The 500,535-nt window shown below is 47.3% G+C and overlaps 12 protein-coding genes and 5 long non-coding RNA genes across 63 annotated transcripts; 8 read left to right on the top strand and 9 right to left on the bottom strand.

The window, feature by feature from the left end:
- Positions 1 to 11,731: 11,731 nt before the first annotated feature.
- Positions 11,732 to 47,824, bottom strand: GNB1 (G protein subunit beta 1). Of its 5 annotated transcripts, none has more exons than XM_064678997.1 (12): positions 47,704 to 47,824; positions 29,053 to 29,104; positions 22,987 to 23,094; positions 22,326 to 22,364; positions 21,608 to 21,714; positions 21,103 to 21,166; positions 19,189 to 19,351; positions 18,343 to 18,409; positions 16,786 to 16,987; positions 15,690 to 15,906; positions 13,954 to 14,065; positions 11,732 to 13,568 (listed from the first exon to the last, which is right to left on the bottom strand). In XM_064678997.1, exons 3-11 carry the CDS (start codon positions 23,041 to 23,043, stop codon positions 13,959 to 13,961), a joined length of 1,023 nt encoding a protein of 340 aa, XP_064535067.1. In that variant the 5' UTR covers positions 23,044 to 23,094; positions 29,053 to 29,104; positions 47,704 to 47,824; the 3' UTR covers positions 11,732 to 13,568; positions 13,954 to 13,958. The 5 variants fall into 5 exon arrangements, with proteins under 5 accessions (XP_064535067.1, XP_064535065.1, XP_064535064.1 ...); XM_064678995.1 differs by having other exon boundaries at positions 47,645 to 47,817; XM_064678994.1 differs by lacking the exon at positions 47,704 to 47,824 and adding an exon at positions 47,240 to 47,556.
- A 163-nt stretch (positions 47,825 to 47,987) lies between these two features.
- On the top strand, positions 47,988 to 50,625 carry LOC135401825 (uncharacterized). The gene is made up of 3 exons (XR_010424920.1): positions 47,988 to 48,248; positions 48,935 to 49,030; positions 50,485 to 50,625. It is a non-coding gene; the product is annotated as an uncharacterized LOC135401825 (long non-coding RNA).
- An 11,096-nt stretch (positions 50,626 to 61,721) lies between these two features.
- Positions 61,722 to 66,753, bottom strand: TMEM52 (transmembrane protein 52). Of its 3 annotated transcripts, none has more exons than XM_064634360.1 (4): positions 66,516 to 66,753; positions 65,676 to 65,815; positions 64,285 to 64,454; positions 61,722 to 63,700 (listed from the first exon to the last, which is right to left on the bottom strand). In XM_064634360.1, exons 2-4 carry the CDS (start codon positions 65,696 to 65,698, stop codon positions 63,390 to 63,392), a joined length of 504 nt encoding a protein of 167 aa, XP_064490430.1. In that variant the 5' UTR covers positions 65,699 to 65,815; positions 66,516 to 66,753; the 3' UTR covers positions 61,722 to 63,389. The 3 variants fall into 3 exon arrangements, with proteins under 3 accessions (XP_064490430.1, XP_064490429.1, XP_064490428.1); XM_064634359.1 differs by having other exon boundaries at positions 65,667 to 65,783; XM_064634358.1 differs by having other exon boundaries at positions 65,667 to 65,815; positions 66,516 to 66,752.
- Positions 66,754 to 69,438: 2,685 nt separating this feature from the next.
- CFAP74 (cilia and flagella associated protein 74) lies at positions 69,439 to 129,476 on the bottom strand. Of its 15 annotated transcripts, XM_064678925.1 has the most exons (43): positions 129,272 to 129,476; positions 127,727 to 127,836; positions 113,250 to 113,330; positions 106,626 to 106,756; positions 105,792 to 105,895; positions 101,731 to 101,881; positions 101,449 to 101,539; positions 100,872 to 101,018; positions 100,568 to 100,666; positions 99,065 to 99,169; positions 97,724 to 97,897; positions 97,084 to 97,194; positions 95,818 to 95,920; positions 94,929 to 95,086; positions 94,199 to 94,409; positions 93,859 to 94,044; positions 93,055 to 93,228; positions 92,457 to 92,575; positions 91,769 to 91,835; positions 91,336 to 91,425; positions 91,043 to 91,216; positions 90,156 to 90,318; positions 89,087 to 89,199; positions 88,472 to 88,594; positions 87,381 to 87,502; positions 84,717 to 84,845; positions 81,794 to 81,881; positions 81,277 to 81,450; positions 79,933 to 80,066; positions 79,067 to 79,343; positions 78,501 to 78,608; positions 77,742 to 77,899; positions 76,429 to 76,563; positions 75,946 to 76,055; positions 75,543 to 75,598; positions 75,190 to 75,309; positions 74,787 to 74,939; positions 74,334 to 74,463; positions 73,652 to 73,806; positions 72,723 to 72,861; positions 71,836 to 71,963; positions 71,334 to 71,468; positions 69,439 to 69,987 (listed from the first exon to the last, which is right to left on the bottom strand). In XM_064678925.1, the coding sequence occupies exons 5-43, from the start codon at positions 105,822 to 105,824 to the stop codon at positions 69,874 to 69,876; spliced, it is 5,157 nt and encodes a 1,718-aa protein (XP_064534995.1). In that variant the 5' UTR covers positions 105,825 to 105,895; positions 106,626 to 106,756; positions 113,250 to 113,330; positions 127,727 to 127,836; positions 129,272 to 129,476; the 3' UTR covers positions 69,439 to 69,873. The 15 variants fall into 15 exon arrangements, with proteins under 15 accessions (XP_064534995.1, XP_064534996.1, XP_064534997.1 ...); XM_064678926.1 differs by lacking the exon at positions 106,626 to 106,756; XM_064678927.1 differs by lacking the exons at positions 106,626 to 106,756; positions 113,250 to 113,330.
- Positions 107,278 to 121,374, top strand: GABRD (gamma-aminobutyric acid type A receptor subunit delta). 4 transcript variants are annotated; one of them, XM_064678973.1, is made up of 9 exons: positions 107,278 to 107,675; positions 114,808 to 114,920; positions 115,480 to 115,547; positions 115,871 to 116,091; positions 116,873 to 116,955; positions 118,229 to 118,366; positions 119,271 to 119,423; positions 120,004 to 120,215; positions 120,444 to 121,374. In XM_064678973.1, the coding sequence occupies exons 1-9, from the start codon at positions 107,293 to 107,295 to the stop codon at positions 120,741 to 120,743; spliced, it is 1,671 nt and encodes a 556-aa protein (XP_064535043.1). In that variant the 5' UTR covers positions 107,278 to 107,292; the 3' UTR covers positions 120,744 to 121,374. The 4 variants fall into 4 exon arrangements, with proteins under 4 accessions (XP_064535043.1, XP_064535042.1, XP_064535044.1 ...); XM_064678972.1 differs by having other exon boundaries at positions 119,268 to 119,423; XM_064678974.1 differs by lacking the exon at positions 107,278 to 107,675 and adding an exon at positions 107,966 to 108,420 and having other exon boundaries at positions 119,268 to 119,423.
- Positions 129,477 to 130,231: 755 nt separating the features above from the next.
- Positions 130,232 to 166,181, top strand: PRKCZ (protein kinase C zeta). 8 transcript variants are annotated; one of them, XM_064678966.1, is made up of 19 exons: positions 130,232 to 130,504; positions 131,245 to 131,448; positions 135,098 to 135,219; positions 137,102 to 137,191; positions 137,576 to 137,626; positions 148,968 to 149,053; positions 150,697 to 150,828; positions 152,007 to 152,088; positions 152,308 to 152,360; positions 154,201 to 154,389; positions 156,751 to 156,848; positions 157,175 to 157,261; positions 157,935 to 158,070; positions 158,580 to 158,667; positions 159,525 to 159,644; positions 160,159 to 160,238; positions 160,813 to 160,902; positions 163,215 to 163,330; positions 163,519 to 166,181. In XM_064678966.1, exons 2-19 carry the CDS (start codon positions 131,378 to 131,380, stop codon positions 163,604 to 163,606), a joined length of 1,779 nt encoding a protein of 592 aa, XP_064535036.1. In that variant the 5' UTR covers positions 130,232 to 130,504; positions 131,245 to 131,377; the 3' UTR covers positions 163,607 to 166,181. The 8 variants fall into 8 exon arrangements, with proteins under 8 accessions (XP_064535036.1, XP_064535035.1, XP_064535033.1 ...); XM_064678965.1 differs by having other exon boundaries at positions 130,327 to 130,471; XM_064678963.1 differs by lacking the exon at positions 130,232 to 130,504 and adding an exon at positions 130,563 to 130,801.
- A 583-nt stretch (positions 166,182 to 166,764) lies between these two features.
- On the bottom strand, positions 166,765 to 170,554 carry FAAP20 (FA core complex associated protein 20). Its single transcript, XM_064678988.1, has 4 exons — positions 170,071 to 170,554; positions 168,902 to 169,049; positions 167,711 to 168,300; positions 166,765 to 167,273 (listed from the first exon to the last, which is right to left on the bottom strand). Exons 1-4 carry the CDS (start codon positions 170,514 to 170,516, stop codon positions 167,201 to 167,203), a joined length of 1,257 nt encoding a protein of 418 aa, XP_064535058.1. The 5' UTR covers positions 170,517 to 170,554; the 3' UTR covers positions 166,765 to 167,200.
- Positions 170,555 to 171,734: 1,180 nt separating this feature from the next.
- Positions 171,735 to 293,282, top strand: SKI (SKI proto-oncogene). 6 transcript variants are annotated; one of them, XM_064678957.1, is made up of 10 exons: positions 171,735 to 171,864; positions 198,707 to 199,628; positions 281,931 to 282,056; positions 282,613 to 282,728; positions 283,731 to 283,981; positions 284,446 to 284,747; positions 286,742 to 286,972; positions 288,211 to 289,499; positions 289,622 to 289,769; positions 289,844 to 293,282. In XM_064678957.1, exons 2-8 carry the CDS (start codon positions 198,717 to 198,719, stop codon positions 288,397 to 288,399), a joined length of 2,127 nt encoding a protein of 708 aa, XP_064535027.1. In that variant the 5' UTR covers positions 171,735 to 171,864; positions 198,707 to 198,716; the 3' UTR covers positions 288,400 to 289,499; positions 289,622 to 289,769; positions 289,844 to 293,282. The 6 variants fall into 6 exon arrangements, with proteins under 6 accessions (XP_064535027.1, XP_064535030.1, XP_064535028.1 ...); XM_064678956.1 differs by lacking the exon at positions 171,735 to 171,864 and adding an exon at positions 197,533 to 198,596; XM_064678960.1 differs by lacking the exon at positions 171,735 to 171,864 and having other exon boundaries at positions 197,532 to 199,628; positions 289,622 to 289,646.
- Positions 237,117 to 241,095, bottom strand: LOC135401829 (uncharacterized). 2 transcript variants are annotated; one of them, XR_010424931.1, is made up of 3 exons: positions 240,481 to 241,095; positions 237,979 to 238,078; positions 237,117 to 237,272 (listed from the first exon to the last, which is right to left on the bottom strand). It is a non-coding gene; the product is annotated as an uncharacterized LOC135401829 (long non-coding RNA). The 2 variants fall into 2 exon arrangements; XR_010424930.1 differs by having other exon boundaries at positions 240,885 to 241,095.
- Positions 278,917 to 280,025, bottom strand: LOC135401830 (uncharacterized). The gene is made up of 2 exons (XR_010424932.1): positions 279,663 to 280,025; positions 278,917 to 279,192 (listed from the first exon to the last, which is right to left on the bottom strand). It is a non-coding gene; the product is annotated as an uncharacterized LOC135401830 (long non-coding RNA).
- On the bottom strand, positions 281,205 to 382,378 carry LOC135401826 (uncharacterized). 6 transcript variants are annotated; one of them, XR_010424921.1, is made up of 6 exons: positions 382,021 to 382,378; positions 381,055 to 381,121; positions 296,271 to 296,341; positions 293,867 to 294,107; positions 281,630 to 292,601; positions 281,205 to 281,552 (listed from the first exon to the last, which is right to left on the bottom strand). It is a non-coding gene; the product is annotated as an uncharacterized LOC135401826 (long non-coding RNA). The 6 variants fall into 6 exon arrangements; XR_010424923.1 differs by lacking the exon at positions 281,205 to 281,552 and having other exon boundaries at positions 288,908 to 289,888; positions 290,368 to 292,601; XR_010424926.1 differs by lacking the exon at positions 281,205 to 281,552 and having other exon boundaries at positions 288,908 to 289,264; positions 290,368 to 292,601.
- Positions 351,492 to 362,310, top strand: LOC135425817 (uncharacterized). The gene is made up of 3 exons (XR_010435770.1): positions 351,492 to 351,644; positions 351,837 to 351,974; positions 360,689 to 362,310. It is a non-coding gene; the product is annotated as an uncharacterized LOC135425817 (long non-coding RNA).
- Positions 382,379 to 382,512: 134 nt separating the features above from the next.
- Positions 382,513 to 389,435, top strand: RER1 (retention in endoplasmic reticulum sorting receptor 1). The gene is made up of 7 exons (XM_064679004.1): positions 382,513 to 382,648; positions 385,562 to 385,647; positions 386,150 to 386,254; positions 386,698 to 386,797; positions 387,285 to 387,363; positions 387,470 to 387,605; positions 388,344 to 389,435. The coding sequence occupies exons 2-7, from the start codon at positions 385,567 to 385,569 to the stop codon at positions 388,431 to 388,433; spliced, it is 591 nt and encodes a 196-aa protein (XP_064535074.1). The 5' UTR covers positions 382,513 to 382,648; positions 385,562 to 385,566; the 3' UTR covers positions 388,434 to 389,435.
- A 517-nt stretch (positions 389,436 to 389,952) lies between these two features.
- PEX10 (peroxisomal biogenesis factor 10) lies at positions 389,953 to 393,457 on the bottom strand. Of its 2 annotated transcripts, none has more exons than XM_064679000.1 (6): positions 393,436 to 393,457; positions 392,901 to 392,981; positions 392,058 to 392,464; positions 391,192 to 391,367; positions 390,767 to 390,902; positions 389,953 to 390,321 (listed from the first exon to the last, which is right to left on the bottom strand). In XM_064679000.1, the coding sequence occupies exons 1-6, from the start codon at positions 393,440 to 393,442 to the stop codon at positions 390,250 to 390,252; spliced, it is 879 nt and encodes a 292-aa protein (XP_064535070.1). In that variant the 5' UTR covers positions 393,443 to 393,457; the 3' UTR covers positions 389,953 to 390,249. The 2 variants fall into 2 exon arrangements, with proteins under 2 accessions (XP_064535070.1, XP_064535069.1); XM_064678999.1 differs by lacking the exon at positions 393,436 to 393,457 and adding an exon at positions 393,081 to 393,252.
- A 103-nt stretch (positions 393,458 to 393,560) lies between these two features.
- On the top strand, positions 393,561 to 465,055 carry PLCH2 (phospholipase C eta 2). Its single transcript, XM_064634361.1, has 25 exons — positions 393,561 to 393,807; positions 394,275 to 394,400; positions 394,566 to 395,072; positions 403,813 to 404,281; positions 437,037 to 437,183; positions 437,561 to 437,804; positions 438,326 to 438,455; positions 439,479 to 439,649; positions 441,411 to 441,504; positions 443,882 to 444,085; positions 444,528 to 444,648; positions 445,378 to 445,549; positions 445,811 to 445,918; positions 447,184 to 447,342; positions 448,072 to 448,164; positions 448,869 to 448,969; positions 449,305 to 449,402; positions 449,719 to 449,901; positions 450,263 to 450,370; positions 450,549 to 450,673; positions 451,059 to 451,143; positions 451,666 to 451,812; positions 452,734 to 452,813; positions 457,394 to 458,438; positions 462,035 to 465,055. The coding sequence occupies exons 4-25, from the start codon at positions 404,170 to 404,172 to the stop codon at positions 463,768 to 463,770; spliced, it is 5,463 nt and encodes a 1,820-aa protein (XP_064490431.1). The 5' UTR covers positions 393,561 to 393,807; positions 394,275 to 394,400; positions 394,566 to 395,072; positions 403,813 to 404,169; the 3' UTR covers positions 463,771 to 465,055.
- Positions 465,056 to 466,091: 1,036 nt separating this feature from the next.
- Positions 466,092 to 475,092, top strand: LOC135426027 (probable glutamate receptor). Of its 3 annotated transcripts, none has more exons than XM_064678978.1 (11): positions 466,092 to 466,249; positions 467,684 to 467,791; positions 469,381 to 469,412; positions 469,961 to 470,020; positions 470,284 to 470,463; positions 471,012 to 471,238; positions 471,507 to 471,604; positions 471,688 to 471,905; positions 472,344 to 472,569; positions 473,073 to 473,320; positions 473,824 to 475,092. In XM_064678978.1, exons 2-11 carry the CDS (start codon positions 467,719 to 467,721, stop codon positions 473,923 to 473,925), a joined length of 1,464 nt encoding a protein of 487 aa, XP_064535048.1. In that variant the 5' UTR covers positions 466,092 to 466,249; positions 467,684 to 467,718; the 3' UTR covers positions 473,926 to 475,092. The 3 variants fall into 3 exon arrangements, with proteins under 3 accessions (XP_064535048.1, XP_064535046.1, XP_064535047.1); XM_064678976.1 differs by having other exon boundaries at positions 466,093 to 466,253; XM_064678977.1 differs by having other exon boundaries at positions 466,093 to 466,253; positions 467,681 to 467,791.
- Positions 475,082 to 492,559, bottom strand: PANK4 (pantothenate kinase 4 (inactive)). Of its 3 annotated transcripts, XM_064678943.1 has the most exons (19): positions 492,398 to 492,559; positions 489,788 to 489,870; positions 489,103 to 489,311; positions 487,419 to 487,602; positions 486,830 to 486,922; positions 485,645 to 485,798; positions 484,832 to 485,013; positions 483,383 to 483,464; positions 482,171 to 482,271; positions 481,392 to 481,547; positions 480,479 to 480,591; positions 479,926 to 480,013; positions 479,527 to 479,678; positions 479,057 to 479,112; positions 478,466 to 478,515; positions 477,147 to 477,254; positions 476,872 to 476,972; positions 476,359 to 476,427; positions 475,082 to 475,485 (listed from the first exon to the last, which is right to left on the bottom strand). In XM_064678943.1, exons 1-19 carry the CDS (start codon positions 492,519 to 492,521, stop codon positions 475,272 to 475,274), a joined length of 2,319 nt encoding a protein of 772 aa, XP_064535013.1. In that variant the 5' UTR covers positions 492,522 to 492,559; the 3' UTR covers positions 475,082 to 475,271. The 3 variants fall into 3 exon arrangements, with proteins under 3 accessions (XP_064535013.1, XP_064535015.1, XP_064535016.1); XM_064678945.1 differs by lacking the exons at positions 475,082 to 475,485; positions 476,359 to 476,427; positions 476,872 to 476,972 and adding an exon at positions 477,615 to 477,707 and having other exon boundaries at positions 477,145 to 477,254; XM_064678946.1 differs by lacking the exons at positions 475,082 to 475,485; positions 476,359 to 476,427; positions 476,872 to 476,972 and adding an exon at positions 477,615 to 477,707 and having other exon boundaries at positions 477,202 to 477,217.
- Positions 492,560 to 500,535: the final 7,976 nt, after the last annotated feature.

Raw genomic sequence — 500,535 nt, 5'->3', positions numbered from 1 at the left:
TGCCACAAAGTTTTAAATTCTGTTGAAAATGGTGGCACGTGAGTGTGACAAACAAGTTATTTCTCAGTGGTCACCCAGTGACACAAAGGCAGAGAAATGTCCCCAGCATTGTGTTCATTGTTCAGGCTGATCACCAGCACCTCCAGTCGTTACATAAATGTCATTATCCCGATTTTAGGACTGAACTGGATTAATGGACTTGCACAAGGGTTAATAAATCTGTGTCCCAGCTGAGATAAGCAATGGGGAATGTTGCCCTGTAGCCCCACACTCGACCCACTGATGACAGAGATCTCCTTTGATAGCGTCAGGGGAGGACTGAGAGCTGCTGGCAGCCAGGAAAGAAGGGTTAGGTAACACAAGTGGAGAGATTCTGGAGAAATCCAACATGTGGAGGATCAAAAGAGGCAGCCAGGACTTACCTCCTGTGTCCCAGCAGGATGTGGAGAAGAGACAGAGCTGTGGAGAACAGCTTGAGATCCAGCTCAGGGTGTTTGGGAGGTGCTCTGTCTCTCCCCGTGTGACTAATGGAGTCTGGGCTTGTGCCTTCAAAACAGATAAAAACAACGACTTTCCTCTTGATCCATCTTGTCAGGACTGTAATCTCACTGGCACAGGAAGCTGTGTGTGCCTGAGAAGCAAGAATTCTGCAGTTTATGGGTTTCCAGTTGCTACTCTACTAAAAAGAATTCAAAAACTGGTCTGCTTATCACACCATTTCACTGCTCACAGGAAAACTGGTGATTCTTCTAAGGAAGGACCTTGACTTTTTTCAGGAAAGCAGCTCAATAAACTAGAAAATGTAAAAGCTTTCAGTTGCTACAATTTCCCAGATGATTCTACAGGCAAACTGCTGCAGCACTGCATTTTAAACCCGGTTACCAGCCTGGTCTGCAGGCCAGAGGGATGAATTCTGTTTTCTGTAGGACCCCTCTGAAGTCCAACACCCCTTAAACCTGCTAAACTTTCACACTGGCAAAGTCAACGTTGTCTGCAATTCCAAGTGGAGAGACCAAAGGCAAAGCCAGGGAAAACCTGCTCTTGGTTTTCTGTAAAACACCTTGTCTGGAGGTCTGGGAATTGCAGTTGCTTCCTGCCCCCAGGCCAGCAGCGCTTCCAGCATTTATGACAGGAATGCAGGAGAGGGGTCAGGAATTCCTTACAGAATTCCTTACAGAATCCAGGCTGATGCTGTATTTGTATGCCCTGGACTGCCATGGGAACACACCCCAGAACAAACTGAAGATACTGAAGTTGCCATTTCAGCCACCAGCTGGCCCTTGATAATGGGAGGGCTGGTGGTGGTTCTGGGGCTTTTCCTTGCCAGAAGTCACCCAAGTCCAAGGAGGAAGATAAACACCCTGTTGTCAGACTGGAGGAAGTTGGGTCACGAGTTCCACAACTGCCCAAACCTTGCAAACAGCCCAATGAGAGAGAACAAAACAGTGAAATGGCTCCTCTGCCTTCGATTCCTCCTCGTTACCAGTGTCCCCAGTGCCACTGACAGAGCCTTCTGCAGCCCTGCAGTGAGCTGAGAGGAGAGGCACGAATTCCAAGTGGAACAGCCAAACCCTGTTCTCCCACTGCCAAGGGGGAGCAAGGGAGGGAATTGTCCCTGCAGGCCCTTCCTAAGTGCTGTGCTGGGGTGAACTCCTCATGTTCAAAGGGAAGGGAGATGGAAGGAGAGGGAAGAAGATGGAAGGAGAGGGAAAGCTCCTTCTTTTGCTTGGGTCACCACAACAAAGCCTTATCACAACCTGGCTGGTTGCAGCGAGTCCCACTCCCTGTGCACTGCAAACACACCTTCCAGCTGCAGGGGCTGAGCCCTGTGAACTCACCCTGAGTAACACAAACCTCTGCCCTCAGAGTCACCTGGGGGCCCATCTGCAGCTTGGCCATTAACACAGATTTCCTTGCAGCCCTCAGACACTGCAGTTCCAAGTTCAAGAGCTGTGTTCTCCACAATCAGCAAAGTCACCGACATAATTTTCCTTGGAAGTCAGTGCTCCATTGCAGTCCTTGGCTTATCAAACAGAGCCTAATCTTGTATTAAACACTGGTAAAAAAACCCACAAAACAGTCCCTGCATTAAAAAAGTTGCTCTTCCTCTGTTACTTTTTCTTGTAGTTGAGGCTTTTTGTTCCTTGGACCTTCAGGTTTGTGCTGCCCTATGAGTTATTTACCAGCACAAAAAAGAGTTCTAAGCAGTGGCTTGGGATCACCACGATTTTTTTTTTTATTATTATTTACTTATTTTTTCCTTAAGAAACCTGAAATCTCGACGGAATAGCTTCAACAGTAAGTGCCTGGACCCCGATTTGCTGCTGAGGGTCACATGGAGCCATCCTGCTTTGCCACATTAAGGCAAAGCACAACATGGACTTGAAGAGACAGAATTAATGCTTGGAAAAAAAACCTGTGCAAAGGGGAAACTTAAATATAATGCTGAAAGCAGGAACATCAAATCAGTCGATGTGATCAGAACAACACAAATGCAGAGGAAATCAGCCTGGAATCCAGAAGCTTCAATGCAAGGTAGGATTAATTCTGAATATAAGCCTTGCATCACACTCTTGTGACTGTCAAAAGCAGACATGAAAAGAGACTGGTCTCTGCCAACTTCTGGTTCATTTGCATCAGAATTCTCTATAGCCCAGCGTTATTAACTTCTTCTTTTCATGTATTCAACTGCCTTGTATTCTGCAGATGCTCAGATCACAGATGCATTTGAAAACCTCCCCACTCAGCCCCTTTGTTCTAGTGCTCAGAAAGGTGCTGCAGATACCCTTTGCCTTTGCACAAGAGGAAACACACCTGACCAAATACCCCTCACCAAAGAACAGCCTGCACTGGAGTGAAATGATCCTTTTCTTCCTCGAAAAAAAAGCGGGGTAATTTTTCAGATAAAAGAATGACACACCTGCACCTGCTTTTCCAATGGGTGAAACCACTGATCCTGCTCCCTCCTGAGTGTGACCGTGGCCCCAGGGGAAACCTCTCCTTTCCCCAAAACAGTGCACTGCAAAAAGGACCAGAAAAAAAGCCCTGCTCTGCTCCTGGAGGGCTGATTTGTTCTCATGGTTACTGACTGGCTTCACTGAGGCACCAATTTATTTTCCCTTTTCGTTCACAGATGATTTTCCTAATTAGATGGCCAGGCAGCTATTTACAAAAAAAAACCCCAGCAAAATCATCAGAGTATCATCCAAAATAACATTGGTGTGTGTTGCCCTCTCCCACCCGACCTGTCTGCACCTCATTCCCCCAGGTAACCACCTCTCAAAGTCACTGTTTCTTTTTGAACCCAGCAGATTCGGTTTTAGTTTCCTGCAAATCCCAGTTTCTTCCTCTACAAACTTTCCTGTCCTGGCAGCATCCCCCGCTCACCATCACAGATCCCAGGGCTGGTCCCAAATCCTGCCTTCCCTTCCTGTTCTGTCCCTGAGCATTCATTCACCTGCTGGGAGGCAGCAGGGCAGTTACTCAGAGAACACTCAGGTCAGAGTTCACAGATCTGGGACTGAACAACCCCCAGGCACGGGAAAGGAGCACTTGGTGATGGGTCAGGGGGTCACACACTGCTCTGCCCCAAGGCAGGGGGGGTTTATCCATGGCATGTCCAGCAGACACCCCTCAGGGCTGGTCAGAGGCGCCACAGCCCCAGGAAGGCACACACAGCCCTTGGGATGGGGGACTTCGGGACAGGACAGGATAAGCTGTGTCTGTCCCCAGGCCAGGGGCACCCAAATTAGGTAGAAAGTGCAACTGCTGCTCCTGCTGCACCCCTTAACTCTGCTCCAAACCCCACCCAGACCCAGGCAGTTCTTGGGGTGTCCTGTGCAGGGCCAGGAGCTGGACTCGATGGTCCTGATGGGTCCCTCCCAGCTCGGGCACACTGTGATTCCCTGATCCCCTGGAAACCAGGGCAGAGCTGCTGTAAGAACTGCAGCAGTGCCCTCTAGTGCTCCTGGCACCGGGCAAAGCTCATAACTGAACGTTTTAATGAAGCCCAGAAGGTTTTCAAGCCCCAAAGGGGAACCTTCCTGAGGTCAGTGATGCTGCTCCCCCCAGCCCTGGGGCCCCCCAGCCAGCTCAGCTCAGTTCTGTCCTTCCCAGTCAAGTTCCCTGCAGGTAACTTTGAGGTCAGTCTCCTTTGGAGCACACAGAAGGTTGGGTTTACTACTCCTTTACACACTGGCTGTAAAGATTGAGTAGCACAGAAGAAATAGTAGCTCCTCCTCATCTTTCATGTCTGTAAATAAGTGAAGGTTCAGGAAAGCAGCACATTTCACCAGGCACTGAGGAGAGACATGGCAGGAGTTTGTATTGAAGGTTTTACAAAAATATTGTCTATAACACTATTCCCTAAAAACAGCAGGTATTTCACCCCTGTGAAATACCACGGGCTCTGGGGGGAACATTCCTTAATACAATTGGGAAAATCACGGTGTTTGCTGCCCAGCTTTCATCAGTGGCCTCTTACCACATGCTCTGACCTACTACACACCATAAAACCACTGAAGACCAGCTGCCATTCCCGTATTTTGGTGCCTCCTTTGCCCTTGGGCCACACCTTGGTGTTGCAAAGCATTTGGGATCCCTGGGACCAGTCCCCAGGCTGAACTGGGCACCAGCACCAGGTGGCAGCAGAAGCCAAAGGCTGGTTCTCTGGAGCCCCCAGACACGTTGGGCTCCCTGCAAACTCCAGGTTTGCTCCATTTTCCAGCACCACAGCAGACTGGGGGCTGTTCTCATGCTCCTCGTGGGAAAATATCGTGCAAAAGGAGGCAAATCCATCAGCTATTGATTGGTTATCCATGTTCCCCACTCTGTACTGTGTGTGTACAAACGTGCCAGCACACACAAAATCCACAGCTAAAAAGCTCCTGCTGAACTTTAGGGACTTGCTCCCTACATCTCATATTTTATAAAATATTATTTTGTTAAAAAAAATAATTTTATCTATTATTTTATAAAAAAACTCGTAAAATACACCTGGAAGTTCAAGCACATTCTGTCAAACATCAGTTATCGTCAGTGACCAGAAACCAAACCACTCAAATGTCATTAACCTGATAAGTCATTACACAGCTGTGACTACAGGGCCAGAAGTCAGACCCCAAACATCCTCCAAGCCCAGGAAAAGCAGGATTTCATGTTCACACATGGCAGAGGCTCCAATTCCCAGCAGCTGAAGAGTCTGGGCCTGAGCACTCATGCAAGGAAAGCTCCTAAATAATGCACAGCACTCCTGTGAGTTAGTGCTGAAGGCACAGGCTCTGTCAGCATCCCCAGGGGTTGGATTCCAGCAGCAGCAGTGCAGGGAGCTGTCCTGGCAGGCTGGAATACAAATTAGAGTCACTTCAGACTTGTTTCAACAGCTCTGGGTTAATAATGGGAGTTGCTGGCTTTGTGACATGGAGAAGGAGGGGAGCAGGGGAGAGATCCAAGCCACTCTCAGATGGGATGCAGCTGCCCAGTTACGTAATTTTTCAGAGCCCAGACAATCATTTTATGGCCTGGCCTCCCTCCAGAGCTGGGTGTCCACACTGCACAGCATTAAAGCCTCCCCAAACAACCCCAAACTGGCTTAGAGATCCCTGGGACGTGAGTGCAGAGGATGAACTCGGCCAAACACAGCTCCAAGATCATCCCTCTACCAGAATAAACTGTAAAATTAGGGATATTTGTGCTCCCTCTGACTCACACCCAAAGGCATCACAGTTAAGGCTTCCTCCCAAAGCATGTCCTGCTCACCCCACCCTGACCCTGCTGCCATCACCTCCTGGGGCTCCCTGGGGTGGTTCTGCAGGTGATGGGAACTGCCCAAATCCCTTGGCTGTGGGGCAGGAAGGGAAGGGCAAAGGAACCCACATGTGCCTCACACAGAGCTGCAGCTCAGGGGCTCTCACTCACCAGCACAGGACAAGGGGAAATCCCAGCAAAGTGGAGGAAACTCCTTCCCCACAGGAGTGTGATGAAATCCTTTGGGAGCTTTTGCCTTTTCAGCTGGAGAGACAAGCAAGCATTGAATGATCAAGGTGGCACAGGGCACGCAGAGCTCTGACATGGAAATGGTTCAGATCAAGAGGCTTCTTTGCAAACCTCACCCTGCAAAAGCAAGTGAACTGCTGCTCCTGCCAGTGCTGCTGCTTGCCCTTCAAAACATGAACAGGGAGGTGAAATAGTGTATTAGTAAGTTAAACTATTCAGAATCAGCAGGAGGGCAGGGAGGTTTTGCAGTTCTCAGCAGTTGTACCACTCACCTTAACCGCCTGTTCTGCACCACAAACTGTACTTGAGGAGGCTGGTGGAAGGGCAGAGACCTGAGAGAGTAATTTGGGCTCTGAGGGCAAGGAGGATGCAGCTGATACACTGCAAAACAGGCCCAAGGGTTTTCATTTATATTTTTCAGTGGAGAACGAGAAATCAGCCCTGTTAATTCAGGCTTTACAGCTTGGAGAGGAACTTCCACTTGCAGAGGATCAGAGCTGAGGTCAGGGGCTGCCTGGCTCCCATCTGGTATTTCTGGTGAAGTTACTCGTGGTGCACAGAGCTGTGACAGGCTTCAAAGAACAGGAATGATCCTTTTGCTTATGAAAGTTTAACCTCCAATTCTGATAAGCTGTTCCTTGAAGTCTATCTGTAATTGCTCCATTTCCTGCCAGCACGTCTGATGCTATCACTTGATTGAAGGAAGCCATGGGAGGAGGGAGATAGAACAGCTCGACAGAGTCAGTTTTTAATTCCAACATCACTTTTTAGAGCTGCCACTGAGCCAGCCTGGCCAGTGCATCTCCCTCATTTTCCACCATCTGAGTGTTCTTGGCTCTTTGGGCTCCCTGTAAGAACTCAGTCATAACTCATTCCCTGGGCAACTCTCACCCATTTCCCAGGAACCTGGGACAAGACTGGCCAAGCTTTTCAGGATGCAGTGGGTTAAACACATGCCTGATGCAAGAGGCAGATGAAATATAGAATTGTTCAATTAAGTGCTGCAGTCATCCTTGGCAAGGCTCCCAGATCTCTCATTAGTGCAAACTGGTGTCCATCACTCCCAGAGCTGTCACTCCTTGAATACTTATTGTTCATTCAAGGCTCAGATCCCCAGCAGGCAAAGAACAGCAGCTACTTCATCACTTAAACAGCTCCTGTGCTCCAAAAGAAAACCTGCAGGGACCTGAAGGGCCCAGAGGAAACGTGGTGCTCTTAAGGGGAGCTCAGTGTCTCACCTCAGGACTCCTCCCCTCACCTGTTTTTTGTTGCTTTCAGAAAGAAACCAGTGCTAAATTCTCAAACAAAAGAAAAGCACAAAGGCTGAATTCTCAGTGGCTCCAGGAGGTGGATGGCCTTCAGCTCCAGCAATCCACCAACTGTCACTTTAATTCTTCTACTGCCACAAGGTGGGATGAACTTTGTCCCCTCGAGCCCTTCTGAAGAAGATAAGGGGAGGTAAAAGACCCTCTGGGTATTCTGAGCACCTTCAGTGCACAAGAGAACACAGAGCAAAAAAACCTTGCAGTTATAAAGCCTGAGGAATTTTAACTGTCAGATGTTGTCAACCATTTATTCTAAGTCTTGTCTTGCTCTTCCCATGGGATTAAGCAACAGCTTGAGGGAGCCAAGGATCAAATGTGATTATTCCCATTGGACCTTGTTTCAGTTTTGCTTGTAATATCACAGAAAGTAAATCAATAAAACAAAGATAAGGAATCTATGGTGGAAGATCCATGGAAGTTGAGATAAATACATGCAGTTACATGTCATTCCAGTGTGACTCACTGTGCCAAGCACCAGCCAGGGGAGAGAAGGAGCTGCTGCTGCTCCTCACTCACCAGGAATCCTTCTTGTGCAAAGGAGACAAAAACTACATATTAGAATTCTACAGATCTTAAAATACATCCATTTTTATAAACAAGGACTTGGGATTTCTGTGCTGGTTCTCCCCCACACCACAGTGAGGATCAGGGCAGCCCTCATTCCCATGCAGAGGTGCTTCCCTGCTGGACAGCACTGGGATCACAGTGATCTCAGCATGAACACCCTGTCCATCAAAATATCTTCATTAGTGACTCCAGATCCCAATTCCTACTTAGAGCAGAGGAGGAAGGCTGGGAAGAGTGAGGAGCTGGGATCAGAGCTGTGACAGCGTGTCAGAAATACTGAGAGGGAGCTCAGAAATACTGGGGGAGACAAGCAGGGAATTACTGAGGCTCTTCATCATCTCCATCCACTACTTCCTAACCAAGGGCTGGATTTGAAGCTGTCCAGCAGACCCTGCTCCAGGCACCAGTGGCTATTTTTAACCTCTCCATCCCCACTGGCTCAAGTTCCTACACGAAACACTAGATAAGAAAATCCCTGTTAAAAGTAAACAGGAGGAAAAGCCTGGTTTGTTTGCAAGGCTTTATGGAAAAACCACAACATCCTCAGTGGGCTCTGGAGACACAGGGAGGGGGGTTTCCATGGACCAGGAACTCAGCCCAGGCTGCTCTGTCACGCCCGTTTGCTCTGCTCTGAGCACCCATTTCCCGGGGTTTTCCATGTTTTCCACCACCAGATGGAGCTGCCCCGTGTGTGCTCCCAGAGACCTCAGCGTGTCACCACCTCCATCCCTTTCGACCAGACTTTCCCCTCCCTTATCTCCTCTGCCTTTGAAAAACCTGTGACATCTCCTTTGGGCACTCCCAGCTCCCCAGATGACTCCCCACCTCTCAGGGTCAATCACGTCTCACTGCACTCAGCTCCAGCAAATGGCCTGATGAATAATTGAGGGAGGAAGATTCTCTTTGTTCTATTTTATGAAAAAACTGTCTTGGGTTGAGGCAGGAATTACTTGAATGAGTGTCGTGCAGGGCCTGTGTTTCCACAGTTTTTAGCAGCCAGCTCTGAGCAATGAGAAGCTCACCCAGGTTTTATTCACATTTCTGTTTTTCCCAGCTAAGTGGTAATTTTACAAACACTGACTAACTATCTCATACATGCTTTAAAAGTACTCCCTGGAGACCTTTTAGCATTGACATTTGAAGAAAAAGCTGAGTAGGCAGTTGCAGAATAATTCAACTTGGCTTTCCTTTAACAAGCATACTTTGAATGGGCCCAGATTATTAAAGAGAACATCAACTCCTGATCTGGGATCCCACAGTTTGTTAATATTTGAAGCTTTCCTGCTTCCACTGAACTGATTTAAGCCCCAGAGCAAGTGGTACATGAGGAAACGTCCCTGTTCTGCATGAAACATGCCCAGGGCACAGGCTCAGCAGGCAGCAAAGCACAGCTCCAAGCCCGTGGGCAGGCCAGGAATGTGCCAGTCCTGCTCCAGCCCCTGCCAGGAACTGCACATTGTCCCAGCAGCTTCCTGGAGAGAGGCTTTAACCAGAGCAGTTCAGCCTGGAACTGCATCCAGCCACCAATGGGGGGGTCCCAGGAGTTTGGAGACACTTTTCAGCCCAATTTGGGGGTTCCTGGGGTTTATGGGGACCCTTTATCACCCCAATTTGGGGATCCTAGGTGAGGGGAGGACCCTTTTCACCCCAAATTTGGGGGTCCCAGGGTGTTTTCTGGGACCCTTCTCACCCTGGATATGGGGGTCCAAGATGTTAGGGGTGAAAAGGGTCCCCCAAAACACCTTGGACCCCAAAACTGAAGGTGAAAATGGTCCCCAACAGCCCCTGAGACCCCAAACCTGGGTGTGAAGGTCAGGATCAAAGCCCTCATTCTCTCACCCCGGGGACTGATGGAACATTCTGGTTTACCAGTGGACCCCTGGATACAGGGAATTCCCACAGGACAGGGCCATTTGGGGCAGGAGGGACAGGGAATGCACTAAGCCTTCCCTTTTCTAGAAGAGTGAAACTGAAATCTATGGTTTAGTTTTTCCAAACTTTCTCCTACAGCCCCAACACAGAACAAACTCAACTTTTCACATCCTTTGGAATTATGACACAGTGGAGTGTAAATCCAGCTCAGATCCACCAGGAACCCATGTTTAAATCACAGGCAGACTCTGAGGATGATCTGAAGAGAAGGAACACAGACCATCATTGTGCAGAAACAGCCACCTGCTGCTGCAACTTGTTCACCAGTCCCTCCTTCTGTCCCCTCTAATCTGAACTCATGGTTACACCTCCACTACTAAGTGTTAATCACAAAACCACACAGAATCCTGACTTGCCTCAGACCAAGTCCCACAGAACTCAGCATGGGTGACAGGTTTTATTATTCTTTATTTACTCTGCCACTTCCCAGAACCCAGATTATTCTATTTTTAGCTCTTACAGGGCATGATTCAATCAGTCACTTTAAGTGTGTCTCACAGCTGATTTCAAACACTCAGAGCACTTAATGCCCAACTCACTTTTTTTTTTCCCTACTGGCACTAGAACCTCAGATCTTTTAAAATATATTTAATTCACTAAGAAATTAAAGGCCATGTCGGGCACAGAAAATATTGTAAGTCCTAACTCTGGGTACTGAGGTTGAGAAATCTGTTCTCTCTTCCTCCACTCCTCCTTCCCTGCAGCTCCATGAGAGGATTCCAGCCCCATGGAAGTCCTTTATGTTACCAGGACCAGGCAACTGTAAATCCCTTTTTATATCACCAAGTTTCATGTGCAACAGAACCCTCTCTGTAATAAGAGCCAGCTGCAACTGTTTGCATTTCAAATAAATCACAAAGGGCTCCACAAGGCACAAGAAATCACTGTCCTGGCAGGTATTTTATGGCCAGCATGGGCAGGACACAGTGATGTAACACATGGATTAAGACAGACCATGCCTTCATTGATTTCATTACAGACCAGACAAGGTCACACGTGAGATGTCTGTTGGAATAAAAATATTCCACACGAGTGGGGAAAAAAACCCCCAGTTATACCAGAACTGGAATTCCCAAATTTAAGCATTTCCAGCCATGAGCTACTTACCAGTGTGTGGAGTCCAAAGGCCCAAGGCTGGCAGTCCATGGCTGCTGGTTAAGTCATGTCACCATCATATTTTCCATACCCACAGCTTTTCAAAGCTTCTCCACTGAGGCTGAGAATTTCCATGTTTGGTATGAAACCAAGCCATGGCACTGGAATTTCTCTTGGTCGATGCGAAAAGAGGGAAAACACACTTTTGTTTGGGTCAGAACAGGAGACTTTCCTCACTGAAAATGCAGAACAAAACCCCTCGAGTTGACCAATGACACGTTGTTAAACCAACCGCTTTTCAACCCCTCGTGTCAGGAACCTGCTCCTCTGGGTATGAAATCCTTCCCTGAAAGAATTATCTTAGATAAAATTCTGCCCTGTGGGGAGTTTGTTCTTACTGAGCATGAAAATGGCACTGACTTACCCTGCTCAACACCTACAGCAAGGACAACTGAGCTGCTGGGGCCAGGTCCTCACAGGGCAACAACACAAGATTTCCACTCAACTCCCTTCCTATTAAAGGACACAAAAGTTTTAAGAGAAGTTACTGAGCATTTTGCTTTGATCTCCTTCTTCAGGTGTTGCACTCACATCCCACAAGGCATTTTTGGGATGGGGACCACATGAACCACAGTGGCCACCTGCATTTGGAGTTACCTGCACGAACCATTAACAATCCAAGCCATCTAAAACCACCAGACCATCTGCTTGGGGACATCATTCCCTCCTCTTGCACGTTTTAATTTCACAACTCCAATCCTGCCACAGAAGCTGTTTTGTGGGTTGAACAATAAGCTGCAAAACAGATCAGTCAAAACTCATGTCAAACTGCTTTATTACATCTTAAATAACATTACATTTTAATATAGTATCTATCTTGCATCCAGCTTTCTTGAAGTACACTGACTTTAAAATTAAATACAAAAGGTGAAGAGGGATACAGGGCGTGGAGAAAGCTCTACAGAGTAGTTTCATGAAAGAGAGTAAGAGGGAATTCATCTTTTATGCCAAATCCAGGCCTAACGCACAATTACAGCACATTTTTGTACAGAATGTTGCAGAAAAAACAAAATGGAGAAAAGCTACTACTGCTGCTAGGAAGGAGCATTTCTGGATACAGTGAGAAGATAGGAAAGTTTAACAGAACAATCTGCTGTCCAAACACTGCTGCTTTTAACATTTTATTTGAAAAGAAAGCCAGGAAAACCTGCTCATTACAAAAATGACTCTGATCAGATGCAAAGGACTCATCCTGCAAGAGGAACTGGCTGTGAGGAACTGATTTTAGAAAGAAGATGGTCAAGGTTCCCTCCTCCCACTCCCCAGAATCTTTTGTTGACAGCGATTGTTTGAACAGGCTGTTTTGTTTTTTTTTGTTTTCTTTTTCTAAAAAAAAAAAAAAAAAAAAAAAAAAAAAAAAAAAAAAGGAAAAAAAAAAGAAGAACTAAAAAAAAAAAAAAAGAAAAAAAAAGTGACTTTATCACGCTACTCCAAAACGTGCATAGCTTTGTACTGGAGTTCTTCAGAGATTTATGCACAGAGTAGCAACAAGAAATGAATACAGCGACAATGGTTACAGTTTTTAAACAGGTTATTTCTTCAAAGAAAAAACATCTAAGGACTTTAGTCCAATATGCACTTTTTAGCATTTCTACAGCATGCGATTCTAAGAGTAAACCCACCCAATATGGCAAACAATCAAAAAAGGTTTTTTTTTTTTCTGTTTAACTTAGAAAGTTCAAGATCATTATTTTCAAAACATTGATTTGTACATCATTTCATACACAAAGAATTGACTCAATACCCAAGTGTAGGATAGGTCTCTTTTGAAAACAGAGATTCCTGGTTGTTGAGACTTATAGGATAGTGTTAGGATATATAAACTGCCCTTTCAAGTGGACAAAACCAAAACAGATTAAAAAAATCAGTGTGGTGAAAAAAGGGGGGGGCAGGAGGGACCAAGGATTGCATTTGTTATCCATAAAAGGTGAAAGGATTCTTTAAACAAGCATTCATTACCTTTTACAGCATGTGCTTGGTTACCTTACTGCTTAACATTATCCTATATATGCCAAGTTTTGTGCAACAATTATCTGTGATACTAGAAAATAAAATAAAAAAAAATTAGGGACTAAATTTACAGCGTTAACAACCCCCAGATGCTCTGGGCTAGGACTCCCTTGTTTTGCTCAATTAAATACATAAAGAAATGTATTTAAAAAGGAAACTTGAAAAAAATCCTGCTACAAACATGACTTTTAAAATTTGCAAGTGTGTGAGATAAAAGTCCTTAACTTCAACTTGGAAACTACAGTGAAAGCTAAACTGTTTTCACAATTATGCTCAAGTTTATTTTCTGGTCATGCTTTTATGATAGTGTTTCATTTTTAAATTCTCAAGACAAAAAAAAAAAAAAAAGAAAAAAAAAAGAAAAAAAAAAGTGGTCCCAAAAGGAATGCACAATTTCATTTTGCTTACAACACAGAAATTCTTCTTGGAAAGGTAATTGTGCTCTTCATTTCAGCAACAGGAGACGGAGAAGATCTTGCCCTTTGAGTTGGGGAGGATGGGGGTCCGAGTTAGTATGGTTGGATTGGATATGCTATCGTGTTTAATTTTGTTGGGAACTTCTTCCAGTCGTGGAGTCCTCGAGTTCTGCCACACACACAAACATTTATTTATTAGGAGCTGCTCCTGGCTAAACTGCAATCAAGTTTCCAGCTCTGCTCTGGCTCCCACTGACGCCCCCAGCCATTATCTCCCCGTTCCACAACGCCACTTATTTACCAACCTGGGCCATAGAAACAGCACAGGAGAACAAAGGATGGCAAAAACAGGCCAGCAGAGAAATGTCATTGCATACATTAAAGCAATAGTTTTCTAAAAACCCCAATTGGTTGTTCGTTTTTTTTTTCCTCAGTGCCTTTCCTAATCTGAATGCTAAGCTGCAGCCCCAGTGACACAGCACTGGCTGGGGCTGGCACAAAGCTCTCTGGACCCCTGAGGAGGCCAAGCCCTCAGGAATGAATTGGATACCCACCTACTTCAGTTCCAGATCTTGAGGAAGCTGTCCCATGATCCTGTTGCCACTGCCATGCCATCATCAGTCACACCTAAGCAGCTGACACGGTTATCGTGACCGGCGAGGACACCTGGGGACAGGGAACATCATTTGGGAATGTGGAACAGTATTTGGGAATGCATTCCTGGATGACTTCTTCAGCTGGATCAGCCAACCCACACAGTCAAAAATCCTCAACAAACACAGCTGGGATGTTTGGTTTTACGAGCACAAACTCAGGTGAAACTGGGTGTGCTCCCAAGGGGGTCATTCACTGAAGGCATTACTCCAAAATCTTCCCTGGATGTTCCCCTCTTTATGACCTTCACTGCTCTCTGGTGAGTTGGGAAATCACAGCCCTGAAGATTCTGACAATGTCACACTGCACAGCACTTGCCATTTCCTCTCCACAAGGATAAAGATCAGTTAAATTCTGCAAAGTTTTTACACGTGTAAAACCAGAAATTAAACTGGATTATGTTACGAATTTAAAGCATTTTTCATCCAATTTAATCTTGCTACCTTTACAAGCACTTACAAGACAGACCCCTACATCCAATCTATTTGTCAATATGGAGATGTGCTACAATTCAATTATAGCACCATTAAAAAAAGAATTGAGACATTAAACAGAAAAATTAAGGGAGGCAACATTTTCCTCTATCCCCTTCAATTTAACAGTTTCAAGGAGGTAAAAAGAAAACCTAATTAGGTTCAAGCTCTTCCCAGTCCACAGCACTGAGCCAAGATATTCTTGACAGACTTGAAATTAATTTTTCTACATGAATTTGACTGTTCACAGGACTCTCCTTGTTCTACCACCAACAGTAAGTGCTGCAATTTGGTAAAACAAAAACAGCACCAAGAAGTCTTATAAACTTGTACAAAAACAGAACCACAAAGGTGTTCAATGTAGAATCAGGCATGATACAAGTGCCAAATCTGCCTGGTCAGCTGAAGCCTCAGAAGATTTAAATACATTATATTTGTTCTCATCCCATGTTCTCTGATGAAAATAATGAAACATTTGCAGCCTGATTTGTATCTTTCTTCCTTTTTTCTAATAAAAGTTTTCATTTTAAAGAACTGAAGCTGAATTATCTTATTCTCTGGACCATAAATTTCACATTCATTTCCTCAAAAGATAAACTCAACAGTCTCTGTTGTTCTGCTGGTTGTCTCTACAACTACTGCTACAAACACCAGGAAAAAAATTCCTGTGTATAAACAGCAACATTAATGTTGAATTGCTTTGAATAGTTAACACATAAACAAAGGCATAAAGTCTTAAAAAAAAAAAATCCCTCCACCCCAACCCCTTGTTTTTAATGGCAGTTTTCCTGTTCCCAAGCATCCACCCTTGAGCAGTGTTGTATGTTAACATCACTGGTCACCCTAAAACAGGTTATCAGAGAGTTCTGAAGGTGAGACATCATCCTTGAGCATATTCCAGTGTATTTGTTAACATCACTGGTCACCCTAAAACAGGTTATCAGGGAGTCCTGAAGGTGAGACTGTGAGTTCTGAGAGGTCTCTGCACAAGACTCAGTTCACACATTCAGCATCACAGAATCATTAGGGTTGGAAAAGACCTCTGAGATCATCAAGTCTTTGACTGATCATCCCCTTGGACACCCCCAGGGACGGTGACTCCCCCAGCTCCCTGCACAGCCTGCTCCAGTAAGACACCACCCCATCCAACCCCACAGCCTCACCTGCTCTATCAGCTTTCAGCGTGTCCCACACGTTGCAGTTGAAGTCGTCATACCCAGCTAAGAGCAGACGGCCACTCTTGGAAAATGCTACAGAGGTGATGCCACAGATGATGTTGTCGTGGGAATAGACCATCAGCTCCTGGTCGGCCCGCAGGTCGAAGAGCCGGCACGTGGCGTCGTCCGAGCCCGTGGCAAACGCGTTGCCGTTGGGGAAGAACTGCAGTGGGGAGGGAAAGGACACACAGGATTGCAGGTTTGGTTCCTCTGTCTCACCCAACACACCATTTTGTACACATGAGTGGGAAAAGGAAGCAGCACATGAGAGGACATGACTCTCCACTAATGGGCAAAACCAGGGGAGAATCACAGAATCAGAGAATCAGCTGGGTTGGAAGGGACCTCTGAGATCATCAAGTCCAACCCTTGATCCAACCCCGCCGTGGTTCCCAGCCCATGGCACTGATGCCACATCCAGTCTCTTTTTAGAAACCTCCAGGGATGGAGAATCCCCCACTTCCCTGGGCAGCCCATTCCAATGGCTGAGCACCCTCTCTGGAAAGAAATTCTTTCTAATATCCCACCTAAACCTCCCTGGCACAGCTGCAGACCCAGCCCTCTTGTCTTGCTGAGTTACCTGGGAAAAGAGACCAACCCCCCCCTGGCTCCCCCCTCCTGTCAGGGAGTTGCAGAGAGTGAGGAGGTCTCCCCTGAGCCTCCTCTTCTCCAGGCTGAACAGCCCCAGCTCCATCAGCCTCTCCTCACAGCACTTGTGCTCCAGTCCCTTCCCCAGCCTTGTTGCTCTTCTTTGGACCTGCTCCAGCCCCTCCATGTCCTTCCTGAGCTGAGGGCCCAGAACTGGACACAGCACTCCAGGGGTGGCCTCCCCAGTGCTGAGTCCAGGGCAGGAATCACTTCCCTGGACCTGTTGGCCACCCTGTTCCTGCGCCAGGCCAGGAAACGAGGAGCGTGGAAGAGCAGCCAGTTTCCACTCACCACCTCAGCTCCAGAACTATTGTTTAGGAAAACCTGGGAACACCACCCCCCAGAGCACAGGCTCAGGAGCCGAGATCCCCCCCAGGTGGTCGGTGGTACCCACACAGATGGCGTTGATGTCCGACTCGTGGCCGGTGAAGGTTTGCCGGCACATTCCTTCTCTCACGTCCCACAGTTTGGCAGAGGCGTCGCAGGCACCAGAAACGAAACACCGGGCGTCGGGAGCGAGGGACAAGCTCATCACGTCTCCAGTGTGCCCAGTAAATGTGGTTGTCTGCTGACCAGTTTCTATGTCCCAGAGAGCGCTGCAAAGAAGGGTTCAAAAGGCAAAAGTCAACAGGTCTGTGCTCTGTCAGAAGGTGAGACAGGAATCCTCCTCTGAACCTGTTCATCTACATCAGTGCTGGAGTAGAACTCCCTAAAGCACCAAAAGGATTGGTACTGACTGCACAAATAAACACTTTTTTGTTGAACTATTTGGCTGTTCCAGGATAACTGTGCACAGAAGACCTTAAAGCCATGTTCAGTTTTATAATATTGGGGGGTTTAAATCAAAAAACAGTGCAAAAAACTAAAGACTGACACTCACCACTGTTCATACACAGAGTTCTTGTGCCATGCAATGACTTGTCCAGCACTACCACAGCTTCATATAAACCAGCAGTGGTAAGGCTACAGCAAGAGCTGAGTCAGCATTTCTCATTTTTATAGACCCACTGAGGATGTGTAATTCTGTGAATTATGTCTGATCTTAAAGTTGCAAGTCAGCAAAATCACCACTACAGTGATAATTAAAGAGCATAAAGGGATGAAACAACACTACCACCTCCTTACAGGAGGCCCAAGCCCTTAAGAAGAGTCAGGCTTTTTAATTTCTGTAATTTCTCAGTAAACCAGACCCATCAGTGGCAGGTTTGCACCAGGTAAACAAGAGCTGACTCTGCTCTGATACTGTGCTTTGAAGCTGGGCTGAATTCAAGTGATGTCAAGGACAAACTGTTATCCAGGCAACTCTAGAATTACAATGATAACTCCTGAAGCAGCTGCTTTCACTTTTAAAGAGTGTAATTTCAACAAAGCCTTTTTGGTTTGCTTTTTTTTTTGTTTGGTTGGTTGTGGTTTTGGTTGTTTTTTTTTTTTAAACACCAACACATATTTAGAAACATATTTTAACCCCATATATATTCCATACTCAGAATCAGTGAACTAATACACATTAGGCATTCAAAGAGACTGACACTGTGTAGGAGAGGTATTTATTAGACAACCTTGGCTTTAAGAGCTGCTGCCTGGGAGAACTGCAATGCTTTTAAGAATTAGATATAATAAAGACACCTATGAAAAAAGATGGAGGCCTTTTATAGTTCAGAAGCCAGTATTTATGAAGACATACACCTACATTCTCCTCAGAAACCCCAGCTACTGTCACTGTAGAATATTTTCTAGGAGCTCTTCTGAACAACGAGAAACCAAATTCTCCATTAGAAAAATCCAAATATGACTTCTGAAGTAACAAATACTGAATACAAAAAGAGCATGAGGAAAGCTGTTAGTTCAATAGACTCAGTTCTGAAAGCCAAATAGTTGCATTAAAAAAAAAAAAATAACATTGCAACAGCACGTTAACTGCAGTGAAATCCCATCCAAATGTCACACTCACCAAGTGGTGTCGCCAGAGCTGGTGACGATTTGATTATCATCCAGGAAACGACAGCAGGACAAGTAGCCTGGGAACAGAATAAAAGGGGCACAGAGAAGGCCAGGGATTACTCTCCATGTTGCAAACTGGCTGGATTATGTGCTGCTCCCTCCTCTCCTGAAGCCCAGAATGCAACAGGCAATGTTTGTGTTGGAACCTCCAATGTTCTGGACAAAATGTGGTTTGGTTCTTCACAGATCACCCCCAGCCCAGCCAGGGGAAGGGGGACAGAGGGGTGGAATCCACTGGCCAAGCTGGGGAGAGGGGCAGCTGAGCCTGCACTGCACACAGGAAACTAAGGAACTGAGTCTGCAAGGGTGTCACTGCACCAGGAGCAACAAATGCTGATAAACCTCAACTGTGTCATGCAACTACTGGGGGAAATTAAACTACATTCCTGGTCAGCACAAAGGCCAGAGCATGGACATTGGATGTTTCCCTACAGTGGCATCAAAGAACTTCATCTGAATGCTCTGAAGCATCTTTGTACTCCAGTCCCACCTGCCCAGCCATCAATGACAAAAATCAGCGCCAGCCACCTCCACTTCACACAGCACAAACATCTCCTGAAAATCCCAACCACAGCAAAACAGGAAAACCTGCAAGCATCAGCTTCCAGCTGTGGGGTTTGTTCAATTCTGCAGCAGGAAAACGGTTTAAAAACATTTAAAAACCAGGCAGTCTGCAGCTGAGGTCCTGCCTGAGGAAGGAAGTGTGTCTTTTTAACTGGGAAAATGGATTTCAGAGAGAATTTCTTTTTTTTTTCATTTTCCCCAGGTAAGCTGGAGCCCCCTGAGCAGCACTCACCTGTGTGCCCGGCGAGCTCCCGGCTCACACGTACATTCCCTTCACGAGTTTTCAAGTTATAGATGGAGCAGATGTTGTCCAGCCCACCACAAGCCACGTAATTCCCAGAGGGAGCGTATGCACAAGTCATGACCCAGGAGGAGCGCAGGGGGATGGCGTGCACCTGGAACACACACCCAGGAGTCACCCACAACCCACGGCCCAGCAGGGAGTTCTCACCTGTCCCTCAACACACCCTTCTCTCTTTGGCAGAAGGGCAAGAAGGAAGCAGCTGCTGGAGCATCAGAACTATTTTGAGGGTAAAACTCGCAGCTATCGCTCGTCAGACCGAGTGATGACGTCATCAAACCTCAGATTTGCCTTCCCTGGATCCAGTTGGATCAGCGATTTTGGTAAAAAAGTAAAATTATTTCGTTTCAGCACCCTGATTACTATTGGTTTATTATAGGTTCAGGAAAATATTGACTTCCAAGCACAGTCAGCAAAAGTGCCAATTCCAGGCTGAGCTGCTGTGAATGAGCAAGCAAGGAAATCGCTGCTTCCACTGCCATTTAAATCCTGCTTTGGAAACCCACTGCAGGCAATCAAGCTTCATAGTTAAATAACTACTCCATGTTTCCTTGTCATTCTGTGCTCAAAGAACTTTTTTTAGATAATTATGGAAGCTAAACCTGTTCTGTCTTGTTAACTCATTGTGTTCATCCCTCGAACTTGCTTTAAGAAAGGGCTGATAACCCTTAAAAATATGGTGGTACTTCCTGCAATATCAACAATCTTCCTGAATTCCTTAAGTAGAGATTTCTGTAGCAGCAGAGGAACAGACAGGGATCAGTGAACCTGCAACAATCAGCAGTTAAAAAAATCCCACCCCCTGTACTAAAACCACAACCAGCTTCCATTTTTGGAATTCTTCTATCAAGGAATTGGTTGGAATATTCACCTTGAGCCATTTTATTTTATCATTAGGGAATGATCATATTTATGACAACACTGTGTTACTTCTAGTGTGAGCTGGAACTGCCAAAGATATTGCATGGATTAATGAACAGATATAAGAATTGAAGATATTAATATAGAAATCATGGTATACAGTGATTATTTTACCATCTTTTAGTTGGTACAGTAATTTAGATGCAGGCTGAGGCCAGAGGAGGAGGATGAAGGCAAAGGGAGAGGGTTTATTTTTAATTTGCAAACTATACTATTACTCTTTACTGAAGTTATGGATTCATTAGTTTTACAGCTGGAGTTCAACAATAATCCCAGTCTCAGGAGTTGCTGCTGCAGTTGTTTGCTTCTCTCTCCTCTGTAGCACATCATTTGCTCCACTGCATTGGTAAAATTGGTTTTAATGCTATGAAAATGCATTTGAAATAAAGCCAGTCCCACAGTCCTGTGCAGCACAGACTGGGGCAGCTCTGTCAGCCCAGCTCCAAGGGGTGAGAACTGTTGCCAGCCCTGGTAACTGCCCATAACCAGTAAACACCAGCCACTGTCAAATAAAAGTAAAAGTAACCCTGAAGTGCATCATGTGACTGCACACACAGTGATGACTCACTGGGGATGGCAGGTCTGGACTGCAGACAACAAATTATCAGGGCTATGCCTAAATCTCTGACCCCTCTGGTGCAACCTGCTCATTACTGCTTGCACTCTGGTAATCACTTTATCTGCAGCATCAAAACACATCCAAACTTTCTCTGGAATTCAGTCTTTCCCTGTTCTCCATCTGTGGTGCACAGTTCCACACCACACTGCACTGAGGGCACTGCTCTGCTCTTTGTTTCCTTTGGAGAATTCAAAATCTGGACTTGGGGCTGGGAAAGCAAGACAGCCAAAATCATGACAGGCAACACTTCCTTTTTTTTTTGCATTTACAAACGAATTACACAGCAATGTATCAGCTGGCCTTACCTTGTTTGTAGTATAGCTGTCCCAAATTATAAGTTTGCCATCCTGGGAGGCACTAACTAGAAGCCTAGAGAGGAAACAGGAGGGAAACACAATCACTGTGGGCAGACAAGGAGGAACACCTTTGTGATGAACACTGTAAGGGAAAGAGGATGAAGGCAGCTGATACCAGTGCCATCGAGTCTGAGTGAACAGCAGCAGCTGTCAGGAAAAAAGACAACTGATAATGGAATCTACTCTATTTCCACAGTTCCTCAGAACCCATGTGGTACCATAACTATGTTTTTCAGGCAAGCAGACAAGGAGTGGTACTTTGGCTCTGAATTTTGATTTGGGTTACAAAAACATGGACATCAAGAGGAGAACTGTGGCATTCAGTGCTCCTGAATTCTCTTGGCCGTCCGAGTTCTCTTAGAACTGGTGATTCCCAGTGGTACCAAGTCCTGGGCACTCAACTTCCCAAGGAACAGTGAAGCCCCACGAGCTGATCTGTACCCCCAGCACCCACCTGGAATCAGTCCCCCAGTGCATTGCATAAATTTTGGCCAGGTGTCCCCGGAGCGTTCTCCTGGTGCGCATCTGGATCCTCCCCACGGGGTCGATGTTGGCTGTGATCTGAAACAGCAACGGGGGCACTCACTGCATGTCCCCTGCTCCACAAGCATCACCTCACACAGTTACACCTAAACAAGCAGCCCAGTGCAGACCAAAGTCCCACACTCTCAATATCAACTGAGCTCTTTAAATCCAAAGTTATGTCATTCTATCACACGGACAAAGCGGCCCCGTTGCATTTACACACTCCCAGAAATTCCTTTGCTGAGGTTGAATCTTCTTAAGACTTCTAGGATTTCAGACCTTTGATCTGGGTTTTATACCCCTGTACAGATAAATGTGGCAGACATTTAACCTCAGCAGGCCCCATGGTTCAGATTATCAGGGTTAACACAACAGCACTGCTGCCACATCCACAGCAGAGCATTATTTTCCATTAAGCAGCAGCAATGTGCCCTGAGTCACTCAGAGAAACCACTGCTCAAGGCCACTGCTCTCAGAAACTGGACAAACACGTACTTAGTTCTGGAAGAAAACACCCAGGGGCAAAATAAAAAAACTTGCTAAAGGAGGCAAAAAAGGATTCCCTTGCATTTACCTTCTTAAACCATACTTTCCTTTTGTAAAGGAGACAAATTTTCCTAATTGCTGCTGAACTCTGAAATGCTTACCTGAGCCAGGGTGGCATCTGCACATGCTTTCCTAGCATCCTGCAAGAGAAGGAAATGAGAGAAATTGGAGGAAGTTCTGTACATTTATTCATCTCTGTGGAGTTGATGAGCCCCCCTCAAAGCAAGGTTCAGAAAGCATTTCTGCCTGTCACCCAGACAGGACCCTACAGCATTAACATAATGCACTGCCTGCTGTCACAACACACCGAGCACTTGACTTTGAAATCTCTTCTTCTTTTGGGAGAAAGGTGACAGGATTTTCACCACAAAGGCAGCCAAGCCATGGAACTGCTTGTCCAGGCAGGCTCTGCAGTCTCCAGCCTTGGAGGTTTTCAAGACCTAACTGGACAAAGCCCTGACTAACCTTATCACTGACCTTATTTTAAGCAGCAGGTTTCTTAATATTAGTCATGGTCTGGCTCAGAAAATCTTCAGCAACATCCCTATTGATCTAAGCAATTCTGTGCATTGTTTACGTAGCTATTATTTTCCAAGCCATATCCAAGACCAAAAAGTAATTTTCTAAAGCAGTTACATGAGCTTGTCCCTTCCTGCATTAATTTTGACACTCTGGACGCACTTAATGCATCATCTCTGTCCATCTCTGGCCCCCTGAGGACACAAAATGACCCTTCATTTGTGCTGAGGACACAATACATACTCTGATTTGGTTTTTCAGTTGCTCGGCCTCCTGGCGTAACTGGTCCAGCTCACTCATTTTCCTGTGCTAAAGGTGTGCTCCACTGCCACCTCGGGAACAGCCAGAAAGCTGAAAGACAGGAGGCAATCAGCACAATTAGCAGAAGCCATAATTTGATATTGCAGGAGCAGACAAGTCATTTCAAACAGCACTTTGATTTCACCTGGAATCCAGGTGAAAATCTCTGAAATCCCCTCGGTGTGTGACCACCCCAAATGTGCTCAGCTCCCAGTCACAGGGAACAAAACATAATTTGGACTTATTTCCTTCCTCCAGCCCCTCTTTTTCTTCTTTTTGCATTAGTGTGTTTCTGATTCAGTTTTGTACAAACTCAAGTTTCTCCAGAGGGAACGAGCAGATAACACCAACATCAGACAGGAAAGTCAGACCTTCCCTGCAGGCCTTCAGATCAGAGTAAGGAATCCTCCTAGCAAAGAATAAGCACCTCAAAAGTATTTACAGCACTTGCAAAATACCATAAAAAGCATTACAAACCCTGTCTGTAACATGGTGGTTATGAAAAATGTTGTTCTGATACCTGGATAAAAGGAGATCAGGCACAAACACTGCTCAGGATTTTACTTGATAACTGCTGGAGAGTCCCTGAGACATCCTGAATGGATGTCAGAGAAAACATGTTGTCAGAGAAAAAAAACCAGGGTTTTTTTTGAATGTTCGGGTGAGGGGAGGAGTTTGAGAAATCATTTCCCACAGACATTCCTCCCCTCTAAGACTGTTTTCCTGGTGTCCCTCAGCAGCAGGTTCCTCACATCTCTGTCTGCCAGCCAGCCAGGCTCTACAAACCATCACTACCCCTGAACCATCCTCAGAGTTTCTCAGCCAGATTGTCTCCCAGCACTACAACCACACAGACATTTCCCCCTGAGCACTCAACTTCTCCTGAAAAGTCTCTGCTCCACAAAGACATCGCTGGCATTTTCCCTGGCATTCCACGTCTCAAAACTCAGCTGCTCTGAAACTTTTTTGTTTTAAAATCTGTGCAGCTTGACAGCAACAGAAGATGCTGAAGAAACGTGCTGATCAAGTTTATCTTTTATTGCAGCACAGGATGACTGGTTCCAATTTCAAACACTACACGGAGCACCTGTTTATAAATAAACATGGGCACTGTGTTTTTTAGAACATTTTATTAGCCAGAATTGACCCTTTACTATTAAAATAAAGCAAATGCTTTGCTAGCAGCTTTCCATATTATTCTGTTAAGATTTAATCAGCTTAGTTATCTTTGCAAGCATGCGGGTTTTGTTTTCCTCCTAAAGCCCTTCCCAAGGAGAAAGATGAGGATAACTTCCAAGTTTTTATCCTGTCACAGTAACAGAGAACATACTGTCAAGGCAAATTAGAGCAGTGGAACAAACACTACTGCCAGAAAAACTTTCAAAATAGTTAAGACTTCAGCATTGCCTAAATATTGCCATCCCCCATAACCAGACTCATCTCTCTCCATATTAGTTGTTATTCCAAACTGAGGATCTCAAGGAACAAATGCCAGATCTTGTCACAGCACCATTTACAAGTTTTATACTATTCTCTGAAGCCAACAACATTTTAGAAAAGGAATTTTACTTGGCTTCTCTCCCGAAACCTCCCCTCAAACAACTTCAAGGCCCTTTCACTCCCTGTGAAATCAGGTCTCTTCTTTCTCTCTTCTGGTTCCAGGGTCATCCCTAAGCCCCTTTGAGACTGCTTGTTCAGCTCAGTCCAAAATCCAGTTAAGACAAAGCCCATCCCGGGGGTTTTATTATCCTCCTTCTCTTCTGAATGCTCTTTTGTTCCTCAAGATGTTTTGTTCATGCTGCACCCCCCACAAACCCCCCGTGGGTCTCCCCACCCTTGCAGCACACCTGCAGCTCCTGTGCAGTTCACACACCTGGTGGGACAGGAATGCACTACTCTTGTCACAAAGAAACTCTAAAGGCTGTTTTCAAGAATAAACTGCATTTTCTCAGATATTTCAGCTTTTGGATATCCAGTTCTACTTCTGCCATTCTCCAGGTTAATATATAAGCCCATTTCCTACTAAGCAAATACTGACCTTCCCAGACAAAGAATTCAGAGATGGTATCATTCCTATTTCAGAGCAAGAAATTACAATCCAAGACTTAAGTGCTCTGCTCAAGGTCACAGCAATTCACTGATGGGATCATGAGAAAGATCCAGGACACCAGAATTCCAGCTGCAGGTACAGGGAACTTCACTGAAGATTTTTACAAGCAGCTTTATTTAAAAACACAATAGGAGGAATAATCTCACGTCAGTCAAAGCAGACACACTCTCCTTAAAATAGTGCCAATTTATTTCTGCAGGTTTTGTGCACTATGTAACAGAATTCTCTTGCATTTAAAAGCAACAAAGCTTCCTTGCATGGAACAGGGAGAGGCCTTGGGAGATGAACCCTTATCCTGGGAAAAAAACCCATATTAAGAAAGTTCACTTCAGAAACTGAGCCCTGTAGTTGCATTCTGGATTATTTAGGCAGAAGAGAGCTTAAAACAAATCATACAAGATCATTTCATGCTTGTGCCTTACTGCTTGGCACAGCCTGCACACCTCCTGTGCAGCTGAGCTCCCAAAAATGCCTGACTGGGAACTCCAGTGAGTTTGAAGGAAAGCTTCTTTTTAGTGAGCAGCCCCAGCCTGGTGCAGCAACACCCCAGAAAGCTTCCCAGCTCCATGCAGAACCAGCTCCATCCTCCCAGGCAGCACAGAGTTCAAGGAATTTAACACCACCACAGATCCAAGGAAGTTCCTATCCCGGAGTTGGATACACTTTCAGAGTTCCCAGTCAGCCCCTCTGCATTCCAAGCAACTCCAAAAACTCTGAGCTGCCTTTCTGTCAGCATCCATAGGAATTGTTTAAACCAGATTTCCACATTCCCTTTGTAGTCTTTGTTGTTTCAACATCAACAGGAAGTTCTAATTCCTGCCAACATGACTGAACTCACTCACACTCAGGAAATGAAAATCCTAACCCAGCCAAGGGCATTAAAATATAGGGAGTTCTCTGAAGAAGACTGCAAAATTTATGGGACAAACAGCAAACCAGCTTGGCTGTTCTTCTATTTCTTTTATACTCAGCCTTAGACAATTAAATTTATGGTAGAAATATGAGTTCTATGGGGAAAAAAATAAGGGCTGCATCCTCCTGTGTTCTTTTTAGTTGTGCTGTAAATCAGAGCTTACCAGTATCCTGTATTGAAAAAAAATAACTTTAAAAAACCAAGGACAACAGGTAAGGTCAGGGAACTGTATGGGAACACAAAATACTTTTGTCTCTTCTCACTCCTGGTACATAGGAAGTTTTTGCATAGATTTATTCCTATTACAGGCAGAGATCATATATTAAATAGTCTCTGCTCTTACTTCTCTGCTCATTGCAAACAAACACAATCAAATATCATGAAGTAACAGATTTTTGTTTCTTGGCATATTGTAAAGGCATTTAACCTTAGAAGAAGGTTTCTAGAAGAACCTATAGATGATGATTCTACTCCTGGAGTTTTGAAAGAAATTACTGAGCTTCTCAATCAAACCAACCTCACAAAAGAAGTCCCTGCTCCAGTTCCACAGCCCTTTTCCCCAAAGAAACAGGCAGCAGCCAAAGCCATGCTTACCTCCCTCTTTTTGACTGTGTTGGTGTGTTCCTGAAGGCAGCTGCTCAGCAATAACACACTCACTTTCCCCAACTCACTGGAGACCTTTCCAGAGGCTGAAGTGCTTAAGTGTCTCTGCTCTAAGCCTAATTCCCCTAATCCTGTTGACCAGCCTATACCTTGTAGGTAATTCTCTTCTTGCTGGGATAACAATCTGGGCACTTGGGAGGCAGTTCCCTGTTCCTCCTGCTCCAAGTGCCCCAAGGCTCTAATCCCTTTTCACAGGTTACCCAGGGAAGAGTCACTTTGTTCCTCTGCTTCCTACACAGGGAAAATCAACTCCTGCCTTCAACCCCTGCCTTTGCATGATTTGTTACATTCCGTGGGATTATTCAAATCACTCACCTCAAAGGAGCAGCTCTGGGTTTGCTTCTCTCTAACCTACACCAGCTATTTTCCTGTGTAAGGGAAGAGTTATGGAAGCCCAGGCAGTCAGTTGAGTGTCCAAACAACTTTGCACCAACTTTCTGAACTGCAAAAAGCCTTTTGGAACCTACAGAACTTCCACGTATTTCCTGCAAATGGAGATATATTTAGGAGCCCGGGGTAATATTCTTATTTAAAGGTAAAACTCACTGCTCAGAAAACAGTGACAGAAAAATTCCAAGGCTAAGGAAGAACTCCAATTCCCTCATTTCATTGTAACAACTCCAATGTCCTTTCCCCCAGCTCAAGCTGCTTATCCAATTAGGTCCAGTTACTGAACTCAAGGTATCATTAATACTGTCACACTTATTTGCAGCCTGATGCTCAAGAAGTGGGAAGAGCATATAAATTCAGACATATATTCCTGGGTTAAATATTATTCCTCTCTCGAGAACTACCTGATAAGAGAAATAAGGCAGTGCTTCTTTCATTTTCTCACAGCATTCCTATACAAAAAGAGTAAAAAAGGGAGAGAGTCTTCCATCCTTCTCCTGTGAATAATCTCTACAGATTAAAAGAAGAAAAAACAGATTTGAAAGCAAAGCTATCATTAAGTCAAATGCTTAGAACTTCTATCCCCTGATGGCCAAACTTTGCTTGCCACAAGATATTTTTAGCACACATCACTACTACCAAAAAGTAACATAATCCCACCGAGCCATTGCTGATGCAAAGTCTGGTAACGCCGAGGGTTTAAAGCTAATTTTTTGTGTGTTACCCAAGCACAGTAATTTCCTAAGCAAATCCCCTTTCTCCTGTGAACAGCCTGGCTGATGTTTGTTCCCTCCACCTCTCCTCTGCCAACACACATCACACCCCAGAGGGGCTGAGAAGCCAAACCCAGCCCATGTGCAGCAGCAGAGCCCCAGTGCCCAGCTGAGGGCACGGCCAGCAGACAGCTCAGAGCAGGGCATCTGATTAAATGGAGCTGTGCTAATCTAGGAGATACCACAAATCCTATTAGCAACAGGCCCAGCAGCAGCTTGGGCATTTTCACAATGACAAAGGAATTACACACAACTCGCTGCCAGCGGTTCCACGTCACGGTGGCTCGGCAAAGCTGAGGGTTGGGGTTTGTTTGCAGAGGTGTATTTTGATTTTGTGTTTCGTTTTCAGTCGGGAGAAAACACAGTAAGATCAGAATTGCTCGTGGAACAGATTTGAGGTGTTGCCTCTCACGTTTCTATAGTCCAAAATAGAAGGGAAAAAATCCAGGGTGCCTTCGGATCCTGAAGCACACACATCTCCAGATGGAGGTATGGGGAGGGAGATAAAGCTTGCTGCCTGTTTTCTGAAAAACAGGTAAATATCTAGTAATTGAAACAGATTTCACTGAGCAAATGCTTGGCCAATTAGCAACGTTCCTCCCAGACTGAGGAGCTCCACAGAAACTGAAGTTATGGCCTGGAAGGTAATGAAGATTTCACTGTTCCGAGAGCATTAGTAATAATTACAATTACACAGAATATAAACTCTGAAACTTTTAGGTTCTGTTGAAATAATACTGACACGCTGAAAAGAACATTCTGACAAGAGCCACTTTGCTCAAAAGAAATGTGGCCTTCTTTTGTCAAACATGGTGCAGAAGTAATTTTTCATTCATGAGAGAATGACTGTTCTCATCACTTTATTTATTACAGTTCCCTGCCCCACTGAGATGAAACAGTTTCATCTGTGGTCTCCCTCTGCTGTGCCAGCTCCCTCTCTGACAGAAGGCAGGCAGTAACATCTATTATTTAGCAGGTTCCCTGGCCATTTTAAAATCCTTCCTGTTGACATAAGGATGCACATGCTAAGGGAGAAAACAGGGACTTTTTGGGCTTGCACGGATCAACAGCCAAAAATCTGAAGTTAGTCACTTTTTAAAAAGAGCACGTTTCTCAAGCCAAAAAAAAAAAAAAAGTTGTTACCTTCTTTCTGTACTTACATTTTCTCTCACTACAGTAGAAAGGCAACTTCTGCTGTCAAACATGTAAATTCTGCAAAAAGAACCACACCAAACCCAGAATTAATACAATTATCAAGAACGAGCACCGATTGCTGACAAATTCAGCAGAAATTAAAACCCTATCAAAGCCCAGACTAATTCTGTTAGCTCCCAAACAGCTGGCCCATCTTCAGGAAGGAAACACAACCAGAAGACTCGCTCATGTCGAGAAGCTTTTAACACTCTTCTCCCAGGAAAACTCCTGCAATGCTCAGACCATTCATTCCCTTCCCCTGGCCACACAGAAGCCCAGGCCAGCAGAGAGTTTAGGACTGTAACAAAATATTGTCTCACTCACACAAGACTCTGATTTTCACTGTCCTACAAAGTGCCCTGTCCCCCCCAAAAATCAGCATTTGCAAAGCACTGAAATTATTTCTGCTCAGTCCTGTTCCTGAGGTGCATTTGCCTTCTGAGCACAGTTAAATATGAAGATACCTATTTTATCAGAAGTTACATAAACCTCCCACTAAGGAGCTCCAGTGAGAGCACAACGCTCCAAAAGAGCAGAGAAAGTACAAATTGCCACATTAAGGAAATCACACACCTGCAGTTTGGGCCCACAAAATGGTTTAACACAACACACACACGGGCTTTGCAGCAAGGTCAATAAAGGAGATTTTGGAACAATTTTGTCCTCTGGCAGCAAGAAGCACTATTACAAGATCTGAAACACTGACAACCACTCCCACATGGAACCATGGGGACCTGCCCCTGTCACAGCAGGACAGGGCTGGGGGATGGCAGGGCACACCCCAGTGCTCCTGCTCAAAGCCACTGTGTCAGGACAGGGGGACATTATTCCAAGCACAAAGCAGGAAGGCACTGAAGCAAAATAATCTTAAATCAGAAAGCCAGCCTACAGCTCCACTCCTTCCAACTGAAATTCTCGCATTTCGGATTTTACAGCTCGCTATTAGCTGGAAAATTCACTTCAGTGTCTGGAATGGAGGTTAAGCTACTTAGGATATGGATCATCCTCATCCAAGCTCATTTGTAGATGAACAGTTTAATGCTGTGATTATGAAACCATCACAGTGTAAGCAGGTTTGTTTGTTACTGCCAGAACAACACGGTTTTAAACAGAAAACAGTAACTCAGGCTCAGAGCCGAACCCCACCCCCCCAGACACAAGTACAGGACGTGGCCAGCTGAAGTGCTGAAAAAAGAGCAACTGGGGCAACTTTCAGAAGCCTTGACAGAACAAACTTCGCCCACCCTGCAGAGACAATGGAACCTAATGAAATTCTGAAAGGATTACCTGCAATGTAAACAAGTAAATTTATGCTGGCACATAAGAAGACACAACAGCAAAGGCCAAACCACACACCATTACTGTCCTGTGCTGCACCCTCATTAATGCAGGAGAGGTGCTGCAGATTTCATCTGCCTTCTGTAAAAAAAGAAAAACAAACAAAAAACCCCCAAAAAAGCTACTTTAGCCAGCCTGCAAGGAGAGGAAGGAAGCACAACAGCAAACTTTTCCACAGAGTTGAGTTTTCAGCTGGGGACGCTGAGAGCACCCTGTGATACCCACAGAAGGCAGTCCTGGCAACCAGAGATTTGCAATTCTATGGTAAAGATGGAGCTCATTTAAGAAAAAAAGTAGACAAACTACTTCTGAAAGAAAAAAAAAATCTGCATGGCCACAAGCTTCCATTTTTAGCTAAAATGCAGCCTGGTAAAAGCAACATGAAAATTAGAGGCCAGTTCACTCCACACACCACAGCACTGGCTCAGCAGAGAGAGTTCTTGTGAGGAGCTCCACCACTGCCCTGAGCAGCCCTTCCAGCCCTGCTGAGCCCAGAGCTGGGGGTTCCTCAGCACCAGGAACAGGGGTTCCAAAAGCAGGAGAGAACAAAAGGTCCCCAGAGCACCTGGAGCACGGCCCAAGGGGTTAAACCAGCCCCAGAGGTGGTTGGTGTCCCTGGTGTCCCCACAGCCTCCTGCCCCAGGGAGAGGCACCACAGCAGCCTGGACTAAAAAACAACAGGCAAAAGCATCAGCATTTCTGGGTAAAGCTTCCCCACTACAGGGACTCACTGACTGCTCTCAGCCCAACAGCCTTTCTTCTCTAAAGACACTTAAGTAGTTACTCTGAGTGACAACCCAGCCCCAAAATTCATCTCCACTCCAACACACACCAGAGTACAGGTCCTACACGTGAAGACTCCTCTGCAGAAGAGATTATGACTTTTTTCACGAGCTTGGGGAAAGCAGGGAGGAAAAGTGGGAATAAACAGGGCTTGGAAGAGTATGGAAAGCATTTAGAAATATTTTACTTTAACACCATAGGAAACCTGAGCAACCCTCCAAAATTAAGCAACTTCCTAAGAAGATTAAACACACTCAGTGCCCCCTCTCCAAAGCCATTAGCTGCATAAACACGTTTTATTTCTTGACCTATGGATTCAATGAGAGACCTTAAACCCAAATATTCTGGATGTTAATTCCAACCTTCTTAAAGACTGCTTTACACACACACTGACTGGGTGCCAAGGCTAATATTTGGACTGCTGCAAAGGCATTCTAGCTGCTTAGAACACACCACCAGTGCAGGCACAACTCGATGTGGGGCCAAGGCACCAGACGTGTATCCCCTACACCACCACACCTGGGGTCTGGCTCAGCCCCTGGGACAAGGTCTGAGCAGGATTAAGGGACTGGAGCAGCTCTTGGAGGAGGAGCAGCAGAGATGTGTCCTGCAGGGGATATAATCACTGTGGGCAGCCCTCTGCAGACACATGTATTTTGGGTTGACATGGATCTCACCCAACACTACTACAAACTAGTTTCCATGACCATTACACCACTTGAATCTCAAAAATGTCTTGCATAACACATCCTCCTACAAAAGAGGCACATAAGGTTGTTTTATTCGGAGCGCTCGACCAGAAACAATTCCCCTGCAGAAACCACCCAAAAAAACCTACTAGTAAACCTCAATATTACTACTGAGGCAAAGCAGTGATTTCAAATGGAGTTGCTTTGCTGCTCTGGTCTCTCTTCCTCATGAACAGCATCCCACACCCAGCAGGGCTGGCTGTATGTGGGCAGGCAGTTCCTAATTTAGCCTGCAGAAGCTCCTGCTCAGGTACCAACACCTCTCCCCACTCTGACATATAACCTGCACGGTAGGGAGAAGGTCTGTGGAACCAGGAACTGCAAGTTAGCTTATTAAAATTATTTCTCACAGCCTCCATAGCTGATTATTACCACAGAACAGTGTCTTGATGCCCAAGAGATCACATGGCCTTGCCAGATCACTGCCAACATCATGAAATGTCAACGTGCCACCAGGCAACAGGGATTAGAAGTCTCAAATGTAAAGCTTCAAGGCTATTGTGTATAAAAAAAAAAACCCTCCCAAACAAACCCCATCCTCAGTCTGATGGCTGGGTTCCTAACTAACAACATAAACAGCTCCAGCAGGCAGCTGGAAACTGGAAGGATGTTTTGGTATCCTCCTGTGTATGTGCTCCTCCAAGAGTTAATTCCCACTTTCCTTGGGGAGTGCAGATCTGTGGTCCAGAAAGCCAAGTCTCTGCTGCCACCTCCTACAAGGGCAGCTTTGAAGCACAACCTATAGAAGCATAAAATAATAATTACAGATTCATAAACCCAAATAGGCTCAATTGAAAGGATACAACTCCTTCTCATTTAATTTGATGTCCTCCTTCTGGGAATCATCTGCCACGTCTATAATTTCCAGGCACATCAGCACTGAAAAGCAGCAAGCAATACCTTCCTGACAGGTTTGGGACAGTGCTGGATTGTACAGCTCCTCCAAAAACTTCCTGAAAGCTCTTGTGCTGTGCAAGGCCAGCAGGGCCCAGTGTGCTGGGGGAGGGACTGGCTGCTGCTGGGGCTGAAGAACTGCCAAGTTCCCAGCTGGAGCAGTCGCTGTGCTCAGCAGACATTTTTCCATATATTAGTGGGAAGTACACACAAAACAAGCATCAGGTCCATAACTTAATGCTCATCTTGCAAGAGTCACACTGGCTGCTCAGAGAGCTCACAGATTCCCATTTCCAATACAGTGTGCAAGTAAAATAATAATTACACAGGCTAAAAATACCTGCAGCTTAGCAACCTGATTTCACAAATGCTTCATTATTACCTATAGCTCAATATGGAATTACAGGTCCCATTTCAACCAGGCAGCTTCCTCCAAGGGTCACTGGTGTGGAGATTTTAGGAGCTTTTGTGCTTTTTGGTGAAATGCTTTTCCTCCTGAAGAACCTTGTGCACTTTTCCTGCTCTGCTTGATGTATCTGCAAGAGTCTTATTAGGGGAAAAAACCCTTCTTGTGGCTGCACAGAGCACAGGAAAATTGCTGGCTAAAGAATAAAGGTCAGTTCTAGGGTCCTTCCAAAGTTCTGGCCACATTCCTTCATGCTGTAGCCTCATTCACAGAAAACAGCAGGAAAAACCAGGCACAGCAGATCTCCATGGAACAGCCCCCAATCAGCCAGCACAGCCTTCCAGCAACCTGCCTTCAGAGAAGCAGTGAGGCAGTTCACAGGTCCCTCACTGCTTCCTTTTAGCACTTCAGAATCAGAAAACTCCACAAAAATAACAACAACAAAAACCTCAGACCAGCCCCAAATAGCTGCCAGTACTCGGGGGGAAAAAAGAAAAAGGGGAAAAAATAATTAAAGCCTTTATTTCAGAAAATTCGGGGAAGAAACAAAATATTAACAAATCTGGAAACCTTGAAAGACCTTGCAAAACCCAAATTCAGCAAGGCAGGTTCACATTCAAAGTCCCAAAGTGGAACCAGTGTCTCAGAGGAACAGTGCATTTCTGTCTCCTCCAGAACTGTTACAGAACACGAATAATTCACCCTAAAAGTTGATTCCTCAATATGCCAGAGGTTATTACCACACAGTACCTACTGAAAATTCACCAAACTGGCTGTCCACTTCTGCTTGCATGCCCAGATTTTCCAAGGCCTGGGGAGCCATCCCTTGAAAAGAAACCTTTTGGATAGTTTGCCACTCTCTCAAAGCAGATCCTCCCGGGCAGAGAACAGTGCTGGGCTGGGGCAGGACAAGGCCTGCAATGAACAGCTCTGAGGTGAAGTGGCCCTGTGGCTCCTTGTGCCACCAGCCCTGGCCACCCCCAGCTGCCCCCATGGCACACAGCCCCCCGTGCTGCCAAAACACCCTCCTTCCCTGGGGCTAATCCCGTGACCTACATCCAAGACAGGATCATCCTCCTGCAACGTTTGAGTAAAAATCTGGGCTGTGACAGGTCACTTCATTAATCCTCCCGAAATGCATCTGCGAGCCATGTGTGTTACTGGTAAAAAAAAATCATCTTAATTCTAGGCACAGCAGAGAATTTCTGTAAAAAAATAAAAGAACTGATATTACAAGTTTAACAGATGCCTAAAGCCAAATGCTTAAAATAACATCTTTTAAAAGGAAGGGTCTTAAAAGATCTTTGAAGTAGTTCAGGAATATTAATAACTGTTGGTGCTTCGGCGACCCAAGTCCAAAGATTTCCTAACTACATCCCTTCTTTTCTGCCTTGCTCTGAAAGAAATTCCCATTTAAGAGCATTTCAACACTTCCTGGTAAGTGGAAGGCATGGGAAGCTAACTTATTTTAAGAACAAAAATTACTGGCATTTAGTGTAAGTTTTCAATGAACTTCTATTTATTAAATCAAAATAAGGCAATATTCTGGGGTTTACTCCTTTGTTCTAATTTATCTATATGCAATTGCTCCTTCTGAAGAACAACACATCTAGTGATAACCTCATCAATTTTATCCAACTTGCCAGGGATGTTTTTGTCTTCTTTCCTGACCTTACAATAAAAAAACCAAAAAAAACCCAAAAAAATCCTCCTGACAAAACAACCACAGTAAGTCATAAAAACTTAGAAACCTGCTTGTGCATAAATTTCTAGGTACATTTATCAAAAAAATACACCCTAAAGGATCCCCTTCTCCAAAGCCAAGCAGTTTTGCTGTCACATACTACGAGACATCTCCCTTCAGACTGGAAAACAAAAGGCAGCTCTGAAGGAGAATATATTACTATTAATTAACCAACAGAGAAATGACTAAGCATTTATTACTAGATGCTTCTATCTGCAGAGCCCCACAGTAACTCAACAGTTGTTTCTGCCCCCCACTGTCATTTTTCACTGCTTCCTTCAACTCTTCTACCCTTAAGCTCCAGTTCTGACTGACGTTGTCACTCCATCTGCAGAGCCACCAAAGGGGGTGTTTACCCAAGCAGGGCAGAGCACACACCCACAGGAATATTGCAGTCTCCCTTTAATAATTAATAATTCAAGCCAGGCTGGGATATTGCTGGGCTATCACAGAGCAGGGCCACAGGATCAGGATATTATCCCTTCAGAGAAGGGGGGATCTCTCCTGTCTCTCAGCTCAATCTGTAGGTTTAGGGGAGTTCACAGGGCAGGCTGTGCAGAGCACACTTCCTCCTAGAAGCTGGAAATGGAAGCTCCCACATCATCCCCCTGTGACAAATCAGTGACAGAACCATTACACAGCAAATGAAAACAGTCACACACCTAAATACACAGACTTGTTCCTTTTTAGTACGAATCAACATTAAAACCACATTTATTCAGGTATCAAACCCAGTCTGTAATCCACAATTTAACAACGTGCTTACAGTGCGCTGCAATCCTATTAAGAAACATAATTCTTGACAATTCCCATTAAGTTTCCAAATACTGCCTTGTAAAAGTCACTTTTGGGCAAAACAATTCTCCAGCAGGTCTACAGTTCATTTTCTGTGTTTGAATATGCTCAGGAGTCCTCCCAAAGGTTGCTGTCTCTCTCTCTCTCTCTCTCTCTCTCTCTCTCTCTCCCCTGAGGATGTTGTGCTCCAGCTCTCCCCAGTATGTCCCAGTGGGACTGGATCCCACTGCTCCCAGTCCTCGGGCACAGGGATGGAGAGATGCAAAACTTGGCACAGAGGCAGGTGATTACACCACCCCCTGCTCCCAAAATCCACCAGATTACAAGGAAATCCATCAGGTGGATCAACTGCCACTGTCAGGGATTAAAGTGGGAGGGAACAAGTAGGTTCCAGCAGCCTGGAAGGGATTTTCTCTCAGCTCTTGCCAACACATCTGTCTTGCCTTGATCTTCACCTTGTTAAAAATCACGTGTTGGTTCGATCTCACCAGCACAGTGACATCAGCAGGTACATTGAGATCTTCACTACAATATTTATTGTATTAGAGGAGGAAATGGGCGATGTGATCACCTATTTACAGCACAAAAACCAGAAACAAAAACAGCGAAATAAACACTGAAACACTACTAAGAAAAAATTGGTGAGGCTCTGTGCATAAGCACAGAAAATTAGCACAAATTCCCATTATTGTTTTATATTTCCATAAATTGTAGCCTGACTATTTCAGCAACAGAGGCTGAATCACCCGTTTTGTTCCACGTATGCCAGCTAGTAAAGAGTCAACTGAGTCAAGGGAGGATCAGCTGCTTCCCTAAGGAAAAACAGCACCAACTTCCAGAATGCTACAGTTAGCACTGATGCTTTACACATCCTTCTAAGTAAAACCATTTAAAAATAGGAAGAAGCTGCCAATCAAACCAACACACCCTTGCTCTTGAGCTAAGGGAGGCGTTTTCAGCTACAAGGTGATCTTTTCTGGACCACTTTGCCTCCCAGCAGCATCTCCCTGGCCCCAGCACGTAGGCCCAGCGAGGAGCTCACGTGCTGCCATGTCTCACTGCACCTCCAAACACTAATGAGAAACACTGTGTGCTTCCAGAGGCAGCCAGACAGCCTGTGCTCCAGCAAACCTTAACTGGGCTGTGCCATACGGATCAGGAGTTCCACCCAAAATGCCTTTCATGGTTAGGACTGAATCTCCAAAGCACTTCAGTAACGTGGCTTCTTCCCTCTGCTCTGGCTTGGAGCAACTCAGTGAAAGAAAACAAGCTTTTACTGTATTTATGAAGTAAAAATAAAAAAAAATCCAACAGAAGCAACAAAGGTAACCCCATCTTAGAGCCAGGCTGGACACGACTTCATAAATACCTTCTCAGCACAGCTGCTGTCACATCTGCCCCAACAAAAACAGGGAGTTAAGACACTGGAACAAACCATCTGCTCCTTTGTGCCTCTGCTACACAGGCTGCACAAAGCCTCAGAGATCATCCAAAGGAAAAATATTCACTCTTTACTACTGTGTTAGAGATCTTTATCCAAGCTTCAGCTAACTAATAAACAGAATACATTTAATTCACTGAAATAAGAATGTAGGGGTTCAAACAGCACACTGATCTTCAGTGAGAGATTAACAGAGCACTGTTAGAATAAGTTAAGCTACACCACGAAACAGCTGCTTCCCAGCACCAGTCTGAAGATAAAAAGCATTTCAGTGGACCTTAAAAATCAACAAAATGTATTATATGCATATAGCAGATAAAAGATACTCAGCAGAGATTAAAATATGGCATGAATTCTCTAATCTTTTCACCCAAAATAGACTGAGCAATACTTTGTTCTCTAGCCCCACAATCAACATAGCCCATCTTTAATCAATGTGCAAGCAGCTCCATTAGTTTTGATAGCAATGATTTATACCCCAGCAGCTCATTGATTTCTCCCAGCAATTGCTGTATTTTGATATGTACTGTTTGTACAAAATAAGGTACAGAAGAACAAGAAAAGCAAGGGTGAGAGTGAGAAGTCGAGTAGCACAGGAGCCCTTGGAGCCATCAGGGTGAGCAGTGGGGTTTGGGAACAGAGGGGGCAACAATGGCCAGTGCTGGCAGGGAGGGGCAGCCCAGGGCACAGCACAGAGGCACAGCAGGAAAGAAACCCTCCCTTTCCCCCTGGATGTTCCCCCAGAGGACTGCACTGACCCTCCTAAAGCCTCTGGCAATAATCTTTGAGTGTCACCTCCTCAGGTGATCAAAACACAGAGGAAACATGCTAAATAGAAAAAAAATTAAATGGCAGCAGGGGTAAGAGCCAGGGTGGGAATGAACTAAGGAAGATAAAACTGAACCCATCAGAAAGCAATCCCATGTGTTTTATGGACAGGAATCCATGCAAAGTGAAGGTAAGAAGGCCAAGTGTGTTTAACCAAAGCAGCAGCCTGGCTGACCTTCCAGGTCAGCTGAAACCTGCAACTGCTGAGGCTCTGCCCTGGATTAAGCCAGCACAGCCCCTCCACCAAGCACCACTCCAGGGGTTTTTGGAGCCCCTAAACACTCCCACCTGGGAAATACTGAGCCCAGGCAGGTTCTGCACAAGTTCCACCTCCCCCACACCAGCACTGAATCTTTTTGTAGGGCAAACCAAAGTATTTCCTGAAATGCTGAAGCTTCACTATTGTCTATAGTCAGAAGAATAACGAATTGAAGCCAAACTGACCAATCTGACCTCACTGTCCAAAGCTTCAATGGTATTTGAGTTTTCATACCTGAAAAAACACGTCCCCAGCTTCTCCAGGCATCTCTTGAAGACCCACTACTCTGCCAAGATTTTAAATCTGTTCAATTGTTCGTGTTCAATCCTACTTTCTGTGAGTGCTCTCCAGCACTTTAACCCCAGCACTGCACAGTAACTTGCACAGATAATATCTGACAGCTGCAGTGAAACCCAGGGCCAGGGAACCTGCAGCACAATTAAACTGCCACGAGCATCAAGCAACCTGTTCTTGATCTTTGTACAGACACCACCTTTGTTACACAGACAGCAGTACCTCCAGTGTCCTGCCACTTCCCAGAGAACGTGCAGCAGGAGTAGCAGACATATGTTCCAGCAAAGACAGCTCCTTAATTAGTGCAGTATCATCTTATTCTGAGCACCCAAGGTTTCAGCAGACTATCACATTTACTTTGCTTTTCTAGACAAACAGTGAAAATTACCACAGCAGCCTCCCAGTATGTTTGTTAGGCTATCTGAAAAAAAAAAAATAAAATTAAAATATAGTTCTGGGAACTAATAAAATCCAAGAGGGTCACAAACAGGTTTCTTCTCAGCATCCTGACGCACACAGGCCTGCTTTGTTTAGCACTCTTCCTTCATTTACTAGAAACAAAACATATACAAAGTTTTGAATTATGCAGTAATAACTCGTGGTATTTTACACACTGAAACCTAAGTTTACTCTTTTTTTTGTTCTGAGATTCGAGCATTGTTATGTTCAACACGTACCCTGAACCACGAGGCAGTAACCAAGAGGTATCAGCTCCAACATCTAACTGAAGTTAAATGGAACAGAACTGCACATACATGACCAAACCACACTCACTGCACTGGGCTTCACCACAAAGATCTTACCAGAAAATATTAGTATTGCACACGTGTCAAACGAAGAAATAAGCTCAGGGGCTCACGGTCAGTGCTGTTCACAGAGTGAACATTTCTGCCTGGCCTTACAGATTTCACTCCTGAAGATAACCCAGCATTAACTTTTAAGATCTCTGCATCAATAAAAGAGGCACATTTATACCATCCTGGGTATGGTTTTAACCTTGCAGCTCTGACCCACCTCCTATCCCTCAATTGTTTCGGTAAATCCCTCAAATCCCTACACAACTCCAACCAGCTGGACTGCATACAGAGCCTTCTGGCTGTAAAAGGGTGGCCAGGGCAGCCCAATCCCTGCCATTCCAGATGAAAGCCATATTTCCCACAAAGTACAGGAGGGCAGCAACACCTCAGGCAGTAGCTTGCAAGGCACAACATCTGGACAGACACAGGCATGGCCCATGATCCCCAAAACCATTCATCAGCTCCACAGCCTGCCCTGTAACCCTCAGGAAAAGGAAATCTGGGAAAACATCCCCTGTGTTAGCACAGGTGGGAATGAGAGAGTCCTCACAGGAAGGCACAGGCCATTAACACTGGGCATGTGTATCCCAGTTTCCATGGAAGTCAAAAACTCCAAATCTGAAGTGCACAATTTCTGTCAGAGCAAGTGCTGGAAATTCAGCATTTCACAGAAACAAAACAAAACCCACTCAGCTTGTCAAGTAACTTCGTGGTTCTGCAAGTAATTTTAGATAACCTCTACTTATTGACAGATTTTAATAAACCCTGAAATGTCAGGATAAACACAAAGCACATGTTCCTGAAAACACTTTTAAGATGGTTCCCTAAATCTAGGCCAAGACAGGCGAGGCCGGAAAAGCAGTGAGAAAATAGAGATGTACAGAATTAACAGCCCACCTGTAGTAGCTAAGCAGGAACACTCTTTATTTCTTACAAACAGAGAAAATAAGCTGGATCAGCTGCAGTAATTAAGGTCACTGTGACAGAAGAGAAAACAAGGCATCACTTTCCTGTCAGTGATGGCAACTGTGGGGGTTGGCCTTTCTCAAAGGCACACAGAAAGCCTTGCAAAATATCTTAATTTAGTCCCCCATACTCAACACAGTTGGATTCTGTACTAAAGATGAGGAAAATCATCACTGACACCTGACCTGGTAAAATATTCCCACCTCCTTTGACACACAGCTCGCAGGAGTTTGGATGGAGCTCTGAGTTTCCAGAGAGAAGTATTTTGGTTTTACTTTTCCCCCCCCTTCCTTTGCTGAGGGAAAAAAAGAGTGAGCTGAAAATAGTGACAAAAATCTATACATAGCTTTTAATATAGGACCATGTTACATAAAGCTACAAAAAAAAATTATCTAATCTATCTAATTACAGATAATTAATATTTTCTTTTTTGGGGGGGAGGGCTGGCAGGCATTGCTGCGGTTTTCAAGAAGGCATAAAAAATATTCTCATCTGAGAAAAACACAATGAACAGAACTGGCATGAAATTTTATACAAACCTTCCTCAGATCAAGGTAGAAATGCAGAAAAGAAATATTTGGTTATCCCCAGTTCGATTAATCCTTATAACATCTGGAAGGTGTTTCTCCTCTCCACACAGAACCTTTGGAAACTGCAGTGATTTGACAAAGCTGAAATTCCACCTCACAAATTATACATATTTTTAATGAAGCAGTTTCAGGCAATGAACTACATTTCACATTAAAACAGCAACTAGATTTTTAATCACTCCCTTTCCCTTCACTGTGTTATCTGCTGCTAATTTTTCCCACACCAAGTTCTAAATGCAATCTATGAAAATAAAGATTTAGCCTATCTTTACCATCTTCAGTTATAGAGCCACCTTATATCTTATCTCCTTTAAGCTCCCTCAGATCACCTTCCTCAGGTCTTCAGCCTCATTTTCACTCATCCATTATTAGGATTCCAAAATAGACATGGCACAGGAAGATCAAATTTTAACCCTTCAGTGCCACCAAATAAGAAATAACTACAGCTCTTCCCTTAATTAGCATATGGCAAGTGACAAAAAATATCTTGTTTTCAACAATTCTTAATTACCACAGAATATGTGACAGAGGGGATCCTATTGAATAATCCAAGGCCAGGCATCCTAAACATCTCCAGCACCTTCTAAAGCATTTCTATTTTAAACCTGCTGGAGGTATTGGTATTTTATTTCAACAAGACTTCAATCCAGCAATACCTCAACAATCTGCTTTGTAACTGCTTTCTCAAGCCTTTATTCCTGTGTCCTCTCACCCTCCTCAGTGAACTAAAACATCAATAACCAGGTCAATGTGGAACAATTGGATGGATCCTTATTTTCCACCACTTAAGGCCAAGGCTGAAAATCCTGGAGAGAATTTTAAAAGGATGATTTCCATGGCTCCCCTACAAGTTGCACTTCCATAATGTCCCCAGAAATATATATATTTTTTTTTGGCTAACACGTAAAAGACTTCCCATGTAGGCATCCAATTGCAGCCCCCCCACTACCCCAGAGTAAGATATTCATAGCAGGAGACACCACAGCCCCGCTCCTTCCAGATGGCACCCAGGAATATTGTCAGCACTCCCTGGCTGGGTTCAAGACAGAAAATTCCTGCATTTCTAAGAATATCCTGGGCAAGGCAAACATCACCCCCTGTAAGCAGGACCCTCCAGGTTCCCAGGGCAGCCTCCCAGACAGGCAGAAATATTCCAGAGGCTGATAAATCATAACAGGTCCTGTGCCACTCCAACAAATGCAATGGGCAAGCCTTTAATACAAACTGGTAAGTCTTACGAGGTATTAATTGCAAAGAACACATTTTAGAAGGCCACCTGTTAAAAAAAACCAACAGGACAAGAAGATCTGATCTTAATGTCCACAAAAATACTTTTAAGTGTTTATTTTTACTCCAAGGCTGATCATCTCCTTTCTCTCTGCTCAGAAATCCTCCAGTGCTTTAATAAAAATGCAGAATTCTGCCTCAAAACCTATCTCAAGAGTGTCCCTGGTTTTGTAGTAGGAAGCCTTGCACAGTAATTTACGCTGATTATTTTGGCATCCAAAGCAAAGGTACTGCTCATAGCCAGCTCAAAGCTTTTAAAAACCTCTTAATGTTCTGCTCAACTACCAGTTGGCTCAAGTATCTATGGACTGTGCATACATTTGTGTTTGGTGAAAAACAAATCCACGCTCACAGAATCCCCAGCACACTGGACACCCTGTGAAGAAATAATAAATGGAGACACTATGTTAAATAGAAACAGAGGGGCTTGGGGGTATTTTTGTTTTTTATCACGACCTTGGCTAACACTGATTCCAACTTTATCAGTGGGGAGAAAAAAAACATTTTGAATGGAGTATGGAGTCTGCACTTGGAGCATCCAAGAGACTCCCTTCAAAACATGTCCACTTTATCTCCAATCACATGCTTCAGAAACATTTCACTAACACAGCCTGGTCGCTTTCAAGGTTATACTTTCCCCCCCCCGCAGCATAACTGGTAAAATACTGTAAAAAAGGACCCCACCTCTAATTCTGGCACGGCCACGGGCACTGGAGACTCCAAAGGCAACTCACCCAAGCCCAGCTCAACCACCTGAAGGCACAGTGCCCACCTCCCCCCGGCGGGACGGCGGCAGCGCTAACTCCCGGAGCAATACGTTGTGCCATATGGCTCCAAAATGGATATGAAAATTGAGAATATCAATTACCAATCCACTAATGCCGAGAGCCAAAAGCCACGGACAGTAAGAATTTAATCCAATTCAGCGCCCGGGACGTGAGCCGGGCCCGACGCGCGGGAGGCGAATCCAGCGGCGGCTTCGCGGAGCGCAAACAACCCCCAGCTTTTTATGGCAGGAACCATAAAAGCAGCTCAACCTAACACTGGCTCAACATCCCTCCCCACGGCCCCAGGGACCTCGCAGGGACCCACAACAGCAACGCCAGTTTCAGAGGAATCGGCATCTGGGCTCGCAGGGATTGAGAAATCATAACTAAGTGACTGTTTAAGAAGAAACTGTTTGGTTGTTTTCCACATGAGCAAACCTAAGGCTCCAGAGCACCAGGAAGTTGTTACACAGCTGCAGCCAACATCTTGCTTAATGTCAGGAAAAGGTACCCTACAAACACAAGATATATATATTTCTACTGCAATTAAATTAATCGCATTAGTTGAAGGATTTTCTTATTCTAAGTAAACTAGTTTAATGGTTCTAGTTTTAAAATTCTTCATAGCTGTGGAGTGTTTCTTCTTGGATGGTATTAAGGGTTCCTTCTTGGATGGTATTAAGGGTTCCTTCTTGGGTGATATTAAGGGTTCCTTCTTGGGTGATATTAAGGGTTCCTTCTTGGATGATATTAAGGGTTCCTTCTTGGATGATATTAAGGGTTCCTTCTTGGGTGATATTAAGGGTTTCTTCTTGGATGGTATTAAGAATAAGGCTCCACAAAATTCTACACACTCCCTAATTGTACAAAACTTCATTGATTACTTACACAAAGAAGAATTCTCATTAAGTCCAAATACATCATTTTCGGATTTCCATGAGGCATGGAGGTGATTTAAAAACTGTTCTGCTAAGGTTGCCTGTGGAATTTTAATTTACCATGTTGTCAAAGATTTCATGGTAGGATGCTTGCTACGTACTGACTGAGCAGCTGCAAGGACTCAACAAGGATAAATGTAATTTATCTTACCCAAAACAGAATCCCACTTCACTCTGCTCCTTTCTGATCCTGTACTGAAAGGCCAAAGGAGCAGTAACAAAAAAAAACTGCACAAAAATTTCGAGTTCAACAGCACATGAACATCAAATGGATGTCTATGTGCACAGTATTCTCATTTAAAAAACTGTTCCTGAAAAACTAGAGGAATAAAATGCACTCAGCTAATTTCAGCTTTTTTTTTTTTTAAATTTAAATTTAAAATAACACCACCACCACCACAAGCCTGAACTGAAAATCAGCTCTTCTGCTTCCCAGCTTCCTTCTGCAGGAACTACAGCTGGGCTACTACAATAAACTAACAAACAACTGATTATACATTAAGTCATAGATAAACAGTACTAAAAAGGTTGATAGTACCAAAGGTTTGGAGGTCATTTGAATACGGGAGACATAACAAGCATTTCTTATTTTTCTTGCTGGGAAGTGTATTGTTTTAAGCCTGAGTCCAGTATATCAAACACTAACCAAGCTATTTTATTTAGGCTACCAAAGCTAAGGAGTTTGGCACTAGAGTGAAATACCACGGAAGTTGCAAATCGAAAGTCCTTTTTTCTTAAAAGATACCGAAAAACACACACAAAAGGCTTTAGAAATTTGCAATGTCATTTTAAAACAGAGCACTTCCCAGACACAGAACTGTTTTAATACCCCCTGAACCTTTCTTATTCTTGCCCATTAAAAGGACAGTCACCTAGAGGATGGCAATAATTCTGGGTCAAAAGCAGCCTTGAGAGCCTCCAGCTCAGCATTCCGGAGCAGGTGGGAGAGTCTCCTTTGTGGCAGAAGGATCCCTGTGTGCACGGGGGCTCCTCTGACAGTCACCTGGCTCACAGAGCCCCAGCCCCAGCACCCGGCCCGCCAGGGCCTTTGGATGCCTGTGCTCCGGGCTTAAAAACTGTTTTTCAGCAACAGGCTTGACAAAAGCCAGGAGCATTTCGATGGCATTAAGCAGGCACCGCGAGGTAGGAACGAGAATCGTGTCACCCCTTTATCCGGCGAGAGCCTCCGTGAACATTTCAATAAAACTATTTACTCCTCCCACCCGGTTCCTATCTGGAGAAGCTCACGAAAAATTAAGGGGAAAAAAAAAAAAAAACCACTCAGATTTCTCGCAGCGATCTTCCCAAAACGCCCTCCCTACCTCCCCCCCTCCAGCCCAGAACAGAAGAAGGCAAAGAGAACGAGAGAGTAAAAATCTAAAACACAATTACGAAATAAGATCCAGTCTGGCAAAGCTGTGGTGAGGAGGAGTTGAAAAATGAGAGCTGCCTTGCTGCAAACGCCATCTTGTTGCAGCTACTGGGCCCAGGCACAGAGAGATCCATTCATTCACAGCGAAAAAGAAAAATCAAACACACACCCTTGGCTAATCTGCAGCCACCAAAACAACTACGCTATTATCGCCCCTTCCCCTTCTCCTCTCCTGAAGCACGCCAGGGAAGGAGAGGAACTCCGAGCCATTGCATTTAGAACGAATTTAGGTATTAGCGGATCGCCTTGGTTTCCTCGCACGCATTTCACAGACACACCGACAGCCTTTTGCCTCGACTCACATCCCTGTGTCCAGATCAGCTTAAAATACGGGATAAAACTCTCACGACTGGGTGTGGATATTCTACGGCAGCAAAACGTGCGATTTTTCAGTCTTAAATCACCTCTCCAAGTTGAGGCAACTGTTCTCAAAAGCTGTTTCAATAATCACTTAAGCCTCACATTTACAGCCCTTTCCTCCTATTTCCTCCTGTGGAGACAATACATAATAACGTGGCAGTCGGCATCCCAGAAAGGATGCCTGCCTTAAAACGACGAGTCCCGACCGTGACTTTGGTAGAGAATAATGAAATATCGCATTCGTTAAAATTTCAGTTCGTCTTCAGCAATGATAAATCGACATCTTACAACCCCTACATCATTCTGATTTTCTCCCGGACAGGATTTTTTTGTTAATAAAACGCCCTGTCTCTCTCGCATTTGCATGCAAGGCTTTACACATCCTCATTCCCTACCAAGCTGTAGGATCAGAACCCCCACACGTTCCATACCCCTTGCGCGGATAAAAAAAATAAAAATAAAAAATTAACGTCGAAAATCCTTACAATAAAAAGCAAGGAACCGAAACGGTATTTTAAACAGCATTTTCCGAGGAGGAAACTCCATCTTCCTATTGTAGCAAACACCCTCCATGATCTTCGTTACCGCTGCTACGGGCACACAAAAATATGCAGCGCCGTAATACACGGGGGGGGGGGGGGGGGGAAACAACAAATATGCGGTCTAAATCCATCCTGGGTTGTGATTTTAGCGAGAACAAACCCTTCCCCACCCCTCCCTCGCCCAGCACACCCAGCAGGAGCCCCATCTGCGAGCCCTGGGCTGGCTCGGGGGGCCGGGAGCTGCCTTACCCTGTTTGTCTCACCCCCGGCTCCTCTTAATCAGTTTTCCACCATTACAGCAGCCACACCATTGCTTCTTTTTTTTTTTTTTTTTTTTTTTTCCCCCCCTTCTCCTTGAATCCCTCTCTCCGAATATTCCCTCTGCCGGCTGGATCGCTCGGGAAACTCGCCTTTTGTGCCTTTATAAGAAAAGACCCCCCACCCTTCCCCTCCCCAAAACCGTCTGGCGGGGACCACCACGGCGTAATTACAATTAAAAATGGAACCCCGCAAGATCCGAGGTCTCCTCCCTTTTCGCCTGGAAGCCTTCGGGAGGCGAATCAGTCCCACCCCCACCTTTTTTTTTTTTTTTTTTTCCCCCCTTCTCCTCCAGCTACAAACACACTTCTTTTTTAGGGGAGGCTGGAGCCCCGGGGAGGGGGGGGCGACTCCCAGCCCCGCCACGGGCGGGGGGCTCGGAGGGAGAAGGCGGCCCAGGGCCCCCTCCCCGGTGCGGCGGCGGAAGGGGAGGCCGGGGGGGAAAAGGAGAGGGAGAAAGGAGAAGTGCGGCAGGAGAAGGAGGAAGCGCGGGGGAGGGGAAGGCGCGGGGCTGAGGGGGAGCCGAGCGAAGATGGCCCCGGGGTGGGGCCGGCCGGGGCTCGGCGGGCGGGAGGCGCCGCTCCGAGGGGACCCCCGCCCTCCTTCCCCCCGCACACACGGTTACCTGCCCCGCCGGCCGATGCTCATGAACCGGGCCGGTCCGTCCGCCGCCCGCGGTCCTGCCCGCGTCCCGCCGGCCTGGGGAAGGGAAGGGAAGGGGGGGCGGAGGAGGAGGCGGCGGAGGAGGAGCGGGGGGAGCCGCCCGCGCTGCGCCCGGCGGGTCCCGGGGAAGGCGGCAGAGCCGGGCGGGAAGGAGGGATCCGCGGCAAGGAAGGGGGGTGTCGCTGGGGCTCGGCTCCTCCTCAGCCCGCTCAGCTCCCCGCAGCCATCGGGCAGCGGCAGCCTGGGCGCGGCGAACCTCCCTCCTCCTCCTCCTCCCTCCGCCCCGCCCGTGCTGCCCGCCCGGGAAACCCCGGCTCGGCTCCCGCCCCGCCCCGGCCCCGCCGCCCCTCTCGCCGAAGCCTCTCACCGGAGGCTCCGCCGGCCCCGCTCAGCCCCCGGCGCGTTCCCTCCAGCCGAGCCTCTCACCGGAGGCTCCGCCGCCTCCACCGGGCACCCGCCCAGCGCGGCCGGGGCGGGCGGTGCGCGCGCTCCCAGGCGCCTCGCGGTGTATGTATGTGTGTGTGTGTGTGTGTATGTGTATGTATGTGTGTGTGTATGTGTGTGTGTGTATGTATGTAAGTGTGTGTGTATGTGTGTGTGTGTGTGCGCGCGCGCTCCCGGCCGGGCAACGCCCTTCGGCCCCTCGGGCGGGGCGGTGGCGGCGGCCGCGCGCGCGCGCTCGCTCTCGCTCTGTCGCGCTCCCGCTTCCCGCCCTGCGCGCGCGCTCCCGCCCCCTCAGCGCGAACAAAGGGCGCGGGCGGGCGGAGCGAGGAGGGTTCGCGGCCGCCCCGCCGGCCCTGCAGGCCGGGAAGGGGAAAAAAAAAAAAAAAAAAAGGCTGCGAGAGCCTCGTGGGTAACGAAAAAAAAAAAAAAAGGCACGGAACTGCCCCGCGGCTGGTGGTGCGGGAGCAGAGGGGCTGGCACGGAGCGCAGGACGGGCACAGACGCGGGGCCCCCTCACCGCGTGGAACGTGAGCGCTCGGGGCTGCCCGGGGTTCCCACAAGGGTGGGAAGGGAGGGCCACAGGCCTTCGAATGCTGCTCACAGAGGGCTGGAGAGCAAGAAATACCTTTGTATCCCATCCCGTGAGGGGAGGCTGTGTGAGTCGGGCCTGTTTAGTCCAGAGAAGAGAAGGCTGAGAGGGGATCTGAGCAGTCCATACAAATATCTCCAAGGCGGGCAGTGCCGGACTCTGTTCAGTGGTGCCCAAGGGCAGCATGAGGAGCAATGGCCATAAACTAAAACACAAACACAACAAGTTCCACCTCAGCACGAGGCAGAACTTCTTTCCATGGAGGTGGCCCCTTCTGGAGACATCCCAAACCCCCCTGGATGTGTCCCCGTGTCCCCTGCTCCAGCTGACCCTGCCTGGGCAGGGGGGTTGGACTGGAGGATCTCCAAAGGTCCCTTCCAACCCCAACTTTTCCACAATTCCGTGATCTTTCCCCCGGGAACTCGACGAGCGGCAATTCCGTAGCTTAGAACTTCTCTTTTCCCAGTGTTGGCAATAAAGGTGCTCTCGCAGCCAAAGCTTCCAGAGCTGCCTTTTCATATTCTCCTCACAACCTCCATCACTGGTCTGGAAGGGTTTGCACGGAAGAGAAAGTAGAAAAAAATTAATTAGCATTAAAAGAAAAATTCAACTTCTGTCTTATAGACTGGGCCTCACATAAACCAGGCAGGAGAGATGTTTCCAGGATGGGATCATTTCACACCAGAACTCATATACTGAAACCCTAATTAATATTGAAAAGTAAGTATTAATACAGTATTGCATCACTTTTCCTCCTCCAACAGGGTAAATCTGGGGGGTTTTTTTCCCCCTTATTTGTTTATACCTTGTTAAAGAGTTGACATTACCTGGCTGCTTCTCCTGCAAACTCTTCCCCCAGAAGATTCTTACTGCTTCAGAATTTAAACCAAACCGTTCCTTGCTGTCATGCTTTCTGAAGGGAGGTGTGGTTACCTGTAATTAGTAAGGGAAAGAGCAGGTTTGCCAATTAAACTGCAGGAAAGTGGGTTGGCTATTATTCAGGTTGTCTGTTATGAAGAACTATTAGATCCTGGTGTGGTTAAACCTTGGTTTTGCAATAATCAAATGTTTGGTTTTAAGTAACATTTATGATGCACCAAAGCTTTAATTTGTCACCCTGAGATTTACAAATAGCAAAACAAGACGTTTCCTGACGTTAGAATAAATTATTCTTGAATTATTGTCCCAAGTTGCTTGTATTCCATCAGTAACTGTGGGGAAATAATTTCTCTTCCACCCCTGAAAGAAATACATGTACATGTGCACTGTGGACAGGAATTATCCCACTAAAATCTGTGGAACCACGTGTATGCAGAGGGGAATGTCAGTGTTCTTGAGGCCAGAGATTCATCCAGCACTCCCAGCTGGAAAACACTGATTAAATCTCAGCGCTGAAGAAACACCACAAGTTAATTAGATATTTGCAAAGTTTTCTAGAGATTTCAAAAGCAGTTACACACAACATTTAAGTCATAAAATCTCAGGGAGATTTATAGGAGGCAAGTTGCATGATTTTTTTTTTTTTAGTTAGAGATTGCTTTTAGGCTTAGCAGAGATTGAAATACCCTCTTGGGAATACACCACAATTTGGGAGGAAAAGAATGACCACTTACTACATCAGGGAAAAAAAATTATATACACAAAGGATTTAAAAAAAAAAGGAAGAGAGGAAGAGAAAAATCCTTGTTTTGCAAAGGAAAATTCATGTGTCTTATCAGATTTTGTGGAAAATCTTTACCTGAAGCTGGATCATACAGAAAAAAAATCCGTGTAGTGAACAAAAATAACATTCTGAGGTTCATAACAAAGAGAAAATCACATTTTGTTACTTCTAGAAAGCGATGGCATTGAGGTTTTGTTACTGGACTAGAAGAATTGCTGGGTGAATTAATTACATTATGAATTATGTAATTATAAAGTATACCATTAAAAACTAATGCATGCTTTTTTCTCATTGCACATTCCTTATCATACAAATACTTACTGCTTTTCTTCCTTGTATTTCCCTTACATGCTTTTAGTAGTGGGACAATTACAGTACCTGAATATGGTTTTTTTTTTAAATAAACCACCCATTCAGACCTTATCCTCTCCTAGGAATCTCTCATTTTCTTGCATCCCAATTTTTATGCATTCTGTGTTTTCTGAGAGCTGACAGGTGTTTCTGCCCACAGGTCTGTGCTCTGCCATGTCCTCAAATCCATGGAATTGGGGTAAGGAAACTGAACCATCCAATGTGTGTCTCCCACACGTCCACAGAGCTAATGCTTCCACCACACCTCTCCTTTTGTGAAAATACAACTGTTGCAACAGTTCCTGTTTGTGATGCAGTGACTCAGTGATATCTTGTTCTCCAGTGAAAATTTTGATTGATACACAGTTATCCTGCTATTATGGAGCGGGATTATGAGGGCTGGAAGTGGTTGTTTACAGAGGGGAGGGTTGTTCCACGTGGGCTGGGTGGGGTTTGCTTTGCAAATCTCACTGGACAAATCAGTTTTGCTGCATTTTAAAATCTGTCAGAAGAACCTCACGTTGCAGTGGTTTGTTCTGATGCCCTCACACAGCCCTGTGCTGTGCATTATCTTTATTTTTTTAATTTCTTTTTAATTTTTAACCTTCCTTTTCTTGCACGTGCACACAGGTCCATAAACTGCCCTGGTTTGTAGTTCAGTGGACAAGTGTGCAGGTCACCAGAAATAAACGGACCTATTCATTGTATGACTTGCTCTGCTTCTGCATGCTACAAAAATATTGCTTGTAACTAAAATTTTAGCTGAAAAGATCTGCTAAAACCTGAAGATCTAAGATAGACAACTGGCTGACAAACCCAAATATTCTGGTTTTTTGTTGGGCCACTTGGTAGCTGGTGTAGCCAAAGCAAATCAAAGCACCTAAAATAAATGTAACTCACAGAATTTCACCAAAGGGTGACATTTCTCAGACCTGGGGCTTCCACACAGGCCAGGACTAGGTCAGCTCACACAAAAATAGCAGTTTTTCTCCTGAAGCTTGGGTGAGATGTACAGAAGCTCTGTGAGCAGGTTGCTCCACAGTTCTCAATTGCAAAATTTCTTGCACCTTTTTCTCAATCAGCTGCTGTTATTAACCCCTTTGTAGGGAGCATCCTGACTGAGGTGAATCTTTAGGCAGTCCCACTTTATAAATTGGTTTTTTGCATGCAAATAGCATTGCTGCCATAAAAAATTTACATATTGTTATTGTATTCCAATGTATTGCATGATTCTTATGGTAACTCAAGATGCTCCTGGTCTCTGAAGGACTGTCAACATTAGGGTGTAAATTATGCTCTGTAAAAAAAGGTGAAAGATCAGCACTTCTCAAGATTGCATAGCTCCTCAGGTGGATTAAGAATACTGCTGAAGTAATAAATAATTATGTTTTTCCTCTTTCTTTCTCTATTTGTGACTTCAGGTAAGTGTCTCTAATAGACTTACTCAAAATAATAATTCCAAGGACCAGCTCATATCCCAGAATCATACCAGCACTGTCTCCCCTTCCATAATAATTTGCCTGCCTGTGTATCCTTTGATTGCTGTGGTGTGCATTCTGGTAAACCTGGAGAGATCCCCAGAGACATTCCCGGGAGTTTGATGTAGTTTGAAGTTCTCCATTTGGTCCCAAAAGCAATGCAGAGCCCTCCTTTCTCCCGACTTTCCACCCAAATTAGATGAAGCTTTTACAATGTTTAAATTTCAGCTTCCTTCCCGAGTCTGTTCAGAACTCTTTTTCTCAACTCTCATTTTGTTTTTCAAACCCTGGTTCAGAACTGCTCCAACCTGCTGTTATTTGCCAGTTCTTTAACAGCTGCATGACAACCATGGCTGCTCCTTCCCGAGGAGGGACCCAGGTAGCAGAATATCAAGATGGTTCATTAAAGGAAATAAATCAGCAAAAGCACACTGAACAGAAATGCTCAGTGAGGGCAGGCAGAGCAAAAAGTAGGAGTAGCTCAGTCTCCTTAGTTACATTCTGCATTCTCACAGTTTCTTTCGGTTTCCCTGTTATTATGGAACAAAAGAGTTATTTTAAACGACTTCTGAGAACATCACATAAAATTAGCAAACTGTTGGAGTCTGAGGAGAACATAACTGACAGCGTTTTAAGGTGAGGGGAACTGGTTCTGGGAGGCTGCATGGAATTCAGGACACAAAGGCAGCAAAGTCCATGCACCTGAGTTCCTAACTAATGATCATCAGGAAGATGATCCTGAACTTCTTACTTGTGAGGATTAGGATGGTTGAGCTCCAGTGGGTTCAAGGACAGTTAGCTCAGAATTGCTGAGAGACTTTGCAAGTCACTCCATGGGAACTGAGGGGCAATGATGTGAAATTATTGAGCCACTAACCCTGGGCAGCTGGTGGAAAGAAGGGAGATGAAATGCTGGGCTTGGTGGAACCTGGATCTGGTGTCCCTTGCAGTCAGCACCAGAATTTTATACTGTGCTGAATTCCTACAGCGTGGTACAAATATGCAGGTTTATGATCAATATGAATATTTGTTCAACAAAATGCAGAACTCTGCTGGGAGCCAGCTCTGTTCTGATTCTTTGTTTGTTCTTCATCTTCTTACCTTGAAACATATACAGGTGACTTAAGGTTGGTCCAAGCCTGTTTGTACACTTCCCAACCACCAATTCTCCTTTTTTTCCCCCTTTTCTTTATGCAAACCCACATTGGGAGGGCCAGAAGAATTGGGGTTTGGGTGGTTTTATTTTCCTACAATCAGAATTGTATCAGAGCTCTCCTCCCCGTGCTGGTTCTTTTAGCACTCAGGTGTGTGTTATGGGTTTACATTTGGTGCTGTACCATTAAATTTGCAAGCTGTAGCTTGGCTTTTAAAAGTGCTCCTGGGAAATAATATGATGGCAACAATAACGTTGTAATAATCTTAGAAATCAGGTTCTACAGTTCTGCAAACACACACATGTGCACCCAGCCACCTGCTCACGTGTAGGTCACCCTTTAAGTCATCTGGTGAGGAACATTTCAGTTGCATGGATGCTGATCAAGCAGTTGGAGTGAAAGCTTAAAGCCTGATATTTCCCCATTTAAAGGGACTTTCCTCAAGGGGTTAATTGTCTTATTGAGCAACTAACAGAAAAACAACTGGCACCCAGGAGATGCTGAGTTCAGAATCCACCCTGAGAATTCAGCCTGGCTCCTGAACCTTCTGTGATGCCAGGCACACCAGAGCAGTGAAGGTGAAACACCTTCAAACACAGGGAGGATTTGCTTACCTAGCTACGTGTCAGATTCCCAGAGAACGTTCTTCCATCCCTGCCAGCAGCTTTGGAAAGCGGGTGTGTGTCCTGGGGAAGCTGCTCCCAAACCCTGGAATTACTGAGGAGAGCACTGCTCTGTGAGAGCCTTACCTGCAGCTGAGGGAGAGAATCCAGGCAACAAAAGCTGCATTCATGAAGCAAAAATATTTAGGGTCAGGGGACTTGCACCACAGTCCCTGGAGAAACTCTGTTTAGTCAAAGAAAGCCTCATTGCAGTAAAGAAAAGGGATAAGGGGTCCTTAGAAAGTTCAATAGTTATTAATTTAATTGCAATAGCTAGTAATGTAAGATTCAGTAACAGTTACATCCTGTACTCCAAGAGAAAGTGTTTATTTGGGAAAATGTACTGGGACTGAGCAAAATACAGTTCAGAAGGAAAGAACTTGCAGCCAAGCTCGACACTCCTGGGGAAGTTCATGTCCCTTGAACAAGGAGAGGGTGGGTCATTCTGAGTTACAGAAAGGGAACTTTCATGGGACCTCTGGGATTTTGCTACAGCAAATATCCCAAATCCAGGACACCTGTCAGCAAAGCTCCTGATTCTGCAAACCCCTTTCTTGTGAGCACCTGCTGGAAAGAACGTGCTTATTAAATTCATGTTTCCAAACAGCAAATACAGGACGAGAAAAGTTGGAATCCTTCTTGGGTATTTTCCAGGATGTGGAAATATCTGTGTGTGTTTCAGCCAGTGGGAAGTTTCTTGGGAAAAATTAATGTATTAGTAATTAAACAACATGAAAAATGGAGGGTTTATACAAAGACAATTAGACGTGCTGGAAAAAATTAAGCCCCTCTACATGTATATTTTTGCTTAGTCAAGCCAAAACATTCATTGAAGAAATAATGTTGATGGGAAATATTTTGATAAACCTTAAAACACAAACAGATTTGGACTAAGAAGTTCTAAAGGGTCAAGGAATACATTAAAAAATAGACAGTCAAAGTAACATAAGCCACCCCCTTTCCCCAAGGGTCACATGTCACCATGAACGAGCACAAAACATGGGGACAATTTCGAATAAGTGAACTTACAGCAGTATTTTGAACAGCTTAGATTACTGGGTAGTGCTTCAGAGAATAGATTTGTTTCCTCTGAATTTAATATTTTAAAACCGTAATTGAATGATTTCATTTCTCCACATTCCCACCTTTTATTTAGTTTTTTTTCCCTATGGATTATGGGCTGCTGTCATAACGTACCTACAGATAATTTGCTCTGCAAAGGATTTAAAAAGAACACCTCAGAGAAAAAAACAACCTTGAAAAACAGGTCATATCAGTACCACCTTACAGTACCTTACAGTACTAGAAATATAATACACAAATGTGCTTCTCACTGTTTAGAGTTTCATTTATTTTTATGATCAGATGAGTCCATTTCAATTCTTGCATCTCCCCATAGCTCCATACCGGGGTTTAAATCCTCGTAACAAATGCAATAGGAATAAAGATGAATGACATTTTCAGTACTTTTAATAAAACCTCTTTCCACTGCCAAAATTAACGTCGGGGTGGAAGCTAAAAGCACTCTGTGGTTTACCAATATGGCCCAGTCAGCAGAACTGCATCCAGATCCAGCATCCCCCTTTGGCACTGGTAATTGATGCTGCTCCTATTTATTATTTATTAATCTCCTGCTCACTGCAGCTCAGTGACCCTCCCACTTTCTGCTCTCTGCTGGGAATAATGGGGGTGTTCGGCCCTCCCTGCTGCCCCAGGCCAGCCCTTGCTCTGGGCACCGAGGTGTCTGCCCTGGCTGTGCTTCCAGGCTGGATGTTTTTCCAGCCCGGTGGGAGGCGGGCGCTGGGAACACGTGTCTCCCGGGAAAGCTGTCAGATGGGATCCAAGGGCACGCTCTGCCCTGGCTGGAGAGACAGGGGAGGTTATTTCCAGTAATGGCTTTGCTGAGCCTGTGCTGCAGCTAAACCTGACTCTGGGCACTCGTGTGCAGCAGTGAGAGATCTTGGGAACAGAAACGCTCCATCCAGGGGACTGACAGAGCTGTAGCTCCCTGCCTGTCCTCTTCCCGGCCCAGAATAGCCAGTGTTGTGGCTCAGGAGAAGGATGAGCTGTGCAGGCTCCCCCTCACGCTGCAGCTCCACGGGGGCTGCTCCAGCTGTGCTGGGGACAGGGACAGGAGCAGGGGCTGCCTCTGCTCTTTTCCCCAGTATGGCACATTCTGTTCAGGAGATGGGCTGGTGATGGAATAAACTCTGCTTGGAGGAGCTTAGTCACACACACTCTGCCAGTACAGCACGCTGGGTTTGTCAGAGCAGGAGGGAGTTTTTGTAGGGAACGTGTACACCGTGCACTGGAGCTCTGGTGGCACAGCCACACATCCCAGAGACAGCTCCACAGGCAGATTCCAGAACTGGAAGCATCGAGAGCTGCACCAGTGCCTTGCCAGCTCAGTTCAGCCCTGGTGAGGGCTTCACTCCGTGGAGATACTGCTGCTGAGATCCCCCCGAGGGCTTTGCACGGGCACAGACACACAGATCAGGGCCTGTTTCTGCAGACTGAGGTTTCCAACACACTCAGGCATCACCATTCTCCCAAACTTAACACCAGCCTCCAGCTATAGAGCCATTCACAGATTTCCTGCCTGATTTGGTTTGAGGCTCAAGCTTGACCCCGAGATGAGCTCAGTTGGTTCAAACTCGGTGCTGATGATGCCAAACTCACGGGTTCAGTCCCCTGTATGAGCCATTCACTTGACCTGGACTCAGTGACCCTTGTGGGTCCCTTCCAACTCAGAATGTTCTGGGATTCTGTGACAACTGGACTGCCTGGCCCTCAGCCTGGTGTGTAGCAAGCTGTTTTTAAAGGACACCAAAGCCTAGATAAAAATCTAAGAAGTGAAATTAGCCTTTTAAAATTACTGATATCTTAGGCATTGACATGATCCATACCTGGCTTTCCATAGTTTTTCTTGCATTTGTAACAAATTTACATTATGGGCAAATTCCCCACTGCCACAGATAACAGCTTTACCCAATTCCCTGTGGCAATGGGATGGATGTCACCCGGAGTCACCTGTACCCACAGTGATCACGTGTGATCATGGACTGGGGGCAGCTTTGGGTGCAGTTCCAGAACACAGCTCAGCAGTTGAGGAGGTTTTTGGGACACGGTGTTGGCACCAAGAACCCCTGGTCTGTGCTGCCCCCCAGGACACTCCAGCTGAAGGTGTTGGCTCCAAACTCCCACTCTCTGCAGCCTCAAGAGCTCTCACTCGGCCCCGGCGAGGCTCGAGTGTGTTCCCTGCTGCTCTGCATGTGAGGAGGTGGAGGAAGGAAATCTGGAGAGGAAGCTGAACTTCCTGTGCCAGAGATTTTAGGCTGGAACCTTCCCTGAATTCAAGACAATGCAGATGTGAATCACTGGAACTCAGACGTGCAAGATTTGAAGGCAGACCCTTCTGCATCCACACCTGTGATCAGAGGTTCACGGGCTGCTGTGAAGCCCAGGAACCACCTGACTGATTTTTGGACCTGGCCACTGCCCCTTCCACCCCCCACCCTGTCTCTGCTCAGAAACTCCTCCTTTTTTAGTTTCATTTCTCTGAATGTTGTTTCAGACTCAAAGTAGCCAGTTGGGGTGTGAGGATTAGTCACGGGGCCGTGGGTGAGTGGCCCCACAAACCGAGGTCCGAAGGGAAGAGGCTCCCAGTGGCCACCTCGAAGGACAAGGTGTGAGCACAGAAACAGGAGAGAGGTCAGAAGGGCTGTGTAACAGAGCCAGCAGCTGATCAGACACATGTACACACTTGCAGTTTTATGTTTTATAATTATAAATGGATGAAGAAGTCACCAAACTAATCCCACAGATGCTCAAGTTATCCTGTTTTTTTTCTGTTCTCTAATTCTGTTGGCACGTGTTACCAGCATCTTGCACGTCAGTTAAAGACTAAAGCTTGGAGGTTGTGGGGCATAGGTTTTGTACCCAAAATAGCAGGATATGTTAAGAAATCGAGAGGTGGGAATCAATCAGAAACTTTGATTCTTCTTCATTATTATTCCAGCACAGCACTGGGTTTACAGTATCACTGGCTACAATTCACACAAGAAAATAAGGGCAAGTATTTTTCATCAATGACCATTTTGATTGAAACCCGTGGGAGCAAGGCCATCATGCTCTGATGAAATACAGTTTTCTTGTTGGTGACAATAAAACTAGAGAAAGGAAGGGAAATAGGTCTTCCTTTTCTGTCCTGGAAGAGCATTATTCCTTATGTTCTTTTTTTTTTTAATCCAGGCAATTTCCTGTGCTTCCAAAGCACGATGTCCCACAGGAGGGGGATTTATAGAGCACCTTCCACCCCAAAGCACCAGGCAAAGCAGGAGGAAGGTTGCATTTATTTTCCCTGCTTCCCAGAGACATTGAAATTGGTGCAGATCTGGATGCCCAGGATATCGGTGGCAGGGATGGAGCCTGTCACACTCCAGGATGTTTCTTGGTTGAAAGAGAGCCCTACTCATTATTATAGATTTTTTCCCTGATTATTACAGCGGAAAATAACAGAATATATATCCCAGATGGCCCAAACCAGTATTTTACAGCAGGTACAGGGCCTTTTATCAAGGTGAAAAAGCCTTGAAGTGAAATAAGTGCGGAACAAGCCGACCTTCCCACGGCCACTCCGGCTCACTGCCCCCATCTGCTGGAACAGCCGGAGGGAAACCTTCCCCAAATACACCCGGCGTTGTTTGTTTTCGTGGCCGTCTGGTTCCCTGGCTCCTCACAGCCCTCTCGCCTTCCAGCCCAGCCGGAGTGACCTGGTGTGGGGGCAGAACAGCCCCCCTCTGCCTCCTGCCCTGGGGTGTCTGACAGCTCCCTCCCACAGGAGCTGCTGGGTTAAAAGGACACTGCTCAGGGGGGAAAGGACGTTTCTTGCCCCATGGAACTGAAAAAAGCTTCCTGCTCCTCTCCCCTCGGCCAGGAGTGTTGTGGTGATGTCTGGATTAGGCACCTGAAGTCCAGGGGCTCTTTCTAAATCTCACACTCAGCCCGGGTTGCTTCTCTGGATTTCCCCCCTTAAGAGGGGGAGGGAGTGGGGAGGTTTTTTCCCTGCACTTCATGTCCCACACAAAGTTCATCATGCTCTGACTGTACCTGTAGTTCATTGTGACAGCGCTGCCCACGCTCCACGTATTCATCCTCAAAATTCCCTGCAGGAACAGGCAGTGCTACAGTCCCCATTCCCAGACCAGTGGCACACTGGGGGCCCAGGGCACTACCTGGACCTTGGCACTGCCCTTCCTTCCTCGTGGGTGGAAGGAAGGAGGTTCTGCCATAAACTGGAAAGGGAAAAAGACACGCACACTTGGGAGCTCAACATCAGGCCCTTCTTTTTTCTGCCTCCTTTTTGAGCTACTTGGGAAAGCACAGTAAAAACTGAGTAAAAAAATCAAACTCCCTAATGCAGATTCAGGAATTTCTACGTTCGAAATAGAAACGGATTTTTTCCTCTCTTCAAGTGCCCAAGGTGTTATTCTAAAAAAAAGAAACAACAACAACCAAACCCCTTTTAAAGTCTGTGTTCTTTTCTACAGGCCCTTCTTTCCTCCCAGGAAGATTAAAAAGAGCTCTGGCATTTTGTATTCTAAATTTTGACTGACCAGAACAAAATGTTTTCCCGGCAACGTGGTTTTGCGCCTCAGCCTTTTTTGTTCACTGACCTTAGGATGCAGAATTTCATAAAACATTTATTGTCTTCTCCAGTTTTTAGAGCACAATTCCCCTGTGATACCCTGTTTTCACCGTCTGCTCTGAGTAGGATTCCAAGGCTTCTCTCGCAGTTTGAATTTTAATTGTGGGTGAAGGGAAGAACCTCTGCTATTTGCAGCAAAATTAGTCAGTGCCCTCCCTAAGCAAAAAGGGCTCCAACAGGTAAAGATGGTTAGAATGAGAGCCAGGAGACAGCCAAGAATCTGCAAAGTGATTCTGGGAGAGGTGTTTTGTCCCCAAGTGAGCAGGTTTTGCTCGTGTGTCCCAGTGTCCCACCCTCAGCACTGGCACAGCTGGGATCCTTTTCCCTCAAAAACTGCAGCTGGTAAAGATGAAATGCAGCTCAAAACCAACCCAACCAAACCTTCCTCTGAGCTATTTGAGGACAGCCAGACAGACAAAGAAATGGGTTTTCTCTGACTTTCCCTGTGCCCAGACCCTGCTGAGGCCTCGCTCTGGATGCTGCAGGTTTACCACTTAATGCTCTCCAAAGATCATAATGCATCAATTAGAAAAGCCATTGCAGAGGTACCACTTTCCTTGGATGGTTAACGAGCGTGGCCATAAAGGGATTTGCAACCTGAATTTCATGACAGAGCCAAGGTATAATTTGCTCTGGGCTATAAAGCCCATGAATTATTGAGTCAATTTACTTCCACGTCTGCCTTTCCTTTCAGAGCACAAGTGCTCGTGCTGGGAGCATGTGTGTGAGAGGAGAGGCAGGGCTGGAGGCACCAACCCCTCAGCAGCCCAGCTCCCCAGCACAGGCCCTGTCACACAGCCAGCAAAGGACAACAGAAAGCAACTGGCAAAATGATCATTTTGGGCACACGAGAGGAGAAGAACTGCACGTGAACAGCACCAAGCTGAGGAGCAAACATAAACCACGATGGAAAATGCACTTTGGGTACTTACAGAGAGGGGCTTTTCCCTTCGAGGTGTCACAGAGCTGGTGTGGGTACAGTGAGGCCTGAAGAGATCCAGTGATGGAGAAAACCAGCAGCCTGACAAATCAGAGCTCTTAGACCCTCCATCCAGCTGAGCCTGTAACCTGCTGTGGGACCAACCTCCCACCTGGTGTCCTTTTTAAACCTGCTTCCTTCTGGAAGTGAGGCTTTGGAATCAGTCAAATCCGTGTCCTGTCTCCCCTCCTTCCCCTCTGCACACCCAGCTACAGGCATGAGCAACAAGGAACTCTCTCTGACTTATCCAATTAAACAGAAACAGCCCAGGTGATCACTTTTCCATCCTAATTCCTGCTATTTAGCCTTATGTAAGGCAGCTGGGAGCAACATTTTCCAGCTGTGCAGACGAGGATTCAGGAGAGCAGCCTTTCCATCCTCTGTTCTGACATTAGTTCCTTCAGGGGTCCTCTGCTCTCGCTGTTCCCCCCTGGGACAGTGGTTCTAACTGATGGACTGGGTTTCCTACACAAAAATAAACTGTTCTCAGGGTGGGAAGAGTTCTGTGTTTGCTGCAGGGATTCAAAGGGAATTTGTAAATCCCCTCGTCGTGCTCTTTCTGTCTGGAGGGAGGTGACCTCTGCAGTGCTTTTGGGCTGAGGGAACCTGTGAAGGTGTAAATAATGACCATGGTGGGGGGATCTGCCCCCGAGGCTGTGATCCCACCCTGTGAGGGGTCAGATGGTTGAGATAAAGGGCTGAGCCATCACTGCTGAAAACACTGAGCAGCAAACCGAGCTGCTTGTGGTGTGCAGAGCAAGGCTGTGTCCCAGGGGCTGGTCGGGGCAGGAGTGATGGGAACAAAGCTGCTGTTTGAGGTAATGAACCACGTTATAAAGCAAGAGCCTGGGCAAAGCACAAGGCTGTTCCTTAGGTGGAGAGAAACCCCCAGATTATGCCCTTGTTCCTGGGAATTCAGGGGCGTTTGGGGTTTGGTTGGGATTTTGCATCCCCCCAAAGCAAAGGGACACAGTTTGGCAGCGCTGGGTCAGGCGCTGCCCGCACCCCAAAGCAGGAGCGCTGTGCAGGGGAGGGCAGGGAAGTCAAACCGTGGGGTTATTCCCATCCTCCCGCAGCTGGATCATCCCTTCCCGAGCCGCTGCTCCCACCGAGCAGGGAGGGACTGCCCTCTTGTGTCAGGCACTGCGGCTTCCTCTGCCTGCTTTCACGTTCCGTTTGTGAGGAGCTCAGCCATTTCCCTCCAACAGATATTCCTGCTCTGGAAAGGCAGAGGCTTTGTTCCTGAGTACTATCCTGGTGGAAAAGTTCCACAAATAGAAACACATCTGCTGTATTTGTGCCCTGCAGACACCCAGGGCTGGGATGTGTTGCCCTCCCAGCCAGAGACACCCAGACAGTTCCCCTGGGTCATGCCCAGTCTCCATCTTGACACAGGAAAAGAAGACAGGAGAAAGAATAAAACAGGAGAAATATAATTAAGAATGACAGAGAGGAGACACAAGAGAAGCAGATTTGTTACACCAGTCAGCCCTCATAGTAAGGGACATGCAAGTTAAATATAGACCTGACCCTTCCCCGGGGAGCCACGGGCAGCTCACACACACCAGCCTGGCTGGCAGAGACCTTCAGTCTTAAATCAGCAGTGCTCATTTCCAGAGCAGTTCTTGCAGTGATGGTTGGCAGAGAATAAATCTTCTAAAAGCTGTGCAGGCTTTTGTGCCCACCACTTCCACTGCTGGTTCATGGCAGACACTGGGGTTTGTGCTCCAGTGTTAACAGCACCAATGCTCAGGCTTTCCTTCCTGCTCCCATCCCACGGAGAATCCCAGAGCAAGGAGCCCCCCTGGGCATTGCTCGTGTTCTTAAAGGCAGCCAAATTAGCACCTTGCTAAAGCGGAATCAAGAAAATCCCTGCTCAGGAGTGGGCAAAATTCCTACCACTTGGAATAAGGAAGGGCAGGCAAGGGAAGGAGCTGGCATTTAAAAAAGGCCTCTCACAGCCCATGTTTTTACCTGGGCTGTGACTGCTGTAACCAGCTCCAAGCTCCCAGGTTTAAAATGATGCCCAGCAGGTGTCCTTCTGTCAGTACTTCCCAAAGGACCATCCCTAGGAGGAACTTCTTTGGGCTGTTGCCCAGCCTGTACGGTGGGATTTGTACCTACAGCTTATCCTGGCTGTTCTGTGCCACCCTGCTCATTCCTGAGCTCATCCACGGCCTGAACTGGGGAAAGCTGCCAGGAATCAGGGATTTTCTGTCCTGTGCTGAGACCCTGACACCTGAGCAGATAACAAAGGATAAAGGCATCTTTGAAATGCCTGATGGGTGTTTGAAACACCTGAGTAACACTGAACTTGTGTGCAAGGGCCTCTTTGGGACTCACGTGCATTTCATCTGGAGAAAACAAACACTGAAAGGATCCCCCACACAAGGCAGCTCTTCTCAAAGACAGGAATTTAAAGATTTACAAAACCTCAACAACAATCCCTTTGGGTCTCATGACCAACAACCACCAAGAAGTGTCTTTTCTCCTCTGCCTCTTTCCCTGTCTGTAGTTGTGGAACACAAGGAAGGCATTTCCCTCCACACACTCTCCTGTCCCTGCTTGGCATCTCCAGGCTCAGGAGGAACAGGAGCCTTTATGCAGCAGTTTGTGCTCAGCAATTTTCTGGACAGTTGATGTTCTCAAAAGAAGAGAAACTGCAGAGGCTGTTCAGTGGGACTTGTGGGGATTCCCCCTTCAGCTCCAGCTTGGGAAACTTCTGTTCTGGAACAACAGCTTCCTGCTTGTGCTGTTCTGAGTGTGTATTCCCAAGGTGGCAGAATTCCCCAGACCTTTCTTACTGCTGGACACAAGGAGTATTTTTTTATCAGGAGATGAACAAGCATTCACGTCCCACTTCTACAGGAATTTTTAAACTGCTGCCCTTTTACCTCGTTTCATATCCTTGAAGCAGCTTTACCAGGGGATTACAGAAGGCACAGAAAACATTTCTTCTGACAGATCATTGCAAGGGCACGAGAGGAAACATCTTCCCACCACAACCTACTTATAAACCCAAACTCTTCATGTCCTCTTTGATTCTTACAGTCCTTCCCTTCCTGAGCTCCCCATCTGAAGTGAGTCACATCTGTGGCTGTTCTTTTGTGGCACCTTCTGAAGTCCCTGAATTTGCCTGTGTTGCTGGATCTCTGGTCACTGTGTCAGGTGGGTCCTGGCTGGGGCTCAGCCCCCCTGGTGTCCCCTGCTCAGGGATGTCCCTGAGTTTCCAGGCCACTTCAGCCTCCTGCTTTCCCATCTGCACGGCTTCGTCATAGGAGGGTGGCAAGTCCAGTGCATAGACACTGTAGGCTGGGGGGGACACAGTGTTCTTATCCATATCCACAAACACTGCAGGGATCTGCACACTTGGAGGGTACTGCCATGAGCTGTATGCTGGGAAGGAAAAGAATGGAAAATAGAAATGAAACACCTGTGAGGAACACTGATAAATAACGGGCTGATCTGCTTTTCTCCAAGATATTATGGGCTCGTTTCTGTGGTGTCAGACACATCACTGTGCATTTAAGCTGTCAGGAGAGAATCCCCCCCTGTGCATTCTCCCAAAGGAAGTGGCCAGGAGAGGAACATCTCTGCATCCCAGTGCCAGTGACTGCTGTGAGACACAGGGGGAACACAGGGGCTCAGCTGGGTTGGGACAGGAACAGCTGGGAACCCTCACAGCAGAGAGAACTTGGGCTAGAATAGTCCCTCAGGAAAAAATGAGGGAGTGGTGAGAAGAACAGGTGGGGGAGAGGACACGTAAGAGGTTAACCCACCATGGACTTTATCCTAATCTCTGAAGCATCACATTCTCCTCCTCTCCTGCACCCACTCCCTGTGTCACCCTGGTGACCACCCTGCATCTCCTGCCCACCCTGTGGGGCTGGAAGTTGTTCTGGGAGTGCCCTGGGAAGCTCCTGTTGTTGCAGGGGCTGGCCCAGGATTGCAGGCCCCTGGGGGCCCCCCGGGGTACTCACAGGTGACGGTGCTGTGGGCGGTGCTGTCGCTGTCGATGCCGATCCCTCCCAGCTCACAGGGGTGCCGAGGGAACGCCTCTGCCGGGAGCCTCTTCCTGCGGCAGCAGAACCTGACGCAGCTCGCTGAGAGCCCGCAGAGCAGGAGCAGGAACACCGTGAGCAGGATCAGCCTGCGGGGAACAGCGTCACTGCAGGGCTGGGTCTCACTGCCCCAGAGCTGAGGGGATCCCCCGGAACGGCTGCGAGGCAGGCCCAGCCTCCCGGGTTTAGTTCCCAATGGGCCCTGGATCCCGAGTTAGAAAGTTGGATCCCAGCCCCTGAATGCCAAGTTGAAGCACTGCTGCCCATGGGGACAGTCCATCCTGGCTGTGGATGCCACACCTTTGGGTTGTTCTGGCAGTGGGAATGGCTCTGCTTCCCACAGGAACAGAGGGTTTGTACTTGGAGTGAAATACAAGCACAAACTTCCATAAGTCTGGGGCCTACATTTATAAAGGAGCACAGAAATTATATTAAGTTATATTTATGCCTTGAAAACACAGTTCTACCTCCAGTCATTGTTTAAGGCTGGAGAGCTCTTTAACAATCTGCAGTGTCCCCAGGGTGATGTCCTGGTGTTTCAGGTCCTCCTCTGCTCCAAAACTCCACCTTCCTCTCCCCCAGTTTCCCAAACAAACCCACTCTTCCCATGGAGGTTTTTAGAAGCCTTCTCAAGCTCTTCTGCATAACTGTGTATTTTTAAACAGTTCTTTGTATCAGCACATGCTAAGAAAGCAGAGTATCAACCAAAATGAGTCCAGACTGAAGGACAGGTAAAAGTCCCCAAGTCACTCTGTGTGCTGCCACCTAAGTTAATGTGTGGACAGAATACAAACCGTAAAATTATGTTTGAATGTCTGTAATGCTCGTGTTAGGCAAGAGATGAAGGCATTTGTGACCAGAGCTTCCTCTCCTGCTGATCCCTATTTCCCCCTTTCAGTCACTCCAACAGTTCCCAGGTGTGAGTTCAGAGAGCAAACCCAGCACTGAGGTGGCACCTCGAGCCCAGGATGGTGCCCGGGGCAATGCCAAGTCCCAACAAGTCTGTGCTGTGCAAACAGCCCAGAGCCAGCCAAGCTCTGGCTATTTAGGACCAACAAGGAGCCCTGCAGTCCAACTGGAGCGCTCTCAGAAAGGAAAGATGACACAGCCCTGGACGAACGCTGGGCCTGACACCCAATCTGCCCTGGGCTCTGCTAATCCACTCCTCTGGCAGCTCCCAGAAAACAGGAGAAGCCCTTCCCTCCATCCCGCCCTGAGAAGTGTTTCCATTCCCCTGCTGCAAGTGCTGCTCCAAACAGCTCCCGCTGGCTGCGGGTCAGTGAGCTCAGGGACCAACTCACCAGACATACCACAGGCTGGTCCAGTCAGACATGTTCCGAGGGCATCTGGGAGGGGAGGCACAGGAGCCAGGGGGTTCAGCAGCTCCAGGGGGTTCAGGAGCTCCAGTCAAACAGCGCCTGTGTGACAGGGAATACAATTCCCAGGATTTCTGAGGTGGAAAAGGGAAAGCAGTCAGTAAGAGTATGGAGCAAAACCTCTTTAGGTTTACTTTCAGAGAACTGTTCTTTGTAGCTGTAAAATTACTCCAGCTGAGAACATTTGGACAATCCCTCTGTACAAACTGGCTTCTGAGCCAACAAATGTTTTTACCAAGTGGTGCTTTACTCTTCTTGGGAGAAAGACAGACACGTGCAGGATTCCCAAAAACCAGATGAGAGTGTTGTTTGAAGGTAGCTGAGAGGAGGTGCCTCGTGGCACGGACCTGCCTGACACTGCCAGCCCAGACAATGCTGTGTCAAAGTTACTTTTCCCCAGCTCCGGTGCAGCCAGAGATGTTTTCAGCTGTGTTACAGTTCAAGAGGAGAACAGCTTGTGTCACATCTGAGCAGTGCAGCTGCCACACTGTACGTCCTGAACCTCCTGCCACGGATTTCAGGCACCAGAACAAAGGTTTTGGCCACGGGGGAGGATCTGGAGACTGTTCACAAGTTGACACTTTCAGAGTCGTTTTGGGAGAGGATCGTTCACCTCAGTCTACAGAGCAAGGGTAGCCAAGTCAAATTTGTGAGCTGCTGAGCATCTCAGAGATCCAAATGCAGCTGTAAGGGGTGGCCATCAGCAGGTCACCGCTCTGACCTGGTCATATCCCTGGATCCCGGTGGGAGAGGGTCGGGCAGTGGGTTACTCACCGGTCAGAGCTCTCGCACTTCTCCCAGAAGAGCAGAGCGATGCCCGGGAAGGGCGGGAGCCGGGCCGGGAGCAGCCCCGGCCAGAGGAGGAGCACCCCGAGCACTGATCCTTCTGCTGAGCGGGGTCCGCGGTGGTGTCCGCGCTCCGGGGCTGAGCCGGGACAGCGACAGCGACAGCGGCGTCCTCAAGGACACGGGCTGGGCTGAAAGGGGACACCAAACCCGCGGGGAGCCGGGGCCACATCGGAATAAATAACCGGCATCGGGCGGGGAGAGCCGGGCGGGGCAGGGGCAGGACCAGGACCGCCCCCTGCCCCAGTCCCAGCCCCAATCCCTGCCCCAGTCCCAGCTCCAGTCCCAGCCCCAATCCCTGCCCCAGTCCCAGCCCCAATCCCTGCCCCATTCCCAGCTCCTGCCCCAGTCCCAGCCCCAATCCCTGCCCCAGTCCCTGCCCCAGTCCCTGCCCCAGTCCCAGCCCCAATCCCTGCCCCAATCCCTGCCCCATTCCCAGCCCCAATCCCTGCCCCATTCCCAGCCCCAATCCCTGCCCCATTCCCAGCTCCTGCCCCATTCCCAGCCCGCAGTGAGCAGGTCGGGGTGGGGATACCGAGGGACAGAGCTCGGCTTTCAGAGATCTCCCCGGAGCGGCTCGGGGATAACCCACCCTGTGCCTGTGCTGTGTCAGAGACACTTGGAAGGAGAAATAAAGGAATGGGAAACCTGGCATGAGAAATGTGAGTCCGAAACAACTGCTTGGAAAAGCAGAGCATTTCCTGGATTAAAAAGAGTCTCATTAAAACACACGAAACACGACTGAGAAGGTACCACTGCTCTCTGAAGGTCAGTTTGCTCCAAACTGATTTAACTACATTTCACATGTAGAAATTCCTTATCTCCACCCATGAGCCTTTCACGTGATGTTCTCTGCCATCCCACCACACCACCGGGGAACCACGGCATGGGAGCCCCCAGGTACACAATGCCAGGGAAGCACCAGTGGCATTCCCTGCTTTTGCTCCGTAAGGCCCAACTGCAGGGATTCCAGGCCCAGCAGTGATTCCAGGCCCAGCAGTGATTCCAGGCCCAACTGTAGGGATTCCAGGCCCAGCAGTGATTCCAGGCCCAGCAGTGGCACGGGGCAGACTGAGCCCAGTGTTTCCCTCCAGGGCTGCTCAGGATCACGGGGCCGTTGCTCACCCAGGAAAACCTGTGCTCATACGTGTGAAGCAATCGCTGAAGTCACTTCTGGAGAAGCAGAACATGAATTATTCATATGTGTGTGACACTGGTGCTTATTCTTTTACTTTCTGCGTCAGAAATGAGCTGGGTTTGCCTTTTAAGGATTATAAAGACCATCCACGGATGTGAATTGCTTATTAAACCAGAGCTGCATCAGCATGGGATGCAGTTTATGATTTTAGATCCAAATGGGAAAGCACAAGTCTCATGTCCAGTGACCCAGGAGTGATCACAGTTGCAAAAACTCAGTCTGAAAGCAGAGTGATCACAAGTGCAGAAAACTTAAGCTTCTAGGAAATGTAGACATGTTCCTGAGGTCACACTTTCCACGTTGTCCTCACAGTAAGGGCTCCATCTCTACTGGGTCCTGTAAGGTGGACCCAGTGGCACGTTTAGAATCTCCTGGCAGTTTTAATGCCTGAAGTGCTCTGACTGTGATAACCTGCTTTGGAAGCACAGAACAGAAGAGGATCCTGTGCCTGTTCAAGAGCTGAACTTGCAGGAAGGCCTTGGCTGCTGTGCTGAGCTCCTGCTGGGAGCTGGCACTGATCCCTGCCCGGAGAACACACCAGTGCTCCCAGCTCTGTGCTCATGGAATCACCTACAAACCCACCACTTCTGGTCCAGCTCGTCTGTCTGAACTATGAGGGGAATTGTTTCCAGTCACCAGCCATCCCAGCCAATTGTCTGCTTCCAAAGGATCCAAATTATGGGCCTGGAATAACCCTTTGACTCCCACCCGCTGTGCCCTCCCTTGCTCTCTGGGAACTGCCCTCTCCTGGGTCCCTGTCCCCCGGGCAGCTCCACGTGCAGCAGTTTCCTGGGATGGAGTGGGATTTACTGGCCCTTCTCAGGCTGTGGGAGAACCAGCACACAAAATCCATTGTCCCCACCTCCAGCCCAGCTGTGCCAGGGCTCTGGCGAGGGCAGAGCTGTCTCTGGCTGGCACTGCCACCCCCAGCTCCTGCCCCTCCCCTCTCTGATGCTGCAGCATCTGCAGTCTTTAGACTGAAGAGTTAAGTGACTCCACAGCCACTCGATCCATTATTAAATGGAAACAGGTCTCAATGGATCCAACAACTGGCTGGAAAAACAAGGAACCCCCTCATCACTCACACAAGCTTCCTCTGTCACGGGGGAAGACCTGCTGAAGGATTTCTGGTGACAGCGGCTTTGCTGCTGCTCCTGCAGCCCCCGGAGCTCGTTACCACAGGAATATTTACAAACAGGGTTTCCATTCTGGGATTGCCTCACCCAGACCGGTGATTTAACAGCCACAGGGGGCAAAGGGCAACACACCCTCGGAGTGGGGGGAGGGAACTTTGTCACAGCTTTACAGTGACTCAGGACAGAGCTGACACAAGATGTCAGAGATTACCCATGTTTCCAGTGCTGACTCCCCGCTACCTCCACTCCCCACCCTGGGCTGCCATGAACCAGCTGCTGCTCCCTGACACAAGTTACACCTGCAGGGCCCTCCCCAGAGAGAGGCAGGGATCTCCTCTCAGTCAGAATTCAGAGGGAAGCAAACACAGAAATCCAGAGTTCCTGGACAGCCAGGATGTAGGGCAAGGATGTCTGATCACACCCAGGGAGCAGCACAGGCACTGCTCCCCCCAACCACATCTCAGCAGGCAGGTTGCACAGGGCACTGTAAGAGTGACTGCCCAGATGGGCTGCAGGAGCCTTGGATATGAAACTTTATTCTGGTCTTAAAAAAGTCAAGGATTTTCCAAATCCTATAAAAAGCCTCTGAAATTGGAAAACAAGACCTTGTTTGAAACCCACCCATGTGGATGTAAACCAAACACTCCTCCTGGTGGAATGCCCACCTTTGGGAGACACTGGGATTAACAGCAGTTGTAGCTACTTGCGCCCCTCATTAATTCCTTCTTCTACCACCAGATTATTGTCCCAGAGTCAGCTGGAAAATGACCCTGGTGGCACCAGAATTTACAGAGAATTTTGGGGGAAACAGAGCAGAAATATTAAATGTCCCTTCCCTCCCTGCTCCCCTCAGGTACTTGCAACAATCCCCAATGTCCCCACGTTTCCCCAGAGATCCAGTGAATTCCCAGCAATATCAGCCTCCACCTTCCTCTCCATGGGCCGGGAGCCCTCAGGGGGTGGGAGCACAGGCAGACACGACTCGAGCCATGAACAGGACTCGGTAACACTCCGTGATGTCCCCCTTCAGGGTCAGGAGGGCTGTCACCAGGGGAGGGTCACTGACCTACAAGAAACCACAGAAACCCCCCTTGGTTTCTGTCCCAGAGCAGGGAGTGGGTCAGGCTCTGTGGTGCCAGCCCTGGGCCCAGGTTTCCTCCCTCCCCCTGTGCTGGCTCTGCTGTTCCCAGCAGGCAGGGGGGTCTGGCAGTGACTGAGCCTCTGACCCCAGAGTGCCCCTGACTGTGACACTGTCACAGCAAGAGCAGAGCACTGGGCAGGAAACGGGTCCTGTCAGCCCCCAGTGAGTGCTGCAGCTTGTGTAAGAGCCAGGGCTTACCAAGAGGCACAGTGTCAACCTGTCACCCCTGCCAGGAACCCCAGAGCCCCTCTGTGCATGTGACCCCAGCAATCGCCTAATTTTGGAACAAGCTGCTCATCCTGCCATCCCACACATCCCACTCAGCTCTTCCAGTCCCCGTGAATGCCCCGGGAGGTGAATCAGAAGGGGCAGTCACGGCCCTGTGGAGATGTTGGGACCTCAGACCCAGCCTCTGGGATACAAAAAGGCAGGAACAGCCAGGGAATTGAGGTTGCTAAAGTGGGAAATCAAAAGGCCCCACTGACTTCCAGGAATGTGCCAAAGGAATGGCAGCCCAGAGAAATGTGAGCAGTGTGGCAGAGTGATCCATGGAAACCCAGCTGTGCCAGTGGGATGCAGCAGTTCCCTCTCGGGGTCACTCAGGGCCTCAGAGCTGTCCCAGAACAGCAGCAGCACTTTGGCTCTCAGTGCTCTGTGACAGTGGCCTGGAAGGAGTTATCCCCCAAAGGATGTCCCTGTGTCCTCCAGGATGTCCCTGTGTGTCCTCCAGGATGTCCCTGTGTGTCCCCCAGGATATCCCTGTGTGTCCCCCAGGATATCCCTGTGTGTCCCCCCAGGATGTCCCTGTGTGTCCTCCAGGATGTCCCTGTGTGTCCCCCAGGATATCCCTGTGTGTCCCCCAGGATGTCCGTGTGTGTCCTCCAGGATGTCCCTGTGTGTGTCCTCCAGGATGTCCCTGTGTGTCCCCCAGGATGTCCCTGTGTGTGTCCTCCAGGATGTCCCTGTGTGTCCCCCAGGATGTCGCTGTGTGTGTCCCCCAGGATGTCCCTGTGTGTCCCCCATTATGTCCCTGTGTGTCCTCCAGGATGTCCCTGTGTGTCCCCCAGGATGTCCCTGTGTGTCCCCTCCAGGATATCCCTGTGTGTCCCCCCAGGATGTCCCTGTGGGTCCTTCAGGATGTCCCTGTGTCCCCCCCAGGATGTCGCTGTGTGTGTCCCCCAGGATGTCCCCGTGTCTCCCCAGGATGTCGCTGTGTGTGTCCCCCAGGATGTCCCTGTGTGTCCCCCCGTGTCCCCGTGGCTGTCACTCACGCTCAGCTCTGCAGGTGGCGCCCATGACACGCGGATGCTCCGCTCCTGCCCGCGCTCCAGCGCTCCCCGGGGCTCCTCCACAGTGATCCCTGCCCGCTCCAGCTCCGGCAGCGAGTCCAGGCTGAACTCCACGGCCTGGGAACACACAGCACATCCTGCACTGCCCTTTGCCGAGCTGCTCCTGCCCCTCGAAACCCCGAGGATCCACCTCGTTCGTGGTTGTCACAAAATCTAATTCTGAGCTCAAATTCTGTCTTTCATTATTAGGGAAGCAAAGTGCTGCATTAATTATGTTGCTGACTTATTCCTCCTCTATTTGCCCCCGAAAAAGAATCTTTTCAAAAACGGATGCTTTCATGGTGAAAAGTTTATCACAAACCCTGAAAGCTGTGTTTTGTCATTTACAGAGTGAGTTTTGGACAGAAGGCAGCAGCAGCCACCTGTACACTGCCAGTACTGCCCACAGCACCTGCCATAAACCTGCAGATTTCCTCTCCCTCACCTTCTTGGCTGCCAGCAGAGGTGTGTCCACAGCCCCCACCCTCAGCTCTGCCCTGGCTGGCTCTGCAGGGCTCCCTCCATCCACGTGTTCCAGCAGCAGGAGAAGGGACCTCACCGGCTCCTGGGGCTCTAAACAGGGACAGTCAAACTCAGAATGAGCAGAAATTGCACCAGGATGGGTTTAAAACAAGTGGTGGTGTGGCAAACTCCTGAGCTGGCACTGACAGGGAGACCCTTCTTACAGAGCTAGGCAGGAGTTCAGGAAAAGGAGGTTTTGCATAATTTGCAATTGCAAACTGCAGTTGTTGCTTGTTTGTCAAGTTCCACGCTGGTTTTCCAGCCCATGGCACACACCTCTGTGTACCATAGTCCATAAGTGTGCATGTGCTTCAACTTATTTTTACCTCAGGAGTCAGGGGTTGCTCACACCCTGTCCCTGAACGCAGATCCTGCCCACAGAAGTTAAGGAAGGATCACTTCAAAACCCTGAAAGTGTGTCTGTTTTGTAACAGGACGAATGGGAGAGTCCAGGATATCTGGTTATACATGAAATAATTTTCTAGACACCTAATACACACCAGAGAACCACAGAGAGCAAACACATCTTAATAACTTTGTAGCACTGTTACATTATAATCCTTTTTTGCAAGTAAGTTGCAGAAGTGGATGACTATTAAGATACAACTGCATTAAAATTAAGAGAGAATTTTCCTTAAGAGAGTTTCCTGCATTTTTGTGTGTGTTACAAACACAGGCTGTACCGAAATGCTCATTTGTTCTGATTCTGGGAAAATTGTCTTCTAATTGCCTTTTTCTTAAAGGAAGAGGAGCATTCCCATGTCTCATCACTCCCTGCTCTGTGACAAGGTGTCAGTGGTGGCACTTTACCTGCTGTCAGTGCTTCCTGTGATGGCACAGACGATGTGACAGCCAAGGACTCCACGGGCACGTCCAGGGGAAGCCCCCCCTCCACAAACATGGGGTGTTCCCGCGCCGCTCCCCGCAGGGGGATCTCGTGGGCTGTTTGCTGGGGGGACACAGAGCTGGGGATGCAGCTGCCAGCTCAGTGGAGTGACAGCTCCATGCCACAGCAGCACCAGGGGCATGGAAATCTTCCTATGGAATGATCCAGTGCAGGAGCCCTGCCCTGCCCACTCTGGGCACTGTGCCCCAGGAGGGGCTGCACAAACTCTTTATACAAACGCCACCAAAAAGGGCAAAACTGCTCTGTTGCAAACCTGGCTGAGGTTCGTGAGCCGGGACCAGTCTCCAACCTCAGCTGGCTCGGGTTTGTGTTCCCAGTGACGATCCCCAAGGTCTCTGGAGACACAAAGCCCGCAGAGAGGAGCAGTCCCTGCCAGCCCTGCCCTGTCTGCAGTGCTGCTGCCGGGCATTAGTGGTCACTCTGCCCTCGCTGTTGGCCCCGTGTCCTGGCAGGGCTCGGGGTGCCCGCGGTGCCTCCACCTGCCCCTCCGGAGGTGCATCCCGGGCTGCTCCGCAGATGGACCCTCGGCCCTGGCCGCCGCTCCGGCCGCTCCCTGGGGCTCCCTGCACCTGCCAGCCCTGCCAACCCTGCCTGCCCCTGCCATGGAACGTCCCTGCAGGGACCTGCTCGGAGCTGTGCCCGGAGCTGTGCCCGGCGCTCACCCCCCACTGCAGCGGGGAGGGGACGGGGCCGAACCCCGAGTCGCTGTTGTTGTCGATTCGTGACTGAATGTCCAAACCTGGGAAGGGTCAGTGGGCCCCAGACCCGCCCTCCCCTCCCTACACCAGGTCAGGAACATTCAGACTTTGCTCCATAACCCAGGAGGTCTCACCTTGCCAAAGAGCACGACCCGGAGGCGGTCAGAGTAGTACAGACTCTCATGGTCAGGACTGAAGGTAACAACAAACTCCTGGCTCTTCCCAGCCTCGATTTCCCCCTCTGTTGGAAAGACGCTGAACACACTTAAGCCACTGTAGTTCTGTGTTCCTGGTAAACAAAAATGAGGGTACAGATAAGAAGGAGGACAGCTCCATCTTACTTCTTCATAAATTTTAAACCCATTTAATTTTTGTTGGAACAGCGAATACATAAGAGCTGATACATGGCTTTGCAGCAAAACAGGGTGTTAGAAACACCAGATAGCTCCATCCATCAGTTTGATAAATTCACCTCCAGAGGAACTGAAGCAGCATCACCAAATCCTTCCTATATTCTGACGTGTTTTCACAGAGATGGACATCCCTAAGTATAATCTGTAATAGGCAATTACAGATTTGTGTGGGTTTATTTAATATCTCCTTCCTTGTGGGTACTTGCTGAGGCTGCATAAATTTACAGCTGCCCATACTGAAAGAATCAGTACAGCTCCTACTGGGGAGCAAAACGAGGGCTTTAATTTCAATGCTGTGATGCCCCAGGTCTGACAGGGGCAGATCCACCAGGACAGAGCAGTGCTGCTTTACACTGCCTGAGTCTTCAGCAAAGGGAAAAGAGGAAAGAAAGCCCCAAGTTACCCACAAACTCTGTTCTCTGGCCAGAGGAGCTGAGGAAGGCCGGGATGCTCTGCCGGTCCCTGTCCCGGGTGGGTGACAGCGAGTCCAGCTGGGTGCAGAACGGCAGGGCCAGGCTGGAAGTGTTCTGGACCTGGGGACATTCAGTCACACAGCAGCACTGGCATCAAGGAAATGGATTCTCAGGCCTGCAGGGTCCATAGCTGGCAAACTGGCTGAACTGATGTTGCTGCACTGCTGCAGCTCTGTGTCCCCAGTGCCATTGAGGACACACATCAGTGCTGCCCAAAACGTGTCACACCAACCCCACCCCCAGCAGGACCAGGCTCCTCTGAAGTGTCTTCCATCAATGCCTTTGGTCATTGCCAGACTTGGACAAAATCTGAGAGGAGACAATTCATGTCCACTTCCTCCCCACTCCTGATGTGCTTCCTGGTTCAGCACAGAGGGACTTACCTGGACTGTGGAAGTCACCTGTTCCCCAGCCATGACATATCCCATGTCCAGCACTCCTTCCACGGAGCAGACAGTGCCTGGCACCACCCCATGCCCAGAGAGGCTCAGGTTGAGGGTGGAATTGGCCACCCTGATGTCCAGGGTCTCACAGAACTGTCAGGGGGAATGTCTGGGTTATTCCATCTGCTGAAGGAAACTCCCCACCCCTCCAATAGACCCCCTCCCACAAATGGGCCATTACAAACTCCTGGGGTGAGTGCACAGACACTAAACCCAAATGTTAGGAGGGGCAGCAAAGGTTTTCTCATTAGTTAGAGTCTCATCCTGGTTGGTAACACGTGAGTTACACACTCCTCATATCTCTCTCCTCCTTCCCCCCATTGCTGTTCTATCTCCTACTCACCCATTTATCCTCATCTGGACAAAAGGAGATGACCAGGGCTTTACTTTCACCTGGCTCAAGCATTCTAACTGCTCTCACCAACAGGAAGGGGCCGTTGGGATTCAGGGCTGAGAATCCCAGCTAAAAGGGTGCAACTCAAGGAAAAACATTCGTAAAGATTGAGCAAAAATATGTAAGAACAGACTCTACACATTGTCTATGTGTCTTCAGTCTGAACTAACCATCTCTGAGCTTCTGAGAGATCAGTAACTCAGAGAAGATGAAGCTGATGCTTCAGTGTCCAGCAGGTCCCCCTGCAGAGGAAGAGGCAGAGGCTGGCTGGCAGGGGGGCTCCATGTCCCACACAAGGATACCCCCACCCTCCCCAGGGAGATGTTCTGCAGGGTGATTCGCTTCATCATCCTGTGGCCTGTCAGGAATGAAAACAGCTCCAGAAGTGATGATGCTCAGTCCTGCCCTCCCATTCCTCCTCCTCACTCCTGCTCCTCCCCAGGCCAGACACTCGTTCCCTGTCCTTGGCTGAGGCACCAGGCAAAGCTCACCAAAATGCTTTCAAAGCTGTCGAGCTTCCAGTTCCCTGCCTGGGACCAAGACTGCTGTTTCCTGGGCCTCAGCTGCCCAGACAGGCTCCTTGTTTTCCACCCAAGTGCCCACTAAGGGCTAATTTCTATCCTGACTTCCAAAAACCCAGAACTATGCTCAGAGGACCCTCCTGTCAGACAGAACCCCCTCAGCACTGGAATTCAGCCTCCATACCTACGGAAACGTCTCCAAAACCGACCGTGCTGTCCCCACTGTCTGAAGTGACCAGAACAGGAGGGGCCACAGCTGGACAGTGCAGCTCCAGGTACAACGTGTTGTAAGGGCTGGAGAGAGAGGAAAGGGAGCCAGGGAGTAAAAGGGCAGAGCTCTTGGATCGCTGAGAAATAAGAACTACTGCCAGAAATCAGCTCATCTCCCAGGCTGTGACTGCAGGGCTGGGACAGCACCACACGTGACTCCTGGTGCTCCCTCTGTGCCCAAGCAGAGCCATGAACTATCTGGCTCCAAGTTCTCACACAATTATTCTTTGAGCCGCTTTGATATTCGTGTCTTTGATTCTTATCCAACTGGTGGGCTGTGAGCACGAGCTTCTACCACTGAGCTATGAAGTCATCGAGATCAGAAAACAAACTTCTCCCCCAAGGGAATAAATCACCACCATTTCCCCCCAGCACTTCTGGACTATCATTGCAATACCTGCAGCTCAGGTGTCCAGAGCCCTTCTCTCCAGCAGCCTGTCCACTTGCAACAAAGCAGGGAACGATGTATTTCTTAAAACTCCCACTGAAACTCCTCATTAGGGAGGCCTGGGCTGCCCTGTAAGCATCAGAACTAGAGAATGCAGGAATAAGAATCATCTCAGTGAGTGAGAGAGCAAGAAAAACATCAAATAAATATCTACTGAGCTGTTTGTTGATTATTGTTTCTTAGTCACACATTCAAAATTGGATGTAACAGTGAAACCAAATGACTGTCAGTAATGGACCCACCCTACAAAGTGGTTGGCTTTTGTTGCCAAAAGAGAATAAAAACTATAAACCCAGATAGCAGATTGCAAAATCCTCAATACAGTTTCCTTTGCTTGAATACATCAAGTATTCCAGTGTCTTCCAGTCCTTCTATGTCACCTCAATGATGTGGAAACACACAGGATCACATCCCTCTATGTCCAATGTCTATCCCTCTATGTCCAATATGTGAGCAATACTTTAAAATAGGAATTTTCTTTTATGACCTCTACTGAAAGTATTTAAAAACTATAATTATTGGATTGCAATCAACATGGGATTTTAGTCAAAAATATCAATACATCCAGTACAGCCAAATCCCTGGTGCTTCAGTATGTATTTACTTCCAAATTCCTCAGATTAGGCAGAAATGTGGCTCTGAGAAGTTGAATTATTTGCTGAACCAGGGACTTCAAGTATCAGATTTTGCATCTAAGAACCCAAATTTGCAGGCAGCACATGCTGCCAGTGCTCACTGAGGTGCACACCCTGGACAGTGACTGTCCCACAGCACATTTCCCAGCAGCCTTTCTCTGATGGAGATGACTGTGACTGATGGCAGGGGCTCTGCAAACCCTCCAGTCAAACCCAGCAGTGCTCCACGCTGGGCATTTGGGCCATCAGATGGTTCTGTGAGCTCTGTTCACAGAAGGTGTAGTGGTGGCAGTTTCTGTGGGTCACTCAGTCCAGCTCTGAGTTGCCCTTTAAATAAACCCTGTGTAGGCTCAGCCCGATCCACACTCAGCCCCAGCTCCTGCTCCCTGACAGATTCTTTGAAGTCTTCAATCCTTCTGATGCATAAAGGGATTCTTTGCCTCACATGAGAGGGTACAGCTGTGTGGCTCTCAAGCAGCACTAATTTTGGAAACAGCCTCTGCAACACAGCTAAAGCTGCTCCCTCTCCAGTTTGCTTTCTTGTCTACCTACAGCTTTAGTAGATTTATTAAACTACTTATAAAGAGAATGTTGTCTGTGTAGTACAAGATGCTTTTGCTGACTTACTCAGGCTTTAACTCTTCAGGTTTTGGCTCTCCAGTCAGGCTTTTCCTGCTTCCATTATTCTCAGGCTGTTTGGGAATGGAAATGCTCAATTTCTTTCCCTCTCTCTTTCCGTTTTTCTTCTCTTTGTCCATCAGACCCTGAGGGTCACCACTGGGAATCTGCCCAAGACACAAGTTAACAAAGACACAGCCCAAGGCCACAGAGCCAAGGAGGTGACAGAGGCACAGAACAAGGGACAGCAGGACTATGGTGACAGCCTACAGACATAGTAGATTTACAGACATTTCCAATAATGTAAAATTAAGTTAAAATGGACATATTTTACCCCCTCTTAAGAGAGGAGTTCTGTATCTTATGGGAATTTTACCCGTTTATCTCCTAACTAAAGACAACCACAGGGGGTAACATATGAACTGACCCAAGGGCTGCACATAAAGCCTCAGGATGCTGTAAATCTGCAAGCAGTGTAGAAGCCTTTTTTTTTTTTTTTAAGAGTATTGCAGTTGGCATTTGCCATAAAATCCTCTAGGAATGCTTTGGAAATGGTTAGCAGGAAATGAAATTGCTGCCCAGTGACCTGGCTGCACGTTCAGTGCCACAGCACAGTCCCACCCTTGTCCTCTGCAGGCAGGTCCTGCCCAGACCTCGAGCTCGGGCCTCATTAATATGCAAATAATTTTATGATAAAAATATCACCCAGAGAAACAAATCTCTGGAAGTGCCAGACCAGCAGCATGTGCTGTTCTTAGCATTCCTTACTTGAATTCCTGCCTCTGGCACAGCTGCTCTGCTCAGCCTCCGAGCTGCCTCCTCCCTGACGAGCTGCTCCGGCAGCGCGGGGCTGAAGGACACTCGGATGGAGCTTTTCTGGGAATGGGAGAGCACAGCAGGGGTGGTGGGCACAGCTCAACCCTCATGACAGAGCCCCAGGGAGCACACACACACAGCACAACAGTCACACACAAAATACACTCTTCCCCCAGGTGAATCAGAGGATCCTCAGGATCAGGTCACTGACAGCTTTTTTGGGAGTCCAGGATGTCACAGTGGGCTGGGTTTACACGACCAGTACTTTTGATATTTAAACATTCTTCAAATAAATCCCAGTGACAAGACTGGGGAAATGTGAACACTCCCATAAGGCATTAGACAGATTTGGTGGTTCACCCTCAAGTCTGATTTAAAACATTATTTCAAACAATACCAAATATTCCAGCTGTTCTAATAACAATTCTCGTTTTGAGCTTCATTTACGAGTGACAGCCTTTGTGGAGATGTGACGACCAAAGATTTGGCAGAACACTTGACATTTAAAGTGAATTTACCTGCCCAGGCAGCACAGTTCCCACAGAAGGTGTAATTGTCACAGGACAATCCTCTGGCACGTGGAATTCAAAGGAAGTGGGTCCAACTGGGGCAGGTTCCCCCGTGCCAATCCGAGGGACAGCGTGGATGAGGCTGTTCCCACTCACGTGGGGATTCAGCACGTCCAGGGTGGCTTCAGACACAGAGTTCAGAGCTGTTGCAGCAAACTGAACCAAGGAATGAGACAATTCAAGAGGTGGGTGGACTCCAACTGCTTTGCATGACAGCTTGAATTGTCTAAAAATAAACACATGATAAATTGTCTCAGCATAAAATAGTGTCTTAATCAGCCCGGAAAATAGGGAGCTAATCCTGTAGTCCCTATTTAAGCAGAATTTCAAGCTTGCAATGGGAATTTTGCCTAAAGATGAACAATAATACTATCTATTTTTAATGCACAATTGGCCAGAGTCCCTGCTTGAATTCTTCCTCCGTGAACTTCTGGAAACACATCCAGTCAAATCAAAGTTTATGCCATCATTATTGCAGCAGCATGAGCTTAATGCACGAAGCATTTGTACAAAACAGGATTCCTTCAGTGGTTCTGCAGGTTGGGCTGACCACTGGGAGCTTGGAAATTGGACAAGGATAAACTTGAGGAGGGGTAGGGAAAGTCCCCTCAGTAAAGACAAATGTGTCAGCCAAGGGTGAAACCAACAGGCACCAAGCAACTCTTGCCAACTGGAGAATTCCCACTGGCCTCACGTGCTTATCCCAGACCTTCCTCCTCAGAGCAGGCAGGGCTCTAATTTCTGGAGTAGCTTAACAGTGGAAATCCACTGTGATTTAGATTTCCACATCACCTGTATTCAGTCTCTTCACACACCTGTTAATCTCTGTCGTGCAGGTGAGGTCAAAGCTGTACTCTTTTGCCTTGGTAGCTTTAAAGATTATGTCCAGTGTCAGGCTCTCCAGGGGAAGAATAACTCCAAATCCATCGTTGGGTTGAACTTCAACAAACTTCAAAATGGCAGAATAACAAGTTATTAGTTAAATTATCAGTTTATTAATAAATTAAAATGAGACATTAGTGGTAAGATTAAGAAAATTTTGTTATTATATGTGGGAGTGTCAAGAAAAGAGAAACCTTCTAGAGAGAAGCTTTGATCTGAGTTCCTGATGAGTCTGATTGAAATGCAGATTTCTCAGTAACTCAAAAGGGATTAAATCCATTAACTCAGACTTCAGGAGAATCCCTTCCCCAGCTTCTTCCCATCTATGGTAATCACCCTTCTCTAATGTTTATTTACTCTTCATAGACAACTGAATGAAATCTGATAAAAATCTCAGCAGTTCCCCCTGTCTTTGAGAGCTGATCCCTGTTTGAGGAGCAGATTCCCCAGTGACAGGGCCAGTTTAATTCCCACACTTGTACAGTGGTTTGTGTTTGAGTTGATGATGATTCAAGAATGTCTCCCCATCACACTTTAAGCTCACCAGGAAACACACACTGTTAGCTTTCACAGAGCTGAAGTTAACAATTTCCTTCAGCTCCCTCCTTGATTTTAATCCCTAAACCAGCAGAGAACAGGAGAATGCCTAATTAAATGTCAGGTTCCTCTAACTCTGATGCCAATGTGCCAAACCATTTCACACTGTGATCATCCTGCTATTATGGAGCTTGAACAGCCAACTTTGTGCAAAAAATACTTCAGCAGACCCAGCCCACACGAACCCAGCAGCTCCTGTGATTAATTTGGCTTCCACATCCACTTACAGTCAGTCAGAAAGTGCCCAGCAGTGGCTCAGGATTGTTCCCAAGGGGTGGTCTGGGCATGGCTTAAAAGCCATCCTGCTTTAAAGACAAAGCCTTTGGGCATTTGGGTGCCAGCTGGGCACACTCCTCAGCCTCAAGGGCACAGCCACATCCCCAGGCCTGTTTTACATGTGCCCCATGAGCACCAGGTGCTCTGTTAGGAGCCTTCTTGGTGTGAAACACCAGGTGTTCCAGTAAAGGAACAGTCAAACCTCCTCCCAGTGTCTACACTGCTTGGAAAAGGCAGGGGGTGTAACACAGTGAGACCCACTCAAAGCAGCCCAGAACCAGCCCAGGGGCTTCCACTGCGTTTGCACCCACCAGTCCTGATTTATTTACTCTCCCATTGACACATTGCCAGGATCCTGAAATCTCTTTGACAGCAGAGGAGGAGTGTGTGGGATAACCACATACCTCTGGCAGCCCCACAAATCCAAACTCCTGTGGCAAGATGCATTTGTTTGTCACTGTGACATTTGCCTGAACAGCTTCATAGATGGTGCAGTGCCCAAAGTTGATCTCTGCTGGGCTGATTTCCAGATCAGAAGAAGAGACAATGGCATGGACAGTAAAATTGGCTGTTCTAGCCTGAAACAAATGCAAGAGCACAAGATGAAAACCTCCACCTGTGGGGTGTAAGGACAGGATTTAAGTGAAATGTCATCCAAAAGGATAACTGCAAACCAGTTCTGCTCTGTTCCTTGCCAGTGCCACGTGAGAGGAGCACTGACTAGGCAGGATTTGACTTTCTGGGTTGCAACCACCTGACAAGAAGCCACTATCAAATCTCTGTTAGCACTTTGAGCATCTTTTACTGTTATCAAACTTCAAGTAGTAAAGAACCAATGTAAAGTTAGGTAGGGTTAAGTGACCTTTCACTAGAATAATTGACATTCACTACCAGTCTAATAAGGAGCAGCACAAACAGCACCTTGTCCATGATCACTATTGTCACTGGGACCTCCAGGATTCTTGTCTCTGCATTGAAATAGTTCCCTGCATCTTCAGGAAGAGACTGCCTGAAAACCCAAAAGTACAGTCAGTGTCATTAAAATATTGTGCTTATTTTCTCACTAAGGGGAATAAGAAACTTTTGATGGATTATTTCTCAACAGAAAGAAAAACAAACCCAAACCTGTTACTTAAGGTCTAAAAGTTTTATTATTCACAATTTTTAATCTTAGCTTAATCTTAATTTAATCCTCCTCAAATCCTCCTGTGTAGGGAAGTCTAATTAAAATCTTGCATGGAAGATATGTGCAAGCATTAAGGAAAATGAAAGAAGAATGGTAGAAGAAAATTCCAATCAAAAGTTAGTGACCTCTGAAGTCCCACCTTCTGACCAAGACAACGAGGATGCAGTCAGGTCAGGAATGTTCTGGACTTGTCCCAGATTTCCTACAGACAGGCACCCACTCTGAGCAGGAGTGCAGGAGCTGAAAAGTGGCTGCCAGGGACATCAGATGGATTGACCTTGTACAGTAACATTGGAGGTTTTTGATTTTAAAGACAGGATTTTGGACATACAGGATTTTAAGGGAGGTCACTGAGGTCAGCATCCATTTATCCTTTTTTTTAAAAAGCCATCCAGTCATTTAAAATTCTGAAAAATTAAAAGCTTACTCTCTAATCAGAATATAAAGCCTCAGCATCCTTGCTGCAGGCTCAGGGTGTGCCCAGCCCAAGCAGGCAGGGTTTCCTGTGGACACTGCTGCCAGTGACCAGCCTGGCTGAGGCACAGCCCCTTGTACAGCCCAGAGAAATAAAGGGAGCTCATTTGGAGCCCAGCAGGGCCTGGTTACAGAGCAGAGCAGGAGTTTCTAAGGAGCATGCAGGTTTTCTGTAGGTGAAGCATCTTGCTCTCACAAGCTCCATTTCAGAGCTCCAAGCCAAGACAATACAAACCTGGGGCATTTTTAGCTCTGCTGCTCTATTTATAGTGACTCACAGCACCAGAGTGAGTTGTTTCCTGTTCTTGGGTCTCTACAGTGCTCATGTTCTACTACTACTCATGGAATTACATGCAATTCTTTGATGTATTGTTAAAGAATAGGTAATGAATAAAAATAACACCCACTCATCACCATGGTGATCCAAAATCTCGCTGCTGTTATTTTGCAATAAGGCTGATGTTCAAAGGTATTGGTAACTTCTTTACAGATGGGAACTGGGGTTGAATACAAGGGAGGAACACAGCACCAGCTTCCACTTTGTCACGGGGCATTGGAAGAGCAGGAGAAATTATTCTATTTCAAAATAATCCAGAGGGGGGAAAACAATCGTGACTGTATGGACACAGGAGTGGACTCTCAATTAGCTGCTGTGCCCCGGGGAAAAGGGCCTGGAATCCTTCAGACAGTTCTCTGAAATGGCATGGAATTTGCCTAAACAATGCTGGCTTCAAACCCCCAGAGAGGTGAGTATTGGAACACCTGCCTGAGCAGGTCCATGTGCACAGAACACTGGGGAGAACTTCCCAAGCCTCCAGCCAGCTGTGTGCTGCTGGCACTGCTGAGTGGGGGTTTCTCTCTACTTTAGTGTCACTTTTAATGCAGCTGTTCTATTAATAGAGCTCATAATGCCAAATCACTGAGGAGGCCTCACGGAAATGTGTCACTGGCTCAGTCCTTCCCCAGCTCATCGTGCTCCCCACGCACGCACTTCCTCCCTGCATTAGGTCTTTAACTGATCTGTCCCCTCAAACAGCCAGATACTTATTCTGTGTGTCAGAAATGCCTTAATCTCATCAAATCTCCTTTCTGAAGCTTCCCCGTTTTTTAAAGGAAGATTAAGGTTCTAAATCCAAGCTCTGGTTCTATCCACTCCGAGAGGGTAACAGTGCTTAGAGCAGATGAAGTTGAGGAACTCAAATATGTCATCATGTTACAGTTGTTGTAATCTGATGGGATTTGAGATGTTGGGAGAACTGTAAATACTTTTAGTTCTTTGAATACTAACCTGGTGAAAATTTTGAAATCAGTGATTAGACTGTCAATGCAGAACCCAGAAATGCTGAGTGCATCAGTGAGAATCCAAAATACATCAATGGGACTGGAAAACCTACATCAAAGCAGCAGCAGGTTTGCAGCAGCAATCACTGCCAAAGCTGCTGAAGTATTTGGCTGTACACCAGAATTAATTCCATTTTTCATTTACATTTCTATGTGAAAAGAAATGTCCCACTAAATTCTTTATGATGGCAATGATGAGGTAAAGAAAATTAAAAGTGGTTAACAAAAGCTCTTGTCTTTAAATTTTTAAAAACTGGAATTCCTTGTTTCCTATCACTGAGTGATGTCTGTGTATGTAGATGTACCATGAAATGGAGAAGAGAAACTTGCTGGGATAAAGCTTTTAGCATTAGCAGATGTTATATAAAATGTCACATGAAATTCAAGATCAATACCTTCATCTTTTGGAGTAAAATGTGCATGGGGAGGAGAGAGATGGACAGGAAGCCCAACCATTCTTACCTTAATTAGCAAGCACAGGAGTTATTGTCCAGAAATTATTTAACCAGTGATCCATGAAGCAGCCACCTGCCTCAATAAGCTCTCTCCTGGCTCAGAATAACCTCCCACAGAAACGGGAGCAGCCCACCAGGAATGCGACTGCTCTGCTTGTCCCACTGCTGCCCCCCAGGGAAGGCATTGCCTCACAGTTTGGGAGCCAAGCTCATTTCCTCCCGGAGCATCTGGCAGCTTTTGGGGCAGAGAGGGGGGAGCCCAGGCCTGCAGTGACCCAGCAGTGGGAGTCCAGCCTGCTCAGGGGGAAGGGACAGCAACTCTGCCCAGCTTTGCCACTGGCACCGTCTGAAACCCGGGAAGGTTCCTGTTGGGGTTGGGGTTGGTTACCTGGGCAGGAACTTGAGCTGTGCACTGAAGGCTGACTGAGCCTGGATGTAGCCTGTCCTTGGGAGCAGCTCCAGGTGTTTGCTCAGTTCTTTGCACACTTCAAACTTGAAACGCAGCGTGGTGCTTGCTCTGCAAACAGATCACACGTGCCTGGGTGGCTCTGGGGCCACCTCAGCAACACCCCCTGCACCTCCACACCGTGATCAGAACAATCCCAAGCCCCCTTTGAAAATGAAGGGCATGGAAAACTGCTACAGCAAGTTCACATAGTCGTGTTTCTCTTTTAAGTAGGGAAAACAAGATTTGGGAAGTACTGTAACAAAGCCAGCTGTACTGCAAACAGCACACACAGCTGATCCAAACTGAACCATCACAGCTCAGCACAGTGGGAACTCAGGTCAGGGGGGAGTCAAAGCCAAGTTACTGTGAAATATCAGCTAATTATTTGCTCCTAACACACACTGGCTCTATCTGGATCAATAGGATCTGGAACCCTGGTGACTTCTTTAAACAGATGTGAATTCACGGATCTCTTGTAACCTCTCCTTTAACAGCAGAGATCCTGAGGAGCTGGAAGTCACAGCATGGCTGAGCTGGTCCTGCCAGCTCCTCTGCTAAACCTGGGGATCAATGTGCCCCAGCAGTGGCACACTGGAAGCAGGAAACCTCTCCCTGTTTCCTGAATCGTGGCTCTATCCCAGCCCAGCGACAGCCACGGCCCAGCCCCTGTTTGGAATTTGATGCCTAAGTGCAAAATTGCCGAGCAATTTACAAATATTCCAGCCTGTCATTCTCCTTCCCTGGACTGCTTTCCAAGCTGTCAGGCCAGATGGTCTCCTCTAAATCAACAGCTCCAGCATGTGGGACTGGGAGCCTGCAATGATTTCTGACTGTTGACAATCTAAGAGAATTATATACTACTTCATTAAATCAGTGCAGATTATAACCTGCCGAAGAAATTACTTTTCAAAGTGATTTCTATTGAACAGGATTCTGATAAGACACTTTCACCCTTTGTGCTGCTTGATTACTGGGGTCTATATGACCAGAGAAAAAAAGCCCCAAAACCCCAGAACAAATCCAGTATTAACAAATAATTTGCAATCCACCAGAGCTTGCTGGGGCACTCCAGTGCCAGAGGTATCTGAGTCCCTTGCAAACTTCATCTTCCACTTCTGCCATGGATGACAAGGTCACAGACAGTGAGATCCAGGCAGGAACCTCCCCCTGGTGCCACAGCAAAGTGTCAACAGCTACGAGAGGGAGGAACTCCTCAGGCCCAACAGAATGATGAAATCTGCCCACTTTTGCAGGATAAAAAGTTGATACATGACATTCCTGCACATGAAGTGCATGGAATTTCAGCCCAGCTGACTGTACAACAGACAATGTTATACACATACTGTTTGTGTGACTGTACAACAGACAGTCTTTCCCAATGAGGGAGAACTGGGTGATAAATCAAAGCCTTGACTTGCCAAGGTGCCCAGGACAGGATACTACTTATTAAATGCTCTTCATTTAGTGAAACTTGGCACAGGATCAGCAGGATTTTTGCCTCAGTTAAGAAGTTTTGCCCTAAGCAATTTGACAGCTTCTATCTTTGGGATCCCCTTGAAATCTTTGGTTTTATTAGGAGAGTTATTCTGCTTCTATACTTATAAGTTTTATCCCTGGGTTATCTAGACCAAGTAAAATCACTTACATAACAACTTGTGCTTGTCATATCTGTAAGCTGAATTTCTGAGATAACAGCTTTACTCATTTCTTTCCAACTGTGAAGAATCTCTGCAGTCTGTAATTCTGGTAAGAGGTTTAGCATGGATGCCTTCCACAGAACCAATCTCTCCCCCACCCTCCCACAAACCCACCCCAAGCCTATTGAAATAGACTCTAAGAAATGCAAATTGTTAAAATAAGAATTCCACAGTGACTGTGCTGGGCTGGGGGAAGACACCCAGCACCTGAAGACAAAGAAATGTTCATGTAACCACTCTAATAATCTCTGGAAGCCAAGGAGCTGGAACATTCTCTTTGTATCACAGTGCAAACAGAAACAGCCCTCAGACATGAGTGGCTTGGGCTCAGAGACACCCAGATATTTTCCCCCTGTAAGGCACTATTTGGTTGCTGTCTAATCAGGGGTTCTGTCAGTCCAGTGCACTGCTGAAGGCCTGTAGGGGTCAGGAAAAGCTGAACCCTTCTCATTTTAGAGTAAATGCAAAAGGACTGACATGATTTATCCAACATTGTGTCCCAAGCCTGGAAAGTCTCAGTCTCCTAAGGCTCTCAGGGACTTTAATTAAGGATAAAATAGCTGAGAAACACCAAAATAGTATTTTATAAAATTTCATGACTGACTCAATTATACCCAAAGTGCACTTAGTTTTAGACACATTTATCTCCCTAATGTTTAGGGAGCAAATTCCACGTGATGGGACTGTGGGGCTGCTATTCCCTGGGGACTTCACAGCTACACCACAGAACAGGAACAACACAGGGAATCTACAGGGGTGGGAAGGTGTGTATTGACTCCATAGCTGTGGCTGGTCTCGGGAATCTGGGATAGCAGGACAGCAAAGTGCAGTCTCCAGCAGTGTGGGACTCAGAGGGCTGTGCCCCTGGAATGCCAAGGCCATGCCAAGGCCATGCCAAGGCCCTCACCTGCTCCGCAGGGTCACACAGTCCTGGTACAGCCGGTCGTACAGGCAGATCCTGAGGTCCACGTCGGGGTTGGGCACCCAGAGGGGCACGTCCACAGCCACCCCCACGGCACTGAAGCACAGCTGGCAGGGCACAGACCACAGTGGGGTTAGTTCTGGGAGCCCCACATCCTCACTGACCTACCCAGAGCTGCAAACTACAGCTGAGCAAAATACTCTATTAGTCGTATTGCAACAGGTTCTTTAATGAGGCACATCTACAGAAATCATCTGTAAAGGAAACCTGAGATGGGAGGGTGTCCAGCAGAAAAAAGGAATTATAGTTTGGTTTGGACTCTTTGACAAAGAACATGAAGGAAGAGCATCTGCCCCTGGCACTGAAATGTTTGCAGTGCATTTAGCTGGAGTGAACTGGCCATGATCCAGCACCCCTGGGACTGCAGCTCCTTCAGCCAGCAGAGCAGTGCAGTGACAGCAGCACAGGGCTGGGCTTCCTCAGTGCCCACAGAGCCCACACCTGCACAACTGAGCCTGCAGGAGAAGGTGCCCATGGGAGCCTCAGCAGGAATCTGCAGCTCCTTCTGCAGACTGAGGGGAGAGCCAAGACTGGCTACTGAGCTGCTGGGAAGTTTGTCTTTATTTTTTGGCAAGCTTCTGTGAACTGTTCCAAGCAGAATTTGGCTTCCAATGAAACTTAGAATCAAAATATACTGAAGTGGTAACTAAAGTTGTCATCTCTTCCAGCTTTCACACATCAGCTTCACTACTGCCTGCTAAATAATTCCAATTCTGATATACCAGAAAGAAAATAAACTACATGTACTGGGAATAGGGGAGAACACTTTCACATTTGTTTCCAGGACGTGAAGTGTTTTTCATTATGATGTCTGATAAAATGGGAATATCAGGATTATTTGCATAGAAATTTAAGAAATGAGGAGGTATCATGAGCATCCTGCATCAGAAAGAAGGGCAGGACTTACAAAGTTACCTCCCATCAAACCACATATTACATAATTCCTGGGAAAATCAGAAGATTTTCAACTCTCTTCACGCAGCGTTTTAAAGCAAGTCTTTCACAAAATCACTCACTGGTTTGCAGTCTGGGTTGTCAAACACGATCACAAACTCTGCCCTCACGTCCCCAGGGACAGCTGGGACAAACAGCACCGGGACTTTCACTGAGCTGAAGGGTCCAACCTCCCCCTCAGTCACCTGAACAACAAGGACATGCCTTCAATGAACATGAGAAATGGCATTGAAACAGAGAGGCTGTGCATGCTCACACCATACACACACCTTCCTACAGCCAGTTTGTGACTAAACTGAACACACTGGGCACAGAAAACATGGGGATCAGAAGACTGTGTAACATGGCTCAGATCTGACCTTTCCCAGACGTTCCTCCTGCCCCATCTTGTGTGCTGTCACCACACTTGGTTTAACCACAGAACCACACAGCAGAAAAACAGAGTTAAATTGTGGGAAGTGTAGAAGTAAACAGGATCTTTCAGCTCAAAGAAGTCTTTACAGATCCAAAGCAAGGGGAAATGTGTCCTGTGATTTCACTGTAAGAATTCACTGTGATGGAGTGAGGCCCAGTGGGCTTGAAATGACCATGACCTTCAGCATTTCTCACCAGGGCAACTTATCTGATGGAGGCTTAGACTTAGTGAAATCTTGTCTGGGTCTCAGGACATTCATTACCTTTCCAAGCATAATTTCAACTGGTGTTTCTTCAGGAGAAAGTTCCACTGAATCCCGTGCGTTGTCTGTGTCCAGGTCTGATCTCATACTCAGCACTTCTTGATCAAGTTGTTCTGGGGGGAAAATAAAACAAACATAAACCACAACAAAACGCTGGATGTTTGCATCAATTCACTGAGAAAAATATCCAACAGAGCAGAAGTACATTCCTTGGGGTCAATATTGCAAATCCAGGATTGTACAGCAGTGATGGGGAAACAGGAATGTCTAGAAGGAAATGTCTGCTTGGCCATCCAGCTTTAGTCTAGTCTGGAATTCCACCTGAGGCACCTGGACCTTTCATTACAGAACAACTGTTAATGTTTCAGAGAGTTAAAAGATGGAGATGTTGCATCCAGAAATGCAGACTCAGATGGAAGTGTGAACTGGCTTCAAGAGCAGTTTTAGTGGGACAAAGCAGTGCAGCCAGGAGGACCTGGAAAAACCACCCACAACCTTTGCATGGAACTTTTGGCCTCCTGAAATTGGAATGCTCAATATCGGGAAGAAATGTTAAAGAACAGAGAAAATAAAGAAATGAAGAATGTCTTTCTTCTACAAGATTGGATTTTATTAAGCACATAGTAAACATTAGGAATGAGATGGAAAATGTCTGAGGAGGTTCATCTTTCTGCTTCCTTGTTCCTAGAATTACAGACTGCAAAAATAAACCTGTCATGTGGATTGCTATTCTGAGAAGTGGGGATTCAGTTGCTGAGACAAGGATGATGTTAACAATTTTGCAATTTCTGAGGCTGGTTGGGTTCTGTGTTCTGGGACTGAATTCTTGATCACTAATGAGAAGTGAGGATCTCTGCTGCTTTTGATATAATGGTGTCAGGACATTATTTTTAGTCATCTTCTGTGAGGCAACACACAAAGAGATATAACACTACTACCAGAATGATGAACTACTTATTTACTGAGGAACTTTGCAAAGGGAATTGCAGAGTTCATTCCAGGAAACTGCAGATGGACAATGCCTGGCCTGGGAAGCTGCAGGGCCAGTGTCCCAGACCAGTCCCCTCACCTGTGGCACTGCTGCTCTGGGGTCCCTGTGGCTGCTGGGCTGCACAGGGGGTCACCTCCTCGCCGGGCTCAGCACAAATCCGGACCTGCTTTCCCAGCCCAGCTGCCCCAGGACTGCTGCTCCCCTCCTCTTCAGGGTCACAGCCACTGGAATGTCGAGGGACCTATTGGAAAACACGTATTTTCTCCTGTGGTTGTCCCTTTAGGTTGCACAGCTCCAATTTAACAAGCTGTTGCAAGTCAGACTTGTTCTTTCTTGCAACTGTTGCATGTTATAGATGGAGAAATGTGCTGCACTTTCCAAGAACTGCACGTTCTTTTAGAGCTTTATCAATGAACAGATTTGATTTTTGCTGGCTGCCCCAAGCAGGTAAATAACATAACAGGAGCAATACAATACACTGTCAGTTATTTGCAAATGACAGAACCAACATTTTTCCAGTAAAAACACAGGCAGTTCTATGTCAAAACTAAGTCTGCTGAAACTAGACTTCTCCTTATCACATCCCTTACTTTATTGCTAGTTTTACACCAGTCAGCATTTTTCCAGGAGTTGGGATTTTTAACTACTTTGTCAGAATCTCCTCTTTTAACTATTTTTTCGTAATTGTTACGAATGTGGAGAAAATAGGAACCACGCCATAAATTACTAAACTGCTTAAAAAATAAGCATTGTTGGTTTCCCCTCTCCTCACAAAATAATAGTTTTTAATTTTATCTTCTGATATTTGGGTCTAACAGATTATAACTGTACCAACTCAAATACACTACAGTTGGGCCAGATGATTTCCCGAGTCCCTCCCGGCCTGAGCTGCTCTGTGACCCTGTGCAGCTCCACCACACCCCACAAAGCAGTTCCTGCTCATTAGGAGATGTTTTTGAACTCACCATCCTTCCAGGGGCAGGTTTTGCTGTCGCTCTGTGTGTGCTCCTGTCACCTGCTGATGTTTGAACTTGGAATCTGGTTCCCAGAGCTCCGCTGTTTGTCAGGCTGATGGTCCTGGAAATGGTCTCTCCCACCACGTGGCTGCCGAAGTCAATGAGCTCTTTATCCAGAGCCAGCTGTGAGGAGATAAACCGTTAATTACCCCTGTCCTACATAGCCAGGGATGTCAATTAAACGAGCATCCGCCTTTCCTGATAATAATGATATTATCCACACGCTTCCAAGAGTCACTCACAACGCAGCTCTTGACTGTGCATTGCAGTGGGACAGAAAAGGAACCTGTCTGTGCCACAAACATGACTTCTCCTGCCAGACTTTCATTTATCTAGAAAACAACAACAAAAAACCCCCATAAGTAATTTCCAAAGGTTTGGCCTATGTAGTGGGATGAAAAGCATTTTCATTCATTCTTTGAGTACCATATTAAAATGTATTTTTACTGAGTCTACGTTTCCAGTGTCAAACAGCCTTTGGTGACAGCCTGGATAACTTGATTGTAACTATTTAGAAATCTACCCTCAGAATATGCCATATTGCAACTTATCAATGCACACAGTTGTCCATGGACAACAGGATGCAGCTTGTTTCCTTGTTAACAGTTAGGAACTTCAATTAATGATGTTTTTAATTAGTGTGTAACACTAGGATTATTCTCACTGTGCACTTACCATTGGCTTGAAGGTTACCACAAATTCACAGGACATTCCAGAAGACATTTTGCCAGGTGGATCAAAACTATGGAGATAATGAACATGAAACTCCAAATTAAAGCTGTGTATCAAACCTCCAGCTCCTGCCCTGGTAACAATGGCAGGTATTTTTTATTTTTTTCCCCTCCCTCACTTGGACTAATTATCACAAAAGTCAGAATGAGTGACAGGTTAAGGGAGGGCTACAGAACCCTGCTGCAACTGTGAGACTTCCTTTTGTTCATTTATAAACAGTGAGATAAAACTATCAATGTAGTTAAACTGAGATTAATTTGCAATCTCCCAAGCAGAGACAGTGCTTCATTACATAACCTGTCAGCAGGATTACAGGAATAGATTGATGGGAAAGACCACAAGACTGCAATTCCGGTGCTCTGTGCTCCCAGATTGGTTTCCTTTATTTCCTCAGCTTTTTTCCCTCCCTTTCCTGTCCAATTAAACTGTGTTTAACTCAACCCACGAGTTTTGCTTTTCCCCCCAGTTCCCTCCCCTGTCCCATGGGAGAGGGGAGTGAGGAGCTGCTCTGTGGAGTTTATCAGGATTCACCCCTGACAAGCAGGAATTCCTGTTGCTGCAGAACTGGGTTCCAGCTCCTGCTGAGGTACAAAGGGAGAACAAGCAAGGAGTTCACAGTTAATTTACTTACTGAACACTGATGAAGTCCTTGAGGCACTCACTGATCCCCACCAGCCTGCAGTAATTAACACTGTAGGAGGCATTGGTCAAAATTATCTTCTTTTTGTAGGTTTGACCAACATCAAAATCCTTGGAATGCCAAACATAGCAGGTGAATGTCAAAGACATTTCCTCACGTTCATGCTCTAATAGAGTCATTAACAGTTTTGTTAACTAACTGAAATCTTAACTGCATGGGAGCCACCACTTCTTTAAGGACATTATTTTACAGTAATAATACTTTTACAAACAATACACAGGTAACAGTCATGCTGCCCTTTAAAAAACACAGACACAGTCTGACAAGGGGTTTCATCATCTCCTCACCTTTCTGACAGGATTTAAACTCCCCTGAGGATATATTTTATAATTTAGGCCCAAGTAGTAAAACTAAGTAGTTTATTTAATCTGACTATAACTCTACTATGAGATTGTTAGTGAAAAAGGCAGGTGCTGTTCCAAATTTCACATAAAGACATATTAAAGGCTGCAACAGAATTTTGATCCACAGACTGGGATATACCTACAGCAGTTCCATGTTTATAATCCCCCAGGGAATGGGCACTGACCTTGAAATGAATGCAGCTGGGCTTGCTGTGGAAAGCACAGCCCTTGTGTTCACGACCAGGCACTGTTTGCTTGGCCAAACTTCCAGGTTGGAATTCCTCCATTTTGTTCTCAGACACCTCTTTTTTCAGTGCCCTGATAGCCAGCTGTGTTGGATCCACCTCTTCCTTGGGTATCTGAGAGGGAACAAGCAGAAAGAACAGCAGGGCTGGGTGTGATCACAGCTCAAAGCAGAAAAGTCTGCAAAAGGAAGCTTTCAGTACCTGGCCAGCCATTGCCAGGCTCTCTCCAGGTCAAACTCAGCCTCCCAGCTCCTCCAGGAACAACTTAATTTATTCTTTATTCTGTGCTGTAGCTTCTCATCACCCAACACTATGACATGGCAGTATCAGCTTTTCTGCACCTTAAGAGTTTGTTTCCCCTCAACTTCTTAAACAAATACTCAGAAAAAAACCAGCTGACTTCTCTGGAATGTTGCAGTTCTGGTGCAGGGCTTCTCCAGGCAAGGATAGGAACATATACTGACATGATTTATTTTCTGACTGATTTTGAAGTTGTTTTAAACTCAAACAATTAAACATCATGTGATGTGTGTCTTCACAGATCTCTGAACTAAGTATTGTTTTCCCTTTTAGACAACAAACTCCTCCAGAATATTGTCAAACAGTAATGACTGATGATATTCTCACATCTGAATCTCTGCCCCTATGTAATAATGTAAAGGCTGCATTTGAACTGCAAAATAGATAATCAGTGGCTTTAAACAAGGTTCTTTCCTATTTGTAACAAGAGATCACAACATTTACCTTGTGCAAGTCATATTCCTGGCCCCAAAGTCCTGGGAACTCTGGTTCTAAGAGGGTCTTTTCCTTCTCTTTCTCATCATCCCCACTTTCCCAGAGCACATCCTGGGCTGTGACCTCAGGACTCCCTCCCTCGGGAGCAGTTCCCTCACCAGCCAAGGAAGGAGGTGATGGAGAGAGCCAGGACTCCTGGGAAAGAAGTTTGGAGGATACAGTTAAAAATTACCAGAGAACAGTTACTCCAGTTTCTGAGATCTTTTAATACAAAAATGAGGGGCCTACAAAGCTCAGAGGCCAAAGATCTAAAAATCTGAAGGCAGTTGATTCTTAGCCCTTTGCTTACCTGTGCTGTGGCTCCACCTGCACGTGTGCAGGTCTCCTCCCTGCAGGGCCAGGCTTCCTTTCTCTGCACTGAAGGGTCCTCAACTTTACCCCGAGCCTTAGTTGCCCTCATACGGGACTGACTTTCTTTCTGCTTGTGAAGAGAAGCTTCTTCTTTCAGAATTCGAGATACAATCTCAATTTTTCTTGATTTCTGCAGTTCTCTGAAAGCTCTGTAATCCAATATTGTAAGAAATATTAACCCAACCATGGTTGTTTACTAATGATATTATCTACAGCCCAGTTACTTTTGAGCCTTTGAGCTAAATATCCACGTTGGGTGCAGTGGTCATTTGTGTCAAGACATCAGGTGATTCAGAAGTTATTTATACATTTTTGCACGTGAAACATCCTCAACTGCAGTGTTTTAGAAGGCTAATATAGACTTTCAGAGTGTTCAGGAAAGGCAGGAGGACAATTACTCCAGGTACCCATGGAGGGTCACTGAGTTGCCCTCCTGGAGCAGCTGATCTCTGCACTGCTCACACAACACTCACCCAGCTCTGGGGCTCTGAACAACAGCCCTAAACCAGCGCTCAGGTCCTGCAGGACAGAGAGTCCAACTGCCCCACACACACAGGGAGAGGGAGTTCACTCAGAGGTGGTCTGTTCTCAGGATCTGATTGAGCTCCACCACACTCCTGATGAGCCCCAGGAAGCAGCTGACAGTTGGATATGGATATGCCACTTACTGTTCCTCTTTTTCGTGCTTTAGCTGTCGTTTATGGAGGAAAATTTCCTGGACAACATTGCCTCCTTCTGCTAGGATGGCTTCCCTCATTTTCATCTCCTCCTCCTTTGCCTCCAAGGCCTTTGCTTTGTTCAAAACCTGGAGAGTTTGGAGCTTTTCCTGTGAAGTCATACAAACCAGTCACATATTTGATTCACATCATAAAGAATATAAAACAGAGAATCTAGTGTTGGTCCCCTTATCCAAGTATAAATTAGTGGTGGGTGTCTCTGAAGCAGAAGCCAATTGTTTCTTATATTCTCTGTAGTCTGTAGGGCTGCTGAGGTGCAGAAAGCTCTGCCTAGGACCAGGCTCCTTCTCTACCCTTCCAGCCTGCCCTTGGAATGCTGCTCAATGAAGGAATGTGAACAGATACAATTCTAAACAAATCAGGATTAAATTAAGATCATTCCCTCAGATTCTCTAGAACATAAATAGAAGAGCAAAGCAGCATAGCTCAGAAATTCCTAATTTACATTATTGAAATTCTAAAATAACTGTTTTTCTTCCATATGTTTTCTCCATGTGGGGTATTTCTGCACTGGGATCCAAATAACTGGAAATCCTTCTGGCTGAATTTGCAGAGGACTTATTTGATGTATGCATTATTTTCCAGAGAGTTCCCTTCCCAGAACAACTAGACTGTTGACAGAATAAGCTCCATCAGCAGAACTGCCAAAACCTGCCCGTACAGATCTCCCTCTCCCATAGTTTAACTGGCCCCAGTCTCACGAGGTTTGGTCTCAAAACCCACCCCCCAGCTCTGCCAGGAGAAGTGCAGCTCCTTGCACTAACCCCCAGCAGTGTCACAAGGCAGTGACTTCACTGCCAGCCCAGCCCAGCAGCAGTACCCTGTTGGAAGTGATGCTGGTTTTCAGGGAAAGCACAGCTTGTATCCTTCTCTCCATATGCTCCTGAGTTTTCTCTTCTTCCTTTGCAATTTTGTCATGAATTCTGTAAGCAAAGTAAGATCTTTCAGGCTGACATCCTGGAAAGCTTCTGGCATTACAATGTTTAAGCTGACAAGCAGAAATTGCCAGTGTCACCTGCCATTTTTCTGTTTGCTGGGACAGTGGCTGTGGGTGCAGGGGGACAGCCAGAGACTCCCAACACAGCACCAAGTGCCAACAGGCTTTCAAATAGTTTGCTCAACAGCTTTATTTATTTTTTTTTTAAATTTCAATTTCAATGTTCCATGTTATGACATTCACTAGTAGCTAAAATAAAGTAGGAATTTAGGTGTTCACATAACCAATATCTCAACGATTACGTAGTGAACTTTATACAAGCCCAGCACATGTACCCAACCCAACCTGGAAACATTAAAAGTTAGAAACATGTGGGCATGAATCAAACCTGGGAGTACTGCAGTTAATATAATGGTAAACTAGAAAAAATTAGTAATATTGATATATTTGATACATTTGTCAGGAAAAGAAACCTTTTTGTTTGTTCTTCTTAATTATGATCAATTTGCACATGTCATCTAATGAAAAACAAACCAACACAGAAACAGCATAATTGTTTCCATCATTTTGTAATTAAGTCCTAATATTTGTATATTAGGATTTATTTGTATATAAGTAAAAATAAGTAACAAATGTTTCTTTAGTAGCAAAAGAATTCAACGTCTCAGTAATTACATAAAGACAAACCTATTAAGAGAACATTTAATTCACCATCAACTAGAGCAGGAATCCAAAGTCAATCCATTTACCTGAGAGCAAGATGCTTTTTCACCACATTTCTGAGGGGATATGGAACAGCAGAGGGCAAGTTTCAAACCTGGATTCTAGTTATGCTGCTTCAAACTACTTCAGCTAATGACACACACACACATATAAAAAGTGCTCCAAATGATTATTAATGCCTACAAGTGGTCAGAGCCCTCTGCATCTCATCAACATCCCTTCCCTCCAGGGAATCTGAAGGCCATACTGGGACAGTGAGTGGGTTTTCTGCTTTGCAGGTTTTTGTGCCATGTGAGATGTGAATGTTTCCCCACACTGTACCGTGGCACAAGATTTCTGGGTGTAACACAAGATACACCTTGCAGAAAAACCCTGATTTATCAACGCCTGAAGTACTATAGAACAGAGAAAGGACAGGAGCCCAACCTTGCTGTGCTTTGCTTTAGGAAGCAGGCTGCTTTCTTGTGGTTCCTTTTGGCATCCTCAAGTATTTTTTTCTTTCTTTCTTCATGTTCTTTCTGGGCTTTCTCCTCTTTTCTGCAAAACACAGGCAAGAGCTGCAGCAGGACTAAACCTTGACTCCAACACAATGACACCTAAGGGAGGGGCTGGGGAGTTTAAGGAAATGAGGACATTAGTTTGCACCTCCCACATTACAGACAAATTGATAAACTTCATGAAAGCTACAGACAGGCTGCCACAGGTGTCTGCTTTCTCTGTAGGAAATCTCGAAGGGTTGATCATAAGTTCAGAAGGTCCTGGGGGCCAACAGCACTGCAGACACATGCACTTAGTCTGACCTAATAAACTTCATTTCCTTCCACACAAGGCACTCACAGCTCTTGTCATTAACAAGTTTACTCTCAGAGACCAGAAATCTTTACCTGCAGGACTGCAAGGCCGCGGCCAGTTCTTATTTTAACTCCAACTCCTCATTGCTGAGCCAACACCCAGCTAAGAAACCCAACAAATCCTCGTGTCTGAATCAGCCCCCGTCAGCCCCCGCAGTGTGACCCGGCTCACAACAGCCCAGGGAGGCAGCCCAGCCCGGCTCAGAGGCCCTTACTGCTCCCGGGAGCGGCGCTTCCCTTCTGCTTGCAGGGCTGTTCTTCTTTCCTTCCGAATCCTCCCTTCCCTCTGCTCCTGGTAGTGCCTCTGGAGCTGCTCCTCCTCTTGCTCAAGTTTGTCACGGATCGCTTCGTATTTTCCCTGCTCGATTTCTATCTCCCACATCTCCATCCTTTAAAACAAAATGTGAGGTGTTTGCACTGAAATATTGGCACTCTTTCACTTGCTGAAGGTGGTGTGCTGAGTAGGGAAGGCTCTGTGGTGAAAATGAACATCTAGCTGTGTTTTGTTTCATTTTCTTTTTTAAATGCATTGTAAATCAAAGCCTGTTACTGAAAAGCTGTTTCAGACTAAGGCTCATATCTAATAGTACATCCCATTTTAAAGACATCAAAATTACTGGTCAAAAAAAAAAAAGGTAAAAAAATAAACTTCAAGGCTCTATTTCTCACATTTACCCAGAAGAAAACACTAAACCCAAGAAAAATTAGAAAACCAGCTTTTTCTCCAACAGTAAGTAACTTCAGAGACAGGCCATAGCTTTTATCCTTCTATGCTCTGCTGAAGGAATTCAGATATGACAGGGATGACTACATTAATCTGTTCTATGTACTGCTAATCACACAATAAACAAGGCAAGCATTTTACAGCTATTACACAACACTGCAGCAAACACACTGTATCCTGGAACCACTTGGCTAATCCCAGCTAAAAGCTTGTGCCTGTGTTCTTCCTTTGATGGAGTGGCACCTCTGGCACCAAAATACAAACACACTCACCTGTTGCCTTCTGCAAAGGGCAGTTTCACTCTGTCTTCTACAAGTAAATAATTTATAATGTGTGAACAATCAACTGCAAGCAGCAATATTAGCTCAGCATGAAAATACACAGCACTGCTACAATGTCTTCCTCACATTCAATTCCAGTCCTGTCCTTTATGCCCTATAAAAACACTATGAGGCATAAATTAGAAGTCTTTATGCTCATGCAGGGATCAGTATCACAGACAGGTTTACGTGAGTCCAGCTTATTTTCCATTTAAAAGGAGACCTGTTTAGGTCCACGACTGATGCACAACTCCAAATATAATCAGAACTTCATTTATGTGTGCAAAACTAACTCTGGGCTGAGCCACAGCAAGAAATTTCCTATGGAATGAACCTCCAGGCTCAAAGCTGCTCTCCAGATGCTTTGCCTTGCAGTCAATGACCTCCAATGACGTAGCTCAGTATTTACAAGCAACTTCTGTATTGATTCACTTGTGAATCCGTTCAATAGCACATGAAGAAGGTAATAAAGATTGACTCCCTTCACACCCCTTTCTCATTCCCTCACTCACTTGTCTTGGTTTAGTTTCAAATCAATTATCAGCTCCGACTCCTTCTCCCTCTCCAGCTCGGAGTGCAGCCGGCGGCTCACGGCCCGCAGGCGGGACAGGGCTGGGCTGGAAACGTGCAGAAGAAACAATCAGAGAGAAATTTCAGCTAATAAAGGTTAAAAAAGCATAGCTTGGAGGCTGAGGATTTCTGTATTAGAATGCCATTAATTTATACAGTGTCTTATTTAACCTTTCAGGTGTCCATTCTTCACCCAGAGGCAGAGCTTTCTTTGTGCTCTCACACATTGGTTGAAATAAAAAGATGAGAATTTTTTCTTAGCTTAATGCAACTATTAATTTCTCACACTGATAAAAGTAGCATTACTACTGAAGATGAGCTCAGGTGAATCCAGAGAACCTAGACTGATTTTGCTTTTAAAATGGCATCACAATATTCCATGTAACTGTCTACAGTGGCAGCATTCCCACACAGTTATTTTTCTTCTGTACTCAGGAAAACCAACAGACTGTGCTGCAGGATCCACAGTGACCTGACTATACTGAACACAAACTCCCATCCTCTAAATGAAAATTGGACCTTCTACCTGCAGTTCTGCTCTAACTCCAGCACTGGGAGTGCTAATGGCAGACAGGATTTCCTTTATTACTAAAACACGATGCCTCTGAGCTTCATAAGCCAGAAATCCATCCAGTCTTCCTTCTCCACTAGTCACTTGCTAAATGCAAGAGATTGAGAGAATTGCTTTTTTTTTTACGTATCTAGGCCTCCCTATGTGACCCATCATAAGGATAAACACTCCACACTGCTTTTCTGTCTCTGCTGGGTTTTGTTCCTGTCTCTGAGATCCCACTTGCACCACCCTGGGAGGCTCATTTGCATTCAGCTCCTCAGTTTTGCTTAAGCAGCTCTCCCATTTTGGCAGTTCACCTGCCTTTCTCCCTCAGGGAAGCACTAACCTGGAGATCAGCACAGGTTATAAATGCAGCTGCGAAGTTTGGTCACAATACTCTGGTTCCTGGTACACAAGCCACCCACTGCTTTCTATTTAAACCAAATGTGAAGAGTACAGTAAATTGCCTCCCACTTGAGGGAGCAGCACAAGTGTTTCAGAGCAGCTCCTGTATGCAGAGCTACTCCTGAAAGGCATTCCTGCCTTCCACAACACAACGGGAAAAAAAATGGCATATATATAAGTCCGTACATATAGATATATATATCTAAATCCTGACTGAATTGTCACCATGACAAGAGAAAAAGCCATGACCAAAGAACTGCCACAGCACCTTGATTCATCAGACTGAATAGAAGATTGAGACCCTGACACACACAGCTGACAGCAGTGGGCTAGGCTGATTTAATACCTGTTGTTATATTTTAAAATATGCCTCTTTCCTACCCATTCCCAAGCTTGCCCCTCTTTCTGCACTGGTCTCATTAACTGCACACAGATGAACACAGTGGATGCCTGTGATCCCTGGTATCCAGAAATACTCTCTACCTACACGTTGCCAGCCTCCTTCTCTCTCTCTATTTCCATGTCTACACGATCCAGCTGCTCTGCCAGCATCTTGATCCGCAGCTGACAGGCACACAGCTTCTGTCTGCAAGAAACAAACAGAGCACTCACAGCTTCTAAGTTCTTTACTCTCTCCAATGAAACTCTTCCTCCTGAGGGCAGGATTCACAGCTAGGATTCCCACAGGATATGGTTTATAGTTCTATAAACTGTAACACTTAGTACTGATACAGTATCCCAGTACTTGCCCGTGATTTATGCTGATGGATAATGTTCAGTTAAACACTAACCCGGTTTTTTGGACCACCAGTTTCTTCTCCTTGACCATGTCATCAAGCAGTTTTATGTTCCTCTGTACGGCTGCTATGTGAATTCTCTCCTCAGCCAGCAGAGCCCGAGTGTTGCTGATGTCACCCAGAGAGTGCTCCAAGCTTTCCCTTGGAATTCAAACACACAATTATCGATGAAACATAATGAAAAACCGAAAAGTTACCTGAGGTTTACTCCATCCTTGTTTTCTGTTTTATTCTAGCAGAACTGTTACAATACAACCAGCATAAATAACGAAACACATGAACCCAATCTGCACAAGAAGTTTGCATGCATGCACTTATGCCAGGATTTCTAGACTTGGATATCTAATGCTGAACATTTACACCCTCATTTAATATGTTAATTATCTGTCTTTGTGCTGAAATGCCTGTGTCTCCTCTTGATCCCAACTAGGGCTTGCAATTCTAAGTGTTCCTGAACAATAGTTTAGAACTTTAATGGGAACATTGTAAAATAGTTTAAAACTTATTTTATACAGCTGGTCAGGCAACACGACAAAGGAAATTCCTGTTAGAACTGGAACAAGGTATTTACGTGCTGGAATCAGACTGGTCTCCAACATCTCCAGAAGTGTCCTTGGTTCCCATCTCGCCACCACCAAACAGATTTTCTTCCAGCTCATATTCTAACAGATATTGAAACAACAGCTTAATAAAGAGACTCTGAACTCTAAAATGCAAAGTTTTATACACTTGCTGTCAAGTCACACCACGAAGAATCAGAGATGACATTTTATAACATTAAATGTTTATCTTACATGAACTTTACGTTAATGTCAGGATTTTTTGAGTTATCAAAACAAGTCATCATTTTTACCTTTCCAGGGTCCTTCCACATCACTGAACTGACCAGCTGCATCTTCTTCTTCTTCCTCTTCCAGAAATGGTTGAGGAGATATTTGCTGCTCTCCCTCACTGTGAGTGAGCTCATGATCTTCCATGCTGACAGGTCTTTCCAAACAACCAGGCTAAGAAAGAGAAGGATATGTTTAATACATCTAATCTCCACCAACCTGCAATAGCTGTGACTGTCTCCAGAGGTGAAGTCACAGCTCTCAGTAAATACCTAATGCATCTGAAATAACTGGATACAACCACACACCTTCGTGCCAGTCACACTCTGAGTATCAACTTTAATAAATCTCCTAGAGAAAAGCAAGGACACTGCCACTTTTTTTTTTTTTTAATATAACAATCAGCTCAGTAATAAAACAAACAACCTTCTGAATATATTTCATCCACTTAGGCCACCACTTTACCCCAGATGATCCGGGCACAACTCCAACAAACACTGCCTGCTCTTGAGTCTCATGCAGTTCTCTCATGTGAGGTAAACTGTTCCCAAATGTTGACACAATTTATTAGAATTCAGTAAGTTCTGTATGTCATCTAGAATGAGTTATCACCACATGGCTGAGCACTTCACATCTTACTCACCCAGAGACTTGTACATATGATTAATTTTAACGAAGGTGGCTCAGCTTTGAGTGCGTTTATGTAAATCCTTCTGCAGAACTCAAAAAACACAAACTATAGACTGTTTCCTCTAGTTAAGGAGCAGAGAAAACACGCGCTGGAGTAAAGGAGTAAACTTACTAAATTATAGGAACTACCTTGCAGCCAAACAGGATTCTCAGACTGGGTTACGGCCGATTTAAGACGTTGGTGGCACCAAGAAGTGGCCCAAACATAAAACTGCAGCAGGGGCGCCGGCGCTCTCGTTGTGAGGCTGCAGCTCCAACTGCAGGACAACAAAGTTTTGTAGAACCGGGCCGAAGTGCCCAGTGGGGCGGAAGGGCCCGGACCCCCTCCCAGCCCGGCCCCACAGCCCGGCCCCACAGCCCGGCCCCACAGCCCCCGCCCCACTGCCCGGCCCCACTGCCCGGCCCCACAGCCCCGGCCCCACAGCCCGGCCCCACAGCCCCGGCGCTGCCACGGCAACGGCGCCAACCACCGCGCGGGGGGGGCCGCGCCCGGAGCGGCTCCCGGGACACCCCCGTGCCCGCGGGTGGTACGGCCCGCGCCGTGGGTCCGTGTCCGTGGGTCGGTCCGGCCCCGGGAATTACTGGGATCTGGGGCAGCTGAGCCTTTCCATCCTGGAGGGATTGATTGTTTTTATTGACCCTCAGCAGTGGGGGTCATCCCCCCTGAACTTTCACCTCTACACACGTTTGTAAATTTTAAGCAAGTTCCTGGCATTATGATTAAAAGAAATCTTGTGAATTCAGCTGGGGCTGGAGCACACACGTTTCAGAGTACTGAAGGTTTCCAAGTTAATTTGCTGGGTTTCCTTTCCGTTCTATTCCTTGTACTACCTTGCTGAAGTCAAGGACCAGCTCAGTGGATCCACAGAGCACATCCCTGTTCCCTCGCTCTTGGCACTCCAGGACATGCTGGAGAAATCCAGCTATTCAAAGATTCACAGGGATTCAGTTGTGAAAACACTGGGACATCATCCACACCAAAATACACCCTGATCTGTACATAGAGACAGATGCATTCTCAGATTTATTTAGTTGAAACTGTTCCTTAATTGTAAGCAATATTTCTGTCATTGTTGGAATTGCTGTGAGAGTAAGGTCTGGTTTTTGATCCCATGCATACAAGAACATGCTGCTAATCTGAGCATTTATTTCCACTGGCACCCACAGCATAGAGTATAAATTACTCACAGTGACCAGTTTTTTGTCCCACACTTATGCTGTAGGTCCTCATTCTTGAGAAATATATGGACATTCTTAGCTCTATAAATGGTGGAATCTTGATTTTATGGCATCTATTCACATTACATAAAACAAATTACATACAGACATTTGCAGGATTAAAGCTACAAGATGTAGGCTAAAAATATGCAGTGATTAACTGTATAGCTCTCTCTGCAGATCTGGAATAGATATAACTGTGTTAACTCTGAACCTGCCAGTTCCCACACTCCCAGAGCTGGGATGCAAAAGATCCAAGCACAGATTTTCCCCCTCAAGAAAACTCTCAGAAGAACACCTGGAAATATCACTGATTATCGCTTTCTTGTCATATTTTTATGCAGGGTATTTATTTAGTCCCAGTTCACAACTATTTGGACAATTTTCATAACAACAACAACAAATGGTCATGATTTTGTGTCAGTTGAATAACTTGTCTCTAGAGAAGGGCAATATAGATTTTTATCTCCCATATAGATGGGAGAAGAGAGAACATATTCAGTTCCTCTGAAGGAAATTATGGCTCCCCAGCCAAGTGTATCCAATTCAAGCCAGTGAACCTAAAGCTTTAAGCTCCAGGAAATGTGCAAAAAGGCTCTGGTTGATGCAACTCTTGTGGATTTTTAAGGCTCTGACCCCCAGTGATCCATCTCGGAGAAAATGGGTAACAAAGTGAGGAGGAATAAATTAAAACCCTGCTGTTTGCTTACTGTGAGGTTAAATTTAGAGGCATTTGTGTGAAGTTCCTTTGGTGCCACCTCAGGATGAACTGGGAAGGGGGCAGGACTGGGCAGTGCAGTTTGCTGGGTGGCTGCACACTCTGCTCCCACAGAGTTGGCATTTCTCTCCCGAACGTTTCCAAGGTGACAGCAGCTCATATATGGAGCTTTCTGGCTTTTAGGCAGGAAGACATGCCAATAATGGAATCTGCATTTTGGCACTGTGGATCCTATCAATTACATAAGCCAACTTCCCTGCCCCTATGGATCAGTGTTGGACTGTAAACAATGGCAAACACTGATTTGTTGGGCTGTAAACAATGGCAAACATTGATAAGCATCTTCCCAGTGACTCATCCCTACAGATGGATGGACAAGGAATGAGAGGGGCATTTGCTCTCAGAGCATCTCATGGAGGAGTGGCCTGGGATGGCACCAGCTGGGAGTGCACCCCTGAGATCAACTCATCTGGGGTAAGGCAACCATCCCAGAGCTGGGACTAGCCCTGGCTAGTGGGGGTTTCATCCCCAATTGGTTGCACAAAGGAAAGAAAAGGAGGGCAGAGTGTCTGGCTGCACTGTGCTTCACGATTATAAAACTACACAGGCTGGGGGAGGAACTGGGTGTTCTGCAGAACGTTTGGAGACAGATAAAAACTGGATTCCTTTAGGTGAAAGGGGAATTAATACTGTGGTTCCCCTGATGCTGATAAAACACAGACACACTTGTGTTGGGGCTGTGGGACATTCCCACAGTGCAAGCACAGCACAACCTCTGAAATGAGCTCAGTATTCCTGCCGTGTGATTGCTGCTAATATTCCCAAACCTCATTTATAAAAATAGGCATATGTGTGTAATTTGTATATCTGGAGACATTTGGTGATGTTGCCACAACAGTCTTTCACGAGCTGCTTAGGTGGAATCATGGGAGAGGGAAACTAATTAGCCCTGTGGTACAGTTTTTGCCTCAAAATTATATGTGACAATATGACATCTTTATTTTGCTGGCAGCAAAACCACCTGTTCTATTTAGAAAATAATCTATTAAGAATACCAGGTAATGCAGTGCCACTGCAAAATAAATTGAAATAATGTCCTTCTGATATGGTCCCAAAATCCTGAGGTAATAAATGACTGTGAAAACTTGTTATTTGGCCCAAATGACTGAGCATGTTTCTCCTCAATCCCATCAAATTGTGCCCTCCAATAAATTACTTTATGGTAGCAGCTACAAAGTACAGATGACTTTGTGATCAGGGAAAAACCTGTTACATGTTCCAGAAGAAAAATACCTGACAGATATTGAAATCTGGGTTTCTGGTTTCAATTACAGTAAAACATGCTTCAAAGCTGTGACCTTTGCTTACTACTTGAATGAGGTAAATACTTCAAAAATTAGTAATTGTTAATAAAGTGATAATAACAACTAAGGATAATAATGTTTAAATGACATTTACTTGTAAAGTTGTCCAGAGGTGGGTGCAGAACATCAGCTTTTGGCAGCCTGAGCCCAACGTTCAAGGTCAGCTCACAGGAAGGGCATTTCCATAAAAGCTGGTGCCTGCAGACACAGAGATTGGGGAGAGGCAGGAGTTTAGCACAGTGACAAAAAGGCTCAGGAAACATTTAGTATCATGGGCCATCTTTTTAAGACTATTTGACAGTTCCAAGCCAGGAGCTAAAGCTAAAGGAAAGCTTTAATTATTTTCAAGAGGATTAGATGAGAAAGATTTGGGGAGCTTATTTATTTTGTTTTGTTTTGATGTTTTAATAGCAATTTTAATTGTTTCTTAATCTATGTCTTAGCAATTTTAATCTGTCATTCACTGTAAAGAGCTTGGGATACTCTGCTGAAATTGTAGGAAATTAAATATATTGTCGATCATTATTATTATTTTATCCCCTCTCTTCCCTTTGGCAATGGGAGTTGTTTGAGTGGGTGTGCACATATATATGTGTATATATATATATGTACCAGCCTATATTGTTTATATATGTATTTGTACACAAAACTAACTAAACCCAAGGCTGAATGTCCTTCCTCTGCATAATGTGGGGGTATAATTAAGGTCAGTAAAGATCAAATGTAATTAATTTATCTGAGAGAAGTTCCACATGTATTTTAGGATTGCCATTGTATTTTTACTTGTGTTCATGGTCACGTCTGTGGCAGGGTCTGTCCCTTCAGAGCACATGTTGTTGCCATGATGTGCTCACACCGACACACCCACACACGTGTGTTCTACACATGTAACACACACAGACACACTGAACAAAGAGGATTTCCTTACTGGTTTTACAGATGTATGCTGAAGACACAGGAAACTGTTCTTTTCTACTGGTAAATTAGATGACAGCTGTGTGGCCAGAGGAAAACACCACCAAGGAATTCTCGGCGTACGCAGCCCATTGGAACACCAGCCTTAAAGGGGGGGAAAATGTGAAAAAAAATCTCAACTGAAAGGATCCCAAAAGTTGTAAATGTGTTCTGTTATACAGAGAGGCAACATGACTCTGGTCTGTGTGTTATCGGGCAAATTCCATTAAAAACCTTTCCGTTTCCCTCCTCAAAAGAAAAAAAGCAATTTTCATGCAACAATCCAACTCCTGGAGTTTAAATTTGTGTCTTTTCCTCCCTAGCTGCAGGGGTGGCTATGGAAATGGGCAGAAGGAGGAAAAGATCAGGACGAAAATAGCCCCCCATCCTTCTTACACGTTTTGGACATGACCTGATATTTGTTGTATTGCATTTGTGTGTGTGCATTGTGTATCTGTTCTCCTGGGTCCCACAGGGCTGTTATTTCCCCTCACCCCCACCCCTTGGTTGCCACTCGAAATATTGGTACTAAATAATAATACAGAATTAAGCAGATGAAAAGATAAACCCCACACTTTACCCCCAGTGCCTCCTTTCATTTGCTTAAGGTACCTGCACTTTTTTTTTTTTTTTTTTGCTTTATGAATATAATTTCTCGAAAATGTCTCCTTCGCACGGTTTCCTTCTGTGGGTTGGTTTTAAAATTGTCATTCGAGATTGAACAGCACCAAGAAGCCGAGGAGGCGGAGGAGGAGAGAAGGAAAGAGCGAATATGGAGGAGAAAGCGGAGTTTGACCTGCAGGTGCAGCCGAACCCGGGTCCCGAGGAGCCCCCGGAGCAGCGCAGGGGCCGGGAGTTCGCGAGGCACAGGCGGCGGAAGGCGGACGGTGCCAGCCCGGGATGGAGCCGCGCCAGGGCAGTGTCTCAGTGTAGAGAAGCCCCCGAGGAGCCCACGGGCGGCGAGGCAGAAGTTGGTGGCCCCGGGCGTGCCCCTCCCGGTGGTCCCGCGGGCCCGGGACAGCGCGTAAGCGGCGGGGAGGCGGCGGTTTCCCTGAGCACGGCCCCCGGCTCCATTCCCGGTTTCCCGGAGGGATGCTGGAAGCCGGGCTGCAGCTGCGGTGCCCGGGTGCCGCCGGGATGTGCCGGGGGGGCGGCGGGGGGCGGCCGTGCCCGCCGTTCACATGTGGCGGCTCCGCGTCCCCGAGCGCGCCCGGCCCGGCCGCCCCTGCCCTCGGAGCTCCTCCTGCTCCTCCCCGGCACGATGCGCGCAGGACACGAGCGGCTCCGGAGCACTTTGAGTCGCTCCCACCCCGCTCCGTGGGATTAATCCATCCTTTCGGAGGTTATTTTCGGCAGGCAGGCTCGCGGGCGGGCAGGGCGGCCGGAGGAAGAGCCCGCGGCAGGGGAGGGATGCGGGAGCAGGGCAGCGGAGCCGGGCGGGACTGAGCCACCCGCAGAGCAGAGGGAGGAGAGCGGAGCGGAGCTGCCCTGCTCCCTGCTCCCGTGCCGGGCTGCCCGCATGGCTCCCGGGCACTGTGGAGATTGTGGGGGCTGCTGCTGCTGAGCAACCATCCATCGCTTTAAACTCAGCCTCAACTTAGCGCAGCAGGCAAGGATGGCAACGCCACTGGAGCTTTGGAGCTGCCAGGAGAGCCGGGGAACCTGGGTTTTGGTCGCCGCTGTCTAATAAATGGGAGTAAAATGGAATTTCTTACTTGGGTTTTTCCTGCCTTGGTTCTACTGTGCACCCAACAGCACAGGTGTATCAGGTAAGAAAACATCTTATCGTTCTTTCTCAGCCTGGCCTCGGGCAGCCGTTCCCTCGGTCGGGGTGAGTGGTGCCAGGGCTGGCTGGGGCTCCCACTCTTGCCCAGGGATGCTTTGTGCACTCCCGGGCCAGGACTGCTTGGAGAGAGCGTGCAGGAGAAAAGGGCTCTCGATTCAAGAGTTTCTTTAATGTGCCTCCTCTGTTTGGGTTTTTTTTTCTTTCTTCATTTCCTTGCTGAGGGTGCACTTCTGCCAACTGAGTGAGCAGCAGTTTCTTGGGTTAATCAAGGGCTGTGTGTTTAACAGGATGCCCCTGGAATGCTTTTCCCGAGGGTATTCACTCTAAATTGGGGGCAATCACTTTTTGTGAGGCACTGCACATCCCAGCACAGCCTCAGCCCCTCCAGCAGCTCTGTAGGGGCCTGTTTGAACTCGAACCTCTTCCATAAAGCCAGCACAACCAGCGGGGTACGAGCTGAATAGCTTTGCTTGGGGCCTCCATAGGCACCGTTAAAACCCGAAAATACAGCCATGCCTTTCTGGTGGGTTCACCAAGTCTCCTGAACTCAGGATGACAGGAAGAGGCTGTCAGAGATCTTAGGGGGAAAAAACCGTTTGGAGAACGCCAACCATGTCTTAAAATGCTGAATTGTAAAGAAGGATGTATGTCAGAAGGATGTATGTGTGCAGCTCAGCCCCATTTCCTCCGAAGGTGTTAGCTAGGCAACCAGCCACGGGCTCCAGAGATTCTCTCCAGATCTGGAGGCTGGATGTGGAGAAAGCTTGCCATGATTACGCAATGAAAATAGAAGGGGGTGTAAAAAAGAACTTGCTGCATGTAAAAACATGCCCACACCCCCCAGAGCAGAGGGGGCTGTGGCATTAAAGGGGTCCTACAGCTTCCTTCACAGACATCGTCCGTACCTTCAGAGGAGTGGAAGAGGCAAGGTGGTAACTGGAGTGAGACAGAACATTGCTGTTACACTTTCTGGAATTAATCAGTGAGATCTGATTTTTTCACTGGGAAGGAAGAGGATCTTGCTTAGAGGAAGCATCAAGTCAACTGCTCTTAGCCAGGACTGACATGATGATTTATCCTGTGACCTTGAGTCTGTTATCCGGGGTCAGATCCTGACATCCTCGTGCTCCAAAGCAATCCAGTATTACAGTGAAGGCAGAAAAAATGCTGCTTATGACCGAAGGGCACCAAGACCTTGCCCATGATTTCAATGATCCTGTTTCTCCCTCTGCACTTGGGCCAGCATTGAGGCTTTGGGTTGAAAAGTGATCTTTGAGAAGAAAAAACCAGAATTTTAAAGAAGAGTCTTCTCAGCCTCTGTCTTTTGAGGTCTGGTCCCGGGCACAGCCACTGCCAGGATATGGGCAACCTATAATGTGTTGGATACATTATTTTATATTTGGATTAATTCCCTGGTTACTTGACTTTCTTCCTCCCGTTACACAATAGCGATGAGTTGCTTGTTAAAAATACATCTCCTCGTGGCAGAGAGGCAGGCAAGGCAAATTCTAACTTCTGAAATTCCAACTGCTCAGTCTGTAGTTTTCCAAAGGTGCCAGAGTGTGAGACATTCCGTGGTCAAGGGAAGCTGCTCTGTTTGGCACAACAGTTTTCTGCAGGTTCAGGATTTAGTGTGGCTGTGGCAGGACGTTGTTTGATCCTGTGAAAGGGGAGTAGCCTTGCTCACATGTGTACTTGGGATCCGTTAAATGGAACTAGAGCAAAATTTTATCCTTGCATCAGTAAAAATATTTTTGGTACAAGATGCTTTTATGAAAAGCAGTGTAATTATGGGCAAAACTGCCATTTTAAGGCTCTGATTTTGTTTTCTAAATGCAATGTGACTTGCAGTTATGATGACAGAGGCCATCCAAACCCCCTGAATTCTCTGCTTGTGAGTTCTGTGCGCTGGGAATCGCCAGGTGTAAGAAAAACCTATTCCAAAAAGGAAGAACAGTTTGGTGATTTTGGAATGCAGTGGCAGGACACAGGACTTCCCAAAGGCAAAGCTACCACTGAAATCACTGTCCTGGTTTGGCAGAGGAGGGAAAGGGGGGACACACACAGGGAAATGCTGTTCTCTCACAGCAGTTGGGAATATCCTTCCAGGGTGCTTTAGCTGTGTTTGAAGCAGTTCCTCTGTCATGTGTGCTGTCTGACTGAAGGGAAGGAGCCAAATTCAATCTAAGTCAGCACATTTTTTCAGGTTAAAAAAGTAGTAATTTTTTGTCTTCTCGAGACAGTGATTAGTGGCAAGAAATTTGCAATTTATATGATTGACAGGTCTTTGAGGCAAAGACTGTGGCTTCCATTATTTTATCAGGGCTTGATATGCTGTGGATGCTGCAAGAAGAAATGTGCCACAGGGCACGAGATCATCTGCAGAGAGACACTTGGGGAATTATTTCTTGGTTTGCCTGGGGAAGGAGCACCGTGGATGGCAGTTTGGGGGTCCATGTCCATACTTTGTGATTCTTTACTGAAATAGATTTTAATTCTCTATTAAAAATAGGTGTATCTTTTATATTTCAGACTCTTCTATGTTAAGTGACATTTCTATACATTTGAGTTAATTGTCCTTCTGCTGTGTGTCTCCCTAAGCCTTTTACTTCTATTTGTGGAAGCAGAGCAGCTTTAACATGTCAATATATGCAAAGAATGGTCCATTTTCTGTAGCTTAAAACTCACAGAGAGGCTTTGATGTTCTAGAGGTTGCCACGAATTAAGCCTAATGCCTTTTCAATTACATTTCAAAATACAAAACATATTTACAGTGAGCTTCACTTAAAGTCAGGAATGGCAGATGGGAAGGATACACATACTGCTCTGGATAATCCTGGAGTTTGACAGGGGCCAGACTGTTCTCTGACCTTGCAGGATATTCCTTGTCTTTTTCCCAAGAAAAAGTTTTCTTCAGTGGCAATGACACCTGGGACATTTGCCCCCAAATATTTACCTCATAGAAAATGAAATGTTCTCCACCCCAGTCCTTCAGTCAAACTGCTTTTTCCATCTACCAGGATAAATGATTCCTAGAACAACAATGTCACAGTCCCCAAAAGAATCAGGTTAGCAGATTCAAAGGAGAAACAGAAGATGCAAAGAGTGATTTCCCACATGCCTCTGCTCTGTGTGTTTGTCAGAAGGTCAGAGCACCCTCCCTGCAAGTGTGACCCCAAATCTGTGCCTCATTGGCCGCTGACTTAAAGATGCTGCTGAGCTTTCTGCACTGCTCCCAGAGATTTTGGCACTGCTGTGCAAAAATAATACTGCCAGTGTCATGCCTGGCTCAGCTGCTGGAGTGCCCTCATGGAACCCACAGATTGCCTCTTGCTTGGGGTGATTTGGGGCTCAGATATTTCCTGGTGACAGTGACACACTTCCAGCACCCCTTTTCAAGCAGTGCTCTGGCAGGGAGCAGAGACAGGCCGGTGCCTCACTTGTCTGACAAGCCCCTTCAAGACGTGCTGCCCAAGTGCATTGAGGCTTCTCCTCCAGATCCATCCACACTACTGGGATGCAATGGTGCTGCAGCAGCTGGGGGAAGATGTCAGCTCAGACAGAGAGGATTTTGGGATATGTGGACTTCTTATTCTAGAACTGATAGCACTTAGCTCTGAAGGAGATGCATTTCTTTGCTCTGTCATTTGACATTCATTGCTTAGAGTTGCTTTCCCTAAACGGTGTCAAGAGCAGCTTTGTTAGGGAAAGGAGAACTCCATAGGTTTTCCCAGTTTATCTATGGGATTTCCTTTCCCCTTTATCTAATGGACAAGAGAACTCACTGTTACTTTCATCATTTAAACAGCAATAATCTATTTTCTGCTGCTAACAACGAGCTCGGTCGAAGTTCTCCCAGTGCTTAAATTCCAGGTATGAGCAGACGCAAATAAATTCTCCAAAATATCTGCTTGGAATGACATGTGTACACAGCCAGAGGGTGGGAGAAAACCCATCTCCTTCAGCTTTGGCTTTGGGAATGACTTCCAGAGTGACAGGAGTCCACATGACTGCTGCCATTCAGCCAGAGCTCCCCACGCTGGCCCGGTGCAAACTGCAGATAAGCTTTTGAGGAGCTCTTTTACCCTTTGGATTTGGCAAATCACTACCTTAATTTCACAAAGTCCTTTTCTTACTAAAACAAGCTTTACAGCAGCTTTACGTGGGGAAGGGAATTTGCTGAATCAACTAAGGGGAGTTTCCTTTCTTTTCATCTCTCCTGCTTACTCTATGAAAACTTAATCCCTCCCAATGCATCTTTTCTGTGCTGCCCTTCCTTTCTCAGGTACAATAGTGAATCATATTTTAGGCCATATATAATCCTGGCTGCTTATCAAGGATGAATGAAACTCTCCCACCGTCCCCCCTGTAACTTTAAAGCCCTGGGTGTGGTGTCCAGGAATCCAGAGGAATGGCTGGAAGGAGTTATCACAACGTGGTAAATGTGGCCATAAAGTTATTTCAGCTGTAATACTTTAATAGCCCCCCTGGTATTAAGTGCACATAGCTCCACTAACTTCAGCACATTTGTTACACTGATGATCTGACCCTAAGGCTTCATTAATAATAGAAACAAGATTTATTTTAATTGTGTCATGGATATTTAAGTAAAACTCCCTCTAGATTGTAATCTGCTTAAAACACATGGCAGGCTGCAGCCCACGGTTTCTAACCCGGCTCTCAGCATTTTAACTCCCTTTTAGCTCCTTAATGCCACTAAAATGGAGCCCTGACAGGGGAGCTGCTGCACACCAAGTGCTTTGTCAAAACAGATGAGCAGGCACACGGGGGAGATCACTCCGGGGCACTCACCTTCTGACTCCAGCTCTGTTTGCAAAACACTTCCCAGAACTGGCGGCAGTTTTAGCAACAGGAGTTGCAAAGCACCATCTTCTGTTGAAAAGGCAAAGAGATCTGAGGCAGATGTATTAATTCAAGCGTATTGGAGTTATTTGCTCTCATCAGGAAAAGACAGAAGGCACCATTCTTTACCTGGGAAAGGAGCTCAGAGGTTTTGCTGGTTAGGAACACCATTCCATACCTACGGCTGAGACTTACAAGTTACAATTAAGCACATTTTTAAACAAATTTGCCATGGATTAAGAAACTATAATTTCATTTAAGTAAATACTTACAGTTGGATGACTGAAAGACCAGCACATAGAGAAGAGCAGTCTGATAGAAAGAAGTGTTGATATAGTTGATGAGACCCAATAAAGAAGGAAGGAACTTCTGTCAACATTTGTTATAAATCTTCAAAGCCCTTGTCTAAATCAATTATGTTATTCCAATTTATGCAGCTGAAAACGTGGCTCTGATCCTTCCTCAGAAGAGCTAGAGGAACCTGAGAAGTGCCTGGGATGGTCATTTGAGATGAACATACAGCACTGTGCTCATGGCAAGGAAACATTATGAACGCAATTTATTGTAACATTTTGCTGGGAAGTAATGAAGTTTCCCTTGGAGCAGTGTCCCTGTGCTGTAAGGTCACAACAGCTTTGACAGCTCCACTAATGCAAGCTTTCAGTGTCTCTGCTGCCCAGAACTCACATTTGTACATTGTAATCCCAGAACTCCTTCCTTATATAATTGACTCCGTACACCAGACGAGAATTTTCTGACCAGGGCGATCGAAGATTTTTCTCTCAGTCCCCTGTGGGAGGAGGAGTTGGGCCCTGCAGGAGACTCTGCTCCCGTGCTGGCAGTACCTGCTCGTGCTGAGCCGAGTGCCCAGGCTGGCATATTTTGGGGAGAAAACCCATGTGCTTTATGTGGGTCATTGTCACATGAACAGCCAAAGTTCTGTGAGTGCCAGGGCAGGGTGTGTTTGTGGTGTCTCCCCCTGCACGAGCACAAACCCCACAGCAACACAGCCCCTCGCAGCCGAAGCCTGCTGCCTGTTCCCCTCGTTCCAGATGTGCAGTTCCTGCTGTGTTCCCCTCCCGTTTGACAGTCCCCCAGCCTCCCTGAGCTCAGCTGTTCCACGGTTCACTGGGAGCTGGCACAGCTGCATTCCAGCAGCCACAGATGCATTTTAGGCAGCACACAAAGTGTCTTGGTTTCCCTCACGTTTTCTCTAAGTTTCTGAATTTATTTTTCCCACTTTTTTTAAAAAAGGAGAAAACTTCCAAAAGTATGTACTTGTAATTCAGAAAGAGGCCATAGTCTTGCCTGAGTATGTTTTGATTTAAACAGAAATATCCAAATTTGTTTTCCTGCCTATATACAGTATTTTCTCAGTAAATTTCCAGCATAGCTGATTATACCATATGTGGTCTCTGGTGTGAGAGAAGTCACTCTTCCATTTTCTGTTGGTTTTCTGTTTGTAAACATGGGTAAGTTTCAAAGGACACTTCTTTCCTCTCCCCAGAGCTATGAGTGACATCGGAGACTACATTGGTTCCAACATCGAAATCTCCTGGCTGCCCAACCTGGATGATTTAATGAAAGGCTACGCACGGAATTTCAGGCCTGGCATTGGAGGTGAGGCTTGGACAATAATGTCTCTTCTGTTCTTACAATCCCTCTACCCTCTGATGCTCGTGTGAACTTCATCCTTTACATGATTAAAAGGTTATGATTATTTTCTACTTGGATACTGGGAAAAAATAACCATCAACAATTTGGATGGTTTTGACAGGAGACAGACTGTACAACAGCAACAGAGGCTTCTGATACAGTTCTTAAATCACTGACATTTAAGTTGAAGGAATTTTGTATTGCATTAAATGGTGATGATTCCTGCACTGCTTGAAGTCATGCTGTCTTAAACTTGGTAGTGTGATTTCCAGAAAGGATTCCATAATTTTCAGTAGCTGTGATTGTATCTTGTGCCCTTTATCACTGAAGTGAGATTGGAAATTGAGGTAGAAATCAGTAAAAGATTTAAATCTCTTGCTTTAGGGTAGGTTTTGCTTGGAGAGTGTACTTTATAATGGAAAACACTTTTGTGAACTCTCTGAAAGAATTGAAATCTTGGGTCATTTATATTTTTGTAGGTCCTATGATGATGTCAATGACCCCATTCAACCCTTTTCCCCAGGTCCCCCCGTTAACGTTGCTCTGGCCATCGAAGTAGCCAGCATTGACCACATCTCAGAGGTGAACATGGTACGGTATCAGAGTCTTCAGTTTTGCTCTAAAAAACGTTCAAAACCAAAAGTTGTACTGTTCTTTTTTGAGACTTGCAATATGTTACATGTAACACTGATGTTGAACCACTTTTTGATAATTTGAGTTTATCTGTTGTGGAAGCATAGCAGAAATTCAAATGCTTGGGCATCTCTCTGGTTGACTGAGTATAAAAATACTTATTTGCACTGGAAGCAGATCATGTATTTCCAGGCTAATACAATGATTTTTGGCCAAGTCCCAAGACATTACCATTGTGTTTGTTCAGCATCACTTCTTACTTGGGCTTTCTCCTGTCCCAGGAATACACCATGACAGTGTTTTTGCACCAGAGCTGGCGAGACGACCGTCTGTCTTACAACCACACCAACGAGACTCTGGGCTTAGACAGCAGGTTTGTGGACAAGCTCTGGTTGCCAGATACTTTCATAGTCAATGCCAAGTCTGCCTGGTTCCATGATGTGACTGTGGAAAACAAACTTATCAGGCTCCAGCCAGATGGAGTCATTTTATACAGCATCAGGTGAGTGAGAAGGAGAGCAAGTGTTCTCTATTGTGTGCTAACTTCTGGAACAGACTGTGAAGTAACCACTGATTTCCTAGGATGGTTTCATAAAATAGTTGTTAATTTAATATGGAAGAAAATCTCCTGTCAGAGACCCCTTTGCTTTCCAAGGATGACAGTGCCAGGAAGGTCTCTTTGGCAACACTGTGCAGTGCAGAGTCACTGACCACGTTCAGAATGTCCTCCAAGTGTCTCAGAGCTGTTTGGCAAAGATTCTGTTCTCCACTCTCTATTTTCCTATTCTCTCTTCTATTTCACTGTTTTCCAAGGGAACTATGAGCCTGATTTAGGCTCAACTTCCCCATCTCTCAAACAGAGAAAGTGTCATTTCCTCACCTTGGAAGAGTGCTGGGGCTGGAACTCAGTACCTGTACTGGAAGTTAATTGTGTAATGTTCTACAAAATGAATGTGCACCCTTGAAATCGTAAGCCCAAAATTCCCATCAAGGTATTAGTAGAAATCTTGGGGACAGTGAAAGGTGGTAGATGGAATCAGAGAATTCCTTTTCATCGTGAGAAGTAGCTGAAGTGTCCTCTGACATTAAAGTCATTTGACTTTTCTTCAGTTCCCTTTCCTTGGGTTTCCCACAGACTCAGTAAAGGCAACGGCCATAAGGGCTTTGAAAAGAATTCCCTTCATTGCTATGAAGGTTTCAAAGTTTTCCATTCAGTGTTTTGAGTTCAGAGGAAAAAGCTCTGTCTGAATGCAACTAACTGGTGTTCCCGTTGCCTGGAACAGGATTACCTCAACAGTGGCCTGCGACATGGACCTGTCCAAGTACCCCATGGACGAGCAGGAGTGCATGCTGGATTTGGAGAGCTGTAAGGGCTGAGTACACCTGTGTTTGCTGTAAAGCCTGGGCAGGTGGGACTGGGACACTGGAGCGAGCTGGGATGGTTCTGCTTGGGGCAATGAAATGTAAGGGCTGCCTTGAGATTGAGAACAAACAGGAATCCCTTCATTCCCTGTGCTGGGCATTACACAAAGGACTTTTCAATGCCCCAGTCCTAAACTCTAGGATTTAATGTAGTGATGATGAACAATGAACAGTCCTGTTACAAATGTCTGGAACTCTGAGCTTGATGTGAAACCTCGTGCAGTTGTGACAGTCACTGGCATTACTGAGCTTTGCATCAAATCCAGGGAGAACAAGCAGAGAAGCCCACAGGCAAAATTTGATGTGCTATGTTTTCTTTATAAGAAGAAGGAAAAAGAAAGAATTCCCTGCTTTTAATGAAAGCCATGGTGATTAACCTTTACAGAGATGCTGAGCTTGCCTTGGCATTCCTGTATCCGTGACCCAGAAATCCATCAGAATACTGCATGGATTGCCTTAATTCCTTTGTACTCACAGAGGAGGGTGAAGAATGAGTTTATGTTTTGTCCAACCTGTAGTTTATCTGTGATCAGCATGTAAATCCCACGAGCATGAATACTTCTGAAATGAAAACCACCACAGACACAAGCAGGGGCCACCCAGTTGGTGGCAATGAATCTGGTTTTTAGATCAAGGAGTCTACAGGTCCTGAGGGCTCCAGAGATTTGGGAGCAGCAGTTTTTGAACAGATCCCCTGGCCTGTTAATGCCAGTTTCTCTTTTTTAGCACCAACTTTGTTTTCTAGGCAATTAGCCACAATACCACTTTGTCCTGTCAAAAATAGCAATCTACAGTTTTACTTCTGTAATCACCAAGTGCAGAGGCAGCAGGCAGTGCCCCAGCAACCCATTCTCTCTCCCAGCAAGTTCTGCAGGGAGTTTTTTGGGGGGTTGAATGTTTGAATTGAATTGGAGGGGTTTGATTTCAGTGAACCAAACAGCCTCTTTAGACAAATGAATGCTCTAGGAGCAAGTTGTCCACTAACAGCAAAACTAGCAAAGATTGATTGCATCTCACAAAAATCCCCTCACACACATCCCCCCTCTGTCATGTCCCTGGTGTCCTGCAGCTCTCCCAGGCAGAATAATCCAGGTTGAATCCCAGCAATGGGTCTGATGGAATTCAGCATAGCAGGAGTTAGAGACCTTCCGCTGTGAGTCCTCTAAGCTCTTAATTTCTGCCTCAAACTTGTTGTTTATTCAGCTTTCTTTTGGCAGATGGCTACTCCTCGGAGGACATCGTGTACCACTGGTCAGAGAACCAGGAGGAGATCCACGGGCTGGACAAGCTGCAGCTCGCCCAGTTCACCATCACCAACTACCAGTTCACAACAGAAATTATGAACTTCAAATCTGGTAACAGAATCTCTCCTCAGCTCAGGGACAGTATCTGACTTTTTCCAGCACAGGGAAACCTCCTGTATCTGTAACAGAAAATCCCTCTTCTTAGGTAACTAATTTAAGAACCTGTCAGGTGTCTGATAAGAGTTTTCTTCAGCTTACACTCATGAAAAGTGCCATTCTTTGCTGAGCCTCCAGGTAGCTACTGTAGCATGTTATGTCCTTCAGCTCTCTCTGCCTGACAAAACACTGTGTGGAGTAGCCAGACAGCACTTGATAAAGAACACTTGAGGTATAGCTCATATTTTCTTGACCTAATTTGCGACTTCAGATCAAGAAAAATTTCCATTAGCCCTGATGTTATGAAGCTTATGACGTACAGTCAGATCAGTCTAATTCTACCCAGCAGAAGTCAGTGGTGTGTATGTCTATCACTGGGCTTATTGCAATGTTTGTACAAGATTGGAGTCATTTCTTTCCTGCTGATTTTTCATCCTCTTTCATGTATTCAGATTCTCATTTATGCTGCACATCTCCTCTAAGCTCTTTTTTGAGTTTGAAATTAACTTGGCCTTTTAAAAAATCTAAATTTAGTATCTGGAGGACTTTCTACAGCAGATGATAAGACAGTACACATTTTGAAGCAATACTGTTATTTGAGAAGACTCATGATTTTATTTTCAGATCTGGCATTGATATGACCTGAGACAGATCATTTGACCTATTCTTAGCTGATGAAGCTGCAGCACCTCGTGCAGGGTTTATGGGGACTGATCGAACACTGTTCAGGAAAGCGTTCTGTGATCCCTGTCCAAAAGCTGTCACAGCTCTGTTTCATTGTAGAAATGTCATTTTGAGTATCAGTTTGACTGTAATTCACGCAGCCAGAGCCTTCTCTGCCTGCTCTTTTTTCCAGCAGGGCAGTTTCCCAGGCTCAGTCTCCACTTCCACCTGCGGCGGAATCGAGGAGTTTACATCATCCAGTCCTACGTCCCCTCCATCCTCCTGGTGGCCATGTCGTGGGTGTCCTTCTGGATCAGCCAGTCAGCTGTGCCTGCCAGGGTGTCCTTAGGTAAGGCAGGGGCCTCGGGGGACTGGAAGGGAAGGCAATGCTCAGGTTGGAATTCTGCTCTCTGATAATCCTTATTTTACATGAAGGTGCATTTATGACCACTCTGTTTACTTTTGCAGAAGAGATGGTCCTTTAGAAGGCTTCCCTCCTGTTTTAATTTCTGTCATGTTATCAGAGCAGCTGCCTCAGGAAAGAACAGCAAATAACCCCCTAAAGAGGGTTAAAAGCAGTAATGACTGTGAGGCAGATCTATGAAAGAATTCATTTGAAGGAACTGGGACAGTGGCAAAAAAATATTCCCGGTGCTTGTGGATCTGCTTGTCTGAGTAAGGGTTGCCAGTCCAGATTCAAAAGCGTTTGAGGGTTAAGTCTTTGGGTTTGGTTTGTCCTGATCTAGAATAAAACCAAGGATATTTTGTTCAAAGCTGCCTTATACAAATGCAGTTTTTTTACAAGCTTCTCTGCTTTGAAAATCAGGAGCCACAGTATTTGTACTGTGAAAATATCCTCCGCTTCAGATTAGTAAAAGTCTCCATGTATAATACATCAGTAAATCCATTTCCTCTCCTGCTCCCTGCAGGAATAACCACTGTCCTCACCATGACCACGCTGATGGTCAGTGCCCGCTCCTCCCTCCCTCGAGCCTCTGCCATCAAGGCCCTGGACGTTTATTTCTGGATCTGCTACGTGTTCGTGTTCGCCGCGCTGGTGGAATACGCCTTCGCCCACTTCAACGCCGACTACATGAAAAAGCAGAAGAACAAGATCAAGGCGAGGAGGCAGAGTGCAGAGGTCAGTGAGTGTGTATGGGAGTGACTTTGGCACAGCAGTGCCCCTGCAGCGTGGCCTGGCACTGCCCCCCGTATTCCTCAGGGAATCCCAGCTCCTGAGGCCTCTCACTGCATGCTCTGTGAAATTCCTGTGATGATGCTGATTTCTTACCTATGCCTTCGAATTTTACAGAAAAAAAAACCCTTCAGGAGAGGCAGAAACTCCATTATTCTCCTCTTTCCCTTGCAGATCAACGTGAAGAATGCCATTGTTCTGTTTTCCCTTTCCATAGCTGGTGTGAACCAGGAACTGGCCATTTCCAACAGGCAGCACCGAATTCCCAGGAGCCTGCCCGGCTCCTATGGCACAATAGAAATAGAAACTGGAGAGACCAAGCAGCAGCCAGGGCTGAAACTGGACAAAAAGACTGGCCTGAAGTCCCTGTTCAAGCCCATCGACGCCGACACCATCGACATTTACGCCCGAGCCGTGTTCCCAGCAGCCTTTGCAGCAGTCAATGTCATCTACTGGGTCGCTTACACGATGTAAAAACCCAAAACAGGGATGTTCATGGCCAGAGCCACAGACTCAACAACACCCACGGATTAAAGAGCCCTTGCTGAGACTGAACCGAGCCATTTCTTCTCAAAATATTTTCCAACGAGCTCAAGACACTTCTAAAGTCGAGAAAGTCCTGCTATGAATTCCCAGAAAAAGCAGCAATTTATTGCTGTTCTGATTTGATACAGTAAGAACAGTGCTGTGCCAGACCATCCCAGCTCCTTCCCTCCTCCAATACCATGAGACGATTTTTCATATGTACATATTTGTAGCAAAAGTTTAACTCTTAAATGACCACGGTTTTCCTCCCCTTTAAGGGTTGATCAGTAATGAAGATTTGGCTTTTCACACTCAGATAATTACCTTTTTTGTAATGAAAGAGTTAATTCCTCACTTCTGCACGAGTGATTTTCTGCATCTGGCCTTCTGTGGGATGGTCTAGGTTTAACAGTAGTGGGAAAGTTGGAGTTTTCAATCAGAAAAATCTCATGAACAAAGTAAAAAGGAATAGAGGGGAGTGGAGGTTTTTCTTAAAATATTATTTGTCTTGGATAAAATATTGAAAAAATTCAGTGCTCTTAGTCACAGCATGAAATAAAATATACTACATCAAATTCTACTGAATTGTTAATAATGACTGCATTACATTTCAGATCTAAGCTAATGAAAGTTTAAACACTTAAACACAGAAATGTTTATTAGTTTAATAGGCCCCAAACATATAAAAATGCTTTAGAAACAGAGGGAAAGCTCAGGCTTCCTATGTTGGATTGGGAAAAAATTTAAAGGTGCTTCATAAGGAAGAAACTCTGACTCCATTTTCAGGAAGGACTTTAGAATTTGTTCTGTTGATTGTCAGTGAGATTCTACCATGTGTGCCTCTGAAAATATCCTTTTTGAATCCGTCCCTAAATAGCTGAATGAAGTACAAAAAAGAATTCATAACTGGCTTCAAGTAACTCAGTTGCTTTGGATATTTTTGCCATTTTTGTTCCAGGCTGACCTGCTCCATTAGGGCTCTTCTCTTCCCTTATTCAGCAGGGAAATCTGTAGGTCCTCATACACACTCCTTAAGTCAGGACTAGATCGTCTTGCCCAACTTATGCAAACTAGCACTTTGTTCTGTAAATAATTCCAGTGAACTCAGCAAATGAACACAGTATTCACAACAAACAAGCCTCACAACTGATCCCTAAAATCTCCACAGTAAATATATTGGAATATGGATTAAACCCACTGAAACACTGTTCGTGTAGGAAGCCAATGTGAGACGCTACAAAAGGGAAATTTATTTTGAAGATTTTGTTGCCTTGAAAGTGAGAGGTTGTTTGTAAATATAGAGACTGACACAAAAGCAAATATGAAATGAGAGAGGGAAAGAAGGAGGCAAAGCAAGGGGCTGAAATCTGCGATGGAAGGGAGAGTGAGGTTTGTTCAGTATCAGTGAAGTAAGAGAATGCTTTGAAGAAAAATGATCTTGAACTGAGCTGTAACAGCAAATATGCTCCACTGTAAGTCAGGTTTAGGTTCACCTCCCTCTTTAGTTTCTGTTATCATGGAAAGCTGTCAGCCAACAGTGTGCTGGAAAGCCCAAACTGCCATCAAGCTGTAACTGTTCCACAGAGTCCTCCCCAAGGCAACCCCGGACTGAGACACCCGGATTCTGCTCCAGGATCTCACCTCTGACTTGCTGGGGAACCCCAGTTAGGACCTTGCACTGCAGCACCTCCTAAATTGCTTTAATGATGCTGATTCCTTTGAGTTTTACAGAAGACAAACCCTTCAGGAGAGGCAGAAACTCTCATCCTCCAAATGGGTAAGTGCATCCAACTGGTGCTTCCGTGGTGGTATTTGCCACAGTTTCTGAGACTCTCACATACTGAATTAAAGCAAAGTATCACTCAACTTCCACCTTATCCAGAACTCTAATGGAAATCTGCATCTCCTTCAATAATCAGGTAATCAGGCTTCTTTTTCTTCCTCCTGCTTCTCCTCTTTCTAATTTATTTTTCTTGCTGTTTGTTCCTGATGTTGATGCAATGCTACATTACAGAAATACACTATTTTTTTTTTCCTAAGTGCGTTTTTGGTCATAATCACTTTGTCCCCCAAGAAATTCAACCTCTCCTGCTCTCCTCTGAATCATTCTTACTGTTTTATATAATGATTAAGTGCAGAGTGGAATAAAACCAGCAGAAGCATGACTTTACCATGCCTTCGTTGCTTTGTCCCTGATCCATCCCCACAACAGCACTACACCCTTTAGAAAGGCCAGAGGACCTCATTGTTCTCTGTTACACTTGCATAAATCAGAAATAATCTTGGGTTTAAGTCCAGCCTTTCTGTACCCTGCTGGTTTCTCCAGCTATTAGTTTATTATGTTGCCTGTCAGGGTCAGTGTCTTCTGAATCCAGCTGAAGAAATATTCACAGCAAGTTCCTGCAGAGTGCAAATCATAGGAAAAGAATCCATGATTTTGGAATTAAAGTTATTAAAGAGCAGAGAGCAAAGCCTGGTCCTAGTCCCTCCAGTGAGCAGTGGCTGGTTATTTGGAGTAATTAGCAGGAAGGTGGCTGCAGATATTATAAAGGCAATGTCTAATCTAATTACTTCTGCAGTAATAGTTTGTAATTGTGTACCTGACATAACTCCTTACACTGCAGCCAACTGACTGATCACATGGGGTTATTGGACAAAATTAGTTGCTTCTCCATCTGGGAGACAGTCACAGGCTGCATGTCCTGCTGACTGCTCCAGAAGATTTATTCAGGGAGGTTTTTCTGTACTTTCACTGCAGATCTTCAAGGTGCACAGCTCAGTGTGACTGATCAAAGGCAGAGGTGGCAGTGATCTCCTCAGAGAACCCCAAAGCCAGAATGCCAGCCTATGTCAGTGATGCACACAGAAGCACAAACAAGAGGACAGAAATATCCCAGGAGGTTGCAGGCTGTCAGGAAAGTGCCCTGTGAGCCACAGATGGCAACGTGTCCATCCCAGGAACGAGGCAGTCAGAGGGGAGAACAGGATTTTGGGTACTGGAACTGCACTTGCATGAGTAGCACAAGACAAAACACCTCCCTCACCAAGAGTGGGATTTTCTTAAATCTGTTTCCAGAGCCAGAAACAGAAAACTCAGATGCCATTCAAACTTTTAAGGAGACATTTCAGTACAGGAGTATGGTGAATTGATTGGAGTTTTGCATAAATTTGAATCTTCTATATTTTTTTTCACTTAAAATCATCATAGTTAAAAACCCTCAGACATTACTACTTTAGATCTATTAACATCTAAAGGCAATTCCCTGTTCAACTCTAATTTCATGATGCCCTTAATAAAGTTAATAAGCCAAATCTGATGTCAGTTGAATGCTGACTTTGGGTGGGTTTTACTAGTGTCATAAAAAAAAGTATGTGACAGATCAGAAGGCACCTGAAAGCATTTGTGTTCCTTTCAGCAATTTATAGTTCTGCTCTATGGACTGGCGTGTCTGTGAGAAAAGGAGTGGGCTATGTGTTAATGTAATCATTCTAAATGTGAAGTGTTAATAAAATGTACATATACAGAAATTGGAGCTTCTGTAAACTGCCAAAACAGACATTCCAACTATTGAACTGGAAGATGAAACGCATTAGAAAGGCAAATCAAAAGAACCCCAGAGATCTCATCCCTTAATGACATCCTGCCTGTTCAGGGCCCAAGGGCTGGTAAAACTCTCCCCTGGCCTCGCCAGCAGAGGAGGAAGTGCTGTTGTGTGCTCAGGAGAGTTTCTGGGGGGCACTTGTGCAAACTGCTGTACTGATGGCACAAAGGGCTGCTGCCTCAGGAGGCTGGAAGGAATCAGAAAGCACGAGATGACAGATGAAGAAATGCACGATGTGTTTGAAAGTAATGCTGGCAGTGAGAGCTCTATTAAGAGGTTAAAATACAGAGATGTCTGTCCTGTGGCTGGGTAGCAATGAGAGCATTTATCCCACTCAAAGGCAAAGCTCTCCCATCAGTTCCTAACTGGTTTGCTAATCCAACAGATAATGTAGCGAAACCAATTTAACTCGGTGAGGCTTCTGCTGTTGGGACAACAAAACACTTAATACGATTGCTCTGGTTTGAAATACTCCCAGCCATTAACCTAAAAAAGCACTTCCCATCAGGAGGAAAACAGCACCCTGAATGTTGGTCTCTGAAGCAGAATAGATAACAAAAAGCTTATTGAAAGTTTCTGAGAATATTTTTTGTTCCAAGAAAAAAAGCTGAAGCAGCTCCCTCCTGCCCCCTTTATCACAGCAGCTCAAACCACTTGCAGTGGCTGAAAGCCTGTTGGATACTAAAATAACACTGCGTGCAATATGTGTTACAGACAGAGCTAATTGTTCTTAATGAAAACTGAATAAAAATTTGGCAACGAACATGTGGTTTTGGGTGGATTTGGTAGCTGAGATGAGGAAGGCACCGTGTCCTAAATGAGGTGAGTTGGAGATTTAAGCCCCTCGTTATGTAAGGCACAAGGGATCTGCTCCCTCCTTGGACCAGCTTGGTGTCACTGCTGTGCCTTTTGCAAACTCCTGCAGAGTAAAAACAAATCTGACAGGACAGTCAAGGCCAGGCTGTCACAAAATATAGCACCAACAGGACTAATCAGATGTTATTGGGAGTTCATTGTTCCGTGAAAAGATTGGTCAAAAAAAATAAACCCAAATATCCCTCATCTCTGAGACACCAGAAACCCCTGGGAACGGATCCTTTTCTTTAACTCTTGCAGTACTTCAACTTCACTTGATCCTCAGTTCTCTTTTCCTTTTTTTCCCCACTCGAAAAGGGAAAGAAAAAGAGGAAATTTCCCTTCTCTTTGGCACGAGGACACATTAGGCAAAACCAATATAATCTTGTCCCACAGGTATGAAAAACAGTGAGATTGAAAGTCCTCATTTACAACCCTTTGTACCTTCCAAGGAGTGTTACATAAAAGGCAAGAAACTCAGCCCTGTGATAATTACCCAGCACACTCCCACACAAACAGTCTCCCTGTTCCATTCTCTTGCACTGCACTCTGCAAACCCTTACATGCAAAAAAAGACAGTTTGAGTCACTCCTCAAATTCTCCACACTCTGAAGGAAACTCTTCTCCATAATTTTGGCCCAACCATCTTTACCACAGTTAGTGGGTGACATAAGTTACCAACAAACCCAGGGTGCATTATCTGCTCCTTGGGTGAGTGTCTGGGTGAGAGCAGCACAAGTGTCCCCAAACTCTCAGTGTTCGTTCCTGGGGTCACCAGCTGGGGCAGGGAGAACATTTTCCATTCCTCAGGAATGGAGAACTGGCCAGCTTTGGCCAATTGGAACAGGCAGAGCTGGAAGTAGCAAAATAATACAGAGGCCATTGAGCTATTCCAGTACTACAATTACTCCAGCCTTAAGATTAAACAAAGGCTGAGTGATGGAATACAGAGTAATCTGTAAAACATCTGGTATAATGCTCCATCCAGGCTGTTCTGCCTTTATTGCTACGTTTCTTTCAGCTCCAGACTAATACAAAAGATCTATTTCTGTACATCTTAAACTTATTATGTTTTTACAGATCTATTTAAGATTATCCTACCCTTATCTTCGTGGGTACAACTTTCACAAATACAAGCTTGTACGTGCATATATAGAAAAGACAGGAGGGATCTATAATTTTTTAATAAATTACAGTGCATATAGTATTGTTAAATTGAACAGGTTGTTTAAATATCCTGGAAAAAAAACCAAACACAAAACCACAGAGGTTTGATTTTATTTGCTTTTAAAGATATGCAGCTTGGGCTACTCATAGAATTCTTTATCTTCCTGGCTAATGAGGTATCAACAAGTGAGTTAACTTCTGGTTGCTTCTATCTTATATAAGACAGACAAGCAAGGGAGGTGTTGGCTTAAAATAGTCCTGAAACATTATTCATTTTGTCTATTTTAACATGGGCTGGAAAAACACTAATATTCAAGCCAGCAAGAAAATCTACTAAGAATTACCATGGTGATTTCTGATGTTATGTAGGATATATGCTTTACTCCAGTTTATGTTAAAATATATTAATGCCTTGCCTTATTATTTTCACCCAAACTTAATGGCATTTGGCCCAAGGTCATTCCCACTGAACTGAGGTGAAACTAGTACTGATTGCCCCTTTTTCTCAACAATTGTCTTTAAGAACTGGTTGCCATAATGATCCTTCTTGGGGCATTCAGGAGGGAGAAAAGGAGTTTTTTTGGTCAGCCTGGTCAGAAACAGGCAAGTACTTTGTGTCTGCTGGCTGAGGCAGTACTTTGGATTAATGCTATCATATCTCTTTCCCCTTCAACTAATTTTTAAAGGACAGTTCTCAGCAGCCTGCAGCACTGAAATAAAGAACTAGGACTGGGAAGCTTTGTCTGCACAACCGTGGTTCCCAGAGAGTTGCCTGGGAATCTCTTGCCATCTGCTGGAAACGTGCAGATGTACATCCTTGAAGGAATTCAGCCTCCAGGTTCCTGCCAGAGCCGGGAGTGCCACGAAATAATGAAGAATGGCTGGAAAGCAGCACGAGGGATGTTCCTCACCTTTAGTCAAAACCACAGTTCCAGAAGGAGCTAACTCAGGCTCCCAGCAGCTGAAATACCAGCAGCTGAAATACCAGCAGCAGATTCCTGATGATTAAGGGGATTCCTTAATAAATCACCTTCTCCACTGGCACAATAAATCTGTGCCATGATTGGGGGCTGAGGTTGAATGTAGAATTATAGACTTATTTTCAAAACAGAACTCGAATATTTGAAAAAACCCTCTTTTTTTTAAGCTTTCTCTTTCTCAAACACATCAGTTCACTTCATAGTCTGCTCTTCAGAATAAAAGATCTGATCTAAAGAGATAACAATAATAATAATAATAATTCTTAAACGAACTAAAATTTTAGATGCAGCAAATATCTAATTTAAACCTGGAATAAAATTAAATTACCTGTAGGAGCCTGTCAGCTCTTCAAATCTAGGTGTAGTAGGCAGCAACACTACAACTTTTCATTAAGGTGAGGATGGCTCAACAGAAAACAAAAGTGCAATGCCTGCCATCTGGAAAAAAAAAAAAGGGAAACCAAAAAGCTTAGGAATACACTCAGGATTTACAGCTTGTTGTGTTTTCAAACCAGTTACAACCCTGTAAGCTAATGTACAGAGCAAAGCCAACATCCTCTCCAAAAAACACCATCTGCCCAGAAGTGAGAAGCATCTATTAGAAAATTCAACTGTTTAAACAATTTTGTAATATAAGAAAATACAAACCAACCCAAAATAAGACTTCTAAAATAACAGCATGAGTACTAAGAGAACAACTACAAAATATCTCTGCAAGATGTAAAAATATTATGGTTCAGATTTTCATCAAGCCCTGAAAATGCACCTAAGCTTTTCTCCTTGGTAAGTTGTGCTGGAAAAAAACTCCAGAACAACCAGGAATAAACCCCACAAAACCTCAAATCACAGTTCTGAAGAACCTTTTATCTCCCAATCCAACAGCTCAAGGAGCTGGAGATCAAAGTGTAGCTTGACCTGAAAGAATTATGTTTATAGACATATCTTACATAATGTTCTCCATTTTAAGCAGAGAAATTTGGAACACATGAAGATTTAAGGGCCAACTTTGAAACCATATTGACAGTTCCCACTAAGATAAAATTAGCAGAGGCTACACAAATAATTCAGATTGAAGACTGATAAATGAAACCATTTGGTGCATTTCCCTGGTGTCAGAGAAAACATCTAGACTGATGGGAATTAATTTTCCCACTTTACTTCTACTCAAACTAATGTCAACTATTATTTATTTGTGTTTTGGAAGATTGCAGAAACAGCAAAAGGAGGTTCAGAGCTACAGTGCTGCAAACTCAACACGTACACACCCAAAAGCCCAGAGAGATACTGAGAAAGTGCTAAATGGGGCCTGAAAAGAACTTGAGACTAAGGACTGAATTTTTTCCCCTTTCAAAATACCAATTATGACAGCTCAACTCCAGGTAGCCAAAAAAAAATCTAATAGTTGTGACTCCTTCTTTTGGTTTATTTTTCAAATGTGTGGGTTGTGTTGCCCAAAGGTGGATATGAACAGATCGAGAAAGGCCCCAAAGAAAACCTTTCTCTTGGATACCTTGTTTGCCTGGAAAAGTTTTAAATTACACAAGGAAATCAGAGCAGGGAAAGCAGCATTTCCACTAGAGGACTCTCTGAGTTCACCATCCCAGCCTGCAGGAGAGGAACAGGCAAAGCTCTGATCTCCTGCACACAGGAGATGTTCCTGCTTCAGTCACAGAGGATTCACGGTTTGGAAGTGAAAGATCAAAGGAGCATTAGGGAAAAACACCCCAACCCAGCTTTACAAAGCCAAGGGCATTAACCACGTCACAGGCTGGCTCTTGTGAGACTGGGGGTACTCGAACAGCACCAGTACAACAACTCTGCTGTTTTTCTCTCTCCCTCTGCTCTGGCCACTCTAATACTGTTATTTTATTACCTCTTTATGATAACTTTGGCTGTGGTTTCCCTGTTCCCACCGCTGGCAGGTGCTGGATGGGTGCTCACAGGGCATCCCATTGCTGGGCTTCTGGGAAACCTCCGGGGAAGCAGCTCTGACAGCCTGGGGGGGGCACACAGGGCCTGTCCCCTCACAGCTCTCACCTGTCCCCTCAGCACTGTCCCCCCATCTCTCACCTGTCCCCTCACAGCTCTCACCTGTCCCCTCACAGCTCTCACCTGTCCCCTCAGCACTGTCCCCCCATCTGTCACCTGTCCCCTCACAGCTCTCACCTGTCCCCTCAGCACTGTCCCCCCATCTGTCACCTGTCCCCTCACAGCTCTCACCTGTCCCCTCAGCACTGTCCCCCTCACCTGTCACCTGTCCCCTCACATATGTCTCCCTCCCTCTGCCCCCTCATCTCTGTCCCCTCACACCTCTCCCTCCTTACTGTCCCCTCACACTTGACCCCTCTCACTGTCCCCTCAGCACTGTCCACTCACTTGTCCCTCCTCACTGTCCCCTCAGCCCTGTCCCCCCCTCACTGTCCCCTCTGCCCTGTCCCCCCTCACTGTCCCCTCAGCTCTGTCCCCCATCACTGTCCCCTCAGCTCTGTCCCCCATCACTGTCCCCTCTGCCCTGTCCCTCCTCCCTGTCCCCTCAGCCCTGTCCCCCCTCTCTGTCCCCTCAGCCCTGTCCCCCCTCTCTGTCCCCTCATCTCTATCTCCCCTCACTGTCCCCTCAGCCCTGTCCCCTCACGGCCCCTCCCTGCCGCGCCGCGCTCCCATTGGCCGCAGGTGTTCCCCCCGCGAGCTCTGGTTGGCCGGGACGCTCCGGTCTCCCCAGGTAACGGTTCCCGCGCCGCGATTGGCGGCGGGGGGGCGGGACGCGGGCGGGGATTGGCTCCCCATTGGCCGCCGCTCCCGCCCTCAGGCCGCCATGTTGCCGCGGGCGGGGGCGGGCGCGGGGTGCTGAGGCGGGACCGCGGCTGGGGGACGGGGGGCGCCGGAGGGGCTCTGAGGGGAAACCCGAGGGGGAACCTGAGGGGCTCCGGGGGCTCTGCCGCCGCTGCTCCCCGCCGGCGTCCCGCCGGCAGCGAGGCAAAGTCCTCCGCGAAACTTCCTCGCGGGACTTTGAGCAACTTGAGGCCGCGGAAGGTGTCGCCGAGCGCCGCGCAGGGAGCGGCCCCTGCTTACCCTGGTGCGTGGGGCGGGACCCCCGCGGTCGGAGCAGGTAAGGGGACGGGCACGGGCACGGGCACAGCCCGCTCTGCCCGGAGAAGTGCCGGCGCCGCCTCGTCCCGAGCGGCGGTGTCGCCTCCCGGTGCCGCAGGCCGGGGCTGAGGGGCCGCGTGTCCCCCGGAGCCCCCCGGGACAGGAGGGTCTGGAATTCGGGGGGGTCTTCCCTCCCCGGTCCCTGTGGCCAGGCTCGCCCGGACAGCGGGGTCAGGGAGGTGTCTGGGAACACACAGAGGTGTGTGAGGCGGTACTTTGGAATAAACAGGATGTTTGTCACCTTCCGATCGTAAAGGTGAGTTAAAGTTGCCCCGTGGAGTTCCCCTCCTGCTTCTCTTGGGTGAATTTGTAACCGACGTCAATTGACTTCAGCGTTCTATGTATATAAAAACTATTTCTAGTTACTCTGTTCTGTGGAAGAAAAGAGCCAGACGCTGTGTTGATGAATAAGTAAAGATTTCCTGGGAGTATTTTCAGCCGAGAGGGAGCTGTTGGATTTTTTTTTTCTAAACAAACATCCTCAAACGCTTGGGATATTTCTGTAAAACTAAATTGCACAGGGTATTTTTAACCAATCTCGTTTAATTTCTGTGCAGGTCAGTGGTCTTATACATTTTTCTTTTTGATTTCTTGCTGCTCCATGTAAAGCTATTTGTGTTTCTAAAATTTGACACAACTCATTTGTTTAGCAGAGTGTGTGTATATTCATCAAGATTCTGTTTGTTTTTTCATATGCAGCTGGATTGGGAGTCATCTGGAGCAGAAGCTCATATTTCACATGTGAAGCTCTTCACTTCAGAATTAGTTCTCTGTCTTGAATGAACTTATTTCTACATATTTATAGTTTCGTTTAGACTGCTAAATACAGACCATGCCTAGCAGAATGGGCTCAAAAATTGATTTGAACAAAGACTTCATCAAAGTAAAAACACACTACAGTGGGTAAGTCAGCATGTCCTTTCCTCTGTGTTGTGCCCTGTCTATTTTTGAAGCATATTGAGCAGGAGTTCGTGGTCTGACCTAGTGATAGAGTAACCAGGGCATTGGTGGATTTGTAATTAATGTCAGATCAGGCAGGTAAACTTCTGGGCTATTAAAATACCTCTCAGAGTCCTGCAACATGCTGATCAGGAAGGAAAGTTAATTTATTCTTCTCTCAGAAGGGGGGAAAATGTGCATAACTGGCATACAGTTATTCTGGGTGATGGATTATTGATTGCCATGGTCACAGGCAGGTCTAGCTCCATCTCCTGCATCCAGATGCAGTTATTACATTTTATCTGTAATAAAAATGTCACAGCCCTTCTTGACTTCACTCAGTTGTCAGTAGAGTCAGGAAGGTTTTATTACTGCAACATGAAATCTGGATTTTCAGGTATGTTTAATCTAATTCATTTGCTGCCACTGTGAGTACCTTGTAAAATAAGGTTGCTTTGGTCTCTGTCTTCCTTCAAGACCTAAGTTGAAATCATTTGAGGAGTTAAATGCTTGGCCTGAGTAGATCCTTAACTTGAAGTATTTAGACTGAACTTGCTGGCATTTGGTAAATGACTTGAGTGATCTTTTGTGATGTTTTACTGCTATATAAGTAAATGTTGCTACTACTGTGGTTGTTCTTAAACTTATCTACCAGGTCAATGCCAAGTAGTTTGAGGTTCTGAGTTTAGAATTCCAGAGCAATTGTATTAATTTGGTAATGCCAGTTTTCTCATAAAGTAAAAGCAGATACATTTTCACAGTAATTTATCTGACTTCAACTTCCAGCTGTGCCACTGACTGCCAGTTATTTCCTTATGCTTAGTCATTTGATTTTTTTATGTCTTCGTTTTGCTACCTATAAATTGAAAGTGTTGTAGAATCTGTTAATTTGCAGCTCGTTTATCTACAGATTAAACTTTCATATGAAGATTTGCTTAGTAAAAACACTGATAAGGTTTTAGTGGTGGGAATCCATGTCAAAGTTTGGTCTTAAAATGCAGAAATTTGCTACTTGAAGGAAAATTTACCAGCAGTCCATGCAGTAGGAGAGCTGCCTTAGCTCTGTAAGGGAAGGCACTAGAAACACCAAGAGAAGTGGGTGTAAATAATTTGGAATAGTTTGCTGGCAAGTAGTGTTGATGTGAAGTCATTCAGTCATTTCCATTAGCTGAGAAGTCTGTAGTGTGTCAGTTTACAAACGAGTTCCTCCCTGAATTTTGGGTTTGTCCTATTGATCCAATTCTCTGAGTTCACACTGACTGGTTTTGGCATCATAACCTGTGACACTGTCATCTCTGCCTCGCCATTCCAGTACTACACTCAGCTTTTGAACTGATTTGACTGCAGGAAATCATTGATGCTGGACAGCTTCAGAATTAGGGACAAGCTCCCTCAGGTAGCTGCTAAAATTAAAATAACAGTGCAAATACCATCTTGAAATCCCAGCTAAAGAGCACGAGGAAGTTGTAAAACGCGCGAGTGTCGAGTGGATCTCTGGAGTCTGAGTATCTCAGGTATTCGTGTCTCTGGGTGTGACAGAGTTCCTGACATAGCACAGTAGAAATAACTGCCTGAGCAGATTGCAGAGGGAAGGCAACTTGTGCAATTCTTATTTTGTTATTACAGTTACTTGGCTTACACCTGGTTGTTTGAAATCACTTCAATAGCTGCAGCTTTGTTTGCTGCGTGTTACCTTGGCTCCGAGTGGGGACACACATTCTGTCAGTGGGAATGATGATTCTCTTGCTGGGACTGCTCTTAGAGAACTCACTGGTCCTTAGCTCTTCATATAACTGTGTAGTGTCCAGTTCCAAATATCTTTTCAAAAAAGTCCTGTGGGGTTCTTTAGTGTTAAACAATGAGTGATTTCCACTTATCTGAGCCCTGCCTGATGTGCCTGTAGAGACATTAAGAAGGAACATGGACATCATGAATATGGTCATTAATTTACCTGTAGAATGGCATCTGTCACAATAATGTTAACAATTCAAGGCTGATTAGTATTTGCCAGCCTTGGTTGGAGGTTGTAGTGTGTGTGGCAGTGTTGTCTCACTCTATTTTCAGGTTTAAAGTGTGATTGTCCACAGACCTACAGCTGCTTGATTGCAGGAGTAGCTTGTGGTGGCACTGCATTAAATAATGAGCTGCATTTGTTAGTGACCTTGTCTCGGGGCAAGGCATTGCACCAGCCCTCAAACACTGCTGTGAGAACCAGTCTGGTCTCTTACTTTCCTAAATGCATAAAACATGACTTCTTTGACAGGGAAATGCTCTTAAACTGAGCCTCACCTGACAGCTCTCAGTGTTGTAGATAATATGGGGTTACAGGTGTGCAGGTGGTGTATGTATTGCTTCTGCTGTTGCTGTTATGAAGAATTAAGTTGCTGTTCTTTGAGAGCTTTACAAAGTGTAGATTAAAGTTACACTTGAAAAGGTAGCAGTGCTTTTAATCTGAATTTGGAACAGTGCAGTTCTTTAAAGTGATTGTCTTAGAGCTTTGCTTGTAATTTTTCTCAGCAAAGGCAAAATGGAAAGTTATTAATGCATATAATTTAAAATGTAAGTTGTGGAATTTAAGTTTCTTAGTTCAGTGTAGTACTATTCCACTGCTGGCTGAAAGACATAAATAGGCAGAATATGTCATATAACATTTTTGCTAAAATGACTTGTCACACAGTATGGAAATAGGAAAGTTATCTCAGTCATGTTGGGCAACTTCTGCTGATTTGTTGTATTAGACTTAGAGGTGAAAGAATTACACATGCCAGTAGCCATTAACTACAGAACACTCTCCTAATTATCCCCTGGAAGGTTTTGAAGGCAGCAAAATGACTAAGTTCATCTCCTGTTTCTTCTCACACTTGTTTATTGGTTTCCCATAGTCATTTGAAAACTATTTTAAAAATAGAAGAAGTCTAGTTTGTATCATGAGATTTTGTTCTGCATAATCTCTTTTCTTTTTTTAACCTTTGAGCTGCTTTGACAGTCCTGTGTGGGCTTTCATTGTATCAGGAGTTACTGTCCCAAATGCCTGAGAGACTGAGGGTTTCCATCGGCCCAGTTCAGCACTGGGCCCACCTTCTCTGAGCACTGTAAAAGTAGAGCAAAGATGCAGAATTTGAGTAAGATTTTATCTGAATTGTCTTGTAATTACATCTTGTGAGAATTCACCTAATCAAAGCTTCCTCTCCAGCAATATAGTGGATGTGAGGAAAAGCCCACTGTTTAAAAGGATTTTACAATAATGGAGATTTTACTTATCTCCTGATGGAAGAATTACCTGGATTAAAAAAATTAATTTTTATGAAAGCTTCTGTTTTTTTCTAACAACACTTCAAAGGCCAATAATTATAATAAGGGAACTTTGCTCACCCAGGTAAACGTGCATTAAAAATAGGTGATTAACACAATTATTTCCTCCGTACTAAAGTGTTTTTTTTGAAGTTAAGCACTGAGAGATGTAATCCTGGTGACATAGTGGGAGCATTTGATGTGAGGAATGCTCGTTCTCTAAGGGTGATTCTGCAGCTTAGTGTCCACAGATGGAACTGCTGGGCTGTGCAGGCCAATGCAGGTGTTTTCTGGTGACACCTGATGTGTTCATCTCCTGCAGGGACATCCTGATAACAAACCTGGATGCCTCGATGAGCTACGATGAGCTCTGTGATGAAGTGCACGAGATGTGCAACCTGCAGCAGGAACAGCCAATTACCCTCAAGTGGATCGATGATGAAGGTATGGGGCTGAAATACTGCTTGGGCATTCTTGGGGTTGTTGTTCATTGTGGGACAGAGAAGGGGCACTGAGGAAACTTGTGCAAACAGAAACCATATTGTGGAGCTGGTGGTCGTTTCTAAATATGTAAGTACAGAACCCTGTCTTACAAAGCAGGGAGAAATGAGCCTCAAGACATCAGGTTTGATCACAGTAGCACTTGAATTCACCTCTGGAGAAGTGAAGGCTTTATATATAACCCATCTGCACCTTGTCAATGCCATGGTCTGCACAACTCCTAGAACTGAATACAGAAAGATGAAAAAATACTAAATTGGTTTGGCTGACGTCTGTAATTTTGTGTTTTGGTTTCTCTGATGGCAGCCTGTACTGCTCTCTTAGCTGTGCAGTGTTTGAGTGAATTGAATTTTAAGGTAATGTCTGGGGAAGGAGGTAGCCTATAGTCAAAGAAGAGTCAGTCCTTTTTAAGATATCAAGGAGTAATATCAATTATTTTTAAATTTACTCTTTATCTTCTGATTACCAAGAAAGACAGAGGCAACTCTGCTAACCTGTTTTCTAACCCTCATTTTCGTGGTGGTGTAATAAAAAGTAACCTGATCAGAAGGGCATGGAGGATAATTACCTTGCCTGTGCTCAGCTGTTTGAACTGCATCCCTGTTAATAAAGGGAGATTGTTGCAGGGAAGAAGAAAACCTCAGGAGTTTTGTGTTGGAGGATTTTAAGACATGAGTCCTGCTTTCTGTTGCATTGGCTTCTTGAGGCTTACTTAAATTAAAACAACAAATCTCCTCAGTTGCAGTTCTAATAACTATTTTCCTCCAGCCCTGGTTAAATCCATACCTGTACAACCCTTCTAGTTCCTGGCTCTGAGCTGTGGAGTTCAGCCAATCTGCTGTTCTGGCTGTCCCCAGTCCTCCTGGGTTTTGGGAGTTATCCTGTGTCTGCAGACGAGTGTTTCCACTCCTTGCCACATGGAATTGAAGTTCATTTGTCTGATTGCACAAACAGATGTTCTCTTTGAACCAACTAAAAGCAAACAATTGCCGATGGCTTAATGAATAAAGAAAACCTACCAAGAGCTGAAGAAAACAGGCTTTCTGTGGGGCTTTTGTAGTGTTTCTTTGTTTTTGACAAGATGCAAAATGTTTAAGCTATGAATAGCTCACTCATAGTAAAATCCCATAAACATATAACTAATGTGGATTGTTGATTTGCAGTACAAATAATTCCAGTGTCTTTCATGTTGCATTATTGCAGTATTTATAGATCAGCAGCAGCAGTGGCCTTCAAAGAGGGGTAGATGGGCCCTGGATGCATCATTTCATAACTGACTTATAATTTTTTAAAAATAAGAGATCAAACATAAAATGTGGATGGGCACTGGTGTCATCACTTGGCCTGTGTGTCCCAGGGCCAGGTGTCCCCCAGGGTGTGCTCAGGAGGTGGCTGTTCCCAGGGGGTCAGGGTGACACCCTTGCTGTTTGCTGGCTCCCCGTCCATTGGGACACTCTGTGCTTTACGTGTGTCTGCTTAAGGGGATTTGGGGATTAATTACTGAGTTTTAGCAAAAATAACCCTCACAAGGTAATGCTGATAACGTGACCACAAGCAGACAGGAAAACAAGGGGATCTTTAAGTCTGGCTATTCCCTTTTATGTTGTGTTATCCTGTTGCAAACCAATGTAGTGTAGTTCTATCTACTCAGTGTTGATAAAGTTGGGAGGAATAATTCTGTTATTCTATTTTGGCTTTGATCAAAGTGCCAGTTTAGTAACAAGTCATTCAAAGAAAGGCAATCCTTGAGGCTGGTGCATTTTTTTTTACTGACTAATTGAAATTCTGCATGTTAAAGCTGCCTGGGCCTTTCCTGTCCCTGCAGGTGACCCCTGTACCATCTCGTCTCAGATGGAGCTGGAGGAAGCCTTCCGTTTGTACTGCCAGAACAGGGACCAGGGGCTCATCATCCATGGCAAGTATTGCACAGCTCAGCAACCTCGGGGATAATCCCAACAGCTGCTCCCGTGGGAGCTGCAGCTGGAGCAGCTCCTCTGCCTGGCCTCTAACACTCTGGGTGGAGCTGGTGCCCTGCAGTTTGTTGTAAGAAGAAAGTGGAGCCCAAAGCTGAACTACAGCAGGCTTTGAGGGGGCTTTGAGTTTTAGCTGCACAGATTTGTTAATGCTTTACTCCAGGGTGAGATCCTGCCAGTCTGGAACCAAATTCTGATGACATCATTTCTCAGGCAGAATTATTTAAAGGCTTCCAGAAACTGTCTCTGTGTAAATATACTCAAAAATCAAGGAAAAAGGACTACTGAGAATCTTTTACCTTAAAAATCTAATGTTTTTGTTTTAGTTTTCCCAAGTATTCCAGAGAAGCCCGGCATGCCTTGTCCAGGAGAAGATAGTGAGTACTAAAATGTTATCAAATTCTAGCTAAATATTTTGCAGTCATGTGAAAAAAATATATATTAAAAGATTTTCATAATCTAGCGTTACAGTCGTGTATCTGTTCTGTTTTCTTAAAAGAATGTAAAATCTTTAATATTTTGTCAAGAGAAATTACATAAATCAATGTTGTAGCAGTGTTTCAGTGTTTCTGAGGATTAATACTGGTTTCCAATAGTTGATATATTGGGAGAAGGAGAATTTTAGCAGGATTTTAGATGCATATTTGAACATGGGCATTTACTTTTGTGGTTCTTTTGGGATTTTAACTTGCAGGGAAAAGAAGGGATGTACTAAAGAGGGAGATACAGCCATTTCAATAAAAAGGTTATTAATCTCTGTAAAAATAATCCTGTGAAAGGTAGATAAAGCTCCAGAGGAAGGACACATAATTGATAAGGTTTACCTGTGTTTTAGTAGCCTGAGCTGCACAGGGATAAAAGGATTAAATGGCTGTAGAGTCACTTTTCATTATGGGGGGATGGCATCAGGACATTAGTTCATATCTTGGTAAATGTTAAGGAAAGGAATGGGAATAATTGGGTGCCAGAGGTACCAGCTGATGCTCTCAGCACAGCATGAGGACTTGAAGGACCTTTGCTCTTCTCTTTGGAAAATAGAAGAAGGGATAAAACTAATTGGTGATTAAAGCAAGGAATGCATACTAGAGAAGAGTCCTTGATTGACCAGGATTTAACTGACAGACTGGCTAAAAATGAGTGCTGCAGTGGTAATAGTTATGAATATTTTTAATTAGAGAATTAATACTCATAATTGCTCCATTGAGGTGAAATAAATACCAAAATATTACAGTTCAAATATGATTTTTCACATCTGAACTACAGTAGGTGAAAGGTTAAATGTAAAACCTAGACAAGTTTTCGTGTTCACCAGGTTATTAAAGTTGTCTTTTAGAAAGAAAGAAGAGTAAATGTGCAACACTGTCTGCTGTCCTTGTTCAGCCAATTAGAGAAAAATAAAGACTTTTCTGTGCTGATTAGAAGAGTTAAAGAAATTATCCCTGAGACACCTAATTTAATGAACTCATTAAAGATGTAGATATTCCAGTGGAAAGGCTTTTTGGGTTAATTTGCTGGAAGTTTCAGTTCTCTCAAGCCATGAGCTGAGCTCCAGCAGCCCCAGCTGAGTGTGGCTCAGCTGACCTGGTTATTCTGTCTGTAGGGTATTTCTCTGCATTGCACTTGGAATGGAAATGGGATTGATATTGGTGATATAAAGGACTGTTTATTTTGTCAGGAGTAAAATACTGTCCTTTGTTCAGAAAATATTCATCCTGTTTCGAGTTCTTACTTTGTGTCTTTATCACTGTAGTTATGTTCCTAGGAAATACTTTTAGAAGTGAGAATATTATGTTTGCACTTTTCTAGAGCATCATGTTTGCACTATAAAGGAGCTTGTGAGTTTGCCTCAGGTTTTTTCCAGAGACAAATAAACAGTGAAGCAGTTGCTCTATCCAAAATGGGCCTCTACTTAAATTAGCAGTGTCTGAGCATGGACTGTTGGTTTGTTACAGAGCTACAGTCAGTTTGAAATGGAGTTTTTAAATAAAACTATTCAGTTGTGAAATAATTTCATTTGCAGTCCATTGCTCAGACGTGTTCCTATTAGGTCACGGAGTGACTCTTTCCAGTAGTATGTGATCTTCTGAATGGCAAATCTTTTGTAGTGGATTTCCATGGAATTGAAGGGTTTTCTTTCCAGCTCCTTCAGAACAACAGTGCTTTGGAAGAGTGCAGAAATACATGTGAATGGTTTGCATTTACGTTGAAATTTAATGATACAGCTGCCAGCTGTCCTCACCTTTGTTGAACTGATATGGGTGTGAGATTGTACCAGCCAGCAAAGCTTGAAATAAAATCATGTAATCCATTAATGGAATAAACCATGGGACTAATACTTCAATTCTATTTGCATGACTTAAGAAAAGTTATTTTTGTGCTTGAAGAACCTTTTTTCTTATACTGATGTAGTGCTGTCTGGGACACAGAATTTGCTCAATCTCCGGCATCTGTGCTTGAATTGTCTCAGGGTTCCTTTGGTCCTGAGTTTTTGCACTTTTCTGTTGGCACCAGCCCCAGATCCCGCTGCAAAGGCACAGCTGCTGGTGTCCAACCAGCACATCTCCCTTCGGCTCCGCTGTGCCCAGGGGCTGGGCTGGCAGTGCCGCTGTGCCCAGGGGCTGGGCTGGCAGTGCCGCTGTGCCCAGGGGCTGGGCTGGCAGTGCCACTGTGCCCAGGGGCTGGGCTGGCAGTGCTGCTGTGCCGAGGTGACAGGATGGTGAAACCTCTCCCAGCTCTTCCCAGACACTCCATGTGACCCCCGCCAGGCGCTCCCAGCATCTGCTGGACTGGAGCCTTGGTGCTTGAGCAGTGCTTCCTGGGAAAGATGGCAGACTTTGAGACTGCTTTTGGATTTATGGATACTTTCACTTTTTCAGCAGATCAGCTGTTCTTTTGGGACTGATCTGGAACGAGGCTGTTGGAGGTGTTTGGTTCCTGTTCCCCGAAGCCGCAGCCCTGATGATCCCGCGCTGTGGATCCCAGCAGCTGATGGGCACTTTTATAACTTAGTTATTGTAGTCTCAGCTCCTTTCTGCTGACAACCCTTGCTGTGATTTATCACTCCTGGGGCTGCAGTCCTTGTGTAAGGCAGCACGTTCAGCTGAACAGTTCCCATCGATTTGTAGGACTTCCCGAACGGAATTGCCGCTTTTATCAGAAATGCTTGTTTTGGTGACATCAGCTCCTTGACATCCATGCCATGTTTTAGTTTGTGCCTCAGCTGCTCGCTACAGCCTCTCAAGGGAGCCAGTACCACCCGTGCCTGGATACATGAGGCAGAGATGTGAAAGGGAGAGACGGGGGTAACCAGTCTTCCATTAAATATTTGCTCTTAATGTTCGAGCTGATCCTGCCTATTGTCCTTGGTGTCTAATGGTGTTCACACAGCAGCATCCGTGGAGTAAAGGGAGAATGTTTCATTTCATACCTACTACCCTGTAAAGAATTCCATGCTGAAGAGGCTAAAGAATAGAATCCAGTGAGTAATGCATGTTTGTGTGTGGGCTCGGCGTGCCGGGGGTGCCGAGGGGGCCGGGGCCGTGGTGTGTGTACGTGTGCTGCAGGAGAGCACAGAACTCAGCATTTCGGGGCTGGTCCAGGCGCCCTCCCTGCCACCCTCCTGTGCAGCCATGGACTGTTACAAATGCAGACATTCCTGCTGCCTCTGAGCGGAGGGATGGGGCTCAGAGACCTCTCGGAAATGCTGGTAAAATTGCTCTGAAAGGACTCCTGGGGGATGTGTTTTAGGAGGAAAGGAACGGAAGAGTGAGTGATGCTGCTGCTGCTAATATTGGAGATTAATGAAAGAAATGTATCCAAAAAACCCTGATGGTATGTGCTCAGGGCCTGCTTATTGTAAGATTGCTGATGTACAGACTAATGATTTAGAAGCATCATTTTCTGAGGCCTTTTTGTTGAATTGTGCTTAGTGGATTGTCATAGATGGATGTTTTTTAATTGTGAAATACTTGTTTTGAATTAAGGTTTACTTAGTTTTTAATATTGTCAGAAAAAACTGTGCTAGTTTACTTCTGCTTAACAAATAGATCTGTGTATTTAATATTAAAATTCAGCTTAGATTTGGGTAGCTAGTGCTAGCAAATTCTAGGGTTGTTTTGCTGTTGGCTTCATTAAATAGAGGAATGCAGACTAGGAAACCTTTAAATTAATTAACTAAAGAGAATGAATATGTTTTTAATGTAGCATGACTGTTTTTATTATCTAATATTTCCGGCTGATTTTGCTGCCTTGTTTTTTTGGTAATGATTACACTGTGTTGTGCATGTCTCTGATGCTCTTTGTTTATCTGCTCAGTATTTTAGCATTAGGTGTTTGGACTTCATTTTCCCCCAAGCCATCCTTCTTGAAAATTTCATCATAGGCTTGAGTAAAGGTATCTTAGGACCCTAATTGCTGTTGTGAGCTTTTTATTTTAGGTGTAGATACCGGATTTTGCTTTATGTTCTGCCCGATACTATGAAATAGCACTAAAAGGCTTCTTGCTGGAGTAGTGTGGCCTGTAAATATTTTTCTAGCTCCTAAGGCAGATTTTTCCCTTCATTTGTTACTGTATTGGCAGCAGTGATTAGGTTATTCAGAGCACGTGAACCAATTTAATCCCCCAATGAAGAAAGGAACTATTGCCACCATAGAGACTGCTCTGAAGACGTCGATTGGGCTGCACAGGATAATTGGGCAATTTGGAATCTCTAGTAACCCTCTCCTGCTTTTTGTAATTGAACTGGGGAGGGGGGAATTCTGCTCTTTCAGTGTGAGATATTCTTGCTTAGGATTTGAAAACAGCTGTGTCATAGTTTCTCAAGAATACCTGAAATCTCCTCCTCTGCCTTCGCTGTGCTCCACGTCTGTGTCATACGTGACAGATGTGAAAAACACAGGGATTGTGAGGCAGCACAAGTTCCTGAGAACAGAATTGCAATTAAAGGCCTGCTTTGCTTATAGTCATTGCATGGTTTTAATTCTAAAACAATTCCAGCATCTTTCTTTGCTGCGAAACCTCCGATGAAGAATAAAGGGCCAGGCCTCCCTTTGGACAATTGATGCATAAAATTATAAAGCACAGGTCTGATGGTGAGGTTTGAGATCTGCCCTTAATTAAAGGTGCTGCATGTCTTAGCAGATGTTTATGTACCAAGTTTTCAGCTATAAACTAAAAATACAGTGGAATAAGGAATGCTTGGGCTAGTTTTTAAGGTGTCATAGCAAATAGCCTGTGTTCTTTATTTATTCCACCACCCCCCCCGTAGCTGTTGCTCAGAATGTACTATAATCATGCAGAAAGGATGTCACCTGGCTTTAGAAAACTTCTCTTTGATGTAATGTCTAGATCCACTCCCCGTGTAATCTCTCATGTTTTCTCCTAAGCTGGTAAATCCACTGTCGATAGATATACAGGCATTTGGGGTAACTAAATGAGCAAGAAGGGGATGAAGCTTTTTGGTTTTGTTGGCATTAGTGAACAGCTGTGAGCCTGTTAAGCCTTAGTTAGGCCTGTGAGTTTCAGTAGAAGAGCTATTTAATATGTAACCTCCTAAATTATATGGTCATGGTTAATTATATGTCATTATACTCGGGTTCTGTGTAGTACTTTTTGAAATCAGTTGCTCTATGCAAGTTCTGGTTTTTAATGTGTAACTGAGCCCCAGGACAGCAGCAGAGGCCTGCAGGGCAGGTAAATGTGCTCTTCAGTGTTCAGCTCCTGGACTGTGAGAACCCAGATTTTGGGTGAGGCCTCGGGTGCTGCTCCTTTGGAGTGGGGAGCACTGGGAGGGAAGCCTTGGCACACTGGAAGCCTTGGCACACTCAGTGTGGTGGCAGTTGTGCAGCCACTGAGGGCCTGCTGGGCCACAGGAATGGATGGGAAATAAAGCAAAAAGGGTGTGCTTGAGGGGTGCTGGAAGGAGAGGCACAGCCACATCACTGCCAGGGAGAGGGAAGGGTGAGCAGACTGTGCAGTTCATCCTCAAACCACACGGGGAAGGCAGGGACTGGGGCTGTGGAAAAGGGAAAACTGAGCAGCTCAATATTGACCAGAAGGTGCCTCTTTTGTGACTCTGGAGTCCCGTTTTCTTCTGCATCTGTAAGGGCTTGTCCTCCAATTGTGAGCTGGACAGATATTTAAAAGGAAACCAGAAACTACTTGAAGACAATACTTCAAGATTTTAGTATGATCCTCTTGACTTTTCCAGTAACATGCTCATTATAAAAATAATGCTATTCTATGCTTCTTCCAGTAATTTAGGTTATCTTATGTTCTTCAGTAAAGCAGTACAGATGCCCTGTGACTGGCACAGGCCTCCCTGTTCTTTATTTTGTCAACTCTGATAAAAAGCTAATTAACTTCAATTTCATTCTAAGCACAGGTTCTGGAAACTTTTGGTAGTTCTGTGATGATCAGCTTCATGTGCAGTAGCTCCAAATAGAGTTGCACAGGTAACTCCAAATAAGGGAGAATTTGGGTGTCCAGGCCAGACCACAGCCAGTGGAGAGTTTCAGTGCAAGGAGACAAGGCTGGGGCTTCTACTTGGAAAAAGAGAACTGTTGAAATATGGTACAATTAATGTAAAAATCCTGACTGACATGGTTAAGTTAAATCAGTTAACAGTTTCCTACAGGACAAGAAGTGGAGAAAGTTGGGTTGCTCCTCACTTCTTTGGTTGCCTTCTTCAGGGTGTGTAGAAGACAGAGGCTTTCTGTTACCAAGTTTTTATTTAGAAGAGAAAGTATTGCTGCTTGTATGTACTAACACACAGAAGTTTGTTTCAAGAAAACAAAGTGGCCTGCAAAGTGGATGCAGATGCCACAGATAACTTAAATGTTCAGAACTTCAGTTTGATCTGCTTCAGTACTAAGTTAAATTAAAGGATTAGATAATTTCAATGAGTACTGGTTCAGTATCTTTCAGCTTGGTTAAATGTTTTGATGTAGCTCTTCAAGGATCTTAATAGAACATTAAATTCCGTTTTCATTGTAGTAAATCTTTTAATGAAAGTGATTTTTATTTTGGGAGAATAAATGCTGCAGTCACCAAAAGAAGCCTGTGGACTTTCATTAGCACTGCAGTGCCAGTTTGGGTTTGGGGTGCACGTGACCACTGGGACTCCACGTCATGGAAGGGGGTGAATGTCAAATTGCAGGGAAGGCCCAGGGAGAGAAGGGAAAATGGGAAGTTTTTTTTTCTTTCCTAAACAAAGACGCTCATCACCTTCCAAGTGTGGATCTGGCACCAGTTGTCTCCTGACCCTTTTCATAACATGTTCTTTTGAATCAGAGCAACAGCTAGAGCAGCATTTTATGCTGTGCTTGGGACAGCCTTGCAAATGCAGCAGGAGGGGCTGGAAGGACACCCAGGGGTTGTGGTTCCTGATGTGCTCAGAGATGCTCAGAACCAGGGCACTGTCCCTGCTGGGGCACATCAGGGGCTGAACTCACTGAGGGTTTCTTGCCTAACACTTGCAATACTTTGTTATTTTCAAGTACATCTGATAAATCTCCCATGAAGTCATCGAGTTCTGAGTCAGAGCCTTGCTCCAAGTGAGCTGTTAGCTCTGTTTTATTTGTGGCATTGTCTGTAACGTGACTTGTCACCTTGCGGTGCCACGGAGCCATTTTAGCAGCAGGATGGGAGTGTGAGCACCCAGGAGGAACAGGTATTCCAGGAGTGCAGCTGGGACTCCACTGACCCCTTGGCAGTCAGTGGGGAAGGACATTCAGTGTGGCAGTAAATGCTGGGTAAATATTCCTGTTCTGTGAGCCAGATTTGTGTCCTTGTTGGTTCTCTGCAGATGCTGTTGGTCCTACACTTCTTGGTCACTGTTGTTGTCTTAATTGTGCTTGTTTTTTAACAGAGGTTGATCTGACTTTGTAGTTAATTTTGATGTCTGCTGGAAAAGGAGGGTGGGGAGATGGCTTCCCAACTGCAAAATCAGTCTTAAATTAAATTAAAAAAAAAAAAAAAGCTGTCTTCTGACCATTTAATGTTTGCAATAACTGCAAGAGGTCAGAGCACTTAATACCTATATATTAAGGATACTCTTCATTGTCTAACTTCAATTGTACAAAGAAGTTCATTCATAATAAAAAGAAGGGCCAGTTAACCCATCCCAAGAATGTCTTTTACATTCTTCAGAAAGCAATTTTATTGTTTCAGTTTAACTATTTGCAAAAAATTATGTAGCAGATGAGAAGCAGTGTGCTCTCAAAATCCTCCAGAATTTACCTTCCCAAAGTGGGCTCTGTCTTTACGTGGAATTCCTTTATCAAATCCAGGCTCTCTGGAATACCAATATCAATTTCCCCCTTGTAATTCCGGAGTTGTTTTTGAAAGAATGCTCACTTGTGTGCTCAGCACAACATTAACAGAACAAAACAAAAACTGGGCATTCTGGTAGTGTCCAGCTGGCAGGGCGGGTAATTGGCCTGTAAACAAGTTGTATTAATCTCTGAGAAATGATTTGCAGCAATAGCAAATTACCTCTGTGCTCAGGATGGGAACAGGCTTCATTAGAGCTGCAGCACGGAAAAGCAGAGCCTGGGACTGCAGAGGGGATCAGTTCTGGGGCCATTCCTTGCTGTGAACCAAGTATGTTGGCATTGGGAAAATAATTGTCCCCACTTTTCAGGTTCCATTTCCAAAGGCAAGGGTCCCATCCTTTCTGGGGAGGTCACTGTGGAGTCGGGGGGGTATCTTGTGTAGATGAGTTAATTTGAACAACAGATGAATTGCTCATCTGTTTATATCCTCAATTAAATAGCATTTATTTGAAATTTTGTGCAAAGAACCCCAAGCCTAGGGAATGTCACTGGAAAGCCAATATTAAATGTATTCCTGAGGTTCCCTGTGCATCACTGGTACTGATGTAGTTGCACAGCTTGACAACAGAGGGAAGAATTGCACAGCAGCAACAGCCAGTTGTTTCACATTGCTTTTTAAGTATTTTGGTTTGGGTATTTTTATTTCTCTTGTAATCTTAACTTGAAATTTTTTTTTTCCCATCTTGGAAATAGATAAAAGTTCAGTATGTTTTTGTCATTAGAATATATATCTGTACCCCAATAAAAATTTGTTATCCCTGTTAACAGCTTAAAATATATTTTGATTTTTCCTCTAAATCTCTTCACATACAAAATGAGGATTCAGAAGATTTTCTTAATTTTTTTTTTTGTTAGGAAAAGTCTTGTGTTTAATATTCATCAGAGAGGAAAGATTATTTAATTAGGGGTATGGTATCTCCTTCAGCCTGCAAGCAGCTAACTCCAACTCCTTAATGAGTTAACTGATGTGTGCTGTGAAATAAATTAAAAAGTAGCCCTTTTCATTAAGCACAGTAATTAAATAGTCAGGCTTTTGTGGTGGCATTCCTCTGTCTAGGTGGCTGGGATCAGTCCTGGCTGTAAAAGCTTGATTTAGTTATCAAGAATCCCTATTTGTTTTATTCTAAAGTGTTCTGGAAACATGTTCCAAAACATTTTATTTGGGTTCAAAAGTATCCTTTTCCCTGTGAGATGCACACTGAGATCAGAGCTTTGTTCACACACCACAGAACACTGCCAGTAAATTGTTTCTTAATTCAAGGAGTACATGTACTGCCATTTGTGAATCTGGTTATTGTTCAGGGTGCTTCCTTAGATCTGGTATAGCCCTAGTGGGGATTTCTGTGGCTGATTGATGCTGAAACCCCCAACTCCTTATTCTATCCCTGAGGGAATCCCTAGGGAGGGTGGCCTCCTTCCTGGGGTTCCTGCCTGCTCAGTTTTCCAGGGGTTGAGGTCTCTCCAGCAGCACAGCCATGTGGTGGATCAGCCACTTGTCCCACTTTTGTATCCTCGGTGAACAAGAATGTTTTGTTCTGTCATATAAATTCAGTCTTATTGTGTAATAATAACAGGATGTGGGATGGAAAGGTGTGTCTCAAAATGCTCACAGTTTTCTCGTTTCTTACCTTGACCCCTCTTGGGGGGGGGGAAGTAGGGATTGATTTGCCTCACGGGATGAATTGTAGGGGTTCCTACTTTTTAAAGGTATTCTATATTCAGCTCAGTTTTTGTTAGACTGTTGCCTCACAAGTATGTGAGATAAAATCCTGCCTTTGATTTAATATTTATCATTAATTAGGGAGGTGACTTGCTCCTTTATTTACAGACGGCATCAGCACAAGCTGCTCGTTAACTTATCATTCCCTTAATATTCCTCATGTCAGTGATAAGCTCATGTTCAGATCACAGATGTATTACGTTGCCTCCATATGGTGCTTTGTCTAATGAATTAATTAACTATTTTGGAAAAAAAAACCCAAACCCTTGTGAAGATTTTTTCCTCCTGGTGAAAAGTCACCCTACAAACGGTGGAAGGGTTTTTTCATCAGTGTTTGTGTTTGGGCATATTTTTAGTTAAAAATTGTTACCAGTCCATTTAATAGTGCAATATCTGTTTCAGATGCTTGCACAGTAAACATTTGCACATGTAAATAGAGTAGGTATGAATGTTTGGGGATTTGGCACTGCAGAGTTGTGGAGTCACAGGAACTTCCATGCTTTTATGTGTCTTGCTTTGGAAGGACAAAAATAGAGCATCTAAAATCAGCCCCAGTATTGCAGTCAGTGTTCACACATGGTGTGTCAGTAGCCTGTGAGTTTTGGCTTGCTCCATATAATTTAGAATAATTTCTCCACAAAGAAACTTTTTACTACTTGCATTATCATTTGACAGTGAAAATGTTGGGGGTTTTTTTCTGTTTAAAAAAAGGCTTAATCTTAGATAAGGTGTGGATGTTTAGAACTTGAAAGTAACATTAAAGGCGAAAAGTTAATTGCATTAATTTCTGAGGACTATAAATGTACAGTTTGATGCTTTGTGAGGGTGTTTATTGATGAAGTCTCTCAGAGTCTTTACAGCTCTTTGTACCCCCCCACTCCCCCAGTGCCCACCTGGAGCTGCTGTGGGAAGCTCCTGCTCCAGGTTGTGTGTTAGGGGTTGGTCGTGTCACCAGCTCGAATGTGGCACCACACTTAATATTAAATATCAAACTCTAATTAGCCAGTCACACAAAAAGTGCCCGTTTGCATGTAAACAGTGACAGCAAAAGTAACTCGGAGTAGATGCTGGGTACTGTCGTGTTTGACCTCTTGAAAAGTCAGGCTTAAACAGATTAAAATGATTCCTTTTTGTGTTTAGAGTATATTAAAAAGAATTGTAGACCTGTACTTGAACTGCCCGAACAGAAGAAATATTTTGGGTAGTGTCTAATGCAAGATAAAAAGGAGGTCAAATAATGTAACTGCAGCTTTGTAACATGTTTAATGTTGTGTATCTGGAGCGTTATTGGCACCAAGGGATCCTTTGTGTGTCCATGGGAAGGGGACAGTGAGAGCAGCAGCGTCACTTCCCTGAGGAAGCTGTTTCTTTAACAGCTCTGTCCCTCTCACCTGAGCTGGAGCAGCCACGGAGCTGTAACGGGATTATGATCATGTGAGGAAAAGGAGACAGGGCTGGAGGAAAGGGAGAGGCAGCGGGGAGAGCACATCCTGCCCGGGCTGTCACTCACGGCCGCCTTAACACCCCCGGCCCCCGGGCAGCCGAGCTGTGCGTTGAGATTTAGGAAAGCAAGATTGGTCTCGGGCACAACTTGCTTGGCACGGGCTGCGGGTGCTGCTGAGCTGCCATGCTGCTGCTTTACACCTTTCTGGTCTCTTCCCTAGAATCCATCTACCGCCGGGGCGCCCGAAGATGGAGGAAGCTGTACCGAGTGAATGGGCATTTGTTCCAAGCCAAGCGCTTTAACAGAGTGAGTATGGGGGGGGCTGCCCGGGCTGGGCACTGTCTGTGCCGGCTGTGCTGGGGCTGTGCAGGGTGTTGGACAGGGAGGGACAGCCAGACTGGGGCTGTGCTGGGTGTTGGACAGGGAGGGACAGCCAGACTGGGGCTGTGCTGGGTGTTGGACAGGGAGGGACAGCCAGACTGGGGCTGTGCAGGGTGTTGGACAGGGAGGGACAGCCAGACTGGGGCTGTGCAGGGTGCAGGACAGGGAGGGACAGCCAGACAGGGGCTGTGCAGGGTGTTGGGCAGGGAGGGACAGCCAGACTGGGGCTGTGCTGGGTGTTGGACAGGGAGGGACAGCCAGACTGGGGCTGTGCTGGGTGTTGGACAGGGAGGGACAGCCAGACTGGGGCTGTACTGGGTGCAGGACAGGGAGGGACAGCCAGACAGGGGCTGTGCTGGGTGCAGGACAGGGAGGGCCAGCCCAGATGCCCCTCAGTGTGACAGTTCTCTCCCTGCACTGTTATTCAGGTCACACCGAGCAGGGGAACTCGGTGGGTTTGAATCTGGGATGGAGTTCCTGCGGGATTGGTGGAAAATATTTATTTTTAAAGCCTCTCTGAAAGGACTGGGTTTGTGACTGTTCACAGTGGTGCATCCTTGGAGCAGCAGTCCCCTCTCCTCTCCCTGTGTGACTTTGATTGCTCGTCTGCATAATCTTTTACCTTCAGGACTTTTTGTCATTCTTAAAAGTCACAGCTCTTGCTCTGAGTTTTAACTGTTTGGAATCTGAGGTGCTGCATCATCTAAGAGTTAAAAATCCTGTTTATTGAGCTAAAATACAGCTGCCTAGGGAGAATCTGGCTTCAGCCACATAAGCAAGGGAATGTAGCTTTAAGGCTGAGACACCTCCTTCAGTTATCCCGTTATGCCTGAGTATTGCAGCATATATACAAATGTGGTGTGCACTTTGGGGAATTCCACTAAAAACTGAGTGCACTGAGGACAGTTAACTCTTTCATCCAGCAGTAATTTTTTAAAAAATTGAAATTAGCATTTTTTCTTTATGTTCCCCACCTCAAAACTACACTGAAAGCAAGAAAAGCCCCTTAAAACTCAGTACCTTATCACCAGATAAGTGAAAAATCTGTGTCATATATCTGAATTGTCACATGCATTTGTATAATGTGCTGTGGCAACCCATTTTTTTTTAATTTATAGTATGAAAATATACTTCTGTTTGTTACATAGTTCAAACATATTTCTTTGAAACACTGTGTGAATGCATACCTGCCACATTAATAATGCAGAATGTTATAGATAATGATGGTTTAATTGAAATTAGGCCAGTAGTGAATATACACGTGGAGATTTTGATTCCTTGTTATGAAGCTCAAGTGTCACAATCCTACCCAGGACTGCTTTTATACCTGCATACAAATGACATCAGGCAAAGCCAAACACCCATTAAGAAAAGGCTGCATTTTGCTGAACTCTGAGGGTGAAGTGTAACCTTCTGTTATTGGGGAACCCCTGGATGTTCAGAAATGATCATTATTGAACACCTGCTGGGTGACTAGGAGGGGTTCCTGCTGCTGGGTGAGTCCTGCCCTCCCCAGGGGATTGGTGCTGGAGTTGCTGATGGAGCTGCTGCTCTCCCTGTCCTTGCAGAGAGCGTACTGTGGCCAGTGCAGTGAAAGGATATGGGGGCTCGGAAGGCAAGGCTACAAGTGTATCAACTGCAAGCTGTTGGTCCATAAACGCTGTCACATCCTTGTCCCACTGACCTGCAAAAGGCATATGGTGAGTTTGCAGCCTGTACAGAGCTGAGGTGGTTTGGTTCACCCTGGCCTGTGCTGGTGGGTGTGTGTCCTGGGTCATTAAATGCTGTAGATCTATAACCCTTGGCAGGGTTTGGGTTTCAGCCTCTCAGATGTCTGTGGAGGACGAGCCTTTGGATTGAGAGCAGAGACAAAGTGAGGAAAGAAAGCTCCCGGTGCGACTCGAGTGTGCTCAAGCTTGAATTTGACTTCTCCATGAGACATTTGGTATTTTACAGATAGACAGAGTTGTCACTGACAATCTCAGCAGTTGTTCCTTGTAGCCTGCGGGAATGTTTGAAGAACCAAGGCACTGGTGTGGATTTTGCACTGCTGTTTGCAAAAGGGCTTGGGGCTTTCCTGTTCTTGCCCTCTCAGTTTCTCCAGTACTGTTCTCATGTATTCCAGTGGCAATGCTGGTGTCTTCCTAGGCTTTAAACAGCTGTATCCCTGAATTTTAGCCCTTTCCCATACTCACCCCCAGTGTTTCACTGGTGGCTGTGTGGTTTTCTAACTGAAGACTTAAACCAGTATTTTTCTTTAGTGGTATTGCCTGTGACCTGCCTTGGCATTACTAATTCTTTGCCAATTAATTTATGGCTGTTGCTGCCCCTCCTGGAATAGTCCCACGTGTCTCATGAATGAGACCAGTGTCCACATGCAATGTAAAACTATCTGGTACTGTGATCTTTACCAATTTATGCAATGCCCTTGCATAATGAGTAACAATTCATGTTTTTATTAAGCAGGAAGGGAACATGCCAGTGCTCTAAATGCAGGCTGTAACATCATGCTCAAGTGTTTACTTTGTTGTAGTTCCATGGGAAGCAGACTCACAAGTCTGAAATAGAAAAAAAGTTTGAATTTGCAGTAAAATAGACCCCTCTTTCTTTTAGAAGACAGCTAAACATCTAGTGCAGTTGCAGAGAATGGCTGATGGAGCATTAAGTGTTTGGCAGGCTGGTGTTATCATGCATTACAAAATGGTGACATTCAGAGATGTTAAGATTCAGAAACACTTCCTACAAAGCCCAGTTTTCATCCTGGAAGGTGCAGGTGGGAGGTTCTCACTGAGCTGTAGCTGAAAGGCAAGACAGGGTCACCTGGCAGGGGCTGCATAACCAGTGTGCTTCTCCTTCCCTGTGTCCCTGTGCTCCCAAGGATTCGGTCATGCCTGCCCAGGAACCTCGGATAGGAGAGAAAAACGACCAAGTTGATCTCCCTTCAGAAGACACTGATGGAAGTGAGTACTCTGCTGCCCTGGGATCCCTCTTTCCCCATTTGGAGGCCCAGTTTTCACTCTTCCCAGTTACAAGAAGAAAGTGGAAACATTTGGTCAACTGTCCTGTAGTATTTAAAGCAAACTGAGCCTAAGCTACTAAATCATCTTTCTGTTTATCAGTCTGTAAGATTATTTCTAAGGAAGGCCTTTGTAACAAAACTACTTTGGTTTTTTTTCCAGTTCCCTACATTCCTTCAAACAGGAAACATGACACCATTAAAGATGACTCTGAGGTATGTTTTTGAAACAGCTTTGTAATTTCATATTTACATTCTCTTCATCATTCAACCTTTTATAAAATTATTTGTCCTGTTTTTTTCTGCTACCTTTTGAAAAAGTCTGTTTGGGTTTTTTTCTGAATTTTTATTGAATTTTTTCAGATTTCTTCTGTATTTAGCTTTTGTCACCCCACTCATGATCCAAGATACTATTTTTTTTTTCCTCCTCCCTTTCATTTGTGCTGGAATAACAGTGATTTAGCAGCAGGTTTGACTTTATTGGTCCTTGCAACAAATGGTGGCTTTGACATTGCCTTGTGTGCTGGCCCTAATGGATGTGCACCCTTTGTCACCCTCAGGCTGTTGGTTCATCTGATAATACATTAACCATCCAGCCCCCTGAGAGGTTTCATATAAATAATACCCAATAATTTGTAGGCAGCTCCTGTGGAAATACAAGCAGAAAAACATACACTTGAACTCATTTTTTTTTCCAGCTCTTTTATAGAAGGTCTGACAATCTCTGCACATCAAGAATGTCTGAAAAATCCCAGTATGCTTCATTTCTAAAGGGCTTTAAGACATTTCTTATAAAAGGGTCTGATATGCCCCCCTGAGCAAGGCTGCACCTTTTTCCTTTCCCTCTACTACAATGCCTGTCACTACCACTCCTTTCTCCCTTGAGTAGTTCTGCTCTTGGGTGACTGCTTTATTTTCAGTCATGTGTCTTTAGATTTTATCTCAAATTCAGAGATGGAAGGGTATAAATTAACAACCCATCAGTGTTTTAACTGCTGGCTGCTGCCATGGTCAGTGCTCAGGGTGTGTGCAGATGCTGAGAGGTGCTGTTTGCTCACCTGCCCTCAGTTCTGCTGCTCTCCTTGTCCCACCTGGCTTTGGAGCTGCACTGAAATATCTCAGGTATCCTACAGAGAGGAATTGGCATTCTGGGAGCCTTGCCTAGAATCTTTAAGCTTAGAGCAATCTCTTCTAATAGCAGTCAATCCTAGATCAAGATCCTTTATATAAATACTTTCCATGGTTCCACAGAATGCTGATCTGTCTCCAAGTACAGTAGTGTGAGGTCAGATAAAAATAGGCCACCAAAGTGTGTCAAAGCCTTGGATAGATGGGTAAAACCAGAGATGTCCTGGGTACCTGCTGCATTTGGCTGGTTCAGCTGCTCCATCTTCAGTCCCACATTTTCATAACTAATTCCAGCAAGCAGTCAAGATGAGGAAATTTATCTTTTTTTAAATAATAAATTTAAAAATAACGTTCCCGAAAGTGAAATGTTTCCTGCAAATTCTCACACTTGAGAAATTGAGGTCTGCTTCTGTATGTTCCCAGGCACCTGTTAGGAATCTTCATTTTCATTAAAACTGTAGAGAACTGAGCACAGAAACTGAAACCAAGGCAGGTCTATTCATTAGCAAATCAGTGTTCCCTTATCCATCATACATTTGGATAGCCTTTATTCATTTTACTGCAGTACCTGTCAGGACTGAAAGGTGCTCTTCACTTAGAACAAAGGAAAATTCCACATGGCTTGAGGTTCAAGGATTTGAATCAAACCCCATTTCTCGAGGCATTGCCTTCTGCCTTCCAGGAGGGAATGTGAAAATGCTTCACTGGATGAACTAATGCCCTGAAAAAACCAGTAACTGTTAGTAAGAGCAAAACCAACAGAAACCAAACACTTGTAAAAAAAAAATGTTACAATCAGCATTCAGACCTGTGTCCAGGGCCAAGCAACCTCAGCAGATTCTGCCCCGTGCTGAAAGTTCTCTTTGCTTTAATAGTTACTTGCTATGGAAATGTTTTCTGTTTCCAGCATCTGTTTCTTTTTATGCAGGATATCAAACCAGTCATTGATGGAATGGATGGAATTAAGATTTCTCAGGGGCTTGGACTCCAGGACTTTGATTTAATCCGAGTTATCGGCCGTGGGAGTTACGCCAAAGTTCTGCTGGTTCGGTTGAAAAAGAACGATCAGATCTATGCCATGAAAGTGGTGAAAAAGGAGCTGGTCCACGACGATGAGGTAAAACTCTGGGGTAATTGCATTCTGTTACATGTTATAAAAACTTGGGATGCTTTAACAGAAAACATTCAGCTGAGCAAGCAGCTCGTGGGTCAGGCTCTTCTGTCGTTGTTTTTCTGACTTTGGAACTCGTTTGTCATCAGCTTGTCTGCATGGAGCACCAGGAGGAAATCTGAGAGAAATGTCCTTTATTTTAATAACAATTATTAATAGCTTTAGTAGAAATTATGTATTAAATATTCCAACCTGGACATACTGATCTGTAAGTGACCAGATAAATGGGGAATTTGTGCACTGAATTTTGAAAGAAAACAAAGATGTTTTCCAAGGCAAAAGCATTGTCTGTGTGTCAGAAAAGGAGCTGGAAGTGTGTTCTTACAGGCCTGGTGGTGGAGCTTATGTGCAAGAGGTACAGTACTCTGGGATGTTTTTTCCATGAGTTCAGAAATGATGCTGCTGCCATTTGAGGTCTCTGGTTTTTCTACTTGCCACAGAAATGCACTGCATTTCTCAATTCTTTTCAAAATCCGGTTAAAATTGTTTTAATACAAGATCTCAAATGCACAAGTTTGGGGAGGAAAAGAAAAATTCAAAAGGGGGAAGAAAAACCCCTCAACAACCCTTCATCTTTTTCCTGTAATAGTCACACTTTTTTGAAAGTAGGATGCTGGGGGAAAAAAGCCCAAACCACTGTTTTAAGTACTGTTTGTGTTGGTAGTTGCTCTGGCTGTCATGTTTGCCATTATTCCAGAGGCTGGGATCAGTTCTTCTAAAATCCTCTGGCTTGCTCTTTGTGCTGTTTCCCTTTCTGAACAAAGCTTGGGCTACTGTGTGGTTCCCTCACCCTTTCCTTTTGCCCTGTGTTTCCAAGAAGGCAGAAGCTGAAATGCTGTTCCCTGGCTTATGCAGCAGCTTCTGAGAACCAGAGGTAGATGAGAAAAGGCTTTCTTGAATAGTGGCTCTCATAATTACACAGAAGATTGAGCTAATTGGCTTTTCTTTTCTCTGAGATAGTCTGCATAATGAAATTCTGGGGGTTGATAGGAAATTCTCTGAATTCTGGGAGCGCATGAGATATTGGAAGTAATGGAAATTTCACCTTGTAAGTGTTTCATGGGGAAAGAAAATCAATTACATAGCAAGGATCAGCGTGTTTAAATTGGCTTGTGCTTTCCAGGGAATGGCTGATAGTGGAGAGAAGTGAGACAGAAGCAAATCAAATACCTGGGCTTCTGCTGTGAAATTTTCCTGTGCTGAATTTGGTTAACAGTGGTGCCCTAGTACAGTACTAATGCATGAGTACACAAGTGCACTGATTAATTAACCAACTGGGGTTCATTTAAAGAGAAGCTCATTCAGTAAACCCAGAAAGAAGTGGACATATTTATTGCCTTATTCAAAGTAGGACGTTTGGCCCTTGTTTGGATCCAGCTTTACCCTTCCAAGGGGTTGTATCTTCCTGTCTGAACACAAAACCCAACAGATTTATTTAGTTTGATAGTAACATTTCTTGGTTTCCTTTAAGACTTCAGTTTCTCTGTCCATCCCTGCCAGGAAGGCCTGATTTCTCACTCTCTGTGTTTGTCTCCACATTGGTTGGAGAGCTGGAAGTATCTGCTGTAAATGGAGGATTTTTAGAATAATTATATTTCTAGTGTACTGGCAGGGTGAGACATGATCAGTGCATTGCAGGAGGAGTGAACTTCTACTGCTAAAACTGCCTGGAAGGTTTCAGTTGTGTATAGTTACATGGAATAGTGCTTAAATGCTTCGTTATCAGGCATCTGAGTTTGCAGCACATTCAGGCTTTGGGAGGTTTTTATGATGTGGTTTTGCACTGGGTGTCCAGGACTTGCCCTGTTGAAGGATTAAAGGTCTCTGTGATGCTTTTCATGATTTTGGCTGGACCAACTAAGCAGGTTTTGGTAGTTTCATTGAATTAAATTTGAATTTCAGATGAGAAGATGAAGTTCAGTTTATGTGAACCTTTTAAAAACTGCAGATTCTCACTGCTTGTGTCACTGGCATGAGCTGCTTCAAGAGCTTTGGGATCAGTTATCTAAGAACTGAATTTATTTCCATGCAGCACAATGAGCAGTGTATCAAATACTGCAGATGTCTGATATTTGTAAGGGCTTCAGTTCTGTGCAGAACTTTCTCAAATGGTTAAGAAACTTCTCCCTGTGTAACTGAGTGCCAATGTTTAATAACTTCCTCCAGGTTTTCAGGGGGTGTTGTCTTTCTGGAGAACGTGTGACAGTGCTGGTGTGTGTGAGGCAGCCCAGATGCTCAGTGTTGCTCTGGGAATACCCCCAGTGGTTATCCAGCAGGAGTTCTGATTGTTCAATTACTCTATTTCAGGATATTGATTGGGTACAGACAGAGAAACATGTGTTTGAACAGGCATCCAGTAACCCCTTCCTAGTTGGTTTACACTCATGCTTTCAGACAACGAGTCGGTAAGAAAGATCTGAAAATTCTTTTGTTTTGCACCCCGTGGTCCTTGTGCTGAACTGCTCCTCCCCCAGCAAAGGTCCTGCCATCCCCAGCCAGGGATGTGGGGAGGAAGCAGCAGCTGTGCCAGGGATCCACTGCTCAGCACAGCACAGGGGGGCAGCTCAAGGAGGGCAGGGCTGGGGCAGGGCTGGAGGGAGAGCAGGAGCAGGGGAAACAAGAGCTTCCCAAGGAACAGCTCCTGACACTCTGCTGAGGAGGGCCAGGGCAGTGCTCAGGAGTCTGCTGGAGAGTTCCCTTGGAATGCATTAATTGTGTTATATACTTTCAGATTGTTTCTTGTCATAGAGTATGTGAATGGGGGAGACCTCATGTTCCACATGCAACGGCAGAGGAAGCTTCCTGAAGAACATGCAAGGTACTTCCTGCCCCACACCCAGGGCTTGGCTTGGGGTGGTTGGATGTTTGTATACTTAACAAAGTGTATTCCATTAAAAAAAAAAAAGAAGGCAAGTTTGATTCTTAAGTTTAGAATGTCCTGCCCTGGGAAAATATGTTAATTTCATTTTTTGAAGCGTTTTTTGAACTAGAGCAAGCAGTTAAGTAGTAGCAGTTATTCCTATTTACTCCTCTTAATTGCTTCATATTTAGGTAATGCCTCTTTGATCTGTTGATAGAAGGTGCAACTATTCTACTTAATTTGGTCTTATGTTGAATTAATGTAGTGTTGGCAGGAGAAGATGAAAAATCCATTTTGCACTGCCCTGTGCTACACAAAGTCTCACTGTCACTCTTTGTAAGCTGAAAACACAGATCTTCCTTCTCACACTTGGAATTTTCAGCAAAAGATAAAAGATAAAGAGCAAATATTTTCTTACATAGTAGAATAAAAAAAATAATTTCTCATATTTAATTTAAGGAATGGTCTTATAAGAGATCAGTGTTCTTATGAATAAACATAGCTTGGTTTTGTTATGCTGTTGAAAGATAAAAGTTGACTGTAAAGTGATGTTCTAAGAACAGACATTTAAATTGCACCAGCTTTTGTACCACCTTGATGCTAATATGGATGTTCTCCTTTTTAATTTCAGGTTTTATGCTGCTGAAATTTGTATAGCTCTAAACTTCCTCCATGAAAGAGGCATCATCTACAGAGATCTAAAGCTGGACAATGTTCTCTTGGATGCAGAGGGTCACATCAAATTAACAGACTATGGCATGTGCAAGGTGGGCTTCTCCCTGTGTTTGTCTGTCACTGTCCCTCAGCTGCAGATCTCTCTGCTGCTGCATCCAGTGATGTTTAGAGAGCACTAAGAAAATGTATCTTTATCTCCACTCTGGTGTTACTGAGCCCAGAACTTGGCTGTGGAATAGGAAGTTTACTCTGAAAAAAAAATACTGTTGAGTAGAACCACATTTGGAACTGGATGTAAGAGAAGGGTTTTTCCCCAACATCCATTTGAAAAGGACTTCCACAATGTTCAACTGATTCTTCTTTTAAATGTATCTGTAAATAGTGAGCAAAATGTTGTTGCATACGTGTTGTGACTCAGTTTTAATCAGCTGCTTTGCTCAGATAAGCTGTGGAGTCATAACCAGTTTTGATACTATGAGTATTTATTTTGTGCAAGGAGGCTCTTTAGGCTCCCTCATAACTTGGCTTTTTAAATCTAACGAAGGGAAATTCCCAGAAAAGGAGATCAGCTTTTAATCTATGAAATGATTTCTGCACGTAGGAAGGTTTGGGCCCTGGTGACACTACAAGCACTTTCTGTGGGACACCAAATTATATTGCACCAGAGATCCTCAGAGGAGAAGAATATGGTAAGTTTTGACTACACAACTTATCATTACTCGAGCTGTGACTTGTTTCAAATACAACCATTTTTAGATTTCTACATTTCTGTGCTATTATATATTGAGAAAATCAAATGCATATTGTACAGCTTAATTTTTTCCTGAAATAAGGGGGTTTTTTTCTCTTGCAATCACTCACTTCAGCTTCTTTGTAAATCATACAAAACCAATGTGAACATAGCTTAGATCCCCTGGATTTCACTGCAGCATTGTTGTCTGCAGGCACCTCTGGGTTCCCCCCCAGGTTACCTTTGTAATCCCAGCTCAGCAAACTCGAGCTCCCCCAGTGCCAGTGTGCATGGAGTGAAAGCAGAGTGTCGGGACTGTAAACCCAGCCTTTAATCTTGGTTCTGGGAGCCTTAACACCCACTAATCTTGGTTCCTGGGAGCATTCCCACCCCCTGGAGAGCTGGCTCAGACTCTGGGTGTGTGTGTGCAGGGTTCAGTGTGTGTGTGTGTGCAGGGTTCAGTGTGTGTGTGTGTGCAGGGTTCAGTGTGGACTGGTGGGCTCTGGGGTGCTGATGTTTGAGGTGATGGGGTGTGTGTTTGTGCCCAGGGTTCAGTGTGGACTGGTGGGCTCTGGGGTGCTGATGTTTGAGGTGATGGGGTGTGTTTGTGCCCAGGGTTCAGTGTGGACTGGTGGGCTCTGGGGGTGCTGATGTTTGAGGTGATGTGTGTTTGTGCCCAGGGTTCAGTGTGGACTGGTGGGCTCTGGGGTGCTGATGTTTGAGGTGATGGGGTGTGTGTTTGTGCCCAGGGTTCAGTGTGGACTGGTGGGCTCTGGGGTGCTGATGTTTGAGGTGATGGGGTGTGTTTGTGCCCAGGGTTCAGTGTGGACTGGTGGGCTCTGGGCGTGCTGATGTTCGAGATGATGGCGGGACGGTCCCCGTTCGACATCATCACCGACAATCCCGACATGAACACTGAAGATTACCTCTTCCAAGGTACAGCCCCTCGGGGTCTGGGGGGTTGTTCTGGGGGGAGGGAGGAGGAAAATGGCACTCTGAATGGGGCAGGAGGCTTTCCCATCCCACTGTTATCCCACACTGCTCCACTGGGGAGTTGGGAAGCTGCCCACTCCTTAACAGGCAAAACCTCCTTTACACCAGTTACTGCAGTTCTGTAACACAGTCTGGCATGGTGTTTAATTCATATTAAATTAACTGCTGTTTAAAAACACCCTTTCCTATATACTGAGGACACTGTAAGTTTTATTTCCTGTTTACACACAGTAGCAAAAGATAATGAAGTTAACATGTCTCTTAGGAAATCTTCAAATGTCAGTATAACAGTGCCTTGAATTACTGCAGCTCTTTTTGTTTGCATTGTTTGAAATAATTACTTTACCTTCCCGTTTTCCAACTGGTACCACATTGAAATAATAACAGTGTTTGTATTGAAATCATGGTCAGTGTCACAGAGCAAAAAACAATATTGCTGTTTTTTAACCTGTAACAGTTATTCTTGAGAAGCCAATCCGGATTCCAAGGTTTCTTTCTGTCAAGGCTTCCCATGTGTTAAAAGGATTTTTAAACAAGGTAAATAACATTCTCTTATTTTTAGCATGTGAGAGCTGGAAGTCAGAGCTTCCTGTTGAAAGTGATACAGTTAAGAAGTTAATCTGCTTACCATTAAGAAAATCTGTAAAACCTTGCTATCCTCCATGTTAAAAAACCCATTTCTTACTTGCAAATTTACTGAGGGAATTCCACAGCATGGACTTGATTTAAAAGCCTGCACTTAGTTGGGAAAAAGATAACTGTAGGTTTGCTTATAAACTCTTTTCTGTAATACTTATTGCTCATTTAATTAAGCTGCTTGAAATCTGTAGGACTATTATTATTAATAGAGAAAAGGACAGGAATTAAGCATTACTGAATAAATCTCTTCTATATTTTGAGAATTTGTAAAGTATCATTTAAAAATTAATTTTCCAAGAAACTTTTATTTAAAAAAAAAAAAAAAAAAAGAATGAGAATCCCTTGCTGGCTGTGATAGATTCATCCCAGCAGCAGTTTGCACAGTCATGGGAATGCTGGAGTTGTGCATGTGGGCTCCTGGGAAGGTGGACTGCAGTGGCTTGCAGTGTGTAACAGGAGTGTGTGCCCACAGGATCCCAAAGAAAGGCTTGGCTGCCAGCCCCAGACAGGATTTGCTGATATCAAGTCCCACACGTTTTTCCGCAGCATCGACTGGGATCTGGTAAAAACCACTGCTTGTGTTCTGGGCTCTTCAGGGGAAGAGATTCTTTATTCCCTGTGTGCGTGTGAACAACCCCACTGCCACAGGGGGATGGAACCAAGAAGTGTAAAAGAGGCTCTGCTTTCCCTGGGTGGTGCAGAGCCAAGCTTTCCTTCACCACCACCATGGAAACAGCTTCATTCCACCACCAAAAATCTGCCTGTGCTTCCCAGCTCTCAGAAGGGTTACAACTTGCAGGGGTATAAGTTCTGAAATACGAGTTTTAGGCGAAACATGAAAGCATTGGTGGAACCATTTGTTCCCTGGGTGCTCTTTGCAGGTTCTGCAGGCTCACGTCCTGGGTTCTGCTGCTGTAAAATGTCCCCCATGTCCTCCTGGGTTCCTGCAGGTGTGGGAACAGGGAAGGACTGCCTGGGTTTGTGCCCCAGTTCAGTGCCCCACTGTTGTGGGGGCTCATGTCCCACAGTCCTTGGCAAACATCCCAAGCCCCACTGAAGGAGGAAGTGTGGCCTGGCAGAGCCAGCCCTTTGCAATGCTGTCCCAGCACCTCGTTGCTCCTGGGGATTAGAAACCTCCTCTGCCTTCCCAGGGAGGTTTGTGGGTGATCAACACAACCCCCAGACGGGTCAAATGCCATGAAACAGGCTGAGGTACAACCCTGGGAGAGTTTGTCATCTGAGGTGTTTGTGATCTGCCTGTAGTACATTAAAATAAAAAGGCTGAGTTTGCCAATTCCATAACTCCTGCAGTCAGTGGGGTTACTCAGGGTTTAGTGACCTGAGCAGGTGTGAGCAGCACCAGCCCCTGTGTTCAGGATGTGGCCTGTGAGCAGTGGGGTTGGTTAGGAAGGGTCTCTCTTGCTCTCAGGTTTTCTCTGGTAGTGCTGGTGTGAGGGAGGTGCTTGGATCCTGGTGGAGCAGATAACTTGCATTTCAGCAGGTTTGCAAGCATAAAATTGTATTGAAATTGTTTTTTTTTTAATCTGCTGCTACTTGGTAATTGTGTTCCTTCTGTCTTCAGCATGGAAAGCATCCCAGAAGTGACATCCTAATGTTTGCTGGCACTTGAGCAATAAAACTGCTCGGTCAGGAGCACTTCCCTGTCAGCATTACATTTTTAATACCTAGCTAACACATGAAAAGGAGGGATGTAGTATTTCCACAGTCCTGGGGAGCACAGGAAGAGGCAGCAGTGCTGCAAGGACATAAAAGGTTCAGAGGAGAAAAAGCTGCACAGCTTCATCTCCCTTTGAAGCTGCTGCTCTGAACTTGGCTGCAGCTCTGCAGAGAACACACTGACTGCAGGAAGAGCTGGAAGCCCCTGGTGTTTGCAGAACTGTTCCTGCAGGGAGGGCTGGCTGTGATTTTGTCAGCCATCCCTTGCTTTGTGTTCCCTCTAAAAGCCCAGTGTGATTTTTTTGGTTGGTACCTCATGGTACACCAGGTACTGCAGCTTCTGTTCTGCTTTGCAGGGTTTTGAGGGAAATAGAGAAGACTGTTGCATTTGTATTTCTGTTATTGGTGTAAGAAATTCTTAAATGCAGTTGGTACTTCTTGGTCACCATTTATGCTGATTGAATTTTTATATTTTCTAAGCTGTTTTTCATCTGAAAGCTTTCAGATTAAATACCTATTTTTTAAAAAAACTGGGAAGATTGAGGTGATCTGTTTTGTGATATGATTAGGAGAGTGCTGCTCGGGAGGATCAACATCTCAGATAAATTTAAAGCTAAACTTCCAAGTAAGTGTTGGGAAATACATTCAGGAGAAAATTAAAAAATATTTAGAAAGCTTTGTCAGTTATTAGAATCTTGTACTCACCCCCTCCATTTCAAAGAAAAAAAATTGACTTAAAAGCTTTTCCAACTCTTTTCAAGTTGAGACAGAAGGAAAGGAGTCTAATGCTGACTAAAAACTCCTTCTGTGGAGCTTGAGCTACATGGAAAAATAAATACAGGGAAAGGGAACACACAGAGCAGGAACATTTTTGGTGGTTTAGTCACCAGAGCTGTGTGTGGAGCTCAGGCTCCTCACTCTGCTCTCTGTGCTCAGGATGGCTCAGGGCTGCTGAGTGCACTCCTGAGTGCAGCCCCCAGCTCAGGAGAGAACTGAAATGGTTGGGTTCTCTGGGGTTTCTGTTTTCCAGTGCAGAGCCCGAGCTGGGTTGGGGTGTGTAACCTGGCCTGTTCCTCACCTTACCTGGGCATTCTGACACTGCTCTCCAGTAGCATTTAATGCAGCTGGGTTTGTTCTTGGGGGATTCTGTGACTGTTCCATACCCTGATTGTTCCTTTCCCGTGGCACGTCTGGCAGCTGGAGAAGAAGCAGACGAGCCCTCCGTTCCAGCCGCAGATCACGGACGATTACGGGCTGGACAACTTCGACACGCAGTTCACCAGCGAGCCCGTGCAGCTCACCCCGGACGATGAGTACGTGCTGCTCCCCCCCTGCACAGCCACAGTTAACACAGAAACTGTGTGCATGGCTGCAGAGGGGCTGTGCCTGGCATTGGGGCATAGCTGGGTCACAGTAAATTGCACTGTCTGTACCCTCCCTATCTTGCATAACTCACACTCTGTTCCCGGGAACTAAACCGCTGCTTCCCTTTGTTTTTCAGAGATATCATAAAGCGAATAGATCAGTCAGAATTTGAAGGATTTGAATATATTAATCCATTGTTGCTGTCAACAGAAGAAACAGTATGAAGGGATGAGCTGGTTGGGGCCAGTGTGACTGACATTAATTTATCCTTAACTCCAGTATATGCATGCGAGGCTGGGACTGCTCACTCGGGATGGAGACCAATGATCTAAAAACAAATTTGCTGCTGAGAATCAAAGAAGAGAAGAACGGTTTTGGTGGGTGTCCTCTGCCACTTAGTGGTTCTTGAGCTCTGGGCACTGACACGACTGGCTTCACTAATGAAGGAATTTGCATTTTGTGCCTGTTTCATGAAGGATTCAAACGTTCATTGCATCCCTGCAAAAGGAGATCATGAGAAACTTTGAGATCCACACACTCTCTACAAACACTCGATGCAATGAGCTCCCAGTTGAAGAGTATTCCAGTGTAACATCCTGAAGAATAAAATATATTACGGTGGTGTTGAAGCTTATTTTTGATGCCTTTTTTCACAAGTGGTACCTGTCTAAAACGTCTCAGATATATTTAAAAGGAGTTGTGTTTTATTAGCAATCAAACCATAAATTTGGGTACAGGATTTAAGTGCCTAAATGGATAAACTGCATTGAAGGATTATTGCATATTTGGAACGTTCTTACACCTGGTAAGTTCTGCTTGTTAATATTAAGTAACCATTTCCATCTGAAACATACAGTTCACAGCTGCAGCCTGGGGTTTAGTTGCATTTTTACAGAATTTGGAATGCAGAGTGACTCCGTGAGATTAATTCCAAATTAGAATTTACGGTATCGGTTTCAAAATCTGTTGTCTTAAAACTCCAAATTTACCAAAATGTAGAGATTGAAGAGAACTAAATTTGCACACAAAGGATTTCTAAACATACTTAAGCAGTGCCTACACCTACAATGATCTTGTGTTGTATATTAGATTTTTGAAAAGTATTTTTATCAACAATACAAATATTCAGAAGTAGAGCAAAAGCATAATAAAGCATAGCCTTAAAGTTTAAGTAGTAAATCTAGAATAACCATAAGATAAAATCCATTTTTCCTGATAAAGCACACCTCCTACTCCTATAAACTGTCTGCTTTCCTCAGTGTCCATTAATAACTAACCATCTGTGTCAGGGAATGGGATGGTTCCAGAAGTGAATTTGCATCAAAGTAGGAAATTCCTTTACTGGAAGAAAAACAAACGCCTAAGAAATTGGAAAAAGCAAAAGACAACTGTCCAGTCCCCTCTGGTGGAGAGGGGGGTGTCAGGGCAAAGGGCTGAGCTCGGGGAGGCCCCTGGGGAGGGTCCCAGGGGAGCCCCCGGGGCCGGGCTGTCCCTGCTCCCCGGGCTGGCTGGGGGGTCACTCTGGGGGCTGCAGAGCCAGGAGGAAAAACAGCTCTGGGGGCAGGAAAGCCAAGGAGGAACCCTGGGCCGTGGCATCTCCCTGAGGGGTGGCAAAGGCAGGACAAATTGGGACACTTTCACTTTCTTTCCATGAACCTCTGGTTTTCTCAGGGTACAGCATTGCATTAGGTGCTGAACATGACATCTTTGGGATTCACATCCAAGTCATGAGGTGCTAGGACCAGACTGCCAAAACATTGTTTGAAGTAATTAATCACTGATTAACAATCTGTTTTGTATCCCCTCATTAGCCACAATTATGCAGACCTGTGGTTGTTGAGTTCTAGGAATCCCATTCAGGTTTCAGTTGTGGGTTTCTCTGTTGGACTGTAGCTTTTCATATTAAGCAAGATGCGTTTTAATCAGCACTAAATAATTTAACTAGTAAGAAATATTTGCCTCAAATGCCTGGACTTTAGATACTTTATTATCTACTAAAGGCAACATTACCTTTTAAATGTAATCTGACATTTTTTTTTAATTACTCCCTTTTCCCCTTCTCCCTCTTTTATTTTATTTACCCTGAATAACTTTTCTTTCAGTGTTTTCAACTCCCCTGGTACTAAAGGTGATCAGGAGTGATCAGAGTGACTGCAGGCAGCTCATGAGTGCAAATGGGGCAGGTTAAGCTGTCCTTTGACATGCCAGGGCATGGAACTTGAAACTGGAAATCTTAAGAAATGTGGGTTGGGGTTTTTTTTAACCTTTTTTTCTAGGTTTCAGAACATTTTGGGAGGGAGGGAAGGAAGAACAGGAAGACACATTTTGCTAAACAAACATTGTAAAGACTACTTGATTTTTATTTAAGAATTTACAGGCATTTACAATGTTGCTGTGTTGCCAAATAGTTTGCTGGGTACAAGTTTGGTTGCTCATGTGCAAGTGTTTGAATAATGTTCTGTTCATGATGAAGGGGAAATTTTTTATATAAAGTACTTGTTTTATAAATAAAAGAAAATGAAGGATGTAATTAAATGTGTGGTTTGGAAAAAAAAATCCTAATATATTACAAATGGATCTGGTAATGATATATAGTTGTCTTATTTGAAATAGTAAATGAAATTCTAGCTAATTTAATGATTGTAAAACAGTAAATATGTTCTTGTAGTTTTGTATAATTAATTAGTTGGGATCTTTGCTGACCAGTTTTAATTGTGCAGAAGATGGTATACTAATCCATAACAGCTGAGATCATTTATATTCTTGCACATCTATTAAAGACTTTAATGAAAAAGTGAACAGACTGTTATTTTATCAGTAAACTGACTGTGTCCAACGTCTGAAGGAGACCCCCCTGTGAATGGAATCCAGGAGCCTCCCTGGGTGTTTCTCCTGGCTCCTGTGTCTGTACCTGGATCCCAGTGAACTGGGGCAGGGGGTTGGGCCTGGACTCTCAGCAGCCCTCAGGGCAGGGGGGGGCCTTTCCCAGCCTTGCAGAGCATTTCCCTGCTCCTGGGCAGCAGTCCCAGAGCAGCAGCTGAGCCCCCCCAGGCTGGGGGTGTCCCCGTCCCACCCCTCGGTGTCTGGGGCTGTGTGGGACTGACACAAACCAGCCCTTGGCTCTGGGGCTGCCTGAACCTCCCTGTGCAGTGCAGGAGACTGGCACAAGAGTTCTCTCTGCAGCTTAATTAGAGCAGTCCCGTTAATCACTTGATTAGCACCGATACTGACTTAGAAACCTCCCCAGGAAGGGTGTGAGTTCAGCTGGGCTCCTTCAGAGCCATGGAACCCCCACCCCTTTCTGTGGTTTGGGGGGTGTTTAACAGGGACACACTCACAGAATCAACGGTACAATTACACTTCCTAGTAAAATAATGAAAAATTCTAAGCTCAAATGACTTTTTAATTAAATTGATTTTCACAGATTACTGGCATTCTTTTCTTATCAGATAAACTTTTGGATGAGGGTAACAGTTGTCTCTTGTGCAGCTGGTTTCTTTTGGACTGAGAGCTTCCCAGCTCTCGTGCATCAGCCCAAGCAGGGGCTCCAGGGATTTCCAGCAGGACACTTTTTCAGGAGCACCAAGCCTGATTTCCCTGGGGGTCTCCCCAGAGCACCATTTTCAGAACTAGAACTACTCTGTGTGCATCTGAGAGGATTTAAAATAAAAAGACCCTCGACACTTGACCTTCTACTGAGTTACTGGTTTGTGATCCGAAAGTGTGAGACGAGGATGAGCTTCCTTGACACATTTTTCCTTTTCCTTTGAGAAAGGTTCATCCTTGGCCTTGTTCCCTTGCTCTCTGTTCTCCTGGACTTACCACATGACATCATCTGCACTTTCAGACAAGCACCTGGCCAGGTGCCCATCGATGTCCAGCTGGGAGAGCCTGCAAAGACAGGGGTGGGGCAGTGAGAAACAGTCACAGCCCTTTATTGAGGCTTCTTTCCCCTCCCTCTCACACGTGTCCTTAGTGGGGGGTCACTGCTGTGATCCCTGAGACACTGCCCTTGCTGGTACCTGCTGCTGAGGGTTTTAAGGGTTAGAGGACCTGCCCAAAAGCACTTTTTTGGCAACTCTGCCAGCCTAAGCACTGTGCCATGGTGCTGACTGCAGGAGACAGCACAGTTCCTGCTGCAGAGCAGGTACTCAACATGTGAACTGGACTACAGCAGGTAATTCTGACAGATAAGAAGAACTTTGCAGTAGAAGTTTTGTCTATTTTCATTATTTTGTAAATAGGGAATGCATCCAGAACCAGGTGGAGGTTTGTTTACTGGGAAGTTATAAAAACACCCACAAAACAGAAAACCCCAGACAACTTACGTTCCACTGAACTGCATCAGGCACATGGGACAACTGTCAAGAGCTGAAGATCCTCCACTCTGGTTTTCCACCTTCTCCTCGCAGCTCCCGGCCCCAGGAATGCTCCCAGGAGGCTCCTCCACAGGCACAGCTCTGTCCTGCCCCGCTGGAACCTTCCCCTCCTGTGGCTGGAGCTCCTTCCCACCCTTCTCTCTCCTGCCTCCCCTGCTCTGTGCAGCCCCTGTGTGGTGCTGCCGAGGGCTGGAAGCTCTCCCAGAGCCCTGTGCCAAGGGCTGGGCAGAGCTCCTGTGTCCAGGGAGCTGACGTGGCTCGGGACTCGCTCCCAGCTCGGAGATGCCTTTTGTGCCTCCCCCAGCTGCGGGTTTGCCTCGATCTGTGCTGGTTCCCCTGCAGGTTTCCTCAGCTGTGGGTGACAAACTGGGAAGTTTATCTGCTTGGCCCCATCCTGTATGTGACTCGTTGCTCTGGGAGCTGAAATCCTTGGGGTTCAGACATTGTTCTGTGTGAAAAGGTGGGAATGGTACCCACGGAAAGTCTCTCATTCCAGCTGTGAAGACCTCCTGGTGTGCTGGACTCTCCTCCTCAGCACCCTGCAGCACACACACCGTGTCTCAAACAAATGCAGCTCAATCAATACATAAAGTGAACACACTGCAAGTACTGAGATGGCTGAGCTACAGTGAAGAAAAGAACATTTTATTTACATCCCTCTCCAGCACCTTGTAAAGCAATCAAGAGCTTCCTGGAGCTGATGGAATATGTGTCTTCTAAATGGATACAGTGGGGACTCAGTATGTTTCAGAGACACTAAAGATAAAAACAACCACCTCAGAAACAAAAAGTACTTTGTAAGGGCTGATTTCTGCGTTGTGACCTTGCCCAACACTACGGGGCAATGTCAGGGTGGTTGCTGTGTCATTAACCCTCTGTTACAGGTTGCCTTTCCCACTTCCATTCCTCAGGAGGATCCTGGTGCTCGTGGCAGTCACCACCCTCACACAGGCCCCCTCTTCTTCCCAGCAAAATGTTGGGAAGGATTTGCCAGGCTGTGCCACATCATCACACGTGAGATTAAAGAGCTGAAACCTCTCAGCTCTGAAGGCTCCTCCAGGTGGTTTCCTCATCATCCAGGGCTGCCACTGCTGGACACAGGACACAAAGTGCAAAAACCAAGGATACAGCACACGCTACCTTTTCCAAGAACTCCGGAAGGCTGGGCACTGTGTCCCACTTTGTGCAGTGCAGATCCTGACTGATGTCTTTCAGTAACAAAACCCAGGGTTTTTCACGCTCATTTAAGTCTTCCTTTTCAAACCAGGGACATCTGTCAGTCGAGGTCCTGGAAAGACAGGCACAGTAGTTTGAGGGTGGGAGAGAGGGAAGAAAATGCTCTGCACTGGTATTAGTTTGCCTCCTTTTTTCTGGAACACAAAGACATTATTTAACCTGTAAACTAATTTTCACAGCTTCCTAAGACTTATATAACTTGTGCTGCAATAAAAAAAAATCCAATTTTTTTAAAAATGATTGTCTAAACACCCTCTTTTCTCCTTGTAACAAATGAGCTGTGGATATTTATTACTGCCTTCACTTCCAAGTGAAACAGTGAAGTGTAGATACTGGGGTTTTTTCTCAAATACTGAACTTGACACCTGCTGAGCACAGAAATCATGGAAATGTTTGCACTGAGGGTGGCAATTGCATTGGTTCCTGCATATTCCTGGCCATTCCCATACTGCCATTTGAAATTCTCTTTCCAAACGACTTGACTTAATGGATCCTAGGAAGGCTTTAGAAAGTTTAACTACAAGCATTAAAAAGGTTTTATACGAGTAATGCCATAGAAAGACAATTCCAAAAGAAGGATGGATTGTTAATGTCACAATGCTATTTCCAGCCTTCCCACTTCTTCCTGATGTGTTTTCTTGGATCAGTGTCCAGGAATGAAGCTGCACTGGGAAGAAATTAGAAGAAATTAGAAAGTACAAGCCCTCAAAGAGCAGAGTGATGAACTCTCTCAGCCTCTGTGGAGGGGACACGGCTTCAAACCCCTCACTGCCCTCAGTCTTCAGGCCCAGGGCCCGCTGTGCTTTATGCTGCAGTTTTGTGTCTATTTTTTAAAGGCGCTACAGGGGGTGTTTTATGAAATACCCTTTAACACAGTCAGTAATGAGACCCTGATCCGAGCGCTGCGGGTCGGGGGGGCCTGTGCAGGCCTGGCCCGGCCCGGGCGAGGCGCTCCAGGCCCCGGGGCCGATCTGATCCCGTCCGACCCCCCCGGGCCGATCCCATCCGATCCCATCCGATCCCCGCGGTGTTTGCTGACCCGGCCCGGCCCGATCCCCCCGGCCCCGACTCACGGCCGGCTCGGGGGTGTCCCGGGGCCGCGGGCGGGCGGCGCCGCGCGGGGCTTCAGGCGCAGCTTGGCCGCTCCTTCCTCCCCCATGGCCGGGGCTCCCGGCGCCTCGCCGGGGGACGGCGCTGCGGGCGGCGAGCTCTCTTCCTCCCTCCTCCTGGCCCGCTGCCACGGCCGCGGCTCTCCGCCCTCAGAGCCGCCCTGACGGCGCGGGGCGGGGGTGGCTCTGAGAGCGCCCTGAGGGGAGCGCGCCCGCCCGCCCGCAGTCCTCCCCCTCGCCGCGGAGCTGGGGGCTGCTCTGCCTCGGAAACAGCCCTTTTTGTGTTGGTTTTGCCCCTCGCACTGTCTGTGTGTGCAGCGGGTTGGTGCGCTCGGGAGTGCGGGCTCGGGGCGCTGCAGCCCCGGGCGCTGAGGGCACAAGATGGCGGCGGGGTCAGCGCTGGCCGCCATGGCCCCGCCGAGCCGCGGCCTGAGCCCGGTGCCGCCGCTGTTCACACAAATAATAAAGACTGGGAGCCACTGCTGGTCCAACTTATCTTTCAGGAAAGAATCCGAAGTGATGCAGTTTGACGTTGCTGGCGGGAATGTCGCTGGGTGACTCGAAATGAAGAGCGTGTTAGAGGGGTGGGTTTAAACGCTCCTCTGGCCTTCTCAAACACACGTCAGAGAAATGGTGACACACACTTCAGCCTCCAACAGTAGATGAAGGGATCACAAAGTGACTCTGCTGTTTAAATTCCTCGCAGTCGATATGAGAATAATTGTACAAGGTAGTAAAAAGTCCTGTTTGATAACAGGTGTTTATGAGGGAGAGCGGGATACAAAGCTCTCCTCTTTTCCATAAAACCAATTTATTATTGGTAAAAAAAAAAAATGAATCCAAGTTCACATTCCTTTTCTGCAACTGAATTTGTGCACCGCTGGGTGTCTGTGGACTGTTTCATCCTCGAATTCTTCAGAGCGAACAGGAGGCACCACTGTTGACTGTACTAAACCACACCTGTGAATTACCATGTTGATCACACAGCCCAGCGAAAAGTTATTCCTTTAACAGCTGACCTGACCTGAAACATGCCTTGAGCAGGTCTGAACCTTGAAAGTGGCCTTTTGGGAGTCAGAGTTCGAGATTCATATTTCACCTGGACTGGTGGATTCAGCCTGAGCAGTGGCAGCTCCAGCCAGACACTGGAAACCACATCCAGTGGTTTTCCAGCTGCAGATGATCCCGTCAGTGCAGCCCGAGATCCGGGAGGCTCAGCCCAGCTTTCACCTTTCCCGTGTTAACTCAGGTACTTCGTGTTTCTGTGAGTCCATCACAACTTTGACTCTATGTAATAACTAATTTCTTAACATTATAGGAGCATTAATGGGTTTCCTTTTTGTGTAAGAGCAAGGATAAAGACGTTGGAAGTGGGAAGTGTTTGGTTACTGCTGGGATTTGTGTCAGTTTGTAGAATAGACAGCCCAGCTGAAAAATAAAAATAATAACAAATAGTCACAGTAGTGTGCCAGCATTTCGGCTGTGTGATGGGTAGGCTAAAATGAGAATAAAAATGGGAAAGAAATGACAGTGGAAAAGCCAGTCGCTGTCACAGAGACTGACATTTTCCCACTTTAATATCTGTTACAGCTCCTGCAGCGCCAAGGGAACACCAGGACAGTCACAGTGTTCTGCCTGTCATTTTTGTCGCCATTTAGAAGCTGCTTCCCAGTGTGTGAAATGAGATTCCAGGAAATACGTCCTCCTCTCCTTATTTGTCGGGAAAGGCGTTCTCCCAAAAGCTGCAGGTGGCACAAGGTAAGCTGAACAGGGGCGAGTTTGGATCTGAGGGTGTTAGGCCTGCTGTGGAGAGGAAGGTGATGGCAGCAGAGATGGAGCAAAGAACGGCAAAGAGGAAGTGTGTGTAAATAAAGCAAAAGTGGAGATTGGAGAGGGGATCAGCCATGGGAGTGGTGGGAAAGGAGATGACAGAGGAGGGGTAGAAATTTGATTTCACAACTAGTTGAAGAAGTGTTCCTTGGGGGTTTTTGCTCAAGATCGCTGTGAATCGTGGCCCAGCGCTGACTGTGGCCACGTGGAGGCAGCAAACTATGCAGAAATGGGGATTTAACGAAATCCGAGGGCAGTGAAAGTGCTTGGATGGAGCCTCCAAACACACTTGTAGGTGTACCCGTGTTAATGACTGGCTGTGCCACAGGGCTGCTTTTATTCCTGTGATGTTTGGGTCGGTGTTTTATCTTATGACCCCTGGGATACCACTGTGACAATGCTCTGCTCCTAAACCACGTGTTGCACCCACAGGTTGATGCTGTTAGCTATGACTTCTCCCACACCTCAGGAGTGCAGCCTGTTCTTCAGGCTGGAGGGGTTGCTGTGTGGTGCTGCAGCCGTGCTCGGTAGCATTTCCAAAAGCTCTATTATGGGTGAACGTAAAAGTTGGTTATTGTGCAGTAAGGGCCACAAATGAAAGAATATAATAAAAAGAATAGTGAAAATTATTACTGCAGCTTCTGGTTGTAAAAAGCAGAAGGGAAAACCTTGCTTCTGTAGCAGCTGTACTTTGTAGGTGGGTTTGTATTTTGCAGGTTTAACTGAAAATTGTTAGATTTTTTTGTTATCTGTTTAATGCATACCCATTCTAACCTGTGAGGACAGGCATGTCATGAATGTTCTCATTCTTGCTCTACCTGTGGATTTCCAACTAGCATTCTAGAAATCTTTGACTATTAAGGGTACTCAGTATTTTTCATCTGCATCATTCCAGAATTAAGAATACTAAGAATATGAAGTGTAGACTGGGACCTGTTCTTGGTTTTGCCACTTTGCACAAGGTTGTACCTACTGTTTCTTCCACTGCATGGGAATTCTGTTACTTCTTGCTTGACCTTGGGTCTTGTGTAATTTAATAATTAGAATGGTTTAGGAAAAAAGTTCTCCTAGGAATGCAGAGAGCAGTCTTTACCATAATCAGCCTTGGCTGGATTTGAGCCAGTGGTCAAGAGATTTGAGCCTGTGGAAGCCAGAATGCTCCTACAGATTATCTGCAGGGATTTCCTTGTAAATGGAGTGCCAGCATGTGGAGTTATCTCTTCCCCATTGAGTCTCATCAAGCTGCACACACTTAATCTTTACTTACATGGTCCCTGGTTCTTGCTCTAGAGTGGGCCTCAGTTTTAACTTTTGCTCTCAGGAAGAAGGGGCTATTATAACAAATTCTAATCCTTTTGCAAGTCCACAATCACTAAAGCCTATAAATTGCCTGCCAAACAAACCAAGTGATCTTTTCCCGGGCCGAGGGAAAGCGGAGAGTGTAAAACGCAGGTGCCAGCATTTGCTGGGGAAGAACTGGGACATTATCAACTAATCCGCCTTCTGCTATTTCTGATTTCCTCCCCAACAGCTGCAGCATTGAATGAGAGCTTCTGCATTTGGGAAGAATTAGAAAGCCTGGTAATGCAGGGTCTCTATTACAGATACAGCAGCTCACAGACAGGGAGGAGATTTTTGCTGCCAGTGTAGAATTTGGAGTGCTTGGCATTTTATAGCCTGGAAAAATTGTAATTTTCAGCTGTTGTTATGGAGTAATCAATGAAGAAGAGATACCATAGTTTCTGCTGGGTTTCTCTCAGAGCCTGATGTCACTGCATGCAGGAGCTATTATTTTTTTTAATGTACCACTCTGAGGCTGAAGCACATGGAGTTTTTATTAAAACTTTTTTTTTTGGTGGTGACTGATGTTCACAGATAGCTTTAGTCCTTCTGCAGTATCTTTGGGTCTGTACTGATAGCTCCTGGGTCCGATAAAGATGTTTGGGATAAATTGTGCCTTACTGGAAAACTGAAACGTTATTATGTTTTAATTATTTTATCTAATCAGTGCTTGGGGTAGGAGTACATGTGGATCATTTTTTGTCCTTGTCAAGCAGTCTGTGACTTCACTCACGGGTGAGCGTGTCCATTCTGCTAAATGTGATAAAGGACAGTGTCCCCAGAGAGACCACAGCCCACAGAGCAGAGCAGCAGGAGAGCTGCTGCAGCAAATGGACTTTATGGTGTGTGTCCTGACAGCCCAGTGCCAGCAAATGCAGCCCTGGGAAGAGTCACTTAGTGCAGTGCTAATCACTGTCTGCACTGCAATGGGAAAGGCTGCCCCTCCTCATTAATATGATGTATTACAATTCCAGCCACAGAATGAGGAAAACTGTGTAAGGCTTCCTCTGGCACAGTCAGGAGCAGGAGGATGACGTGCAGTTTCAGTTGGAGAAGTGCAGGCTCATTGCTGTTTCCAGAGCAAGTCACTTGAGTGGAGACAGTTCCGTAGGCTCTCCCTAATTTTAGTTGTAGGAGACATTCTCTTTTCCATGAGGAGTCACTGCCTTCGAAACCTGCTCCCTCTGGGAGCTCACCAGGGCTGCATTTGTCACTGTGCAGCGTCCAGTGCACGACTCATCCCTTCAGCTCAGCCTTCCCTTGCCACGTGTGAGGACACAGCAGTACCTCTGTGGCTGGAGATGGAAAACCCAGCCTTGTGACATTTATATGCCAAGATGGGAAGGCCTAAAAAGAGGACTAGGGAGACTAGCATGGCATTTGCGGGTACCAGGTTGCCAAGGAGGCATATTGTATTGAAACAGTTGCCTGGGAAACATTTAAAAATACATTGAATGGAAAAGCATATGTGATGTGCCCACAAGTGTTCTGTGTGAATGAAATGCCATGGCTGATGATGGCACCAAGAGACTGTTACTATTACATGTAAAAATGCTGCAAGTGATGTGTGTTTTTTTCCTCCTGTGGTTTTTTTCCCTGCCCTGTTTGCAGGAGGTGCACCGAGGGAAGGTTGTTTTGCTCTTGGCTGATGGATTAAAGTGGCTGTGGGGAAGGTGGAACGTGCAGGCAGCAGCAGCAGCTGGGGATGGTGAGAGCAATTTGGCTTCATTTAGGCAACCTAAACCAATTGACAAGGAGCCTGCACAATTCCCCCTCAAAAGTAATAACAGCACTGCTCAAACTCCTACAGTATAAAGAGAAATGGTTCTCTGAGCATTACCCTTTAATGGCTGCTAAAATGGGATTTGGAGGCTCTGACGTCATTGCAAGAGGATTTATATGTAAACATCATGTAAAATGCGGTTTATGATCAAAGCAGGTTGGCAGCTTACATGAAAAAGTTTCTCACTGGCCTAAGTTTTTGTTTGGGGCACTGAAATAGAGGGAGAAGGAGGGAGAAATTTTCAGAAGATAGCTAACTGCTCTAGTCCTTCCTCAGATCAGTCTCAATTATTGAGAGATGTGCTGACAACAAAGAATGATGTCAACAGAACTAAAATAAACAATCATATCCCCCCTTTGTCTCACAGAAAGAAAACTTTCTTCCTATGCAGCCAAGAAACAAGGGAGATGGCAACTATAGTCTGATATCCCACCCTGGACAAAGGGGTTCACCTGAGAATAATTTCCAAATTCTAAAGTGCATCTCTCCTTCACTAAGAAATGAGTGGCAGGTGTGAGGCTGGGTAGGATTGTGGTCACCCTGCCTGATCCTCCTTTGGAGGTTTAGAAACCAATATCCTACTCTTGATTTGTGGGAGGCTTAGGAAGCCTGTTTGGGAGCCAGCAGGTTTGCCTTGGTGCAGCCTTTGTGTGGTACAGAGTGAGACAGGCGATGTTTTGGAAGGGAGATGCAGCAGGGGAGCTCAGCTGGGTGAGCAGGAAGGTCTGGAGCCCTGGTTGTTGGCAGAAGCTCTGCAGAGATAAGCTGCCTTCAGGGAGGGCCCCAGGGGCTCGGCTCCTGGGAGATGTTTGTGTTGGGAGTGGGAAGTTGCTGTCTGTTGGGTGGTGTGTGTGTGACAGCACACTCTGCTGACTGTGCTGGCAGTGTGGCCAGCCAGGAGATGCTTTTGGGCTGGATACCTCATTTGGGCACAATGTGCTCGGGGTCTGAGGTGATCCAATGATTCCTTTGGAAAACCATGAACTCTTGTGCGTGTCAGTCCAGTCCTGGGATCACTCATCCTTTCTCTGGCCCAGTGTGTGTGTGGTTAAATCAAGTCCTGATGTTTGCAGGCCCCGGGGTGAGTGTAAGCCAGGAGGAGAGGCTGCCTTTCATCCTCCCCTCAGGATTTTGCAATGTGACTGCAGACTGTTGGGGAGGATGTTTCAGATCTCAAACAAAGATGAGCTTTGATGGCATGAACCCGTGGGTCCTGTGGGCCAGCCCAGAGCTCCGCTGAGGGAGTCCTATCATCTCCCCTTTTAAAGGAGTTAGGCTCCAAGTTTAGGATCAAATATGGCTTGAGGTTTTCTTATTTATTTCTTGCTTGCTTTCTCGTTTGTTTTTTTGTTCTTTGGTTTTTATTTAATTTTAAGTGTATCTCCCAAATTATAGCCTATAGCAGTTTGAGCTCCTCTTGTTTGCTGTGTATCATTCCTTCATTTGAAACCAACACACTGAAGACTTCCACAAAAAAAAAAAAAAAGAAAATCCATAAATCAAAGCTGTAGTAATTGCAGAAAATCACCTGACCTGTTTGTGGGTATGAAACCACAAAACAGTGGTGCAAAATTTCCAGTACTAGTGAACGTGCTGTGATTTTATCCATAACTAGAATGGTGTATACAATCAACTTAAAATAGAATGTAATTCAACAGATGAGTATGTATTTATTACTTCAACAAAATGTGGATAGGAGGTTTAGTTAGTTTTGCCATTTTTTAAGGACTAACCGGTGTTTTAGAAAGAAAAATCTAGTAAATCTGAAGGAATAATCAAAGCTGTGGAGGCAAGTGTAAATCTTTTCACTGAAAAGAGTGTATTTATTTTCATATTCATTCTCCCTTTGTTCATCATTGCTGTTTTGATAAAAGAAATACAAAATGGGGCTCTGAGAGAGATGTGTAGTAGCTGACACGACCTGCTGTGATCTGGCTGAGGGCAGGAACCGTGTTTAGTTAGTGAAGTCCTCGCTCTGGTTTGCACCACAGTCTGGTTCCAGCATTAGCCTGGTTTTAGGAGTGTGTCCTGCCATGCTGGAATCAGATGTTGTGTCACAACACTGGGAGGAAAAGCAGCAGCTTCCCAGCTCTCTGTGGCTGTGCTGTGCCCTGCAGAAAAGGAGTGGGTTAACTTATATCCACACCCCAGAGTCAACACCACAGTGAGCTGCCAAAAACCTGGCACCAGGAAACCTTAGTGCCAAAGGAGGGCATGAATCCGGGTCCTTCCAAGAAGCTGTTTGGGCCTAATTGGATTGGCTGAGCATGATGAGATACAATCTATGACCAGTGCAGCTGTGTAGGCAGAAATGTCAAATGTAGATGCTTTTAAGTGACAGCTGCCTCCTGTTCCCCCTCCAGCCACGTGGGATTTGAGGAGCCTGCTCTGCTGGGCTGGGCAGGGCTCAGGCCAGGAGGGATCTGCAGGGAACTGTCCTCAGTGCTTCTGGGGTTTTTTGCAATTACAGAGAAACCAGAATTGACACCCCCATTTGCTGGTCCCCTCTATTTAGTAAGGGATGTTGTTTTTTCTGAAGTGTTTATCTGTTCAGTGATGATTTAATTTAGGAATTAATGCAGGGAATTTCTGCTGCCTGTGGTGTGATGCAGTAAGTCAGAATGCTTCATTACAATGAGCCCTTCTGGCCTTGAAGTAGCCCTTTCTTACCTTATTTCCTACTGATACCTGTTTATGAGAAGGAACACGGGTGCAGAGAAATTAAGGGAACTGATCTCTGGCCTGTTCACTGGGTCTTTGCACAGGCGTAGGACTGATCTTCTTTTCGAGTGCTGTTTTACTCCCAAGGGCTTTCAACACAGTGTCTTTCATCAGCTTTGAGTTCCCTAGAAAAAGTAAAAAGCTGGGACATCTTTCTGAAAGTCTCTTCCAGAGTATTGATAAACACCAGGGCAAATGCTCTGTCTCCTCTGCCCCAGAGACGTGCTCTGGCTTCAGTACCACACTTAATGACAAACATCCACCTAGTTTACCATGTGCATTCTTTTATCTTAGCTGTTCCCTGTGCACGTTAGGAGATTTATTTCGGCTCCTAATGTATTTCATGTGTGTTAGCTGTAAATATTGTGCTCATAAATCAGCCTGGAGCATCCAGCCCCAAGGCTGGAGACAGCTCACAATAGGTCTGTCTGCCTCACATGGGGAGTTTGAGCCGCTTCCCTGCTTTTTCCATCGCCTGCCTCTGCGAGTGGCGTGTTGCCAGTCTCCTGTCTCACATTAGCAGGAATATTATATATTGCTGAATTCAAAGTGTTTTTCCTTCAGGACTGGAGGAATGTAATGGAGCATGCAGCTGGCAGCAGGACGTTATTCCTGGGGAGTGCAGGGAATTGTCCCTGCCCTCCCCCAGCCTGGGGACACGGCGTGGCAGGGATGGCACAGGCACACAGACACAGCCTGCAATGAAAAACTCACCCTGCTCCCTTCCCTTCACCACATTCTCTACATTAAACACCACAAAAGTAGCAAGTCTGGAGCATAATCCCAGAACTCCTTTTTTTTTTTTTTTCATCCCACTTCTAGAACCAGCTCCATCTGTATTCACACCTTCTGACCTCACTTCTTTCATCTGGGAGATGGAAAGTTGTTTTACTCGCCTCAGAAGATGTTTTTTGGAGAATTTATTATATACATGAGGACATGTCAGTGCTACAGAAATATGCATTGAACTGCCCCAAAACTAGGGTAGTTACTCCTCATTTTTGGATAGTTTCATTTGGCTTCCTCTCCATCTGTCCTCTTGTTGGAAAGCTTGTCTGCTTGGCAGGAACTGCAAGTAGTTTTTGCAGTGCTCCTGGTAAATTATTGTCCTTTTTACTGATTTTAAGGATCTTGTGCTCTTAAAACTCCCATGTTTGCATGAAACAAGGCTGCATTACATTGCATGGTCTAAAGCAATCCATATTCAATAAGCTTTTGGTATTTTAATTGGCTTGTTTTTGGAAGTCTGAAATGGGCTGGGCTGCAGGACTAAAACTAAACAGAGTCTGTCACACCAGAAATACTCTGCAAGAGTGTATTTCTTCATGGTGGTGCAGCTGAAAACACCACATTTACTGTAATTAGTGCATCTCACACTTGTGAGCTAATTTATACATATTCAAATGTGTTTCTAGGTGTCTGATTCTTAGACACCATGTTAAACCAGTGTCTCCTGCTGTTTGGTCTGGTCTAATAAACTCTTGATTTGCCTCTTGAAGCACATCCCAAAACTAAAACCCTACAGAAAAAGCCCTGCTCCCCAGAACAGTCTGTGACTGTGATGCACATGATGCATGTCAGGAGAGCTGGAAAGGAGAATGGTGTCATCACCTGAGGGGAAACACAAAGCAGAAAGAAACGAGGAGGGGAAATTTTGGTGCTTATTTTTAGACTCCGTGGGTGAGTATTATTTTCAGCTTTGTCTCTATTAATTTCTGCAGAACACAGTGTTAAGGTGTGATTAGGCTTCCTACACAGAAGGTATTGTAGTTTCTAGCTGAGGCTGAAGTGATCACTCCCTGACAATCCCTGGAGAGTCAATACACCCGTTTGTGCCGGGATAAGGCAGCAAAGACGTGACTCCAGACAGTGTGGATATATCTGAGACAGCTCCCAGCTGGCCAGTTGGGAAATAAACCTTACACAGGCACTGATGCTCACTGAGGTCACAAAACATTGCCCATGGACTGGGTCAGTGCTCCCTGCAGCTGAGGATCCTGCCTTGGGGAGGTGGTTTAAAGCTGTATTTTGATACGTTTCTGTGGAGCTGTTCTCACACTCATCATCACATACCTTCAGCATCGTCTGTATTTAGCACACGACTACACACTCTGAGTTTCATTGAAGAACATGCTGCCTGTTAATCAGCACTTTATTGTCTCAGTGTGCTTAAAATAAGCATTTTGTCACATTGAAGGAGAAGAAACTTTATTGGTTTGCGTTCTGGCACCGTGCTCCGTGCTGTCAAGTGCTGTCAGTTGGCTTCTTCTGCAACTTATGAGATTGAAACATTCTGGTAGCAATTTTCACCAGATCCATATTGGATGTGTTAGAGAAGTACCTCTGAGGTTCCAGAGCACAGGAGACTCGGTGGGTAACAGTCAGATCTGGTGTGTGGAGAGGTCCCTTCAGAGCCTCTGCCTGCTCTGTGGGGCAGGGACAAGAGCTGCAATCCCCCTGCTGAACAGCAAGTGGGGAGAGGAAGGAAGGAAGACAACATCTTATCAAGGGATCTTCTGGTTTCCTTTATGAACAGCTCAGGAGCAGCTTTGCCCCTTCCCTCACTCGGCATTGAGTGAAGGACTGTGAGAGCACAGGCTGAGCAGAGCTGGGGCTGAGCCTGTGCCTGAGTGCAAGTACCAGTCACAGCCAGGGCTGCCTTCAGGCCACATGTTTCTAGTTAGTCTGCAATGTTGTCTTTTAATTTGATGTGGAGGCAGAAGGGTAAATGGGGCCTGATGTTTGCTTTGAGAAACCTGCCAGTGGCCCTGACACCTCTAACCCAGTGCTGAGCCAGTCCAGCTCTGCAGCCCCCCAAACCCAGCACCAGCACTGGTGGCAGGGCTGTGCCTCACACAGCTCCTGTTTGACAGGATGACACGTGAAGTGTAATAATTTACAGGATGTCCTCAATGAGGAGCGAGTGCCACAGACATGTCAAAGCTGCATTTGAAATGGAGCATCAGAAAGGGCAGCAGAGGAGGCCTGAGAATGGCAGGAAGAGCCAAACCCTGAAGTGATGAACTAGTAATTCCCAGACCAGTCTGTGGAACCATAAAGCACATTAATTCCTAAATTCCAATAGTCTCTGAAAAGCTTTGAGGCTTGACTGTGGCAAGAGAGCACAGAAGTGGAGGAAGAATGGAGTTGAGTGATGTATCTCCTCTGCAGAAGATCACACACAGCTTTTGAAAAGGCCTGTGTGAGCCTGTCCAATCTGCTTGGGTTCCTGCAGGTTTCCTGCTGTAAATAGATAGGGTTGGGGGCCTTATTGAAGGCCATATGTAAGAACATTTAATGATGGGTATATACTTTAGTCTGTTATAGAACACACCTCGTTGCAGCTTTTAAAAAAAAATAAAATTGAAAAGTTTCTTGGGGCAGGTGAACACAAAATATATGCACGAGATTCTTGTCTTGGAGAATGCAGCAGATTGTAGCTAATCTTGAACTCTCTTCTTAGAAAATAAAGCTCAGAGAATTTAACAAAATGCTATGGAGAGTTATCCACATTTCCAATTCTTTGGGGTTATTTATTGGATTTTATTGTGCAGCAGCTTTTTCAGAAATTGTGGGAGCCAGGAGCATACCATTAAGTCTTGTTTTGAATCACCCAACTGAGAACAAAATGTAGAAAAAAGAAATTATTTGGATTACAAAATGTCAGAAGCATATTGATATAATTATCCCTAAAAGGAGATACTCTAGGAAATAGGATGGATTTAGTTATTACAAACATTCATGGAGTAAAAACACTATTAAAGCATTACAAGAGTCAAACAACCAGTGAACCAAAAGTGTAAAAACAACGCTTTGGAAATGAATATTTTTCCCAAGAAAACTTTCCAGTAAGAACCTGGGAAACTGCACTTTTTCTTGTGGGTGAAGAAAAGTCACATTCCAACTTTAAAGAGACAGTGCTTCTGGAGAACTTAAACACTCAGGATGGACTCTGTCTCCTTAAAAACTGTGAAAAAAGAGTTGAAGGACTTCATCTGGGTTTTTTCCCCAGCGTGTGCCTGTTAGTCTTGTTGTGTGTTTTTCCATGTGGACGGTAAAAGCAGAGGGGACAATTTCACAACTGCTTCCATTGCTGTTCCTGACTCCTGGGTCCTCGTGGCATTGGTGCCAGTGGAAAATGAGAACCCCCGCTCTGGGAGCAGAGTGCCTGGCACTGGGGCCATCCCTGAGCGTGGGGGTGACCCTGTGCTGCCCCTGAGCTCTGCTGAGGGCTGGGCAGCTCTGCACACACTGCCCTGCTGATGGAATCAGGAACTGCCTCCCACAGCAGGGCTGTGCCAGGGGCAGCTCGGGGGCTGTTCTCTGGAGGGTTATTTTTAAGTGGCCCATAAATAAGCAGTGACATGGGCTCCCATGTGTTCCAGCCCCACTGACGAATGCAATTGGTCCTAATTGGTTTCCTTGGTAGTTCTCAGAAAGGGCTCTCAGAGAGAACCTTGATTAGTTAGTTAGTCTTAATATTGCTCATTCCCCACTTCTGCCGGTGGTTCCTGGAAGTTTCTCAAGGCCTTGTTGATTGGAATCTAGTGCTGAAGCTGTGCATGGGGGAAGTACCCCCCTCCTGCAGACAGAACTGGACCTTTTGTGCAGACAAAGGGCTGCAGGCTCCAGGGCTGTCATGTCTGATATCCTTCACTGGGAGCAAATGCACAGGGAAAGGGAGAGTGCAGGAACAGACCCTTCCTGCTCCAGCTCCCTTTCCGGGTGGAAGCACAGACCTGAGCTTGTAACATGTACCATGAAGCAGAAATAATATACATATATATATATATTTATATTTATATGTTTAACTGTGTACTGCTGGCTGTGCAGCTGAGAGTGTGGAAGGATTCAGGAATGATGGGATGTTTGTATGGCTCAAGAAGACCCAGATTTGTTACAGTAATGACCTTTAAAACAAAGCACAGCAACATCAGAGAGGAAACAAGAAAACCCTTTTTAACTCTTGGTGGTGAAGGAGTGACTTCTTTTTTGGATTGGTACCTCTTGAAGTGGCTTAAACTTCTGTGTGAAGCAGCCAGCCATGGCCAATGCCAGGAAAAGGACCATGGGCACAGTATGGGATCCACTGCAGCAATTCCTGTGCTGGAAATATCACCAGCAACATTTGATGTCAAGAAGGCTTGATCCCAAAATTATTGTGGATCAGATGAGTAAGCTTTTGAGAATGGGGGAAAAGGAAAAAAAAAGGAAAATAAGGCCTGATCAAAGACTTTTAAAAATGTTTCCCCCTGTGGGATTTTTGACATTCTATCAGCATAAATCAATTCTAATCCAGCAGTGACCATCCTCCTTGTCTGCCTTTTTCTTTTTTGTTTGTTTTTTTGGCTTAGCTAACTGCACAAATTACTCAGTTTTCCTGTGTAGAAATTCAAACAGAGAGAAAATAATCCAATCCCTGGATTTCTAAATTCAAGCAGCTTTCAAACCAGAGCTAGTTTTGAGGCAAGAACAATAATCTTTCTGGTAGTGGGTGGCATAAAGAGACTGTTTTTTCCATTTGAGGCTCTTTCTTTTAAACGTATTTGATTTAGATTGATTTAGCTTGGTGTGGGAATTGAAAGTCTGACTGAAACTTCCTGTTCTGAGCTGTGGCTTGAGTGAGTAGTTGGGTGAATGTGTCTTACCAGTCCTGCATCCTCTGTCTTGCATAATGATCCCTGGTTCTCAGGAGTTTCCGACGCCCGCGTGGGCAGCGCGCTCACGGCTGGTTAGAGCACAGGAAATCTGTGCTTCTCTCCAGACCTCCTCTGTTTGCTGAGAGAATTACTTCATCCTTTTCTTCTGCCTCCGTTTGTCAGTGCAGTGTCACTTCTGTAAGTGCTCTGAAACCCTGTGGAGGGCTCGTTGAAGCCCTTCAGCAGAGGTTGTACGCTGTGTTCTACAGGAGCTTCTCCGCTGAGGTGCTCGATAACCTCAGAGCTGCCAGGGGAAATAGTCCCACTTGCCTTTCATCCTCAGGACTCACCTCACTGTTCTTCCACTAAATTGGTACTTCTCCTGTTTCCCGTGCCTGTTTCAGGATTCTGTGGAATGTTGTGAGGTGTCTGTGACGGTTCAGCCCCGCTCCTTCCCTGGGAGCTGAGCCACGTCAGCCAGGTTGGCACCACAGGTCTCCGCTCAGTGAAGGCACATGGGAAGCAGTTCTGCCTTTCCAGGCTCTGCAGGGAAAGCCTTCAAGTTACAGCAGCACCTACAGGTGTTTCCCCTGGGTGCTGACTCCTGGGGTCAGCAGCACGTGGCCAATATGCAGAGTGGCTCCCAAGCTGCAAATCCTGCCGGCAGCACGGGAATGGCAGGGCCGGGAGTGCTGGGGATCACCAGGGCAGGGACAGGGTCCTGGGCCTGGAACTTCCTCCACGTGGATGTACTGTCCAGCCTGTGCATGGTCTGGCTGTTGTGAGCCCATTCACACAGGGCATGTTGTGTCCAGCCATCCTGGTTTAGAGGTGGGTCCCTTGATGCCGTGGATATGTGGGATGTGGGGCCATATGGCATCAAACCCCCCCAGAACAGCTCAGACTCTTCAGAGGAATAGCACAGATCCCTGCACAGGACCTGGGATACAGGGATACAGGGATACAGGGACTTTGTGTTGATTGGGTGATGCCATTCACGACAAGTTGTGTGTTGAAGTCCATGTCCTAAACACTTCTAGATTTTTTTTAAATGCTCAACTCATTCCTTGTTTACACTGAACAGTTACTGCTTTCTTATGTTTTTAGGAAATTTTCCCCTTCTTTTCCTGAATCAATTAATATAAACTGGAGGTCAGAGCAGCTCTTCATGATGAAAATGTGCTGGGTTTTATCTGTTCTCTGACTCAGTTTTTTTGTGAAGAAAATAAAGAAGGAAAGAGTCTTTGAATCTTTTTAGTATAATGAAAAGTATAAAAAACCGATTCCTTGATGTGCTTGAGCCTGTGATGTTTTCAAGGTCCTCTTTTTGCAGAAAGCTTTCAGGATATTACTGATTATATTGACCTGCTGGATTTCTTCCTGCACTTTAGATCTCTAGTGAGTGATATGTGGAAGCACTAAGCTGAAAACCTATCAAAGCAAATCTTTGTGCTTTTCAAATAGCATAACTTGTTACCCAAACCCAGTGTGTCTGGAACATCATCTTAAAGATTCAAATGTTAATAAAGACAATTGGCATGGGTTTGGTGAGCCCAGAATGGAACTTTGCAAGACAAAGCAGGTGACCTTTGACTTGCCACAGAGCTCGAGCCCCACGGCCCCCTGTGCTGAGACCTGAGGCCTTTGTGCCAGGCCCTGCCAACACAAAGCCCAGGGACAAGTGTGTGGGGTTGGCTGTTCTGTGTCCAGTGCAGCAATCCCTTGGATTTAGCTGCCCAGCAGCCCTGTGCCAGTGCCGTGTTTGCAGGGATTGTACATTCCCTCTGAGCATGTTGTTCCCAACCAGTCAATCGTTTTGCTCCTCAGCTCCCCTTCCCTGACTGTGAAATATTTGCAAACCCGTATTTCACGACTGGCCCAGTTACTGATTTATCTCCTCTACTGTTTATCCCACTGGGATCATGTTGTTTTCAGAGCTGACCTCCCTTGCTCACAAACCACAGCTAATTTGGATTCATTTCCCTCCCCCTGACATGCCAACAGCGATTCCAACTGGCTGTTCACTTCCACCCTGGAGTTGTCACGAGGTCTTTCCAAATTCAATCTCGCCAATGGAAAGCAGAATACACTTGGCAGTGCCTGCAGCTGGAGGTGCAGTTCTGCCCTTTAGGAGGTGATGGTCCTTACCAAATGTCAGCTCTGGGGAGATCCAGCAGATGGGAACGCTCTGGTTCAGGTTATTTGTTCAGACAGATTCAGGGGCACTTCCAGCACCTCTGGAAGCCACAATGCCCAGCCCTGCAAAGGGAGGGAGACAGAGCTGTGAGGAGGGGTTTGAGCTGCCCACCAAACGCTTTCAATAACGTTTTGAAATTGGAAGTGTCAGCAAAAATCCATTACAAATAAACCTGGCTGGCCATGCCCTCAGGGGGCTGAGGCCAGTGCCCAGAGCTCAGCTCAGCCCCCAGCTCAGGACACCACAGGCCTTGTGCTCCCCAGGTCACAGAGGGACCTCTGTGGGAACCGAGCGTCAGTGACAGTAGCTGAAGCTTTTTAGAGGCAATTTTTCCTTGCTTGCTTTTCCTAGAACTGAAATAAAATGAGAACAGGGTCTGTGGCCTGGCCTGTCTCCAGAGGAATGTCATGGATTTTATTAATCAATTATATAAGGAAAATCACTGGGTAATGGGCAGAAGTGACAAAGCATCTCTGTGAACTCGCTGAGGTTTTCTAGCCAGCCCTTTTAAGGACCTCATTGTTTTTGCTGCTGAGGGACAAGAGTCTCTGCTCAGAGGCAGTTTAAGTGAGTAGCTCCTTGTGATAAGAGGGAATAAAAACATGGCATGAAAACTTGCTTTAGGCAGGTAACACAGAGTAGGTCATGACAAAATTGTCTTATTTCTGTGCTGAACATGAACCACTCCACTGTTTCCTCTTGTAACACACAGCTCTTGGTATGGCCCCATGTCCAGCTCTAATAAACAGTCATATAAATAAATATTTCCCCTTTATGGGAGAAGGAGGGGTGACCTGACTTGCTGAAAATGGCCTTGCCAACCTGGGGAAGAACCCGAGAGTCAGTTCTGAAGTTTCCAAAGTCCATCATGCCACGTGTCTGTGTAACTGCAGCTGATCCCAATGTCAGTGATCCCAGGAAAGCAGGGAAGAGACATGAAAAAGATTAAAGATGGATAAGCTGCAGGTGAATCCTGAACACACACAACTCCAGTGTGGGTAAGACTGGACATTTAAAAGCAAGCATTATTATTATTATTGATATTGTTTGTTATGGAGCTCTCTTCAGTATGAACAAAAAATGAAAGGCAGCACAAACCTGTGTCACATCCCTCTCATTTGCACCTCTTCTGTAACCTGGATGTGCTCCCCATGGAGCTTCTGCAGGCCAGCCCAAACTAATCTGCATGGATCCAAACAGCCTGTTCATTTCTGTGGGTAAGAAGACTGAATGTGGCATTTCTGGGTCTTACCAAGCCTTTCTTTTTAGGCTTAAACACAGGAAAGACTTCAAACCTAATTTCTCAGCCTATCGTGCAAATATTCCGAATCTTGCAGGATCATAACTGTTTGTATAAAGCTTTCCAGCTGTTTTCTGTTGATAAAAGACTTTAGCTGGGCACCAGGAGATAAGACTGTGGGACTGAGAAATTGCTGACTTAGTCTTGTAATCTTCCCACACTGCATTCCCATAGGGAAGTTATGGATAGGTGTAACTCTGTACAAGTTAATGTGCTAATCCTTGAATCCCATTCAGTGGCTCAGCCACTGAATTTGATGGAAATTCTGGGCACCTGACACATGACAGGATTGTTTGTAGAGAGACTTGCAGTTCCTGGCAGATGTCAGTGCAGAGCTCACACTGATCAGCTGTTCCTCTGCATTTGAGAATGTCGTGTTCTGAGAGCAAACCTGGCTGGAAACTCAGGGACACCCTTTGGAAGGACTGTGAACCTCAGGATCCACGTGGGGAAATGTGTCAGGATCAAATGTGATTTATGGCATCAAAGCCTTCCTGTGACATTGCCAGCAGGGATGGCACTGGAGTTTGGGATGGCCTAGAGCTCATGATCTTTGTTTCTAAGCTGTCCATCCCTCTGCTGGGATAAAGGCCTATCTTGATGTTCCAGATAACTCTCATTATATAGACAGAGAGATAAAATTTAAACAGATCCATTGAAAATGGAAAATTAGTTAGACAAATGGAAAAAAATGGTTACAGATGGTTTAGGAACACCTCAAATCCCACGTGGTGCAGTGACTGCTAAGTCAGCCAGCAATATTTTATGAATGAGAATTCTAATAAGGAGGGGGAAACGGTTAAAATTTGCCCTGGAGCAACTGTGACTTCCACACCTCTTTTTCTTTTTCGTTCATAAACACCTCTGTCTCCTGCAAAAATACTTGTGAAGATGCTTTTTGATACGGTTTGCTAAGTTTTGTTGCTTGACTTCATTGTTCCTGCAAATCAGCAAATGAATTCCATTTGCAGCTCCCTTTTTTTTCTGAGACAAGGAATGTTCCTGCCAGGTGGCTGCTCCTCAAGGCTCACACAGCACTGGAGCCTCTGCCTTGCAGGAACACACAAGTGCAGGACCCCTGAGGACAGAGCTCAGAGGGCCAGACTGTGACAGGTACCTTGTAAGAACTGGAGACACCCCCTGAGGGGCACTTCCATCCACCATTTAGGGGTAAAGAATCAGGGAAGGTGTTGGATGTGTGTCCCAGTCCCTTTGTCTCAGCTTCACCCAACAATCATTCTCTTCCTTTCACTGTAGCTGTCCTGTGGCTGATTTATACCCAACACAGAAAATTCCTCTCCCAGAGGGATTTGAGTCAGATCATCCCAGTTTGATGCTGATGGAAGACAAAACTGGGTGTTTCAAATCGGATTTTTTCCTGCAGTAGGGAAGAAGAGAAAGGGTTTTCCTCACCTTTGTTTGCTTGTTTATGCAGAAGTTTGTGACTTCTTCATATCCCACACCATAGAGGACAGTGCTGATGTGAAGCACACAGAGAAAATAAGAAGCCTAGAGTAGAAAAAGCCTAGAACTCAGAGAAGGCTTTGGAGCTGCTGAGAAAATGAGAGGTGACATGAGATCAGGAAGGAAAGGGGAAGGTTATGTCATTAGAGACTGGAATTCAATGTTTTGATGAAACTCCATGGATACAGGAAGGAGCAGGGCGGGTAAAAATAGCTAAATGAAAATGGTATGAGTTCCAAGAATTCAACTCTGAAAAGAAAGAAAGAAAGAAAGAAAGAAATATATGTTGTTGCTTAAGACCAGGCAGAAGTTGTTACATGTTTTTATGAAGCATTAGAAAGAATGAAGGGAAAGGAAAGGGGCAAAATTTGCTGACTGCAGTTTCTTTATTTTTTTTAACTCCGGCCACAACTTGGAATTTGGTGTCATGACACACATTTCATCCCAGTGCTCAGTGGGTTGGTTCCAGGGGAGGGGACACTCCGTCAGGAAAGGCATCTCATCCAAAGCCCTCGGATGCTGCTCAGACTGGAGGGTTCTTGGGCTGGGCACATGCTGATGCCCACAGACCCCAAATCCCTCCCTGACTGGTACAAACACTGATCACTGTAGGGGGGGAAGGATCACAGAGAGAACACCTTCCATCTGCACAAAGCCAGCAAGCAATTACCTCGAAGTCTCTGGGTTTTTGTACGGAATTGTTTGTGCTCACCCACCTCCCCCCCTTGGAGATCCACGTCTTATCTACAGAACAGAAAGCTCTTACTACAAGAAAAAGAAAGAAAGAAAATCAACCCATTTGCTTCCTTTGATTTTGGTTTTGTTAATTTCTGAACAGATGGTTACACACCACAATGGAAGTTTTATAAAAATTTCCATCTTTTAACTGAGTGCAGGCCTGAAATTTTTCCCTGGTGAAAAAGCAGAGCGTGAGTCATTAACCAGGCTCTGTGTGTCTGCCTGGGATTTTCACTCACTGCAGGCAGAAGAGTCAGAAAGCCCTTCCATTACAGTAACTGCCTTTTTTTCCCCTCCACCTGGGCAAAAGGCCAATTCCATCATCTCAGCATGAACAAGGAAGGTACAGTCTGAGGAGGGATGGAGTGCACAGACAGGGGGAGAGGCCTTGCTGAGGCCAAGAGTCCAGTGCTGGAGCTTCAACAATTGTCAGAAGGAGTGGCCTGAGTTAGGATTTCTGCACTCCAGTCTGAATTCAGTAATTGCACAGTTCTGGCCTGGGTTTACAAGTGAGAGGTTCTGCTGCCTGCAGAGTACTCAGCACCTACTGAGTCCTGGCCCCAAATTATCGTTGTGGAGATAGAGAGCCTAAACTTAATCTTTGTTTGGACTCCATTGGAAATTTGGCACTGATTGCTGTGGGACAAACAAGGCCCAGAGATGCTGAGTGTTCTTTTCTGCAGGTCTAGGGATGTGACCTTGGAGAGCCAGAGGACTGCAAGCTCCAGTCTCCAGCACTGCTCATCTTAGTGAAGTTACAGAACTTTGCTGGGGCGGGGGGAAATAAAAGAGATTTTTACCTTGAGATGGATGGATGGATGGATAGATGGATGGATGGACAGATGGATGGATGGATATATCAACTTTCAAGGCCTCTGTCATTCAGGAAAAGATGAGTTAATTATTCTCAGTCTGTGTGACACTTAATGACACGTAGAAGAGAGGTGAATGGCATCTCGTTGGATGGCAAGGGTAATACAGAACACAATTTCCCCTGAAGAAATAGCTCACATACCTTATATAATGAATGAGCTCATTTTGCCTGTGTTTGCCAGAAACAATAAAAGTTAGAAAATGTCCCAGTAATTAGAATAAAGTGTTACCCAGATTTATGGTGAGAAATGTGAAATGTCAGGCAATTGAGTGCAGCTCCACACTCACAAATAAGCTTCACATTGGTTAGAACAGGTTGCATTCATTAGGAGGAACAGTGTGGGTCCAGTGCTGGCCCCAGAAGGCAGGGAATGGTTTCTCCTGCACAGGGAAGGAAAGCAGAGGGGAGGGCAAGGTGCCAGCTGGCACGTTCCCTGATGGATCCTGGTCCTGGTGGTGATGCTGCAGCTTGCACAGCACAGACACCATCATTGCTTCAAGATGGGCCTGGGGTTACGGGAGGGGTGGGAGGGAGAAGGGGGAGAGCACCACTCCCAGCCTGCCATGTGCAGGGCACAGAGCTGGTCAGACACTTGGGAAGGGTGGAGATGGAAAAGGGGATCTGAGCCAGCCTTCCCTGCAGGCCTCCCTCTCACAGTCACTGGCCATTCCTTCAGCACAAGAGCTGTGCCCACGTAGACCTGGCACAGAGGTGTATAAATAGGAGCTCATCTCTTGCCTGATTACTCTGCACCCCGTTCTTGTGTCAGAGGAGCACAGAATGAAGTGGGTTTAACCTCCAGAAGGGCTGTGCATACAGACACAGGGAATACTGAAAGTGTAGGGCTGGTGGAAACAGAAGTGACACTCCCTGAAAGTCCAGGGTCAGCTCATTTGGGCACTGAACATCCCCACTGGCCCTGCCTGTGGAGCTGGGGAGGGCAGGCCATGGGAATGTCCTTCTGCTGGGACATGGGGAGGGGACACTGAGAACCTGCTGCCTCTTGTGCTCCTCTCTTCTGACACAGCTCCTTAAAAACTGAGGAATTGAAATGGAAGTGCTTTACATACAAACTAGTCTGACAGGTGAAGCTGCCTAGGAATGAGAATGTTCAGTGTCTTTTTCCTGAAGAAGAGACCCAGACACTTCAGTGAGGACGAATCTTGTGGGGGACCTTCACTGCCTGCTGCTACCAGACTGCAGGTGTCTGAAGGGGCTGATTCAAAACAGCCTGTCCTGCCCACTGGAGTGGGGAACAGGTCTTATGGACAAACCAAAACCCAAACAAACTCCAAACCCCCTCTGTCTTATAGTGTTGGATTCTCTTCTTGCATAAATTTGATTTGGGTGTAGTTCTAGGAATACCAGTGGAGTTTTGTAAGGAAAAACCCCAGTTATTAAGTTAAAAGCAGTTGCTTTTAACTTGGTAAAATATTTGGATTGTGATAAAGATCTGCAGGGTGGCCTTAAGCCAGTTGTACATCCTCTCTGTTCCGCAGTTCCACATCTGTAAAATGACAGAATGAATTTGTTTCGTTTTCATTACAAGCTTGTAGGAGAAATCTCATTATGCTAATGAGGTGTGCTTGTGCTTTAATCACAGGTTCATTCAGAAAGCCCATAAATGAAATAAATATGAGATCAACGCAGAGGAATTTGTGAGAAAGGAGTAGAAATCCCAGATTTTCAGGAAGCACATCCCGAATGACTGAAGGGATGATGCCAGCAGTGATCTCCAGAGTCCTGGTGCTCTGGGGGTTATTTGTGGCAGACACAGGTCCCCACAGCAACCCCGAGCTCACCTGTCAGCCCAGCAGACAAGGGGCAGAGCTCAGCAGTGTCAGTCAGACCCTGGGGCTCCTTCCCTGCCAGGATTTTGGATCTTAAGCTGCTGTGAAGTCCCAAAGGATGTGAGAACAGAGAGCAGGAGCAGAGCCTTGGGGATAACCCAGCAATGAGAGGCTTTCCAGCAAAGGGGCACTTAAACACATCAACATGACTTGTAAATGTGGGTCCCATGAGATGAGAAATGATCTCAGGGAGGTTACAGCAGGGATGTGAGAATTCCCTGGAGTCTGTGAGAGGCTGCTGAGGGAGGGAATGTTGGGCCTTACAGCTGCACCTGGGTTCCAGGTGAAGTGGGAGCAGTTTCCAGGGACAAGGCTTTGGCTTGGTGTTCCTGTCCTGTCCTCTGCTGGATTTGATGCTCTGCCTTGTTTGCTCATTGCTGGCAATGTGGGAGATGAGAGGTTTGGTGTTGATACAACTGGCACAAAGTCTGTGCAGCCCTGGGTCCCTGCAGGCCTGTTCTGAGGGCTCCTCTGGGAATCCCAGGAGTTCCAGCTTTATTCCCCTCTCTGACTCGGACTTTTCCCAGTAAATTAATTTTTTTATTGGCGGTACCAAACATGGGTTTTTTGATTTTTTTTTTTCCAATGAGGTGTTTGGCAGCATCCACTGGGACATGTAGGTACAGAGTGTGTGGGAGGGAGGGGCAGCCCTGAGCAACATACCAGGCAACTTGGGACGAAAGAATTCCAGGAGATGGAGAGCTCTTTCATGTGCTTTTAACAGCCCCTCACCCCCTGTATTTTCTAGGATGCCTGATGATTTCCTGCAAACTAAATGTGAATTTTAGGTGAGACCAAGCCATGCTTGAAGCAGGTCACAGGTCTGTTATGTATATTCACCATGGAGGTTCTGTACTTTGGAAAGATATAAAAGATACATTGTGGAGCTGGGCTGGACAGAACCAAGAATTGGGAAAAGGGTTAAGAAAATATTCATGAATTCTGAATCTCTTAGTGGTGAATATAGTAAAATAAAATGAGTTAGCTGAACCAAAGCCATCAAATACAGCCTGGCTGTCACTGCTGACATGTCCCAGCCACCTCAGGAGCTCTTTGCCCCTGAAAGGTGTGCTGTTTAGAAAAAAAAAAAAGAATATTTTTGTTGACATTAGTCTATTTCTGACCTCAGACAGTGAAAATTTTTGTTTGGTTCATCTTAAGTACAACCGATTCATAACATTTTTTTTTCCTTGTGACTTTTTAGATGTTTTAAATTCACGTATTTTAGTACCTATCTCAGAGAAATACATACCAAAAAAAGAATGGTCTTTTTAAAAAGAAACATTTTGAAATTTGTTATGGCCAAAAAAGATAAGTTGGTTCCCGTTGGTGAAATAATTTTCTCTAAGTGAAATCTGTGTGAAATGTTTGATTGAAAAAGATCACCTGACTCTCAGATGATCCTTTTCAACAGAGTTTGAAACCTTATTCCACAGATTCAGGATAGTTTGGCATTCCCCAGTTTCACTGTCAATGAACTGATCAATGAAAACGATGACCTTGATAAATGATAATCTCTAAAGGAGAAGAGGGAAGGAAATATCCTGGTCATGCAGGAATGGTTTAGTTCAGTCCCAGAAAGTCACAGTCAGGACCGAGTGTGTGCCACAGCCATGGAGAAGCTGGATACTGGCTGCTCCAAGGAATGTACAGGCTGATGGGAGCTGCAGCAGGAATTCTGACGTGTGGCATTCGCACCCACGCTCCCCCTTCCCTCCTCACAACCTGCACAATAGGCCCTTCCCAAACGTTCTGTCAGAGAGCTGCAATCTGCAGCACAGCCCTCGATAATCCCCAGCTCCTCCTGAGCAGGCAGGCTCTGAAAACCAGGGAGGGCTGGGGGGAATCCACTTGGAATATGCTTTTCCTACGTCTGTGTAAACACACACACAAATAACGCCCTCAGCCCGGGGAAGGTGGGGAAGGTGGGACTCGGTGCTGGGGAGAGGCACCGAGTTCTGCGAGGGAAGGCGCTGGGGAGGGAAGAGAATTGCCTGTTAAATATGGAAAATGGAGTCTGCTTTTTGTTCGGGGCCCTTGGAATCTGTGGGTGGATTGGAACTGGCAGGCAGGGAGCAAACACCCACCCACCATAGGGCTGTGTGGTTCAGAAGTTTACAAGAGTGTTTGTGTTCCAGGAGCTGTTGGCCTTGAAGCCAATGGAGAGGGGGAGGAGAAGAGGGAGAGAGTGAGAAAAACACTGTGGTGTTAGGGCCCTTCCTCGGAGATATTCTCCCCCTCTCCTTTCTCCAGCTAGAGGGCTTTGGAACTGGAGCAAGACAAACAGTTACTGGGGGAAAGATTAATGTGATTTTAAGATGTGCAGCGCTCACAGTCCGTCATGGGGAGGCAGAGACCTCAGAAGGCACTGCCACCTTAATCCCACAGGACAGCTCCCATCGCTCCCCCTGCTCCTGCCTCAGTCCTGAGGAGCCTGGGGGATGTAAGGACGGGCAGGTTTTGCTGTGTTGTTCCTGCAGGAGTGAGGGGTGGTTCCTGTCCCGTCGTGGATCTCGGTGCAGGAGCTGCCACTCTCGTTGCTCACCGTCTGGGGATTGCAGAGACAGAAACTGAGGCACAGAGAGACTGAGCAACTTGCCCAAGGCAACAGGAAGTCTGTGGGAGATCTGGGAATAGACCCCAGATGTCCCGAGTTTTCTGTCTTAACCACAAGCCCATCCTTCCTGTCTTTTTGGTAGTCCCCTCTGCTTCAGGAATCCCGTTTATGAATTCCACCCATAAACAATCTGTTGCACGATCCAGTGATTTACTTGCATTAAAAAGTCATTTGGAAGAGAACATGGCACCTCTCTTAAAATGAGCTACAGCAGCTACTGCTGTCCTTTCTTTCTAAGGGGTAAAGAAGAGGGAGTGAAAACACCCAGCTTCCAGAGCTGAGAAGTTTCCAAACATCCCGCAAGCATTAGTTTGGTTCTTTAAAAGAACCAGGGACTCCATAAGTGATGTTTGAGTATATCTGGCCCTTTATATTTTAGTGGATTAAAAAAAAAAAAGTCTGCAGCTGCACTAAATCCATCTAGGGAATGATCCTGCTGCTGCTCACCACTGTATTTGAGTGTCTTTGATGACAGTCTGGTCGACTGCCACATCCCTGCTGGAATTCACTGGGTGTCTGGTGCTTCTCCCTTGTCATAGTCAGAACCTCTCTAAGACAGGACTGAATGGTGGGAAGGGTTTTCATTCTAATAAAACACATCCTTCAGTTTGAAAATGATGGAATGGATAGATGTCTCTCCCCCATATTATCAAAGGTACCAACACGTAGTTTCTGAAGAATATTATTAAAAAGTTATTCTTAACTAAAGCCTTTAAATTAAGGTTACTCAGTGAAGAATATTCCTAGTCCTGCTTTCTCTTAATGTGGTAACTTCTTTAGCATCAGGAATCAACAGGGACTGGATGGCCTGGACAGTTAGATCATGGCTTTAGACCTTGGTATTGTGGTGATATCTAACAGTCCCACTTGTGGATCACTAACTCCATGTGCATCGTGGAAATAGAAGGGTCCTTCTTGCCACCAACGACTTTCTGTTCATTCTGTTCACAATTTGGTGAAGATTCTCCAAGTATCTTCTCTGAGCCCACGAAGACACAACTGCTGACTTGGCCCAGTGTGTTTGGTTCCTGCCTTCTCTGAGCCCCTTCAATACTTCAAGGCTTGATGGCCAAGTTGGGCATGTGAGAGTGGGTTCCTCCCTGGGGAAATGCTGGCTCACGGGCACGATGGAAGCTCTTATGCAACTCTGACACCTTTGTCCTTTACTCTGAATTGGGATTTCAGAATATAAAAGTACAGATTAAACAGGAGAGCTCGGTGTGTTCCCTGCCCCATTACACTGACAGTGAATCACAGTGGTGGTGTTTGCTCATTGCTCTCCTCCTCCTTTGTCCTGATGTGTTTTCTCTCTGTTACCCTGCCCTGGGGAACTGTTCCAGAGGAGACTGTCTGAGTGCTTGGTGTCTGTGTCACAGTTCTAGAGATGAGCAGTGCTTCAAGTCACTGCTGCATTACAAACAGTACTAACAATTGTCCTGGTGTGAAAGTGCTCTCCAGCCCTTTTTGATACACAAATCTGACAGAGCTCAGAGGTAACAGCTGAGACCTTTTCAGCTTGTTCCTCGTGGTGGTGCTTAGCACTGGTTGAAATGTTTGTTAGAATTCTGGGGGCGCAGCCCCTGGGAAAAAGGGAGAAGCCACAGGTTTTTGCTTTGACATTTGACATTGATAGAAAGTAAGAGCATCCCACTGCTGATCTGGATAATAAATCCATCACGGACTTGGCGTTGCTGCTGGGCAGGGGTGTCGATACCAGTGGGCAGTGGGTGTCCATGCCCAGGTCAGAGGTGTCTGTGTGTCCATGCCCTGGTCAGAGGTGTATGTGTGTCCATGCCCTGGTCAGAGGTGTCCGTGTGTCATGCCATGGTCAGAGGTGTCTGTGCCCTGGTCAGTGGTGTCCGTGTGTCCGTGCCCTGGTCAGCGGTGTCCTTGTGTCGTGCCCTGGTCAGTGGTTTCCGTGTCCGTGCCCTGGTCAGCGGTGTCCTTGTGTCGTGCCCTGGTCAGTGGTGTCCGTGTGTTGTGCCCTGGTCAGTGGTGTCCGTGTGTTGTGCCCTGGTCAGTGGTGTCCGTGTGTCCTGCCCTGGTCAGTGGTGTCCGTGTGTTGTGCCCTGGTCAGTGGTGTCCGTGTGTTGTGCCCTGGTCAGTGGTGTCCGTGTGTCCGTGCCCTGGTCAGTGGTGTCCGTGTGTTGTGCCCTGGTCAGTGGTGTCCGTGTGTCCGTGCCCCGCTCTCTCGGCGCTGAGCCGGTCGGTCGGTAGAGGGAGCCCGGCCCCGGAGTGTGGCGGGGCGGGGGGGGGGCGGTCGGTGCCCCCGGACAGACCGACAGACAGAGCCGGACAAACGGGACAGACCCGCACTGACCCCGACGGCCCCGGCGCCGCGGGCTGGGCTCGAGGAACCGACCCCAAGTGCCCGCCCCTGGCTCAGGCTCCCGCGGGGCTCTGCCCACCCAGCTCTGCCCACCCAGCTCTGCCCACCCAGCCACGCGTGAACAAGCCTGTGACGTGTGTGAGAGCGAGGGGCACATGTGTGAGAGCGAGGGGCACATGTGTGTGAGAGCAGGGGGCACATGTGTGTGAGAGCAGGGGGCACATGTGTTTGAGTGAGCAGGGGGCACATGTGTGTGAGCGGGGGGCACATGTGTGTGAGCGGGGGGCACATGTGTGAGCGGGGGGCACATGTGTGAGCGGGGGTCCCACGCGTGCCGAGCGCAGGGAAGCACACGTGTGTGGATCGCTGTGCCCGCAGCGCTGGGTGGGCTCGGCGGCCCCGGCGCTCCCGGCCCGCGCAGTTCTCGCCCGTCCATCGCGCTCTGCCGCCCGCGATCGCGGGGTGCGCGGGGCGTGTGCCCGCAGCGGAGCGGGCAGGGCTCTGGCAGGGCTCACACACACGCTCCGTGCCCGTGCGAGCGCCGCTCCATTTCCCCGCTGCCAGAGATCCAGCGGCGAGAGGAAAAGCCGTCGCCCTCCCGGCCCTCCTTGGCGGCGCGGCGGTCCGTGAACCCAGCAGTTTATCCTCCCTCCCTCCTCCTCCCTCCCTCGCCGGCGCCGCCGCCGGGGCCGCGCCGCGCGCCCGCCCGTGCAGCGGCTGGGCTGGGCCCGGCTCGGCTCGGCTAAGTTCGGCTCGGCTCGGCTAAGTTCGGCAGGCCTTAGCTCGGTTCGGCTAAACTCGATAGGGCTCGGCTCGGCTCGGCTCGGTTCGATTCGGCTTTGCTCGGTTCGGCCCGGCTCGGTTCCGCTCGGCCGAGCTCGGCTCTGCCCGGCACGGCTGAGCTCGGCTCGGCTCGGCGGGACTCGGCACGTCCCGGCTCGGCTCGGCTCGGCACATCCCGGCTGGTGTCGGCGCAGAGCGAGGGGGGAGGCGGGCGCTGTTCCTGGAAGAGCCCGGCCTGGGGAGTTGGTCACATTCTTGGCCGGGATTCAATGACTGAGGCAGACACCAACAAACAGAGGGGGGGAGGCGCAGGGCGGGAGGCTGAGCCCGCCTGCATTAGCTCAGCTCGCAGGCACTCTCAGTCACTGCTGGCGAGAGGAGCGGCGAGGATGTGCGCGCTCTCCCCGCGGCTCCCCACGGCACGCCGACAGCACCGGCAGCACTAGGGGCAGGGAGGCGACCCCAGGGACGAGGAGCCGTCCCCGGCCGAGCAGAGGGACCCCGAGGGGCAGCGGAGCCGCTCATCGCCCGTGCGGAGCCCCCGCGGCAGCGCCGGAGAGCGGGGCCTTTCCTCCTGCCTTGTTCTCGCGCAGACCGAGCCTTCTGCCGCCTCCTGCTTTCTGCTTTCCTCCCCCGCGCCTTCCTCCGGTGGATATGGACAGAAGGGGGATCACTGCAGAGAAGCAGCAGCCGCCAGAACATATTTGAGCCCCGGGTGCTCGGAGCGTGGCACAGACTTTTTGTGTTTCCGTGGGTGGTGTGTGTGTGTGAGTGAGCGTGTGAGTGTCGGAGGTGTGGGAGGAGGGATCGGTTTGCCTGGGGGCTGGCTGAGGGGGTGAGTGCTCGGATGAAGACCTCTTTTTGCCGTGATTCTCTGCTCCATCGGGGCAGCTTGGAGACTTGGAGGGTTTGAAATTGTAACGAACCAAGAGGAAAGAAAGAAGAGAGAGACACGCATACAAAAGGATTTATTTCCTCTCCGTTAGTGGATTGCTGAGTGGGAAGGAGAAAAAAAAAAACAAGGGTGGGTTTGTTTTATTTTGTTCATATTTTTTTCCTTAAAAAAATCCCTTAAGTGGATTTGTACCAGGGTGGAAGATAACTGGGGATTTTTGTTGTTTGTTTTGGGAATAGAAACTAAAAAATGGAGACTGTAAGTAGAAGCAGCTTCCAGCCTCATCCAGGACTGCAGAAGACCTTGGAACAGTTTCATCTGAGCTCTATGAGCTCCCTGGGTGGCCCTGCTGCTTTCTCAGCACGATGGGCACAGGAGATGTACAAGAAAGACAATGGCAAAGACCCCGCGGAACCTGTACTGCATCTGCCCCCAATCCAGCCTCCTCCGGTCATGCCCGGTCCCTTCTTCATGCCCTCGGACAGATCCACAGAGAGGTGCGAGACCATCCTGGAAGGGGAAACCATCTCCTGCTTCGTGGTGGGTGGAGAGAAGCGGCTTTGCTTGCCCCAGATCCTGAACTCGGTGCTCAGGGACTTCTCCCTGCAGCAGATTAATTCGGTGTGTGATGAGCTGCATATTTACTGCTCCAGATGCACTGCTGACCAGCTGGAAATCCTCAAAGTCATGGGCATCCTGCCCTTCTCCGCTCCTTCCTGCGGGCTCATCACGAAAACTGACGCTGAGAGGCTTTGTAACGCCTTGCTTTATGGTGGCACCTATCCTCCCCACTGCAAGAAGGAATTCTCGAGCACAATTGAGCTGGAGCTCACGGAGAAGAGCTTCAAGGTGTATCATGAGTGCTTTGGGAAGTGTAAGGGACTCCTGGTGCCAGAGCTTTACAGTAACCCCAGCGCAGCCTGCATCCAGTGCTTGGACTGCAGGCTCATGTACCCACCTCACAAATTTGTGGTCCACTCTCACAAATCGCTGGAAAACAGGACTTGCCACTGGGGCTTTGACTCTGCAAACTGGAGATCCTATATCCTCCTCAGCCAGGATTATACTGGGAAAGAGGAGAAAGCTAGACTGGGCCAGCTCTTAGATGAAATGAAAGAAAAATTTGACTATAACAACAAATACAAGAGGAAAGCCCCCCGGGTAAGTGATGCCTGCAGTTTTAAAGGGGGCTGGGGGGAATTTCGGTAACATTCACCGATATACCCAATTCGTTACCAGCTGCTTTTCCGTGGAGTCATTTAGCAATTTTAATCGTGTTCTCCATTCTCCCTGCATGTGCGGTGCTCGAGATGGCACCTTTATTTCCCTGGTTGTGTTCTGTACACGGTGGTCGGAGTTTGTTTAAATTCCATATGTGTGTTTGTATATTTTACTGTACGTGGACCCTGATCTTTGAAGCCCAACCACACTGCCCCAGACTTCATCTGGAAGTACGTGATTTTTGGGTCTCAAGGGCTTCATTCAGGGGTCAAGGCAAGGAAGAAGCCAGAAAAAAGGAGCGGGTACTGATGGCTCCAGACACAAGTACATTCACTTTTCTGATCGATTGCGTGTCGCCAGGGAGGGAGGTGGGGGCTCGGTGCTCTAAACGCTCGTATGGAAATGAAATGTGGCTGTCGAGAAAATAATTGTGACAGTAATGCAGGTCACTGGTTTTCATATTAAGTGTGTGGAACGTGAATGGAGAAGTCCCTGGTTTTAGAGTATCCCCGTGGAGCCTGAATTTCCCCACCAGCCTGGCTTTTGTATATTGGATTATGCATGCATCCACAAATGGCTCTGTCCAGGGCCAGCTGCAGCAGCTCCCCAAGCTTTGCCGTGCCGTGCTGAGCCAGACAGCTAAAGCACATTTTTTTTAGGTGTCTCTTGTTTTTCTTTCAGTCTGAGCTGCCTTTAAATCCCAGAATCCCTGGTGTGTGGGTGGGAGGCTGCCTTGGCATCTGGCAGCGGTCCTGCTCCACGGGCAGCAGTGCCACAGGCCTTGAGGACTCACAGACACCGGGCTGTCTGTCTGGCTCCTGGCGATGGTGCAACCGGCTGGGGATGAGCAGCTCCCTCCCGCTCCTTCCCCCGTGCGAGGGGAAAGCAAACTCCTGCTGCAGGATTGCTGCTTGGGTTCTGCCCCGCTGCCAGAGCTGCCCCAACTTGGCTCTGGGTGTCTGTGTGTGGAGTGGAAGGGCGATGCTCAAGCCTCGAAAAGAGAAGCGATGTTTAAAGCCCACCTCGAATGTTCAGTAGGATTCTGAATTACCTTACCAAATACCTGTTTAAAGGGGCAGATGTACGCTCTGACTGAAGCGGAGTTTTTGTTTCTAAAAATATGCAACAAAAATACCCAGGCAAGCGCAAGGATTGTTAAAATTCCACAGCCAGCCTAGGAGGCCTAGAGAGCCCATTGCACTGGATTAAGGAGCAGAGTCCCACTCCTCCAGTCCCAGTTTCTCTCCTGCCCCCGGCTCAGTCGTTGTCCTCACCCCTCCTTTTCCTCCCCGGAGTGTCAGGACGCCGTGACAAAGCTGGGCTGTAATGAGGCACATTATCCCCGTGGTTGGAGGTGGATGTGTTTTTAATGGCTTGTCTATTCTCTGTCAGTCATGTGCCGAGATGGAATGGTGGGACAGATGAACGTGGATGAGAGAGGAGAACATGGCTCTCCAAGTGGAGACATTTTTCATGTTGGAAAAGGAATTTTCTAGGGTGTGCTTCATTTGGGAAGCAGAATTAAGAAATTTCCACACTCTTGCTCCCGAAGGGTCCTGTGTCCCTGGCGTGGTCGTTTCCAGAGTCTAATTAAAATGAATGTTAGTAGTGGAGTGCTTTCCTTTTTCACAAGGCTTTTTGGGTGTTCTCTTCAGTTGTGTGGTTTATCCAGCATCCCAGGTGAGGTTGAAGGTGGAGAACAAGAAAAAGATTGTTAAATCTTGGCTTTGCCTCAGTTTTTTTGGTGATCTTTTCATAGATCCCAGTTCAGAATAAGAGGAGCACCCTTCTCCCACCCTCGAGTGCAGCACTCCTTGCAGAGGGAGTTCAACACACCTGGTAGCGAATGCCAAAAATTCTGTAAGGAAATGGTGGCCATCTCTTTCTTGGAAAATTTTGCCAGAAATCCATCATCATAAAATGTTAAGTCTCCTGCATAGGTTTGTTTGGAAGGTGCAAAGAGTCCGGTGGGGAAGAACAGAGGGGTAAGTGTGTGCTCAGATGATGGGATACAGAAAACAGAACATTTTATCACATCCTGGGCAGAACTGGGCTTAAGTTTCAAGGCTTCTGAACTGGCCTCAGGGCTCCTATTATTTCAGTGCAGTCCTGAGGAGACCCTGACAGCGCTGGCAGAGTTCTGTACGCTTATCCTTCCTTTTCCTGAAGTCTTTTTCCACTGGGCTCAGCCAACGGATATCATATGCTAAGGTCATTTGTGTTGTAGCAGTGCGTGCGGTAATTACGGAGAGATTTAATCAGGCTCCAAGACTGGGAGGCTGTGGCCAGGGGCAAGGAACGGAGTAAAGTTGAGGTGCTGAGTGAGGAAATGACAGGATGGTCCCATTCTGTGTGTCTGTGTGAATTCCTGTGGGTTTGGTGAGGCTCTGGGGCTCTGGGTCTGGCTGTCTCTGGGGATGAAAGGGTGAATCACATGTGTCTTTGTGGTGGGCTTCCTTTTTGATGTAGATCTTCGCTTTGTTCTGTTTTGTACAGAGGTGTTGGTGTGCATGGTGTGCCATAAGCTGCTGTGTCAGATTTTGGGATTTCTGCTCTCAGGAGTGGCCTTTTTGTCAGTTTTTGAAATTTCTCTCTTTCTCTGTGTGTAGCCACGTTGCTTTGTGTGCTGTGTCTCCCTGGGGCTCTGGTAGGATTTTGGTAGCATGGGATGCATTTGACCATTTTTATGGCTGTTCAAGCAGCAGTGAGTTCTTTGACCTTTTCATGTGTCTTCATGAGGTTTCTGTGATGAGGTCTGTAGATTTCTGCCAGCACAGCTCTGCCTTTTAAGGGTCTGACTTAAATGGAGGAGCTGGGTTGGCACAAGCCCCTGTTGCAGATTCAGCGTAGTGGCAAAACTGCCTTTTTTCCTCTCCCTCTCTCTCTTTTTTTTTTTTTCTCTTTTTTCTTGGTGTGGTTTTAAAGCTTTGCTACAAGGCGTAGCTTTTCCTGGATATTTCATTCCCGATGCATATTTCTGTATGCATCAAGGATCTGCTGTGCATATCCCTCCATCTGTACTGGGAGAGGGATGTGTGGATGTCGATGTCTCGTCTCTCGGTCAGCCAGGTGGGTTGAACAACTCCTGGTGCCTGGTCTTGCCACTTGCAGAAGCTTTTGTCTGGATCTGTGTGAAGTCAGCAAAGGGTCTTAACCAAAAACTGGAGGGAGTTGTGACAACTGGAGTCCCCACTACAGCAGGAACCACAGAGGCCTCAATCACTTTCCTTACCTTCTTCTAAGATTTTGATTTTTATATCCTCCCTGTTCATGCTTGGATGAGTGATTGACCTCCCATAAGGTCTTTCACCTTCCTGCCACTTCCCAAAGCTCTTTCTTGTCTTGAGCCACATGATAATTTCTCCATTTAGCTTATTTTGTGTCCTTCACTGGGTTTTCCATCTTCTTGCATGCTCATGCAGGTGTTCTGCTCTGCTTTCTCTCTGGTCCTTCAGAGCCTCCCTGCACCAATGTGACTTTTACTGGTGTGGGTGTCCTGTCTCCCTACCTGTCTCTCATTTCATCCACCACTACTGGTGGATGGAGCACAACCACTCCATTCTGGGGTATTTCTAGAAATCTAAAATGTGAATAACTTGGGTTGCAAAACAGGGTCCTAGAAATTCCCCGTCAGTGCCAAAGCCTTTCTGTTGAGCTCAGTAGCTGGTGCTTGGTGAGTGTGTTGTTGTGGGGTAGATCTGGCCTTGGCGTGTCCCTCCCGTGTGACAGACAGCTCTGTGCTGGCTTAACACCAGGCTGCTGCCCTCGCCCTGAATTAGTTCAGACACAGCCCCGAAGGCTCTGCTGGCTGCTGCTCCCAGAGCAGGAGGGTGGGTTTGACTCTGTGTCTTTTGAAGCCCCTTCTCCCAGCACTGCCCCGAGCGCCGTTGGTGGCACGTGGAGCTTCCCTGGCCGGTGCCAGACACGGCAGAGCCGTGTGAGCAGGGCCCGGGGACGGGGAGCTGTCCCCGCACACCCACACGGCAGCAGCGCCCCGTTCCCACGGTTCCAGTCCCAGCAGCACTTCTATGAAGGAGCTGGAAGCCAGGAGCAGCACTCTGGGTACTGACACACAAATGAGCACAGGAGGCCTCCCACTGTATTTCACAACCCGGCGCTGCCACAACACGCAGCTCGCTCAGCTGGGGAAGGTTTAGCCAGGTCAAGTGTGCAGCTCAATCAAAGGACCAAAATTGCTGCAAGTGGAAAAGCGCAGTGGAGGCGGGCTGTGGGCTTTTAGGTGCTGCCCAAGGGTTGCTGTGCTGTGCTTTATGGCCACCTGAAAGGCTGCAGGAGTAGAGCTGGGATGTGTATCTTGTCCTAGAGTCCTGCCTCCTGGCAGTAGTAATCTTTATTTGTTAATAGGATCTGTCCTACAGTAGGTGTAGCAGAGAGATTCTGAGTTTATTCACTGGCAGTGGTGGTCAGATTGCAAGATGTGTTTAATGGATTTATTCTTCTTGGTACAAAGCCACTGGATAAATATTCTTCGAAAATTTTTGCCCGAGGACTGAGGGTTCAGTTGTTTTCCGATGGAGTACTGAAGTCACGTGTTCTCTTACCCCATGTTCAAGAGTTATTTTAGAGATTCTCCAGTAAAAATTTTCAAGTCCCTAAAGCAAAGGCGCTGATGTTTTGGGGCAGTACTTTAGTTCAGGAGCCTTTTACAGCATAAAAGCTGAACTTCAAAAGCAATACCACGCTGAAATGAAATCCCGTGTACCCGAGGAGGTGTCAGTCTTAGAGCAAACATCAGCATTTTTTCCCAAGCGTGCAAACAGTTCTACAGATGTTGTAGGCCGAGAACAAAGCAGCAGGTACGTGCATGTGTGTTGGACAGAGAGCGTGCCGCACATGATCTAATGGTGTTGAGTCAACCACGGCTCTCTCTTGCTCCAGAACAGTTCCCGAGTTCCTCAAGTCAGTTCTCTTGCATTAGGGAGGGAATTATATGCAATCTCTGCTTTTGAAAATCACTGCCTAAAATATTTAAACCTCTGCCTCTCCCTCCATTGTCTGGGCCGTCTCACTTGCCTCTCCATTTCTGTGGTTTCGGGCTTGGCCGTGTGCTCTGCCCAAACAGTAGCGAGCTTTGAAGCCGCGTGTAAACACGGTTGATTTTTTGGATGTGTCGGGAGCCCGACACCTGGTCGGTGCCAGGCCCTGGCCCGGTTATCTCGGGGCTGGCTGACCCGCCGGGCTGTGTTTGCACTTGCCCAGCGGCGCGTTGGGATCCGTGCTGTCAGAGCATCTGGAGGCGTCTGCGCGAGCGTGTCCGGGCAGCGCAGCGGGCGCAGCCCTGAGCCCTCACCCTTATCTGCACCTTCCTGCAGCACTGCTGGGGCTCTGGGGCACAGCCAGGGGGTGAGCCCAGCAGGGCTCCACTGTCCGAAGAGCTGCACTGTCCATTCTCACTGAGAACTCAGTTATTTCCACCTATGGAGGGGTCTGGACGGACTGAGGGCAGTGAGGAGTGGGCTGGTACTGGGGATGGAGCTCACAGTGCTGGCTCAGCTGGCCAGACTCCTTTGCTGGGACAGGAAGAACTGTCTCCACGTGTCCATTCTTAGACACACAAGTTTTATTAAAAATTTGGTTTGATTTGCTTGTCTTGGTTTGTTTTTTTTAAAGCTCACTTTGGACTTGACATTGGAATTCCTATTGAGAGGAAACTGTCATGGAGCAGTTGCACTAAATCCAACAGGGGTTCTTGGAAAGAAAGTAGAGCTTAGGCAAAAGTGATTTGGACTGGATTGTGGAGAATCCATTGATAGGATCCTGTCAATTACTAGGCTGATCTATTTTGGCTGAGTGGCCATAGAGCACTTAATTCAAATTGATCTTCACATACAGGAAGCATTACTTCAAAATGTAGTAATATAGCATGTTTTTGTTTTAAATCTGTCAATTAGAGTATATGTGTTATTGATACATTTTATTAGATAATATCTACTTTGTTTACATAAGTTTTATGAATCTGGGTAATGTGTAATATAAATTAATAAATCAGCACCAATTCTTTAATGCTATTTCACTCTCTCTCTAGTATAGACAGTTTGAGATCTTGGAAAACAATTTCAGAGAAGCAGGTTTGCTCTGAAAAGATGTGCTCTGGTCCCTTACCTTCCCTGTTTTCACTTTGTGTAGTCTTGTATGTCTTACATTTCATTGCCAGTGTAGAGATCACCTGCTCCTGGATCTTCTGGAACACACGAGGTTAATGCCGGGTTTGGGGCCGGTTCTACAGCTCTCACTCCAGCAATCAGCCCATAGTAATTGGAACCAGTTCACCCACAAACCACTGCACTCGTGTGTGTCTCAGGCTCCTGCCTGTGTGTTCACTGGCACCAGAGAGCAGGGGCAGATTCTGAACCAGAACGTGCCAGTGTTGAGGCAAAGGGGCTTCACAGGGTTTATGGCCTGACCTGTATTTGCAGGACTGTGCTGAGTCTGAGAACCTGCAGTTCTGCTGCTGCAGTGTTTTCATTTTGCTCATTAGCAAGGATTAATAACCAAGTTTGGTGCTCTGATCCTGGCAGATCTCACTGAATGGGGCAGCAGTTTCTCCAGCTGGGAGCTGCACTCAGCCTGAGAGGGTTTTGTCTGCTGGTCACTGTATACAAGACTGGCTTTGAAGGTTTCGGCACAGATCTAACAGGGGCAGTTCTTCCCTTCCTGTATTTAAGATCTGTCCATTTTTGTTTATATATTTTTTTTACCAGTGAGGAAATCTGTCTGTAGTTGGGATAAGGGCCAGCCTTTTTCTCTGATACAAATTCAAGGCCCATAAACTTGGCCTCAGAGCCGTGGCAGGTGCAGTTGTTGAGCAGTGGATCTCGGTGCTGGGCAGTCCTGGCTGCGAGGGACTGGCCCCTCTCCCCTGAGGTAATGGCTGTGCTTTGACTTCTGGTTGGATGAGGTGACAAAAGCACTGGCACTAATTGGAGCTCTGATCCTGTCAGAGTGTGAGGACAGAGCTCTTCTGGAAGCCAGCGGGAATTCCCATGTGTGGAGCTCTTATCAGCTCCATCTCTGATTTGGTTGCTATCACATAAAACTGGGCTTCTCCAGCAGTGGATGCATATTTAACACAACCTGATAAGCTGCATAGTCATATGTTCTGGGAAATGAGACAGGTCCTGCCAGCCCGGGGTTAGGCAGCCTTTACTCGTTCTAACAGTCCTGTTTAAAGAGTCAGGGAGGATGTAAGTGAGGCTTGAGATCGTGTGTGTGTGAAAATTGCAGCATCATTCTGTATGCTGGAGGTAAACAGCAAAGGGGCTAATCAATAACTTGGGTTCCGGCTCTGTTGTTTATTGATTTATGTGTGGTTACCTTTGCACATGCTTTGTAGAAAATGTGACTTTTATGTTTGGTTTTCTGTTGTTTTTCCTTTTTTTTTTTTTTTTTTTAAATAAATGGAAGCAGTTTCCGTTCTGGTATGAGAATCAGTGGCACTGGGAGCACAAGGACTGCTTAGGCTTTAAGGATTAAAAGACCAGCAGCCACATTAACAAAATGAGGTCCAGCCTAGTGTTTGCCTTTTCCTGGGGAAGGTTTCAGTGAGGGATTTGGGGGACCCTGTGCTTTGTTCCTCACCCGCCTCCAGTCACTGGTATCGTTTTAGAGAATAAGGTCATTGACTTGGATTGCTTCTTGGTTTCTCAACCCTTTTCACCAGCCAGTTTGTGTAATGTCTGTCTGAAACATTGAGTAAGGGCATTGAAATAGCAGACAGGATATCAAGTGTTCGGAAGTCTGGGTTAAGTATAACAGACAGTTCTGGCTGCTGAAAGGGGAGCAGCCCCTGGAGCTCCAGCACAGCTCAGTCTCTGTGGAAACCACACACTCGGGGCTCTGCAGCCCTGCCCCAGCTTCTCCCCTCTCTTCCCTCCACACCCAGATAATTAATCGTGTGTGGGTGCACCTCTTTTCTAGAGATGTCTTCCTCGTTTCTTAGTGGCACAGAATTGTATGTAATAATGTCTCTTTCTAAGGATTACATAAGTTGAAGATGATTTCTCCACTGGGAGAATTATGCAAGTTTAAACTGAAATGTATTTAGAAAGCTTTTATGTGTGTGTTTTCTGACTCGCAATGCAGAGGGTGATTTATTTGCATCCTTAATTGAACAACATCTGTTAGGGTTGGAAGAAGAACCATTTCATGTGTTTTCACTGCCATATCCTGCATTTTGATGCAGTCCTTTACCCACATTACCTGCGTTACAGGTGCTGGTTCTTCTTGCCCAGGTATAGGCACTGGAGTTGGATGTTCTGGGCTCTGCAGAATTGCTGATGCACATCTGCAGTGGGGTTTTCCTTGAATTGTCAGATGTCACAGAACCACTGGGGTTGGAGAAGACCTCCCAGATCACTGAGTCCAACCTTTGACAGACCCCACCTTGTCAACCAGCCCAGAGCATTAAGGGCTGTATGAGAAGTCGTTGCCTTTGCTACCATTGAAAAGCCTCAAACACTCCAGCAGTGCTGCTCTGGGAATCTCTGACCATTCAGTGAGAATGTTCCTGCTGCCCCTCAGCAAACCTGGGCTGGTTTGTGTCACACAGGAGACAGTTCTGCAGTGGAGAGCGTTCACTGAGCTGGAAGGGGCCAAAAGAACTCGTTCCCACGGGAATTTCTGTTTGGGTGGCTGTGTCCTGCCCCAGAACCTGCCCTCTTCCCCTTCCCGTGGGGGCACAGGTCTGGAGGGCTGTCCCTGCATTCCCAGTGGCACGAGTGGCATTGGGATGGTCATTGTCCTTCCATCCCTCTGTAATCCCGGAGTGCTGGGACTGCACACAGGTGCTGGTTTCAGGATCTAGCTCACAAAATTAATTCTGCTGACTGTTAAAAAATACAGGTTGTGCAGGGATCCTGCTGCTTCCTCAGGCAGAGGTTGCAGTAGCACCAATTAGAAGCAGTGAATTACTTTAAATAATTAAAAAACTCTGTAAGTATTACCTTTCTCTGGGTTCTATGTTTTTTCAAGTGCCTTTAAAAAGAAAAAAAAACCAACAAAATCCTCAACATTGTCCACATTTACATATTTATAGTGGTAAAATAGGTTTTGTAGCTTTTATACAGAGTAATGGACTGAAAAGGCAGAAAATACACAGTATTAAGGCTAAAATGTGGTTTGGTTTCGGTAACCTTTGCTGATGTAATGGTTTTCAGATTTACACTTTCCATTTTAGGAATTTCTCCTGAAATTCCATGTTAAACAGGAGTTTCTGAAGCACCATCATTCCACAGCTGGAAAACTTACCTGGCTTGAAAGATAAACGTCATTCCAAAAAAAAAAAAGAAAATAAAAAAAGTTGCCATTCTTAACTCTCCACTGGCAGTTCCAGTTTATTCAGTGAATTGTCTCAGCCGTGCTGGTGTGATTTAGAAATACTCCTTTGAAATAACTGTGCTGAGAGCGGGGCTGGGAAAAGTTAATCAGGCTCAGGAGCCCAAAGTGCAGCATCAGGCCCCTCATTGATACTCCTTTGTTCCCGTTCAGTCACTAATAAGGAACATGCCATGCACTGAGTGCTCGCATTAATACAGCCAAAGATTTAGTTTTATTTGGCTTTCTGCCCTTTTTTGCCACAACAGTGTAGTTCTTTGTGAAACCAGTGGAGCCAGATAACCTTTGGGCCATATTCAGTGGCAGACAGTGATAAAAGTGGTGTAAAGTGCTCTATTTTACTATCAGTGAATGTGCAGAACTGCTGCTCCAAAGGAGGTGTTCCTTTTCTGACACCTTAATGTCTGCAAACATTTCTGTGAAAATCTTTTTTTATTATGGATTCATTGATCCTTCTTTTGCCCTGTTGACTCTGGAGCAAAGATTGTGTGTAAGACTACTGAGTTCTGAGGGGGGGGGATTACATTTTTATTGTTATATAATTTTATGGTTTTATTACATAAAGTTGTGAATACAAAGAAAAATAAATTAGTGATTTGTAGGGGAAAAGAGTTAGAGAGTCAGCAGTGCTTGTATTTGTTGTATGACTTGCATTCATTATATGTAGCAATAACTTACTCATGTCTTTTAAGTAAATTTGGTCTTTTTGCAGTTTTTTAACAATTAACCCAGCCCTGATGAGACCTGAATGAATATCATCTGCACACCTGTTTAATATTAAAGATGAGGCATTCAGTGCTTTGTGGCTTTAGCTTGAAATTCAAGTTGCTTTGAGTCATCCCTTTAGTCTTTTGTTTGGGTGGAAAAAAGGAGTGGCAGCGAAGGGCCTGCAGCTAAGAAATGAAAGAGTTGAATTAGGTTTTAGAAATGTTAGTCTTGGCATTTGGGCCATTTGCATTTGTACAGATCGTCACGCTTCGCTCTCGGTGCATGGAGCAGCTCCGGGCTGGGGGTGGCAAATGTGCCTGTCCCAGTCACTCCAGTCACCCCACACCGGGACACTGCGCTGGGAGGGTGGCACACAGCTGGGCTGGGGGCTCTGGGGCTGGGCTGGGAGCTCTGGGGCTGGGCTGGGGGCTCTGGAGCTGGGCTGGGGGCTCTGGAGCTGGGCTGGGGGGCTCTGGAGCTGGGCTGGGGGCTCTGGAGCTGGGCTGGGGGGTTCTGGAGCTGGGCTGGGGGTTCTGGAGCAGCGCTGGGGGCTCTGGAGCTGGGCTGGGGGCTCTGGAGCTGGGCTGGGGGGTTCTGGAGCTGGGCTGGGGCGTCTGGAGCTGGGCTGGGGGCTCTGGGGCTGGGCTGGGGGCTCTGGAGCAGCGCTGGGGGCTCTGGAGCTGGGCTGGGGGCTCTGGAGCTGAGCTGGGGGCTCTGGAGCTGGGCGGGGGGCTCTGGAGCTGGGCTGGGGGGCTCTGGAGCTGGGCTGGGGGCTCTGGGCTCTCGTCTCCACCAGCTCCCTGGCCGTGGGTCACTGCCCCACCTGCATTTCCATGCTGTGGTGCTCAGCTGACCTGGTTTTTTTCCTGCCAGCAGCTCCTGGTTCTCAGAACCAGAGAACTCCACTGAAGGCAGATGGAGTCAGTGGGACTGGAATTGCTGCAGAAGAATTGCAGTGTTCTCCTGGTTTACTTGTTCTGGCTTAGTTTGTGAAGCCTCATTGGGTCAGGAGAAGGTCCAGTGACACAGAGGGGACGATGGGGATGTTCCCAGCAGGAACATCTTCCCTGGGATCAGGGCTGGAGGTTGGTGTTCCATCATTGCACTGCTTTGGTGCAGGGAGTTACACTGCTGGGTTTTTGGTGAGGGTGAACTCCTGCCATCACAGGAAAGAGAAAATATTGGAAATGTCTTTGAGGTCCAGACCCCGAGGGTCTCCCCCCAGCTCTCCTGGCCTGGATGCCGTGGGGATGATCCACATGGATCCTGCTGATGCAGGGAAAGGGGAGAACCAGGAGCTTCCCTGGAGCCCTGAGTGCCCCCAGTGCCTCAGCTCAGGGCTCCACTGAGCCAATGGCCTTGGTCCAACTGCTCAGAATGGGCCTTGGAGTGGAAATCACTTCCAGGGTACCCAGTTCTCCTCCCTGGTGATAATCTGAGGGCCAAATTCTGCTGAGATTTTACAAGTGACTGAATAATTAATGGGATTTCAGTGGAGTAGTCTTATTTCTACATCTCAATTCCACTCTTACAAATTTACATGCAAATTTATAATTTAGGTTTCTAAAAAATTTATCAAATTTGCCCTCGTTAGCTGGACTAATTTATTGGTGCAGTTTTCTCTTATTATAACTTGATTTGATTTCAGTAGAGTCACACAAAACTCCACATATTTCTTTGTTTCTAAGAGGGATGCTCATTCATGTGCTTGTAAAAGAGCAGCTGGATCCCATCTTGGCAGATGTGAAACCCATACATTGAAATTGCTGTATTTTTTGTATATGGGTTCTTTTCCTTGAAAAAATTCTCTTTTATTAATTAGACCCCCCCCCCTCCCTTTTGAACTTTTTTGCTCTCTCAGTCAAAATCATAATTCCCTGTGACATCAGAATTAATTGCTGTAGACAGTTTGATGTCACAAAGTGAGTATTTGGTCTCGGAGAAGAGAAATACGGAGACACACAAATCCTGTTTCAGACAAATTTCTTAACTCAGAAAAGGTCCCTTGGTTTTTGTTTTCATTCTAACAGTCTGTGAAGCCCAGCCTGGCAGGGCCATGGCCCGGAGGAGGAGTTTGCAGAAGTAGGCTCATCATTCCCAGCTCTGTGGCTCCTCTTCCTGCTGCTTTGGACACACTGGTGGTGCTGCTTTTTCTTCTTTCTTTTTTTTGGGTTGTTTTTGTTTGTTGGTTTGGTTTTCTCCCCGAGCTCCCTCTCTCGGCTCCGTGCCCGAGAGCATCTCGGGATTTCCCTTTTGCTGAATGAGCTGCTTGTTGGAGAGGGAGGAAGTGAGGTCCCTTCTGGAATAGGAGGGGGTGGAGGGTGGGGAAATGTCCTGTTTCATATGCAAAGCACACTGAACTGAAAAAAACCCCACATGAAACCCCTTTAACAAAACCATCCATGTCACAGACTGGCAGAGCAGCTGCTGGCTTTGTTAGGGAGAATATTAATGTTTCAAAGTCTCACAGAACCTTTTAAAAATGAGATGAAGAATGAGCTTTATTCTTTTTTTAAGGCAGAAGCTGAGGTAAAAAAAATTATCTCCTTATCAATATCTGTGAATGGAATGTGCACTCAACTGATGTGACACCAACTTGCACAACAAAGTCAGGAGCTGGGTGAGATGTTGTTACAATCTCAGCTCTTCTTTTGGAGACTGGAATGTCAGAGTGGCCCTGATCCCTCAGCTCTCATAAACTATTGCAGTGGTGAAAGAACTGTCACTGAAAAAGCTGATTATTAAGAGGAACAACTCCTGGAACTGGCCTTTTTTACAGTGTGGGGAAGTTGTGTTCTTGACTCTGAGTCCTCACCCACTTAAAAAAATCCCCATCTGACATCCTTGGAGCAGAACTTCTGCCAGGCTGGTCTCATCCTGCACCCTTTGGGTCATTTGGGAATGACAGAGCTGGCAGATAGTTGCCCCTTTTCCTTGACTGGGTGATCTAAGAGTCAAAGCCTTTCTTCCCTGCTGCAGGTTGGAAAGTTTGCTCAGACCCTCCCTTAAACCCGCACTAAGTTCAGTGGCAGAGAGGGGCAGGCATGGATATCTTTTTCTGCTACAGTTATAGAAATTTCTGCAGTTATAGAAAGGGAGGTATTTGGGTTTTTTGAGTAGAAACGGATTCTTTTGAATGTAAAACCATTTCTGAGAGTTACTGGGAGCTGTGTGGGTGAGCAGATTTATCACAGGTTAAACATGGCTGGAAAACCTTTGCTGTAGTTCTGAATATTCCTGGGGGAACAGTGGCTGACTGCAGTGGGTTCTGTGCTGGTGTTCCTCACGAGAACAGGTTGAAAATTCCTGTTTCATTCAGAAACTTGTGTTGCCTTTTCTTATTACCCTTAGTTTATGTTGCTGAGCTGCCTCCTGCACAAGGAAGTGCTTGTGTAATGCCCAAGCCATTCCCATTCCTCACTGAATGATATGCAAATCTAGTCAATTAAGCAGGGGGGATTTAATTAGCAGTTTAAGTTCATGTGTGAAGTGTCTTGCCTTAATTACTTAACAGTTTTGTTGCAAATTTGCTAAGGTTTTTTTTTTTTCCCACAGAACTATCAAAACTGTGATTTTATTTATTTATTTATTTTATATTTTTGGTAGCATTTTCAAATACTGAGCACTGTCCAGTGCATTTAACCTCTGTATGTGTGTGTCCCTCTCTTTATACAGCTCTTTTCAAGACTGGGGGGACAAAACAAAACTGTGGTCATTGTCTCAGAGTAGAACAATACATTAAGGAAAAAGAGGAAGGAATTTTGGAGTGAAAGGCCATTTATTTGTTGTTTTTTAGCCAGATGACAGCATTATGGCAGAATCTGTGTAAGGGCCCCAGTATGGTTGTCACGATTATAATAAATGGTGGCTTTTATTTCATGTTCTGTCTGGCCAAGGTGCTTTTCTCTGTCAGTCTGTGGCTGTGCCAGGGGCTTGCAGTGACAGGAGTAACTCAATATTAACACAAACAGGACTTTTTGTGCTGATGTCCAGCCGGGTGGGTTTGCATCTCCCATCTCCTCCTTCGGACTCTCATGGGGGTGGCACCACTGAAGGTGGGCATGAGCAGATCCCTGCTGGTCTCACTTCCTTCAGAAGGCCTAGGAGTGTGTGCTCAGTGATCCCACAGCTCCCTAAAGGATCTCAGGCTCCTCACAGCCAACCCTGTTCCTGGAGTTTGGAGATGACACCACAGGAACCCTGGGGAAGCTGGGAAGGGGGGAGCTGGGTGACAGGATGATGCTGAGCAGGATTTGCCCAGAGGAGCCCTCAGGAGCCCTCAGTCTGGTCTCTGAGGGTGGTGGTGCTGTGGTTTTATGGTGGGAGGGTTTGATTGCAGCCTCCTGAACCCTGATCCACAGGAGAGTCCTTCTGGGGTGGACTGGCAGTGTCCATCTGTCCGTGCCCCGTGGCAGTGCTGCCTGGGGTTCCTTTTGGTGCCCCTGGGCTCCAGGGCCCATCAGGGATGTGCAGGCACGGGGAGAGGCTGGGAAGGAACAACCCCAGCTTCCAGAACAGTGATCCCAGGGGTACAGGTGTGATGGCTTTGAAGGAGCTGTTCTTTAGGATCTGACAGAACTTCATTTCCCATCAGCACAGTGGGAAGTTTTGCTTATTTGTTTCCCACAACGCACAAACCGCCTTTGACTTTTCTGTGGTGTAGCAGTGACATCCTTCAGTTTAGAGCTTTCAGGCCTGAAAACGGGGCAGGGGTTTGAGACACGAGGACAGGAAAGCACTGCATTAGCTCTAGTGGCTGGTTCTCACATCTGGGCATCCTGGAGAGGACAGATTGTAAATAATTCAGGGCCCAGATTGAATTGTCTGCAGCAGCAGCGTTGTTACGATCCCTTTGGTCAGCAGACACCCAGTCTGGGCAAAAGGCTGGGGTGCTCATGTTTCCTGCAGGTCCTGGGGTTAAAGGATCCTGTTAAAAGATTTACTGTAGCCCCTGATGATGGGAAATTCACCCTATTAATAATTCCTTTGATGAAAACAGAAGAAACGTGTCTGAACTCCTCCTCTCGTTTATCTGCTCGTTGTAAATCGCTTTTGTGAAGCAAAGTGGTGTTAAAAAGAATGAAAATACTGAATAAAGAATAAAAATACTGCCCTTCTTCCAAGTAGGGACTGAAATGCAAAGTTACCTCCCCCACCCCAACCCCCAGTACTAGTGGAAATGTCCCAGAATACTGGAATACAAAGTACTTCTCCCTCTCCATGGACTTGCAGTGCATTTTATATCAGCCTGTTCAGGTCTTACCTCCTGAGCACAATGGAAGGGGCTCAAGAAAGCAAAAGTTATCAAAAAACATGGGGTGGCCTGACCTGTTTGGTTTCCAAACAGAAGTGGAAAAACACTGGGACTCAGAATTTTCATGTTGCTTTTAAAATTTCATACCACTTCTAAAGATGTGATAATATAAAATATCCCCCTTTAGCTGGATGTGCTCACTGTTCAGTTTTTGTGTGCTTTTCCACGCTGCGTTCTGGGGGCGTTTTCTGTGAATTTATTGTTATTATTATTAATCTTATTAAGATCCTGCCTCGGTGCCAGGGTATTTTTAAAGAGAATTTCTTTCCAGTTCAGCCAGGGCAGCCCCTTTTGTTGAACCTCCTTTTGGATGGTGTTCCCATGTGCTGCAAAGGCGCTGACACATGACCTCGTTACACATAGAAAATCCTAAATGTCCTGCCCCTTGCCAAACCTATCACAAAACTACCCATCACCCCCTTTTCAGGATCCCAGATGGTAAATAGCAGCAGGAGGTGAAAGGGGAGCTTTGTCTCCATTCTGAGGCCTGTTTTAAGTATTCTGTGTCTGTCTGTATCCCTCTGTTTTTCCCACTCTGCCCATAAATTAGCAAGCCAGCTTTCCTGACGAGGGAAGACAAAATGTCCATAAGCTGCAGTAACATCACCTACTCAAGAGGACGGTTTTGAACAGTTTCATTTATTTGATTGTGAGCTCTTCCTTTGGGCAGAACTTCTGCCTGCCCTGCTCGCTGCAGCAGGGAGGGAGAGGCAGCTCTTCCCAAATCCCACAGTGTCTGTGGCTCGTGGAGCTTTACCTACAGACAGAAAAGAACAAACCAAGAAACCCTCAAAGGATCTGCTTGTCAGGTTCTGGTGTTTTTATAAAGCCAAAGCTGCAGGAGAAGCAGCAGTTCCTGCCGGAGGGGGAGTGCTGGGAGCAGCTGGGAGCTGAGTTAGGAAGGGATTTATCAGGCAGGCAGTGAGGGGAGCTGGGCTGGGCAATGAGGGGTATGGGCAGAGAGGAGCAGGGATGGGCAATGAGGGGAGCAGGGATATGGGCAGTGAGAGGAGCAGGGATGGGCAGTGGATTCAGCAGCACAGACAGAGCTGCTGTGCAAATCCATGACTGTTTTTAGAAGCTGGGATGCACCAGGCAGGATATTGTCTCTGCACACTTCCCATGGAGTTCCCCTCGCTGGCAGCAATTTCCTCTTCCCTTAGTGCAGGAAAGGTGACGTTGGCTTTTGTGCAGGGGGGGATTCTGCAGTGTGAGGTGCCTCTGGAACAGTCTGGGCAGTATCTGTTTGTATGGAAGCAATAGCTGGGAAGGGGGAAGGACGTGTGGAATTTATACATGAGCATCTCTAAAAACCAGGTATCAAACCCACCTAAACATGCAAGAATAGGTCCCTGCCCTGCCCAGGTTTCCCTCTGTGGCTTCTCTTCACAACCACTGATCTGTGCTGCCTGCCTGTGTGTCCTTGTTTGTTGGCACAGGTTGGTTGGTTTTCCTTAATTAAGATACTGCATTCTCCTTATTCTCCCTTATAATTCCCAAACCAGGCTGCATTCATCCCGAACCTGAAATCTGGCAGCTTTTGTCACTCTGAGATTAGTCTTCCCTCTGACCTGGGCTGTAGCTGAAGTAATGACTTTCCATCTTCAGCTGACTGGAAATCAGAGACTGGTGAACTGAAATACTGAAGGCTTAATGAATTCCCTGGATTCCCTGGTGGTTTTTTGGTACATCTTTATTTTAAACTGTTGAATATTAATAAGGAAAGGGGAGTGGGAGTGCAGGGCCTGTTTACTGTCTAGTACTTGAAAGGGATATTCTCTTTTATTTGTTTGTTTCATTCTATGTAGCAAATATTGTTGTAGAAATGCTGTGTGTTTGCCAAGTCCCTACCTAGCCTTTGGATGCCAAGTGGTTGTCAGCTGGGAAGCTGCTGGGAGGGATTTAAAGCAATATTACCTCTTTTGCAAATGTGGCTCTCAAACCAAGAGTGAACCCACTTTTGACCATTTCTTAAGGAGCCTTCAGTTTTAAGTTATGAGAAAGATCATGGAAATGAGTGAGAAGAGCTCACGTGTCCTTTGCTCTTTTTTTCTGTGTGAGAATACTCTGTTTTCCACATTGTAACTTAATTAGCAAAGGTTTTCTCCTCTGAGATCTCCCGTGTTTCTCCTGACCTGTAATTCTATGTATAGTCATCATATAAACTAGATCTGATGGGCTCAGTTCTGACATGTTGTGTTTTGACAGCACATTTTGTTCATACTGAGTCAATACTTTTGAAGCTGTAGTTGCTTGGTCACTTTAATTTGACATCTACTCTACTTGCTGCCAAAAGTCCTTTTGGCTTCTGCCCTCACACCAGCCTCCTGCTCCTGTCACCTTCTCTGACTGTCACTGGTGCTTTTATGGCTGCACAATGTGCAACAACTCACCAGGGAATCAATCTGCCTGAAAATTAGTTGTTATATAAGGGAGAGCCACAAAAACGAACTGCACAAATGTGCTGGGGAGTGCACAGAGCACGCTGGGGTTGGGGGGTTTGGCCACTGGTGGTGGGGTGTTACTGCTGGGGATGGACAAATGAAACCTTCACACTTTGGGCAATGCTGATGGTTTATCCTTTGTCCTAAACTCCCCGAATGTAAGGAACAGACCAACTGTGGTGGAAGCGTTGGACAGAACCAAATAATACTTCCAGAAGTACTTGTGTAATTAGTGAACCTCTTGTGCAGGAGCTGTGGTGGGTAAAGCTCAGGTCAGTATCTTTAACACTGGACTGGGCTGTTGCTCTAAACCATGAGCTTCTGGGAATGCATTTTTCAATTTATTTTTTTTTTTTTAGAAAGGCTTTTGATGGATGAAGCTGTAAAATGAATAGAAATAGTGTCTCCCTCTTCCTTTTCCCTCCTACTCAACGCTCACACACAGTCAGCCCTGGGGTCTTTTCTTTCTGTGTGGTTGGCAGAAGAGAGGCAGGGAGAGGGAGCAGAGCCTGTCTGGGCCCCTGGTGCTGTCAGGAGAAGAATGGCCGTGCTGTTCCCGCGGAATCCGGGGGGACAGCCCGGGCTGTGTGTCTGCAGCAGCCAGCGGGCTGAATTAGTGCCATTTAGGCACTGCTAAGAGGCTAATTGAGTCACTGGTACTTGCTGATTAAAACAGCAAATCCAATAATGGATGGATGTGCATGTTTGGGTTGGGTTCTGTGCTCTCTGGAAGACAAGCGTGTTTGCTGGAACCCTTTCCGTTCTGGTCAAGTTATTCAGTAGCTTAAGGAATATCAAAATGTCCCCGTGAATGTTTTGGGGGAGAGCTGCCTGTGTCCCACTCCCTCCCTCCTGCTCTGTGCACTGGGGCTGGATGAGGAGGCATTGAAACAGTTCCATTACCAATGGCTGAACTCCACCAGTTTTTAAAAGGCCTCCTTAAGCGAGCCTTTGGTTTGAGTGGGATAATCCCAACTGTGGGGTGACAGAAGGTAAGGAACTGAAGCCTTCCCTGGTGGGCGATGCATCTGTGGCACGTGGGGATGACAAACAAAGCCTGCCTTGGAATTTTGGTTGGCATCTCTCTCCAGCCCCCCCACCTTTCAGGGCTGTGTTAGGGATGCACAGGTGGTGCTTGCACTGTGTGATAATGGGCATTATCATGTGGGGAAGGAGGATTCTTGTTCTCAGTGGGCTGTGAGGGGAGCACATGGAGAGTCTGTAACACCGACCTAAACTTTAACACACCCTTGCAATATGTTTTCTAGCCCGGTGCCACTCCTGAAATGTGCCCACAGGCAGGCCCTGCTTCACGTTTGCTCACAGAGGTTGTTCTAATGATTGTGGCTTGACTGACTTCAGTGGAATTATTGCTAATTTACAGCACTCTGACGGGAGAGCAGGATGAGATCCCTGTGTTTGCCTTTGAAGTGTGCACGGCTCTCAGGGAGGCTGTTGTGCTGAGGGCACATCGCTTTCAGGGATCCGCTTTAATTTCGCTTTTAACATTTAAGAAGAATAAGACGCCTCTCAATCTAAACCAGAAGGACTCGTATGAAAAAATAGTGAGACTCAGAGGCGAATGGTGGGTTCAGAACCTTGTGAGTCACTGCGGGGAGATTGACAGTTTGGGAACACGCACGCGGGGGAGTGAGGACGGGCTGCTCAGGGGCTGATGAGATAAGGGAGTCTCTGGGGTGTCGGCAGAGGGGTCAGCAGCAGCGTGCATCTCATTCCAGAGTTAAACTCAGGCGTTGGGAAATGGCATTCCTTGATGGCAAACACAATCTGACAGTTCTCAGCTAGCTACAGTATTCACCTCCTCCTCCTCCCCCCAGCCACGCGGTGGGTGCTGTGGAGATCGTGTCTGTTCTTGCCTTCAAAGCGGCAAGGAGAAAATATTTAAAGCCACAAGCACACCTTGGAGGCTGCGCAGGGTAAGTCAGGTTAGCAAGGCATTTATGCACTTTAAAAATCGGGTCCCTGTTGAGGCAGCTCTGTCCTTGGGGCAACCAGGCTGTTCCAGCTCCTGCTCAGGGATTATGGAGTCTTACTCTCAACCCTGTGCTTCACTTCTGTCTCTTTTCCTCATCTTTCTTTCCTTCTTTCTTTCTTCTTCCCGTGTGTGTGAAAGAATTTCCCTCTGTTCGTGGGCAGGCCTGAACTGGATCAGCTCCTGGAATTAACTACACAGGAGTTCATTCATCCCTCCTCTGGAATTACTTGGTGTTTGCTCGGTCTGACTTGTTCATGGGTGGTGTTATTGTTATCCCCAGAGGTGCAGGGAGGTAATGCTGGCTCGCTGGGTAGGGCAGAACACTGAGGCAAGAGATGGTTTTATAGTCCCAGCTCCTGACACCACTGAGCTGGGTGACCTTGGGCAGTGACTCCACTGCACCTTGTCCCACTTCTCTGGGAAGCAGCACTTGGAGTATTTACCTCCCTGCCCAGCACGGGTCTTGGGAGGAATTCTGTGGAGCATTTTACATGTGCACAGGAGTGTGTTACTGCTGAGAACTGTTGTTTCTCTATGAATATGTGTGAAAGGTGCCAAGACGTTACCTCACCTTGGCTTTCACACGTAACTCATTACAGGCTTGTGGTTGCTCTGAATTTAGGCAGTGGCAGAGACAAGGAGTGTTGTCCTCAGAGCTGTTGACGTACTCAGAAGAGAAAGTGCCAAACAATTTCTCCTTCTCTAATTAGCACCGTGTTAAAAGAAAAATGTGTTTATTGTGAATACGGGACCCTCCTGGTGGCATTTTGGGGATGGGGCCTAGGAAGGCTCCTGCCAAACTCAGTCTGCATTATTTTTCTGTAGACCTTTTTGTGGGGTCCTGCAGTGCAACTCTTTCTGCTGAGGGAGGGGGAGCAATGGTGGTGAAACCTTGTGCTGTAGTTTTATTTTTGATTCTCTGACGGGGAGGTTGCACAAGCACCGTCTCCAGGGTGTCACTCCTCTGGTGTCAAGGAAAACTTCCTCTTTTTAACCAATTCCCCAGTGCAGCTGTGCTGCCTGGAAGGGTGCTCAGAGCTGGGAGGGCTCCCAGGCTGGGAGGGGAAGAAGGATGTGCTCCTCACCTCATTTGATCTCTCGGGCAGAGTGGGAAAGGGGCAGGACCAGTGTGAAGGAGCCCAGATCTGTGATGTGCAGGAGAATGTTCCGTGGCAGAAAGGAGGAAATCCAGCCATGTGAGGTGGTGCTGGTGCCCATACAGTCAAACCTGCTTATTTTATCATATATGGGTGCTCCCAGTGCCACGGGAAGAATGTGTGAATGAATTTTTCAGATTCTTTGGATGTTGAGCTCTGCCCGTATTCCATTCTCTTTCTGTTGTCCTGTCTATTAAAAAGAAAAACTAAGGGAAAAAAAATAGCCTTTTTGATGGAGTTGCCAGAGGACTTCCCATCTGGGGTGAAGCTGTTGAAAGGCAGAGGGATGTGAGGCCCAGGTGTTTGTACTGGATGTCCCAGCCCTGCAGCCCAGAGGTCTTCTCAGGTGATGTGAGTCAATGGCATAATGACAGCTGTGAGATAACATCTGTCCCTGCTCAGAGCCAGCAATCTTAGATTGAGTCTACTGTGCTGGCAAGGCAGGTTTAGGTCAGATAGAAACCTGAATAAAGAACTGTGCCTCCTCCTCTTCTGACAACTCTTGGGGCTTTTTGGCCAGGGCCTTAACCCTCATCTCTAAAATCTCCTTGTATTCACTCCACATCGAGATATGATGAGTTAAGAAGTGAAGGTGTGATGTCCTCCCCCTCCAACTTGTTTGGAGTTTGAAAAGAATAGGTTTGAAAATTATTTAATTCACTTAGAAATGGAGTTCTCATTAGGCTTGGGGGGGGGATTGGTGTAAATCAGAACTCTCCATGGTAGTAAAAAAGTTCCAGGTAAAGCAAATCCTTTGTTTCCTGGGTTGACACAGACGGGCACTGACTGGCACCTCCTCTGGGGTTGTGACTCAGTTCACCTTGTCACACTGTGCCCAGCCAGAGGTGTCACTTGGCACCTGACTGCCCCATGCAAAGGGCACAGGCTTTCATCAGAGGGACCTTTTTGTGCTGTACCAGAGACACTTCCCAGTACACTCACCTTTCATGGCACCTGTGCCTTCCCTTCGACTCAGGGGACAGAGAGGGTTTCGTGTAAATGAGAAATAGGAGTAATATTGCCTGGAAAGCACCACTCAGACCAGTGCAGATGTTTGCTGGAAAGGTCTCTTGGTTTGAGGTTAGAATTCTTCCCTTTGAAAGCAAGAGGGGAATCTGAATATGGGCAATTACTCTATATTAAATGTGTTTTCCTAATTTGTGAAGCACTTGGAAGATGCACTGACACGAATGGGGCTGGTGAAAGGGTGAGTCTGTGGCAAGAAAAAAGGAATTTTGCAAATATCTGTTGTGAGCGAGGGCTGGTTGTACTGGTATGGAATTGTTCAGTTGAAATGGTTCTTGTTTGAGAAAATTAGAAGGGCTTCATTCCTGACATAACAGAATTGGGTCACTGTCTTTAACTGGGTCATAGGAGTTTCCAGCATGGGAGGCCTCTTACCATGTTTGATGAGGGTAAAGCATTAAACAGCCCAGTCCTCTTAACTCTTCCTGCGAGGTGCTGTGCCTTCTGCCTGAAGGAGGGAGGGGAAACTCCCTGCCCTCAGAAATGCCAGGGACTGCCTTTACACGTGTTTTCTGGGAACTGAACTGGGAGCCAGGTTTTGGCTGCTGTTGTGGCCAGAGGCTCTCATGCCTTTCACTGGGGGAGAGGGAAAATGCAGAGATGTGGAGCTGTGACCCCAGTGCTGGGGCTCCCCTGTTCCACCGAATCCTGCCTTAAAAGCACTTGTTGGAGTGGCACTGTGGGAGTCTGGGAAGGCTTCAGGAGTACTGGAGTAAACCCCCTCTCATTAGGGAAAGAGAGAGAGAGTCTCCCCGTTTGTCTGCTTGCTGTGAAAGGAGGCAGTGTCTGCAAACCCAAACAAAACTCCTGGAGCACAACAACTGGCCTCCTTCCATGAGCCAGCCCTGCTCCAGCCTGTCCCTGCTCCATGAGCCAGCCCTGCTCCATGAGCCAGCCCTGCTCCAGCCTGTCCCTGCTCCAGCCTGTCCTCGGGGTACCAGGGGCAGGGCTGGCAGTGAGAGGCTGCTCTTGTGTGTCCATGAAGCCTGTGATTTGTGCTGCAGCCGGGAGGCTCCTCCAGTTCAGCTCGGCTGGAACACGATGTTCAAGACAATGCTGTGGGATCCAGCTGGAGCTTCAGCGTCGGTGCAGCGTCAGCCAGATGGAAATGAGGGAGAGAGGGCTGTGGGGGATGGGGAATCCCTTCCCTTTGCAGGGAGGAGAAAACAATAGTGACTCTGAAATCCATATTCACATGGATGTCCAGTGGTAAGGGCTGTCTCTGAGGGGCATGTTGGCACTCAGCTGTGCCAGGGAGGTGTCACTTGTGCTTTGTATGGGATTGATACGGGAAACAGGGCAGGCTGTGGCTCCTCTGGGTCTGGATGGACACTGGCAGAGCTGGAGCATAGTTTGCTCAGTGCCTGTGATCTTCAGAGGCCCCCTGTGAGTCTGTGTGGGCAGCTGGACACTCCTGGTGTTCCTAAAGTGCCACACGTGCACATTGTGAAGTTGCCCATCCTGAAGGGCACAGGCGACTCTTGCAAAAGTTCAGAATCACTTCTCGGGGCACCAGGCAGTGGGTGAGCAGTGAGAGCCCGGATTTGTCCTTTCTGACACCTCTGATTCCTGCTGATGGAAATGGATGTGCTGATGGATAGCTGAGCACAGAGCAGGGTCCAAGTTCTTCCTCCTGTTTCACAGGATCCCTTTGTTCTTTGCAATGGCTGTGATGGGATAAAGCATCATCTGTTTGGATAAGATGAGAGTGAAATGAAGCTTCCAGTTCCTATTTGTGCATGTCGATGCAGTTGGAGTTTCAGATCTCTCCTTGCACTTGATGCCAAAATTTGCTATGATGAAAGTAATTTCACATTAGTAGTTCCTTTGAAGAAAAATCTGTTCTGTTTCATCTCTCACTTGCCTTACAAGGCTGGGGATTGTAAACTCCAGTGAGCCTCTGGAAAATCTGTGTGACTGTGGAGAAACTGGGAGCATTGAGTTTGTGTTTCCATGGAGAGGACAGGGTAACTTCCTACTGCTCCCTGTTCCCAGTCACAACAGCCTTCTGCTGCTCTCCTGAGGGAAAGCACATTCAGCAACCCACTGTCCTTCATATCTTGCTTTAAGTGAACCAATATCCACGGAGTTCATCTGAGGAGAGTTGAAGGAGCTTGGTAGGTGGCTTTTCATTGGAGGCCCAGAATTGCTTGTCTCTCCATTTTCTATGAATTTTCCATCTGAACTGAGCAAAAGGAGAACTACCTGAATGCAGATTCAAAGAGCCAGTTCTGCTTTTACAGAAACAGGATTTAACAAGAAGGAATCTCTCCTCTCCTTCTTACGTTGGTTTACTTTGCTCTTTCCTTTTTAAGAGGGGGGGTCAGCAGGTTCCAGGGAACTCTTCTTGAAAAGATTGAGAAATACTTCATGGCCCGTTCCTGGTTCAGCAGTGACTTTCAGAACATCTCTAAACCATGTTTCAGGGCCCTCTGAGTAACATCAAGTATTAATTTAACATCACAGAGCCTGGATGGGCAGTGGGACAGCCTGGCTTCTGGTCCTCTGAGGAACATCACTGGGGAGAGAACTTTTCATTCATAAAGAAACTCTTTTAAAGTAAGAAGAAGAGGGAGGAGAGGAAGCACAGTGGTGTCACACTTAATGACCTTGTCTGTGAACAGCCAGTAAGCCAGAGGAGATGAATTCTCTCTCCTGGAATAATCCTGGGTCATTCTCCAAGGGGATCAAGACTGGCAGTATCAGAGTTGGCTGCAGTCTTGTATTGGATGCTGAACTGTTAATTAAATTACCCACAGCACAGGTCCCTGGCTAAAGCCCTTAAAAGTGTTCAGCACTCTTTGATCTGAGCCCGAGTATCTTCTGGGAGCAGCTTGCAATTGAAGTCAGACCCTGATGCGAACTGGAGGCTCTCAGGCAGGGCCATACGGGTGGCAGTAAAAAGCCAGTGAACTCAGTGATTTACTGGTCGGGGGTCAGTGCTGGGAAAGCCCCTGCCCCTTTAGAAGTCCCTTTTAAAGTTCTCCCAAACATGCAGTTCCCAGGCTCCCATTCAGGACTCATTCAGAGAAGGAATGTCTCTCTCCCCCTCTCCTGCATGTTCCTGTGGTCCATGTGATCATAAGATGTGTTGCTGTGCTCCATTTTCCCCTGCCTGTGGCTTCTGGGCTTTTGTGTGACTTCTTTAGAATTTCACAAGTACATCACAAGATGCTATTTTGGGTCTCTAGAGGATAAAGAGTGTTTAAGATCTTCAGGATGCCCTTTGCCACTCCCCATTAAGACTGTGGAGAGACTCAGAAAACAACATGAATAAACCAAAACTCTTGGTAAATCTTGGTCCAGCCTGTTCACTTACTTGCATAGATGAGTTCAAAAGGTGTTGCTTCTGTTTTCCCCCGGAGTTTATTTTGATCCTGGCACACAGTTTTCCAGACAGATAGCTCTGCTCCCGGAGTCAGAGGCAGTGCTTCCTCAGCCACAGAACTGGAGCATGTGCCTCAGCCCCCCATTCCTTACCCACCATCCTGGGGCAAAGGAGCAGGAATAAACACTCTGCAGGCATTTCTGTTCTGTCCGGGGGCTCCTGATGCCCCACTGAGGGATCCTGGGATGTGTCTGAACATTCCCTGGGCTGTATTTGTCAGGGTGTAGCTCCTCAGGTCTCCCACACGGAAGAGTCTGTGCTTCACTTCTCCATGGAACGTGTCCCTTCCTACACTTGTGCTGCCGCCTGCTCCCGGATTTGGGTGCCCAGGGGATGACTGTGTTGCTGGGAAGGGCAGGGACACAGCCCTGCACAGTGGTGGAGAAGTTCCTGCCTGGGATGGGCTCGAAGGGCCCCGCTGGCCCCGCGTTCCCTTCCCTTCCCTCCTGCCGCATTCCCGGCGCTTCCCGCTCCTGCTCCGGGCTTATGTAACCAGCGAGGCTGGAGAGGGGTCACCTCAGGTGGCTGTTCTGATCCGGCAGCGTCTCCTCTCCTCTCCAGCGCTGTCTGGAAGGATTTGTTGGAGCTGTTTCCAGCAGGGCAGCCCGGCCCTGCTGCGCTTTGGCACCTGCACCCGGAGCTGCTGCGCTGGCACTGAGGGCACAGGAGCCAGGGCAGGGACAGGAGGCTGAGCAGGGTCACAGCCCTGTCACAGGGCTTTGCTGCTGCATTTGAAGAAACTTGTGTGTGACATCCCAGGCTGGGGGGCTGCAGCTCCACCAGCTCCACCAGGAGCCTTTGCCTTCCCTGTTAGTTTGCCAGAGACCATTGGACACTTCCATGTGTTAAAGAGCCATTGTGTGACCCTGGGACAAAGAGTTTCTTTTTCTCTGCCCCTTGGAGGAGTGAGCTGAGATAGAGAACAACCCCATGGCTTGGCTGTGGCCACACAAGAAGTTACCTGGTGAACCTGCAAACAGAACCTTCTGGTCTGGCTCTGCTGTGTCCTGGAGACTTGATGAGCTTTTCCTGCTGGCACAGCCCAGGACCAGGAATCTTTGCCTCCAGTGTGGAATTCTGACCTCCTTGTTGGATCTCCAGACCTGAGGATAAAAGCTGGGTGTCGTGACTGCCTGGCTGTGAGTGCTCAGAGGAAGCTGTGTGGTCAGTGAGGAGGATGCCCTGCCAGCTTCCATGGATTCCCTGCAGCCTGGGATTAACCAAGGAGAGACCTGGGAGCTGCCAGTATGGAGAAAATCCCTGTGCTGCCTTTGGCCTGGTGAGATCTTGGAAACGCTTATTGCTGCCCTTTGTACACAGAAAAAAACTGAGCAGGATCCTGTTTGGTAACACGGGGCCTCTTTGAAGAAGTAGAAAATCCAGAAACCAACCTCAGTGTTAGAGAAGAAAGATAAAAGTTTGGATGATTATCAAAATGCCCTGAGCTGAGTTCAAAGCAGAGTTTCTTACGAGTGTAAATAGCAGGGGGGTGGTTTAAACAGCACCAGGCTGACACATCTCAGTGCTCCCTCCCATCCTCGGAGCTGCTCTGCAAAATGGAATCATTTCCAATGGGTTTCCCCCTAAAATGTGTTGCACATTTTTGTGGGAGAAGGACCTGGGTGGCACTGCATGTCAGGGGAGCTCCCTGCAGAAACACACTTTGCAAACCAGGATTTACTTCAATGATGGTGTGTTACTTCATGGAGAAGATGCTGAAGGAGCTACTTAACTATTTACCTAAACCTCTTAATTACAGCAAGAAATGACTGTAAATAAACTCAAACTTTACATGTCTTGCTGTACAGTGAGCCCGGAATTCCTGTCCCTTCCCTCTGGCTCAGCTGCACGAGGTTGGACTGGCTCGTGGCTGTTCTGGGGTGAGCTGCTCTGGGCTCATTTGTCACTTTGCTAAGGAAAAATAAGGGCTGTATTGGTAAATTCTTCTTTTTTTTTTAAAGACAGTGAGTCCAGTTGTGTTCAGGCGCCACTATAAAAGGTATCCACATTCCACACTCCCTTTTCTCAAAATGTTCCCCAGCCCTGTGTTAATTAATAAAACCTTCCTCTTTTTCCCTCCATGTTAACTCATTTATGGGGAACATGCATGTTAAATTCAGTAAATAACTTCCTGCGTTTTTATAGGTATTTTAAGAGTATCAGAGTCTCTGGTAGTGCTGGAAGGATTCATGTGGTCTGTGTTTAGTGTTGGGATGTGAGTTACATGCATGCAGTAAATAAGAGGGTGGATCAGCCCTTCTGCTGACCAGATGTTACACGAAGAGACAAACAAAATACAGAATCCTAAAGCAAAACTGGCAGGAGAAAGGTGTGCTGAGAATTTGCTTTTCAGCCCGGGGTAGATTTCACAACGAAGAGCAAGAGAAGTCAGTATGGCCAAAATAATGTGTGCTTTGTCCCAGGAGTGAGTAAGGAGAACTCCATCATGGGAACAGGATTAGAAACCCTTCTCTTCTCCTGGAAGCAGGGAAGGGGGAAGAGCCAACAAAGATGAAGCTGAATTTCCCAAAGAAATTCTTCCTTCCAGAACAATGTGTACCTCTAAGGAAAGACATGAGCAAACTGAATCATCCCCAAGTGGGACAGTTGGGAAATTGTGTTCATATTCCTTGGTTCTGGTCATTGCAGAAAATTGGACTACCTTAACCATTATATTCATTTCTTTGGGGGGCTCATTAATGAGTTATTTACAGTTATATACATTTATACATATTGCATATGTGTGTGTATATATATTTATATATATGTATATGCAGAGTTATAACCTGGAGAAGTGTGTTTGAAGTTGTCTAATCCAACATACTGTGTTGGTTTTGTTGGACTCTGGGTTACTTGAGGATTCCTGGAAACCTTTGGGTTTGTTATTTAGAAAGAGTAAGAACAGGAAGGATCGCAAAGAAAAGGGAAATAATGAGCATTGCGAAGTCTTCTGTAGAAAACTGTATCAGACCAGGATGAATCCATACTTAAGTGATGCCTGAACCTGAACAATCCACATGGAAATAGGAAAGTCTCCCTAAAGCAACCCAAAGTCCTCATTTTCCATGTGTGACTGTGGTTTCCTCCCAGCTCTGTGACGATCTTGCACTGGACACCCTGACTGAAGAGAACACCTCAGGCAGCAGAGGAGCAATAAAATCCAACTGAAGTATGTGAGAGGAGAATCAATTCCCTAATTAAATCTGGGTGATAAAAATTAAGATACCTTCTGAGTTCCTGTCTGTAAAGTTCACCAGAAGTTAAAGATGTGCATAATTGAGAAGCACGGAGTTGAGGCTTTCTCTGCGTTTGAAAGGCTGAATTCTTTTCTTTTTCGCTTTCTTTCTTTCTCCCCCTTCTCTGCTCATTAAAAAGGTGCTATTTGTGGTCATTAGGAGGCACCGAGAGCAATTAGGTCCGAGTGACCTTCGTGATAGCTATTCAAGACAGAAGCTGAGGCAGGATTGTGTTGTAAACAACCACAGAAAGGGGGGCACACTAAACTTTATGGCGTGTTGGTATGTCGGGGGGAGATTAGAGGATGATGCAGTCAGCATCCCTGTAAATCTTATTTATCACTCGTGTGGGGGAGGATGCCGCATCTGAGGGGAATCCTAGGACAGCGAGGTTGTGAACTTTGGGGTTTTAAAATGGCAGAGGGAGTAATGGCAGAAACAACAGAGTAAGGCCAAGTGACTCAGCTCTGAGTGTGAACTGGAAGTCAGAAGTGAGTTAGAAGTTAAAAAACGCCTCATCAGCTGTGGTACGAGAGAGTGACCAGCGTGCACATCCACGGGCTCAGCTGGATGTGTGTCCTGGCCCGGGAGAGGCCAGAGGAAGGTGTGGAGTGACTGCGGAGATGCTCCCCCAGCACAGACCCCAGTCCCGAGGGGTGACCCCAGAGATGCTCCCCCAGCACAGACCCCAGTCCCGAGGGGTGACCCCAGAGATGCTCCCCCAGCACAGACTCGGTCCCGAGGGGTGACCCCAGAGATGCTCCCCCAGCACAGACTCGGTCCCGCGGGGCTCGGGGGCTCCCCCGCGCCGGGAGGGGAGGGACAGGCCCGGCCCCTCGGGTTTTATGTGGGGTCAGGGCAGTCACAGGGCACTCTCAGCAGAATCCACCATCTGGCAATCATAAAACGAGTCATCACCATTCCTGCGAGGAGGATGGTGAGGAAACAAGCTGCAGACGATTGTCGTGGGTGCCGGCCCCGCACAGACACCTTTATGGCCCGGCCCTGCCCGGGCTGGGTGTCTGCGCCGCGGGTCAAAAGTTCAGCCCGGCCTCTCCCCCTGCTTTCTTCTTCCAAAGATGGGAATTAGGCAGCGGGCTGGAATGCCGAGAGACTGTAAAATGGCTTGTGCTCCGAGCCCCTCCTCCCCCGGCCGTGGGCTCCGTGCGCCGGGAGGAGGTTGGGCAGCGCAGGCTCAGAGTGGGGACCGGGATTAGACACGAGCCCGGCTCCGGGGAGGGAACACGGGAACTGAACGTGAGCTCTGACTTTGCCAGGGAACACAGGAACTAAACGCGGCTCCGACTTGGTCAGGGAATTCAGGAATTAAACACAGGTCCGGCTTTGTCAGGGAATTCAGGAATTAAACCCGTCTGGGAAGGAGTGGGCAGGCAGCTCCCGAACATTGAGCTGGTGAGGGCAGGCTGGGTGGGTACTCCTCTCTTTTTTTCCTGAACACAGTTAGTAGCTTATAAAAGTTGTTCTGCTGCTGTAGAGACCTTGGAGGAAAACTGGAAGGTGAGGATTTGGGGTCTGCTGTTCAGAGCAGGACATGAAATCCTTCCAGAAGGTGTGTTGTCAGCAGAAGTTCTGGGCAATCCTGTCACAGCAGCAGGTGACACTAAGGGGGAAACACGTCAGTGATTCAGCAGATCTGGTACTTCTTAGAATTCTGCCGTAGGAAAGTAAAACTCGGAATAACTATATAAGGAGTTCTCTTGTGCTGACTTGCACGTTGTGTACAGTCAGAGCTCCTCCCACTGAGCTCCTCACCCCGCTCAGACACCCTCACTGCAGGGGCAGAATTCCAGCCTGGACACCCTCACTGCAGGGGCAGAATTCCAGCCTTGGACACCCTCACTGCAGGGGCAGAATTCCAGCCTGGACACCCTCACTGCAGGGGCAGAATTCCAGCAGCCAGATGTGACAGGAGCAATGTCTGACAGGGACACTTGGAGCATGACCCAAATGCCACAGTGGTTCCGATTCCCCTGCTCCTGGTAAAAACAAGGAGCACAGGAGCTGCCTCGGAGCGGGCAGGGCAGGGGCAGGATGGGGCTCAAGGCATTAAAACAACTACAGCTCAATTCAGAGAGCAGTGTCTGAAACCAGGAACGAGTAGAAAATACAAGGGAGGTTAAACTGTGAACGTGGAGTGTTTTTAAGGTGATGGATGATAAAAGAGAGATAGATGATAAAAGATCTCTTTTCCTAAAGAAGAGAACTTGATTAATTTCTTTGTCTGAGTAATAAAGAGCATTTTAAACCGGCCATACCTGGTTAATATGAATCATTCTATAAACTGTTTTTTCCTCCCACACAGCACAGAACCTCCAGATTAACAAATATGCTGGAATGCAGGAGGCACATCTGGTCTGCATTACTGTGGGCCCGGCTGCAATCACATGAGAAAGCTACCTTGGGTTTTTATGTAGAAATGTTTGTATTACACAAACCCCTGTTGCCAGGCAATTTTTATTAAAACAGCCAGTTTATGCTCAATATAGTGTCCTGCTGAGGAGCTCGGAATGCCATGAAAATCCACGCACAGCTCCCATTGTTCCAGCTCCAGGGGCTGAGTGTGACCAGAGGGGTGATGGGAGGAAGGCTGAGCTTTGTCTGCACTGACACCTCACGTTTTGGAAGCTCCAGTTGTTGCTGCCTTGCCTGTCGCAGTCATAGTGGATTGCTGAGGGAGCTGGGATTGTAACCACCATTTTGCCTGGATACTGCAGGTTCTGATGACATGGAAATGAAAATATCACTGCCCAGGCTAAGCTGGTGCTCCAGGTGGGCCTCGATTCCAGAAGTGGGGAATTAAACCAAAATGAATAGTAGCCAAGGGGAGCATGGCAGGGTTGGTTTTGAGGGCTGGAGGGTTTCTAATGATGCATGGAAGATTAGAAATGCTTACTTTGAAATCCCAATTCTCAGGACATAATTTTAGAAGTTGCTTAGGATAATTCTCTTAGGGACTTAAAATGATTAAGATTTACCATGTGCTTTAAAGATGCTTCACATTGGAATACTGATCTGACCTGACTAGCAGTGCTTCCCAGAACTTGAGTCTAAAAGTGTAACTATAAATCCAGAAGTTTGGCTTGGTGAAGTTTGGGTAAATAAATAAATAAATAAGTAAAACCTCCTCCCGTGCAAAGCACGTTCATGCAGACACACTGGGGAAGTGTCTGGTGAAGCTGGAAATAATACTGGCAAAACTGTTCTTTCATCCTGCAAGAGTCAGAACAGTTGGTACTCGTGGCAGATCAGGAAAGCTTCCCCAGCATTTCCCAAGAGCTGAGTCTCCAGAGCCCGGGATGGTTTTTTGCCTCTCCAACTGAGGGTGTGCTGCAGAAACTCTTACCCACAGTAAAAACCTGAACAAGTGGCACCAAAGGTCATGAGACAGGAAGGGGAAGGAGGAGGTTCCTTGGGTTGTGTCAGTCACAACTGTCTGCAGGAAACCACAGAAACCTGCCCCAGTCTGGGGACGTCCAGTCACAACACGCGGCCTTGGCCAAGTGGTTCCTTCCTGTCCGGCAGCTCTGGACAGAGAACTCTCTGCTCTTCCCCCCACGGGGAGCTCTGGGAGCTGTCACACATTCAGGTCCTGCCCTGGCAGAAGTGGTCCTGTTTCAGTTGGTTTGAAAGTGCTGTTTCCTAGAGAAGCAGAGACTGATGGATGGAGTGGCTCCAGGTTGTTCCTCCCCTTGCAGTGCCCTGCCCTGCATTCCACAAAAGGGACATATTTGCATGGGGATGGCAGTTCCTGTCTGGACTGGCCAGGAGAAGTTGAATGTTGGGTTTGCTTTTTTATTTTTCAAATAAATACAACAGTCCTTGATGCTTTTTGTCTACATCAGGTGGTGAGCAGTTTGTAGAGCCGGGTCCTAAGATTTTTACACATCTGGGATCCACGGCATGCTGTGTTCACATGGAAAATCTGCATAATTTAACCTAATGGGCGAATTTAAAGTCCTGCAGCTAAGTCAGTGCAGCTGTACTTGGAATGTGTGCAAACAGACTTGATAAGAATGGTCTTTTTGTTCGGATTTGTCAGTTAGGAACATTTTAAAATTAAGTATAACACCCACAAAGGGCGAGCCTGTTGCTGCTGACACCGGTTTGGTTTGACACTGGTGCAGCTTTTCCGTGTAGGGATGATGTTGGTGTTCATTTCCTCACCAGCAGTTTAACTGCTCCCCTTTACAGAGGAGGTTTAAATCTCCAGTGGAGAGTGTGCCAGGCTCCTGACACGCATGACAATTGAACTGTGTCTTTTCCTGCCCGCTATTTAACACCACCATTGGCATTTAAAATCACTTAGGTTGAACGACTTGGCCCAGCTGAAAGCGGTGTTAGGTGCAGAGATAAAACTGAGGTAATGAAGTTGTCTTGTTGGCATAGAACTGAATGTTGCCCTTATTACAGTGATAATTAAAAAACCCACCACCCCTGTCCTGTAGCAGGCCTCGTACAGCTTATTAAATCCATATACAGCCCTGCAGTGAGGTGGTACTTTATTTATACTGAACATGCTCATTATATTTAATTTTTTAGTGCAGGAGCCCTGTTAGAGCTATAGATGTACCACCTTTTTTGAACACATTTTCTTGGCACAAATTGGTGTGTTTTGTTGGTCTGTCACATCAAGCAATATCCTTGTCAGTGCCAACTAATTGCTATCAATCAACTGCTGAGCACAGAGGCTGGTCTGAACGTTTATTAAAGCCTGTTAGAAAGCACAGGACACATGATTCCTGCTCAGCTAGGAGGCTGGGAGGGTGGATGTGGAGGAAATAGGCTGACACATCCACGTCCCGCGTTTCGGGTGGGTAGATGGAGCAGGCGGGAGTGATTTATGTCAGGATTTAGTGCCTGTCACTTGGGAGCGAGTGTGAAAGCGGTCAGGAAGAAACCAGCCCTCCCTGATTGCTGCAGGGACCATCAGGGACCATCTGCTGGCTCCCAGGCTGCTGGCAGAGCTGCTCCTGGGGGGATGCTGGTGCAGGGCAGCGAGGAGTGCAGGTGATGTTCACCCAGCACAGCTGAAACCAGCCCGAGCATCCAGCCCGGGGAATTCAGGGCATAACTGACTCCAGCCTGAATTTCTCCCTCTGGTTAATTCATTTGCTTGCAGGCTGTTCAGTTTGGGGTGTGCTGCTCCAACCTGGTGTTTAAATGGCATACAATTTATTAGGATAACAGTATTTGTAGCCTCGTTTTCCGGAGCTGTGCCTTTCCTCCTCTGCCTCCTGTGCTGGTTCAAACCCGGGGGTCTCTCAGGAGGCCCCGAGTGGGGAACTCCCAGTTGTGCCCAGCACCTCCAGGGTGTCCATGCAGGGCTCCAAAGGTCACAGCTCTTGTGTGTGTGAGCATTTATTACCCTCCAGTCGGTTCTCAGGAGTCCCATTTCACCACCATCATCAGCCCTGGCCGGGGCATCAGGCAGGTCAGGGGTGTTTTATCTCTCTCTTTATGACTCCCTGTGTTTTTTTAGGAGGAGCAGTTCATTCCTTCTCTTTCTCACAAGCTCAGTTGAAAGTTCTGGAAATAACGTTGGCTGTCGAGGTCTGAGGCGTTTTTATTCGTTAAGAGAAGCTGAGTGTTCACCTTAATTTTAAAACAAGACATAAAGCTCAGAGCCCAGAGCAATTGCAGGACTCCCCAGCTGTGTGCAATAGCAGCAAACGAGCAGGGCTGCAAATGAGGGACAAACAGCTGTGCCTCGTTTGGGCCTCTTTTCTAACAACAGGAGCCCTTCTTTCAGTGAAAGCCTTTGTAGGCTCCAGTTTCCTGGTGCTCAAGACATTCATAAACCATTTCAAGGGCCCTCAGGATTTTTATTTTTTTTTTCCCCATTGAAAATATGAGACATAATTCTGGGAAATGTGACTTGCTGTGACAAGAGGCACAAAGAAAATACACCTGAGTTGTGAGGAGGAATGAACAGGTTTGGGGAGAAGGAGGAGGAGTCACACTCTCCCTCCCCCCTTTCTCTTCTCTGTCTGTGCTGGATGGTGGAGTTGGGTGAGTAACACATATTTTGTGTCTTGTATTTAAATTGTGAGGGTAGCTTGGGAAGGTTTTTCCCAGGTGAATGTCTTGCTTTCCGACTGGAAGAGGTGTTGTGTCCTTGCTGTTCCATTCTAGAATTCTAGTTCTAGATACTGGCACCTCTCTGCTGTTGTTTCTGGGATCTGGAAATCCTCATCTGGGATTTCTTGTGCTTTGGGGACTTCGTTTTATAATAGAAGCTTATTTAAAATAAGCAAACAAACAGAAAGTGGACAAATCATCATGAAAGCACTTGAAGGGCAGAGCTGTGGATTATTCCCTCTTGGCAGAAGACATCTGTCTTACCATTCCTATGCATTGTCATCAGATTACAGTTTAATTTCCTTGTCAACAGTATAGGAAAATGTTTTCCAAGTGTATTCCTGGGGGGCTTTGCTGATAACAGACAGTAAGAGGGCATTTTCCTGTGAAAGCTGCTGTTGTGCAGTGCAGAATTGGGATGGATCTTCAGAGAAATATCCAAGAGCACTGATTGCTTTGCCCAGGTGGACTGTTAGAGGAGTGCACGTTCCCCAGCTGCATATTAACTTTCATAATTCGCTGGTATCTTTTCTAATCCATCACATTTGCCTTCTGAGAAAATCCCTGAGAAGTTTGTAGAAGGAGACCTGGGATTTTGCTGATGGAGCCCGACTGGATCCACGACAGAACAGAGCCAAAATATTGAAATAGGGCTTTAAATTTTGGATAGTGCTTTACAAACAGGCTATTGCTTTGGGATAGTGGCTTTTCCTTTAGAATTAAGCAGTACAAGATCCAAAAAGAAGCATTTGCTCATTAAAAAATGAAGGCTGTGAACAGGCAAAAAGAAAAAAAAAGATGTGTTTAATCAAGATAAGGATCTCCATAGGAAAATCAGGGGGGTTTGTAACACATATCTTAATTTCTGTGTTCTCTTCTCGTGCGTCCAGGGAATCCTTGGTTGTCCTGGCTGGAGAGGTTGGGTTTCTTGTTCAGTGAAGCTGGGTTTGCTCGTGGTGTTGGAAGGAAGGGCTTTGCTGAGGGGCTGTTTGAGAGCAGCCCCAGGAGGGAGCAGGCCCAGGCTGTTGGTCCAGGCAGGGGCAGTGCTGTGGGGTTTGGGTTCTTCTGGAACTGTGGTTTCCAGGCAATTGGCTGCAGAGCACAGGGCCCGGGGGGCTCTGCAGGGGTTTGCACTGCCAGGTGAGGCTTTGTTTGCTGCAGGCTTGAATTTCATCCTTTTCAAGGCATTAATTCAGAAGCATTTCAAATATGCATTTTCTCCCTCCTCCCCAATTAAAACAAGACCAGCTCAAAGTTTGTCAGATCTTGACTTTCCCCCCAAGCCTTCCCTTCATCTGTAGGCCCAGAGCTGAGCTGGACCTGTCCTGGGCCTGTCCTGGGGCTCCCCAGCTGCTCCTTGGGGGTGTTCCAGTGCACTGGGTTGTTCACTCACTATCAAAGTTCAGCACCTTGCCCTCTATTGAACTTTTCCCTTTTTGTCACAAAATACTGAAAGCGAGGAAGTGAATATTTGTTTTTGGTTGTCCAAACCAAAGCCACCTCAAAAGGGTTCAGTTTCTGGGAAGCAGCGAGCCCTGTGTAGGTTTGTAGGTATGTCATAGAGTGTTCCACAAAGTGTTATTCAATCCTGGTGTGTATTTTTAGTCACAGTTTATTTGTATTGTGGTAGAAATTGGAGGTAGTAAAAACAGAATAGATGTTCCCACTGGTGGGAAGTTTAGTACACGAGCCCAGAGCAAACTAATTGGGTGCAGTAGGTGGGTGGGTGAAGAAAACCAACCCCCCCCAACGAGCAGTGGGAGATGTGTCCTGAAAGCAACCCCAAACCCTCGCCAGATCCCACTGGCTTGGTTCTCAGGCCAGAGCGATTTCTGGGCTGCAGAAAGCAGCAGTGCCATTGTGTCCCAGGAAATAATGATCCTGCAGCATTCCCATCCCACCAGAGCTGCCTGTCACCCTTTCAATGTGGAACAGATCCATGTCCAGCTGCACTTCCAGAGGAAATCTGGACAAGGTCAGGTCACGGGGAGGTGTCCCTTGGCTGGGGAACCAGGTACAAGATTATTTGCCTTTTTTTTTTGGTGTCCCCAGTGACAAGAGCCTGGTCTCTATTTGTACACAACTTGAAAGCAGAATGATTTGCATTCGGTGGCACAGACACCAGAATGGACATATGGATTGTTTTGAAGGAAGTGAAAGTTGTTTTGTTTCTGCAAACTGGAGTGGTTAAAAATACCTTGTCAAAAAACCCTCCCAAACCTGCTTTTCCTTCAGGCAGTTCTGTGAGGGCTCGTTCAGGGGTTAACATTGCAGGCTGGAGTGATGGGAGTTGTAAGAACCCTTGGAATGTGTAAAGAGGGGAAGGATTCCGTAGATAAGGCTGAACTCTGAACTCGGGGCACAATCCAGTTTGTGGTTAATCTCCCCCAATAAAAGCAGCATCAGCTGTGTGCCCGAGCCAGGAGAGCAGCACCTCCTTCCCTGGGCAGAGAAAGGAGGCTCCTGCACTGGGAGAGGGCACAGCCTGTTCAGGCTCATGGAAACCAAAGCCTCTTGCAGGGGAAATGTTTTTTGTGGGTGGGTGGGTTTTTTCCCTCTGCCACCCCCACGATCCCCCTGCCCATTTCTGTTCCTGTGTCACTGGGAGCTCTCCCAGGGACTGTTGTGCAGCCATGGAAGCAACAAATTTGGAGTTACCTGTTTCTGTACAGGCAGGGAAGAGGGGAAGAGAGACATCCCCAGGCATCCATTGCAGCTGTGCCTTCATTCAGAAATGTTTCAAAGTGGTAAAAATCTGACTTGGACGTGACTCCAAGTCCAATATTTTATCAGGAGAGATCTGTTACTTAGTTTGCATCTCAGTGTGCTCTCCTTTTTGGGATTGTTGTGGTTCCCTCCTGACTTCTGAAGGTTCTGAAGAAGTAAAAGTAGAAGAGCTTGAGAAGGAGTAGGTTTGTGTGAGTCTTGTTTTCTCAGACACAACCCTTTGGTTCTGTGGCAGTCAGTCCTGTTCATGTGTTTAGCCTATTTTATGTGAGGATAACCTGAGTTGATTCTAGAACACAGGAAAAATGGTCCATGAGTCTAACACAGAAGTAGGATGAGATTATTTCTGGGTCACAGTTAATCTTGATTACAATGGTCATGGAGTGAACCTGAGGGTGTTTGAAATGTGGGCCTGCAGCTGTTTGAAAATCTGCAAGGGAAAAAAAATTACATAAACTTTAAATCCAGGAATTTGCATTCTTTTCCAAAAGTTGCTGGTGAGTTTGGCTGGACTGCCCAAGGCAGCCTGAGCCCCTGTTTGTTAGACAGCAATGACTGGGGACAGTCAGGGCTCTTTATCTTGATTTTAGCACCTGATGTTCATTGAACTTCACTCCTGCTCCCCCAGAAATGAAGGCACTAAACCCACAGTGTTACCAAAACCTTAAACCAGTCCCACAGGCACAGCAAACTGGGATTTGGTCATACCTGGAGCCACGTCCCATCACCTTCCTGAAAGCAGGAGGTTGCTGTGTCATTCTGATTCTCATTTACTCAATCTCTTCCCTTTGTCCCTCATTCCAGGTGATTTCCTGACCTGGGATGTGATTTCCTTTCTGACAGTCAGAACATACGGGGTGTGGGCCTGGCCTGCACAGTTGGTTTCCATTCTGGGTTGCTGCTGAGTGATGGCCTCGAAATCCTTGTCTCTGTTAACCTGTCTGCAGAAAGGGAGATAAGGCTGCTCACAGGCTCAGCTGAAGCACTTAGAGGGTTATCTCTTGTGATAGGCTGCTTGTTAGGGGAGGATAAAATGGCTTGAGAGCTTGTGCCAAAACCAGACTGCACTGAACATTTGGAGAAAATGATTTTAATTTAAATTTTCGCTCTTGCTGCTGGTGGGAGCCAGAAGGGAGGGAGCACTTCAAAAAGCAAGTCTTGCTTCTCCCTTCCCAGGCTCAGGGAAGGCAGGAGTGCAGCAGTGCCCGTGGCAGGGGTGCAGCCCATGGTTCTGATGGCTGAGGTGGGGGCATCACTGACAAGGCCGCATCTTATTTAAACCAAGTTTCAAACCCTGCTCCTGGTGTTGAAGAATACAGTCCTGTGAGTGCAAAAAATACTCTGCCATTGCTTTTCAAACAGGGCCCTGCTGATCTGAGCCAAGGTTCTTGCTTGGAAGATTCCTGAGGAAAGGACTGGACTTTGAAATAGAGGAAAAAACACCCATAGGACTCTAAATTATACAGTACCTTGAAAGAATATAGGGCAGGGATGGCAGAGCTTGTTGTGGTTGGACGGGAAATTTATCATTAAGGGATCATCCCTGGCTGTCCCAGCTCAGTTCCAGTGCCAGGCTGGGGGGTGGTGTCTGGGATTGAGGGAATCCTTGGGAGAAGGCTCCTGGGCTGCTCAGGAACCCAGCCCTTCTCCCCTGCCCCTGCTGGCACTGCCCAGGGTTCAAAGTGCTGGCTCTGAGTCACTGCCCCAGGAGGACCTTCCAGAGGGAAACAAAGGCTGGATGCTGAGCTGGAAATGCTGTCCCCGAGCTGGAAATGCTGTCCCCGAGGTTTGTCTGCACTCACAGCACTGCTCACACTCTGCTCTTCCAAGGGGCTCTATTTTCACCCCAGTTTATGTCCCCTCCTCTCCCCCCCATTTTTTTAAGCCACCATTTTCTTGCTCTCTGGGTTTTTTTGTCATTTTTTGTCATTATATCATGTTTCTCGGTGGAGATGCTTTTTTTTTTTTTCCTTCCAAAAAAAAGAAAAAAAAAGAAAAAAAAAAGAAAAGCAGCCTCTCATCAGAGGAATGTGCAAGCAGAGTACATTTAAGAGCCACATTCTGTGCTGCCATGGCAACCAGAGTTTTAAAAATGATACCGTCGGTGTTCCAAAATGATGCAACCTACAATGAACATCAGGAATAATTAAGAAAAGTCGTGTGTGCTCCACGCTCAGAAGAAATGATGAGGGGACCATTTCTCTGTGGGTGTTTTTTGCCCCCCTCCAAGTGATGTTTGCTGTTGTTTGGGGTGTTTTTTGCACTGGGAATTCTGTCACAGGGCTCAGTGGCAGGTTTGAGAGATACCACCCCATTTTTTTTTCCCTGAGGGGTTTTCTGAGTTTTTTCCCTGCTGAATCCATTTAGTTATTTAGTTCAGTAACTGCAGAGCTGGGGTGGAGCTCTGGGATGAAGGTCCTGTCCAGCCAGTGCTGGTATCCACAGCCAGGGATTGTTGTCACAGCCTGCAGGCTCTGCCATCACAGGAAGGCCCTGCATTTATTATTATCCATTTTTGTGCTCCATCCCCATTTTCACTGTGCTGCCAGCAGTGGAGAGGGAGCAGTAAAACCTGGGAGTCCCAGGGATGGGTGATGGTGCACAGAGGAGTCAAGAGGGCTTGCACATGGCAGAGGTCACGAGTTCAGACCCTTCAGTGAGGAGCAGAGGAGTCTGAACTTGTTAGTGAAATGACTGGGATTTTTGGTGTGGGTAGGGAGAGTGAGGGGACTGGGACAGAACAGCAGCCCAGGTTTCTGAGAAGTCTCGTGAAGCTGAAATGTGAATATTTTGCTGCTAATCCCATGGGCTGGATACCTTCTCCTGCCTCATCTTTTTCCAACCCAAAAATTAGCTTTTTTTTCTAAATAAACTGTTCGGTCTGTTTAGGAGAATAAGATTGAATCCTGCTGCTTGCCAGACACCAAAGAAGAAACTATATCTGCTAATTGAATTACCCAACCCAAATAGCCATTCAGGTTCCAGACAGGACTGCAGCTCTGGGGTGAGCTGGTGCATCTCCAGTTTGAGCAGAAACATTCCTTTAGTGGGCAGTGGAAGGTTCTGCTCTCTTGCTGGTTCCTCAGATCTTTATTATCAGCCAAACGAAGTGTCTCAGACATAGGTTTGTGCATGAAGGTGGTGTAAAACACCAAAATTAGCCCTGAATTCCACTTCCTGAAAAGCTGTTAAGTTTGTCTTTCCTTTTCCTGCTCTGCATGTGTCTGCTCCGTGTGCCCAGACCCAGAGCAGCCTCGAGAGGCGGGTTCTGTGTTTCAGGGCTGTTTAGTGAGGATCAAATAATAATAATAATAATAGTAAAAAGAAAAGCCAAACAACAAACCCAAAGCAGGCAGGGGCGGGTGGCACGAGGGCAGCTCCGTCCCATCTGCTGGAGAGGGGTGGGATAGCACATCCCAGCAGTGCCCCCACACATCCTCCCCTCCTTCAGCACCCACCCCCCGGGCAGGCAGGAGGAAGCAGCTCTGTGGTAACGTGGGGTTCCTTGTTCCCGACTGCTGGGGGGAGCCTGCAAGAGAACACGGAGTTCATGCCCCAACCACTTCCCTAGAGTCTGGTATTATAAGAATCTGATTTCTTTCCTCTTTTGCTGACGAGACAGATTGAAAGTGTATTTTACGGGCACACCCTTTCAGGTTTCTCTATCTCCTCGCCTGCATTAATTTTTAATCACTTCCTCCAGTTGACATGCAACAACGCCTCTGAGGGCTGGCTGCATTTACTCACAGGCAAGCACTGCTCAGCCTTTATCGAGAAATCGGAGGTGACGTGACCTTAAAAACTTCAGCCCATGGATTGTGGTTCCAGCCCCGCTGGAGTGCAGGGGCTGCAGGGGAGCAGCACCAGCCCCCTGCCATGGGGTCTGTCCACGGGAACTCCCGTTCCCTGGGGAGCAAATCCACACTGCTGGGCTGTCCTGGGTGCCTGTTAGCAGGGGGTTCCTTGTGCAGTTGTGGAGTGGAATATGGAATAATAACACGGGGTGATAATGGAATCATGGAATTGCTGCCCAGTTCTCGGGCAGGAATGGTCCTGCTGGGTCATTAACCCCACTCTGAAGTTTTAAACTCCCCTTAGTTCAACAGGCAAAGTGAATAATCTGGAGGATGCCAGTGTCTGGATGTGGATATGTAGTCAAAAGGTCTCCATGAAATGCTCCATAGATGATTAGGGATGCAGTTTGATTTCCCAGGTGATGTACCAAATTCATTCCAATTAGGACATGTAACTAGAAAACCAACACGGGGGAAGGGGGTTTATGGTGTGTTGGGTGTGAGTGACCTTCCCATGTGAAATGTGTGCCCATGTCTCGAGGAGCAGCCGGCCCTGTGTTCGTGGGCTCTCTCTGTCCCACCGTGTTCCAGGCTCGGGGGGCAGCCCTTGGTGCCAGGCCCTTGCTCTCTGACAGCCTTTGCTGCTCGCTCAGGGGCAGAGAATTTGGGTCAGAACCCTGAAAGAGGCTCCAGGTGATGCTGAGGGTGGAGCAGGGACACCCAGCGAGCAGCACAGCCCGTGTCCCTCCCCAGATGCTCCCGTAACCCGCTGCCGGGGCCGCTGGCCCGGAGGCACGGCAGGAAGTCATGCGGTGCTGCTGAATGGATTTGCCTTGGACATCGTCCCAGCCAGGGAAATTGTGTGACAATTTTAGGGCAAAGGTTCCCCTTGGGTGACATTCGACAGTATTTCAAATATCCCGTGTGCGTTCCCGAGCCCGTTCCTCCTCCGCCTCGGGACAAATCGGGCTGCAGGGAATTACTGAGCTTGGCTGGGGGTGACCCAGTGACAAAGGAGTGGCTGGACCGGGTCTGGGGAGGAGGGACAGGAGGGTGAACTGGGCTGGGGAGGCACAGGCAGGTGCCTTTATGGGACCCGTGTGCCTGGAGTGGGATGCAGAGGCCAGGGATGGGGCAGGGCTCCCCTGGTTCCTCAGGGATGTAGAGGCCAGGGATGGAGCAGAGCCTCCCTCCCAGCTCTTGCAGGGATGCAAGGCCAAGGCAGAGCTGGAGCAGAGCTCCAGGGATGCAGGGCCGGTCAGAGCTGGAGCAGAGCTCCCGGGATGCAGGGCCAGGGCAGAGCTGGAGCAGAGCTCCCGGGATGCAGGGCCAGGGCAGAGCTGCCCTATTCCCCCGGGCTGGAGCAGAGCTCCCGGGATGCAGGGCCGGGCAGAGCTGGAGCAGAGCTCCCGGGATGCAGGGCCGGGCAGAGCTGGAGCAGAGCTCCCGGGATGCAGGGCCGGGCAGAGCTGGAGCAGAGCTCCCGGGATGCCTGCGGGATGTGTCAGCGGCGGCAGCCGGGGCGGCGGGTGCAGGGCGGAACAGCCGCAGTCTGGGCTCCAGCCCCGGCTAGACTGGAGAAACTTATAATTGAGTTCCTGAGCCTGCCCTCCCCTCCCTGCAGCTCAGCTGAAAAACACCCTGGCTCCCAGCCATGCCCTTTCACAGTGACCTTGCCTGCAAATAGCGCGCAGGAATTTTTACAGGCGCTGTGCACTTGGAAAAAGGGCTGGGGGGTGGGGGGGACCCGGGGAGGGGGTGCCGGTCCCGCTGGTTTAAAAACCAAATCCATCAGCCTCCCTTGTCAGCCTCCCCCCCTAAAAAAAACCCCACTGAGCCCATGAATTGCAAATTTCGTTTCATTGTGCTTCCTCCTTTTTACAGTGCTATAGATTAATTTCTCTCTCTCTGATGGTATGACAAATTTTAAGTCTCTACAGATTGATGGAGCTGACTGGTTTAAAGGGAATTGTTTTACGTGGTGGCAGGCTGATACACACTGCATGCTTAGGTTCCTTGCACATAGAATTATTCTTTGACATGTATGTAAAAAATAGGTACTTAAAATACAGGGAAAGTGAGTGTGTGTGTGTGTATATGAATGTATAAAAATGTTCCTCCATCCAGTTATGCATGAACATAATGTAAGATGATCCTGGTAATGGCTGTCTCCTTAGTGTATATACATAAAAAGCAGCAGCAACCACTGGCTAAAAATAACCCCAAATTCTTCTCTCAGATTACATCAATTAAGCTCAGAACATTTGATGTAAAAAGTTGGGCAGTTCAATTCTGTTTAAGAATCACAGGTTCTGGTGGGACACTGGGATGGAGACTGAGGAATCCCCGGGGCAGGGACACAGGGCCACCCTTGGCCCCTCCACCTTCTGCCACTGGTATTAACTCCAATGATGAGCTTTTCTGGGAGGGACAGTATGCCCCGTGTCAGCACAGGTGTCACGGGAGATATCCTTGCTGGAGCTGCTCGTGCAGCCTCTCGGGTTTGAGGGTGTTCAGCACTTTGCAGGATCCTGCTGTTCACACGTTGCCACCTTGTTCTCCGTGCCCGGGTCGCCTCGTGTAACGTGTCACTGGTATCACCCTCTTCAGGCGTGTGTTCAGACCTCACCACACAAAAGGGAAAATTGATAATCTAGAAGTGGCTTCAATTAAAACTTGTTTTTCTCGTTTGCTCTCCCCGTGTTTGTGTCTGGGGCAGCCCCGCTCCCTGTAGTCAGCAGAGCTGCTTTTCACTGCTCTCAGAAGTTCAACTGTTGCAATCAAAGGTAATTTTGTTTGTGCAAGATACTCATCTCCAAAGGAAGGGCCAAGAATAGGGGTGAAAGAGAGGACAGCAGGCTGATGACTTAAGTGTTCCTGTCAGGCCTTTCTGACAACCCCAATAATTCTTTAATGGCTTCCTAATAAAGGGTAACATCATTATGTCTGAGAGGTTTTTTGGATCGCTTTTCTCCTCATTTGCTAAAGGGGATGAACAAGAAGTGGTCAGAACCAGCAGACCTCTGCCTGTGTCTCCACGCTGTGCTGAGATGTTGCTTCAACAGTGTCTGAGGTGTTTTTAGCTCTTCTACAGAAAGGGAGTCACAGACTAAATGTCATTGCACCTAAATCGACTGCAGGATTCACCAGGACATGTTATGCTCCTGGCACCTTCTGCATAAGCACCCTGGAGTCTCCCCAGAGGGTTTTGATACCTGAGGGATCAAAAAAAAAAAAAAAAAAAGAAAGAAAAGGATTCTTCTGTTGCAAGATAGAATTTGCTTGGTGTGACTCTCTGAGACATATGGTGCAGCAGCACCTGTTTTGTAAGTATGATCTCAGTGCAGAGAGAGCAGATCCTCGAGAATAGAGGAAATTTCAGCCCTCCTTCCCAGAATTCCACCTGGCTGCCACCTGCTCCCACATTTAATTGGCCTTAGTCCCTTGGCTCCCCACTCCGACCGCAGGGTAGGCAGGAGGAAGCGGAGACAGACAGGGAGTGTGCAAAGTGTTGTGGGGAAACAAAAGGGACTTGGAAAGAGCAGCTCAGGGAGGAGCTGGGCTGGGTGTGTGAGCCTCAGTCCCCAGGGGACAGGGGCTGTCACAGCTCCTGGTCCTCCTGGGCCAAATAACCTCGGTAACTGGGTGTGGGACATGTGGCACCTCTGCAGGATCCGTTGCCCCTGTGTGGCTCTGAAGGTTCCATCCTTCCAGTTCTGTAGCACAAAATAGTGGTGATAACAGCTGGGAGTATCCAACTGTGGCTGGCAGTGATTTCCACCCACCAGGGATAAACATCCCGACAAAACTGAAGTGTTTATTTGCATGTGGATGTCGCTGCTTGGTAAATCCCAACACATCTGGTTATCACCACTGAGATTTGCCAGTAAAAAGGAGGGTGTTTTGCCTCGTTTTTCCCAGAACAAAGTGAGCGTGGCTGCTCCTGGAGGGGAGGTCTGGGAAGCTGATACTCAACGGATCTCATTCCTCCCTGGCTGGGTTCACCCCCACCCCTGCCGAGTTCAACCACCTTTTTTCACTGACTGAGTGTGACCACAAATATTTAACCACGGGTTCTGAACTCGCTCTAACCACACTGGTAGCCGTGGTGAAGACGAGCAGCTTCGGAAGGAAAAGGTGGTGGTGACACATGAACCCGGGCGGGTCTGCGAGCTGAGCACTTGTTTGGAGCACTTTGTCTCTCTGTCTCCCTTTCACATGTGAACCCTGGACAGCCAGCTGGGGTGAGGGGCTCAGAACACTTGAAATAAGGACTTTGTATGGGCCGTGGGTCATGGGCAGAGCTGGTGAGGCTCAAGTGAATTCTTGGTGAGGCCAAGATTCTTATCAGTACTGTGCTGTGAAGTGAGCAAGCTTTCCCTTCTGAGTGAGGCCTGCAACTGCTTATTGTCCTCCAGCCATCTCTGAAGTGCTCTGCATCCATTTCTGCCACTGAAAACACGCAGCTCCGAACTATTCTGAGCTCCCTGAGCCCAGAATTCCACTGACACGTGTTGGGAGAGGCTTCTCAAATAGCTCAGGGAAGCCTTTTTCCATCGCCTGGTTTTGCTGTGCAGCAGAGCTCTGGGTGTCATTGCAGCACCTGGGTGGTGGGTGGTGGGCACCTTGTCCCTCTGCACGGGCAGGAAGAGGGAGCAGAGGGATGTCCAGAGGAGGGACCTGGCTGTGGTGTGGGGGCTGCAGAGAGTTTGCTGGGGAGCACTGGGGCCAGGGAGGCACCCGGGCACTGGGAGGGGCTCTGGCTGACCTGCAGCACTGAGTTAAGGTTCTTTCTGTGTTACTGCACTTTCACTTCCTTGTCTAGAAGAGCAGCAAACTGCAGCTGAGCACTCCTGTTATTGCCCTGTGGGCCCCGTGTGCAGCAGTGGGGAGAGTCTGTGCAAGGAGGAGATAAGGGAACCACCTCAGCTGAGTGAGAATTAATTGCTTTTTGCTTTGGGTCTTGAACATTCTTTTCCTGTGTATAAGGCTGTAATGGTTACTTTAATATGTGGAGGAATATATGAAGTTGTCTTTTACCTTGTGCTCTGTTCAATTTTGTTTAACACCTATGAGAGATGTCAGGAAAGGCAGGAACCAGGCCTGAGCTCTCCCATAGTTTGTGCTGCCTATAGGAGGGAATATGTGCAGTTCTTGGGGTCTGTCCCACAGTTTGTGGGTACAGCTGTGACCTGAAAGGCTGCAAACACCACCCCCCCCCCGTTACACCTGTGCTGGGGCTGGAGCAGAACCTGCTCCGTTACAGAAACCATTTGGATAAAATCTATCCCTACAGGGCCTTTTTGTTTACTCTGAAGCTCCTTTATGCTGCTGTAAAGAGGTTTTAGTGCAGTTTGAAAGGCGCTGCACAGCCCATCACCAGCTCCCCAGCACACAAATGGGGCCATTGCCAGCTGTTCTCCAGCAGCTCAGATCCCAAGGCCCAGCTCTCCCCCGGGAATGGAGCACAGGGATGATGCTGAAATGCAGGAGCAGAACAGAGTGGGGGAGCTGCCCCTGTAAATCACGTCCCAGTCAAACAGCATTAAACATTCCCAGTGCCAGGTGTGTGTTATCCACGGCTCCGAGCAGGGCAGAGAAGGAAAGGCCAGAGCCTTGGAGGAGCAGGGGGTGTTCACAGAGGTGTCTGAGCCCACTCAGAGAGTCCTGCAGGGGCTGTTTCTCTGCCTTGTTTTTATATTTAGGGACAGTCCAGCTCCAGGTACAACATCTCTGGCTCTGCACTGAGGCAGCCAGGCAGTGTTGGGTGTTGTGGTGGCCTGGACAGGGTGCTGGTGTTTGTGTCTTCCCGGGATCCAGATTCCCACGTGCTCCATGGGATGTCGTAGTGAGGAGTCTCACAGTTGCTGGAGTGGAAGCTGGGACTAAGGATATGTAAATTTAATTCCTTTGCCACATAAATCCTCTGTAAGTATGATCTAAATCGTGTTAATCCAGATCTGTAAAAAGGGGCCTTTCTTTTCCTTTTCTTTGGATTTAAACTCTTTGCAACAGGAATTGCTTGTGTGTGTGTGTGTGTTCACAGCACTGGGCTCGTTTGAGGTCTGTGAAAACTTCTGCAGTGTTCCTGCTGAAGGAATGGGACCCACTGGAGGTTGTTACAGAGAGAGCAAGGTCTTGTCAGGGAACTGAGAATTCCTCCTCCTGCCAAGGAGGAAGCGAGGGTAGAGATTGCCTGGTGCTGTGTTTGATTGCAGAACAAAGAAGGAAGTCATTAGGCCACACCCTTTCTGTGTTCCCTTCCCCTGCGCGGATGTGAATTTGGGACTGAGACCTTCAGAATCCTAAAGGTTGGGGGGTACTGGTTCCCTGGAAGAACAGGGTGGATGGTGCAGAGCCCTCAGAGCTCCCGTGCACCAACAGGACCCAGGTTTGCTGCCAGCTGAAACAAGAAGTTCCGTACGAGTCTGGTTTTCTCCTTTCCATATTTCTTTTTTCCATTAGCTTTAGAGTCAGTTAATGTTTATACAGACTGAGTCACTCATCCCTACCCAGCCACCAAAGAATGCATTTAATTCACAGCTCAAGAAGCAAACTGAATGTTTAAATTGACTCAACCTTTGAGGAGGCTTTGATCCGCTCTGGAGCAGTGACTAAGTGAAACCAGGGGAAGTCAGACTGCAGTGCCCAGCTCACGGCTGGGCTGGGGGACCCTTGGCACAAAGAGCCCTGAATGTCACAGCAGCTGGGGAGTGGCACTGGGGGCTCTGGGGCTGGGACAATGCTGCTTTCTGCAGGGCACCACAGTGCAGAATGGCTGGGCAGCAGCCAAGGGCACGCCACGGCCGGGCCTCTGCAGGGTGGTTTTGGAACTGCCAGCCCCTTCCAGGGCTCGGATTTGGATACCTTGGAGGGATTTAATTTTCACAAAGTGCTGAACACACACGTTCTGAAAAGAAACAGGGCGCTGGAAACTTGTCCTGTGCGAAGCCTCGGTTGTTGCTTTTTTCAGGGCATGTGCTCCTTGGTCAGGTTTTCAAATGTCAAACCAGTGGTATTGAAAGAAAAGTCAATCAGACTTGGCCAAAGACCAAGGCATTAAAAGGAGCCTTTTCTGTGCTGTGCCCATCCCATCTGTCTGTCCATCCCTCTCCCCCGTTATTCCTTGCACCTCTGGAGCACTGAGGGCTTTTACTGCAGCTGGATAGAAGGTGTAAATAACTGAGCTGTGTGTGGCTGGCTGTGGGAAGTATCCTTGATCTCTCCTCTGGGGACTCTGCAGAGTGTGGAATGTGTCCTTTCCAGGCTGTAGTGCCCTGCTCGTGTCTCTGCCCACCATTCCATACTGAACCAAGGGCTCCAGAGCCTTGCAGAAGGGGGGGAAATTGTCTCTTTTGAGCCGTGCAATTCCTGTTGTAGGTTTTCTGGGGAGCAGCCAGAAATCCCTGCACACTGCCTCTCTCTTCTCCCTCTTATGCACACTCTGTCTCTCTAGCTTTTCCCTTGCCTTTTGTGCCAAGAATGTGGTGGGGGAAGGGGGAACCGCACAGGAAATGCCTCTTCTTTTCTCTAACGACATTTCCAGCTGCATTTGGATGGGAGAATTCGAGGAGGGGGAGAGCATCAAATCAGTGGAAAGTTGTTCGGCTGCCAAGTCAAACTGGTACATTTTAGCTCTGGAGACAGTGGAGCCTTTTCTCCTGAATTTTGGCCCATTTTTAAAGTTCCGTTTTTGGAAAAGCAGGGGGAAAAGAAGTTAGTGACATCAGCGCTCCTGGTTTTTATTTATATGCGTATTTTTTCAGCAAAAGCAGAGCTAAATTGTAGCTTTACTTTTAAAGGTTGAAAGTGCAGCGGGTTTAGGAAAGCTCGAGCAGGGTGATGCCTTTTTCTTTCACAGCAAGGAGTGTCTCCCTGCCTCTCCATCTTTTATCCTCCTTTATCCACCCACCCACCCACGAGCAGTGCCAGAACCTCCTGCTCTGGGCCTCCCACCCTCCTCCTCGGTGTTGGTGTTCAGTAACTCTGCTGTCACACCTGGGGCAGGAGCTGAAGCAACACCCTGCACTGCAGGATCAGCCCTTTCCCAGCAGCTGTGGATTGATCCGTGCAGGGAGAGCCCCACAACTGATGAGGTGCCAAGGAAGCAGAGGGGGCAGTTGCAGAGCAGAGGAGTGGGAGGGATGCAGATGGGACAGGAGATGAAAGGTGGTGCAGCCAGACAGCAGGGTTTCTTCTCTTCATCTCGGTCCAAGGAGGAGGAGGAGTTCTCCCCGGCTGTCTGAAGTGTTGCAGGAGATGGGCTCTGCCTGTGGCAGGCTAAATTTGGAGTTTATCTCTCTCCTTGGTTCGGTGCCCAGCATCCTGAGATCTTTTGTTCAACTCATGTTCAAACAGTCTCCTTTTTGTGGCTTGTGAGAGTAAAACTTGTGGTGGCCCAAAGAGGAGTGTAGGGAAGCACCAGAGTCCTTCCACTGGTGACTGTGACAGTTTTAACTCTCGAGCACTGTGGATTTTGCAATTGTTTGCCTTATAAACTGTGTTTCTTTGAGTAAGGTGCAGTGAGACATCAAAGCTCTGCAGCAGCTTTACCTTCTGAAAAAAAAATATATAAAAGGAGGAGGAAAGAAAGGGGGGGGGAAGCAGCTTGTTATTAGCAGCCTGGTTGTCTGCATTTAGAAAACCTATTAAAAATGCATCATGCTGAGGAGACAGTCTGCACAGTGTGTAAAAAAGATGGGTTGCAATAATTCTGTCTCGGTGTTTTGAACCACAGCCTCAGACAAAATACACAGGATGGGGAAGGGGGGGGTTGGGAATGAAATTCTAAGAAAAGTTGTTTATTGCAGTGCAGAGTGTCCTGGAGTGGAACCAAACCCGTGACTGTGTGAGGGCCCCGGGGAGCCGAGGGCAGGAAAAGGGGACGGGGAGGATGGGGGAGCAGGAGATGCCCCTGTGAGACTGAGATGATCCCCTGGTGAGGGTACAGGAGAGCTGGAGTGGAGCTCAGCTGGATTGATCCCTGTCTCCCTTGGGCTGGGGTCAATCAGAGCTGGCTTTCTGGAAGTCACATGGCAGGGCATTGATGGGAATCTCCAATATGATTTAACTGGAACACAGGAGTTGTTTGATTCTCCTTCTGTGTGTTTGTTGAGGTTAACAGGGTGCACAGAGGGAGCAGAATGTCTGCAGGAAGTGGGGGGGATGGAAAGTCCAGCCTGTGAATTCTCTGTGCCCGAGGGACTCTGCTCTGGGTCCTGGAAAGGCCCTGGCACAGAGTTCAGGTCACCCCCAGCAGGGAGGGGGGATCAGTCACCTGCAGGAGCATCCTCGTGGTGCACAGGAGGGCCCTGCTGCCCCTCAGGGACTCACACCCTGTGTTCAGGTGTCCACAGGCCTGGCTGGTCACCCCCCCAACTTGCAGCATCCACAGATCCAGCTGTGGGTCCCAGGGGTTTTCCCCAAATGTGCAGTTGCTGCCTGTCCCCCACGACTGTTCTCTCTGGCAGCACGGCCGAGCAGATGGGCTCTGGTGTGGTGCCAACTTCCCTGGTGCTGCTCCACAGCCTTCTGTCTCTGCTTCCAGAGAGGAGAGGGGAGGGAGTGCTGGAACTTCCTCCTTTCCAGGGGTGAGTCCCCCTTTGCCCCGAGGGACCCCACAAAGCCAGAGGCACCAAACTTGCCCAGCACGTGCTGTGTGTTTTTTCACAGCCTTCAGGGTGATGCCCTTGGCTGTGAGCAGCCTCTGCCCTGTTTCTTCTCCTCTCCAAAATGCTGCATTCCTTTATCTTTCTGCTCCCAAGCCTCTGGGGCCTGTTGTGTTGTCCCTCTCTGCTTTCCAAGTGCACAGGGGAGGCTCAGCTGTGTTTCCTGCAGATTGGGAGGGAAGGAGCAGCAAGGGAGCTCTGAGCCTGCCCCTTCTGATAGCAGGAATTGTTTTCACTTGGCATTTCCATATTCTGTAGCTGTGCTGTTTTTCTTACCTAACACTGAAGAAAAATAACTGTAGTACTGCAGTACTGGGAGTTCACTGGCTCTGACCTTTGGGAAATCTTTTTATTCGAAGGTTTGAGGTGCCTTGTGTTTGTTTAAAGGCAAACAAAAAAACTGCAGAAAGCCCTAAACTGTGATAAACAATTTCTTCCATTTATTGCTTTTCCCTTGTTCTCTCTTTGCATCAGTTTGTTGTATGAAGATTTTTCTTTGCTGAAATGCAGTAATGGAGCAAATTAGTGTCCAGCAAGGTGTTTTCTCACAGCCTCTCCCCTCAGAACTTCATTTTAATATTGGAAGCAGTCTCCTGCTCTTGCAAGTATAACTCCCTGTGGCTTAGGTAAAGAACTGTCTGATGGCTGCACTTGGTTTTGGACACACAGCTCAGCTGGTCCTGCCCGCCAGCTCAGGGTGCAGGCCTCAAATGGACAAGAGTTGGGTTTTGCTCTTACTGTGCTGGCTTTTTGTGGCAGTTTATTGTGTCCTCTCGTGCCTGTTTCTCCAGCTGCAGGCAGTGAGTTACAGACATGTTTAATCTGTGTGCATTCCCACGTCTGCAGAGCCCCAGGTGACGTGTGTGGGGATGCTGTGAACTGTCCTGACAAACCCAGGGCCATTCTGGGCACATCATTTTTTCTGCTGGGCTTGAATTGGTCCCTGATGATCTGTGCTAGGCCCTGTCTCATGATGCCACTCTGCTGGTTTGGTGTGTGCAGGGAACCTGCTGTGGAGCAGGGTGTGGGTCCCAGCCCTGGACCGATGGGACTGTGCCTTTATCCCGAGCAGTACCTTGAGGGATCAGATGTGCCTGGCAGCCCCTGGCTATCCTGGACATTTCTTTCCATGTCTCTGTGCTTCTCCCCAGCCTGCCTCGGGCCAGGCTGTGTTTGTGGAGCTGGAGGTTGGCTCAAAGTCGCTGTTATGGCGGTTTCTATGGAGGAAAAAAAACACAGGGGTTGCCAGACCTGGAAGAGTATTAAAAAAGGAGAAGAAGGAAGTGGAGGGAGGGTGGTGAGGGGAGTGTGGGGTGGAGGAGAAATGTGATCCTCTTGTGCTCCAAAGGTAGAAGAATCTTGATTTCACCCCTCTCTCCCCATCTTTGAATCCTCAGTGGTGGGGTTTGACTTCCCAGGCTCGCAGAGTCAGGCTGAACTCTGGCTGTGATTCCAGCAGGGATGGGTTCTGCCCACGGAGCCAGTTCAGGGGTATGGGGACCAGGTTGGGGTTCAGCTGTGGGGGATCCCAGAGGTGCTTTAGGTTCCTTTCTGTCAGAGCCCCTGGTGCAGAATTGGGTGATAACAGAGTGAGTGTTTCATCCAGGAGGTTCCAAACCCTCCCTTGCCTTCCTTAGATTTTTAAGTCAGTCCTGACTGTGCTGTGTTAGCAGCAGTTCCAAACTGCTCCCCCTCTCTTGCCACCTCCCCTGTGAGCTGGATTTCAGGAGGTGTGTTCCAGGTGTCCCAGCAGAGCCTCTGGCAGGGGATGGAAGCCCCCACCCCGTGGTGTTCCTGGCAGGGAGCGGGTTGGGCATCCCACCCTCCCTGCCTGCTGCAGGACACGTCTCTCCGGGTCCTGACTCCGGGGAGTCCTTGCAAGTTCCTGTAGAACAGGAGGCCTGACGTGTGCTGAGGGACCAGAGCAAACCGAGGAGAAATCACCTGCCCTCAGATTCATCCCTGGCCTCCAGCCTCCTGACAGATGTCGGTGTTAAATGTGTCACTTTGTAGCTGTGGTTTTGGGTGATTCTGAGGCTGCTTTGGGTGATTTTGTAGCTTTGTGCTGCTGTCTCCCTAGAGGTGAGACCCCCACCCTCAGCTCCCTCCCTGAGCCCAAAGCAGCCCTGAACAAGGGCTGGTGGTGTCTCTGCAGGGTCCCAGCCCTCAGCCCAGCAGGAAATTCCGGGGTCTTCAGGTGCCGTGATAATAATTCAGGCCTGGGCTGAGATCCTTGAGATCTGGAAACTTGTTGTGTGACCAGACCCGGAGCTGGTTCCAGGGAAGCTGGGAGCAATTTATGGTTTTGTGCAGAAACCAGACAGAATTTCTGTGGTTTTTTTCCCCTGAGTTTTGGTTTTATTGGCCTCAGAAATAGTCATAGGACGTATACAGGCATATAGAGCTGAAGTGAAAAAACCCTCAGTGCAGTTTCTCACGGTAGAATATTCAGTTGTTCCTCATTATAAGGAATATTCCCCCTTTTTGAGACTCAGAGGTACCTCTCTCAGAAATGCTGAGTCACAGAACTTTGGTATTTTTGCCTTTAAAAGAAATCCCCAGCTCTGGTTTGTTTAAACTTTCCTGTGTTGATAAAAGTCACATTTTGGGCTCTTCTTTCTTCCACATTTTACATTAGAAATCAAGACAAATCAAGGAACCAGTTCTGTACTCCCTGGACATAATTATTTGCACCTTAGGGCTCAGTATAATTGCTTTTATAGGTAGATAGAGAATATTCTCAGAAATACTCAAAAAGCATGATCTATTTTATATATTTTTACAGAGGAAAGATTGTTTGTTTGTTTGTTTGTTTTAAAAAGGAAGAAACCCACCAGAATCTTTTGCATTAACAGCAAACTTAAGATAAACGTGTGTTTGCTTCAGACAGCCCAGTGTGTCCTTTCTTTTTTACTAAATAGAGGTGATTTTATTTTCAAACAGTATTGTAGCTGTTTTTGTTCTATGCTGGTGTGATTTTATTTTCCAACAGTGTTGCATCTGTTTGTTCTCTGCCGGTGTGTTTACCTGGGGATGGGGCAGGTGAAAGCACGAGACAGACACACACACACACATGTATATATTTAAAAAAAAACCAAACAGGGATCATCCCCTGACAGTGGGAGGGAGTTTTGTGCTAAGAGATGGACTCCCAAGGGCTTTTGGTGGTGGTGGTGTTGGTTGAAGTGTCCACAGCTCTGCTTTAGGCTCTGGCTGTTGCCATTGCGTGTCCTGGTGTCCTGAGGGATGTCCCGACTGTCCCCGTGGCAGCGGGAAGAGCATTTCAGCTGCAGCCCAAAGGTGGAGAGGAGCCTGGGAAAGGAGGAGCTGCTGCCTTGGTGGTTGGGTTGAGAACAAAGCCTGGAGCACTCAGCCACATTCCCCCTGTTATTTTGACAGTTCAGACGCTGAACCGCAGGAGGGGCCGCTCCAAACATCGCAATTGCAGCCTGGTCTGGAGGGTGAGCCCGGAGGGTGAGCTGTTCCCGCTGGAATCCTGCCTCAGCAGCCCTGCCTGCTGAGCTGGGAGAGGGTCCCTGCTCCGAAATGGGGGTGTGCAGGGGGCACAGCCAGGGAACCTGCTGGAGCTGCTCCACCCAGCAATCCCCTCTGCCCTCAGCAAACACCGGCCCCAGCTGGCAGCTGAGGCTGGGCAGGAGTTTATTTTTATTTCTTGGAATTCGGTAGACCCTGAAATCTCTGTTAAATGTTAACTTTCAGAAGACACACACATCAGCACTCTGAGCCACCGCTGGTGGAGAAGAGAAGAGATTATAGGGAACAGAACTCAAGCCAGACTGTGGCCTTTCCCAGCCTTCTGTCCTCCCTCCTCTCCGTGCCATGTCTGGGTGACCTGCAGAGGAATCTGCAGACAACTGTGTCCCATCGAGGAACCACGATGGTTCCCTGCTGACTGGGTTAAGGAGAAGCTGTGCTGGCGAGGATCTGATCCCATTCCCTCTGTTTTTCAGAGTGTTTTCGTTTCGGGGGGTGTGGTGGTTGCCATAGGAGAAGCCCGGCAGTTCGGATCGGTTGCTGGAGTGTTGACTCATAGATGGAGCACTAAAGAGGTGTTGGAGTCTGTGGAACTGTTATCAGGAATGGCACAAAATGTCTCTCTTGACTCAGTTTGTAAACTGCTTATGCGTTTATAGTGAACAAAGAGACCTTGTTAAATAGGTAATTTTGACCTCAGGAAGGGAAAAAAAACTATCCAGAATTCTAGTTTAAGTTTAAGGAGTTTCTCATTCAGATGAAGCTTCTTCCTGTAAAGACCTGAGAGAAGAAATGCCTCCCTATTGCATTAATTTTAGGAGTTTCAGCCAGTCTTTTTAATATTTCTTTCCTCTTTCTCCCCACCAACAATTTGGAATTATTCCAAGTTCATGTCAAACTAGGATGTTGGATGACAATTGAAAGAACTGAATTTATGTTGAATGTTCTCCCTCTTTCTGAGTAGTTGTGGCTGAGGAGGATGATCTGTGCAAGGGAATGGGCTGAATTCCCCCCCCCTACCCCCCCAGTTTCAGATTTGATTTTCTATGATGGTTCTGCAAATCTGGAATGACTCCATTGACATCATCTTGGCATTCATTTGTTGACTTTTGTTTCTCCCTGTGCTAATAGTAGTCGGTCCCTCTCTGATCCCACGCTGTGATTACAGGCTCCATTTCACAGCAACACCAGCACCAGATTCATTATTATTCGTGCTGGAGTAGAGGCTGGAAACCAGAGTCACGACCTCCTGTGCCTCGTGCTCTGTGAATGCACCGACAGGCACCAGCTTCCTCCTTGAAATCTAATTTAGCAGAAAATGAAGCAAATGAATGAGGCTGTCGAGGGGAGGACAAAGGTAACGAGTAGGTGCAGCAGAGTCGAGGTGGCTGTTGTGCAACCTGATTGTTTTGTTGTAATGCCAAATACAGGGATATCAGAGCAATCCACACCGACTTCCTTCACCCAGCCTCTCAGTTCACCAGGATCAGCCCCTGCAGGGCTCCTTCCGTGGGCTGGGAGATTGTGCCCCAAACATCTTCTGCAATAGATACTTCATAAAACCAGGTTGTTCCTATTTGGGAAAGAACAGAAGTGACGGCACAGCCGCGTTTCTGGAGTCTGGATTTTTTTTTTCCTGCTGCTTGTTTTAAAGATGAATTCCAAAGCACCTCAGCTAGGCAGTGGAAATAATAATAATATCTGCTCTGCCCTCTCCCTATTCCCACGTGAGCTGTGCACGTTGGGCTGGGGCAGAAACATTGGCTTCTCCCAAAGCCTGGTTCTAGGAGAAGCCTTTGCTGCCCTGCTGTGATTGGGAACACTGATGAAACTGTGACTGGTCCCAGCTCGAGGAGCTCTGCTGGGAGTGTTTATAGAGCATCCTGGAATCTCAAGTGAGGTTCCTCTGGCTCCTCGGATCCGTTTTAATTTACACAGATGTTTCTTCATAGTCTATTCTTTTCAGGCCGTTGGAATGATCAACAATTTAGTCTAATTGTGCAGGCTGTTTGGGCTGTGGGGCTGTTTATTTTGTCTGTATGTCTGGAATAGTCACTCTTTCAAGGACTTGACTCCACTCCACAGACCTCACATGATTTAAGAGGAATGGGCTGTGTTTGCTAAACCCTTGCAGTGATGTGCCCTGGGTTTCCAGCTGGGTTTCCAGGCTGTCCATCCCGCCCTGGCCCTGCTGGGGCAGGTTCTCCCTCCTCGGCTGGGGGTGGGACAGGCAGTGCTGACAACTGTTACCTGGAAAGGGCTGAGACAGGGCTCTGCTCACAGAGAACCATTTCCCTTTTCTGGAGATGCCTGCAGTCAGTTCCTACACTACTGTGTCTTATTTTAGCCTCCAGAATTCTCTGTGTGTCTTTGGGACAGCCCTTGCAGAGGCTGTGGGTCAGAGCACCCAGCCCCAGTGCCCCCAGTGTGTGCCAGCCTGCATTCCAGGGCCCTTCCAGTTCAGGGAAGTCTTCCCAGTCCAGGAGTTGCTTTCATTGAGTTTCTATTGCCTGGTAAATAACAGAGCTGGGTTTGTTGTGGTTTGCCTTCTAAAAATATAAACTATTGGTAGTATGATGTTGTGTTTTGGGGTTTTTTTTCATAATTAAGATATTGATTATAAACAAATATTTCTGGCAGATCCTGAGGCTGGCAAAGAACCAGCTCAGTGGGGGTGGATCCTTGGGGAATCCAGCCTGGGACACCTCAGTCAGTGGAGATCCTGCCCTGTGCCCGTGATCCCTGATAAAAATGGGGGTTCTTGTGACTGAGGGAGAGTGAAGAGAAATTAAAAAAGCACTGGAGTAATGATTCCCTTTTTAACAAATCTGATGGAACTTTAATAGCTGTAGTCAAACAACCCTTCCTCACCTCCCGTGATCATGATAGATAATCAATTGTCTGGGACAACTGATGTGTAATAAAATACCAGTTAGTGCAAGAAAACCCAATGCATGGACAAAGAGCGAGCCTTTAATGACTATAGGACTATTATTTAATCCCTGTATGTTCCCTTGAGAGCTGGAGTTTATAGAAGTGTCCCAGCCTACAATACATTAGGTTTGCAATTCACAGCTGGTTTTCACTGACTAGAAGTGTTTATAAAGTGACTCAAGTATTGCTTTTTAACACAACCAGTGAATTTGTGTGTGTGTGTGTGGCATCAGGAGGTGTCCTGGCCATGGAGCTGCTCGTGTCTGGAGTGTGCTCTCAGCTGCACTGCTGGAGATGGGGCAGAGGGGGGCAAAAGGGACTTTCTTTTTTTGGGAGTGCAGCCTTGAACTTCTCCCCCCAGACACCACGACTTTATTCAGAAAAAGTGTTAGTTTTCCTTATTAGCTATTTGAAAGCCTGCAGACCACCTGATGGAGGCCTTTTAGGGAGTAACATTTGAAATATATAAAGCTGGTGGGTTGGTTTGTCACTTACTGCGTTTTTCCCCAGCCAGCTGTGGGACTTTGGGAGCTTTTGGGAAGATTGCTGGGGGGTGTATGTGTGTGTCTGTGCTTCCCACCACACAGCTGGGCACTTATTCCCAGTGTGGATGCATTGCTCTGGTCTGTGTTTTAGTCCTTACCCGAATTTTCCTGGTGATGCTGTGCTTGGGATGGGAGGTGTCAGTCAGGCCTGGAGCTGGAGCACAGGGGAGTTGTATATCCCATATTTACTGTTGGGATGTGGAGCCAAGGTAGGCTGGGAACACCAAGAGCGACCAGAAATGGGACCTGACCTTTTCAGCACCAAGCATTATTCCAGCTGAACATTCCCAGCCAGCATAGGACTGTGGATCAGGAATGGGGAAGGTGTGTGATCCTGGACCAATATCAGTGCTTTTCTGGAATTCCAGTGCCACAGCCCCCCCTGACTATCAGCTGTAGGTTTGGGAGCTGGCAGCTGCTGTTGGCTTTTGTCATTCCATGAACTGTGACGTGGATTATTGAGCTGATTTTTAGGTAAAACTCTGAACTGAGGCACTGAACCACTCTGAAGGCAGGCTGTAAAAATGGGATTTCTCTCTGTTAGATATTCAGTGACGTGCAGGCTGAGCAAGGCTGAGGGTGCATTTTGATGGCTGAGGGCTGATGTTGTACCTCTGAAATATTTCATCCCCTATTCTGTTTTATTTCACTTTTCTCCTACAACTGTGGGCAGTAGCATGTCCTACCCTTTCCCAGCTTTCCAAAAGTTCCTTGAGTTCCCTTTTCTTGTTGCTTTACCCGATGTTCTCTTCCTCCTCTCCTCCTGATTTTCATCTCTCCCTAATGTATTTCATCATAATCCAACTGCTACATACAATTCATCATCCTGTTCCAAACCATGAACCTTTTGCCTCTGGGGAGAGAGGAGAGAAAAGTTTGAAGGAGTAGGTGCTGTTAAGGTTTTATTTTGCATGGTTTGGTGTGCCAGCTCCCAGCCACAGCCAGCACTGGGCTGGGAGTGTTGATTTAAAGAGATCCCCTCTTGCTGGACACACTAGGATTGTGACTCCTTCTCCTTTATCACCTCCCAGTCGGGGTGCTTTGCACCACTTTGCTCTTCCTGACATTCCTCCTGCCAGTCTTTAGGGTCATTGGCTGGTGGCAAGAGCTCTTTCCTGTCCTCTGCAGAGGGTGCTTTGCAGTCCGGTCCCGGCTCTGGGGACACTTGGCACAGGGGTGTTAATGATGGGCTCCTCCTGAGGGGTTTAGTGGGTTTTTCCAGTGAGAAATTCATGGCTCTGCTCTGGATTTGAGCCCTGATCCCTTTGTGCTGAGGCACCTCCAGTGCTGGGAATGGAGCTGGGGAGGGGGAGAGCCAGGTTGGACATCAGGAGGAATTTCCTCATGGAAAGGTGGTCAGGCCTTGGCAGGGGCTGCCCAGGGAGGTTTGGAGTGCCCAGCCCTGGAGGTGCCCAAGGAAGGACTGGCTGTGGCACTCAGTGCTCTGGGCTGGGAGACAAGGTGGGCACAGGGGGGATCCATGGGCTGGGAGGGCTCTTCCCACCTCAGTTATTCTGGGATTCCTAGTCCAGACTTCACAGGCCTGTGTGGTACCCAGGGTTTGTCCCCTGCTGTCGTGGTGGCTGCTGAAGTCAGAAGTGTTGGTCCTGTCACAGCTGAACGTGGTCCATCTGCAGCCAGTCTGCAGGATCAGCATTCCATGGGAACAGGGCCAGCTGTCCTGAGCACAGGGATATCACCCTTGGGATGGACAGTGTGCACGGGGCCTTGATGTGCTCAGGGGGACTCCTGGTTCTGAGGGTGCTGCAGGACAGAACCCACATCCCTGGGTTTAGATCTCCCAGCTTTTCCCTGTTGATCTCCCAGAACTCTGACATGGCTTGGGTTAAAAATGTTTTGAAGGCCCCTCATGTATTTTGTTTCACTGAAGGTGGGAAAATGTCCAGGCAGTGATTGATGGTTTTTTGGAACTTGTTCAGGTATTTTACTTCACTGGATGGAGAGGGTTCCTCCACTGGAATTGGATCCAGCCTTCCCTGTGCTGCAAAGCTCCTGCTGGCTCTGCACTGACTTTTTGCTCTTAAATTTATAAAAAGAAAAGAGAAAAAGCAGCAAAAAGTGCAGCAGACCTGAAATAATTCTGTTGATTCTGTGTTGAAGATGAAATTTAAAATGAAAATGCAGCCAAACAGGTGAGTTAAATATGAGCACTCAGCGTTCGAGGACGATTCCTTCTGGGAACTTTTCAGTGACAATTAGAAAGCTTCCCAAATTCAGGATTTCTGAGGGCCCTGGTGAACCATATTCTGAAGCTTGTACTGAATGCTAAGCCTGAACTGGGATCTCATTCCAGGAAAAAAGAGATGTGAACATCCCTGAGGGGGTTTGGGACAGGCGTGTCCCAAAAGCAGCAGATTTGCAGCAGCAGCAATGATGGCAAAAGCCCTCCTGCTCTCTGTGCAGAACAGAACTCACAGTGCAGGCCTGGAGCATCCTTAATGCTGGAGCAGCTTTCAGGCAGCTCTGTAATTTGGAATGTGAGTGACGTCAGTTCTCCTGGCCATCTGGTTAGAAAATCTAGTTGTAACTGAAAATATCCAGCCCTTTTTTTCTCCATTGCTAGGTGGTGACTACACACTTATGTAATGTCACAGCTCGGATTCCTTCCCATCCTGGTGATCTCTTCCCGGAGCTGTAAGAGGGGAGGGAGCTCAGCAGCTCCTCAGCCCCAGGCTGGGGGTTGGGAATGGGATCCTCTTCCCTCTGGTCCTGTGTAGGGGGTGACCTTGGACAAGTGTGTTCTGATTTTCCTGCCTCAGTTTCCCCCAGTTGTTGGTGCCACTTCCCATCTCCCAGGCATTGTTGGCATCTCTGAGTCACGCCAGGAACACTTGGCGAGGCACAAGGCATTGTTAGAATCACTGCCTGTGCCTCCTGCTCATCCCCTGCCTCCCCCCTCACACATCCAAACATCCCACTTTAGTGCTGTGCCTTAAATACCCGGGGATGTGCTCCCCCTGCACAGGTTGTAGACTGGGTTATAAAACTGGATTGATGGGAACTGTGCAGCAAAATGCACTTTGTGGCAGTGTCTGGACAATAAAGGGAGCAGAGCTGTCAGCCATTTCCTACAGCAGAACTCACAGGAGCCCCCAGTACTGCAAACACTGCCCTGCAAACTTAATATTCACGTTAAACATCCGGGTTTTATTCACTCAAATTCCCAGTAAATAGATTTTTCCAAGCAGAATAACCATAACGCCCCACGATTCATGTTTGTTTGGTGTTTCCTCTAAGTTTTAGGGGAAAAGTAAAATCTTTTTGTGTCACTGATCCTTAATGCCAGCAGAGTCCTGGACCAGGCATCCCCTCAGTTCCCCCCAGTGCAGCAGTGCCCAGGAAAAGAGAACTGATAGCACTGGGGACAAATATGATGGAGAACTTGCCGGGAGGAGCTGGAGTTCTAGCATCTAGGGGGAGAAAAAGGGATTTTTTGCATGTTCTTTTTAGATTCTCAGGCCATGCATATTAAAATTTAACTTGGAACGGAAGGAACTGCTCCATTCTGTTATTCCAAAGGAGTGTGTGAAGGGGAAGAACAAATGATAAATAAAACAGAAAACAGCTTGCTCCGTGGAGTTAGGAACTGATGACTTGTTCTGCCCCCTCCCCTTTTTTTTAAAGCAAACACATTACTGGAAATGGCAAAAAGGTAAAATGGGGTTTGAATTTGCCTTTGATAAAAGGGCAACTTGCTTTGATAAAAGACTTTCAGCTCCTGTAAATACAGTAGTGGTGAAGGGAAAGTTGTGTCACTGAATGCAGAGGTACCCAGGGTTTACTCTGCCCTTACAGGAATAGATGTCTGTGCTCTGTGTGTGCCCCTGACATATTTGCTCATGTGCCACCACTCCTGTGCTCCCAGGAAATAAATTAAGAAATAAATCAGTCGTCAGCAGATAAATAACAGCGAGAAAAACTCCCAGTGCTAAGGAAGGTTGTGATAGGCAGGAAATGTGCTCATTTGTGTGATATCAGAGCCAGTCACTGTAACAATAATTTATTTTTTTCCCCCTGGAAGCTTTTCCACCTGTCGTGCATAGCTGAAAACTTTGCAGTGGCTGTTCAGCTGGTTCCAGCACCCGCTCCTGAAACAGTGAATCTTTGTGTGGCATCTCCCCTTACAAGGCACCATTTTGGGACATTAATACTGAGCTGGAGCTCCAGAGCTTACATTTATTTTCCTAAAGCCCTAGAAAGAATGATTTCATATTGGGGGGGGGGGCTGGGAAAGGAGTTGGGATTACTCAGTCGTTGGGTTTAATTGTTCTGAACACTTCCAGTGCTTCATGAGCAAATGTGCTGAGGAGATGAGCAGTGCAGTGGGAAATGTGATGGAAAGGTATAATTTGACCACCTACCACCAGCAGCTGAGAAGCAGTTCCAGGGGCTGCCTGTCTGTCAGGATTAATCACCGGCTCATTACGAGGATCCTGGGTGTTCACTGCAGTCCTTGGGAGGGGCTCCAGCCATCCCCAGGGGTTTGCAGGGGCAGCCCAGCTCTGGGTGCACAACAGCACCTTTGCTTTGCTGCAGTTTCGGGCTCTTCTGCTGTGGGAGTTGCCCTGGAATGGGCAGGAGGGCTGGGAGGGCTGGAGGAGCCCCCCCTGCTCAGCAGCACGTCCCCAGACAGTTTATGGCCCCCCTGTCTCGTCCTTTACCTCCAGCTGAACTCTGCCGGTGGACGTGGCCAAGTATTTCATTTGGACAAGAAAAAAAGGAGCATTATTGAAAGGGACTGACCTTTCCATCACCCTCCTCTGTCGTCATGGTGCTTTTATAGCATTTCTCTCGACCAACCCCTTCCCTTTTCTAGACCACAATAATTCCCCTCCTCCTCTCAGCCCATCCTCCCTGGGGACCTGGTGGTTTCTCTTTATTTCCACAGACACCTGCCCCGCTCTGCTCGTTCCCTAAAATCCTCTGGGCTCCTGGCAGAAGCCAGTGATCAGCTTTGGTCCATCAGCAGAGCTGGGTTTCACTCTGCTGGTGCTGAGCAGGCTCAGGAGAGGAGCAGGACCCGAGGAGCCTTTGCTTGGGAAGAGGATTGAGGGGATTTGTGGCACTTGTGCTCCTGGAGCGTTTCTTTTATAGGTGGAGTGGCTTTTGGTTGGTGGAGCAGGGGGTTTAGTGCCTTTCCTCTGATCTACAATCCATTTTGGAAGTGGGAAATAATCCCTTTGAGCATGAGAAGTGACTGATAACAGCCCAGGGCTGGCACTGAGGGATAATTCAGGCAGAGCAGGTTTGTGCTGGACACGTGTCCGGAGGTGAGGGATGGAGAGGGAACGTGTGGCCACGGGACGTGTGTGTGTTGTTCTGAGGAGAAGTGCAGCCTGAAAATGAGATTCCTGAGGAGACACACTCATGGCAGTGCAGTGGTGACAGTGAAAACATCAGTTTATTATATCTCATTTTTATTTTCCGTACAAAAATTCCTGGCCAGCCGAGAAGTTGAACAGCCCTCGTTTAAAGTGACAGATTTACCCAGTGTTTGGGAAGGTGGGGTGATTCCATGAGTCTGTGTTGATTTTCAGGGAAGAACGAGGTGCATTGGGGGTGGCACTGAAGAGTTCTGGTTGTTGCTGGATTTCAGGGATTACAGGATATTCTGCAGGGAAGAATTTTACTTGTCCTGCTTCAGTATGTTTTGCCCAGTTGGGACCTTTTGACTGTGGTGGTTTCACATGGACCCAGCAGGAATCTGTGCATGATTCCAGGTGATCCTTTGTGTTGCTGCTCTTATTATTGGACAGTCAGTGTGTCCTGAGAGTGTAACTTTGAGAGACCTGACTAGTCCTGTGCATACAAACCCTTTCTCCCTTGCACTGATTCTTGAATCTCACAGGATTTTAGTGTGGAATTGAAACTTTACAGTTCCCACAAGATTCAAGCCAAGCTCAGGCTCAGAGAGGGGTGCATGTTTAAATACTGATGAAATGTTTCTGCTTAAAAAACCTGGCAGGAATCCTGTGGTAAAGTAAGAATTCAGTGAAAGCATCACACCTGTGCATTCCTTCAGCAAAGATTTGTCTCTGTGTGCTTGGAGAGGTAAAAACTGGGTTTTGCTCTTGTTTCTAATGAACATCAGAATTCAGTAATACACAGCTGGCAGTGACCTTGGGCTGGAATCAGCTGACAGCTCTGTCCAGGGCCTCTCTGGCCATTGGAAATGTTTTTATTGCAGATCAGGTGTGCTGCTGGAATCATAAGAAGGGGTTAATGTTGTTCAGTCCCTGGGGTGAAACCTTGACAGGTGAGAGCCGAGTCCTTGGCCAGCCCGTGCTCCTGCTGGGTTTATTTTGCACCTCTGCAAGTTTTAATCTCTGCAGTGATCACTCTTCCTGAGGCTTGAGTAGGAGCCAGGGAGAGGCAGAAAGGAGGCAAAGTGCTGCCAGGTTACTCCACCAGCCCTGTCGCTGGTTATTGATGGCCCGTGGGCTGGGAGCCAGGATTCCCTGGCCTCTCCCACATCCAGGGGATGGAAAAGGGGGAGAGAGCCAGACAGGAACATTGATTGTTCCTTCAGCGTGATCTGACATCAGAGCAAGGGGAAAAACTGCAAGCTCAGCTCCACTGGGGGCACTGGGACTCCATGGAATGGACTGGTGGCCTCTCCCTCCCAGAGACCAGTCTGGAATCCTTTCCAGGGATGAACAAGGGAATGTGTGTGAGTGGTTCAGTTGCTCAGTGTCCCAGCAGGGCTGTGTGTGCAAAGGTGACATTAGTCAGCCTGTTGATGATTCCTGAGCATTGTAATCTCCTCTTAATAATGCTGTAAATAAACCCCTCAGAATGGGAAAATCGCAGTGAAATGATTCAGGCGTGTGGTTGGAGAGTGAAACCTTCAGGGCTGTGATAGGGGATGATGGCTCAGCCACCTGTACACAGCTTGGCTTATTTATAACCTGCATTTTGGGGGCAGTTTCGGGCATTTACAGGTAAAACACCTCTGCCCACGGGAAGGAGTTGCCTGATCCCACCCCAGGGCTTTCTGTGTCCTGGGAGAAATGTCCATTGGTTCCCTTGTGGTCCTGAGCCAGGACACTGTTTTTTGTCCAGCTGAAAAATGTAATTATTGAAAGGGAGCCGTTCATTAAAGTGATTCTTCAGCCTCATTGTTTCGTGTGGAGGAGAAAAAGCCACAGAAATAAATCTGACTTATGGTGAGGCATGAAAGTGTTGTCTGAGATGTGAGCAGATCTCAGTCAGCCAGTGTGAGCGAGCTGGGAGGAAAGATGCTGAAACTTGTCCCTCTGAACAGGGACCAGGCTGGTGCTGGGGCTGTGAACAGGTTTCTGAGGATGTTTTTTACATCATCTACTTCAGGATGAGTTGCAGTCCAAAAGTGCTTTTCTGTCCCTGCAAGGGCATCAGGACAGGTGTCCCAGATACAGACAATTCCCTGTAAACCTCTGCAGTCAGGTGATGCCTGTGGGGATCCCAGCTCTGAACAGCCACATTCCACAGGTCAGTGCTCAGGTTAGAGCCTGGCACAGGAACTGACTCTGAGAACGTGGATGTGTGAGAGGTGTCAGGGAAAGGAGCAATAGAAGAGCAGCTCTTTTGGAATGTCCAGTTTTGGAGAAACACTGTCACAACTTCAATCTTCTTTTTAATTGAGCTCCATGTTTAGAAAGGTGAGCTGAGCCCTTTGGAGCTGCTGGAGTTTCCACAACTGCAGCTGTTTGGAAGCTGCAGAAAAAGGTTTGAAAACTGAATGTTCAACATTCAGACAAAACTCTTGAGCTCCATCTTGAATTGTTTCCCAGCTGGAATTAATAGTGTTTAACCCTATTAAAGAATTAGGAAAATGAGATTCTTTGGGGTTTGTTTTCTATGAAAACACGAGTCTTATTTCTGTAGCGCTTTCTGCTGGAAAATGCCAGAGCCCTTTAGGAATTGGGATCCTGTTTACACGAGTGTTTACATTTGATTTACCTAAAGCCTTTCAAATAACTTCACTAGCAGAGCCAGGAATAAAGTACAGTAGTGCTTGACCCTCAGGCCTGTGTGTGACTGTCACTGCTGCCCTAAAGCTGAGACACATCAGTCTCCAAATGTCACAACAGGGGCAAGGGGAGGTGCTCTTGTTTTAATTTTTTTTTCCCTAGGAAAACAAGAAGGAGTTATTGGAAATATCCATGAGAAGGGCACATGCCCTTCACATCAGCCAGAGTGAGGTGGAAGCAGGTAGAACCAGTGGGGTTTGCACAAAACCTGGGCCTGTGACCCTGGGTTTAAAAGACCTGTGCCTGCTTTAATTCAGTAAATCCTAAAATTGGGCTGTTGGCATTTCTTTGTTCAGTGCCCTCACTCCCAGCAGTGCTCGAGGGCCACGTCATCACCCCTTGTTAGGAATTCTGGGGTTAGACTGATACACAAATTAAATAAGTTGATTATAAAAAGAGCGAAGTTGAGGTTTGAGGGTTTTGGTGGGATTTTTGGCCAGCTTTAATTCTAGTTAAAAAGGGTGAGAGAGCACAGTATCATGACTGCTTTCCCCCCATCTGAGAGCTGCCTTGGCTTTCCTTGCACACAGGTCTGGCTCTGCCAGCACATGATTTTAGTACCTAATTCTATTAGTCATGACCCAGATCAGCTTTAAAATGGTTAAAGGCATAGAAGAGGAGTAGGAGTAGAGTGTCAAGAATAGCTTGGAAGAAGATGTTATCCCACATACCAAGGAGTTGGTATCTCAAAGGTGTCACAGAGATGGAAGTGAGGAGAGGACTGAGCTGCCAAGTTGGCTTAACAAATAAATGCTGACTCCCAATGGCACAGGAACTTCCAGGGATGGAAAATGCCCCTTGGTGCCCCCCGGTGCAGAGCTCCATGGAGCTCAGGAGCAGCTGTTCCTGTGCTGCAGCCCTGAAAACAATTCCCATCAGCAGCACCAGTGTTTGCCACGTTCAGAGAACAGGCTCGGGAGCCAGAATCCAGCATCCTCCGTCCTCAGCTCCAGCACTGAGTGAGTCACTTGGCTGCTTTTGTTGTGCAGTTGGAAGATGGGAACAAGGCTCATGGGTTTGATGCACAGCTCGTTGGCTCTTCATACGGGTCATGATTGAAGTCCCTGTAAAATTAGGCCTAATTTCTGAGGCTAATTGTCGCTAAAAAGGCGTTTTTGGCCTTGGTGTTTGGTTCGCTCTGTGTGGAGCTGTGGAAATGCTGCTCCATTTACATTTTTTATAATCCTGTTTCTCACCACTCCAAACATGCCATCGTGCTGTCTTTGGATGGATGAGAGGAACCACAGACCTACAAAGCAGCAAGAGGAAAACTGTAGGAAAGAATGTCAGGAGCACTGACGGGGTCTGAGGGAGCTGGCGGTGCTGGGGGTTTACAGTGGATGTGTTGGAGCGAAGTGAGTGTCAGAAAACCCACCTTGCAGGGTGGCTGGGGGGTGTTAATGCATTCACATGAAGTGCAGCCCTTAATTCATTTGCATCTCTGAGTTTCTTGGTGCTTGCTGGGAGCTTCTCACCCTGTTGAGAGGAAAGGTGACCCGGGAGGAGCAGATTTCCGAGATGTTTTGAAAGCACACGTTTGCCACAGTTAGATTCTGCTCCACTTTGGGTTTTCCAGGGGGGAGAGCTCCGTGTTGGAGCTCTCCCTTTAAGGCTCGTGGTTACAGCCCCTGCTTTAATCGCCACTTGGATCTGATTAAATCCTCAGCCACAGAGAAATCAGCTTAGAGGAACATGTCTCCTGTTGAACCTGAGAGCAGCAGCAGTTCAGAGAACCAAGCCAAGCCAAATACCATTAGAAACAAATGAAAGCTTCAGCTCTGGTGACGTGGAGATCCCTGAGCTCTGCTCTGCCCCAGGGCACTGCAGCCTCTGAGGGGGGGATTCCAAACTGCTGGGGGGGCACCTCTGCTGCAACCACGGGAAACCTGTCCCAGACAGGAAGGGAAACCTGCATTGGGTTGGGATTTTCATTCTTGTGCCTTCTGCCTCTTCACAGTGTCGGGAGTCAGGTGTGTGTAGGATGGAGAACAGGGAGGAGTTATTGTGCTTTCCCTGGGAGTTGGGGATCAAATGAGTTTTAATCTTCTTTCAATCTGTCTGTCGCCTTATTACGCTCAATCTCCTTTCAAGATGTTATTCAAATCCATATGTGGGTCTCCTTACCAAGATTATAACACAAGAAGTATCCCATTAAACAATTCCAATGGCACCCTACAAAAATCCTTAATCTGTGGATCAATATTAAAGCTGTATGGAGAAAAAAAGGGGGGCAAACATCACTTAAACCAAGAAATGTGTCTCTCTGATCTTAGATTTACCCTAATGTTATTCTCAGTTTAGGTTTCAGCAGGTTCTGTGTTCATCCTTACTAGTACAGGCAGGGAATGTCTATCACTGGCTGCTAATCTTAAATTAAATTTACTACTTTTTTTATATTGATTCACCCGATCTTTTGAGTCAGCAGGACTACAACACTTCATCCTAGAGTGAAGATCAGGACCTGTTTCTTCTCCACCCTCACATGAAGTGGGAGTGAGGATCTTTGAGTCTTGGTTAGAAAAATTCTGCAAGAAAGGTCAGTCAGGGAAAGCCAGAATTCCAACAGGTTTGTCCCAGGAGAGAAATTCAACAGAGGAGAGGGATCGGAGAAAATAAATTTCAGTGGGTTGCCTCAGTTTTGAGCTGAGTTTCTGCCCCTTGCTGCAGCCTAAAGCCTCCAAGTGCCTCCTGGTCAGCTGGAGGCACTTGCAGAGGTGCAGGGGAGTCAGACCCAGGAATGGGGGGGAGCTGGAGGGGTCACTTTGGCTGTGAAGCTCTGGAGCTGCAGGGGAGGAAAGGCCTGTCCAGGCCCAGCCCCGGAGCTGCCCCAGCCCGGGCGCCTGTTCTGGGCAGCAGCAGCTCCCAGAGAGAGGCAAGGAGACAGAGGGCCCCAACCTATTGTTTCCCCTCTTCATTCCAAATAATCGTGACTTCCATGACCTCCTGGCTCCTTCCCTCCAGGAGGATTTGGGCACAGCTGCTGCCCTGGACAGCTGAGCCAGGCGTTGGTTATTCCCCAGCTCCCACGGCAGCAGTGGCAACGACAAACTCCCTCACAGAATTAATCTGTATTGATTAATAAAGGTTGGGGATGCTGTTCAGTGTTTCAAACACTTGCTGCTTCCCTGCTCCTGCAGTTTGCTGCTGCACCATTCCCTGTTCCATGTGCTCCTGTTTCTGAGGGAAGCTGGCTAAGCCTGGCCTTGCTGAGCCCAGGTTTGTCAGAGAGGCTTTGACAGAGGGGCTGGATTTGCAGTCTGGTGCAGTTCTTCTCCCTCCTCACAAGTCTTGCTGTCACGGTTGGAGGAACCTGCACGAATTTCTTGGACAATAATCCCCCAGCTGCACGTGTGGAACAGCTTTGATGGCTGCAAAGGATTTTTGCCTTAACGTGTTTGAGGCCTTTGAAGCTCTTGGCTGTTCCACCACATAAGTTTAGTTTATGTTTCCCTAAAGGTGATAGTTTTTGTTTCCATTGCTGGCTGGCAAGACTCTCCTTGAGGTGAACTTTGATTTTCTCAGCCTCAGTAGTGTTCAGGTGAAATGTCAGCTTCTCTGCTTCACACTTTCAAAGCTGAATTTACACCACAGGCTGTATTTATACCTGCAGGCTGTGTGGTTTTTCCTCGGGGAGACAAAAATCTACCCTGTCTGGGGTCATCCCTCCACACCAAACCCATCTCGTCCCCTTCTGCTGATGGACATGTGTACCTTGCATGAGGAGATGGGGGATTTTTAGCCAGCCAGTGCCCCCTTGTCCCGCTAGGACAGTGACCAGTGTGACACTTCACTGCTCTTCCACTGCAGGGCTTGGGCTTCACCTGACACGGGTGTGTCCCATTCCCCCTCCAGGTTAAGGTATTTGGGGGATTTTTATGTTCTGTCTCAGAAAAACGGAACAGAGAGATCCTTAATATGAGCTAGGTAAGGGTTCAGGGATTGGAACTGGTGATGTACAGTCTCATGGTAAAGCAGGTAATAAATGAAATTAAATTAAATGCCGCCTTTTAACAGTAATGTCTGACCCATGACTTTGGCTGTCCAGGCTCTCCTTTTTCTGTTGGGTTGCACAGGTGGGGGGGTCAGTCTGATCTCAGATTGTTCTTTGATGTTTGATTTGTGCCCTCTTCCCTTTTGGTGTTCCAGTCCAACGGGACACAGCAGTATAGTCTGTAAATATGTGAAGTCCTTACACCAGTTTGTTCTCAGAGCTCTGTGTTTCTTTAGATGTCCTTTAAGGCAAGTGAAGCTCTGGCAGTGTAAGAATGGTTAAATTATCCTTATGGGGATCTTCAGAGATCAAAGCAGAGCCCGGGATTACCCAGCCCCCAGCACTGCATTGTAGTTGGGTCCTTCCCGAGGATGTGACGGATCGCGCTGGCACCGGCAGTGACACCGGCGGGGATGGTGGGCTTGGATTTTCCCTCGGCCTTTCTGGGACATGTCAGGCCATTTTTCCACACAGTCATCTTCCTGCTCTTTGTCCTTGTCCCTGCCCAAGTGCAGGCACTGACAGAGCCCAGCTCTGCTCTGTGGGTGCCCACATGGATGGAACGGCGCAGGAACACACACTGTCCTGCCCAGCACCCTGTGCCCAAACCTGTCCTCTTGGGAATGGCTGGTTTGCCCTTCTTTCCTCCCTTCCAGGGGCAGTATTTGGAATTTCTGGTGCCAGCCCCTTCATCCACGTGATCCCCGTTTCCCATGGACCCAGCCTGTGGTTACTGAGTCCCTTCTGGGTGTGATCCCCCCTCACTTCAGCTGCTGCCATCAGAGATCTCTGGCCCCTGCTCTGGAGGTGGTGTGAGCTCTGTAGAACCTGTTGCATGCTGGATGTTTGAAGAGGGCACTGAAATGCAGGGTCTGGGGACCCGTGTGTGTCCCTGAGCAGTGACATTCCCTTCCCACACACCTCATCTTCCTCCTTCAGCTCACACCAACCTTACACTATTTTCATGGATCAGGGCCTGATTCAGGCTTTTCCTTGACCCAAGGCTTTTAGCTCAGGCATCTATTGGTGGTTTATACCACAGGTTCTACTCTGCCCAGGACATGGAAGGCCACAAAGCTCTGCTTCTGTAAGGTCTTGCTTTGTTTTGGGGTGGTTTTAACCCACAGCACTTCTCAAAGCCCTGTGTGAGTCAGGCACTCGCTGCATTGAAGGCTGCTTTAGAAAAGTTCAGCCCAAGTGCTCTTGAAGTACCAGACAAAACAAGAAAATAAACATGAGACCTTGAGGCCTTTGTGGTGCCAGGGCTGAGCTCAGCCCTGTGCTGGTCCCCGGGGTGGGTTTGGTGCAGTGTTGGTGTTGTGACAGCAGAACTCAGGAGCAGAAGGATAGAAAGGCAGATCAGACTGACCCCTTGGACATCTGGCTTACTTTGCAGTCTGTGAGTCGCTCGTGTTGACAATAAGGAGTAAAAGATCCATCCCGTGGTGTGGGGGAAGGGACCTTGGGGTTTAGGGCTCCAAACTTTCTCTCAGCTCCTTTCTTTGTGTGTCTGATCCCAGGCTGCAGTCCAGACTCCGTGGTGGTTTGTAATTAAACCCAAATTTCGAAGGTTCTGTGGAGTTCTCGTTGCCTACCAGGTCAAACCAAGTCTGGTTTCTATCACGGAATATTTCAGTTCAGTTACCCCTTGAGGAAGTCTGGGAACAGACAGGCCATTCATGTTGAACAGATGACCCAGGCTTAAAAAAACCCTTTTTGTCTGTTAAGCTTATGGCTGAGATATTATGAAAACGGCTTAATAATGTGCCCTAACATTTATACCACACTATTTTCTTACTTTAATTTTCCAGGCAATTAAAAATAATTGAAAGTTACTGCCAAACCCCCTGAAGATATACTTTTTCTTTCAAATAAGCTTATTTTCATACTTGTGAGGTCACCAGATATTTATTTGACCATCTTTATAGGGGTCAGGCACGTTACACACACAGAATGGGGACGTGGAATAGAACTTGCATTGTAACAAGAAAGTGAGAAGTGGGAGCCAAAACCAGCACAGGCCGTGCCCGGGGAGGGTCGTGTTTATTGCTGGGGCACCACAAACACACCAGCCCTGGGCCTGCATTGTGCAGGGCAGGACTAAAAGCTGGGTCTGTGTTTGAAGCCTGTTAATGCTGGAGAGGTGCAGCAGAGGTTTGAGGGCTCTGTCAGACACGAGGGATGAACTGGGGCTGGGAAGGGCTCAGCTGAGCGAGGGCTGGCCTCTAATGGCTCCTTCTGGGGGCTCTGGGCACTCTGGCAGCCCACATGGGGTGTGTGGGGGCTGAAGGCAGGCTGGTGTTGGTGTGTAGCCAACCCTCCCTGGTGTCTCCTGCTAGCAGAGCTGTGGCAGACACGGCCCCGTGGCTGCACGGTCACTGCTCTCACTGCTGCTCAGCCACTTCTCCCCCTAAAGGCTTAAAATCTATCACTGCTACAAGAACTGAAAGCCTTCTTGTAGTGTCCCAGATTTCCCCCTCCTGTCTGTCCTGTTCCCCTTCCCCTTTTCCCTTCACATTATCTTTTGCTGCCTCGTTGGATGTTACACAGAGCGGGTTTTTGGAACGTTGTGTCTCTCTCCCCCCCTGTTCCCATACATTCCGTGGGCATCTCCTCTGAGATCCCTCACCTGGTGTGAAAAGGGGAGTCTGTGCTGTGAAAAGGGAAGGAAATGGGTGGGCTCTGTGTCCAAACTGTGTCTGTTGGGTGAGACAGTTTGCCAAAGGTTTCTTCAGTGCTGATGTTCACGTTGATCTTCCCCGTGTAGAGAACAGCATTTCCACAGAACCACAGAACGCCCTGAGCTGGAAGGGACCCACAAGGATCACCAAGTCCAACCCCTGGCTCTACACAGGACACCCCCAAGAATCCCACCGTGGGATTTTGCTCAGTTATTTTAATATTTTTGGTAACCCTTGGAATGATTTCTCTTCTCTCACCGTTACCAGCCCTTTTGAAGGACAAAAGTCCTTTTCTGAGCGTGTCACTCCTGCACTGGTGGATGGTGTGGCTAAAATTAGTTCTGTTTAGACAAGTCAGTCGCTGGAACATAAAAGGTTCTTCCAAAGCAAACCCTTTCTGACAGAGCAGAGCTGCTCTGCTGCTCGGGTGTGCCAGAAAGGCTGAACTCAAGGGCCCTCTCCTCTCCTTCCTCCCTCCTCCTCCTCCTCCCTCCCCTCTTAAACCACCCCTAACCCCCCCTTAACTCAGTGTCTGGTGGAAAGAGCATGTGATGCTTATTTCTAAAGGCAGCAAAATAAGCTTTGGAAGTCTAAGACTGTAATTGGTTGTCTGCCTTTATCCTGGGAGCTCTGGGGACAGTTCACAAGTAATAACTGTTACTTAAAGTAGATGAGCTTCTTGTGGCTTTCTTGGAACTGGAGAGCACGTTAGTTCTCGGGTGCTTAGGGAAGCATCTGCCTGTCTGGAGCTTTCAAAACATTTTGTAAGCAAGGAATTTGGGTTTTTCCTCTCTTCTGTGTATGGATGGTGAGAAGTTACTCCCCAGAAAGTGGGTTTTTACAGCAGTGGCCTCCACTGAAAACCAAGTTCTTTTGAATGGTATTAAATTGGCTCAGTAACTTAAAGCCACTGGCACCTAAAATATCCATAAGTGTGTGGTTACTGCTCTTCTCCTTCAGTCATCCTCTGCTAAAAAGGCTCCAGGTGGTGATTCCCCTGAGGCCTGGCTGCATTTTGCTTCCCTGGGTGGGGGTTTTCCGTGGCAGTGTTGTAACCTTAATAGGATTTGTAACTATTAATCCATGATCAATGTATTGACTTTCACTGATACATATGTGAAGTGGTCTTGGGTTTAAAAACGGCGTTTTCTGTTGGTTAGAGCAGAAGGTTCAGACTCTGGTGATGTGTTATGGTGACTTTGTGAACGTATTTGAGCTCATGGCAGTTGTTTCTCTGCACCTTGTTGTAGCTGGGCTTCAAGGCAGAGAGCCTGGCTCCTGGTCCTCTCCTTGGACACTGCACCTTCCAGAATGCTCCCAAGCTTCCCTGTGGTCATCTCAAGTACATTAAATGCCAGTGACAAACAGATGTGGGGCAGCCCCGGGCAGTGCTGCCTTTCAGGATCCCGGTTGTTCGGTGCAGTTTTTACTCTGGTGTGTTGGTGGTGCCCAGGATGGCACCACAGCCCAGCCAGGTGTGCTGACAAACTGCATGAGCAGGGAGGGGAGATGGGGCTGCAGGGCAGGCTGGCAGGGAGCCCTGGCAGCAGTGCAGGGGATTTTGGGTCACGGTGGGGTTTGCTGAGCTCGCTGGCTCTCCAGCTTTGGAGTAATTCCTGGGGATGTCCTGAGGCTTCTGTCCCAGGCTTAGGCTGACCAAAGGCTCTGTCCCTTGCCCTCACCCTCGGTGTCACACGCTCACACACATGTGCCAGCCCGGGAGAACCAGCCTGGCACAAACAGGGGATTAGGGGATGAGGGAAGAGGGGGGTGAGGGGCTGTGGCCTCATTTTCCAGCCAAATTGGGAGAGGTTGTTAAAGCAGGGCTGCTCACTGACTGGGCTATTTTCTGTGCTGCTGTCCCTTCCTCCCATAACTAACAGAGCTGGGTGCTGGTGGCTCTGCAGCTGAATCAGGAGCAGGCTCTGTGCCCCAGGGAGCTCTGCAAGCAGCAGAGACCCCAAACCAGGGCAGGCTGGAGCTTGGTAGCTCCATGCCCAGGTACTGCAGGAGGGAGGGACAGAAGAACACCAAAAGCCCGTCAGTTTGGTCAGTTTTAGAGCCCCCTCTGCCCTTTCTTGGCTTCATGAACTGGCTGGTTGCTGAGTTGGTGCTCAGGGAAGAACCCTGGGTGGAAATCACAGAGGGAATACTTGTCCTTTTATGTAGCATTTGAGACTAAACTGAGATTCTTGGCTGGCAGAGTGGACATGTCTCCATAGCACAGGAACAGATGCCTCAGAGTTTGGAGCTGGAACTTCAGTGCACTTACAGCGGGAGGGCCTTGGTTGCCCTGCACAGAAAATGTGAGGAGAAAACTGTGTCCACAAATGGCTTTTTAATGCCCAGAACTGTGACCCCACAAACAATTCAGCGGCAACTGGGCAAAGCAAATCTGGTCACAGAGGAAATTTTGGTTCTCCTTGATGAATCTGATGGCATCACTCCCCCCCCTTGGTTCCTCCCCACTGCCAAACACGCTCCCTCTTTCCCTGGAACGCCCATCCCCGTGTGTGCAGTGCAGATCCCAGTTGTTTTCCTCGGTCCCTCTCCTTCCCCTGGTACTGACAGGGCATCCCAGAGTTCCCAGGCAGCTGCTGCCAAGAAAAACGACCCAAGGAAAAGGGGCCATTCTTTCTGCTCAGCCCCTCTGACCTGGTTTGTGCTGCTCTCCAGCCCTGGCTCTGCTCAGACGCTGGGAAGTGTGAGTTGAACTGTTTTGTTTTGTTTCAAACCACAGGGCAGGGAATTCTTTTCAAGCTGCAACTTTTAGTTTCCACTGGAAGGGCAAAACAGACTCTTAGCCAGTGGAAAAGAGACTTCCAGTGGCATGAGCCAAGAGCCAAAAGGCAAGTACATGGTGTAACAAATGATCAGCTCCTTTCAGATGCTGCTTTAAAAGAAGAAGCCAAAGGGTCAGGGGGTGCTTTATTTGAGGGGTGTCACACTGGAGCTGGGGGAGCTCTGACAGCCACGTTCACACATGGCTTTCACTTTGTTTCTGGCTTATCCCAGTGTTCCCATCCGGGCAGGGGCTTCTCCCCACGGTGGGTTTGTGCTCGTGCTGGTCCCTGGCACAGGGACCAGAATCACTTTACACAGGAAAAACTGGTTGTGTTGAGCCACCACTGAAGATTCACAGACTTTTGAGACCCAGAGAATGGCTGTTAAAAAGTCATTGTAGGAGATGCAGAGAGTTTTATGGGTTTATAGGATGAGATCCATATCAGAGAAGGATTTTGTGTGATAGATGTACAAGGAGGACAGTGAATTAAAAGAATTGTTGTTGAGATCAGGGATTAAACAGCCAGGTGGGCGTTTTTGGTCAGTGCAAGTTTCCAGCACGAGCTGCATCCTCGTGATGTCCCAACTTCACTGAGACTGGACTTGGGAAAAAGGTCACAAGTTGCAGTGAAGTCCCAAAGGATCCCAGAAGCTTCACCAGTCTGTGAGAAAAAGAAAAGGGGTGAGGTTTGCCTTTCTTCCCTCTGTTTCCAAATGCAGTTTGTGGGTCTGGGGTCTGCCTGGGAGGTGGTTGCTGGGTTTGCTCTTGCAGAGCTCACTAGAACTGTGTCAGTGTTTGCTCCCAAGGATAAGTGCAGTCATCAGATGTCATCTGGCCTAATTTTTGTACTAAAAGAATAAAAGGAAAGAAATACTGAGACAGGAGAGAAAAGGTTTTTTTCTCTCTTTTATGCTAGCCAAGGAGCTTTGCAAGTGGATGATGACTTATGCCAGGGGCTGTGCAGAGTGTTCTAGAAAATAATTCCAATTTGCCTGTGCAAGATGAATTCATCAAAGGGGACTCATAGGACTTTGCTTTAAGCTGAGATGGTGTCTGAAATAAAACAGTCCAGTCTCTTTTCACTTCTTCTGTTGCAAATTTTGGATGTGTTTCCATAGAAATTAAAGATTTTTGCACAGGTGTGAGAAAAACTCAGCTCCCAGTTTTTTAGATGGACTGACAGAGCCATTACCCCTTTTCCTGGAGTTCTTCTGGGCCAGCTGGGAAGGTGTGTTTGCTCTGCAGCAGGGAGGGGAAATCAGAGCCTTGCACAGGCAGGAGACCCCTCAGGAGGAGGCAAAGGGAGCCCTCGAGGCTCTTCCACAGGCAGGGGCAGCTCCAGGAGGGATTTTTCCCCAGCTCTGCTCTCCAGTGTGGTTTGTGAAGATTCCCCACGGGTCAGACTGGGGGGACACACTGGCAGCCAACATGTGCTGTGAAGGCAGGAATAGAAAGCAAATACTTCCCGTAATCACACGTCCCAAAATGACAGGGGAAAACGAGTGCTTTGTGCTTCCACCAGAGCAGCGAAAAATGGGAAGATGGAAAGCCTGGATTCCTGCCCAATGGAACCAAAATTGTAAGAAAGAGAAAACTAAAACAAATGCTCCATACGCTCCCTGGCAGTGACACTGCAGTGTGGTGGGTTTTCTCTCTTTTGAGTGCCTGCAGGAGACAAGCAGTAAATCTTCTTACAGCTCCGTGGCACAGCTTTATTTTTAGCTTTTTTTTTATTATCGGGACAACCCTCCCCAGCTTTCAATCTGTACCTGAATATATTTATTCCTCTAATCCACGTGAAAGTGCAGTCCTTACAGAGACCTCTAATACCTTATTAATCACTTCTGGACCGCGTCACAAAGAGGCTTTGGGAAGCCAAGGGCTCTGGCCATCCATGGACGTGCTCCTGGAGGCTTAAAGGATGTGCATGAAGGGCCCCTTTCCCACATGGGAGATGCCTCCTTTGTGCATTTTTAAATTTGATTTGAACTGGGGATCTGAAAGAAACCTCAAGGCAGCCAGAACACCCTCTCTCCTCAGCCTGTTCTTAGAGAGACTCAGGCCCGCGAGTCGTGAAGGCACCACGTGGAGAATTCCAGGTTCAGTTCCCGAGTTCTGGAATTTTGTGGTCTTGGAAGCCTCTAGAAGTAGCTTTTGAATCCTTGGCACTTCTGAAACACCATGTACAGAGCTGTGTAACATAACAGATCCTTGTGGAGCAGGAGCCTGGAAAGCCTGACCTGGGTGCTGCTGAAGGAAGAGCTGGGACTGACCTGGGCTTAAAATGAGGCTTTGTATCCTCTCAGTGCGAGTGAGAGCAGGAGGTGAATGTCCCAGCACCCTTTAAACGTGGGCACGGGGTGTTTCCCATCCTGTATCTGCTGCTCAGCAGTGTCAGACACCGCTCTGTGTCACCAGCAAACCGGGAAAAGCCCCTGGGACAGACCCTGGAAGTGCTCCTGGAAGTTTCCAAGGATGCCACACGGGATGCCGTGATTCCTGCTGCTCCGCATTTCCCATCCTCAAAAGGACTGGACAGGGCCGAGGGATGGATTCCCAGCCCTCATCCAAGCACTGCAGAGCACCTCTGTCCCTTTAGCTGAGGGTCCCTGCACCTGCTCCCAGGCTCTCAGATGCTCTTGGAGCTGCAGGAAGAGCTGCTGCATCTCCGGGGCCGGGCAGCAGAGCCGCAGTTCCCATTCCTGCACTCACCCCATGGAAGAGCATCACAGCTGGCCTGGGAACAGGGACCAGCACAGAGACATGGGCCATTCACCAGCTCTGTGTTTGCAGTGAGGTCTTGGAATTCAGTGCCAGACTCCGAGCCAGTTACAGGGAGGTTTTGCTGACAGAGGGTAGATCAGGATTTGGAGATGGGCTGATTTCTGGAAGTATATTCCTAAGCTAAAAGTTCCACAGGCATGCAGGCCTCCTAAACATTTTCAGCTCGTTTCATGTAATGTTTTCACTCTCAACAAAGCAAAAGCAGCCCTGTTTTCACTGCCATGTGCAGCCCCACACGTGACACAGCCCCGTTTTTGGGCACAGCAGGGCCAAGGATGAGGAGGGAACAGAAGCCTTTGCTCAGCCCAGTAGGGAAAAGAAAGTGAATTCCCTCAGGAGATGTATTTGGGTAGATGTTCAGGCACCAGGAATCATATCTGGGAGCACTCTCACACCTTAAAATGTCAGAATTTCTTCTGGGCCCATTTTCTGTTGTGGTTGCAGGAAGAGTTGCACGTTTGGGTGCCTGGCCCAGACCTGCTGGTTCTGCAGAGCACCGGGCATGGTTTGTCTTTCTGAGAGGGGGAGAGGGTCAGAAATTCTTTCCACTGGTCTCATGGTCTGTTACTGTAATACTTAATTGAAGTAGAAAATTTGATCTGACATGTCAAATGTGGCCCTGGTTGGCTGGAGGCCAAACTGAGCCGCCTAATTTGGGTTTGCCTTAAAATGGCTGACATTATTCACAGGCCCCAATCTCCCTCTGCACTGGACTCCTGACATCTTTTTTTAGCAGCTTTGTAAATCCCTCTGTATCTGTTTTTCCTTGAAACTTGTTTGCTTCAGAAAGCAGCAGTCCCAAAGCTTAAGGAAACGTTTCCTGCAGCGTTTCTGGGCCCATTTGTGTCCTGAAGTTTCTCGGGGCCATGGAGTGGAGAAAATGTATATTCACAAGTGGGTGTGCCCAGCACAGGCCCATTTGACAGCAGATTGTTAAGTTGCCTCCAATGGAAGAAAAAAAATGAACAGGAAATCAGGAAATACTTATTTCAGTCTCACAGAGTTTGTGTTCAAGGGTTTCATAAATCATGTGTGAAGATGGCAAAAAAGTTACATCAGATTTTCAGTATTTCTTTTGCAACTCTCTGTGTTTCGTTATTTGGCAAAGAGAAGAAATGGAATCAAATCATCCCCATTTGAGCCAGTACCAAGGTTTGTTGGCTGCTGGGGCCAGAGGAGTGTTGGAGTGGGGTATCTTGGTGCCTGGAATCTGTCCTGGAGTGGGATGTAATGGCTGAGTCACCTGGAGAGGAGCTTTTGTGTTCAGTGACTTGTCTTGTTCCACATCCGAGTATCTTCCTGTAGTTGAGAGCAAATTCCCTCCTGCCTCCTCCAGAGTCAGAGCCTGCAAAATTGGAATCCAGTGGCTCCAGGCTGTGGCCAGAAGGGTGGTTCTGGGTCAGGAGTTTCAGGGGGAACCTCCATTTCTTGACTAAAATCAACATGCAGTGACTTGGTATTTCACAGACCAGGGGGGAAACTGCTGGAATTATTACATTTGTACACTGCTAAGGTGGGGTTTTTGAAGCAGCTCCCAAGAGGCAGCTCCTGCCTCAGCCAGCAGCTGATCCTTGTGAGCACAACGGGACAGTGGGTGGAGAGACAGCGGTGGAGGTGTCACAGCAGCTCCAAACCCACATTGGCAGCAGCCCTTTTTTGGGCTGCACCACATCAGGCAGCTCTGGTTTGTCAGGATACAGGAGTCCTGTGGTGGGAGATGACTTGAAGTTAGAAAGCCCTGCAGGCCCTGCTTAGCACCTCCTTTTCTCTCCCATTTCCGTGTCTCTGGGGGACCTGTTTCCCCTGTGCACAAACCTCCTTCACTGCTTTCTCCTGAGCTGCAGCTCCTGTTTCCAGATCAATACGGGCTCCTGGCAACGAGGTTAAGGATCATTTCCCAGGTCTGCTGACAGGTTTTGTGCTCAGAGCCCTCCTGGCCCTTGGTGTCAGCCTGGATTTAGAGAGGAAGGAAGGGGGGGAGTGGAGAAAGCTGGAGATGAGCGAAGGAGATCGTTCTGTTGGAACATCTCCCCTGCAGCCTCTCGGGAATGGACTCTTGCTCCTGGAGATGGGTGTCCCGTGTGGTGTCCAGAGCGGGGATGGCCCCAGTGTGTGGAGCGGGGCTGGCCCCAGTGTGTGGAGCAGGGCTGGCCCCAGTGTGTGGAGCAGGGCTGGCCCCAGTGTGTGGAGCAGGGCTGGCCCCAGTGTCGGGGTGGGAATGGTCCCCTGGCTGTCCCACGCCGCCGGCACAGAATGTCCTGCGGGCGGATGGCCGGGGGAGGGACGGGCTCCGTGCTGAGTCCTGCCACCTGTTGCCTTTTCCATTCCAAGCCCCCCTTCCTCCCCACCCTCCACCCCGACTCCCCTCCCCACACAGCTCAGCATCCCCAGTGGATAGGGCTGGGATCAGTGGGCACTTGCCAAATACCTTTCTCGTGCTGTCACTGATTCTGCACAGGCAGCATCTCCGAGAGCAGGAACAAACCTCCTCCAGTGCATTGTCCTGCTCTGCAGAAAGTGTTCCAGAGTGGGAATGCCTTTTCCTAGCTGGGTCTGAGTGGCCCTGGGGAAGCCTGAGGCCGTGCCCAAAGAATCCACTGCAAATCCCTTGGAGTTGGCATCTGGCTCTGGCACGGGCTGGTTGTAACTGGGGGTCACACCCCCCCTCCCTTGGGATCCTTGCTCATCTGCTCTGCCCTGAGTGCCAGGGAATGTTGTGCTGAGCCCTCTGGGCATGGTGTGATGACGTTCCTGGGCACGCTGGGCAGGGTGGGTGTGTGCCAGGGGGACTGGCAGGAGCTGGGCAGCCACGGCTGCAGCCACAGCTCGGGCTCCTGCCCTGCTCCCGTGGGAGCTGCAGGCTGGGCACGGACTTGGGGCTGTGATTTCCTCCTGATCAAGGTGTGCAAAGGGGTGGGATGGCTGGAGTTACAGAGCTGCTGGGTTGGGACTCTGCAGAAGGGCCCTTGGACAGTTCCTCAGGTACAAGGTTCAATAATCCCCTGGAGAAGCAGCCCTGAGTTCCCAGGTGAAGGTGCCTGGAGGGGACTGATTTTCAGAACACAGGATGTTGGCAAATGAGACCCTTTCCATCACTGGCCAGGAGACCTGGGTTTGGAGCACTTCAGGCTCCCAGGATGTTGCCATCCCTGTGCTTTACACTCACCTGTATCAATGCTTGTTTGCCCACAGAAACCACAGAGGGGTGTAAGGAAGAAAAAAATTAATGCAAAAATGAGGCTTTAGTAGTTCCTGCAGCGTGGTTCTGCCACCTCACCGGGAGCCAGGGCAGGGGAATGTGGAAAGGTGGAGAGTTTGGAGCTGCAAAAAGACAGAAGGAGGGACAGAAATGGAGGTGGAACGTTTCTTTTATTATATCTGGTCACGATGCAGCACAGGGTCCAGAACCTTCTCCCTCCCTGCCCGTGGAGGTGTTTGTGCTGGCAGGGCTTCCAGCTGGGATCCCCAGAGCACCAGTTAAACCAGTAGTTACCAATTTTTTTGCAAGCCACGCTGGGACTATAGGAATTTTATTCCTTCACAGTGTTGAAGGAAAGGGGGTTTGCTTGCCAAAGGGCTTTCTTGTGCTTGAGGATGATTTATGGGCCAAGCTGAGCCACTTGTGGAAAAGGCAAAGCAGCTCTTGGCAGCACCCCCAGAATCCACTGCAGCTGTGGGGTAGTGAAGTCATCGGCATAACAACCACTGCAAACAGAATAACAAAGTCTGGTCTGTTCTCGTTTAAAATAATCTTTCCAGTTCAGCAACCACATTAAACTTACCTTTCTGCACACAGAAATCATAAAGGGCCGACAGTTGTGTGCAGTGTCTCCCTCAGGTCACTGCCCCTGTGTCCTGCACCCTCCACACTGCCCTGGAGGATCCCGAGGGACGGGATGAGCTCTGTTGTGTCACAGCTGGTGTCTGCCCCTTGTTTTCACTCCTTTGTTTGGCCTTACAGGACAGCACCCAAGGTTTCTTCCTTTTAAATACAAATTTGGCTTTTGCCTTATAACCTGTTTCTGAGCTGATTGCAAAGTGAGGAATTCTGACTTTGGGTTTTCCTGCCTGTCTTTGTTTCAGGTCTCTTCAGATCCTCCTGCTTCCAAAAAGCCCAAAACAGATGACTCTGCTTCCCAATCTCCAGCTTCTTCTGAGAAGGAGAAACAGTCCAGTTGGTTACGGTCCTTATCCAGTTCATCCAACAAGGTGATTGTTGAATATTTTGTAATTGAAAGATCAAATTAGCACATGCCATCACTGCATGGAGTGGGGAAATGAGGAGAAAACAAGAGAACCAACCTGCCCAGGTTTTCTAAATTAGCACCATTTCCATCCTCCTGGTCAGCGTTGAGCTGCACGGTCCCCCCGTGTCCCTGCCACCCTCCAGTGCCCACTGACCCGGACTGGGACAGGGAAGTGAGGAATTCCCTCCTGCCTTTGAGGTGCAGGAATCCTACAGGACTCAGGAGCTGTTTGTGGTCCCTGTGCCCTGCACAGAACTCGTTGGCCCAGAACACACGTGAGGTTTTCCTGGCGGGAGCAGGGCCTGGCCGTGGTGGGGGTGGTTGTGGGGATGGTGGGGTGGCCCTGGGGAGGGCAGGGTGGCCCTGGGGACTGGGATGTGGCCCTGGGGAGGGCAGGGTGGCCCTGGGGACTGGGATGTGGCCCTGGGGATGGCGGGGTGGCCCTGGGGAGGGCAGGGTGGCCCTGGGTGTCCCCGTGCTGTGCCATGAAGGACTGTGGGTGTCACTCCTGTCCCCAGAGCATCGGCTGTGTGCACCCCCGGCAGCGGCTCTCGGCGTTCCGGCCCTGGTCCCCCGCGGTGTCGGCCGGCGAGAAGGAGCTCTCGGGCCACCTCCCCGCCCTCATCCGGGACAGGTAAGGACACAGGGAGGGGCAGGTTCCTTCTGGGGGGGTGGCTTTGTCCCTCCCTCACTGCACCACCGTCAGTGGTGGGATTGGCAGAAGGGAAACCAGAAGTGTTGGTGGTCTGTGTGTTCATTAAATGGGTTTTCTGGGGTGAAACCTGCTGTGAAAATGGGAAGGGAAGGCTGTGGGGAAGGGATGGTCCCTCTGGGGACAGTCACTGAAGTTCTTGGGCTTTCATTTAAAGGCAGTGGAGTCACTGTGTCAGGCAGGTGGTCAGGGAGCATCCATCCATTCCCATCCATTCCATGGGCCCTGCAGCAGCTCCCTGGCACAAGCTGTGTTCCCAGCACAGCTCCATCCTTAGCAGGTTCAGGAGGAATTTTAACACATAACTGAAGGCATGTGGTGTCGGAGATGCTGAATGGAAGATACAAAGTCTTGGCTGTTCCTTTTGCAAAATCCTACATATTTGATGTTACAGTACTGCTGCTCTTTACCACAGCTGTGTTGGTTGTTCCACCTCTGGTTTACACGTGGGCACTTGGGTGCTGTGTCCAAATCACAGACACACCAAAGACTCTCTGGCACTCCATGACTTTCCTTTGGGAAGTGCTGGTTTGAGCTCCCAGAGCGTTTGTGGATGGACACAAGTGCAGTGTGCAGCTGGGCAAAGCAACAGTGCAGGAGCAGGAGGGGACAGTGTTGTGACTTGCAGGCTCTGGGAGGTCCCATCCCTTTGGTGCCCTTGGGATACGTGGCACTGGGAATGTGATCCCTTCCCAGCTGGGTGCTCGGGGTGTCCTGTCCCTCATCTCCAGGTTTAATGAGAGCAAACACTGACAAGTGCAGGTTCTCAGCTGGTGTGAATCAGGGCTGGAGATACAGCAGGTTCTCAGCTGGTGTGGATCAGTGAACTCACTGTCATTCCAGTGCCACACATGGCCTGGGGAGCATTCTGAAACCGAGAATGTGACCCTCTTCTCCTTCCTTTTGCCTCCCGCTCTGAACCAGCTTCTACTCCTACAAGAGCTTCGAGAGCGCCGTGGCCCCCAACGTGGCCCTGGCCCCCCCAGCCCAGCAGAAGATCGTGAGCAACCCCCCCTGTGCCACCGTGGTGTCCCGGGGCAGCGACTCCCTGAGCTCTGCCCAGCCCAGGAAAAGGAAACACGTGGAACACGTGGCTGCTCCCGAGGCCACGGCCCCGGCCCCCGAGGAGGACAAGGAGTCGGAAGCAGAAATTGAAGTAGAAACCAGGGAAGAATGTGAGTGGTGGTCGTACCTGCCTTTGTTTTGCTGTCTTTGGGCTGGATCTTTCACTGTGCAGCTTTTTGGGTGTTCAGATGGAATTCTGGAAGCCCGAAGCCTCAACGGTGACGTGAATTGCATGGTCACAATTCAGACAAATTGCGAGTTGGTCCCTTGAGTCAGGGCTGCTTTGTGTCATAATTCAAGTATCTCAGTATAAAACGAGCCAGGTTTTATTTTCTTTCTTTTTTTTTTTTTAATTGAATATTGATAAGTGTCTGTATAAAAGGGCCTCAGCATCTTTTGAGCTATATTATATATATATATATAAAATATATATCTCAGAATATGCTGAGTGGGAAGGGACCCACAAGAATCATCGAGTCCAACTCTTAAATATGAGTTATGTATGAGCTGTCTATAATACATGTATTGATTTTAGACATTTTTAAATGAATGTTTCAATGTTTCTGTTTTCCAGTCACCTCCTCCTTATCCTCGCTCTCCTCCCCATCCTTCACTTCATCCAGCTCTGCCAAGGACATGAGCTCCCCTGGGATGCAGCCCCCCGTGCCCGTCAACAGCTCCTACGAGGTGGCAGCACACCCTGACTCCCACAGCAGCGGCTTGGAAGCTGAGCTGGAGCACCTCAGGCAGGCCCTGGACAGTGGCCTGGACACAAAAGAAGCCAAAGAGAAATTCCTGCACGAGGTGGTGAAGATGAGGGTGAAGCAGGAGGAGAAGCTGAACGCGGCCCTGCAGGCCAAGCGCAGCCTGCACCAGGTACTGCCACCCCTCCTGCCCTGCCCTGCCCTGCTCGGGGCTCCTCAGGGGCACTGGGGACCCTCCTGGGAAAAGGGAATTGCCTCACTTATCCCAAATAGCAACAGCCTTTGCCAGGGCTCTGTTTGTAAATCCAGCCAGGAAACCAAAGCACAGGGACCATTCCTCCACCTTTAAGCTTTCCACCTGTTTTTCCTTGGGTTATAAGTCCATGGTTACCAAAATCAACATCTTTTCATTACTTGAAAAAGTCTCCTAGTCCAGCAGAGTTTATTTTGTTTTCATCTCACTGAACAGGAAACATTTCTGGAGGCTTTAGCTGGAGTTTTAAAAGCTTTGTGAAAACCCTGCCATGTCCCAGCTGAGGGAGGGTGTTCCTGGGGCTTGGCCACAGCTGAACTGAGGTCTTTGTCAGGCATCCCACTGGCTTCAGTCAGGGAAGCAGCTCCTTATTTCTGGAAATCCTGGACACAGGGGTTGTATCAGAGTGATCAGACAGAGCTGCAGGTCAGTGCTGGCCATGAGCTGAGCCCAGTGGTGGCTGAACTGGTTTTTTTGGGGGCTGGGACAGAAGTGCAGAGAAATAGAAGATACAGCCAAGGCAGGAGATTTGTGTGTCCTCTCTGAGTATTCTGTGGAGCTGTTCCCAAGCTGGGACAAATCCATGGGATGGTGCAGATGGAGCATGGGAGACACAAAACCAGCACTGGGGCTCTTTGGCTTGTTCTTAGTTACCCTGAGCAAATCACTTCATTCCCTGGTGTTTCAGTAAATCTGTGCTTTATTTTATGTATCTCAAAGTAAACTTTTATAAATGATATATATTTAAAGCTAATATTTAAATATCTAAACTAAATAGTGGGTACTTAAAGCAGGAGTTACAGGAAGCAGTTGCTGCAGCAGAATTGAGTGGTGAGGTGTTAAGTGTCTCTCCCCATGTCAGGGGTGTCTGGGCACCGTTTTCCCTTTGGGAAGCTCTGGGTTCCCAGTCCCACACACAGAAGGTCCATGTGTGTGTGTTTCCAGGCTCTGTGTGCCCTTCCAGAGGCAGGGCCGTGCTAACAATGGCCTGGCTGGGAAGTGAGATTGTCAGAGTGCATTTCCCATGCCCTGCCTGCACTGTTACTGCACAGAAACCGGGGCTGGACAGGGAGGAAATGCTGCTGCTGAGGGAAAAAAGATCCTCAGTTTCTAATTTAACCATTTAGGAGACAGACCTGTGAGCCACAGCTCTGTGCTCATGATGAACATGGACTTCAACAGCTTAGGAGCTGCCTCCTGTGTACCTTAATGTTCCTTATCCCTCTCCCATGGATTTAGATTCCAAGGCAGCAGCTCCTGTTCAGATCCTGGGAGGGGCAGTGCCCAGGTTCAGTTCAGCTCCAGGGAGCCTGGAGTTCTCCAGCTCTTGTGACAGGGCAGTCCATGGGCTGGTTGCCAGGAGACTTGGGGCTCACACCAGTCACCCACAGCACCCAGGGTTAGAAAACACACAGTTTGTGCTTTGAACTTGCCTTAAGCGGATTTTTGGGGGATTTGGTCCAATGGAGCTGCTGCTGGTTGTGAACTTCCCTCTTGAGCTTTGCTGGACACAAAGGACACTCCCAACCTGCACTTACCATGTTGTGCATCTCCAGTGCCTCCAGTTCCAGCCCGGGCTTTGCAGTTGGGGGGTTTGGAACGTGGAGCCGGAGCAGAGCACGTTGCTGGGAGCTCTCTCCAACAGCACTTCATCTTTATTCAGGCCCAGATGGTCGCAGCCATTCTGCTTGACAAAGCAAAACGTGGCTGCACCCTTGAGCTTTTTGTTATCCAGGACTTCAGGGTGGCTGGAGTGCAGGAACCCCAGAGGATTTAAAGGAAAAGAGCTTGTCCGAGGGTCAGAGCAGGGTTTAGCCCCGAGCTGCCTCGGTCCCGGCCGGCGGGAGGTGGGGATGGGGTTCGGATCCCAGGGCTCTGCTCCCCCTGCTCACACCTCCCTCCTCTGTGCCCAGGAGCTGGAGTTCCTGAGGGTGGCCAAGAAGGAGAAGCTGCGGGAAGCCACCGAGGCCAAGCGCAACCTGCGGAAGGAGATCGAGCGCCTGCGGGCGGAGAACGAGAAGAAGATGAAGGAGGCGAACGAGTCGCGGGTGCGGCTGAAGCGGGAGCTGGAGCAGGCGCGGCAGATCCGCGTGTGCGACAAGGGCTGCGAGGCCGGACGGCTCCGAGCCAAGTACTCGGCCCAGGTGAGACCCCCGAGCTGAGACAGCCCTCCCCTGTCCCTGTGCCTGTGCCTGTCCCTGTCCCTGTGCCTGTGCCTGTCCCTGTCCCTGCGGCTCCACCGCCCTCCCAGGGACAGCCTGGGGGAAAGCGCGTCAGGAAAGGGCAGGACTCCCAAAAACGGGGCACAGGGACCAACTTAAACTCCTCGAGTTCAAACTCGCCCCCACGGCCCTGCCACACACGGGTCACCCTCGGCAGGCTCTGCCTCCCAGAGGACATTGAGCTGCTGCCAGAGGAGCTCTGGGAGCCGGGGGGTGCTGGGCAGGGTGTTGTCAGACACAGGAGCTCCTTGGAGCCAGTGCTGGGTCTCAGGTGGGAGCTGCAGGTATTTGGTGTGGTGGCTTTAAGGGAGGAGGGGAAGAGGAAAAGCAGAGCCCTGGCAATCAGAGGCTCTCTGATAACGGGAAGGGGAGTGGCCCCTGTGCTGCTGAGACACGTCTGAGCAGGAGCAGGAAATGATGTGGGGCTTCCTCTCCAGCATCACAGGATGTCTCACTGATAAGGGGTGTCCAGACTAAACAGAGCCACGCCGGGAGCTGCTGCCCTGGGCGTGCCTGGCTGTTCCCAGAGCACACAACCCAGGCACCAGCAGGGCAGGTGAACCCCTGGGCTGGGCTGGGTGTGCTCCAGCTCTGTCCAGCCGGGCACTGGGGCTGCTCCAGAGCCTGTGACAACGGGGAATTTCAGTCTCCTAATGCATTCCCTCCTTGGGAAGGAATAAATGAGGTTTCCCAAGATGAAAGGCTAAAATCACCTCAAAAAGAACTCAAGTAGCAGAATGTTCTGCAGGTTTATCTTTTCTAAAGCCAGGACTGGCAGGTTGGCAGCATCCCCTGGTGTTTGATTCCAGCCCTGTCACAGCCCCCCAAGCCCCCCAGGCCCTCCAGCTGTGCCAGAGCTGTCTCTGCCTCAAGAAGTGAAGGTGTAAGGAGTGACCAGAGTTCTGTTGCATTAAGGAATTCTTAGGCTGTCTCTTAACTCTGCTGGCTTTCACCTCCCTTGCTGGAGCTGGAGTCACTGGGAAGTTTCAAAGCTCAGCAGCCCCTGCAGGGAAAAAAGTACGGAAAAGGGAATTCCTTCCTTGCCTCAATCCTGAGAGTCTTACCCCTGAAGTGCAGGGTTTTGTCCCTCCTCTCAGCCTGTGCAGAGCTCTGTGGTGCAGTGCAGGCTCCTGAGGCATCCCCGTTTGCTCTGCCCCCAGATCGAGGACCTGCAGGTGAAGCTGCAGCACGCCGAGGCCGACCGGGAGCAGCTCCGCGCCGACCTCCTGCACGAGCGGGAGGCCCGGGAACACTTGGAGAAGGTGGTCAAGGAACTTCAGGAACAACTGTGGCCTAAGTCGAGCAGCCAGCCCAGCAGCGAGAGCACCTCGAGCCCCATGGAGAACTGAGCCCCGAGCAGGGCAGGGCGGGAGCGGCGCCGCAGGGCGGGCGCGGGGGGTGAGGTGTCCTGGCACCGGCGGGAACTCGGACTCGCAGCAGTTGGAAGGCAAACGTTGTTACCCTCTAGAACAGAAGCACTGAATTCTGCCTCTTTTTTGTTTTTGTTTTTTTTTCTCCTTCCCGATCCATATAGCACAACATCTTACTGTGCCTAGAAAACACAAAGTGTTTGTAAAACAAAATACTTTTAAGTCCACAGCGAGAATTTTCTACTGGCAAACTCGGAGCAAGCGGCGTCGTCCAGCTGAACCCAGAGTCCAAGGCGAGCAGGGCAGGGGGGTTGTGTTCTCCTGCCCGTTGGAACATTTTGGAATTGACAAAGCAAACCAACTTTTCTTATAAGCTATTTAAAATAATTCATTACACAGACTTGGTGTTAAAAAAAAAATTACACGATTTTTTTATAATGAACGTTTAAAAGCAAAACAAAACAAACAAACAAAAAAACAACAAACCTTCGATGCACAATTTTTAATGACTTTATAGGCTTTGGGATTCTTTGTGCAGAAGCCCCTCTCTGGTGATGGTGCCATGTCAGGAGCAGTTTTCCAGCCATCTCGGAAGCCAGCGCGGTTCCATCCCGTCACGTGGGGGTGGGGGAAGTTCAGAGTGCTTTTCCAAGTTGATTTTTTTTTTTCCTTAGAAAGAATTATCTTAATTTCCTGCCCTAAACACGAGAAGAAGGGAAGATGCAGGAGCGTGCAGGGGGTGGGGAAGGAGGTGGTGTTGGACTGAGAGCCCCACGGGCCCCGCGTGTGCAGCCCACGCCAGCACCCTTGGTGTGTGCAGAGACTTCATCCAGGAGCACTTGAGCTTTGGGAAAGGGAAGAAAGAAAGGGAGGAAGGAAATGGATGATCAGTTGGTAGAGGAACAAAGCAGAGACATCTGTGTGTTGAAGTCATTCTGAAATCTTCAGCTTTCAGTTTTCTGGAAAACTCATCTCGTTGCACCATCTCGCCGTGAGTTCAGTATTTCCCTGCCCCTGTCCCGAGCTGCCTGTCGGGATTCCCGTGCCCAGGGAGGTGCAGGATTCCTGTGCCCAGGGAGGTGCAGGATTCCCGTGCCCAGGAAGTGCAGGATTCCTGTGCCCAGGGAGGTGCAGGATTCCCGTGCCCAGGAAGTGCAGGATTCCCGTGCCCAGGAAACGCAGGATTCCTGTGCCCAGGGAGGTTCAGGATTCCTGTGCCCAGGGAGGTGCAGGATTCCCGTGCCCAGGAAGTGCAGGATTCCTGTGCCCAGGGAGGTGCAGGATTCCCGTGCCCAGGAAGTGCAGGATTCCCGTGCCCTGGAAAGTGCAGGATTCCTGTGCCCAGGGAGGTTCAGGATTCCTGTGCCCTGGAAAGTGCAGGATTCCTGTGCCCAGGAAGTGCAGGATTCCCATGCCCAGGGAGGTGCAGCCTCGGACACCACAGACCACACCACCGACGGTTTTGCTGCTGTGAAGAAGCCACATGGTTTTTTTATTAAAACCCTTTTTGTTTTAACAAGAAGCTCACTTTCATGTTGGGGTCCAAGCCGCAGCCCCGGGACACGACGCAGCCATCACTGCCCTGGGGGTGGTGCTGAGGTTTTTTTATATTTTTTTTTTTTTTTTAAACCTGCACTTTGTCAGAATCTTACTCTGCATTTTATTCCCTGTTTCTGAAGCCAAGCATTCTAGATTCTGCCCTGAGAGCTGTGCAAACCATGAACCCAACCTGCCAGCACTGCCACCTCCCATCAGCATCTCCACAGAGGAGGATCCAGCAGGTCCAGAACATCCCAAGCAGGAATTCACCAGACCAGGGAACTGGTTTTGTGGCTGTGTATCTGACCCAAGCTGGGGAGCAGCTGAGATGCTCCCAGAAGTGCTTAACAAATAAAGCTGGTGCTTTACTGATCAAGAGAAAAGTTATTTTCACCCCTAAACACTCACCTCTGACACACTCAAATGTGAAAATGTGATCTGGGGCTGCAGATGTGCCTTCCAGCTCATTTTTCCTCTCAGCATCTTCTCTAGGCGATGCTGACACTTTTTTACCTTAAAAGAATAAAAAGAAAAGAAATAAAAAAAAAAAGAAAAAAGAGAACCCCCCCCATGCATCATCATACCCAGAAGTTACTCTAAACAAAGGAACATATTTCCAGTAATCTTTATTTGCTTTTGGACATTAATGCAAACTATGTAAGCTTCAAAATTATTTCCCAGTAGACAGAAAGCGGCTTCCAATCCTAAAATTATGGTATTTACTTACAGTACATTAGAGAGATTTTTTTTTTTTTTTAAACAAGAGCTGTTTGCTTGAAACCATTATAATAACCATTATAATAACTGTGAGCATTAACAAAGAAGTTCATATATATGTTTTAGGTACAAAAAAAGGAAGAAGAAATATGAAAGGAGTGGAATTACTGGGACAATGTAAAACTGTTGGGAGCAAGAAACAGTCACACCAAGTCCATGACCTGAACCTGTCTGTGGATACAGGGGTTGGTTGGCCCTTGTGTTTGGGAGGCTGGAGACTGGCTCTAGGTGCAGATCTCCTTCTAAAGTGCAATGCAAAAGGAATTTTGATTATGCTTGAGCAGGTTTGTTTTTTGTTTGTTTTTTTTTTTTTTTATGTGGGGTTTTATTTTCTTTGTATTTTTTTTTCTGCGATTATTAAATCATATGCATGGATTAAACTCTGCCATATAGTCATTAATGGGCATTATTACTGTCTTATGTAAAGGGGTTCTTTTGTTATGCAGTATGCAGAAAAATGTTCTCAGCCTTATGATTTCCAGAGCTGTATTATCCACTTATTTCTTCAAGGGAAACTAAGCAGCTGTGTCTGTCATTACCATTCTGTGCATCTCGAGTCCCTCGTGCTCTGCTCTGCTGCCCTGCTGGGAATTACACAGAGAACAGCCCTGGCCTCCCTCAGGGACTGAGCCCTGGCTTTGCAAATTGTTTGGGTTTCCCCTGATCTCTGAGAGTGTCTCTCCCCTTATAATTCAAGAAAAAAAGGCAGCCTGTCCATCTCCAGGTGTTTTTCCCCAGGAAAAGTGACTCTCTTACCTGTGGTTTCCGTGCCCAGGGGAGCTCCCTGGGCTGGAGGCTCCCACCCTCCTGGAGGAAGGGAACCTGCAGGATTTTCAGAGGAGAAACAAGAACAGTGTCACCAACAGCCAGTCCCCCCAGGCAGCCTCCCCTGGGCTCAGAGGGGCAGGAAAAGGCTCCAGAACAAAATTCCAGCTGTTGGTTTCCTGTTCTGCCCCGGGTTGGTCACTCCAGGAGGGCAGTGCCTGACAGGGACTCACCCTGCCCCAGTTAAGGCTCCACAATATTCAGTCCTTGGGAGTGAAAAGCCATTCCCATAAATGAAGGTTTGAAATCAGTGAGATAATTAAGGGGCAAGAAAGGTGGGGACAAACATTGTCCAGCAGCAGCCAAACCCCAGGAGGGGCTCACAGGGAATGGCTTAAACTGTTGGGAATCTCCTGAACACATTTAACAGTTAAATTGTTATTTCTGCAGAGTGTGTCACGTGTTTCTAATTCAGAATAATTAGAACTGTCCCTGTGGCAGCCCCAGAGACACTGATGTGGGGAGGGGGGCTCTGCAGAGACAGCCCCTGTGTGAAGGTGCTGGAGGAGAGGGAGCTCTCTGTGTAATTTCTGAGGCTGCAGCACCTCAGTCAGTCCCACTCACATGGAATTCTTTCCCTGCTGCACTCCCAGGGCTCTCCAGCCCCGAGTGCAGGAGCTGCCACATCTCTCACTTCATCTGTGCTTTAGTTTCCTTTAAGAAGTTCAAAGGGAGAAGAGGTGTTTCATACAGGCTGTTGACTCTCCCTGTACTTACAAATATATTACTACTTGTATATTCAGTTTAATTACTCCTTGTTTCTATTACTGAACGAAGACTTAACGAAGGGAATAAAAACCAACAGCAATAACATTCATATCTATGGAGCAGCTAACTCTATACATAATATTCTGCTTTTCAAACAGAACTAGCCAATGTAAAAAAAACATTAAAAGTAAATTCAACATGTAAATACTTTTTTTCATTTTACACTGTTGTATTATAAGTGTATATGGTGTTTACTTTTTCAAAACTCTTTCTTACCTGGTAGTTGTCTTGTTTTATGAGTTGTGTTTTTAACTGAGAAGAACCTTTGCTGTCTGTTAGGAAAAAAAAACAAAATCTTTTTGCAAGTTTTCAATGTGGGTTACAACCTTTCTCCATCATTTGCATTTTACTTGTCCTTATTTTCACTGTAAAGTATTTTATTACCAAAAGGTTGATTTTGTTCCATTCTGCCCTCTCAGCAGTCATGTGTTTTAGAGAGAAGTTTTTTTTGATTTTTTTTTTGTTGGCTTGGTTGTTGTTTTGTTTTTGGTTTTTTTGGTTTTTTTGTTTTTTTTTTTTTATCAAAAGAACTCACAGAAATGACATTTTTTCAATTGAAGAAAAATAAATCTTTACATTTATAATAGCCAATAGCATTTCAGCACATTTTTGTTATCCTGGTCTCTCCTATGCTGCTGCTAATGACAATATTATGACTTACTCTACTATTCTAGAACTATTTTTATGTAAGTAATGTATGCTTTCTTGTTTATAAATGCCTGATTTAAAAAAAAATAAGAAAAAAGCTTGGCATATTTATCTATTTCGCTGTGTACCTTGATAGTCCTTTTCCACCCCCTTTTCCACATCCCCTCCCCCCAATGCAGATAATATTGTAAAATAAAGGACTTTATGAGATTATGTATGAAAATAGCTATGCTTATATACCACAGTGACTGAATGTACAGTGTATAGACGCATTACCGAAAATAAAATTGTTTGTCCAGAAAACACTGAAGGGCTCGGGGCTGTTCTTGGGGTGTCCCGGGCTCAGCCCCCCAAAGGTGCTCAGGCAGCCCCTGGTCCTGCTCAGGGAAAGAACCTTCCCAGATCCTGCAGGGACACTCCTGGGAGGGGACTGGAACCGGACTGGGAATCCTGCATTCCACTGCCCGGGAAACTGGGACACTGCAGGGAAATTTCCTTGGGATGGTGAGAACTGGGAGCACAGAGGGGTTTGTTCTGGGCCAAAGAAAAAGAAATGCAAGAGGGGAAAATGCAAAAAGCAGAAGATGGAAACATATGTGAGAGTAATTCTCTCCTGGGTTTCTGAGAAGTGGCTGCAGAATTTCCACAGCCCCGGGACGGTTCCGAGATGCCCCCAAAGAGCAGTGGAAAAGCCAGAGAATGAGCAAAGGGCTTGAAAAATAAACCTCTACTTCTTATTTGTGCCTCAGCCAGCCCTGCTCTCCAGGGGTGGGGGCACGTCCCAAACACAGGGCAACGTCATTCCCTTGGGAAAGGCTCCTGGGCCCCAGATCCCACCCTCTGCTCCTGGGAGTTCGGGTTCTAAAATTCCAAGTTCATTGACAGTTACCTCCTGCACAGCTGACACATCTTCTCAAGGTTCCTGATGTTCTTCAGCAGCACACTCAGAGGAACTTGGTTCCACAGGCTCCATTACACCAGGAATACGATTTCCACAGGAATTCCTCTGCCCAGTGTTCCATGGGATCTCTCAGCGTTTGGGACCATTGGAGGAGCTGGTGCAGGGCAGGACTTGGCCCTGAAGGAACAAGCTGGTCCTTCCCAGAAAATTCCTTCCCTTGGAATTCCTGCTACAAAACAAACACCAACCCAGATTTGGGTTGGTAACAGCAGAGGCTGCAAACATCATTCTGTGCTCCATCCCCAAGGACCTCTGAGTGCAACAACACAAATTGGGAAAGCCCAGGCCAGCTGTTGGGTGTTTGTGGTTAAGGGGGTAACTGGGTTTTGAAAATTACTAGTTTATTGATTTCCTAACTGAAATTATCTATTTTCAATTTTATTAACAATAATTAACAATAATTTTATTACTGTCTGCCAGAATAACTTCAGTTTACTCAATATAACACCCAGAACACTGGGAATGAGACCCGAACCTCCTGCAAGGAAGGGACAAAGGTGTGGAAAATGCCGGGAATCAGGGAGGCAGCAGAAGCCCTGGAGTGTTCCTGGTGATCTCAGGGAGCTCCAGGCACTGCCAGGGAAGAGCAGAATCCAACCAACCCCAGCTGGGTGACGTACACGCCCCTGGAATTTTTATGAGCTGGCTTATGTGCACTCCAGCCTACCTGACTGCACTGCAAATTCCCACACACTTTTATTTGGGAGGGAACAGTTTCCACAGCTCCCTGGGCTGGGCTGAGGGAGCAGAACTGTCCTGCACAGCATCTGGGGGGTCTCTGGCTCATGGTTTGCGATTCACTTCTGTGTTTGTTGAGTCAGCTCCTCGAGGTGGAACCTGGAGAGCTTCATGCTTTGAGTGCTTCCCCAGAGCCATCCTGGCCCAGCTCTCCCAGTCCTCTGGCTCCTCCACCTCCCACCCCAAGGCTCTTCCCTCTCACCTGTGACCTGCTGGAGGAAAACTGCACAGAACAAGAGGAAACCTGCAGGGCTCAAAGGAAAATGAGGTTTTCCAGCCTCAAAGGAGGTCAGATGTGCAGTGTCCCCAGTGACACTGTCCCTGCTGGGGCCTCCGTGGATCCACATCCCTGTTTGCTCATGGTCCAAGCAGGAATCACCCACCAAACCTCTCCACAGAGGCACTGGGGGCCTTTGCAGTGTCAGCAAAGTGTCCCTTCCCAGGCAGTGAAGCTGTTCAGAATTCCTAAACCCATCTCCTGGATTTCAACATTGCTTTGTGAGAAGAGTGACCAGTTCCTTTAGTTACCTCTCCAACCCACGAGGGGAGTGCAGGAGCAGAGGGACTGATGAGGGGGAGGCACCCAACCCCTCCTGTTACATCTCCTTGCATGTTAAACCCCAACCCCGTGCCCCAAATTCCAGCCCCTGCCTGGCAGCAGCTCCCAGGGCAGGATTGCCCTGCAGTGCCAAGGGATTTATCACACAGGGCAGTTTTAAGCAGTGGAGCTTTCCTAGTCCTGGTTCTGCAGTGTGCAGTTCCCTGCTGCTCCCCCTGAAACCCTCTGCACGGAAAATCCGGGATGGGATTCCGGCTCCACCAAGGAAAGGAGGTGGGATGGGATGTGAGGCCGTGAGCAGACACGGGGATCCCACCTGGGCCTGGGCCTGTTGGAGAAAAGGTTCCCTGTGGGAATTTCTGAACTCCTCGTGCCCACCCCAGTCCTGCTGCTGTCGGTGGATTCCCAGGAAGTGTCCAGGGAGCAGCAGCTCCCACTGCCCTGTGCCCAGCCCGGGATCCCACACTGCTCCATTCCCGGGGCACACACCCCTGGGGGAGGCACCGATTCCCTCCCTGCACTCCCTCCTTCCCTCCCATCCCTTTTCCCACACCAGCAGCCCGTGGCTCAGGCCCTGCTGGTGATGGATCCCTTGTAATTGCTCTGAATGGATTATCCCAGCCATGGAGAGGCATTCCCAGTGCACAGCTGGAATCAGGAGCACACACCCGGGGAAGGACTCGAGCAAGAGACAGCTGGCTCTGGCCCCTGCCTCGTCTCTCTGCTCTTGTATTAAGCCTAACTCGATTTATTTATATTTTTAATACAGTAATATCTAGGACAGCCACTGAAATCAGGGTCCAGATGGGCTCAGTGCCATCCCAACCCCCAGAACCAAACTGTGGCTCTGACAGCAAACAGCACAACTCAGGACTCCAGAGGATTGACCTCCCACCCTGCTCAGACCTTGCATTTAGCCAAGTAAGAATCTACCCCTTTCAGTGGGTAACAGTACCCAAAAACTGGGAAATCAATCCATGCATATTCTGGCAATTACTGGCTAAAAGACATCAGATGAAACGTTTCTGTCCTTACCTTACTGCTGCCTTCCTCCCTCTGCCAGCAGTTTGTTTACCAGGATCCCAGTGACACTCTAATTTGTATGGCTGGGGGGAGAAAAAACATGAATAAATAAGTGTGAGACAAGATTGTTACACAGGAACAAAATCCAGCAACTGGATCTGCTGTCCATTAATTTTGTGCAATTTTCTGTAGCAGCCCAGTACTGAGGGGCAGCAGATCCACATCCACGGGGCTTAAACTGGAAATGGGATCAACATCACAGAGTTTTGCCCTGCAAACTTTCATTGGGGTAACACAAGGAATAAAGGGAGACAGCAGTGCCCTGATGGGACCCAGCAGGGCAAAGCTGACCCTGTTCCATGTTTTGTGCCACTGGAAGGTCTCAGTCACTGGGGTTTCCTCCTCCAACACCAGTTTTCCTCTAGGATTCCTACACTATACACAGCAGTCTGTGGGCAGGGGAGAGGGGACAGTGGATTTGGGAGCCACAGTGACACCCTGGGCTCGTGCAGCTGGGAGATAACGTGCTGTGCAGGTCACTGGCTCTTAAGCACTGTGTTATCTGCCTGTAACACACACCTTGTTGTGTCTCACTGCTTAATTACAGCTGATACACAGGCCATAATATCGCTTATCGTTAGCCAGAGGATGACAATTACAATTTAAGATTAAACTGCTTCCTTTTTTCCTTCAGCCAAGTCTCTGTGACACTTCCCTGCCCAAGAAAAGACTTGCACATGCAGAACAAATCCACATGTTAATTGGTGATGTGGCCTCACAAGGATGTGTCATTTTGGGAGCACAAACTGCACGTGAACACCAGGAGCACTGACAGAGCCCTGAACCTGCAGGGGCAGCAGGGCAGGCCTGGGGAGCCCCAAGGCAGCACTAAAACAGTGAAATCCCAGGATGTGCAGGTTCCAGCCTGGGCACTGCCCAGAGCAGTGTCTCAGCCTGCAGCCAGCCCAGTCCTCCCCTTCAGCCACCCCTTCTCCAGTCACCCTCCACTCCCTCAGCCTCACCCCTGCATCCCTGCATCCCTGGCTGTCCCAGAGCACCCACCCTGCCCCTGCCCCTCTCCTGCACTGCTGCAGAAACAGGGCTCTGGCTCACACTTGATGTGAAAAAAAGGTTTCCTGGAATTTCTGAGGGCTTTTGTCAAGAGCCTCTGTCAGGGCTCCTGTTTCAGAAATGGACACAGCTGACAGAGATCCCAGAGCTGGAAGCAGTTTGGACTATTAAAGGATCAGCAAAAAACGCTGAGTCTGCACAAGCTGAACTGTCATTAAGTAGCTTCTCCCTCCCCACAGAACAGGGCTGTGTTACTGTGCACAAACACCACGAGCACGCAGAGACTGCTGGAAAATATTCTGCACTAAAACCCACAGAGGCCTGAGAGCAGGTTTAACTACTGATCACCACCAATAAAGCTTAAAGACTGAACAGGGACTGCATTTCTGCACCTCTGCTGAGCATCTGAGATGCCCCCAGAGCAAAGCCTTCCCCTGCTGAACACAACTGTGATCACACAGGGCTGGGATGCCTCGGGATGTCAGAGGGCAATGGTTTAAATCTTGTGCCCTGTATTTTGTCAACTCCCATTTATCCCACCCAGCACAGGGGTATGACACATAAATCTTCCAAAAATGTCTTCTGATCTTTCACCTACAGTAGATTAAAAATAGCCCCAAGCAAGAGCTTTTAGCATTTTGTCATAGCAATTTCTCCATCAAACAAGATAAATCACCAGCTCCATGGGGAAGGAATGAACCCACCCAGAGACCTGATAATGAAAGAGGCTGAGTTCCACCTCCAAGAAGCAGGAGCTGTGCTCCTGCTGGAAATCCCCACTGAGCTCACGTTGCAGCCCAGGACACGTCAGGCTCATCCAGGGAGGCTTTTCTTTCCTCCCTGCACACCTTCCATTTAAGCCTCAGAACAGCTCTGGGAGCCCAAGAGAAAGTCTTGAGCCCTGTTTTGGGTTTTGCAGTCCTCTAACACAGCTTTGGGCAGAATGCCCATTGCCAGTTTCATTGAGACAACAACAACATTAAATGAAAGATGAGCAAACAAAGGAAAACTTGCTTATCACAATTATACGGAAAGATATCTGTGATTTCTGTCACTCATCTTTTGGTATATTGTTGGTTATTCACATTTGGGTAGAACTTGGAGGATGGAAGGGATGTGAGGTTCAGCCCCAGCCCCAAGTGGTTTGTGCCACACCAGGGATGCCAAGGGAAGAGAAGGGCATTAGGAGGGACTGACCCCTCCACCCCACACCAGTAGGTTATGGGAACACAGCACATCCCCCAGAGCCCTTCCAGCACTGGAACAGGCAGCATTCCCCCTGTCCTTCCAGCTGCCAGTCACCATAAGCCCATCTTATCTGTATCCTCAGGATACATCCCAGATGCATTAGGGACCAAAGGGCTCTGACACTTCCAGCTCCTGCTCACTCAAACCCAGGCACAGAGGGGGACTCCTCCTGCCTCTGCTCGTGGAGGGAGAGATCTGGGAGGATCTGGGAGAGATCTGTGCAGGATCTCCCGTCCCTCCCACGAGGATCCAGTGGATCTCAATAAGAGGCCCAACATTCTGCCTGTCCCTCTGTCCCTGCCCTCAGCCCCACACCACATTTCCAGCAGTTTATATGGAGGCAATGAACTATTCTCGGGCGTTATAAACATTTTACAGGTCGGGGCACAACACAATCATTTACCAGAGCAGCTTTTAATCATTGACCAGCTGGGGCTGAATGGGGCTGGGTGTGACCCCAAGGCCTGGCATCGTGGCTGCCCCACTGGAGACTGGCCCAGGGATCCCACAGTCCAAGGATTAACCACACACCCAAGGGCAGGGACAGACAAGGTTCCCAGCCAGGAGCTATGGCAGGCTGGGGTCACAGAATCACAGTCAGCACAGGGAAGTTCACTCAACCTCCTGATTTCATGACCCAAATGTCTCAGATCTGACTGTTCACAATCTCCAGTTCCAATGATGGAAGCAATGGGATGTTAAACATTGGTAGGGATATCAGGGATCACACCAAAGCTCCTGGTATGGTGCTGCAATCTTCAAGTCCCCTGAATTTCAGGCATCCTGGTGCTTTTCTTGAACACCCAGGAGTGATTCCTGCCCTCTCTGGAAGGATACAAAGGAACAGCTTTATTTCCTTGGCACTTTTAGTAGGATGAGTAAGAAAGTCCTAGGTGAGCTCAAACTGCTGAATGTCCTGGTATTTTCAGACAGCTCAAATGCTTCTACAACACAAGAACATTATGGAATACAAAACATCTCTTTACTGTAAAACTGACACTATTTTGCCCTGGCAACAACCTGCCCATTGATGGAGTTTTTCCATGGATTTCTTTTCCCCTCAGCATGAATTCCAATCCTGTGCCCTTATGCCATATTTCAATTATCCATTACACAAGTGATCTTCCTGCGTTAAATCTGATTTAGGAGGAGTTCACAACACGGGGCATCTGCACAAGAGCCCTCCCTGCAGCAAACCCTCTTCCCCTGCCAGCGTTTCCCAAGCTTCAGGACTCCTTGGGATTTGCTCTCCTTAGCAGGTGGGTGTTTTCCTCATGGAGCTGTGCAGCAGCAGAGCCCATTTCCACCCTGACCATCTTCTGTCCTGCAGATTCATACTTGGTGATAAATCAGCCACCCTCCAGCTCTGATCCTTGAGCTGACAGAGCCCAAGGGTTGCTGCACACCCGCTGAAGGGACTGTTCTCTCACCCAAGCACGTGCTGGAACACTTCTCTGAGTGGAGAGGGGTGAGCCCTGGGCAGGCTGGCCCTCAGGGTAACCCTGGAGCTACCACAAGTGTCTGGGCTGTGTTTGTGCAGCCTGATAAGCTCTAATCTGATCGAGACTTCCCCCCACGGGCTGCCTGCGTCAGCCAGGGGATATTCCAAGGGTGCTGCTTATCTGGCTGAGCACAAATGGAAACTCATTCAGGGAACTCAGAGATAAAGCTGGGGAGGGACACAGGAGATGAGGTTATCACAGACACAGGCAGGCCTGGAAAGCCCCACCTCCTCATTAGAGGGGCAATTAGAAGATAAAGTCATGATAGACCTTCAGAAGTTGGACAGGTGTCTCGTTCCAGTTTGAGCCACTGGATGTAAAACACTGATGAGTCCTCAGAAATCTGGGTCCCAATGGCACTGATTTCAAAGTGCAATCAAATTTATATTATGCTCTTCTAAGAAATTGTTCCCATTCATTCTTCATGAGTCGTTGGAACAAATGAATCTGCAAATTTAGGTTATAAAGTGAAGAACCATGAGGGAAGCACGATCCATATTTCACATTGTGATGGAACACCAGTTCCCAGAAGGATCCCAGCACCAAAAATGAGCCCTTCAGTTTGGGGTGGGACAACAATTAAGGCACCTTTGTTCACTCTCCACACAGTGAACACTCCTGTCCCTCTCCAGCAGGCTCAGTGACTGCCATGGGGACCCACTGCCTCCAAAAACGTCTCTCTAAGTTAAGCCACTGCTGACTAGCAATGAAACTTCAAACAAGAATATTTCCCTTCTCAAGACACGCCAGGGCTAAAGGAAATCTAAAACAACTCTTTCTTCTTCCTGTATCTTGCGAACTCCTCTGCAGCAGAGCCCCAGCCCTGCAGGAGGGGCTGAGTGAGACCCAGCCCAGGGCACTTTCGTTTCCCCAGCACTCAAAGGCTCCAATTCCCTCCCTCCCAGCAGAGCTGGGCTCGGCCCAGCCCCTCTCTCAGTTCTCAGAGGGTTTGTTTCCCACAGCTGCTCTTCGGCCAAGCTGTGAATGAACCTGAAAATTCATTTGAAAGCCCCTCTCTGGTTTCTCGTGCTTTCACAGTCACAGAACAGCTCCTTCCTCAGCACTTGCACCCCTGCAGGGAATTCCCCCGGCCCAGGGGAGAGTCACCAGGAAGGCTGGAGACCCTGAGAAGGGTTTCAGGGTTAAGGTTCTACCAGAACCCAGCACAGACTCAGCCCCCAAGTTCACACCCCAGAACCCCAAGGGGAGCTCTCATTTTTAATTCATTTTGACAAAGCACACAAACTTCAAATTGCTCTGAATGTGCATGCAAAATCTGGATGATCATCTTATTATAATTATGTGCTATTTATAAATATATATTACCTAGAAATCCAACTACTTATACCAAGGTAATAATTAGAAAAAACCCTGTAAAATGAAAACCCACAGTAACTGTTGGTTTCTGATGAACCCATGGGAAAAAAAGGATGCCTCCATTCTGCATATTGAGCTCATACCCATTTCATTTTTACAACTTATTTCACACTGGCCACTGCCCTGCTTTTCCTGGACCCTCAAACAAACAAAGAGGTGAACCTAAGACACTTCTTTGTAGATTAGCCCTCAAAACTGTCGTGTTTTGGGGACAGGAACTTCCCCCAACACACAAACACAGCTCCAGAGCAGCACATCTTTGATCTTCCCTTATAGCCAGCACATCACAAAATAATTAATATTGTTCAGAAGTTCCTTACACATTCACACACGCTGCTGCATAAGAGTTCATGCCCGTGAACCCCTTTTCTTAAATCAGTATTTCTGACTGATCAAAGGAAATCACTGACACAGAGGCAGCTCCAACGACACTCACAGGAGCATAATTTAAATAAACACCGTGTAAACAACCTCCTGAGACACGTTCAGCTGTGCCCCCTCCTTCTGGGGGAAGGAAAGGTGAAAGGAAAGGCAGAGGGGGGAGGGCTCAGCCAGATTTTAACTTTGTGCAGCAGATACTCATAGCAGGGCATTAAATGAGCACAGGAACAGCCCCGAACATCCAGGGCAGCTGACACAGAGCTGTGTGAGAAACCTCTCAGGTCTCTGAATCCGGGGGACTGGATATAAAACCACTTCTTGGGAACGGTCTCCAACTCCAGTCCCTACCTGGGAGCAGTTGAGAAAAATATCAGCCTGCGTTGGCCAAAATTCTGCCAAGCAACATTCCAGCACTTCAGCAGTGCAGTATCATGTTCCACGTCTGAGGAACATTCCCGGGAACATTCCCAGGCATCCTTGACTTTACTAGTGTGGACACAGCCTGAGATTTCCAGATGCTCACTAGAATGAAGTTTTGGTACTTGGACACTGTCATCTGAACAGAGAACCCAGGCAAACAAAAAAAAGGGGGTTATTGTGGCAGAACTGAATGTTGGAGTTAACAGCACTTCCCAGGAGGGATTCCAGGGCCGGTCTGGAAGCAGCTCCAGGGAGCACTGGCCAGAAAGCCACGAGCTCGTGAGACCTTCACTTCTTTATTCCACCCCCTCCCTCCAGCACTGCCCTGGAACAAACAGGGACAGCAGCACCTGCAGATCCCACTCCAACACCTCCGGGGCAGATCCTCACCTGGAATCAGAGAGGGATCTCCCAGCAGGAACCCCCACAGCTGAGATGAGAAATGAGACGTGTCTCTGCCAGTGAAAGCACACACAAAACAGAGGTTCCTGCCCACAGACCTGAGGTTTCCCTTCTCACCTCCCTCACCCTCCGAGTCCCCTTTGATCAGCACAACAAACAGTGTCATTTGAGCACAGGGAGACACCAACTCCAGCTGCACCTTTGGGCTGCAACAAAAAATTCCTTGAAAACTGACAAATACTCCATGATGTTCAGAAAGGCAAACAGAACTGGAAAAGGTGCAGAAAGTGGAGAGAAGGATTGGGAAAAAGACAGAACAAACCCAGTGAAGGAAACTGCAACAGACACTGAAGTTCAAATAATTTGACAAACAGGAGAAAAACCATCAACAAATCCTACATAAAAAGGTGACTCTCAAGCACAGGACCCTGAGCCCTGGAGATGGGAGCCTGCACTGGGGAGGAATCACTGTGCATTCCACTTGTTCTCCTCATCCCTGGGCACAGGACACGGAATTCTCGTGGACAAACCTGCCTGGCACTGTGTCTGCTGTCATGCTGGGTGGGTTTATCCAGCCTGGAGAGGAGCAGTGGGAAGGAGCTGGGACCACGAGATTCCTGCCATCCCTCCCACAGGGATGTTCCCACCCTGCCCTTCATCCAGAGCTGCTCCAAGGGATTGGGCTCCAGCCATTGCTGGGCTCCCCAGCTCACTCAGACACGTCAAGGTCACACAGTTCCCTGCCCACTTCCAGGCAGTTTGACCTCAGCCTGGTGAAGGAAACATCCCTGTCACTCACTTCATAGCAGAAAATTGTGGTGGGTTTGGGTTTTTCCTGTGTGTTTTTTAACATTCCTGAAATAATCTGGTTCACAAAACACTCATTTCCAACTCAGGCAAAAAAAGCACTGTCAGAGGGATGTATTCAGAATAATTAATCAGATTGGATAACACTTTTCATATAGAAATACTTTTAAATGGCTGAAAAATCTTGAGAGCCATTTGAAACAAGAAAACAGAACTTTCATCTGCTTCCTTTGATTTCTAATTCCTGATGTTCTTGGATCACGTTTCCAAGAGGTTTTTTCCTCCTCCAACTTCAAAAGCCACAGAAAACTCAGCTCTTTAAACACAAGCCCAGGAGTCCTGTGACATGAATGTAGAGGTGGGCTTGACAAAAACTCCCGAGTACCACAATGTTAAAAACCAGGGAGTTGGCAAAATACCTCAGATTTGAGGAGGTGAAGAAATATGAGTGGCACTAGACGGACTCGAACAGCTGTACACATTGCAACCCAAGATTTTAAAATTTCTGTCAAAATATTGCAGTGCAAAACCAACATTCTCCGTGGAAAGCAGCTATTTTCGGTGAAAATGCTATTTTATCAAAACTCTATTTTCCATTAAACACAGTTTTGACAGAAACTTTTCGACTCTCCTTATTCAGTGTTATGCTCTGTAGCTGGAACTGTTAGCAGCTTTTAGGCTGTTCTCTACAACTGCAAAGATTTAGAGGGACTTGGCAAAGGCGGAAAACAGGAAAAAAAAATCTGATTTAAGACTCACATCTCTGTCCCTCAGTATCACACATCCCTGGAAATTATTTCCATTGAAGTTTAATAGGATACACGACAGGCACAGAACAGCAATGCTACTTCAAAGCTATTAATACTTCCTTTCTTGACTTTTTTTCCCCTCTAAAATGTATTGGCAAAGCCTCTCTCCTCTATGAGCCCTGGATATTTCCATTTTGGCTTAACGACCTGAGGGGCATTTGTTACCCAGTCAGGTGCTGGCACCACTGGTCAGGGTGTTGATTTGGAGGGTTCTGGGGGTGGAGTTGCCCCCTCCTGTCCTGTGGGATTTGTGGGCTCTGCTGGAATTCCTCAGCACTCCCAGGCTGCTGCTCCCTGTACCATTTACAGCTCAGTCTGAACCAAAACTGGGGGCAAACAGGGAGTCAGGGGGTGCCAAACAGCTCCTTGGAAAATCAGAACCCACTGTTGGAGAGAAGGAGAAAGAAGGATCAGAGAGCTCTTGAGTATCATGTGTTGCAGAACTTTTTTCTTTTTTAAAGATTTTTTTTATGAGTCAGGCAGAGCCCAGGCACAGAACACCCCGGACCCAAGGGAATGAAAAAGCCAAAAAGAAAAACAAGCCTGAAACAGATCCAGGGAAGGATCTTCCACACTGCATCCCTGCCTGAGTGGCCAGCAGAGGATGCAGGGCAGCAGAGCTGTGTCCAGCCAGGGCTGAGCACACGGGGACACTCAGCAGGTCCTGCCATTGTCCCTGTCAGCCCCTGAATACCCACGGCATCATCAGAGATCCTCCCTTCCTGCAAGGCAGCATCCCCAGCCCCTTCCAGCTCCCACTGCCCCACACCAATGACAGACTGACTCCGAGCTCCCACCTGCAGAAATCTCCTACAGACAGCCACAAATATTTTAGCTCTGCTGATTTATGGGAGCCCGAGCAAGACCAAACCAGGGGATCCATCCTGTGTGCTCGGGGACTGAGGGCTCCTGCAAAGCTTCCCATTTAAAACACTGTCACTTCTGCAGTTCCAGAGAGAGAGAGAGAGAGAGAGAGAGAAGAGGAATAAAATAAGATGCAATAATGCAACTTATAGCAGCTCCTGGGGAAAAAAGAAACCCAAACATTTGTGCAGCCTGATTTCTTCCAAGTTTCCTCACGAGAGATAAACAGAAAGAGCCAAAAAGTGCCCAGCAAGAGCCAAAGAGAGCCCAGAAAGAGCCAAGGTGTGCCCAGCCAGAGCCCTGCCAGGTCTGGCTCAGCCTCCACGCTCGGAAATGGCCCCACAGAGGAGCCTGAACTTATTTTGGGGCTCTGAGAAAAGTTGTTTTGGGGTTTGTGCTTTGCTCAGGGCCATCAGCAGGGAAAAAAGAGAAAGAAAGAGAGCAGCAAGAGATATTTTATCTCTCTGGAATGCAGAGCAGGACAGGCATAGCTGAGCTGCAATGGGTATTTCAGGGCATGTTATATTGTCTACATGGTCTATTATACAGAACCCTGGGCTCAATTTCCTCTCTAGGGCCTCTGAATAATCACTTCCTTTCTCTAGGCCTTAACTTCCTCAGTCAATAAAATGGAGAAAATTAAATCTCCTCTCCTTAGAAATGCATTTAATGACAAACCTTTGTGTAATAGCTAATTGTGCAGTATCATTAATAAAGGAGAGGAGCAGCTGCCAAGTACCCTGGGACTATCCCATCCATATCAGTGACAAAGTTATACACATTTTAAGTTTTGCATCCAATACTCACCAGTGAAACTTGAGAATACCTGTTCTAACAGGAAACCTCGCTATGATTAAGAAAAAAAAAATGAAACAAAACAGTGGTAACATTCTGTACTTGTTTTTACCAGCCTGCCAATCCAACTCAAAGATGTGAAAAGAAAATCCCAATTTGAGAAGGAAATAAAAACCCCCAGAACTCAGTGACAGCCACCCCAGTCAGGCCCAGGTGACTCTGCTGGACCTCAGGGTTCCCCAAGGTAAAAAGCCTGAAATGTGGTCCCACGACTTGCATGGTCTGTTCAAAGACATGATACAACTCCCAGAAAACCACGGGAAAGGCAGAGAACAGGGTGAGAAGGGTCAGTGACAAAGAGCTGGATGGAAAGCAGGCTGGGCTGGGCAGATCACCCCACCCAGAGCCTCGGGGGTCGGAGCTCTGAGCCCCTCAGCTCAGTGCCCAGCCAGGGGCACCAGGTGGGAGCTCTTCCCTGCATCCCAGAGGCAGGAATGGGAAATAAAGGAGGGGTGCAGGGAGTCCTGGCAGTCCCCAGAGCTGACCTGCCTCAAAGCAGCCCCGGGCAGGGCAGGGGCGTGCTGGGAAGAAATTGTTGCTGCTCCAACCCAGCCCGGCAGGGCAGGGCTGCTGCTGGGAGGGCACCTGAGCAGATCCACTGCAGAGCTCAAGGCCCCAGAGTGACCTATTTCACGTCTGACAATGAAATGAGATGCTGGGAATGCTTTCCAGAGAAGTGCCAGGTCCCTGACTGCAGGGAAACCTCAGTGTAGTCAGCACAGCCCTCTCTGCAACTGCCTGCAACCGTTTGGGTCAGAAACCTGCTAAAAATACATTTTAACCCATTGTTTGTTGAGGTGAGAGACTCACAAAGCACAGAACCAGAGAGAAACCACACCAGGAGAAACATCATTGGGATCACTTTCTGATCTCAAACTCCTGGAAGTAATTCCTGAATGAGAACAATTTAAACCAGAAATTGAACCAGGGTGTGTTTGTACAACTGAATAACTGATGAACAGCCACCTAAAATAACGGTTTGGGAGGGAGATTTCAATAAATGCCATAAAAAAGCCGGGGCCAGCCTGGAGGGAAGGGTGAACTACTCTGGATGTCCTAACAAATGAAAAGATGTAATAACATCAGCTAGCACAGCTCACTTACCAAAACTTTCATAAGCTTTAGCACTGTATTTTACTCACTTGAGAATTCCTGACAGCTGCTAAGATGCTTCCCAGCTACCCAATTAGGGCAGAGGAATGGTACAACTCCAACCATTATTTTCAGCATTTGTCAGAAAATTAGAGAAAATGATCGTGACTTTTTTATTTTCTTTTAAAGGAAAAGGTGTGATAGCTGGCACTGAAATGCTTCCTGAGCAGTGGGGCTAAGGAAGTGTTTGCACGTGGCACACAGGCTGAAATGTGGGTAAGAATAAACCCCTGGTGGTTCACAGGGCTGAGGGAATCACTTCTCCAGACAGCCACAGACAACTGGGAAGGTCTGTTGCAGGTTTTACCTCTGGCTTGGTTAAATGTGAGATGTAAGATTATCAGATGTACTGCAGGGAGATAAAACAGTACAGAACAGAGACAAGTCTGGGCTGTTTAATGAAACACCTTCTGTTAAAAATTCATCTGCATGAAAGGGCTGTGCCTGCAGAGCTCGAGCAGAGGGTCTGACAGCAGCCTGGGGTTGGTACTGATTGAGGAGTTCATCCAAGTACAGACCTCTCCCATCTCTGGATGAGGCTGGAGAGGACAGACTACACCAAAACCTGGGCAAAACAGGGCCCACCCCTCTGTCCTGCTGCCTGGGGCACTCCATGGCTTGGCTTTATGACCAACCTCCAGCCCAGCTCAGCACAACCAACACCGGGCACCAGGCACGGGGCCTGGACTCAAAAACCATCAAAACCAGGCAGCTGGGGGGAAATGGGATGTGCTGAGCCTCATCCTTAACTCTGGAATCCCAGAGGCTGATGTGGTGCTCCCAGCCAAGCTGCTGGGCTGTGTGTGGTGCTCAGCAGAGCCAGGGCAGGGGGTGGGTGCAGGGCAGGCCCTGGGCAGTGCTGGGACAGGGAGTGTGTTACTGCCCCGTGCAGACACACAGAGCTGCTGCAGCAGGGCAGCAAACTCCACCTGAGGGCCCTCTGTGAGCTTGGCACCTCTGCACAGATCCTCATGCCCCCTACCAGTGCTCCTGGAGCTGGGAGATGGCAACAGCTCCGGGGCTTGTCCAGCGGGACATGGAACAAAGGGCTGGAGCAAAACCATCCTGGATGGAAGCTGCTGGTGCTGCCTGAGGGGTGAACTCAACCACCTTTGACACCTCAGCTGCTCTGTGAGGCCAAGGCACTGCCTCTCACTCACCCTGAAAGGGAAGAAGGGGCATTCTAGAGGAAGAACGAGGGGATCTGAAGCCCAGGGACGAGTTCTGAAAGGCTGGGCTGAGTGGCAGATGCCCGTCCGGTAATTCCTCCTGCCTTCATCTTCTGAGCTGTGCAATAGCTGTGACTAATATCAGTCCTCCCACTTCTCCAGCCTAGTCATTTCACTGATATTTTAGAGTGTACCACACTGTGCTGACATGCCTCCACCCTCTGCGAGCTTTCCTGTTCTAGAGAGAGACACAGAGAGAATGACTCACGCAGCTCTCCTACTATCCCAGCCTTTTGAGCAAATTCAAAGGAAAGTTTTAAAGGTGCTCTCTTGATTTGGGAATGCCTGGGTGGGGTTTTCTTCTTCTGCGTGCGCTTGTTTTGTCAAACTACATGTAATTTTCCAGCCTCTGTGATGCTGAGACATTTTAATAATTCATGAACCTTCCTGACACCGTCAAATTGCAATTTGGAAATGTCAGAGGTACCCACTGGTAGAGGCATTTGTGAATGCTGCAGGAAAGGAAATGGAAAAGGAGAAGGATGGTAGAATTAGGTTGCTAAATGCCACGTCTGGCTTGTGCTCTGTCTGACAGCCATAATTAAGAGCTGAGGTGGTGGAAAGAGGAAAGTGAAAAACCTGAAAGCAAATGTTATAAAAAAGCCTGATACCAATGCTAATCGGTTACTTTGGAACGTTCCGAGGAAAAAAGAAGTGCTGGAGGTCGTTATTGAACTTTCAGAATATTTATGCCACATTTCAGTGCAGAGTATTTTACCACCAACCCCGGGGGCTTCGGGGCGACCTACTTGTGACCTGCAGGGTCCTGGAAGAAAGATGGAGAGGGGCTGTTGGCAAGGGCCTGGAGTGCCAGGACAAGGGGAATGGCAGGGAATGGCTCTGGGTGTCTCCAAACTAGGGCTGTTCGGGAGGAGCGGGCCGGGCTGTGCCGAGGGGGAGCTCCCTCCCGGAGCTCTCCATCCCAGAGCTCTCCATGTCAGAGCTCTCCATCCCTCCAGCCCGGAGCTCTCCATGTCAGAGCTCTCCATCCCTCCAGCCCGGAGCTCTCCATGTCAGAGCTCTCCATGCCTCCAGCCAGGAGCTCCGGGACTCTGTGTGATCCCCCGGTGGTTTTTCCAAATCCGCGGATTTTGCCCCGTCAAACCCCCCGGACCCCTCAGCCCCCGAGCCGGGTCAGGGTGTCCGGGACGGAACCGCGGTCCCCTCGAGTCCCCGCTCCCAGCCCCGAGCGCAGCGGCGGGGGGAGCACCAAAGCTCTGCTGCAGAACCACAGCAAACTTCCCCAAAAGCCCTTGGCGGGTACAGCGGGTGAAAAGCCGGGAAAGCCTTTCCAGAGCGTTTTCCTTCCCGCAGCCCCCGGAGCGGGCACACGCTCGGGCCGTGTCGGCAGCGCCCGGGAGCGGCGTCTGTCCCGGTGGGACTCCGGGCCGACATATGCCAGTGACTCACCCGGGCGCCTGCCAGATCATTAGAGCATGAATACTACTTAAAAAAAATAAAAAAAAAAATTAAAAAAAGGCAGCCTAATAGCAGCTTCTGGGAAAAAAAAAAAAAAAAAAGAAGGGACACCAGCAAACAGCATCAAGAGTCGCAGGCAGCCCCCTCCTCCTCACAGCCGGACTGTTTGTCTGACCCGGGAGGCAGCATTTTATCACTTAGAGATTGCGAGTTCGATTGCAGAGTCTAGGCTGCTGGCTGGCTGGATAATTTGTCTCTCAGCTCCGAGAGAAATGATGGAAGTCAATTTGACAGCTGCGAGGCTCCCCAAGGATTCCAGACCCAAAGTGCACAGAGCAGTGACAGACACGACGATGCACTGAATATCAATGAGGCTCTGCCTGGGAATAGTGCTGAGGCAACACAAATTGCACATGTTCAGCTGGAAGGTTATCACTATCATTAGAGTTATTAATTATTGTTATTATTACTTCTATTATTAAGACATAAGAGAAGCCAGAAGCTCCTCTTGATCTCACAGGAAGCAGATGAGTTCCCAGCTCTGACCCACACGCTGCCCTCCAGGTCGTGCAGCCACATGGATGGAATCCCAGGATCACTGAGGTTGGGAAAGCCCTCCCAGCCCTGGATCCCCCCTGTGCCCGATGCCCACCTTGTCCCCAGCCCAGAGCTCTGAGTGCCACTGCCAGGCCTTCCCTGGGCACCTCCAGGGCTGGGGACTCCAAACCTCCCTGGGCAGCCCCTGCCAAGGCCTGACCACCCTTTCCAGGGAGAAATTCCTCCTGATGTCCAACCTGGCACAGCTGGAGGCCGTTCCCTCTCCTCCTGTCCCTTGTTCCCTGGGAGCAGAGCCCGAACCCCCCCGGCTCCCCCCTCCTGTCAGGGGGTTGCAGAGAGCAAGGCAGTGGAGCTCCAGAGGGTTAAGGAGATCCTGCACCAGGAACAGCTACAGAGCTTTCCACCAGTCAGAGAAGCAAAAGTCCTTGGCCTGAGGTCAGGGAAGAAACTGAGTCACTTGGCCCCAGCTCTGCTGGGAGTGGAAGCTCCAGTGCCTTCCCTTTTCCCGGGGCCGGAGCTGCCCCAGATCCGGGGAGGATCCGACTGAGGCACAGCCAGGGAAGGCAGAACAAAAGGATTTGTGGTTCTGGTGTGTGTTCAGACCAACAACACAGACCTGCTGAGCTGGGAACTGCAGAACCTGCAGCAGGGTTTGGCCCTCAGTGCCATCCCACTGCAGTTTATGAGCTCAAAATAAGAACACACGAGTCCCTCTCGGTTTCTGGGATGGGTGGCAGTAAAACTGAACATCCTCTGCTGCCACTTGCAAACACAGGTGTTCTCATGTGAAAGCCAATTTAGATTCTTTGCTTATTCTGACTTCCTTGGCAAGCCTTGGGCAGTTGGCTCAAAAATCTTTAAATCTAAAGTCAAATGCAGCATTAAAAAATAAAAAAGAAAAAGAGACAAAGAAAAATCCCACCTCTAAGCAAAATGTCTTTTGTGCTCATATTCAAAACTATCCTTTTTTTGCCATTGGAGAGAAGAGGGGTCAATTAAAGCAATATACTATAACCTGCTTACGTAGCAAATTTATTCCTGAAAAACAGATTTACAAGGGAAACTCAGCTCAGTGGCAACACCATCAATTCAGTCAGAAGCAGCACGATTGTTTGGCTAAAACTATGGCAACTGCACAGACACTAACATGCGATCCTGCTTTATTAAATCAAACCTCCAGTGAATCTGTTATCACCATAGTAACACTTAGTTATTACATGGAAACATGTGGGACTACAGTTGGATATTGGCATCTGGTTCACATCTGCACAGCCTCTCCTTCACATCACTAAAATTATAATCCAGGCAGCAAAAAAAAAAAAACTTAAGTAAAACTACTTGAAAGCCAAGTCCTGGTCTCAGGTGCATTATATTCAGTGTCCAGGTCCGTGGTACGTACCCTGGGTCTGGGTTTGTAATCAGGGCTTGGGGTGGTGTTTGGAGGTTAGTTTATGTATCTCCTTGGATGCAAGTGCACACAGTGTCAGTTGGAATAACATCCATGCAAAAACTGCAAACCCATCTGATAATTGCCACTGCCCCTCTCCCAGGGGCTCTCCAGGGGCTGCCTCAAACACCCCCCGGCTCTGAGCGCTCCCAAACAGGGCTGGTTTGATTCTGATTTATTTTAAGCCACCTGCCACAACATTTTTCCTGTCTTCTGCCTCCCACACAAAGTGTGGCACTTTGTATCCCGGCCAGTGGCATTTTGTGAATAAAGCCCAGAATTCTGCAGCCTGAGGGGAGGGGGAGGTTCAGGGCCCCCAGATCTACACACGGTCGGGATGAGAAGTGGCTGAGTTGTGTCACTAGAAAGATATTCCTGGGCTAAAAATAATAGGAAAAAAGGAAAACTAGTGGTTTTCTTTGGGGCTAATAATAGACTGTGATACAGTTCCCCCCCCCCCCTTTGCCACTGAAGCCCACACACTTCAACTCCCAGTAATCAACTTTCTAGATTTGTAGTGAAAAGATGGAAACTAGTAAATACACTTCCACTTATTTAAACATAATTTCTTCCTTTTTTTTGCAAGATGTAGAAAATATAAGATGGAACAAAGTATTGCACACCATTCAAAATAAGCCTGTCCCTGCCTGAGCAGAGTTTGTCATGTCACCCCCAGGTGAAGCAGATCCACCCCCAGGTGAAGCAGATCCCCTGGAATTAGTGCCCATCAAGGGGCTCCTCTCCCCAGCTGTGCGAGGGAGCACCACCCGGGGAAGGTCTGAACTGCAGAGCTCCCCGAGCAGGTGAAGCAATGCTGGCACTGTTCTGGCACGAGATGAACATCTCTGGTGTTTTACACACACTCACTCTCTGCAGCCTACAACAAAAAGCACTATTTTGGCTCAAAGCACTGCCACAAACTGACATTCAGAGCAAGATGCCCTCCAGTTCCCAGATGCAGGCACAGATCAACATCCACCTCACCCTGCAAGTCTGCAACTGTGCCTTTGGGTTAGAAAAACAGGGCCAGAACCCCATCCAAAAGTTGGCATAACACACAGCACCACTGAGGGTGGACAGCAGAGAGAACAACAACAGGGAGAGGGGTTAAAATCCACAGCTTTTTTTGTGCTTTTGGTCACATGTTGGGTTCATAGATGCTTTTTCTCTTTTAACATAAGATCTGTAACTCCCTCCTGCCTCCCACAAAAAGCAACAGGCTACAGCCAGTTGAAGACACGATCCCTCTGCTCTGTGGACAAACCCAAAGTTACAGCAGTGAGAATCCAACCCGAGCCAGGTCAGACGCTGGGGGTTACTCAGGAGCCCTTGGGCACCTCGAGCTCCACTTCCCCAACACACACACTGCAAGGAAAACCCTTCAGACTCACTGGAGGTGACCCAGGCGAGGTCAGGGACCTCCCAGGGCTGCCCCTGCCCTCCCAGCACGGCTCAAGTGCTGCGTGTCCACTGGGCTTTCCTCAGCACAGCTCACACAATGCCTACTTTAAGGTCCCTTCCTGCTTATCCCTTTTTTTTTTTTAACTTTTAAAAGAGCAAGAGAAGCTCAGCAAAGATCCACAGTGAGCAAACCCACCTCTGAAAGTTAAAAAAAACCTTGTACATACCCCTGCTAAAGCCAAAGGCAGCACCACACCAGGACTGGTCCTGTGCTGCTCCTCCTCTCCCTCTGATCTGTGGGGCTCCCTTCCCCACTACTCAGTTCACCTTCCAGGAGAACCTGCTGCTTCCTAATGGCAGTTTCGCAAGCACCTGTGAGAGAACTTAATTGGAACTAATTATCTGTTGGTTGTCTGGGACCTGAGGAGTCACAGCAATTACTTCAGTCAAGAAACAACCTGGGGGAGGGCGTTGCTTCTTTTCAGCAAAACGAACTGAGCTACTCCCTGAAGGAAAGTTCTTAAAGAGATGGAACCTGTCAAGTGTAAGTTAAACACAAGTCAGTGAAATCACACCAGCCAGTGATTTATTATTGCCATAAATACACACATCTCTAACAGGAACCTGTATGTGCTCATCAAAAACAGGTCTTCTCCTGCCAGTTCTGGTGTGATTACAGAGTTGTTTGTTACCAACACAGACGAGGCAGACACTGCCATGAAGATACACAAGCAAAGGCAATAAGATGAGAGAAAGTAATCTGGCATAATTTTGGGCATGGGTCTATTTGGGAGTTATTGATCTACATCGAGAAAAAAGGAGAGGCAGAAGTGAGAGGTTAAAGAAAGAAGTTCAGTAGAAAAGGCTGCGAGTTGGAAGAAATAGTTGTGAGCCTAAAGCAGAAAGAATTCAATGAACACCACAGAAAACTCTCTGGTGATTTACAACTGTACAGTTCTCATTCTATGAAATAATGGTAACTGAAATTAAGTCCTCTTTCAACACTACAGGACATTTCCTTTGTGAGGGAGACAGATCCCGTAAGAGCCCCAGTGAAATATTGCTGTGTTCAGTGCTGGTTTCAGCCCAGGAGCAGCAGCAGCAGGGTCTGTGTGCCTGTGTAGCACAGGTGCATCTGAACCCAGGCTCCCAGGAGAGCTGCCTGAGGCCAGGCTGGTGCTGCGTGAAGAGAAGAGAAAAGGAATATGTTTAAGTCAAAGCAAAGGTAAATTTGGCTGGACTGCTGCCTAATGGGAGGAAGAAGGAATAACACAGCTCCTTAGGAGCAGCTCTCCAGTGGTTGGACTCCCCTGCAGCACACGTGCTGGGGGAGATGCAAGCCAGGTATTTGTTTCCAGTTCTGTTGAAATGCAGAAAGAGAAGACAGCCCTCCTGGAAGCAGAAATAAGTAGTTCAGGACAAAGCAAGGAAGTTTACAGAGGAGCTGTTTTAGGAGCAGCCAAGGTGGAGACTGTTAAGGGGATGATATCAAGAAACATTAATGCAGTATTTACACATTCTTAAACCAACTTAGCTCTGACTTCAGTGTCTGTGGAATCAAGGAGAAGGTGACCAAAGGAGGAGACAGTGATGGTATTCAGTGATGGAAAAAAAATGCCAGTGGAAGGATTAAAACTATGATTACACTTTTAGGGCAGGACTTGTTTTGCTGGAGGATGCCTGTGTCAGTGTTGGATGGATGACAACAGGCAAGATTCTCTTCAGAACCAAAATATTATTATTAGATTTTCTTAGAAATCAGCAGTGTCCCCTTGGCAACGGCTCTGGGCAGTTCCTGAGCTCTGGCTCCCAGCACACGGCCTGAGCACCCCGAGGGTCTCAGCCTTGCCCTGCCCTTCCAGGCCCTTCCAGCCGCTCTCCACCAGCCCTGGGGACTCCCTGGGACTCCCTCAGCTGGGACAGCCAACACCTGGACTTTCAGGTAGCTCAGACTCTGCTGGATAAGACCCTTCATGCGTGAAATCCAAGAGCACGGCCGTGTTTCATGGCAAACTGCGTCCGTAAAATCTTTATCGTGCCCCTGTCTGCTGGGGAATCTCCATTAAACTCCATAAAAACTTTTGATAAAACCCACACTGAGAGCAAAGAACAATGAGGGGGAGGAGAAAAGGCCAATTTTAACAGCTTCTATACGACTTCCCATAAAATCCATGGTTTTCCTTTCTGCATAATTTACACAAAGACCTCGGAGATGATAAATCAGGGGAGAGGGAATAAAAGTTTATTTGCACAAAATGGAAACCGAAAAAATAGAACTACACAGAACATATTATATTCTACTCCAAGGAAAGTCACAGACCTGTTTCTATAATCTTGGGAAGGAAGCCAGGAGGACTGGAAATACACACAGAAAGCTTTAAACAATTGATCTTCCTGGGAGGTTCCACTGGTACCTTTTATCCTCCTGGTATCCAGATGTTTCAGAAGAGACCCAGAAGTCAAACACTTGTAGGTTTCTAAGGAATGAGGTGGAGAATCATTCCCTTCTTCCCCTCCCATCCTGCTGCCAAGGCACCTCCCTGGCCTCCAGGGTGAGCTCCCTGCAGCTCCTGCCCCGGGGTTGGTCCCAGCTCTTCCCGAAGCCTCGAGGGTGGATGGAGCTGGCAGGGAAAGGAGCATCCTGAGGCAGAGCTGTGGGCTCTGGGCTGGAGGACAGGAGGGGCAGGGGCTGCTCTGGGCACCGCTGGGGCTTCCAGGGAAGGGAGAGGAGAAAATTTGGACAATGTGCACTGTGAGTTCTTGGGATGCCTTTTAACCCCGTGCTTTGATACAGAGCTGCTGGACGGGGCTGCACCTCAGGGAGGGCTGAGGTGGTGCCTTCCCAGAGCTGAACCTCCAGTCCCACACACAGCACTCTGCTCCCCTGCCTCAGGAACGTGCCTGCAGTGCCCCCAGTGCTGCAGCCCCCGGGCTGGAAGGCATCAGAACCACCCCTTGAAATGATTTAACTGTGACTGCTGAGAGGTCAGGGTGACTCTCCCCCATCAGCTGCAGCCTGAGGTGCCTTCCCCAGACACATCTCGGGGAAGAAAAACCCTCTGACAGCCCCCGCCCCCTGCCAACAGGAAAACTGGAGCATGGCTCTTTAAAAGTAGCCTATTTAGGCCACAGATGCTAAATGAATTCAGCAGACAGACGGAGTAATGGAATGTCAGTGTTCCAGTCTGCTGCCTTGAAGCAATAGGGGTTTTTTATTATTAATTTCTCCTCTCATTTTCCAATGCTGCCTCTGGGCTCCATGCTTTAGATGCAGTATTCTTGTCAGTCTCGCTAACCCAATTTGGATATAATTAAATTTTAAAATATTAAAGGGATTATAAATACTTCCCACCCCACTTCCCCCGCCCCATTCCCTTTTATGCTGTCCCTCTAAAACTGCTGAATTTTGCTTCAGGACTTAAAATGTTGCAGAATCTGATTTGTTACTGCAGTTTCCTTTGCAAAGGCTGGAGAATATCTGAAGGGAAAAAAGCCCAGAGTTAATTCCAGTGAAAGATGCCCAGGAGCTTTATGAGATGAAGAGCTTCCTGCCATCCTGACATCTTGGAACCTGATCTCACTCCCATTTAAATCAATGTTAAGACTCTCAAATTATTAGAATGGGAGAAGTTTTGAGTCCCATTTGTGTTCCTCCTAAGGATGCAATCAAGGTGTGGTTTATCATGGAATCACTGAGGTTGGGTTCCTCTGGTCCAGCAGGTTCAGCTGCAGGACTTTGCTGAGGGCCATGTCCAGTTGGATTTTGAATATATCCAAGGCTGGAGATTCCACGACCTGCCTGAGCAACCTGCTCCAGTGTTTGACCACACAGGAAAAAGCTGAATTTAACAAGGGGTAGTGAACTTTGGCATTCAGTGATGATGCCAACCTTTTCAAGCTGGCTGAGCACCTATGCCATGAAGCAGAATCCAAACCCCTGGGTTTTCCTCTCAACAGCTGGGAGAAGCAGCCAGATTTGCCAAAGCTCAAACCCAAGTTTCTCTCGCTGAGAACAATGTGTAACATCCTCTCATTACACCCTGCCTTGAGAACAACACAACTCCCTGTTCCCCTCGTGCTCGTGGATGGAGGCTGAAGCTGCTGCTTGCTGAATATCTGGACACTTACACAGGATTGTAAATTTTTATGGCTGGGCAGAGGCATCTTGTGTAGCCCACCTCAGACACCAGCATCAGGTATTTTCTCCTTTTTCTATGCCCCAGAAATAGACTGTAAAGTTTAGAAGTCCTGGATTATTCTGGTAGCACTCCTCCAGCTCTGGCTGTTGGGGTCTTTAACAGAGAGCTCCCCAGGTTTGGGGAGACAAAGCCCAACGTGAGTGTCCCAGTAGAAGGTTTCCTGATTCCCAGCCTTGCCCTTTTGTGGGTCCAACGTGCTGCTGTTATTTTAAGGCTCCATGTGGAACAGAGCCCACAAAAGAAAAGATGAGACTGTTACCAGCTCGTCTCTGCCGTCTTCGTCCCACATTTCCATCTTGAAAGGATCAAGTTCAGCTTCAGATCTTTCGGGGTCACCAGTGGTTTGTTTCAACAACTGTTCTCCAGACCTCAGGGAGACTCCACCAGGCAGTTTTGTTTATGGCTTCTATTTCCTGTATATTCTTCCCATTGATTGCATTTCCCAGTTCCCGCCACGGCTCGGGTGGAAAATGAGCAGTTGGGGTTACCAAAGGGAGTGCAGTGTGTGACACAAAGGGGAGTGCAGTGTGTCACACAGAGGGAGTGCAGTGTGTCACACAGAGGGGATGCAGTGTGTCACACAAAGGGGAGTGCAGTGTGTGACACAAGGGGATGCAGTGTGTCACACAAGGGGAGTGCAGTGTGTCACACAAGGGGATGCAGTGTGTCACACAAAGGGGAGTGCAGGCTCGTGTACTGACTGAGATGGAAAATCCTGACACCATTGAGAAAAAAACCCCAAACAACCAACAAACCAGGCCACTGGACTGCTTCAAAGGCTCTGGGGACACATGAAAGAGGGCAGATTTGTGCTTTTTCGTATCCAGAAAATATAGAATGTGGAAATAGTTCTATGTTGAACAGGAGCAGGGCTTAGTGACCTGGGTGCTTCTGACAACACACCAGGCAAAATGTCCCTGAGAGCTGCTACAGAAAAAGATTGGTACATGATGATTTTATCCAAACCTGAATTATAGTGATTTACAGCTTGTAGTTTACAAGAGCAAAACCTATTTGACTTTTTTTGCTCTATTTTACAATATTAAGGGAAGTAGTTTGTTTTGGGCACCAGAACTCAGAAGAATACAGTTCTGACCCTTATTCAAGCGAAATCAGCAGGTACTGCTGGGCAAGTAACCCAAGTATCCTGCACTGCTGGAAAAACCAGACTCTGGTGTGCACTCTGGAATAGCTGGAAATGTCTATCCTGCATTTCTGAAGATGGTGCCTCTGTTAGTCCATGAACTAGCTGCTGTTCTGTGAGAGGACAGAGTCGAATGCCTTCGATTCCTTGAAGTTCTCAGTTCTCACAGAATCAGTGACTGTGTATGAACCACCCGTTATACTGAATATTTAGGTCAGACAAAAGCATGCAAATTGGCAACATGGTATGGAAAATCAGGGCCATTCTACCGATTTCTCTGTGGCAGGAAGACTCCTCTCCATTACTGTGGGATTATACAGCTGTACAAGCACGAGAGCCTGTCTGGAACCAGGGCTCTCCCAGCTCCCAGTCCTGGCTGGGGGGTGACAGAGCCCTGGTCTTTGTGCATCAGGCACAAAGGGATCCATAACACAGGGAGCTAAACTTGGGCTGAGGAAAAAAGCTCCTCAGAGCTCACAAGTGCTGCCATACGTTTTCATTCTGGAGCACGCTAAGCACAGATCTGGGGAGTCAGCTCCCACCAACCATCTGGAGAGAGAAGTCACTCAAATCCAAGTGCTGAACCTGCTGTGGTAGACAATCGGTGCCAGTGAACCACTCACTTACTCTCCCCCTGTCTGTTTTCCTGCCTTTTGCTGCAATAGAGCCTTAAAATAAAATAATCTGGCTACCACTTTCCAAACACCCGCTTCCAAACACCCCAGCTCCCATCTGCAGAGTGCACTCCATTCACTGGGCAACGTGGGCCACTGCCACAGGAACAGCTCTGCTGAAGGGCTGACCAGGAGGGAGATGCATAAAAGGGAAATAACACGGGGAGAAATTGCCTTTTCTTTGCCGAGCTTCCCATGGCCCCATGTTAAACCCTAATTTCTGTTTCCTGTCTCCCCAGTTCCTCCCCAGTGCTTAATGTCTCTTTTGACTCCTGTTAAAGGCTTCCTGGGGCTGAGACCCTGGGAACCCAGCAAGCTCACTGGGTTTGCCTTATGAAAAGTGACTTTAAGTGCCAGGGAGGGTTTAGCAGCTTTGAAATCAAAGGAACTTTCAGCCACGTTGCCACGAATTGCTTTGTTGCCCGTAGTCAGCAAGAATCAGTTTGAAGATTTCTGGAGCCTGAGGGTATCAATTGCTTTGTTTTTTGCCTCTATCAAATCCATCCTCCAGTGCCTCGTGTTGCACTGCAGGCTGCTCTGGGATGCTCAGCAGATGCTAAATGGGGCACAAGAGACACATCAAGCCCCTTGGCATGTATATATTTTTAAATCAAATAGGCAGACATGGGCAAAGGAATCTGTGATGGTGAATCAAATGTTCCTGGCTTGCTGTGCTGTACAGAGTCATCCCTCCTCCCCGTAGGACCAGGCAGTAACTGAGTGACTAAAGCCTAAATAGCTTGGGATAAGTGCTCTGGGCCTTACTCATGTGAGTACCAGTTCCAGTGGGCTCGCTGGGACAGCTGCTGCTGTAGCAGGTCATTTCATGGTTGAAGACATATGGAGAAGATTTGTAGGTGGGAGTAATCTAATGAGAACAGAATACAGATTATCTCAATTACAGAAACAATTGGGTGCACATCAGCTGGGCAGAAAAGACAACCAGGATCTGGAGTGCTCTTTCCACAATGGCAGCTCCTGAACAGGAGCAGGAATACTGAGCAATTTGATAACACTGGGATGCCCCTGCAGGCAAATCATCTGCCCAGAACTCCTCTGAAGTCAGAACAGCTTTAGGAAATAGCAACCCTAAAATACCAGTTCTTAGTAAATAAATTCCTGCTTGGAACAACTCCGTGACAGTTGTTCCTTGCTCCCTTCCATGACATCCTGGTCTCAGGGCAGTGACTGGCCCGTTCTGGTGGTAAATCACTGGGTGACAGCAGCAGGAGCCAGCCCTGATGCTGCTGCAGGGCCTGCCTGGCCCCAGGCTCAGGGACATGCACAGCCCCTGGGAGTGAAGCCTGTCAGTGTGTCCTGGTGGAACGGGGCCAAACTGCTCCATCCCTCCCTTCCCTCGCTTCTCCCGCAGCCCTCGCCCTCCAAAGAGGAACAAAGCTCTCCTCTGCCTGGCCTTGCTGGCTGTGGAAAGGGGCTGCTCATTACTCAGCAGGTCCCTTTGATGAGGGCAGCACGTTGGGAAGCCTCTTGCATGACCACTGACCCAGCCCTTCCTCCCTCTTCCTCTTCCCACAGGATATTCCTGCGGGGACAGCCTTGGCTCTGCTGGGAACCAGGAATGAGCCAGGATGACAGACCCAGGGGCTGGGCTCCTGCAGGCAGGTTGGGGCAGCAGTTGTGCTCAGCCCTGGGAGCACAGGGCCAGGGGATGCCCAGGAAAAGCAGTCCCAGTTACACTGTGGGGTCTGTGCTGCTGTCACAGGCATAGCTCTCAATGCTGGATCTCGGCTCTTCAGAACATGGAAAGTTAAAGTGGAAAGAGAAACTGTGAAAAGTTTGCAGGAAATGGGAGCACAGGGATGTTTAGTGATTAGGGGGGAATGAGCTGGGAAAGTCCAGAGACTGCAAGTTATGGACAATTAAAGCCTTTCCTCATTGTTTGCTCAGGCAAATGTCCCAGAGAAGTCAAGGCAATTCTGCCTTAGCAAAGAAGAAAGAACTGTGCCTTCCACCAATGACACCACCCTTTTGCAGGGACTTTTCCTAGAGGAAATGGTGGCACCAGTGGTGGCAGTGAATCTCTCCAGTGCCAGCCCTGCATGGCTCTGTGCCTCCCTCAGACACGAGGGTTCAGTCCCAGGGGCCTTCAGAGCCTGGGCTCCGTCCCTGGCAGTGCTGGGAGCAGAACATGCCCGGTGCAGCCTGTGCTCCAGGCTCATTTCCCCTCCTTCGCTGACAGGAGCATCAAGTGCACTTGTGCTCTGAGGTCTGTGCTGTATAAATATCCCCAGGAAATAAATAAATGCCAGTGCACTTGTGCATTTCCCTCAGATATTCTTCTCCCCAGCTGCTGTGCTGACAGTGCTTACCAGGAATCAGGCGTTTCATTCTGGCTCACTGTTCTGCTGGAGAGAGATGGGAACAAGATGCTCCTGAGGCAGGGGAGGGGAGGGTACAATCCAGAATGCTGGTTTGTTTATTTATAGATGCACACACACAGACCTATGGAGGAAATTGGAAAATAATTCCTCACCCTGCAGCTGAGAGGGAGAGCTGAAGACTGGAATTCTATTCAGTGGAAGACCTGAGAGAGAGTAGAGGGCAGAGTTTAGGAAAAGGGTTTAGCACCTGGCAGCACAGCAGGCTTGACTTTTTTTTTGGATCCTTAGTTTATATTCTAGTGTTGTTAACAATTAAATGAAACCTATAGGATGGAATCGTCTCGTTTATTCTCTTACATCAGTCTGTGCATTCATGTCTGTGGTGTGTGATCCCCTGTTCCACCTTGCAGTAAAACTGACTTTCATGCCCAGAACTGTCCAAAACTACACAACATCTGCTTGGCTGCATTTATCTGCAGAGCCACCAAATTCTTGGGGCCTGACCCAGAGCTCTACAAATGCCCTTAAAATTATAATTAGTCGATTCGTATTTCTGAACATCACCAGAAGACACAAAGTCAGGCTTCTATTGCACACTTTTATGCCTTAGGTAACTGTCACCTTTGGATGCCCTGGTGACCTACCTAGAGAATAAGGATGCTCACCCACCCTCCTGGAGACTGTGAATTAAATATTGAAATGCAGTGGGATGCTGTGAGTCCTTTGGAGCAGAGACACTGAGGATAGAAACATCAGGCTTGTGCATCCCAGAGAAGCTGTGCTGCTGTGCCAGAGCAGCCACTGCTGCCCAGAGCAGCCCAGAGCCTTTACCCTGAGCCCAGCAGTGCCCGCGGGCACACGAGGCTTGGCTGGGCTTGGCTTGGTGTCCACACGTGGGGCTGAGCCAAGGGAAAGCCTGGCTAATGTGCCTGCTCTGGCACTGCCCCACAGCCAGTCACAAGTGACCTTGCAGTGCAGGTTGTCCCCTGGAACAGGGGCATTCCTGCTCTTTCCCTGGAGCCCCTGCCTGGGCAGCCGTGGAGTCACGTCCCACCCAGTTCTCCCCTCGGCTTGGGGGTGAAATGTTTGGGGATTAGAAGGTTCTCTCCCGTGCAGGGGGTGCAGGATTGGGTGAGCAGAGCTGGGTTTTGGGGCTGGTTCCCCAAAGGTGACAAAGCTCCTCCACCCAGCTCTCCTCCATTACTGTCAGGTCATCTGGTTCAATCCCTGATAACAGCAGACACACACTGTTCATTTCCCTGGCAATCTGGATTCTGCTCTTGACATCAAGTTCACTTGCCAGTGCTTCTCCCTCCCCATGGCCCTCGGACTGGGCTGAGTTGCCATTTTAGCTGGAAAATATCCAATAAACCTGAATTGATGGAGACTGGTCCATAAAACATCCCCAGCTGGGTTCTGCAGCACCTTCTATTCCCTGTTCTCCTTGTTGCAGAACTTAACTAGAGGGTTATTCGTGACAAATGAGTGATGCATTTGTTATTTTTTTCAGTTTTGTCCATGAGATACACCCAGGATTGGAATGAAGTTGTGCACAGACATCAGTTTATGGAAACAGGAGATTCTCATACTGGCTTTGGATTAGATGGAACCAGCCCACCCCTCCTGCATCAACTCCTTGCTGTCCTTTGCACTCACTCCCAAAGCATTCAAATAGAGCACCAGGGCCTCTTTTGATTTTTTTTTTTATGTTGTCTTAAATGGATGAAAAATGTGGCCTGAAACGTGGGCACATCCTCTGTGATGGGATGTGTATCCACAGGATTGCCTTGACCTGACACAAGGATTTTTGCCAGACGATCCCACTCCAGCACCTGAACTGCAGCACAGGATTCCCTTCCCTTTTCCCGTTATCCTTTCCCCCCGAGCCCAGGCGTGTCCTCCTCCGGCTCAAGGCCGGGCTGAGCTCAGCCCTGACCTCCCTCCTCCCGAGCCCGGCTTTGCGCGGGGCTCTGTGTGTTTTGTCTGGTGCTAATGAGCCGGCCTGTGTTATCTCCAGTGTCATTTTAAAATTAAATTAACCCCAGACTGTGGGTGTGTGTTTGCATGGCGATAGGAATTCTCTGGGAAGGAGGATGCCTTGGGCGCACACACGGAACCTGCAAAGCTTCTCCGGCGGCTCTGGCTGCTGTGCTGGCTGGCACCACCCCAGGGAGAGTGTGCCCATGCATCACAAATCTGCTTTTTGGTTCCCCTTCCACCCACCCCTGAGCTGAGCTCTCTGCCAACTCAGCTTCTGTATAAATCAAAGGGAAATATTCTCCCCCTCCTGTTTTTTTCTTTTCCTGAACAGATTGGATGTCATTATGTGCAGCTGAGCTCGCCGGGGCTGGCGGGGGAGGAGGGACAGGAGGAGGGATGGGGAAAAGAGACGGTTTTAGACAAAATGCTCACAGTCCATCAGAGGGGGAAAACAGCCTCCAGCTACAAGTAACCAGCACTTCACACACACACTGATTTACTGGGGAAACCCAGAGAGCTTTAATATTTAAAAATAAAATAGGGAGGGAGGGAAAAAAGAACTAGAAGGGAAGGATGTTATCGCTGGGGATGGAGCTGGGATGGAGGAGCTGGATGGCACAACACCTTCTCCAGCCCTCTGACTTATTGGGGTGCTCAGGTGGGCATTTATAGAGCCCATGGAATCCTACAGCATCATGGAGAAAGGCTTCTAGATCATCCTTTAGATGGTGAAAAGCACCCTCTTCCTCCTCCCAGCCTAGTTGTTCCCTGTGTGGTGCAGGCAGTTTCCCATCATTACTGAGGGATCACCGGGTGAGAAAAAGGGAAAAGAAAGAGAAAGGGAGAAGGGAAAAGGGAGGAAGAGAGAAGGAGAGAGCAGGAGGAAAAAGGGGGAAGGGGACAGGAAAAGGAGAGGGGGGGAAAAAGAGGAGGAAGAGGGGGAGAGAGGGAGAGAAATAGGAGGGAAGGGAGGGCAAAGAGAGGAAGAGAGAGAGAGAGACAGACAGAGAGGAAAGGAGGAGTGTGAGCCAAATGCATGGCATTCAAAAGAAGCAGCTTTCAAAAGCTTTGGCTGGGATGCAGATTTGCAGAATCTCTGGACCCATAATTCCCTGGCACACAAAGCTTGCTGGAGGCATCAATGTGCCCAAAAGGGGCTTGCAGAATAAACAGCAGATAAAAAAAACTAACACCCACAACAAGCCTATGAATTAGAGATGAAGGCAGGGGGAACAGCTGTACTTCCAAGCTGCAGGTGACCTCATTGTGGAAGCTGTGCCACAGCAAGGCTTGTCCGTGTCCAGTGGTTCTGAAATAATAGGTATGGACAATAATAGCTGGGAGGGAGAACACATTCCCTGGCTGTATTAAAGAGCAGGTAATTGCCCATCTCTCCTGCCAGCTATATTTTAATCCAGAACTAAATTACTCTGAACATTCTTACAAAGTTCTGTGTTCCAGCATCTCCCAAAGCCTCCGTTGACACTCCGAGGCCCAGATTTTTCCTTCTTCCTGGTGCCTGCAATGAATATCACCCAGGAACTGGGGGATCCAAACCAAAACACTGGAACTTTCCACTCAAAGGGCTCTGAAACGTTTCACAAACTGCTGAGCCCACCCTGGGGGACAGAACGGGAGATGATGCGAGAGCTGCCACGTCTCCATGGCTGTAGATAAGAGAAAGAGTTCTGATATATCAAAACTTCAGTCTTCTGTCATTTACTATGAGAGGAAATGATTCCACAATGAACCAACATGGATCAAGGATAGCAGCCCACACCCTTGGGAGGTGGCTGCTCTGCACAGACAGGGTGAGGGAAGCAGAGCTGTGGCAATAGATTTCCAACTGTTCTTGCCTGCTGGATGTAGGAATGCCTCAAAATGCACCAATATTCAGTAATCACCATCTTCCCAAACACATGCTATGCCATGACCAGCTTTGCCACGAAACAAGGCAGGTTTTTAGAAAGCTGGCTCCTTTACTAATGAGCAATGGAGGATCAAAGTCTGCTCGATTTTTGGAGAAGAAAATGACAAAGAATAAAAAACCCACGTGGGAATATGAAACAAAAGCAGTCATTAAACATTGCTTCTGAATTGGTAGTTTTTTGTTAGAGGGAGATAATTCCAGAGCTATTTGAAAAAAAAAATCAATTCCAACTGCAGTTGGTGTTTGTTGTGCAGAGAATGGGAATGGTCTGGCTATAAAAGGGGCCCTGGTTCCTTCCGAAAATGACCGTACAAGTCCACGCTCAGCTCTGCCACGGGGCCATTAAAAATAGTCAGGGATCACGTACACCAAGTCACAGTAATTTGCTGCTACCAAAATAGTTTACAGTATTTAAAAAAAGCTTAATCTAGAGACCGTTCTCTTGGCAGCAGAAATCTTCCCCGTGCCAAGAGAAAAATAATTTGCATCCTTGGTGTCAGTGGTGACACTGCCACGGTGCCTGAGCGCCCCGGGAGAGGCAGCCAGCCCAGCCCCGCTCCCCGAGACAGAATCCCTGAAAATAACAGGGAGAGGGAAAGAAATCCTCCTTGCAGTGGCACCAGGGCTGAACGTGACATCAGCAGGTGGTGACTCACCCCTCAGCTGCAGCGTTTGTCTGATGGAACACAACGCTGGGCTTGGGGCTGGGCTCCTTCCCCCTCCATCTCCATCTGTGGGGAACGGGCCACGAAGAGTTAAGTTTTCAGGGCTATGGTTGCCTTGGTATTATGCTCTCAGCTGTGATCAGCAATATGTAACAAAAAAACAGTACTTAAGTGGGTTTTTTTTAAAGTATTCCCCACTGTAAATGTGTAATTAATTAGCCTTCCCCTTCCCCCTTGCTCACACATCCAGCCCCGCGGGGACCCTCCCCTTTCCTTCCTATCAAATTCAGACAGTGACTGGGAGCTGAATTATTCATTCAGCTGTAGGTGTAACACAGCCATTTAAGTGATTTAAAGTTCAAGCAGTCTTGCTGATGTTCAGCAACACACACACACACAAAAAAAGTTTAAAGGGAAAAGTAGAGCCCAAGTTCTCTTTTCTTAACCCACTTGTTTGGTTACACAAACAGGGCACGGTTTTGTGAATCAACCTATTGAATGAAAAAGGGATTTGTGAGAACGTCACATCAACCAGAGCACCTGTCACTCATTAAGAAAATACCACAATTATAAGCATCAGTTGAAGCTTTTGTTCCAATATGTCTCGTTGAATATTCTCTGCTGTGATAGTTAATTTTATGCACACTTTGCTGGAAATAGATGGCAAGTGAAGTTCATACTGACAATCACAGAAATCACATTAAGATCCCTGTTTAGTCCTCATTATCATTGTATCAGAGAACCTCATGCTAAAAATTACGTACAGCCAAAGAACAAATTAACCATAATTAACGACACTTCGGAGCACTTCTGATTAGATCTCAAACTGCTTCAAAGTCTTTAATTTTCTGAACATTTCTGCAATATCAGGCAGTGTTTTCAGTCCTATTTTAAAGCTGGGGTTGTGAATAACAGCACGTGAACCTGGTTAATTCTGGGGGATTTGGGAAAGTTCCTTCCCGCCCCAGGAGGAGATCCAGCCCCCTGTGTCCATAACCCTGCTCTGGGATCAAGAAGTGCCTCCCAGCATTCTGTACTTGGGGTTGAACGTTGGTTTTCCTTGGGGCAACACCCAAAGGCCACGGCAAAGAGCACAGCCAAGTCCAAACTGTGTCACCAGCCTGGTGTCCCCATCCCTTGGGGCCAGCAGGTCCCAGAGTGGGCTGTGCCAGGAGAGCTGCCTGCAGTGGGATGTGTCAGTCCCGAGGGATCCCAGCAGTGGGTGCCAGTCCTGAGGCCTGGGATTGCATGAAGTGTTGTGCTGCCAGTACTTACAATTTTATTAGCAGCACCCTAATATGTGCTGTTTCTCTTGAAGATGCAGCTGCTTGAATGTCATCTGAATACCTCAGCCTTTATGAGAAAGTGTTCTATTTTTACAGCCGTAATTATGCCACTCAGGATTTTGAAGTACAGGCTTATGCCTTTATTAGTATAAGATTGGCAACGCTGAACTTAAAAAAAGCCCAAAGCCTGAAATACCTGGAGGTATTTTAGGCAGAGGGAAAGCTTGAAAGAAATAGGTGTCAGGATTGTTGCCCTGACTCCTGCTCTGCAGAGTCCTTCACACACAGAGTCAGGAGTGAAGCCACACAAGGGAGGGGATGTTGGAGAAGCACCAGGAAACAGCAAAAGCCTTCAGGAATTCTGGGGGAGGGTCATCACTTGGGGCTACTTTAAGTTAAGCCACAGTTCAAGGCTGCCCAAATAGGTGCTCTGGGTTCTAGAATGCAGGATGGATCAGAAAACTGATTGAAGTTACTGTTTTACCACCACTCTTTAAGAGAACTGGAGGTTGCAAAGTGCTGACCCACATCAGCCAGGAGCCAACAGAGCTGTGGAGCCCCTGGCAGGGCTCAGTCCTGGTTTGCACCACCTCAGCTACCCCTGGGATCCCACCCTGCAGCTGCTCCTACCCACACAGACTGCACTGGGGAACAAGTCTCTTATTTCTGTGCCTCCTTTCTGCTCTAGATTTGAGTGGCACCATCCCTTGACTAGAAGCCCCACTTGCTCAGAGTGGAGTTTTCCTGATAGTTTTCTTTCTATGAATTGCTCCATCACAGGACTGTCATAACAGACTGTTTGCCAATTTGAAATCCAACAGTTTGTCTGGTGTAAGTGTTAAAAATGTTGTCTTGGCAGTTGGTTTTTTTTTTTTTTTTAGTTTTTTGGATTTTTTTTCCTTTGCATTAAGTGACTTGATTTTTTTTTCCCTATTCACTTTAACAGTATGTCAGGGAATTGGATCATTTTAGTAGCCGGCTTTCTTTCTTTCACTCCAAATAAAACTCAACACTTAACCTATGAATTCAGAGTAATTTTATTTTAACTATATAAACTCTGCAAGACTCAGCAAGTTTTTTTTCGCTGGAACTTACAGTCATAACTGGCAAAATACAGTGAATTGTTTTGAAGTGGAATTAAAACCAAAAGCAAAATAGACACGTGTTCTGTGCACTGAGAATGGAAGATCTGAGGCTAAGACTTCCCCTAGACTTTGGGCTGAGATGAGGATCCTCTGTGATGACTCAAGTCAGGTTCTTTTTAAATGATCTTTTACCAGTTTTCACCCATTGCAATCATTAAATGACTAAAGCTTTATACAATCTGACTATGATGAAGGAACCCCTTCATGCCTGTGGTCTCTAAACCCCCTCAAACCCACTGACCTGGCTGTCTCTGATGGCCCAGCCTGGTCCTGACTGTGATTCATGATCTCATCACTTCTGGTGAAAGGGTCCCTCGTGGCCCAGGGTGGTGCTGAATGAGAATTTCCACAGAGTTTGACATGGGGTGAATTTCACGAAATTATCAGAGAAAATATCAGATAGGCCACGACAGAAATTCAAAATTAGTAATTGCAATTAACCCCCTGCTAACAAAGGGGGAAAACCACTTCACAATTTCCTGTGAGGTCTGAGTAACTCGATGTCCAGGAGAAAGCAGTGGGGTGAGAAGAAAACCAAAGGATACCTGCACGGGCTGCAGGGACAGGAACTCCAGACAGGCCTCAGGGCAAAAAACAAGGTCCAGAAACCCAGAACTTTAAACTCTTCCCTTAAGGATAGATGAAAGAATCAGCTTTTAATATCCTAAGCTTTTGAAAGGAGAGAGCCACAGAACCACTGGTTTCAGTGACCCATTTTTATCAGGCCTCACTGTTTCATCCAGCCCAGAGCACAGGGACACACAATCATCTGAGGGCATCAGTGTGTCTGTGAACTGCACCATCCTGCTGCCAGGGGAAACACTGACTGGTTCAAAACCAGAGCAATATGGGACAAGAGCAATCCTGCTGAAGAACAAGCAGGCAGTAAATGTGCCACAGAAAACTGCTGACCCTGCATTGTCAAAGACTCACAGAACATCCCGAGCTGGAAGGGACCCACAAGGATCATCAATATCCAGCTCCTGGCCCTGCACAGGACACCCCAGGAATCCCACCCTGTGCCTGAGAGCACTGTCCAAAAACTCCTTGAACTGTTACTGGTAAATAAGAGTGTAAATCAGTACATTATTAGCAGTAAATAAGAGTGTATGTCAATTATTATCAGTAAATAAGAGCCATGAGACCCCGCTGCTCTCAGTTTATCCCTGGTTTTGAGTGTAAATCACTGAAGTCACACCAGTGTAAAAGTCAGGAGAGTGAAGAAAATCAGGTTCCAAAGGAGATGCAAAGGACACACCAAACATCACCAGAAGAGGGTTCTCTCCACTCCTGGGAGCACGGAGTGGCCCCGGCCCCGGGGACGTGGCAGCAGAGTCTGTGTGTATCGTACCTGTCCAAACCCAACACCTGCCAGGGCTGTGGGGAGAAATGATGTCAAAAGATAGGTCATAGAAGCCCTAATTTCAAGTTATGAGGAGGGTTCGTGAGAGAAGGTGCCTGCCTTGACCTCCCAAAGCTCTTGCCTTCCCTCTCCCCTGCCCTGGGCCGTGGCCCTGCGCTCTCACCCGGCAGCCCTGGGAGCGGTGACGCTCCCGCTGCTCTCACAGCGGGCCCTGTGTGCGCTGTTTCTTCTCCAGTGATTCATGACTCCCACTTCTCACTTCATCTGCCTTTGTTTTCCTGTGCAGGGAATGTGTCTGGTACATGGCACAACGTGCTGTGCTCCCGCCAGCGCCGTGACGGCTCCACGCGAGTGTCAAGGTAACGACGGCGGCACACACGGCTCAGGGTGGAAACGGGCTGCACAGGGCTTGGCTTCCACTGCTCTGGCCTTGGAAAATCACACAGAGCAGCAGCACAAACACTCTCCCCGCTGAATCACTTCTTTTTCTTTTACTTATTGCCCCCCTGAACTCATCTTCAGCAAAAGGCCTCCCTGGTACTTCACCAAATACCTCCTCCCTGTGACAGTAAAATCCAGACATCAACCAGTATTTTTTCTATGCCAACTTTCAAAAGTCTTTAAGAAGAAACAATGAGACTCTATAAGGATGGAAAAACTGAAGCACGGAATCAGAAAATACCTTGGCTAAGAGCAGTCAGCAGGCTGCTGGAGGAGCTAAGAATAAAATCCTGATTTCCTGATGTTTAGTCTGATCCTCAGTGAATGGGACTCCCTCACGCTGAGAAGGTGCTCAACGATGAACTTTATTTATATATTTACTATTCAGATATGGCATGTTCTCACATCTCTTTATTTTCATGTTAATCATGTTGTGGATCTTCTCCACCCACCTCCCATTTCCTTTGGTACATTTGTTCTGTAGCTATTTGTGTAGAAACCAAGCAATTTCTGCTCCACCTGCTCATAAACACAATGAGAGAGAGAACACAGTGTTACAGCACAGCCACTGCCTTAGCAACAGATTACAGCATCCCTGGGAAGGAACAGGGACCTTCTGGAGAGGAGGAGTGCCCTTCATCTCCCTGAAAAGCTACCGCAGGCAAGTTCTGCCTTTAATTATATCTCCAGCCAGCCCCCCCCTTAGCTTTAAGCACTCAGTGGTTGTAAAGAAAGAACACAAAAGCTGAGCAGAGTTTGCTCCTCGCACTCAGGAAAGCCCAAGTGGGGTTGGTGAAAGCTTGTGAGCAGACTGGCTCCCACAGAACATGCAGACACATATTTGAGCACTCAGTCACGGCGGGTGTAAATAATTCATTCTGCTGAGATCCCAACCCCCTGGTAGCTCCCTGTCTGGCAGGACAGCTCTCCTAGGGATGTACAAAAGGCAAGTAAAGCACAGCCCACAGCCCTTGGCTGTCAGACTGCAAGCAGCTCATGGATCTGGAATCAAAGTCAGGAGCCCTCCACCCTACGGGAAGCTGCTGAAAAGCCTCAGCCAGAAGTTATTGGCCCTGATGGGACGTGCAAGGGCTGGTCTGGCAGGGGATGTCTGACAGCCAGGCCACCCTTGATACATCCTGTCAGAAAAGTAATCATTACTTGGTGGACCTGCGATCCCAGTGCCACCTTGAAGTATTTTTAGAAAGGCCAATATTTGTGTGAAAGCAAAGCTGTTTGATTTTAGCCCTCTCCCAGTCCATCCCAGGAGGTCACACGTGTTTGACTGGGAGCTCTCCAGCAGCAAGGGTGATGTTCCTGGGTTTGCATTTACACAGTCCTGACTCTGGGAGAGGTCTCCAGGCAGAACAGAGACAGAAGATATGACAGACTACAGTAATAACTTGCAGCTATAGACGGGAAGAAGGGTCACCTACATTGTTAAAAGGATGAGATTTGGGCAGCTTGACCCATAAGGGAGACACAAGTCAGAGAACCACATCTTCCACCTTGGATCCCAGAGCCCTGAACTGACACATGATATAATGGTGGGTTATATAAAAGGTCAGTAGTGACATATAACAAAAAACAGACAAAAAAAATCTTCTTTTTCATTGTCTGGGGATTAGCTATTTCATTAAGCTGTCTGCCCATATTAGAGAATTAAGCCTATTATCTGCTGAAGGATTTCGATGCTGAAAAAAAGAGGTCTGGGCTTAGAGCTCATCTAATCATTTTATGACTGGAAATATGAAGCAAAACACGGACGAGGTAAGAGGAGATACAGAAAACCTCTGGCCCGAAGGCAGGAGTGAAAAGGTTGTGGGAGAGCAGTAAACTTGTGTGCAGAAGATGTTTAGTGCTCTCATTGGGTATCTGACTCAACACAGGGGCCCTGAAGATGCAAAAGACACAACCAAAGGCTTTCTGAACCCTGGCCACGACACCTTCTGCGGTCACCTGGAGCTGGTTTGGGCAGTGCCAGCCCTGGATTGGGCAGTGCCAGACCCGGGTTTGGGCAGTGCCAGCCCAGGTTTGGGCAGTGCCAGCCCCGGTTTGGGCAGTGCCAGCCCAGGTTTGGGCAGTGCCAGCCCCGGTTTGGGCAGTGCCCTCCTGTGCCCGGGCTGTGAGTGGCACAGGGCTCCCAGGGCCCGCTGTCTCTCGAGGAGGGAGGTGCCACCCGGGGGAGGGTTTGCACGGGCAGCCCCCGGAACGCAGCGAGTGCCGCCGTGCTGGAGGAAGTCCCTCCTCTGACGCACTGACACCACCTGTCTCTTTACACTTGATGGCATCTGTTGGCATTTTTTATGTGCCAAGGCATTAATACCAGAGCGGAGCAGGGGAGGCAGATACCGAGTTCCTGGGGACCTGGAGTGGTAAAAGCACCTCAGCTGTGCTGGGTCAGGGGATGGGGCTGCCCACGGGCATCACCCCCGGCAGCAAAACACAGCAGGTTGTGTGTTTGTCTCCTCTGCTTGAGGTGCCACTCAAAAAAAAAAATGTGACAGGGGATTAAAATGCTTTGCCAGGGAGGAAGACAAATTATCTTAAAAATAATAAAGACTTTAGTGCCAGGATCAGGTACCAGATGGGTCGTAGAGCAACCCTTGACTTGTCCCCAAGAAAGGTAAAGCAGACAAGCTTTCCTGACATTGCTCAGTCAGCCATGAGGCACCACCAAGAAGAGGCAGATGGTCATTCCATCTCTGAAACTATCTGGTCCTCGGCCTCTGCTGGGAATATGTGTTGAGGTGCCAATTACCAGCACTTTGAGTAGTGCCTTTTGTGATCCAGCCATTAATTTAATCCTGTACCAAGATCTATAAAACTCGTTTCACAAAGAATGGCAAAGAAGGCAGGATAACAACAGGTTTTGATAAACGTCCAAAATAAATAGCTGTAAAACCCAGCCAAAGGCATCAAAAATAAATCAAGAAAAAAAAAGTGGAACAAATTGGTGCCATGTTGCTGACAAGCAGCTCCACTGAAGATCACATGAGTCTCCTTTTAATAAGAGGAAACAGTTCAGAAACCCCTAATGAACCTCTAACCAGAGAAAATAATTTGAAGAGACAAGTGTGTTCTCACTCCCACAAAACACCATTGAGAAGAGGGAGTGCTCAGCCAGGACCATCAGCAGCCAGGTAAAGCCTGCCCTGCCCCTCCCCGAGTCTGTTTTACAGATCAGTGCAAGAGTGCAGCCTCTAGTGCTGGCAATATGGTTCCTTTCAAAATCCACTGAAGTTTGCAAAGGATTAATGAAGGGATCCCAAACAGAGCTCCCCTTCTGGTGCCACCTGTCAAGCCTGTCCTTGTGTGAAAGTGCTGAATAAGTCAGGCCTGCCTGGGCTCCCTCGGCAGGAAGGCACATTGCAGGGTGCTGTGCTCTCTGTGCCACCCCACAGCCTGGGCACTCCCCGATCCCCACGGCAGCCTATGGAGTTACCTGTGGGCTTTGGCAGTCTGGGTTGGACCAACAGTGTGCAGAGAATCCTCCCCTGCCTTTCCTGGGGAGATCCTGTCTCCTCGTTTGGGGTGTCACTCTCTGGGGGGATCCATCCTCCTCCGAGGCCCAAAGGAGGAGGTGTTGGGTGCCCTGTTTGCACTGGGATGAGGGTGTAGCTCCTCATCTGGGCAGTTTTAGAAGGTGCAGGGCAGTGCAGGAGCAGCAGTGCTGCTGTGCCCCACTGCTGTCCCTGTTTGGGGCTCAGGGTAGGTGTACAGGACAGGTTTAGAGCAGAGACAACAGGACTGCCCCAGTGGGGTGCATTCAACTGATGGACCAGGATGAGGGCTCCTGATAAGGAGAAGAAGAATCTAAATCCCAGTGCTCTGGGGTTTTCATTATCTATTTAAAGCACAAACAATGGCAAATAACAGCCTGTCTCCTATCAGGTTTTACAGGTAGTTTTACACCAGGTTTAATCTCACAGGACAAGCAACAGTACTTGGGAAGATGCAAACATTTCAGCTTCTGTGCAGTGAGGCTGTCTGACCACACTGGGGGTTCTGCTCAGGTTTTTACAGACCACGCTGAAGTCTCTGTCCCTGGATGTCAGCTGTGCTTGATGTTATTACAACAGCATGTAATACAATTGTACCTGCCTGCCATGACAAATGCCTAGTGATAACTGAAAAAGAAATGGCAATGCTGGTCTGTGTACGAGGTATTCTCCCATAAATGGTAGAAAAGAAGAAAACAGATTTACTGGTCAAGATTTTTCTCTCACTCATTCTGGGTATCAAGAAAGTAATAATGTCATGACTGGAGAACCTGCTCTGATGGAAGGAGGAGTACAGCCATATTAAAGTTCAGAGAGGCACAAAAATTCAGTAATACAGAGGGCACAGTGATGGAGAAACATTTGCAAGGAGACTGGAGGAGAAAACCAACTGCACCTACTGAGTTATCAAACCCAGAGTGGCCATTAGCAGTGTAATAGGAAAATCAAGTTGCTTTACAAAACAGCATAAATTCAGTCTGAACAGGACTCTAACTTCTGCAAAGACACAGGGAATATATTAATTAATGGCTTTAGTCATAGCACTGTTGTTGGTAGAAGATGTTGAGAAAAATGTGTAAACAAAGGAGCCTTGGGAATGTCACAGTAATTTAAAGTACATAAACCTTCAAAGCACTGCCTGTGATAGAGTGATACATTGTCTTATAATTGGGCAATTGCTTTCATTCCATGATATAATTAGCACACAATTATGGTTATGTGAAAAATCACTCCATCTCCCTCCCTTCCAATTTGTGCTGTTTAATCTCAGCAGAGAATGTCTCTTTTTTGCTGTGGTACCAGTGGGTAACTCCATCCCCACTGCCCAGCTGCAATGGCAGAGCCTCTTTCCTGACTGATGGAAGGGTCAAATATTCCGGAGGGGAACTGAAATCAAGCTATTTGGATAAAATATTTGCTCTTGATACTTTTTTGCACATCCTAAAAAGACACCCACTGCTGCCACAGCCTGAAGTTCAGCACGAGCCCCCCTAATCACTGCAGCCAAACCTGCAGCAGAGTCTGGGTGCCCCCAGTGCCTGTGCTCCATTCAGGGCTGTGCTGAGGGGGCCAGTTGGGCTGCAGCCCCTTTTCTGAGGGCCAGTGTTCAGCCAGCAGCACAGAACCACGGGATCACTGGGGCTGGGAGAGACCTCCAAGGTCACCGAGTCCAGCCTGTGACCGACCCCTCCTCGTCACCCAGAGCAGAACACTGAGTGCCACAGCTCTGCAAGGTTATCTGCCCTCCAGAACGCAAATGTTTGGATGAACCTTGTGAAAACCGTGGTTTTAAATGCACAGGCTCTGCCCGAGCTGCAGCACATGCGTTAGACCCTCGTTCCTACGCATGTTCTGTTGTGTCTGGGGATGAGTTGTCTCTGCTCTTGACTCCCTCCCTCCCAACATGCTCCTGGCTGAGGTTTGCTCCATGTCCCTGTGCCCAGCAGAGGCTCAGGGCTCTCTGCACACTCAGACAGCACCCGGTGCAGGAAACAATCCCGGCCTTTCCCAGAGTTACCATCATTTCCTGCAGCTCACAGTCCTTCCCCACCAGGTGGAACTCACCTCTGCAACTGCCTCAGAAGGAGGTTTTATCTTTAGTAGAATTGTCTGGATCACTTTCAGTGAGATCTTAAAGAACAGAATTCCTGGGTGCCTGTTTATACCCCAGAAGAGATCAGTGCTGCCTTCCCACTGCCCATGGGCACACACAAGCCTTTCTCCCCAGATATTCCCCAAACCAGCCCTTCTCCCCACAAACACACATGTACCTATCACTAGATGCCCCTTCTTTCCCAGAGCAGTCACTTCCCACGTGCACCCATAAAGAGGGGCAGGCACCAACAGAAATTTAAGGGGGGGGGGAATTGCATTTCAGATGGAAAAGAACAACAACGACAATAAGAACAACCTCTCACACTCTCTGTGCTCACTCCTGTGGGAGATATTTATCCATGGGAAAAGCTTTACAAATTTTAAGTAAACGAAAAAAAAAATTATATTTTCATAACATTTGGGAGGAAATGCATCTTAATGGAAAATAGCTAGAGAAAAATAATAGCAGCTAGTGAGCTGAAGGAACTATATTCTCCCTGACATGCAACAACAATAGAAGCTAATGCGAGTCATTTGCAGAAGGAAAAGTGAATAGCTGTGGCATATTTGCAAAGAATATATGGCAGTTTACCAGAGGCAAAGCTCCAAGGAATACCAGCTGGGACATAAGAAGGGAGCTATCAGAGGAGGAGGGAGGTATAACGGCATCATGGGATGGCTGGCACCGCTCCCGTGAAGCGTTTCATGGAACGAGGCAGAGCTGAGCAGAGCTGGTGAACCAAGGTGGGGGTGGCACTCACGGGGGCTCGTGGCAGGGGGCCAAGGAAGGCACCAAAAACACACATGTGGGGATTTGGAGCATGTCTCCAGTTGGCAAATTTACCAGTTATTAAACCCCAGTCGTGCATTGGATTTTATTAATAACTAGTCTCCTATTTCGATCAGAAAACATTTACTTCAAATAGGATTTAAAAATCAAACCCTTCTAATTAGGACACTTGTCATTTGTGGAAAATTGCATCCTACTGGCTTTGCACTTTGATCTTATTACCTGAAGACCAGGATGACCCATTGCTTTGTGCCCCAGCCTGGCACCTCAGCAACACAGAGCCCGGGGAATGAGAAGGCATCCCAAATGCCACAGTAACATCCCATTTGTCTGGATGCTGCCAAAAAGTTGATTTCCACGTTTGGATATATCTAAGTGAGGAAGCTGCCTCTGCAACAGGAGAAAAGTGCACCCTAAATTTTGAAAAAAAAGGTGGATAAACTTATTTCTATCTGAATGCAGATTTTAAGCAACGTGAAACAAGCTGTGCGTGATCCCCACATCCCAAACAGCATTAATTTTCAATCCCTCAGTATTTTGTTTTCTCCACGAGATAACTACAGCAGTTATTAATAATTTAGGCTTTGAAAAGGGAGCTGTCTGGGTTTGCAAGAGAAATTTCTCATTCATTTATGCACAAGGTAAAATCGGGGCAAAATACTGGGTAACAGTTCACAGCCAGGTGATTTCAGCTCCAGCTTCTCCCTGCAGCAAACGGGCTGTCCCAGGGAACAGGAGAGCCCTTGGACTCCTGCCTGTGCTCCTGGAGGCCGCTTTGTCCAGGTTTGATGGAGCACCTGGGGAGTGAGAAGGTGCTGGAGGACAGGTCTGAGGGGCTGGGGGGCCTGACTGTGGAAGAGCCCCTGAACTGAATTCTGAGGCCAGAAGGAGCTGTGTGACAGCGAATCCACCGCTCTGCACGGCTGCAGCTTCCCCTCAGAGCAGCACAGAGCTGGCCCAGGGACAGCAGCTGCCAGAACTCAAATTATGACACACTCCAATCCACTTCCAGAAGTAGTGAGGGCCTGGGTTTTATTCTCCAGGATATTAGTGCCAGTATATTTTGTCACTTCTTAAAGAACATTTGGCTGCAGCTCTAGGATTCCTCTTTTTTAAGATTTCACTAAGGGGCTCAAGAATTGCAACAAATAGCTTGGAAAAGACGAAAAAGAATCCTGTCATTCTACTGACTGTAGTTAGGGTGCAGTTCAGTGCAGTGTGGTGATTGGTGTCCCGGAAATCATTCCTCAAGTTCATACTGTGATATAGCAGGAAATAAATCTGAGCCAACCACACAGTTCCCATTCCAGTGTGCTGCCATCAACCGGTACGTTAATCCCATCAAAATGAGCTTCTTGGGAAGAACAGAAGTTACACTGGTGGGGGGAAAAAGGAGGGGGTAAGTTTCTAAGTGTTGGTAGAACCTACTTCCCACTCACATCCCCAGCTCCCTAAATTACAGATACAAGATCTGTGTTCGAATTACTGACAAGGTTACCAGCTGGAACTTTACACTCAATTCAATTATTTTATATTGTACCTTCAGGCTCCATTCCAGAGTGACTCTTAAAGAATAATCAGACTTATTCAATAGGCAATCAAAATGAAATTACTTTGTGTAAGTACAACGAGGTTACACACTTGGTGCAGTCTGTAAGTTATGTGCTGCTGATTTTCAGGGCTCTAAGATTTGGACTCTGACTATCTGTGATGTGCAGGACAGAATCTCCTCACAGCTTCAGCTTAACCTTTTTACTGTCTCCACCACACCTTGGATAAATAGGGAGAAGCCAACAGTGCAAACAAATTACAAAGCAGCTGCAAGTGGTGCTTTATATTGGAACTACTCCTGGAAGCAGCTCTTGATGGACTGGCTTCCTCCAGGCATTACCAGACCTAACTCACACCTCAGAGTAATGGTTCTTTAGCTTGAACTTCCAGATACTGCAATAATTTGAACAAAAATATAAGATTATATTGATTTTCATGCAAAATGAAGGTTCTCAGCTCTGTACTTTGCAGCCCAGAAGTTTGTCTCCTGGAAACACAACAACTCTCCACTTGGAGACGACACCAACCCCAACCCCACGGTTGGACTTGAGCCCCACTGAGCTCGAGGTGTTGGGATGTGTCCAGAATTTCAAAGGCATCACTGGGGATGTCTGAGCCGAGAGCACCCGAGGAGCAATCTGCAGGAAATGGGCAGGAATTTCGGCGGAGGAGCTTTGTGGGATCGCGCTCAGTGGTCCTGCAGCTTTCCTTCCAGGAATGTAAACAGCTCTCCCTGCAATGTCTCTGTTATGTCTCTGCTCCGTTACAATTTCCTGACCAGGGCAGCTGCCAAGAGCACGGGAATGGAGCCATTGGGAGGAGCAGCTCCATCCCTGGGATCTGAGCAGGCTCTGGGAGTGCAGGATCCCCAACCCTGCAGGATTGTACCACTGCTGGAGACACAATGAGGGCGTTTCGTTATTCCCACTCCAATTTATGGAAAGACTGGGAGGCTGGGCTCTCAGGCTGGTGATTCCTCAAGACAGGCAGAGACTTCTTGAGGTGAGACAGAGCATCCCTGTGGATGTAGCAAGTCCTGTGTTCCCATGGGAGAGGTGCTGGCACAGCCCTCAGCTCCCCATGGGCACTGCCCAGGGCCCAGAGCTCTGTGAGAGGAGCAGATCTGCTTTGCTGGGCTGCCACAAGTAGTGCTTGGCTTTGCATTTTGCTTCAGTGTTTTCAATTGCGCAAAAGGGATATAAGAAATTGGTAATAAAAATGGAAGTTTGTATTAGAAGTGGTATTTAGCATTTAATTTGACTAAAAAATAGGACTACACAAGATATGGTATAAGAGATATGAGATTAGAGGTCAGAATTTTTGAGAGTTTAAATGCACTGTAAAATTACAATATAACATTTGATTAAATCCACAAAGCTTTACTAAAGCTCTCATAGCACTGAGACACAACTGTTGCCTTGGAAGGCCCCAGGATGTGCAAACCCAGAGCTTGATGTGGTTATTACTTCCAACCAAACTACAAGGATAATGACAAATTATTAATTGTGTATCATTTTGATAAAAAAATCATTAATCTGACTTTGACAGTGGCCATAAATAGGCTGAGTGGTTTTCAAAGACTTTGCCTGTCCTCCTACACAGTGCTTTCCTTCATGACAGCAGCTGAAAAAAAAACAAACTCATTTTCTTAATACATTTGGAGTTTGGAAATGCATTTTCAGTGAAGTAGCTCATCCTTCCTCTTGGGCCGTTGGTGATGAAGTTTCCTGGCAGTGGAAGGGCCCCTTTCCCCCCAGCTGGTTGCCTGCAAAGCCATGGCTGGAGGGGGGCAGTGAGCTGGAGAATCTGAGCCTTGGTCTGAGGGAAGGAAGAGGATTTGCCCCGGGGCTGATGTTGCAGAGAAGGTTTGGCTGAGGTGACACTGAGGCTTCCCTGGGGAAAGGGGGAAGCAGGCACAGCATCAGCTGTTCCCTCTGTTTGCAGTGCAGCTGGGAATGAGAAGGGGGAAAACCACCTTGGAGCACTTGATTTAATGGAAAGAAGAGACAAAAGTACAGAATAATGAACAAAACTGGCCGAAATAAAACATCCCATGGTCTTCATTCTTGTCTCCATTTTGTTGTTCCTTCCTTGGCCTCACAAGGTTTATTCCAGCTTTACATCACTTGGAGAAGTTGCTCTGGCTCTCCTTGTTTTCCACTTGGTACAAATTCAAATCAGTTCCCTGTCCTCTCGTCCCAAATCACTTGGCTGCTTGTTCTGACTGTAATCCTGACTAAAGATAGGCAGGAACCAAAGAGCTGAAAGATGGTTCTCCTTAGAGACCTCACTTCTCTCTTTTAGCAGCTCTCTCAGAACTCAATCCTTTGCCATTTAGCCACCTCCACAAAACAAGAAGTTAATGGCAACAACTTTTAAAATTGTGGATTTTATGATTTTATGTATGCAAGCTGATGTAGCAGGAGAATAGCAACAAATGAGAAATGGCAATTAACACTCCCGGAGTAAAGCCTGCTATTTCTCCTGTTCCTCAGCCCTTCTCTCACAAAATGCTTTCAGAAAGAAGGCAGCTGATTCTAGCAAGCAAGAATACACATTTCATAATTCCACTCCATTGCTTTTCCAAAACCAAAAATATGTAGGAAGAACATTTCAGTATAACTAATTAGCAGGCTCTGTGTCCTCATCCTTGTTAAATCAAGGGACATCTCTACAAGACTCCTCATCCAAACCTAGTTCAGGTAATGAAATAACAATATTTAAAAGATTAAATTGCTATTTTTTTCCCCCCACAAAATCAGAATCAAAATGATTCTGGAAAATGAGCACATGTTCCTAGGGAACATAATTCTCTGCAACTGTTTCCTTCCCCAGAAGTGGCAGAAGTGATTTCTTTTTCTGTGTGTGCTGAGTGACTCGTGCCCCCCTGCCCTGGCAGGGGCTGAGGGCTCCCTGTGCTGGTTCAGTCATCTTTGGCTGCTCACACAGACCCACCGTGTACAGGGAGTTTTGATAAGATCCAAAGGAGCTTCGTTGTTATGGGAGTTCCTCCAAATCAATTATTTGGAAATTTCAAACCTTTTGAAACTTGCCCATCATTAATCTCTGAGATAACATGGCATGGAATAATATCTGCTCCACGTAGATCACACAAACAGGGGAAACATCTGGGGCCCTGTGCCTGAATAGTCTTTGTTCACTGCTGCTTTGAACAGAGCTATGAACACATTTGGGTAGGAAAGAAGAGCTTAGTTTAATGAAAAAGAAACTCTTTGGTAATGCAGAGAATCTCTGTAAACTCCAAATCTCTGGAGAGTTCTGGGGCCATTGCTGTTCACTGTCCATGGAGCCAGACCCTCCTGTCTGTGTGCAGTTCAGCCCTGCTGCCATAGGCAGGCCAGCCACCAGATGCTCAGAAATACTCATTCCTCTGCAAATTAGTTCACCTCATTCCGTGGCCAAATCACTCACTTGTCAATCCCCCTTTGGCCTTTGCAGTTAATGGGATCTGCTCTCCGTCGCTCTGCAGGGATTTCTTACTCCCATTATGAAAGAGAAAACCCCTCTCTGAATTCAAGTGGAATTCATTTTCCTAAATATACAACCACAAGTTGCCTCTCTTTTGTTTTAGAGTGGTAGATTGGGGAGTGTTTTGCGTTGATTACGAATGAAAGATGCCTTTAAAACTCGGAATGAAAAACGTGCTGCTTTTCATTCAAGTACATCCTGAAATGAAACACCTCCTGGATTTTTCTCAGTATTTTCTCTGTTTACCTCTCCCCTCTATATCCATGTTCAAAAAGATCATTTTAACCCTGAATATTCCACAGCTAGAAAGTGCAAATGGATGTTAACAGGCATTTGTAGTGGGGCAAAGAGCAGACCTGCAATGAGTCCCCCTGCCATGGCCTGGGCTGAGCCCAGAGCACCACCAACACAAGCACCTTGAGGGAGTTACTGCAAAGCACTGAAAGAGCCACTGACACAGGTTCCTTCTCCTTCACTCTGTTGAGAAGCTCTGCTACAAGCTGTGGCCAGGAGACCTATCCATTTTAAAATTTAAACATGTGCTTCTGAGCTCCTTCCCGGGTCGGGCCCGGCGTTCCATGCCAGGCCTCCTGCCATGTGCCCCATGTAGTTTATAGGAACCTCCAGGGCTGGCTTTAATCTGCTTTCCCAGGGTCCCTGCCTTCGGAAACGTATGCCCCAGGAAGAGAGGGGAGGAAAGAGAGAGGGGAAATCAAAGCACAAGGAGAGTTCACTCATGTAAATGCGAGTGAACCCTGATGTGAGGGCTCATCTCGCTCTCAGGCCTCAGCCCTTCACCTCAGGTGCTGGATGAGGGGGGACCGTTCTCCCCTCTGGATTGCGTAAATGAGGAAGCTGTTCCCTCCGTGGTCCTGGAAAGACATATGTGCTTCATTATCTGGATTCCTTGTATTGTTTCAGCTTGTCGTTGCTGGCTGGGAACATGCAGCCTTGAGCTGTTCCCATTTTTAAAATGCACTTTTTTCTGCCCCGGATTCTTGCCAAGTGGAGATTTAAGTGCACTATTACTTTTATAGAAGACTATTAAGAGTTATTAGATCCCATTAGAGCAGACTATGCTCTTTTTTTAAAAAAAAGAATCCTTTCCTTTATTTTTGAACAACCATTTATACTCATTTAAATCTGACAGAATGTTTGTATCAATGCAAACACAGTTAATTATATCTTAGATCTGTGAGAACCTTTCTTGTTTATTTTTTTTTTAAATGTTTTACTAGTCTCCCCTAAAGGCTGTGTTTTACTTGTGTGGCTTTAAGGCAAGTCTGAACCATCATGGGTGCACAGTGCACTGGGTGTTCTGGCATGGATGGCAGGAGAAGAGTTGGAGAGAAGTGATGGAAGGTGAATCACAGCCTGATCCGTGTCCATGTTCTCCCCAGGTCCAGATGAATCCTCGGCTCATGGAGACCAAAACTTCAAAAGCAATCTTTGTATCAGTAGAAGTGGGATCAGACCCTCCAGGACAGGGGGAATGTGAGCTGGTGTTACTGGCAGAAGCCACCACCAGTAAGAACTGCACAGATCCCCCTTCCTGGGTGGTGGTGCTGTTGTAAAGGCAGGATTAATGCCTGGATTAATTGCTTGTCCCTTCCAAGTTGACTTCATGCCTCCTCCTTTCCTCGCAGTTTACACCCAGTTCTCCAGATTTCTCTGCGTTGCTTCTTTGTCTCAAGCCAATTTCAAATGAAATGAGTCAAAAAAGTCTCAGAGGAGTAAGGAATTAGATGTGCTGACACTGTGTTTTCCGAAAGCCGTCTGGGAGCTGAGCTCTGACGTTCTCCCTCCCCTCATGGCAGCAGTTGCTCTATGGAACGTTCTCAGTAGCCCGGCCCTACGGGTTTGATCTGCTTAAACTCTAATTTGTATAACCCACTTTGGGAAGAATGAGATGTCTTCCTGGAAAACGTTCCCTTTCCCTTCTCATCCCTTCCCTTCTCGAAGACACCCTGTGAGGAGATGACTAAATGCTGCCACAGGAGGGAGAAAAACAAACAGGAAAGAATTAAAAGGGCCTCGGATAGGGCATAAATTATTCAGCTTTTCCCCTCCCTAAACCCTCCTGCAGCCAGCACATGCACAGCACCTCCCTCTGGATGAGCCTTTGGCAGGAGCAGCAGATCCATTAACTCTCCAGCACTTGGCCATGAGGAGGATCCTCCCTCCAGAAAACTTTGCAGGAACTTTTGCTGCACAGCTGGAGCAGGCAGAGGAGGGAGAAAGTGGGAGGGGGAAAACATCCTGGTTCTGTGAGGAATCATGTTTGAAATGGCTTCTCAGAGCATAAAGCAAGTCCAGGATTAGCAGTCATTGTTTAAAAATGTATATGCTCCTGGACCTGAAGAGTTGGTGCAGGAAAAAAACGTGGTTCTATTTTTGATTTCATTTCAAAGATTGGCTTCACAAACCAATCAGCCACGTGAAGCAGCAAAGAGCACAGTTCTCACAGATGCTGGTTGGCTTTTTTCATTGTTACTCTTAAGACACACTCTGAGGAAGGCAGTGGAAGCACAGTAGTTCTGTCTTGTCTTAACCTGGTCCTCTCTACTTGGGTTGTAAAGCCCTTTGGTTTCGTCTAGAGCAGGAAAAAGGGGTTTCTTTCAAGAACTACAGCTCAGTTAACTTGTTTAACTAAACAGAAGCCAAACTTGACCAGCATTGGGATCACGGTTGAGCAGCTTTAGCTCAGTTCAGGAGATGGAATAAAATTAAATTAGGTCAACTGAACCAACTGCTTCAACTTTTTCCTTAAGCAGTCAGGCTTTGGAAGTTTGCTACAAGTGACGGACTGAAAACCTTGGGAAACTTCTGAGCACGGATCAGGCTGAGCATTCCCAGGTTCCTTCCACCTGCTTCCACCTGGAAGAACAGAAGAAGAGGGGAAGAGGGGAAGCTCCACCTTAGTGGACCATTCAGCCTTAACCTACCCTTCAATCTGCCTTGAAATTTGGCTTTTCTTTGGCATTTGGGCATTGCCTGGCTGAAAATGCCATGGAGGAAGTGATATTATTTTTCTAGATTACAAAATATGGTGGTAACAGGGCTGAGACCCACTTGACTTCTGCTCTGCTGGAGTCCTGGATGAGGGAATCATTCCATTCTTCCCACAAGGAGGGACAATGCCACAGGATTAGCCTCTCCCCCGCTGCTCTTTTTTGTTTTGAAATCTTCTTTCAGCAAATGTACAGAGTAGATGATAAATTATTCTTCCTACGCCAGGAATTTTCCATTTTGAGTTTTATCTGTTGCTGGGTTTTGGCACCATTAAACCGTTAAGGATAAATTTAAAAGTAATTGAGGATCTGGCTCCCTGGATCGTAGTTTGGGGCTTTCCTGCAGAACAGGAAAGGTTTGGGATTCAGGAAAGCTCTTTGATTTTTGGTGAAGCTCGGGAGTATCTGTTGCCCTTGCAGATAACTCACTTTACCTAGGCACTGATTGTATTTCCTCTGCCTTTCCCTCTCTGCACTCTGTGAGTTTTCCAGTAAGGCTGATGAGCTTCAGAAAGGCAGAGAAGAATTAACATAACATGGAAAACAGTTTGAGGAGAAGGAAACCAGCAAGGAGCCCTCAGTATTCTGCTGAAAATCCTGCAACTGAAGTCGGGAAGCAAAGGGATGTTAATCAGAGGACATGTAGCAACCAAGTTGAAAAGCTGTTGGAGGGGAAAGAGAGCAAGGATTTTACACAGAGGTCAAGAATTAGATTTGGGAGAGTCACAAGACCTGGAAAGAATGTTGGATGAAGTGGAAAGCGATTTAAAATTGTTTATTTTATATTCTAATGGGGTCTGGAAGTGAATATATCACAGTGAGATGGGGTGCATGCATGTGACAAGGAAATTGGGTTTGCTTCAGAAAAGATTAAAGAACTATCATCTAATATCAGACCACAGGAAGACAAAACAAGCTATTACAGAAATCCAGCAGGGAAATCTGGCTGTGAGGCAGGTCCCACTGCTGTCCTCTGTCCCCCAGACTGTACAGGATGCATTTTTAAAGAGTTTACGCTTCCTTCTCTTTGCTCTCCTGACTGGTCTGTGTGAGCTGGAAGGAACACCATCTGGACAGGTCAGTGCAGCAGCACTGGTAGTTTACAGAAGCTGGAACAAATATTGGAATTATAGTTGTTCTTTTTTTCCAAGGGAAGGAGAGGAATGGAAATGGAAAAATGTCAGTGAAAAAACCCCATGCAGGGCCCAAACTTCAGAGCTGAGGAAGTCTGCAATGGAGAATGTCGTTGAGACAGCTGTGCTGGGCCTTACCTAACCTGGGGCTGCCCAAGGCACTTCCATGAGGTCATTCCATTAGCCTGTTGCTCCACTCCTTGCTCCTGACACCTATTAAATCTGCAGAGTTGGAGTTTGGGGTTGTCAGGGCAGCACTGCATGGGACACAACAGAACCCCTGGGCATGTGGGGCAGGGACACAGACCCTGCCCAGAAGCAATTTGTTCTTTTCTTGGCTGTCTTTTCAGGATATTACCTTCTCTGCACATTTTAGGATTGATTAGAGAACCAAAGGAATAATTTACTCTCTGTCTGTGCTGTTTTATGCCAGGTGAAAGTAGAAAAGGTGATTTCAGGGCTTGGGCCTATACTTTTCCTTGCAGGAAATATCCCTCTTGATTTCAAAAGAATAGAGAAAGGATTCATTCATATTCACAACAGTCACAAGATCTTGCAAGTTTCTGGCGTCTTGTCCCAAAGGAACCCAGAGTTACCTGCTCTACATTGTAGATAACAAAGACCTTACACAACATTTTATGTTGATTATCCTCAAAAAAGTTTTCTTTGGGACGTCCTCTGAATATCTCTCAATGTCCCTCATTTCTAGCCCTCAAGGGAACAGTTTCCTGCTCCGTTCTGTTTGGTCCTTCCCAAAAACCTGAGCTCAGTGTGGAGCACCTGTCCCACACCCTCCTTCATCTGCCACCAATCCCAAAGTCCTTATCCAGGACCTGCCTCCTGCTGCCTCGTGTGGCTGGAGAAGCAGAGATGCATCCTGCAATGGTCATCCTTCCTGACAAAGGGCAATCATTTTGAGTAAGTCTTTTATTGACATAAAACCTGAGTGGCAACTAAGAGACTGGCTAATAAGCTGCTTCTCACTTCCACCAGGAGCCTTGAAGTGCAGGACAGAATCCAGGAGAGATTTTCTGGAAAACGAAGAGAGGCCCAGTAAAGTATCTAAGCCTGGGCAAGTCAATAAACTGTCACAGTTGCCCAGAAGGAATTGGCTTGTCTTAGATAAACTTACAAAAGGCCCTGAAAAAACAGAACTTTTTTAAATGGCAGAGATTAATTTTCTGACTTCAAAGTCGTATTAATGCAGAGTTTGGCTGAGGTTTCCTGTGCAAGCAGTTTCCCCCCGAGCAATGATTTCAGAATCCGCCTTGTTTCAAGGCTGGCATTTGCTGCAGCTGCAGACCTGGAGTATTTTCGATCCCCTCTGAGTGCTGGAACAGTATCCAACAATTAAACCACAACCCAAAAACAATCAAACATCTGTTTGGAGGCTGCTCAGTGACTGACGTTCTCCTGCCAGCAAAAACACTGGAGCTGCTGAGTGATTCCTGTCTTGTGTGTGTGGATGTGCTGCCTGTGTGGGGTTTTGTTCCTCTCAGCAGTGACATTGGGTGTGTGGAAATGTGCTGAGGAGCATTTTTACTGCAATATATGGATGTGCCCCGAGAGTTTATTTGTGGAAGTATTTTTTGTTGATATGAGCACCCGTGTTTGAGTATCAGCTGGGGACTGGTGTGCTGGAGGTGGTTTTGGAGGAAGCAAAGGAGGATGAGGACTGTGAGCCTGGGCTCAGGTATGTGTCCATGGAATGCTCTGGGGTGGTGTGTGCTTATTTACAGGTATCTACTTCTTTTTATTTTGGGGCAAAATTAGGATTGTGGTTGCATGTAGTTTCAGGTAGAGACAAGTATTTTGGAGAGTGGACATGTATGTGTGGAGTGGACATGTATGTGCACATGTAGGACTGGGTTTGTGCTTTTTTGGTGGATCCTGCACCTGATCTTTGAGTTCTGCCATTGAGCTGATCAGCTCCTGGGGCCAGAGGAGCTGATGTCCTTCCCTGCAGGCCCAGGGAGGGGATCTCACACTGCTGGCAGCACCTCAGAACTGGGTTCAAGGGAAGAACCAGGGCTGCCCCTGATGGGATCTCAGACTCTCTACATCAAACCCCCCTGACTTCAAGAACTCTTGGGACTACAGCAGAGGCTCTGGGGATGGTTCGGCTCCAGGGCTTTGGGAACAGGGATGGGGTAATGAAATGACGTCTGTCTGCTTGGAGGACAAATTCCCCTCCTTCCTAAAAGCACTTCCAGACTCCATGCAGGTAGCTGCTTTTGTCCTATTTTATTTATAGCCTTCAAATAACCATGGGCTGTTGAAAGCACCATGCAAATGGCATTTATCCCCAGTAGGAACTCCCACCCTATAAAACTAAGACCAGCTTTTGGAAAAGGCAATTGTTCCCACTGCCAGCCAAATGACAGCTTGTGCTGCTCCTACCAGCTCCCCCCGGGGTGTCCAGGCTGCTCTTTGTGGTGGCTCCCTGTCCCTCTGTCCCTGAGTCACTGCAGTGGGTACACGAGGGAACATCAGCCCCTCGAGTGACAGACCCTGGGCCACCCACGGCCTGTATTTCGGGAGCATTCCGCTGTCTGGGAGGGAGCAGCTGGAGAGTTTTGCTTTAGCCCATTTCTCAAATATCCTCTCGCTGAAGTATAAGAACAGGCTGTTACAGGAAGGAAGGATTTGATGATCTTCCCACCGTGAGCCCCACAGCTTAACTTATTGCTATAATCACCTATTCTTTTGTACCAGCACTATTTTTCTTTTTACCAGTTTAAGCTGAGAAAGTTCACTAGAAAACAGCTTTGCCTCAGAAATCAGAGGAAGTTCTGTTGCTCACAGAGCACAGAGGGCAGCAGTAAAGCACAGGGAATCAGCAGTTTCTGTCGTGGCTGCTGCCCAGGTGCTGGAGAACACAAACCCAAATTTATCTTTGGTCAACAAAATTTTCTCATCCGTCAAATGGGGAAAGGATTTACTGTGGTGGGAGAGAGGCTCAGGCAACATCCTGTCTCCCACTTTGACACACGTGGACTCGAGTGCCAGAAGGACACTCCTGCTGCCCCACAGGTGCTGCCTCCAGGGTTGGCAATGGCAGAGGAGGCACGTGCTGTCCCCCACGGAACAGAGAGACTCTGTAATGCACAGGGTGATCCTCACTCCTCCTTTTCCAACACAAGACCCCTCACCAGGGTATAAAATGAGGATCCTGACAAGAGGCCCTTCGTCAGCATTAGCAGCTGCTCAACTTCTAACTCTTGGTTTCCCACAAACTCCAGCTCCAGAAAAATATGAAGTGCAACTTTAGGAAGCTCTCAGCTGTCTACCACTTCACTCATTTCCATAACAGATGTGAAATAAATTTTGGTCTCTCTTCTATTCCTGTCTTGTCTGTCTCTAAATTTTGAGACCCTGGAACTTTGAACTGTTCCCTTAAAATTCATTCCTTATTTGTTGCAGGAGTTTTGAGTGATACTTGAAGCTCTTTTACTTGGGAATTAATACCCTCCCACTAATTAGTCCAAACCTCAGAAAGCCTCAAACTTTAAATTTTGGCTCAATATTCAGCCAACCAATAAATAATGTGAGAATGTGAAAACAAACAGTAAGACACAAACTTACTATGGGTGTGATGTCTTAGAGATAAAGGTGTGGTATTGCCCAGTGAAAACATAGATTTAGGAGCAATGAAATGAAATCTCAGGATGACTACTGGGAATAATGTCTTTGAAGCTGATGGAATAGTCACCCCTTGGAAAGCACAAAGAACTGCCACAGGTACAGACAAACCAAGGAATGCTGGAAATGGGCCAGCTGTGTGCAGATGTTACTGTCACAAACACGGGCTGGACTTGCCCAGGGCGGTTCCTGCAGTCACAAAAAACCAAGTGGAAGTTCCATGAGCTGCCAGCCCTTGGCTTGTCACCCCCTGCTCTGTGCCCCCATCCCCAGCCACACTGTTGGCATTGGCCTGGCCCTGTGACACAACAGTCCTCTTGTTACAGCAATAACCTGGATCAAAAATCTGGCATTCCTTTTGGGAATGATACAAAAGAGCACCTGAGTGTCTCCTTGAGGAGGTGGAGGTTATTCAGACCTGGAGAGGTACTTGCCATGCAAAGGCTCATCCAGGCTGAGAAGAGCAGCTTCCCATGGTCAGCCCCAGGGGAGCAGGGGTGTCAAATCCCCACATCTGCTGTGAGCTGTTCAGGGAGAGCCATCCCTGCCTGCCCAGCTGCCCTCCCATTCACTGGCACTCCACAAGGAGCTGCTTCACAGTCCTTACTGGAAACAATGGGACCTTTCAGGGATGAAATCAGATCTTGACTCTGATAGGAAGGCAGCTGGGAGACACAGGAAAGCTTCTGCTCGCTGTCTCTTCCTTGTCTCACGAGGTTTGGATTCAAGGAATCCCAGTCAAACACCCACAGCCCCTTCAGAGAGGTCAGTGTTGCAGAGGAGGCTCTAAATGCACAGTCCCCTGCAGGAAAATATGTAGGGAGAGGATAAGTAGCTCACAGTTTTGATGGATAGAGGAGGGGTGTGAGTATACATGGCAATGGATGATAGAAGATAAAAAGAAAGAACCAAAGAAGAGCATTGAATTCCACTGCTTCTTCCACCCCTAGAGCAGCCCCCCTGCTTTGTGAATGTAAGGTTTATAGAGGAAAAAGTGTTTTTCATGGTATTCAAGTGCAGGACCTGCACTCAGGTATCACTGCACTCACCTGGACTGTGAGGCAATAACTAACTCTGTGTTTGGTTCCTCTGGCTACAGTTCATTGTACAAAAGGACTGTACAACAGGAACTCATCTGGGCTCTTCACAAGCACCCTGAGAATGAGGGACATGAGGAGCTGCTCCCCTGAGGGGTGAGTGAAGAACTGCAGGGCAGGATGGCTCAATAAAGGGGGTGCAAACATCCCCCTGACAAACTGCCTAAACATGACTGTCAGTTGGGATAAAACCCCTGCAGTCCCACTGACATGAGCTGGCCTTGTTTATTCACCCCCTGAAACTGTTCAGTTGTCAGTGGGTGCAGATTTGCCTCCCTGACTCACATGGTGGGATTTGGGCAGTGGGATGTTACTGAGAGGTGAAGCCAGAAAGACCAAAACATTTTATTTGCAAAAAAAAAAGGCAGGAGGGAGATGTGAAAGTGAAATTCTTTCAATCCCATACAAAAGAAAAAAATCCCCCTTAATCTGAGAAAGCTGACTGTTTCCTTATAGCAGAGGAAAAAATGTTCTTGTAAGACTTAGGTTTGGGTTTTTTTTCCCTAAACCACAAAGTGCAATGACTCCTAAGCTTTTCAGCCTCACTCCCAGAGCAGAAGTGCCCTCCCCAGGAGCCCAGCCTTGCCTGCAGTCAGCTCCTCTGGCCCTGATGGCTGGGCTGGCTGAACAAGGCACGGGTCAGGTTGTAACACACCATCCTACGATTGTTTTATTGTGCTTTCAGCTTCCTGGAAGGCTTCCAGCAGTACCAGGCAAGGAAATGAAATCTTCATCCCAAGGAAAAGATCCCTTTCCAAAACTGTTAATCTTTCCTTACGACACAGTTTGGAACACAAACATCTCCAGAGGGGGTTTGTTCGTGTCGGGGACCAAAGTGGGGTTGTTACACTGGTACACGTGTTAACAATAACTCAGGCTTTTATTTGCCCTGTTTCACCAGCACAGCTGCTCTTGGTTTTCCTGATGGCCCCACCCAGGGACACTTGGAACACGAGCAGACACACGTATGTATTACAGGGAGTGATGCTTTCCATCGTTATTGAATCTGGGCTTCCCTTAGCATGCAATATTATCATAACAAACTCATGACTACACGCTTTCTGTCGCTGTATAAACTCCATTTATGCTGCAATCAGCAGAATTAGAAGGCAGATTTAGTTTCTACATATCACTTCTGATTAATTTTTGCATTACAGAGACTGAAGACAATTCCAGAGCCTCTGGATGATCCAGATTCCAGCCCTTTGCAGGTCAGTCCACCAGCACGTTCAGCGAAGCCATTTCAGTGTTCTGAAGAAATGAATGCATGGAGAAGCAAAGGCAACAGAGACTTAGTAAGTTTAATTTTAAGTGTTTTGTGAGTGATGAGTGTTTTCTGAAAAAAAATCCAAGAAGTGAGATACAACACAAAGAACTAACACAGGCTGAAATTATTGGAGGTCTGGAGAAATTTGCTTTTACTAAGATAATTATTAGTCCAAGAAAGTTATTTAATATCTCAAAAAGATGATTGACAAGTGACTTAAATAGATCATGCAGGATGGAAAGACTAGACATCAGCTGACTTTTGATTCTAGGAAGAAGCAATGGCTTTAAGAGGAAGCCAGGAAAATTTAAAATCGGAAATCCAGTGTTTGGATGAAGCCCTTGGGAGCTCCCCTGTTCCCCACAGAGATCCTGTCTGTCTTACCCACAGTCCTGTGTATTCCCCTGGCACACTGATGAATGTGCTTCAGGAAAGTCCTACCCTTCACAAAGGCCACCCAAAACTCTATCAGCCCAACATCACAACTTTAAATCAGAACTGCACGAGGACAAGTGACACATGACCAGCCCTGCAAGGAAATCCGATGGAAGGATCCACTTCTCGCCCAGATTCCTGTTCATCCAACATCTCCCTGACTGACTCTGAGCTTGGGGTAAATCTCCAGCCTGGGCTCTGCAGGAAGTCAGAGCAGATGATGCCAAACGGGTCCTGTAGGTACAGATCTGAGTTTCAGAGCCACATTTGGCAGGTGGGAATTAATGTACAGAGGGCAAACTGTGTCTGTCTGCAACGTCTGAGCACGGTGACAGCCCAGGGGAAGAGGCAGAACCACCCCTTCCAGTGGAGAAACCCTGGATGTCAGTCTGAAGGCAGGAGTAGAGTTTGCTGGGTGAGATGGAGGCAAGTTCATCTGAAGCATTTCCAGAAGGATCCACACGGAGCCTGGAGCCTGTCTGACAACATCTGAAGGGCTGCAAACACAGTCAGTGGCTGCAAGAGCTGTGAGACAGGAGTCCCACTGGGTCTGGACAAAATCCTTACAAATGAGGAGAGCAATGTTTGTGTAGAGGAAAGGATGGGATCCATTAGATCAGTGACAGTTCATGCTCCTGACAGTCAGGAGGTTTGTTTGTTCCTTCCTTTACTGGAGAGATCTTACAGCAAAATAAACAGTGAAAACTGAAAAATAGTTTACAGTGATGAACTCTGCTAAATCCAACCTCTTTTACAAGGGAATACCAAAGCAGATTTTAAACATTTGGCAGCTTATCAGAAGCCAGAGGAAGATTAACTATGTGAGTGAAAAATCAGGCTGAGAAACCAAAAACAGCTTTTCACAACGAAGGAGAGCCAAGGAGGAACAGAGTCTAAAAAGCATTTGGAAAGAAATGTTAAGATCATCACACTCTTAGGAGACTGATCATGGAAGCAAGAGGGATTTGAATTCCTTTTGGAAGTGGTCAGGTATTTTTTTTAGGTAAGACTTAGCCTGTGTAACAGCACAGGAACAACAAGTGCACCGGTGCTCGCAGGGGTCCCGTGGTGGGGTTGTGCACAGACAGCACAGGGACATGAGGTGCTTTGGGTCAAAGTCACCACCATGGAATGCCTGACACTCCCAGACTCCCTGGCTCGTTTGGCACATCCCTGCTGCTGCTCCAAACCTCCCCCTGGCTGGGGAATGCCACACTCCCAGGACCCTGGGTTAGGAAAGGCTTCCTTCTGGGTGCAACAAAACACAGAATTCATTACCACTCCATGGTATTAAAGAACAGCATGAAAAGTTTGGGTTTCCAGCTCAGTGTTCAATTCCAAATACAACAAACATATTCCACTTCCTACATTCCCATGGAAATTCCAAAGCCTACAGAATCTTCATTTGTTTTTAAACATTTGTGTTTGAAGTTAAAAAGCTTTGCCTCCCCTTTCAGAGGTGCACGATCCCTGCATACCTCTCTTACACTTCCCTAGAGGAATTGGGACTCCTAAGTGGAGTTCACAACACACTTTGTGCCTTCAGCTCTGAACTGCCACAGACACTGAACTGTCTCCCTGTGTCCCTGAGGCTGTGGTGGAACAGCTCTGAGAGTCCCAAAGATAAACAAAGATTCCCAGTAAAACCTCCAACTTGCTGTATTCCTTTTAAGGAATTTTAATTTTTCCAGTGCAGTTAGACAAGGCATTACACACATTTCAGACACACTTCTTCACTTGCTAGAAAAAAGAGAGAGAAGGGAAGGGGAGCCAAAACCTCTCTGACTTTTTTCTGGCTGATCTCAGCCGTAGGAATTCCCCAATCACGAAAATGCTCGGCTCTAGCTGAGGAAATGCTGTTGATTAGGAAAAATGTTCCAGATGTTAAGTGAAAGCAATTTCAAGAGGAAGGGAAAGTGGAAGAGAGAGAAGGCATGTGAGGTGACCCCACCCTGGGCAGGGAGCACAGCAGGGCCCTGTCCCCTCTCTGGGCTGGGGTGCAGCTCTCACACACTCACCCCGGGCTGTTCCTCCCCCTCCTGCAGCAGTCAGAGCTCAATTCAACCCCAGCAGCTCTTTGGAGCCTTCCTGATTTGCACTGTGAGGTAAACACACAAATAAATCAGAATTCAAGTTTTATGGGAATTTTTATATAGAATTTTATGTAGAAAATATATAGAATGTTTCCTCACAATTCCCATGCAACTTCTTCCGCACGTCCTTACAGGACAGGCCCTGACAGATCCAGAGGGATCTCCAAGGACATGGATGGAGTTAGAACAGTAAGTTCTTCAAGAGAAGACACTGCAGTCAGAATAAAGACAAATGTCTTAGTTCTTTGTGAAGTTAGTTTAATGTGATTTAACTCCTTGTGGGGTTTGGGGAATGGCCAAACCAAGCCAGTTCATGTCCATGGGGTGAACTCCCAGTGCTCACGGAGGGTCCTTCGAGTCACCACGTCTGGAGCTTGGGGCCTGTCAGAACAGTGCTGGGTATTCAGGGACAAGGAAGGAAAGAGAATTAAAGCACTCAGCCATCCCAAGGGCCTTCCTTCCCTTTTTCTAGAAACCTAAAGGAAACTTCTGAAATCAAGCTCAGAGTGGCAATGACTCGTTTTTGTGATGAGACTGAAGTGTAAAAACCATGTGCTGAGGGTGTCATTCTCTCTGAACCCCAAATTTTAACCTAGGACTCGGCCACAGTATTTTTCAGAAACACAATCTGCCCCTACCATGTAAAACTAAAACCAGGCAAGGGAAAGAATCCTGGGAAAGGCTTCGCAGTCCCTGCAAAGGAACTGTCCAGAACTGAGCTCAGCAGCTCGCTGGAGAACGTCCTGCAGGGAGCAGTTGGAGCTGGCAGAGCCCATGGACAGGATGACCTCAGAGGATTTTTCCACCTCTGATGTCTGTGATTACGTAACCCCACCTCGATATGGGACTGGAGGAGTTGACAGTTACATCTGCAGCTTCTTTTAAAAAGTTATTGACTCTGCCCATGGAACAGACCAAAAATTCAGGGGAAAAACACCAGATGAGCATTAGGAAATGAGGGTGTGTATCAGATTCACGTTAATAATACTTCTTAAAAGCCATAAGTGGGAATGAAGGCGCAATGAAAGCAAAGGTTGGTCTCGGTTTAAGAGCCCAGTGAAGATGTGACCAGATGATGCTGAGCACAAAGATGCTCATTACGTGAGGTTTAGCACTGCCACAGAGCCAGGAAGAAAGGGCTTGAAATTCTGGGGTTTCTTCAGCACATAAAAGAAAATGTCCCTTTCCAAAGCAGAATTGGTTTCCAGAATTTCAGAGCTCCTCTGCTCCTGCAGGTGTCCTTGTGTAATATATTTTCTAACGCATTTTTAAAATTAAAAATAATAAAACCCCTAATGGTGCTTTCTTGGCCATGGAAATCAGAGCAGTTATGAAAAAGCAATAAAGCAGCCTTTCTCTTGTAGCTGCCAACAACGCCAGAAACATGTTTGCTGGAACTCTGACCCCTTACATAGAAAACATTAAAACAACTGCAACTTGATACAATTAACTGGTATTAGATTCAAAGTTTGTGAGGCCAACTGGCTTTTATGATATATTTCTTGGTACTTACATACTAATGGAAAAACTCCAAACTTTTGAAAAATATATTCCAGATAGTCTGACTGTTAACTTATTTTTTTAAAGCAAATGCTTTAGCAACTGCTCATCCTGCCTGCAAAGGAGGGAAAGCAGAGACACAGAGAATTTCTCCTGCTGTCCACCCAAGCAGCTTTTCTGTCTCCTTCAGAATGCCTTAACAATGGCAATATTTGAGGTGTTATGGATAAAGCTTTCACTGCACTTCTCGATGTACCAGTACCACAGCTGTAGCATTTCCCAGTCCTTCCCTTCATTCCCCAGCTGAATATGGAGAGAGGTCCATAAATCTCATTCCACATCACAGAATGCCAGACTGGTTTGGGTGGGAAGGGACCTCAAAGCCCATCCAGTGCCACCCCCTGCCATGGGCAGGGACACCTCCCACTGTCCCAGGTTGCTCCAAGCCCTGTCCAGCCTGGCCTGGGACACTCCCAGGGATCCAGGGGCAGCCACAGCTTCTCTGGGCAGCTGTAACTCCTGTGCATTCCTTCCATGTGTCAGCAAACAGGGACTGGTGCAGCAGCTCTGAAGGAAATGTTTTTAAGGTGCTGCCTGCATTTCATTGACACTGGAACACAAACCCCACTGAGCCTGGGGCTCCTCACATGCAAATCCTCAGAGACCCTTCAGCTGCAGCTCTTGGTGCTCCTCTGAGTTAGGAACAGCAAAGGCATTTCCCATGGAACCTGTGAGCCTGGAGGGTGCCAAGGAAAGCAATCCAACATCTCCTAAAACTCAGCTTTTCCTGCCTGTGTTACGTGTTCCTGTGCTTGGCTCTGGGACGTAAAAAGGACCAGAGCAGGGGGGATTTGCTGTGCCCCCGGTGGAAAATACCTGCCAGTGCTCCACCCCTGGGAAGGCTCTTTAAACATCTGTACTCCGTGGGCACTGTGGCACTTGGCCCACCACGTGTTCTGTGCATTCTGCAGAGATAACCAGGACTGCAGGTTGGTTGTTCTCCAGTGCTTTTACAGAGAACAGTAATTCACCTTTTTAATCTGAACAGCTTCTAATAGCTGGGTTGTTGATTCTTTTGTTTGCCTGTGTGTTGGTTCATTTATTTATTTTAGGAGTGGAAAAGCTCCTATAACTGCTAAGCAGACAGACAAAAAGAAATTAGGATGCCCCAGATCAGATAAAAACATTTTAAGCCCTTTGAGAAGTAAAACAGAATGGAATTCACGAACAAATTACTCCAGCTCTCTGAGTAATCAGTTCCAATCACTATTAATAATATAACTTTTCCTTCAAAGAATTACTTTCACCTTATAAAGTCAAAGCTTGAAACCTCCTTAATCTTTAATAGATCCTGCAACAATTACCACAATGCAGAGAGGCCCTACAAATTGGGAGCCCCCTGTGATTATCTCCTTCTCCAACCAACTCTTTTGACGACCATAAATAACAGTAAAATTACCATAAAAATTAATAGTACTACAGTTAAAGAAAATCATTATGTAAAGGTTTATGAATTTTGCAGCCATTAATAGACATAAGTTAATGAGCCATAGGCTTTCCAGAATACGAGATCAGAGATTTTTTCACCAATGAAACTTTCAGAGTTCCAAATCCTTCAGAGGTCACCAACTTCAGAGATGGAACAGAAAGTTGCTGTTTGATACTAATGTGAGTAAAAACAAAACAGAAGCATTAGAGCAAGTACCATCCATGGAATTTGAAGAGTCTAACAGAGCAAGGTCAGGAAATCTACTGTGTCAACAACTTGGAATGAAGAAAGATGAAACTAAAATATCCAAGATGAATAAGAAGCATTTTGAATACTCTGTGTGTTTAAAATTCAACTTGTATCCATTGTTTTATCATTGAAAAAGTTTTGGCAATTAAGAGATTTTGATCCTAGATGGGAAAGCCTCAAGACTGTTCTATAACAAATGATATGAGGTAGTATAAGAATGGCATTTAAAAAAATAATAAATCAATTTGAGATCCACTATTGAATGTAGGTGGTAAGAATCACACCCAAGCAAACATAAAGTGGTTTATATGTCCTAGTTATCTTGTTACACTTTGAATTACAATTACAAAAGATCAGACACCACATCCTAAACATCCTTAAACATTCAAATTTTACATGTACATTTTTTATGGTAAAACTCAACAGACAAAAGATAAAAATGGCTTCGCTTTAAAGCAGGGGGAAAAAAACCAACCCACCCAAAAACCCACCCTACACGTCCCAAGAGTCAAGTTAAAGATTCAGAAGTCAGGGCTAGGAGGGAAAAGGAAGATAAATAATTTAGCACTAAGCATAACTAAAGCCTGTCAGTCTGCCAGCTTTAAGAGAAATAAAAAGGTTTACAAGGATCCTGAGAGTTTTTACAGAACCTCTGGGGGTTTGAAAAAATAAATCCAGAACAAGCAAAGAGTTCTGAAGTATTCTGCATAAACAGATTTTAAAGACACTGCGAGAATAATGGCAGGGAAAGGTTCCTTTAGCTCAGGCTGTGCCCTGGTGTTTGCTCTCCTCTGCCATCCCAACCTGCAGCATCTTCCCATTATTTCCTTTTACTTTCATGTTTTCTTCTCTCATTGCTTTCTGGTTTTTTGCAAGAAGGATCTCCAGCGAGGGCCTTTGAATCGCATAAACCCCGGGGTTAAACTGCAAAACCTGCATGTAAAAACCTTAATTCCATCTCATCACCGTGTTTTCCTTCAAACCAAGCTGTAACCTTGTGCTTCACTGCTCAGACAATGTTAACTGGAGGAGAATCACGGAAAGGAACCACGTTCATTTAAGACATAAAGCAATTTTGAATTGCATTGATTACAGTGATCAGTCTATCACTTTAATGTCATCTCAGCTGGCATTTATTAAAAAGACATACATGTGACAACCCATTGATCCTTAACACTGCAGCTGAGATAAAAAGTCTATTTGCAAAGGAAAATGACTTCTTTAATTAGAAATGGAGTATCATTTTCTCTTTTCTTTGTTAGAACTTCAGCAGCCACGGATCAAATACAGCAGGGGAGGGGCTCAGAACCTGCCACTCGTTTGATTTAAAAGTCTTCAGAGTTAATCACTCAAAATTGTACAAATGAGCACTTGAGATGGGAAAGAAAACAGGTTTATTCCTCCTGTATGAAGGCACTTCCAACTCACTGCTGCTTGGGAAAGGTTTCCAAGGGAGAGCTTTACTTCTGGGTGGACGTTGCCCCTGGATCACTCCTGCTCCACACGTGGGCAAAGCAGCAAATGAAGTGTCCCACACGCTGCCTGGAGGGTTTCAGGGAGTTAACTACGGCTGAACATCCCCTCTCCCAGGGACAAACTGCCGAGAGAACCCAGCAAACGTGGCCAAAGGATATGCTGTAGAAATGACTGAGCCTGGCCAGTCACTAAATGTACATGGAAACCCCAAATCTCAGTCCCCCAGGAGGTGCTCCACGAGCAGATAAGATGATGGACGTGTCCAGGGCTCTGGGGATGAGATGCTGCTCTGGACATTCCAGGAGCATTCCTTGTTGGTGAACGGAAGTAATTTAATCTATGGACCTATGAAATCCTATTTTTAACATTGTTCTCTCTTTGTACAAATCCAAAGTTACATTTCCTACAGTGTTTCTTTAGTTCCAGGGTTGGACAGCCCGATTCTCTTCAGAGAACTCTCTTTTATAAACCAGAAGAATGATTTCCTATCAGTCCCCCTCAGACAGGCAGAGGCATCTCCACCCTCTACAGATGCACAAACCATCCTCCTGCTCTTCTGGCAGCTGGATTTTACACTCCACTTGAAAAACACGGAATTCAACAGAGAGGGGTTTAATTTTTTTAAGTTTTCAGGGTGAAAACCACAAACTCATACTGACTACACAAGTAAATCTCTGCATTCTCGTGGATGGAGACATTTTATATGCAGTGGCATTAATTCTGGATAATTAACTCACACTCCATTTCCCCTATCAAATAAAATCAGGAAAAATCAATGCACTGCTTATTTCTTAGCTGAATCCAGAGTCGATATGGTAAAAAATGTCCAGACTAAATGATTATTTACAACAGAGGTCTTCAGATTCTTCAGATTCTTTTGGGCAGTATGTAACCTTTCAGATCTGCTTAAATTGCTGCCTACAAATAAACTACCAGCAACTTATCATCTAGCCATTAAAATAACTTAATTGGATTGCTATTGGATATTTAATTGGCTTCTCAATGTTGGTACTGTATCTGCTCATAAAACTTTAGATAATATTGCCTTAATTCCTCTGAGTAAACTATCAGTTCCCTTACAACAATAGACAAAAATCTGTGTTCCAGTTTTAACCTTCCCCTGGGTACAGATTAAAACATTCAGGTGGCAGATCTTTATTTTGCTATAAACCCTCCAAATACTTTAGAAGTATGAAAAAGTTTCTGTTCAGGAGGGTGGAATGATTTGAGCTGAGTGATTTTTATATTCTTGGTTTATGAAAGGGAAATTATTCCCAGGGGCCTGGGACCACAAAGCAGGAGCCTGAGCACCCAGAGCTGCTCTGAACACAGAGCACAGTCGTGTGCCCAAAGAGTGACTGAGGTGAGGAAATCACCGCCCGGAATTCATCTGCTCCCATTCCAGAGCCTTGTGTGGGATGATGCAAATCTAATCTAATAATATCAGGATCAAAGATGAGTGGAATAAAACTTCCAATTTTAGATGCTCTTTCTCTGCAGGTGTGAATGTATAATGACTCCTCCCCACTGGCAGGAATCCCGGGATTTTGGGCTCCATGGCAGCAGTTTCCACCATTCCCTTTGGACACAACCTGCCCGGAGGGTACAGCAGAACCACGGGGGGCCAGGACACTCCTCTGCATCACCTGCTTTGCCAGACAGCTCCCAAGGGGGACCCTGATGGAGCTCAGCAAGCTCTGGGAATGGAATAACATGAAGGAAAGAACCCACGGATCATTTACCCAAGTGCTGTCTCTCTGACATCCTCCTGCGCGTCCACGCCCCGGGATTCATCCCAACATTCGGAGCATTTTAAGCCCAGGTTAAACAGAAAACCATTACTGGGTAGGGTAGAATTGCACTGTGGCTATTTTTGAATCCTGCTGTCTCAGACAAATGTAATGAATCAGTTGATGTCACCTCAATTACCACGTTAGCTCTAATCAACGGAATTGCTCTTCCCATCCACTCCTTGTATGGAACTCTCTGAATTAGATTTTCCAGTGGACAAACCCACCCTCTGGCAGACTGCAAGGGTCAGGATTTGACAGAATAAGGCTGGATGACTCTATTTTAATCGAATATCAGATCATTTTAATGGTACAGGAGGCATTTCACAGCAATTCATAGTGATGGTTCAGTGTTTAATTGGGAAGAAGTGTTTATGTGCAAAAGCTACACCAAACATGGGGAGGGATCATTAGACAGCTCCAGAAATACTGCCTGGAATTAAGGTAGATTCCAGTTGCAGCACAAATTTCCAAAGGTTTCTAGTGTTGTCATCTTAGCCTGACATTCCTTGCTGCACACCCCAAGAACCGGTGGGTGAGGATGAGCAGAATGCCTTGAGAAGGGTTCCTGAGTACACATGGACAGGGCAAAGGGAGCGTGGAGAGGGTTTGTTCCCTCCTCCTCCCTGGGTCTAGGAACCCTTCCATATGCTGTGTTCTATTTATTATTTCTGCATTGCATCAGGAGGGAAATATTCACACTGAGCCACAGGGATTAAAGACTGAAGCTCTAGAGCAGTCGGATCACATCCGTCATATCCAGCTGTTTTCAATTCCAACACCTCACACCTGCTTTTATTTATTATTCCTGGGCTAGACAAGACAGGGCTCATTTTTCAGTCCTTACAAGCTTTCTTAGGAAAGACACAAATCAGTCTATTCCTTCCCCTTGTGCCTCTGCAAGAGAACTTTAAAGCAAAGCCCTGACACGGCGAGGACCTGACCCACAGGAGCCACTCACACCCCAGGCTGGACAGCTCCCTGTCCCCTCCCATGGGGACAACATCCCAGTGGAACAGGAACACCATCAGCCACAAAACTGTGTTAGCACAGCCCCTGAACTCCCCTCACTCCCACAGATTTCAGCTGCCTTGTCTTCACTTGCACTGGAAATGGAGAGGTTTGGGTGCTGGTGAATCCTTCATGCAACACTTTAAGCAGCAGGTTCCCACTTTTGCTCACTTCCAGCTTCCATCCCAGGGAGCCTGTTTGCTGCCAACCCCTCTGAATTGCCTTCCTGTTCCCTGTCAGGAGATCACACTGCCCAGGCATTTCATTGTCCTTTATCATGGAGTCATTTTTCCAGAAAGGGACCCAGAAATTGTTCCTTTTCACTCCAGTCCTACATTAGGAACTTTCTAATTAACTGCACTTAACTCACCAGACTTCCTTGTACTTCCTGCACAAACACTTCCCCGAGTGCTTCCTCTCCCACCCCTGGCACAGCAGGTTATTGTTTGATGGAGCAAACTTGCATCTTGTTTGCAATTCACTCTTTTGCGTCAGCCAAGCGACAGAAAGTCTTCCCCCACCAAACCAAAACAGACCCTTAAGTTCATCAAACATTTGAAATTCTTGCATGAAATTTAGCACTGAAACACAAAGCGTTATCATCTGTAACAAAACACAATAGGAGATGCTGAACATGCTTTAAAAGGCAACTCTGCCACGTTGCTCTTTGAAAAATCAAGGATACTCCACAAGAAGAACAACTGTCAGTCTGAATTCGAACCCAGAGGGATTCGCTGAAATTTGGGCAGCATGGAACAGAACATACCTACGGCTGCCACAACACCCATGTGCTGTTTGGGGAGCAGGAATGCCACTCCCCAGACAGACACCCAGGCAATTGCCCACGATACAATGTTAAAAAAAAAATAGCTTGTACGTTTTGCAGTAGCATCAAGTCTCTATTCAAGTGTAAAAAAATTAATTGACTCCATCTGTATTGGCCTAATGACTGATTAAATGACTAATCACGGAAGTCTTAATTAAAATCATTTTTCTGTACAGAAGAGGATGGAGGGAGGAAGGCAATCATTAATGTGTTCTAATGCATGTCACATTCCATTTGTGCCTGTTCCTAACAGCCAGCAGATGAGTAATCACTCACAAGGTCATCCTGCAAACTTTCTGCTCACATCCCACTGATGGAGCAGGCTCGGCTGGGCTCTGCTCCTTCCCAGTCCCAAGGCAGGTAACTAATGTTGCTCAGCACAAAGAACACAGGGAGCTGACATTTCCTCTTCCAGCCCAGATCCACACACCACTTCCATGTTCCTCGTGGACTGACAGGGATCTCCCTCACACTGAAATTCCACAATATGCCAGGAATTTTTCCTGCATGAATAAAATGACCAGGCAACTAAAAGAATCCTTTTCAAGTAAAGCAGGATGGCCGTGGGACACTTTTAAGTTTTATTTGCCAGCCACCTGACGACCCTGATGCATAGTGACCTCTGCTATGGAAAAACAACAAGAGCTGCTTCCACCTCAACAGCTGAGAGGGAGCTATTTAAAACAATGTATTAAAATGTCTAACGGAATAAAGAATGTGTCTTGAGGTTAGAGGAACCAGCTTTCCACTGGCATGTAACTCATCCACAGCACCTCCACTTTGTGATGAAACATTGCACATGAAATATTAAAGTCCAGAGTACAAAGTGTAACACAAAATGTTTTGTTTGCTGCCTGCTGTCCTGAAATTGTAGAAATCTTTATCTGCAGCCACAGCAGGTCTGTGTGGCATTGGCTGCAGCAGCTCTGCATATCCCAGGTGACAACACACTATCATGTATAAAACAAGGCTTTTTATAAAGCTAAAATCAAATGCTTTGATGGGGAAAAAGAAGATGGTACAGCCCTGTCATATATCAACAAATGCCCAATTCTACAACTTTCCTGTCCTTCAAATTCCTGAATTCAAATCTGCAGCCCTGGTGTGAGCTGCAGTTCACAACTGAGGGCCAAGTAAGTTCCAGTCCTTCTAATGTTTTAGTACTGGAACCAACTTTTAGTACTGACTAAGACCCTTCAACTACTGCTTTTCCTAACCAGAAGCATTCCCAGCAACAGTCCTGGTAAGGAAGATCTCTGCAGTGATACTGAAAATTCACATCCTCCTGTGTTATCCTGCTTTAACAAGTACCCAGCTGACTGAAAATAGAGCTCAGAATATGGAGGGACAAAAGGGACAGAAAAGATGGAAAGAATCTTAAGACATTACATGACTCTGTAATGTCCATTTTCCCCTTTTGGCCTCATTAAGTACTACCCTGGCTAAACCAGTCAAAGTCACAGAAAAATAAATCTACATCAACCAGCTTCATCCAGATTTCAGTTAAATACAAATTTCAACTATTCTGAATTAATCATAACACAATCTTGACCCTACTTACCACATAACAGAAGAAAACAAAAATATGTGACAACAAATCTCTGCTTGCAGTAACTGTCAGTGTCACATATGAAAGAAGTTCATTTTACTAATAAAGGAAATGGAATTGAGTGATAGATTTAAAATTAAATTCAGCTATTCTATAAATGTCACTCAGAGTTTTAAGGTGGCTCTCAAGGCTTAAAACCAGCACTGAGACTCAAATGTGCCACTCTCTGGGCTTCTGGGGAATTAATGGAGCTCAGTTTTATCTTCATCTGAAGACACATACGCTTAAAACAACCACAAAATCCATCACCACGGCACCAGAACACGCCAAAATAAACAGCATACAGATGGCACAGGAAATCTTTCAAAACCTGAAGATATTTTAATGGAATAATTCAACACAATCTGCACTACTCTGCTAATGCAAATGAAAACTTGCACAACTACCTAAATTACAGGGTGGTGTGCCATTCTTAATCTTCTCAGAAATGTAGGAGTTCCTGTTTCAATCATTTCTATTGTTTGAAATACACACTGTGATAATGGAGCCACTGTGGGCAGGGGCTGACAGGGGGTGAAGCTAATTAATAACTCGGTGTGTGCCCTGCTGGGGGTTGGATGGGATCAGCAGAGGTGAGATCCACGGTGAGACACCTGCCAGTGACCTGTCTGAGACTCAGCACTGGGCTTTTCCTGCACACGCTGAGCATTTCTGTTATTCCTGCTTTGCTGAACCAGTGACAAAGGTGACAATCAGTCACCAGGGCAGACCTGCTCAAGGCAGCATTTTAAGAGCTTGTAACTACTGCACAGCAAAGAAATTAAAGCAAACACTGAACAAGTTTCCAGTAATAACAGGCTGTTGTAAAAGTCACGTTCATCACAACCCAAATAATGGGAAAGTTAAACAACACCTTTCTCTGAACTGCTGCATCTCCCACCCGTGTCAGAGGATTCCACCTCCCTGCTCACTGTGTCAGCTGAGAAATGCAAATGAGCCCTGCCCTACTCCTCTGTTTGTTTTGTACAGTGAGCACAATTTCTGCCTGAGTCCAACTGTATTTCCATCCTCTTTGTGCCACACAAACCTCATTTACCAGTCATTCTTCTCCCCGTGAAGAGATCCATAATGAGGAGTCTTTCTGCCATTGCCCTGCTCCTCTGAGTCAGGAGTTTTCATTTCCCCCCAGTCCTTGCTGCTGTGGCTGCAGTTTCATTGCCTGCCATCCCCAGCACAGCCCTGCTGGGAGCACATCTGGGGCTGGGGCAGGGAAGGAGCCAGGATTGCTCTCGGAGCTGTTCATCGATTAAACAGTTACTGAAAACCAGAGGCTTTATTTACTGTGCTCTCAGATGGCACTCATAAAAAGGAAGGTTTATTCACTCCACTTGAAATGACAGTTTACTCTTGTTAGTTTATCCAGTTAGTTAATTCTTGCCTATCAAACAGAAAAAATGTAACACTGGTGTTGTTTTCAAACAGTGAAAGCACATCAGTGACGCACTGAAAATCTACATCTGGGGGTAACTTCTCATCCATTAACACCACAGAGGGTCAGAATATACTTTCAACACCTAATTCCACCCCAGACTTTCAGTAAACTCAGATTGGTGTTTTTTGGTGGTTTATTTTTGCAGAGAGCAAAGATTTTCTGTGCTTGCATAAACAATAATTATTGCATTGCCATAGCTCAGCCCACCATTTCAAAACTTGACTAACACAGTAAGCAGAGAAGTTTTTCCTCTCTAGGTAATTATTTTCTTTTTAACTGTATGCATCCTATGAAATGCAATTATGGAGGTTTGTTTAAACACACCAGTTTCCAAGTGGCAACTTTGGATGTAATGGCAAGGTTAGGTGCAGTCATCAGAGCAGACTGCAAAACTTGGCGGGAAAAGTTTTCCTACCTGAAAAACCAGGCAAAGTAGATTTGATGGCAATTATAAAAGTGTAGTGAGCCCCCCACCTGCGTCATTAGAAAGATCTAACAACACAAAAAAAGCACTTCAAAAAGCTATCCAACCACCAAAACCCCAGCACCAACACTCTCCAAAGTTAAGGGCTGAAAACCATTCTTGCAAGCACAAGCCAAGGTTATGAGGGACTAAAAGGTGTATTGGCACAAAATGTGATAAAAGAGGGGCCAGGGAACCCAAAAGCAGGGCCCTTGTCCAGGAGGCCCCCCCAGCCAGGAGTGGGGATTGCAGGGCTCAACCCTGCCCTGGGCAGGAGCAGCCCCCAGCTGAGCAGCACAGCCCTGGTTCACACCTACCTGCTGCCTTCCTCCTCCCCTGCGAGACTGTCATCCTCAGCTTTCTCAGCAGAGCTCCTGCCACTTGGCTTTTTGCCTCCTTTCTGCAGGGGAAAAAAAAAAAAAAAAGAAGTATTTCTGTAGTGCTTCGGGAAAGTGCCAAAACTGGTGTAATTTATGATGTGCTAGTGTTTTCCTTTGCATTTGTAACTTAAGAACAAATGCAAAATCATCAGCACTTGACTATGCTGGGGTTTGATTTACATATATTAAGATTCTCTCGTGATTTCCTATTATTTATTTCTGTAAGCAAAATTAGATCCTGGTCACTAAAACTCTCAGCATCCCCTGCAGTGAAAAGACAAAAGCCAGAATGTACAACTCAACAGTCAAAAGAATTTGAAACCAGAAGCTGGAACAAATTGTCTGATCTGAAACTCTCATCTGCTCTTCCCTTTTGGAACATTCTCACTGGGAGTGAAGCAAACAGTTATCTATAAATAGTAAATAGTTATCTGTACCTGAACTTTGGGAATGGGCACATCCTACTTTCTCAGTTCAAACAATAGGACCTAGGCTTTTCCCCAGAATTTTCCCAATACAGCTTCAGTTTGTAGAACAGGTTATTTTCTGGACTATTTCCAGGAATTAGATGCCTACACTATTGTTTTCCTCATTTTAATGTATTGTATCCATGCAAATATGGAATTTTACATTAAGGCTGAAGAGTGAAAAGAGGGGTTGTGTTCCCCCTGCAATTCTTTATCCCACCTAGGAGACCTTAAATAAGGACTTTCCAGCTGGGAATGCTGCAGTTCTCTCCACAGGGCTGTAACTTTATCGTTATAAGGTGTGATAAAAGTTAAGTCTTTGCCTCTGCAAGGACATTAAATAACATCTTTCTCTCCATTAGCTTTTGCTGTAGTAGCAGTATTTATTCTCTGGGCAATGAGTGAGAACCACACTCCTTCCAGGATAACTCCAGGCTCTTAATGCACCAACAGTTTCAGAAAGGTTCCTGTGTCACTAAATTTAATGTGGGTTTAATATTATTATATTGTTAATTGATAGCTCTTGTGCCACACACAGTTTCAAAGGAAATGTTTAAGAGCCTCTTAAACATCAGTGAAGTCCTACATTTGGATAATCCATTTACTGAAAGAATTCTTCATGCCAATCCTCAGCTGAAATAATCTCACAATAAGCAGCTGTTCAAAGAGACGTGTTTAAAATCAATGGTTTCAAGGTGCTTGACAGGATTTCACATCAGCCATCTCAAATTTACACACCTACAGTGGTATTTCTGTGCTCCCACATTACTGGTAACGTGGCACAGGAAGGTTTAGGCAGCAAATGGCACAGCCTTGTGCCAGGCATTAAAATAAATTCCAGTTTCACAAGCTTTCAAGCGAGGCTAAAGCATCTAAATCAGAGAATCACTCCTTAAGTCCCCCCTTCGTGTTAATTTTAATTACAACAATTACTGCTGCCGGCAAGACAAAGCTCCTGTGCCCCCTCTGAGGGCTGAGTGCCAGCACAACTCCTTCCATAACCACCCTTCAGGAGAGGGCAGCTTGACCTCTCTGGGAGCGAAATATCAATTAATTATCTTTTTACAGCCCATTCAATTAGAGCACACGAGTCACTTGTGCAGGACATCGAGCCCGGAGTTGGGGTGGGTGGGGGAAGGAAGGAGAAAGCCCTGGCAGGGAAGAGCCCTCAGGAAGGCTGGGGGGCTGTGACCCCACAGAGGCAGGGAAATGTTTGTTCCCATCCCACAGAGAGTTCTTCTCTGGCTGCAGCAGGGGAAATGCTGCCAGATCATCCTCGTTTAACTGAAGTTTTTTAAAAATACAGGGTTATTGGTCCTAAGGGGTGATAGACATTTCATTTAAAGGTGACCAGACACACTGCATTAGTCTTTAATGCTGGAGTCAATTCACCAAAGAGATTTGTTCATTAAGGAGGGGGGGGGGAAGGAGATAAAAGATGATCTATTCAGCAGGAAACAAAATATATTTAACTTTTGTTAAATAAAGTACTATTAACTCAAGTTGCTGAGGACTATTTCACTACTGGACTGATGCCAAAGAAAATTATCAAGTGTGATACATCCCAATAATGCACTCAGCAGAACAGTGGTATAGAAGCAAACATGCTTTAAAATTTATGATCCCATTAGCATTGCTGCAGAGGCCAAACTTCTGAGAGCACAAATAAACACATCAGGACATGCAAAAAGTGCAAGAGTGTGCATGCAAACAACCCCCAAACGTGACCCTATTTCATTTATAGCTTTGGCAAAGTGAAAGGGGAGGTGGGTGTCAGGCCCTTCTTGCAGGCCACAAGGGACAGGACAAGAGGAAACAACCTCGAGTTGGGCGGGGGGGAGTTTTAATACAGTCCTTGGAAATTAAAATTGAATTCAACTGGTTTTGATTAAAAAAAAAATTATCTTACTGTGAAGATTATAAGAATCTTCTATTTTTGACCCTAAATTTCCCTTTTTCCTCTGTATAGTAACTTCAGTTCACCAAAGATTTTTCTTGTGAGAATGACTCTCATCCATATTAAAGCATTCTGTGGAAACAAAGACTTCACTCAGGGGGAGGGTTCATCAAACCCACTAAAATTATAATCATTTAATAAATGTAATGACTGCTCTGTATTTAAAATATTTTCCCAGGCAGTACTTTAGCATATTGTGTATTCCAAACAAACTGCTGTTGCATAATCATAACTCTGCCCCACGTAGATCTTACAAAGAGTGTAACGAAGATTCCAGCAAAGTGCAGGATGTTGAGTTTTCCTATGGATTGCAAACACACCCATGTGCCCACTGAGATCCCAGGACAGCCTGGTTGGAGTTGTTGGAAGGCCAAGCAGTGCTGTTGTCCCATCCTGAGGACAGCAGGGCTGAAGGAAATGACGTGTCCAGTGTCACCCACAGGACCTGGGCTGGGAGCACAAACCCTCCTTTTCCCTCCAGTCGTACCCACTGGGTTGGGATGTTCCACCAAACAACTTCCAGGGCCTACCAGACAAGAATTCCCACAAACACCCAAACCCAAAGGGACTTCTCAAAACTGCACAGTAACTCTTGAATCAGAATCTGCCCAGCGAGGAGTGATTTAAACTGAGTCTGGAAAACCCCCTTGGAAATGAGGGGAAGAATTCTCCCACCTCTTTTCTTTATTGCAGATGTGATGTCAGGTTATCTTTGGTTACCAGATTTATGTTTTTAAGTGTTCTCCAGTGCAGTTTGAAGGGAATTGTCTGAGCCATCCCTGCTGCCCAGAGACAATTCCAGAGCTGCAATTCCAGCCCCTGCACTGCATTCACTGCACTGACATTCCCAAGGGGCCGGGGCAGATTCCCCACTGACAACAATTAGCATCAAAATGTTCCCCAGTGCAGAGCTGTGGGTGGGAATTACAAAAGGTTAACAGACTAAATATAAAAATCTTTTTGAATATAAAATCAATGCGCTTTGTTACCGAAATCTGGGTACTGTAATTTAACCAAAATAGGGATTAGAGTCCCTGGCAATCTTCCATGTGTGTGAGCTGGGCTTTTCTTTGAGCAAAATGCTAAACAGCCAGTCTGAAAGTCTGAAACAAAACAACCCAAAGACCCAAAAGAAAGCATTCTATACTTCTTTTTCTTTAAAATTTTCTTAAGCTCAGCACCAAAAGGAACCTCACACCTATCAGGGCTCACAGTGGTCCTGTTACATGGGCAGACTCAAACTCTCCAATTGTTTTATTGCATGATTCAGAGAGGGACATATTTAGAGAGGTCAAAATCAGCCAGGAGTTCCTGGACTGTGCTGAACTCTAATAATGTCACAAATTATGTGGCCATTATTGCAACCCAGGGCTGCCAGGGGCTGGTCAGAATTGCTGCTTTTTACCCCCAGCTCTGTGGGGCTCCCAGTGGGTACCAGGTGTCTGAGGGGGGGGATCCCAGCTGGAGGAACTCGGGTGTTTTACACCAAACAGCCCCAGCACATTTATCCACGTTCACACACACATCTGGGGCACTGACCCCTCAGTCACAGGATCATCATATTAAGGATTTCAGAAGAGCAGGTAGAAGAGAGAATAAACTCTCTGCACAGACAGAGGGTTAATCACTCATTGAGGTCTTTTCCAACCTCAACGACTCTGTGATTCCCTTTGCCCTCACCCAGCAGAACATATGAAATGTCAGATTAAAAGTAATCTGATTTTGCAGCAATTCTTTATTTATCACTGCCCGTAGGACAGAGGGGGCAGAGGCAAAACCTTTTTTTCAGCAGAATATTTGTCTGTAGTGGAAATTACTACCAAGTCTTCAAAGAAGACTCTGATGATCCTCAGGCTACTTCTAGTGATGATGTCAAGAGTTTTAGCACCAAGGGCTTCAGTGGAGACGCAGGAAACACGTCTGGGGAAGTGGCTTTGAAGTTGGCTCAGAGGGGCTGACACAAAATACAAAATAAATCATGTTAAGGCTTGATCAGGGAAACGCAGATGTCAAAGGTAAAACTCCTACACTTCAGCCATGAGCAGGTTCAGGTCCTCAGCAATGAACCAAAGAAAAGTAAAAGCAGTAATTCTAACAGAAAAAAAAGAGTGGTCCCCAATATGTTTGGAAAATCCAGTACTCGGGACTTTTCATTTTGTTTTTAAATATACTTATTTGCTGTTGCTTCCAGTTATGGACATGATCATCTAAGAAGCACAATCTTATTTCTGGTACCAAATCCTTAGTTGAGTAAGAACACCCCCCCCATCATTCCTGGCACCATGAAAACAATGTTCCTGCCCATCCCCTGACAGCACAAACACGCACGGGACTGACCTGTGGCATTCTCCTTTAAGATGTTCTCCCTCTTGGAAACACAAGTGGTGAGTCAGTTGTTATGGTAACTATTTTTCTTTTTTTTTTGACTAACATATGACAGCCTGTGTGTCATCTGATGCTGTTCCTGAATTCAATTACACATCCACTTTTGTCAAATAGTCTAAAAAGGGCTTCTTGGATGAAGGAATAGCGGGGAGAAAACAGGACATTTTCACCCAGGCACACGGTTTTAATCCATTAAAACACTGATTATGTGCCTAAATTTATGGGTCCAGTCAACTTTCTGTTAGCTCAGAGCTACGACACGATGATGTGAAGAGCAGCCCTTTTTTGTTCCCTTTTTTGTCAAACAAACTGCCTACAATTCCATGAGCTCCACTCTGGGAAATGCAGCTGGTGTGCCTCGTGTCCTGCTCAGCCAGTCATTTTAAGGTGGGTCTGTCTGAGCTGTTGGTCCTTCTGCTTCAATGACCAACTAAAAGGAGCAGCTGCTGCATCCCCTCAGTGGGTTTGGTTCCCCACTCAGGTCCAGTGTTATCAGTTATAAACACTGATATTACAGCATATAACTGATGTTGGGATCCTCACAACTGTGAGAGGAGGGAATCCGTTCCCTGGGAATGAACCCTGGCAGAAGGACCTCAATGAGATGAATTTTTAGTGAAACTTGGTGGAGTCAGCAGGTGAAGGATGAAAAAGCACCAAATAGTGATCATTTGGAATTAGATGGTGGGACACTGAAGGCCAAGCACTTGGACCTAAAAACAAGAGGAGCCAAACCCCGAACTTTTTACAGCTCCAGCCTTCTGCACAGGGACCCAGGGAGAAGTTTGAGTTGGCCTCATCCCCCAGCTCCGTGCGCTCCCAGCCCTGGTTTCAATTGAAAGCTTGTTCCTGAGTCCTGTAAATTCCCCTCAATTTAAGACCTGTTGGACAATAACGTTCCTCAGTCCAGAAATATGAAAAATATTTCAGCTGATGCAGCAGAAATGTGATGATACAGAGCAAATGGAAACCAGAAGCATTACAGAGATCTGGACCAGCAGCAACATTATGTCACTGCTATCAGTGCCCAGGAATTGTTTTCTTTATTGCACTGGGATATCTCGTAATAACATCAGGAACATGGAGGAGAACGTTCCCCCCCAGGCACGCACTGCTTCCATCAGAGGGGAAACTGCTGCCCTGAGCCCAGCTAATCCTACTTTAGGCAGTCCTTAATACCTTTTCTAAAAGGTCTTGGAGAATAATTAATGCCTTAACAAAAAAGTGCTAATATTTAAAGCAAACCACAGTTTCTACATTTTCTCTGCAATGTCATCTTTCCAAAAACACCAAAATGCCTCCTCCTGAAGTGCTCTTTTTCTGTTGCAACATATGGTGCCCCATCCAGAGAGTCACAAGATATTTTGCTTCTAATTGATTAAACTCATGAGTCACAGACAGGATTTGCACTGGGATTGGAAACAGCAACCCCTTGTTTTTCCCTGATTTCCCACAGTCACAGGTGGGACAGTCACCTCTGCAGCCCCAGCCACCAAAAGCTTCCTCAGGAGCATCAAATTTGGAACTTCACATCCAAGTCACCAGCTCTTCTCATTTTATTACATGGCCAGGAGTATTCTGGGTTTTTTTCTTAAAGCTCTTGCTGCAGTCAGGGCATCAAGAGAACGTGTGTTATGGACACAGAGACTGTGAATTCCCGTGTTCCCAATCTCACAACAGGAGTGAACAGAAGCCAAACCTTTAGAATCTTCACAGAACAAGGCAAATCAGGTGTTTCTGGAGGGAAAATGGGGGTTTGACACTCAGCTTCTCCCTGCTCAGAGTGGCATTGCTGGAACTTGTCACTCCAGCACCAAAGGACTTCCCAGGTCAAGGCAGCTGCTCAACCACCAGCAGTGACAAATCAGACAGAACATTAAATCAGGAAAAAAAGAAACATTTCTGCCCCCACCATTGGCTTGAATCCTTTGGAAAATGGGGAAATGGTTTTGTGGGGACATAAAAGCCTATGTGCCTGAATATTCCCAATTTTCCCTGAAACCAGCACTCCCACAGTTTGAGATCCTGGAGCTGCCTTATTTCTGGGACCAGTCTCACGTGTCAAAGTTGTTACTGGAAGTTTGTGAAGTACCAGCAGCGTTTCTGATCATCAGTGAAGGGTATAAAGTCTGGGCTCCAGATTCAAATTTTAGTCCCTATTTCATTCTTGGTAAAAGAATTAAGACTGTAGAAATTATTAACTTAAACTCTTTTGATCTTACTGCACACCACTATGCTTTGCTTGATGAAAATAACTGAAAAGAAACCCCAGGAGGGAAAAATTTCTCTTATAAAATAGAATAAATGTCCTAAAATTATTTTGTTTGTATTTTTTATGGGAAATTCAGCACTTTGCTGAAAAAAAAATCACTAAGAAGCTGCCTGTTTGTAATACAAAGGTTGTTTCCTATATTCCTGAGTTATTTTACTGCTGTGCAAAGATATTTTTTCCTGTCTCAGTTAACTAAAAAGCTGAGCAGCCAACTAATCCATTATCTTTACTCCCCATGCTGGCTGCTCCAAGCATCTCCTGCTCTACACTGGGTGTCAGATCCGGATCCTGGCTCTGTCTCCCTCTGGGAATGGCAAATCAGCCACTGCAGATCCAGAATTGCTAATGACAGAAACAGGAGATTTCGGTTCCCGGCTTCCAGATGCAACACATATCAAAAGACAGATTATACACCCAGAGCCAGGCAGAGAAAGGAGTTCTGACAATTTTGTTTGTTTGTGCTGATAGGTTTGAAATCTCAGTTAAGTCCAAATGTAAGGAAGAAATCACCATGACCCCGTTAGGTGCTCAGTATATTGAATTTACAGCTGGGAATCCAGCAGAAAACATACACGAAGCATCATATTGAAAACTACCTCTCCAACAACTTAAGTCAATTAGATTGTGTCAGACTGGAGATGGAGTTGACAAATGGGGGTTTAGAATTCATTTAAATTACTCCTTGTGTTTTCCAAGTCTTTTGAAATGCTGTACAAAGTTAAAGCAGTGACTTTCCTAATAAACAAAGAATCAAGTTTCACAGCTTCAAAGAAATATTTCACTGTAGGGTCTATTTCATCTGGTTCTGCACTTCAAATAATTATTGTGGAGTATTTACAATTCTGACATCAGCTATTATCCTTGACAAGGAAAAAAAGAACAATGTTGCTATAAAAATATAGAGAGAAACCAAATGCTGGGTGAGATTTTTGAAACAAGTTTCAGTGAGATTTAAAGGTTCTTGGCTTCTTAGAAGTACTAACACAGTCAGCAGCTTCCAGAGACTTCAATACTTCAGAAACCAATTATTAATTTAGGATTACAAATTAGTATTTAGAAGGATGATTTTTATGATCCTAATTTTTGTAGACAGAACTTGCTGTACCCTCCTTGAATCGTCAGGAGCCACCAGATGGGGCAAGGGAGGGCAGTGAACAGCTTGCACTCTTTGAAGGCTGAATATTGTATTATAAAATTATATTTGATCACAAAAACTCCCCAGCATCTCAAAAAGGTATTTGCCACTGTTTTTAGGGAGTAACACTTGCACATTTGCTGTAATTTGTGAGGCCTGGTTTGGGTTGTTCTACACACAGGTTACTCAAGGCAAACAGAATGAAGTTGTCTCTGCCCCACTGCTCGAGCCCAGCAGTTCAAAGCAGAGCTTTCTGCTGGCTCTTCCAAGGAATCAGGGTTGGTTGCAGACCTGGATGGGATTGGGTGGTTTCTGATGCCAGCCCCGATTTCCACACCATGTTTATTCACAGCTGATCACCAACAGAGCAACAAACAAATAGTGGGTATGTCCCAACTACCTCTGAATTACCTCTCACTGTTACTGTGGCACAACATCCCAAACTCAGGTCAAGTTTCTGGGTATAAAACCTCATCTCTGCACTCCCAGCTCCTGTCCCTCCCCGTTGAGGGGTCAGGGGCTGAGGGATGGGGTTGTGGTGGGTCCAGGACATCCCCTCCCTGGTGCTGCTCCCTCCTCAGGTGTTCCCCTCTCCAGCAAAGCTCCCCCACAACCCACAGCTCCCGAGGGGAGCCCCTGCTCCCGCCTGGGCTTTCCATGGGCAGCAGTTCCCCCTGGGAACATCCCCTGCCCTGCTGTGGGGCCCTCCATGGGATTGCTTCCTGCACTCCTTTCCCCCAGTCCTCACTCCTGGGCAGTGGCAAAGCAAACCTGTCTTTCCAGAGGGATGGGAAGAAGATAAATTCACTCCCTTTAATGAAGGCACTTCCTTCCCCAAAGCCAAGCTATCATTCTGCCTGCAATGCTTATCTAGATGTTTAAAGTGAAGTCCTGTGAATAACCTCAAAAAGGCATTTTAAAAAGATTTAAAAAACAATTAAGTTTTTGCAATAAACAGGAATATCATGCTTTCTTAGTGCAGAATGTAAATGATTGCACTGCCAAGAAAAGGGAAAATTAAGTCTTCTAAGTACCCAATGAACAGGAGAGGAACAAATTTCCTCTCTTCAAATATATCCTTATAGTAATCTGAAGAGAATACTCCCATGATTGTGTAGCGATTTCTTCAAGACCTATTCAATTCCTTATTGTTCAGCTCACAGTGCCAGAAAAAGGGGCCTGTTAAAGTTAACATCTGCTAACTAATCATGGAACAGACCATCCCCACATTCCAGAGGGTTTGAACATTGCTATGAATTTTGATTACTATCAACTTTGGCTGGATTAAAGAAGCATTTTACTGTGAGACTTCTGAAACCTACAAAAAGTTATTCCTTTACAGGAAATGCTTCTGAAACCAAACATTTTTATTCTGGGTTCAGAAAATGTGACCTAGAATCACAAGCATGTCTAGTATTAAAGGTAGAAATAAATCAATCAGGTGCATTATATTCCTCTGATTTCTGTTATTAAATATTTAATTTTGGGAGTGTTAACATCCCACAGTAGAGATTCTGAAGGGCAAATATTCTTTAGATGGGCTGTGCTGCTGCACAGATCTGTCCTTCTGAGTTCCATTCCATATGTTTTGCTGCCTGACACCAAGAGTACACGCACACAGGCTGGATTTCCAGTTTTTTGGATCATTTCCTTTGAGGTGATACATTCATATCTGAGTGAGGCAATCCAAAAATGTACTTGTGAGCCCCTCTTGACCAGCTGTGCTCGGGTTGGAACCGCGTGTGCTGTGCCAGCAGTCCCCTCACACAGGAGTCAATTGGATTAGACAGGCTCTCCCTGCAGCTGGGGAGTCCATGGCTCTGCAGTGGGATGGGATTCATTCCTGCTCTGTGCTTACCAAACTAGAACCTGCTGAGCAATTCTTTACTGTGTGCAGTGACAGAATTTCCACTGCCTGGGATGACTCTCATACACACACAGGCCGTGCACACACACTCACAGCCTCTTCTTTTCCTGTCCTTCCAACTTCTTAATTCCAAAATGCTTTCAGTTTAAAATTAAAAATCCACATTATTAAACCCAAAAAACCCCACTCTCTCATCACAGGAATAAAAATCCATTGCAAGAAGACTGGACACCTCACTGTAGCTCTGCATTTCCTTTGAACGAGCAGCTCCCTCACTCCAGGAAAGGTCTCTGTCCCTCCTGCTCCAGAGAGGGAGCTGTTCTGGGAGAGCTGAGAACTCAGAGGATGCTGAACACTACAGTCAGATCATATTCATCACAAGAGGGACAACCAAGGCATTATGTCCAAGTCCTGTTAATAACTGGAGGGCACAATGAAGGTCTGAGCCAGCCTTTGAGCCCCAGCCCATCACAGGTGTCAGCACAACAATTGGCCACGGCTCCCTGTCCATCCAGGACGTCATTTCCCCACTGCCCCTTTAAACACAAACCCACATGGAACTGAAATTTCGACAACACCACAGCTAAATTATAAAGAAGGGATTATTTCAGCCAAATTTCAATAGCATAGTGGGTGGTCCTCAAGGCTTTTTATAAATACCCTTCCAACATTTTTGTGAAAAGTTGAATAGGAGACCACACAACAACCAAGGATTATGTGGCACTCCTCGAAAGGGGAAAGGGAGGAGAATCAAACATTTCTTGCCCAAGGTTTGTTACTGTGGGATACTATTATGTGAAGCCCTTCAGTTCATATAGAACATCGCATTAAATTACATGGCAAGAATGAATAACTGCTTTGTCACATACAGAATCACACATTATTTTGCTTTTAAAGGTTGTGAAAAGTGAAATAGTGTACCAAATTCAATTCAAAAAAGCCTTGGTTATTTAAATCCAGTCTGCATTTCACCCAAGGTATTCCCTTTGCAGAAAAGTTTAAAGACTCCTAAGGCAGCAGAGCCAAATACCAGGGAATCTTAGGAATGAGCCAATTAAAGTCTCCAGCAACATTAACCTTGCCCACGTAACTGCAACCCAGTGTGATGTCATGAGGAAGGTGCAGTGTCTCCAGGGCCCCCTTTGCCACCCAACACGACCTTCAGGTGATTAGTTGACAGCCCCCATTCCACTGCCATGGACTGACAGAGGGTCAGGCAGCAGAGGGCACGGCAGGAGCACAGGTTTCATTCCAGTGGGGAGGAGCAAGTGTAGGATTGCACATTGTGGTCCCCAGCCCTGTTCCAAAGTATGTGTAAAAACCACCCTGCAGCACAGAGCTGGCACTGAACCTTCGTGTGGGCTGTTCCATATCACTGGGAGGGTTCAGAGTCACAACTGGCACAGAAATAATCAGACAGTGGGCAAAGTGCAGTCAAAAGTCCAGGTATGGGAAGTAAAACAACTCAGTAACAAACCTGGCTGGTTTTATGTGGTACTAAATCCTGCTCAGCTGTCAGGCAACATTCTTCCAATGGTAGAGTGCACAAGGAACCAGAGAAGGGGAATATTTCAAATCTGAAGTGGTCATTCTTCTACTAAGTTGGATATTTGGCTTTTTGTGTGGTAACAGCAGAGGTACCAAAAAAGTGCTCCTATAATTCTCTAATGTGTGTGAACCCAGCTGAAGCTCCAGATGGATTTAGTCAAAATTCTGTTTGCACCTTTAGCAGTTACAGGTGTGCTGGAAGATGACACCAAAGACAGAATACCCTTCTGACACCACGTGCTCCAGTCTATCCCTTCCATCCCCTCAAACCATCCCCAGCAGTTATCCCAGGGGAGCAGGGCTGTTGGGAACTCATGTGCACAAGCTCCACACTCCACTGGCATTCCACAACCTCCTCTGCCTCAGTGGAAGGGACCTTCAAGCAGCAGGCAGCCAGTTATCCAGGGTGTACAAAACAACTGGGAGAGGGTCTAGAAGAGACTCAGTGTCACTGGAGCTCTGTCTAAACTATCCATGAAATCACAGGGGCCTTCACTGGGCATCAGCACTGGGGTTCAGCTCCCTGCAGGGAGGGGAAAGGCCAGGGGGTATAAAAGATGCCACCTTTCCCAGAGGTTCCTTCTCACTACCTGGGAAGCACTGTGCCTGCTTTCAATCACCTCTGCTGATTGCCTGCTATTAATGTCACTCATCCTCCCAAGTAATTAAGCCACCTCTTTCTTACATGTGCCTTTGTCTCTCCCTGGCACATTTCCTTGTCTAATCCTCTTTTCCAGATGGCATAAGGACGCGGGAGAAGTGTTGCTAAAAGTTGCTTAGCAATGCAACACATGCAAGGGTTGGAAATGCTGACGTCCACACAAGCACTATCTCCCCATCACACATTTCTGCAGAGACAAAGGCGTGAACACCCGCAGCGACACCGGGGCCTCCAGGAAAAGAGCCACCCGTGCCCAGGGGGAGCAGGAACAGGGCAAAGGGGAGAGCCCCCAGGCTCCCAGTGATGGGCTGAGTTATGCTCAGGGGGGTTTTGTTTGTCTTGGGGTTTGATTTTCAACGAGAACTGGAAATTCTGCCTTTAACACACCAAAATCCTCGTGTTTTAGCAAGGTGCTGTGTTTTCTGTGATTCCCAGGCACGGGATGCCACAGACACAGAGCCACTGCAAGTTACTGAGAGAGACAAAACAGAAAGGGATGTCCCATCTCTGGGAGTGTCCAAGGCCAGGTTGGAAGGGGCTTGGAGCAACCTGGGACAGTGGAAGGTGTCCCTGCCCACAGCAGGGACTGGGACTGGATGAGCTTTAAGGTCCCTTCCCACCCAAACCATTTCAGATTCTATGAAAAGTTCATGACAAACAGGAACTGATGAAGGCAAAGCTGTTTTTCAGCAGCTCAGTATCAACCCCAGAATTCCTCCTCTCCTAGGAATCAGTGACAGGGAATTTGTTCCTGTAACTGCACAGTGTAATTGTGGATTGTTTCTAAACTCCGCAGTAAATGTGTTTATATGGAATTTATTTAAACTACAATTAAATGTTATGGGTAATAAATAAGAACATTTAGTACGTGAACAGTAGTAATTTCACAGAGTCACATTATCATATTAATTCATTTCTGCAGCAGCCTATGAAAACAGGTTGGCATGAATCACTTTGTGTTTGAAAAACCTGAGATGTTACAGATTTATTCATCTGAAACAACTAATTCTAAGAAAACAACCAAACAGTAGTAAATTAACTACAGAAATTCACATGCAGCTGTACTCAGGGTAGTCTCTTACTAAACAGAATTTAGTGGTGCCCTCCACAAGCAATTAAAATAGAGCTCAACACTTACTAATGGGGAGACTCATTCAAAGCCCTTATATCAGCAACAGCATTATTTATATTTTTATAACATAAAAATATACATCATTGTATTGCAAGTATAATCATGATCCAGACTTATTGTATCTTCAGATTTCATATTTTCCACTCGCATCCAGCATAATTCAGAGTAACCAAAATTCCAGAATTTAAATGATTTGCACCAGAACTGAACCTGTTAACAGGTGCATCCCACAGCAGGGCTCCCTCTGGGGAGGGGGAGCAGCAAACACAGCCAGAACACAGCCAGGGACAGGGGGGAACACGGCATCTGCTTCCTGGGAGGTGAGGAGACATCACAGAGAGGAAACCCTTTCATGGCAGAAATTAGTGTTTTGCTTCATTAGCCTCTGCAAACTTCATTCACGTGCCATTGTTCCCTTTCATTCCCAAATGTGTGCACATACAAATGCAGGAAAACCAGACAGGCCACCACAGGTCACTGGGGTTTGTTCATTTATTTATTTTTAAAAGCAGCTTTCAGGCACTTTGTGTTGTTTCGTGTCCCCTACTGTTCAGCTGTAGTTTGTATCTTGCACCTCTTCACAACATTTTTGCCCAATATGAAATCAGCTTTATGGTTAAGCAGGAGATAAATCAGAGCTGTTTGTTATTATTGGGACTCCTCTGTTGACAGCTGTAATTATTGCTTGTTTACTGGACATTTCATCGACCTGAACCTCTGAAGGTTCCCAGACTACAACGTGCTATTAACTGACAGCATCCACTCACTAAAAATTGCCACTTGCCAGACTGATCTAAAACTCCAGCCCTGACACTGCTGCAGCTAAAACTGAGGACAAATTCAGCATTAATGCCATGGTTCAGCCTGCTCTGGACCCCACAGCAGTAATGCTGGGATACCCTGGGCTCGAAATATTTGCTGAATCACTCACCTGCAAGGTGCAGCTCACAGGTTTGTCTTAGATCCTCCCCAGAAAGCTGGTCAGCTCTTCCATAAATCTATGGGAACAGGTTAAATAATAAGTAAGTAAGTAAATAAATAAATAAATAAATAAATCTAACAAGGTTAAAAGGGAACTTTAGCCTGTTATTTTGCCTGGAAATAAAAAAATATTTATATATTTTTATTGTTTCATGTTATGCCTGTAATTTGAAAGCAGTATGTGGTGAGGGATCACTTGCATCAAGGGGGTGTCTTTTAAGTAATATATAATTATATATATATATATACACATACGTGTAAATATATAATATGTGTAAATAGATAAATCTGTATTTATTATATATACCTATGGATATATTATATATATTTTGTATATTTTTATTAGCATATATAGTAGTATATGATTATTTATCTATATATTGATATATCTACATATTTATATAGTTATATATAAGTGTAAAATTAACATATGTACTAAATAAATAAATATATACCTATATTTGCATAACACAAATATTAGATCAACATTCAGGAGTGTCAGGACTTTTTGTTGTCACTTTTGAGCACATATTGAGTGTAAACTTTAGTCCCAAGTGCTGCAGTGCCAGAGCAGCCACTGAGCCTGAAGAATTTACGGATTCCGCCCCAAAAGAGGTGCTGGGGAGACGCCCAGTGGTGCCCAGCGGAGGTACAGAACTGCACAGACCAGCCCGTGAGCAGTGAGAGGGGAATAAATGAGGATAAAGTGTAATAAATTCGAGGGGCCCCCCCGTTTGTTTGTCAGTGTTTCTGTGGCAACGGGACAAACCCACCCAGCGCGTGTGGGGACTTTTTGTGTCACCTCTGTCTCTAACAACTATTTCTCATCTTCTCCTGCTGATTTTCATTCCTAAGCGTTCACGTGTTCATGGAATAACACACTGAAATCCTTAAAACTTTAAAATCCCTTAAACACCTTTTCGCCTCATTTCGTGAGGCGGCTCCGCTCGGCCCCGCTCGGGTCGGGTTCGGCTCCGCTCGGCCCCGCTCGGGTCGGGCTCGGCTCTGTTCGGCTCCGTTCGGGTTCCGCTCGGGTCGGGCTCCGTTCGGCTGAGCTCGGCTGGGCTCGGTTCAGCTCGGCCCCATTCGGCTCAGTTCGGCTTAATTCGGCTGGGCTCGGTTCGGGATCGGCTCCGTTCGAGCTCCGCCCAGCCCCACCCCGCCCTCAGCCCCGCCCCCCCGCCCGCCGCCGTCCCGCCATTGGCCGCGTGCCCGCGCCCGCCCTCAGCGGCTGCTCCCCATTGGCTGCGCCGGCGCGGGGGGCGTGGCCGGGCGCCCCCTCAGGGCAGCGGGGCGGGCCCGGTCGGCGCTCGGTCCCCGCCGGTGCCGCCCCGCCTGTCCCCCGCCCGCTCCCGCCCGCCCTCACGGCCCGCACCGCCCTCCCGCCTCCCCGCCGGGACCGCCTCGCTGCCCCCGGGGCCAACCGCGGGGCCGCACTCGGGCTCGTCCCGCCCCAGCCCCGGAAGCGGAAGCGCGTCCCGACGGTGCCGCCATATCGGGTGTGTGGAGGGGCGGGAGCGGAGGAAGGACCGGCTCGGCCGCCTGTGAGTACTGAGGCCGCCCGGGGCTGAGCGGGGCCGCGGGCGGGCACTGCGGGCCGGGACACCCCTGGGCGGGGGGGCGGAGCCCGGGGCGAGCGGCCCCTCCGGGGTGCGGGGGCTGCGCGGGCTCGGGGCCTCCCGGGGCCTCCCGGGCCGTGTCCCCGCTGTGCCGGCCCCGCTCCAGCCGCTCCCCGCTCGTTGGACCGGGCTGAGCCCAGCCCAGGCCGGGGAAGTCCCCGAGAGCCGCAGGTGCTGCTCGGCTGCTGCCGGAACGGATAAAATGAAACAGTGTCTTTTTTTAGCGTGAAAAACCCAACCTGTGCCACCAGCGTAGTCGTGCCCCGTGGTTGTCCATTCACCCTGTTACAGTAAATCACTCGAGTGTGCTGCTCTTCGAAGGTGTTTCCTCTACGAGATAAGGAAGGCTGTGCGAGCAGGAGTGTGGGTTTGCTGCCGATGTCCTCCGTTTGTGTTTTAACTTCAAGAAAAACCTGTCTCATAATCAGAGCTCTCTGGAAATTCGGCACGTCTGTGTGTCAGCGCAGAAAGTGAATGTTTTTACTGCCCCAGGTTCTGGTTTTGAGCACTCAGCGATCATGTTTGTAGCGACATTACCATAACAATGGTGGTGAAAAGGTCATCTATTAAGGTCCTGCTTTCACCTGCCTGGTGTTTTCAGCAGAGGAAACTCCTTTAACATGGTTTAGTTTTAGCAGCAGCCTCAGTTTTGCTGGCAGTGACCTCTTCACTCGTTTGTTGTATTAATGTGTGACTCTCTGATTGTTGGCTGTGCTGAAGGGTTGTCACAGCTCCTCGTGCTGAGCAGTGAATTTATGTTACATCTGTAAGAAAGATGGAGAGAGGCTTTGGACAAGGGCCTGGAGGGACAGGACGGGGGAACAGCTTCAAACTGCCAGAGGGCAGGGAGAGATGGGATATTGGGAAGGAATCCTTCCCTGGGAGGGTGGTCAGGCCCTGGTACAGGTTGTCCAGAGGAGCTGTGGCTGCCCCATTCCTGGAAGTGTCCAAGGCCAGGCTGGATGGGGCTTGGAGCCACCTGGGCTGGTGGAAGGTGTCCCTGCCCCTGGCAGGGGTGGAATGGCATGAGATGGTCTTTAAGGTCCCTTCCCACCCAAACCATTCCATGATTACAAAAGAGGGATTGCAACTGGTTATATTAATTATTCCCTTAAACCAATAAAACCCCAGTGTTCTTAACTGTAAAGAACCCCTCTGCAGTAGAACAGTGTCAGCTGGTTGTGTTTCTTGGGCTGCTCTGGAAGAACTGTGTATTTGAGAAACAGTCATACATAATCACATGTAATTTTTTTCACCCAGCAAAATCCCTGCTGCAGCAGAAAGCCTTCAGGAGCCTCACATCTTCATCTTCCACTTGCTCTGCACAGGGTGGCATTTACAACACTGTCACCTTAGGTCTGCCTGGAGCCCATATTTGCTATATTTGGATGTATCTGGAAAATTAATTTTGAAAATGTGAGAGTTTTCATTGGTCTCTGGTCAATAGGCTGAATATCTTTTGGTTACAGTCCTTGATACTTCAGGACTTCTAAAAAAAAAAAGAAAACCAGAATAAAGCACAAAATGATGCTCAGCTGAGAAGGCTGAGTAACTTCTGCCCTGCAGAGAGTGGGGAGAGGAATAATCACTTCCTTTTGCCTGTAGTGGAAAAATCTGTATATTGTATGAGTTTCTATTTGATTCTTTTTTTCTTTTCAGCTCTAGCTTGAATTAAAGTGGACTCAGCTCCTGGAGCCTCCTGATGAAACCCCTTAGCTTTTGAGGTGTAGCAGGACTCCTTTTTTTCTACTTCCTAATGATTCCATAGGATGTAGTTTTCGGATGTCTACAGGAAAAAAAACCACAACTTTAAGTTCTTGTGCCTCCCCAGATTGTCCTTGGTCTCAAATTTTCTGCAGCAGTCACTCGTATTGCAGCATCTAAGATGATTTATTTATTTATGTTCCACACAGCTTTATTATCCTCTGAGGCTCTTGAGTAGGGCTGAAAGTGCTCCCAGTATCCCAGGGTTACATAGTCCCACCCACAAATGAGGATTCCAGGAAGTAGTGTCAGGGATTGCTTTCGGTGATGTGGCAAAACGTTTCTGTTCAGAATCGAGTTGATTTGGCCTGCACCTCGAAGGGAGCTGTACAGCCCAGTTAACCTTAACTGATAAGGAAAATAAAGCTCTTAAATCGGTGGCAGAAGCGTGGACTGAAAAATAACCCCCTTGGTTAATGTTTTTACTGGAGTTCGGGCCCTTTGACTGCACAGTTTTGCTCCTGCAGAAAACTTTCCTGCTGCTGCTCAGCTCTTTGTGCTCAAGAGACAGAGAAAGTCGTTGCCTTCTTTCTGGTGTGAGCAAGGTGCTGGGTTTGGTGCTCTGGCAGAGTCTGAAAGCACTGATGTGCAGTCCTCAACTTCCTTGTTCACTGTCTGCTTACTGAGCACTTAAAATCCAAAGCAGCTTTAAAAAAAATATATGTATATTTAGTTTGATTTTGTTCTTTGCCTTTGGAGACTGAGGGGGCAGGAGGGAGGTGCTGCAGGTCATGTCTCACCATTTAGATGTTGGAACTCAGCCTCTGCCTTAGCAAGGGGATGTCCAACCAGCCTCCTTCCTGCATTTCCCTCCCAGAATGGACTGCATCCTGTCTTGCCTTTGTAAAACACCCTGTTCTTTGCTGCCTTGGACAATTACTTTAGGAAAAATTTAATTCATTTTTGCATAAATGTCCCCTCTTTGAGAATACTTCGTTCAAAATACTTGTTTCGAACAGTGCAAGCCCAAAGAACATTGTGTGTAAATGCTGGTTCAGAGAATGTGCTTTAAAGCTTCCTGAGCTCAGATTTTGGGTCTCAGTGTTCCCTGTGTCCCATGTTTTGTTTCCACAGCCACCATGTCAGAAGGGGACAGCATTGGGGAGTCTGTGCATGGAAAACCCTCCGTGGTCTATAGGTTTTTCTCAAGACTTGGACAGGTTGGTTTGGGGAAGGATTTTTCTGACTGCTTTAGGAGTAGATCTCACTGTGGCTCCTTAAGCTCATTACTTTTTGGATGAGTTGTTAAAATGCTAAAATCTTCAGATTTTTTCTGAAGCCTTTAAAAACTGATAAATATTATTACATGCAGCTTACTGGAATGTTTAAGGGGTGTATGTGTGACATTGCACAGTGAAAATATATGTTGTCAAAAACAAGGAGTGACTTCAGATTTCAGGTCAAATTCATCTTAAGGAAAGTAACTTGCATGAGATACAGAAATATTAAATTGCTGTACAATGCCCCAAGCATTAGGGGTTTCATAAAAACATGGAACTTTTCAAACTGTGATTCGGTTTTTTCATGAAGAATACAGATATTTCACGTTACTGCCCTTCCCAAAATAGTCTTCCCAAAGGCTTCTCTGTGCCAGTGCTGCCCTGTAATGAACTGTGCTCCTTGTGCCTCCTGTATTTCACATGTCCCTTTGTCTCCTCCCAGATCTACCAGTCCTGGTTAGACAAATCCACCCCCTACACCGCCGTGCGATGGATTGTAACGCTGGGGCTGAGCTTTATCTACATGATTAGAGTTTATTTACTGCAGGTGAGCACTGCACTTACTGCCAAGGGGTTCTTACTTATCACTCCTGGCCTGTGTTTCCTGTTAAGAATATTTTTGAAGTGTGGTGTTACTTTAGCACCACATGTGGTGTCTTATAGCTCATGGTAGAAGGTAAATTGGATAACCTGAAGAGAGAGCAGCTCTTGTGTACATGAGGGATTTGCACTCCTCTTGTGTTCTAAGACTTGTTTTGATAGGTGAGAATTGTTAATATTTTTATGTAATATTGTTAATATTGTCAGAATTGTTAATATTTTTATTTTTGTGTTGTTAATATTCTAGTCCAGAAACCTTTCAGTTAAGGTGAGGAGGTAGAAAAGCTTCTCAAGGAAGCAAAGAACCCAGGTTGTTTAATCTTGTTAAAAAAGAAGTATCAGCAAATGCCTTTCATGCAGACTTTAACCATGGCTGTTCCCCCTGTGCAGGGTTGGTACATTGTGACATATGCCTTGGGAATCTACCACCTAAACCTCTTCATAGCTTTCCTGTCGCCAAAGGTAGACCCCTCTCTAATGGAAGACTCAGGTATGATGAACAGTTCATTCTGCCACAGTTCAGAACTTAGCCAAGCTTCCAGACCCCTTGGGCTGATGAAGTCTGTAAAGATGTGCAATGTCAGCAGGACGTTGTGTTTTTTAGACTTGGAAAAAATCTGTGCAACTTCACATCAAGAGTTACCATAAAATTTGTCCTCTCTTACGTGGGACTTGAACATATTCCATATTGTTTTAGTTTTCTGTGTTCTGAAAGGAGCTTTATGTGACTTAAATTCTCCCCATAGTGACCTGGCACTCATTTCTGTTCCTTATTTTCTTTTGGGGAATCAGTGCTTAGTTACATTAAACTGTAACTGGGATCTAAGTGTAGCAGTGGAAATTGGGTGTGGATTCATTTTGTGATTTTTTTAGGGTTTTTTTTAAGATAAAAAGTAAAAAAAAAATCAGGAGTCTGACTAGTGTGGAAAGCTACTGTGAGGGGGTTTGTGGTTTGGTTTTTTCCCTGTTATTTTCAGATGATGGTCCTTCCTTACCTACAAGGCAAAACGAAGAATTTCGGCCTTTCATTAGAAGGCTCCCAGAATTCAAATTCTGGTGAGTGGATCCATCTGCCCATGCTCTGGCTTTGAAAAACACAAATACCTGCCTCTACTGAGTGGTAGCTGGGCTGGAAGGATTGACTGTGGCTGTTGTTTTCCAGGCACTCTGCCACCAAAGGAATCCTGGTCGCCATGGCGTGTACGTTCTTCGAGGCTTTCAACGTGCCTGTGTTCTGGCCCATCCTGGTGATGTACTTCATCATGCTCTTCTGCATCACTATGAAGAGGCAAATCAAGGTAACTCCCCAGCAACAGGGAGCAGCTTTTGTGGGGGCAGGAGGTGCAGCTTTGTCCCAGCCTGGCCATGCCCTTGGTGGGAAATGTGCTGCACACACTCGTGGTCCTGCAGCAGCTCCAGCAGCCAGCACCTGGACAGGAGTTGTTTGTGCTGTACATCTGCAGCACTGAGCAGCTTTTACTCTCACTTTCAAAAGGTTTTGATTTTAGAATGCAAGATCAGGTTTTTATGCAGGTTCTCATCCACTTCCTGTCCTAACTGTGGCTATTTTTAATGAAGAGGTGTGGTACAATCTCTGATGGGTGAAAAGGGAAGTTCTGACAAGTTGGTGCAAGAAAGTAGGTGAGGAAAAGAGGAAGCAGAACAGAGACAACTCATCCTGACCATTTAAACAAGTTACTTATGGTTTTTTGGCATTTTAAAAAGCTATTTTTTTTTCCCAGACATTCAGAATTTTGAGTGGGAAATTTAAGATTAAAGGGTAGTAAAGAATTAGTTCCTCTGTGGTCCCTCAGTCAGTGACCTTCACTGTACTGTATGAGTTGTTGGGTACACCCAGATTTGAGATTTGTGAGGCTGATCTCATGCACCTGTTTGGATTTAAACTGCTGTAGGATTAGCTATTTCATTACCTTTACCAAGAACTGCCTTTCTAGGGGACGATGTGCATTATAAAACATTTTGTCTAAATATTCCCCAAGTTTCTTGCCTCAACACTTGATGTTTTCTCTTTGCAGCACATGATAAAGTACAGATATATACCCTTCACACATGGCAAGAGGAAATACAAAGGGAAGGAGGATGTGGGGAAGACCTTTGCCAGCTAGAGGGAGCAACACCCTGCTGACCAGTTCTACTGCTCACTAAAGGAACGATTTTGAGCCATTGTAACAATGCCTTTTTTCTTCATAAAATGATTAACAGAGTGGTGACAAAGCAGTTGAATTTTCATTTTACGAGGATCTTGCTATTTTTATCTGAAGTATCAGCTCAGTTTCTTGAGGAAACTGGCATTCTAACCAAATTGCATTGAGTTTATTCTCTTTTTGGAAGAAGTTGGAGAAACTTTGGAGAATCCCACGGATCTGGGATAACGTATTCCTTTCAAGATCCATTGCACTGGAGAGGTTCATGGCCTAGAGCTGGATGTTTTTACGTAGTTCTCCTGCTCACCATCACCCTGAAGTGCTGGGCACATCTGTGGAGGAAAGTGTAAGCTGGCACACGTGAGGCTGTTTTCTGCTTCGGGGCCGTGTGCTGTTCTCGTAGAAACCTTCAGTAGACTTAAATAGCTGCAGAACTTAAGCCAGTTTCCTAAATGCATGGTATTACTGAGTTATAACCCAATAGGTAGGAATAAGAGATCTACTAAATTATGGGTTTGCAGTAGGGGAAAAAAATACTCCTTTAGCTTCTAAAGCAACTCGTTTGTGTTGGGTTTCAATGCCAGTTTCACTGTTCCATCTCCGAGCAGATGCTAAAATTGGGCTCTTTCGTGATGACTCAGAACTTTGTTCAAACTCTTATCACAATTTCCTTTGAGGACCTGGAATTATAAAAATATATATTTTAATTGTTCTTAGTTGGAGTTTCTTTCGTACTTAATGGTTTCATGAATAATTTAAGCTGACTTCATGCAGCCCCACAGAAAGTACCCAAACTGGCCAGAACAGACAGTGGTGGGGGTTTTAACACAGATTTTCATTTTATAAGGGGGGGGAAATAAGACATAAATGACCTGCATGTAAACTTTTTCATGTGATACGACTGCAGTTTTATTAAGTGACTTTTTAATTCCAAAATTTATTAAAAGACAGTGTTCCCCTTTACTTGTTCTCTATCTTTATATACATCTATTGATCTAACAGCATTTATGGCTCCTTTTCAGTAATGGTTACCCTCAACTTACCTTCATGCAATGCCTTTTCCAACTCCTCAGGGACCACTCACTTGCAGAAGGTAGGAAAAGATCAGCTTTTTGAAGATTCTGAATGGAGAACAGTGTCAGCTTCAACAGACACCTAATTGGGAAATAGATGTAGGCACCTTTTCCTCTGGTTTTGTCAAGTGAAGTCTTTGTGGAGCTCTGGAATTCAGCAGTCCTGGGAATATGACAGGTAGTTTTAGCTCACATTGACCCCTTGCTTTCTGTTTGTTTGCATGTATTTGTTTTATTAGCAGTGTGGAAACTAGGAATGTAAACACTTAAAATTATGGAAACAGGATCCAGAACAGGCCTTATAAAAGCACCAGTCGTGGATGTGGTTTGTTGCCTAAAAACGTGAAAGCCCTGACTTGGAGAAGCTGTTTTCAGGCTTGCTGGAGCTTCTGAATAATATGGACAAATCAGGGAGAAAACCAGGATGTTTATTAGTATTAAAATTCCCAACTGGGATGACTCCTTCTGAACAGCTGAGTGTTAACAACACCTTTTAGAAACACATTTTTATATGGTCAGGAACCATGTCCAAAGAGACAGAAGGCTAGAGGCAGAGAGGGCTTTATTTGCAACCCAGGACTGAAGTGCCACCTTGCCATGGGCATTTCCAGGTCCTTGAAGCCTTTCCTTGGCCCAGCTGGGGCTGTGTGGCAAGTACAGAGTGGGAGCTGAGGCCCTGTCAGGGCCCAGGCCGGGTTTGTCCTTCACAGCTGGTAGTGCCGGAGGTAGATCAGCTTCTGGGGATGGAACTTCTCTCTGCACAGTGGGCACTCTGCCTGCAGAACAGAGATACAGGACATACTGAATAGTTCTACTGAAAAGTTTAAAGACATCCAAATATAACTTCAGCTACTTTGAGAAAATAATCAGCATCCAAAATTCACCAACCATTTTTTCAGTCCTGTTTGTGGTACGAGCTTTTGCCACATAAAGCACTCTGAGCTGGCCCAGTTTAAGCTGCTCAGCTTATTTATATATTATTTAAATGTATTTATAAATATATTTAATGTATTTATAAATATATTTTATGTATTTATAAATATAACTCCCCTATTTATAAATGTTTACATGTAACCTTCACAATGTAACCTTGGTCGTTCTGTTTCAGTAAACATGTCCTGGTAACTCTGGGTGCCTCAGTGAGGGAAGGGGTTCGAGCAGCCAGGCTGAGGGGTGTTTTCAGGTGGAATTTCAGCAGTGTGTGCCCGTCCCTGCACTCACCCTGGTGTTGCACCAGGCAGTGATGCACTCCCAGCAGAAGAGGTGCCCACAGGGGGTGGCTGTGCTGTGCCTCCGCTCCTCCAAGCACAGGGTGCAGCGGGACTGGCGCCCAGGAGCCTTGTCCTTGCTGGTGTTTCTAATGAACAGAGTCACAGTTAATGATGCAGCCTGCCTGGAAGAGATAGTTGGTAACACCAGCCTAAAGGAACCACCATCTTCAAGTATTAACCTTGCTCAGAACCACCAAACCATGAAAACTAAGAGATGCTTAAAACAGCTAGGAATTAACTTTGCTAATTAATTAAACATAACATCAAGTTCTAACTTAAATCAGTGTCAGTCCCGTGTTCCCCCTGTCCATGGCAGCTCTGCCATTCCCACCACTGCTCCCCCCTCTTTCCTAGTAAGTAAAAACCACCTCTCACTTCTGGTGGGCGAGGTTGCGGTGCAGCTTCCACTCCTGCCTCGCCCTGTGCCTCTGTTTGAAGCTGTACACCTGAACTCCAATGGTCAGCAGGAGATGGAAGAGGGAGATTATTCCAAGGAACTTGTAACTTGTCCGGACACTCTGATCTTCTCCCTGCAGTCCTCCAAAATGCAGCTGTGGGATTCACAGAAACAGATGTGGTTTTATGAAACTATTCCCCCCCCCTTTCAATAAATTTGATTTGGGATTCCCATTTCTGTCCAAAAAATTGACATGTTTGTAGGGCTTCTCAAGCTGCTGTGTCTGATCACCTTCAGTCAGCCTGGACTTAGCTGCTGGCTATGCAGGATCAGCTGTCTGTCTGTCCATCAAAACTGCAGCTTTAATTGTTTTGATTTTCTTGTGTCACTGAGCAAACAGTCAGACACCTCTTTTCCACACCAACACTGGGAATTGTTGAGGAATCTTGTGTCTATAGGCATTTCTAGGCCAGTGGCTGATGGGTTTTTTTGCAAAGATACAAAATTAAGCTCTTTTTACAGAAAAATGCTCTATAAATGTGCACTGGTTTTTGTTCAGAACTGTATTTCAGTATTTCCTGCAGGTTTATTAAGTCCCTTCTCAGTTTTGGTGTATTTGTGGCAGACACACTGAAGTTACACAGGGTCAGAACTTACAGCTTCTAACATTCACATTTATTACCTGTAACCTCTCGACTGCAGGGATGAAAAAAACTTCCCTCCCATTATAATCACCCACAGCCAAATCCCTATCCCTGTTACACAGGTGGCATCCCCGGAGAGGCCACAGCAGGGCTGTGGACACCACATCCCTCACACACCAGACCAGGACCATGTCACTCACATACGAGATGCCCGCGACCCTTTTCGAGAGGTGGTAGAAGGTGCCGTGGATGTAGAACAGCGCCAGGTGGAGCCGGTGCAGCAGGGGGATGGATTGTTTCAGGACATACACAGCTTGGGAGGCTGTTTTCCTCTGCTGCTCCGGGAGCTGCCCCAGCCGCCTGCGGATCCAGCTGCGCAGGAAGGTCCTGCTGGGCAGTGCCGGTGCTGGGCCGCTCCCGGCGCTCCGGGACTCCTCACCCTCCTCCTGCAGCTCGTGCTCCAGGTGCAGCAGGGCCTTCTCCAGGCAGTAGGGCACCACGGTGTGCAGGGAGATGAAGGTGGCCCGGCGGAGCAGAGAAGGCACCTTCTTCCTGCTGGGGTCGACCTGGATGATGCTCACGTACTCCTCGCCCAGAGTCTGATACCCTGGGTAAACGTGCAACAGAGACCAGGGTGAGATGGCAACTGCAGGATCCGTCTGTGGGGACAGGCTGCTCAGCTCACAGCTCAGCAGGCTTTGCACTCTGAGAAATAATTGCATTTTTTCATGTTTAACAAGTGTTTTGGTTACATCAGCATCTGCAGCATCAGTATCAGCAGCGGATGGAGGACTAAAGCGGGGTACCTGTCACGGTGTCAGACAGCCCTTTTGTAAAAAGCTTTTGCTTTTAGAAGAACATGAATTTGTGCTGATAAAGTGCTTGGACAGTTTAGTGGTTTCACGTTTAATAAAAGGTGTTTTAACAGACCCCCTCATTAAAGAGAACCGAGGAGCAGCCTCAGCAGGTGATCCCCAGCACAGCCGCTGTCACGTATTGGGAGAAACGACAGAGAAATGATAAAAACTGGTAGCAAAGGTTACCTGAGAGCGTGGTGAGCACGAAATAGGCCACATCGGAGAGCAGCTCCACCTCCCGCCGCCACTGCAGCCAGGGCCGGGCACCTGCGGGACGGGGCCGCTGTCACCGCACCCCTGCGACCCGGGCGCTGCTCCCGGGCGCGGCACCAGCCCCCTCGCCCCCTCCGCCCCCCCGGGCATTACCCGCCAGCCCCCGCAGCGCGGTGCCGGCCCCGCTGCGCAGCCCGGCCCGGTACAGCTCGTCCTTCTGCCCGCCCCGCACCAGCCGCGCCGGGCCCGCCGCCGCCATCGCCCCCCCGCGCGGACGGATACGGCGCGCGGCCCCAGCGGCGGCGGCACCGCGGCACCCCCGGCACGGGCGGAGCGCCCGCGCGCCGCGCAGGGATATCGCGTCACCGCGGCGGCGTGAGGGGGGCGGGAAAAGGGCGGGAAAAGGGGAGGGGAAAGGGGAGGGGAAAGGGGAGGGGCGAGAGGAAAAGGAGGGGCAAGGGGAGGGGAAAGGAGAGAAGAAAGGGAGGGGAAGGGGCACCGGGGCCACCTAACATAGGGCAAGGGAAGTGTGAGGTGTTCGGTGTCTCAAAGCGCAGCTCCCAAAGGGCTCCCGGGGGGCGCAGAACGCCCCGGCCCACACGGACAGTCCCGCTGGGAGCGGCACGAACTGCGCTGGGGACGGTTCCCTCCTGTAGGACGGTTCCCTCCTGTAGGACGGTTCCCTCCCGTAGGATGGTTCCCTCCTGTAGGACGGTTCCCTCCGCAGCTGCAGGAGCGATGGAATCAAGGGGAAGCTCTGGGGCCTTTTATGTAGCGCAACAATAGAGGGCGCGCCTGCATAAGGAAAAACCCCGCGGGAAAGGGGCTCTGGAATGGGACGGTCCCACGGTAACTTTTGAGGATCTGCTGCGTCCCAAAAGTAAGAGACTTGAAGCTGCCACCCTAAGCGACAACATTAAAAAAAAAAATACAGAATTAAAATTAGTTGACCAATCCTTGAATAATTTTGTTCGGAATTCCAGTTCGTTCCCAGGTGTTTCGGTGTTCGTGGTTTCCACGGTGCCTCTCACGTGTCTCAATTGTTGAGAAAAACACCAAACATGGGAAGAGTGTGATTGAAATTAGAGCACTCGATAACTTTTCTCACCACAAAAGTATTGGTTGCTATTTCGACAGGCAGAACAAGAAGTGCATCCTGACCAGGGTTTCATTTTGCTGCTGACTTATCTTAGGGCTGGATCCAGGTTGTGAACATTGTTAGAGGAGTCGACCCTTGTGCCAGGCATTTCTTCTCTGTATGAGAGAGAGGTGTTTTATTAAGTGGGCAGGGTACATATTTATTGCTGTTTTATTGAGGTGGGTGAATGTTGTGTTCTCATTTCATAGGTCAAGAAAGCAAAGAAGAGCTTGAGAGCTTTTTTTTTTCCCAAAGCTGAAATCCTGGCTAATGACCACTTAACTATTAGATTGGAAACCATTTATGAAGCTGAAGACAAGTTCAGGCATCTGAAGGTCAGATTTTCACTCCTTAAAAGTTTGTTATTTGGGGGGGTTGTGTGGTAAATGACACTCTATTTCTTTTTGGTGGAGTTAGTTATTTTTGACAGCACAGTCAAAGTGTGGTTTCTGTGCAGACTTAATTTCCATGGGATGCTTCTCTGCTTTTCCTTCTAACAGACCCGACAGGGGAGTGAGTTGCTGCACCGACGTTACCACAAGGAAGTCCAAAATGTAAAACAAACTCGGTGCACAGCAATGATTAACTTTTCCTCCCACAGGCTGCTTGTCTGTGCATTATAAAATATGATTTTACCTCCGCGGACCTGTTAGGAGAGAAGAGGTTCGGAGTGCAGCTTTCAAACAGGGCAGATGTTTCAGTTCCCAACCTGAAGAACAGGTTCTGCAGATGGAAAGGGAACGAAACGTCTGTGCAGGATTGTTACCACCCTCCGGTCCCTTCTGCCTCCTCCCACTTTGAACTTGTTACCCTGGAGCCGAACTGTTTGAACAGGGGCTGTAAAGCCGCTCTGTGATCAGAGAGCTGAGAGCCCTCAACATGTAAAACCGGGGCGGGATTTCGCTCCCTCCCCGCAGGTCCCTCCTCCCGTTCTCGTCCCGGGGATGAAGGTCCCGATGTTCCGCGCACAGGAGCCGGGACAGCCCGTCCGCCCAGGAGAGACAGAGGTGTGTGCTTGGGGTTTGCTTGGCTACTTTCTCTTCCAGCGAGCATTTGGGTGTAGTTTTAACACTTTTCCTCACTCTCGGGCGTTAGGAGCAAAGTTTCTAAGGGGCTACCGCAGGAATTGTCCAGCCTTGGGCTTGCAAGAGTTTGCTACTACTTTTGCTTTTGTCTCTCTCTTTTTATTTTTTTTTTTTTTTTTAAGGAAGAGAGAGAATGGAAAGAGCATCATGTCTAATGCTTGTTTTGGTCCTTGGAATTCTGTTAGTCTTAGGTTTTTAGACTCTGAGCTTGTAGGGATGAAGCAAACTTCATTTGTGATTCAGGTTTAGACTTTTCTAACTGGAGAAATGCATTTTCTGGTGTGAGAAACCAGTGCATTCACTCTGAAGTGATAACCTGAGCCCTGAGCTTTTCACAGGTGTGCTGAGCCAGAACGAAAAGTGACTTGGATAGGAGAGGTTGGATATAAAAGAAACTTCAGGTATTTGAATAAAATACTGGTTAAGCAATATAACGTGGCTGGTTCTGTGACTGAACAGCAAAGTCTTAACTTGGAAGGAAAGACATGCACAACACTTCAAAAGAGTATGCATTTCTTTTTCTCTTTTTTTTGGTTATTCTTCTGGGCTATGGAGAAACCTTTTATGGCAGGAAAGAACAGAAAATTCCGGGTTACAATTGCAGAGATATGGCAAATAGCAAGGATGGATGGGTTGCCAGTGCTGCATCTGCCTCCAATGCCTCGGGCTCCAGAGTTTAGATGTAGGGCTGAAACATACCCCGAATCCTCAGGGTGATAATTTCTACAGTCATGTTTTGTTTCATGGCAGAGGTGGGTTAACTGCTAAAAAATAACCTAGAAGTAAAGTATGATTCACTCCTGACTGTGGTTAGTCTGAGATAGGAAACTGATGCCATGTTCAGAATGTAGCTCAAAGTTAACTCGCTTCTTTATTGTTCAAAAGAATGTGGTCAAAGTTTTGTCTATGAAGAGAGCTTTTTCTGTCCTTACTGAGCGGGAAGATACTTCAGCTGGGGAGAATTGTCTTTTGCCCAGTCAGATTAGCTGTGGGGAACAGTTTAGTGCAAATGAAGGACAGGGCTTGTGAGGGAAGGTCGGGGAGGGCCGAGGAAATGTGAGTTATCTCATTGCAGGCCAGGCTGTGGGGGGCTCCTGCCTTCTGAGGACCTCAGTGCCAGTGTGAAGGACAGGGAGAGGTGTTCCCTGGGCTCTGAGCTCCTTGGCAGGAGCACTGCCTGGTCCAGGCTCTGCTCTGGGGCTCTGACACAGCAGAGCAGTTAACAGGGGCTTCTTCATTTAACAAACTCTCCTACCAGAACTACCTGTCACAGAGAATACATAAACCTGTACAACTGAACCAGGAAACACTAGGGGCCTGCTGACTCTTACCTTCAATGCCTGTGTTGGGAAGATGTGCTCCTGTAATGCATCGTATTTTGATCGTTCTCAGCTCAAAAAAATCTATCATTCTGATCAGTAGTTTGTCTAGTCTTTATGTTAGTCTTGGAAAGTTATTTTTTTTTGTCCTCCCAGCTTATGTCCTCTCCTCTTATAGAGCCACAAGTCTTCTAGGGCCACAGGTACATGGGTTTTTTGTTAACTCGTGCCTTGTTATTGGTAAGTAAAAAAGACTTTTCAAGGGAATGTCTTGCTTGCAAATTTTGGTGAAAACCATTAAATTCATGCCCTAGAGACCACTGCAAAATTTTTAGCCATGCATTGCTTCTGGTTGCTTTTTGTTCTGGCCTTGCAAAAAAATGATGATAATGTTCTAGTTTATGGCCAAGCTCCTTCTACATTATCTGAAAAGGCTTTTGTTTTTTTCTTATGTGGCCTTCACCATTTCTGTAATTTAGCTGAATTAAAAGCTACTCCACACTCACCCTAAAGTGTCTGAGAGCACCTTGGTGAATGGTGCTGCAGGAACAATAAAGAATAAAAAATATAGAGTGTAGGGTTCTGTACTCACAATTTCAGAACACCATGATGTCAGTTTGGTTTTGAAATAAATTGTACAGAGCCCTCAGTTCCTAAATATAGTGTTTGAAGGGGCCAAATTGTTTGTGAATATCACTGGAACTTGTTCTTGTTCATTTGTCCAGAGCTGAGAAAATGGCTGTATAAATGAACTTGAGTGGGTAATAGGATGAGGCTGAAGAGGTTTTTTGGTAAAGACAGTCTCTCAGTTGCTGAGGATCAGCTGAACTGACTGCAACACAATTTTCCTGCACCCAGATATCTCAGTTCTGCGTTGGTTATCTCCAAAATGACCCACTTCTTCCCATGATAAGCCTAAATTAATCTGATCTTACAATTGAAATAGATTCTGGAAGAAGAAAGAATCTTCTTTCCCTTACTTCCATTGTGCTGACCTTCCCTGGGAGCTCAGCTCTGCTCCCAGGATCCCCCTGGCTCTGTGGATGGTGGCAAACCCTCCGGTCCCTCACGGGGTAATTCCTGAGGCAGCTGTGGCAGGAGCAGCAGGGACAGGCCAGGCCATCGGGGGCAGCTGGGGGAGAGGAAAGCCCTGTGTGACACGAGCCAAGCCCTCTGCCAGAGGGACAGCTGTTAGTGACCACCTGGGAGAACATCTCAGCCCAGGGCTTGCTGCAAGTCACTATGGAATTCTGGTCTCCAAGGACTCTAAATCCGCCGGGAATTTCCAAAGCTCTTCTTCATTGTTTAATCTGCCTGCGTTCTGTGGGGGTGGAGCACTTCCCCTCAGCCCAGTGGGTGCACAGCAGAGTCATTGGACAGGTACCTGAGCAGTGCAGGCTGTGACAGATCTTTACACAAGCTTAGGCAGAGTTCTGAGTTTCCTGCCTCCCGTTTTTCTGTGCCTCACTGTCTGTCAGGCACATGAGGCTGGCTGAGGGGAATTCTGGGTGCAGACAGCAGGGCAAGCACGACCTGAGCGAGGTTTGCAGGTCCATCTGCATCAGAAACACAGCATGAAAGCTGACAGGTTGATTTTTGTGTACCTGGTTCTGAGCTGGCCCCACGGTTTTTATTGTTTATCACAGCCCCACTTGTTTCCAGTTAATTAGGGAATGGCTCCTGGAGACTCTTCTGACATCTTCACAGTTGTCAGGGAGCTCTGGATTGCCTCAGGAGTTACAAGGGAAATCAGGTGGGAAGGTGAAGGAGCTTTCCATGTTAACACTGCTGGGAGAGACTGAGGTGCTGCAGAGCCTGAGCAGTTCCCATCCCCTGGGCTGGGTTTGCCAAAGGCCGTTATGCACAAACTTGCAACACTGCTTTTTGTGTTGAATCTGGTCTTCAGAGATGTCTCTTCCCAGCTCTCCCTGCAGGACTGCTTACCATAAGGTAACTTAAAAGCAGCTCCTCCTTGCCCCTTCTCCCCTTCAATGTGACTCCCCCCTACAGCTTGTTATTCCAGATTTCCCAGTGCCCTTAGATGCTGGAATGTATTTTCTGGAAGTTTTCTCTGCCTTTGACTGAAAACATGTAATTCGTGTTCTATTTAATTAAACAAGAGCAGAGCAAGGAACGGAGCCTGAGGAAACAATGGCAGCTGCAGTTGAGGTGCCTGGAAAAAGCTTTTATTGCCTGCAGAGGAGAACCTCAAAAACACAACTTTGGGATGTGTTATGATGACGTTGTTTAGTGGGATTGCTGCAAGAATGAAGTGAGATGTTTTCTAGTTGGTTTGGTGCGTCAGGGATGTGACCACATCGGGTTGTAGGAGGCAGGTGGCTGTGAGGGGAGGGAGAGGGGCTCTCAGATGGCTGAAGTGCCAGGAAGAAGCTCATGAACTGCCTTGGCTTGGGAGTGAGCCTTGGCTAAAGGTGGGGTTTCCCAACTGTTGTACTGCCCACTTAGAGCTGCCCTCTGCCCTGGGCACGTGGGCTCTGGGTGTTCTGTTTGCAGACCACGGAGTGGGTTTGGAGCTGTGTGCCTTGGGCAGTGAGATTGCAGTCTGGGGGTTTGGGTTTGGATCGTCTGTTAAATACCTTCATAGGCTTTTTGTCTCCTACAGTGACCTATCCTGCTTCTGTGGGCTTAGACAGGTTCTGAGGGAGATGAGGTTATGGGAGTAATGTTATTTATTGACTAATGAGGTACTGAAGTCCATGATAAGGTGGTGAGCAAAGCAGAGCTGGACTTTGACATTTATCGGACCAGGACTTGCTACCTTGTATTTCCCATTTGTGCACGTCTCTGTTTGGCAAAATGAGAATGGACTGAGTGGTTCCCAGACCCCTTCCTGCTAATGAAAAAGGAGATTCGTTAATTTAAGAAATTAGTTTGGATGTTTGGCAAAAGAAAACATTTAAAAAATGCAGCCTCCTCGTGGGGTTGCCAAGTGTGAGTGTGTTTTTTCTTGTCTGCAGTGTTGGGGTCTGGCCCTACCAGGCACCCTCAGAAAGCTGATTGTTTGCCACTGACTTGGGAAAGGGACCCAAGTTGCCACCTCCATTCTAAGTCCCCCAGCACAAGTTATTCCTTAATATCAGAGCAGCAATAAACTGCTGCATGGAACTAAAGCACTTTGGTTAAAGCTCATAGGCATTATTCTTAAAAGAAATTCCTGCTCCTTTAGATGAGTTTGAAGGAAAAAAAAAAAAATCAGTCTTCTGGACAGTGACCAAGACTGGCAGCATAATTGACAGCAGGAACATTATCAGAATTATAGATCACTTGATTACAAGTGGCATTGGAGCCATAGTCTATCTCCTCCTCAGCATGACTCACAAATTCCCAAGTGAGCAGAGCCATTTCCAGAGTATCATTTCCCATCTGTCTCCAAACAAGGAGATCTTCCTCTCCCCATTTCTCCTCTGAGGCTGTTCGTTTTTTGTGGTCTGTAGTACAAAACCTGTATTTTCAAAGTACTTTTGACTCAAGCTATTGGGTGAGATTTAGAGCTTTGCTTAATGAGTTCCTTTGCTCTTCTAGTAGAAATTTCCAGTTCTCCCTTGCTAATATGAAATGTAAATGTTCCTCAGAAGCAAGAGGCTGTTGTGTGCTGTTTCCATTGTCACTTCAGACAGTCTGGGAGCTGGTGAGTGATAAATAATGCTGGTGAAACTGAGAAAGGTTTTGGCAATTTGGGATAAATAGAGAAGGGGATTAGAAACGAGTCCATCCCCTATATATAGAAATTGTTGCAAATGCCACGTTTTGTTTCATAAAGTCACATGGCACAGTCCCTATGAACCTGAAATCAAGAATTTGGGTTTAATAATGTCTCCTTCCTTGCATAAGGAATATTCAGTTACATCATTCAACAAAAATGCAGGGCTCTCTGGCATGTGCACCTCCAGCTCAGGCTGCAAGGGGCGGGTGAGGAAAAGCTGACAAATGTTGAGTGTTCCTTTCAAGTGGGATGACTCTGTTCTGGGTGAAGGTGAACCCATCAGGCTGCCAGCAAGGTATTCCCAAGTCCTCTCTTCCTGACTGCCTTTTCCCTGCTTTCCCCTTCCATTTCTGGCTGAGTCCTTTGCCAGAGGACTCGGTGGCATGTCAGGGTGTTCTGTGTCTGCTCTGTCCCTTGGGAAAAGGAATGTTGGCTCACACCCTGAGGTGTGGGCTCACCCCTGTTCCAGAGGACTGCACCAGACTCCTTTCATTTGGCTCCCTGGCTGTGCAGTGACGTGCCCGGGCGTGCAGGTTATCTGGGATGGAATTGCCCGGGAAAGGAGCCGCATTCCTCCAAGGAGCAGCGTGGCAGAGGGAACCGAGGGAACCGCAGCGCGGCTTAAAAGCAAAGCCCGGCTCTCACATTTAAATGCTCTAAAGTAGTTTCTTTCCTCTCCCATTTGGTAACACTTTGATCTTTTATCCATTGATCTGCTTCCTGATCAAACTGTTCAGGTTGAAGTGCCTCAGTTTGTGTTTCATCCCCGCTATCAGGGTGTCTGCTCTGGGAGATATCAGAGCTTGTCTGAGTGCTGGTGGATGCCACACAAAACCTCCCTGAACAAAAGCAGGTCTTGTGGGGTTAAGCTTTAATGCTGCAGTGATATAAAAATGGCTGGAGGATTGTTATGGCATACACAGCTTCTTTTGTCTGTAAGTGATATGTATCCTGCCTCTAGGGCCTAAGTCCCTTTTTTCCAAGGGAGTACAGAACCTCACACAATAACACTCAGGTAGGGCTCTTAGCCTGAGCAGTCGGTTTAAATCTTGTTGGTGTGGTCTGAACAGATAGAGTTGCTCTCTTTTGGCTATTTGATGTCTGCTGTCAATGAGCAGTGCTGTTCTCAGAGCCAGAGTGCTTCCCAGTGTAACAAAGATCAAATATTTTCAGAGAATGTAACTGATATTTTCCATTAGACAATCTTCACAAGAAATTTTCCAGGGAAGCCTTTCATTTGCTTTAATAGGAAGTCTGGCCCCTGAATCTTGTTCTGAGATACCAGTTTGTATTTTTAAGGATTAATTGTGTGCTTTTCCATTGGCACATGGGGACATTCAGTTTGCTGATTTTTTTGTAACAATACAGGTATTCTGAACAGAGAGGGAGGGGAAGAAGGGAACTCTGAGGACCTGTAATAAGCTGTAAAAGGCAGGGCTGAGTGAAGAAAGAACATCTTTTGTATGAAAACAGATGTTCAGAGATCAGCTGCCTGAAGTAGCTTCACTTTCACAGCAGAAAAAAAAGAGTAAAGAACATGAATTTGATGTAACTCAAGGCAGTAAAATATTTAATGAGCCACAGAACCATAAAGCACTGCAGCTCATCTGCTTTCACTGAAATGGTGCCAGTCCATGCCAGCAGGAACATCCATGCTCTGTCACTCTTCCTCACCCTCATGGATATGTTCTTTGGTGTATAATGAGTCACAGTGATTGAACTTCCAGCACAGGAAATGACCCTCCAAAAAAACCCCTGAAGCAAAGAGGTGAGAGAGTCTGACAAAGTAACTACCCCCAGTTCAGCTCTCTGAGAAGGACACGGGCTGATCTTGTCTTAAAGCAGTTCCATCTGCCCTGGGAGCTGTGGCTTCCTGCACTCCCCTCGGGTTAAACACCCAGTGCATCGTGCCAGGAATGGCCCTCTGTGGCCAGTGGCTGTGGAACTGGGGCTGGGAGCTGCCCAGCTGCCCAGAGCAGAGGATCCCTCCCGGGCTGGGGGGCAGTGCCTGTCAGCTGTACCCACACCTGCCCAGAGCTGCAGTGCAGCAGCTCCACAAGTGCTGTCGAGTGCACTTTTGGCTTTTGCAGTGGACACAGCTGATTTAAATTCTGAGATGCCATCTAATATCTAGTTTTGGTTCTGTTTTAAAAAAACAACTCAGCTCTGTGTGAGTAAATGTATTTTTGGTGTTGATTCAAGGATTAGTTTAAAGGGAAAAAACCCCCACAAACATTTATTTGGGGATGTGCAAAATGAATACATGGAAATGTCTGAAATCCTTTTGTTCAGCCTAAAGCAGCATGTTTGCTCTGTATTCCTTTAACCAATTATATATGTGTCAGAGAATGATGAAGGGGTACAATTACAGATGACAGCACATACAAGGGTATCTTTGATAATCTATTACCTCCAGTCAGTTTGTGAAATCTGCCCTAAGTTGATAATCTTGGTTTTGGTGACTCCAGAATAAACACATTCTTCACCAAATGAATGTCATCCTCTGATATGCCCAAAACTCTTTCAGAGCCATGGGGATGCCCCCCCTGAGCTATTTGCCATTTAAATGTGGAAACAAATGATTTTACTGACACTGAATTCCTCCAGGTCTAATATTGCTAAGCACTGCTGTGCCGTGGATGAATTTCCATGCATTTGGCTCCACGTGTGGGTGTTACTTCACTCACTGACATGTTCCCTTTCAACAGAGGAGGTTTGGACAACACAGAGCATGGAGAAGGTGGGGCTTGGTGGAAAGATAATGGCAGGGAGGAGGTGACTTCCCAAAGAAGCTGAATGAGGGACCAAAGACAGGACCAGAGGTACAGCTTCAAACAGGCAGGTGCTCCCCCAGGGACGTCTCTTACTCAGGGTTTGCTACAAATGTCTCAAACCCCCTCCTCTATTTCTGCTCACTGCAAATTAATAGTGAGCCTCATGGCCCTCTCTCTTTAAAATAATGTCAAACTGGATCTGTGCTTTCACAACACAACATGTCAGGGCAATGTTTCAGAGCTCAGCTTGTAATTACAAACTGAAGGAGACTCCCAGAGATTCAGTTACCAGCACTAGGTAGGATCCCAGGTCTCTGTCTGGTGTTTTGGAGTGAGCCTTCTTTGACCTTCTTTCTCTGAGGAAGGTGTCCACTGAGAGTTTGGGAAAGCTGAGTCTCCTGTATCCAGTGGGCAGAAGATAGGTGGGAAAAGGGAAGGAGAATGCCAGGCAATGGCAGAGGATGCAGTGCAAAGACAGCAGGTAAGAGGAGAAAGGAGCTTTAGGGGTGAGAGATGAGTGAAGAAGCCAACATCACACAGAGCCCTCAGAGCTGTCCCTTGGGAATACAGCTGAGACAGTCACTTGTTATGCAGAATGGCTGGGTCAGGTGTATGTGTATCTGTTATATATATATTTGTGTGTGTATAAAACGAGCAGTTTGGCTTCTGGAGAAGCTGCTGCTGGAAGAGCAGAGGTTTCTGTGACTACAGAAAATACTGGTGGGAGGGAAAGAAGAGTTCTGTCTGCTGTCCATTGTAAGTCATCCAGCTGTGTTCCTGCAGTAAATATTGTACAATAAACACTTAAAGTAAGTTTCACTATTTACAAAACTTGTCTTCTCCAGGTTAGCAACATGCAGGAGGTGCTGGGAAGATCCATGGAATGCTGGTGACTCCTGTGCTCCTGGGAAAGGCCATCGCATCCCTCCCATCAGGGCTGAGCTCGGTGGTTCTTCCTCCACTCTGATACCACAAATTCTGTTCAATGCATGGAACATGTGGCAGCAGGATTGAAGCAGGACAGTCTCCTGAATGTGGAATTCCGGGGAAGGCACTCACTGTCCCTTCCAAAGCAAGCCAGCAACATCCTGAAATTGTTGCTTTTTCTGGGATATTTTTATTCCTCGCCTGACTCTCGGCAGATATCTGCCCTGAGTTACTTTGTTTGCTGGGAGCAGGCTCTGTTGCTCTGAGAGCTGGAGATGGCTCTGCCTTCTCCAAAACCTGCAGCAGGGGATTTGGCACAGAGGGAAGAATCCACGCTCCACGACAGGAACTGCTTCCGTTTCCTCTCTGCAAACAACCTCACGGGAGGTAAGTGGAAGGTTCCTGTTCCCTCATCTGAGTTTGGTACTGAGAAGAGATTCTTTGCTTTTCCTTCAAATTGACTTTTATTGTATTGAGATTTCATCTGGGACTTCTAGTTGTCTTTAAACTGGAAGGAATTGTGCTTGTGTGTTCCTCAATCCCTTTTTCTGTGCGGTTGGTATGGTGTAAAGTTTGTGTAAAGTGTGTTAAAAAGACAACCACTGCCCTGCACACTAAGGATGTCTTGGAATCAATCTTTCTTCTGTCCTTGCTTGTGCACTCTGTGAGGTTTCAGTCACATGAAGGGACCCTCATCCGTAGAATTCCTAAAATTTGAGAAAAAAAAAGTAAATTACTGTAGGATGAGACTGTCAAGAGATTGCAACTTTTTTCCTTGATTCTTTCAAGTGCTTCTGGAAAATCTTTCTTGCAGTTGATGAGACTGGGATTTACAGTGCCTGGGGTTGTGGCTCTGTGCCACGAGGCCTGAACTGAGCTGAGAGAGGCAGGGCCCAAAGAATAACTATTGTTGGCTGTTGCTCTTTTTTCAGTGTTGACAGCTCGGCAGAGGAAAATGAGCTCTTCTCTTAGGAAGCTCTGGAGATTACAGATGTGATTGTGCACATCAAGTGCAGACTGGAGATGGGTAGGAGGGAGGGAATTGTGTAACTGATGTCTGTGGCAGATGAATCTGTGCTATGGGAGAGATCTGAGAGAGGAGGAGCTGTTTTTTTGCATTTAAAATAATAAAAAAAAGAGGTGATTTAGCTCAATATTTAAATCAGAACTTCATTTATTCAACATAGGACTCATTTGCTGTAAATGCATTTCATTTACTGCTTACAGTCAGGAAGTAGACAACACTAAAAGTTTTGGCTCACAGGAACTAACTTCATAATCTTGGTTAAATTTCTAGCAATTGTGAGATCAATTTAGCTTTCTGATGGCTTCCAGTTTGGGCTGATAAGTATATTTTTTACTAGCTGAATATATCCGTGTGTATCTTTAATACAGGTGTATTAAAAATAGCCTGTCAATGGAATATAATCCATGATTAACTGGCATTACACTTCTTCTTATCTTTCTTACATGTTCAGTAATATTAGTTTTTTCCCTGGTGGAGGTAGCCATCATGTTTTGTCATTGGCTGAACGTGCTTCTTTCAATAAATCGATTTGCAAGAGGTTTGCAAAAGGGAAGTGCAGAAATGTGGAGGTGCAATAGGAGCATTGCACCCCTGGCCCTGCAGCAGTGAGGTGGTGTGTCCCAGTTGGTGCTGTGTCACCCGGGCTGGCTTTTAGGGAACTCATTTTCTGTCTGTGGTTTGTTGGCTCCCTAACTGTGCATTCCATACTCCTGGACATAAAGCTCTGCCAGTGTGCAAACCTGGGACAAAGTGCAAAGAAACGGCAGGAATAGCTGCAGGGAGAGAAAGTCTGCATTGTGCACAGGCAGCACTTCCAGCATTCCAATGCCAGTGGGTCTGGACCTGAACAAAAGCTGGTGTGGGCTCAGGAATCCCTTTGCAGGCTGGGTCAGAGCACCCACTCGAGCTTGGCCTCACCCCCTCATTAACTCTTTCCAGACTCGTTTGAGTGCAGGGACAGCTCTGATTTCCCTCCCTTTGCACTGGAACCAATGCTGAGCAACCTGCCCAGACTGACCTGGCCCTGCTGAGCTGCTGCTGGGGCAGCTGGGCCCTCACAAATAACAGTCCAGCCCAGCCTCCCACACGGGATGCTTTCCTTTGCTTGTTTGGGTGAGTTTACCTGCAGGAAAACTTAGGAAAGGATGGAGCTGGAGAGTAAAATCACTGCTTGGAGCAAATCCAATGCAGTTAAATAAAAGCTCCTCAATTGATCATTTGGCCCCAGAGTTTTGTAGCTAGCTGCAATCTACTTCTGTAATTACTCCTCTTAGATGGCTTGGAACTCTTGGCACTCTTGTGCAGCTTTGAGGTGTTTTATCAGTTGAGACAGTTTTCAAAACTTCTTGCCTTTTTTTTTTTTTTTGAGTAAAAACCTCTCCTGTCTGCGTAGGTTGTATATGGATGAGGCAGAAGATTGCTATGTAAAAAGGAAATCTGAGTGGAATGCAATTAACTTTTACATAATTTGATTATATATAATGTCATTAAACGTTATTACAGCAGCATTGGGAGAGTCCAGAATCCAGGAGGTATATGGCAAATTCTGTAATCCTCTATTTTTCAAATACGCTCTGACATGTCTAGACTCACTCTTCCCTTGTAATCTGATGAAAGAGTGCTGTGCACAGACATGCAAAATCCTGTTTGCTCAGATATGTGGTACCAGATTAGCCTGGAGAAGGACTGGAGCTGGCCCTCAGCTGGGGCTGGAACATCTGCCTGCCCAGGAGAGCTGCTGCCCTGGCAGGGCTGGCACTGGGGGACCTGCAAAGGTCCTGCCAGCCCAAACCTGGGCCAGGCTGAGCTGAGGAACAGGCACACAGGGGATGTTACTGAACTGGCACCAGCTGTCTGAAAGTCACTTGAATTCAAGTGAGATTTCTGTGAAACTGCCCATCAGTTAAAATAAAGTGTGACCTGATACTGTGGCTCTACCAGTTCTGCTTGTACGAGTGAGTGAGTGAAGAACAGCACCTGCTTTGGGTTTGGGTTTTGGTGGTGAGTTTGAATCCAATCTGAACGGGCTGTTTATCCCTTTGGTGTTTGAACTTTCAATTCCCCTCGATTTGTTACAGTGGGTGCTACAAAACTGTGACACCGAGTCCTGAAGTTTTTGCACAGTCTCCACTTAGTTGTGTTTTCCACACCTTTCCTGCTCCCTGAGTGGAGGGTAAGGCTGCAGTGGAACAAGCACTGCCAGCTGCTGTTTGTCCTCCTTTTCGCTGCAGAGGCAGAAATGCACAAGTGAGGTTGGCAGAATGCACCATTGTTTCCCTTGTTGGCAATGTCAGCTTATACTAATTTATGTTAATGAGCCCACAGACTGTTGTAATAGAGACACAAGTCTAAGGGTACAATCCTGGGCTGCTCAGCAGACCCACATTCTGGTTCTGATTCTGTTACTGACTTCTTGTTTGGCTGCCTTTGTAACTTCACCCTTCTGTTGTCTCTTATTTTGATTATAAACGGGAACTGCACAACAGACACTTCCCAGTCGTGTTTGGGTCTTTTATTACCTATTCTGAAATACAAATAATAATAATAATAATAATAATGTTCAACCTCAGCCATTCAGAACTGAAATAATTATGGTAAGGTCTACTGAGCTTTGGTGTCTTGTCTTTCAGCTGATGTGACTCATATATTCCTGTTTTCTGGCATTGAGGAATGTATATTTGTTTCCTTAATGAGATTAGTTTGAATCAAATGAGCTTTTTATGCTTTGCCATTTAGCCCAAATAGACTCAACAGGCAATGAAAATCTATAGGGCTTTCTAGATTGATTTCTTCCTTAGTTTTGTTTGTTTGGGGTTTTTGTTGGCCTGTTTTTTTTAGTGAAGTGTATTGTAATGTAGTTTTTGGAGGCTCTGTGCCAAGATGCCTGAAGGTGTTTAGTCTCCCAACTCCTAGGGGGGCACAGACATTCCCAGTGCAATCTGCTGGAGGGCAGGAGCCTGCTGATGAACTGACACCTGCAATGGGGCACTTTGTCTGCAGTTCACACAGCCTTTGGCCCTGGAGAGGGATTTTGGTTTAGAGTCATGAAATACTGACAGCCACCTGTCTTTATCTGCGGGGAGTTTTGTTGGGATAGATGTGTGGAAGGTTGTGAATCTGTGGATCTGTCCTTCAGACACTGCTTTGGTCGTGCTCCATTGGCAGTGGGAATGTTGCAGTTGGGCCTCACCTTTCTTTGCTCTGTGCTGGTCAATCGTGAGACTGTAATAAAAAGGGGAGTGTTACCTGCATACTCAGTTTATAAGGCAGCTCTGCTGCTGTGGTAAAAGTTAACTATGAAAACGAGATAACAGGCACCGACTGGACTCTGTTGCAGAATCGGTGTTTTTTCTGGATTAGAAACCAGATCACCTGTTACCTTCTGTTTCTTCTTCCACCTCCAGCAAAATCTCCCCCCTCGAGCGTTCCCGCTGTCCCTCTCACGCATCTGCTGCTGCCTGTGCAGGCTGTGGGATCGCGCCGTGGGCAGCGGGACAAGGCAGCCGGCGGAGCAGCCGGCGGAGCAGCCGGCGGAGCAGCCCCGCTGGCACACGCGCTCCGAGCCCGGGCTGTCCTCGTCCCGAGCTGGGTCGCTGTTGCCATCTGCTGGGGGAGCCTGTGCTCCGAACCGGCCCTGCCTCTGCCCCAACCTCGGCGGGGCTGCAAAGGCTCCCTTGCCTCGGAACCCGCTCTCTGGGTGCTGCTATTCCTGCCGGCACTCGCGGGGTTTTTCCCAGAGGAGCAGCTCCTGTGTTCCCTCAAAACCGCTGCGAGGCAGAATAGTTCTTCACAGGTGGATCTGGTATCGGGGAAGTTACATTTCTTTATGGTTTGATTCTTTGAAAGTAGTGAAATACATAAAAGCAGTGCTCACTCAGGTGGTTGGAATAAGTACAGTACGTTTAGAGGTGGTAAACTAAGCTCTGGATCGACTGAACCAGTGCTGGAACAATTAAAAATAAAGCCTTTCTAATGCTGCGAGGGGACAAATATGTTCCTTTATTCATTCAGCTGGGCCCTCAGCCCGTGTGTTGTCAGAGGTGGGAGGGGAGCAATTCCAGTCCCTCTAAGGGAGTGCAGCTCTACTGGCATTATCTGTGGGCAGCTCTGGAGACACTGCCACGAGCTGTGAATGAGCCTGTCAGTCAGAGCTGCTCAGGAGATGCTGCTCTGGGAGGCACCCTAAGCACAGCTCAGTCTCCCTCTTTCTCACAGGTAAATTATTTGTATCTGCTGATAGCTGTGGTAAAACTAACCCCCCAAAAGTCACTGAATGCAAATACAGGTGACTCTCAGCCTGTGGGTCCTACAGCCTGCACTGTTACAGGCTGGCTTTGATTTGCACTGGCAGTTGGGCACAGAGTGTTTTAAACCCCAAACCATCCCTGGCTGTGGTACTGTGAAACCTGCCTGGCTCCCAGGGTTGCTCAGCTCCCAAAGCACTTCAGTGCCCTTCATCTCCAAGCACTTTTCTGTTTATCTCCACATCAGACTCTTATCTGTCAGTTCGATCCGAGGTTAAAGGCTTCATCAGGGAGAGGAATGCTTTGTTTCTCCAGAGAACAAATAACTACAGTTGTCTTCTGAAGCAAATCACAGTGGTTTTATACAGCTATCAAACTGTGAGGAGCTGCCTGATGGGTGGCTGCTGCCTTCTCCCAGGCAAAGCCAGGAGTCTTCACTGGCTCCAGGGTGAGGAAATGGGAATGCTCTTAACTCATGACCATGAGGTCAACCTGTGAAGAGAAGCTGTTCTATTACGGACCTTTTATGCTGAAAAAGCTCTGCACAAAACAGAAGAGCTGTGAAGAGTTTAGACAAGAGTCAATGAGATCATTTTTGGCAATATCAGAACCATGATATTTCCCCGAAGTAATAATCTTTTCCCTCCTGAAATGCTGAAGTTCCAGGCAATTGGCTCAGTGAAGAAGACAAAAGTTTTAAACCTGTTTAGAGACTGTTCTAATCCCCTTAAAACTGCTGTATCTCCTACTGAGCTGGAAGGGGGGTGTCTATTCCCACCCAGGGGGGGATTGGACCAGCAGGGTCTGTGATTGGATCTAAGGAAGTGGAAACTCAGGGTTGTGTCACAGTGAATGAACTGTGTGTTCACATATGCAGGTACTTGGAATGTGTGAGACCATTAGGGAAAGTCAGAGGAAAATTGTTCCAAGAAAGTGTCCTCCAGCACCAGGCAAGTCTTTGTAAGAGTGGCAGATGTAGGAGCTGGGTTGCTGTCAAGATAATGCTTAAAAATCCAGAAATGAAGCTTAATGAAAGTTCAAAATGCTTATTTGCTAGAATGAAATATGAAAATATAAATAGAAATATGTTAGAAGCCCTGGCATTCAGATCCACGATTGCAGAACAGGTTTTGTTCTCATTTACTAGCAGAAATAAGGAATAGATGGATGACAAAGTACTGTTTGAAGGAGGGGGGATAAAAAGATCTGTGCTTTAGCCAGCATGCTGTCCTTCAGAGGAAAATGGTTAATGAGGAAAATCTAGTTCATTTGATTCATTTTTCTCATGGAGTTCTAAGTAAAAAGTTGCATCAGAGAAGTTTTACTGTGGGCAGGGATTAAAAAGTTAAAACTCTCAAGAGATGCAAATATCTACAGTGTTTATAAATATATATATAGAGAGAGAGAGTAGTTCTCCCAGGAAAACACTAAACCTGTGGAAAGCTTTGCAGTCCTGGTTGATTATGGAGCTGGCTCTGGGGTGTTGTTACTCAACTGTGCTGCTTTATTAGAACAGGGGATTGAGGAAGTGCAGCAGGATGGTCCATTTTTACCTGCCTGTAAATTCCCATCAAAGGGATGCTCAGGATTCTCTTCTGCTGCCTTGAAGATCCAAGTGTCTGGGGGGGAAGGGGATGTGACAGGAGCACCCACATTTCATTTTTCTAGCAGCAGTGCATTTGTGTTCTTTGCAAATAATTTTGTTCAGTTTTGGATGTTCAGGGTCAGAGGCTCTAAAAAGAAGTGAGCATTAGTTGGTGCAGAATAAATCTCTGTTAGAGATCTCTGTGAGTTTTAGAAGCTGTTAGTGACTGGGCAACACAGTAGACTTAAAAAGTGCACAGGATTTGTGGTCCAGAGTCACTTTGGCATATTTGAAAAGGGGCACCTCGTGTGGGTGTAGGAAATCACGGCTGTGGCAGTGTCTGACTGTGGTTCCTCGTCAAGCACTGGAAGAGAAAAGCAGAGAAAACCTTAAAAGGAGGAACAGGAGCATTAAACAGCTGTCATAAAGAATTCCCTGCTGACACATTTCAGTGTCAACTGGCACGAGAGATCCCAGGAAGGAGATGTCAGTCAGGGAAGAGTTAATTGTTCCAGCAAAAAGTAGTTTCGATCAAATCCTACCTCTTCTCTCCCCCGCTGCCTCGGTGTTGTGCTCAGTGAAGGAGCTTGTACCATCACAGCACTGACAGTGACTCCTCAGTGACTGAGCTAATAAATGGGATGAAACTTCCACTGCCTTCTCACAGGAACACACAGAGGGACTTGCAGAAGAGGGAGCAAGACGGAGGGAAAATGCAGAGTATGTTTACATTCTGACACAGGCAATTGAGAAAAATACTCTTATTCCTCCCAGACGATGGATTTAGGAAGCCCATCGCAGAAGCACAGTAGGTGGATTTACTCTTTTTATTGCATACACTGGAATTTTAGCTAGAGGATAAATTGCACTCGTGCTTGTGGGCTCTGTTGTTGTTTAGTAGTACTTTGATACCATCACATTACTCTTCCTTTTTTCTCACTTGCTCAGAGATATTTAGCTGTTTGACCCTGTTTGTAAGAGGGTAATATTTTTCAGATCTTATCAGCACACTGTCATTCCAAAAGCTCTTTTATCTTTAGGAAGGCGTGTTTTATTAATTATGGCCATAGTATCTGGATGAGTATGAAGACTTAAGTAAATGAAAATCCACCCCACTTAGAGCAAAGGAAACGTGCACTGCTCCAGAGGAAGGGGAATGCTGAAGGCACAGCAATTCCCAGCTGTTTACTCACGGCAGTTCCAGCAGCTGCAGACATGGCATGTGAGTGTGCCTGGCAAAGTTTGCTGATGGAGGAAAGGAAGGGTGGCTTTTAATAAGAGGCTGCAGCAGAGTGCCCTGTGCTGGCCTCTCCCCATCACTCCCCATCACCATCCATCACTGCTGCCTGGAGCAGGCACAGGGGGCTGAGCTACCTGTGCTCTCAGGGGTTACAGGAGTTCTGCTGAGCAGACTGTGCACTCACTCTTAGCTTTGCCTGTGGTGCACAGTTCATCAAGGCCATTAACATGTGTAGATGTCAGATATTCTGCAGTGGGGTGTGTGTTTCTGGGGCTCTGTGTGTTTGTCAGCTCACGCCTGTGCAGAGGGGGGTGTTCTCGTGCCTGTCTGTCGGAGGCTCACATCCCCAGGGAGGGTTGTAACACTTCAGCTCTCCCGTGTGATGAGCCGTTCTGAGGAGATAATTAATCAGGCAAATGACTGACAAGTAAATTACACAGGCAATGCATCTCCCTGTAGAAGCACCTGCAGGCACTCAGGTGCTGTGCAAGCAGGTCTGCAGTTCTATTCTTGCATTTTTCTTCTCTCCGTGGGCTTTATATAACCTTCCCCACTCATCTCACATGCACTTGCACAGTCCTACTGGGATGATTAATCCTCCTCGGGAAGAGCTTTTTTAATAGTGCAATACCCGATATTAGATTCAAGCTTCTTACAGGCTGGGTAGGGATAAAGTCTGGATTCTGTGCCCTGGGAATCGTGGTCATGCCATCCCATAAATGAAGTTGTGGTGTGGCAGCGACTTTGCCGATGCCTGTCACAGGGTGCTGGGTTCCTTGCTGGCTGTGCAGCCCCCGGCTCTCCTTCCCTGGGGGCTCAGGGCAGGGGCTGTGCTGGGAACTTTGCTGGGCACTGCTCAGGGCAGGGCAGGGCTGACTGCGGGCACCACCCGAGCTGGGCACGGCTCCCTCCTCGGGCAGAGCAAGGCTTGGCTTAATGGTCAGTTCTTAGTGTGAGGAGCTGTGCAGGTCCCACGCTCCCTCTTCACCGGGGAAGGTGCATAAGTCGGTGATTTGGGGACGAGGCAGCGCAGCCACAGGCTGAGCTTCCCCCGCCAGCGCGGTCCGTGCGCCCGCGGCGCATCCCGCTGCATGCATCCCGCATCTCCCTGGATGCATCCCGCATCCCCCTGCATGCATCCCGCATCCCCCTGCATGCATCCCGCATCCCCCTGGATGCATCCCGCATCCCCCTGCATGCATCCCGCATCCCCCTGCATGCATCCCGCATCTCCCTGCATGCATCCCGCATCCCCCTGGATGCATCCCGCATCCCCCCAGCGCGGGGGGACATTGCCGGGGGCTGGCCCTGTGCCCTCCGCAGCACCAGCGCTGCCTCCAGCTCTGCCTCCCCAGCACACCGCAGGTTTCCAGCTCCAGATCCAGCAGCGTTCGAGGGCACGTTCCCGCTCCGGAGCCTGTGATCACAAGCTGCTCATAAACTTAGAGGCTCGTTTCAGCAGCCCCCTTCATCTTTTTTTTTCACATTTGCAGGCTTTGTATTTTCAAACTGCATCGGTTCTTGTGAACCAGGTAGGAATTAACGGTGTATTTCTGGTGAAAATTATCAATTCACTGGTGACCTTCACTCACTCCCAGCTCAGCCTGACACAAGGTAGTGAAGACCTTTGGTACTCATGTTCTTCTAGCAAGTTTTTCATCTGGGGTTTCATTCTTTCCCTGCATTTCTGGGCCAGCTTTCATGCCATGTCCCTGCCGTTTGGCCATTCATGTTCCTAAGAGGTTGGTTCTAACCCTTTTAAAAATAAACCCCAGCTGAGGTCAAGCCTGGCAGCACAGCTTTGATGCTTGCTGCTGGAGCACAGGATTCAAAGTTGAGTCCCCCACAGTTCTCTCCTCCCAGCGCAGTCTCTTCATTTATTCATCCATTATTAACTGGTGATTTGAGTACCAGATGCGTTTGGGGGGCATCCATAATTCATCACCGAGAAGGAACAAACCGTGGCCTGTGGACAGTGAGGACTGAGCTAAATCCAGTGGGTGTTGGGGGCAGGGATTTCCCTTAAAGAGAGAGCAGTACCAGGGCATGGGCCACCTGTAAGCTCGGCTTTTAGTAAGGGTTTGGATCCTGGGAATTCCTGAGGGCTGTGCCTGAACACGAGAGGGCAAACCTAAGGTGGGTCTGGGTGTCACTGAGAACACTGAGGCTGCTGCTGGCAGGTTTTGGTGCTCAGACTGCCTGATCAAATCAGCTGAATTCTGTGCTCTCATTTCATCAGCAGGGAATGGCTGAGAGGGGTGACAGCAGTTGGAATTTGGCAGTGATGAGCAGAGAGATGTGTAGGGACTTGACTTGCAGCAAGTTCCTGTGCTGAGCATGAGCTGCATCAGCTGGGTGCTATTTGTGGGACAGCTCTGGTGCTTGGGATGTGACAAGGCCTGAACTTGTGTCTGCTGAACCCTCTTTTTAGCTCTCCTGGATTTTGGTTCAGGTTTATGTGATTTTTCTGTCTGCAGGCAGGAAGTACTTGAAAAGCCCATCTTTTAACTGCAAGACTCAAAACTTTATAGCAAACACCTAAACTAGAGATGGCTCAAGTAACTTGAATGAAATCCCTTACTTTGGATCTGTGGGGTTGCACTAAATGGAAAATGTTTCATAAAATTGCATTTTTTGGGGGGTTGTTTTTCATGTCAGATTAAAATATAATATTTCCCCAGATGTTCACAGAAACCTGTTTCTTCCATTTGGGAGAAAAATGTGCAGATTTTTTGGTTGTTTTGAAACACCTCATCTCATTTAAGGTTATGTGTGCTAGTAATCTGTACTCCATGCTACTAGGTGCATCTCATCTGTAGTGTATATATATGAAATATATATACTACCTCAGAAGTAATATTTACTATACACTAGCTCATGTGCTTTTTCAGTCAGTAACTATTTCAATGAAACAAAGCATTCTGATCCAAAATACATGTATTATTTTGGGAACTTTCCTTTGTGGAAGTGCTGAAAGAAAACCTTTCCAATTCTTTTCACTGTTCTCTGCTGCAAAGCTGTCCACTGATGTTTCTGGCACCTGAAAGAAATCTGAGCAAATATAGTTCTTACAAGACACAAACCGAGACGTGTAACTGGGGTAGAATAAATATAATCACTAAAAGAAAGCCAGGGAGTTTTGGACCCAAACCTTCCAGTCCCATCTGCTTTAATGCCTCCTGTGCTGGTCTGTGTCTGTCAGGCTGAGTCTCTGGTTCCTTGAGGAGGAGAAGCAAAGGGAGGCTTTGGCACATTTGCTGCTCCTTGGAAAGGAGCTGGAGTTTCAGTCCCGAGTCTCCCCCCTGTCTCCCTGCAGGCCCATCTGGGAGGGAGCAGCGTTCTGGTGGGGGTTTTGCAGCACAGCTCTGTCCCACTGCTGGTGTTTCAGAGCAGAACACTTCACTGGGGGCACTGGAGGAACCGAGGCACCATCAGTCCTTTGACTGATGCAGTTTATTAGTGACTAGCACGGATCAACACATCCCTTCTGGTTGTGTTCTCAGGGTGGTGTGTGACCACAACAACGTGTCACTGCAGTTCTGCTCTGGAATTAGCACAGTCCTGAGGGGAGGGAAACACTGCCCATGGAGGTGCAGCCCTCCCAGTGCCTGTCTGGGAGCACAGTGGGAGTGACCTGGGAAGGGGATGGGTCTGGGCCTTCCCAAGCTCCTGTGGAAGGTGCCATGGAGCTGCCTATGGATGACAGGGCAAAGGAATGCAATTGCTTTCTATAATAAATGGGCTTTGTATGTTTTGTAGTAGTCTCTGACTGCCAGCTGGGAGGAGGGGGAAGGGAAGGTGAGCTGGCTCCCAGGTATGAAGCAGAGCTCAGGATTTTAGCTGTGTAACGCAGTTTCAGTTCCACATCTCTCTGCATCTTGCAGAGGAACCTAATTTTTTTAAATCTCCACAGGCTTCTCGGAGACAGAAGATGCTAATTTTAGAAATGTGGCAGCTCGTCTTCTTCCCCACCCCCTTCCATTTGCTGCCAGAATGCTTAACAATCCAGTAAACAAGCTGTAGGAAAAAGGGGAATAACCTCAAGAGCTGAGGGTGGTGGCCTCTTGTCAGTGGCATTTTTGGGGCAGGACTTGCCCCCTGCCCGTGGGTCTTGAGTTGGGGGCCAGAGTTTAAAAATAGCAGAGTAACAGTTGAACTGACAGTGAAAAGGAGTATTTAAAGGTGCAGTGATCGTGGCTGGCAGTCCCTCCACTGACCTGATTAATTCTGCACCAGTACTCAGGATAGTCTAAATTAAAGCATTGCGTAAGAACAGTGCTGGGAAGTAAAGGAACAAGCCCAGAATTTTCCAGTGGAGCTTGGATATGCCTTGGTGGGTGTTTATACCAAAAACCTGAGGCGGGAATTGTACCTTTCTCACAGGGAGTTCATTATAATTACAACATGTGAAGTACACTGGAACAACTTCTGATTTGAGATACCTTTTCACTGTGCAAAAAGGTGTTGCTGCACCTGAATAAGAACCCAGAGCCCAAATCAGTGCAGACAATGAGCCATAATTCCCACACTGTGCTGCTCTCCTCGTGTCGCTGCACCTTTATCCTCTGCTCCCACCTCGTGTGTGAGAGCAAAGTTTGGAAAATGTCCATCCAAACTCCAGTGTATCAGGTTTGCAGCTCTCTGAATATCAGGCCTTATGGGTTTGTCCTCACTTTTGTAACAGGTGGAGTGGTCTGAGTGTGTTTGGTGGAATTTTCATGATGGGACTATTTATTTAAGAACTTCCCATGCAAAGCACCCAAAATTGCTTTGGCTTACAAAGGCCTGGCACTTTTGGAAGCCTTTTGTTGTAACTGCTCTTGTGGGCACTTGAAGCTGTGTGTGCAGAGATATGTAGGAAAACATTTAAAATTAGGCATTTGTTGCTACTTCAGAGCATCTCTGTGGCTAAAGGTTTTCTGTCAGACCCACACAACACACACGTGTGTGTTCAGTTTAGAAAACCGGCTATTTTTAAAGTAGGAAATGTGAGGCAGTGGAGTGTTCATTACATTCAGAACACGTGGATAATAAATCTGCTTAAATTTAACATGCATCCTAATTTTGAAACACCCTCGAGTGTCTGGAAAGTTTAACAAAGCATGAATGCCTCATCTCCTTCATGCCTGCACAGAGCAATGCATTTATCCTTCCCAATTTATTGGGAACAATGGAGCAGGGTGCAGCACAGCTGCTTCTTGTGGCCGCAGCCATATGTGTCTGCTATTGCTAATTAGTAATCGATTCCCCCTCGCCCTGCCCTCCCCGTGTCTGAGAGCTGTGTCTGTGCTCAGGAATCCGTGTCACAGCTGTGACTGAATGAATTGTGAGTTTTGATGTCGGGGAGAGAATTAGCTCAGGAGATTTTGTCATACGTGTCAGATGTTCTGAGTGCTGTCTGCTGACAAATGAAATGATTAACTCGTTTCTTTGCTCCGTTCCCATCCTTGGGTGTCTCTCATCCCCAGCACACACCAAAGATGCAATTTCCTGAGGAGCAGGTTCTTACCTGTTTCCAAGGACGGTTTACACAGTTCAGGCAGCTGTGATTCTCTGCTGGTTGTGGTTGTCTTGTGCCTTTTGCACAGCTCTGCCACAGTGCTGACACGGCTTCTTGGAGGCACCAGAGCTCTGCAGACAAGGGGCTGTAGGGCAGAACCTGTCAAAAGCACAGAGCAGGGAGTGTGAGTGTGCTCCTTCCACTGCCAACAGCAGAGACATGGAATAAAGGAACTGTGCTGGGCTGCACTCAGGCAGGAGTAGTGATGCATTTCTGGTTTTAAGGGGAGAAAAGACTGTGTGGAGAAATAAAGGGGTCTGAGGTGATTTAACACTGATCTCCGAGGGCCCTGTCTCTGTTACTTGGATGCCTCTGTGATAACCAGGCCACTGCAGGTTTGGCACCTCACTGGAGGAGCTGGCAAAACTAAGTGGAAAAGACAGGGAAAGTGTTGGGAGGTGGGAACAGCAGTGACAGGGAAGGGAAATGATCCTCAGGATCACAGCTCCTTCCTGGGATAGCTGTAAGATCTGCCTGGTTCCCGAGGGCAGGCAGGTGTTTGCCTGAGGACTCTGGTTGGACAGACCTCCTGCGTTTTGGGGGAGCAGTGGCTGGAGGTGAGGCCTCGGCAGAGCCACAGTCACTGCCCCAGGCGGGGTTTGCTTTGTGTCCAGGCTGGCTGTGGTTTGTTAGACATTTAAAGGTGCAACAGAGAGAGCAGCTGTACAGCCAGGGATAACACAGCATTTCACTTGTCACCTGTAAAACCTGGAGGGACAAAGGGGAGCAGCAAACCAAGGGCACTTTTTTCACATTTTCCCTTTAACGATCTGCAAAGAAGCAGCACGAATTCCAGCAGCAAACATATGTCTGTCAGCAGCTGTCGCTGCAGCAGCTGCAGATTTTATCACCTGCAGACAATGTAAACTACTTACTGAAGTGTTTATGCTTAAACAAAGTGGCCCAGACAATACTGTTTCTCTCATTTTCAGATTCTTAGTCAGAAGTTTACAAACACGTTGGAAACTTGTTTATAAAGCACCACAGGAAATAGAAATGCAGCATAAAGGCTCATGGTGTCTGTGGGGCTGGGGTTGTGGCACTGGGGGATGTTCTTGACACTGAAGTGGTTGAGAACTCAGGACTAGTTCAGTGTGTGGGTAGTTGAGCTTTAGTTCTAAAGGCTTTCTAAGACCCCAAAATCTGTTTGAAACTGTCTTTCCCTTCTTTCTTCATTGCCTTCCCCCCTTCTCTGCTAGACACAAGCATCTTCCCGTCTTATGTGATACAGATTTGCTGGAAAGAATGTGTGTTCCCTGAAAACCTTGAACAGCCAGAATGGGCCTTCGCAGAAAACATGACACCAAAACACTTAAGTTCTTCCAATCTCTGAATTAGAAAAAGATCTAAGACTGAAATGATAAAGAATGCGTGTTGTCTGTTCAGAAATGCTGTGGTGAAAAAATTACCCAGCACCACAGCATCTCATTGCACAGGAGGGCACAGAACTTACTTATGCAAAGCATCTTCCTGGGGTGTGCAGCACATCCAGTGCCAGTCACTCTGCCCCCTGTTTGAGCTGAAACTGGAGAAGGTGTCACTTGCAAGCTGGGAGAGTTTTGATAGCAACCTTCAAGGAAATTGTTGTTTTGGTTGAACAGACTGTTGGTGGTTGGTTTTACTGTTTCTACCCCACAAAGATAATTTTATTTGGAGAAGCCTGTCTTGTACACAGTGTGCTGGGCTTCTCTTCTCTGCAGAAGGCACATGTGAAGGTAGCTCGGGCAACTGGGGAGAATTTCAAACTGCAGAAGAGAAGAGGAAACTGTTTCTGCACTAGACTGTGCATCCCCATGGCATCATCTGGTGCAGGGCCGGAAATCCATCCTTCTGCTGGATGTTGTGGAATTTACTGTCAGCTCAGGATCCAGTGTATGGAAGGATCTTGTCCTTTTCTAATCTGGTTGTGTTAGTCTTGGTAACTGTCTGTAAACATTTGGCAATCAAACCTTAATTTGAAACTTCCCAACTCTTCATATGTTAAAAGAATGGTGATTTTGTTCTGTGTCTTGCCACCTGCTGTTCTCTTCTGTGGCAAAGAACATTGGTAACTATGGGAACAAAAACTTAAGAACAGACACCCACATGTGTTGAAGTTGATTTATAGAAGGTCTTGAAGTGATGCCACGGATTGTGAGACAGGGAACTATCTGGATGGAGTTTGATGGCTTTCAGTGAGGGCTCAGGGTTTGGCTTTCCCGAGTTGTTCCCAACATCCCTGGTGCTGTGGATGTTCCACTCCCCACGTTGTCTCTCCTGTGCTGGAATGTACCTGTGCTGCAGTTCCCATTTGTCCCCAGCAGTGCTAACACTCCTCCCTTGGGCTGGGCAACAAGATGTGCTGTTTCTATCAGGAAATAAGTCTTAGAGTGTGATCAAATGTGGCAGCTGGAGCCTTGGGATGAAGGATGTGTGTGTGGGTGAGTGTGTAGTTAGGTGACAATGCAGCCCCAGAGTGTGTGGCACTGTCACCAGGCAGAGCTGGGGGAGCAGTTGGAGCTTAGGGAGTTTGTGCTCCTCTCTGGAAGTGCTCCAGTCCTTCCCAGTGGGATGGTGCTGTGGCAGTGGTCTGTGAGGGACCTGTGTCCTCTCTGGATTGGGGATCTGGAGCTGCCAGTGGGTCACACCATGGGATGAAGCTGCACCCCAGTGAGTGTTAGGGACACTGATAGGGCTGGCTGTGACTTCCAGGGGCATCCCCACAGCAAGAGCAGAGCTCTGGCATGTCATGGCTCAGCTCTTCCAACATCACCTCGAGCTCTCCCTGCATAGCTGGGAAAGTAGGAATTGAGAGAATTCCTGGCCCCTTTTAGTCCCTTCTTAGGACTTAAATCTTTGTGATGTGACAGCACCACACCACAAGTCACTCTTCTGCTCTGGTTGGTAGAACCAGAGAGTTGGGAATGGGCAGTGAAGGAATTGGGGCATGCTGTGCTCTGGATAACATGGATCTGACAACGGTGGAGGTTTGTTCTTGCTCTCCAAACTGGAGTGTTGTGACCTTTCCCTGCCACTTATGCACTTCTGGTGTGAATCTGAGGCCACAAAAGGCAGATCAAAGTTTGCCATTGATTTCAAGAGTCAGCACATTGGCTTCTCATAGGGAAATCTCCTGTGGTTTAAACTACTTATTACTTGAAGTGAGAGAATCTTTTAATGTGAACTGCTTTGGTCTCTGTGATAGCACAGTCTGTGTTCTCCTTACTTCAGAAAATTTGCATGTGCTGTGAATGCCTTCAAATGTTTCTCTGGCACTTGTTCTGTGACCCTGTTCTAACTGCACAGCAGAAAACTCCCAGAGAAATAAAACCTTTTATTTTATGAAATTGATGTCATACATTACCCAGATACTGGTGCTGAATCTCTTATAGTCTCACAAGTGAATATATTTTTCTTTTTAAAGGAAGTATAACCCGGTAAAGCTTTGCTCAGTTTGAGGGGCTAAGCAGTGAATTAGTTGATCAGCTTTAGCTGTTATCTTTGTATTTGCTGTGTCTCTTGATCAAGTTTTAAGGAATAGATGGTGTTGGAGGTTTGTCTCCAGGCAGTGTATGGAATCTACCCTGCAGTGGGAAGGCTTCCTGTCCTAGTATTCCCCAGAGATGTTGTCTTGGAGGCATTTTCTGGGCCTCAGTGCTTGCCTGGCTTCTCCCTTTGGAAGTGAGACAGCGATGTGGTGATAACCTGCTCTTCCTCCAGGAGATGAGAGCGGTGGCACAGAAGGGGAGTTACTTTCAGGATAAACCTGGAATGTTCTGTGCAGTATTGGCCCCGATAAGCTGACACTGAAGTGCAGTGGATGCAGGAGGAATAGCCCAAATGGAATGTGGTGTAAATATATGATGCCCCAGAGGCTCCTGGAATAAGTGCTCCTGGATGGGTTGCTCAGGAGATGAGATCACAGCTAGTGCTGGAAACCACTAAACAAATGGGATAATGTTTTATTGAAAGTAGACCTGAGCCAAATCCTGAAATCATTTCTAAGGTGGGAAGGACCATGGCATTCATGTCCAAATGAAAATTGTAGGGGGATTGTGTCGGATCTTGCAAAGATCTTGATCTTTCTGGAGTTCTGATGGTATGGAGTTAAAACAGCAGGACAATCCAGCTGTAACAGAGGAGAGAATAATTTTTTCCCAGTCCTTTATCAATCCTGTTTATTTAGATTTCAAGTCCTCAAAGGCATAAATTCTTTTACCCTGTGTATTTCAGTGGCACGTAGGACAGGCAGGAGCTGTTCCTGGTTGGAAATTCTGGGCAGCACCATCACATAAAGATGCTGAAATTCTGCTGCAGAATGTAGACAGAGCTTAAAGGTCTGTGTCTGCCTCCTCGTGTGTTGTGTTTTGGGACACAGGGTACAATAATGGGTATTGTTTCCCAGACGTTTCCCATTCAGTCTGTGTTAATATTTCCTTGCAAGTTAAAAAGGAGGGAAATACATGGTCTTTGCCAAGAAAAGAAATCAGAGAGAAGCCCAAAGAGAACAGCTTGCCTATTTTTATCAGCAACTGTAGACTTGCTTTCTAAACTTGAGAGAGTCTGGGAGGATCCCATAAGTGTGTATCATGCTGGAGGGACCCAGGGGAGGCATTAATAAAAAAAGAAAAAATTATTTTCTTTTCCTTCTTAAATGGAGCAGCACCCCACTGCTGTTTGCTGCCTGCTGAGTGCAGTGCACCCAGAGGAGTTAAAAGCGAGTTATCCTTTATTTCCTAACATCCACAAGTTTTACCTTGAGTTCCTTTTTTTGAAGGAGGGAAGCAAAAGACATCCCTGCATCCTGCCTGAGAGCAGGGAAGCAAGGAGTTAACAGCCAGTTATCCCAGGTGGCTGAACACTTGGGTTGCAGGGAAGGGCTGGGAGCACTCACTGAGCTCCTGCGCTGCTCTCTACCTGTCAGCAGCTCCTGATCCACTACTGAACAGGGAATAAGGGATGAGCCTGCTCAGCCCAGAGGCAGGAGGCTTCCCTGGGAACCTCGGGATGCTGCATTAGAGACACACGGGCAGTGCTCCTCTCCTCATTCTCTCAAAGAGTCTTTTGAGATCCCAGGGATGTGCATATGGTCTGTGCTGCTTCCTCTGGTGTCTTCACTTGAATCTCTCACTGGAATATGGATGATGCAAGCACAATTAAATGCCTCAGCCCAGAGAAAGGTAAGGGAAAATGTTTATTTGAATCACCCTTTTCGAGGGAAATTAGTTTTGCTGTGGAGAAAAGTGCAGTTTACAAAGCTTCTTTGGGCACTTGTCTTCTCTTATTCAAACTTAAATGCTTGAAACAAACTGAGCAGTTTCTTAAGGGAGCCTTTGCTGTACCTTTGCCTCCTATCACCACAAAGCTTAAATAATAAATGTATCTCTAATGGCTGCTTCTTCCTGCATGAAAAGTGCAGCCAAGGAGCGCTCCAGGTATGTTCATGTTCCTTCTCTGCTCCCACCAGAAGAAAGGCTTTCTATTTTTAACCAGAGACCTTCTGCTACCCACATGGGGAGAGAGGAAAGAGCCACTCCAGTGCTGTTGTGAGTCAGATGTATTGTTTTAATTTTTAAAAGCAGGTGATTTGCTGCCCATTAGGTGTAGTTTCTTCACACCCATCCAGCAGGAGAGCCCAGAGTCAGTCGGGGTTGAAGTTGTCCCTGGCGGGCTCGAGGCAGGGCTGAGGTCGGAGGATGCTGGAGCTGGAGCACTGTGCTGCAGTGTCCTGCACGCTCAACTTGGAGCTCAGACCTGCCCTGATGGATGCCTGAGCAATCCTAGGGATTCAGGACCGAGTCTCAAAAGCCCAGGTTTTGTTTTTAAAAGCCTTGTTTCCTCGTTGATTTACTGAGTAAAAGCCCAGAGAGAGAAGCCCTTCCCTGTGATGTATTTTAATTGACTCAGATGCCCAGCTTGTCTCTGTGCATTTTGTATCTTGTGCCTGTTAGGCATGTGGTTTTACAGGAGTTATGCAACAAGTAAAGAGGGCTGTGTTCAGTTCTGTGTGTTCAGAAAAGCCACTCTGGGTGCTCTGGGTCCTGCTCTGACACCCCTGTGTCTCTGGGGAGGCAGAGCAGGAGCCTCACTCCCTGTGTTTGCAGCTGTAGAATACTCACTCCCACATTCCTGGATCCCTGGCCATGTCTTTTGAAGGACACACTCATTAAAGTTCTCTTTCCTTTCCTAAGAATCATTTCTAGGTGAAAACATCACATAGAAAAAGCTCCAGTTGTGCATGGAAATGGCCATTATTTTTTCTGTGTTCTGTGACCGTATTGGAAATTATTTTATATATTGATAAAAATAATATTAAATCCAATAATACTTCTAGTCTGTGACATATTTAATGATTCTGAGAACTATGCAAACCATTCAGGTGAGTAATCAAAGGGGCTAAGTCTGCATCAGAACAACAGGAAAATGTTAACCAGTATTTTCCTCTGAGACTTGTTAAGAATGAAGCAGAGATGATGAGATGCATTTGGGCATTGTCAATATTTATTTAAATAGCAAAAAAGCAGATTTTAAAGCTTGGCAGAGGAGTTTATTTACTTGTGCCATATTGCTGGAGTAGAGGCTGGAGATTTGGAAGCATGGAAGCTTTAATTGAACTGGATGCTAAAAGAGAGAATGGGGAGAAACTATTTGCTGTGTGCAAGAACTTTTCTTGTTCCAATGAAAGAGGGTGATTTTCTTAAATCTTCAGAACCTGTAAATTCCCAGGTTTTGGATTGAGTTAATCAAAATGGTACTTTTATAATGGAATCACAGATGGTTTGGGTTGGAAAGGACCTTAGAGCTCATGTGGTTCCACCCCTGCCATGGGCAGGGACACCTTCCACTGTCCCAGGGTTCTCCAAGCCCCATCCAACCTGGCCTTGGACACTTCCAGGGGTGGAGCAGCCACAGCTTCTCTGGGCAACCTGTGCCAGGGCCTGCCCACCCTCCCAGGGAAGGATTTCTTCCCAATATCCAATGTGAACCCAGTGTCTGTCAGTTTGAATCCATTAACATACTTCTGTTGATTGCATTTTCCAACAGAAGTGTTTCAGGGCTGAAAACTGAAATAGTTTGGTTTTGAAAATGTCGGGATGGGACACTCTGAGTATTCCTCATCTAATTATTGGTCTCTGAAACATGGTGTACCAGTGTGGATCCATTTGCACTTTAAACAGACAGTGTCCTCAGGGAAGGTGTGATGGAGCAGGAATTGTGCCACCCAAAGTCCTTTTGGCTTCTCACTGCTGGGTTCAGCTTCCAGCTTCTGGGAACAGGTTGGAGAGAGAGGGGCTGTCCCTGAGGGTGTCCCTGGAGGACCATCCCTGGAGCAGTTACTCAGGTTTGTTCCTTGCTGCAGTCAGGGAGGCTGAGAAGGGCTCAGTGTGTGTGGTTGCACCAGCCCGGGGGCTCTGCCAGACGGTGTCCTCCTAAGCCAGGGAATGGAAGCACCTGGAAAACCAGGGGGGAACTTCCAAGGGTGGAAGCTCCATGAGCTGCAGCTGCAGGCAGGGAGCCTAATGAAGGTTCTTTTTGAGGGTTCCACCTTCTTGCTGTCATCTGTAGCATTAAAAGGAAATGGGATTCTCCTCTCACTTGGGTATAAACCAATGGTGATGTAACTGGAGCCAGTTATTCCATAGGATATGAAAGCCCCTGGAAGTCGTTTGTTAAACTATTAAAACATTCCTAGTGAGAGGCACCAACACCCTGGCTCTCAGCACTTCAGTGTTCTGGAGACTTGCCCCTCTCCTTTTCTAAGGGGTTCTGGCTGCCTAGAAGCTGAATAGTCATGGATGATGATCCCAACAATGACTCGCTCCAGTGATTCTGGAATGTTCATCCATCACTAAGGAGACGTTGGATACTGTCAGTGCCACTGGGAGAAGAACGGGCCATGCCCTGAGAGAAGCATCTTGTCTGGGAAAGTCCTTCAGGAATGTGACAGCTGGCAAACACCTTCCAGTGGAACAGCTCACGAGCTGCAGCAGCAGAATTTCAGCCTCCAAACTGCAACAGGCTTTGGGAAAGATCAACACCCAGGAGTTCTCCTCTTCCCCAGCATCACAGCCACTCTTCCTGCCTTGCCACTAACGATGCCCTCACTGGGTCTGCTGGTCTAACCCTCAATTAGAGGTGGGTTCCAGATGCCTTGTCTTCAGTTGGATTTAAAAAAAAGGGAGAGAAGCATTGCAAAGAAAATGTCACGTTATTGCTAAGTGGCCAACTTAAAATTAACTGGTACCGTATGGGCTGATTCCTGTGATTCAAATCCCTTCTGTCCCTGGCAATCATTTGCAGGGGGAATGTGAATTCAGTTACCTGAAAGGGAAAGCTTTCCCATCACAGGGAATTGCAGAAGGAGGGATAATCAGTATTGGCCTCTGCAGGTCTAAAGACATTATGTGGCAGAGAGAAACTAAATTTTCTGGCCTGACATGGCCTGACATGGAGTGAATGTGGACCAGCCCACACTGAACAAAGCCCAGAACCACTGTTAGATGTGGATCTCTGTGGAATGTTTTCTGGAGAGCCCATTTTCCCAGTCCAGCCAGTGAGCTGACTCTTTCATATCAGCCTTCAATTCCTGCTTATCTTCTGCTCTGATCCCTGGGGGGAAATGAATCTGTCAGGCTGCTTTGTTTCAAACTGAGGTGGATATTGGAGGCCACAGCAGAAGATAGAAATCCATTTCCTGGAGGAGCCCAGGAGCAATTACTTCACTTCCTGAATGTTTACCTGAACTACCCTGGATCCAGGACTAAATAAAATCGGGCAATAAGCTCCAGCCCCTGACCCTGCTGTGGCTCAGCTCAGCAGCTGCCCTCGCTGTGCAACTGTGCTTCTGTTGTTGGCAATCTCCCCTCTCAGGGGTTACAGCAGGGGGTTCCTGCCTGAAGAAAACCACAGTTATGGTCATCTTTCAAGCTTACAAAAGGAGCTGCCATTGGTTTCTAAGATTTACAGATGCTGGGTTCTGTAGAGTGATATATCTTTGAAGGGAAAATTGACAGTAGAGCCTCATAAGGCTGTCTCCTGGATGCCACAGAAGCTGAGAAAAGCACTGAATGAAGACAGAGCCTGGCTTGTTCCTAGAGCCAGTGCAGCTCCTTTCTTTCCATCTTTCATGAAACTGGAATATATTTGAAGAAGAGTCTGTCACCTGTTTTAAAATGTACATGGCACAAAAGGGAGGTCTAGAAAAGTTCTGAATTTTTACAGATAGATTATATTAAAGCTCACCCCAAATAAGGACAAAAAATTTGGGGGTAAAATCAATCTGTGGTGATGCATTTCAGTCTCAGGTGTCTTTTCTGAACATTTCACCTGTCTGGTTCTCCTGTACCCCTTTTGCCTCGGATTCTTGAATTCTTAGAGCTGTTTTCCTAGAAGGTGTGCAATCACACTGATGGATCTGTTCCCTCCCGTCCTGCCCTAATCTCCCTCTCTGTGTTTATGGCCCATGTCACTGAACAGATGGTCAAGTGCTGAAAGATCTTTAAATGTAAAGAGTTTAGGTTCTTATTTCAATTAAGTGTGTAGGGACATTGTCTTTTACAAGCCAGAGGTTGGAGACAAGGTGACCTTAGAGCAACGTTTATAGTCTTAAAATCTTTGTTTTATGCTGACGTTTTCTGCAGTCGGCAAAATTTCATTATTGCAGCTTTGCAAGGAGAAGAGTTCAACAGCTCAAAACACAAGGCCTGTCCTCACTTAATTAAAATAATTGCATCATTTTTTTCCAGATGAGCCCATGAGAACTAACCATCATGGCAGAAGGCAGAGTAATTGTTGTCATTACGTTGGTGCTGCTGGTGGGTCCCAGTTCCACGAATATTCCTCCAAGTGAATGAAGTCATTTAAGGGATTTCACAATCAGTTCATTTTATAATAATGCAACTTATTAAACAGTTTTGGGAAGGCCTGGGAATGCTCATGGCTGTGGTTGTCTAAAGCAGCTGCCTCAGGCCTTGCCCACTGAGAATTCCGGTACGGAAAGGATGCACCAGGACATGGCTGGGACAGCTACTGCTGCTTGTCCCAGTGGAATTAGGGGCCCTGTAAACTTATGGACACTGCAGACAGATGTACTTCAGTCAAACTGAGTCACTTGAGGAGTATATTCCGAGCCAGTGCACAAATATTGAGCTTTGGAGCACAGTGGGTGAGGCAGAGAAGCCAGGGAATAACCTGCATTCCACTTGCTGTGGGCAAGATGTGCAGCTCTAATCTGGAGGGTGGATTACTGTGCTTAGAGGTGCTGTCCAGATGGCTGGGAATAGCCTGCAGCTCTGCCTGTGGCCAGGTCAGAGGGCAGGGGAGTGGAGCTGTGCTGGAATTAGGGAAAAGGCAGCTTATGCACAGTTGGGGTGAGGTTGTGTCCCAGCGGGTGCTCTGGCAGTGGGGATGGGAAGAGCAAGTGAGAGGGAGAGTACAGATAACTGGCCACGTGCCAGATGGCACTGAAACCTTCTGCTTCCTCCTTGTACTTGGTGACTTCTACTGTGGGTTGCCAATTATTTATTTTTTTTTTCTGCAGCCATTAGGAATTAGATTTCCCTGGATGGGAAATTGGGATGCCTGCATTCCAGTTCATGTGTGTGTCACTGATAGCTGTGTTACAGTTCATGTGTGTGTCACTAATAGCTGTATTACAGTTCATGAGTGTATCACTAATAGCTGCCCAGGAGTATTTTAGAATCAGCCTCTTGTGCCGAGGTCACTTTGTTAATCTGGTGAACTGGGTCTGTAGTGTGTCCACGCAAGGGTGAAGGGAGTGCATGGCTGTGAAGGTACAGGTCTAATCCTTGTGGATTTACAGGGCAAATACACCATCAGCTCTGTAATATTTAATGTCTCTGGCAATCAGGATACTGAAGTTTTTAGTTTTGGTTTCTCCACTTTGAGGGCTACAGCTGTTTCCCCTTGTGTTCCAGAACTGTTAGCCCTTCTCCCGTCCCTCGGCAGTGAAGTGTGCATGTTGGAAAGGAATCCCTCCCTCCTGGTGGATGGCATTAATGAGAACCCCATTTGTCTCAGGAGGATCTCCATTTTGCTCCATTTCTCCACCTCCCAAACCATATGTGTGTTGTGCTCCTGTGTCTCCTGCAGATGCTCAGTGTGGGCTGGAGTCTGGCTCCTCTGGCATTCTCGAGGCGAAGCTCTTCTTTGGCAAGACTCTGACATCCCAGCATTGTTCAAGTGTTCCCAGTTCCATTTTTAGCTGAGCCACAGGCCAGCCTGCAGACTCAGGCACTGCTGGTTTTCAAACCTTTTCTTGTGGCATGAAAAGCCTTTGTTACACTCAGACAATAATAAGTTCCTGAAGCGCTGTGGAAAGAAGTCTTTAATCTCCATGTTGTGTCAGGTGAGCAAGATTTCTCTGAGGATGTCAAGTGAGGCAAGAATAGAAACCCATTTCAGTAGGCTTAGGTCCTAAGTCCTCAGCTCAGTGTGCTTAAGAGTTGGGAGAGGGACTGTGTCCCATTTAACCCTTTGTTGTTTCCTGTGGCTTTTCCACACTGTTGTCCAGGATCCATCACAGTCAATAAACAGAGGAGCTTTCCAGAAGATTTTATTTCTCTCTGCTTGCATGATCATTTTCTTGGGAGGCCTGAAGGATGGATTGATAGTGTCAACTAAAAGGATTTTAAATTAACCTTTCTAATTTTAACTTTAGTATTGAAATAGTTCTTCTTTTCTGGTGCTGGAAATCACTGGCATTTCTCTGTACTGGCATAAAACTGAACTCACACTTGAAGTCCTGCTTGTGCAGAATTCTAATTCTAATCTGTAAACTAATATCTTGGGCAATGCAGCAATGGGAGTTACATTTCACTCTTTTTCTCCCTCTCCCGTGTCCCCAGGTTGATAACACATCAATGGTTAATGCAGGCTCTAGGATGTCCTGGCAGAACGAATATTTGAATTTATTTAGGAAATTCAGAGGATGTGATGGAGCAGGCAATGAAGCTCACAGGTCTCAGGTCCCATCCTGCCCCTGCTCCACCTGAAGAAAGGACCAGGATCTTTGGAATGAAGCTTCCCGGGTTCCCCCCTCCGGGGCAGCAGTTTTCTGTGGGATGGATGTGTGCTTGTGAGCATTTACAGGCTCTTCCCCTGATGACAGTTTGCAGTCATTGCACTAAATTACTCTTGAAAGGTGCCTCGGGAGGATGGAAGGCTGTGGCTGAAGAGTTGGAATAAATTGTGGCAAGAGTGTCCGTGGCACTACTGGCACTGCTGAGCCCTGGTGCAGACCCAGCCTGGTGTTCTTTGGAATTAATCTGTGGTTAAACTCAGAGTCCAGCCTAATAGAAGAACTCTGGGCATAGGTGGTGAAATAAACAACTTCTAATTGAGAGTGAATCATCTCTGGAATTAACTACTCTAAAGCTTTTTCAAACTCTGAAAGGAGGAGTAGGAAGCACTTAATGAATGTGTTTTTAAACGGGCAATTTGTGTTCAGCTCGTCAGGGTAGAAGCGTGTGAGGCTCCTTGTGCAGATCCCAGATGGCAACAGCGATTGTCTATTGTGCTTAAAACTTAATGTAGCTTAAGAGGTTGTGATAACCTGAGTGACAGATTGCAGTTTGATGGATGCATTTCAAATGGAACGAGGTAATGACTTGGTGCTTTCTAGAAATTAATCCTTACCTGCTTTGTCTGCCAGTTTTGGAGCCCCTCACTGCTCCTGGCTCTGGTGCAGCAGTTGCTCTGAGCAGTGCCCTAAACAGCTTCTTCCACGGGGTGTGTCAGCTGGCAAAGACATTCCTAAATAGGCTGTGAGATGGAAAGATGCTTCTAACAAAGGCAGAGAAGGAGGAGAAAGGGAAAAAGAAGAAGGAAGCTTTTTTTTATACCTTTTTTTTTTTTCCTCCAGCTGTACCGTGTCACCTAAATCCCCTGACTGGATAGGGCAGGAGCACGGCTTTAGGATTAGTGCGTAGATGGATTTAGGATTTGAAGCAAACATGTGTTGCTGTGTTTCCATCGTATCTGGTTTTTGCTGCCTGGAGAGAAATGTTCTCTCTTTTATCAGACATGGCCATTGAAACGCTGAGGAGACCCTTCAGAGAAAAGAGGAGGACTGGTGCAATGATACCTTGAAGAGCTGTATGAGAAGAAGATGTGATTGTTCTTTTATTTCCAGACCTGGAAAGAGACTGAAGAGCTCATGCACCTGGAGGGATTCCCAGTGAAAGGCAGGGGTGGCTCAGGAAGGCAGAGAGGGGAATGGCCTGTGCTATTAACTTTGCATTTATTTACTGCAATGGATGCTGTTGGCTGGATTTGAAGAGCAGGTAGACACTCGGGAGGTGGGACTTGCAGATCTGTTGGAAATCAAACAGAGAAGGGTCATCTCTGTTAGGAATTGGGAGGAGGAAGCGGCTGGAGGAGCCACAACTCTAACTTGCTGTAATGTCCTGATGGATGCAGCTGGGAAAGTGCCAGAGGAAAAAGAATATCAGCAGGAGGAAAAAGAATATCAGCAGGAGGCCTTGCTGTCCAGAAATGGATTCACCTACATGCCAAACTGCCTCATGGCCCTGCCCGTGCCCATCATGTGTCTTCTTTAAACTCTTGAACTGAACCCCCTCCAGTCCTCCGGAGCAGACACAGAGGTACGTCCCACGGAATACAAAGGATTTTGTTGGGATTTTAATATTCTAAGTCTGGACCACGAAGGAGGCCTAAATTTACTGTGAAACTGTTCTGTGACAACCTGAAAAATACCACTGGATTTTGGAAATCACCTGTCATTTTGGTTTTTTCCCCAATGATATTTTGATGCTGTTACATAGAAAATGTGTGCTGCAGAACCTTGATACCTCCCAAGGCCATCGGTGCTTGTTGTCAGCTCATCTCAGGCATGGATGTCTCCAGGTCTCCCTTGCTGCGGAATAAGTTCTCGGATAAGGATGTCTTGAAGTCTCCTTTGCTCCGCAATAAGTTCCCAGACAGGGATGTCTCCAGGTCTCCTCTGCTCCGGAATAAGTTCTCAGACAGGGATGTCTCCAGGTCTCCTCTGCTCCGGAATAAGTTCTCAGACAGGGATGTCTCCAGGTCTCCTCTGCTCCACAATAAGTTCTCAGACAGGGATGTCTCCAGGTCTCCTCTGCTCCGCAATAAGTTCTCAGACAGGGATGTCTCCAGGTCTCCTCTGCTCCACAATAAGTTCCCAGACAGGGATGTCTCCAGGTCTCCTCTGCTCCACAATAAGTTCTCGGTGGCCCGTCTGGCCGAAGACTTTTTCTGGGTCGGTGGCAGCATCGTGGCTTCCCCGAGGTGGAAGATCGGCCACTTTGGTAAGGTGCAGGCTGGGCCCCGGGCACTTCAGTGAACTCCTTGGAAGCTTTCCTGTTCAGATCTGAGGCAGTGACCCCTTTGCCCAGCAGCAGAGTCGGGGAGCAGAAAAGAAGGACGTGAGGCAGCCCCAGTGCAATGCTGTGTTCCGTGGCTGGTAGTGCAGCTCTTTCTGTCCTCGACAACCCCTCATTTGTAACTTCATTACTGATTTCTTCCTGTTCCTCAGGAAAAGCTGAAGCAAAGTTGCAGGCCTTTGGAAATTTTCTGTTGCATAGAATCTGTCTCCCTCTCCTTACCCACAGGGAGTTAGGTTTGTTGTCTGCCAGGGTTCGTACACCTCTTAGCACGTTGATTTTTCATGCAGTATTTGTAGTTTAGAGTTTTTTAAATGAGTGTTTAGAAGTATCTCTGCTGTATTCTCCCACGGCAGGTCAGTGGGCTCTTGGGAGGTTGTTCTCTGAATCCTGATTCACAAAATTCTCAAGCTCTCTGGCTCTCTAAAAAGGGTCCTGTTTGGGTCCCCTCCTAGCAGCCTTTTGTTTAAATAGGTAATAAACCCAGCAAACCTAATTGGAGGTGGCTGGAGGAAAGCACTTTAATAACAGTCTTCTTGAGCCACTCATGCACGTGCAGTGAGGAGATCTGAGCAGCCTTGACCAGAGCCACCCCTGGAGCACTCTTTTGTCCCACTCATTGTCAGCTTCACCAGTCACAGATTGTCCTTAGCAAGGAAGCTGCAGGTATGGATAGCTCAGAAACTCCTGGGAATTTTAGCAGAGGTTGAGAAACCCCATCCTACTGTGCTTGTGCACTTTGCTGGGCCCAGATGGCTGCTGTAGTCTGAGCTGAGGGCTGGAGAGCTGACAGCCTGCCCTCCAATTAAGCACCCTAATTTCCACAGGATTAGGAGCATCTCTTCTCCCATTAACATCTCATTTATTAGGGATTGTGCGCCTTAGGGATGGATTCAGTCTCCCATTATCTCTTGTACACCGTGGACACTGTCCCAGCCATTGCTGGCAGAATTATACAGAAATTTTCTTTTCCAGATTTTTTTGGCCAGTGAACAGCAGAGAGTCCTGGCATTCAGTGAGCCAGTGAGAACCAACAAGGGGGAGAAAATTCTTACACTAAGAATAGGATGGTTGGTGTAAAAGGTGAGAGGGACCTGCTTACAAGGCTGGAGGGATGCAAAATGACAGAAATGAAGATTAATGAGATTGGATGGGGCCTGATTTTTAATTGGATCCAGTGTAACGATGCGAGTCAGCCTGGTGTACCTGGGCCAGGAACACCACAGACAGGTCACCTGCAGCCTTGGCAAAACATCCTCCTGACTGTTCAGTGAACAGGATTCCCAACACCCTGCACTGGATATGTGATACAGATGTACAGATTATACATATGTGTATTACATATTTTATGTGCTTTCATATTCTTATATTTATATATTTATTTTCATGAATATTTGATGCCTCCTGCCTAAAGTGAAGCTGATATTCCTGGCAGGAATAGCTGGACCAGCCAGCTCTGGGGTTTACGTCCTGATGAGCCACTTACGGCTGCGAAACCATTTCCAGTGAGACTTTTGAAAAATGGGGCAATTATTATCTCCTCAATGGATTGGCAGTGCTGAATGTGTGACAAGTGTGGGAGTCCTCTGTCTGTGTGTGGGAAGGCTGTTTTGGTTTGGGGATATTTTAAGGGGACAACTTGCCCGTCCGGTGCTCGTGTCCCACAGGGGTTTCTCTGGGCTCTGTCGCAGCCTCGGGAGGCCCTGAGGAGGAGGAAATCCCTCAAATCTGACTTCCCCTCCTTGCATTGTTTAGGAGAGGGGTTGTTGTGAAGCACACAGGGGTGCATCCCCCCAGGGTGTGTTCCTGGGGGTGTTTGGTGCTGTCCTCTCCCTGTTCTGGGCCGAGGTGTGTTGGACACAGCGCGGGGCCGCTCGGACCTGGGACGTGACTCTTTTGGCAAAGCTGGTCCGTGTACAAAAATACTCAATGACTCAATCCTTCTGACTTCTTTCCATCCCCACATGCTAAAATACTCCCACTCCTTCACACATTTTACATCAAACCCAGAAACCTCCTAGAAGACAATACTGCTACTGAACCATAAATAATCAGTTTGCAGACATTAGAACATCTTTCTAACAATAGGCAGGGAGTTGGTCTCTTTTCGCCCCTTGTTTCAGGACAAATTGTAGGGATTTGTGGTTTGAGTAGTTTTGTTATTTATTGCTACTTTAAAACTTTGTGTAGTAACTATAACTGGTACTAAGAAGTATGAAAAGTCCCTGTGCATGTTCTTGGTGCATCAGTCCCGTGTGGAACTGGGTGTTCCACGTTTCTGTTCCCTGCTCTGCTCTCACAGTGCTCTTTGCTGCAGTACAGAGATCCATCTTCTCTCCATGCCTGTTTTGTCCAGATGCAAATTGAGGCAACTCATTAGAAGAGAACTGAACATAAGCTGAATTCTGAAAAAAAAAAGGTACTAATGAAGTGGAAAACAGAAAAACCTTAAATCAGCCTTAATTAAAGATAGATAGGGGCCGTTTCTTCCAAAAAAATGATTCATTGCAAGACTTGGGGGATTGTTATTTGAAGTGTAGAAATGGATCCTTACAGAAGGCATCTGAACAATGGTGAGGAGAAGCAGTCCTGCTTGTGTTCTCAGCAGTGTGCTCTTCTCATTTACATGCTGGGAAGGATCTCAGAAAAAAACAGGTGATTTTCTGTTTGATGCAAGCACCACTAGGATTTTATTTCTTTTCTGCTCTGAACTTTCAGTGCTGCAGACAGGGGAGGGGGTGGAAGGCCCTTTTTCCCTGTTCCACCTCAGTCTCCTTGGTCTGGCTGCCCCAGCAGACACCTCTGCATCCCCTCCTGGGTTCTGCTCCCCACTGCGTCGGGAGGAGCCCGAAAAGCTGCTGCTCTGACACAGCAGGAGGAGATTTCTTGTGCTTTCCTTTGCCTGTGTCACCAACCCCCAAAAGATCACAACAGATACCAGAGCATTGGGTCTGACCATTCAGGCAGGAGCAGGGACCAGACCTGGGCTCAGGGTGTCCCCAGACCTTGGCTGCCATCGAGGATCAGCAAAGCCCAGCCCAGAGTGCAGCTGAGCTGGAGCTGCAGGAGGGCAGCTGGGAGGGGCAGGGGGCCTGGGGTGGCTTTGGGTGACAAATCCTGCCACAGGATGAACAGCTGCAGTGGAAAAGCAGTCCAAGGATGCTTATTAAAATTTTAACAGCAAGGAGCATATTCTGACTTCGTGTGAAAGCAAAGCAAATGTGTGTTACATAAAGTGTGCTTCTATTTTGGTGCTTTATTATTTTCTGCTTTGTACCAGGTGTGATCTTTGATACTTCTCCCTCATTTCTTCAAATAAGATTATTTACTGCTATAACTTCCAAAGAAGAAGTTGGACATTTAGTATGATTTTGAAGTCTGTGTGATTAGTGTTAAGAGAAATTCTTTTATTAACTATTTTGACCATTTTTCCCCCCCAAAACCCTATAGACCTTGTGAAATAAGTTTAAACTTTCCATGATTATTATCTCAGTAAATTTGAGAAATATTTATCTTCTCCTGAATTGGAAGGAAAGCAGGTGTTGAACACTTTGAAATGTCTGGGAGAGGGTTGGGCTGAGTTTGGGTCTGAGGTTGCAGTGAACCCCAGAGGTGTTTCTGGCCCAGCACTGGCTTTGTGACTAATTCCTGCTGACCACACTGATTTGTCTGAGGGCAGCTCTGATTGAAGCCAAGGGATCAGCTTTAAGAAATATAAAATGCTACATGAGGGATTATCTTGTTCTTAATTACCTTCTCTCCATAAATATTTTATTAACATAAACAATATGCTCTATGGAATTATGGCTTTAAATTTAAATTTTCTTTTATTACAGTGACCTGCTTTCAAATCAAAACGTTGAACCTTCTTTTCTGGAGTAAATTAATTGACCTTGTCTGAACACGAGCTTTTCAGTGCTTTTTCCCATTTCTTTTTACTCTACCTTGCTTCTCTTGGGTGCTTTTGCTTTTGCCTGAGAGGTGGACTTGAACCAAAGAATTGTGTTGGTTTTGATGCATTTTGGAATACATGGAAGGAGCGTTTTCATTTGGACACTGTTTCATCTTTAATCTTGATGACAAGATTGATAAAAGAGAGCTGACCTCAGAATCTCCTTGTATTTACTTATTTATAAATCTGGACTCACTAGAATGTGTATTACATGTATTAGTTTTCATTCTTCCATCCAGCATCTCAGTAGTAATTTACACTTCTCCAGGCCTAAAAAAAACCCCAACAACATTGGACATGGTAATAGTTTTAATTTTACTTAAACAGATCAGGCAGAAAAGCCACGGGAAAATCAGGTCACAGGCTCTGCTCTGTCACTTTGGGAAATAAATGGGAGACTTGGCAGAAAATATGAGTCTGCATTTCTTCTGGGACAGAGCCAGTCGCTCGCAGTTGGCACTGGAGCTGAGCTCAGTCCTTGCAGCAGCTGGAGAGCAGAAAGAAGCCCCAGCCCTGGCTCAGCCCCAGCCCCGCTCCAGGAGCCTCAGCTCTGCAGCAGCTCCCACGGAGGGCAGGGACCCCCAGGGCAGAGCAGAGCCCCTGCAGGAGCTGCCCCATCACTGGGCTCTTTGAAGGCCACTGCACTGTCTGTGGTGCTGCCAAAGCTCCAGGAATGGGAAGGTTTGATGTCCAAAGCACAGCACAGGGGAAAGGCCCCTGCCAGGACAGGGGAGGTTTGAGTGACGGGGAAGAACAAAAATCTGTCAGGTTCTGCATTTAGAAGCAAATCTGTAGGATCAGTGACCTAATCCATAGGAGCCATGGGACCTTGCTGGCCAAGGATTCCAGTGTCCAGGTAAAACTGTGTCCAGCACAAGGTTTACATGTTGTAGGAGCTCAGATAAAGCATTGGAGATGCTCGAGAAGGGCACATCCCTTGTGCTGGCTCCAGCATATGGACATTCCATGTCAATTAATATGGGAGTGAAAACTTCCACATTTACAGGTAAGTCCACAGATGCCAAGAATCTTCCTGACTCTTTGACCTGACCTCTTACATCAGTGCAGGAAATCTCATCCTGTGGCTTGAACTGTTCATTTGGCAGCTGCTTGATGTGTTTTCTTCCTGCAAAGGCCTGACTCAGAGCTATCACTTCCCTTCTCTCCTCAGTGGAAAGATGTATGAGCTCCATGCAGGCGGGCACCCAAATGATCAAGCTGCGTGGGGGATCCAAAGGGCTGGTCCGCTTCTACTACCTGGATGAGCACAGGTCCTGCATCCGCTGGAGACCCTCCCGCAAGAATGAGAAAGCCAAAAGTGAGTGTCAGCCACAGAGCCCCCCCTTCTCATCCCTCCTGGGGTCTTGCCCTCCTGACAGAACAACAAGCATGAAGGATTTGGCAGTTGGAAGTTGGTCAGTGATAGGTGATCAAGAAGGGTGTTGCAGTTGAATTTAAAGGGCAGTAAATGATTTTATGATGAATGATTTCTGAAGTTTGAATTGCTGTTGTTGGCTGTGCAGGTTGCAGGGGTGTAGGATGTTGTAAATGAGTGGAAGGCAACCCCTGTGTGAACTGGGGCCCTTGTGGTGAGATTTGGGGTTTCTTGTGGGGTTTCTGTGCAGGGTGACCCATCCTGGCTGCCCCAGGGCACTCCCACAGCCATTAACGAGCTCCACGCTTTGGTCATTCCAGTCTCCATCGACTCCATCCAGGAGGTGTGTGAGGGGAAGCAGTCGGAGATCTTCCAGCGCTATGCTGAGGGCAGCTTCGACCCCAACTGCTGCTTCAGCATCTACTACGGGGACCACATGGAGTCCCTGGACCTGGTGTCCTCCAGCGCCGAGGAGGCCCGGACCTGGATCACGGGGCTGAAGTACCTGATGGCAGGGATCAGTGACGAGGACAGCCTGTCCAAACGCCAGCGCACCAGGGACCAATATCCTTCCTGTGCTGCCTGGGGGCTTTCCCAGCAGAGGAGAGCTGGGGATAGCACTGGCATTCCCTACAGCTTTGCCACAGGTAAGCTCTAGGCTCACAGCTTCAGAGCAGTTCCCGCTGTACTCCCTGTTTCCAGAGGACAGGAGTCCTTGGAGAGGTCTGTTGGGGGCAGGGTTTGGAGATGAATGCCTGGAGTGGACTGAAAACCATACAGGTGTGTTCCTTCATCTCTCACTCCCGGTGTAAAACCACCCATTTGGTTTGGTTTTTTACATCTCACAAAGTGAGATGTAAAACTGAGATTCACTCAGTGTGTTCTGCTGTGCTGTGCAATGGCTACAGAGCACAGCCCGTCTAGAAGCTGTAATTGAACTAACCTGAGTAGAATTAAACATTGTCTTGAATTTTCTTTCATTTCCAGTCTCATTTCCAGTGTTTCCTAATGTGAAAAAATCATGTATACCTAGAGTTCAGTAATATCCCTCAATATTCCACGCTGTTCCTTAACCCCTGTTCAATGTGGTTGAAGCAGACCTTTGATGAGGCAGATAAAAATGGTGATGGCAGTCTGAGCATTAGTGAAGTGCTCCAGCTCATGCACAAACTGAATGTGAACCTGCCCCGACAGAAAGTCAAGCAAATGTTTAAGGTAAGAAATGAAAACATTTGTGTTTGTTTTTTTTTTTTCTGAAAGAACAAGGATTTAACATGAAACCCAGTAGGAGAGATTGCAAATACTTCAGCAGCTGGGTTCTTTCCACTCTGCTGAGAGATACTACACAGGCCATTTGGTAGATTGAAAAGAGCTCCAGAAACACGTCATAGATAAATTGTTATGCACAGAAAAAGGCCATACACCAGGTACCTCCTGGTGTTACACAACATGGACACACACAGTAGTACTAAGATTGCTTTTTTTTGCTATACTTTTGGATCAGAAACTCAGTCACGTTTCCTCCTCTGATTATGTTCTCTGTAATAAATATTATCCAGTAAAGTATCCAATATCCTACAATAATAAAATACCCAGCATGAAAACTTCTGTATCTGTCATATTTTTGCACTGCTAAGAGCTGTTTGTTTGACATTTCATTCTGCTGCCCTTGACCCAATTTAGTGGGCAGCTGAACAATGGAGATGTGTAGCTTTTGTCATCACAAAGTCTCTCCAGGGACCAGGAAGCCTTTATGTGAAATCCCTCATGATTTTTTTCTTTACTTGCAAAACTAGTATTCTTCCATATATTATCAGTTTATGCCTGTGGATTTAACAGATATCCCCTCAAAACCTGGATATAAAATGACTTTCCAGGTGATGTGGGTCCCAGTGATCTCCTCAAGAAGGTATGGGTGGTGATTCTGGCAGACACGTGCACGCTGTGTGCTGTGCTCAGGGTGCACTGCCCTGCTCCATTGCATGGATAGCAGAAATCCTCCAGAGGGTTCCCTGGGGAACAGGAAAGCCCCTCACCCTTGTTTCTTGGCTCGTGCACTAATGTGTGAAGGAAAAGCTGTGCAAAGCATTCTCATGAGAGCTCAGCCCGTTCCAGCAGGCTGAGCAGGGACAGCACCGACCTGCTGCTGCTCTGGGGTTTGTCCTCGTGCAGGGGTTTGTCTGTGCAGAGGGGGTGCAGGCAGGTGGGTTCCTGACTGCCCTGTTGCTGTGTGTGCAGGAGGCTGACACGGATGACAACCAGGGCACGCTGGACTTCGAGGAGTTCTGTGCCTTCTACAAGATGATGTCGACGCGCCGCGACCTGTACCTGCTGCTGCTCACCTACAGCAACCACAAGGACTACCTGGACACAGACGACCTGAGGCGCTTCCTGGAGACTGAGCAGAAGGTGGGCCCGAGCCAGGGGGAGCAGTCCAGTGTGCTGCCCTTCTGCTTTGCCTTTCAAACAGGGAGAGAACTTCAGCATTGTGCATGTGAAAAAATAGGCAGCTAAATGTCTCTTGATTTTCACCTTGTAGGCTGGCATGACTATTTCTTCAATCTTCTTGCTCTCACTACCTTTTTTTTTTCCTGTAGGCTCCTTTGTTGTGCCCCTAAATATAATCTCTACAGTTTCTTTCTTTTTTCACGTGTTCTCTTAGAAAAATTCCATCAGCATCTGTCTGTTCCCAGTATTCAGTGTCCTGGAACGGAGCCGGTGTTTCTGTCTCTACCTGGGACTTAGTGCACAGTCCGTGATGAAACACTGAATTGCTTTGTCACACTATCTCAGCTCGTAAAGTTTTAGTTTTTCAAGAGCTGTTGAGAGAATGTATGGAAAGTTTTTGAAATACTCTGTAGTCCTAAGAAGTTGTCTCTGAGTGCTTTAACTCCAGTGCTGCAGGAACAAATGCACTGACTGGTGTTTGCCTTTTCCCATCCCTGATCTCTGCTGAAGCTGCATCCCTGTGGGTCAGAAATGCCCATCAGCTTCAAACAGTGCCTAAGAAGTGAATGCCTAAAAAAGCCACCTCTCTGGCAGTTGTCCTTTTGGATAAGTGGAGTGTGTTTCCATTTCATTGGTCTATTGATCCTCCAGATGGTGAGAGGAAAATGAACACTCTCCACAGGACACAAATCAGCTCAGCTAATTACTGACATGGACAAATCCTGCCTGGAGGGCTCCTCTCCCTTGCCTTCCTCATACAACATGTTCACTCTATGCCAGAAGAGCCTTATCTTTTGACCTCAGCAAATGGATCATGTATGTTCAAACCCAGAGTTACAGGTTCTTTAATTCCTCTTCTTCTACTTGTATTTATTAGGTTTTAAATCACCCCCAGAAAAGGCACTGATCTGGTGGCAGATGTGCTGGTGGTTTCACTTCCCCATGTTACCAAAACAGTCCCCAGTGTGGTCACTCCATTGCAGTCCCCTCTGGTGACAAGGGCTGTGTTTTCATGTCAGGGACAGCATCTCACAGAGAGGATTTGCTGGACCACTCAGGACAGGAATGGGAAATAATAGCATGGAGAATAGAGAATAAATCAACAGTAAATAGCAGGAATATAAATTAATAGTGTTAATAGCTCAACATAAATGACCCTGTTTTTATAAATGACAACCTTTCCAGACAGCATTTCCAGACATATATTCCCCTTTGTACTCTTTTCTTTTTTAGTTGAGAATGCAAAGCAACCTTGAAGTTAGCAGATTCTTCCTGAGAACATTATGTCCTGAATCTCTGTTTCCCTGCTAGTAACAGATTTTTCTGTCTGCTGCATAAAGATGAATCTTTTTTTTTACTTTATTTTAAAGTAAAAAAACCTTTGATAATGCAAACTAATCCTTTAATCCTACAGGAGAAGAAATCCCATTGGTTTGTGACAAAGCTTGTTCTGTTTGGATGCTCTGTGGTGCCTAATAAGAGATCTGACCTACAAAGCAGGACTCTGTGATCAGGCAGCTGCCAATGGCACAGAACTGCTCACAAAGTGCTGCCTCTCTGATCTGCCCTGACACTGATTGACAGGAGTGAGAATCCTGCTGGGAACTGGAAATCCCGGGTCCCACTCGGGATAATCTGCCCAGTTGTTGGACTGTGTGCAGAGGGAAGGGCTGAGGGAGGCTCTGATTAATAGTTACCACTTGGGTTTTGCTGCTGTTCCAGATGACAAATGTGACTAAAGAGCATTGCCTGGAGATCATCAACAAGTTTGAGCCGTGCCTGGAGAACAAGAAGGAGGGAGCCCTGGGGATTGATGGTAAGCTGCTGGTGCAGGGAAAAGGCAACTGCTTCAATGCTTTTGCTTGCATAATACATAGTCATAGATTTTGTCATGCTGTACAGTGTGCTTCCAGTCTTTTTGGTTTCTTAGTATCTGTTATTTGCTGAGGAATGTAAAGGGAAGTTGGATCTCTTTGGAAGAGTTTTGACAAGTACATAAGATGAAACAGCAATCACTGAAGGTCCAGATGGAACTGGATGAGGCTTTATTTATGCTTTTGGAAAAGAAATACAGTAGAATTCAGTTGCATCATTCCTGCAGGTATTTTTGGAAATCCATTAAGTGTTACTAAGAGGAGTGATGTGCTCCAGAGTAAATGTGTGAAGTGGGATGATGGATTGGAATCTGTGGGGGTCATGCCTTCCTGCCCTTTGCTGCTGAAGTCTTCACTGTGAATATATCCCTGCTGCACCATTGGGTGGGGAGCTGTTATTTTGGGGACTGACTGTAAATCCTTTCCCCTAAATAGTAAATCTTCTGCCAGATCTTATTGAACCCAAGGAAGGAGTACATTCCTCAGGCACTAGCTTCTGTGCAAAAGTTCTGGGACCTCTGGAAAGTTAGTCCTGCCCATTTCTGTGGGTGTGTTGTCATCCTGAAAAGTGGCAAAACAGAGGTTGTTTGGTTTCCTGCATGAAGAAGTGGGTAATTTCTGGTATAGAGTGTAAAGTGGGGGTTTTTCCAAGAAATGATGGTTGCTTAGGATGGATTCAGGTCTGTTCTACTTCCAGACTAAACTTTCAATTTACTTTAAAGCTTATTCTAATTCCAGTGAGGGAGCAGTGGATCTTCACTCCCTCCTGTGTCTTCCTCCTAGGACTGACAGATGCAGTTGGTGTGAGCTCACCATAACAGTCATGATCTCATGTGTTGACAAGTGCTTAGAGCAAACCACAGTGGGTTTTCAGCAGCTGCCCTGCCTGGGCTGGGTGGGATTGACTGAGGAGAAGCCTCTGGGTTTGCAGGGAGAGGAGCTGATGCCCTTCCCCTCGTGGCTGTTTGCTGGCACACACTGTGCTCTCTCCCCTTGCCATGGCAACTGCTCTCCCTTGGTTGCTCCTCTGTTTTCCCCCTGGCTGTGTCACTGCTTTGCTTGTTGATTGTGGGGCCTCAAGAGCCTGGAATATTTGTCTGAGCCGAATTCCCTGCGCTGTGTCCCCGTGCCTTGTTCAAAGAGCTTTGGCTGCTATTTGTGTTTATCAGCTCTTTTCCTTTAATAAAACTTTCATCAACACAAAATGTATAGCCTAGAAGAACCATCATAAAGGTGACATTTTATCTTGTCACAGTCAAAGGAAGTGTGCTGAGCCCTTCAGAAGTTTGGCAGGATTTTACACGGGCACTGTTTTATTTATGGAATGAGTGAAATGTCAGGAGCATTAGCAGTCTGGAAGCAGAGACCTGTCGAATAAAGGCTGGCAGCAAAGCCACGGTGGGAATGGGAATTTGAATCTTTCCTTGGTGGTGAATGGAAAATATCTGGGGGCTGCTTGAAGTGGCAGTGACAGTGTTTAGTGTTAGCCTGAACTGTGGCAGTGTCTGTGTGTGTGTGCACAAATGTGCACTGGGGGTCTGAGAGCAGCAGTTTCACACGGAGATAAAATCAGAACTTGCTAAAACTTTGCTTCTCACCAGCAGTTGTGATTGCAGTACACAAATGGTCCAGGTGCTGGTGTCTGCAGGGTTTGCAAGCATCCCACTGCTTTGGAAAAACATTCCTCTGGTCCATCACCGAAAGCCCTGCAGTTAATTGATATTTTGGTGTCAAGCCTGGAGTGAACTTTGGTGTCTAAAGTGACATTAATGCAGTTCTGCAGATCTCCCCCTCCACATACATGTTTGTGCATGAGGTGTCGTGTCCAAATTCCAGGGTGTAGCTTGTACAAGGCAATGTGTGTTGACATTCTTCTGGTATTTTCAGGAGAAAGAGAGGAGAGGAAAGTACCTCCCTTGTCTCAGACTGTGTTGGGCCACCAGAACTGTCTCCAGGCAGTACAATATCACAGACCTTACAACACTTCACTGAGGAGCAATACCAGGATATGACTGCAGATCTCTGGGGGCTTTTATGTGCCGTGTGATTTGACAGCCCAGCAGAATCTTTTGACACAAATTGTAAGCCTAAAGAGGAAAGGCAGAGCAGGGAAAGCGTGCAAAGCAACTGGAGATTTCTTGAAAAGCAGCAACCACACTTGGTCATGGTGACAGCTGGGGTGTAGTGGTGCTGTTTCTTTATCTTACACGTTCATGAATATGTTGGTGAACACAGGGATGCATTTTTAGGCTGGTTTCAGGACAGTTACAGCCACAAAAAGGACAAAGCTGTGTTACTGACAGTGCTGTTTGTTCGCAGGTTTCACCAATTACATGCGGAGCCCGTCAGGGGACATCTTCAACCCCGAGCACTACCACGTGAACCAGGACATGAGCTACCCTCTGAGTCACTACTTCATTACCTCCTCACACAACACCTACCTCATGGGAGACCAGCTGATGTCCCAGTCCCGGGTGGACATGTATGCCTGGGTGCTGCAGGCCGGCTGCCGCTGCGTGGAAGGTAAAGGGCAAAAGGGAACACTGTAGGATCTGTTGTTTTGTTCCTCTGCAAAGGAAGAGCCCTGGTTTCTGCAGGAGACACGGTGAAAATGGGTAGAGGGAAAAGCCAGGGAAATGGTGTCTTCCCTTCATAAAGAACAATAAAACTTGAGCCTGGAAATAAGGCAAAGGTCTGGGGAGTGTGTCCTGTCACAGTACTCCTCAGCACTGCTTAAGTGGAGTTTTTTTGCTTGGGGCTTTCTCAAACATCTGGTCACAGGAGACAGTCAAGGCCAGGGAGTTCCTACTGAGGAGGGATGTTCAGCACAGTGGGGAGGGAGGTTCAGCTGGGGTGGGAGGGAGCCTGGCCCCTGCTGTGGCTGGTTGCTGCAGGGAATTGCAGGGTCTCAGTGTTCCACAGCTGGGTTCCCTGTCTGATGGGGGCTCTTGTTTCTGTCCCACAGTTGACTGCTGGGATGGGCCGGACGGGGAGCCCATTGTCCACCATGGATACACTCTGACTTCCAAAATCCTCTTCAAAGATGTGATTGAAACTATCAACAAATATGCCTTTATCAAGAACGAGTATGTATCCAGTGTGCCAACCTCTGAGTGCCAGGGCTGTGAGCAGGTGTTCCCTGGCATCCTTGTACAGGCAGTGAGTGCAGATCCAACCTGCAGAATTCCTGGCAGAATTCTGGGTTGTTTTCTGAGGGGAAAGCCCTCAGAAAGCAGGAACAAGGCAAGGCTGAGTAGGGCATTCTGCACAGAGGGGTGGAGGCTTTGTCTGCAGGCTTGCTTGTGTAACACTGCTCTGTTGCTGATTAGAAAAGTATTCATGAAAGAACTGACACAACAGGTTTATCACTTGGTTGTTGGAAGTGAGAAGGTGAAGACAAAGCCCCTTTGGGGATCTTTTCTGTTCTTGTAGCTTTTATTTACTTTTCTGTGTGCAAGTACAAAAGGGCTGAAGCACCAGTTGAGAGGAGAGCTGATGGCACTGGCTGTTTGGGTTTTCCTTGTGAATGGCTTGCTGGAGTGTCTGGTACGAAGTGGAGATCAGGACTGAGCAGTGTAGGAAGGTGACTGGTAAAAAAATGCATCATATCAGGTTGCAGAAGTTTAATTCTCCTGTGCTTGTCAGAAAATCAGCCATTCAGTGGAGGGAGCAGTTGTGCCATTCCCACAGGGATTTATCTCCCCTGTGGGTGTCACTGGTGGTGCTGTCACAGCAATGCTCAGGCAGCAGTAACCCTTCTCCTCTCCATGCTGTGAGAGCTGAGTTTGCAGCTGGGGTGGCTCTGTCTGTGCCAGGTACCCCGTTATCCTGTCCATTGAGAACCACTGCAGCATCCTGCAGCAGAAGAAGATGGCTCAGTACCTTGTGGAAATCCTGGGAGACAAACTGGACCTGTCCTCTGTGCACAACGACGACTCCACAAAGCTCCCTTCGCCAGCAAGTCTTAAAGGAAAGATCCTGGTCAAGGTGAGCACCTGCTGCACTTGTGCTGTCCCTCCTTCTGTTTGTGGGATGGTGATTCCTGCCTGGCTGTCCCTTACACCCCAACTGCAACCCTGTCACAAAAAGCAGTCCTTGAGAACTGGTACTTAAGGTTCTGAACAAATGTCTACTCCAACAGTAAGAACTTGGTTGCGTGCTTTGAATAATTCTTATTAATTTTTTTGAAAGGTGTGATAGCAAGAGCTGCATGAAAACCTGCTTCTGTGTGATGGTTTTATTTTGTAGGGCAAGAAACTTCCAGCCAACATCAGTGATGATGCAGAGGAAGGAGAAGTTTCTGATGAGGACAGTGCTGATGAGATTGATGATGACTGTAAACTAATGAATGGAGATGTAAGTTAAGCTGAGTGTAAATGGACATCAAGGTTTCCCATCCCAGTGAGAAGAAACCTTGCCTGAGTTCTCTGGAATGTGGATGTGGTCTAATCTTTGGGGTTCATCACAAGTGTTTTGGGTTCTAAACCTTCATGGGGGGACAGATTGGACAAAAGCAGCAGTTCATGTGGTTATGTTCCAGGTTTGGAATTTTAAATAGTCCTATCTCATGATTCTTCATTGCATCATGGTGTTCTATCCCTCAAATGCAAAAAAGAAACAAAGATATTCTGCTTACAATTGTGGTCATTGTTACAGAGCATCCCTTTGCTTAATGGTGGGCTTGGCTGATTTTTACTGTAAAGAGGTGTTAAGAAGGGAGAATACTTTAATCTCTGCTTGCTTCAATCTGAAAATGCCTTGTTTCTTCATCCTTTTCAAAAGAGTTTTTTTTTTTGTTTGTTTTCTCCCTTTAATCTTCTGGCAAGTGCCATTGCACCTCACAGAAACAACATAAATACACAGCAAAACCATTTAATAGCATAAACCAGATTGCCTTGGAGAGAGATTGCATTCTCAGTCCTCTCTCCCTCAGGCTGTTTCCTCATTTTGTATTATGGATTTGATCCTTTTCATCTAAACCTAAAAGAGAAACTTCTTCTTCACAACTTCTTTGGGAAGGAGACTGCCAAAGGAGAGAAATAATGGCTTTGTTTTTTTCAAGTTATTACATTTTGGCATATCACTTTTCAGTAATTCACAGCATTGTCTCTGTTGCTGCAAGGTTTACTGATGCTTCAAATCTGAGATTTGCTACACCTGGTTTGCTTTCCAAACCAGATTTTGAAGAGCTCAGGAAATCAGAGCTTGTTTCATGGCAAATGTAACTGGGAATTCTTAAGGCCCACTGAGAAAACACAATCTGTTACCCCTCAAAAGCACTGGGATTGGGAGTGGAAAAGAAAACTCTGGATTTCTATTTTTGTTTCCCCCACTTCCTCACATGGGCCATGATGTAACTATGAATTTTCCATGAAAAAAGGGCTGATGGAACAGAGCAGAGATTTGACTCAATAGGTGCTGCTGTGTGTCAGTCCAGTGCAGTCTGGGGATCACCTCAGTAATAACTATTTCTGGGTTAGCACATGCCTGGCTTGGAACAGACATTACATCTGAATAGCTCTGCTGAGGGTCAGTCTGGCTTTAATTAGAACTGTTTTAATTACTTTTTTAAAATGATTTTTTCATCACTACCTGGTTTAATGATTCTGTTCTGTCTGTAGGCATCTGCTAATAGGAAGAGAGTGGAGAATATAGCAAAGAAAAAGCTTGACTCACTAATAAAAGAATCCAAAATCCGTGACTGTGAAGATCCAAACAATTTTACAGTTTCCACTCTGCCATCATCAGGAAAGGCTGGGCTGAAATCCGAGAGTAAGAAGGTGAGCATGTTTTATTGTACTTGTGTTTATTAGTTTACTGAATCCATATATTATTGACTTCAGCTTCGCAGCTGAATTCCTGCAGTTGATAATGATGCCAGGTGAACATCACTGTCACATACACAAACTTTTTTTTCTTGCTCACACAGCAACTGGAGCATGAAATGTACACGTGAAAGGACTTCTCAGCAGAAGGACTTTGATTTTCCATTATAAAAACTGCATATGAAAGTTGAGCTTTATTTTTTCCCTTGGCTGTCTATGTTCCCTGCATTTACATTTGTATTTTAATTTTATATTAATGCTAATTTGTAAAAATGCACTCAGCCCGCAGACTACACTTCATGAATTTGAGGCATTTTCATTTTAGGCTTTGTAATAAGCCACAAGAAGCTTAAGAAGATTGTTCCATGCAAACGAAAAGCAGTGGAGATCTGCCAGTAATAAGCAGGTGTAATAACCAGGGATTAAAACTAAAATAAGGATGAGAACTAAAAATCAGCTTCCCAAAACATTCTATGCCTCGAGTTTTGTATGTAGTTTAAACATAATGATTTACAGGGGGTCTCAGACAGTTATTTTTGTAAGAGCCACTGCAGGGCCAGGACTGGAGAGTCCTTTAGCCCAGCGCTGTGTGTTAACAGCCCATCACCTCTCTGCTGGTGTTCAGCTGCTCTGCCTGCAGCACTCAGGCTGATCTGCTGTGTTCTTCTGCCTTTGCTGCTGCAGAGCAAACTGGAGGAAGATGTGGAGCCTGGGGAGGATTTCAGCCCCCACAAGAGGCACAGCCGCTCCCTGATGGGCAGCTTTTCCAAGCGCAAGGTGAGCCCTGCCCCAAACCCTGAGCTCTGCAGGGTGAGCCCTGCCCCAAACCCTGAGCTCTGCAGGGTGAGCCCTGCCCCAAACCCTGAGCTCTGCAGGGTGAGCCCTGCCCCAAACCCTGAGCTCTGCAGGGTGAGCCCTGCCCCAAACCCTGAGCTCTGCAGGGTGAGCCCTGCCCCAAACCCTGAGCTCTGCAGGGTGAGCCCTGCCCCAAACCCTGAGCTCTGCAGGGTGAGCCCTGCCCCAAACCCTGATTTCTCTGAGGGGTTTTTTCTTTGCACACAATGGAGAGGAATGTCACTGCTGCACTGCCTGCAGCACCTGGCTCTCAGGCTGCTCTCTGAGCACACGGGCTGGGGAACTGCTTAGCATGGTGCATAACACACAGTTCCAATTTCCATGAGGGTCTGAAAGCATCCAGGGTCCAACTGAAAAAAACAGAGAAATTCATTTGGATCTAACTGAAAAAAACCCACAAAAATTCATTTGCATCTTTTATCTGAGGATTTGTGCTTCCTTCATAACAAATCTCAGACCTTGGGCTGTTGTCCCCATGTGCTGCAGTACCGAGTGTTACAAAAGCTGTCATTACTCATTTTCTGTAAGTAACACACTCATTGGCATAACAAAGCAGAAATGTATCCAGCTGCTCAAACCTTGATCACACAGTTATGATATTACAGTTTTATTTCCCTCTGGCACAGAAAAAAGGAAGCAAATTGAAAAAAGCATCAAGTCTGGAAGAGGGTGAAGACGATTCGGATTCTCAAGGGAATTTAGCCAGGAGCTCTGTACATTACAGCAGGTTTGTTAACAAGTGATTGGACAGTTTTGTTTCTAAAAAAGATAACTTACATAATTGCACCACTAAATAGGTTTGCTTCAGGTCAAGATGCCAATTTGTTGGAGGCTGCAGGCATCTGGTGTATGGGTAGAGAAGAATCTTTTGTATGGGTAGACACAACATCATCAGGAGGATCTCTTGGTGCAGTTCAGACTAATTAGCAAAGCACAGTGGACCTTTTATGCATTTTGAGCTCTTAGTAGCTCATATATTTCTTTGCCCTGATTTATTTTAAAATACAGAAGATGACATTTATCCCTTAATTAGCGGGAAATTAATTAGTCTTATCTTCCTAGGATAAACCGACAGAAGAAAACAATGAAGCTGTCCAGGGCCCTGTCTGACCTGGTGAAGTACACAAAGTCTGTTGGCATCCATGACGTTGAAAGTGAAAGTAGGTTGAACTAAAAGTCTGCTGAAAATAATTGCTACACAAAGAAATTGAAATGTTTTTACATATCTGCTTATTAAAAGAAGACTCCTTAATGAAGATTCAGGTCATTCAGCTTCATTTTCCCAACCATAACTGCTCCAATAAGCACAGCATTTTGCTGTGATACCAGGAAATACAGTTCCCTCTGAGTGACATGTACTCAAATGATGCCTGATGGTTAAAAGGAACAAGCTCCGTGTAGTTTTGCAAGCTTTATCTGGATAATAAATAAATAAACAAGGAGATTAGCTCTAATCCCTTCCCCTCTCCCCTGCAGTCTCTTCCAGCTGGCAGGTCTCATCTTTCAGTGAAACCAAGGCCCACCAGATCCTGCAGCAGAAGCCAGCACAGTACCTGCGCTTCAACCAGCACCAGCTGTCCCGCATCTACCCGTCCTCGTACCGCGTGGACTCCAGCAACTACAACCCCCAGCCCTTCTGGAACGCGGGCTGCCAGCTGGGTGAGCAGGGCACAGCTGGGGGGTCTGGTGGGGGGTGTTCCCACAGGAGCTCCAGAGCCACCTCTCAGAACACTCACAGTGCTCTGCTCGTCCCGCTTCGCTGGCCGCTGGGTCTGCCCTGGTGCTGTCTCTGTTGTCCCCTGGATTCCCTCAAACACGTCCTACATCCAGCTAGTTGTGTGATAAATGGAAACTAGTGAACTTCTCAAGTGCAGGAGGACTCAGAGCTGAGCTCTTTTGGAGAGCTCCTCCCCCTGAAGATACGCTATACGTCACAGAAGAGAATTGTTTTTCCGTAAGACACTTGAGTTTTTGCATCTGAGAAGTCAAATCTAAATCTGAATTTATTTTTTTTTAACAGTTGCACTGAACTACCAGTCAGAGGGGAGAATGCTGCAACTGAACCGGGCCAAATTTAGTGCCAATGGGAACTGTGGCTATGTCCTCAAACCCAACTGCATGTGTCAAGGTGAGGCAAACGAGCCAAAGCAGTGGATCACTCACTGCAGGAGAAGACTGGGTGTGGGCCCTTGTTAGAATTTTTTTATAAATGCCTTTCTGATGCTAGAAGCAAACGAGCCAGAAGGTATCTGTAACAGAAGTCATGTTGCACTTCTTTCTCTTTATGTGACTTCCCATTCTTACAGGTGTCTTTAATCCAAATTCTGAAGACCCACTGCCTGGTCAGTTGAAGAAACAGTTGGTTCTAAGAATTATCAGTGGTCAACAACTCCCCAAACCACGTGATTCCATGTTGGGAGACAGAGGAGAGGTACTGGACAGTCAGTTCTTGTGTTGCATAAGATTTATTTCCATATTGCCTGGGCTAAGGGTGAGGATTTCACCTTCTGCACTTATCTGTCAGGAGTCACAGAACATGAGTAAATTGGGTCACTGCCATCCTTAGAAGTGAAGTTTTCTTCACTTCTAAGCACCACAGCAGTGGTTTGATGTTTTTCCTCCAATTGTCAACACAGTGTGTCCAGGAGAAACAAAACCCAGAGAGAATCTTATCAACATAATAAACAATTAGAGATGGATCAGGACCAGTAATTACTGAGACATTAAAGTACAATGCCCACATTGTAAAAGCCACGTGTTTGAGTTTCATCTTTGTCACTCATTTTTTTCAATATTTGTTACATTTTGCTTTTCAGATCATAGATCCATTTGTTGAAGTAGAAGTTATAGGCTTGCCTGTGGATTGCTTCAAAGAACAAACCAGAGTAGTTGATGACAATGGTAAGATTATCTGGGGTTTCATTTTTTTAATGGCTGAAACATCCTCTTTCAGGCAAGTTTTGTCCATAAGGATTGTAGTAGATGGGATTTGGTGCCTATTACAACAAAGCACTGACAATTTGATTTAAGCATTTTTTATGTTGATTAGACTTGGATCTTGAATTGTTTGACTAAGTTGGTAAAATGTGCTGAAGGTCTTGGTGTAAACCAAGTCATTTGTCTTCTCACTGGGTATGAAAGGAGGGGGTTTTGAGCTTGCTGTGCTCAAAAGTAACTCAGGTTTTCCAAACCCCTGCTGAAAGCAGGGCCAAATTTCAGTAAGATCCAACTCTGTTCCTTGCAAATTCTCGTGCTGTTGTTGTGTCTCCTGCTGGGTCCAGGGGCAGTGCTGGGTTCTGCCAGAACAAGATCAATCTTTTGGGAGAACTAGAATGGCACTGCCCTTTGGGCATTCCTTAGGTAGGCAGCCTTCTTTCTTGTTCTTGTGACTGAAATCCCTGAAAGCTGACCCTTCACTCCAAGGTTTTAACCCCATGTGGGAGGAGACACTGGTGTTCACAGTGCACATGCCAGAGATTGCCCTGATCCGGTTCCTGGTGTGGGACCACGACCCCATCGGGCGGGATTTCATCGGGCAGAGGACAATAGCATTCAGCAGTATGATGCCAGGTAAGAGAGGGGGGCAAAGCCCACATTAAAGGGCTGGGACTTCTGTCCTGGGGTAACTGAAGGTGCAAATGCTGGATTGAATTGTGTGTGTCTGCTGCAGAAGTTTCTAGTTAGAGCAAGAGAGTGGAGTTTGGACCCTGAGTTCTCTGCCTTGGTCCACCACTGACTTACATGGGGATGAAGACTGAATCAATTAACTCCAGATTTTTGGGACTAGATTTTCAAAAATTCTCTTAAGCAGGGTGGCTAAACACTGTGGGCTCAGCAGGCTACCATAGAGCATCTTTATTGCAGTTACCTAATACTGCTTTTTCCTCCATTTCTTTACAGCAGTTTTTGAAAACCACCAGAGTTTTCATTGCTCTTATGACTATTAGTAGCAATTTAATACAGAACATATAGTTACCCATTCCAATGATGGGATCCAGGTTATTAAATGCCATTTTCTAGCAGTTTCCCATTTCTGTTTTCAGTTCAGTCTTCTTTCATGTTAAAGCTTCTGTGTCTATTTTTCTTTCCTTTCAAAGTAAAGAAAAAAGTTTAAGATTTAAAGCAAACATCCAGTCTCAATAAACTGACCTTGGAAAAAATGTTTGCACTCTTAAAAGTGGACTGTAAGTCCCCAGGAGAGAATGTGGTAAAGTTTAAATCATGGGTTGACAGCAGCAATAACAGAGCCTGGATAAAAGAGGACATGGGGTTTTTTTATAAAATTAAAGGGGCAAGAAGAAACAGCAGTGAAGTTTGTCAGTGGTGTGACTCAGGTACCTGAGTGTGGCAAGGGGATGCACAGCCTGGATGCTTCTTGTGAGGAGGGGCTGGAAAAAACCTGCTTGCCTTCTCTTGCTGTTTGCAAAAGGAGAGTCTCCAGGTGCTCCTCCTGCCCCCTGTTCCCACTCAGCTCTGCCCACTCTGTTCCAGGTTACAGACACGTGTACCTGGAAGGCATAGAAGAGGCTTCCATCTTTGTCCACGTGGCCATTAATGACATCTGTGGTAAGGTGAGTGCCTCTGGGGGTGTGGCACAGCTTGGGCACGGGAGGGAGCTCACGGGGGTCTGTAGCACACTGGGGGAGCCCAGGGGGTGAAGCTCCAAGCCAGCAGATTTGTTCACTCAGAGTAAACTTCATCTCCGTGCTTGTCACGGTGAGACCCTTCTGAACATCCACGGAGATGAAGAAAAGTCATGGGGAAAGTTCCACCAGAGACTCCTGCAGTGCCTTTTTGGGGAGGCCATGGAGGAAGGTTATTTCCTTGCAGCACACACACGTTTATCTAACCCAGTCTGGTTGTGTCCAGCCCTGGAGGTGCCCCTTGCTGAGCCAAAGCTGCACACCTGAACCCTCAGTGCTTGGTGCCTGCAAAGCTTGTGCTAAAAAGGCTCTGCCTGATGCTTTCGCATTTTAAATTTAATTAAATTCTTCAGGGTTGTTTGCTTGCGGTTTTTTCCATAACAACCCTTAAAATGCAGAGGAAAAGTGATCCTTGTAATAGTTGTTGGGCATATTTACACTCGTTGTCTGTTATTAAGAGTGTGTTTGCTTCACATGCAGGAAAAATACAACTCAGGGTTCCATATCTAAATTCCCATGAAAGTAAACCCCTGACTTCAAATTTTTCCTAGGCCAGCTAAAAACGAGAGAGCTTCTGTGCTCGCAGAGCACTGGATTTAGTGCCTTCTGCGGTATCAAAGTCAATGACATTCAGGCAGCAAAGCATCTTGCAGAACCTTGAGCAGCCCAACCCGAGCTCCCCGCGGTACCGAGGTGCAATTCCAGCACCGCGACTGCAGGAGGAGGCATCCAACAGGCTGGGAATTCCCAGCTCCTCCTCGGGAGGGGCGTTAGAGCGCTCCTTAAAAAGGAGAACAGCTTTCTGAGCTGCCAAATTTCAATCCCCTGTTGGTTACCTGCAGCTGCCGAGTCACTGCTCGTGACAGCAGCGTTGGATGGAAGGGGCAATGCTCGTAGTCTTTGTGAATGTTTGAAGTGTTTTCAAGTCAAATCTTCTTTGGCAATATTGCAAGGCATTCTCTCCTTTTATCCTGACTTTGCTGAGCCTTTCATAATTATTTGCTCTTAGTGGCTTCTTTGTGAGCCCCTGGCTGGTGATAACGTTTGCAGTAGGGTGACCTGCCCATTTAAACTTGGGCAGCTATTTTGAGGACGTGAGATTTTCTTGGTAGTGTTTAAACAACCAAAAGGCCCTTGTGTGTCACGGTGTCTCCTCCCTGTCCTTACCCATTACCCTCCAAACTACTGCACTGATCTGTTTTTCCAATTGCTTTACTCCCCTTTCATGTTCTGTTAACCATCCCTTATTGCTTCTCATTATCACTGCAGTCTCTTTGGGTTGGCTGGTGTTAAGAACCTGGTGCTGTGCACTGACATAATTAAAATATAGGGGTTTGGAAGGAAAGCTGGTATATGGTTGTGTTTTTTTTAATTTATAATTTTTAATAAAAACTACTGAAAACATGGGACAAATATTACACAGCCCTTTCTGCTTTGGTTTCTCTCAATCACTTTCTGCTTTGATTTTTGGTTAACAGAGTTCTGTCAAAACTAGAATTATTTCTCTGTTTCCCCTATCTTAATTATGGGCCAGTTAAAAATCAGCCCAGTTATCAGCCTGGTTTTACCCCTCCTTTATTAATCCAGAGACCCTAATGCAAACAGTAACCTTTAGGGGCGTTTTTATAAATGGAGATATCCCACCAGCTCAGAAGCTTGATATTACTAAAGCAGAGTCTTCGATTTTTTTTACCTTCACTTGTGTGTAACTGAAATCCAGATTGCTTTGTTTCCTGCAGAGGCTTTTCTCTGTTTCTGTCTCTTCTGTGGTCTGTTCATGTATTGCAGAATTTTGGTGGTTTTCTAGGTGTGCCTATCTCTGGGATCCTCCCTCACCGTTATTTTGCCTTTGCTCTGTCTGTTTGTGATTTCAGTGGGCTTCTCTATGTCAAAAAAGTCTCCTTTTAGAAGCAGAGCGTTTTTAGACACCTCGAAGGTACCCCCTCCTGTCCGGGGAGGTGCAGTGACACCACCACACACCTGCATGCCTTAATTGGTAGCTTCATTAGCATCGATGTTCCTTATTAGCATTTTCAAGCTCTCCAACCCTCGGAACATGAGTTGTGCCATTTGACTTGGTCAGTTCTGTTGGGTCATTGGCAGCCAGAGAGCCCTCCCTGTGTGAGGCAGATCCAGGATAAAAGTCCCTCCATCCCTCTCTCATTTGTCTGAGTGTCTCCCTCTCCTGCCTTTTCTCTCGAGTGCAATAACTCAAACCCCCCCTTTCCCATGGAAAAGAACATTAACACTGAACATTTGCTAAACTGTGGAAAAGCCTCTTGTGCTGGTTTTCAAGTCTCCTGTGGAGAATGACACAGCCCTGCAGCAGCTGGGCTGGAAGCTGCAAGCACAGTGTCCTGGATCTCCCTCACAGCTGCTCTCTTTTTGGTTTTTTTCCTTAGTTTAAAACTTTTTTTTCCCTAAGTTAACCAAATTTGCCTTTGGATTCTTGAATCACTCCACTGATTCAAGCAATAGTGTCCAGCTTAACGAAGCTGCACCAAACAAGCCAGAATGAACCTGGGGCCCTGCACTGCGTGTCACCCATTCCATCAGTGCTTTCCTTTTCTTTTTGGTGGATATTATTTGTGTGTGTGTTTGTGTGACAATTTTTTCTGGGGTTTGCAAATATTGTCTGATTTTTATAGCAAAAATTCATGTACTTGCCAACTTGTCTCACAGTAAGCACAGTAATCGAAGCAGACTGTTCAATAACCTGGCTCTTACAGAAGGTTTCCCAATATTTAAATTACAATTTCTTTGCCTTGTATGGGAAAAATCAATCCCAACCTTCTTTATCTTATCCTGAGGGCCATTATAGGTCTCTTTTTAATCATGTGCTACTCACACTGGAGATTGGCACGTGGTAACTAAACTTCAGTCAATTATAAAAGTAATATTGTGAATGCTCTCACTGGGCTGAGTGTCAGCAAATAAACCTCGATGCCACATGGCAGGTTGGGCAGGACATGGGGGGATAAAAGCAGCTTTTAGCCCGGGCTCTCTGCACAGGGCAGCCAGTGCCTGTCCATTAATTCCTGCAGGGCAGAATTGGAAATGCAGGAACATGCACTCAAATATTTATTTGGGGGTGAGAGACCATTGTAATTTAAACGAGACATTTCTGTGCCATTGTTTGGCACCGCAGAAACGTGACCTCACATGACATCCCAGGGCACACACTGAACTGACCTCACATGACATCCCAGGGCACACACTGAACTGACCCCACATGACATCCCCGGGCACACACTGAACTGACCCCACATGACATCCCCGGGCACACACTGAACTGACCCCACATGACATCCCAGGGCACACACTGAACTGACCCCACATGACATCCCAGGGCACACACTGAACTGACCTCACATGACATCCCCGGGCACACACTGAACTGGCAGGAGTGCCAGCGGGGCCGGGGTGCTGAGCAGGTCCTGCCACGGGGCTCTGGCAGTGCCTCAATCCCTGGCTGATGGACCTGGGGTTTATCCAGCTGCTAAAGAGAGTCTGATCTAACCGGGCAACAAAGACAGCAAAGGAGGAGCAGGTTAGCAGGGAAATCCCTTTGTCTGCTGTGAGGGATTTGTGTGTACGAGGCTGTACCTGCAGAGCTCCCAACACTGTGCTCCCAACATTGGCCTCTCGCTGTAAAAGTTGGCAAGTGCACCTGGAATGCTCACAGGAATGCTGACACTGCTCCACTGACATGTCAATCACCTGTATGATGGTGGGAGATTCATGATGGTGAATTTGTATGTTTAGTGCTTTAATAAGTACTGAAGAATATGAAGAACTGTATTGTTACACTGACTAACTTCCCTTGTTTATGGTGTGTTTCCTCAGTGATGAAAACATACTCGAGTGTCTTTGGATAAGTGTTGTATGGTAGGAAATTACCATAGAAATTGAAATATTCGGTGATCATTTGCCTGCATATAGTTAACTGCTATTCATGATAGTGCTCAATTCAATTGAAGGGTAAATCTCCTTTAGACTGAAAAAATATTCTGTATTATGGCCAGTGTTTATTTCCCAGCAGTTCCTAGAGAATGCATTTCCAGCTTGTAATTTAAATGCATATGTTTTGGGTGAAACTGAGAAACTCTTCAGCTTTCAGAATGAGATCCTTGTAGACAGAAGTAATTCCTTTTTTATTGCTTTGTCTTTTCAATATCTCTCATGTTTATGTAGATGTTGCAAGTAGCTACATGCTAGTAAGGGAATGATGGCAAATAGAGAGATAAGTGTGGTTGGAAAATGTTATCTAAAAACATAACTGCCAAAAAAAAAAGAGATGTGATGTTTTGCAAAGCTGGTGTTAGTGATTTCTTCCATTTTCAGTCCCTGTCCTATTTCTGGTTTAGTTCTCATGCTGATGGCAGGAATATGGCAGGAGACTCTCTGTGTGGATGATGGTTTGTTCACAAGCTCCAGTGCCCAAGGGCAGAGAGTTGTGTTTTGTGCAAAGGACTTTTTATCTCAGTCCCTCTGTATTTGTCTTGCAGGCCAAACCAGCTCTAGGTCTAAAAGGGCTGTTTCTCAGAAGTCCAAAGCAGGCCTCTCTGGACAGTCATGCTGCTGGGCAGCTGCACCGCAGACCTTCCTTTAGCAGCCACCTGCTGCGGCGCACGGCCAGCGCGCCCACCAAGAGCCAGAAGAAGACCAAGAAGGGCTTCCCCGAGATCGCTTTTGACACCAAGGACACGGGCTCGGACGGGGCCGGGGAGGACCGGGAAGGGGACGCCGCCTCCCAGCCCCGCTTTGTGCAAGAGCCAGAAAGAGCTTCTCCATCCCCAGCTCCCCGGGACGGTGCCGGCGGGGAGGCGCCCGGCCAGGGGGGGAAAGGTAAGGCCCAAGGGTCTGGCAAGGGCCAGAGCCAGAGCTGTGCCCGGGCGGGGGCTGCCCTCAGCGAGCCCCTGCCCCGGGCGCGGCGGGTGCGGCCGCAGGAGCCCCCGGGCGAGAAGCAGAGCGTGTTCGCCCGCTGCGCCATCAACAGCTCGGGCAGGATCGGCGTGGCCACCAACTGCATGAGGTGCATGATCGGCTCCAGGGACAGCCCCGACCTGGAGGGCCCGTGGGCAGAGCCCCCCGCCAGGCCCGCTGCCCACGGGCAGGGTGGCAGTGCCGCTGCAGAGGAGAGGGTCGAGCTCAGGACCTGGGTGGTGAGGGCCCAGCCCAGGCCCCAGGCGGACCCGCAGCCCCGCGGCAGCCCCGGCACTGCCGATGACCCCGCCGGCAGCACCCAGCCTCTGGTGACCCCAGGGAAGAGGAGTGTTGACTCTAAATGTCACGGAATAAAGGCTCACTCCCGGCAGCGCTGGCAGGGCCAGGCAGGTGGCAAGTATGGAAGCACTGTCAACCTGGTTGCAGCCAGCAATGGCTCTATATCCTCCAACTCCAGCAGTCTAGAAAGCCTTGGAAGCCCAGAATTCCCCAGGCACTGGTCTGAACCTTCTCGAAGGCAAGTGGGCACCCTCCAGAGGGAAATGAACGCCTTGTTCGTTCAAAAGTTGGAGGAAATTCGAAGTAAATCCCCTATATTCTTTACTGGTAAGACCAGATTTTCTTCACCCTTCCCCACTGTAGATCACGTCGTCGTCTCAGCTTCTGCATTAGCATCTTTACTTAGAGGCTCCTCTATGTTGTTTGGCTGTCAAGAGCTCTTTTTTTTTTTTTTTAATTTTGGCAATGACAGAAAAAAAAATCTGCATAAATATTTTTCTTTTATTTTTTGTAGACATGTCTGGTCTAGATCAGTCCTTTCCATGCCTAGTGAACCATCTGCAGTAGTAACACTGTCAGTAGTCTATGAGTGTTTGGGTTGTCTGTTCAGGGTTTTTTGTTTCCTTGCTTTTCTTAGTGAATGTGGTATGATACTAAGTCAATTTTAAGATCCAAACCAGAGCATTGAGTGAGATTGAATATGGGAAACCCATATCAGCAAACAATATTTCCACTGTCAGTCTTTGTGTTTCACTGGGGGATGACCACATCAGGAATGAGATCTAACGTGTTCCCTCCTCAAAGAACTTGCAGAAGTACTGCCATGAATTCAGGGATTCCTGGATGGAATTCCCTGCTCTGGGTTATTCAGGAGATCCCATTTGATAAGCACAGCTGCCCATTCTGATCCTAGATATGTAAATTCCCAGCATGCAAACATTTATGGATTCACTCAGTGCTCCATAGATGTGCCTGTGACCTGAGGGCACAGTTGCACAGCACAAAGCAGAGTGTGAGCTGATGTTCCCTGACATCAGCCAGCCTGGGCCACTCTTGGCATCTCCCACTGCAAAGCAAAATGTGTCCAGTTAGGGCAAAGCTGCTAAAACTGCCTCGTTTGAGAGTTGTTTCAAGGCAGAAATAGGTCTGTGGTCACTGGGACTGTGGACTGTGTGTTTGTAAAGATGGAAAATGGAACAGAGGCTATCAAAATATGAATTTTAATAAGGAAAATGGCTTTTTTTTTCCCTCCTGATTTGGCACGAAGGGGAAAGAAGGGAAGAGATTTTGACAGGAGTTTTCTGTTTCATAGAATTGTAAAGAGGAAGTAAAGAAATAGAGCTTTTGGCTGTGACTCTTAAGAGCTTCTCTTCAAATCCCTCCCCCTTGTCCTTAATTGTCCAAGGAATCTGAGCACTGATGGTTCCATTTTCAGGAACAGGGAAGTGACTTTGGTGCTTCTTAAGATGTAATTCTTCTCTTAGTAACAGATTCTGAGTGGGCTTCTTTGAAAGCCCCATCCAGAAATTTGAGATATTTTAATTGTTTGATCAGTTCAGTCTGGTTGGGTGTCCACAATTTTTCTTCTCTTTTTTTTAATACTTTTTTTTTTTTTTTAGTGTATTTTTCCATTATCTGCTCTGAGCTTTTAGGAAAATACCAGGACAATGGGAGGGGAGATGTTTGCCGCTTCCCGTGACTTGCAGTTAATCCAAAGCAGCAGAGCTCTTTCTGTGCCTAAATTATTGGCATCAGGCTTTTCACAGGCTCTGAGTGGTGTGACATATGAAACCATTTCCCATTCTCAGTGCCAGCTCCCCCGCCAGCCCCCCGAGCCACTAAACAAATATTGTGATATGCTTGAAATTTGATTAAATCCATCTGACTTCCCAAGCATGGAATCAGCAAACCCTCCAAATGGTGAAATGGTGCCTTGGCCTGGGTGCTGCTGGTGCAGTGACAACCCCTCTGTTCACACAAACAGCTCCCTTCCCATCCTGCAAGGCCGTGCCTTGGGCCAGGAAACCAAGGAAACAGCCCCTGGAGCGGGGCTGCACTTTGGAATCAACATTCTGCTGCTGGGAAGTGCCCCCAGGACAGGACAGGAAACTCGAGTCTCTCCTCTCCCTCTATGGCACAGCATTCCATTTGCTGGGGGTTTGCCTTCCAAGTGTGCCTCAGTCTGTGCTGGGTGGGGAAAGGGAGGCTCGTTAGTCTGATCAGCTCTGGGCTTTTCCCTACACTCCTCCAGATACTGGGAATCTGGGAGTGTTGGATTTTCCTTATGGGCACGTGTTCCTTCTTCCCTTCTGACAGTCCCAAGTGATGCCATACAGGCCATACAGGGGACAGTCTTTTCCTGTCACTGAGCTTCTGGTCGCTGTGCCGGGCTGGAAATCCTGAAGGAAAGGCAGGGATTTCCTGGGCATTTTTTGGTAGTGCAGGTGATTGTTTTTCCAAAGCAATAGGAGATTGTTTTTCCAAAGCAATCTCTCCTTTGTAGAAGGGGAGATCAGCTTCCTCTGAGCAACCTGCTCTAGTGGAAGGTGTCCTTGCCTGTGTCAGGGGGGCTGAAACTAGATGGTTTCTGAGGTCCCTTCCAAGCCAAACCATTCTGTGATTCCACGACTCCATTCCCCAGTCCAGTGGAGTGCATTTCTTCAACACTAACAAAAATTGTTTGTCTTCTTCTAAGACAAAATAATGGACTTAATACCGTCCATTTGTGGATTCCATTGAGTGCTCTGGTTGGTCAGAAATTCTTAGGATCCTACAAACATGTGTGAATATTCCTGTGTGTCTCCTTTCCCTCCCTCAGCACTAATTTATCCTGTTATCTGCACCTGCCTTCCCTACATTAACTGGATTTTTCCTCTGTTCTGTCCTATTATTCGACATGCACACTCTCTCTCTCTAGTTAAGAACTGAAAGGACAAGCAAGTCAAAGGTAACTGTCTGCTGAGTGTCCCTGGTTCGAGCCCCTTGTTGCCTGTTTTCCTGGTTTGTGTTTGTTCCCTGCCCTGTAACTCCCTGCTCCCGTGTTCCTGAGGTGCTGTCTGTCTCCGTGGTGCTTTGTGAGCTCTGGAATGCATGGCTGCCCCGTGGTTTGGGGGTATGGGAAGTGGTGTGTTTGGCATGGTTGCTTTGGCCCTTAGGGTACAGCCCATAAATATTGCAGGGGGATGGAGCATTTCCTCCAGGGAGTTGGTGGCTGCAGTGATTCCTCAGGGCTGTACTGTCAGCCTGCTGTTCATGAACCCTCTGTCTGTAGAGCTTTTGAAAAAGGAGTTGCCAAGTTTTTTTTTAGGAGAACAAAGTCTGTTTAAAGTTTTTGGTTTGTTTTTGAAAGTCCCATTGCCAACATTCCACTGTGTCATCCGGACCATTTGTAATCTGCTCCACGAGTCCTGTGCTGCTTCTCTCCCGAGTAATTGGTCACTGGGATCGTGTCTGGTGTTTGGGCACTGCTGTTCTGATTATTGTTCATGGGCTGGCTGGGATCTGATACACTGACCTCTGTGGGAGCTGGAAGGAAGGGAAAGAGCCATTGAAGTGATGCTGGATAGTGGAGGAAAGAAACTTAGTTTACAAAAGGGGGCACAAAGGACACAAATTGCTGGGTGCTGTTGTTTGATAAGAAAACCAGAACAGTCATATGATGCTGCTGTGCATGGACTGAGATTCCTGAAACAGGGCTTTGGGCAGCTGAAACCGAATGATCAGAGATTTTTGCTGCCTTTAGCCTGGCATTTGAATTCATAAGTTATTTTAAGAATCATGATTAATATACACAATTACTGCCTTGAAAACAAAATGATAACACAGAAAAAATAAACCTTAGCCTGAACTGTGATTTGTGAGAGGTAATTAACCCTGTATCTCTGTTTCTTTCTTTTTCCTCTCTCTCCATGCCTCCCAAGCAGACGTCTGCCGTTTCTCCATGCAGAGGTCAGTCACTTCTTTGTGCAGCCTAGAAACGATCACAGAGGAGCCAGTTCTTGCCAATGAAACCCATCACTGCAGCCTTGTCTTCCCTCTGCCCGTTACTCCTTACAGTGACTCTGAAGAAGGGTCTGTGTCTGACCATTCCACCGAGGCTCAGTCAGAAGGAAGCAGCACATCCAACCAGCCTCAGGAATCTCCACTCACTAGAGAACAAAGGACAAACCTGGCTGCAGAAGACAAAGTGCAGGTTGTCCCAAGAGCAGCTGACACAAGTTTAGTAGCCCAGGAAGATGAGAGGACTAATGTGGCAGGACGTATCTCAGAAGAAAGTGGCTGGACACGGGTGTGTAGTAAAGCTGAAGGTCAGTGTGGGTTGGCAGCACGTCCCCAGGAAGCCAGGCTGGCAGTGGCAGCAGATCACAGTGCTGGCCAACCTGCTGGAAACTGCCAGGAGCAAAACCACCAACCAGGGCAGGTATTAACGGACAGGAAAAGCACCTCTGAGTCCAAAGGGCAGCAACTGGGGGCAGCAGCTGTTCTACCACAGCAGAGCAACGGCACGAACAGCACACAGGCAGACACTCCCCAGAGGGGCCGGGCTGCACAGGCTCTGCCTGTCCCTGTTCCTCAGGTGAGCTCTTACATGACAGCCAGGAGGGCCAGGAGTGCTGGCCCGAAGGCGTCAGAGCCCTCAGGGCCAGCCCAGCCCGCGGGCAGCCCGTCCCCAGCAGCAGAGGTGTACTGCGATGCCACCCTCCACGACCGCATCTGGAGCAAGCTGGACGGCAGCAGCCACTGCGACAGCCTGTCCTCGTCCTCCAGCATGTCCTCCAACGACACCGTCATCGACCTGTCCCTCCCCAACCTGGCCCGCAAGAGCCTCCCTGACCTCGGCCTCCGCCAGGACCCCCTGGAGCCCCTGGCCCTCAGGAGGGGGCTGCGCCCGCGCTCGGCCACCGCCTGCAGCAACGAGATGCCCATGGTGAGCAAGAGCAAGTCCAACCCCAACCTGAGGTCCGGGCAGCTGCCGGCAGATGAACTGTGCCCTCGGCCTCTGGCCAGGAGCCCTCAGGACGCCTTCTCGTCCATCCCCAGAAGGCACACCTGGAGCAGGCTGTACATGGAGAGCCTCAGACAGTCTTCTAACAAATCCAAAGCACGTGATACGGTTGGGAACAACCAGGCAAAATCCAAGAGCCTGGGAGACCTCACCTCCGATGACATTGTGTGCACTTTTGAGAGCAAGTACCGCAGCATCAGCAGGAGCTTCGTCACGCGCTCCATGCGGGAGCAGCGCCGCTCCTCGGGCCTGAGGGCCCCCACCAGATCCCGGGACGAGCTGACGGAGCAGCTGAGGAAGCTGACAGCCTTCCAGCAGGAGAACGACATCACGTCCCCCATCAGCGTGGAGCCCGGCGAGTCGGAGGAGGAGGGGGAGAGCGTGGGGCTGCTGCGCCGCTCGTCCTCGCGCAGCCAGAGCCGCGTGCGCTACATCGCCAACAGGGCCCGGCAGGCCCAGGAGAGGCAGCGGCTGCAGGGGCTGGGGCAGCTCGGGGGGAGCCCCATCGAGGAGAGGGGCAACCCCGAGGGGGCCTGCAGCGTGGCCAGGGCTGTGTGCATGGACGTGGCTGCTCCCCCCGCGCTCCCCGCCCAGCCCAAGGCCCAGCCCGACTGCAGCGCGGACACCGAGGTGTTCTTCATGCTCAAACTGTGACCCGGGGGCACCCAGCAAGGCAATGTTTACACTCCTGGCACAGCAAAACCCAGCCCTGAGGGGCACAGAGCAGCCTCCCATGGCCCAGTGCTTCCTGGCCTTCCCTCGCCTCCAAGGGTGCTTAATATCAGGACTCCAAAAGAATAGATGAGTATTCTTTTTTTAATTACACCTTTGCCAGCCTCCAGTTTGGCCTCCTTTGCGTGTGACCACTTCTTGCATCTGCAGTTTGCTCTGTGCAAATCTCCTGGTCTTTACTAATTTCAGTAATTCTTCTTACAATGGGTGACCTTGATGTTTAATAGCTCGATGTGATGCTAACGACAGCTAAGGTAAATTTTGGTCTTGCAAACTGTGGATCCATGAAAGGAGGCTGGACTTCAAATCATGTTCCCTGTTCTATTTTCTGGAAGAGTCTGAGGCCTCTGAGGGTGTCTTCTCTGGAAAATAGTCAGAATTGCAGTGGGATTGATAATGTAGTAGATAAAGTCTGTCTTCCATCATGGACCTGCTTATTTCAGTGAAAATCCATATTTTCTCTTTGAAGAAGAACTCTCTTGTTCCAAAGCAATGCTTTTTTAAACCCAGCTTGTTTATATATATAAATATATATATATATATATAGATCTGTATGTCTGCACCTGTGTGGGCACATGCACACCCTGAACCTGAACTGTGGCTGGTCCTTGTCCCAAGGCATCATCTGAGGGAATGAGACAGGAGAGAGAAGGGAATGGGGAAAACCAGACAGGAAATGCCTTCTGCCTGGACTTCAGGAATGGCTGAGGAGCATGCTGGTCTCCTCTTGGAACAGCACTGTCCCTTCTGATGGTATTTTACCAATGCTGCTGTACATAGCACTTTTGGGATGAATTTTACTATTTCTGTATTGCACTGCCATGCAAAATTTTCAATGATATGTTTAAAAAAGAGAGATATTTAATTTTTTTAGATGGACATATTTAGAATTAAATAACAGCCTAAACAGAGTAATAATTTTCCCTCCCCACTTTTTTTTACTTCTTATTTTTAATGTTGTCGTGTCCCCCCCCAATTATGATGTCATTTATTATAGATGTACATTTTATCAGTAATGGAGAGCAATGTTTACTGAGATGCATTTAAAGAGAAACAGAGGTTTAATTTTATTTCAGGCTGCATAGAGTCCCTATTATTGAGAGGATATTTTGCCTTTGTAATGATTCTTTTGCGTATATTGCAAAATCTAAAGATTTGTTTGTAAAACCACCCTTACACTACTAAAATAAACATATTTAACCTTCCAGCTGTTGACTCGTAGCTGTAACAAAACACTGCGGTTTGTGATACACAAACACGGTTAATTTCACCTGCTTTGTTTGAAAACTTCCTTTGTGGCTGACATTTCGTTTTCCTCTTTTTCAGAGCCGTAGCCAGTTCAGACCCAGCTCAGGTTTTCTCAGGTCCAGCAGAACACGTGCAAGTCTTGGCAGGGACTGACCTCCTGTTGTGAGAGCCTGGCTGGGAGGAGGGAAATTCCAGGGGAGCTCTGTAATTAGCAGCCAAACAGAGAGAATCCAAGGAGCCAAAGGATTCTCTCACAGCTGTGCCAGTAGCACTGGTGGCCCCGTTGCATCACTGAGGAGCTTTGAAGTCTGGCTGGAAATGCTGCAGCCAAGTTTTGCTCTTCACTTGTCTCATTCAAAGCTCACTTCTGTTCCTGTCGCAGCAAAGTGCACAGTGCTGGCTGTTCCTCAGCTCACACTCCCCCTGGAAGGGCTGTCACTTCCCTGGGGGCTGAGAGGAGTTCTTGGCTCTAATTTTAGTATCACTTGGCACTTCCAGCATATCACAAAGTAAGGTAACTTTGTGGTATCAGTGATTTGGAAGAGGGCTGGAGGGGTTTAATTCTCTGACTAAACCTTTTCAGATGCTACTCAGTATGTTTTGCTTAAAAATGTTCCCTCAGTTTTCCACCCTGGCTCAGATCTTCACTGCTTGTCTGTAGGATTTAGATGAGAGGCCCTTGAAGTTTGTGCAGCACAGGTTTGGAAAGGTGCCCTGAGGTGACCCCACAGTATCACTGCAGTCCCTGAAGGAAAGGAGGTACATGTGCAGCAGAATGTGTGATCTGCCCAGACGAGCCTCACACTGTGTCTGAACACAAAGCAAATCTCATTAACATTCTCCAGATGAAAAGTCACTCATGTAAAACTTCAGCTTTGGGCTGAAAAGCTGCAGGGAGTTGCTGCTTTTTTTAATTTTAATGCTTTTTTAACTTTAATGTCGAGTACATGCAGCTCACCAGCTTTAGGAAGATAATGTTCCAAAGGCCCAGGTGCCCCCTCAGCCCGGGCTGCTCCTGCAGAAGCCACTCCTCCTCTCCCAGCTATTTAAACCAGCACGGGATGCCTGGGATCTGAGCTTGTCCTGTGCCCGGCATCGAGCTGCTGCTGCCCAAAGCCGGACAGACGGACCAGGAGAGGCCGAAGGAGCTGCTGTAGGTGAGAAACTGCCTCCAGTTTGTTCTCTGGGTCACCTGGAAGGGTCAAACCTGGTGCCCCGGGCTCCTTCCCGGCCGAAGGGTGTCCATCCCTCCCGCTGTGCCTGCTGCCTTCCTCCAGTGCTGCTCTCAGGGACGGACAGGGACCTTTTGGGTGCATTTTGAAAGGCTGAAAACCTGAGGAGTGAGAGCTGACTCCAGCAAAGTGACTTCTAAAATCCCTTGGTTTTGCTGTAAAGCAGGAGAGAGCTCTGTGCCTGCTCAGGTGGGTGTGAGGGATGTGCAGTGGTTCATTCAACCCTGTGGAAGGAGCTCTTTACACCCTGGGAGCAAATTAACCCCCTCTGCCCTCCCGGTTTTCTCCCCAACTGATTCTTTTTGTTAGATGGTTCTGGTACTAAATTAGAACTAGGTATGTGTATTAGCCTGTGCAAAAATGTCTTTTTTACAGGTTTACACTGCACTTGTTCTTTCAGCTAGTCAGCAGCCAGCGTGTTAACAACTCTTTCCTTTCAAGGTGATGCCAGCAAGGTATTACCAGCTCTGATTTAAGTCTTGTTTTTTGAAGGAGGCCACTTGAAAGATGATCTTGGAGCATGTACCAAATTGTAAGGGAAAAGGAGGAATAATTTAGGTTAAATCTCCCAGGAGAAGTGCATTTCCTCCCTGCCTGGAGATGCTGCTGCGTTTCCTTTACCTGCCTGGGTGGGTGATGAACCTGCTCAGTTTTTGTGCTGCCACAAGTAGCAACCACTTTTTGGAAAATGTTGGCTGGTGCACAGCTCCTTTGCTCTGGTCCTTTCACAAGGATCGAAATATTCCCACCTGGAAGGGTTGTTTTTTTTTACAGCAACAACAAAATCAGCACTGAAATTTAACCCAGAAAAAAAAATTCTTCTGTTTAGGTTTTATTAATTTCTCTCATTAGGTGCAAAATATAGAGAAAATGAGTGAGGGAAAGTACTGAGCTGTAATGGCAACAGTTTTCACAGGAGTGCAGTTTTGGGGATGTTTCCTAAAATCTAATGAGGTGACATAACTGAAGGCAGTGTTTCTGAGCATCAGGCAGAAGCAAGTAATACCACATGTAGGATTTTTTTGTCTTTATATTCTCATATATGGTAAGTTTTCTTGGGCACTTTTAATTTGTTTTTTAATAATTTCTGGGGAAATGATGTCCTGAACCTTGTTTGACACTATGGCAACAAATACAATCCAGAATATTGGAGCATTTTGAGGCTTAGTACAACCTTGGCATTGATTGGTTTTGCTCACTTTGTTGCTGATTTACAATGTGCAGTTATTTGAAGCCCTGCAGAATGTTTGTTGCAGAATTTGAGATTTTAAAAAAGTTAATAAAAGGGCCTGATTTCACCCAGGGATGAGGAACTGCAGGACCAGCTTTAACTGCTTGCCTTTCACCCCCAGCAGGAAGGTTCCTGCAGGCAGGAGGAATTTCTGCTCCGATGGCCAAAGGTCTTCCCTTCACCATCCGCGTGGTTACAGCCCTGCTGCTCCTGAGGGAATCGAGCCAGGCAGGTGAGGAAGGTGATCCAGAAGGGTTGGCTGCACCCACAGCTGGTTTGGTTCTTCTTTAGAGCGTTAATTCTTCCAGTCTTTAACTCCCTGTGCTTGCAGGATTCTGTCCTAACCTGAGGGTTTGCTTTATTGGTTATTGTGAGATCCCCAGGGCTCACCCTGTGCCAGCCTCTGACTGGCACCTCACCCCCTTGTGAGTGCTGCTGCCAATGTCCCTGCTGCTGCTGCTGAGCATCAGATGGCAAAGACCAGGGGGGTGAAAAGGCCAGAAAAGGGTGGTTGGGTGTCCCTGAACACCATTACTGGGGGTAAACTGCACTTCTGGGAGCTGACTGTCCCTCGAGCTGCAGCAGGATGAGCTGAGGATGGGGGGGAAATGGAGGTGAGGGGCCAGTTCTGAGGGGTCCTACAGCCTTTTCCCAGGATAAATCTCCCACTGGAAGGCTGGGCATGCCCAGGGTACGAGGGGCAAGGGAAAGGCAGAGCTCTGCAGCCACAGTCAGTTCCTGCAGCCAAGAATGGAGGGATGAGCTCCTCTCCTTGTGCTTCTGTCCCCCTCCCAGCGGGGCCTCGGCTGTGGGAGGTGTCCCTGCCATGAGCTCGGGGTTGGTGCTGCAGTTTGGTCCCTCCTGGGCCTTTCAGGAGGTCTCACAAAGGGGCTTTGAGCAGCTGCACCCCTGGGGGAGCTGCAGCCCTCAGAACACACTGTTTTCTTCCGAGAAACCCCACAGGTCTTCAAAAAGGGGCCTCAGAAAGCTGTTACTGCCTTTAATAAGTTTCTAAAGGGAGACAAGAGAACTCCTTTGTGAAGATTTCCAGCTCCCATGGAGAACTGTGGTGGAGAGGGGAAAAACAGGTTTTGTTTTGCAATAATGTAGAGTTCAGCACGAGGCCAGAAAATGCAAACCCAAAAGAGGAATAGTAAATACATAATGAATGAATATGCTGTTATATTTAATGAAAAACTCACAGCTTTTGCTTGAAAGAGTGAAAACACCCTACATTTTTTTTTTTATCTTGAGGGATTTTTGGCTTTTGCACTGTGAATTCTTTGATTCCAAGGAGCAATGCTAAGCATATTCCAGAAAAATCATCCTGGGCAATTAATGAGCCATATATTGACAAAATTGTGTCTTTAATTGTGTGTCTCAGATGCAGAACTTGTCACTAGTAGGGGAAGGGAGGAGTAAGAAAACCCAGTGTCTTGGAACTCGGTGGTGAGGAGCTTCTGGCTGTTCATGGGGCTTTTCCTCAGGGGATGGACACAGCAGGAACGGGGGGAATCAGCTGTGTGAGGAAGCAGCAGAGCTGGTGCTTCCCCGCCTCAGGGGGGGCAGTAGGGAAACAAATGGACTGTGCAGGATCCATTCCCCGGGGGTGGGTGACAATCAGAACCTCCTGCAGCCCCACTCGGGCTGTTCTGTCTCTGCTTCCCTTTGTGCTGTGGAGGAGGAATCAAACCCAGGAGCCTGTGAGCCAAGGGTGAATGTTCTCTTTATTGAAGTGCACTATGAAATGGGGGTGTGAAATGTCACTTTCTGTAAATAAAAGCCTGGCAAGAATCTGATTTTGTTGTGGTGTTTTTCCAGGAGCTGGGAGGAATGATGATGCTGTGAGTAAGGTATGTGTAAGTTCATTGGTGCAGAGTTACTAATGAAGGTGTAGGTGTCCAAGGTCTTAATTCAGAAATAGATGTGGTCGTGTTTTAAATACACTGTTCATGGATGGCTGTGTGTCTATGCTTTTTTTTTTTTGTATCTTGAGCTCAGTGTTCATACAGAAGTGAATCCATGTTTCCTTGCCTCCTGTTCTCAGGTTTCCTACTGTTCTGTGTCTCCTGGAATTGCTCTCTAATGAGACCCTAATTGGCTGCTAACTCTTGTCTGCAACGTGAATTTATATCTTGGGAAGGCTCTACCACTATCTGAAGAACTGTGACAACATTTAAAGTGATTTTTTATTCGGAGCAGGCACTAAAGTGCAAGGCCTGTGACTTGTTGCTGCCGGGGAGCAGCGGTGTGAGGTCACTGCAGCTCAGGGGCAGGCTCAGGGCTGGTTGAACTCACACACCCCTGACACCCCCAGGCTGTCAATTAAGCCCCAGCCTGGTGGGGCCATTTCTGGGCTTTTGAAATCCAACTCTTCCTTCGTTTTTTTTTTGATTTGCAGGGCGTTGACTCAAGGGGACAAACTGAGGGGCTTCCCACCCTGACTGTCACCACGATCCTGGTAAGGCAGTGACACAGAGGCAGGGGCAGAGCTGGGATTGCACTGGCACCTTTTTCCCCATCCATATATTTACAGGTGGTTTTTTGGGCTGGCTTTGACACTTATGTCCTTGTTTGGGGGTGTTTTGTGGCTGTGGGGGTGTTTTGTGGCTGTGGGGGTGTTGTGGCTGTGGGGGTGTTTTGTGGCTGTGGGAGTTGTTTTGTGGCTGTGGGGGTGTTTTGTGGCTGTGGGGGTGTTGCAGCTCTGTGTGTCCCCCTGCACAGGAGGATCCCTACGTGATGGTGCGGGGGGCAGAGCTGGAGGGGTACTGCATGGACCTGCTGGGGGCCCTGGCGGGGATGCTGCGCTTCCAGTACCGAGTGAAGGTGGTGGGGGACGGGCAGTACGGGGCCGTGTCCGCCGGCGGGAACTGGACCGGGATGATCGGGGAGATCCTCAGGAAGGTAACGGCCCCTCTGTGCTCCTGACCAGCTGCAGCTCTTGGGCTTTGTTAGTTTGCTCAGTTATCCTGCCTGTGGTGCAGGACTAATGGCCAGCCAGGCTTGGAGCTGGTTTTGGCCCAGAACAGAGATATGGGAACTGGCACAAGGAGACAGTGGCCAGGGCAGGAAATGGTTGTTGCACCAGGGCACTCCCAGTGCAGTGCTCGTCTGCCTCAGGGGCTGCCTGGCTGTCCCTGCACTCAGAGATCTCAGGCATCTTGGCAAAACTTACCTTGGACTGGGTCCCAGGGTGAGACTTGTCCCTTGCAGGATGGCAATAATGGCTCAGGCTCTTCCAGGAAGGAAGAGTTATCCTATGAGTTACCCCCTGAGGTGCCATTCCCTGTGGCTGATGTTCTGCCATCTGTGGGTGGCCTTTCAGTTAAACCTCTGTGCCCCTCTGCCCTCCCTCTGTGCCCAGGCCCGAGCTGTGCCAGGGGAGCAGCTGTTTGAGGGGCAGAGCTGCTCATGGGGCTGGAGGGTTGATTCTCTCCTCTCTCCTCCTGCAGGAAGCCGACATTGCAGTGGCCCCACTGACAGTCACCTCGGCCAGGGAAGAGGTGGTTTCCTTCACCACCCCCTTCCTGCAGACTGGCATTGGAATCCTGCTTCGGAAGGACACGGTCTCTCAGGAGATGTCCTTCTTCCACTTCCTGTCTCCTTTCAGCAAGGAGACCTGGACAGGCCTTTTATTTGCTTACCTGCTGACATGCTGCTGCCTCTTTCTTGTCGCCAGGTATAAATTAATTGTTTCACAGAGTTTGTTCAAGTCAGGGGCTTTCTCAGCTATGAAGAGATTAGTTTTTAAGAAAGTACCAGGAAGCATTTTGCTTTGAGGAACCTTCTGTACAGGTGTAGTACCAGGGCTCACAAAGCTTAAGTCCTGTCAGATTAAGCCAGCATGAGGAGTAGGATCTCCCCAGGAGGAACACCAGATCCCTTGATGTGGATTATTTATATTTTTCCCCGTGAATGTCTGGGTTTATCCTGTCATTTTCCCCCAGACTGAGCCCCTGTGAATGGAATGAGCCAAAGAATGAAGAGAACCACTTTACCTTCCTGAACAGCCTCTGGTTTGGAGCAGGAGCACTCGCCCTGCAAGGTGAGCTGGGAGGGTGAAGCAGCTCTGGGTGCCTCTCCCTCCACACGTCCCCTCCCCGTGATTCCTGTCTCCCTGTGGTGCAGGAGTGACCCCCCGGCCCCAGGCGCTCTCGGTGCGGGTCGTGGCCGTGGTGTGGTGGCTCTTCACCCTGGCCCTGCTCGCCGCCTACATCGCCAACTTCACCGCCCTGCTGAGCTCGGGCAGCGAGCAGCTCCCCATCCAGACCTTCGAGGACCTCGTGAAGCAAAGGAACCTGGAGTTTGGGACTCTGGAGGGCTCCTCTACCTTCTACTTCTTCAAGGTGCAGAGAATCTCCTTGAGCACACACGCAGGGGTTGAGCTGCCCAGCTCGTGCCTTAGAACACCCTCGTCACTCTCTGTTTTCCTGAAACACTTCCAATAATGGGGTTATTGTTCTGTTTGTCTCTCCTTCCCCCTTTTCTCACAGAAAAGCAGGCAGAGAGCTCTATTTTTGTTGTGTGTTCTCCTGTAGAAAGCACCTCTGCCCTTCAGGAGCCGTCCCTGTGTGCTTTGACCAGGAGGTGCTGCCTGAGACACCCGTGCCCCTGTAATGCTGTGTCAGGGACAGTCTGTGCTCACCAGGGCTCACAGGGGGCTCAAGGGGCAGTGCTTTAAGTGCTCTTGTTCTCCAGATTGTTTTACAACCCCTGCACATTCATGCACTATTTTGGGTGATTGTTTCCCACCTCGGTTTGACGCCTGGATTTTTGGGCTGCAGAACTCCAAGAACCCCATCCACCAGATGATCTACGAGTACATGGAGAAGAGGAGGGAGCACGTGCTGGTCAAGACCTACCAGGAGGCCGTTCAGCGCGTGATGGACTCGAACTACGCCTTCATCGGGGAGTCCATCTCACAGGACCTGGCGGCCGCCCGGCACTGCAACCTCATCCGGGCCCCCGAGGTCATCGGGGCGCGGGGCTTCGGCATCGCCACCACCCAGGGTGAGTCCTGTGCCCCACACCCCCTGCCCACGGGGGTCAGGCTCTGCAGGCCCACGGGCAGAGCAGAAGGCCTGGGGTAGCCAAGGCCTGGGGTAGCCAAGGCCTGAGCCTGCGCTGACACAGTGCAGGGGATGGACAGACAGAACCACGGCCGGGTCACCGGCAGGGAATTCTCACTGGCACCCAGCGACTTCCTCTGAACTGTAATAAGCAAATGCTCCCCTCTCCCTGGGGTGTCCTGGGTTCCTGTGGGTGTTTGCTTCTGCCTTGGTCCCGGGAGTGCCGAGCTCCCACTGCAGGGAGCAGTGGACAGGTTGCTCCTGTGGGGCCCGACTGCTGGTGCTTCCCAAAGTTCCCACACTCTGTGGCCAGGACAGGGTGGTTGGTAGTTGTGTTCAGTGGACACCTGCACACGGGTTGGCCCCGCTGGTGGTGGAGCAGCGTCACCAACAGGGTGACAGTGGCTGGGATCTCCCCCATCCCTCTCTCCCTCTCCCTTTCAGCCTCCCCCTGGACCAAGCCCCTGTCCATCGCCGTGCTCAAGCTGCGGGAGCTGGGGGACCTGGACTACCTGCGGAACAAGTGGTGGGAGAGCAGCTGCCTGCGGCAGAGCCGGGACCGCTGGAGCCCCCTGGAGCCGCCGGCGCTGGGGGGGCTCTTCCTGGCCCTGGGCGTGGGCCTCGCCCTCGGCGTCCTGGCGGCCCTGGCCGAGCTCTCCAACAGCAGCCGCCTCACGGCCGGGCATGCCAAGGTGGGTGTGGGGGTGGGTGTGCCCGTCCTGCCAGTCCTGTCCCTCCAGGGCTGCACCTCCATCCTGCCCCTGCTCTTCCTGAGGGGGAAGGAGGCCATGCCCTGTGTTTATCCCTTAAAGCACCAACGTTTCATAGCTGGGGCTCTGGGATGGTTTTGTAGCCTGAGCAGGACAACAATTATAAAACAACCCCCCAACATCCCCCCAAAAATTGAGTAGAGACATTACCTGCAGTCCCAAGGCAGCCAAACTCATTCCGATGTGCTGGGTGTAACAGAGGACAGCAATGATCAGTAACAAGTTTATTCTCAGTTATGGCTGTTCTTAAGTCATTTGACAAGCAGGAAAAGACACGAAATGGAACTGCACCAGTGTCTGAGTGGGCCCCTTGGTGCTCCTGTTCCCCATCCATCCCAAGGGCCGGGCTGTGCACATGGAAAAGGGGAATCCCGTGACAGAGAACAACCCACCCACCCCTTTCTCCCCTCCCTTCTGTCTTTCAGAAATCTTGTTGCTCTGTTTTCATAGAAGAGATCTGCACCCGTCTACGTATAAAAGAAAAGGCCAGACCCAGCCAGGAGACATCAGGAAAGGCAAATGCTTAGGAGTGTTTTGCTGAAGGGATGGGCCTGTGTTAGGGTTGTACCATGTTCGTGTCCTAGGAGCTGTGTCAGTGTAGAAAGATGTTTTTCTGCTAGTCTAGAGTAGTGGTTTTCTAATTACACAGAGCACTTCTGGAGAGGTGGTGGAGCTGGACACAGAAGGAAATCAAGTGGCTTGGAAGAATTTTAAACTGATAGGGGACAGAGTGGAACTGTGACAGACAAGGGAGTGAAGGGCCTGGTAGAACAGAGCTGAGCTGGCCAGTGGTGGATCCATGTCTAGGTTAGGAGTTTACCCTGTAAGTCCATAAATGCCTGTAGGAGTAAGTGACTGGGGACAGGTTAATGGGAAGCCTCTGCTACTAATTAGTGTGTGAGGTGCAATCTGGGAACATTAAAGCTCTTGTCCGACTGTTGTGATCAGGAACAGCTTAAGCAATTCAGCTATAAATAGCCTGTGTTCCCTCTCTGAGCAGGAGATGCTGGTTGTTGGGAAGGTCATTCCTAAATCAGAACTGACAGTGCTGTTGTGGAACCCCAAACAGGCCTTCCCTACATCCCAACCCCAGGAAGGGGAGCCCCTGCCACTAAGGAACCACTGGAGTTAAGGAATTCCAGATGTGGGCTTGTCCTTTGTCCCTTCCCAGCACAGGATAAGGGGCACTGTCTGGTGACAATGTTTTGTTCCAGTTAACCAAGTATTGAGGATGAGGGTTGACAGTGGAAATCCAACAAGACCAGAGCAGGGAGTCCCCACCTGGGAACAGACAGGGAGAGCAAGGGGGGCTGGGAGTTCTAAGTGCTGGGAAATCAGGGCTGGTCGTTATCCCAGCCCACGACAGCTCCAGCTCAGACACAGCCTGAGCAACATCTGTGGGGGAGAAGGTGGATCAGTCCTTCCATCAACTGAACTGCACAGAGCAGGAGAGATTTAGGTAAGTTTAAAAGCTGAAAATGCAATGTCAGGTTCACTTAGCACTTAAAATCTATTTGGTGTGTGCCACGTCACTGCTGGCAGAGTAGGCAGAGATGTATAAAAAAGGTTTCATTGACATTTAAATATATTTCTATATGAATGTCTCACAGAACAAAAAAATAAAGTCTTTTCATCACAAATACTGCAGCATTAAAATAAACACTTACCAAAATAAACAATGAGTGATATACATATATATGTATTTGAGTGTGTAGACTATAGAGTGAATCATATTGTTGCTTTTTAAGTCACAAAAGCACAATATAAATACGGAATTTCCTGTGAACTCTTTTTTTCCCTGTTGTAATAAAAATACATTCTTTACAGTTAAAGTAAAACTAGTGCAAGTCCATCCTCTGCTCCTCCCAGCCCATCATTTACATGGCACTTCGTACTTGAAGATGACACTGAAGATCTTGCCCCCGAGGCGGTCGGCGAGCCACGAGTTCTTGATGACGGCCAGCTTGAGGCTCTCGCACCTCAGGGCCGCGTAGTAGTTGGTGTGGATGGCCCTGCCCATGCCCTCGATCACCACCAGGTCCGTCTGCCGCTCCCGCACCAGCTCTGCCAGCCCCGCGTCCAGGCGGCTGCAACGAGGGGGGGTCAGGGCTGCACCCCCAAACCCCCCTGCCCCTCCTCCTGCACTCCAGGGCTGCACCCCCAAACCCCCCTGCCCCTCCTCCTGCACTCCAGGGCTGCACCCCCAAACCCCCCCTGCCCCTCCTCATGCACTCCAGGGCTGCACCCCCAAACCCCCCTGCCCCTCCTCCTGCACTCCAGGGCTGCACCCCCAAAGCCCCCCTGCCCCTCCTCCTGCGCTCCAGGGCTGCTCCAGGGGCTGCTCCACGCCCAGAGCGTGGCAAAGGGAGGGCGGGGTGGGATTACTGATGCCCTTTAAATCGAAGGGAGGTGACTGAGGGGTCACAGGATCACTGAATATCCTGAGCTGGAAGGGACCCACAAGGATCGTCCAGTCCAACTGCTGGCCCTGCACAGCCCCCAGAGCCCCACCCTGTGCCTGAGAGCACTGTCCAAACACTTCCTGAGCTCTGTCAGGCTTGGTGCTCTGACCACTGCCCAGGGAGCCTGCTCCCCTCATTTTAAAGCTGCATTAAATTAATCAGATTTTCCAGAGCACACAGGTAAGTTCTGTCTCCAACAGAAAAACTAACCAAAAGTAAATGGGTTAATGTGAAATGCTGCTCAGTGCCAGGGGATTTTTGGTCACTGCAGGACCTGCCATCAGCCATAACCTGACCAGCTGCTGAGGGACCCAACAACCACAGATACCTCCATAGGGCCTGATCAGTGTTACAGCTCTGTAAATCCAAACTAAACAACTCCTCATGGGTGTGTGAGCGACTCCCATCAGGAAAGGGGACTGGGATGCTCCAGAGCCAATCCCTGACCATCCTGCAGCTGCGGGAGACAAACAACAACCCTGCACTCTGCCCACCTACCTCAGATCCAGGCACGGAGAGCTGGAGCCTGTCTGAACCAAGAGCAGCTTCTTGTCCCTCAGGGCAGAGCTGTTTGTTAAAAAAACAGACAAAACCTTTCAACAGCTGCTTCAGCAGGGTCATGCACATCTGGGAATGAGCCAGAGAACCAGGAATATCGAAGCCTCCTTTGCCAAGGCTTCCTTTCCTGCTGGGACTTTTCTGGGAAACACCAGCCAGTGTCCCAGGGACACTGTGTGTGTGTGTGACATGGATGGGTCTGCCTCTATTAACACAGACAATTTCTGGTGCAGTAGCTTGACCACCTCTCAGGGAAGACACGGACAAGAAATACAATTATGGGTGGCCAGGAAAGATCCAATTTCTAAATTTTTCACCTCAACGAAAGCAAACCCTGTGCCTTGGCTTTTGTCCAGGCTGCAGGTTTCAGGCCCTATGAAACCCAGTTCACTGTGGGCTCAGTGAGTGCCAGGGGCTCTGTTTCCCCCCCACATGGCCCCGTTCCCTGCTTACTGGATGACGGGGTCCATGGCCGCGATGCGCTCGGTCACGATCAGGGACTCGCTGTAGGTGACGTCGTTGAGGGCAGGGCCAGAGTTACAGGCCAAGATAACCTGAGGGAAGGGGGCAGGAGAGTTCACAGTGAGCCCCTGCAGTGCCAGGTATTTGAGTTATTCCCGATTTGGCACAGAAGAGCCAAAGTGAAGTGTCCTGCTGGAAAGGCAGCTCCACCTTCCAGCAGTTCCCAGAGCTCCACTGCACAGGAATTCCCGAGGAAAACCACTCACCTCTGTCCCTCTAGAAAGGAGCTCTCGGACAAAAGGAAAGACTCCTAAAATTATGTCTATTCCACTGTTATCTGCGAAAATTAAGGCACATTTATGAGGAGGACCCTCCTGCAAGAGAAAACCAATGCATTCAGGATGGAGCACAAGTCACTGCAGGGAACAGTTTATGTACAACTACTCGCTCCAAGAGCCCACACTTGTACCCTCAAACACTGGAGCCTTTGGGTCTCTGTAGCAGCAAAGTCCCAGCACAGCCTGTGACAAACAGGAGGAACTGGGGTCCCTGCTGGTGTCTAAAACACCTCGAGTTCCTCTGCTGTGCCTGGGACAGGGCTCTCAAACTGCAGCAGTCAAACCTCCACCTGCCACTTGGGCCAGGCCCAGCCCCAAGGTCAGGCTCTGCTGTCCCTGCAGGTCCCACTCTGGTGGGCAGCAGCTGCCCAGAGCGCGCTGGGGGTCAGGACCTACCTTGGTGGGTGCTCAAAGCCAGCCTGGTGCTGGCTGAACAGGATTCCCTTCTGCCAGGAAAGGGCAGGATGGACTGCTGGGGGCAGTGACATCCTAAAATGAAAAGATATTGCCTACTCTCCATTAACCTCTTAATTTATTCTCAATCTGATGCTATGAAACTTAGTTCACAGCAGCAGCATAAGTGAAAAACACTTAATTCCTAATAAAAAACTGACAGGACAGTGCTTGAGGTTCCTCAGTTATCCCCGTGACACCAGATTAGCTGATGCTTTGCTTTAGGATGTAACACACAATGATTTGCCACAGTCTGCTCATCCCAAACCTTTGGGCTGCCATTTCCAACTGAGAGATTTACACAGAGACACAAGAGTGTTTCAGTTAACCTTAATTAAACAGTAATAGAGATCACATGGGGAAAAAAGCTTTGCTAATTGATAAGATAATTACTTCCAACAAGCTCCTACATTAATGACAGTTTAGATTGCCTACTCGGGGGCAGGAACAACCCAAATGCTACATTTGACCCCAAGTTTTCAAACTCAGGGGTCTGGTTGTACAGAAATAAGTCCCTTGTAAGGAGGGGACACACTGTGGTGTCTCTGGAGCAGCTCCAAGGGCAGCTGGGCTCCAGTGCTGCAGTTCCTGTGGGAATTCAGAGAAGCACCTCACTAAGTAACCAAGTGTCAGACTAATCCTTTTATTCCCTTCATCAGGGCGAATTACTGGGACTGTGGGACCAGGGTTTGCTTTGCATTGTCTGAACAGTTTGTTAGATGTGTTAAACCCCCAGGATCAATCAGGTGGTTTGATGATGAAGTATTTAATGTGTGGATTAAGTGGTGTCGTACCTTCAGTCTCTGCAGCCACTGGCTGTAGGAATCTTCCAACCAGGGACGTTCTGTGGCACAGACAGAGTTGGGTCAGCATTTCTTACAGGCACTGATCCTTACAAACAGCAATTCTGCACACTGTCAAAGCAGGAGGTTCACTCTACATGTATGGAAGCTTTAAATCATTTGAGCTCAGGTTTTGAATGTTAAATCTTCAGATCCAAAGAGCTCCCAGGCTCTTAGTTATGGGAATGGCTCAGTGAGAGCAGCCCTGAAATGGAATTTTCATCCTAAAGCACTGGAGCCTCTGAAATGGCTCATCCTGGGCTGGGGGTGTTGGACCTCCCAGGGCACTGTCCCCTGGCAGGGACAGAGCTCTCTGTGCTGAGGCTCCTGCTCAAGGGGGGAGGTTTGCAGGATTTAATTCCTTTGGAACACAAACAGGAACATTCCACCCAAACTCTGGATCTGTATTTAGATAACCCTAACAAGTACTAATGGCTCCTTGTCATGTGGGCAGCAGAACTGCCAGAACAAACATTCCCACTCTCTTCTGCTCCCTCATTTACACAACATCCAGCTCCAACCACCACCTGGATCCCCCTGTACCTTGTAGCTTTGACTTGGCTTCTTCAAATCCAAACTGTGGCTCAGACTCCAGGACACTGCACGAGGAGAGAAACAAAGGGGCCACAGTTACACACCTTCACCTCACACAGCTGTAATTCAAACATTTCTACAGCAGGTGCTCAGCAATTTTTCTGCACTGGTTATTCTGGGGGGGTCCCAGGACTGGGAAACAGCCACTTTGTGCTCATGTTAAAGACAAAAGGCTCAGCTGGACGTTAAATTTGAGTTCTGATGCTACAAGAAAAATGTTCAGCTGTCTGCCAGAGGCCCAGGGTGGAAATGGAAACTTCCCCTCACACAACACTTGGGAGCAAACATCCAACACTTGACTGGCGGTGAAACACAAACTACAGTTACAGCTGGATTGGTGCACTCCAAAAAAACCCAAACAAACCCACAACTGGACATTCTGTAGCTTAAAAGGGGCTGTTAAAGGATGCAACACCTACTCTGAGACTGCCTTTGCTCCCCAGTCGAAGACATTCCCTGCCAGGAGTCCTTTCACCAGAGCAAACTGCCTCTCCTCCCAGCCCAGGGAATCCAGGGACTCTATGACACTCTGGAAACGCTTTAAGGCTATTCCATTTTCTTTCTGCTTTACCTGTAAGACAGACATGAAATGCTGGTTTATATCAAAAAAGTTTCCTACCCATCCTTGGCTGTCTCAGTCCCAAGAAGGTGCTCAAGCATCTCCTCTACACTTGTGGTCTCTCATGGACCGACAAGTTACTATTATCAGTGTGCTTAGGATCAGGGAAAACCTTGCCTGGAATTCTAATAAAAATCTTCATTAGAGCCAGGATATGATCCAGGATATGTGTTGTCCAGCCCGTGAGGCAAGAACTCACCTTGGAATAGGGATCTGGAAAATTGAACTCGTTTAAACAGTGTTCCCTTGTATCCAAGAGACTCCTCACTGTTAAGGTACCATATGCACTGGAATAAGGGAGAAAAACAGATCAACCACTTCAAACAGAAAAAGTTGTTCTTCTTCTCTGTTCCTCCCTAAGTCACAGCACCTCACACAAGCACTAAAGCTAAAAGTCTCATGTGCTAAACCCCTGCCCTAAGGGGTAAATCTACAATACAGATTATTTAAGTGCAGGGAGGGAGGATGTTCAGAGCAAGGCCAGATACTTGAATTAACCTGCTGCCCTTTTTAATAACCATGCACAAATTTTTAATAATGAATTTTCTGCCAAGATACAATTTTCCTGTTCAATTCCAACACATGAAATCCAAAAGCTCTGTGCAGAGAACCTGATGTTTGACACAGCAACTTGCTGCAGCCTTCAGCCTGCTTGGCTTTCAGTCCTCTCAGCTGCCCAGCCTGCTTGGCTGTGGGTGTGCTGCCTCAGAGGAAGCAGCAAGTGATGCCAGAGGGAAGGTAAAGGCACTTACAAGGGCTGCTGCCTGAGTGTCTGGAGCTTGTTCCAGTATTTCTGTCGGAACTTCTCCGCTCTCTCCTGAGCATCCACGGAGTCTGGCTGACTGGCTGCAGCTCGCTTTGCCACCTGGGACAGAATGGGCAGCACTGGAGTTACCAAATTAATTCTTCCTCCGTGTGACTGCTCTGAAGTTCAGCCTGAGAAATAACCCCTCCATCTGCCACCCTGTTCAGTGCCTGGGGCCCGTCTGCTCCCTCCCACTCAGCACCTCCCAGCTTCCCTTCCCTGCAGCCACCAAAGGGCACTTTTAATGCCTCTTTTCCCAAAAGATTTCAAGTTTATTTTCCAGACTGTACTTTTAGAAATTAAACACAAGTTCTATCTGCTCATAGGAGGGGAAAACAACAAATGCACACACACACACAAGGAGAAACAGGCAGAGCTGCTGGTCCACATCGACCCCTTGTGTTCTCTCCTTGTTTACAGCAGGGACTGACTGAACCAGCCTGAGAGCAGAAAAAAGAACTCGTGTCTGAGTCAGTCGTGCTCTCCCCGTGGAAGAGTGGCTGTGAGGCAGCAGGACTGTCCCCAGAGCAGGAACAATCCAGGGATCTCTGGCCTTTGGTTGTATAACTGTCCTGCTTGCAGCTCTGTACAGAGAGGTGCAGGTGCTATCAAAGAGAGAAAATGCTTTGAAAACACCTGAAGAAAAGCACCCCAGGAGAGGAACACTTCTGCCTTTGAAGGTGCCAAGCACTTCCTTAGGAGCCTGGGACAAAGCCAGGTGCCTCTGTTGCAGGAAGAGGGGCTGCACTCACACACAGAGGGGTGACACAGCAGCAGTATTTTGCAGGATAAACATGTTGGTTCACAGATTTATTTGCCAAATACCTGTGTCAGCCACGGGACTGTTGTGTGACACTCACCCCATCCAGGGCCTCCTCGAAGCAGGTGAGCCAGTATTTTCTGGCCATGGCATCATCTGTGAGGTCAACAGTGTCTGGGATGTAGGTGGAAGGGTCTTTCAGCAGTGGCAGGTTCACAAGTGGTCTCTCCAACCTGTCCATTTCCAGCATGTCAAACTAGGTGACAAAGGGACAGGGATCATTCAGAAGTGGATTCAGAGCAAGATAAACAAGTACAAGGGCTGTAAAAGTCCAGCTACAGTTAAGACTGACAGAATTGCAGACTATTTATGTTATTTATCCATGCCCACCCTACAGGCAGGAATTATCAAGTTTTATGCCAGTTTTCCTGTGAAATCAGAATTACTGTACTGTCAGTGTGTTTGAGAGATGACTGGGCTTGTGCTCTTCTGTCCCATCATATATTTGTCTTCTCATAGGAAGTGAATCAATGCTGCTTAAAGACAGTGGACCATCAGATTCCAAACTCTGAAGTGTTTCAGCTGTAGCAAAATCCAGCTGCTTCAGACAAAAGGGCAGGTGACAAACGTTCCCCCCTGGTTTGGTGAAGGAGAATAAGACCAAGTTGGTGAAGGAGAGTGAGACAAAGTAGCAGCCACAGTCTGTTCTATGAGAGGACATCAAACACCACACAAGACACAAGACAACATCACAGGACTCAAGACACCAAGTCAGTCACTTCTCTGGGCAAGCAGGTCCCAGGGCTGGAGAACAGGGACCTATTCCCACACCACCACTGCTAAGAGAACACACACAGCTCTAGGAAGGACCCCACATACTGTACCACTCCGTGTTCTCTGCATGGGGTAAACATCAGGGGATGTGCTCATAAGACCAGAACTCCCAGCATAATTCTCTCCCCAGCTGTACTGGTTTGGATCTAGAAAAGAGAAAGACAGAGACACACATAATCTGAAAATAAAACTGGAAATACTCCTGTGAGTGAGTCTAGAGCCAGCACCCCTTCTGAGCAGCTGCCTCACTACACAAGCCAGCTCCCCTTGTCTTTAACAGCAAACAGCATTTTTCCCTCTCACCCCCAAAAGAAATGTTTCAACCACTCAGTGAATTACCTGCTCCAGAGAGCTTCAACCTGAATGAGACAGGAGACAATTTAAGTTCTGCAATCATTATTTTTTACCCCCTTTCCTTGTCATTAACCAGCATGCCTTCAAAGCACTATCACTGAGCACAGTTTCCTACTTCTAAATCTAGATCCATTATTGACAAAACAGAATTACAGAACTCTCAAAGCACAACATAAGTTTCATAGAAACACTGAAGTTACTTCTAGATTTGTTTGAGAAGAAGTTTAATGAGCTCAGGTGTGCAGTACATGCTGCAGAAGCAATGTCTCTAATTCCTCAGTAGCTGCTTCCCTGCCCATCCCTAGGAAATGGGTATGAACAGAACTCCACATCCATTACTCTGAGGTGTATCTGATACTTACTACAACTGAGTACCACGAACAGCCTCACTCTCTGTCCCACTATAACTAAGGCACTGCCTGGCTTGCCATTGACAAGGGAAACAGAAAACTCAAATGGCAGAATTCCAGCAAAGCCTCCTGTATCCAGGGAGTGCTGGACAGGAGGGTCTCATCTGTGAGGCTTCTCACTCTCAAACACAGTTTGGAGATGCTGGTCTTCCTCAGTACATTCACTGAATTCAGAAGTGGCTTCTTAAAGAGGGGGAAAGTTCTCCAAAACCACATTTCCCCAGTGGATTTAGAGTTCTGACTGCTCTTGGCAGAAGTGCAGAGAAGAGAAGAGCCCAATCCTGCTGCCTCCTCAAAGGTGAGCAGGAAATCCAGTGAGAAATTAGGATGTCCCTGCCAGAATGTATAAACCCAAAGCCCAGCATCTGTGTTTAGTAGTGCCAAATGTATTTATTTAGGCAACAGCTTACATGCAGCCTCTCAAGAGAAACTTGGACAGTACACTGACATTTCAGAACACAGCATATACAGAACAGAGCAGTGCTGTACTTACTGTCTTGTTCAGCTCCTTTTAAAAATGCCCCAATGGCTCCCAGGTAGCCTTCATGTCTCAGGAACAATGCCTGAACCTCTCCCTGCCACAATATGAAACATTGCAATTGGATGGTCCCTGAGGGCTAACAGGCACTTCTTTGTCACTAGTTTTACACTTAAATTTAATAGAAACAACTAGAAGATGGCAATATTCATTTGTGCTACATTCTCACACATTCAGTAACTTTAAGTGGTGCTGCTGACTCAGCTCGAGGAGGAGCTGCTCTCACACATCACTGCACAGCTCCTGCACAGGGTGGGGTGTGCCAGGGCTGCCCACCAGAGCACGGGGAGCCAGTGCCTGCACTGCACCAGCCATGAATATTCAACTCCTCTTGCTTGGACAGGCTGGAAATCCAAGGGGGTGTGATTCCCAGGCTCAGCATGTGCATCCAACATATTTGAGACGCTGCTCACTACCCTTATTTCATTGTTCAACAATGTGCAGACACAGAGTGTTGTCCCTAGGCAAGAGCTCCCCCATCCAAACAGTTTAATTGTTAATACAAAATCCAGGGATGCTGGGGAGAAGAACAGCCTCCATCCTGCAGCAGGGCCCCTCAGCTTTGCCAGGCTGGGTGAGACATGGCCTTCTCCAAGGAGGTCAGCAGGGACTGTGGGAACAGCTCACCTGAGGGGAGCTGCAGGAGAACAGCAGCTCTCAGGGGGATTTGGACTGGACACAGAACTGCTGATTAAGTGACTCTTACAAGAACCTAAAGCTGCAGTTTTGCAATAGTTTTCTTGGAACCCAAAGTTTTGCAGAAAGGGACCACAATGGTGAAACAAAAGGGAAAAAAGCAGCATACAGGAGTCTCTTGCCTGAAGCACTGAGATGGGAAAAATGGTGTCATCTACTCTATAAAATTCCAAAAGTGCAGGAGCTAATCTACCTGTAATAGTCATTAATGAGCTTTTGGACTTGACCTTTTTCTATTGAAAAATCGTATTTTCCACAGCTTCAAAACCTGCAAAGAACTTCTGCTTGGTTGATTTGGGGTTTGATTATTTTTAACAACAAACAACAAAACCCCACTGATGCCAACTGCTGTCTGGGCAGAACGAGCCCACGCTGCAGGGCCTGAGGGTGGGAAGGTGCAAGTCAGCAAGAGGAATTGAATAATGATGGTGGCTATCTAAGAACACAGTGAAAACTCATCACTGGGCAGCTACGAGACACTGTCAACCAAAAATAACAACAGAGGGAGGGAGAAAAAGGGCTGGACACAACTCCCAGGCACTTCACAGTGATTTTACCCCTCCCACAACACAGCCCTGCCTCACCTACCTAAAGAGCAGCCCTCTGAGCTTTACTTCATGTGCAAATCCACTTATTAAAGCACCTAAACATCCCAGAGAAACGACTGAACACGTGCCTTTGCTACAGGACAGTCTGTGCTCCCCTTACCTTGGAGAAGAAGTTGATGCTGTAGGTGATTGTGCGCATGGTGACGGGGTGGCCCCGGATGAAGAACCCTCCAAAGTAGATCTTATCCAGGTTGTGCAGTTTGGCATAGAGGCAGGCCAGCTGGCCAATGTCATTGCTGATCATGTGCAGTAAACTTTTTGCCATATCTTCTTTGGAAAATTCTTAAAGGGAAGGAATAGTAAAGGAAATGAAACGCGGCTGAGGGAGCTCACACGGACCGTGCTTTCCTAACCAAGAGCCAACAGCTGGGGAAAGAAAAACACAGGTACTTCAAACATGGAGGAGGGTGCATTTGGTTGAAGGCATTGTGAAAAACAAACTCAGTCTCTGTGAAATATTTCTGGGAAAAAAACCTGCTGGAAAGGCCAACAGGAAATGGCAAGAATCCGTTTCCTCTCTCCAGGAACCACAGACCATCAGCCTCGACCTGAGACACACTGCAGGCATTTCATTGTAACACTGAAAAGAAACTGCATATGACAGCAAACCCCTGCCACAGGGCCTTTTGGGAGCCCAGAGAGCCACATCTATGTCCCACAGGAATTAATCAACCCTGGACTAACCAGACTCCTTTTTTTTTCCTTTTCCCTTGACAGGCAGTCCCAAACTGAAAATCCAAGTGTCTGCTTGTAAAGCAGCACCAGATAATATTTTTAATCAATAAAACATTATGCAGACAAAACACAAGGTCATGAGAAGGAGTGTGATTGTTTTCAGCTCTACTCCTTGGATCACTACAAAGATGATTCCAGAGGCCAGGGGGGTGGTTGGGCAGCTGTTGCACCCCAGTACCTTTGTCTGCTGTCGTGGACTTCCCAAAGCTGCTGGCTATGAGATTCCCACTGAGCCCCAGGGTCTGGTAGGCCCCTCCATACACGTCCTTCACCAGCATGTCCACGTTGGTGTGCTGGCCCTTGGAGGCCAGTTGCAGCAACTCATCAAACTTCTGAGGACGAGAAGCAGAGTTAGCACAGCTTTCCTGGACAGCCAGAGAACCTTGCTCAGAAACCCAGGGTGTTTTTATTGACCAAAACCAGGGGGTTTGGCTTGCCTTATAATCAACCCTGCCAGTAAAAGATAGATTATTTCTAATTACAAGGATTATCTAGAGTCTGTGTCTGATCAGACAGACTGATCTTGAGCAGAGCTCCTTTAATCTCCTTTCTTATCTGGAAATCTTTTGTTGAATTTCCTCTGAAAACTAGGGATGGGTCTGCACATATAAAACAGCCAGAAGCCTCGTGCATCTCATATCTTGGAATGAAGTCAGAAACACAGTAACTAAGAGGAAACAGAATTATGCTTCCTTGAAGCATGGGAGAAAAACAAACAGTTTGAGAAGAAGAGCCTCAGTGTGCTTTTACTGTTGCAGAACGTGTTAATGTCCCTGAAATTAAACTTGCAGGCAAGCTGCATTATCCCAATACTTAATTTATAACCCTGCTACCTCGAATTTCTTCTACAAAATCAAGACAGAACTAAGAGCAGGCACTGTCATGTTGTAAGATTCCTTCTTTAAGAGCATCAGACAAAAAGCACAGAGCAAGCTGTGTCCTCCCTTTGACATCTCCTTATCTGGTGCCCATGGAACTGCAGCTTTTCCTACACTGCTGCCATTCAGCACACTCATGTAAGGCACGTGGCTCTTGGGGACAGGAAAGACCAGCATGATGTAAGAGCTGAGGAGGGCAGCACCAATTCAGTCCTTGTCCTGGCAGATCACCAGCCTGGGATTGAAGTGAGGAACCCCTGAAACTGTACATTGTGACCAAGAGGCAAAATTCCTGCTCTGCTCCCAGACACTGGGCAGTAATTGGGTGTTCTCTGCTTTGTTTCTGCAGACACTGCTGCAGGAACTGCTTTTCTACACAAACTACTTAAAATAGCTATTTCTCCCTATTCAGAGTTTGGCATTCCAACATTCCAAGCTTCCTCTGAGCGCTCATTTAATCCCATTTAAAACAGACACTTGGATACCTTTGTTTTGGTGAGCAGTGCTCCAAGACCCCAGAAGGTTCCACCTCCAATTGAGCTCCCTCCAATCCACTCGAATTTGTCTTCTGTTTCTACCTGTCAATCAAACAAGGCAGATTTGTCTGGAAAGCCCTGGGATAACTGAACACAGACTGATGTGAGAGTGCAGGGTTTGGAACAGTGGAATTAGTGTAACTGTTTAACTGTGTCAGCAGCAGGTGACAAGTGTGTGTTCCACATACACCACAAGCAGTTTTTGAAATCTTTGTATTTAATTCTTGGCCACTAATCCTAAATGTAGATATTAAATAGTGTCTCATCAACAGTGTGCCAAAACAAACATAAAAAAAAAAATCACTTTGATCTGACAGCCTTTGTCCTCATCAGGTAATTTAAGAACTTCTCTAAACACCAAATTGAATGTGATTAAAAAGAAATTATGGTAGTGACACGGAAAAGCATTCATAATGCTGTAATAGAAATAAATAGAAATAAATGACTTTTTTTAAAAGCATTACCCAAGAAGAAACAGTGAGATGTTTGAGACTGCCTTTATCAAATTCCCCAATAAATCCCTTCAGCAACCACTCACCTTCACTATGGAAACCCCCGAGCCAATATTCACCAGCAAATAAGGGAAGATGTTGGGGTGGTTTGTCTGGAACCGGAATTCCGTGTCCGAGTCCTTCTGGTAGGCAAACACCTCGTGGGGGATGTTCCTCAGCACAAAGTTGCACCCCTTAATTAGGCAGGTCATTACATCTTCCTTATCAACCCTGAGGGGGAGGAAGAGCCTGGCATCAGTGTCCCAGCCCTGCTGATAACCCAGTTTGCTTTTCCAGCAGCAGTTTACACAGAGCTCACAAACAGAGGCTTTCCCACGACGTGGCAAAGGTCCAGCTCCCTGGAAACGGGAACCCTCCCCGTGCACATGGCCCGGGCTCCCTCCCGTGCCAGCCTGGAGTTGGGTGACACAGGAATGTCACTCAGGCTGTCACTACAAACAGTCCTGCCCCCTCTTTGGCTCCCGTCCTCCCTCCTGCCCTGTCCCTGCACTGCTGCCACAAAGTAGGTCAGGAAGCTGAGCTGGACATGAACCTAAGGAAACAATTCCCCATCATGGAATAATTGTCTGTTGCTCTTCCCCTGCCTTCTGATAAAGGACAAAAAGCCTCCTCAGCATTTCAGCACCTGCTTATGACAGATCCAAGGGACTGTGAGGAGCCTACAGCTGGGATTAACAACAGGAAAAGAGACTTCTCACAAGAGTAGCAGGATCCACAACAGGCCATATCCTGAGCCAGGAGTCTGGGAAGGTGATATGTGGTTTAGATAAGATGAATGATAAGTCAGCTATCACTTACTGACTTCTGTTGACTTCTGTGTCTATGTACTGTCACTGACTCATGGGAAATTCTTACACAAAGTACCACAAACCTTGTTGAAAACACACAAACACACCTTGGTGACTACTGAATGCTTCATGTGTGCCAGGCTGGAGAAGGTGCTGCTGCCTGGGGACCAACTGACAGTGTCTTGACCAAACGAAAACCAAAAGCAGCTGCACCACGTGAGAAAAGAGGGGAAATTGCCTCCTTGTCTGGATTAATTGATCCATGTCTTGAATAACTGCTACTGATAATGTACTGATGTGGGCTGGTGTGAAACAAAAGTTACCAAAACCTCCCCTATCAGGAGAAGAAAGCAGTTTGCAAAGGCAGTGAGGAAGCAGCTGAGCACAGACCTTGAGAGGCTGAGGGATGTACTGCACAGGATCCCAGCCTTGAAGTTCTCCACAGCAACACCAGGTAATCTTTAGTACTGGGGTAAATTAATGACTTTTTTTCTATAATTGCAGTAGATTTTTAGCATATGGTGTCTGATAATGAAGTTTGAACAGTAAATCTCTGATCTGTGAATTCATGGGGCTGCCCTTTCGTCTCCTGCAAGCCTGTGCATGGAGTTTAGGTAGGAGGTATCCAGTGACTGTATCACATTAGTTAATTCTGAGCATGCCCAGGAAAACGTTAGAAGCCTTTGGAGTGGGAGTAAGTTAAATCCTTCACAGGAAAGAGCTGTGATAATGCCCTGCTTTCCTCTCTTCCCTGCCCCCCGTGTGCTGGCTCAGCTCCTGTGCTCTCTGTCAGCCCCTGATACTGTTATCTCTGGGACAGGCACAGCCCTGCTGGGTGTGGGTGGCAAAGGGAAGGGTGGCCTCCAAAACCTCATCAAAGGAGAAGTACAGTCCTACAACTGAGTTTAACGGTTCCACTTACTTCAACCCCAGCTTCTTCTCAATAAGATCTTTGAATTTATAGGCACCACCACCTGTGGCTTTGATGACTTTTGTCTCTGTATTGACAAGATGGTCTTTGATGAAATCTAGGCAGGTTTCAATGTAAGTGTTCTCAAATTTAATGAAGTGAAGTCGAGCTGTGATCTCTTCCTGAACAGATATTTCATACAAGGGTTCATTTTCTATGTCCTTTAAAAGAGAAAAGAATTTCTTAGAGATCTCTCTTTGAGAAACAAGGTTAAATGCTAAACTACTGAACATCAATACTTGTGCTTTTTTCCCTTGAAACTGTGTAAATGCCATTAAACATAACACCTGAAGCTCTGTCAAAGAAGGTTAGAGTTTCACAGGTCTTAATTCTCCTTAAACTGAGATAATCAATTGTCCCATGCACCAGACACACACGAAACCTCTCTGGATGACAAAAGTTTTATGTCTGTGTAGGAGTAGGGTTTTTTTACAACTCTTTTTTACCACTCTTACCTGTCTGGAAAATAACTATTTCAAACACTACCTGGCAATACAAACACCTCCAAAAAGTTTTATATAGAACAAGTTATTAAATGGGTTTTGGATAAAATTTCTGTTCTCCCCCTGAGAAGCCAGTCCAGCACCTCACTCTTGTGAGTCAACCCCCTGCAGCTGATCCCTGCTGGAATTCTCACCTTTCCAGAGTGATCAAAGGATCTCACTCGTGCCACTTTGTGCTGCACAGTTGAATAATAAGCCAACTTGGTTAATGAGCCACCTGTTCGTAAAGAGATGACAAGTTATGATTAATGCCTCACCTTAAACCACAGAACTCATGCTCATGCCAGAGTTCTTGGCTCTCCAGGTCTCCTCAGGTAAAGCCAGACACAGTTAAGGGAAATGCAGTGAGCCCAGGAACCCTTGGCCTGGTTAACCCCCAGTGCTCCACAGAGGGAAAAGCTCCCCCAGCTGAGCTTGTGCCCAGTGCTGTGGGATGACTGAAGGCGAGCAGTGCAAGTTCTTAATTAGCCAGGCTGATGCATGTAATGCTGTTATTAACCTTGTCTGGAAACTTTCTGGAACCCCCCAAATCTGCTGCCTGTAAGAGGATTTTCTCACTGGTTTTGCCACAGCTGAGCAATGAACCCTCGTGCACAATCAGTGTTTCAGCAGCACCACTTAAATAATGTTCCTGATAATACTCTTAACCCAGGACAAGTCTGCAATTCGTGGCTGGTTAGAAGGTGACTGTGTACTGAGTAACTCTTTCACAAGGTTGTTCTTGGCTTTGGGGTAAACAATGCTCAGAATGGTGTTTCTCAAGCCCAGAAGTGCAAGTCTGAGCAGAGCAGCCTCCTCACCCTCTTCAGGCCTTGAGTCTGCTCATGGCAATAAAACTTTCAACTCTCCCCTGGAAACAGAACTCAACCCCTTGACCTGTCTTTGCATCTGACCTGTAAAACTGAATTTTTGAAGTTACACTGAATAACTTCAGTGTTTTCCACCACATTGCTGAGTGCTCCAGGCCTGAGGGTAACTATGACCAACTTCTGGGTTAATGTTAAAGTCCTGAAAGTAAATAAAAGCCTGGCAGTGTCAGATCCTAAATAATGGCTAAATATGGTGGCACTGCCCTCTGTGCCTTATAATAATCAGGAAACGAACGACAATCCCTTGTGCTGATGGCTTTGCCTTCATTACAGCACTGTCAGCTCTTCCTCAGTGCTCCAATATTTTTATTGGGAAAATATTTGCAACATGTAGCCTGTGGGGTTTTTTTTCCTGACAACTTGAAGTGAGGCCAATGTAGAGTGATCGTGACAGACACTTATAGTTGCAACACCAATAAAACTTCCCTGACCTGGGATCTGATTTCAGTGTCCCAGCCAATGCTTTCGAGCTTCTGATAAACAAAATCCACGGTCTGTTCTGCTGGTGAGGGTGCTCTGAGCTTCCTTCCACCCCTCTGAACTGAGGAATCACGAAGCTTGTGTTGGAATGCCACATTTGTACAACACTGACAACGACACAAATGCTCCACCAGCTCCCTCATCACCAGGAGCATGGTCTGCAGAGCCATGCTTTATACATTATCCCCTTCCTCTTCCAGTTTTTAAAGACTTAAATCCACGCAGAACAGCAGCTGAGACATGAAGCCAGGTTTTATAACTAATCCCACAACTCTAATTCCATGCTGACCCGCAGAAAGGGCCAGTTCCAGCTGTTATTTTAACAGCCCCGAAACCAGCAGTTTCTGAAGGAATGAAGCAGAGCAGACAGGTGACACGACAAGGTTGTTTATTGTGGTGCAGGTTTCCTTCCCACCCCGCAGTAGTCTCCAGCACAGGGAGCAGTGTTAACCTGAGGAGTATTGCCTTTTTTTTGTTGTTTTGGTTTTTTTTTTTTCCCCCCGGCCTTTCTCGTAAATAGTTCGACTGACCTTGTAGCTGCAAAACAGAAGCAAAACGTGTGACCTGGCAGTCGTGTGGGTGTGCACGGAATGGTCGCTAATCCCCGCCCGGGTGAGCTGTCCCCGGGCTCGGCGGTGTCCCTGCTGTGGCACTCAGGTGTCACCTGCCGTGTGTCCCCGTCCCTCGGCCCGGGATGTGGAAATTGGGGCCGCTGGGTGCTCGGGGTTAGCACAGAGCTCTTGGGGTGCCCGAGGCAGCCCCTGCCCCCCGCCAAGCCCCGCAGCCGCTCTGCCCTGCCCGGGCCGTGTCACCGCCGCCCTCCACGGCCCTTTTCGTCTCTTCCAGGTGCTGGGCCGGGGTTGGGCCGGGGGGCTCCGCACTCGGGCCTGGGGCGCTCTGAGGGGGCGCAGCCGCCGCCCCCCAGTCCGGCCGAGCCCCCCCTTCGGTCCCGGTGCCCCGAGCGGGTCCGGCCGAGCTCTCCTCGGTCCCGCCGCCCCCCGGCCGGTCCGGCCGAGCCCCCCCAGGCTCTCCCGGTGCCCCCCTGCCCGCCAAGGGCAGCCCCGGCCGGGCCGCCCTGCCCGAGGCCCGTTACCCGCGCGGGGCCCGCCGGGAGCTGTAGTTCCGCTCCCCCGACTGCTCCGCGGCGCCAGCGGACAGCGGGACTACAACTCCCCTGGTGCTCTGCGCCGCCAGCCCCGCCGCGCGGCCCGCCGGCAGCTGTAGTGCCCTCCCCGCGCCCCGCCACAAGACGCGGGCCGTCAGTGACTACAAATCCCAGCATGCCCCGCGCACACCACCCCGGCGGGTCCCCTCGGCGGGGCCGCAGCCGCCGCCCGTCCCCCGCCGCCGCCCCCTCCTCTGTGCCTCCACCCTCCCCGCCCGCCGACCGGTTACCGATGTCAATGGCGAAGCGCTTGGCGTTCTCCAGGTTGCGGAAGATCTCGTCGGGCGGGAGGGTGATGCTCTTGTCCAGGCTGCCGTGGCCGCCGCCGCTGCCGCGCCCGCCGCGCTCCGCCATTTTGAACGCGACCCGCTCGCTCCCTCCCTCCCTCCCCGCCGCCTCATCTGATATGCAAATATATGCGCATAAATCTGCATAATATGAGGCCAGGGTGTGCGGGTTGCGCGGGGGCCCCGCCCACCGCGAGGGGGCCGGGCCAGAGGGAGAGCGTGGGGGGGGCACTGGGGGGGGCGGAGAGACCCCGGGGGGGGGACACACAGACACGGAGAGACCCCGGGATGGGGGGGACACACAGACACGGAGAGACCCCGGGGGGACACACAGACACGGAGAGACCCCGGGGGGACACACAGACACGGAGAGACCCCGGGATGGGGGGGACACACAGACACGGAGAGACCCCGGGATGGGGGGGACACACAGACACGGAGAGACCCCGGGATGGGGGGGACACACAGACACGGAGAGACCCCGGGATGGGGGGGACACACAGACACGGAGAGACCCCGGGATGGGGGGGACACACAGACACGGAGAGACCCTGGGGGGGGGACACACAGACACGGAGAGACCCCCGGGGTGGGGGGGACACACAGACACGGAGAGACCCCGGGATGGGGGGGACACACAGACACGGAGAGACCCCGGGATGGGGGGGACACACAGACACGGAGAGACCCCGGGATGGGGGGGACACACAGACACGGAGAGACCCCGGGATGGGGGGGACACACAGACACGGAGAGACCCCGGGATGGGGGGGACACACAGACACGGAGAGACCCCGGGATGGGGGGGACACACAGACACGGAGAGACCCCGGGATGGGGGGGACACACAGACACGGAGAGACCCCGGGATGGGGGGGACACACAGACACGGAGAGACCCCGGGATGGGGGGGACACACAGACACGGAGAGACCCCGGGGTGGGGATCTGGAGGAGAGGGGGGTGGTGAGACCCCCGGGGTGGGGGCAGAGACACTCCTCGGGGTGAGGGAGGGTGGGGAATGGGCACAGAGACTCCCGGGGGGGCGCTGGGAGGGCCGGGATTCTGCTGGACACACACAGCTATGGAGCAGCTCCACACGTATCCCCTTTAGCGAACCCCCCTAATTTTAATTAAGGGATTTTAATCCACCGCATTTCCGAGCGTTCTGCGACTTGGGCGCGTCCCCAGGAACATGGAATGTGCCATGGAGTGCCTTGGAAAACTCTCTCTTAGCCAGAAGCCCTCTCTGTGTTTGGTGTCCCTGCCTGTGACAAGGGGTCAGAACTAGGTGGCCTCTAAGGTCCCTCCCAACCCAAACCATTTCATGATTTTGGGAGTCAGGCATAAGTTTTCCCGAGTTCACCCTTGCAGTGACCTTTCTTGGCTCCGAATTCCCGAGGAATTGGCTGCACGGGCGTGCTGCTATTTTTGTCTGGCATTGAGGGAGCTGGGGTTGGATATTCCCAAGCTGTGGATCCTCTGCCGTGGAAAACAGCATTGCAGGGGTTCCCGATGGACACAGAACTGGTGGGAAAATTCAGTGGCAATACTGAATGTCTTTGCTTTCACTGTAATCTGCCTCGTGTCCATTGACCACGGGGAAAGAAGCTGTAAAAACTACTCAAAAAAAGAACAACTTCGAATTTATTTAACAGGTTTTTATTTATTTTTGAGCGTTAAAATTTTCCGCAGTTTCTGAAGTTCAGCATAACTCTGACACAGACTTACACACTCGTGCAGCTCGCACAGAACATGTCACAGCATCCTCCAAGGACAGTAAGGAATTCCCATTTTCCCCTGGTAAAAGGGTACCCAAGAGTAAATATAATTTATACACCTGCCTTTCATGAAAGACTTTGATAAATATTCCTTGTAAGCTCGGCAGCACGGCCGTAACTTTCTCTCCTATAAGGACATAAAAAGGAGCTTTAGCCTTTACAAAAGGCACACACACACACATCCTGAACCTCACAAACAGCCCTGGTCTGTGAGCAAGACATCCCGAGGAATTTCCTCTACATCGTTTGGGTTATGGTTTAACCATTTCCAGAGCACGCCCAGCACAGACTATTATAAATGTTATAGAACCCCTGATGACACCGTGGGAAGGGCATATTCCCAAATGTGTCCAGTGAGTTGCTCTGAGACCCCCCCATCTCCAGCCACACTCAGGTGTGGATACCCTGGGACACCGGGGAGCCTCAGAGGAAAAGGCTCCTCCTGAACGGACACTTTTGGGAATTCTGTCCTGCCCACCTCAGCTTTCCCAGAAGATATACACGGACAACCTCACAGAGGTCAAGAACAGCCGTCGTTCCTCTCCGAACGACCCTTCCCAGCCCTCCCAGCGGGAGGATACAGCTCACATTCCCTCGGAACAACTCGCTCTCCACGCGGTGGGATCATCCCGGTCCTTCTGGAAGAAGGGAAGCAACACATCCGAGCAGAGCAATGCTCTGCGGAAGGGAAACATTCTTCCCTACTCGTGAGAGGAGTGGGGGGACTTGTCCAGCAAGTCACGGGCTCCTCTGGAATACCAGCAAATGTCCAGGGATCATGGAAGTGGGATGGTGAACTGCCAAGGCCTCCGGAGGCTGCGGGAGGGATTCAGTGATGTGCGTTTGTCAGGGGGGGAACCAGAGTCCTCGGGTGCCGGTTGTGACCTCTGGAGGCGGCAGCTCTGCTCCATCCCTGTTTCCGTGCTGGTGAAACGGGCAGACGGGGATCGCGGGGCTGCCCTGAGGCTCTGGGTGCGATGATCCCGCCGCGGGCTCGTGCCGGGTGCTGGAAGGGCAGAAGGGAAAGGTTAGAGAAGGGAAGGGTTAGAGAAGGGAAGGGTTACAGAAGGGAAGGGTTACAGAAGGGAAGGGTTACGGGGGAGGCTCCGGCCGGAGTGTTGCCCGACCATAGAGGCGCTGGGTGTGCCGGGGGTACTCACCTCGCCCGTGGGTCGGGGGGCTCACGGGCACCCCCGGGACGGCTCCTTCCTCCAGCTCGGAGTCGGGCCGGTGCCTCTGAACGCCTTCTCCCGGAGCAGCCCCAGCCGCCCGGGGCTGTGTAAATCCCGTGCCCGGGCGGTGCCCGCCGCTGTTCCCGAGCTGTAACACAGAGGGGAAGGGGCCGTGAGCAGCGAGGCTCCCCCTCCCCAGCTCCTGCCCCCGAAGGGGTCCGGCCCTGCTGGGTGTGAGCCGATACTCACTCTGTGCTTGCCTCGGGGCCTCGGGATTCCCGGGGAGAGCGCCCCGCTATCCCAAGCGCTGGTTGAGCTCGGAGTGGAGCAGGGAGCCGGGATCTGCCCTATTTATAGGCGGGGGCCGCATACAAATGTCTGGGTCCGGAGCGGCTCGGAGGTTCCCACAGTCCGCAGCCAATCCCCGCGCGGGCGGGACAATGGGAAAGCATCCATTACAGCATGGCAAATCGGCTGTGAACCGCCCGGGGATAATACCCTGCTCCCAGAGGAGCAGGTGGGCTGGGGAGCGTGGGACACAATGGGGGATTGGCACCGCGGCGCTGGGGAGGGAACGTGGGAAAGCGTTGGGCGGCATTATCACCAACTCCCGCCTGATGTCGGGAACGGGACACCGGCTGAGCCCCCCGTTCCCAGGCCGGGCTGCAATAAGGCACAGAAAACTGATCCCGGGAAGGGATAATGCTCGGTGCCCAAAGGAGAGGTTGAAAAGGAAAAGATGCAGAATTAGAGGGACTAAAGCCTTTCACTGGCATTAAACCGTGCTTACATGAATACAGTACCAGATAATTTTCAGGGCAACGAGAGACTAAAATCGAGGGGAAGAACCCTTCAAACAGTTTGTGCTAAGCAGTTAGCCTGAAATATTTTCCTCTCCATTGTTTAAAGTCCCTCTCTAAGTTATATCAAGAGCTCTTCCTTGCTTTTGTTTGGGTAATCTGGGCTTTCCTACAGCAGCCCGTGACATGTAGTGATTAGGATGCCTTTCCCAAACATGTCCTGTTTAATTTCATGCCACTTTGTAAATGCCTCACTGTTCTCTTGGTCCTGAGTCTCCAACTAAATATATTTCCCCCTTTACACACAGCTGAGGTGGAGTGAAAAGTCAGTTCTTGCCCATTGCTTTGCTGTATTCTGCCCTTGCAGAACGTGGCCCGGGCGTGAGGCCACCCTGTGCCTCTGTTCAGTGCTGGCCTTGCTCATCTCTGTGCCACGTGTGTTCAGTGTTCAGGCAGTGAAGGGGAAAGGACTGGGCAGGGGCCTGGACTGAAGCTCCCTCGTTGAGATATTTTTTTTCCAGGTTATGTGTCCTGCTCGGGTCTGCTGCCCCCTCCCAGCACCACCCAGTACAGAGCCAGTCACCTCCCAGATCTGTCAGTCAGGGTATGTGAGGCCTCATGTAGTTTGTGAATGCCTGTTTCTTACCACTACAACATTGATGAAAACTCTACTTATTTCCTGTGTCAAAAACCAGAAGGGAAACCTCTCATTTTTTCCCTGTCAGCCACAGTCAGCCTGTTCCACCTGCCCTCAGCAACCTGTGGATAACCCAAACCTGACTCTGTGGGTACATGGACAGGAATGTGCTCCAGCACACAGAGCATTGTTGAATAAAAAGACATGGTCCTGCAAAGGATGATCCTGTAACTAATTATCAACCTGAAGCTTATAAAGGCCCTTTTTACTGCCTGGCTTCTCATGGAATTCCATGGGTCAGCTGTTCTCCCTTCCCAGCCCAACAGCATTTTAGATGGATCACTTTGGGTACAACAATTTTAATTCTTGTCAATCAACTGTAATCGATCAAGGACTGTGAGTACTATTCAAAATCAGTTCCTTCAATTATTTTGCCAGCTTGTAATCAGCATTATTCCTTGGAGCCAGGGCAATCCCTGCATGCTCCTGTGCTGTTGCTGGAGCTGGAAGTGCAGCACGAGGATTTCTGGATCCCTCCCGGGGCCACGTGGGCTGGAAGGACCAGCAGGTCCCGCACGCACCGTCTGGGAAGGAGCAGGTTTGCAGGGAGGGAGGCTCTGACCCAATTTTCAGCGCTGGAAATACGGAGTGAGCGGTTTTAAATAATGCCACGCTGTCCCCAGCACAATGGCGTGGCCTCCAAAGGGCTAAACCAGCTCCGGTGATTAAAGCCTGATCCCTGCCTTGCAGGGCCGGGCAGATGGTGCCGCGGGCTGTCCCCGATCCTCCAGGCACACGCCTTTTGTCGGCAGTTTAACTCCCTCAATGGGCGACGTGGGAAATCCCGGGAGCTGTGGGCTCGCACCATCTGATGGGAATGGGGAACCAGGCACACACAGCAGCCCTCTGGGCTCCCCACATCCCAGCTTCCCCCTCTCTCTGTCCCTTGGAAAGGTACCACTAACCTTCCATCCCCCTGTGCCTGCCTCACCTACCCTCTGACACTGCTGCTGGGTGAGAGGAATTCCCTTAGTAAGACCTGAAAACTCAAAGGCAATGATATTTCCCAACTGATGCTTTGGAATAATAAACTGTCCAGCCTTAGGCTGTCCCTACAGGATATTCCTTATGGGACTGGGTGCAGTGGGCACTTCCTGCAAGGATTTCAGGAAGGAAGATTTATGGTGTGCTGCAATCCAGTTGTTCTTTGTTAAAAGCCTGTAACTAGTTTGCTCAGTTTGGGCTTTTTTTAAAAATTCTGCTCTTACAGCAACAGTCTGTCCCACTGGAACGTGTTTGTGGTCCAAATCCTTGTCACTGTGCTCCATATCCGTGGGAGGAGTTTGTGTCTCCTGGGCTGTTGCTGCAGAGCCAGAAAGATGGACTGTGGGGCTGGCTCAGAAGCAGGGTTTTCCCTGTTTGGGGAATGAAGGATTAAAAGAGACAAATCCCCAAAACTTCCCAACGTGGAGTTAACTGAGGAATGTGACACAATAATTCCCTTCTCTGGAGGGTGGTGTGAGGTCTGGAGCTGCTCCTGAGAGAGGACAACAGTGCCCTGAGCCTGTGGTGGGGATCTGGGAGCCAGAGATTGCTGTGAGCTGAGGAACAACCACCCCAAAACTGCCCTCATAGGCATGGCAGTCTATAAATCAAAGCAGCTGGAGGTCCCCTAGCCTGAGGAACCAGTACTTGGGGCCTTTCTGCTCCCGGTTTGTAGGTGGTGATTTCAGCCCAGGTGTAGACTTGCTGCACACACTCTACACAGAAGCTGCTCCCAGTTTAACACCAGTTGGCAGCTTTCTCAGCCCATCTGATCCATGGCTTTCTGTGGAGGGAAACCCAGCATGTTGCAGTGCAGCAACAGGTCTGGAGGGAGTCAGGAAAGAGTACAGAAACCCAGAATTTCATTATGCAGATTTTAAAAGCAGTGTCCTGTTCCTCCGCGGCTGTGCTTCCAGCTTGTACCAATTTCAGAGCATTTTTACTTTAGACCATTTCCTACATTCATGTCAGCCTGTCTCCCAGATGCTATTGACGGCGTTTTTAAAGAAATAATTACGATTTTTACTTTTTTTTTTTCCTCTGCCTTCCTTAAATGGTTTAAAATCTTTCTGACAGCCCCTCTCGAGACACCTATTTAGTGTCAAAGAGCATAACGTTCCCAAGTTTTAAAAGGGCCCTCGAATAATACTGATCGATCAATGTGCTCCTTGGGAAAATAGCTCTCCAGATGGTCCATCGGGACAGGAATTGCTGGTCGGCACAATGCGGAGCCAAAGAGCGGCACTAATGCGGGCTGTTGTGAGGCACACGCTGCCTTTGTGCCCCTCTGAATGCCCCGAGCGGGGAAGAAAGTGTGGGAAACTCCGAGAAACTCAGGCCCACACTCTGAGGTTAATAGGGGCTTTGTCAGGAGAGTATTCCTGAGCTGTGGGATCAGCATAATAAACAACATCTTCCCTAAGGGTGGGAATGTGTTGGAGCAGGGGAGGGTCGCCCCAGGGGACGGGGCAGGGAGCCGTAAGAAGCTTTGAGTTCAATTATGAGAAGTGATAATAATTAATAAATTGTAAACACACCCTTTGGCGGGGCTGGGGAAGCCCGAGGTCTGGCTTTTAGCTCGGGGGTAATTGGTAAATTAAAGCCCAGGGGGGCAAGTCTGTGGCTGGTGAAAAGCAGAAGGGGAGCGTTTGCCCCAGGGTGGATCTGAGTCCCTGGAGCAAAGGGAGCCTTCCCGGAGGGGTTTGGTCCCTTCCCACTGCCCAGGAGGAGGCTCTTGCTGTTCCTCTCCCCTCCCCCGTGGTTTAAGGCACTGCAGAGGTGCTGCCATGGGGACACTCACACAGGGGGTGTTTGGGTGGAATCCCATCCCCAGGAGGGCAGCGGCCTCTCCGTGCCACGTGTGACCCTATTCCCAGTGAGGCACACTCTGGATGTGATGGGCTTTGGGGCACATGGCATCCCAGCTGAGTCTGAACTCCCCCACACTGCCCTAATTAGGCTTGATTTAAAACCCCCCAGGCATGGACAACAGCTGGAGTTTTGCTGGGATTCAGAAGCTTGTACTAATTGACAACGACAAGTTGAGCACACTGGGGCAAAGTGACTTTTTCAAGCTCTCTAAGCAACCACATAATCTAAAAATATCTCTTCTGAATTATTTAGCACTTCATTAGGAAGAAGAAACTACCTGCAGCATTGGTAGAGACCTGTACCAAAGCCTACCTTGCACTGCCTTGGCAGAGAGGTGAGGAGCACTCGACCAGCTTGTGCTTTCGGGGCAAAGGAATAACCAAAATGATCTCTGAACTGTAATGAGGCAGAGCAGCACGCTCCTGACCCAGCTGTCTGGCTTTTTGGGGGGGCTTTCTGTGTGGATAAGAGAGGGTTTCATCACGAGCCAAATGAGGACTGGCCAGGCCCAGCCAGCAGTGCTGGGATGTGTTTGGTTGTGTCACCTCAGCGGATCTGAGGCTGCTCCCAGCTTAACTGAGCAGCTTTGACAAGATCAGGTGTTCAATGTTTCCTTTTATTTAGGAAAACACCCCTTATTCTAGAAATGAAGCTTTTCAAGGGCACCTCTTGCAGGGAATCTGAGGGGAGTTGAATTGCTGAGCAGTGGTGTTTCCTGCTGTTTCTGTATCTCTGTACAATGAGAAGGTTCCCTGTCATGTACCCAAATCTGTGTG

Source organism: Pseudopipra pipra, chromosome 22 (assembly GCF_036250125.1).
Source record: "Pseudopipra pipra isolate bDixPip1 chromosome 22, bDixPip1.hap1, whole genome shotgun sequence".
Taxonomy (NCBI): Eukaryota; Metazoa; Chordata; class Aves; order Passeriformes; family Pipridae; genus Pseudopipra; species Pseudopipra pipra.
Note: the sequence above shows the minus strand (reverse complement) of the source record. Positions and strands in the feature narration are given on the sequence as shown.

Bases quoted from the DNA above. Each gene is read 5' to 3' on its own strand.
- GNB1 (XM_064678997.1), bottom strand. From the start codon at position 23,043: ATGAGTGAGCTGGACCAGTTACGCCAGGAGGCCGAGCAACTGAAAAAC. The intron at 19,352-21,102 runs GTAAGGCCAGCT...TGTGTGTTCCAG, and splicing joins ACAGCTATACTACAAACAAG to GTGCACGCCATCCCCCTGCG. The intron at 15,907-16,785 runs GTGGGTACCACC...TCCCCACTGCAG, and splicing joins CGGACATCAACGCCATCTGT to TTCTTCCCCAACGGCAACGC.
- TMEM52 (XM_064634359.1), bottom strand. From the start codon at position 65,698: ATGTCTGACTGGACCAGCCTGTGGTATGTCTG. The intron at 64,455-65,666 runs GTGAGTTGGTCC...TGTTCCCCGCAG, and splicing joins ACCAGCCTGTGGTATGTCTG to GCTGATCCTGCTCACGGTGT. The intron at 63,701-64,284 runs GTGAGTACCCCG...TTTCCTTCCCAG, and splicing joins CGCCCACAGCACCGTCACCT to CATACAGCTCATGGCAGTAC.
- CFAP74 (XM_064678925.1), bottom strand. From the start codon at position 105,824: ATGTTCTGCACCCACCTCTGGACAACTTTACAA. The intron at 77,900-78,500 runs GTAAGGAATGCT...TGTCTTGGGCAG, and splicing joins TGCCAGAGGCAGGAATTCAA to ATTCCCAGTGGTGACCCTCA. The intron at 72,862-73,651 runs GTGAGACCTCCT...GTGTCCCCCCAG, and splicing joins GGGTCGTGCTCTTTGGCAAG to CAAACAGCCCACGAGATCCC.
- GABRD (XM_064678972.1), top strand. From the start codon at position 107,293: ATGAATATAATTTCTCGAAAATGTCTCCTTCGCACGGTTTCCTTCTGT. The intron at 107,676-114,807 runs GTAAGCGGCGGG...TCCTCTCCCCAG, and splicing joins CCGCGGGCCCGGGACAGCGC to AGCTATGAGTGACATCGGAG. The intron at 118,367-119,267 runs GTAACAGAATCT...TCTTTTTTCCAG, and splicing joins AATTATGAACTTCAAATCTG to CAGGGCAGTTTCCCAGGCTC.
- PRKCZ (XM_064678966.1), top strand. From the start codon at position 131,378: ATGCCTAGCAGAATGGGCTCAAAAATTGATTTGAACAAAGACTTCATC. The intron at 137,627-148,967 runs GTGAGTACTAAA...TCTCTTCCCTAG, and splicing joins GCCTTGTCCAGGAGAAGATA to AATCCATCTACCGCCGGGGC. The intron at 157,262-157,934 runs GTACTTCCTGCC...TTTTAATTTCAG, and splicing joins CTTCCTGAAGAACATGCAAG to GTTTTATGCTGCTGAAATTT.
- FAAP20 (XM_064678988.1), bottom strand. From the start codon at position 170,516: ATGGCGGCCAGCGCTGACCCCGCCGCCATCTTGTGCCCTCAGCGCCCG. The intron at 169,050-170,070 runs GTGAGTCGGGGC...CTGTCTTTCCAG, and splicing joins GGGACACCCCCGAGCCGGCC to GACCTCGACTGACAGATGTC. The intron at 167,274-167,710 runs GTAAGTTGTCTG...CTGTCTTTGCAG, and splicing joins CTGATGCAGTTCAGTGGAAC to GCTCTCCCAGCTGGACATCG.
- SKI (XM_064678957.1), top strand. From the start codon at position 198,717: ATGGAGACTGTAAGTAGAAGCAGCTTCCAGCCTCATCCAGGACTGCAG. The intron at 199,629-281,930 runs GTAAGTGATGCC...TCTTTGTTTCAG, and splicing joins ACAAGAGGAAAGCCCCCCGG to GTCTCTTCAGATCCTCCTGC. The intron at 284,748-286,741 runs GTACTGCCACCC...CTCTGTGCCCAG, and splicing joins CCAAGCGCAGCCTGCACCAG to GAGCTGGAGTTCCTGAGGGT.
- RER1 (XM_064679004.1), top strand. From the start codon at position 385,567: ATGTCAGAAGGGGACAGCATTGGGGAGTCTGTGCATGGAAAACCCTCC. The intron at 386,798-387,284 runs GTATGATGAACA...TGTTATTTTCAG, and splicing joins CTCTCTAATGGAAGACTCAG to ATGATGGTCCTTCCTTACCT. The intron at 387,606-388,343 runs GTAACTCCCCAG...TTCTCTTTGCAG, and splicing joins CTATGAAGAGGCAAATCAAG to CACATGATAAAGTACAGATA.
- PEX10 (XM_064678999.1), bottom strand. From the start codon at position 393,186: ATGGCGGCGGCGGGCCCGGCGCGGCTGGTGCGGGGCGGGCAGAAGGAC. The intron at 390,903-391,191 runs GTGAGAGGTGGT...TCTGTTCATTAG, and splicing joins CGCAACCTCGCCCACCAGAA to AAACACCAGCAAGGACAAGG. The intron at 390,322-390,766 runs GTGAGTGCAGGG...TCTGTTCTGCAG, and splicing joins CTGCCTGGTGCAACACCAGG to GCAGAGTGCCCACTGTGCAG.
- PLCH2 (XM_064634361.1), top strand. From the start codon at position 404,170: ATGGCTCTGCCTTCTCCAAAACCTGCAGCAGGGGATTTGGCACAGAGG. The intron at 439,650-441,410 runs GTGGGCCCGAGC...CTGCTGTTCCAG, and splicing joins TCCTGGAGACTGAGCAGAAG to ATGACAAATGTGACTAAAGA. The intron at 452,814-457,393 runs GTGAGTGCCTCT...TTTGTCTTGCAG, and splicing joins TTAATGACATCTGTGGTAAG to GCCAAACCAGCTCTAGGTCT.
- LOC135426027 (XM_064678978.1), top strand. From the start codon at position 467,719: ATGGCCAAAGGTCTTCCCTTCACCATCCGCGTGGTTACAGCCCTGCTG. The intron at 472,570-473,072 runs GTGAGTCCTGTG...TCTCCCTTTCAG, and splicing joins CGGCATCGCCACCACCCAGG to CCTCCCCCTGGACCAAGCCC. The intron at 473,321-473,823 runs GTGGGTGTGGGG...TCTGTCTTTCAG, and splicing joins TCACGGCCGGGCATGCCAAG to AAATCTTGTTGCTCTGTTTT.
- PANK4 (XM_064678943.1), bottom strand. From the start codon at position 492,521: ATGGCGGAGCGCGGCGGGCGCGGCAGCGGCGGCGGCCACGGCAGCCTG. The intron at 483,465-484,831 runs GTAAGGGGAGCA...ATATTGTGGCAG, and splicing joins GCATCAACTTCTTCTCCAAG to GGAGAGGTTCAGGCATTGTT. The intron at 475,486-476,358 runs GTAGGTGGGCAG...CCCTCGTTGCAG, and splicing joins TCTCCGTGCCTGGATCTGAG to CCGCCTGGACGCGGGGCTGG.